A 510,870-nucleotide genomic window follows, 5' to 3' on the forward strand; every position below is an offset into this window, starting at 1 on the left:
TCCATACTGCTCAACTGCTCCTCCAAGTCCTTTGCTGTCTGTGACAGAATTACAATGTCATCTGCAAACCTCTCAATGTTTTTTATTTCTTCTTCCTGAAGTTTAATTCCTATTCTAAACTTTTCTTTTTTTTCCTTTTTAGCTTGCTCAATTACGTAATGAGTAACATAGGGGCTAGACTACAATCCTGTCTCACTTCTTTCTCAACTGCTGCTTTCCTTTCATGCCCCTTGACTCTTATAACTGCCGTCTGGTTTCTGCACAAGATACGAATAGCCTTTTGTTCCTTGTATTTAACCCTTGGTACCTCCAGAATTTCAAAGTGAGTATTCCAGTCAGCACTGTCAAAAGCTTTCTCTGAGTCTACAAATGCTTCACGCAGTGAATGTGGACATTAAACACAAAAATCTTTTTGAAAGTGAGGGTTGCTCAGCAAGCAATAGTGATGTGTGTGTTCGTAGGGAAAGAAAGACCTATAATTGGCTCATGGAAAAAAGCCAGAGTGGAAGACTTAATTATTCCTGAAATGGAAATGAAGTGAAGGTGGGTAGAATACATGGTCAACTGACCGAGTAAGTTCCTTGTTAAATTACCGCAGATTAGGAAAAAGGAGGAAAGGAAGGTAAGTTTAATGTCACCCCGTTGGCGTGGTCATTAGAAAAGGCAAACAGTGGTGAAAAATATTTGCCTTGTACTTTTCAAATAATCATCCTAGCATTTACCTTAAGTGATTCAGGTAAACTACAGAATACCGAAACCTGGAGAGCCAAGTGAGGATTTGTATAACTGTTCTCTTGAAAGCAAATCCTGTGTCTCAACCACTGCACCACCTCACAGAGAACAGACCAAAAAAATGACATTGATAAACATGCAGGAGCACCATGGATCTGTGTAGCCTCTGCCAGGCACTTGAATGTGATTTGCAGAGTACCCATGTAGACGTAGATGTAGAAGATATTAATATGTGGAGTTTGGAAAAGGCCTTCATCCAGCAGTGGATATCAATTTATTGATGATGATTTATAATGTCCCTGACCCTTTCCTACTGTCCCCTCAATTGGGAGGGGAGATGGGTCACTAGCAGCCCATTTATTTGTGATACGGCTTGGCAGCAGTGATCACCAGGGATTCCATTTTCTCTTTGACATGCCGGGACGGGGTGGGGGGTATTCATTGACAGGAGACTACATAATGAAGAATTCTTACGAGGAAGCATGGATGGACAAAAGGTCAAAGAGTGAATATAATACCAACTAACAGAATTTCAATAGTATAGTAGAGCTGGTGAAAGATGATTCCTGACAGCTGGCAGCACTGTTCCCAGCTGGCAACTGCTAAGTGCAAATTGCTGTAGATGAAAACAACAGCCATTTAGAGACATGCTACAGCACTGTGGCTTTACCATAGAGGAGTTTACAAAATAACTTTCATCAGTCGTTGATCATCTTGTGAATGTTGCAGTTCTTCTTATTTCCGTGCTTGCTAATAAAATTGGAGAGGAATTCTACCTTACACAAGACATCTTTGCAGTTTTGTTTTCACCCAGAGATGTTTCAGCACTTTCTGTGCTATCTTCAGTGTGTTTATTTGTTTATTTTCCTTGTCACTTTGAGCTACTGGATATTTATGTTAGTAGCTTTCCATCTACTGCCCAGTCTTAAGCTTGTCATAGTTTTTGACATTGGCATGTTTTTACTTTTTTTGTATTGAGATAAAATGCTTATTTCTTTCGCTTTTGTTGTTACATATTCATTTTACCTGGTTTCTTGGTAATGCTTGGTGTATACAATGAATGTGTAACAACAAAAGCAAAAGAAATACGCACATTATTTCAACACAAAAAAGTAAATACACAACAACATCAAAAACTATGACAAGTTGTTGATTGCATAGAAAACCTAAAGCTACTAGCATAAATATCCAATAACTCCACATGAGAAGCAAAATAAAAACACTGAAGATAGCACAAGTGCTGAAACATGTCTGGGTGAAAAGATGGAATTCCTCTCCAATCTATACTGTGGCAGCGGTAATTAGCACACTGCAATTGTCAGGCTCTTGTTTTGCCAACTCTACTTCAACACTTAAAACTGCTAGACATTATTACTTTTTATTGTGGAGATAGTGTCTGATGTTCTCAAAATGTCAATAAGGTTAATAATTATTGGAATCTTGTATTTGTAATTTTTAATTTCACATCGTGTGGATTGATGGCTTAGACAACAAGGTTTAATATTCAACCCCTGACCCAGGCAATATTTTTTTTTTCTCATCACTTATTGGTACTTTTACACTTCCGACTGTTTTGTGTACATGGAAAATGCAGACTTGAATAGTGATTCAGATTCCATGTTGAATACTGTCTCTATAACAGGGCAATTGAATTAAAAATGATGGAAGGCATGGGCATATCAACTCCAACAAGGGGGTGTGTTAGTGAAGCCAATGAATTTGAATGTGAAATAAAGGTTCTGAAAACGAGATGATCTGTAGCTTAGCCTGAAGTCAGTGTTAACACACTAAACTCAGAAAATTTGTATTAGATAGTAAACAGTCCTACAATATTTTTGTATCTATTAACATCTGTGTATCATACATAAACCACAGAAATGCATCTGGGCACAACTGTGTAACTTTCAGCTTGCTTTGCTTATCAGCTTTGTTTTATTTAATTATTGATAAGGGGACACCACTGTGTATGTGAGTAACTTTATCATCCTTTCTTGCGTAAGGACTGTTTGCTTCACACAGATCTCAGTAGGAAAAAGAAAAGATGGGCAAGTGAACTCTGAATGGCTGAATGTTTATTTGGCAGCAGGATTATTACATAACATGGATTTCAATTAGACATTTGTATAGCACATGAACAGACAGATAAATGTGGTGATGTATTTAATTTCGTGAACATTCATAGGTAATTTATTCTTTTTCACATAAACATGATTTGCTTAATCCTGTTTTTAGAAATACCAGGAACCTTTGTCAGCACCTTTGGATGATAAGCAGCAGCAGAGGACTTCTGTTTAGACAAGTATGTGGCACACAATTAACTGTTTTTCCTTGTGCATGTATTGCTTACTCACTGGTGCTGGGGCTGACACATGTAGTGGTGCTAGTAGTAGTAGTAGTAGTAATCTTACATTTCTGTAATGTTAATCATTTGTTAGCAACAAACTCCGAAATGTCTGAACTATTCTGAGTACACCTAGCCACAGAACAGTCGTCCAGGTCTGTCGATGTGAACATATTATTCTTACAAAATGTTTATGCTATGAATTGATTTGTGTGTTCTGGTACGTGCTGAACGTTGGGTCACGGACGATAGTTGTGTAAAAATAAAACGAATTAAAAAAACAGAATCGCCTATTGACGATTGCTTTTGTCTATATACTTACCTTTAACACAGACAGGATACTCAGATACGATATAAAGTCAAGTGATTTTTTACCAAATATTATGTAGTGTACAATGTTCGGCACACAGTCTTTAGTACATGAATTAGTGTCACGTAGTTCAAACCGGTCATTATTTGTCCAGTAAAACCATGAAACTGCAGACACCAGAAATAGTACAAGACTCACAGCCTGTAAAATAATTTTTGATCGAGGCAGCATTTGGCTTCACCAAATAAGCAAACCAGCGAAATGATCTATTTTTTATAATTACAGTTCTAGTGTTACGTTGATCTCATTGTACTAAAAGTATTTAAATTGGTGAGCAACAATCGCCAGACTTGAACTCAGCTACCTTCAACTACGGTATATAGTATAAACACATTTCCAGTCTAGTTTACTTTTTTTGCGACGTGACATAGCCATCTTTTTTTCAAATATACCCGCTGGAATCGAATATGTTTCTCACACGTAGTTGTTACTTCTTCAGGTCTAATATTATTTAGTTGCAGTTCGTAGAGAAATAAAAGTACATACACATCTCGCAACAACCAATATTAATATATCTCTCAATTAAAGGTACGCACACTCGTTCACAGATAGTGAATGAGCTTTTACAGACACATTAAATAACAGCAATGTATATCTCTATGTGTGTGTGTGTGCTACAATGAGCTCAATATAGTTAAAATTAGCTGACATTTGGCGTTTAAAAACCCTTTTAATACGATCGACTTATCTCAATTGGTTACTCGAAACGAAGGTGTCTAGTACAGCGCCCCTGGCGTTTTATTTCTGTACTAGAGCACTGCATAATGCCCAGCATAAGCGTAGCTGAAGATCGTGAGAAGCACTCAGTGCCCACAACTCGGTTCGCACGCATTTGGTTGTGTGAATAAAACGGAAAATGTAATTTATTTTCGGAAGTAAGGGGAATATTCTCAGGTTCGCATGAATAAAATGTGTTGGAGAATATACGTCACTTGAGAAAGTTCTCAGTTTGCGTAAAAGGGTGGCGGAAGTCGCTCAGCGCGAAGAACTTCCCCCGATTTCGCTTGAATCTTATCTTAATTTAAGAAATTATCGTGTCACAGTGTTAGTTGCCATACTCCTCCGAAACGGCTCTATCGATTCTGATGAAATTTTACATGGTATGTTCGGTAGGTATGAGAATCGGTCGTAATCTATTTTTCATACCCCTAAGTGATAAAGGTGGTCCACCCCAAAAACTATTTTTTTTTTTGGACAGACCTTTTTATTTTTATTTTTTTATAATGTGGTATTAAAAAATACACGCAACCTGTAGCGTTGCTCTTGGGGGGCAAAAAGAAAAAGAATTGTTATTTTATATTTTAAAAAAATGTCGAAAAAGTGAATATTTTGGTGGGCCACTTGGCAACAGAATCAGGGATTGATTACACTATTATAATAACATACGTTGAGCATTAAATACCTGAATAAGAGAAACATTATCATTTCCGTGCATTTTTATATTCGCGATGTAGTCATACCTGGAATAACACTAAGGGACCAGAAGATTTATAGACTTTAAAAGAAATGCAACACTACACAATTAAAAAAAAAGGTTCAGAAATAATAGAAAAACGATCATGTTCCTTCTGACTCATGCTGCGTTCGGCCCATCAGCGTGATCGTAATTTCTGGTGATGAGCTTTTCTTATTAAATTACAGTAGATGACCATTGTGGCTAAATACTTTATGCATAACAGTCAAAATGTCCTCTTGAAGCTGTCTGTTCGTAATCAGTTACAAGAAACTACATGTTTTCTGATTGGAAAAATAACAATTAGCATATTCACTCAATATTTTCACATGAAATATAAAATAACGTTGCAGAACGTAGCAAGTCCGCGTCCGTCTTTCATGGAATACAAACAGTAAATGGTGAGGCGCCAATTGCCTCATTTGTCTTGAAATAACAGAATTCTTTTTTATATCATTAATCGATACATATACATAGAGATTTACAAGCACCACGCAAGAACGGCAAAGATAAAGAATAATACATTCTGTCACTGCTATGCGATGGTTAATTTCTTTTACTTTACAATTGTTCGATAACTTTAGGCCATCTGGCGTGTACTAATGAACGTATATTAATGTTTGTTAGGCGAAAATTACTAATATTACACTGCCTCCCATGAGGAGGGAAGGAATACCGAAGGTACTTTCATCCTCATGCCCATTGGAATATTTGTAATTTTCCAGTGTAACATACAGGTTATTAAAAGTTTTCATTTCACACTCATTCCATAATAAAAGAATTAACGTTACAATTTGTAATTACTGACGATAGATCATTGTGAATTTGTTCTGTTTTTCTATCAGTCTTTGTATGGATTAAGTCTTTCTTGATGATTCTTAAAATTAAGGTTGTAAGTACACATATTTACAAAATTTATAAGGAAAAAGAGTCACACTTCATTTTTCATCATTGCAAAAGTAATTTGACTACCACAACCGGTACACAACTTTCTGTTTTGACTGTATTAATTATATTGTCATCATCTTGTCAGTTGATTGCTGTGTCTGTTATCGCACCTAATTATACATTTATTTTCGTCGCACATACACTATTTATGATAGACTTGGATTGTAGAGCAGCTACTGGTGATGGCTTTGACAAGGAAGTCCGTATCTTTCACTTTCAGGGCTCGAGAGTGGCTCTCCGAATTATTTCACAATGAAACAGATAAAATATCTTATATTAGAATAGCTTATAAAACTAATTTTATGTACATGTGGGATGGGATATATTAAGGATCGGATACTTTGACGTATTTTCGTGTGCTTATTTTCATTCGCATTGTGACCTCTCGTTAAAGTTTACATGTCAACAGTGTTCAGAGGTGACCCCGTGACTTATCTCTGTGTATAATCAGTTATTATACTAATTACGCTAACTTCTCTATCTTAGAGTCTCTCAGAAGGTTTATAATACGTACAAAAAAAGTTTTCAGTACTGGATGTCAATGTTTTTTTGCTACAGAATAGAGCGCACAGCAACTGCTGTTGGCAGTTGAACGTTTACATTATTACGTCACATGGGGGCTGTCCGCCACCACAGCGTTGCCAACCATACGATAAATTATCGCGATATACGATAATTACAACGTGAACACGATATACGATAGTACATTGCTGATGATTGCGGAATCTACGATAATTTTTGTGACGATTTAAAATGAAATTAAATTGATACTTGTGACAACAGTGATGTAGATTCTCCACGGACCCCACAGAAAAATTGAGGCTGCTTGGTGAGTTGAAATTAAAACGTTTGAAACAAAAGTTCAGAAAGGAATGCTTGACTGATTTATCTTTAAAGGATGGGCTACAACATGTTAGTGATGATGCATATAAAACTCCGTGTAAAGTTTGAAGATGTGAATTCAGTGCTGAGTAGACTGTAGAGAAAAATCACGCTAAGGGGAAAAAACACTTAAGTGCCGTAAAATGTGTCGGGCCTCTACAAAAGAAACTTGACTTTTCATCACAATCAAAATCGTCTGATGCATTTGATAAGCAGGGCAAGAGGGCTGAAATATTGCTATGAGGATTTTTGGCAGAGCATAACATCTCTATTAATACAGCCAATCACATAAAAGATGTAATTAAAAGTGCCTTTCTAAAGTAGTTGAGAACTTGCAGTAGGGTAGAACAAAACCCACAGGCGTGATAAAGAATGTCATAGGTAAATGTCATTTGGGTGAACTGAATGAAGTTTTACGGAAACAAAAGTTCAGTTTCATAATTGATGAATCTATCAACATTTCCGCTACGAAAAATTTGTGTATTTGTGTGCGGTATTTTGATGAAGATAGCTCCAAAATACATACTAAATTTTGCAGTTATTACAGCTGTTTGACGAGAAAAATGCAGAGGCCGCTCATGAAGGTGCCACTGCTAATCGTTTTTACGATCTCGTACGTAAAGCCTTGTCAGTACATAATATTCCTCCTGAAAATTTAGTAGGATTTACTTCGGTAGGGTGCAACACAATGATGGGGAAAGATATTTCTGTTGTTAGTCGAATAATAAGAGATTTCCCTGGTATTTCTATACAGAAATGTATATGTCATTAATTCCACCTATGTGCAAGTGAGGCTCGTAAACAATCACCAAGACTGTGTGAAGACACAGCAAGGGATACATATTCATTCTTTAAGCATAGTTCAAAAAGAATAGTCCAGTTTGTGGAATTCCAACAGTTTTTTAACGTCGAACCTCACAAGATACTGCATCCGTCTCAAACAAGATGGTTATCTTTGTTAACTGTTGTTTCACGTATTCTAGAACAATGGAATGCATTGCAATTATTTTTCACTTGCAAATGGGAAGAAGAAAGACTGTATGCAGCTGAACAGTTAGTAAAGGCATTCAGGGATAACTTTGTACGTGTATTTTTTATATTTATCGAGTGGATTCTACCGAAAATTGTGTCTCTGAATCAATATTTTCAAAGCAAGAAATTAGTAATTTGCTCTTTGCATGATAGAATGTGCAAAACGTACAAAGAAATCCTTCTCTGCTATATGTCTCCTGATTATATCAATAAAATTGATTTGACAGACATAGATCCAGCAAACCCAGCCCAACTTGTGCCTTATACGAAAATGTATTTAGGTGTAGGTGTGATGGATTTCTTGAGCCAATCTGAAAACATCTCACAAAAATCTAAAGTGACTGATTTCTACTACAGAGTGCAACAGTTTCTTATAGTATCTTGTTGTGAGATAAAAAAGCGGTATGATTTCAACAATTCTGTTCTAAAAATGTTGAGTTGGTTAACACCAGAAATAGCATTGTCAAAAAATGCTGCAAGGCCGTCAACGCTTGTTCCACTTATAAAGTCGGTTCAGAGGATTTCTCCAAAAGACAAAAGGCTTATGCAAATGATTGATGATCAGTGGAGAGTATTGCCACATGCATAATATCCCGAAAATCTACGGTCTAAAGAGGTGGACGAATTTTGGGTGTTCATAAAGAACCTAGGGACCCTCATCGTAACCAAGAGTTCCTCCAAATAGGAATCTTTGTGCTAGATATATTAGTTTTACCACATTCTAGTGCTGATTGTGAGTGGGTCTTTTCAAAAATGAATCTAGTGAAGACACAATTGAGAAATAGGTTACATTCGGGTACAGTCAGTGCAGTAATGCTCACTTCCCAGCATGCGAAGAACTGTGTACAGTTCGAACCAACCAGTGATTGCATCAATGAACACGTCGAACATTTATGCTAAGAAGAAGGAATCTCATCGGGATAGTGACGCCGATTTCGCTGATGTGGAGTTCGACAACGATGCTTATTAGGGTGAGTTTAATTATATTATTATTTTTAATTATATTACGTACAAAGTGCTACTTTTCGATCGGGGTTAGCGAATTTTCCTTGCATAAAATCTCTGATGCTTTGGACACTTCCGAGTTTATCTGGTTCTGAACGTATTTTTAGTACTTAGCATCGCGATTAGAGATGTTCTGGTTCGTAATTAGGAGGTTTTATGGATAAAAATTTTAAAAGATGAGAAGACTTTGCCATTCACGATTGAAAACAAACACATTATCAGCATTATTTTTTTGTTTTTTTAAGATTATCAATATACGATAATTTTAGATAATAAACGATAATTTTAAATACAAAATGCCATAATTTTATCTTTTGGGGTTGGCAACGCTGCTCCAGTGTTGCAAGCAGTCTTGAAATTCAGTCTGCGCGCGCACATGACCGGAGCTTACTTGCAGAGCATTGATTTCGCGTTCGTGGGGCCGTGCGTCGCTTTAGTTCGTCGGATCGTGGCTTTGTGCTTTTTAGATTGCTGGAGGGAGCTTCTGCCACCGAAACTGCCTCACATCACTTCCTGTCCACTATCCAGTTACGGATTCACAGGTAAGTGGTAGCTACCACTGCAACTGCATGTGTGGAATGACACCGATTATGACACACTGCACACATCAATGAATTTTTCACACATATGGTGCAGTAGAATACTGCCACTGAAAATCGTCTAACTTTACAACTTCACTTGCACTGTGGTGAGCATCTGCATGAACGTTGTATTCGATGAAATTCTCACTTCATAATATCGCACTGTGTTTACAAGTTGATTTACATACTAATATTTACAAGAGTTCATTTAAATCGAGAAACAATGTAATTGACCACTTTGAATCAGAACAATTGTTTCTTTATTAGTCTTTTCTTTTACCATTTATGCCTACGGTCACAGGTAAGCTATTAATAGTCCTTTTTCTTTGACCAAATTCATTCCAATCTCCTTTACAAATTAATTTCATTCACAGTAATCTTTATCACCCTTGCTTATTCATTTTGTAGGCCCAATACATTTTTTAATACTCATCTTATTTAGTGACTTGTGAGTGATGCCTCATTTATGTCAAAGTTTCTCTCGTATGTGCTTGTCTTTAAAGAAAATTCGAGGACAGATTTGAAAATAGCAAATCCGCCTCTGGATTTCGTGTAGAAATACAAACAGTCGAAAAAAAAGTGGTCAAAGCGGGCCTACTCGCGGATCGTCGACCGAATTTAAATTACTCCTCAATGAGGTCGAAAATTTAATCTACATTGCGCAATACAAAAGCAATTTGCACATCGCGAACCTACTCATTTTTATACATAGTGCCTCACTTCCCAAGCACACGTGCAGCTTCACAAGTTGATCCTGGGGAGTGGATAGGATCAAGGGTCTTATAGGATTTGCACTTAGGAAAGGGATTCAATAATCACAGAGAAAACAATAAATATTGCAGTGCACACTTAAAATAAAATCATTTCAAGCATGTATATCTAATATGTATCTTGCTGCAGCTTGCTTACTGCTCTTTGTTCATTTCTTAGACTAAGTCAAGTTTATGCTTTACCCATTTGGGTATTAATTGTAATTTGTATATATAAGCCTCTCACTAGAGAATTGTTGTTTGCTGCTGTGGCGATCTGTGAAGCTTGGGAGAGATTCTTATTCTATTTGCTGCTAGGTTGTGAATCTGCAGTATCGCTAATGCTCTATAGTAGCGTGAAGTTAAATAATAAACCATGTTACTCATATGTTCTTTTACTCAGCTTGTTTATGGTCTGGACTCATCTTACTTTGCGTTATATAATAAACTTCCTTTTTATTCCATTACGCTTTTACTTAAGGTTAACGTCAGGTCTTTTTAGAACAATTGCACTGCGTTATCAATCTGTTCATGCTTAATCCTAGGTATCTGTTTACCTTAAAGAGATGTTATTTTATCGCTGGTACAGCACTGTGCTGGAACTACCAAGTTAAATCTACTGACCGTTTTGCGCTAACAGGTGGTCCCTTATTTACTTCACATTTGAAATTAGGGAATAACTTCATGGAATAGAATGTTTTCACACTACTTTCCTCCTTTGTCTGGACGTTAAGTATTTTCTTTCAAAACAGGTCATTAATTTGTTCAAAAAAATGGTTAAAATGGCTCTGAGCACTATGGGACTTAACATCTGTGGTCATCAGTCCCCTAGAACTTGGAACTACTTAAACCTAACCAACCTAAGGACATCACACACATCCGTGCCCGAAGCAGGATTCGAACCTGCGACCATAGCGGTCACGCGGTTCCAGACTGAAGTGCCTAGAACCGCATGGCCACACCGGCCGGCCATTAATTTGCCCTCGATTAAATTTCACTTACTAATACTAAGAGCACATAATCATCATTTTTATATTTACTATTTAACGAGAGAAGTGCATTATTCACTCCTTCCTCTTTCCTCATTTTAGTACCTTGGGGATAATTAATACCTCTCGAGTTCATCATTTTTCTTACTTATAACTAAAATTGGAAATCGCCTCTAGGACATGTCCTCCTGTTTACATAAAGATTATTCATATAAATACTTGTCTACAACTTATTCATTTCATTTTCCAGACACGTTGTTTTAATAATAAGGCTTCCTTTTAGCACCGGTTAACATCTGTAGTCAGTTCAGTTCAGTTCTTGTCACTCATTGGTTAATCCTGATCTCCAATACCTTACAATTTTCTTACAGCTTAAATTAACTTAATTCCTGGCGTTATAAAAGTTTCTTAAATCATGATGGTGGAACAATCCTTTGATTTTATTCGTGGCAGGGTCAGATAAAAAATAGCTACCAATGTGTGGTTTCCTCATTATCACAAAGGGACCTTCATAAATGTGTTGCCACTTACGATTCTTCTTTAAGAACAGGAATGGTTTAAGGCGAGTCCTGACTAATACCTTTTCTCCTTCTTTGAAATCGATAACTCTGTTTACCTTCTTATCAAATGCCTTTTTTCGGAGGTTAGCATACGTTGTCAATGATATGAGAGCTTGCCTGATTTTTGCGTCTAGGTCCAATTCTTTGTCTTGTAACTGTGGAAGGGGGTCTATCCACTCAGTCCTTTCTTTTGATCTTGACATTAACTCATGTGGCGTGAATCCGGTCGACAGATGAGGAAGGTGGTTTACAATGTGATCGAAAGGTGTTACGAAGTCTACCCACTTAGATTGCTTATTTCGAATGTACGTCCTTATAAATCTGTTAAATTCTTTGAAGATTCTCTCTGTCGGATTCGATTGCGGTCGAAACCGGGATATCAAAATTTGTTTGATTCCATGGCGAGCAAGAAATGCACGCCACGGGCGTGATGTGAAATTTGAAGCATTATCGGACAAGATTGATTCAGGAACCCCGAATCGTGGGAAATAATCATTTTCAATGCGACGAATTATCGGATTTGCACAAGAAGATTTCACTGCGTACAGTCTTATGTGCTTAGAAAAATTGTCCAGGATTGCTACTAAGTATTTAGCGCCCCCCTGACCGGTGGGTAGTGGACCTGCCAAATCAATACTAAGAAGCTGGTTTGGCCTTTGAGCAATTATTGGATTTAGTGGGATTGAAGTGGAAATGTTTAAGGATTTTGCCTTTTGACAGATGACACAGTTGCTCAATAATTTATGGATTCTCTGAGGTAGATTCAGAACATAACAGTAAGTCGAGATTTTCCTTTTACATTTCTCTGGTCCGTAGTGACCCCATGAAATGTGAGTGTACCACAGAAGATGTTCGATTAAATTTCGAGGGATGCAAACACAACACCTCTCAGATGACTCTGACATCTTATGAAATAGCACTTGGTTATGAACTTTATGAAACTTCGACAACTTGTGCGCTTGATTTTCGTGAAGAATTTGTCTAATCTTTTTTCCATTTTGGATCCGTGTTTTGAAGAATCTGAATCTGCCTACATAACTGAAGAAAATACTTTCTGCGAATTGGATCTTTCACTAGCAAAATTTTATAATTAGACATTTGTTCCACCAGTTCACTGGTTTCTGGTAATCCCTCAGGTGAGCGAGAAAGTGCGTCTCCTATAACATTATCTTTACCTTTTACATATACAATGGCAAAGTCATATTCCTGCAGGAATAAGCACCATCGAGTAAGACGAGGATGTTGCAACTTGCATCTAAGGAGAAATGATAAGGCTTGATGGTCTGAATAGACTTTAATTTTTCTTCCATAGATATAATAGTTAAATCGCCTAAAATCCCATACAATGGCGAGTGCCTCCAACTCCGTAACCGAATAAGACTTTTCACACTCAGATAACACTCGACTCGCATAGCTAATCACTTGGATTTGCTCGTGTCCATCTACTAATTGAATCTGGAAAAGACAAGCGCCGATACCTACAAAGGAAGCGTCTGCAGTGATGCAAAATTCATTATCCATCTGAGGATGATGGAGAATGTTACTGTTAAGCAAACTGTCTTTAATTTTCTGAAATTAATCTTGGCATTCCGGCGTCCAATTCCAATGTGAATTCTTTTTTAAAATATTGTGAAGAGTGGGATTGTTCAATACGTGATTGGGAACAAAACGTCTGAAGAATGACGTAAGACCGATAAATCCTTTCCGTTGCCTTTTTGTAACTGGGGTTGGAAAGTTTTTTATAGCAGACAGTTTTTCGGGGTCAGGTTTAATTCCTTCAGGGGTGATGATGTGTCCTAAAAATTTAATTTCACTTTTTTCCATACTTGGATTTCTTAAGGTTTGCTGTAACACCATACTCTCTGAATCGTTGAAATTCCTTTTGCAGAAGGGCCACACGATCTTCCCAATTTATCGATGCTACAAGAACGTCGTCCACATAGACTGTTACCTCATCTAAAAGTTCAGTATCTAGTACGTAGTCAAGGGCTGAAATAAAAATTCCGGAACTCACATTTAGTCCAAACGGTACAACTTTGAAATGGTAAGATCTACCTGCAAATATAAATGCAGTGTATTTCCTAGACTCCTGCGCAAGTTTTACTTGCCAGTAATTGCTTTTCAAATCAAGGGTGCTCAAATACTTAACTCCATGAAACTTCTGCAGATGCTCTTTAAGAGCCTCAAGTCTCGTTCTTATGGGTACTATAATTTTATTGATTGCTCTTGCATCTAGGACTACCCTTACCCTACCATCTGATTTTAGTACAGAAAATAAAGGACTCGAATAAGGTGAATGAGATGCTACTATCACTTTCCAGCATAACATTTTCCTACCCTACCATCTGATTTTAGTACAGAAAATAAAGGACTCGAATAAGGTGAATGAGATGCTACTATCACTTTCCAGCATAACATTTTCCTGATCTCACGTCTCGCATACGGAATGGAATAGCTTGTTCTACAGTAGGTTGAATGGGGCAGGACATCCATTCGATATTCAAAGCCTTTTATTAGAAAATACTTGAACATAATCTGTTAACAAATTGTAAAGCTCATTTTTCTGTTTTTTGGATAATTCAGTGGACTCACTAGCTTTACCGTATAATTCATTCTGACCGGGAATTAGGTCTTCATACTCATCGTCATTAACACTTTCAAGATCTATCATGTCTTCTGTCTGACTGTACTGTTGTCTTTTAGTCCATGGCCATACTGCTATTTGAAACACACCGAAGTTTGTCTTCACCTTACTTCTTAACAAATGTACTGTTTCTTGTTGCTGACCCGCTACTAGAGTACAGATTCCACACTCGATGTCAATTTTAACTTTCGTCTGTCTCAAGAATTCCATACTCAGGATACATGCCACTGATAGATTTTTAACAATAAGAAAAATGCATGTTACTGAAATAGACTCTATCTGGATTTGAAGTTAAGTCTGAAGATTAACACGTTGTGTTAGAGGACCAATTGCTCCCGAAACAGTGCAACCTTGAATTGGAAGTAATAAAACTTTGCATACAGAGGATATTTGCTTACATAAACATAAAGATAAGACATTTATATTAGCTCCAATATCTACAATGGCTGTTACTGGTATGTTGGCAATTGATATCTTATGGAAGCTTGAACTTGTTCGTCCCATGCGCCATCATTGTCTTTCATCTCAGTGTCTGCTACTAGGTCATCCCGTAAGTTTGTCTCTTTGTCATACCTAATTGCTTTAATGTCGTGTGGACTAATGAACAGGGTGCCCCCATTCAAACTTGCAGCATCCTCTAGGAGGCTCAAAGGTGCTACTTTCAATTTTCCGCTTGGCGCTTGCTTTCCTGCTGATTTAAATTTCTTAAAGTTTCTTCGTCAGTAGTTCCAATGGAATGTTGTCTACTCCGGGTGCCTTGTTTCGACTCAGGTCTTTCAGTGCTCTGTCAAACTCTTCACGCAGTATCGTATCTCCTATTTCATCTTCATCTACATCCTCTTCCATTTCCATAATATTGTCCTCAAGTGCATCGCCCTTGTATAGACCCTCTATATATTCCTTCCACCTTTCTGCTTTCCATTCTTTGCTTAGAACTGGGTTTCCATCTGAGCTCTCGATGTTCATACAAGTGGTTCTCTTATCTCCAAAGGTCTCTTTAATTTTCCTGTAGGCAGTATCTATCTTACCCCTAGTGAGATAAGCCTCTACATCCTTACATTTGACCTCTAGCCATCCCTGCTTAGCCATTTTGCACTTCCTCTCGATCTCATTTTTGAGACGTTTGTATTCCTTTTTGCCTGCTTCGTGAGCAAGATGTATGAAACAGGTGAAATACCCTCAGACTTCAAGAAGAATATAATAATTCCAATCCCAAAGAAAGCAGGTGTTGACAGATGTGAGAATTACCGAACAATCAGTTTAATAAGCCACAGCTGCAAATTACTAACACGAATTCTTTACAGACGAATGGAAAAACTAGTAGAAGCCGACCTCGGGGAAGATCAGTTTGGATTCCGTAGAAATACTGGAACACGTGAGGCAATACTGATCTTACGACTTATCTTAGAAGAAAGATTAAGGAAAGGCAAACCTACGTTTCTAGCATTTGTAGACTTAGAGAAAGCTTTTGACAATGTTGAGTGGAACACTCTCTTTCAAATTCTAAAGGTGGCAGGGGTAAAATACAGGAAGCGGAAGGCTATTTACAATTTGTACAGAAACCAGATGGCAGTTATAAGAGTCGAGGGACATGAAAGGGAAGCAGTGGTTGGGAAAGGAGTAAGATAGGGTTGTAGCCTCTCCCCGATGTTATTCAATCTGTATATTGAGCAAGCAGTAAAGGAAACAAAAGAAAGGTTCAGAGTAGGTATTAAAATCCATGGAGAAGAAATAAAAACTTAGGTTCGCCGATGACGTTGTAATTCTGACAGAGACAGCAATGGACTTGAAAAAGCAGTTGAACGAAATTGACAGTGTCTTGAAAGGAGGATATAAGATGAACATCAACAAAAGCAAAACGAGGATAATGGAATGTAGTCGAATTAAGTCGGGTGATGCTCAGGGTATTAGATTAGGAAATGAGACACTTAAAGTAGTAAAGGAGTTTTGCTATTTGGGGAGCAAAATAACTGATGATGGTCGAAGTAGAGAGGATATAAAATGTAGACTGGCAATGGCAAGGAAAGCGTTTCTGAAGAAGAGAAATTTGTTAACATCGAGTATAGATTTAAGTGTCAGGAAGTCGTTTCTGAAAGTATTTGTATGGAGTGTAGCCATGTATGGAAGTGAAACATGGACGATAAATAGGTTGGACAAGAAGAGAATAGAAGCTTTCGAAATGTGGTGCTATAGACGAATGCTGAAGATTCTACATCTACATCTACATTTATACTCCGCAAGCCATCCAACGGTGTGTGGCGGAGGGCACCTTACGTGCCACTGTCATTACCTCCCTTTTCTGTTCCAGTCGCATATGGTTCGCGGGAAGAACGACTGTCTGAAACCCTCCGTGCGCGCTCGAATCTCTCTGTTTTACATTCGTGATCTCCTCGGGAGGTATAAGTAGGGGGAAGCAATATATTCGATACCTCATCCAGAAACGCACCCTCTCGAAACCTGGACAGCAAGCTACACCGCTATGCAGAGCGCCTCTCTTGCATAGTCTGCCACTTGAGTTTGCTAAACATCTCCGTAACGCTATCACAGTTACCAAATAACCCTGTGACGAAACGCGCCGCTCTTCTTTGGATCTTCTCTATCTCCTCCGTCAACCCAATCTGGTACGGATCCCACACTATTGAGCAATACTCAAGTATAGGTCGAACGAGTGTTTCGTAATCCACCTCCTTTGCTGATGGACTACATTTTCTAAGGACTCTCCCAATGAATCTCAACCTGGTACCCGCCTTACCAACAATTAATTTTATATGATCATTCCACTTCAAATCGTTCTGCATGCATACTCCCAGATATTTTACAGAAGTAACTGCTACCAGTGTTTGTTCCGCTATCATATAATCATACAATAAAGAATCCTTCTTTCTATGTATTCGCAATACATTACATTTTTCTATGTTAAGGGTCAGTTGCCACTCCCTGCACCAAGTGCCTATCTGCTGCAGATCTTCCTGCATTTCGCTACAATTTTCTAATGCTGCAACTTCTCTGTATACTACAGCATCACCCGTGAAAAGCCGCATGGAAATTCCGACACTATCTACTAGATCATTTATATATATTGTGAAAAGCAATGGTCCCATAACACTCCCCTGTGGCACACCAGAGGTTACTTTAACGTCTGTAGACGTCTCTCCATTGAGAACACCACGCTGTGTTCTGTTTGCTAAAAACTCTTCAATCCAGCCACACAGCTGGTCTGATATTCCATAGGCTCTTACTTTGTTTATCAGACGACAGTGCGGAACTGTATCGAACGCCTTCCGGAAGTCAAGGAAAATAGCATCTACCTGGGAGCCTGTATCTAATATTTTCTGGGTGTCATGAACAAATAAAGCGAGTTGGGTCTGACACGATCGCTGTTTCCGGAATCCATGTTGAATCCTACAGAGTAGATTCTGGGTTTCCAAAAACGACATGATACTCGAGCAAAAAATATGTTCTAAAATTCTACAACAGATCGACGTCAGAGATATAGGTCTATAGTTTTGCGCATCTGCTCGACGACCCTTCTTGAAGACTGGGACTACCTGTGCTCTTTTCCAATCATTTGGAACCTTCCGTTCCTCTAGAGACTTGCGGTACACGGCTGTCAGAAGGGGGGCAAGTTCTTTCGCGTACTCTGTGTAGAAACGAATTGGTATCCAGTCCAGTGGACTTTCCTCTGTTGAGTGATTCCAGTTGCTTTTCTGTTCCTTGGACCCTTATTTTGATGTCAGCCATTTTTTCGTTTGTGCGAGGATTTAGAGAAGGAACTGCAGTGCGGTCTTCCTCTGTGAAACAGCTTTGGAAAAAGGTGTTTAGTATTTCAGCTTTACGTGTGTCATCCTCTGTTTCAATGCCATCATCATCCCAAAGTGTCTGTATATACTGTTTCGAGCCACTTACTGATTTAACGTAACAACAGAACTTCCTAGGATTTTCTGTTAAGTCGGTACATAGAATTTTACTTTCGAATTCACCGAATGCTTCACGCATAGCCCTCCTTACGCTAACTTTGACATCGTTTATGTTCTGTTTGTCTGAGAGGTTTTGGCTGCGTTTAAACTTGGAGTGAAGCTCTCTTTGCTTTCGCAGTAGCTTCCTAACTTTGTTGTTGAACCACGGTGGGTTTTTCCCGTCCCTCACAGTTTTACTCGGCACGTACCTGTCTAAAACGCATTTTACAATTGCCTTAAACTTTTTCCATAAACACTCAACATTGTCAGTGTCGGAACAGAAATTTTCGTTTTGATCTGTTAAGTAGTCTGAAATCTGCCTTCTATTACTCTTGCTAAACAGATAAACCTTCCTCCCTTTTTTTATATTCCTATTAACTTCCATATTCAGGGATGCTGCAACGGCCTTATGATCACTGATTCCCTGTTCTGCACTTACAGAGTCGAAAAGTTCGGGTCTGTTTGTTATCAGCAGGTCCAAGATGTTATCTCCACGAGTCGGCTCTTAATTGCTCGAGGTAATTTTCGGATAGTGCACTCTGTATAATGTCACTCGATGCTCTGTCCCTACCACCCGTCCTAAACATCTGAGTGTCCCAGTCTATATCTGGTAAATTGAAATCTCCACCTAAGACTATAATATGCTGAGAAAATTTATGTGCAATGTATTCCAAATTTTCTCTCAGTTGTTGTGCAATTAATGCTGCTGAGTCGGGAGGTCGGTAAAAGGAGCCAATTATTAACCTAGCTCGGTTGTTGAGTGTAACCTCCACCCATAATATTTCACAGGAACTATCCACTTCTACTACACTACAGGATAAACTACTACTATCAGCGACAAACACGCCACCACCGGTTGCATGCAATCTATTCTTTCTAAACACCGTCTGTGCCTTTGTAAAAATTTCGGCTGAATTTATCTCTGGCTTCAGCCAGCTTTCTGAACCTATAACGATTTCAGCTTCGGTGCTTTCTATCAGCGCTTGAAGTTCCGGTACTTTACCAATGCAGCTTCGACAGTTTACAATTACAATACCGATTGCTGCTTGGTCCTCGCATGTCCTGACTTTGCCCCGCACCCTTTGAGGCTGTTACCCTTTCTGTACTTGCCCGAGGCTATCTAACCTAAAAAACCGCCCAGTCCACGCCACACAAGCCCTGCTACCCGTGTATCCGCTTGTTGCGTGTAGTGGACTCCTGACCTATCCAGCGGAACCCGAAACCCCACGATTAGATGGGTAGATCACATAACTAATGAGGAAGTATTGAATAGGATTGGGGAGAAGAGAAGTTTGTGGCACAACTTGACCAGAAGAAGGACATGTTCTGAGGCATCAAGGGATCACCAATTTAGTATTGGAGGGCAGCATGGAGGGTAAAAATCGTAGAGGGAGACCAAGAGATGAATACACTAAGCAGATTCAGAAGGATGTAGGTTGCAGTAGGTACTGGGAGATGAAGAAGCTTGCACAGGATAGAGCAGCATGGAGAGCTGCATCAAACCAGTCTCAGGACTGAAGACCACAACAACAACAAAGTTTCTTCCGTCTCGAACTGGTGTTGGTTTTGTGGTACGAACTCGGGTGGAAATGGATCTTGTTGTCCCGGCGTATTCGCTTGCGCATAATAAATTTGGGTATTATGCGGGCATTTAGGCTTCAGACTTCCCGAAGGTCCGTTCGCTTGTTGCGTGAAGCGTATATTTTGTGGCTGAAAAGTATTTTACTGTGGCTTGTGTTGATTGTAATCGTTACTGAAAGGTGTACGTTGGTCTCCACCTTGATTATGCCATTTATTTCCTTCCCACTGACGATTTGAATCGTAAGACAGATCGTTTTGACAATTACCGTTGATCGGTTGCGTGTTTTCATATTGCTGGGGATGTGTATTATAATGTGCATTGCTGTGTTGATGTGGTGACGGATTATATATTGGATTGTATGTCTGGCCGTTATTGTACTTATTTTTGTATTTACTGTTGGAGTACGTAGTGTGTTTGTTTTTGAAACCTTTGTGGGGTTGGTACTGGCCGTCGCTGTGACGCGCTTTCGCTCGACCACCATTGTTGCCTGCGTATTCTGTATAGTGCTGGCCGCCTGCACTGAAGTGGGCGTTGCCAACATCAACTCTAGCGTCCTCGTAAATCAGATCTAATGAGTCTAACACAGATAGGAAGGTGTCCGTATCGTCCTCAGACACGTTTACTAACTTTTCTCTGATCGCAATCAGTAGCTCAGTTTTTAGAATCATAATAACGTCTTTGGCAGTGATCGGCGAATCCCAGAACTTGATTTTCGCTAAATACTTTTCAAAATATCTCCTCAGACTACCGCGCTTACTGTTAAACACTTCGGCGTTGTAAACATCTTTTCTCGGGCGCTGCTGCACACCAAAACTCCAGAATTTAGCTAGAAACATCTGTTCAAACTCTTTGTAACTTTTACAAGAGTCGACCATTTCGGTTCCCCTTAGCGCAGCATCGCCTACGATAAATCCAGTAACGAATTGAATTCGCTGGCGGTCACTCCAGCTATTCGGAGAAATTCCTGAAAAATTTCGGAGGAATACTATAGGAAGAATTTCTCTTTTCTGTAGGTGAAAGGTCGGAAAAACACGATGTTTGATCACGCTTTCCCCCTGCATCAAACTGACAAAAGTGGGTGGGCTGGTACTCTGGTTAAATTGTGCTTCTATAGAACTATGAGTCTGAGCGTTATCAAGTGGTGAACGGTAATGTACCTGCTGTTGTTTATTACACCGTGGTGAATTATTCCATTCTCCTGAGGTGGGGAATTTTCAACTTGACATTTTAGAGCATGAACTTCATCAACTATCTGTTGACGCCATTCAGGTAAATCTTGAGCTAACGTTCGTCTTATCTGGCTTAATTCTGACATGACAGTGTCTTCTGTTTTTACAGGGGCTGCCAATATTTCAAAGGTTACATTTTTGACAGTTTCCCTGAGTTCGTTCTTGACCTTGTTTTCTATGAATCCGTCTTTGTTTTTAATCCACTCTTGGTAGTGGTCGGACAATGCTTCAGCATGTGCCTTAACAGAATTCTTTTTTGATCCTCTACATTGAGAGTCTCATTCTGTTTGGAAAGATCATCAACGACATTCTCGATCGTGTCTACTGCGATTTTAATTCCCTTGACCTCATCAGATATTGCATTATAATCTTCTTTTAAGGTCGCAGCTTGTTGTTGATATTCCATCACTTTTGAATTTATCTCTCCCTTGGAGATCGAAGCGATTTTTTCGTCTAACCGTTTTGAAATATCCTCTATTTTTGACTCTACTTGTGTGTCAATTTCTAATCTCATGGTCGTGATCTGACTACTGATTTGGTTTTGGACGTTACCCAACAGGGTATTTAAATCAGCTGTTATGTCTGCCTTTAGTTCGGCCTTTACCGAATTTAACCATGTATTTAGGTCATTTATCTCCGTTTGCAGATATGTTTTTACTGAATTTATGTCTGTTTTTACTGAATTTATTTCTGTTTTTACTGAATTTATATCTGCTTTTACTGAATTCATGTCTGCTTTTACTGAATTGCACATATTTGTAAGGACCTGATCTTTATAATATGCCGTCTTTCGGCGTCCTCCTTTTCTTCGCGGGCCTTTTCAGCTAATTTTTCCTGCTTTTCACGTTCTTTTCTTTGCGCTTCTCTCTGTCTTTGACTTTCGAACTTGCGTTCCATTATTGCTTCGATCATTACAGCCAAGTCATTTTTTTCAAAAGCGGGAATAGTTTGCACTTCGGTCGAGGCTGCTTCTGCCTCCGCCCGTGTACCTATCGCGCGTGATCGTAATGGATAGTGAGGTCCATTCGCATCACCGCTGTTGTCTGCTTTTGTTTGTGTCCGTTGTTTACCGTCAGCCATGTGCATGAATTATTTGTCAAACGTCAAAATGCTACAGATATTGTTTGTCACTGCCGTCAGTCGTTTCTCTGTGACTTAGTGCTATGGCTTACTGTGACCTAAGACGAAATTTTAAGTCTGGCTAACAACTGACGTTCACTTACGCCAAGAAGACAAGATGGTTCCTACTAATTACAAAGAAATAAAATACCACGTTTTACCAGTTTTGAGCGTAATTATTCGCCATATTGTAAAATTTTTTTGATGCACTGACAATAATGGTACACTTTCATTGAATTTAAATACATAAGAATTGACTATGGACAAATCGAAATAAACCTGTTTCAAGGCAAGGAAAGACAGGTTTACGTTCTGATCAACTCGAAAGATGCATCGTCACTACGAAAGCTTGGCTTCTGCATATGAAAATTTCACTTACTATGGCTGTCTTGTGGTGATACGGCTGGATACTCGCTTTTTTTTTTGGTAATTTCATCAATCGTTCTTCTGAATTAATTAAAAGATTTTCCCACTTCTCTTTCTCGGTTGAATTGCATCCACATGAAAAAATGAAACAATTATTAGAACAAACACTGAAAAATTTTTAAACACATACATGAAATGATTTCTATTCGAGTCCCTGTTCGGGCGCCAAGTGTAGCGTTGTTCTTGGGGGGCAAAAAGAAAAAGAATTGTTACTTTGTATTTTTTTTTAAATGTCGAAGAAGTGAGTATTTTGGTGGGCCACTTGGCAACAGAATCAGGAATTGCTTACACTATTACAATAACATACGTTGAGCATTAAATACCTGAATAAGAGAAACATTATCATTTCCGTGCATTTTTATATTCGCGATGTAGTCATACCCGGAACAACACTAAAGGACCAGAAGATTTATAGACTTTAAAAGAAATGCAACACTACACAATTAAAAAAAATTGGTTCAGAAATAATAGAAAAACGAAAATGTTCCTTCTGCCTCATGCTGCGTTCGGCCCATCAGCGTGATCGTAATTTCTGGTGATGAACTTTTCATATTAAATTACAATAGATGACCATTGTGGTTAAATACTTTATACATAACAGTCAAAATGTCCTCTTGATGCTGTCTGTTCGTAATCAGTTACAAGAAACTACATGTTTTCTGATTGGATAAATAACAATTAGCATAATCACTCAATATTTTCACATGAAATATAAAATACCGTTGCGGAACGCAGCAAGTCCGCGTCCGCCTTTCAGGGAATACAAACAGTAAAAGGTGAGGCGCCAATTGCCTCATTTGTCGTGAAACAACAGAATTCTTTTTTATATCATTAATCGATACATGTACATAGAGATTTACAGGCACCGCCCAAGAACGGCAAAGATAAAGAATAATAGATTCTGTCGCTGCTATGCCATAGTTCATTTCTTTTACTTTACACTTGTTCGATAACTTTAGGCCATCAGGCGTGTACTATTGAGCATATATTAATGTTTGTTAGGCGAAAATTACTAACATTACAAACCCTAAATTTTCATCCTTCTACCATCAACCCCTATTTTTTAATAGCGATTTTAGTAATTTAATAATTTTCAACCCCGGCCGATAACTGATCAATTATCACTTGATGAGTTATCCCCGCCAGGTGTCTACCGGTGATAGTCTTTCACTATTCGATAGATAGGTAATTAAAGAAAACGTATCAAAAGCAACGACTCGAATATCCCTCTTTGAATCGACGTAAATAGACCGAGAAATTTAACTATGTAGCACGCGTCATTCGCCAAATCGACATTTAGATCTAGCGCACACGCATCGATGCGATCAAATTCTTTTAGTGGAACAAAGAGGTTCCTATGCTGTCCTTTGTTCCTCTAAAAGAATTTAATCGTACAATATTTTTACGTACGAACCAAAAACATCCATGCCTGTGTGCTTGACCTTATTCATAATGCTGGCGATCACGTTTCGACACGAAATTGCCGCTATGTTTGTATGCTCATGGACGAGCCGTGTATCGGCTGCAATTGCTAAATCCGCGTGATCTACCGTAGAAGCGCTGTAACTAATAGTGGCCAATCGCGTTATCTACCGTAGAAACGCTAGAACTAATAGTGGCCGATATACAATTAAAGAATAAATACATTATTACTATACTGTTTTTCATCATTGAGTTATTCAGTTTGTTCTATTTATGTGTGTTTTGTGCAGTGAACAATGCCAAAAATACGCAAAGGGGCTTCTTTGGGCCGTCAAACACGTAAAGCTGCAAGCATGCGAAATACCAGAGCCCAAAGGAGAACAAATCCAGCAAGGTAATAGTAGTGCGCGTGTGAGCATGCCTCAATTGCGTCAAGCAGAATCAGAAGATGCACGAGTTGAATGGAATGAACAAAGAAGATAGAACAAAGACAAGCACGTCGTTTCATAGTTAACCGACGCAGAGCAAATGAACAACGCGAACAGGTACATCGATCATTTACATCTGATTCATTACTGCGTCTAGCATTCGAGTATGAGCCCGATATTCAATATTACGCTAATAAAAAAGTGGTAATTGGTGCTATGAACAAGGAATGCCAGCATTGTCATGATCTTAAATTTAAAAATGAGCCAGCTGGGATGTGTTGTGCGTCAGGAAATTTGCAACTACCTACAATTGATACACCACCTGAACCATTGCATGGTTCACTTATTGGCACTGATCCACGTTCTAACCTATTCCTGAAGTCAATTCGAACATTCCGTTCATGTTTCCAAATGACATCATTCGGAGCAACAGAAATAGTTAAGAATAATGCTGTAAATGGTCAACAATTCAATTCAACATTCAAAATCAAAGGCCAAATTTATCACAAAGTGGGCTCATTGCTGCCAATGCCAAACGAACCACATATATTTTTACAAATATACTTTATGTGCAGTGAGGATACACGCGTGGATAACTTCAATTCACTTTTGCCAGACGCATCATCGGCGAGGTGGACACTCTATTGAATGAGCACAATGAATTGTCGAAAATATTCAAATCACACATGCACAAATTGCAAAGCGATAATCACGCTATTGTCATCAATCCTGATAAAACACCTGTTGGAGAGCACATTCGTAGATTCATTGCACCTGTTGCTGACGACGTTGCTGGAATCATGGTTGGCGGTTGTACACGAGAAATCGTGATTCCTAAAAGAAGTAATAATCTCCAGTTCATTGCCGATACACACCGTCTATATGACGCTCTCCAATATCTGCTAATGTTCTGGAAGGGAGAAGATGGATATTGCACAAATATTAAACGAGATCCCACAACAGGTACTTCATTCATTATAAACTTGATCATTACTCAACTAACAAAAAACTTGATTTATTAATCTTAATTTATTATTGAACTTAACTAATGTTAATTAATATCCATTAATGTATATTACAGGAGCCGAAACAAATAAGAGCGTTAGTTCGAAAGATTATTGTGCGTATCGGTTGATGATTAGACACGGTCAGGACAACGTAATTCTACGATGTCGTGAGCTGTGTCAACAATTCATGGTCGACATGTACGTGCAGATAGAGAGCAAGCGACTACAATACTTGCGATTTAATCAACAAAAGCTACGTGCGGAAGAATACATTCACTTGCGAGACGCTATTGTCAACAACGCCGACGCCGCCAAAAACGGTAACTCAGTCAAATGGCTCTGATCACTATGGGACTTAACATCTGAGGTCATCAGTCCCCTAGAACTGCGAACTACTTAAACCTAACTAAGCTAAGGACATCACACACACCCATGCCCGAGGCAGGATTCGAACCTGCGACCGTAGCGATCGCGCGGTTCCAGACTGAAGCACCTAGAACCGCTCGGCCACTCCGGCCGGAGGTAACTGTCATTCTACCATCATTGTACATAGGCAATCCACGTCATATGCAAGAACATATACAGGAGGCTCGACTTCGTGCGCGAATATGGACAACTGTGTCTATTTACCACGTTCACATGTAATCCAAAATGGCCAGAGATTGTATCTTTGCTATTTCCTGGCCAAAATGCAATACTTCGTCATGACATTACAGCATGTGTGTTCAGACAAAAATTAAAGTCTTTAATAAGTTTTATTACAAAATTACAAGTATTCGGTCCCACACGTTGCTGGATGTATTTGATTGAATGGCATAAGATTGGATTACCTCATGCACGCATTTTGGTATGATTAATCGACAAAATCCGTTCTGAAGAAATCGATAGTATAATTTCTGCGGAAATTCCAGATTGTCCACTGATCCATTGCTGTTTCATATTGTTACAGCAAACATGATTCATGGCCCTTGCGATAATTTGAATCGCTCATAACCTTGCATGGCAGATGGAAAATGTACCAAAAGTTTTCCTAAAAATTTCACTAAAGATACGATCACAAATGTTGACGGATATCCAATACGTCGTCGAAGGAATCCCGATAATGGCGGACAATCATTTATTAAAAATATCAAAAACACAGACACTAACATTGACAATCGTTGGGTGGTGCCATATTCGCCTCTGCTGAGCAAAACATTTCGATGCTCATATTAATGTCGATTTCTGCAGTTCAGTGAAGAGCATCAAAACATTTGCAAGTATGTGAATAAAGGCAGTGATATGGCTGTATTTCGAGTTGGAAATACCAATGTGAATGTTCCTCCAATGAATAAGATGGATGAAATAACGCTCTATCAAGTTGGCCAGTACATAAGCTCCAATGAAGCTGTTTGGCGTATCTTTGGTTTCCCAATTCATGAACGGGATCCGGCAGTTATTCATTTCACCGTCCATCTTGAAAGCGGTCAGCGCGTATATTTCACGAACGAGACAGCGATTGATCGTGCTAAAATCCACCAAAAACTACACTCATCGAATTTTTTGAATTGTGTAATCGTGCGGATGCTTTTGGTGCCTTTGCACAGACATTACTCTATTGAGAAGTACCACGCTATTTCACATGGGCTCAAACAAAAAAATGGATGCCCCGCAAGCAAGGCACACCGATTGATGCTTGTCCCAGTTTGTTCAAATCAAACACCTTGGGGCGAGTATATACAGTCAATCCTAGGTAGACAGTGCTGTTATCTTCGACTGTTGTTGGTTAATGTCACCGGCCCATTGTCATTTTAAAATACACGTAAAGTGAATAGACAACAATATCCAATGTATAAAGATGCATGCCTTGCTCTCGGCTTGCTGGAAGACGACAACCAGTGGGAATGTATGCTTGATGAAGCAGCATTGAACTGTACAGCAAAACAAATTCGTCTACTATTCGCTATAGTGTTGACTACATGTTTCCTGGCTCCAGCAGAGAAGTTGTGGGATAATCACAAAGATTCAATGCTTGATGATATATTGTATCAACATCGTACACGGTGCAACGATCTAACGTTAGCATTCAGAAACGCTATGTACAATGAAGCATTGATTGCTACTGAGGATCCTTGCATTATCATTTATCATTGCCAACTTACCACTCAGTCATTTCGGTATGCATTCGCCAAATCGAAGTGCATCTGATTTAATAAACACTGAAAAGAATCGTGAACTGCAATACAATACTGTAGAAATGGCAGTGATTGTTACCCGCAATGTCCCACTGATGAATGAGGAACAAAGAACCATTTACGACTGCATTATGCTCGCAGTTTTGGCGGGACAAGGTGAGTCTTTTTTTTTTTTTGGATGCACCAGGTGGAACTGGCAAAACATTCCTTATTTCGCTAATTCTCGCCGAAATACGATCAAATAATGGCATCGCATCATCTGCCATTGCGGCAACTTTACTGGATGGAGGCAGAACAGCTCATTCAGTATTTAAGCCGCCACTAAATATTCAAAATAAGACAGACACAGTGTGCAACATAAAAAAACAATCGTCCATGGCCACAGTGCTGAATCAGTGTAAAATTATCATCTGGGATGAACGCACTATGGCACATAAACATTCCCTTGAGGTGGTGAACAGGCCACTGAAAGATATAAAAAACAACGACAAACTATTTGGCGGCACCCTGTTACTCCTTTCAGGTGATTTCAGACAAACGCTTCCCGTCATCCCACGTTCAACGTTCGCTGATGAGATCAACACTTGCTTAAAATTTTTGTCACTGTGCCGTAATGTTGAAAAAGTACAACTGAAAGTAAATATGCACGTTCAAATGCTTCAAGATCCATTCGCCGAAATATTCTCAAAACAATTGTTAGATATCGGTGATGGAAAAGTTACTATAGATGAAACTGGATGCATAAAATTACCGACAGATTTCTGCACAATCATTAATTCGCAAGATGCTCTCATTGACCAGATAGTGATGGAAAAGTTACTATAGATGAAACTGGATGCATAAAATTACCGACAGATTTCTGCACAATCATTAATTCGCAAGATGCTCTCATTGACCAGATATTTCCCGATATACACACAAAATATACTAATCATGAGTGGCTGTCAGTAAGCACAAATTTTAGCAGCAAAAAATGTGAACGTCAACGAACTGAATCTCAAGATACAACAGTTGTTGCCAGGGGACTTGGTGTCATACAAATCTATTGATACAGTTTGCGATGCCACCGAAGCTGTGAATTATCCAACAGAGTATTTGAACTCATTGGATTTACCAGGCATGCCACTGCATAATTTACAACTAAAGGTTGGATCTCCAGTTATTTTGCTTCTTAATTTGAACCCACCACAACTGTGTAATGGCACGCAATTAGTCATTAAAAACTCAATGAAAAACGTTGTTGAAGCCATCATTTTAAATGGGAAATTCCATTGTGAAAATATATTACTACCACGAATCCCTATTATACCCACAGATGTGCCAATTCAATTTAAACGTTTTCAATTTCCAATTAGATTGGCATTTGCAATGACTATCAATAAATCTCAAGGCCAAACGATGTCTGCTTGTGACTTAGATTTGAGCACACCATGTTTTCACATGGAAAATTATACGTGGCATGCTCTCGAGTGGGCAAACCATCCAGTTTGTTTGTGTTAGCTAAAAATGGGATAACAAAAAAATATTGTACACTCTATTGCATTAAGGGATTGATATTGTTTTTAAGTCGTATTGTCATAATTAGTGATATATATATATATATATATATATATATATATATATATATGTGTGTGTGTGTGTGTGTGTGTGTGTGTGTGTGTAATTTCAAAGAATAAATTACAATAAATAAAAAAATAAATGTTTGGTGTTTTGTTATTTTTATATTCTTTCATCGTTCACAGTGCTCCCTGCCTCTTCCACTCATATACCACATCATCATATATTTAGAATAAGTTAGTTATTTTTTGTACCAAATATCCCCTAGAGATAATTTATATAAAAAACAGTGTTTACCGGGTCAGCTATAACATATAAAGATTTTCAGAGGCGGAACAAAGTTCACTGGATTTAGCTAGTAAAACTGTAGAAGTTTCTCACAAATGGAGGACATTCTCAGGTTTTGGAATTGAGCTCTGTAGTATACTTTGAGCTGAGTAAGTTTTCTTAAGTTAAGATCAGCAGACATCCCAGTTTTCCAGGAGAGTCCCGTTTTTAGATTAAAGAAATAGGTGTCCTAAAAATTCTTTTGCAATGACAGTTTATTTCGGATTTCAGAGAAATATTTTCATGCTACTTATTTTTTCTCCAAATTCTTGCGTGGATGTATATTTGAAGTCCCGCTATTAAAATAAATAACGGAATTTTTTATTATCACACACTAAGTTTACATGCGACACATCTTCCGAAAACAGAAAACCAAATTTCGGAAATTGTTTTTCGCTGTCGTGTGTTCATGATACGGTCCGAAGTGGATTTGCTTGACCAGTTAAATATAGCGTCCGGAAAACAGTTGATCCAATTTCTGATTTAGTCAACATAGTCGTTATTTCTCTTCACTTAAATATTACAGTTAGACAGGTTCATGGTGTTTCTGCTCTATACATTTCAGTGATTTTGATTATCAAAGGAATTTGAAATGTGAATTGTTGAATATTGTCACGAAACGCAAGACGAAGAATAATGCTACTCCAACTCTAAATCTACCATGCCTCGGCGTTGATTTAGGGCACAATAATGAACCTAATAATGTGTGAAATATTTGGACGCAAAAAAATGAAGCTACCTTAAAGTAGTAGACGTTTTACATGTAAATATATTACCAACTAATGAAGAAATTACTACTACACAAAACATCAACGGTGAAAACAAACACTGCTGTGAATGCGACAGTGCATTCTTATGGCAACAATTAGAGATTATGGAAACAGAAATAAAAGACCTTAGTCAAAATAATGCAGATTTAGAGGATAATCTCAAGGACGATATACTAACTGGTCATCTGAAGATATGGCAAAGGCTTCAATTTCACATTGCCTATCCTATAAAACATTAGCTTTCGTCAGAGACGCATTGAAATACTTCTTCCTTGTGAAGTCACTATTAAAAAGAAGACCCAGGCAATTTAGTGTTCCTCCAGGTTTTATTTATTTTAGTCTTATTGTTTTGAAACTCAAAGTTATTAACAAAATTAGAAAAGGACGGAGTTCAGAGGCTTTACACTAACTTTCACTGACTACAGAAAAAATAGTCTAAGTAATATAAAGCTTCATAATAACAGCAGTAATAATAATACACTAAAACCTAGAAAATTTCGGTTACATTGACACCTGCGTTTGAGTTAGGTGGGTGTGTCATGTGCCCATTAGCTTCAATGAAGTGCTGCATGGCCGTAGAGTTCACAGTGATGTCAGGGTCTGCCTGCATGTGATCCCTACCCTGTATTCTAGTATCAGTGGTTTTAACAATAAAAACATCATTTGGCTGGCGAACTTCATTTCCGAAAATCATGAAAGGAAATGGGGCGACCTTCCAAACAAAGCAAAATTGAAAACTTTTGTGCTATTTAGCAGACCCAGGTTTTCAGACTGATGTAAGAACTACACCCGCAACTCAATTGTTAGGGTTCTCCCTGTTCTTTCCATTTCCTCTGTGCACAATTCATTACATACATCTAAGTCATAGGGAGGCGATCTGCGTATCAAACGTATTCACTGTTCCAGATCAAAGGCACTTTATATGTTTATCTCTATCCCAGTGGCATACTGCACCCTCTGCACTAACATCCCCAATGTCCATGGCCTTGCCATTACTGGACTCTAGCTTTCCCAATGCATGAGTGACTCCAACCTCTAACTTCTTTCCCAGTAATCATGGCCAACAAAGCAGTGGTACAGCAATGGGCATCTGCGTGGCACCATTCAATGCCAACCTATTCATGGGCAAACTAGAGTAGTCTTTTCTAACCACCCAAAAACCCAAACCCCTCATTTGGTTCAGGTTCATTGGTGGACATCTCTATGATCTGGACAAAGAATGGTGACACCCTATCCACATTCTTCCAGAATCTCAACACCTTCTCACCCATTTGCTTCACCTGGTCCTCGTCAACCTTACAAGCCACCTTCCCTGATGTTGAACTCCTCCTGAAGGGTGGCTACATCAGTACCTCCACCCATATTAAATATGCATGCCTCGCCTCTCGAGCCATGTCCCACCTCTGATACGCTCACCATCTGGCCACAAAGGAGCACTCCTTTCGAGACTCACTACCACCCTGGACTGAAGCAACTCTGTCAAATTCTCCATCAAGATTTCCACCACCTCTCGCCGTGCCCTGTAATGTGGAATATCCTACCCACTATCCTTCCTACCCCTCTCACAATGGTATTCCACATACCAACTGAAACTGTATAATGTCCTTGTCTATCCCTATTCCACTCCTGCTCCCAACCACTTGTCTCATGGTTCATACTCTTGCAATACACCTGAATGCAAGACCTGTCCCACATATCCTCCAACCACCACCTACTCTGTCTGCTCACAGACACCTCCTATCCCCTTGAAGGCAGGGTTGTATGTGAAAGCAGTCATGTTATCTAGAAATTAAGTTGCAACCACTGTGCTGCTCTCTGTTTGAGCACTGTTACAACGATCGAGAAGTGTGGTTTGGGAGAGAGGGATGACTCATGCCGAAGCGTGCAGTGAAACACAGGCAAGCGTGTCATTTACTTTATTACACTGAAGGTACACAGCAGGCCTTCTGCTGAACTCGGCAATGGCGCGGCACAGCATGCATGGGTCAGCACCAACATGAAATGATGGAATTTGCTACATCGGTGTCCAGTTGCTCAGCCTAGTGGTGTAGTGTTCCACTCAAGCCATGGCTAAGTAGCCGCCATCTGCGTTAGCTGCATCCGATAAGTCAGAACATGGGTGACTGCTCCCTCAAGTGCAGCTCGTGGACTCCATGTACAGCGCTGAAGGGAAGCAGCCGAGCGCCATCGTTGTAGTGAGCCTTAGTAGCTCCGGCCGTCCGCCCAGAGCAGCTCGTTCACTGCCCACAGACTGCACTGTACCTGGTAGGCAACGAGTTGACGTCTCGACCCCTGCCCCTGTGGACGACAGCTTGCAATCCGCCGGACGATGTCACCCAGAGAGCAGAGGCCAGCAGCCCTCTCGCTCCTTGAGCCAGTGTAGCTACAATGTGTGATGTGCCCCGTCACAGTAACGAGGCGTCCTTGCAGGGAAAGTTGGAGGTAATTTCAGTGGGCCAGTTGGCTGCCGGCATCCACCACTGAGGGTCGTCGTGATTGGCCTGCAACTTAAACAATCATCATTCTCTCCAGCTCTAGACGTAGACAGAATGGCGACACGACTGTCTGCTTTAAGCCTTTGTGCTAGATTATTTATACATCTTTTCCCTATACCTCTGACATAGTTCTTCTGGAGGAGACAAGTGCAATGTTCTTTGATAGTCAGTCTTCCACAGCCCGCGTAGGCACGTACACACAGGTCACCAGGCACCATAGTAACAGCAGTGCATGGATTCTTCACAGCACATCGCTGCCTGTGCTGCCCTGATTACATCACATTTGTTTACAGTGCCTGCCAGGCCATGCATTCTAGCCTACGAGTGGTGTCATAACTTGCCTTGCAGAATCGTTTGCACAGTATCAGCATCACCTGTGGCTGCCATCAAATGTGCCAATCGGTCCATTAACTACAGCTTTCGACTCATAGCTGCTCGAGGTTTACAAGAATTCCCCAAATCCATGCCTGTACTTATTAGTGGTGTGGCAGCATGACAATAAACAAGCTGTCCATCCATGTGAATGGCTACTGACAAACTGTGGCCAAGAGACAGTTGGATTTTCCAGTTGCTGAACGTGCTGCCCCTCCACAATACACTTCACTTCAGTGACTGCTTAACAGCCTGCGCCATCTGTGTCCTTTGTACTAACACCAGCTATTCTGAATAGCACAAGTCGAGACACTCCCTTACATTCCCTTAAAACCCGTGGCCACAAGCATCACTAGTCACTGCCCTTCACCTACCTATCTCCTTCTTCCCTGCTCCCACTCCAACACTATCCAGTCTTCTATCTTCTACTCTACCAACGGACCCTCTAGTCTTCTTTTTCCTCTTCTCTACTATTTTCTTTTTCCGCTCTGTTCCTCACCCCAAACCTCACGACTGCATGTGGCGGCACTACCGCGTTCCAGTCACATCCCTGCATGCTCCCACAAGCAACACTAGACCTTCCTGCACCCCTGTCCTGCTGCCCCTCTTCCACCCCCCCGCCCCCATTCCTCCTTCTTACTCCCACTATACAAGTCAGATTGCTGCTCCCATTAGGTGCACTTGCTGTCCACAGTCTGTTCACAGCAACCAAAGACAGTAGTCACATATGTCTGAGCTGTGCTTGTGAATATGTTTTCTACTTTGGAAGAAGGCCATTTGTCCAAAAAATTAAATGTTTAGCAGTCTCTTCATTTTGCCTGTCTGCGACTCATTGCCTCCTCTGTACGATGAGTAGCAGTCTATCATTTTCATAATATTTCATCCTGGACTTTCCACGGTTTGATTTTACTATAACAGATCCATGTATGACTTTGGAAACAGAACGTTAAAGTGTTAGGCTGGTATCGAGGAGGATGCTGATAGTTGGAGTGTGGAATATGATGTGCTGGTGTATATCTCAGAGTGGGGCCTGTTCTGTGGGTCATGTCCAACAGAACAGGCATGATTTGTGATGATGCAGTTGATGTACACATATATGAAATATAGGATAGGGAAGGAAAGGGAAAGTATGGGTGGGAGACACATGACTTCCAACAGCACAGGACATTGCAGTGATCCAATGCAGAAAGCTGAAAATTTGTGCTGGATTGGGTCTCAAACCCCAATGCTCCAATTCTCTAGAATGGTTGGCTTAACCTCCTCAGCCATCTGGCCACTTCTGTCTGTGTGACTCAAGTTCTCAACTTACCGCAAGCTGCAATGCAACATCCCTCGCTCAATAATCCCCTACGCAAATTATTGATTCCCACAGGAGTTTGGACGATATTAGTGCACCTGCACTGAAACGAACTTCAAAGAATTTTCACGCTCTTACAGAAACGTATACATCTGAGCTATGTCATCATAAGTGGTGTCTGTTCTGTCAGATATGTCCAATGGAACAAACAATACTCAGATATATACATTTCTATAAGAATGCGCCAGCTCCTTGATGTTTGAGTGCAGATGCACTAATTTGGTCCAGATGCTATAGGAATCAATAATTTGAGAGCAGGAGGTTAATCGAGAAGGAGCACTGCCCTGCAGTGTGCAATGAGTTGGGAATTTGAGGAAGATGGGGAACTTGTCTGGATAGATGAGGCAGTGAAGGCACCCATTCTAGAGAGGGACTCTGCATTCCAGCTGTAGGATTCGTACTCTCACACCTCCTTAATCTCTAACACACAGCCTACGTCCCAAACCTGAGATATGCTTCAGTATGCTTACCTTGCAGTCCATCTCATCCTCTTTTACTTTTATCCCTCTCATGCATTCCATCTCGACAACTGCACCTTCTGTGTAAATAGAAGTAACTTTCCATTAACCCTGCAAAAATCCTGCTTTAATAATACGAAAAACGACCCACTACAACCATCAAATCTAACTACCTAAGACCTAAAATATCTTGAAGTAACACTGAAACAAAAACTAACCTGAAATCCTCATCTACCAATTATCCAAAAGGAAACCCACAATAAACTATAATTATTAGCATGTCGAATATGAAGATTAAATTCCACGATCATACATACAAAACCAACACCTTTCTCCTTTTTACCAATGCCAGTGTTAGCATGGATATCCACCTCTTCCGAGGTTCATAACTTCCTCCCAACCTGAAGCGACATGTGCTCCATCTCACTATCCTTGCCCAATTATACACTCCCACTGATAGCTTTAACAGTTTGTACCAGCTCATAAAGTTTCCACATCTCATCAAACATCTGATACACTTTTGCCCTTCTACATCTCTCATAAACACGAACATCAGCACCCTATAGTCTCTCCCACCCTTGGAAACCCTGCCTTGCTGTCACACCTCTATGAATGTATCCCATATTCCCACCATCTTCAAACACTCTGAGTCCTTTCCTGGCATTATTTCAATCGCCTTTTCGCCCCAGATCATGAACTAACTCCTGAAATCTACTCATCCTTCAAACAATAACCTAGCCAGATGAATGCTCCAACCTACCCTTTCCTTTCCCAGATCGGATCTCACTCATCTCCAAACGCTCATATCCCACTCGTCATTTCCTTCCCAAACAGATATCCCAAATCCTTTTCCATATAAAAGCCTCTCCAATACTGTCTACATTCTAATCCCTACCAATAGTTACCATGAGCTATTATCATATCATCATCATAATGAATAGAATGTACATCACATCAGCATCACCTTGTTTTAATATCACCAGTTATTTTACCTCCTTAAATAATTTTATATTACTTATTACAATACCTGAAGGGTGTCAATTTTGCAAGGGCCAGCCTGTCCTCAATAGGAGGAATATAAAATGTTCAAATGTGTGTGAAATCTTATGGGATTTAACTGCTAAGGTCATCAATCCCTAACCTTACACACTACTTAACCCAAATTATCCTAAGGACAAGCACACACACCCAAGTCCGAGGGAGGACTCGAACCTCCGCCGGCACCAGCCGCACAGTCCAATGACTGCAGCGCCCTAGACCGCACAGCTAATCCCGCGCGGCAGGAGGAATATAAATAACTGCTAAATAAAATGAAAACATAGTCTCGCTTATATACAAAGTTGCCATTTCGTCTTGTGCTTCGTACTGAAAGGTTCCTTTTGTCTGTCCTCGAAGCTTCTGTTGCATTACACGAAGTCCCACTTTTACGGACACTACCAGAAGTCACATAGTCTTAAGCTGTCCTCTCACAGGATGTGAAAATATACATGGATGAGGAGTTGGTGACATCACAACGTGGAATTCCACTTTCCATTACGTTGTAAAGCGTGAAATGAAGAAGCTGGTTTGTCAGATTTTTGCCTCGTGGAAATGAACGTGGCCAATGAGCTGCAGCATCAGCTTTATGTCACAAGCAGAACCTAGGAGCCGCCGTATTCTACAAAGAAACTCCATATCTGGTGGAGATTTTTTAATTATAGAGTATGTGATATGAATATAAGCTGTTTGAAAGCATCAGAACATTGAAGATCTCTCTAGAACGCTTCTTTTTAGGTAATTGTTTGTTGTAATAAAATGACAGGAAACTTCATATCGGTAGTTAAAGGCTTCCCATATTTGATGCTAATGTGTTGTAAACCATTTTGCAGTGGAAGTGTACCGTTTCAGTGCTATTTCACAATGATAATCTATGAAAAGGGTGACGTTTTGGGTACAGTTTTTCATAGTGCATACTACACAACTAAGGTGTCACAGCTGTGTGGAAGCTGAAATGTAGTTGACAGCATCATGCACTTTAAAGTGAAAGCTAGCAGGTTCGCATCAAGCTGTTTCAACATTTCCCCCAACTTTTGCTTTCTAAACAATTCTACATTTTCCGTATTAATTTTATAGAAATATTACCTGCTGCCGACGTTATTTGTTATAAATAATATATCTGATGCAAGACTTGTTGCATAGGCCAACTGGTGTTAGACACTGTACTCTACCTATATCCAATTTAAAACCAAAATGAAATGTAGATTCAGCTGAATTTACTAATAGCTTCTACTTGTTGTACAACATTATGTAGTGTACATGTCAGGACGATATCAGGAGCTGAGATGGGCATCCAGGGCGTTTTCCCTACACGTAAAATGAGAAATGCAAGGATTCGGAGAAAAATGGGTTTTATTCCAAGAACTACCACTAAGGTATACAATGTTCACGAAAACTGTCTATGGTCGGGGAGTGAACTGCAGATAGTACCGAAAGAGCATTTCACCCTCATTAGGAAGGACTGGTGGACACGTCCAGAGGGACTGCTGTTGTGGCCACTATCACATCGACCCTCTTGCGTACCTCACGTGACGGCACCCGGTTCTCCCATTGGCGGGTTGGTGCCAGGAAGCTGGCGTCTCTCACTCAGCAATACAGTCGTGGCGTCTCATAGATCAGCATAATAGAATGGGAGCTGTCCCCAAGTACTGCAGAGTAGTCTGCGAGGGGTGTCCGTAAAATAAGGTTCTCATTTTTTTTACACAGTGTAAAACATGTTTATTTCATGAATACGTACACTTTTGGAAAGTTCAGACGTTAACCTATTTTTCTACATAGTCGACACTGAGGTCAATAAATTTTCTCATGCAGTGTACGAGCTTTTGAATGCCCAAGTCAAGAAAATCTGCCGCCAAGCCTCGCAGATACATGCGCTACTACAATGAAATCAGTTTGTATAGCGGTCGACAGTGTCGATTTGACACACGAGAACGAGTAAAGCTTCTCACTGCTTCGATGTCAGTAATTAAAACCCAACCACTTTCGGAAAGATTCCGAGATTCGACCACTGGACTGAAGTAAGTACACTTTCTACACTTCGTACACCATTCCTAACTGGCTCCTGGCAACATTCGCAGATAAGCTCCACGACAACATCAAATGAATACAATTTAAAGTCAGTAGGGAAATGATTGCACAAAAACACTGCACCTTAATTTCCATGGAAAAGATTAAATTTATTGACATCAACTAGTCCTAGCCAAACCCATCAGTTTTATCCAGCACCAACGCCGGCTACCTAATAGCTCGATGCTCTGCTCTGAGGCCACTTCTTCTTATGGGTTGTAGAATACACAGCAGGGATCATGAGGTGTATGTGCAGTAGCAAGCCACGCCTCTGATGTCAGAGTGAACCCAAGCAGTAGCCTGCAATTGCCATAACGTATTGTGGTGTAATTGCGTATACGAATGAAAACAAGGTTGTTTGCGGCAGTATGAATTTTTTAATGACTGGCGATTGAGTAGAATTACACCGTAATTATCACATCGTTGCGGAATTTTTTAGAGTGACTTTTTCAGTGAAGAATAACTGTTTGCTGCATGATCTCCAGTTTTGCTAACAACACTGTTAGTAAGTTAGGAATTAAATTTCATATATTCACTAAATGAACATCAACGAAAGCAAAACTAGGATAATGGAATGTAGTCGAATTAAGTCGGGTGATGCTGAGGGAGTTAGATTAGGAAATGAGACACTTAAAGTAGTAAAGGACTTTTGCTATTTGGGGAGCAAAATAACTGATGATGGTATGAAGGTCGAAGTAGAGAGGATATAAAATGTAGACTGGCGATGGCAAGGAAAGCGTTTCTGAAGAAGAGAAATTTGTTAACATCGAGTATAGATTTAAGTGTCAGGAAGTCGTTTCTGAAAGTATTTATATGGGGTGTAGCCATGTATGGAAGTGAAGCATGGACGATAAATAGTTTGGACAAGAAGACAATAGAAGCTTTCGAAATGTGGTGCTACAGAAGAATGCTGAAGATTAGATGGGTAGATCACATAACTAATGAGGAGGTATTGAACAGAATTGGGGAGAAGAGGAGTTTGTGGCACAACTTGATTAGAAGAAGGGATCTGTTGGGAGGGCATATTCTGAGGCATCAAGGGATCACCAATTTAGTATTGGAGGGCAGCGTGGAGGGTAAAAATCGTAGAGGGAGACCAAGAGATGAATACATTGAGCAGATTCAGAAGGATGTAGGTTGCAGTAGGTACAGGGAGATGAAGAAGCTTGCACAGGACAGAGTAGCATGGAGAGCTGCATCAAACCAGTCTCAGGACTGAAGACCACAACAACAACAACAACAACATATTCCCTAAAAAGAATAAGACGAAAACAAAATCGGATTTAAATACTTGTAAGCATGCAGATTTACATGAGCATCTCTCTCGGTGTAGCGCTGAGTGACTGAAATCTAAACATGTTCAAAAAGCGATTCAAGCCAATTTTCTTGTCAACAACAAATGGTTATAAAAGGATGGTGTACCAACTGGTCATCTCAAGACACTGAAAAGCACGTGACTTTACTTTGTCTGTCTTACAAAGCAAAATCTTTTGCCAGGGACATATTGAAACATCCTCTTTGTAGTGAAGGAACTATTAAAAGAAGACACAGGCAGTTAAGCGATTCACAGGTTTTATAGATTTAAGCCTTAGTCTTTTGGAAACTAAAAATAATTAACAATATTTGAAAAAAGATATAGTTCTTAGCTTTGATGGAGTGAAAGTAAATAGTAATTTATATTTTGACCAGGCAGAGAGAAAAAAGAACAAGAAAAAATTGATCAGCGAATCTGTCTTACACCAAAAGGAAATGAGAAAAAGGCAAGGAGTAGATCCAAAAAATAAATGAATCGAAACCTACCAATATAGAGTTTAATAATAATAACATTAATAAAACTACACTAAAACATGAAAAATCCCGATTATTCTCATGCCTGCATATGAATTAAACAAGTGTGTGTAGTGTGCCTATAAGATTCAGTGCAGTACGCCGAGGGGAGACGTTTCACGGTGAGGTCACACCTCAGAGCCCACCTGCGCCTGACCCCTACCACATATTCTAGAATCCTTGCTTCTACTGAACGGATTCATACCCACTAATCTGCAATACTCGCCTAGAAAAACAGGAAACTGCTTAACCTTCACACAGGAATGTAGTTTCGAATGTTTTATAAGCTTTCTGCACCAGAAAAATAACCACATTGATCAAGAGGAATCACTAACTCCCTGTTTTCTAGAATCGAAATTATGATCACTTTAAAATACAAACTCCACGCCAGACAGCCCACGACTTGTCACACCAGACCTAGTGAGTTGATGCCTGACTCCCTAATTTCGCGAGCTCCAAACAGCTTCACGAAAATATTTAACATTTCGGCCTTCCACCTAATCAGAATCATGAGCTGAAAATAGATGTATTCATTAGCCATTTGCTGCTCCCACTTATAGTGCTTGTGGAAGATGCTGCTTCCTGCCAAGACTTCTAGATGCAAGGGGTGTTGGAAAACACAGGTTGTCATTGGGAAGTCACTCGACTTTAAACTGGTCTCCTATTAGCAGACCACTAAGTAGTGGGGCAAGGCCAGCATCAGCAAGTTTGTTAGTGTGGGTTGCCTACATTCAGCGTCAAGTATACATTCAGGGAAAAACCTCTTGTACTCTTTTAATTAACAGGTGCTTAACCTATTGTCCCCACTCATCCCCCTCCTCCTCCCCCTTTCTTCCTCCTCCTTCCCCATCCATCTGCGAGCTCTCCTCATCGATACAAGCACGCTTTTGATATCAATTTGACTGACTAATTAATTAAAGCCACCTTCTGTGAATCCTCAATCTATTCCCCTCCCCTCCCCCATCTGGAAATTGGCGGGAAAAGGACCCTGTCTGTGCTGGAGAGGAAGGATCTCATAACAGGAAATTCAATTACGTAGCATAGGATATACTGTTTATTTACAAAATTCAGTTCACGAGGGCTGGATCTCACTTTTATTTGGTAGGAAAAGCTCACATGCAGCAACTACATGCCCTAATTATGTAATTACACTGGTGCACATCAGAGGTGTTCTCTTATTGAAATATTTCCATGCACATGCTCACTTCGACTTGATCAACTGAGCTAGAGCACATTACCACCACCAGAGGATGTCCCACCCTTCTACCCCTCGCCCCGTCCCCCACCCTCACTGCCCATAAAAAATAGGTAGGAAAAAGACTCACTCTACGCTGGAGATGGAGCATCTCACGACACGAAATTCAAATCAAAGTCAATAATATAGAGATATATGTTCTTTATTTAATCAGTTCATGGAAGACACGGTTCCACCACTTGATTAGACATCAAGACTGCATCCCCCCCTCCCTTGCTCCCCATAACATAATAACTGTAATCACCAGGGAATGGAATGAAATGTGGTACAGTAGCCACTATCTGGGGTCTCCCGTATTTGTGTCTATCGTCACGGTGCCGCCACGAAGGCCAAAACAGCCCAATGTCCTTATTACAGATCATGTTACTAAATACCACCAGCCACAGACTGGCTATCAGCCTCCTTTGATCTCGTGAGCCCCAAACAAAGCATCAAATGGCAGCATTCTGTTGATTGGCAAATTCCAGACTCGTAACATCTCCAAACACGAAGATGGAGGTTTTCATCTCTACTTAGAATACTGTATTCCTATTGCCTAATGCTGGAGACAAAGGAACACTGACACAAGTTCGATATAAAAAAATAGAGAGAAATAATTCATTTGTGTTACCCTATCAAATTAACTGTTTAACAATTCACAAGGGTCAAATAGATGGCTTAAAACACTCACCTCCACCTTTTGGTGATCCTTCTTCATAATAAAATTTATTTTCAACTTTTGATTATCACATGCAGACATATGCAAATCAAGTAATGAAATTTCTGTCACAAATAGACCATAGCACTAAATATATCCAAGGTCTTGCACGCACCAACGTTTGAGAACACAGACACCCTCCTCCACCACAATGTTTCCACTAAACAGATCTGGAGGAAAAAAACCTGCTGATCACACAAACTTGCGTTCATGAAGCGCACCGTCTGTTAACTGCAAGGTAGTCCCATCTGCGCTAGGAGAGAGAGATACCCATACCCATGCAGGCCATGCCCAGCCATACCAAACACGTGTGCGCACGCAATACAACTATTGGAATCAATAAACTGATCAATTGCGAATTTGACATCGCGACCGGGCTCTTAAAAATAGCACAGAATTTCTAAATTGGTTCTCTGCGCTACATTTGGAAGAAGGAGGAAGAGGAAGGCCTACTGCATGATAGGCACTGCGAGACAGAGTCCACTGCAATGTACTGAGAAGCACTAAACATGACACACTTAAACCACGGTTCAGTACATAGCAGTAGTTCTCATGGCTAGATGTCAGAGGTAGCTGAAAATACTCGCCCACCCCACATGCTCATGTCCCAAAGTCCACATACAGCGTGCCTGTCCTCTCGTACACTGCCAGCACCAACATTCAGACGTTAGTGAAAAGTACCACAGCGGCTGCAGCCACAGTCGTGGATGCACGTGTATGCCAGAGTGCACCACATCCAGCCATGGAGGGCGTGTGGGGATGATTGGAGTCGTAGGAATTCGGATGTTATCAGTACATCCAGGGCAAACACCCATCATTTTGAATCATATCTCACGCAATACACACACGTCTGCTTCTGTCGTGCTCACCCAGTACATTGGTCACTTCGCCAGGCCTCGTTGACATGGGCAAAGTCAGACAGGTTGGCGCATTCTTTGTACCTGGCCTAGTGTAAGTTCATCCGTTACTTCCATATACCGAATCCTCAGTATCGCCGCTGCAGTCAGCAGCAGTGTACTGTGAAATAAGCAGCTGCAGCTTGGATGTATACTGTAGTTCTAAACAATTTCACCCTGAGGCATAGACCCACCAGTTTAAAAAATCCACTTTACCCAATTAAAGGCACCGATGTTGTTGACCATACATCTCGAATTTCTCACGCGAAATGTATATTCATCCCATTTATACGAGTTGTTTCGAAGATAGAAGAATTCGGACAAAACCATCGCTTTCACATCGCTAAAGTGTCATTACTTGTGAAAATCCTGTACAGGACTATGGTATGGGCTGTATTTTCTCTAAATATTCATTCATAAGGTACAAAAATATCTTTTTTTATCTGTCACATCCTGCATCACAGGACTAGAACATTAAATCCATTTTTGGCTGATGATGGAGTGCTAAGATCTACCATTGTCACAGGAAGCCTCCTCACTTTCGGACTCTCTCTTAAGGTAACAGCACAGAGAAATTGTAAACATAAAGTTTATATTATGTATCACTTTATGAATTCGGTAATACATATGATTTTATTACGATAGTCGTCTCTCCATGCATAGGTGAGAGATTCAAATATTGTTAAAAGATATCACCACAACAAAAAACAAAATTGAAAGTCAAGAATCATATCCATGGTGTCCTAGCCATCGCCTCTATCCACCAGGCGGCATCTCACTGACATTAAATTGATATGCTAATTGATTAAATTGATCATTAGAGTCACTTTGCATGGCGAGTAATTTTTCGTTTTCAGTAGTCGGATTACATTCACCAGGAAATTCAAATGGGAATCCCTGGAGGGAAGATGATGTTCTTTTCGAGGAACGCTATTGAGAACCGACATTTGATGCTGATCACAGAAGGACTCTACCGCCAGCAACATACATTTTGCATAAGGACTGTGCTATTACAAACACGATCACAAAAACTATGTTAGCGTCACCCTGCATAAAAAGAAGTCTTGCTTTTACAGGCACACACAAGAGTCATTGATACCATTGCGCTTTCTGATAGAAATGCTGTCTTGGAATCAAGTCTATTCAGTCAATCACATACTTGCGCTGGATCCTATGGAGACGTTTTTTTAATGATTACAGTCACTGGTGAATCATATCCATGCCACTCTCATATCTCAAAATGAGTCACCTTTTCGTACCCATCTGCTACAGAAAAACTCCTACATGGCTTTAGACAGTCCCTCTGTATCTTGTAACTGTTCCTCAGTGTCTGCCCCTCCCTCCCTCCCTCCAGCTTCTTCCATGATCGGCGCAATTTAAATCGGAACTGAATAGAAGTTGGAGAGCGCTATATGTAAGACCTTCTGCATCCCGTGGAGAAGCATATTGAGCTGAGTTAATACGACTTAGACAGTCTTTTTTAACGACTTGGTGGAAATGAGGACATTTTGTCGTAACTCTGACAATGGTGTACTATGTGTAGGGTGAGCACCAAAATGAAGCTTTCTCCTGCAACACTAGATAGTAAAAAGACAGTACAGAAACTGAAAGAAGGACTGGAACAAGGATGAGGGTTTTGTTACTGCATTGCTGTATGTCTCCAAACTATACACTCTCAAGGAGATCTGCATACCTCAAGGTCCATTCATGTTTGTCGCCCAAACATTCTTTCTATAATGGTTATTTTGTACCATTCAACAGAGAAAAACTACAAACTATAAAAGCTCTGCTAACTTCATCTGGCAGAGAACTCCATAAGATTTTACTGCATCTCACTCTTCTGATATATTGAAAATAAATACCGTCTGTGCCCTGGCACTGAGCATGTGTAGCGATCCTGTTAAATATACATGTATTGATCCACTGGAGTATGTGGCCAGTGATCGAAGTCGCTTGCACAGACCAGTGTAAAGTTTCATCGCGTGACTGTAGAAGGCCATATCCCACTGACTATCAGTTGCAAGAGATGGTCCCTATATTGTTGACTGATACATTGTTTTTGCTCTGCGACACATCCAAGCAGTGTATTACTACAGCTTTGTACACCGCCATACATTTTGATTTTTCCACCATGACTTCGGAGGTCTGTCAGGTTCTAAACTGACATTAACATGTTTTGCCCCATTGGCTCTCACAGAAAACTGGACATCGCATAGATGAGCATGTCATTGGGAGCAAGGGAGAGGGGTGCAGTCATGATGCCTACCCAAGTGGGGTAACCCTGTATCCTGCAAACTGATTAAAAATGAGTTTGTATCACTACATTATTGACTTTGATTTGAATTTCGTGTCATGAGAGCCTTCCTCTCCAGCACAAACGGATTCTTTTTCCTTCCAGCTATTCTAGGAAGGGTGGGAAGGGCAAGGGGGCGAGGGGTAGGAGGGTGGGAGGTCCTCTGGTGGTGGCACTGTGTGCAAGCTCAGTCAATCCCTGCATGTCTAGTTGAGCGCACACAGAAAATTTTCCAATAAGACAACACCTACGATGAGCAGCAGTGTAATTACTTAATTAGGGCATTTAGTTGCTGTGTGTGAGCTTTTCCCACCAAATAAAAGCCAGATCCAGCCCCTGCGAATTGAATTTTATAAATAAACAGTATATCCTACACTATATAACTGAATTTCCTGTTGTGAGACCCTTCCTCTCCAGCACAGACTGAATCCTTTTCCCGCCAATTTTCAGATGGGGGAGGGGAGGGGAAGAGCTAGAGGATTCCCAGAAGGGGGCTTTAATTAATTATTCAATCAAATTGATATCAAAAGTGTGCTTGTATCGATGAGGGGAGTTCCCAGAGGAATGGAAGAGGAGGAGGGGGAGGCAGGAGGGGAGGGGATGGATGGGGATACAATAGGAGTCATAATCTACTTAGGACCTGTCAATCAAAAGATAATATATATTTGCCCCTAGAAGTAGGCAACCCACTCTAACAAAACATGCTGACGATGGCCTTGCCTCACTACTACCTCTGTCCACTTATGGGTATTAGGGGAAGATTGGGATATCAGCCGCAGGCTGAACAACGAAGATTAAAATCCCTTTAGGTCAGTTACCAGGAAGTGGCCCTATAGTATACGTAGTAGAGACAGGATGATCACACATGGACAGCCAGGAAATGATATGTTACAGCATGTGCCTGCAGAGAGTCATTCAAGTTGTACTTAGTCTAGTATTCTTCAAATGAATTTAATCCTTAACATTTTTTTTAAATTTGGCTTCAGATTTATTTTCTCTTCGTAATTAAGGAAAGTTGTTTCATAAAGATATTTAATAGCAGCCTACAAAAATCTCAAATCTGAGGTATTCAAGAGATGAAAAAAATTAACTCATGGATGAAGTCACTATCGTTACAAGCAGAAAATTATCATAAAAAATTTCCATACATTTAAACACATTATGTCTATTCCTCAAAATCTCATTGACACTATAATACAGTGAAAGTGTGCAGTTCAAAATTTCACCAGCTATAGAATAGTGTTTAGCTGCACACATTAAATACACATTCTCTGGTTTTTTTTATTTTGAGTAATATTTTAAATCCAAAGTCTTGACCACAATAATTAGTTCAATCCATTTTATTTCTAGTGAGGTCAATGAATGCTAACATCATTCGATGGGCTGCTTTCCAAAGCTTCGTCTTTGTCGTCATGGAAAGAGAGAATCTTAACTTCAGCACTTATTGGTGCAGTTTCTGTGATGATTTTCTCTGTACTGAGGAATACTGTTGTAGTTACCCGGAGAATGTTCTGGCCTAGATAACGATATTATCTCAAGGTCTCTGATGATGACTTAAGGACTTCTGGTATTATGCTGTTCCCCACTCCCTTCCTTCCCTCTCCAACTGGGGAATCACTGGCAATTGTTCAAGATCACTCAGGGGTACATCTCCCTCTCCCCTACCTCTCCTATCCATGCAACTCTCTTCTCCTGGACCAATATGACAGGTACCCCCTCTCCCTCCTGCTTTTATAAATAGTGCTCTTGAATGGGCGGCTTCATTGTTCAGCAGTGCACTATTGGGTTAGGATCAGAATATGACTATTTGTTAAAAACAAATTAATTTTATTGTAATTAAGTTATGTAACTCAAGGTCTACAGAGAGAATGAAAGTGTGGGTATTTGTTGACAACAAATTACATTTAATATTATTGTGCGAATTTCACCATTTGAAGCGTCAGCAGAGACCAACCCCTGCCCCTAGAGCAGATTTGTAAGTACTCTCATATTCTATTTTTCCATATTTTTCATATTTCATATTTTTCGTTATTTTAATACATTTTACACAATTATACATATTTCTCACATATTTTTACAATTTTATCTTGTTTTCTACAATTTAACCATTTGCAGATACTATTCATTTTCTGTCATGGTCTGTATGTAAATGTACGAGAAGATTTATGCTCTTATTGCGAATTAGCGCAATGAATTATGTTGCAACAAATACACTGTTGTGAAAAGTTTAAATGTTAAACAAATATCCCATTGTGATGGAGAAATAATATAAACTCTTGCTATTCGGTCCTGACATTACTAGTGTTTGTGTATGACATCTTGGAGTAAGTGTTAAACAAGTGTATTGTTAAAAATAATGACGTCACGGCAAAATCTCAGTAAATGTGTGGCTTCATCGTAAAATTCTGATGCTTATCGATTTGCAAGACTATCAACCAAAGCTACAATATATGTATAAGAATTAGCACAGCGCTACAAAATACGCAACTAGAGAGGCGACTGATATCTTCAACCACCTCAGTGAAAACTGAAACGCCTGGGAGGTGGGGATAGGTGAGGGTGGGGACGCTAGACTACACATTGAGTGAGTGAGCACTGACACATAGAATCTGGCCATAAACGCGCTGTACCAGACCATCTCTCCCAGGACTTTGCAATTGTTTAGGTGCAATCGTCTCAGACATGCCATCATTGTTGCTGGCAGAAAAACAGTGGTATGGAATCAACAAAAAAATGGTTCAAATGGCTCTGAGCACTATGGGACTCAACTGTTGAGGTCATTAGTCCCCTAGAACTTAGAACTAGTTAAACCTAACTAACCTAAGGACATCCCAAACATCCATGCCCGAGGCAGGATTCGAACCTGCGACCGTAGCGGTCTTGCGGTTCCAGACTGCAGCGCCTTTAACTGCATGGCCACTTCGGCTGGCACGGAATCAACAACTCATGGAGGACCATCCCAACCACATGAATATCGACGAACAGGTCCAGATACGGCAGCGATAATATGTGAGCAGTTATCTAGATAAGTGTCAAGTATGCCCCTCTGTTCTCTCTGAACGGATAAGAAACAAGTTCCAATGGTTATCCTGCTTTTAATATCACAGAATATTAGAGAAACTGCACTGGTGACAACACGGTTGATTAACTGGTGATCCCAGGTTGAAAAAAAAAAGGATTAAGAAGACAATCAGCCTACCATAATAGAATATTTTAAACAAATCAACCAGGCATTGTTAGAGTGTGACGCCACTATAAGACTCATAAATAACTATGGAAAAATCCAAAGTATGTACAGGTTCCTACCATCCAAATGGTCGTAGTGCAGCAAAAATAAACAATTTCAACATTCAGGGCGTCAGAAGAGATCACACCCTCCTGCTAGGCATGTTTGTAAGTACTCTCATTTTCCATTTTTCCATATTTTTCGCCCATTTTATGTATTTTTCATTATTTTAACACATTTTATACATTTATACATATTTCCCGCATATTTTTACAATTATTTCTTGTTTTCAATCATTTAACCATTTGCAGATAAGAGTCCACATTTTTCATGGTCTGTATGTAAATGTACAAGAAGATGTACGCTCTTATTGCAAATAAGCACAATGAATTATGTTGCAACAAGTACACTGTTGCAGAGAGTTTAAATGTTAAACAAATATCTCAGTGTGATAGAGAAATAATATAAACTCTTGCTATTCAATCCAGATGTTACTAGTGTTTATGTATGACATAATACAGTAAGTGTCAAAACAAGTGCATTGTTAAAAATAATGAGGTGATAAACAATTTCTTCTTACCTAATCATCGATTCCCCAGGGGCCAAGAGCACTTTTGACGTTATATGTTGAATGCAGCCATAGAGAGCTGCAGTATTCACGCGCTGTGTGTCGATAAGAAGAGACGAATAACAGTTTTGCCGATTCTCACTCAACAACAGCTCGAAGACACATGCGTAAAATGCAGAACCGATTAATTAAGGAGCTACAGCTGGCGCCGCTATTGCTGCATCTGCTTGCCTCGACACCCGCGCTGTCGCCTCTGATGCCGCTGCTGCCAGCCTCTGATGCTGCCTTCAGCCGTCTCCGTCGCCACTGCTAACCACCACCACCCCGCAGTCCTCGCAAATCTCAAAACAGCACAGCAGTGCACCGTGGATCCCTAGGGAGTAAGTGCGCGCTCGCGTTCAGAGCGCTTCCATATCTGTGTGGAACATAACACGTCAGTAGTTTGAGCACATACAGTGTGTCCCATTTAGAACGCAATTTTTAATTCAACAATAAAACACATTATTTGTTTGAAAATTGCTGGTATTATTATGTCAATACGAAACACAAGGACTGTGATTAATGTGAAGCAAAATATCAGGCAAATGTCCTTCACAGCCTTGTCTGCACACATCCTCTCTATGACCAAAATTTTCGATGATTCTCGAGCAATGTTCTGCTTGAATGAGATCTGTGACATGTCTAATTTCTGCCTTGAATTGAAGGATGGTTCGTGGATTCTTCACATAAACAGATGGTCTGACCTACTCCCTAAAAAAAAAAATCACATGATAGCAAATCGTACGATCCCAGTGACCAGGGTATACATGTGTGTCACATGTATATCCTGCGGATATTTGAGAAGATTCAATATGACGAGTGTTTGTAGTGGTAGTATTGACAGCGTTCAAACTCTTACTATTCAGATCCTCCTCGGGTAAGGGATCGTTCTGGGCCAGCTGGCCTCTCTCTGGCTGACATGCGCTTCCATGGCTGTGGTCATGGGCCACGTTTACAGTGGCAGTTTCCTTCGTCGGTGCTGTACTGTGGCACGGTGAGTATGTGGGATGTATTTGACGTTTCTGGCTAGTAGTAGGAGCTGTCTGAATGGAGAGACCTGTTGGGATGCAGGAATGTAACTCACTTAAATGTGTCATCCTCTAGGCGGCCGAATAGCGAATTATTACTTAGTATGTGTTGGACAGCTTTCGTGATTGTGTGGAAATTTGAGAGGATTCAATATGGATGTGTGTTTGTGCTGGGCCATTATTCTCTCCCATGTATATTGTCCAGTTGACTGCTTCCACACATTTCGTGCCTTTATTTAGTCAAGGGAACACCGATTGTGGTTTGTGCATCTAGCAGGTGAAAGACAGGTGCAATACACGTTTGCTGCTTCTCTAGGCGTGAGAAACAGCTTAGTTGACTTTCTAAATAATAGGGGACATCGGTATTCACGAGTGGAAATGTCAGTTTCTTCTATTGTTTTCGGGTTTTCACGTTAAGGTCTTCACAGATGGGTAAGTTTCTAGTTACTCACCGGTTTACAGCACGCTCCACCTCGCTAAGTTTTGCGTTGCTAGAGAAATAGTTTCCAGTCTATATCTTCGGAATTATGTTGCGCGAGCGATACTGCTAAGCAAGCGATATTGCTGTGTGCTTGATACAGAGATGCATCGCGTAAATGGTATAATATTCTGGCAAACCATGTGAAAATACATGTGTTCTTATACTCCCAGAGCCTGGAGATGTGTGTAGAAAGCAAGCAAGCAAGCAAACAGGTCGGGGCTAGAAACAGTGAGCGGAACCGATCCAGCCTTTGTACAACAGTCTTCATGGTATATGTGCAAGTGTCGGGTGGCTGCTACCGCATGTCTTATCGTGAGGGAGGTATAGGTTCAGCACATAGATAGGCGTAAGGGGAATGAAAAAAAAAATTACATGGAAAATTATGTGCGCTATAGATACTGAGATTCGTTCGTAAAGAGGAGACATATCCAGTACATTGCTTGGTGTCAGACTGCAACAGCAATCCTAATATTTAATTGTAATTACTCTGATGAATATGTGTCTGGTTCCCAATATTCGTGTGAGTCTGGAGATGGCCTTAGAAAGCGTAGCAGCAAGAAAGTATGCCATCCTTTGTACACCAGTTCAGAGAGTCCGAAAAAGCTTTCAACTTGTGGTGATTTGGCTCGTGACTCCCCCTGTACGGGTAAATAGTGAACTAAAACCCAGGTTGTGCTGAGTTGTCTTCGGTACCACGTGTGTCACGTGTATACTCTGCAGAAATTTGAGAAGATTCATTACGATGAGAGTTTGTGCTGGGAGTATTGACAGCGTTCCAACTCCTACTACTCAGATTCTTCTGGGGTAAGGGGTTATCCACGGACAGCTATCCTCTCTCTGGCTGACATGCGCTTCCGTGTCTGCAGTCATGAGCCGCATTTACGGTGGCAGTTTCCTTCGTCGGTGCTGCACTGTGGCACGGTGAGTACGTGGGAAGTATTTGACGACTTTTGCGGTGTTTAACTGTTAATGCAATATGGCGATCTATACAAAATAGTTTTGTCACTTAAAGTCTCGTCTGCAGAAAACAATAGCGGACGGTGCTCCCACACTGGCAGCAGCAGCAGTTTGACGGGTAAATTCAGTGATGGATGGGCTGTCCCGTTAGGATCATCAGGAAGAATGCATTCGGTGTTATTCGAGGCTACTTTCGTAAACAGGTCCTGTTAGGACAAGAATTTCCATGCAGACAAGCTGAGACATCATGAGAGCTCCTACAAAAGAGACCGTTAACTATTTCTGTGATTCTTTACCAATTCCGAGATGGGCATTAAGAGGGGGACTTGGCTGTTATTTACAAGGCCATGTGACATCAGTATAACATTGAGAACGTTTTGTGGTGATGCGTCAGCCACACTGGGTAGGTAAACGCATGCACGGCTAGATGCAGCTCGCATGTCCCATTAGGATCGCTAGGAACAATGCACTCTGTGCTATTCTGGGAAATATTGGAACAGTTTTCTATAGTGTGACCCGTGACCTCAGTATCCACAGGTAGAGAGATATCATGCCAGCAATGGTGTCTAGGTGAACACGTATTTCGACAGGTATTTCTCAGGTGTCATGTATGAAAGTGATGCCGCCGCCTCATCCTTGCGGGACCCAAACTGACACCTGCATGTGTCTCGGAAGCTGATGACCGCATCGCGACTTCGCCAGGGGTCACCGGTGCTTCCTGACTCCTGGGAGCATTTTGGTAGCAACCTCTGAGGTCCAGTGGACAGGGCACGGCGGGAGGTCCGTGCTTCGCGATCAAATGAGTTTTAACTGGGTCTGATGACATGTGATGTGTGTTTCATCACGGTATTCCTTGCACAATTGGAATGAAAAAAGAAATGTGATCTATGTAATTGCTTCTCACAAGACCTGCATCTTTCCAAACGACAGATAATGATGAGCAAGGAAATCCAAGCCCCAAGAAAATGAGTTTTTAAATAAAAAACAATATACCCTTGAATTTCCTCTTTGTGAGATACTTCCTCTTCACCTCAGAGCAGCCAATTTCCAGGTAAAGGAGGGGAGGGTGGAGAGTGAGAAGTGAGGGGGGCGAGGGGGCGGGACTGGGGGATGTGGGTAGCGATCGAGTATTTAAAAAATTCTTTAAATTAATAAATAAACTATATCTCATACACTGTATTGAATCCCATAAATTGTTTAAATAAACAATATTCCACACATTGTCTAAATTCTTTAAATAATATTCCATGCACAGCAAACGATTTCCAGACAAATTTTTTAACTAAATAAATAAACTGTATTCCATATACTACCATAAATAAAATATATTCTATACATTGTCTAAATTGTTTAACAATTTTCCATACACTGTAATCGAATTCCCTCCAAATGACCACTCAACTGAGTCTTTTCCCGCCAATTTCCAGGAGGGGCGGTGGTGGGGGAAAGGGGTTTACCAGAGGGGGAGATGTTAATTAATTGATCAATTTAATTAAGTAGTCAATCAAATTGACAAGCATGAGAGGGGATATTCCAGTAACTCAGACCTGAAAGTGTACCTGTAGCAGCGAGGGAGACCTGATGGGTTGGTGGTTTTCAGAGTGGGGGATGGGGATGGGGAGGGAGAGGAATGGGAAACTATGGGTTAAGAACCTGTCAGTCAAAAGTAAGGATCCTTTTAGCAGAACAATTTGTTAAGTACCTGTCAATCAAAAGGAAGTATCCTTCTCGCAGAACAATAGGTTAAGTACCTGTCAATCATAGAAGAACAATAGGTTTGCCTCTGAGTACATACCTGCCGCTGATGTAGGCAACCTGCACTAACAATATGCGCCAGAACAACGCTTGTTCCACTACTAACGGCGGCTCGAAATGTGCAGCGTGCCACAGACACATGCTGGTGGGAACAGTTTTATGCTATCGGAGATATTCTCGTGCATTTCCGTGGGACCTGTGATGGCAATCGAAGACATGCTAACAGCTGCAGACCACCTGCATCCCTCTTTGCTTGATGTCTTTCCTGAAGGCAATGTCATCTTTCAGCAGCATAATTATCTTTGTCTCAGAGTCAGAAAAGCGCTACAGTCTCTTTAGAGCATTATAGTGAACTCATTTTGATGTCTCGGCGACAAAATCGTCTGATGTAAACTGTTTGGCCCCATCATCGCGAACGCAAATCAGCGGCTCGTTATTTATGTGAATTACATTACTTGTGCGGCGCCATGTAATGCCACATACTTCCACAAATCCACCAACAACCTGTCAGATCCCTGATATGGAGAATCAGTGCATATCCAAAGACGGACAAACAAGCTATTAAGCAGGTGGTCATAATGTTTTGGCTCATCAGTGTATTTCCACCTTAATTTCTAATATTGTTCTTTTTGAGGAGAACAATTGAGAAAATTTAGAGAACTGGCACTTGAGGCTGACTGCAGAACAATTCTACTGCCTCCAAATTACATTTCACGTGGGGACCATGAAGCTAAGAATAGGGAGATTAGGCTTCATGTGGAGGAACACAGACAGTCGTTTCTCCCTCGCTCTGTTTGCCAGTGGAACAGAAAAGGAAATGACTAGTGATAGTACAAGTTAACATCCGTCAAGCATAATACAGTGGCTTGTGGAGTGTGTATGTAGATGTAGATGTAAATATAGATTCGGTACTGACACTTTTTATCTTGATACTCGTTTCAGTACTGACCATTTTGATCTCGTTATGTGTTTCGGTACTGACCCTTTTGGTGTCGACAGTGTTTCTTCTCCAATTCGATTTAGACGTTCAAGATACTCGCTAATGCTCGTCATGCCTGCACCTAAACTCTGTCCATTGGTTTGTTGTCCTCCAGCTAAGCTTGCAGAGGATCTCTTGCCTCTGCCATTTTGAAATCTGCATGTGCATAAAATTCAAGCCTGCATGCACCGGTTTGACTGATGTGTGCTGGTACACACGACGGTCGCCCACTGCAACTACAAACTGAAGTTTTCTGCTCGTGTGGATATGCAACTTCATGATTATGGATCCCATCTATGGCCTCAACGTGCCTCTGCTCACTATCTTATCTGGTCAATTGATCCCCAATATACTGATCAAACCTGTCATCTTCACTAAGTTCCAGTTGATGAGAATGTTGTTCCAAATTTTGCTAAGGTTATGCATCACATCGATTCTGCAGCAGCTAAGAAAGTCAAGAAACGACCCAGCCTCGCATTGGTACGTGGGAGAGTGCAATTCACCCGCCGGAGCCTTGAGTTTATCTCACAGGTTTAGATTAGATTAGATTAGATTAGATTAATACTAGTTCCATGGATCATGAATACGATATTTCGTAATGATGTGGAACGAGTCGAATTTTCCAATACATGACATAATTAGGTTAATTTAACAACATACTTAAGTTAATATAACAACTTTATTTTTTGTGTTTTTTTGTTTTTCTTTATTTTTTATTTCTTTTTTTTTATTTATTTTTTTTAATATTTTTGTTTTTTTTTCTTTTTTTTTCTTAATTTATATCTAAAAATTCCTCTATGGAGTAGAAGGAGTTGTCATTCAGAAATTCTTTTAATTTCTTCTTAAATACTTGTTGGTTATCTGTCAGACTTTTGATACTATTTGGTAAGTGACCAAAGACTTTAGTGCCAGTATAATTCACCCCTTTCTGTGCCAAAGTTAGATTTAATCTTGAATAGTGAAGGTCGTCCTTTCTCCTAGTATTGTAGTTATGCACACTGCTATTACTTTTGAATTGGGTTTGGTTGTTAATAACAAATTTCATAAGAGAGTATATATACTGAGAAGCTACTGTGAATATCCCTAGATCCTTAAATAAATGTCTGCAGGATGATCTTGGGTGGACTCCAGCTATTATTCTGATTACACGCTTTTGTGCAATAAATACTTTATTCCTCAGTGATGAATTACCCCAAAATATGATGCCATATGAAAGCAATGAGTGAAAATAGGCGTAGTAAGCTAATTTACTAAGATGTTTATCACCAAAATTTGCAATGAACCTTATTGCATAAGTAGCTGAACCCAAACGTTTCAGCAGATCATCAATGTGTTTCTTCCAATTTAATCTCTCATCAATGGACATACCTAAAAATTTGGAATATTCTACCTTAGCTATATGCTTCTGATTAAGGTCTATATTTATTAATGGCGTCATACCATTCACTGTACGGAACTGTATGTACTGTGTCTTATCAAAATTCAGTGAGAGTCCGTTTACAAGGAACCACTTAGTAATTTTCTGAAAGACAGTATTGACAATTTCATCAGTTAATTCTTGTTTCTCAGGTGTGATTACTATACTTGTATCATCAGCGAAGAGAACTAACTTTGCCTCTTCATGAATATAGAATGGCAAGTCATTAATATATAATAAGAACAACAAAGGACCCAAGACTGACCCTTGTGGAACCCCATTCTTGATAGTTCCCCAGTTTGAGGAATGTGCTGATCTTTGCATGTTACGAGAACTACTTATTTCAACTTTCTGCACTCTTCCAGTTAGGTACGAATTAAACGATTTGTGCACTGTCCCACTCATGCCACAATACTTGAGCTTGTCTAGCAGAATTTCATGATTTACACAATCAAAAGCCTTTGAGAGATCACAAAAAATCCCAATGGGTGGTGTTCGGTTATTCAGATCATTCAAAATTTGACTGGTGAAAGCATATATGGCATTTTCTGTTGAAAAACCCTTCTGGAAACCAAACTGACATTTTGTTAGTACTTCATTTTTACAGATATGTGAAGCTACTCTTGAATACATTACTTTCTCAAAAATTTTGGATAAAGCTGTTAGAAGGGAGATTGGACGGTAATTGTTGACATCAGATCTATCCCCCTTTTTATGCAAAGGTATAACAATAGCATATTTCAGTCTATCAGGGAAAATGCCCTGTTCCAGAGAGCTATTACGCAGGTGGCTGAGAATCTTACTTATCTGTTGAGAACAAGCTTTTAGTATTTTGCTGGAAATGCCATCAATTCCATGTGAGTTTTTGCTTTTAAGCAAGTTTATTATTTTCCTAATTTCAGAGGGAGAAGTGGGTGAGATTTCAATTGTATCAAATTGCATAGGTATGGCCTCTTCCATTAACAGCCTAGCATCTTCTAATGAACACCTGGATCCTACTATATCCACAACATTTAGAAAATGATTATTAAAAATATTTTCAACTTCTGACTTTTTGTTCGTAAAGTTTTCATTCAATTTGATGGTAATACTGTCTTCCTCTGCTCTTGGTTGACCTGTTTCTCTTTTAATAATATTCCAAATTGTTTTAATTTTATTATCAGAGTTGCTGATTTCAGACATGATACACATACTCCTGGATTTTTTAATAACTTTTCTTAATATAACACAGTAGTTTTTATAATTTTTGATAGTTTCTGGGTCACTACTCTTTCTTGCTGTCAGATACATTTCCCTTTTCCGGTTACAAGATATTTTTATACCCTTAGTAAGCCATGGTTTGTTACAAGGTTTCTTACGAGTATATTTAACTATTTTCTTGGGGAAGCAGTTTTCAAATGCATTTACAAAAATGTCATGAAATAAATTATATTTTAAATTGGCATCAGGTTCACGGTACACCTCATCCCAGTCTAACTGCTGTAGGCTTTCCCTGAAATTTGCAATTGTTAAATTGTTGACTGAACGTACTACTTTGAAGGACTGTTTAGTATTGCTGAATGGAGCTATGTCATATATTGTAACTAACTGTGCACCATGATCAGAAAGACCATTCTCAACAGGCTGAGCATTTATCAGGTTAAACTTATCTTGGTCTATAAAGAAGTTATCTATCAGTGAGCTGCTATCCTTTACCACCCGAGTAGGAAAATCAATAACGGGTGTCAAATTGAAAGAACAGAGTAATACTTCAAGGTCATTTTTCCTATTACCCTCTTTCAGAGAATCTACATTGAAGTCCCCACAAATAATAATTTGCTTCCCCCTGTCTGACAGATAGCACAACAAGGAGTCCAAATTTTTCAGAAATAGATGAAAATTTCCTGATGGGGACCTATATACAGTTACAATTATAAATGTGCCTTTATTTAATTTAAGCTCACAGGCACATGCTTCTATATGTTTCTCTACACAAAGCTTTTTTGTTTCTATACTTTTTGCACAATGATAACTTTTGACATATATGGCAACTCCTCCTTTCTCCATATTTTCTCTCATTACATGTGCAGAGAGCTTATAACCACTTACATTTACCTTATCCATATCAGTAACAATGTGATGCTCAGACAGGCATAGTATATCTATTTCATTCTCAGCTTCTAAATCTTCCAAACAAACCAGAAGCTCATCTACTTTATTCTTTAAACTCCCAATATTTTGATGAAATATACTTACATTATTTTTAATTACACTTTTATGAGAACCTTTCCTTATTCTAACATTTGCAGTACTCTCCTGTCTGAGTTTCTCATTGTGCTTAGGCCTAGTTCCTATACCAGTGGTCACATGGTGTTCAGAGAGGCAGATTATGTCAATTGGGTTGGGTGACTTTAGTTCATCAATGCAATTACCTAGGACTGAGATACAACTTGGTGGAGATAAAATTTCTGGTGATTGGTGAAAATTTATAATTGATAGCTGTGATTGGTGATCCAATGTGCTAGAATTGTGCTGTTGAATTTCTTTCCTAAACTGAAGATTTGTTTCAATCCTGACCTCTCGTAGAACTTGACATCTTTCTATCTTACCTATCCTAAAAAAGGTGCTGCTCCAACACCTGTAACCACTGGTATTTTACCATTCATGGCAGTGCCTCCCCCCCTTAAATTTCCTGCCATTACCCCAGCCAGTTTCCCCTTCCCTTTCCTGTTGAGATGTAGGCCGTGCCTGGTATAGTCCCACCTACTGAGATAATCAACAGGAACCACACCAATATAAGCCCCCGCACCCGACACAAGCAGCCGTTCCAACTCCAAATTAACTCTCCCAACAGAAGAGTTCAAATGAGGCCGGTCATGGCGTCTCAGGACAGATACAAATTCAACATTGGTGTGTCTCGATGCCGACGCAATCTTTACCAGGTCACACTCTATACTGTACCCAGGATCTCTGTCGATGCTGTTCCCTGGCCCTCCCACAATAACCACGGTGTCTTCCCTGGTAAATCCTTTACAGAGTGAACCTAAATCCTCTGTCACCTGATCCAGACTAGCACTTGGTTTGAAAAAATTTGTGACCTGGTATTCTGGTCCTAATTCCTCCTGCAGAAGTTGGCCTACACCTCTGGCATGAGAACTGCCTAACAACAAAACTTTCTTCCTTTTCGATGACTTTCCTACATTCTTTTTCAATTTCCTATTGAAAGTTTGTTGTGTCCTGTCTACACCTACCTCTGCTTGAGGCTCATCAGTTTCTAACTGAAGCAACAGGTCAAACTTATTTTTGACATTCACCACAAAACTGTCAGACTTAGTTCTAGGCCTGTTCCTTCTGCTACCTGTTGCCACTTCCCACCTCTCTTTGCCCTTCTCCCTCCTTAACCTGTCCAGATCTTCCCTAGCCTGATCTAGCTCAGCCTGAAGGGCAGCAATTTTTCCCTCCTGTTCCACTATCTTCCTATCTCTGCTGCAAATCCTACATAACCACTGATGAGCCTGATCCACTTTCCCAACACCCACGCCACTGCAGTCCCCCCAGTGAAAAAAACTACTGCATCCATCACACTAAACCCCGGAACTAACAATTCTACGGCAAGTCAGGCACTTCTCACTCATGGCAAAATAATACTTTAGCTAGAATAAATCAATTAAATTAGCGAAAATCAAAAAAGACGTTACAAGAATTAAGCCTATTCACAAATGTATATAAGCAAGTTTCTGATTTAAAATTCCGCTGGTTTTCTGAGATTTGTATTAAAACAATGAAGGTATACGCTATTTATTATATATTTCACTCGATGGAATGAAAAAAGGGCAATTAAACGAGATACTTTGACTTTGATTCTCCAAAAACGTTACGAGAATAGGCCTATAAACAAATGTATATAGGCAAGTTTCTGATATAAAGTTACGCTGTTTTTCTGAAATCTGTATTAAGACAATGAAGTTATACGCTATTTACGGTAGTTTACTTATTTGTTACCGAGAAACTAGTTAAATTACCTTGAAACAAGAAACAAACACGTTTACAAAATTTAAGCCTAAGCACGACTTCGCGAAGTTACGATCTTTTCGTGTTTTCTGAAAAAATACGCAAATAAAAGTCAAACCTTTAACGGCAAGACTAAACGATACACTAATGCACGTATTTAATTTGTTGTCAGCGTTAAACTAAATTATATTCCTGTCTAAATCACTTAACTTTCTGGAAATGGTTTCTGGCGTCACTTACTCGGCGGCCATCTTGGACAACGCTCCAACAGGAATTACTCAAACTACATTTGCAACTGGCTAGTAATTTCACTTTTTTTCCTGGGATTGTATTGATGTTGTCACCTGGGTTGCAGCTGATTCCGCCCATAAGAACGCAACGGGACGTCAAACAGCTAAGTTCTCACGTCTCCTTGACAAACCATCTCTGCAGGTTCCGTGCAAGACTGTCATCAATTTGAGTGGCATGGTGTTGAGTGATGACGCGGTCTCGGTTTTGCAGAAAGGACTCAACTTCGCTCCCACCCCCAATTTCACTCTGGTCGCAGAAATTGTTAGTGCTGTTGAACAGGTTGAAGCTAGACTTCCGCCAGAATCAGCTGAGGAAATACGTCGTGAAATTTGTCGTGCGTTGACGAAATCCAAAAATGAAGTCAAATATCAGCAGTAAAGAGAGGGCGGCCATTCGTGATCTGAGGGAGCGCTCTGAAATTGTTGTCTTACCGGCTGACAAAGGCAATGCTACAGTTGTTGTCTCCCATAAGGACTTCACTGATAAGATGCAGAGCCTGCTAAATGACGATTCCTACCGGAAGATCAGCGTTGACCCTACAAAGAAGGTGGAGAACAAGATGAGGTCGCTTCTCAAGGACGCAGATTTACCGGAGGGTGACGCTAAGAAATTGTTACTCCAAGGTCCGGTACCGCCTATACTATATGGACTCCCGAAGGTTCACAAAGAGGGGGTACCATTACGCCCCATTGTCAGCAACATCAGGGCACCTACATATTTGTTGGCGAAATACCTGACGGGAATATTAAGTCCTTATGTGGGTAAATGCCCTCATCACATCCGTAATTCCGTGGATTTTGTTAAACGCCTTGATAGCTTCAGGTTGGATGAGTCAGATATCATGGTGAGTTTTGACGTCGTTTCCTTGTTTACGAGGGTACCCCTGCGAGAGTCACTAGAATTGATTAGTCAGAAGTTTGACGAGAAGACCACACAACTTTTTAGGCATGTATTGACTTCCACGTATTTTCTGTTTAATGGAGAATACTACGAACAAACGGAGGGAGTCGCCATGGGTAGCCCACTCTCACCGGTGGTAGCGAATTTGTACATGGAGAACTTCGAGGAGGAAGCCCTGTCGTCATCCGAATGGAAACCTACTTGCTTTTTCCGTTACGTGGACGACACGTTCGTCATCTGGCCACATGGTATGGATAAACTCCTTGACTTCCTTACACATCTAAACTCCATACACCCCAACATCAAGCCGGCCGAAGTGGCCGTGCGGTTAAAGGCGCTGCAGTCTGGAACCGCAAGACCGCTACGATCGCAGGTTCGAATCCTGCCTCGGGCATGGATGTTTGTGATGTCCTTAGGTTAGTTAGGTTTAACTAGTTCTAAGTTCTAGGGGACTAATGACCTCAGCAGTTGAGTCCCATAGTGCTCAGAGCCATTTGAACCATTTTGAACCCAACATCAAATTCACTATGGAGACTGAAACGGAGGGTAAATTACCTTTCCTTGACGTCTTGGTCAAGAGAAGGGCTGATGGCACCCTAGGTCATGGGGTGTATCGGAAGACAACGCACACTGATCTGTATTTGCACGCAGACGGCTGCCACCTACTTAAAACTCTAGTACATAGAGCGCGCACTATCTCTGACGCAGAGAGTCTACCCCAGGAATTGGAACATCTGAGAACTGTATTTCGAAAAAATGGGTACTCAAAGTGGCAGATTCAACGTGCTCTCCTCCCAACCACTACAGCACAACCTGTGGAGATGGATGAAATCACGAGGGAGGATGTAGGCACTGCGTTTATTCCATATACAGGCACACTCTCGGGGAAAATCGTCCGCATTCTGAAGAAAGACCGGGTCGGAACTGTGTTTTGTCCTCCAAATAAAACTCGTGCACTGGTGGGGAGCGCCAAAGATGACCTCGGTCTGAGGAAGGCCGGCGTGTACCAGATTCCGTGTCAATGTGGCAAGTCGTATATTGGTCAGACAATGCGTACCGTCGAGGATCGATGCCGTGAACACCAGAGGCACACTCGACTGATGTATCCGAGCAAGTCGGTGGTCGCTGAACATTGTTTGTCCGAAAATCATGCTATGGAGTATGAACCCACGAGGATTCTGGTACAGACGTCGAGATACTGGGACAGCGTTGTTAGAGAGGCCATCGAAATTCGCACCAATGACGACCTCATAAACCGTGACTGTGGCTATAATCTTAGCAAGGCTTGGGAACCAGCGATTGGGTTAATCAAGAGTAAATCGAGCAAACGTATAGTTGTGACGACCACGGCGGACAGAGCCATCACTCCGACGTCATCTCAGACGCTGTCGCAATCTGTTCCACCGCGCGACCGCGTCGCGGGAGCGGGGCGCGGACGGCGGAGGGAGCCCGCCGCGGGCGGAGGGTATTTAAATCGGCCACCGCCGCGATCGAACCCAGTTCCCTCTGAGCAGCCATAGCGTACGGATCTTCGTGCCGGCACGTTCACAGGAGCTCTGTCCGTAAGTTCACCTGATGATGTCTCTATAGGCCCCCTGGCTCAGCAGGTGTTGTGACTGAGCACCTGAAGGATAATTTGGAAAATGTTTCGAGTAGATTTCCCCACCACGTTATAGTTCTGGGTGGAGATTTTAATTTGCCGGATATAGACTGGGAGACTCAAACGTTCATAACGGGTGGCAGCGACAAGGAATCCAGTGATATTTTTTTAAGCGCTTTATCTGAAAACTACCTTGAGCAGTTAAATAGAGAACCGACTCGTGGCGATAACATATTAGACCTTCTGGTGACAAACAGACCCGAACTATTTGAAACAGTTAACACAGAACAGGGAATCAGCGATCATAAAGCGGTTACGGCATCGATGATTTCAGCCGTAAATAGAAATATTAAAAAAGGTAGGAAGATTTTTCTGTTTAGCAAAAGTGACAAAAAGCAGATTACAGAGTACCTGACGGCTCAACACAAAAGTTTTGTCTCAAGTACAGATAGTGTTGAGGATGAGTGGACAAAGTTCAAAACCATCGTACAATATGCGTTAGATGAGTATGTGCCAAGCAAGATCGTAAGAGATGGAAAAGAGCCACCGTGGTACAACAACCGAGTTAGAAAACTGCTGCGGAAGCAAAGGGAACTTCACAGCAAACATAAACATAGCCAAAGCCTTGCAGACAAACAAAAATTACGCGAAGCGAAATGTAGTGTGAGGAGGGCCATGCGAGAGGCGTTCAATGAATTCGAAAGTAAAGTTCTATGTACTGACTTGGCAGAAAATCCTAAGACATTTTGGTCTGATGTCAAAGCGGTAGGTGGATCAAAACAAAATGTCCAGACACTCTGTGACCAAAATGGTACTGAAACAGAGGATGACAGACTAAAGGCCGAAATACTAAATGTCTTTTTCCAAAGCTGTTTCACAGAGGAAGACTGCACTGTAGTTCCTTCTCTAGATTGTCGTACAGATGACAAAATTTTAGATATCGAAATAGACGACAGAGGGATAGAGAAACAATTAAAAACGCTCAAAAGAGGAAAAGCCGCTGGACCTAATGGGATACCAGTTCGATTTTACACAGAGTACGCGAAGGAACTTGCCCCCCTTCTTGCAGCGGTGTACCGTAGGTCTCTAGAAGAGCGTAGCGTTCTAAAGGATTGGAAAAGGGCACATGTCATCCCAGTTTTCAAGAAGGGACGTCGAACAGATGTGAAGAACTATAGACCTATATCTCTAATGTCGATCAGTTGTAGAATTTTGGAACACGTACTAAGTTCAAGTATAATGACTTTTCTGGAGACTAGAAATCTACTCTGTAGGAATCAGCATGGGTTTCGAAAAAGACGGTCGTGTGAAACCCAGCTCGCGCTATTCGTCCACAAGACTCAGAGGGCTATAGACATGGGTTCACAGGTAGATGCCGTGTTTCTTGCTTTCTGCAAGGCGTTCGATACAGTTCCCCACAGTCGTTTAATGAATAAAGTAAGAGCATATGGACTATCAGACCATTTGTGTGATTGGATTGAAGGGTTCCTAGATAACAGAACGCAGCATGTTATTCTCAATGGAGAGAAGTCTTCCGAAGTAAGAGTGATTTCAGGTGTGCCGCAGGGGAGTGTCATAGGACCGTTGCTATTCACAATATACATAAATGACCTTGTGGATGACATCGGAAGTTCACTGAGGCTTTTTGCAGATGGTGCTGTGGTGTATCGATAGGTTGTAACAATGGAAAATTGTACTGAAATGCTGGAGGATCTGCAGCGAATTGACGCGTGGTGCAGTGAATGGCAATTGAATCTCAATGTAGACAAGTGTAATGTGCTGCGAATACATAGAAAGATAGATCCCTTATCATTTAGCTACAAAATAGCAGGTCTGCAACTGGAAGCAGTTAATTCCATAAATTATCTGGGAGTACGCATAAGAGTGATTTAAAATGGAATGATCATATAAAGTTGATCGTCGGTAAAGTAGATGCCAGACTGAGATTCATTGGAAGAATCCTAAGGAAATGCAATCCGAAAACAAAGGAAGTAGGTTACAGTACGCTTGTTCGCCCACTGCTTGAATAGTGCTCAGCAGTCTGGGATCCGCACCAGATAGGGTTGATAGAAGAGATAGAGAAGATCCAACGGAGAGCAGCGCGTTTCGTTACAGGATCATTTAGTAATCGCGAAAGCGTTACGGAGATGATAGATAAACTCCAGTGGAAGACTCTGCAGGAGAGACACTCAGTAGCTCGGTACGGGTTTTTGTTAAAGTTTCGAGAACATACCTTCACCGAAGAGTCAAGCAGTATATTGCTCCCTCCTACGTATATCTCGCGAAGAGACCATGAGGATAAAATCAGAGAGATTAGAGCCCACACAGAGGCATACCGACAATCCTTCTTTCCACGAACAATACGAGAGTGGAATAGAAGGGAGAACCGATAGAGGTACTCAGGGTACCCTCCGCCACACACCGTCAGGTGGCTTGCGGAGTATGGATGTAGATGTAGATGTAGATGATGGCGACATGTATGATCGCCGAAATATTGTGCCCGTTGGACACTATAGATCGGCAGTACACCCGTGGATATTTTGATTATAAAACATTAACTGTTCCACAACATGAGTACCTTGCAACATGAAATTATCCTGCGGATTGTTCCTATCAATGTGAGGATAATCAAATACTCAGTTTCGTGCCCTGCTGATACAATCACCTACTTCCTGTTAATGTTATTTAGTAAGCATAAAAAATACTAGCAAATCAGATGATGAAGGATAAACTGTACTTCTACTGAAAGGACATGTTCTAGTCTTGACTGCGCAATTTATTTGAAAATAAACCCATTCAATCAACATGAACTCTAAACAAGTTACGAGATGTCCAAAAGAAACACAAAAATATAAAAACTACAATAAACTGATATTGGCTGTCTTCTGCCTAATTCTGCACAGTTGTGAATAACGCATTCTGAGAATCTCTATGTGGAATGACTGATTTGGTTTCCATACTGAAAACTAGAAGAATCTACTCCAATTGATTGACTGGAAACCTCAGTCAAGAAATTTTTACAAGTGATCCCAGAAATGTACACTACCTGCCATGAATGCCAGAGCTGGTGGCTATTTCTCCATCTCAAACAGCTTGCAAGCAGAGTGAGTGACGACTCTCGAAGTATCATGCACTGCAAACAAGGCTGCTGCCCTGCAATGTTTTCAGTACACTGAAGCCTAAACCTTCAGGCAGGAGACTACTGTACAGAATCTTCTAAGTCCGAACTCTGTCTAAATTGCTTCACAGCCAACAACAAACGTAAGATGAGAGCTCCCAGCCAAAGGTGGAATCTAGGAACGACTTAAACGCTATTGCGTAACAGAACAGAGCTTCCCAGATAACTGTTTGCCGATGCAAGACGAGAACTCTCAGCCAAAGAGGCAAAGTTCAGAATCGTCTTAAGCGAACAGCAAACTTCAGTACACTATCAAACACCTGCAATAGATGTTCCGTCGAAACTAGGGAGCTCTGACAGAAGTCTTCCCAATTTGGTATTCAGAGAGAAGTCCTCACAGTTTGGGGGCTCAAAGAGAAGTCCTCATTCTAAAACTGCTGTCTCTCCAGCTCACATCTGGTTACCTCTCCCCTAAGTCAGTGCATGCGAATTATAATCTTAGTACCTCCTACTTGTTTTACTACCCTCCTCACTCTAAAAGGCTCTGGCCAACCACAAACTCAAGTTTGGTTTGTCCTGTGGAACGTTTTAGATGAAATTCCTTCTCCCATCTATTCATACAAATACGCCAATCGGAAACGTCCAGGTTCAAATCGCGGGAAACAAAAAATTGCTCTGAGGACTATGGGACTTAACATCTATGGTCATCAGTCCCCTAGAACTTAGAACTACTTAAACCTAACTAACCTAAGGACAGCACACAACACCCAGTCATCACGAGGCACAGAAAATCCCTGACCCCGCCGGGATCGCGGGAAACGGGCTGGCGGATTTGCTTGTGTGCTAACAGCTGGTGGCGCCATCATGCTACCCAACACATTCCAGGCTGCTTCCACATTGTTTAAAAAAATTGCAGTATCTCCAGCTCGGAAAGAACCGACCACTGGCAGTCATTGAATGGCTCCAGCCCTTGCATTTCACTACGACTGTATCCTCGTGGACCTTAGTACCTTCTGCGACACCCATGTTGGCGACCGTTCACTCAAAATAGCAATGCTCCTACCTGTCCCTAGAGATTCCCTGAGGTTGCATTCCGCCACAGAAATGGCTTTTGAGCTCCTGGCCGCCACCCAACTCTATGCTGTGCTTCCTGCTGCCTCAGTGCCTGGCCACGCCGTGTCTGAGAAGCCACTGAGTTTTACACAGCCATGTACTAAATCCAGTCAACCTACACACAAGTGTAATTCAATTATTAGTACAAAGGAGTACTTGATAATGTCAGCCATATTCTATTTTCATACTAAATGGCACCATTCCTATCAAAACACACTTTAAGTACATGTCACAGTGTGGGACGAAAGCACTGTAAGGTGTCTTTGCTTAGAATTTTGCACTAGTCTGTAATGTGATTGAACTCTTGTCATCATTGTAGATCCATGATGCTAAATGTAGCCTTGCCTTAGTTCTGCATTGTGTACTGCTTCCTTTTCTAATCAGGAGATTATGTGAATTTAATCTTTTTCCAGATGTTAATTTTGTATGAGAAAAATATTCAAAGCTGCCTATAGCTACATTGTCGAAAGCCTGTTTTTTCATTGACTCTCAGGTTGTTACATACAAGTTTCCAGTCTATATTTTGCAAATACTTCTAGAGCTCATCAACTCCATTTTCATTTCTTGCCCTAGCATTTTCTAAATTCTTGGGATTTATACGATGCTCCCTGATGTTAAAAGTCATCTGAGAGAATATTAGCTATGGGAATTACATTATGACTTTGTAATCTCAATGAATCTATAAGAAAGTTGTCAGTAGAGGCACTGCTATTTCCCATAACTAATTGTGCATTTTGTGTGTGGAAGTTAGAGAGGGCAGACATGAAATGATGGTGACTAACATATATCTCTAGAAGAAAAAATATTTTAAAAAATAGAAAAAATATGAATACCAAATTATGTGAATAATCTCCTGTTCCTGGTAGAAGGAGAAAATTGAAATAAAGGTAACAAAAGCACTGGACATTCCTATAAGATGGAGCATTGTTACTTTATCATTGGGCTCCTTAAATCTAATTATAGGTTAGACATAGATTAACCATGTAGAAGCTTTATGGAATAAGGTAGCCCATATTGTTTTCTTCATGGCCTCAATATTGTCTTGATTCCTTCTTATGTCAAAACCATAACAGAGCTGGAGTTTGTCCACCTCTTCCTTAGTAATACCACCCTGACCACCAATTGGTTTGCCATCACTGAGCTTCTTCCCCTTCATATCTTTTATTAGCTTACATAAATGTGTGCCCATCCTCTTTTGGACATGACCAACACGCTCTTAACTTTTCAATTTTTACAGTTCTTCCATAAGACAGATTTTCCAACACATTTGCAAACCTTTTGGAGTCTCCGTCTCCAAGGTACTTTACATATCGTACACCATAATTCTCTTCTGACCTTTGAAATATTCTGAGAACTCCCTCTGATTCCATTCCACCACTGTACCCAGAAAAATTCTGAACACAAACATGATCCTGGTTATTTCCTTTGCAACCATGGCAGTACTTTTTCATACATTCTATGTCAGGGATGTTGCGGTGACAACACCATTCAACGATAGGTGACCATGCTTTTGCCATATCCCATCAAAGGCTGCAGCTATATCAGTGTCACCTTCATTGCGTAATACAGTTTCTTCTACTGCTTTCTTCATTGAGAAAGCACTCACTTGACCAAGAATTTCAAGAAGTAACTGTGTGTACTTCTCAAATCTTGTAGGTGGGGTCAAATTCATGATAGCATAAAATGTTTGAGTTGCCTTTCTACCCTTCCCAATACACCTCAGTCCATATGCAAGTCTGATATTTGAGCTATAAACTCTTCCCTTGCACAATCCAGAACAATACCCAGTTTTAGTTACCCCACTGAAATCACAAAACACTTGTAACTTGCTAGCCACACCTTTCCTGCCTTCAAAATCTTCGATGATTTTAATACCACCTTTTCCACAAAGCGCATACACAGCATCAGTCTTTACAAGCGAACATAAAACACTTGTAGCGACTTTCTAGTATGACCGAACTATAGAATAATACGCAATTGTTCAGAATACCTTTTATTACTTTCACACTCGAAAACACAACGATAAACATAAACAACTCTAAGTCACTATGCCAACAGCGGCAAAGATTATGCTCTGATACGTCAGCCATACGATTACGCTAAACTCACGTGGCAAAGAATGTCAAAGTGTTGCCACATCAGCCCCCCGTTTTTTTTTTTTTTTTTTTTTTTTTTTTTTTTTAACCATGTGCTCCCGGTATGTCAGGGATTTTACACTTCCCTTGTCTACCTGCTCTTGTAACCACTGTTGGAACCAGATAGTGTTCTTTCTGTTCCTCTGTGTGTGTTTCTGGGTTTTCGTCCATGTTCTCTGGCATCACCTCGTTGGGTGAACTTGACACCATGGGTTGAGTGCTTGGAGTGTCCGCGTCGATGCAAGCGGATTTCAGGCGCTCAGTGGACACTGTTTCTTGATTGCCGTTCTTCTCGATTCTGAACCAGTGTTCACCTCTCTCTATTACTCGGTAGGGACCACAGTATGCAGAAACGAGTGGTGGAGCACTGTATCGTCTCTGGGCCACACATGAGATACTTGTTTTGTAATTAAAACTGCCTTTTCCTGCTGGCAACAGGAAAAGGCAGTTTTATTTACAAAACAAGTATTTATATGCCTGCTGCGGAGGATGGCCACAAGTATTTATGCACAAACACCTTTCATTCCCCATGCCTGACAGGGTTGGTAGGTTGGAGTTTTCGGATTCTGCTGCTAAGTTGTTGTACAAACTGCGTGTAAAGCTCTGAAGTGACCAATCGAGAGGATTGTGGCGGGATTAATTCCACTGGGACTCTCAACTCTTCGCCATAAACTAATTGCGGACGAGCACTGTAAATCTTCTTTCATGATTGTTTGTAATCCGAGGAGGACCAGAGGCAGTGCTTCAGGCCAGTCAGACGTACCACACCTTCGACCAGTTTTGAGAGTGCGGTGAAACCGTTCCACCATCCCGTTGCTAGCTGGATGATAACTAGTTGTACGAAAATGGTTGCAGCTGCATAACCACAACTGTCTACCCCAATCAGTGGTACTGTCGTGTCGTACACTGAACCGAGAGAACCAGGAGCATATCAATTCTTTTGCTACTGACTCAGCTGAGATGTCTCTAATAATGTAGGCCTCTGGCCATCTAGTAAAACGGTCGATGGCCGTAAGTAAATACTGGTGGCCTCCAGCATGTGTAAGTGGTTCCACAACGTCGACATGAATGTGCATAAACCTTTCTGACGGTATTGGAAACTGAGCTACTGGTGCAAAAACGTGACTGCCGATTTTATTGCGCTGACACGTTAAGCATGCGCGTGCCCAGTCGCGGCAGTTTTTCTGTATCCCTGGCACCCTACTTTGGCGGATACTAGTCTTGCTGTTCCTCGGATTCCAGGGTGAGAAAGATCGTGTAAGGTCTTGAAGATCTCTCGGCGGTGTTCTTCTGGTATGTAAGGTCTTTGTATTCCTTTCTTCACATCACACTAAATTCCTTCTGGCGCATTCGGAATCGAAATGCATTTATGCTGTAATGCTGTTGACTGGCCCTGTAGGAGACGGCACAGGAAAGGATCACGTTGTTGTGCTGTTGCTATATCTGACCATTGTACGGCGTTCAAACTAGCACAGTTGCGTGATAAGCAGTCTGCTACCAGGTTGTTCCTCCCCGCTATGTGACGTGCATCCGATGTGAACTGCGTGATGTATTCTATCTGTCTACATTGCCATAGTGAAGAAGGATCTGTGTCATGCTCGACGATGGCCACTAGCGGTTTATGGTCTGTGAAAAATTGTTAAATTTTGCCCCTCTATCGATGAACGGAAGTGCTTTACTGCAAGGTACGTGGCTAACAGTTCGCGGTCGATAGCGCTCACTTTTGCTGCCTTTGGTCCAAGGTTTTTGAAAACAAGGCGAGTGGCTGCCATTCACCACTAAGTTCCTGTTGCAGTACCGCTCCTACTGCTGTCTGCCTTGCATCGACCATAATCGCCAAGGACGAATGTACTCTTGGGTGAGCCAGCAAGGTCGCTTGTGACACATGTTCCTTTAATCTATGGAACGCTGATTCAGCCTCTGATGTCCATGGTATTACACGGTCTCCTGTAGTATTTTTTTCCTGTGAGTAGAGCCGTGAGTGGTTCTTGGGCTGTCGCTAGTTGAGGTAAATGGCGGCGGTAGTAGTTGAGCAAGCCAAGGAATCGGCGAAGTCCTTATTGGAGGGACATCCGTTGAACTGCCTCCACACGTGCAGGCAGCGATCACAGACCTGCTGCTGAGACCACATATCCGAGAAATTTGACTGCCTGTTTGCCCAATGCACACTTTGCCTCATTAACTAAGAAGCCAAAGCGTTCAAAACGCTGTAAAAGCAGTTGCAGATGCTCTTTGTGTTCTTCCGTCGACGAGGAGAAAACTAAAACATCGTCCATGTAGCAAAAAACGAATGGCAGCTCTCGTAGCACTTCATGCATAAACCGCTGCCAAGTTTGGACCGCGTTTCTAAGACCAAATGACATAAAGTTGCATTCAAACAGGCCAAACGGTGTGATCACTGCAGTTTTTTGAACATCTTCTGGTGCCATTCGAATTTGTAAGTACGCTTTCGCACAGTCTATCACACTGAAGATGGTAGCATTGCCGATATTATAATTGAAATCCATCACATTGGGAACAGGATACCGATCAGAAATTGTTCGAGAATTGTGTGCCCTATAATCACCACATATACTCGAAGAATTATCTTTTTTATGAACCACATGGATGGGTGAAGCCCACACACTGTCTGACCTAGTTACTATACCTATCGCCAAAAGTCAATCAAACTCCGCTTGCGCCGCAAGTAGTTTCTCTGGAGACAGACGTCTTGGACGGAATGCAACTGGTTGGCCGGGCTTCGTACAGATGTGATGCTGTGTCTTGTGAAAACACTTCCTGGTGGCGTTCGCCGGGCGAGAGATTGCTGAGAAGTGTTGAAGCATGCTGCGAAAAGATGCGTCCTCCTTTGATGTTATATTGCCTACAACAAACGAATCGTTGCATTTGAGAAACTTCTTCTTGCGTGGCTCACACATGTGCGTCCCGCATTGTTGTGAGCACGAATTCGTAACGACTCGTTCTGGCACGGAGGAAGTGTTAGAATGACCGGGCACTTCGCACTGCATTTGCCCCGATGCGGAAGTGAGGGGAGCCAATGTCTTCTCCTTGCATATCGGAACCAATCGTCGGTTGACAAGATCTGGCATAAGGTGAAATTTGCACAAGAAATCTGCACCAATAAAAGGGTCCGGTACATCTGCTATTATGAAAGTCCATACCAGTTTGAATTCAGGTTCGAGACGTAGCGCCAATCGTTTCTCACCATAGGTGGTGATTGCAGAGTTGTTGGCGGCAGTGAGCACGTGATGTGACGTAGTTCTTTGGATGTCACTGTTTCTTCTAGGATACCCATTAACCTCTGAACCTGTATCAGTCAGAAACTTCTCTCCAGATGTAAGGCATTGGATGAATAGCCTGTCCGATTTGCTAACTATAGATATCGTTTTCTTAGCACCGTTCCGTTTTCCTCCTGTCTCCGGGTGCCTAAAATACTGATGACGACCATTCGCTCCCATTAACGTCCGTCTCCGAAGTTTGGGAAGCTGCAGGGTTGGGTACATTGACGAGCATAATCGCGGAAGCGTTTGTGATACCAGCACCAATGTTCTATCTGGCTCTGAGGAATGTTATTCCTGCGTCTTTCTCCAGCGTCGGCTTTGTAAATGTTGTTGGTGCTTGGCGATTTGGACGTTAAGTTTTGCCACTTGTGCTACCAACTGTTCCATGGCGGATTCTTGCGATGTGTGCTGGTGATGAGAGCAAGTAATGCCTGAACCGGAATCCACAGTGTCTGACTCTGTGTTGCTTTATACTCCTGTGCTTCTATTGTGGTTTGTATTGACCATTGCAGAAGCAGAAGATTCTCTTAAATTATTTTCTATGGTGTCTACCTTCTTTGCTAATGTCGTTAATGGTACAATTGTTTGTGCGGCGATGATGGCGTGGATGTTGACTGGCAATTTATGTAGTCACAATACCTGTAAAGATTGTTTTGGCAGCAAAACTGGGCCCGCCAATGTGCATAATGACCTGAGGACTTTCGACGGAAGCTTGTCTTCCACATATTGTTCAGTGAAGATTTTGTGAAGACATAGTTCTGTCGGTAAAGTGTAGTGTTGTATTAGAGCCTCTTTTAATGCTGCGTAACTGCATTGTGACAAGGTATCTTCCACTTCTTCTATCACTTCCAAGTCTAGACGTGAAACCAGAATGTTGAACGTATCAGTATCACAGGCTACCTTGCGTTGTTGAAATATACATTCCGCCTCTGTGAACCACAGCTGTGGCCTCGTTGTCCAGAAAGCAGGGAGTTTGACATTCCCTTGACCTATTGGCATACTCTTATGTTCTCCTGTAGAAGAGCTTGCATCAGGCGACGTACTTTGTTCCTCCTCGAAATTGTTTTCCGCTACTGATGTCGGTGTAGTCATTATTCCGACTTGGTGTGTGTGCTGTTGCGTCTTCTTTGCGGGGTCACCACTGTAGCGACTTTCTAGTATGCCCGAACTATAGAATGGTACACAGTTGTTCAGAACAACTTTTATTACTTTCACACTCGAAAACAATAAGTTAAACATAAACAACTCTAAGTTACTATGCAACAGCGGCAGATTATGCTCTGATACGTCAGCGATACGATCGCGCTAAACTCACGTGGCAAAGAATGTCGAAGTGTTGCCACACATTCAATTCAGCAATTACGGAAACACATTCTGTTACAGTGTTTTGATCATATTTTATAGAAATGTCACTCTGGGTACTCAAATATTTTAGGTTCTGTCTTGAGGCACTTGGCGGAGTCGACATAACATTCAGTTGGTTTGTGCATGTAATTACATAATCTCTATTTCCGAACGAAATAAACCACTTACCATAAAACTTACGTTTTCCCGGTCCAAAATGCTTTTTTGGAGGCATAACTACTTCTGGGAATGACACAGCACCAACAGCTCAACAACGAACAGATCTTTGAACACAAACAACCCTCGAAAACCATAGATATATAAAGGAAAACAAAGGGGCATCGGAAAGTATGTGTGCTAACAGGGCTGCCAACTCAAAAAACGATTACGCAGTGTATCTTTTCAAAGTGGCAAAATATAATGACGCCATTTGACATCCGACCGCAGCGGAAAAACGGTAGTTGCCGTATACCAACATATATTTAAATTTGTTTTTAATTATGTTCCCGATGCCTGAATCGATTCAATTAACTACCATTTTGTTCACAAAATTCTAAAGATTGAATTAAGACGGAAAAAATTCGAATTTTTGAAGCAGATTCTCTAGCAAGTGACCTTAACGCTCTGTTGATTGAACCTTGGATGTTGGTTTGTGTGTTACGAAAGTTATTGATATCATACTAGGTCACAAGTCAATGATTTTGTATATAAATTTGTGTCGAAGGGGTCTGTGTCAGTGGTAATGAGCTCAATGGTGTCAACACACATAGTAAGGCCAATTCACACTAGATGTCAACAGACCGTCACCAGTCACACAACATCAAGTCACATCACCATGACGGTGTGTCACAACCACCTTTATTAACGCCTCCATTAACAGATGTCGCCATGAGTGTATTCAGGTCGATCTGCTGAAGACGAATACCAAGCGGTGAATAGAAGTTTATGAGACTCCATTCGTGATGCAAAATGTCGATAACAGCATCAGAATTGAGAAACTAATAATGATAAAGTTTATTAATGTCCACAAAAACTTCATATCATAAGTTCTTGATCAGTTTTGTGTAATGAAGTGCATAGAAACAAAACAAAATTTCAAAATGTCGACATTTATTTTCCAGCGAAACTGTACTTCCACAAAAACAGCAAACAGTATCTATAAAAGAATAAATTGACCCTATTTACCTCATACTTTATCATTTTTTTCTAGCGTAATGAATGAAGTCTTAAACAAGTTTCTTTTCTTTGGCATTACAGCTGACTTTTTCATTTTAAAATATTATTTAATGAAAATTGCTTCCTCAACTCTTGTCCTTATTTACACACAGTGTAGGTGTTAGCCTTGTCTGTTATTGTAAAACCTCACCTCACTTACGGAAGGATGCTCACTGGATAAAAAAATCCAGGTCGTCATGGAACATTTGCAATTTGCCGCTAAAACAAAGCAAAATAATAAAATAAATATTAAGAAAAAGCTGAAGCACAATATCCACTACTATATAATGAGTGATCATGACGAAAATAGATGTACTTCCGTTGTTAGCTTTCTTCCAGATAAACCTTGACGATGACATGATGTGATGTGAAATGGCTTGACGACCCGTTGGCGGCCCGTGAGAACACTACCATCTTCATGCATTGTGGAATATTTGTACATGAAGCGATGGCAAATGTGAATTGGACTTTATGGACCTTTTAAGCGAACCATTGATCCTCGCGTGCTTCAAAATAACCTTTAAGAGAAGACTTCCTCTTCTACCGATCTCATTCATCACTTAGTTACACTATCCTGACACTTAAAGATAAAAGACCAATCTCCACACTAACCAGACAATTTAGAGAGTAGCAGATTACAGACAAACACTCATACAAACATTCACAGAGACAAACACTGATAGGCAAAACTCAGTGGTGCTCTATTGAGATATAAACAGAAACAGCAACGGCAGTGTGTCAAACACGTAAGTCTAGAGTCAGGGGTGCAACTGCAGCTCCATACTTACAAAGCGAATCAAGCTTCTACAAAGCAAGCCAAGCTTTGATGGGACATATAAATGTCGGTGACATTTCTGTGACACACAACATGAAGGGAGCCTGGTCTTTACAACCTACCACTTCATTGTAATATCATTGGAAGTACATATAAATACACTGAAATTAGACGAAACTGTGAAAACGAAATCTTTTACTTACAGTATTATATATTCATTCTTTGCTGATGACACACATAAATATCAGTAACATTTACGCTGTGTGCAATATGAAGGCGGCCTGCTCTTTACAACCTACTACTGCACTGAAATATCATTTGAAGTTCATAAACACACTGAAATTAGATGAAACTGCGAAAAGGTAACTTTTTACTTGCTGTATTACATATCCATTCTTTGCTGATGACAGCATCTGTACCAAGAATCGCACCCGAAGCATGTAAGGCCACTTTTTACTGTTTTAATCATGAGTATAGCAGAAAATAAAACTTTTGAGGAAGAGGGTATGACATTGCATTAATTCAAGTTATTCAAATTTATTAAGGGATGATATTCATTTTTATGTTACTGACAGAAGATCAGTAGCAACGGCATAATTACGATGTGAATCGCAAAACACTAAGAAACAATGCATAAAAATTGCATAAGATAAAACGCGCTGTTTAAAAGCCAATACCTGTAATCTGTCTTGTAACAGAGAAACAGTAATGTCTTGTTTCTCAGCGATACCTGGTTTCTCGAAATACTTACGGTGCATTATTTTTCTCCTCTTCTTTGTAGAGAACAGCAGTCTCTGATGATGTATATTTTGTTTCCTTCATCAGGTAACACTGCAAGGACCAATTCTCTGGTGATTTGCACTGGTGTCCACAAGCAGCAAATGTAAAATTTGGGGTTGACATCTGACATTGTAAAATGTGAACTGCAAAACACTAAGAAATGGTACAAAAAAAATTATCTAAGATAAATTTTCACTGTGTAAAGGTCAATATCTTTTGCCCGTCCTGTAGTAGAGAAACATAATGCTTTGTTCCTTGGCTAGACGTGGTTTCTCGAAATGCTTATGGTGCGCTATTTTTCTTCTCTTTTTTGTAGAAAACAGTTGTCTCTGAGGCGGAATACTTTGTTCCCTTCATGATGTAGCATTGCAAGGATCAATTCTTTGATGATCTTTGTTAGAGTCGACTGCAGCTAATGAGCTTTCGTGCTTGACATCTGTCTTTCTGAAACCTACAGTAGCTTTGCAGAAGATATTGTATCAATCAGATCAGCAAATTTTTTCTTCATTTTCGTCTTCAGTTGATTTAAGTTTTAATGAATAGTCTTTTCCTTCTGGGTTTGACCAGTTGGTTTCTTTCTCAGTTATTGATCCGCCTTCATATTACACATAATGATTCATCTTAATGAATGCCACCATTACCTGTATGAAAGTTATTGACGTTTGCTGAGTTGGATTGCTGGCTTATTTTATGTAGGCAGACAGAGTGAATATGCTTACACAGGTTCTATCCAATACTGGAATCTATGCATGAGCAGGTGTTCTGATGACTGCAGGCTTCTTTACATGAAATACAAATCAGTTTGCAGCTGCAGTTGTGGGAATTGTCCTGAACAAAGAAGGCGATATTCATCTTGGAAGTAGATAGTACGAGCTAGCCATTTCCTTCTTCAGCTATATGTTCACAAACGACCTTTACAATTAAGTTGTACTTTCTGTCAGTATCCTGGTTTTGTCTATGAGTTTTTCCTTTCTCAGGATAATGAGCCAGTCAAATAGTTTCTCTCTGATGAAGCTAATTGATGTGTGAATAGACTTATAGTGAAGTTTTTTTTGAAACGTGTGTGTATGTGGGTGTGTATGTGTGTGTGTGTGTGTGTGTGTGTGTGTGTGTGTGTGTGTGCTGTTTTTCGAATAAAGAATCTGAAATCAGTCGCTCCAGTGCTAAAGGAAACATTGCTCAGTTATTATAACTTCTACTTCTTGCATCAAACTCCTCGCTAGCTTGTAAGTTTCAACTTGTTTTTCGTTTTATTTTTAATACATATATTTTCTCTCTGTGCGTTGTCAGTTTGCCATGAACAGTACTGTCTTTTCACTGGTTCTTATCCCTGTGAAAGTGTAGCATTTCAAAATGGCTCCACTAAAACTGACATAAACGACAGAGGACATATTTTCCTACTTTACTCTTTATTTCCACCAAAATAATGATAGCACCTCTTCATCAAAGAAGAAAAGCACTAGGAAAACCTTGTCTCAAGTCGTCAAGCACAAGAAGTGTAATTCACTCAAAATCATTACCATTAGTCCTGTGAGCTCCATCGGTGCAAATACGGTCACAAATTTGAAATAAGTAAAGCACGAGGAAAAGCTTGTCTCATGCCATCAAGTACAAGATGTTTAATTAACTAAAAATCATAACCATTAGTTTCATGTTTTCCATCGATGCACATGCAGTCAGCGCCATACTTCTTCAGAATTTCAAGTTGAGAATTGTTCATAATGATGAGGACAAAGTCTTTCCTTATCAGGAGTGGATAATGTCGCCTGCTTGAACCTTGTACTCTGTAGAACAACACACATGTGTTATCGCTGGCAATAATTTCGTTTATCTATGCTTCTACACTGGTGTCATCGTCTTTACGTCTCGTGACACAACGTAAATTATTACACTGCTCAATTCTGTATAAATCTTTTTTTGTCAATAGATGGATTCTGTAGATTGGAATCAAATAAAGTGTCTCTTATTTTGTCGAGTATCACATGGAATGGAATTCTGTTTGTGATATCAACAGCTAATGTATTTCCTTCTTCTGTCAAATATAACTGTCTGATAACATTTTTATGTTCCACATGAGTAAGCACATAATATACTTTGCAGTTATCATCTCCAGCTTTGGTTATCTCGATGCTGGAAGGACAGACATCTCTCATTTTGTTAGTTCCTTGGATTTTCATGTGGTGTATGGCCTTACTTTTAGATACGTATTGTCATGAATGGTGTTGTGCAAAGAAATGTCGAGTGACATTGTCCAAAATATGATATGAGCCATATTTTTTGACAGAGACTGACAACGGGTTTCTCTCGATTTGCTTCTTCCAGTCACTGAATTCCTGGAAAGATCCAAATTCAGTCTCCTCTAATGCAATCGACACAGTATGTTTCAATGAGATGTGATCATAATAGCATTTCTTCGAAAGAAGTGGAATATCAGACAGTGGACATTTCATTTCCATCAACTGTTTTCTGATGCATGTTAATTTCTTTCATGGCACAGTAATTAATTGTGCTCATGGTTGAACTGTTCTCCATGTAGATTACACAAATATTTATAAAACTTCTGTATTTTTACTTGTGGAGTGACATCACTTAATTTTCCTGGATATGTCTGTGATGTCTTTTTCCTGAGGTTCTTGTTATAATCATAGGGCTTCTTCCACGCTCTAAAAATGTGAATTATTTTCCTGAGTTATTATATTTCTGATCGTATTGCCCCAGTTCAAGAAGGTGAAAATCTTGACACTTTTATAATACCTCATAAATTTCACAAAATGACAACAAAAACTACACACCAGATAGATACACAATAGAACATGTGGACGATTTGGTGTCAGACTGCTGCCCAATGAACATAATGTATTTTCCAATGGCTGCCTTGTGCAGCTTCTTCTCTTCTTGTGTGAGATCAGCTCCGGAACTGCTGTTTCACCCCAGACTCTAGACACAGGCTCTGCCAAGGGAGTGTCTTGTACCGGTAAAACGCCTGTCTGCATTGACGTTTTGGGCTGGAAACTGACATCATATGAATGGTTGCTGTACATGCCTGGCTGCAAAGGCAGACGAAGAGATGATCCAGAACGCTGTGCTCGATTCTAATATGATTGTATTTTAATAGCGGTAAAAATCGAGCACTTTTCCTCGTTTTGATCCCTCAGTTATCTACATGTACTAAACAAATTAGTAAGTATACTAAAATGGCTGATGGCTAATGAAGGGAAAAATATGGTGCCAATCACATTTCAGTTGTGCTTTAGAACTTTAGCCTGACAGGAAGAAAGCATATGATATCTATTTTTGTGACACATGTGTATGACCCTATTGTAGAAATAGACTCACGATTAAACAGTATTCAACGTTTGTTGTAATGTACATGGTCAAGTTAATTTTCGTTGTACAGTAAATGTTGAGAAGTGTATGATGGCAAAAATTTCTTCTTGAAGAACTGCTCAGCAATACAGTTAATACTGGCGCCATGCACACTTCTATGCTGTCTTCAGCTCTATTACACTTATCTGTCGAAGTTAAGCCACATTAATGTGGAGTTTTTAGTTAGTTCCCATAATTATACAGAAGTCAGAAATTTAAAAAGCTTTATCTTTCTTCCCGTCAGTTACAGGTGCTGCACGATCCGAGTCAGTTTAATCGTGGACAACTGATTTTAGTGTGCTATCGATTTTATCTAGACAATGTGCAAGGAACTTGCCTGTAAGCTAACATTATGTTGTGCCACGATTTTTAAAAAGCTGTAGTACTCAGCTTTCATTAATATAGAGCAGTTTATTGTAATAGGTCTACACACCTCTTTTAAAAGCCATTGTATTCTGTAGTGTTTTAATTTTTTGTGCAGATCATCTGAAGATGCATTTCTTCTAATGCAAAACTGGTACTGACCATTCAATAAAAGTATTTTAACAGCCAGTACAGACTGTGGTTTCACGACCTCCAAAATAATAAACACAATTAATGTTGCAAATTACTGGGTAGGCTGCCCTATATGATTCTGTCACATGTGGTATTAAATATTTCTTTGATAGCTCTGGTTTTATTTTTTTGTCACAGGAATACTGTTAGTATAAAGTATAGTTTCCACAGAGAGTAATCTAAAGAAGAAAATGTTAATAGAAGAAAATGTAGCATATAAGCCACTGTTTTTCACTGACAGTGGTTTCTAATTTGTGAAGAATGAGACCACTTTGAACAGCTTGCTATATATCTAGTGAGTGTATGCTTACCATGTCGGTTTAAGACTACGTGTATGGCTAGCCATCTGACTGAGTACGCTTAGAAACTCCATCACTGAGTTTGTGATGGAAAATGTAAACAGCATCAGCTTCAATGTTTTTTTGAAATAAGCATATCACACGAAAACCAATTAATAGTGCCTAGCATGCCTACTTTCTTTCCCACCTTAAATATAGGGTCCCATACCAGGGTAATTTGACAGCAGATAAGCGAGTTTTCAGAATCCCAAAAAGGCCATTAAAATCATAAAGGATGTAAACCTAGAAACTCTGGTAAGCTCCTGTTTAAGAGTTTAGCTATACTACATTTACTGTGTATTTATGTATTTTAAAACTAACGTAATGGGCAAAGAATAGTAGACAAGTTGAACAGTGACAGACATCACCGTAACAATGTTGTTGTTGTTCTTATCCTCACTCTGAAGACTGGTTTGATGTATCTCTCCATGCTACTCTACCCCTTCAAGTCTGCGAATAACTAGTGCACCTACATCCTTTTGAATCTGCTTACTTTATTTGGCTATGTAATGGCATGAACTGTATAAGAAATAAATAAATTTGAGCAACAAATGTAAACAAGAGAAAATAAAATATAATATAGCAAAGAAAACCAGCAAAATGAGAATAAGCAAGCGATATGAGATACGCAAGCGTAGTAAACGTCTTGACATATAATCAGCTGCTTGTAGAATGTTAGAATGCGCGCAGCCAGGTGTTCTCTGAAGCTGAATGTGTATGCCCATGTAATGTCAATTTATGGCCCGAAGCATCAGCTCAGCCAGGGATTTTACTGGCGTAAGACGGTTATGTTCTGTCAAACGTTGAGGTTCTAACATCTTTGGTAGCGAAAGAAGAATTCGTGCTGTGTTGTTGCTTGTTTCAGGAGTATCATTGATTGTCATGGCGTCTGTTGTGTGTCCGGATATTTCCCGTCCCGGGTTTCAATTTGATAACTGCAGAAGGTTTGTAAATTTAGCAAATTACAAGATACAATCTTTTTTATTACCTTGTGCCTATAGTATAAATATATGTTAATCGTTGAGGTCTGCTGTATTGCCTACATACTAACAAAAGTGCATTGTCATTTGATTTTAAGCTATTCTCTCCTGTATTTAGGAATGCATTTCTTTTAAAAGAAGGCTTTGTTGCTCCAAAAGCCACGAAGACAGGCACGACGATTGTTGGTATAATATATAAAGATGGCGTTATACTGGGAGCAGATACTAGAGCTACCGAAGATACAATTGTGTCGGATAAAAATTGCTCCAAGATACACTTTCTTGCACCGAACATGTATTGCTGTGGCGCTGGAACAGCAGCAGATACGGAAATGACCACGCAGATGATATCTTCTCAACTAGAACTTCATCGTTTGAATACTGGACGAGTTGTTCCAGTTGTTACAGCGAATCGCATGCTTAAGCAGATGTTGTTTAGATACCAGGTGAGGAAAAAAAAGTTAATTAGTCACTATAAGCTATTTATTAGAAATACATCAGTATATAAATGTTGCTGTTTTTCACATTGACGTTGCTTCGGTACAGTAGCTTAATACTTATCATTATGCACGTCAGTGTATTGGATTCTTACATGTGTTGTCACTTGTAATTACGTCTTAAATAAAATGTTGAAAATTTTTTTGACGTACTCCACATTCATCTGTGGAAGAGAGGTATCTTTTTGTTTCATGTTTCACATATAATTTGTATGAGAAATTGTACCGATGTAGAACGAATAATTTCACATTCACGTTGCAAATTAATTTGTGAACATGACTGCACGCTGAACATCTATAAGAGTTTTTAGAATATACAGATGTCAGTTAGTAATTCCCACCCCACCAACTTTTACACATTTCAGCAACAGAAATACTTTTATCGAATAAGAGTTGTTGTTAAACTTTTTCAAATTTTACTTTGGCATCTGGAAGACATTTTGTGTCACTGGGTTGGTTATCAAAAATATTTGTCGCAGCATTGGGTAGAATTTTACTTACAGTAATGATGGCGAAGTGTGCTAACGTTGGCAACGTGCAATCGATCTGTGCGAGACACTGAGTAGGTGGAACAATGTTTTTTAATTAAATAATTGTAGGAGGTAGATGGGTCAATATTTTTAATGAAAAAAACGTGGTAGACTGTAGATGGATCAATGTTTTTTTATTGTATCGAACATGCGACTCTTATTATGAATAAAAATTAATCCATCCACCTTCTTCTATGATCTAATTAAAAAATGTTGATCTGCATACTCAGTGTCCTTGTGCAGATGGATTGCACATTGCTGATATTAGTACACTACGCTGCCGCAGCTGCAAGTAAAATTTAACCCAGCATTGCAATGCTACAGCTAGTATTTGCTAGCTCCATCTTGCTATCAGGATGGTTGATGAGTGTATGGTGCTGCAAATAAGCTTAGTATATGTAGAGAGAAGTCTGTATCAGTTTGATTGTTCACTTGCATTACAGATCAAGATCTCAGTTATGATAGGTTTGGTAAAATTTGTCAGTGTCATATGTAAATAACTGATTTTACACAAGCAGTCAACAACTGGTCATGAAGGGACTGCATAGCATATCTTTTCCAGGTCAATAATTTTTGTGTGGTCTCAGCTGGATTGTGTGTGTAGTGCCACACATAGCAAACACTACTATGGAAAATAGATTTCATGATATATGTGTTAACACAACAGTCAGTGTTAAACGTTATGTAAATAGTTAAAGTGCCTACAACAGACATATGATACAAGGGGTGTATTGATCACTGTCATGTGGATAACTCTCTATCTGTCCATCTGCTAGGGAAAGTATCTCACCACCATTTACTTTCTTATGTTGCTCACTGCTCTAGTTTTTGCACAGAGTCTGAGAAGCCACTGTTTCCATCTATACCCATGCAGATGTTCTTCACCAACTGTCCCTAGTTGCTCATGACTAGATTTTGTGCCAAGGCTGATTAATTGCAATTTCGATATGGTACCTGTCATTTTGATATGGTACCCATATGTATATAAAATGTAAATTACTGCAGATAAATAAGAACAACAGTTCTATAATGTTTGAATACAATATTAATGCTGGATGCAATCACATTGATTGACTGTTTAGACATGATATTGCAGAGTGATGTGAAATAAAGGGAAGTTGCTCATGAGGGAAAGGGAATGGTAGACTTCGGTTTATTGCGTTAATTCTAGGAAAGTGTAACTCACCTATAAAAGAGACTGCATAGGGAACACTCCTGTGAGTCATTCTTGAGTACCGCTTGTGGGAAATACAGAAGCGTCTGATTCCACCCATCTGCTTTGACCCATGACGTCACAAATATGGTGGAAACGACCATACACTACGACTCCAATATGGCACCTATGACGTCGTTACGTAAACATGACCACAAACACGAAAATACATTAAAAAACCAACACTCACACGTTCCACAAAAAAACCTAATGAAACTAACGGGACGAGCATGGGAAATTGGGGTTTTGGGTGGGGACAAAGTAAATATAAACAAATTTAGACATACCACCATACCAAACCACACTAAACGAGGAAAAAAACAGACAACACAAAACTCCCCAAATTCCACTAATACAGTATCCTCTGGAATTGGACACTTCCCTTGACTTATACAGCTCAACAGTAGCTCCCGATCCCACAAATTGGAATCGAACACTTCCCTTTACCTATATAGCTCTACAGCAGCTCCCAGTACCGGAACAGCCACAATCACACATTGGAGTCGAACACTTCCCTTGACCTATATAGATCAACAGAAACTACCGATACCAAGTCATAAAACCCAAAACTACAACCGCGTCCACGATCATCACTACCTCAAAAAACACACAACAAACCAACAAAATTGGAATCAAACACTTTCCTTGACCTGTTCTCCTTACGACATCTCCACATACAGCTGTCCCTGGTCCGAGACGCCAGAACTTTAGTAAGCCTCGTTTCTTCACGACATACTGAACACTTCACGACTTCATCGGAAAATCCGAATAGTTGAAGAAATTTTATCAGAGGCAACGCATTGTCCCCCATCATCGCCGACAACCGAAAACTGTTGACCTTGTCAGTCATATCCATACCTACCAAAGACATAAAAAAAGCAATTTACCAAAATTTACACACAACGAACAGAAAAACTACAATAACGTCGAAATAACAAAACTAAAATCGTTAACTCACTGAAAAATATGCTACTGGAAGCACAGTCCCGATACCACACACATGCAATGCTGTCACGCAATTAAACCCCATACGCCACGTAACACGCTACCCATAAACACACCACCAGAGAGAACCACTCATCACAACAATACGCCACCTATAAACACGCCGGGCGCTAAAGACTACGCTGTTGAGCGCCCATAACACCATATCCATATATATAAACACGCCACACACACACAAACTAAACCAAAAACATCACCTAACACACCACCAGAGAGCACCAACGATCACATCAAAACACCTACAAACATGCAACTCTCACAAACTAAATTCCGCGCCGTCGTGACGTCACACACCACAACAGCCTTACGTCATGGGTCAAAGCCAACGGGTGGGATCGGACACTTCAGTCGACCCTCTGCTTGTATGTTTGGGATCCCCAACACGTTGGATTAAAGGAAGACATGTAATTTAGAGGCATGCTGCTAGAGCTGGCACCAGTACATTCAATCGTCATGCTAGTAATGTGGAAATGCTCTGTGTCCTCAAATGGGAATAATGGGAGGTAAGATGATGATTCCATGAAACACTATTGAGAAAGTTTACAGAACCAGCATGAATGGTCCTACTGCCACCATCATGCATTGAGAAGGCAAGACGAGAAATCAGGGCTCCTATGTAAGCATATAGATTGTAGTTTTCCCTCCTTTCCATTTGAAAGTTGAACAGAAAAGGGACTGACTAGCAATGGTACAAGGTACCGTTCGCCATGCTATGTGTGGTGGTTGGGGGAGTATGTACGTAAATGTAGATGTTGTACAGCAGCTGCCCTGCTAAGTGAGAGGTTGTCTGCAGACCTTGAGGCACTTTAAGTGAACGAAATGTCAGTCCTTGACCGTCAGTGGCGCTGGTTTCCACATGATGAGACAAAAAACTGAAGCGATTGGAAGAAGAAAGTGCTAACCAATGAGAACATATTTTGAGTTTCTGCGTGTTATACATTTAGTAAATTTGAAAGGCAAGTAGACTGATCTTTCTAGAGGTACATATGAAAAAAGTGTCACTGGCATGTTGTGCATTCAAAAATATAACAGATACTGTGATCAGACTAATCTTTACCAAAGTGAGGATAAGTACTTTTTTTCAGTTGATTGCTTCAGTTATTTAGCATATACGAGGTTTGTCCGGAAAATATGTATAAAAGTTGAATAATGTCTTTATGTTACAAGTTGCAGTCACTGCCAGGTGGGACTACTGCTGTAATCAATCCCATCAACACTCTGTCCGAGTCAGAGCACTCTGCGTGAAGGTGGGAGTGTGTGGCAGCTTGTTGACAGTTAACCTTTTTCACCTGCCGTCGGCATGGAGCTCTCTCTGATTGAGGAACAGCGCGTCAACATCAAGTTTCTTGTAAAGCTAGGAGACAATTCTCTGAAGGAACCAACTGTGAACAAGTGGTTAAAAAGGTTCCGGGATGGCCGAGAAGAAGTGAACGATGACCCTCACCCAGGACGCCCATCGTCATCGAGTTCCGATGCAAATGTTGAATGAATTCGGGCTTGTGTTCTTAAAAGACCGTAGATTGACAGTCAGAATGATTGCTGACGAGCTGTCAATCCCCAAAACAATCGTTCACGAAATCCTGACACCGAAACTTGAAATGAAGAAATTGTGTGCGAAAATCGTGCCGAAGCTCTTGACGCCGGAACAGAAAGCAAAGAAGGTTTAGTGCTATGAGGATTGGTTTGAAGCAGAGGAACGATGGGACTTTCTCAACCGAGTCATCACTGGAGACGAGTCCTGGTTTTACGAATTCGATGTGGAGTTCAAATCTCAAAGCAAGGAATGGAAACTAGCGGGCGAACCGAGAACAAAAAAGTCGCGAAAATCAAGGTCCAATGTGAAGACAATGTTGAGTGCTTTCTTTGATTCTAGGGGCATTGTTCACAAGGAATTTGTCCCTCCCGGCCAGAGAGTGAACGGAAATTTTTACGTTGAAGTTCTGACACGTCTCAGAGCTCGTGTGGCCCGAGTTAGAGCGGAGTTGGCAAAAGGGGGCAGGTGGATCCTTCATCACGACAGTGCGTCCGCTCACACTTCGCTCGTTGTGCGTGAGTTTTTGGCCCGAAGCTCAATCGCCGTGACAAACCACCCTCCTTATTCACCCGATTTTGCCCCGTGTGACTTTTTCATGTTCCCGGGAGCGGCACTTGGGAGATGTGGAAGCCATCAAGGTGGAAATGACACGGCCACTGAACATCATCACAACTGAAGACTTTCAGCAATGTTATCAACAGTGGAAACGGCGTTGGCAGAAGTGTATCGCGTCTCAGGGCGAGTACTTTGAAGGAGACCTTATTGTAATACCTGAATAATTGTAAAATAAAGTTATTATTCAACTTTTATATGTATTTTCCAGACAAACCTCGTATAATGAAGTTTGTATGTTATTCCTGATTTAGTTTTTAAAATATGACCTTTCATCATAAGTTAGCTTCACCTACAAACTCTAGTTTACACGTGTGTGTCCAAGCAAAAGGCAACATTGGCTCTTCTGTGATCAGATTATTGCTGAATGAATTCATCACCTTTACATTGGTGTACATGCAATACTCCTATTGCATGAATTGCTAACATTATTTCCTCGAACTTGGAGTTGACATAGCAGAAAAACCATTCCAGAATAAACAAGAATTTCTCCTTTGTCTTTAGAGGCAGAGAGAGGAGATATAACTCTGCTGCTACATTTACATCACATATATACTATGCATGCCACCATAGAGTGTGGTGGAGGATACTGTGTACTGCTACTGGTCATCCTCTTTCCTATTCCACTCACAATTGGAGCAAGGGAAGAATGACAGTCTACACAATTCCATACAATCCCTAATTTCTCTTAGCTTGCCTTTGCAGTCCCAGCCAAAAATATACATTTGCAGCAGCAGAATCGTTCTGCAGTCAGCTGCAAATGCCTACTCTTTAAATTTCCTCAATAGTGCTTCATGAAAAGTACGTAATTTTTCCTCCGGGGGTTAACATTTCAATTCATGGAGCATTTCTGTAATACTGGTATGTTGGTCAAACCTACTGCTAACGAATTGAGCAGCATTTCTTTGAATTGCTTTGGTGTCTGCCTTTAAACTGACCTGGTGGGAATCCTAAACACTCCAGTAGTGTTCAGGAGTATGTGGCACTAGTGTTCTGTGCTTAGTCTCTACAGCTTCTGTCCTGTCTGCCTGCGACATTGGCAACACACACGACAGAACAGCGATGTGGAATGCATTCTTCACAGCGAGTGAAACCAAAGCAGATGTTTACGGTATGACCAAGGCCCTGTCAGAGGCAAAAACACGTCGTCATGTCTTAGCCAGTGGCTGCCGGGGCCTGCTACCTTAGCACCATGAATCGACAGTAGCACACAAAGTTGCGATCAACAAACAGACTATTTTCCTATGCCATTTATGTGGTCGAAAATAGTCCCAGAAGATCCATCCGCCAATCGACCATATAAACTGGTGCACGCTGGCAGTTTGACAGGCCACCTGGACTTGTAGCACACGCCTTGTCTGCTGGCAGTCCCGGATCGACAGGAGTGGTGGCAGCTTCGGACTGTGACTCGTGTTGTATAAAGGTGGCCTGGTCTCCCTGTACAGCTTTGTGGTAATGCTGTGCCGACCACACTCTGGTAGTTTTGTTTCCATCTTTGGTGGATTTTCTTGAGCGAGAGGAAAACATTTTATTTTGTTATTTTTTTATAAAATCTGAAGTATGATCTGTAATTTGTTTCTTGCCTGAACTGTGTTTGGTTTCAACCACTTCGTTGACCTCAGCAATGTTCTTGTTTATTGGTTTTTCCCAATAAAAACAGATTGAGGAATAACATTCACATTTGTCTCTGCTGCCGCAGATACAGCAGTCTCCTTTTTAGGTGAACTATACTGTCCTAGAATTTTCCCCCCCCCTGCGGGTCCGGGGATTAGAATAGGCCCGCGGTATTCCTGCCTGTCGTAAGAGGCGACTAAAAGGAGTCTCAAATGTTTTGGCCTTAATGTGATGGTCCCCTTTGGGGTTTGACCTCCATTTTTCAAAATTCTACAGAAGTACGAGCCTTTTGGGGAAGGACACCTTACATGGTGTACCACTGGTCCTAAGTGCACTAAGACCTTGGCACTCAGCATTGCACCGGCGTTGTCACCATACCCATTATTCCTCAAATTGGGCCTAAACGCCTGATGGGTTGTCTACGTTACGCCCATAGTGCCTCTCCATCTGCACCAGCGATCATGATGGACTTTCCATGGCACCAGAAATCCAGCACGGTAGCCAGCCCGTTGTGGTGGGGTCGTCATGTACCCTCTAGGTTGTAGCCCCCTGACAACACAGGGATCGTACTGCCGATACCTGAGCTGCACCCTCCCCACGTTGGCCAAGGAGTAGATGCCCGTCTCCTTGGGGCATCAGGACTCCCGGCAATGGTCATCCTGCCAGGTGGCCCTTGCTGCGGCTGGGTGGCGCCCGTGGGGAGAGCCCCTGGTCGGAGTGGGTGGTATCGGGGCGGACGTTTCGCACATGAAACGTCAGCATGTATCAGGTCGCTCTGCGGCCGAGTCTTCCAAAAGAAAAGGAACGGTTTCTAGTTCTGGTTCTCCTGCTCTTTCCCCCTTGGCCACTCCATGGGAGGAGGGACAGGCCCGCCGGCTTGGGGCGAAGTACTTCCCCCGCTATTTGGTCTGTTCTCGAACAGATGGGGGGACGTTCGCCACCTCCAAGCCCATGTTCTTTGTTCAACACATTGAGGACGTCTTCGGGGAAATCGAGGCTCTCAGCAAGATGAGATCGGGGTCCGTTCTTATCAAGACCACCTCTGCCACACAATCGGCGGCACTCCAGGCGTGCGACCGCCTAGGGGACATCCCAGTCTCCATTGTCCCACATCTGGCACTCAATAGGATGCAGGGGGTCATTTTTCATCGTGACCTCCTGCTACAATCTGATGAGGAGCTCAGGGCCAACCTGGAGCGCCGCGGCGTGCATTTCGTCCGGCGAGTCCAGCGCGGCCCCAAGGACCGTCGCATCGACACCGGGGCCTTTATCCTCGCCTTCGAGGGGGACGTTCTCCCGGAGAAGGTAAAGGTGATGTGCTACCGGTGCGACGTGCGACCTTACGTCCCGCCTCCTATGCGCTGTTTTAGGTGTTTGCGATTTGGGCACATGTCGTCCCGGTGTGAGGCTGAGCCCCTTTGTGGCGACTGTGGACGTCCTCTTCGTGAGGAACATACTTGCACCCCACCACCTCGGTGCCCTAATTGTCCTGGCGTCCACTCGCCTAGGTCCCCGGACTGCCCCGCCTATCAGAAGGAGAAAAAGATACAGGAACTCAAAACTTTGGATCGGCTCTCTTATTCTGAGGCCAGGAAGAAGTATGACCGCCTTCATCCCGTGTCACTGGCCACTTCGTTTGCCTCCGTTGTGTCCACTCCTTCCGCTGTATCCTCACCTCTATCCTGTCCCCCCTCCGCCTCCTCCGCCCGTCAGGGGGCTCTGCCTCCGCCTCCCAAATCCCTCCCTTCCAAATCCTCCTCCCCCGCGGCCCCCACCCCCCCTGCCCCAGGGGCCACCCTTCCTCCTCCTCCTCCTCCTCCCCCCACGCCACCTGAGAAGCGATCCTCTTCTCAGGCGTCCATCGGGGAAACGTTCCGGACCCCGGCTTCCGAGGTCCGGCATTCCAAAACGGACCCCGCGCGTGAGGACCTTCTTCGGGTCCAGCCCACCATCCCTGTACCTCCTCGGCCTTCCAAGAAGGCCTCGAAGAAGAAATCTCTATCCCCCTCTCCACCCCGGCGCGTTTCATCTGACGCTTCATCCGTGAGTCGCTGCTCCCGGCCGTCCTCAGTTTCGCCGGGACGCTCTGCTGCCAGGCGTTCCGCCGGCCTTTTGTCGGCAAATGATGCTGCCCCTCCTACACACTCAGGGACAGCGGCCGCAGCTGGCGACGAGTCGATGGAACCGGATCCGCCTGCCGTCAGTTGTAGCGTTGTTGCCTCGCAACCTGGCCCTCCGCGGCCATCGAGGTGACCAGCTCTTCCCCGTCTCGTTCCCCCAACTTTTTGACTAGCAATGGCGTTGTTTCATTGGAACATAAGGGGTATTCGATCTAATCGGGAGGAATTACAACTGCTCCTCCGCCTGCACTGTCCGCTCGTCCTTGGTCTCCAGGAAACAAAGTTGCGCCCGACTGACCGTATTGCCTTTTCCCACTATACCTCGGAGCGGTATGACCTCGCCCCTGTGGACGGTATCCCAGCTCATGGTGGGGTCATGTTGCTCGTTCGGGACGATGTATATTACCATCCCATCCCATTGACCACCCCACTCCAAGCAATAGCTATCCGCATTACTCTTTCTGCTTTTACTTTTTCCGTTTGTACCGTCTACACTCCACCGTCATCTGCTGTTAGTCGGGCTGACCTGATGCACCTGATCGATCAGCTTCCCCCGCCGTTCTTATTGTTTGGCGACTTCAATGCCCATCATCCCCTTTGGGGCTCTCCTGCATCCTGTCAAAGAGGCTCACTCTTGGCGGATGTCTTCAACCATCTCAATCTTGTCTGCCTCAATACCGGCGCCCCGACTTTCCTCTCGGACTCTACTCATACCTACTCCCACTTGGACCTCTCGATCTGTTCTACCACTCTTGCCCGTCGGTTCGAGTGGTATGTCCTTTCTGACACCTATTCGAGCGACCACTTCCCCTGTGTCGTTCGTCTCCTGCACCACACCCCATCCCCACGTCCTTCGCGCTGGAACATACTGAAAGCTGACTGGGGACTTTACTCCTCCCTGGCGACCTTTCCGGACCGCGATTTTTCCAGTTGTGACAGTCAGGTCGAATACCTCACGGCTGTTATCATCAATGCTGCCGAACGTTCCATACCTCGTACTACTTCTTCTTCCCGTCGCGTTTCCGTCCCCTGGTGGAACGAGGCTTGTAGGGCCGCTATACGTGCTCGACGACGTGCTTTACGCACCTTTCGCCGCCATCCTACGTTGGCGAATTGTATTGAATACAAACGACTCCGTGCGCAATGCCGTAGAGTCATCAAAGACAGCAAAAAAGCTTGCTGGGCCTCTTTCACGAGCTCCTTTACCAGTTTTACTCCCTCTTCCGTTGTTTGGGGTAGCCTGCGCCGGCTGTCGGGCATTAAGGCCCACTCCTCAGTACCTGGCCTGACCTCAGGTAATGAGGTCCTTGTTGATCCTGTGGCTGTCTCCAACGCCTTTGGCCGCTTTTTCGCGGAGGTTTCAAGCTCCGCCCATTACCATCCTGCCTTCCTTCCCAGGAAAGAGGCAGACGAGGCTCGGCGACCTTCCTTCCACTCGCTGAATCTGGAGACTTACAATGCCCCCTTTACCATGCGGGAACTCGAACGTGCGCTTGCACTGTCCCGGTCCTCTGCTCCGGGGCCAGATGCCATTCACGTTCAGATGCTGGCCCACCTTTCTCCGGCGGGCAAAAGCTTCCTTCTTCGTACCTACAATCGCGTCTGGACCGAAGGTCAGGTCCCCATGCGTTGGCGTGACGCCGTTGTTGTTCCTATACCCAAACCCGGTAAGGATAGACACCTTCCTTCTAGTTACCGCCCCATTTCTCTTACAAGCTGTGTCTGTAAGGTGATGGAGCGCATGGTTAATGCTCGGTTAGTTTGGATTCTTGAATCTCGACGACTACTTACTAATGTCCAATGCGGCTTTCGTCGCCGCCGCTCCGCTGTTGACCACCTTGTGACCTTGTCGACATTCATCATGAACAACTTTTTGCGAAGGCGCCATACGGTCGCCGTGTTCTTCGACTTGGAGAAGGCTTATGATACCTGTTGGAGAGGAGGTATCCTCCGCACTATGCACAGGTGGGGCCTACGCGGTCGCCTGCCCCTTTTTATTGATTCCTTTTTAACGGATCGAAAGTTTAGGGTACGTGTGGGTTCCGTATTGTCCGACGTCTTCCTCCAGGAGAACGGAGTGCCTCAGGGCTCCGTCTTGAGCGTAGCCCTTTTTGCCATCGCGATCAATCCAATTATGGATTGCATTCCACCTAATGTCTCAGGCTCTCTCTTTGTCGATGACTTCGCGATCTACTGCAGTGCCCAGAGAACATGCCTCCTGGAGCGCTGCCTCCAGCGTTGTCTAGACAGCCTCTACTCATGGAGCGTGGCAAATGGCTTCCGGTTCTCTGAAGAGAAGACGGTTTGTATCAACTTTTGGCGATATAAAGCGTTCCTTCCGCCATCCTTACATCTTGGTCCCGTTGTTCTCCCATTCGTGGACACAACTAAGTTTCTAGGGCTCACGTTGGACCGGAAACTGTGTTGGTCTCCACATGTCTCTTATTTGGCGGCCCGTTGTACACGTTCCCTAAATGTCCTCAGAGTTCTTAGCGGTTCATCTTGGGGAGCGGATCGCACTGTCCTGCTTCGCTTGTATCGATCCATAGTCCGATCGAAGCTGGATTATGGGAGCTTCGTCTACTCGTCCGCTCGGCCATCCCTCTTACGCCGGCTCAACTCCATCCACCATCGGGGGATACGTCTTGCGACCGGAGCCTTCTACACTAGTCCTGTCGAGAGTCTTTACGCTGAAGCTGCCGAGTTACCGTTGACCTACCGTCGCGACATACTGCTGTGTCGGTATGCCTGCCGGCTGTTGTCTATGCCCGACCACCCCTCTTACAAGTCCTTCTTCGCTGATTCTCTCGACCGTCAGTACGGGTTATATGTGTCTGCCCTGCTGCCCCCCGGAGTCCGCTTTCGTCGCCTGCTTCGACAATTGGATTTTGCCCTCCCTACCACCTTCAGAGAGGGTGAGAGCCCGACACCACCTTGGCTCCAGGCTCCGGTTCGTATTTATCTCGACCTCAGCTCACTCCCGAAGGAGGGTACTCCGGCTGCTGTGTATTGCTCACGGTTTGTCGAACTTCGTGCTCGACTTGCTGGTCACACCTTTATTTACACCGATGGCTCCAAAACTGACGATGGTGTCGGCTGTGCCTTTGTCGTCGGGACCGCCACCTTTAAATACCGGCTCCTTGACCAATGTTCCAGCTTTACGGCCGAGCTTTTTGCTCTCCATCAGGCCATTCAGTATGCCCGCCGCCACCGCCATTCATCGTATGTTCTCTGCACTGACTCACTCAGTGCTCTTCAGAGCCTTGGGGCTCCCTATCCGGTCCATCCCTTGATTCACCGAATACAGCAGTCCCTCCATTGTTTCGCTGATAATGGCGGTTCTGTCAGCCTTCTGTGGGTCCCCGGACATGTAGGAGTGCCTGGGAATGAGGCTGCGGATGCTGCAGCCAAGGCTGCAGTCCTCCAGCCTCGCCCAGCCTCCCATTGTGTCCCGTCATCTGACGTTTGTGGGGATGTATGTAGGAGGCTTGTGTCCTTGTGGTGGGATGCTTGGTCATCCCTCCAAGGAAACAAGCTCCGGGCAGTAAAACCGCTCCCAACTGCTTGGACAACTTCCTCCCGACCATCTCGGCGCGAGGAGGTCCTTCTGACCAGGTTGCGGATTGGGCATTGCCGGTTTAGCCACCGCTACCTGCTCTCTGGTGACCCAGCCCCACAGTGCCCTTGTGGTCAGGCATTAACGGTGCGCCATGTTTTATTGTCGTGTCCCCGTTTTAGTCAATTTCGTGTTGTCCTGTCCCTGCCATCTACCTTACCGGATGTTTTAGCTGATGACGCTCGAGCAGCTGCTCGTCTTCTGCGTTTTATAACTTTAACTGGCTTGACCAAAGACATTTAACCTTTTACTTATTTCATCTGCATCTTTGTCCGGTCCTTTTGATGTCCCCCCATCCCCTTGAGTTTTAGCAGGTTCCTCGTGCTCTAACACCAGTGACTGGGCGCTAATGACCGCAGCAGTTGAGCGCCCTTAAACCCTACCAAAAAAAAAAAAAAAAAACTAGAATTTTCCCAATAAACGTAAGTTGAGCTTACACCTTTTGCACTATTGATCTTATTTGTTCTTTCCATTTCATTCCACTTTGCAGTGTTATGCCTAGATATGTCAAACAGCACACCACTCATACTCTGTTTAAACATTATAGGATTGTTTTTCCTGCTCATCTATATTGACCTAACATATTTCTACATTTAGAGCAAGTTACAATTCAGCACGTCAGAAATTTCTGTCCAAGTCATCCTGCATCCTCCTATAGTTACTCAACACCACTTTCCCATGCAGTAGTGTCAACAGCAGCTGCTGATAGCTGCTCACCCTATCTGTCAGATCATTTACGTATATACAGAACAGGATTGGTCCTGTCACACTTCTTTGGTGCACTCTGATGATACCCATGACTGATGAACACCTGCCATCCAGGACAAAGTACGGGCATCTGTTACTTAAGCTACCATCGAGCGTGTCACGTTTGGGAAAATATTCCATATGCTCAAACCTTTGTTGACAGTTAGCAGTGGGCTGATGTGCCGAACTTTTTCCGGAAATGAGGGAATATGGAATCTGCCTCTTGCCATTCATCAACAGTTTGCAGGATGCCTTGAGAAGAGGGCAACTGAGTTTTGCACTAGTGATGCTTTCTATATCTATGCCAATTTGTGAACAGAAAATTTTCTGACTCGAGAAAATTTATTATATTCAAACTTAGAACATTCACAAATTCTGCAGCAAACTGATGTTACGGATATTAGCCTGTAATTTTGCGGGTCTTTTCTTTTGCTCTTCATATATACAGGAGTCATGTACGCTTTGGGCCTTGACATTGGATGAGAGATTTGCAAGAAATGCAGGCTAAATAGCAGGGGGCCAATGGCGAAGAATACTCTCTGTAAAATTGAATTGGTATTCTGTCTGGACCTAGCAACTTTTTTTTCCAACTGTGTTACTTCTCTATGCCAGGGATGCCTATATTTGTGTCCTTCAAATGGGAGTCTGTGTGATGGTCAAATGATTTTATGCCTGTATGATCCTCTTGGTGAGTGAGTCTAAACATAATTTAAAACTTCAGTGTTCCTTTTGCCGTTTTTTATTGCCACATGAGGCACGTCGACAAGCGAATGGATAGAAGTCTTCAGCCCGCTTATTTTTTGGGTTCTCAGTAAGTTCTTTCACTAATCCATGTGGGTGGAAGTTGTATGCTTCCTGCATCAATCTTCTTGTAGATACACAAATTTCGACTTTTGTCTATTGAAATTTCTGCATCAAAAAATAATATCTTCTTTATCAACATATTCCAAACTTTGTTATTAAACCACAATGTGTCTTTTCTGTCCTTAACCACTTTCTTGGTACATGCTTCTCCAGAGCGCAATTTAGAATCAGATCGAACTTTGCCCATAATTCTTTTGTGTGCATCATGTTGGTTCTAAAAGCTGTCCATTCATTGTCTCATCAGGATGCTAGCAACTGCTTAGCCACTCTGTCATAAAAAGTCACCTAGCCTTTGTGATGGATTTATCAACTTCAGTAACCATTGTCACCGTATAACCGATGTGAAGCCATCATACAATTGTCATTCAAGTAATATTGAGGATATTCAGTCCTGTTGTAACTCGCATGATTATTGCCACATGTTTTGGGCCAGTGTTATCCCATTTTCAAGTTGATTTTCTTTCCGCATTTGACCTTTCCATTTTTAACCTGGCTTCCCAACTCCATTGCAATCCAGTTTATTATTTTGGGAATGTATGTTTGAAGAATAAATAGCAAGTTGTATTGATCAATAAGCTCAGCACACCCACAAATTTCCTGCATTTATCTGATCCTCTATGTTCTCATTACAGAATTTTTGTTTTATAATAATGTTCAAAGTTCTGTATAAAATTTCATGTAGTGAAGGGGAGGGGGAATTGGAACAGAAAGTAATTAAGATTGAAATGTGTCTGAGTAGCCATAATACAGGTATTTATTTTACATCTTTGCAAAAGGTCTTCCAGTATGCCTATGCTCCCATTGGTAGACACACTATGAACAAACTAACAGTGTAAAAAAAATGATAGCGTAGTAGCTGTAAATCATTAAATCTGCCCAACAAGACTATGGAGATTCTAGTTCCAAACTTTGATTTGGATTTTTTTGGGATGATGTAATGTTTTTCTCCCACTAGCAACTAACAGGGAGGTGAGAATGATGAGACACCTGTACTCTTGGGATAGTCTTTTTTTATGTAACTCAAGCAAGTAATATAATCTAAGAGCCTTGCAGTTCATGTTCAAAGTTAGCTGATCGTTAGCTTCAGAAATAATGTTCTTCAATGATTTGACAAAATTTTTGAAGTAATAATTAGACTGTATTGAGATGACCCCACATGTTACCAAGGTTATTTTGAGTACGGTGTGGAAGTTTCGCAGGGAAGCCCTTGTATATCCTTCTTACAGTCCCGACCTCACCCCAAATGATTTCCACCTGTTTGGAGCCCTGAAGACAGACATTTGTTGCTGTATGATTTGATTCAGATGAAGAGGTGCACTCATAGGTACAGCCATGGTTCCATAAGCATGTGCAGACTTTTTCCATGTAGGCATTGGCTGTTCTGTCTCAGTGGGGTAAATGTATTAAACAGTTAAAGCAATTACTTTTGAAATAGTAAACAGTTTATTTTTTTCCATTTGTCTTGTTTTCATTTGACTGCCTCTTACAGTAAGATTTTTTATTCAGCCATTGAGTTCTTTGCTGCCAATTGGAATGCGATTCTTGTTGCAGTTGCTTCAGATAACTTTTATTTTGTCTGTCTGACCATTTATGGGATTGAACAATTTCATCATCAGAAGATACGAATTCTGTATGATGTTTCTGGCCTATCTTATTCTGAACTACAGTGCAGCTCAGCATTTTTCACATCAGCAAACGTTCCCTGAGGTGAAAGAAGTGTTAAGTTATAGATAAGTCCTAGAATTGACCAATAATCAAACCCAAAATCTTTGGATTAGTAGTTGGCACTTTGCCACTAAGCCACACCTGATAGTGTACAGATTCATTACATGCACTAGACAGCCAAATCAAGTAAACTCTACGTGTATTGCTTGCTCATAGGGAGTTACTGGAACACATTTCATTAGTGTAGGATGTGACGCAACACGCAACTGATAACTTGTTATTGGAACTTAATTCATGTATACACATTTAGTAGCCATAACTGTGTAAAGTTAGCTTTAAGAATGGTAGCATCAAGGTTGTATTATAATTAAAACTGCTGTAAATGGGTAGTTTAGTTGTGACAATATTGATTAAAGTTGTTTAAACATAATGTGGTCTACAGAAGTAGCAACCTAGAGCCTGTTCAGACAAATAAAGTGTGTAATTACATTTTGTACATCATACCCCCCCCCCCCCCCCCCCCATGAACCATGGACCTTGCCGTTGGTGGGGAGGCTTGCGTGCCTCAGCGATACAGATAGCCGTACCGTAGGTGCAACCACAACGGAGGGGTATCTGTTGAGAGGCCAGACAAACGTGTGGTTCCTGAAGAGGGGCAGCAGCCTTTTCAGTAGTTGCAAGGGCAACAGTCTGGATGATTGACTGATCTGGCCTTGTAACAATAACCAAAACAGCCTTGCTGTGCTGGTACTGCGAACGGCTGAAAGCAAGGGGAAACTACAGCCGTAATTTTTCCCGAGGGCATGCAGCTTTACTGTATGATTACATGATGATGGCGTCCTCTTGGGTAAAATATTCCGGAGGTAAAATAGTCCCCCATTCGGATCTCTGGGCGGGGACTACTCAAGAGGATGTCGTTATCAGGAGAAAGAAAACGGGCGTTCTACGGATCGGAGCGTGGAATGTCAGATCCCTTAATCGGGCAGGTAGGTTAGAAAATTTAAAAAGGGAAATGGATAGGTTGAAGTTATAGTGGGAATTAGTGAAGTTCGGTGGCAGGGGGAACAAGACTTCTGGTCAGGTGACTACAGGGTTATAAACACAAAATCAAATAGGGGGGATGCAGGAGTAGGTTTAATAATGAATAGGAAAATAGGAATGCGGGTAAGCTACTACAAACAGCATAGTGAACGCATTACTGTGGCCAAGATAGATACGAAGCCCACACCTACTACAGTAGTACAAGTTTATATGCCAACTAGCTCTGCAGATGACGAAGAAATTGAAGAAATGTATGATGAAATAAAAGAAATTATTCAGATTGTGAAGGGAGACGAAAATTTAATAGTCATGGGTGACTGGAATTCGAGTGTAGGAAAAGGGAGAGAAGGAAACATAGTAGGTGAATATGGATTGGGGGACAGAAATGAAAGAGGAAGCCGCCTGGTAGAATTTTGCACAGAGCACAACATAATCATAACTAACACTTGGTTTAAGAATCATAAAAGAAGGTTGTATACATGGAAGAACCCTGGAGATACTAAAAGGTATCAGATAGATTATATAATGGTAAGACAGAGATTTAGGAACCAGGTTTTAAATTGTAAGACATTTCCAGGGGCAGATGTGGACTCTGACCACAATCTATTGGTTATGACCTGTAGATTAAAACTGAAGAAACTGCAAAAAGGTGGGAATTTAAGGAGATGGGACCTGGATAAACTAAAAGAACCAGAGGTTGTACAGAGATTCAGGGAGAGCATAAGGGAGCAATTGACAGGAATGGGGGAAATAAATACAGTAGAAGAAGAATGGGTAGCTTTGAGGGATGAAGTAGTGAAGGCAGCAGAGGATCAAGTAGGTAAAAAGACGAGGGCTAGTAGAAATCCTTGGGTAACAGAAGAAATATTGAATTTAATTGATGAAAGGAGAAAATATAAAAATGCAGTAAGTGAAACAGGCAAAAAGGAATACAAACGTCTCAAAAATGAGATCGACAGGAAGTGCAAAATGGCTAAGCAGGGATGGCTAGAGGACAAATGTAAGGATGTAGAGGCCTATCTCACTAGGGGTAAGATAGATACCGCCTACAGGAAAATTAAAGAGACCTTTGGAGATAAGAGAACGACTTGTATGAATATCAAGAGCTCAGATGGAAACCCAGTTCTAAGCAAAGAAGGGAAAGCAGAAAGGTGGAAGAAGTATATAGAGGGTCTATACAAGGGCGATGTACTTGAGGACAATATTATGGAAATGGAAGAGGATGTAGATGAAGACGAAATGGGAGATACGATACTGCGTGAAGAGTTTGACAGAGTACTGAAAGACCTGAGTCGAAACAAGGCCACCGGAGTAGACAATATTCCATTGGAACTACTGACGGCCATGGGAGAGCCAGTCCTGACAAAACTCTACCATCTGGTGAGCAAGATGTATGAAACAGGCGAAATACCCTCAGACTTCAAGAAGAATATAATAATTCCAATCCCAAAGAAAGCAGGTGTTGACAGATGTGAAAATTACCGAACTATCAGCTTAATAAGTCACAGCTGCAAAATACTAACACGAATTCTTTACAGACGAATGGAAAAACTAGTAGAAGCCAACCTCGGGGAAGATCAGTTTGGATTCCGTAGAAACACTGGAACACGTGAGGCAATACTGACCTTACGACTTATCTTAGAAGAAAGATTAAGGAAAGGCAAACCTACGTTTCTAGCATTTGTAGACTTAGAGAAAGCTTTTGACAATGTTGACTGGAATACTCTCTTTCAAATTCTAAAGGTGGCAGGGGTAAAATACAGGGAGCGAAAGGCTATTTACAATTTGTACAGAAACCAGATGGCAGTTATAAGAGTCGAGGGACATGAAAGGGAAGCAGTGGTTGGGAAGGGAGTAAGACAGGGTTGTAGCCTCTCCCCGATGTTGTTCAATCTGTATATTGAGCAATCAGTAAAGGAAACAAAAGAAAAATTCGGAGTAGGTATTAAAATTCATGGAGAAGAAATAAAAACTTTGAGGTTCGCCGATGACATTGTAATTCTGTCAGAGACAGCAAAGGACTTGGAAGAGCAGTTGAATGGAATGGACAGTGTCTTGAAAGGAGGATATATGATGAACATCAACAAAAGCAAAACAAGGATAATGGAATGTAGTCTAATTAAGTCGGGTGATGCTGAGGGAATTAGATTAGGAAATGAGGCACTTAAAGTAGTAAAGGAGTTTTGCTATTTGGGGAGCAAAATAACTGATGATGGTCGAAGTAGAGAGGATATAAAATGTAGGCTGGCAATGGCAAGGAAAGCGTTTCTGAAGAAGAGAAATTTGTTAACATCCAGTATTGATTTAAGTGTCAGGAAGTCATTTCTGAAAGTATTTGTATGGAGTGTAGCCATGTATGGAAGTGAAACATGGACGATAAATAGTTTGGACAAGAAGAGAATAGAAGCTTTCGAAATGTGGTGCTACAGAAGAATGCTGAAGATTAGATGGGCAGATCACGTAACTAATGAGGAAGTATTGAATAGGATTGGGGAGAAGAGAAGTTTGTGGCACAACTTAACCAGAAGACGGGATCAGTTGGTAGGACATGTTCTGAGGCATCAAGGGATCACCAATTTAGTATTGGAGGGCAGCGTGGAGGGTAAAAATCGTAGAGGGAGACCAAGAGATGAATACACTAAGCAGATTCAGAAGGATGTAGGTTGCAGTAGGTACTGGGAGATGAAAAAGCTTGCACAGGATAGAGTAGCATGGAGAGCTGCATCAAACCAGTCTCAGGACTGAAGACCACAACAACAACAACATCATTTCCAATAGTTGTCTTCTCAGTGATTCAGAATCCAGAGGGATTTTATCATATATCTGTTCTGTTACAGGGCTACATTGGTGCAGCTCTTGTACTTGGAGGAGTAGACAATACAGGCCCACATTTGTATTGCATATATCCTCATGGGTCATCAGATAAGCTTCCATATGCTACAATGGGCTCCGGATCACTGGCAGCAATGTCAGTTTTTGAATCCAGATGGAAACCAGATATGACGGTAAGTTTCAGACATTAGCAAATGACTTTTAAATCTCACCTGAAATCATATTTAGATTTTGTTTCTAATTGTTATATTTAGGAGGTAAACAGTTGAGATTTTTCATTCACAGTGGATAAAATATATCTTTGGCTTCCCTCTGACAACCATGCCTCCATCCTTGTTACCCTCCCTGTTTTCCTTTCCCTGTTGCTTCATAACCTGGGTTGTGAGTAACTGAATCCACTTTCCCTTCTTCCCTTTCTTTCCCCTCTCTCCTCCCTGATGAAGGAACATTTGTTCCGAAAGCTAGGAACGTAAAAAAATTTTTTGGTTCTGTTTTTTGTGTATCTATCGGCTGTACTTAGCTGAGGTAAGTACTGGCCAGCCCCTCTATCTCTTTGTTAGTATTTGTTTCACATCTTTATATGAGATTTTCCATTAATCATTTAAAATATTAATTTCTTCATTTATTCTGTGTCTTGTGTTTATGACACAAGATGACTTCAGTGAAACTCCTATTTTATGTTTTCGTGTAGTCCAGACAAAAAACGCAAAATTGAGGAAAATGCAGAACCGAAGAAAACATAAAAACCCTCAAAAAAAAAAAAAAAAAAAAAAAAAAAAAAAAAAAAAAAAAAAAACAAGCAAAAACATGTAATTGGGAAATACGATTCAAAATTGTAATTCTCTCCAATACAGTGTATAAAATCTGTGTAAGTGGAGGAAATTAATTGTGTGGTTCAATGTTTTTACTGTAATTTGTGGTAATGAATTTAGTCAGTTCTTTAAAAATCAGAGATGTGTAACATCAAGTAAAAACATGTCAAAAAATTGAAATTGGTAACTGGCTATAAGGTAATCGAGCTATTTTCTGCCATACTATGACCACAAGTTATATGTCAAAACATTCATTTTTGAAAGATCTTTCCTTTTTCACCCGGGGGGGGGGGGGGGGGGGGGGCCATTGATGAGCATAAACCAAAACTGGGAAGTACGGTGAAGGGGTCAGAATCCAATTTGTGGAGGGTGTGTTTTTTCCTCCTGTAGCCAAGGGTAGTGCCCATACTCTGGTGATGCATGTTGAAAGACCTCCAGTAGGTTCGTTCGAGCTGAAGTTTCAACCGTTGGAATCACGAAAATGCGTTTGACACAGGGATTCTAGATTCTCCCAGTTCCTGTTAGTGAAAGCTGTTCAAGATTTGGCCCATGGACTGCTGCAACTAGTTTTGACTCATCAAAGCCTTAAAATAAGCATGGTCAAAAGGAATCACCACACATGTGTACATAGCTTTTTGTCTTCAGTCTTGTAGTATTCTCATTGAAGAAAATAAGTACTAGGGTCCTGTTATTTTAAAGAAAGTGTATCTCGACCTTGTGAAAATTGAATACATCCTAGTGTAATTTTATTCCCCAGATGAATTTTTCTGTAGAAATGTGTTGCATATATAAACCCTGGGGCATCAAAACCAGAAGCCTCTCACTATCCTCCTTTAACGTAACTTTCAAAATGAATAAATTATCTCTATTTCCATTCAAGGATCCAATTCCAAGAGCTGATAATTGAGTGTCACATACTCGTTGCTATAAATGACAAGCACACATTAAATTGGCTCGCCATAGAGGGGAATTGGTAGGGGTAGAAATAAGCATACAATATTTTTACATAGATATTAGTGAAATTAAGCTACATATCAGACTCATAGCCAGTGGACACATTGCTGCCACTTCCTACCAACTAAACCAATCATAATTTTTCTTCAAATTAGAAAAAGTTCCATCATTTTTCATGTCTAGGCATTTACTACATATAGTTTATTAACATTGGTACTAATTATCTGCAGTGTATTGTGAACCAGCAACAAAATTTGGGTCACCAAAATCCATGAGATAAGCTTTACACACACACACACACACACACACACACACACACACAGTGAGAGTGAGTTTTTCTGCACAGTTTAGGAGGCACAGTACAGTACCTTAACCTCAAAAAGATGACACAGTACAGAGCAAGAGTGTCGCAACACACATTACAAACAGCACACAAAATATTTGCACTTGACAATGTGAATAAATTCACGAAACTTGTAGTGCTAAGCATACAAAAATACGTACCGATTGCACTGTTCCATTATTTAAGTCAGAAGCATTTGAGAAGTGAGCAAAGGTGTCAACTACCTGATCAGTCAACGAAACCTAACGAGTAGTCGAAGTGGAGCGTTCTGGGCACTTCGAACTTGTCGCTTACCATGGTGCAAACACTGCAGGTTTCATGAAAACCCTTATATACATACAAGTTTTCCTTCAATATAGTGCTTACTTGCACCAACAAAGTTAAGCCTCTGTCTCTATCCCAACGATCCATTACATTTAAAACAATCTGTCTGCCATTACAACACATTAAACGCCATTGAGGGCTGTAACAAAAACGAACAAGCCAGTGCACAAATCTTTACTGAACACAGCCTGTTAATTGTGGTGTCACACACAGCATATGATGTAGCCTACTATGGCTGCAGTCAGTAGAGGCACAATACATTCCAAACGTGTTGGCAGACTCCGAGCAGAACTACTGCAAGTGAAATTAATGCGTGCTAGTGAAGGGCATATGAAGTAAAACTATCTAAATTAAACTTAAGTGGAAGCCGTGGTCATTCCACTTGCTATATACCAATCACATCAGATGTGCTTTGAAACAAGCTGCCCTGTAAGTTTGCTGTTTATCACTATATGCTAGAAGCCACTGCGTTAGTGTGATGTCACCAAGCTATGCAACTTTTGGCAGCAGGTGGGAAACAAACATCCAAGATGTAATCTAGCGGTTTTCACTGTATTTCATGGTTAGCCATGTAGGCTATAAATTCTTGATATTTTCGAGGTGAACATAAAATGAAAGAACCCTCAAAACTGCACGTTTTAAGGTATAATTTGTGACAGTAGTGTGCTGGGAAATGGCTCAATTACCTCCTATATCGTTAGCAGAAGTTTTCATTTACGTACTGTATAGCATTATTAGTGACAAAACTCACGTTTTCCCTAATAAGTCTATTTATGGCATAACATAATGAAATTTCTTTTTTGTTTGCGCATGGATTTTTGATTTGCTTACGTCAGTTGACATTGAACGTTGACAAAGTTGCTACATGGGAGGAGGAGAATGAAATTCTCGCAGCGACTTTGACTTATAGCTTCCTTGCCTGTTTGTACCTTATAATCCAGTACTTTAAGAATTCCAAATGTTTTGTTGGTTAAGGTTTGTAAATTTATTAATTGCGGTGTGGTGGCTGCACTGGCCGTTGGGTGGCCCAATATGTCATCAGCCAATAAGAGCTCACTAGCCGGAAATGGCTGATGATGTTTACTTGAGTCTGACCAAGAATATTCTTTGAGACTCAAAGTTTGAATTTTAAAGGTTTACAATCAATAGCGTTGCTGAGCAAAGTTCACCGAAAATATGTGCAAAAAGACCAGATTGAGTTAAAAGTGGCACAAGAAAATGTGGCTGCTGGGCCCCATCGTCACGTATTGGCTCAGTCTGAAACACTTCGTGTTGACTGTCGCGTTTTTCCATTGCTGCCGCAACTTGGCAGTAGTTGTACCATAATAATGTGCTGAAGCTAAATGTTCCAAGTTGTGTTGGCAATGCCAATCGTGGATTACGTTTCATTTCCTGTCCCGTGTCTCCCCTCTCCGCAGTGGGCTAAAATATTCCCCTAACTCAGCCACCACACGTGGTGCAAACCAGCTGTGTTTTGTGCCACTTATAATGCGTTCAGTCACATCAAATGTCAATAGGAAGAAAATGGGGTGAAGGCAAGTGAGACTTAGAGTAAAAATGTAGAATCAAGGTAAACGAGTAAAAATGTAGAATCATGGTAAACCTTACTAGGAAGAAGCATAAAATTGGAGATTTTTTAGCATTGATCTTCAGGATTTTTCACACGTGCTATGAATTTATTGTGTAGAATCGTGACAAATGTAAAATCGAAGTTTAAGTGTGATTATCATTAGGATTTGCATATATACATGCTAAAACTAATGTTTTTGAAACAGCAGATATGTGGGTTTGGACTTGGGCAATAGGTTTATTGAAGAAATACATATGAGGTGATTTTTTTCCCCCCACCTGCTTTAGCACTAAAACAGTTTGTTTCCCTACTTGACATTCCAGTAAAAACAAAACACATCTTTGAAAAGCTAGCAAACTCACTCACTCATTCTCTCTCTCTCTCTCTCTCTCTCTCTCTCTCTCTCACACACACACACACACACACACACACACACACACACACACACACACACACACACGCTGCACCCTACTTTCGTTATCACAGCCTTACTAAAGCCACCTTTCCTGCTTGTATGAGGCTACAAAAAGCTGAAGTGTCTAAAACATCAAACAGGATACTTCCCACAAAGTTTTTAATTTAAGGAATGGGCTTTGATTATTAGTATTATTATTTGATGCTTTTGTCTTTTCTTCCCAGTTAGTTGTAATGTTATGGTTTTATGTATATTACATCTTGCAGAAGATGCTAGTCTCAGGTACAGGTAGATCTCATTGCGCATGAGATTTACATTCCACGGAATTGTCGCATATACCAAATTCTTGTGAATTGAGAGCCGTTTTATATGCGCTATATGGGGCTTAGGTTCTTGTTTACTCACATATTTCAAGTTTAAAATAGCAGAGTTTCTTAGTATTTTTACCAGAAATAACCATTATCCTCTTCCTGAAACACATTTTAATGCAAAATTTACACACTTAAAAATGTAATTCTGATAACAATACTATGCAAAAATTATTTTCATCAAGTCTATTTACATCTAAATGGCCTCTTTGGATTATGTACATGGGAAGAAAGTGGTGGTGCTATGGTCAGTTCAGTTTCCTTGGTGGATTTATTTCATGCAAATTCTTTGTAGCTGGAATATTCTCGCTAAAACTAGACATTCATTTGAAGGGCCTCACTGTTTCACAGTGTAATCTTTATCACAATTTATTTAAATCTCATTTTAAATTCCTGGGCTCAAATATCATCTGCTGCTTCTGTCATTTTAATGCTGTGAAAGCCACAATGATGCTTGAAGCAATCAAACTGACCAGTATTGGCCAAGTAAGGTGCTGGGACGTCCTATTCTTTCATTAAATCTGTATACAAGCTCTTGACTTTTAACTTGAGTAGTGACTCCAGAGAGAGATGTGTGGTGTTGATTGTGGTGCATCTTTCTATCGCATCCGGATGAGATTTGGTCACTGTAGTCACATTTATGTCAGTTGAGGGTTGAGCGGTTTTTCAGATTGATTCTGTATTGTCATGAATAGTTCTCACAATGGGTTCACTAAGTCTCAAAGCATGCTGAATTTCAACAAAATGCTCACCTTTCACATAGTAATCCAAAACTTCTTTGTTTTTAATGAATATTACATTCATACATGCTTCTTTACCCTCGACAGGCACCCTTCCTTTTATTTTACCCAACATTTTAAATACAGGTACTGTGAAGTGCAACTTCTCACCTCTGATGGCCTAAACTGATGATTCATGTCATGACAAACATGACAGAAGATGCGCATTAGAGATTCGGTAATGCATTACTGCTTCCACACCTGGTTAACAGATGACAACACTGAATAGGAAACTTAAGATCATTTATATGTGAAAATGCAGATAATGAGTCCACGTCTGATGGGGTTTGCTTCTATATGTAAGTTAATTACTGATGTATTTGAAACTTCCTAGCAGATAGAATTCTGTCAACATAAAAATGAGTTCACTAAGAGACTCATGTGTATACAGGAGAAACGCTTCTGCTCAAAATTCTAAGAGTAAAGATAAAACTTGGACCATGTGTTACAGATCACTGAAAACATCTTACGATAAAAGTGGAACACACAACTTCTGAAAAACAATTTTTGCATTCACATAGCTACATACCTAACTCAACCTGTCTGTCTGAGAAATACGAAGCTTAGTTATGTTAACGTTAACTGAAACTGATAATAATAATGATGATGATGATGATGATGATGATGATGATGATGACTCATCTGCCTGAGAACCTGATCAGCAGTTAAGGGAACATTGCTTTGTTACAGGGAACTGCTTACCTCATTGGCTGAATACTGTCGTTTTCAAGCTATTACTTCTCCTTAAATTTGGTTGTTGATTTTTGTTGTTGTTCTGTGAATTTCTTTTTACAGGAAGAAGAAGGCAAACAGCTTGTGAGAGATGCAATTGCAGCAGGTATATTCAATGATCTAGGATCAGGAAGCAATGTTGACTTGTGCGTCATTCGAAAAGGCAGTGTTGACTACTTACGTCCGTATGATGAAGCCAACATTAAAGGAAAGAGGTAAATGTGCTTTGTCATAAGCTTCATAGCACTAAAATTTATTGGGGGTTGGAGTGGAAGGTGATAATCTTTGGTTGCAGTCAACTGGGGTGACATTGGCCCACTTTTTCATCTCCTTTGACATGTAAAATTATGATCAGTTGACAGGGTTGACAGTTCAGAAACTGTTCATGTCCGCAAAAAAAAGATATAATGTTGCCTTCATGTGGATGAATTTGTCCCACACCTTCAAATCTGATCACAATAAGGTAAAAAATGCACACAGCCTATGTCAAATCAAAGAAAAAGATCATATATTTAGTAAATTGTTGCTAAAGGTCAATGAATTGTTTATTTCTAAAAATTTCAGTGTATAACTAAAATTGAAAGAGGTAAAATGAGTAAGGAAAATATTAATTAGTTAATGTTATTAGGTGAATAATTTCAAAAGTGTAACACAATTTAAATATTATCAAAACTGATTACACAAACCTATTCAGTTCAAGAACAGAAAATAGGTTTTGCTTAGGAGCTTCTTGGGTTAGTTTTCTTCTGCGTCATCTTCCCAGTAAGACACATCTTTTAGCATCAATTGAGGTTGTTAAATAGTCATTCTTTTTTTGTTTAGCTGCTCTAAGACTGCCTCTCCTACCATGTAAATTCATTTTTTCATCAGCAAACATTCAAGATCCTTTGTTTAATGAGACAATTCCATATTTACCAAAGCTGGAGAAAAGGTTGTGGATCATGGTCCCTTTTAGGACCTTCATCAGTTCATTTAGTAGCACAGGAGCCAGCTGCAGTAGCAGAGCGCTTCTAGGTGCTTCAGTCCGGAACTGCACAACTGCTACGGTCGCAGGTTCGAATCCTGCCTCAGTCATGGGTGTGTGAGATGTACTTTTGTTAGTTGGGTTTAAGTAGTTCTAAGTTGTAGGGGACAGATGACCTCAGATGTTAAGTCCCATAGTGCTCAGAGCCATTTGAAGTAGCACAGGAAACTCTTTTCAACTTGACGGGGAATAATTTCATTTAAAACAGCAAGAAATTTTTAAAGTAAATCGTGATAGTTTTGAAAATAAACAAAATTTCAGCCTAAAATTGTTCAGGTCAATTGCTCAAAATATGGGACAATGTTACCCCCATTGTGAAATTTAGTCTTTGTGAAATGCAGTCTTTATTTCAATCCAAAATGAAGAACTAGGATTACTTTTTGTACATCTCAAACCACACATATGAAACAATAACAGGAACTTACGAACAGCAAAACGACTCCTGTAACACACATGCAGATAAAAGCTGGATCACCACTATTCTGCCCTGACCAACAGCCCTGTCATACGTAAAGCGCTGCTGCAGCAGCAGATTCATGGAACTACAGAAACAGTGCAAAAAGAATGTAGCTCATGTTACCATCCTTAAAACAAGAAACGTGAATATTTGTTGTTATATGTGTGTGAGATGTATGGCATAGAACCCATTTTTTTCCCTCTGGGCCAGTGTTACCAGCAAAGGACGATCGTTAACCCAGATGGCAGTACTATTTTCTGTGCAACATTATTTTACGTAGCATTCTTTTGAATGTCATAATCCAGTGAACTCTTGAGATGGTATTACCTCACTAAGCTCAAATGCATATTATAGCTATGCTGTGATTTATTTTTTGCAGGAATGCAGCTAATAACATAGATGGTCTTCATCCTCGCACAATATATTCACTCTCAAGTCTCAGGTTCCATGGGATTTATAAAATTCTTTGTGAGCGCAGGTGGTCAGTCCATACATACAGTTTCAGAGTATTGTGTAAATGTCATACACCATATTAATTATCTAGACATGAAAAACAAGCAGTATCTGAGCACTGCACCATGAAAAAGTACAGAAGTATGTTTGCTAAGGCAAAAATATTGTCCCCATGCAGCAGTCTACTGGGATTCTGTCATTAAGGCTTCCAGTTGAGACTGAATTATGCAGCCACAATTGTGACTAGGACAGTGACTATATCCTCAGGAATTTGGTCATTCTAAGCTGAAACTCTGCAGGGTTATATCAGGGTGGTGATTCTTCTGGAAATACTTGAATTCTCAGGGAATTATATTTTACCCGGAAAAATCAGGGAAATCTCAGGGAATTTCGTAAAATCTCAGGGAATTCCATCCTTTTAACCTAGCATTGAATGTTACTGAGTTTTTATAAATTACAAATTTTAAAATGCATTGTATCTCAGTGTTTTAATTATGTGAATATTATTTGGTATAAGTTGTCAGTGTTTAAAAACTGCAGTTAAATTAATGGTTATGGCTGGTATATAGCTCAACTGAGAGGAAAGATAAGTCGTCATTGTGGTATGCTGACCACTCCTCCCCCCACCGCTCACTATTAATTTATCAGGAGCTTCTTGAAACCATCTTCCTCCTCATATCTGGAGTTCTAAAGGTATTTTTTCTTTCCAACTTTGAGTGGCCAACCAGACTGTGCACAACTATTTACGTTCCAATAAGATGATGACTTACCAGTACTCCATTGGGGGCATCAGCATAATCTCTGGTAGCATATTTAAATTCCTTGGCATTTTCATAAATCACCATGATATAATTCAGCTCACTATGACATTTAAAATACTGGCATAGTATCAGGCTCAACAATTAGTTTCCGGTGACTATGAGGAGTTGTCAGGAACTAAATATATATCGCTTAAACCTAACATTGAAACAGGTCAGAGAATTTTACCCAAATATCTTGCTTACTTGAAAGAAAGAAAGAAAGGTAAAAAACATAGGTAAAATAAATTAAATGACGACTCAGAGAGTGGAGTTTTACTACTTTGCTTTGAGGTTATATGTTTTACAGCAGCCTATTGTTTATTTTCTAGGAGAGTTCATAAAGTGGTGAGATCATCCAAAAAGGAGTGTGTGTTATTTATTTCTATTTTTTAAAACAGTATGATGTGTAAAATGAATCTGTTTGGCTGAAAGTCTCCAGATCACACCACTGAAATATTGGTCATATTAATAGCTTTATGTATGTTTATGATGGCTTCCTGTGATAACATTCAGAACTGCAAAGATTGCAATGCTCATTTTAACCGTGAACGACAACAGTGTTTCCATGGAGTTGTAAAATTTGGGACCAATGAACTTATTTTAAACAGCACTGTGCAGTCTTCTGCGTTTGTTTAAGTTTAAATATGAACCACATATATAATACTTTTTAATTTTAATGTCATTTAAGTTTAAATATGGTGCTAATATTGTTTTTTTCCCCTCATTTAGGCAAGCAACATACGATTTCAAGAAAGGAACTACTGCTGTTCTGTCTGCTGCATCATTTCCCATTGAAATTGAAGAATTGTCTGTAAATGTTATTGATCATGGAGAATCCATGGATACGTCAAGTTGAATTCAATGCCTTAATTGTAACTGAAGATTAAAAAACAATAAATAAGAATTTTGTTAAACCTTCAATTTTAAGCATTTTTGGCCTCTGGATTTGTCGGTGTTCTTGGTATGGTTTCATTAAATAAAAAAAAAAAAATTTTACAAGATGGAGTAATTATACAAAAAAGATATTGCTAGAAAAATCAAAGCCTATAAATGAACAAATAGATTTGTTTTATTTTGCAATTCTGCTTTATCACTTGTTACATAGCAATTTTATCATCATCTCACAGATATGAGGAATTTCAGTGCCTCTTACAATTAATGTGCGTGACTAGTGTGGGAACTTAGAGAGCACAGTGATGTATAAATAATGGAAAAATTAAGAACAGTTTTTGTGCAAATCACGAAACTACAGTATTTATATTTTATTTATATTTTTTTCTGGTGGAATTGTCTGGTCCTTGGGTTTAAATTGTGAAAGTGTCATTGAAAGTAATCAGATGAAGACTTTTGTGATGTTGGGAAATATTATTCTTCATTACCCCTTGCACAGGTGGATACACAAGGGTACTACAAAGTTATCACAGTGTTCTTCAAAGAAAAAGAGGGTGGCGATATATTTTTCCTTACTCAAACACACCATGTACACAAGCTTAATATACCAAACTGTCTGCCCCATTAGCTGAGTGGGCAGTGCATCTGCAGCAGGCCTGGGTTCGATTCCCGGCCAGATCAGAGATTTTCTCAGTTCATCATTGACACAGAAGTTGCCCTGTGTGGCGTCAACTGAAAAGACGTGCAACTCAGCGGCCAAATGGCTTGTGTGTGTATTGATCTTGGCGCAAGTCAGTGATGACATAGGACACAAGATACATAGTTCTAGGTGGGTGTGGTTATAAATCAAAGCGGTGAGAAAACAGCCAATCTATTCATTGCAGTCAGTACAGCAGTTCAAACTTCATCTTGCTGCGATCAACACCCAGTTGTGCAGGCTGGCCCCTGATGGTGGTACTGTATGTGCGTAGCTCATGGAATTACCAACCTGTGAGAGCGCTATGCCATTACCTCAGCAAGCACAGGACTCCACCATCCACACTGTGACGGCAAGCTCTGTAGTAAGTTGTTCACGCCATTTGGTGCAGGTGCATCACCAGATAACAGCCCAGTGCGAGGTACCATACCTGGGCACGGTGGCAAACCGAAGACCCCAGCTTTGGGTACAGCATCAGTGGTTCGGCAGGTCAGGTGCAAGTCCAAAGCATGGATGCCCAAGTAGGCACACTCAAGTCTCTTAAGTCAGCCGGCAGATAACTCCCAGCTAGAAGGCCCAGTTCAGTCATGGCAGAATTAGGTGCAGCCCGTGAGCATGCAGCTAGTGGGTGGGATGACCAGTATCAGGTCGACAAATGTTAAGGAGTACTTTTCGCAGCTGGCTGTAGACAATCCTGCATGGCTGGGGCGGGCGATATTTTACACTGCTGAAGCCTTTTCTGTTGTGACAGGACATCGTTTCTGATATCGTAGGTCCCAGAGTTAGACATAGTGTAACCAGGGTCACTGCTGTAATAGTGTGGCCCCACCAGCAGCAGTGAGGGCTGAACCTGTGCAGGGTTTATATGCACTGCGAAATCCAGGAAAAACATGGTAATTTTTATTGCTTTAATTTTCAGTTAATTTTTGTAATTTTGACTAGTAAGAACTGATACACTAACAAAGAATTTTACTTTAGCCCACTACTGCTTAGTAATACTGCAGCAATAAAACGTAAATGAGAGAATAACACCAAAATAAAACTTCAGTTGCGAAGAAAATGTGCCATTTACAACACAAAACGCAGCACTGATTTCGATGTGCCTTTCTCATGGGCCTCGTGTAAATGAGTGTGACATCACGACTTTTCACGCTTCTAACAGGTCGTAGGAAAATACTTCAAATGGTGGTTTGACAAGTGTTACTTTCTAAGTAAATTTCCTTTAATGCAAGATAAATCATGTTATTTGTGATGAATTTGTTAAATCAGGGTGTTACTCTCATTCAAAACGTAACAGTGAGGTCCAGCAACTTAGCAAAATTTCCCACCCAGAAGACCAGCCACCAACCATTAAAATTTCACTGGCATGTTTGTGTTTGATACATCTTAAAGGGCAACACATGCTGAAAAAGGCCAAGTTTCAAGGTCAGTTTTTCATATTTATTTTAGTTCTGTTATAGATTACAAATTATGCAATAACAGTGGCAAAAAGTATAATTGTCCTTATTCACACAGTGCAAAGTGAGTTTTTTTAGCAATTTACCCTGTAATTGAAAAAGTTAAAGTTCTCGATGGAACATGTATTCAGCCAGTCCTGCCTAACCACACCATCGGAAAAAACAGCAAATTTCTGTCAACGAGTAGTATTAGTGAAAGCTTAGCTTTTCTTGTAGCTATTGTATATTTATATTAATTTAAAACATTAACTTTTCCTATTTGTGTGTTTACACTACTTAACAATGATGTTGCTATTGACTGATTGCATCACATTTACTATGCTCTGAATATCTGCCACCAGTGCCTGGCGAGATCACGTGACATGGGCTGTGATTGGCTGACAAAAGTGCATTGCGCTCTCAATTTTGGTGCTATACTTGGTGCAATTTCTGTTCATACTTTCATAATACAAAAATATACAGTGTAAATATTGCTGCACATCAAAGATCTTTCCAGAAGGCTTAGTTTCGTGCTGAATTTCGTTTCCTAAAATGCCAGGAAGCCGATGTATAAAACCTTCACTTTTCAAATGACTGATAAGTTTCACAGCACTGGAGGAAAGAATATTGTCATTTAACTGGGAAAAAATGTTCTTTCACCAGGGAATGGTGTATTTTCACACAAGAAAAATTTTATTTGTAACTGGGAAAAATCTGCAATTTTTTTCCCCTCCCATTTATACACCCTGATGTGATAAATGGTATTGCTCTGGGCCTGGGCAAAAATGTCTGTTGTGTCAGCGCTGCTGCTCTACAGATCCTTGATCAGACTGTGGTGACAGCTATCTGTTTGCTTGGCCTCACGTTAAAGCTGCCAAGTTGAAAGGCTGTGGTGCAACGTACCTCCCCTTTTTGGAAGATCTGTTCCACTGGATCGCAGTCTGATAGTACTCTGAAAATTACATAACAATACATCTTTTGTTTTTCCTTTTATGTACACTCCATTTGGGTGTTTCCTTACACTAACCCAGTCTAAATTACAGCGCCAAATAGGCTGATAGATTTAATCAATAATTATTTGCTAAAGGCTACCCACTCATTAGGTACTTGATTGTTCTGTATTCTTAGGTCATCCCTGCTTGTAACAATTCACAATGACCATTGCAGCATTGTATACGGAATAGGTCCAGTGTGGACCTGCTCTCTGAGAAAGGTCTTGTGTCAGGATGTCTTGCAGATGTCCTTTTGCTCCTGTCCCTTCTAGGAAAAATTATACCTGACATGATCAGTTGCTGTGACGCCCATAATTCATTCTCTCCTATGTACATAACCATTTGCATCTCTAGTCGTCACTCAGAAACGCTCATAGTGCTGAAAATCATGTTAAGTCCTTATCAAGGCTCCGTTTTGGGCCCACTGCTTTTCCTCATCTTTATTAATGATCTTCCTCTTTGTTCTGAGACAAACAGCAAATTTACCCTGTTTGCTGATGATACCACAATTCTAATTGACGATTTGATTGATCATGATCTTGAAAAAAGCTACAAATACTGTTTTTAATGACATCTTAAATTGGTTCTCCTCAAATGGTCTCTCGCTCAATGCAGATAAAACTCATTATATGAGGTTCCATACATCGCAAAGTAATGCCGATGAAATTAACATAAAATGTAGAGATCAACCAATACAGAAAGTTGAAGACACAAAATTCCTGGGTGCTTACATAGACAGTAAATGTAATTGGTCAGTTCACATTCTTCATCTATGTAAAAAACTTAGCTCGGCAACATTTGCATTACGGGTAATTTCTTCAGTGGCTGAAGTTGACACTATTAAGGTTGCCTACTTTGGCTACTTCCACTCATTGATGTCATATGCTATCATATTCTGAGGGAACCAACCACTTGCAAAAAAAGTTTTCACCATCCAAAAAAAAAAAGCAATCAGAATAATGTGTGGGGTCCATCAAAGACACTCTTGCAGGCACTTGTTTCGGAAGATAGGTATCCTAACAACTGCCTCACAGTATATTTTTTCCTTGCTCACCTTTGTGTGCAAAAATTATTCCATCTACCAAGACAACATTAAATTCCATGGTTATAACACCAGAAACAAAAACAATCTACATTTAGAAATGAAAAGTCTCACTCTGGTACAAAAAGGAGTTTACTACTCCAGCATTAAGCTGTTCAATGCTCTACCACTACATATCAAATGTGTTCATACAGAACTGCCAAAATTTAAACAAGTTCTCAAAGATTACCTGACAGAGAAATCTTATTATACTGTGGATGAATACCTGAAAGAAAATATATACCATCACTAAACATATTATGTCTAGAAGTAGTTCAATTGATTTTATTGTGCATTTGGGCATTAGCACACTTTTTGTAACAACAGATTGGCTGTACATGTATTTACTCTTGTAGGCCTAATATCTGATTTAACTTTGTGCTCTTATCTTTAACCTTTATTTGAAACTCCTTTTTCTGTCAAATGGTAGTTATGTTATCTAGCTGACATTGTATCTGTTACTGTATTTATAGTATGTCTTACTTAAACTATGTACAATTTGCCATTGAAATGCCCTTGTATTTATTGTAAGTTTAAATTGAAACCTGTACAATTTGACACGTTCCATATCCTTGAGATTGACTCACTAACTGGATCTACGGAACAAGAAATAAATAAATAAACAAACATCACAAAAGTTACTTAGGGGCATGAATAGTAAGAGGGAGGGGAAATAAAATGTAATATGTAATGGAAACTGATTAATAATTGCTGCTTAAGAAATTTTGGAAGAATAATTGAAAAAAATTGGAAGGTACACATATCCTGAGTGAACTTTAATGGGCATTAATATAAATAGACCCTCAATATTCAATACATATATACAGCATTTAAATTAACGTACTTCTTTTTCTTGCTACCGCCATTGTGCATAGAGCTTGGTATGACAATACTGGTTCCGGATCGCCCCTCTTCTGCTCACGCAAATTATTTTTGTCTGCTTCGATCCTCTTGATGCAGGCTTCTTGGCGCATCACGGAATGATGAACAGACAGGTATGGTCGTCGTGAATGTACAAATAAACTGTGCTATCTCGATAACTTTCTGTGACACCTTTTAATGTACTATTGGAATACACATTTTTTAACAATATTGACTCAGCGGAACTTGTCATACGTCCGCCCGCTACCACTTATAGAGACAAACAGATGAATATAAAGAAATCAAAAAACTGAAGAGCATATCTCCACTTGTTTTGTTTGTGACCCAATAGTGTCGCTGGTACAAAATAATTTATTATTTTGCATATACATAAAATAGAAAAGAATGAGGGAGAAAAGAAAAGAAAAGAAATATTATTATTATTATTATTATTATTATTAATATGATACATTACTATTGCCACCCACTGTGCACTGACGTCATATGAAGGTGCACAGTGTCTGAGCTTATTTTTCTTTTTATGGGTGGATAACTCTGACCAGTATGGGCATAGCCTTTATTTTTCGGCCATTTCAGTTATCCTATATGGTTACCAATTTATATAGGCATGTCAGCTCCTTAACACATACATACATACATACATACATACATAAGTTTTCCTTCGTAACAAAGTGCTTGCTGTAACCGCATATTCTCATTATTGGCAGTCATTATTTGCCCAGTGTTTAGCTTGTGAAGCATGTGCGTGCAGCTTGACTTCTGTTAACTGTCCCTGCTCACTGTCACGTGTTTAATAAAAAATCAGAGTGCCCGTGTTGTGTGTTCACTTGGTCTTCGCTGCACAAATTTGTGAAGCTCGTGTTCAGCGGTGTGATCCTTTGTGAAATCTTCAATGCAGTGACAAATGGTTTCCATATCAGCAGCCCGAGGAATGTATTTCACCTTGTCACTCACACTTATTCAGTGGGGACACCAGCTGTACATCAGACATCCGCCGACAAGGTAAGTTTCTTGCCGCTTCTACTATGTTGTTGAGCACAGAAAACCATGTTTTTATGACATTGTTGAGCACAGAAAATTCATGTTACATGAAGTATTGTCATTTTTAGTTCATTACACGCACATCCACATATCTCACATGCACATTTAATGTACATTTAACACTTTGTAGGTAGGTTTTTTATGTTTCTGCACTTTGTTTTTGAACGTCTTTCATACCGTAGCATTCCATTAAATTTCTGTAGTGTCCTTTCAACATACTATACACACGACAGAAAAAAATAAAATATCACTACATAAGTAAACGTATCCTATTCATTTGCTTATTGTTGCTTATATTCATTACAGTCTGATTGTCATTTTGAGTACATTTTGATAAATTATAATTTCATTAAATTTGAAACAAATACTAACAAAAAGATAGAGGTGCGGGCCAGTACTTAGCTCAGTACAGCCGATAGATACACAAAACAGAACAGAAAATTTACATTCCTAGCTTTCGGAACTTTGTTCCTTCTTCAGGGAGGAGATGAGGGGAAAATGGGAAGTAGGGGAAGTGGATTCAGTTACTCAAAACCCAGGTTATGAAGCAACAGGGAAAGGTAAACAGGGAGGGTAGCAAGGATGGAGGCATGGTTCTCAGAGGGAAGCCAAAGATATTCTGTGAAGTACTGCGCCAGCTTCAAACCAAAGAGGATGCACACAGAAGTAGAGAGATATGTAGTATAAAGATAAACACAACTATGTAGGATGAAGAGATGCGTGAATGGCTAAAGAGGAGAGGGAAAAAGGATAAGACTGAAGAGTAAATGGGAGTGAGGTTGGTTAACGTAGGTTCAGTCCAGGGGGATGGTGGGATGTGTTGGAGTGCAAGTTCCCATATCCGCAGTTCCGAGGGACTGGTGTTGGGTGGGTGAAGCCAAATGGCACGTACGTTGTAGCAGGTTCCTAGGTCCCTAGAATTATGCTGGATGGCATGCTCTGCTACTGGGTATTGAACATCTCCTAGGCAGACAGTCCGTCTGTGCCCGTTCATGTGCTCAGCCAATTTAGTTGTTGTCATACCTATGTAAAAGGTTGTGCAGTGCAGGCATGTCAGCTGATAAATGACATGTGTTGTTCACATGTGGCCCTGCCTTGAACTGTGTACGTTTTACCAGTAGCGGGGCTGGAGTAGGTGGTTGTGGGGGGATGCATGGGGCAGGTTTTGCAGCAGGGTCGGTTACAGGGGTAGGAACCGCTGGGTAGAGAAGGTGGTCTGGGAATATTGTAGGGTTTGACAAGGATGTTACGGAGGTTGGGGGTCGACGAAGGGCAACTCTGGGTGGTGTGGGGAGAATATTGTCAAGGGATGATCTCATTTCAGGGCTTGACTTGAGAAAGTCATATCCCTGGCGGAGTAATTTGTTCACGTATTCGAGGCCAGGATAATATTGGGTGACAAGGGGGATACTTCTGTGTGGCCTGGGGGTAGGAACATTGTTGTTGGATGGGGAGGAATGTATTGCTCGGGAGATCTGTTTGTGGACAAGGTCTGCAGGATAGTTGCGGGAGAGGAAAGCACTGGTCAGGTTATTGGTGTAATTGTTGAGGGATTCATCACTGGAGCAGATACGTTTGCCACGAATACGTAGGCTGTAGGGAAGGGAGCGTTTGTTGTGGAATGGATGGCAGCTATCAAGGTGAAGGTACTGTTGTTTGTTTGTGGGTTTGATGTGGACAGAAGTGTGGATGTGAGCTTCAACAAGATGGTCAACATCCAGGAAGGTGGCTTGGATTTTGGAGAAGGACCAAGAGAAATTCAGATTCGAAAAGGAGTTGAGGTTATGGAGGAAATTAAGGAGTGTTTCTTCACCATGAGTCCAGACCACAAAGATGTCATCTATAAACCTATACCAGGCCAGGGGAAGCAGCTGTTGGGTCTTCAGGAAAGCCTCCTCCATGCGGCCCATGAAGAGGTTGGCATAGGACGGAGCCATCCTGGTTCCCATGGCCGTTCCCCTGATTTGTTTGTAGGTCTGGCCTTCAAAAGTGAAGTAATTATGGGTGAGGATGAAGTTGGTAAGTGTGATAAGGAACCTGCTACAACGTACGTGCCATTTGGCTTTTCCCACCCAACACCAGTCCCTCGGAACTGCGGATATGGGAACTTGCACTCCAACACATCCCGCCATCCCCCTGGACTGAACCTACGTCAACCAACCTCACTCCCATTTACTCTTCAGTCTTATCCTTTTTCCCTCTCCTCTTTAGCCATTCACGCATCTTTTCATCCTACATAGTTGTGTTTATCTTTATACTACATATCTCTTTACTTTTGTGTGCATCCTTTTTGGTTTGAAGCTGGCACAGTACTTCACAGAATATCTTTGGCTTCCCTCTGAGAACCATGCCTCCATCCTTGCTACCCTCCCTGTTTACCTTTCCCTGTTGCTTCATAACCTGGGTTGTGAGTAACTGAATCCACTTTCCCTTCTTCCCTTTTTTCCCCTCTCTCCTCCCTGATGAAGGAACAAAGTTCTGAAAGCTAGGAATGTAAATTTTCTGTTCTGTTTTGTGTATCTATCGGCTGTACTGATCTGAGGTAAGTACTGGCCAGCCCCTCTATCTCTTTGTTAGTATTTGTTTCACATCTTTATATGAGATTTTCCATTAATCAATTTCATTACATTGTTAGATTACAATTCTATTAGTACAGTTTTTGTTTTACATTCTTACATAACATTCAACAATAGTTTTTGGCACAAATTGACATACATTTCATTTCAATTTACAGTGACTTCTTGCCGGAGCATATTTATCACTTTCAAAGAATTAAAGAAGTAAACAATAGTCACTACAACAGGTTCTACGCACTGCTTAAATAACTGTGCGTGGCCGTGCCTCTCTAGCATTCTCCAGAAAACAGATACACACTACAGGATTGAGGAAATTTCACAGAAAGGCATTTCTGTGCTCAGTTACGCCCCTTTATTAGACTTAATTGTGATCCCCAGAACAAAATAGTTTGTTATTTATAAACATAACGCAAACCTGACGATACCAATCATATCGTATACTTATTCAGTATTTAAAGTGCACCTCAGTATTTACTTTTTATGTTCATTGTGTAAAGGATAACCATTTCAAATGCTTAGGTATACAGAGTTGTATCACCAGTACTAGATGTTATGTACAATGAGCATAAAATAGTGTTTACATAAGTAGCAAACGCGTATAAAAATTTCAATGCAAATCAGGGGTTGGACACTTTAATGAGTAGTCGACGCTTACAGTAGTTAGGTTTCCGTACTGCAACTGTATTCTTCTACACACATTGCTACATTATCGCTTTCATACATATCATATACTTGCAGCTATATTTACTTGTGGTGCGGTCCTTTCTTATGTTTATATGGTATCTAACACTCAACAAGCATTTATCTTTCTTCAGTTTTGGATATGTTGATGCATTGTTCCCTGGAAGAAAAAATACTTCATACTAACTTACAACTTAAATCTTCATAGATAAGTGTACATTGGCTCGATGGTCACCAATACCTCTTTCATATATTCAACCATGTATTCATTTACTTCAGTTTGCAATCGTGCTATCACAAACTCATTTAATGTCGTGTGTGTCTCTTAAATCTGAAAGATAAAGTGTATTAAAAGTGCGGTGCGACATCTTATTCAGTTTGCCACTTACATTGCACTTGCTTGTTTACCTGCAGTAAGAGTTTTCTGGTCCCTCAATTATAATTAGTGCGTGTACTTTCAATACTTAAATTTGTAACTATATAGATATTATGTACGTAGTAGCATAACTGTAGTAAATGGTTCAAATGGCTCTGAGCACTATGGGACTTAACATCTGTGGTCGTCAGTCCCCTAGAAACTGTAGTAAATACTTCATAGTTTAGGATCCCTTTCCGTTTATTTAATCCCTTAGCTTATCTCCATTTGTGTGTACTGTGTAGATAGTCGTAGTTGTAGTATAGACACTCCATTAATTTTCTATTTCCCTTTTTATGCAACAGGCTTTAAAAATGCTGGTGCAGGCTGTGGCTCACAGGGTTTGTTTGTTTTGGGTGCCTCAACACTTTCAGCTGTGCCTGTCTGACGCACATGCAGTTACAGTTGGTTGCCTAGCTTTCTCCCCAATGCACATGCGCTGCGTTGCTCTGTTACCACTGACGTAGTAGCAAGTTGTGTAGTGCATTGTGCACTACTGTGCGTTTCAAAAGTTCGTTTATTCATTTACAACTGTGCTATGCGCAAAGCGAAATATTGTGTTTAAAGTATCATCGTATCTAGACACACACGAAAGTAAAATTCATCCTTGTTACATCGACTTACCTTATCAATTACACATTTGGCATATAAGAAAAACACAAACAAAACTTTTTTTTAACAACTAACAAAATAAATTCTGCAATGTGGGTTTCCAGCATCCTAACTCTAATATTATTATACATATATACAACTCAGAGGGTAGCCCTTCTTCAGTATATAAATGTTCCCACATCTTTGTGTGGGTAAAGGCCCTTGTCTTTGCCCGTGTTCATGTGTGCCAATCTGTATGCTCCCGGGTAGGGGATTTTAGTAATTATGTATGGTCCAGTATATAGTAATTGCCAGTTTTCCAATTTTTGTGGATTTGGGGTGTGACCTATGTAAAGCTGTGTTGTACGTTTCAGTTTTCTGTCGTAAATTCCTTTCCTATATTGAGCCCAAGTTTCAAGGTTGATTAATGGTTGTATTTCATACAGTGATAACTCCGGTTTTGGTATCTTGGGCAAAGGTTTTCCCATTCGTCTGCTTGTTTGCAACTAAACATCAGCTCATTTGGTATAAATCCAGTTGATGTATGCGGAAGGCTGTTAACAACTTGTAAGACAGGAGTGTCACATTCAATCCACTGGGTATGTTTACGAGGTATATAGGTCCTCACAAATCTGTTGAATTCCTTAAACACCCTTTCTATGGGGGACACTTTGGGATGAAATTTGGATACTGAAATGTGTTTGATTTGGTTGGAATTTACAAACGCTTTCCGTTTACATCCCACAAAATTTGAGGCATTATCTGTTAACATGATTTCTGGTTTTCCTACTCTTGCAAAATAATCCTCTTTAATTTGTCTTATAATTGAACTGGCAGTAACTTTCTGTACAGCATACAGTTTTACGTGTTTCGTGAAAATATCATACAAGCCTATGATATATAGTTTACTCCCCCTTTACCTTTGGGATAGGGTCCAGCTGCATCTAACAATACCTTTTCTAGAGGTTTCTTAGCCACAATGGGATGAAGTTCTATCTGTTAGGAGATGTTAGTATGTTTTACTTTCTGGCAAACTACACTTCCTTACCATCTGTAGTACTTCATCTAAGGGGAAATAACAATGTTTAGCTATTTTGCAGTGCCATAATGGTCCCAAGCATTGTGTGTGTAAGATAAAATCATCTACGTATTCATCTGGCAAACACACACGCTATTTCTCTAGTTTGGGAGGTTTCCTAGGGAACAGAAAACACCTTTATGAATAATGAAGAACCTTTTTAATTTTTCATTGCCGTCATGTGTGAGTTTTGCTCTACGTGCTGTAATTGCTCCATATGTTTGCATATGTGGACATAATATGGTCGGAGTGTTTTGTCCTCCATCAGCATAGCTCTTATTTCACCTTCCTGTTCTAAAAGATCGCTGAAAGTCCTGTGGTAGTCGAGAAAGAGCATCAGCTATTATGTTTTGATTTCCTTTTTTGTATACTATTTAAAAATCGAATTCTTGAAGATACATACACCACGTGGCTATAAGTCAGTGTAGCAATTTACAAGCTAACAAAAACAATAGGGTTTGATGGTCAAACAGCACACTTTCGTGTGTTTACCCCAAAGGAAATATTAAAACTTTTTAAAGGACCAAATACAGCCAAACCCTCCAATTCCATGACTGAATATTAACGTTCAGACTTTGGATAAGGTGCGACTGGCGAAGCTAATTACTTTAGGGATGAGATTTCCCTCTTCTTCCACCATTTGAAAAAAGCATGCACCTGGACTGTGAGAAGATGCATCGGTGCATAAACAAAAATCTTTCTTCATGTCTGGTTGAGATAAAATATTAGCATTTAATAGGGCTCACTTGATGTTTTCAAAATTGGTGTGACATTGCTTGTCACATACCTAAGGTCTGTTTTTCTGAAGAAGATTGGGTAGAGCATTACTGTTCATTAAGTTGGTTAGGGATGAATTTATTGAAAAATGACACTAGGCCTAAGTATGCCTGTAATTGTCTCTTGTTTTGAGGAACAGGGCAGTTCCTAATGGCATCAAGTTTTGAAGGATCTGGCAGTATGCCTTAAGAAAAGATTGTGTGTCCTAAAAGTTTTACCCTTTCTTGTCCAAAATTATATTTCTTGAGATTTTCTGTTACTCCATATTCAGAAAAAGGCTCAATACTTGTTCAATTAATCTTAAATGTTCTACCCAAGTGGGTGTAGCGACTAAAAGGTCATCCACGTATACTGTTACCATACTCTAAAGTTTGGACCCTAGCACTCTGTCAAGTGCAGAGATAAATACACCTGCATTTATGTTCAATCCAAACGGTAATATTTGAAATTTGAAGCTCCTGCCCCCACATACTAAGACGGTATACTTCAGACTTTCTTCATGTAGTTTTATTTGCCAATATGAAGACCGGAGGTCGATTATAATAAGAAATTTAGCATTATGGAATTTCATAAACTGTCCCTCCAAATTGTCTGGACGTGTTCAAACAGGTACAATAATCTTATTGATGTTACGTGTGTTGAGGACCAAACACACCTTGCTATCTGGTTTACTCACAGCCAAGATAGGACTGCAATAAGGGGAAAATGATGGTTGTATTGTGTCCCATTTAAGCACCTTGTTAATCTCTTTTTCCTACTGCGTCTCTTTGTCCATGGTATAGGGTATGAGGTAGAACAAAACGTTTCGTGAAGATACACTTCCATTTTGTACACGAAATCCTTAATAATACATGGTCTTTTTTCAAACACATGCACATAAGCAAGTATCAGTTCCCTAATTTCCTCTTGCTGTTCTTTAGACAAATGCTTTGATTCTCTTACCTTTGTGCTTATTGTGTCAACATTTATTTTTTCTGCTGACGACTGTTCATTATTTTACGTGTTGACAAACATAACTATGGGATTTATCAATTGAACTTCAGTTTTACATCTATTACTACTTCCCCTGATTAGGTCATTTTCAAATAATTGGTTATTTACAGTGAAATGACATTAGCCTTTTCCTATATCAATTTTTACGTGGTATGTCCTAAATGTATCCATACCAATTAAACAATCAACTATTAATTTCTCTACTATCAAAAATTTGCATCTTACACAAAACTGTCCTAATTGCACTGGAATTAAGGCTTGTACCTTGTAATTTTGCACTGGCAGTGTTCTTCAATTCTTGAAAGAATCTCTGTGACATCAAACTGGTCGTAGCACCTGTGTCAAGCACAATGGGTACATCAAGGTCAAATATTTTTGCTTTAATAGTAGCTTGTACCTTGCTCTCTGTCAAGTTTTTCTCCATACCCTCATTACCTTGATACAGATCATCTCTCACATCATTACCATGATCGTATCTGATAAAAAGCAAGTCTCGATCAAGCCCTTGCCCCCCCCCCCCCCCTGCAAGGTCACAGAACGGGGGCCTACCGTGACCAGTTCAAGTCTTCCGCCGTCAGGGAGGCATCGTTCTCTGGATTAGGCGTAACTCACTATGTGAACTGTTGGTGTTTGATTGTTGTGTTGTTGTTGTTGTTGTTGTTGTTGTTGTGGTCTTCAGTCCTGAGACTGGTTTGATGCAGCTCTCCATGCTACTCTATCCTGTGCAAGCTTCTTCATCTCCCAGTACCTACTGCAACCTACATCCTTCTGAATCTGCTTAGTGTATTCATCTCTTGGTCTCCCCCTATGATTTTTACCCTCCACGCTGCCCTCCAATACTAAATTGGTGATCCCTTTATGCCTCAGAACATGTCCTACCAACCGATCCCTTCTTCTGGTCAAGTTGTGCCACAAACTTCTCTTCTCCCCAATCCTATTCAATACTTCCTCATTAGTTATGTGATCTACCCATCTAATCTTCAGCATTCTTCTGTAGCACCACATTTCAAAAGCTTCTATTCTCTTCTTGTCCAAACTATTTACCGTCCATGTTTCACTTCCATACATGGCTACACTCCATACGAATACTTTCAGAAATAACTTCCTGACACTTAAATCTATACTCGATGTTAACAAATTTCTCTTCTTCAGAAACGCTTTCCATGCCATTGCCAGTCTACATTTTATATCCTCTCTACTTCGTCCATCATCAGTTATTTTGCTCCCCAAATAGCAAAACTCCTTTACTACTTTAAGTGTCTCATTTCCTAATCTAATACCCTCAGCATCACCCGACTTAACTCGACTACATTCCATTATCCTCGTTTTGCTTTTGTTGATGTTCATCTTATATCCTCCCTTCAAGACACCATCCATTCCGTTCAACTGCTCTTCCAAGTCCTTTGCTGTCTCTGACAGAATTACAATGTCATCGGCGAACCTCAAAGTTTTTATTTCTTCTCCATGGATTTTAATACCTACTCCAAAATTTCTTTTGTTTCCTTTACTGCTTGCTCAATATAGAGATTGAATAACATCGGGGAGAGGCTACAACCCTGTCTTACTCCCTTCCCAACCACTGCTTCCCTTTCATGTCCCTCAACTCGTATAACTGCCATCTGGTTTCTGTACAAATTGTAAATAGCCTTTCGCTCCCTGTATTTTACCCCTGCCACCTTTAGAATTTGAAAGAGAGTATTCCAGTCAACAATGTCAAAAGCTTTCTCTAAGTCTACAAATGCTAGAAACGTAGGTTTGCCTTTTCTTAATCTTTCTTCTAAGATAAGTCGTAAGGTCAGTATTGCCTCACGTGTTCCAGTATTTCTACGGAATCCAAACTGATCTTCCCCGAGGTCGGCTTCTTCTAGTTTTTCCATTCGTCTGTAAAGAATTCGTGTTAGTACTTTGCAGCTGTGGCTTATTAAACTGATTGTTCGGTAATTTTCACATCTGTCAACACCTGCTTTCTTTGAGATTGGAATTATTATATTCTTCTTGAAGTCTGAGGGTATTTCGCCTGTTTCATACATCTTGCTCACCAGATGGTAGAGTTTTGTCAGGACTGGCTCTCCCAAGGCCGTCAGTAGTTCCAATGGAATGTTGTCTACTCCGGGGGCCTTGTTTCGACTCAGGTCCTTCAGTGCTCTGTCAAACTCTTCACGCAGTATCATATCTCCCATTTCATCTTCATCTACATCCTGTTCCATTTCCATAATATTGTCCTCAAGTGCATCGCCCTTGTATAGACCCTCTATATACTCCTTCCACCTTTCTGCTTTCCCTTCTTAGCTTAGAACTGGGTTTGCATCTGAGCTCTTGATGTTCATACATGTGGTTCTCTTATCTCCAAAGGTCTCTTTAATTTTCCTGTAGGCAGTATCTATCTTACCCCTAGTGAGATAAGCCTCTACATCCTTACATTTGTCCTCTAGCCATCCCTGCTTAGCCATTTTGCACTTCCTGTCGATCTCATTTTTGAGACGTTTGTATTTCTTTTTGCCTGCTTCATTTACTGCATTTTTATATTTTCTCCTTTCATCAATTAAATTCAATATTTCTTCTGTTACCCAAGGATTTCTACTAACCCTCTTCTTTTTACCTACTTGATCGTCTGCTGCCTTCACTACTTCATCCCTCAGAGCTACCCATTCTTCTTCTACTGTTTTTCTTTCCCCCATTCCTTTCAATTGTTCCCTTATGCTCTCCCTGAAACTCTGTACAACCTCTGGTTCTTTCAGTTTATCCAGGTCCTATCCCCTTAAATTCCCACCTTTTTGCAGTTTCTTCAGTTTTAATCTACAGGTCATAACCAATAGATTGTGGTCAGAGTCCACATCTGCCCCTGGAAATGTCTTACAATTTAAAACCTGGTTCATAAATCTCTGTCTTACCATTATATAATCTATCTGATACCTTTTAGTATCTCCAGGGTTCTTCCATGTATACAACCTTCTATCATGATTCTTAAACCAAGTGTTAGCTATGATTAAGTTGTGCTCTGTGCAAAATTCTATCAGGCAGCTTCCTCTTTCATTTCTTAGCCCCAATCCATATTCACCTACTACGTTTCCTTCTCTCCCTTTTCCTACACTTGAATTCCAGTCACCCATGACTATTAAATTTTCGTCTCCCTTCACTCTGAATAATTCCTTTTATTTCATCATACATTTCTTCAATTTCTTCGTCATCTGCAGAGCTAGTTGGCATATAAGCTTGTACTACTGTAGTAGGTGTGGGCTTCGTATCTATCTTGGCCACAATAATGCGTTCACTATGCTGTTTGTAGTAGCTTACCCGCATTCCTATTTTCCTATTCATTATTAAACCTACTCCTGCATTACCCCTATTTGACTTTGTGTTTATAACCCTGTAGTCACCTGACCAGAAGTCTTGTTCCTCCTGCCACCGAACTTCACTAATTCCCACTATATCTAACTTTAACCTATCCATTTCCCTTTTTAAATTTTCTTACCTACCTGCCCAATTAAGGGATCTGACATTCCACGCTCCGATCCGTAGAATGCCAGTTTTCTTTCTCCTGATAACGACATCCTCTTGAGTAGTCCCCGCCCGGAGATCCGAATGGGGGACTATTTTACCTCCGGAATATTTTACCCAAGAGGACACCATCATCATTTAATCATACAGTAAAGCTGCATGCCCTCGGGAAAAATTACGGCTGTAGTTTCCCCTTGCTTTCAGCCGTTCGCAGTACCAGCACAGCAAGGCCGTTTCGGTTATTGTTACAAGGCCAGATCAGTCAATCATCCAGACTGTTGCCCTTGCAACTACTGAAAAGGCTGCTGCCCCTCTTCAGGAACCACACGTTTGTCTGGCCTCTCAACAGATACCCCTCCGTTATGGTTGTACCTACGGTACGGCTATCTGTATCGCTGAGGCACGCAAGCCTCCCCACCAACGGCAAGGTCCATGATTCATGGGTGTTTGATTACACCAACTAATGTCCTGAGAGGCTCTTGAGTGAAATTCTCTTTGCCTCTGCACGTTATTTGGCATATATTTGTTACTCTGCTGGCTGAATTCCACTGTCTGTTACCGTTTTGCTTTTGGCAAGCGATCAGCTGATTATTGATGGTAGCTTGTGTCTGTACATATTGTACAGGCTGGCCATTTTTGCTAAATCTTTGCCCATTTCCTTTATTTCCACCTTTATATTTATGGCTTTCTCCATTGCTGATGTGACTACCGTTACCATTGCCATAGGTGCCATAGGTTGCCATCCGTGTTGTACTACAAATACATTGTTTACTTGTTGGTCTATAAATCTCTGTCACTATCGGCGTATTAACAGGCTGTGGTTATACTGGTCTCTCTTCGTATATTAAATCTATTGAGTCCAGTGTAGACAGAAAGTATTTAGTGCTGTGTTCCAGGATGGTAACGAGTTTTCCCTAATGTGGGCAGGAAGATGCCTCTTTAAAATTTTCATCACGTCTACTTGAGATACTGGTTTTGTCCAGTATCTGTTTTATTCAAATATTTATCAAAATAGCCCCTTAAGCTTCCATATTTGCTGTTGAACAGAGCTGGGTTGAATACTTCACGTCTGAGCCGCTCTTGTATGGCCTCAGACCAATACTTATCCAGGAATGCTCTCAAACTGTTCATAATAGTGGCAACGTTCTGCCATGTCCGTAGCCCATAGCAGAACGTTACCCTGTGTGTATCCAACAACAAATCTAATTTTCTGAGCTTCAGACCATGTAAGAGATAAAAAACTTCAAAATGCTCTGACAGAGACCACAGGATATGTTCTTTTCCCTCCAGAAGTAAATATCTGGAATTGTCGGTGCCTAAGTAATCCCTCATCTGCAAGTATTGTTGACAAACACACCGTGCTGTCAGTGACAGGCGTGTTTATATTCACTGGTGGGGTAGCACACGGCAACTGCGCTTGCTCGACAGGTGCAACTGCCAGCAAGTGTTGTTGCATTGTGCAATCTTCGCTATTTTCCTTCGACAGGCTAACCCTGTATTGTGGATAACCAGTGAAGGTATCTAACGTCTCTAAAAGCATAGGTTTGCTTTCTGTCATATGTTGTTTTGGAATGTCAGTAGTTTTGACAACACTGCCTTGTAACCTTTCCTCTGCTTCCTTTAAACCTGAGTCTATTTTGGTTAGAAGTTGAATTTTCTTCCTCCTTTAGAGCTTCTTCTACAGTATCTACATAAATTTTGCATTCTGACACTACCTTTACAGCAAGGGTGCAGTACTTATCCAGCATCCCGGCTTCAGCTTTTTCAGTTATTTCCTTTACATCTGAACATAACTTATCTCTCTGTTTTTGGCAAATTATGACTCTATAAAGTTAACTGATCTACTCTTAGACTCAACTTGTGTATTTCTGTAGGTAGGTTTTTGCATACGTATTGCAGCTCGCTGACTGTGTTCGTCACATTTTTTACCGACGCATCCACTTGGGATTGTCTCTCCTGAATTTGAGAATGAGCTTCACTGAGGTTTTGCAACTCACCTGCAAGTTGTTCCTGTTTACAATCTATGGATGTTACCTTTTCTGTTATTGTATTTATATTGCAGGACATGTCGGTAATTATTTCTTGTTTTAGTTGTTTACCGAGCTCTGTCAACTTCCCAGATAGTTCATCAGATAACTCAGTGCGTATAGTTTTGCTCACTTCACTGAACTGTTGACTAATATTATTCTTGTAATCGCTGAATGCCTGATTTTGCTGTGTAAGCTGTTGCCCTATATTTTCCTGATGTCTTGTGAACTGCTGTGTAAACTGTTGTGTTACAGTTTCATGTGTTGTGTCAAATTGTATTTTCAAGGTTGATTAATGCTTGTCATATTTTATCGTCCAGTGATAATTCTGGTACTTGTATCTTCGGCAAAAGTTTTTCCCATTCATCACTTGTTTGCAACTGTACAACAGCTCATTTGGTGTAAATCCAGTTGATGTATGGGGAAGGTTGTTAACTACTTGTAAGAAAGGAGTGACATATTCCATCCACTTGGTATATTATACCAGCCTGTTCATGATTCCGTGATGTGCTGAGAATCTTGCATCAAGAGGATCGAAGCATACAAGAATAATTTGCATGAGCAGAAGAGGGGTGATCTGGAACCAGTATTTTTCTTGTAACATTCAATAGGAACCTATGTTTTGTACACATGTGTACTTTATTGTCTTTGCAAATGTCTGTAATTGAAGAACGATATCATGTAAAAGCAATCACAAATGAAAATTAGCAAGATACGAGGGTGGTTTGAAAATTTCTCGGAAAAGGATACAAAAAAAGTACTTACATCACTGAAACTTTTTTTATTTATCAATATAGTCTTCTTGTAGATTAATGCACTTGGTCCAGTGAAGTTCCAATACCTTGATCCCATCTCGCGAATGAGTTTCCTCCAGGTCTGCAAAATAGCTGTCAACTCTGGCTATCAATTCTTTGTTCAAAGTGAATCTTCACCCACCAAGAAAAATTTTCAGTTTTGAGAAGAGATGGAAGTCTGGTGGAGCAATATCAGGTGAATAAGATGGGTGTGGCAACAATTCATACCTTAGCTTGTGTAACTTTGCCAATTCGACGGCACATGTGTTCAGGCACGCATCAAGAGTCGCGGCACCCATTTTGCAGATAATATTTTCATTTCTGATTCTTCAGTTAAAATGTGATATACACTTTCAGATGACATCTGGCAAGCATGACCAATTTCAAGTACTTTCAATCAGCGATCCTTCATGACCATTTTGTACACTTTTGCAATGATTTCTGGAGTAGTGACACATCTTAGCCGACCACTGCGCGGAACATAATTTAAGCTCTCCCAACCAAATTTAAATTCATTTCTCCACTTGGCAACAGTTGAATATGAAGGAGCAGAGTTCCCCAGTGTTTTCTGGAAATTGGCATGAATGACCTTTGCTTTCATACCTTTCTTTACGAAGTACTTAATCACTGATCAAATCTTGATTTTTTCCATCTTTGCAAATCACTATGTGGGAACAATAACAGAGCCATGTCACCACCACAGCTCTCTTCCAAGAGCACTGAAATAGCATGTGTTTACAAACAAAAGTCCAATGAATATCAACTGAAACAACTTTTTGTGCTATAGTTGAACTCTCGTGGTGATTCGAAGAACTTTTCAAACCCCCCTCGTAAAATCAGTCTGTGGCTGAAACAAAACACCTATACAAAATTGTTTTTCACCTGCCTTTTTGTAAGAGCATACCAATATAAAATCAGCCTATGGCTGAAACAAAACACCTATACAAAACTGTTTTTCACTTTTCTTTTTGTAAGAGCATAGCTCTGCATATTTTTTCATACATCTTTGTCCTTGGCCTGCTCTAGTGAGCAGGCACATATTCTAAATTCATTTGATGTTTGCTATTTCAGCCTAAACAATCTGAAATAGCAAAGTCAGCCTCCCCCCATGAACCATGGACCTTGCCATTGGTGGGGAGGCTTGCGTGCCTCAGCGATACAGATAGCCATACCATAGGTACAACCAAAAGGGAGGGGTATCTGTTGAGAGGCCAGACAAACTTGTGGTTCCTGAAGAGGGGCAGCATCCTTTTCAGTAGTTGCAGGGGCAACAGTCTGGATGATTGACTAATCTGGCTTTGTAACACTAACCAAAACGCCTTGCTGTGCTGGTACTGCGAACGGCCGAAAGCAAGGGGAAACTAGGGCCGTAATTTTTTCTCGAGGGCATGCAGCTTTACTGTATGGATAAATGATGGTGGCATCCTCTTGCGTCAAATATTCCAGAGGTAAAACAGTCCCCCATTTGGATCTCCAGGCAGGGACTACTCAGGAGGACGTTGTTATCAGGAGAAACAAAACTGGCGTTCTACGGATCGGAGCGTGGAATGTCAGATCCCTTAATCGGGCAGGTAAGTTAGAAAATTTAAAAAGGGAAGTGGATAGGTTAAAATTAGATATAGTGGGAATTAGTGAAGTTTGGTGGCAGGAGGAACAAGACTTCTAGTCAGGTGAATACAGGGTTATAAATAAAAAATCAAATAGGACTAATGCAGGAGTAGATTTAATAATGAATAGGAAAATAGGAATGCGGGTAAGCTACTACAGACAGCACAGTGAACGCATTATTCTGGCCAAGATAGATACGAAGTCCACACCTACCACAACAGTACAAGTTTATATGTCAACTAGCTCTGCAGATGATGAAGAGATTGCTGAAATGTATGATGAGATAAAAGAAATTATTCAGATAGTGAAGGGAGACAAAAATTTAATAGTCATGGGTGACTGGAACTTAACAGTAGGAAAAGGAAGAGAAGGAAACGTAGTAGGTGAATATGGAATGGGAGTAAGAAATGAAAGAGGAAGCCACCTGGTAGAATTTTGCACAGAGCATAACTTAATCATAGCTAACACTTGGTTCAAGAATCATAAAAGAAGGTTGCATACATGGAAGAAGCCTGGAGGTACTGGGAGGTATCAGATAGATTACATAATGGTAAGACAGAGATTCAGGAACCAGGTTTTAAATTGTAAGACATTTCCAGGAGCAGATGTGGACTCTGACCACAATCTATTGGTTATGAACTGTAGATTAAAACTGAAGAAATTGCAAAAAGGTGGGAAATTGAGGAGATGGGATCTGGATAAACTGAAAGAACCAGAGGTTGTAGAGAGCTTCAGGGAGAGCATTAGGGAACGATTGACAAGAATGGGGGAAAGAAATACAGTAGAAGAAGAATGTGTAGCTTTGAGAGATGAAATACCGAAGGTAGCAGAGGATCAAGTAGGTAAAAAGACGAAGGGTAATAGAAATCCTTGGGTAACAGAAGAAATAATGAATTTAATTGATGAAAGGCAAAAATACAAAAATGCAGTATATGAAGCAGTCAAAAAGGAATACAATCGTCTCAAAAATGAAATCAACAGGAAGTGCAAAATGGCTAATCAGGGATGGCTAGATGACAAATGTAAGGATGTAGAGGCACATATCACTAAGGGTAAGATAGATACTGCCTACAGGAAAATTAAAGAGACCTTTGGAGAAAAGAGGACGACTTGCATGAATATCAAGAGCACAGATGGAAACCCAGTACTAAGCAAAGAAGGGAAAGCAGAAAGGTGGACGGAGTATATAGAGGGTCTATACAAGGGCGATATTCATGAGGGCAACATTATAGAAATGGAAGAGAATGTAGATGAAGATGAAATGGGAAATATGATACTGCATGAAGAGTTTGACACAGCATTGAAATATCTAAGTTGAAACAAGGCCCCAGGAGTAGACAACATCCCATTAGAACTAATGACAGCCTTGGGAGAGCCAGGCCTAACAAAACTCTACAATTTAGTGAGCAAGATGTATGAGATAGGCAAAATACCCTCAGACTTCAAGAAGAATATAATAATTCTAATCCCAAAGAAACCAGGTGTTGACAGATGTGAAAATTACCGAACTAACAGTTTAATAAGCCATGGCTGCAAAATACTAACATGAATTCTTTACAGACGAATGGAAAAACTGGTAGAAGCCCACCTCAGGGAAGATCAGTTTGGATTCCGCAGAAATGTTGGAACATGTGAGGCAATACTGACCCTACAATTTATCTTAGAAAATAGATTAAGGAAAGGCAAATCTACGTTTCTAGCATTTGTAGACTTAGAGAAAGCTTTTGACAATGTTGAGTGGAATACTCTCTTTCAAATTCTGAAGGTGGCAGGGGTAAAATACAGGGAGCGAAAGGCTATTTACAATTTGTACAGAAACCAGATGGCTGTTGTAAGAGTCGAGGGGCATGAATGGGAAGCAGTTGTTGGGAAAGGAGTGAGACAGGGTTGTAGCCTATCCCCGATGTTATTCAATCTGTATATTGAGCAAGTAGTAAAGGAAACAAAAGAAAAATATGAAGTACGTATTAAAATCCATGGAGAAGAAATAAAAACTTTGAGGTTCGCCGATGACATTGTAATTCTGTCAGAGACAGCAAAGGACCTGGAAGAGCAGTTGAACGGAATGGACAATGTCTTGAAAGGAGGATAAAAGATGAACATCGACAAAAGCAAAATGAGGATAAAGGAATGTAGTCGAATTAAATTGTGTGATGCTGCTGGAATTAGATTAGGAAATGAGACACTTAAAGTAGTAAAGGAGTTTTGCTATTTGGGGACAAAGTAACTGATGATGGTCGAAGTAGAGAGGATACAAAATGTAGACTGGCAATGGCATGGAAAGCGTTTCTGAAGAAGAGAAATTTGTTAGCATAGAGTTTAGATTTAAGTGTCAGGAAGTCGTTTCTGAAAGTATTTGTATGGAGTGTAGCCATGTATGGAAGTGAAATGTGGATGATAAATAGTTTAGACAAGAAGAGAATAAAAGCTTTCGAAATGTGGTGCTACAGAAGAATACTGAAGATTAGATGGATAGATCACATAACTAATGAGGAGGTATTGAATAGAATTGGAGAGAAGAGAAATTTGTGGCACAACTTGACTAGAAGAAGGGATCAGTTGCTAGGGCATACTCTGAGGCATCAAGGGATCACCAATTTAGTATTGGAGGGCAACGTGGAGGGTAACAATCATAGAGGGAGACCAAGGGATGAGTACACTAAACATATTCAGAAGGATATAGGTTGCAGTAGGTACTGGGAGATGAAGAAGCTTGCACAGGATAGAGTAGCATGGAGAGCTGCATCAAACCAGTCTCTGGACTAAAGACCACAACAACAACAACAACAGCAAAGTGAGCCAAACATTGTGAAGTGACATAATGGCAGACCATGCATTGCGTTCAGTCTTAATTTGTTACTGCTTGTAGCAGATTGCAGCCCTAAGATTACATTCTGATCATTTTAATGCATCTTGCACTTATTCCATGCAAGAAATTACCATAAATGATTCTGTCATTTGTCTCCGCTCAACGATTCTGTCAGGCTTTGATCACATCAGACACAGCCCCCCCCCCCCCCCTAACTAACATTGACAGATGGTGGTTGATGAAACAAGCTCATGAGTTTGTTAATAATGTTTCAATACCTTTTACTGAGCATTTTATGTGGCGATGCCATGCATGATACACGTGCACTATTAGGTCCACATTCCCACCATCTAAAAATATGGAAATACCAGGTAATTGCTAGAACTTGCACCTTCAAAAAACTGAAATACAAATATAAAGTACGAGATTTTGAACAAGCTGTGTGGTCATTTTGAAATGAGGTTTAAAACACTATAAAACCAAAAAATGCACAAGAAAGAAATATCTATGTTTACTGAGATAAGTGTAAAGTCTCCTGTAAAATAGTCACAGATATTTCTAGTTGTTTAGATTACTGAGTTGTCACGACATCCTTCATCTAAGTGGGGGGAGTAGGGGGGGAGGGAATGTGAGGGGTAACCCACCACTTTGGAAAAAGTGATATGATATTCCCTCTATCTTTCTAACCAATGCTTGAGCTAGCATCTTGTTATTTTAGTAAATGTATGTCTTGGACTGTACATTGTGTGCAAAATTTTGCACCTATCATGATATTGAAAGTGGATGCTGCATAACTGCAAAGCAAGGGCAATGGGCACTTGGATTCCTGCACCTGAAGACACCCGCTGGTCACGACAGTTATTCCATAAAACCCACCTTGAAGATTTGCTGCAAACGATGGAAGCTCACAGAGCACAACAGTGGTCATGATGTCACTTGTCAAGGGAAACCCAGAGATAGCATGTAGAGCATGAATAACAAAGGATAATAAGTATTGTGAACTTTGTTAAAGGCATATGCTGTGAAAAAATCTAACATGGAATATATAGAAATAGATGTGATTTACATGTGTGATTAAGAGGCTGCACATACATTTATTTTGTAGTAACAGGTGTTTGACGTTTCCAGCTGGTACAGGCTTGCTGTCTTTGGGAAAGGAGTCTGAGGGAGGAGTAGTAGGGTAGGGAGAGGGGCAGAAAGTGCTGCTTGTGGGAGCATACATGGATGATGTGGAGAGAGGGTGCAATCAGGAGGTTTGATGGAGGGTGGGGGGGGGGAGGGGGAGGAGGGGATAGCGGAAAAGGAGAAAAGTAAACTGATTTAGGGTGCATTGGTGAGATAGAGGGCTGTGTAGTGCTGGAATGTGAACAGGGAAGGGGATGGATGGGTAAGCGCAATGACTAATAAAGGTTGAGGCCGGAGGGTTATGGGAATGTAGGATATATTGCAGGGAGAGTCCCCACCTATGCAATTCAGAAAAACTGTTGTTGGTGGGAAGAATCCAGGTGGCACAGGTTGTAAAGCAGTCATTGAAATGAAGAACATCATGTTGGGTGATGTTCTCAGCAATGGGGTGGTCAACTGTTTCTTGGCCATAATTGTTGGTGGCCACGCATGCAGACAGACACCTTGTTGGTTGTCATGTTGATGTAAAATGCAGCTCAGTGGTTGTAGCTTAGCTTGTACATCACTTTTTTATGACTGGCCTGGAGTAGTGGTGGTGAGAGGATGTATGGGAAAGGTCTTGCATTTACATCTATAATAGAGATATGAACCATGAGGTAAGAGGTTGGGAGCAGGGGTTGTGAAGGGGTTAACAAGGATATCGTGCAGGTTTGGTGGGTGGCTGAACACCACTGTGGGAGGGGTAGGAAGGATAGTGGGTAGGACACTTCTCATTTCAGGGCACAATGAGAGGTAGTCGAAACTCTGGCAGAGGAAGTAATTCAGATGCTCCAGTCCTGGGTGGTACTGAGTCACAAGGGGAATGGTCCCCTGTGGCTGGACAGAGGGAGTTTGGGAGGTAGTGGATGACTGGAAAGATAAAGCACAGGAGATCTGTTTTTTTACAAGATTGGGAGCATAATTACAGTCTGTGAAGGCCTCAGTGAGATCCTCGGTATAGTTCGAGAGGGGCTGCTTGTCACTACAGATGCAATGGCCACGAGTGGCTGTGCTGTATGGAAGGGACTTCTTGGTATGGAATGGTTGGCAGCTGTTGAAGTCAATGTATTACTGATGGTTGATAGGTTTGATATGGACAGAGATACTATGTCACCATCTTTGAGGTGGAGGTCAACATTGAGGAAGATAGCTTGATGGGTTGAGTAGGACCAGGTGAAATAATAGGGGAGAAGGTGTTTAAGTTCTGGAGGAATGTTGATAGGGTGTTCTCAGTCTTGATCCAGATCATGATGTCACCAATGCATCTGAACCAGGTGAGGGGTTTGGGATTCTGGATGCTTAGGAAGGATTTCTCTAGATGACAGCATACCAACCAACAAGCTGTCTGTCTCCATGAATAGCCAACAACAAACTGTGGCAAAGAATCAGCTGTTGCTGAGCATGCCACCCAACACGACGATCTTCATTTCAGTGACCTCTTCACAGCCTGTCCCATGAGGATCCTCCCACCAACACCAGCTTTTCTGAATTGTGCAGGTGGGAGCTCTCCCTGCAATATATCCTATGTTCCCATAGCCCTCCTGGCCCGAATCTTTATTAGACATTGTCCTTACCCACCTAGCCATTTCCCTGTCCCCATTCCAGCACTACACAGCCCTCTGTCCTACCAACACAGCCTGTCAGTCAGTTTACTTCTCTCCTTTTCGACTACCTCCCCCCCTTCTCCTGCCCTCCCCCTCCATCTAACCTCCTGACTGCACCTAGCTGCCCTATCCTCTCTCCACCTCACCCCTGTATGTTCCCACAAGCAGCACTTTCCATCCCCCACCCCTACCCTACTATCTATTGCCCCCCCAGACCCAGCTTCCTCCTTACCCCCATGGTCAAGTCAAAAAGTTTATATAGATATGTAGCAGTGACCACAGAAACTTTTACACAATCCATCCTCATATGGTACCTAAACAATGGTAGGCTAGTTACATTCCACACTCCATGACTGAGGCTTTCAAGGTTCCCAACCAATTTTTATACATCAGTTTTTATCACATTTATCGTATCGAGTCAGAGTTGGTACATTCCTCAGTATCCGATTCATCCAAGAGAACAGCATCCTGCAGAGCTCCGTGCTGCATGTTACATTCCAATCAGATAGTGATCTCCGTTACTCCAGTGGTCACCCCTGAACTGTATGTTGATGACTTTTGCGTTTGGTGTAGCTGAACGACCACTACAAGGAACCATCCAAAGGGCCTCCACTTGGACACTTTCCTCATCACTTCCAATTCTCTCCCATGAAAACATGACTAACTGCATGCACAAGCACTTGGATTTGTGTTGGCAGCTCGTAGTCTAGTGCCTAGCATTGCTGCCTCTGGATTACAGGGTCCTGGGTTTGATTCCCAGCCGATCTGGGGATTTTCTCTGCCAGGGCACTGGGTGTTTGTGTTGTTCTCATAATTTCTTCATCATCATCATCATTATGTGTGACAAGTGACTAGATTGGATTGTGAAAAAAATGGACTGTGTAAAAATTGGGACTTTGTTCAGGCACTGATGACCACGCAGTTGAGCTCCCCACAAACCAATCATCATCATATTACCATCATCATCATCATCATCATTTTGTTTGCCACACCTCTTGGGGTGCAAATTGCACTACTCTACTCCACGGTTTCCGTGCCCTGGTCTCATCCTGACTGGACAATGTTTGCCAGGTTTGTGACTCAGTGACATTGTCAGCTTTCAAATCTGATCCCGTCCTGACTAGATAATGGTTGTCAGGTTTGACTGAGTGACACTTTCAGCTTTGAAATCATCAGACCTTAGCCCATCATCGTAGGGTCAGACTAGTCAATGGCAGCTGTCGATCTAGTCATGTAGATACTCTCACTACTGAAGAGAGATCTTACCTCAGTTCCAATGGCACCAACATATGCTCATTTCTGCAATTGCTGTCCGACAGTGTCCTATCACCTAACTTAATAAATTCTTTTTTCACACAGTGGGCACTGATCCCTTAATGCCCATCCTTGGATGGGATTACCACATGAAATATGCCCCAAGGACCTCTACCAACCAGAACCTCCACTTAAACCCCTTATAATGTGCTCCCTCTGTTTTTCTGACACCCACCCGCTCCCCTGATTTTTAAAGAGTACTGGAACAAAAAGATGTACTCAGAAAATTTTGAAGTGGAGGAAGTTTTTGCCAGGACATGAGTCAAAGAGTTCACAAGATGGTGAGGGTCATGTCTGTCTCATTTTGACAGATAAGATGGAAGCAGAAATTGTTATAATGGGATTATAAGGTAAACTGCCCAGAAATTTGCAAAAGAGAATTATTTCTGCATCTAGTGATAGTCTAGACAAATTTATTGACTATTTGGCATCAGTGGTCACCAGTGAGAAGCAACTGTGTAAATAACAGGCTTTATGATGGGACTGACAACAGAGCAGACCAGAGTGGAAACATAAATTTTAGAATGATGGAAGTATGAAATACGAACAGTAATTATCATTGTAAGGTAGCCAATGAAAAGGTCAACAGACACCTCAGTTTCAAAGATTTAATTAAGAAAGGGATAGAAATTCTGTACCTTTAAAACAAAGCAGTGAGCAAAACTACATCAATATGCTATCTACTGTAATTGAGAATAGTGTACCATGAAAGGGAAACTAATTTACATCCATGAGGAAACTGGCACTCACAACATGGAGATTCAGGTAGAGCAGCAATTAATCACCAAACAAAACTAATTAAACAAGATCATTAAATTGATCAATGTGATTGTATGCCATTAGCTTCAAATAGTATGGAGAATTTCTTTGACCCCACTCATACATTAGTTGGTGGTATATTAAGCACTTCAGAGACATGAGGTAAACTTGACAAAGAAAACATCAGAAACAATAGGATAGAAGCTCTGGTAAGCTTGTTTGAAACCTGTTATAATGAGGAGGATGAAGTAAATGCACATATATTTGGCAAATGTGGTGAACTGCAGGCTAAAGTATCCCTTGAAGAAGTAGCTTCAGTATAGAAAGATTTACAAAATGACAGATTAGTAGATGACAGAGGTATTGAGTCTAATGATGTTAAGGAATCAATAAGCTGTGATGACCTGTTGGAGGAAGCATAGGCAGATTGTGAGTTTGATAGCAACATGATGAAGAAATGCTGTAGCTACAAGGAAAATGGAAGTGTTGTCTGAAAATGTACAGCTGTTAATCAGCAGATGCATGAGGAAGAAATTGTCAAATGTTTTGATTTAAAGTTAGCAGACAGATTAGGAAAGGCAGCTGAAGACATAGATGTTGATAACAATGTTAAGATAAATATAATTGCTGCTGGGAGAGATCATTTCAGTTGGAGACAGATCAATTGCTTGAAGAAGGGTCTGTACCTAAAGACTGGAAAGTTACACAAGTCACACCAGTACTCAAGAAAGGAAATATGAATAATTTGCTTGACAAATGTAATGAAATAACTGTTCACAATAAGATAAGTCACCCTGTAATACATTTAATGAATTACGAGTTGTTGTACATTGTCTTTTGGACAGTGGCAGAGAGATGTCTTACCTCATGCATTTTTTGATTCCATCCCCCAAAAAGGAAAAGGTAACAAAAATGGTTCAAATGGCTCTGAGCACTATGGGACTTAACTTCTGAGGTCATCAGTCCCCTAGAACTTAGAATGGCTTAAACCTAACTAACCTAAGGACATCACACACAACCATGCCCAAGGCAGGATTCGAACCTGCGACCGTAGCGGTTGCGTGGTTCCAGATCGTAGTGCCTAGAACCGCTCAGCTGAAAAGTTAACAGTATTTCCAGTGACTGAATTATGAATTATAAGTGCTACAAGAATACTGTCAAGACTTGTATAATAAGAGGCCTGAATTTGACAAAAAACTCAGGGAGATTCTGGCACCAGCAGCAACACACAATCAATATCTTCACTGCTCAATATCAATGGTAATATTACTGATGGCAGTGCCACTAAAGCAGCTACTAAATACAGTTTTCTGAAATTCCTTCACCAAAGAAGACAGAGTAAATGTTCCAGAATTTGAATCAACATGTGTAACTTAGAAGCAGATACTGTCAGTGTAGTGAAACAGCTTAAATCACTTAAAACAGGCAATAGACCCTTAGGTTCCTTTCATGATATGCTGATACAATAGCTCCACACTTAGCAGTCATATACAACCAATTGCTTGAAGAAGGGTCTGTACCTAAAGGCTGGAAAGTTACACAAGTCACAGCAGTACTCAAGAAAGGAAATATGAATAATCCAATCAATTACAGACCCATGTCACTGACGTCAATTGGCAGTAGGTGTTTGGAACATATACTGTGTTTGAACATTAAGAATTACCTTTAAGAAAATAGTAATTTCACACAGAGTCAGCACGGATTCAGAGAATAGCTGTCTTCTGAAACACAACTAGCTCTTTATGTGCATGAAGTAATGAGTGCCATCAACAGGGAATCTCAAATTCATTCCATATTTATTGATTTCCAAAAGGCTTTTGTCACTATTCCTCTGTAAAGACTTCTAATCAAATTGTGCATTTATGGAGTACAGTCCCAGTTTTGCAACTGGATTAATGATTCCCTGTCCAAAAGTCACAGCGCACAGCAATTGGTGGAAAGTCATCGAGTAAAACAGAAATGATTTGTGGCATCCACCAAGGAAGTGTTATAGACTGGCTGCTGTTCCTAATCTAGATAAACAATTTAGAAGTCAATCTGAGCAGCCCTCTTAGCCCTTTGCAGATAATGCTGATATTTAATGTTAAGTCATTGGAAGATCAAAATCAGTTTTAAAATGCTTTAGACACAATATCTGTATGGTATGGAAAGTGTCAATTGACTCTAAATGAGGAAAAGTGTGAGGTCATCCACATGAGTCTAAACGAAATAAATTAAATTCCAGTTACATGATAAATCACACATATCTAAAGGCTGTCCATTCAATTAAATATCTAATAATTACAATTATGAAGAACTCAAATTGGAACAATCACACACATAATGTTGTTGGGAACGCAAACCAAAATCTGTGTTTTGTTGGCAGCACACTTAGAAGATGGAACAGGTCTAGTAAAGACACTGGTTACAATACAACTGTGTGGTATGGGATCCTTACCTGATAGGATTGAAGTAGAGCAGCTCATTTTTATTATTTCAAAATAGAGGAGAGAGTGTCACAGATATGATAGGCAAATTGGAATGGCATCATTAACACAAAGAATTTTTAATTGTGTTTACATTTTCTCATGAAATTACAATCACCAAATATCTCCCCAAAATGCGAAAATATTCCAACCTATATAGAGCAAAAAGGTCATTGTAATGAAATAGGACAAATTAGAGCTCATACAGGAAGATTTGTGTGTTCATTTTTCCCACACACTGTTAGAGACTGGAATGATAGAGAAATAATCTGAAGATGGTGTAATGAACCTTCTGCCAGGCACGTAAATGTGAATTGCAGAGTAGTCACATAATTGCAGAAGTAGATAAATACGAATGGCAACTGAAAATACCATAAATGATAATTTGTGTTTGATTATTCCTGGGTTGAGTGTTGATATGTTGTGTTTCTGTCAAAATATCAAGGCAGGATTAATTTTGACCAGAGCTATATAAGTTTGACATTAGAAAATCAACATGCGATCAAAGTGACTTTTAAAGGTAAACAAGTAGTTAATGACAAAGAAGCATGGGTAATCTCTATCAGAATGATAAGAGCATGAGCAGTTCTTGGAAGAAGAAAGTGAATTCTGTGAGAATGAGCAGAATGTGGAAAATGGAGAAAACAGCATACTGGGGGTGAAGAAATTTATTGATAACAGTGACTAAGAGTCTATAGGAAATCTACAGCACTATAGAAGATACAAAGTTTGGAAAATTAGCATTTTACCGTAGAAAAAAGGAGATGTAAGTTTTCATGGGACGAAAATAAACATGAATTAGATGGTATCGAGTAGCAGAGAGAGTAATGTGTGGACTCGGAGAACGTTTTTAATATGGAAATATATGTACATTGTGTGAAGGACAATTTATTATCTTGAAAATATTATTAGAGCAAATAAAATCTGTATAGCATTCAAGTGAATAGAAAGTAAGGTTTGTAACCATGAGATTTTTGGAGAATATTGCAAAAAGGTGCAATATAATGCATTAGCATATTATATTAATGTAGAAGGAGAGAGAAAGTAGCATGAGATACATACAAAAAAAATATAAAGATTAAGTGTAGTGGGAGGTTTAGTAGAGAGAAGCGGTATTTAATTCCTCATTTCTTGGAGGAAAGTAAGTAAAATGTGCACCACTGAAGTAGAAAACTAAGTACAGGCATAAATTCAGGTAGACATGAATGAAAAGAGATATGCAATCATTGAATGAGAAGTTTAAATGTAGTAGTAGTAATTACAGCTGTGTTTTCTGAAAAACACCAGCATGAAGAGAATAAACTCAAAAAATTTACTCAGACTTATAATGTTAAGAAACATACTTAAATACACGATAAATTGCAAATGAGCTAGTATACTGAGAAGTAGTATTTCATTAATGGGAGCACGGTATCATGTACTAACTGGAAAAAAATAAATAAACAGAATAGTGCTAAGCTGACAGTAAAGGTTAAAGTCTGTGATGGATGGCGGGTTGTCAGACTAAAAATAAAAAACACTAGCAGTATGAGTGGATGAAGAAGAAGGCCTTTTTTATTCTTTTAAGGAAAACAGCTATTATTTTGAATGGGATAAACTTAGTTTAACTGGAAAATTTTGAAATGAATAAGTTAGTGATTGACAAACTCAGTCCCTTAACTTCTTTCGTATTTTTTAAATATGATGCTAAGGAGGTACAGTGTTTACCCTTCCTAAATATAACATAAATAGATGTGGAGTTAGTATTATTTGTTGACAGGAACTTGGAGACCATATGTCTATACAGCTTACATGCTGTATACAGAAAGGATGCCTGATGATGTCTCTCCTCATTAGCCCTAACATACCAGCTGGTGGTTACGAGTACAGTGACTCCTCCCATTTCCCTAAGGTGTGCTGCAACCCGAAAAAGTTCAGTGAGTGAACTGTAAATTTGTAAAGTTTTATTCCAGCCACAGCCAATCAAGAAGGCTAGCCCTACCGATGTGCTAACCAAGTAAGCAATTGGGCAGTACTGTTGACATTATATCAAAATACTCTGGCTGGATGGAGTTTGCAGCATTGGTCATGGCTGAAGCACATAAAAAGGCTAATGCTAGAATACAGAGTGACCAAGAGTGAAGTAACATTTTGTAACTGGGAGCACTTAACATGCTAGAGAGATACTCATACATTGCAAATTTCACCAAGCCTAGCAACCTGTGCTCGGTATGAAGTGAGCTAGGAAAAACTGACAGGATGAGTAATATGAAGCATTTGCTTCACATTACTCAACTGTCCCTTCCCCTCCCCAATGGGAAGCAGCATAGCTGTAAGGGTATAAATAATTGAGCTTGAGGCTCAAGGTGTTCAGTCATGCCACCATTCTGTCTGCGTCCTGAGCCTGAGAGAATGACAGGCTTTTATGTTTCAGAGAAACCATGACTAACCCTTGATGAAAAAGATCTGCTGGTTGCCTGCCCACTGATCAACTTGTCAAGTTTTGACACAGGGCATGCCACACCTGTGGCATGGCGACTGCAGAACTTGGTAAACTTCACTTATTCAGGGAGGTGGTGTGTGGCCAGCCACCAGAAGATCTTCGGCCATTGGACTGCAAGCTGTCTACAATCCAGCATCCACAGCCTCCAAGCCACCCAGATGTTATCAGCCACCATCCTGACCTACCCTGGTGGGTGACTGGGGCATTGCTGCATGACATTGAATGGCAAGTTCTGGATATCATACCCAAGTCGCTGACCAACATGGCACTGTGATAGCCATTGGCCATAAGCCAGGGCAATGGACATCATAGGCACAATTGAGTGGTCAGTGCATTCTGCAGCTGGTTGCTTTTGCAGGCACGCTGGTGGCCCCGAGAATGGCCGACGCACTATCCAAGGCTACTGGAAATAAACACCTGTCAGTGCTAACACCGTTTCACTGTACACCCTGGTGTGAATCTGCCTCTTCCTAACCATTTCTCTCACCCATCCTGATACATAGCAGCTGGGAATAGGCCAGGTTGTTACAGAAAGTTTTAGATAGGCTAACAAAGATGTCAGCCACAGTGCCTATATTAGATCAGAAGAATGTGAGTAGCTGAGAGTAGTGAGTGAGTTTTTCTTCTTCTGATGCTGACTGATTTAAAAATGAGAGATAAATAAAAAGCTGTATCATCTATTGTAAAAGATGATTAATAGAAAAAAACTTTCCTTTGTTCGAAAGTATTACATATTTTTATGTGTAGATATCCAAATATTGAAATTTCATGTAATTTGGAGAAAGGTGGTTTAAATTGTACTTTTAATTGTAGTTGTAGTAGTAGTAGTAGTAGTAGTAGTAGTAGTAGTAGCAGCAGCAGCAGCAGCAGCAGCAGCAGTAGTAGTATACATCTGATTGGTTAGGGTAATAAGAAGATTCTTTTGGTTGGTTGGTTGATTTGCAGGAGGGGACCAAACAGCGAGGTCATCGGTCCCGTCGGATTACAGAAGGATGGGGAAGAAAGTTGGCTGCGCCCTTTCAGAGGAACCATCGTGGCATTTGCCTGAAGCAATTTAGGGAAATCATGGAAAACCAAAATCAGCCTGCCGAACGTGGGTTTGAACCGTCATCCTCCTGAATGCAAGTCCAATGTGCTAACCACCGTGCCACCTCGCTTGGTGAATCTTTTGGTGGGTTTTAATTAGAATAGTGGTAAATGTCTTACTAAATCATAATTTTCAATTAATCTCAATTTACTTGAGGCCCTTGCTTCCATAAATGAGTATTTATTTTGCATCCAAATTTTGTCACGAAAATAAATAGGTGGTGATGAGGGAAAACATGTGCTATGGAGAAAGAGAGAGAAAGTAGCATTAAATTTTGATATAGTTGTAATTATGTAGTTTGTTAGGAAACTGTGTAGAAGTAAGGAATGCAGAGTTTGAACATCATCAGATAAATAGTTTCCCCAAAAATTAATGTTTTATAAAATTGGACACCCAGACACAGTTACTTTTGATAATATATGTAATTTGATGTAAAAATAAGATAAAGAGTTAAAATTTTGATAATATGTGTAATCTAATGTAAAAATATGATGTATAAATGTTCTGCGAAGTTACCTTCAATAATTTTCGAGTTTTTATGGGAAATGTAAATTTTGGACTAGAAGTGTGTCTGTCTGATTGTGTTCAAGGTTGTGTTCTGATGTACCATATTTAAAAAATGACCAATGTAATTTAAAAAGGGCATGGCAATGACTGAATGGACAGTTCTGAGAGTAAAATCCAAGAAAAGTTCCATTTAAAAAATAGTACAAACTATATTTATTAAAATATAGAAATGAACTGCTCCTTAAATGTGGATCTATGCAGGAAAAGCTAGAATTTCAGTACAGTCCCAAATGGAAAAGTTATTAATAATTTAGTGCACTGAGAGTGCGCTTTTAAAGCACTGAGGCAACTGTGTTAGAAATTAAGAAGTGGTTGTTCCATTCACTGAGGCTACACAACCAACCCTGGAGCTGCCTTGAGCATTCATTCGCTGACTGGTTTTTGTCAACACGTGTGTTCCCATCATCAGCAAGTCAATGCCAAGTTTCACAATGGATTGTGTTGTGCTGTTAGCAGCAGCAGTGAATCCTCCCACTGCGATGAGGAGAGTGGTGGATTTGGGGGACAGTTTCTGGAATGGGATCATTATGGCAGTGCTTGTAGGTATAGGAGCCAGACAGTTGTCACATGCCTTCTGTCAGGTAATTACTGTGCTTCATCAAGACAGTGATGAAGCCTTTGTCTGCAAAGATGATGATTAAATCAGGGACTGTCTTGAGATTGTGGATGGCTGTTCTTTTCTTTGTCGAGTGGTTTTTGTTTCTGGTAAGGGACTTTGGAAAGCAAGGTGAAGCCAAGTTGGAGGTGAAAAATTCTTGGATGGCAGCCAGGTAGTAGTTAGTGGAGAGTGAGAGAGGGTATAGGTTGGATAGTGGTATGTACTGGGAGAGGCAATGTTCAATATTGGGATTTGGTTGGAGCAATTGGTAGCATAAAAGTGCTTCACTATAGAGATCAGAAGAAGAAGTGGGCATCTTTGATGAGTCCCTCATGACTGAACTTGCAGCCTAGAAGTGAAGGACATGGTAGAGTGATCTCACCTGTACTGGTGCCAATTGCCTATTCTGTGCACCTGCTGCCTCTCCCCAACAGCTGTCATCTGTCCTTCACCAACTCTTTCCTTGTTTCCCTCCTTCTCTCCTCTCCTGCCCGCTCCACCTGACACAAACCCTCACCACAGTCGAGCAGCAGTGCTGGCAGTGGATTGAGCCAGCACAGTGTGGCTACTCAGGTTTGTGTGCGTATGTATGTATGTATGTATTTATATGTACTCTAGAAGTTGTAAAATGGGTTTGTCCAAAAACTAGCGAAATTCCTAGTCTTTTTTATCAGCCATTCAATAACTCTGCACCACTATTATTTGGGGAATTGTTACCTTCAATCCTCAAATTGTGTATCTCAGAAATAAATTCTTTATTGTGTTGCAAGAATGTAGTAAATGACATTTTGAGTGCAATATCAGTATGAAACAGTAAAATGACTTTCAACTACACTTCAGATATGTAGCGTGTCATAAATGGAATTTGATCATAACCTGCGATGTTCCTTTCATCCATCCTCAGATCTTTCATAGCATCAGGCTTGGTAGCACTTGCTGCAACTGCAAGAATCTATTCTCAGTGCCAAGGAGTGCATAAGACCAATTACACAACATAGTGCTGTGCAGATTTACTCATTGACTAAACACCACCATCCAACTAGCTACTTGGCTTTTCAAATCTAATTTAAGGTCTCTGCCCACAGCGTGTGCACACACTGACTAAGTGGGAGCACTTGCATAGAAAACAAGAAATGATTCAATCAGAAATGCAAACATGCTCACACATTTTTTATTTCTCTCTGTTTTCTGTGCTGCAAGAAACAACTTGGTTGACCACAAAAGATCACCTACTGCAAACTTCAGAAACACAGCAAAAGCACCACAAAGACCCCACAGGGCTTTCATCTTCTACTTCCTATAAGAGCTGCTGTTCAACTCCCTTGTTTTCATGAGCTCTGAACTGCTCCACAAAATTATATAATGTCTAGCACTTTCAGCCGATCTGACTCAGCAACAACATTCACGCATTTTCACTGGTCATTTCCTGCCAGCACTTTCGGAAGTTTCTTTCCTGTTTAGGATTATGGAAGACCAGCCCATCATCTATAGAGTGGAGAAAAACTTTTTCCCTGGAGACCATAAATGTTCTCTAGTGTACACAAAAGCCACAGCATGTGCACCCAGGTGTGGCCAGGAAATTATCTGTGACAAACTATCTACTTAATGTCATATAAACTTATACCAACCTTATCTGCAGGTAGTTTTTGATTCATTGTCTGGAAGTGAGGAAGTTTCATAGCCATTAAATTCCGGTAAGGGCAAGGTGCTGTCAGGAAAATTATGTAAAAAGACCAGTCTCTGAACTTGGAAAATGTGGATTCAATACACACTCTTAATACAAGGAATTTTCTTGTTAACTGAAGTGAAAGACATTTGTTCTCCTATTGCAGATTTAATGGCATTGCTTCCTGAACAAAGTAGTTAACAATTTTTCAGCACAGTAGATGAGATGTCAGCAAGTAGCAGTTAATCAGTTGTGACTATTTATTAGTTACAAAAGTGGTTAACTGACGCTTTTTGAGTGGGCAGAAACAAGCATTCAGACCTAAAATTTGTTGTCGCTGCTGACCCACTTTTCTACTACCCCATTGCAAGTTTTGTTGTGATTTCATTCATCATGTCAAACCTGTTTTCTCTAATGAACTCATTACTTCTTTCTTGTAGCGTACTGTGAAGGCAGTTAGAGGATGAGAATTCTGTCACTCAGCTTGGATGCTCTTGTTCCTACCTCTGAAGTGTTTCCATCATCTTCTGACACTGCTGGAGCCCATGCACAGATCTCCTTATTCACACTGTAGTCACCAGAGAGGAATTTCAGATGCAGAATTTTTCTCTTTAACAAGGAATTTAATGACAGCACATGTTCAAAACAAGATAATGATGTTGGCCATTTTGTAAATATAACCTGTGGTCACATGATAGAACTAAATGACATCACACTGTGTTAACACATAGCATAAGGTTTATACAAGGTTTGTTAGAACCTGATGGATTTGAATCTAGCGCGCTTGCATGAGCCAACCTTGAACTTTCGTGTGCATGCACAATTTTTTTCCTGCCTGTCAGTAGTGTCAGTTGCTGGAAAGCAGCAGTTGAGTGGGACAGTGTGTAGTGCTTGTGTTGGTTTTTCATTGCAAGTGAAATGACGGAACGACTGGAGCAGCACTACTGCATCAAATTTTGTCAGAAACTGGGCAACATCCAAATGGAAACCTTTCAGAAGATTCAGCTGGCTTTCAGTGACAATGCTGTGGGCACCATACAGATTAAGGACACCATACAGGATGTCAAAGTGTCCAGGTCATTGTGAATGTGAACACTGTGGTAATGTGGGACTGTCGTTTGTCTATCAGAGAAACTGTGGAAAAGACGGGCATCAACACTTTTATGGCACATTTGATTGTGACCGAAGAGTTGGCCACAAAGAGAGTGTCGGCAAAATTCATGCCGAAGCTATTGATGGCAGAGTAAAAGCAACTTCCCGTGGAAGTCTTGCAGGACGTGCTGGACCCCACAAACAGTGACACTGACTTCATGAACACCATAATCACTAATGACAAGTCCAGAGTGTAAGAGTATAGCCCGGAAACCAAATATGTCCTCATAGTGGAAACATTCCTCAACACCAAGACTAAAGAACGCACGCCAAGTGTGCAGCAACATCTATGTAATGTTGATTGCTTCCTTTGACTCCTGTAGTGTGGTACACCACAAGTACACACCACAGGGTCAAACACTCATCAAAGAGTACTACAGGGATGTCCTCTGTTGCCTGCGTGATGCTGTGCGGCAAAGAGAACGGATTTGCAGTCAACAAGAAATTGGTGCCTCCATTATGACAATGCTCCAGCACATCTTCAAACTTGATTCAGACTTTTTTGGTGATGAACCAGATTCCTGTGCTTCAACAGGCTCCTTACTCTCCTGATATGGCTCACTGTGACATCTAGCTGTTCCCCAAACTCAGGAGGCCATTGAAAGGAACACAATTTCAGACAAAAGAGGATATTACGGCAGCAATGACAGCTGAGTAGTCTCCATTCCTGAAGAGGCTTTTTCAGCATGCTTCCAACAATGGCAGCACTGGTGAGAGAAGTGTGTGGAGTTCCAAGGGAACTACTTTGAGAATGATTAGGTGTCCAACACTCCAGCTATACCCGTTATTTCCCCCCCTCCCCCCCAGCCAAAGGTAGGGGGATACTTTTCTAACAGACCTTGTAGGTTACAGTAATGGTGTCATTTCTACTGCATTGCTGAAATTGCAGTTGTAACTCAAGATTGCTCATGACTCTCAGTATGACTTTCATAAAACTCATTGTATTTATATTATACAAGCAGTAGATTTGGTGTTAGCGGGACATGGGGAAAGTATGCCAGGCTGCAACCATGGCAACACTGAAGCATAAAGGTGTGGTATCAGCAGTGAGTCTGATGGTACTGGATGCAAACTGTTTGCAGGTATAGGAATTGACTAATATCATTAATAGCCTGATTTATCTACAGAGCAAAAAAATGTTCTAGTTCTGCAGAGTTAATTTTTACTTTTCTTTCCACAGGAACAGAGTTGCAGATTGGGTTGTATTCTTTTAAGTTACCTGCCAGCAAAAACCTCATCTTCCTTTTTTTCTCTGTTTTGTACTTTTAAGATTCTCTGGATTTTCTGTCTTTCATATTTTGACAACACTGGTATTTGGTCTGAAGGTGGTCAGTGCAAATGTTCATTGAATGAGTTTTTTTTGTAGTCTCCCACCTCATTTGGGCATATACCAGGAAAACACGACAAAAGGTTATAATATGACAACTTACAGAACAAAGTTTACATGATTCAAACAGATGGTGCACATCTCTTCTCCCTAAGGTTGGTTAACTATCGAATATACAAACCACTTGCCAATGCCAAAAAGAGGAGTAGTTAGTACGGAGCAGTAGACACTGAATCTGATTTCAATGTATATACAAAGAAGAATTTCTAACCCTGAAATTCTCATATGGACAGCAACGTTTCAGCTTTTAGTTGAAGTTTCTTTCCACAACTTCCAAATCAATCAGAAATAAGTAATGTAACTAGATAGATTAAAAAAAATCTACTCACCAAGCGTTGGCTCCTTCTTCAGGCAAAAAGATTAAAGGGGAAGGAAGAGGGACGAAAAGAAAAGGACTTGTGAGAGTTAGGAAAAGGGGCAGTCTGGAAAAGTTGTCCAGAAGCCTGGGTTGGGTTGCGTTGCTTGGGGTAGGAGACCAGACAGCGAGGTCATCGGTCTCATCGGATTAGGAAGGATGGAGAAGGAAGTCAGCTGTGCCCTTTCAAAGGAACCATCCTGGCATTTGCCTGGAGCGATTTAGGGAAATCACGGAAAACCTAAATCAGGATGGCCGGACGCGGGATTGAACCGTCGTCCTCCCGAATGCGAGTCCAGTGTCTAACCACTGCGCCACCTCGCTCGGTCCCAGAAGCTTGGGTTAGGGGAAACTTATCAGATGGCATGAGAAGGAAAGACTAACTTAATCACCAATACTACCTCAAAATCATCTCTTACAAGTCTTTCAAGAATTTCTCACATCTGGCTTTGCATCACAAGCCTTTCTCAGACACTTACAACATGATCCTAACCTGTCATCTGCAGAACGCCAGGCTCTTCGTTCCCTAAAAACTGATGCCTCAGTCACTATTCTTCCAGTGGGCAAGGAATCCACAACTGTTGTACTTGACCTATGGGAGTATGTAAGCGAAGGTCTATGCCAGCTGACTGACACTACAGCATCTTCCATCAAGATGCCATCATGATTCAAACTGATCCGCAGTCTCTCCGTAAAACCCCAGGTCTCTCACAAGGACTAACACTTCAATCCATAGAACTTCTTACCCTACCCAAACCAAGCGTCCTGCTTTTTACTTTCTTCCTAACATCTACCAAACCAATCACCTTGGCCATGAGGCATGCTGTGGTAAGCCTGAGGAATTGCAATAAACGCTGTGTGTGGATGGCGCACTGGTTAACACAGCTAACCTGTACGCAAGAGATTTTGGGCTCAAATCCTGGTTCAGTAAACATTTTCACTTGTCACTGCCGATTCTCCGTGAAGTACCTACATATTAACAACCCCCCCCCCCCCCCAATTTACATAATATGTATCACAGCTTCAGAGTAGGTACTGGGAGTATGTAAGCGAAGGTCTATGCCAGCTGACTGACACTACAGCATCTTCCATCAAGATGCCATCATGATTCAAACTGATCCGCAGTCTCTCCGTAAAACCCCAGGTCTCTCACAAGGACTAACACTTCAATCCATAGAACTTCTTACCCTACCCAAACCAAGCGTCCTGCTGGGAGATGAAAAAGCTTGCACAGGATAGAGTAGCATGGAGAGCTGCATCAAACCAGTCTCAGGACTGAAGACCACAACAACAACAACAACTTCAGATTCTATGTGGTGTCTGTTCTTTATTCTTTAGCACATGTCTCAACTTTATGGGGGATGAATCCAACACCTCCACTGCAACACACAGTTACATTCGACCTCCTGCGGGAACCTCAAAGAAGTGAGCATTGAGGACATGGATGGGGACAGCAGATAAGTGGTGCTACGTGTGAATATGGATCAGCCCGGACAGTCCACGAAATTGTGATAAACAGCGTGTCTGGATGGTGCAGTGGTTAACACAACTGCCTAGTAAGCACGAGATTCCAGGTTCGAATCCTGGTCCACCACACATTTTCACTCATCGTCACTGACTGCGCATGAAGTCCCTATGCAGCTGACATCAACAGATCCTTCCTTTCCGTTCCTTTCTGCCCCCTCCACCTTCAATTTACATACTATGTATCACATAATATATATATAGCAGGAAAAGGAAGAGAAGGAAAAGTAGTAGGTGAATATGGAATGGGGATAAGGAATGAAAGGGGAAGCCACCTGGTAGAATTTGCACAGAGCATAACTTAATCATAGCTAACACTTGGTTTAAGAATGTGGAAGAGGCCTTGAGACACTGGAAGGTTTCAGATAGATTATATAATGGTAAGACAGAGATTTAGCAACCAAGTTTTAAATTGTAAGACATTTTCAGGGGAAGATGTGGACTCTGACCACAATCTATTGGTTATGAACTGTAGATAAAAACTGAAGGAACTGCAAAAAGCTGGGAATTTAAGGAGATGGGACCTGGATAAACTGAAAGAACCAGAGGTTGTAGAGAGTTTCAGAGAGAGCATTAGGGAACAATTGACAAGAACAGGGGAAAGAAATACAGTACAAGAAGAATGGGTAGCTTCGAGAGACGAAATAGTGAAGGCAGCGGAGTATCAAGTAGGTAAAAAGACAAGGGCTAGTCAAAATACTTGGGTAACAGAAGAGATACTGAATTTAACTGATGAAAGGAGAAAATATAAAAATGCAGTAAATGAAGTAGGCAAAAAGAAATACAAACTTTTCAAAAATGAGATTGACAGGAAGTGGAAAAACGCTAATCAGGGATGGCTAGAGGACAAATGTAAAGATGTAGTGGCATATACCTCTAGGGGTAAGATAGATACTGCTTACAGAAAAGTTAAAGAGATGATTGGGGAAAAGAGAACCATTTGTATGAATATAAACAGCTCAGATGGAGAACCAGTTCTAAGCAAAGAAAGCAGAAAGGTGGAAGGAGTATATAGAGGGTCTATACATGGGCAATGTACTTGAGGGCAATATTATGGAAATTGAAGAGGATGTAGATGAAGATGAAATGGGAGATATGATACTGTGTGAAGAATTTGACAGAGCACTGAAAGACCTAAGTATAAACAAGGCCCCTGGAGTAGACAACATTCCATCAGAACTCCTGATAGCCTTGGCAGAGCCAGCCCTGATAAAACTCTACCATCTGGTAAGCAAGATGTATGAGACAGGTGAAATACCCTCAGACTTTAAGAACATAATTCCAATCCCACAGAAAGCAGGTGTTAAAATTACCGAACTATCAGTTTAATAACTCACGGCTGTAAAATACTAACACAGATTCTTTACAGACAAATAGAAAAACTGATAGAAGCCGACCTCGGAGAAGATCAGTTTGGATTCTGTAGAAATGTTGGAACATGTGAGGCAATATCGACCCTATTACTTATCTTAGAAGATAGATTAAGAAAAGGCAAACCTATAGTTCTAGCATTTGTAGACTAAGAGAAAGCTTTTAACAATGTTGACTGGAATACTATCTTTCAAATTCTGTAGATGGCGGGGGTCAAAGGCCGGGAACGAAATGCCATTTACAATTTGTACAGAAACCAGATGGCAGTTATAAGAGTGGAGGGGCATGAAAGGGAAGCAGTTGTTGTGAAGGGAGTGAGACAGGCTGTAGGCTATCCCTGATGTTATTCAATCTATATATTGAGCAAGCCATAAAGGAAACAAAGGAAAAAATTGAAGTAGGAATTAAAATCCATGGAGAAGAAATAAAAACTTTCAGGTTTACCAACACTGTAATTCTGTCAGAGACAGCAAAGGACCTAGACGAGCAGTTGAATGGAATGGACAGTGTCTTGTAAGGAGGATATAAGATGAACATCAACAAAAGCAAAATGAGGATAATGGAATGTAGTCGAATTAAATCAGGCAATGCTGAGGGAATTACATTAGAAAATGAGACACTTAAAGTAATAGATGATTTTTGCTATTTGGGGAGCAAAATAACTGATGATGGTCGATGTAGAGAGGATATAAAACATAGACTGGCAATGGCAAGGAAAGCGTTTCTGAAGAAGAGAAATTTGTTGACATCGAGTATAGATTTAAGTGTCAGGAAGTCTTTTTCTGAAAGTATTTGGATGGAGTGTAGCCATATATGGATGTGAAACATGGACGATAAATAGTTTAGACAAGAAGAAAATAGAAGCCTTCAAAACATGGTGTTACAGAAGAATGCTGAAGATTAGATGGGTAGATCACGCAACTGAATCGAATTGGGGAGAAGAATAATTTGTGGCACAACTTGTCTAGAAGAAGTGATTGGTTGGTAGGAAATGTTCGGAGGCATCAAGGCATCACTAATTTAGTATTGGAGGGCAGTGTGGAAGGTAAAAATCTTAGAGGGAGACCAAGAGATGAATACACTAAGCAGATTCAGAAGGATGTAGGTTGCAGTAGTTACATGGAGATGAAGAAGCTTATACAGGCTGGAGTAGTATGGAGAGCTGCATCAAACCAACCTCTGGACTGAAGACTACAACAACAACATATCACAGCTGCAGACTCTGTATAGTCTGTTCTTTCGGACATGACAGAACTTGTGGTTGGGTAGTAAAACCCACAAAAGAAAGTTGAAAAAAATTAGCAGTCATTCGTGGTCATGTTCAATAATACTTGTTACTTCTTATTAGTTCTTAAAAGTGAATGGTATCAAAAGCTAGTGATCCTAAAGCCTAAGACTAGCAGTGACTGGACTCAAAAAACTAGTCTTGAGATGTCTACCAATTCAGAACTAAGGAGAGCAGAGGTATCAATAAAATGTGTATCCGCTGCACATGTGCCACTTTTAAGCCTTTGACAATGTGCCTGCTTGACAATGAATGCCAAGAATTGTTATGAGTAAACGGTGTTTGCATTCTTAGAGGCCTCAACTGTATTACAAGAACAACATTTGAGACAAATATTGGATTTAGCATTTTTTGACAAATACTGGATTCAGCATTTTTTTAAATTTCTGGGGAGGTATAGGTTATTAGTTTCAACTTGAAACCAGTAGTTTTTTGTAGTGTGCTCTTTGTCGTATTTTTAATTTTATTAGTTGCCCTTCTAATGTGACATAATGCTGTTTTCTCAAATGATCCTTTTTTCTGTTTCAGAACTTACAAACAGGGCCTTATTTGTAGGGGGCTGGCCAACTGCCCAGGTCGGCAGGTTTTAGGGGGCAAAAATTTGTGGAAAACTGTACAAAAACATGGGCATTACACAAATAACTAAAACTTAAGTCTAATGATGGAAAATCCAGGATGGAATAATGATAATATTATAAAAAGGATAGACTGCTATTCACCACATAGAGGAGATGTTAAGTTGCAGACAGGTACAACAAAAAGACTGCTGTACATTTTAGCTTTCGGCCAAAGACATATCTTCTAATATAAAACACACACACACACAATCAAATAATGGAAAATCCAGGACGGAATGTAACAATATTATGAAAAGGATAGTTGCTACTCAGCACATAGTGGAGGTGCTGAGTTACAGATAGGCACAATAAAAAGAGCGTGGGAAAGTAAGCTTTCAGCCAACAAGGCTTTTGTCAAAAATAGGCAAAACACACGCACACACACACACACACATGAATATTGCCTTTGACCATTGAGGCCGGACTCTAGCACCTGCACCTAATGGGAGACATGATCTGTGGGTGATGGGGGTAAGGAGGAGGCTGGGGCTAGGAGGAGGAGGGATAGCAGGTTACAGAAGTGGGAGGGTGTAGTGCTGCTTGTGGGAGAATGTCCGGACATGGAGCAAACAAGAAAGGGCTGCTAGGTGCAGTCGAGAGGTTTGGATGAGGAGGAGTGCGAGGATGGGGAGCAGAAAAAGGCAGAAGCAGAGAAGGGGTAAAACATTAGTGGGTGTGTTGGTAGAATAGAAGGCTGTAGTGCTGGAGTGGGAACAGGAAAGGAGGTGGTGAGTGAAGGACAGCGACTAGTGAAGTTTCCCGAGGTCAGGGGTGAGTTATGGGATAATAGGATATATTGTAAGGAGGGCTCCCATCTGTGCAGCTCAGATAAACTGGAGTTGGTAGGAACAGATCCAGATGGCACAGACTGTGATGCAGTCACTGAAGTGAAGCACACTGTGTCACGCAACACGTTCAGCAACTGGGTGGTCCAGCTGTCTCTTGACCACAGTTTGTCAGTAGCCATTCATGCGGACAGACAGCTTGTTAGTCGTCATGTGCATGTAGAAAGCAGCACGACTGCTTTCACAAGTAGCCCTTTCTATGGCAGAAATGTGAGCCATGAGGCAAGGGATTGGGAGCAGGAATGGAGTAGGGATGGGCAGGGATACTGCTATGTGTCAATGGGCAGTGAAATACCACTGTGAGAGGGTAGGAATGATAGCTTCCACGCCACAAGCACATTCCTATAATTTAAATCTCCTGCTCACCAGGGAATATTAGTTGATGCACATGCAGATGTGTGTTAAGTAGTCATATTTTTTCTCAATACTATTAGGAAAGGTAAGAAATAGTTCGATACAGTGATGTTAATTTGACCTTATACGTTTTATTTTTGAATCATGATTATTCTGTAACGGGGTTAAAATGGTGTTAGGTATGCCCCCACCAGCATGATTCCATTACTTTATTAATACATTCTTCTCAAAAGATATTAATGCACTTTTTTTTCCTGTTCAGAAACAAAAACCATGCTTTTTTGAAACTTTCCGGGCATGTTTTATAAACTTAAACTTTTAAACTTCTGTGAGTCAAGTGATGAACTATCTTATCACTGCATTTCTGTTAACGTTTTCACACTGCATATGTGCATGTAACAGCAGAGAGTAACAGATGCACATTCTATTATTTTCACACAGATGACTGAATGCAGTTAGGTTTAGTCCATTGAATCAAATGCAAAGTGACCTCTAATGTGATTCCTACCCTGTGGTTAACAGATGCTGCTCTGCAATATTTTGATAATCAGCGAAGAAAATGATTTGGAAGAAAGTGATACATGGGGCTCAGTATCGATCTCTGGCAAAAGAAAAAGAGAAGAAAAAGCTTTGAAGACAGTTCCACACCTTGACGTTTTCATAAAATACTCAAAGACTTCAGGCAGAGAAGAAATATACATCCAGAGTGAAAATTTCAAAGATCAGGAAGAAACACTTACCCAAAATAAAACCAAAGATGAAGAAAAAACACTTCCACCAAACAAAAGTGCAAATGGAATGGCCGTTGTTGCTGAGGAACATTTCACCCAATGCTGATCCTTTTTGAGGAGGGGGGGGGGGGGGGGGGGGGGGGGAGAGAGAATTGATGAAACTTGGGACATCACAATGAACAGGACACAACAAAATAAAGAAAGTGATTTTTCAAAATTAAAACACCACTTTAAAGATGGTGCCATGAGAAGAAAGACTTGGTGGGACCTTGCAGTTCATCAAACTGTAAGCATCTAGAATTAATTGCAGCTCATCAAAATAGTTCAAGGCACTGAGACTGGATTTTCAGTTTTAAAAACAGAATCTCAGCTCTGGCCAGGACAGATGGAAAGTTGTTCACACGACTTGAAAATGAAGTGTAACGTGTTGCAAAAAGTTATTGCTGTTGGAAAGAAACTTTTTTTCTTGAGGAATATGTTATAACACGGTGGTGATGAAACACTTGAATAGTCACAAATTATTGCAGAAAAGGAAGAGAAGGAAAAAATAGGTAATATGGTCTGGGGGAAAGGAATGAAAGAGGAGGCCATCTACTAGGAATTTTGCGCAGAGCATAATCGTTAACACTTGGTCAAGAATCATAAAAGAAGGCTGTATATGTGGAAGAGATCTGGAGACACTGGAAGGTCTCAGACTGATTATATAATGTTTAGACAGAGATTTAGGAACCACATTTTAAATTGTAAGACATTTACAGGGGAAGATGTGGACACTGGCCACAATTTATTTGTTATGAAGGGTAGATTAAAACTGAAGAAATTGGAAAAAGGTAGGAAAGTAAGGAGATGGGACCTAGATGAGTTGAAAGAACCAGAGGGTGTTGAGAGTTTCAGATGGAGCATTAGGCAACAGTTGACTACAATAGGGGATAGGAATACAATAGAAGACGAATGTATAGCTTTAAGAGATTAAGCAGTGAAGGCCTAGTAGAAATCCTTGGATAACACAAGAGGTATTGAATTTAACTGATGAAAGGAGCAAATTTAAAGATGCAGTAAATGAATCAGGTGAAAGCGAACACAAACGTTTAAAAAATGAGATTGGCAGGAATTGCAAAATTGCTAAGCAGGAATGTCCAGAGGACAAATGTAACAATTTAGAAGCATATTTCACTAGCGGAATAGATATCACCTACAGGAAAATTAAAGGCGTCTTTGGGGAAAAGAGAAGTTACTGTATGAATATCAAGAGCTCGGATGGTAAACCAATCCTAAGCAAAGTAGGGAAAGCTGAAAGGTGGAAGTAGTTTATGGAGTGCCTATAAATGGGAGATGAACTTGAAAGCAATATTATAGAAAGGGAAGTGGACACAGATGAAGATGAGATGGGAGATATGATACTGCAAGAATAATTTGACAAAGCTCTGGAAGAACTAAATTGAAACAAGGCCTGGGGGGGGGTAGACGATATTCCATCAGAAATACGGATAACCTTGGGAGAGCCAGCCCTGTCAAAACTCTTCCAACTGGTGTGCAAGATGTATGAGACAGGCAAAATACCCTCGGACTTAAAGAAGAATGCAGTTATTTCAATCTGAAAGAAAGCAGTTGGTGACAGGTGTGAAAATCACCAAACTATAAGATTAATAAGTCATGGTTACAAAATACTGACACGAATTCTTTACAGAAAATGGAAAAACTAGTAGAAGCTGACAATTCTGGAGAAATGTAGTAACACGTGTGGCAATACTGACCCTAAGACGTATCTTAGAAGATAGGTAAAGCAAAGGCAAACCTACATTTAAAACATTTGTAGACTTAGAGAAATCTTTTGACAACATTGACTGGAATAGTCTCTTTGAAATTCTGAAGGTACCAGGGATAAATACAGGGAGCAAAAGGCTATTTACAACTTGTACAGAAACCACACGGCCGTTATATGAGTTGAGGGGAATGAAAGGGAGGTGGTGGTTGAAAAGGGAGTGAGGCAACATTGCAGCCTACCCCTGATGTTATCCAATATGTACATTCAATAAGTAGTAAAAGAAATAAAAAAAAAAAAAATTTGGAATAGAAATTAAAGTTCAGGGAGAAGAAATAAAAACTTTGAGATTTGCCAATGACATTGTAATTCTGTCAGAGACAGTAAAGGACTTGGAAGAGCAGTTGAACGGAGTGGACATTGTTTTGAAAGAAGTATATAAAATGAATATCAACAAAATCAAAACAAGGATAATAAAATGTGGTCAAATTAAATCAGATAATGCAAAGGGAATCCGATTAAGAAGCGAGATGCTTAAAGCAATAGATGAGTTTTGTTATTTTGGCAGCAAAATAACTGATGATGGCTGAAGTAGAGAGGATATAAGATTAGATGCGTCAAACATGTAACTAATGAGGAAGTAATGAATAAAATTGGGGAGACAAGAGATTTGTGGCACAACTTGACCAAAAGAAGGAATCGGATGGTAGGACGCATTCTGAGGTATCAAGGGATCACCAATTTAGTACTGGACGGAAGTGTGGGAGGTAAAAATTGTAGAGGGAGACAAAGAGATGAATACAGTAAGCAGATTCAGAAAGGTGTAGGGTGCAGCAGTTATTCAGAGATAAAAAGGCGTGCACATGAAAGATTGGCATGGAGGGCTGCATTGCACCAGTCTTTGAACTGAAGACCACAACAACAACAAATGTATTCTGTTATTGTTGACTTAAGTATTGACATTTCACACCATGCTGTGTCTTGCATTATGTCAATAAACTGGAATTAAGAGAAGAGTGATTTGTTTATATCCAACCCAGGGCATAGAGGCCAGGACCTGGCAGGTGCAATACTCCGTTTACTGAGAGACAGGGACTGTAGAAGACAAAGTTACAACAATGCTCCAACACCTGCAAACTACAATTAAACCTTTCTCTCCTTATGCTTAGTATATGCCTTGCTCAGCATGTACACTGAATTTGATGGGTTCAAGTGCAGCAAAATTTTGTAACCATGCAACTTCTTATCTTGACTTTTGCAAGAAATATTTAATTTTTTCAGCAGGGCTAGTCAACGAAGGAATCATTTAAGCATATTTTTTAATAAAGACAACATGACTGTTAAATCCCTCTCTATAACCCAATGATCTACTCAAGAAGCAGCATGAACAAAGTTGGGAAGGCAATTGTGAGAGCATTGTTGTAAAACAATGGGAATGAAAGTGAAAAGTCTTGGTTGAAATTTGAAAGTACACACACAATGAAGAAATTGTGTAATTTTGAGACATATTTAATGACTAATTCGTGATCCAATTCCTGAAAGATTCAATCTTGTAAGTAAGCAATTACAAACAGTAACATGGACACAGCTTTTTGTGTGAAGTGACAGTGTTCCTTAGTTAGTTTTTTGGAAGAAATGAAAATGATACAGTAGAGTCTCGATTATCAAACCTAAACTAAGTGGGAAGTCGGATAACACGGAAAATAATACAAAAAACACAAAAATTAAACTAACATATGCCAAATGAGTTAAACATTTAATACAATACAAATCAAATTAGACTGAATAGATATTTACTGTGTGAAGAAGTTAGTAATTGTCTTTTGTTTGCCTGCTGTTTGCCGCTAAATCACGTAGTCTCTTAAGAAGTAAAACCTCGGTAGATGATGTTTCCTCCAGTTGCTCTACATATTTTAAATCAGTTTCTAAGGCCTTGTGTCCTTCGTTGTGAGAAATCTTGGGCACACTTTCCTCCACTACATCACCTTCTTCATCGTCTTCTTTTTCGTTTACCATGTTGACTATTTCTTCATCTGTCACTTAAAATTCTTCATCTTGGACAATCCACTCATTTATGTCATCTTCTGTGGCATCAGCACATCCTGGAACTTTTCATAACAATGAAAGCAGGGTAGTATTTTCTGGTTCGGTCTGCTGCTGTAGATTTTCATCATCCGGAGAATTTTCTTGATTTTACTGTAGCAAAATTTTCCAGGATTTTGCAATTGTATTTGCTCCAACACTCTCCCAAGATTGGGCCACGTCATAAGCTACATGTTTCAAATTAATACGGCGCAACTGCTCTAGCATGTCGTCTCCCTTGTCCATAGCATTAATTAAAGAGGAAAGCAAGTTTCTGCGGTAGTTTCTCTTCAGTGTCTCTAAGGTCCCTTGGTCAATAGGCTGATATAAGGATGTGATATTTGGAGGCAAAAACATGGCCTTTATATCTTGATCTTGAAGTTCATCTTCATTAGGATGACAAATGGCACTGTCTAGTAGCAACAGTGCTTTGCGGGCAATTTGTTGGCTTTCAAGAACTTTTCAGTTTGTGGCACGAACTTGTTAAAAAACCATTCTTTAAAAATGTCTGAGCTCATCCAAGCATTTTTTTGGTTGTAATATTTCACCAGTAAAACATTTTTAGATACCTTTTTAAATTCTCTCGGTTTTTTTGGCTTACCTATCATAGACAGTTTCATTTTCAAATTTGCTGTGGCGTTAGGGCATGCACGAATTGTCACTCTTTCTTTGCTACGTTTGTAGCCTGGCACTAACTTTTTGGCCTTTGACGCTAATGTTTTTTACGGTAACATTTTGTAATTTTGTTTTTGGTTGTAATATTTCACCGGTAAAACATTTTTAGATACATTTTTAAATTCTCTCGGTTTTTTTGGCTTACCTATCAGACAGTTTCATTTTCAAATTTGCTGTGGCGTTACTGCATGCAAGAATTGTCACTCTTTCTTTACTACATTTGTAGCCTGGCGCTGCCTTTTCAGCCTTTGACACTAATGTTTTTTCCGGTAACCAGTCTCGTCGCAGTTAAAAATTTGATTGCCTGTTAAGTTTTCCTTGCCCAGTACCTTGTGAAGTTTATTCCTAAACAACTGAACAGCTTCCAAATTTGCTGAAAGCTTTTTACCACAGACATTAAGTTGCCGAATTCCGTATCTTTTCTTCCATCTATCAAGCCAGCCAACACCAGCTGTGAAATCAGGTTCACCTTCATTTAGTTCATTACGAAACTTTAAGGCTTTTTCCTGCAAAATAGGTCCCGACATGGGTACATCTTTATCTCTATGTTGAGTAAACCAAAGGAACAAAGCTTCACTTACTTTTTCATAATCACATTTTTTCATGGTTTTCTGATCTTCCAAAACAGCCGAGGTTGCTCACTGAGAACACCACTTCTCAATTTCATTGCGGTTCCTTTTCCAGTCTCCAACTGTTGTTTTCCCGACATTATAATCTTGCACCACTTTTAATAAAGTTTCACCACTGTCTATTCTTTTTAAAGCTTTTTATGCCATTGAAACTACCACCTTTTCCTGTTTTGAAGCCATCACCACAAATTTTTGCAATAAACAAAGTGCAACACAGCCACTCCACTACAGATCTAAGTTAGCACTGAGGAGTGAGGAGTAGCAGATGGCGACAATGAACTGAGTATCAACAAACAACACGTTAGTTGCTGACCTGTTGTCAGCTGGCGCACGGCCGGCGCGGTGAAAGGGTCAGATAACACAGTAGGTCGGATAACTGAAGATCGGATAATGGAGAGTCTACTGTATGAAGTTTTCCAGAATCTACGTTGGAAGAAAAAACTGAACCTCTTTGGAATATTAACAAAACTCAACAAAATGAAGTGCAGGATAAGAAACACAATAAGAAAAACAAGAAAAATTATTTGATGAATTCGATTTAAGACACAGATATTCTTCCTTTCCAATGACGAATTGAACAAGAGAGTTTCTTCATATAATGACTTCAGTGAACCATTTGACGTGAAGAAACTAAGTCTGTTTGAAACCCAGAAAGCCTCTCCAGTCTTCAGCAAGTCTTCAGTTCAGATTCTGAAGATACAACATTTGTACTTGCGCGTTTACACTTAAAAAGCTACATTTCTGATTTAAAGAATGAAAATGAGTCAAACTCTCTGCCAGAACTGTGCAATATGCTAGAAGGCAGCAATTTACACAATGTTTACCGAAATTTGAACACAGTTCTTCAAATATACTTGAGTACTCCTACTTACAATTGCTCAACAGAAAGGTCATTTTCCACTGTCAACCACATAAATAATTATTTAATCTCAACACAAAAACAGGATTGTCTTAAGCTATCTTGGTGTCCTTGCTACTGAATCAGACTTGACAGTGAATTGCATTATAAAGAAATCATAAACATGTTTCAAATGATAGGGCAAGGAAAAAAAACTTTGTTATTTAAGTAATCAGAGTTTTGGCCCCCATCCCCCTCCCCATACCTTTCTAAATGTAATGTAACTTGTTTAGATTTAATTTTAATAACAGCACAATTACAGTGTTTACATTTATGTTTATTGTTTTGTCACTTTATTAAGTTGTTCTATTTGTAACTTTTATAAGCACAGTTTTAGGTTTGTAACTCATATTATTCTGACAAGAAACATGCCCACATGTTAAGAAAACTTCAATAAATATCTGTATTTCAAGTCTGGGGGAGGGGGAAAAGTGGCAGTGGTGGCAGCAGTGATTTCTTTGCCCACGGGTGTCAGCAGGAGCCCTAAATATGAGCCTGACTACAAGCAGTCATTTGAAGGACATGTAACAAATAATTTTCTTGAGAGGGGTGCACTGTTCATCTTGTTTTTTAAATGCATGGTTATATTAACTACATTCATCAGTCTGCTGGGAGTGTGGATTGTAAAGACAAAATTTATTTTTAGTCCATAAGAAACTGGAAACACACATGTTTACAAGCAGATGTATTATACCTAATATGATGAGGGAGTGAGAGGTGCCTCACATGTTGCACTCATTCCTATTCTTAACGCAGTGGTCACTTTGAGACCGAGATTATAGGTTAATGCCAACATTGTGACCCAGAAAATAAATTCAAGGTTCCATTCTTAATTACACATAACATTCCACTGTAATAACTAAGAATGACTGCTGAAGCATGTCTAAACTTTATTGTGTTAAGAGGCTTCGCACTACCAAGAACCCCTGGTTTGCCAAAAATGGCTAACCTGACAGGGGATGCGTGTGTGTACGTTAATGAATACCAGGAGTGCAGCAGAAAATGGAGGTTTTGCTATCGCTATGTATCCTACTTTGACTGTATGCATGTTTACTAATCTGTCTCCCGCACCGGATACATACAAACAAAAACAAATACTTATTATCTGTACCCATTTAGATTAAAAGAATGATACACAGTCATGATTCAAAAGTAAATCTCTTTATTTACTGACAACATTGAATATAAAACTTTAAATATAAAAATAAAATATATAATATATATATAACTTAATAAATAAATTATTTTTCACTAATGACATTCGGTCCCTTTGTTACTGCATAAATAAAATTACACAGATTTACTCTGATTCTGTCACTGAGCTACAAACATTCTACATCAAATATAGTCAAGAAATACGCAGTCTTCGTGTACAGTTCTGTATAACATCTCAGAACTCAAAAATTTTAAAAATAAAGGTATAAAATGAAACATTACATTTAAGAAATATATTACAGTATCATTAACATAGTAGCAAAATCAATTAAGAGTTGCCATTTTCTCTAAGGAAAAAGATATAAAATTTCATATAAACATTTTACAAAGTCTCAAAATATTAAAATATATTGTCTTACACAAATTTCAGGAGCAATTGCTCCTGATGATACAGTTAAGTAGTTTTGGAAGCACTCAGTAAACTGAGTTGCTCTGAACATTCATTTAATACGTGATGCAGGTCAACTATCATTTTTATATGCAAACTTGCTTGCGAATGACAGATTTATGAATTAGGCCTTACTGGTTTCATGTTACTGAAATAATAAGTACAACTCGTGACTTTGTCAAGGCTGCCTTTCTTACTAGGAAGAGTATCTGAAGCCATAATAAATATATGTGTAGGTAAAAAGATACGGCCTTGTAAAATAAAAATGAGCAGAGTTCAGTTTCAGAATTGCATGAAAGCCAATACTTCATATTCTGTTAAAATGTTCCACACTTCAGGTATTTTCTTCGTGTCTGGAAAACATACAAGAAGAATTGTTACAAATGAAGGTTCTCATCAAAAAGATGCACATCTATGAGTGGAAAGCCCAATCTGGTGGCAAAATAGTGTAAATGATAAAGATAAAAATTACTGAACTTCAACATTAGCAATAAAGGATGTTAACAATGAAAAAATGCAGGTATTTCTAAATTTCAGTAACACACCGAGGGGGATAGTAGTGGGAAGCAAGTAGGTGTCATTTTCAAGAATAACTCATTTTTGGAAACTTTCTGTTTCCATGCCAGAGGAATAAACACACAAATTAATAATCCCCTTGCCTGTTGGATGTTGGAGCAGTGACAATGTACTGTGACTCCAAGAATTATTACATTTGAAACCAGCTTGCTAAGGTAATGTTCGGTCTTAACCAGTACTGTGGTAATTTAACATAATGTGGCTCAAACTGGAAGAATAGATGCTGACTGTACAATACAAGACACGAAAACTACACATTTTCACTTGTTCCTTAGCATTGCAAATTGTTATTACATTAACTGGTTACAAATGTAGTAATCGCCAGAATCACAGTTAATTACTACTGCTCTTTCTCTGAGCACATGTAAAAAATGGAATTAATTATTTGACACACTTGTTTCTCAAGTACTTTTTGAGACATGAGTTTCAATTCAAAATGCTACCTACTTGTTCCCTACTGTAAGCCCACACAAGTGTGTAATGGGAATTTATAAACACGCTATGTACACTAAAGTATTCTAACAGAAATAGTGTAATAAAAGAAGTATCAAAGTATTTCAAATATTCCAAATGCACAATTCTTCAAATCTGAAAGTTTGGGGAATGTGAGAGCTATTCAAACATTCTGCCTTGTAATTAAAAGAAGTCATTTTAACTTAAGTGATTTTGCTTTTTTTCTCCAGTGTTTTTTACATCCTCATCAGCAATTACATCTCAGACACACTTGGCAGACTATTCATAGTTTGGAAATAAAATTTACGATAAAAGCTCTTTCCATTAGTTAAAATAAAACCCAAACAAAAATGGATTATACTACAGTGGGACTACAAATAGTGTCTTGGCAATTATTCAAGGCATGCTTTTACAATTAATCATTCCCACTTTTAATACCTTCACTTATAGCAAAATTCTAACTGTGCTTCCTTCCAGTGACTCAGAAAGCGAACGCAAGAGCAAAATAGGCTACCTATAAAGCAATATCTGCCTGTAACCCATTTCAGACAAGTAGTGAACAAACTCACCTCATGGTTATTGCCTGTGAACTATGAAATCCCAGCTGTCTTTCCAACGTAGACTCAAAATGTCTGCTGTTGTAAGTGATGTCGTTCCATAACTTAGTACTGTAAACCGACGGAAAACAATAAAAACTGCTAACAACCAAAACGCCGTGGACATCTTGAAGAAAAAGGATACCAGCTGCCAATTTAAGACATCCCTGGAAGATAATTTTCAGAATGAATAATTTAATGAGAGGTGTTCCTGCAGCATCAAGCAGTGGAATACAGAAAGCATAATATAAATTCAAGGAACTGTCGTAAGTTCTAAACAAATCAGATATACAGATTAATTCAAAAAACAAATATTTATGATAAACACAAAAGTAAAAACATTAAACAAAGGTTAGTGAATTGTTAAATGATTCCACCACCTCAATTTTTTCCAGCTGTTGAAATACAGAGGTAATACCCTAAATTTCACTGTATATCAATGCAAACAAATGAGTGTTTTTGAGAATTTTCATAAGTTACCATTGCCCTCTGCATAATCTACGAGCAATTTATAACAAATCACACTTGTGATTTAGTTACTGTAGCAGATTTTTTAACATACTGTGTTACACCTAGTTTTCCCTTGAAGAGTAGCAGCCCTATATATTATCTGAATTTATCATAAATTAGCTCTGTTTTCGAGTTTGCTAACAACTATAACTAACACCAAAATGTTTTAGGAAACTAGGAATTTTTACCACCGGTTTTTGTGTTGCCTTAATAGAAATCTCATTTTGTTATCTGCTTCAATTCTTATAGGGAATTAGCAACTTTTTAGCTCAACAGATTAAAAGTTAATCAGCAGGTTTACTTCAAAGTTATTTGGCCACTGCACATTACACCAGCCAAAAAGCAGCACACAAGCAGACATGTACTGATGTCTGCTTGTGTCTGTATATGTGTGGATGGATATGTGTGTGTGTGTGTGCGAGTGTATACCCGTCCTTTTTTCCCCCTAAGGTAAGTCTTTCCACTCCCGGGATTGGAATGACTCCTTACCCACTCCCTTAAAACCCACTTTCTTTCGTCTTTCCCTCTCCTTCCCTCTTTCCTGATGAGGCAATAGTTTGTTGCGAAAGCTTGAATTTTGTGTGTATGTTTGTGTGTCTATCAACCTGCCAGCACTTTTGTTTGGTTAGTCACATCATCTTTGTTTTTAGATATATTTTTCCCACGTGGAATGTTTCCCTCTATTAAATATGTTCAGTAAACTAGATAAAACATCTGTAGTGCCATATCTCACTGAGGAACTTGAAACTTTCAGCACAGGTCAGGAGCATTTAGAGGAACTCTGGCTCAACTTTAAAAGAATAGTTGACCATGCACTGGACAGATATATATGCAGCAGAACAGTTCATAATGGGAAGTAACCTCCAGGGTATACAGTCACTGTAATGACACTTCAAAAGAAACAGAGATTACTGCATAATAACAAAACAATGTGTAGGGCTACAGATAGAGAGATGCTGAATGAAACGTGTTTGGCTGTCAAGACAGTAATGTGTGATGCCTTCAATGACTACAATAGCAGAATACTGTCAAATGGCACTTCACAAAGTCCAAAGAAATTCTGGTTGTATGTAAAGGCTGTTAGTGGCACCGAATTGAGTGTCCAGTCCCTAGTGAATGAGACAGGAACTGAAACTAGGGGTAGCAAAGCAAAAGCTGAAATGCTTAACTCACATTTTCAAATGTTCCTTCACACACACACACACACACACACACACACACGAAAAAACCACCACAAAGGAGAATTGTTCCATTTCAAACCTCATAACACTGAAAAAATGAAGTAAGTAAGTATTAGTGTCAGTGGTGTTAAGAAACAGCTCCAGGCCTCAATGGAATCCCTGTTAGGTTCAATACTGAATTTGAGGCTGAGTTAGCCCCTCCTCTTACTATAATCTATTGTAGATCCCTCGAACAAAAACGTTCTCAGTTCTTGGAAAAAGGCACAGATCACACACATATATAAGAATGGTAGTAGAAGTGATCCACAAAATTCCCATCCAGTATTCTCAACACTGATTTTTTGTTGAATCTTAGAACATACTCTGAACTCAAACATGAGGTAACTTGAATAGAATGACCTCCTCAAAGCCAACCAGCAAGAATTTCAAAAACATCGATTATGTGAAACCCAACTGTCACTTTTCTCACACAACATACTGAAAGCTTTGAATCAAGGCAACCACGTAGATGCACTGTTTCTTGATTCCCGAAAAGCGTTTGATTCAGTACCACACCTACGCTTATTGTCAAAAGTACAATCATATGGGAGTATCAAGTGAAATTTGTGAATGGATTGAGGATTTTTTGGTAGGGAGGACACAGCATGTTATCTTCGATGAAGAGTAATTGTCAGATGTAGAAGTAACTTGGGGTGTGCCCCAGGGAAGTGTGTTAGGACTCCTGCTGTCCATGTTGTATATTAATGACGTTGCAAACAATATTTATAGTAAAATAAGGCTTTTACAGATGATGCAGTTATCTATAATGAAGTACTATCTGAGAAGAGAAGCTGCATAAATATTCAGTCAGATCTTGCTAAGACTTCAACATGGTACAGAGATCGGCAAATTGCTCTAAATGTTCAGAAATGGAAAATTCTGCACTTCACAAAATGAAAAACTGTAGTATCCTATGACTGTAATATCAATGAGTCACAGCTGGAATTGGCCTACTCGTACATATACCTGGGTGTAACACTTCGTACGGATATGTAATGAAATGATCACCTTGTTTCAGTTGTGGGTAAAGTAGGTAGTAGATTTCAGTTTACTGGTAGAATATTGGGGAAATGCAGTCAGTCTACAAAAGAGATTGCTTACAAATCACTCATGCAACCGATCATAGAATATTGCTTGAATGTGTGGGACCCGTACCAGATAGGACTAACAGGGAATATTGAATGTATACAGAGAAGGGTAGCATAAATGGTAACATATTTATTTAATCCATGGGTGACAGAGAGATCCTGAAGGAACTGAACTGCAAGACTCTTGAAGACAGACGTAAACCATAATGAGAAAGTCTACTAAAGGTTCAAGAACTTGATTTAAATGATTATTCTAGGGATATACCACAACCATCTATGTATCGCTCACATAGGGATTGTGAGGATAAGATTAGAATAATTACTGCAAGCACAGAGGCATTCTAACAATCATTCTTCCCATGCTCCATGCATTAATGGAGCAGGAAGAAACCTTAATAACTGCTGCAATGAAATGTACCCTCTGCCATGAACCTTACAGCAGTTTGCAGAATATAGATGTAGATATTAATTATTAGTCACTGAACATATTATTGGCGTAAGAATAAACTTTTTGTTAATTCCTGACATTGTCAGCACAGAGACAAGCAATCTAAGAGCATTACATAAAGTTAATTTTTTTAAACTCTTAACAGTCAAAGTTAACAAGCAAATAACATTAAATGATGACTAGATTCAATAAATTATGTAGTCAGCTTCAGATCTGAAGTAACAACACAAAATTGCACTATGAAAGAGTACCAGAAGGAATTATACAAGCCTTAATAATCAAAGCAAGAGGTCAATTACCTACCAACTATAAAGACTTGTGGTGCGTGCTCATAGAATGTGACTAAGACAATGTTTGCATCACAGTGGATGCTCATGTAAGAAACAGATCTTAATAAAATAATGACATATATAATTGACATAAAATTAAGTTGTAGAAGTCCTTGTAGAATGTAAATACCTTAATACCTTATGATTAAAGGAGACAACTCACCAAAAAGCAGCCGTGTTGAGTTGTAGATACGCACACACATAAGAAAGAACGCTACAGTAAAATAAACACACACATCTATTCTCTCACATGGTGCTAGCTAGACTCACAGTGAGTCTAGCTGGCTCCATGTGGATGTGTGCATGCATGCGCAAGTGCACACTGGTTGCTTGTGTGTATTTTTAACTATGAAAGCTAGTACATTTTCTTTCTTTTGTGTGTGCCTATCGACATATCAACAACTCAAAGCTTCTGCTCCTCGGCAAGTGGTGTCCATTAATCCTAAAGTATTGGGATCAAATATTAAGTTTTCAAGACTTAAGAAATAAACAAAGACATCAATACAAACTAGAATAATAAATGCAATAAATCAAGAACAACTGCCCATTTCCAAGTCTGCACTGACATACAATATTATGCGTACAGTATTGTTACACCGTTTATTTGTCAACCAAACCATGTTATGTACATCAATGCTTACCCGTTTAGTAGCATGTGACCCATTCAGAGTTGTAAGCAGACTAAATGGCGATACATGATGGTGCAGGCCCACAAAGAAAGGCAACATTTCAACAGGCGACACGTAAATACACAGTTACAACAAATTGACCAATAAACAGTGAATAAATAATACATACCTAACATCATAACACAATACAAATGTTTAGAAAAATTCAAGTAAAAATAATGCATACAAGGTTAATACATAAAAAGTTTTTTGACCATTGATATTTGATACAAATACAGATCATGGAGGAAGAACAGGGTACGCAATAAATAACTAAACAGAAGACAATGTAGACTAGACTGTAACACATGTGCAACACCAGCACTCCACAGGTATGCGTGTCACACCTGACATTTATTCTGAAGGGCTGGGCGAAGTTGGTGTTCAACAAGCAGAAATAACAGCATATTCCAAAGTACAGTGACAAGATAATAATATATTTATAAAAGATCATAAAAATATTGTATTCTATTTCATAACAATTTTCAATCGGATTTTCCACTGTATTCTATTTTGTACTGATGTCTTTATTATTTCTTAGGTCTTGAATACCTGATGTTTTTATCTCTCAATGGTATATGCCATAATTTTATTGAGATCAGTCCATTACACAAACATCCATTGTGATGCAGACATTGTGTCTTAGTCTAATTTTATGAGCAGACACTTCATGTTTTTCTTATAACTGGTATGTAACTGACCTTCTGCATAAACAAGGTGTCCCAGGATTGTGAATCAAAAACCTTCTTCTGCAAGTTCCTTGCTTTCCATTTTGGGAAGAGGTATTACAGACCAAAACATGAAAAAATTGTCCAGTAAACTTGGGTTCTAAAGTGCATACCTTAAGAACTTTAAGCACTTGTTCAGTGGAAGAGATGTGTTTCACATTAGTGAAAATGAACAGGTGCTCCAAGCTCAAAGTATGCATTTTAGAGATCATGTTTATTTGGCATTTTTTTCTTGTTTTGGTCCATATTACCTCCTCCCAAAATATGGCAAGCAAAGAATTTGCCACAAAAGATATGTGCTTCACAGTAGTGTGAAGTGCTCATAGCTCTTATGGTATGCATTTTACTACACCTTTTTTGCTTGGAATGGTCATTCCTGTCGTATCCCTGAATATTAGCTATACTTCTCAGGGCACCCTGTATATTAAGATTTATGTAATTCCTTCTGGTGCTCTCTTGTAGTAAAATTTTCTGTTATTATTCCAAATCTGAAGATGACAATATAATCAGCTGAATAACGTTGCTCACTTGCAATCTTGACTTTTAAAATATTTTATTAAATTTTTTTTAAAGCTTATGTTACAATTTTTCCAAGCGTAACACTATATTGTTCTTAACTTGGGCATGGCCAGCATTTCCCACAAAAGAAACTATTCTTTTGGATGAATGACACACTATAACCCAAGAACATGATCATACAGCTCACCAGAGACAAGTTATTGCATCTTCTTGTTACTTGTGAGTTGTTTCACTGATTTATAATTTTTGTAACCACATCTACTAGTGTGTGAACAACATTGTGTCCTGCATGGATACATACCAGCATAGCGTTTTACCCACAAGAATATTAGTCTTTACACAATATCTCAGTCATGCAGGCCCTTAAAAATCACCTCCTACGAACATACTAACTATTACAAGGGATCAAAAACAAACATGTGTTTAGTCTTTTTTATGCACAGGTCCCCTGCTGCTGTATATTTCTTGAGGTAAGTAATTTTCCTGCATAGGCCATGCTTTTGTTTTCAGATAAACACTGATCTATATTAACGACATAGGAGATAATCTCAGAATCCATCTTGGATTGTTTGCAGATGATGCTGTCATTTACCATCTTGTAAAGTCATCAGATGACCAAAACAAATTGCAAAATGATTTAGATATCTGTATGGTGCGAAAAGTGGCAACTGACTTTGAATAAAGAAAAGTGTGAAGTTATTCTCATGAGTACTAAAAGAAATCCGCTAAATTTCAATTACACGATAAGTCGCACAAATCTGAAGGTTGTAGATTCAACTAAATACTTAGGGATTACAATTACAAATACCCTAAACTGGAACGATCACATAAATAATGTTGTGGGTAGAGCCAACGAAAGACTACAATTCATTGGCAGAACACTTAGAAGGTGCAACAGGTCTGCTAAACAGACTGCTTACCCCACGCTTGTCTGCCCTATTCTGGAGTATTGCTGTGTTGTGTGGGATCCACATCAGATGGGACTGACGGATGACAAATAAGGGCAGCTCGTTTTGTATTATTGCGAAGTAGGGGAGATAGTGTCACAGACATGATACGTGAACTGGAGTGGCAATCATTAAAACAAAGGAGTATTTTGTTGCGATGGGATCTTCTCATGAAATTTCAATCACCAGTTTTCCTCTCCGATTGTGAAAACATTCTGCTGGCACCCACCTACATAGGAAGAAATGATCATCACAATAAAATAAGAGGCTCGCACAGAAAAATTTAAGTGCACGTCTTTCCCACATGCCGTTCGGCAGTGGAACAGTAAAGACACACCTTGAAGGTGGTTCATTGAACCCTCTGCCAGGCACTTTATTGTGAATAGCAGAGTAGTCACGTAGATGTAGATGTATTTCAGTTTGTAAATTGGACCTGAAGTCCCAGTATAGGTGTGCGACCATAGTAACAGTAACTCTAAAACATTTTAAAATTCATTTTCATAATTACTTTATTATTGAGCAATTAGCTAATTTTGTCCCCTAGAACTACATCTTGGCAAAATTGTTACATTCATAATGTGATATATTCTACACATCAATGTTGTGAAGTCTACATGTAAAACGGAAGAAGTGCAACCCTTATGTGGGTTTTTACATGGTGGGAGAATACATAACACATTGAAATACGTTAGTTTACATTGTGCTGTCTGCACCTTAAGATCAATTAGGAATGGCATCAGATGCTGTTTACCCACAACAATGTGTGGAATATATTGTGCTATGCACATATAAGCTTCTATGGTGATATGTGATGTAGCTATATAATGCCCAATAACGTCAAATTAGCTAACTGCTAATGAAATGTAGTGTTTATTTTGAAATAAAAGAACAACCTATGCAGGAGAATGAATACCTTTAAAAATTGCAAATCATACAAACTTACTATTTTTATCATCACTGCTTACAGCTAAATACCTTCTGTATCATTGGCAAAAGTGGATATTGATCGATCGCAGTGCAGACGCACTGCATCTTGTGAGTGACAAACACCACCAGGGCTGTATGTGCCAAGTCACACAGGATGAACCACTCCCCGGGCCACACAGGCAGCTTCTAGTTCAATCTTGTATAGTATACTGCATGAATTACTACCATTCACATCTTACTGCTATTTGGAATATCACACTGCCTTGGACACTGACTTTCTAGTTCCCACTCTCTGTTTCTATTCAGTGCCAAGCTCACAACGATTTTGGCTCTGTTTATGGATTACGCATTTGTGTCAAGAGCGAACAGCAAAGTAGCAATGAGGTCTTACCCCACTCTCCTCTCCGCAACATGTTCACACCAAGTTCCAGTGTTATAGATTCCAAGTTTCTGGAACTTTGACAGCAACAGTTCTAACAACAGCAGCAACCATCTACGGCTGAACACTGATCAGTTTGTTCCCCCTCAGCATCAAGTGACCTTTTTTGAAACGTTAATTGGGCTGGTCAAGAATTGCTCTCCCTCCTTGGCATTGTGGCATTCTTCATATGAGTCACAGAAGCTCCAGTTCTGCTCTGACTGCAGCAACCAGTATTCCACAAACAACTTCCCACACACGACAGCGGACTGCTGGACCGCAAAAAGCCACCTTGCACCAGTGCATCAATAAGTGGCTCACTGGCCACACACTCAGCTGCAGCATGGGGACACCTCATCGGTCAACAGCATCACAGTGCAGAGCAGGCAGTTTCCCAGCTGCCTCTAAAGGTTACGTAGAACTTGATGCTTTCCAGTTGATCTGCAGACTTCCAGCTGGACACCAGTGTTGCCATGTCGTTAATCAATGAGGACATGTATTGGTAGCTGAGCTCTCCTTCGCTGCAAAGGGTTCAGTGTTAGATTGGGTCTTACTGCCACAAGGCCAGTATGCTCCTCAATGAACTGTTGCTGGCAGCTAAGTACAGGAACATTGAAAGTGTACTAACATTCTTAGTTGTGTACTCCCCTATTGATGCCAACATTTTCGGCTGAGATGTCTTTCCCCGATTTTGGTAAATGGGACCATATTTAATTTAGTTTCAGAAACAGTACCTCTTTCTGACCTTGATGCCCTGTGCAGATTTTTTGAACCAATGCTCAGGTGTGCAAGAATTTTAATGCTATAAAGCTTTCAGCAGTGCAACAATTCTGTAGAGCTTGTCTGCTATCATTTGGCGTTAGGAAGGCAAGCAGAACTCTCACAGCTTCAGAACCTTGGAGCCATTTTCATGGTTTCAACTACTTTGGTTGTCTTTAAAAAACCTAGTAGGTCTTTACTTGTTTGTGGTTAGTTTAAATCCAACACTGATCTCTATCCTATGCCTTGCCCACATGATCTGTTGACTAACCTGGCCAAGGGGCAACTATTTCTCAAACATGTATCAAAAGGAAGCATATCTACAACTGTCACTTGATGAGGCATTGTGTCAAGTTGTTAATCTTAAATATGCCGTTAGGTTTACACAGGTACAACAGCTTCCCATTTGGGTTGTATTGCACCTGCAATTTTCCAGAAGTATTTAGAACTATCCATTCAAGGTATTGCGAACTGTGGTAATTATTTGGATGATATTTTTATGGGGTCAATGCTTGTGGACCACAACAGGGATCTTTAATCCCTTTCCAAATGGCTTACATTTTCAGAACGCAAAGTGCAGTTCCTTCACCGCCAGCATCAAATACATGGGGCACATCATTAATTACATGGGTGTTATGCATCCGCATGACCAAGTCAACATGTAAATACTACATTGACTCTAATAACCTTAAACAGCTGTAGTTGTCCCTGGATAAAATTGGGTACCATACCAAATTGACTCCCCAAAGTACCACAATTCGCACACATCCTAAACAGCTGTGCAAGAAGAGCATCAAATGTCTGGCCGGCTGGATATCAAGAAAAGTTTTCAGCACCCTAAGTACAGTTTCAGGATGGTGCTGTGGAGGTGCATGTCGTTGCTACTTATGACAAAATCCTGCAGGGGATTAAAGTAGTTTTGTCCCACAGCTTGTACAATTGGTCTGAACCACCAATTGCCTTTGCCTCCAAACCACTGTCTGCAGCACAGTTCACCTATTCACAAACTGAAGAGCTGGCCTTAGAGATCATTCATTGAGTCCAGAAATTTCATGTGCATTTGTATGGCAGCAAATTCCAGCTAGCTAATGACTGGCCATAAATAATTTATTTTGTTGTTCAGACATCATTCTAAGCTCCCCTACTACTGCTAACATTTTCAGCTTGGATGCATTTACCAATTTTGGTGCAGTGTATAAAGCACTGCGCACTGTTTTTAAGCAGGTACTACTAAGAAATCCACTTTCAACACACTGCCCAACACAGATTTGCTGTCCTGTCTTTCTCTGGACCCTGATGCAGAATTCCGTCACCTGGAGATGTTTATTTTGTCCTGGACCAACAACTGCAACAAAGCCTAATTAAAGACTGTATAGAGAGCCTGTTATCACCATTAGTTAATATTATAAACCAATCATTCAAGCAGCTTTCCCGACTACTTAAAATATGCTAAAGTACTGCCTCTCTTCAAGAAAGGAGACACAGGAAATATAGAAAATTATAGGCGACTCAGGCCACTCTCACTGCTCTCGTGGTTTGCAAAAATAATAGAAACTATTGTGAAAGATAGACTTATGAGCTACTTAAATAAGCACAACCTCCTAGCCAAGGACCAGTTTGGATTCCGAACAGGGAAAGGCACAGAAGCAGCAACAGCATATCTCACTAAATATATCCTAGAAGCACTATACAACAGGTATATTTCTCGATCTAACCAAAGCTTTTGACACAGTGGATCACAAAACACTGTTGGTTAAGCTAGATGAACTGAGAATAAGGGGGACTGTAAAAAAATGGTTCCAGTCACATCTAGAAAATAGAGTACATTTATCATGTAACTCCAACTGTATTGAAAAACATTTTTCTGACCCCAAACATATAAATATAGGTGTACCACAGGGTAGTGTCCTAGGTCCAGTACTATTTCTAATTTATATTAATGATTTCCCACAAAGTATAAAGCATGGGCATACAATATTGTTTACAGATGACTCTAATGTGCTAATAAGTGATACATCACATGTAGATCTAAGAGAGAAAGCCGAAGAAACACTAAAAAAAGTATATGAGCGGGCAGCTAACAACAAAGTCACACTTAATATTAAGAAAACAAGTGCTATGAACTTTTACGTAAACAAAAAACCATTTCATAATAACATGAAGTTAGGTAATGAAGCCATACAATGGGTGGAAAGCACAAAATTTCTTGGCATGCAAGTTGATAGTCAGCTGAAGTGGGAAGACCATGTAAAAATACTTCGTAAGAGAATCTCTACAGCATACTATGTCCTCGAGAGTTCTTACTTCAGCACGCGATATTTCATGTATTAGATCAGTATACTTTGCATACATCCATTCTGTTAATAGTTATGGGATGATATTCTGGGGAGTGAACAGGAAAAATATCGAAGATATATTCAAATTGCAGAAAAGAGCAGTACGTATAATGACCAAGAGTGGCAGCATGGCTCACTGCCTTGAACTTTTTAAAATGCTGGAAATCTTAACTGTCCCATGTGAATATATTTTTCAGAATGTTATGTACATTTAAAAAATATTGGACACTATGTTAACAATGGTTCTGTACATGGTTATGAAACTACGAGCTGCAATAATTTGCATTTGGATAGAAAAAATAAAGTTAAAACGCAACAGAGTCTACTGTACAATGCCATTAAATTATATAATAAATTACCACAAAACATAAAAGACATAGAGACAATCTCCTCCTTCAAAGAAAAACTAAAAAAATTTTTACAAAATAAAAGTTACTATACGGTAATAGAGTACTTGAATTAAAAAAGGTTACTTAAAATCTGAAGGTTCTGTGTTAAACTATATGGAGAAATAATAATGATATAAGACTGAAAAATGTAAATTAGATTATAAGAAAATTTCATTGTGTAAGAAACAAATTTAAACTGTTAAATTGTCTATTATTCAATGACGAAATACATACAATGTAAATTGTTTCACGGATTAATAAAGAAATCAAATCAAATCACTGAGCACACATGAGGTAGCTACAGCATCACCCCACAACCTGGTCCAAGCGTACAGTTTTGTTTGTGGTGCAGAAGGGGCCAGAGCATATGTTCAGACAGGCTGACCCAGCCATTCATCTAAACATCGACCACAGAGGACTCTGGCGGCAGGATCGTAATTCTGCCCCAGGATCCTCTAGCTCCTTCATGCTTTGCATTGGGGGGACGACATGCAGGAAGGATGTCATCGGTGTTAGGATGTAGAAAGTAGTGCTCTTCACACATTGCTGGTTTCTGGAACTATTGAAGCTGCAAGCGAAGAAAGGACTTCTTCTTTCTGCTTTTTTGACTGCACTTCAATTGCCTTTTGAGTATTAATTTCTATCTCCGCTAATTTTTTGGTGTGCTTCTGCCACCTTTCCACACATGGCTGTGTGTTGCACTTCCTGCTCCCACTTCATATGGACAATTGTGAAGAACAATGGCAAGAGAGATGTGAAAATATACCAGTCAATAACATCACAGGAGACTTGCATTAGTTGTGGTTCAGGCCTGTACTGGAACAAATAACGTAGGGCCAATGGAAGAAAATGTAACACAGAGGATAAGCATAATACAAATGAACATACTGAAACAAGAACAACCAGAATTGATAGACGAAGAAGGAAAAACAATAAATGAGAGGTTGTGACTCTGATTATCAAAGCGGGAAGTACGTGGAAACAATTAAAGTGAATGTGTTCTCTGGGCCTCAGATTGCAATTTCAAAGAATTTATATGAGTAGCTGTTGAAGATGGATGTGAAAATACCTAGCCTTCCTGTCGGTGGTTCTAATGTAAAGTTAGCTATTGGAGAATATGCAAAGGCTGTAAAATGTCAAGTGTTGTAGGAGGTGAAGATCGATGAGGAGATATTTAGAATGGATGCCGTAATAGTATGTAATTCACATGCTGAAATGATAATGGGATCTGAATGGTTAATGCATCAAATAGATTACTAAAGCGATGAAATGAGGATGTGACACGAAGACAGAGAGAGAACGGCACAGTTCTCTGGGAAAGCAGTCAGTGGTAAAGAAAGGGGGTTCATATGTATCTATTATGCAGCAGTGCAGGAAAAAGAGGGAGATCACAACAAAATATCCACTAACAACAGAGCAGTAACATACCTAGTGCAGGAGGAAGAAGCAGAACTGTCAGAACAGGAAACAAAAACAAAAGTAGCAGCTGTAGAATAATTACCAGAAGACACAGCAGCTGAGTACACCGACTGTTAGATTGCAAACAACTTTTTGCTTTACAAAATAAAAAAAACCTACATATGGCACATTTCACATCTCCATATCCGATTCCATAAGCGAAAAGGACAGCAGTGGAAAAGGAATTGTAAAAGATGTTGCCAGCAGCAATTGCAGAATGTGGGCACATCCAATACAACAGGCTGTTGTTAAATACCAGAGAAGGAAAGTTGGTACTCACCATATAGCGGAGATGCTGAGTCGCGATAGGCACAACAAAAAGATTCACACAATTAATTGAGTGTGATTTCAGCTCTCTGAGACTGCAGACGTGTGTGCAAGTTGCATTCGAGTGAGTGAGTGAGTGAGTGAGTGAGTGAGTGAGTGTGTGTGTGTGTGTGTGTGTGTGTGTGTGTGTGTGTGTGTCTACTGCTGACAAAGGCCTTAATGGCCGAAAGCTTTAATTGTGTGAATCTTTTTGTGGTGCCTATCGCGACTCCGCATCTCCGCTATATGGTGAGTAGCAACTTTCCTTCTCTGATATTGTTACATTCCATCCTGGATTTTCCAGTGTTTGATTTTTGCCTGAAGGCTGTTGTTCAATGTAGATAAGAAGTGGAGAGATGTACAAGTAATACTAGATGCGAGAAAGGCAAATAGCATTTTTGAAGCTGAAAGAGACCGACTGGTAAACATCGAAGAGTTGTTATAGATGTGTGATGGCAATAAAGTGTTTACAAGTCCGGATCTGACTTCTGGTTATTAGCAAATGTCACTGGACCCAGATTGCAGACAATATACCACATTTCTTTACGATAGGCGGTGTTACCAGTGTCAAATAATTCCTTTTGAACTAAATGTGACCACATCAGCATTTATTCAAACAATGGACAGAGTTCTTGGCAAGGATCTACTGGAAACAAAACCTTGAATGCAGATGACATTCTGATTCCAAGCAGTGGATGGAAAGAGCATTTGGCAATCGTAGAGTTTATTTTTAGAAACAGCTAGACTGAACATGAGAAAATCAGAGTTCAGTAGGCAAGGAAACAAAAATCTTGGAACACATAAGATGACATTCTGATTCCAAGCAGTGGATGGGAAGAGCATTTGGCAATCGTAGAGTTTATTTTTAGAAACAGCTAGACTGAACATGAGAAAATCAGAATTCAGTAGGCAGGGAAACAAAAATCTTGGAACACATAATTACACCTGAACGTATAAAGGCAAAGAAAAACTGTAGCCAGTACATTGTTTCCCAATATCTATTTGCAAGAAGCAACTTACAAGTTTTTAAAGGCCTATACAGCTTCTGCTACTGTTTTATAGATAGACAAGTACCAAATAATGAATCCCTGCACAATCTGCTTAAGAAAATTAGTCTGTGGATGGAAAATTGCAAAGAAGCATTTCAATGGACTAAAACAGCGTTAATCAACACACCAATATTGTTACACCCAGATATTAACAAAACTTTTTATTTCACCTGTGAAGGTGTGGGTGTGCACCTTTATCAAATTAATGGACGGGAGGAGCAATGTAATACCCAGATGTTCACTTTCAGGAGCAGAATGATGACAACCTGTGAACAAAAGTATTCAATAGCAGACAGGGAAGCACTGGCTATATTACTGGATTCACTAAATTCTGTTACTACCCAGCTGGGAGAAAATGTGTAGTAGTAACTAATCACCATGCCTTGACATTCCAATTAACAAGTGCAATATCGGAGATTAACAAGATGGGCTATAGATCTTCAGGAATTTGACTTTGAACTGCAGTGCGTACCTGGAGAACAGAATTTAGTACCCAAACCACTTTCACACTTACTGGTGGGTCTGAAAAGATGAAGAGCAGAACTACCAATGCCAGAAGACAGCATTAAACTCAAGAAAGGTGTGGCTCTTGAAGGAACAGTCTGCAGATTACTAGAACATGTACACCACAAACGAAATTTCGAAGAATGTCTTTTGTCGGTGAAAAGAAAATACAGTGAAATTTTGATTTTATGTTTTTCATGATTCTTCGCTGTAAATTTGTAGCCCCTGTAAAAACCCATAAGATCAATGGTAAATATTCCCTGATTTTACATTTCTTCCTGATAAGGTTTACTTGATTGTACATTCTTACTCAACATCTTACTTGACTTGATTCAATTTTCTTCCTATTGATATTTGATGTGACTGAATGAGATGTAAGAGGCACAAAAGACAGACAGTTCACACTGTGGGTGGTGGCGCAGTTAAGGGAATATTTTAGCCCACTGTGGAAAGGGAGACGTACGAGAGAAAATGCTGATGTAATCCACAATCGTCATTGCCAATATAACTTGCAACGTTTAACTTCACCGCGCAATGATGATGGATTGAGTACTTTTCACACTACTTTTTGCGGGAACTGACATAACTGTGACATGGTAGCACTGTGAATGCGACCAGAAATAAGGCTATTGATCTGTTGATCGTTATAGCACCAAGTTGTTGATTACGGATGTGTTACTGACAGGAATATTTCAGTTGTAGCAAGAAGTCTTTATGGGAAAACGTTTGCGGCTGCGCGACGTGCGAAATATTTGTGACAAGCAAGAATGTGAATGTTATTAATTATCATTCACTTGCAGAAATTTAAGCTGTCCTCTTAGGCTCCTGCCTAACCACACACATGGAAACTGCTAGATATTCGGAAATAAACAGCAAAGTATTTATGACAAGGAACAACATGAATTCTATTGCTGCTCGTTTCACTCGAAGGAGTGTAAATTGTCTTCTTAGGTTTCTGCCAAACCACACACTCGGAAATCACCACACATTCAGGAACAAACAGGCGAATATTTATTTCATCCTTCGTTCTCTAATCAGAAAGGTTACATAACATCGAATTGCAGAATATATGTATTATTACAATTACAACAAAATTTCAGAACGTGAGGTGGAAGATGAATAATAACATGCTAGGAGTTGCGAACCTATAACATCTAACTCATCTAATCATGATGTCATCCATTACACCACAACTTACTCACTCAGTTTTGTATCGTGCATTAGTTATAATAAAACCTCTTGAAGCCTTACGTAGCTGATGTTTTATTAATTAACATTTAATGATAAGAGTGACGTATTTGTGATATACTTTCAATTCACTGTTGCTTTGAAATGACAGACTGCACACATACTCGTACTTCACACACTATGAAGGGAATGAATAATCATAATGCACACAAGCATTCGCAAAGGTTGATATTGAAAGCCCACTAGTGATATCACCGTTGCAAAAAGTAGTGTTAGGTCTAATGTACATACCGTATTTACTCGAATCTAAGCCGCATCTGAAAAATGAGATTCGGGGAAAAAAAAAAAAAAAAAAAAAAAAAAAAAAAAAAAAAAAAAAAAAAAAACCCGACTCTAAGCCGCACCTGAAATTTGAGACTCGAAATTCAAGGGGAGAGAAAAGTTTTAGGCTGCACCTCCAAATCGAAACAAAGGTAGTCCATTGGAATATGAGACACAATTTAGGTCGAATGAATGACGATACAGGTACAGTAGTTTGGTTCGAGTCGTAAACTTAGCAGTTAGGCTTTACCAGGTAGTCATTGCTATGTGTCAGGTGCTCCATCCATATTTATACGGGTACCCTTCTTTTTCACGTGCTTCGTCTGGTTTGAATCGATTGCTTATTTTGCTTTGATCTGATAAGTGCCGTTTTCTTTGTTATAGGTGTTTACGTCACTCTAAGCTGAAAATGCATTACTGTACTGTGTCATGCATTGTTTGTCGCATTCTGATAGAGCGTGTTTACGGCCTGTCGCCGCTCGCGGCATGGCTTGCTTTTGTGCGCGCTGCCGCCGCTTTTTTAAAAAAAAAAAAAAAAAAAAAAAAAAAAAAAAAAAAAAAAAAAGAGAGAGAGAGAGAGAGAGAGAGAGAGAGAGAGAGAGAGAGAGAGAGGAATCGTCTCATTAGCGAAACAATGGCAAGAGACTGCTATTTGTTGTTACTTACACTGCTGCTTTCTTTGATAATGATCAACAAGAACCAAATAATAGACTGCGTATGATAGAACATGTTCTGAACGAGAGTTAGGCGAAAATTTTTCTCCGTTTGAAAATCTTTGCGGCCGCTTCTTTAGTACATCAAATTCTGCACAGAAATTAGTCATCTTAGATTTAAAAATCTAGTCAGTTGCCGTGCTTCATTTCTAACTGTATCACTATTACGCATAAGAATAATACGAATATAAACATGACACGATACGTATATTCTTCCGCGTTTGCTGTTGTGTCACTCTAGTTTCGTAGTTTATTAGGCAGACAGGATTTAAATGAGATAGCAGCAAACACGAAAGAATACATGGCAAAATGTTTATATTCGTATTATTCTTATGGTGAAGAGAATACTGCATGTGATTCACATTTCATCAGGCAGAAAAAATTCAGAACGTAGAGTTGGCCATATTGATAAACATCCCAAACAGTCTTGCCAATCGGATTTTCGTATTCGTATTCTGCTACATTCGAAGATTAACAATACGGAATTTGTATTTACTTCATTGGATAATGTATGAAAATGCAATGGTCGAAACTCGGGGCGGAGAAAAAAAACCTCGTCTTCCACCTTTTTTTTTAAATTTATTTACTGACGCAGAGGTTTCAGTGCCAGTATTTATCTTTGTGCCTACGAAGAATGCCTGTGTAGCGCTACATATATTCGACGGCAGAAGTTAGTTGTGGCGGCACCTACCAACATTTTTCAGAACTTCCGCTTGCTTTGCACTCGATTCTAAGCCGCAGGCGGTTTTTTGGATTACAAAAACCGGAAAAAAAGTGCGGCTTAGATTTGAGTAAATACGGTAGTCGCGACACTCACTTCTGAGAAAATTGTTACTGTCTGACAGTTGGTGCGACACTAGCACCCCCAAACGTGAGAAATCAGCTGGAAGATTAATGTTTGCTTTTAATTTTATTCTAGTTAATTAGTGAAATAGTTATTACATTTTTTGTGTTCCAAGTATCAGCAAATCATCAAGACACATGAACGATCATTAAAAATGCATAAAAACAGCCAAATATCCTTGATTCAGTGACATAAGTTACAACTTACTGATGAAGAAATTCTTTTGAGTATGTGTGCAATTGCAGCTTAAACACTAAAAACAAGAGAATATAAACACATATTTCACACATGAGAAGAACATGTTTCTTTTGTTGTCTGTTCTTATTATGACAGGCACTTTCTTTGACACATAACAACATTTCATGGAGCCTAATGTTTTGCACAGTCTTACACTTTGTAACAGATAAATATTTTTGTAAATGTAATTACTTTTGCTTTGAAAGCGAATGTGTAAAAGTTTCTTGACATTTGTGGCTCACATGAAGCAACAATTGTGGAATTTGTCTTCTGTGTAGGGAAACAGTTTTATTGCTTTTGTTCTTTTATTATCACACCTGTGTGGTTGTTCTTCAGCTACAGTTGTGGTAGATTATCTGTTGCGTTAAATAATATAGATATTGCTCTCTTTGCATGTTTCCTACGTTTCTCACTCACTGATCTGACCGGAAGTGTAGCGAAGAAAACTTCATGTTTTTGTGTAGATACACAAAGCTTTTCTGCAAAAGTTCAGGTCTTCTGCTATTTACTAGCAAATTTTTTGTTCTTAAAGAACACGGAATTTCGCAGTAAATATCTGTAGGTTATAAGAAAATTGTAAATAAACTTTCTGTAATGAAGTGGAACATTCACACCTCCTAGGATCATTAGGAAACCCAAAAACAACAAGTGTGGTGTCTTGTTCTTCTTGTTGCTGCACTTTATTATGCTGCACATGCTCCTATTTGTAAAAAACATTCTACAGACCAATGTAAACAATTATGATTTGTTTTTGCTTTCACAAGACCTTGCCAAACTCAACAATATAACTTTATGTCCCCTTTGCGCGCTGCAATCGCAGTGGGTAACAAAAAAGAGCCAGTGGGTCACGACTGTTATGTTATACTACGGTAGTGTGAAGTCTACTCAATCCAATTAAACTGTCATTGGCTACAGAAGGAAAGTACACACCCCTAAATGTTAGATTCTGACACCTTTTGTCATATTTCACATTTTTTGGTTTAATTCACCATGTTCATCAGTTTTTGCTTTTTTTCTGGATGAACACAAAGGAAATATGTATGAAAACTGTGCGCTTTGATGTAAAATTTGTGGTTGTGGCAAGTTGATTACCTTGTACCCAGATACCAATTACAATTTTTGATGAGTTTTTACTTGCTGTTGCACATCTGTGATTTTTTAAGAATTGATCAAATTCATTACCATAAATGACTCTGTAAACATTGTATGGTACTTTTGAATTCCTTCACTTATACAGATTTTATACAAGTTATTGGTTAGGATAACGATTTTTAATCATATATGCCAATTACATACATTTTTGCCTGTATTTTCAGAGTTTTAACATTTTCCTCAATTCTGTGTTTTTTTAAGTCTGGTCCACACAAAACGTAAAATAGGGGTTTCACAGTACTGATGTGCTAGAGAAGAGAAAATCCAAATATACTGCCTAGGGCATGAAGGAGCAAAAGGAAACAAAAAAGTGCTTAGAAAACTTGGGATGGGATTGCTTATTTTTTGACAGAGAGAAAAGGATACAACACTTACTGATAACATGTGAAATTTGCCAAAAACTCGAGACTACCAGCTTTAAGTTTAATTGTAGTATGCAGACTGTGTTGCCAAAAGGGCTTACAGAGACAATAGCAGTTGATCTCCTCAGCCCCCTATACAGTCTGACAGAAGTTTCAATGCAAGTTCTTGCAACTATCGAACTTTTCTCAAAATAACGTGAAACTGAACCCACTAAAAAGGGTCACCGGCAGCGAAGTAGCTAAAAAAATGGAAAAAAAAACTACTTTGTAAATGGGTGTACTCCAAAACGAGTTATTAGTGATAATAAAAGTTAGTTTGCTTGTAAGAAATGTGGTGAGACTTTCAGAAAGCGTGATGTTGAACCAGTCTTTATATCCCACTATAGACCCGCCTCGAATCCCATGGAGCATGTTATGAAAGAGAGAAATCATTCTGCATTGTGTGCAATGACATAAACAATATGGAAAATAGCATCAGCTGATGGGTAATTTTGAAGATGCCATCAACAATCTGCCACACGGTTCTACAGAGTACGTGCTAATAGAAATTCTGTTTCACAGAGAACCTGACAGTCTAATTAGAGATCTTAATGAACTTACCTGACAAAAAAGAAACATGAGAGAAGATCAGGAAGTTGGAACAAACTCTACTGAAAAAGGCCACTGACAGGCTCATGGATCCAAATGTGTATAGGAAAGAAGATCTCATTTTAGTCGAAACACATGTTCAGTCTAAGAAAGCTGATCACAAAATTAAGAAATTTGATCATATCTACAAGGGTCCTTATAAGATTGTGTAAATCAGACATCTTAATATCTGAGAACTGGGGAATATATGAACTGGAAGAATTTATGGAAGACAACATGTTAAAAACGTCCATAAACATTATATGATGCAAGAAGCAGACGGTGAGGAATTCGACAACGACACAACTGAGTACGATATGGGCCAACAAGAAGACTGAGAGGTACCCACGAAATACAAGAACTGTCAAATGCTTATGAACAGCAATTTGTCTAGTGTTCTGTACTGTTTGTGTTAGTATATTGTATGCATAATGCTAGCAACAATGTAGACTGTTGTTTTTGTAAACATTGGTATTATCTTTTCTTTATTTTGGCATTTGCAACAGTTACCAAAAACAAATGAGTGTTAACTGCTGTGCATGTTTTGATTTTTTTGTCACTGATATGGATGTTAATCCATCTGTTACTCACGTCTGACAAGATGCTGAGAAAAAGGTGAAGTGTGGCTACGATTTGCCTCCGTCCACCTCCGTTTTGCCTTGTTCATTGCCAAGGAAATTGCAAAGTCACCCCACTCACTCCCCATTCTTTTAGGGAGCCTGGAAGTCACAGATTTCACCCACTCAGCCGGCTATTGACATGCCTGCTACCTGTTTGCGACGAATTGCCCTCCCCAAAGCATAAGCATGCATACTAGCCTACCAGCAGTAGCAAAATCATCTACAATAAACATCCGTCAGTGATTGTGTGTTGTGTGGTAAAGTAAAGACAGTAATTACACATGTGTTTGTGAGTATTAGTGTTTCAGCAACTAATCATAACTTGCACTACTTGGCTTTTTTTGAATGTCTTCAAACCCAAACATTTCTGTGCCTATAGATGTGGCAATATGCAGTACAAACAACTGAAAGTCCAGTAAGGAATAATAACAGTATTATAAAAAGAACAGATTGCTACTACAATACAAAGGAGACACTGAGTTGCAGACAGATACCAACAAAAGACTGTGTGTGTTTTCAACTTTGGTAGAAGACTTTTGGGTGAAAGCATTTCTTTGTGATCATCTGCGACTCATTGTCTTCTCTATGTGGTGAGTCATCATTTATCCCTTTCAAATACATATACAGTACAACTTTCCTCCTCTTTGATTAGAAGTATGGAAATAGATAATAAATGTTTTTGTGCTTTGTTTTTTATTTCACCCTACTGACAAATCAGAATAAATTGATTTGATTTTCACTTGAGAGAGGTTATTCTATTTTGTGCATAGTCTTATGATGCTTTGCCATATTTGGTAAACAGTTCGTAACTAATTAACTTCCATGTTGACAAATACAGTAAAACTTCATTTATACATCTTTTGCACTTTCTTTTTTTCGTGTCCCGGTGGAATATCCACAGTGCGCACAAGTTATGATGCAATGTTTCAGAGTGGGTTGCCGGGAAGTGGATTGGTAAGGCTGATATTAGACTATAATAAAATTTGATAGTGTAATAAGAAACTTTGTCAAAGTTAGGCATTAGTCAAATTTTCTTTGATCAAATCTAGTGCCTTTCCTTAGATTTGTTCAAAGGAAGCATTTGTCTAATGTTTACTGTATGAGAAATTAATCACTTAGAGTGCTAGCATTGCTGCAGCTGTCTGACACACAATGTTTATCAATATGACTCCCAAATTTACATGGTGCGTCGCATATATAACGAAACTGATAGAAATATTCCGAGGCAAATGAAGCACTGTGTAGCTTACGACATCCCGAATACAAAAACAGAATAAAAAGTGAGAGCTATAAAAAAATATTATCGATGTTATTAGCTGTGAAGTATGGCCAGGATATGCCCCCGAGAATATAAATGAGAAAATCTACAACTTCTGTGGAAATAAAAATTTTTCATGACTGCAGTATGTATTAAATTTATTTGCCTTCACGTATTCCTCCTTCAATGTTTCTGACACAATAATGAAAGAGTTATCCTGTTTTGAGGGTACAGTGTACGCTATTGCCGCGTCAAAGAAAAAATTTACAGACTTTTTTACGAAATGACGTTTTCTTCTGTGTATAGGTTTACATTTTTCTTTATTTTCTTGTTAAGTATCGTGCCTAGTAAGCCTATATAATGTTTTGTAGAGTGTAACTTTTTAATTACTGGATTTTTCATTTGTGTTTACCAATTAATTTGATAGTATGGTACTATATTTCATATACACATTTTTCACACTTACACATTTTTTTTATGTAGTCCGTTGAAAAACATATAAATGCAGCTTTACTGTATATATGTTTCCTTCATTTGCTTCAATTTGTATAAATTCCCTGAGAGTGTGGATTCCTTTTGTATAGTCTAACCAATATTTGCCCTTTGGGATATTTGAAGTAGCTTCTATATTTGCTGAGCCTTTGGAAACAGATCTGAAGGATGCAGAAGTCATACTACTGGAGTGTTAGAAAACATTTTTAGTGATGCTGAGCTGGATAATGGGAAGATATGCAATGTTCTGAGTTGTTTAAGATCTAATTATTTTGCAATGACAATGTTTTTCACACAACCTGCATACATAACATTTAACGATTTACATGAAGATGCCTTCACAGTAGTGAAGTATGCTGCTACTCATACATAGTGTCCCAGGAAGAATAGTCAATATTCAGCACTTGGTTCAGTAGAAGAGATGTGTTTCACATTAGCAAAGATGAACAAGCGCTCACTGTTCTTACGGTATGCATTTTAGAGCCCATGTTTACTAGATTTTCCTTTGAATCATTGATCCCGTCACATCCTGAACACTGACCATTCTTCCTGGGACCCCCTGTATAACCAATTATATTTTCCGTATACATCCTATGTCTACTTACCACATATTCAAATAAAATGCAAACAAATTGCAATTTTAGGTTTAGGGAGGAGACAATGTAAAATGTGCCTACTATTTCTATCGTATTACAGTGTGATGATTTAGGAGAAGGGAGCCATTGCTCGGTTGTTCATTAGCACGAGGCTACATGTTTCTCTGGGGATCTTGTTATTGGGTCATAACTTTCTTTGGGATTTAAAGTTTCTTTTTGAGTTTTCAAAAACTTTTTCTGGAATTTTTTGGAAGAATTCTATTTGGCTGGGGAGGGGGGTTACTGATATAATTGGTTTTACGGTGTAGTAAATCATAATCCTTACACACTGCTGGTTTCCGGAACTTTCAAAGCTGCACACACCCTCTTTCTGTTGGGGGGAACTGCCTTACTATTCAATGTCAACTATACACAAGCACTACTGGTCATAACCATGTATGCGGGTGTTGTTGTTAGACTTTCGTAAGGAATGGCTGCATGCAGCCGCATCACACATTAATTATTTGAAGAAATTTGTTAAGGAGTTGATTTTGAGTTTGAAAGTATTATGTCAATGGTAGGGTAAAAGTAATTTATGATTAGGTTTTTTTCATTCAATACAATAAAGTAATCTGGTCTGTACTGTTACTCTTTCAAAGTGACATTTTTCCAATTTATGACTGATTAACTTTGATATTCATAAATTATAAGAACTTTGGTTTATATTAGGCACTCGGTCAAGTTCAATTATTAGCGAAGTGTTTTCTTTGTGAAGCTTTCATACTAGAGTCTGACAGCTGCAAAATTAATAAATGAAAAACGTTAATGAGAATTACACCCAGCACAGATGCCGACATTGTATGCGCATGCCTCTCCTTTCGTGCCTGTTTCCTCAATCAAACAGCCCCCAGGCAATATTTCTTGCCATGGCTCTGTCCTGACCACCCATAGGATTCTGCCAGACTGCTTCAAGCAGTTATGTGGCTGCTGGTGGTGGTGGACACACTCTCAAATTTCCCTTATATAATGCAGATGCCTTCCACTAGCACCCGTGCTACCGAATGTCCCTTGCCAATGACATTAGCCACCGAAGGAGTGCATAAAGTCTGCTGTCAGACATCGGTTCCCAACTGATGTCACTGCAGTTCAGGCCTTGTCTCACCAAAACAGCATAAAATACCTGACTGCTGCCCCATTTCACCCCACTTCCAACGCAGAGGCCAGGCAGATGATCCATACTTTTAAAAAGCAGATGTGGAAGGCCTTGCTGATGTCATCTACAAATGAAATACTCCACAGCTTCCTCATCTCCTATTAGACCACCCTCCTATCAGATCACCCCCGTCAAAGAGGTCATTCCAGCTGAAACACTGCATGGATGCCAGGATTGCTCCGGTGTTGACTTCCTCCATCCACACCCAGCATGTATACAGGCCCATATAAATGCAGAGTAGCTGTGCCTGGGCAAGCAAATTTGGCCTGTATTTGCGGTGGCCCCGAGGAGTCATCCTAGGCCACAGGAGCCATCAGCTGTTTGACAGCACGGCCGGCCACAGCCTTCTGACCCATCATCGCAACCAGCTCTGACTGTGACGACAGTCGCAATCGGTATCCCTCTGACTTCTGGATTGAGCACCAGAGCCACCACCACCTGTAGATTAGCTGATCCTAAAGAACAGTCGCTCTTACTGATGTTCTGATCTGGCGCATAATGTAAACTAAGCAGGTAAAATATTGTTTTGATATATTACCAATACTATGATATTCTCCATATTTACTATTTATAAGGACACATATTACAGGACCATGAATCTGTAACTTAAGGGCCCTGTGACATTTAAATGGAAGCAAAAGAGAATGAAAACAATTAACAACTTCTGACGTTTGAGCAAATATCTATATACTTAATGGCCAACCTGGTTCATCATACATTTTCCCAGTTGTAAATTGCCTTTCTAATGGCTTCCAGGGACAACAAAAATTTGATTTTCAATATTTAATATAATTATTGTCCAAATTAAAAAAATTAAAATGCTGTCATAATCTACTCATTAAGACATATAATGTTATGATAAAGCTCTATTACAGTAAGACAAGTATTAAAGTTAGAAACTGTCTATATGTCTTGAGTCAAAAGAATGTGTGCAAGAATGCAGATATTATTCACACAGTATTTAAGAATGACAGCATTTAGTGACCTCCCAAAAACTTTACACGTAATTTCAAAACTTTTTCTCATTGTCCCCCCCACAAAATGATGAAAGGAAAAAACCTTTATCACTTATTAAATTTCACTGTTTAAGCAATAAAACCTCAGCATCTAATATCAAGTTTTAATTTATTACTGCTTTACTATTAACTCTATTTGCAACACACACTGCGGACAGTATCACATTTACCACAGAATATACCCGCAAAATTATACTGTTGCACGGCACATAGTGCAGAAGATATGACATAATAGATATTCAGAGAAAAAAAAAAAGACTTTGCTTAAAATGGAGCACGAACTGCACAGACTTGACTCATACAGTGTCTGATAGTAACAGAACTTAGCAACTTCCAATAAACTTTAAACATGATTTCAAACCTTTGTAAACTTTTTCTCGCTTACATGCTTAATGTAAAATGTTTAATGCATCACCTCATTTGTAAAGTAACTAGAAGTCTGAAGTTCTTTAAAAGAATTGAGGGTTCACAGGTTAAACTTCTATCACCATTCCTGTTTAAAAGTTAGTAACTCACCTCACAAAATATAGCATATGTTCTACCATAGCAGCTGTCAATAGCACTTTGAAGGTAAATGCAGGTAAGTAGTGATGCAGAAAAAGTGTCCTTTCCACAAAGAAGAATGGTATATAATGAAACAGATAACCTACAAGAAGTATTTCACCAATAGTGACAAATTTATGCCACGCATCTGAAACAAAATGTTGTGGAAAGACAATTAGCAAAATGTCCATCAAAACAACAACAACACCACCACACACACACACACACACACACACACACACACACACACACACACACACAGCAATACATAAAACAGGATTTTCAACATATTTTTTTCTGTGTTAAGGAGAGAGTAGACCTGTCACCATATGGATGGTACAGTTCAGTGTAGCACATTAATGGGACATTGTCAGACCTTACACTAACTGTTAGCAGGACAAAGGCAAACCACTATATCACCATATTTGATCACCATTAGATTGCTGGTGCTTGACAAATGGGGCATTCAATCTCCAAGGCTGTGCAGGCACTCAGCCTTTCACATGTCACCTCATCATGAGCATTCCTCAATTTGGGGTAAACCACTTGCACAACTCAACGGCTATGGGCAAAAAGATGTTGGTGACATGGATCATTGTCTACTATTACAGATTGTAACACTGTGTAGCAAATTGCTTGGCAATTACATCTTGGACAATCTGCGATAAGATGTACCGCCATCTCCCCACGAGGTACAGAAGTTGTCTCACATCTTCTCACCTAATTTTACAGGACACAACGATTAGAATGGCTGCAAGACCACTACCATTTGACATGCAAAGCACGGGAAAAGGTTGTCTGATTGATTAATCACAACACAAGATGGTGAATGGCAGTGTGCGAGTGTGTCAAAATACACATTAAATGATGCATTCTGCTTGCCAACAGCACTGTTAAATAGTGGAAGGCTTTATTCTCATGTGAGGTACATTTAAATGGGATGAAAACAGGCCACTGACAAGTCTACCATAATCTCAAAATGGGGAGGGGAGGGGGGGGACTTATTTCAAATTGTGTCAGAATGGTTTCTGTTATATTTTCTGACAATTCTTATCAGATTTTTCCTCCACTTTGTTGCTATTATTTATATTCATACCACTATATTCTTTGTCAAATTACCGCTGCCAGTGTCAACATTAAGCTTTACACATAATTATACACATATTTATCATATCATCAACAGGAACAGTATATTTGTTATTGTAAATTTGTGGACTGTCATCACAATTTTTTCTTTAAAATTATGTGACTGACATCCCTAACAATTATTTAGTATTTAACTATTTATTTCTCCTACTACATAACGGCCTGTTTTTTCTGTCAGACAAAGGTACAAAGACTTAGGTAATGTAGGATATTTCCTGTCCAATTTTTAACATATGGGTTACTGTAACAGAAAACTATACCCGTGGCATGTTAACAGTGTGGTTGCTTGTCACTGAAGCATTCTGCTGTCACATATTTGATGGAACAGCACACTACTGAAATATGTGACTGTCTGTTATATATCATAAGGGCTCCATCCCAGACCAGTTACTTTTATTTAGATAAGACTTCCCACCTATTAACTTGACTTTTCTGAATAGCTATTCATGGATTTTGAAAGTTGATGGCATAGCAAAAATCTGTATTAAAAATACGTTTCCCTGAATTATTTGTCATAATTACACTTTCTGTAACTGCAGCAACTTATGTTTCAATGAATTTCAACATATGACCCTCTTTGTTTGTTGTCATATTTACTGACTTGGACTCAAGTTACTGCTGTCATAATATTCATTCTCCACTGCATTTTTGGTAATCAATTAAGAAATGATTTTGGTTTTCATATGGTATCTGACCTGTGGCAGTAACCTGCCTAGTTTGTATCAGGCAACGACACAAAAACTTCCATGCTTCGTAGCAACCCTTTCAAAACGTAAGAATATTCCATAGCAATACACAGAGTGCAATGATATTTGCAGTATTTTACTAAAGAAATGTCTGAAATACACAAATATGATTCATTTTCATTTAGCAGCTCATGGCTCTGTACTTTTCTATTTTTAATTTGTGGGTGTACTAATAAAAAACACAATAATTACCTTTGTTCAGATCATAGCACTGACGTCTTCTTCGTAAAACATACACACAGAGGAAAATGGCATAAAGTAATAGACTAACAGTGCCTGAATACCACACAACAAGGTTTCCAAGTAGATGCACCTGAGCCTGAAACCAAAGGAGGCACACATTTAAACCACACCATTTACACATTAAGTATGTGGAACAAAACATTAACAAAATTTGGTGTTATTTTATCTTATACTGTTCATATTATTCTGTTTCTCAAACTATGCAAATGCGTAACTCTTATACATTCCATTGTAACTAAGCTATTTTAAAGATGCCCTTTAGCTACCTTACTTTTTCTCCCACTCATTCTCATTTACATTCACACTCATTCTAATAGAGGCAACATATTAAAAACCACCTTCCTTAAAGGCTCATGTTTATGCAATGCCTCTTCCATGTATCGACTTACGAACTTCAGAAGTTTTATTCTTCTAATCTTTAATGTAGTATCAAAAAAGTCTTACTCAGTAACTCTCGTTCCAGTCATTTCTGGTCTGCGGCACAATATTTTGAAGTTATATTCAAGTGCCCAATAAATCTATGTATCACTGCATACCATCTTTATCTTACAATGATAAATCTTTTTTTCTGTTCTTTATTATCCACACTGCAGCCCACAATGAAGCACAAAACTTATGTCAAAGGGAGTGTGTGCATGAAGTTCTTTCAACTTAAAAATAATGCTTGGTTCATTGGCAAACAAAGAAAGTGTAAATATTGTGCTTCATAATTGAGAGTGTACTTTTGTTAAAACTGTAACTTACCTTTTATAAACTTTGTAATCATCATATTTTGCTTAATCAAAATTAGCTGATATTAGCTGCATGATAAGCCTAAATCTTGAAGGGAGGTTCTCTTACTCTACATCTAAGTTTCAATGACAGTGCAACATCAAGTAATTATTAATTATACTAGATTCTAATAGAGTTCCATGGTATCTGGAGCAGCTATTCTTGGCAAAACTGACACAGTAAAATAAAAGGAAAACTTAGTAACAAAATCTATCTAGTGTCTTTTAGATAGCGTTTTTCCTACGCCAATGCATATTTCAAAGTCACGCTTCGCCACTACGACTAATTTCTATGTAAGGTCTCACAACGTCAACACATCAGGAACACATATCTTTACTGTGATGTCTGGTACAAAGGGAAACAACAAAATGCACAGGTGTACTGTAAGTTTTAACAAAACTCTGCATATATTCTTCAATAACTTTGTATGAATCCCACCACAGTTCCATAAGTTTCAATTAGGATGCATTATAACTCACATATGTAGGCTTCTGACATGTTGACATCACAATGAAGGTCTCTACATAAAAAATTGAAGCCCTAGTGATGAAGCTGTGACTTCAGAATGTACAATGCCTTAGTAAAAACATTAATCCTCAGCATTTGCAGCAAACAAGCAATTTTTAACAGAAAAATTAACTGAGATTTATGACACTGTTGTCACAAAGGAGATGAGAAGTATTTTTAAGTACGTTATGACCAATTCTCCACCATTCCCACCCCTTAGCCACCCTAGTAGTCACTGTTGATACCACTTCCTTACACACTAACATCCCTCATGCCTGTGATCTTGCTACTATTGAACACTATCTTCCCAATATCCTTCAGACTCCAAACACACTACCTCATTCCCCATACATCTTACTAGCCTTACCTAACACAAAACTATTACTACTTCGAAGGGAAGGTTTACAAAGAAATCCGCAGCACAGCCATGGGCACATACATGGTCCGCTCCTATTCCAACCTGACTAGCATCCCAAAACTCCAACCCACAGTCTGGTTCAGGTTCACTGATGATATCTTCATGATCTGGACTCAGGGTCAAGACACCCTGATCTCATTCCTTCACAACCTCAACAACGTCTTTTCCATCCACTTTATCTGGTCCTCCCTCAAGTGCCATCTTCCTTGATGTTGACCTCCTCCTCGATGATGGCTCCATCCACACCTCTGTTCACAAACACCAACAGTACTTGCATTTCGACAGCTGCCATTCCTTCTACACCAAAGGAATTCCCTCCCATACAGCCTGTCCAGCCAGGGACAGCATACCAGCAGTGACAGAACTCCCTTGCCCAGTATGCTGAAGGTCTCACCAAGGCCTTCACAGATAGGCACTATCCCTCAGACCTAGTCCGCAAACAGGTCTCCCGTTCCATTTTCCAATACACCCCCAATCCTCCCAACAACCAGCTACAAAGGAGTGCCTCCTTCATCACTCAGTACCGCCCTGGACTGGAACAACTGAACAACATCCTTTCTCAGGCCTTTGATTACCTAGTGTCATGCCTTGAAATGAGGGACATCCTACCAAAGATTTTTCCCACCCCTCCTAAAGTGGTATTCAGTCACACACCCAACCTCCACAACATCCTAGTCCATCTGTACCTCATACCAGCCCCAATCTCTTACTAAACGGATCATACCTGGGGGAGAGACAAGTGCAAGAGCTGCCCAATGCACCCACTCAGCACTTCCTATTGCAGTCCTGTCACAAGCTTGTCCTATCCCATCAGAGGCCGGCCACCTCTGAAAGCAACCATGTCATATACCACCTCTGCTGCAATCATTGCCCAGCCTTTTATATTGATATGACTACCAACCAATTGTCCCACATGACGAATGACCACCAGCAAAGAGAATGGCAGAGCACTCTGTGGAACAACATGCAGCTGAACATAACAGGCTTGATTTCAAAGGCTGCTTCACAACCCCGGGCCATCTGGCTCCTCTCCTCCACCACAAGCTTTTATCAACACCGTAGATGGGAGGTATCCTTTTCCTAATATTGTTGATATTACAACCTGGAGTTTCCAAATGTCTGCCAACAAGGGAACCTCCCCATGGCACCCCCCCCTCAGATTTAGTTATAAGTTGGCACAGTGGATAGGCCTTGAAAAAATGAACACAAATCAACCAAGAAAACAGGAAGAAGTTGTGTGGAACTATGAAAAAATAAGCAAAATATACAAACTGAGTAGTCCATGTGCAAGATAGGCAACAACAAGGCTAGGGTAAGCTCAGAAGCGCCGTGGTCCTGTGGTTAGCGTGAGCAGTTGCGGAACGAGTGGTTCTTGGTTCAAGTCTTCCCTCGGGTGAAAAGTTTAATTTTTCATTTTCAGTTTATGTGACAAACTCTTATGTTTTCATCATGTTTTTGGGAGCGATTATCACATCCACAAGAAAACCAAAATCGGGCAAGATAGAAGAATCTTTTTACCCATTGGCCAAGTGTACAAGTTAGGTGGGTCGACAACATATTCCTGCCATGTGACGCACATGCCGTCACCAGTGTCGTATAGAATATATCAGACGTGTTTTCCTGTGGAGGAATCGGTTGACCAATGACCTTGCGATCAAATGTTTTCGATTCCCATTGGAGAGGCACGTCCTTTTGTCTACTAATCGCACGGTTTTGCGGTGCGGTCGCAAAACACAAACACTAAACTTATTACAGTGAACAGAGATGTCAATGAATGAACAGACAGATCATAACTTTGCAAAAATAAAGACAGTAAACTTTTCACTTGAGGGAAGACTTGAACCAAGGACCTCTCATTCCGCAGCTGCTCACGCAAACCACGGGACCATGGCGCTCCTGAACTCACACTATCCTTGATGTTGCTTATCCTGCGCATGCACTACTCAGTTTGTATATTTTGCTTATTTTTTCATAGTTCCACACAACTTCTTCCTGTTTTCTTGATTGATCTGTGTTCAGTTTTTCAAGGCCTATCCACTGTGCCAACTTATAACTAAATCTGAGGGGGGTGCGATGGGGAGGTTCCCTTGTAAGAAGAAAAGGTTGATTCATAGACTAAAACATGGTTTTCAAAGAATTGAGAACGGTTTTTTTAGTATCAATGAATTTACGAGAAAGATAGCATCAAAAGTAAAAAACATGCAAAATTAATAGAATGAGGCAGTAAATAAGTAAACTGTGTGGATGGAGTGAACACTCCTATAATTGTTTGCTAGTAGCAATGTTTTAAGTATATCAATAAAAAATATTTAAAAAATGCAAGGTGATACATGACTTATCTGTTCCACATCTGGGCAACAGCTTAATAAGTGAAACAGTGCGTACCAATCACATTCACAGAGCTTAAATTCAACAGGTAGATACAATGACACCAAAAAAATACATTCTAGCTCTGTTTTAGTGTAATTTCAGAGCAAATGACTATCAGGTCAACAATGATGCAGACATGCACATAAAGTGGACTGATAGTTACTCTTTTTTTGTGTAATAATGAAGTTCCCTGATACATCAAGACCGGTGCGAATTGAAGAAAACACTAGTGAACGAGCATTAACAGACAGTTCACCAGTGGTCACTACCACCACTTGTATCTATGAAAAAGCATATACACTACAGGGAATGGAAGAGAGCACAGGATAACCAGAATAGCCGAATGCCATGTCCTTGTTTTTTGACTCTAGTAATCACCGTCAGGATACGACAATATGTAGTTACACTCATGATGCAAAACTTTGATATTCAGAAAGGATTATTTTTCAGGGCGAGTGCACTGTTTTTGACAAAGTATGCAAAATGGCATATGAAACTGAGGAGGATATTTAAAAGTAGAACACTAATTACTGAAGACCAACATAACTTGGGAAAAAAGGGACTAGCATTTACACTCTGATTATTAGCAACAGGTTATGCTTACATTATTAGTGACTGTTTTGCATTTCAATAGCTGCTATATCTCAGACAATTTCCAATTTCTGAAGTGGCATATAAGAAGCACTTCAAGGACTTTATTAATGTACAGATAAGGAAGATAATGTCAATAAAATCTGCTAGATAATAGTTTGTTACAGGGTAGATAGCATGATCCTGAGTAAACCATTTTTATTTTTCATCAAAAATCTTTTAATGGATACCATGAATGTAAGCAAAGAGAATGAGCAGGTCTTTGGTATATTTTTAACTTTAAACAGCGTAATATATACCTATTTGCACTTGGTTACTTTCAAGGCACCAGGTGTTCTGCCGGACATCAGTATTGTCCATGAATGACATTTTGACAACATGAGTTGCAGCCTTCATCAGGTGCTACCTGAGACTGGCAGGCGAGTGTAACTGGTCCAATATTTATATGTACTGCCTCCTCCCCCCAATGGTCCATTCTAGGTGCTATGTCTGCAGTCCAGTTCCACCAGAAACATTCTGAGATGCTCTGCCTTTGGTGCGGTGAACTTGCATGCAAGCTGATATTCTGTTCTCAGTATACTACACCTACTACTCTGTCTAGAGTTCATTACCCATGACCATGTTCTTAGTTCTTTTTGTTTTGAGTTCTGGTGCTGCAACTGCAGCATTTTTAGAAACTCCAGTGCAGGATACCAGTTTTGCTCAGTTGATATCCAGTGCCATGATCCATGAGTTTTTCACCACCTTTACCTTTATATTTGGGTGGTGTGAGGTAAGATGTTCTAAAAACTCACTGAACCTCTCCCTACCATGAGGCCAGATCAAAATAGTCTCCTCCACAAACCTGAAAATGCATGTGGGTTTGTGTCTAGCCATCTGTAATGCTTCCTCCTCAAATTTCGCCATGAACAGATTTGCAAACAATGAAGAAAGAGGGCTGCCCATGGCCACTCCTTCTGCCTGCCCATATTATTAGTCCCCATACAGAAAATATGTTGAAGACAGTAAATGGCTGAACAGGTCCATCAGAGCATCATCAAATTTCTCTAAAAGCAGTTCAAGCGAGTCTTTCAGTGGTACCTTCATTAATACCGGAAACCAAATCAAAACTGACCATGACATCAGATTCCGTAGCCTGAGATGTTGCAAGAAATGCTCAGAGATGAGTATGAAGTGAATGCACTTCCCCAATTTGGGCACAGCGGTCTCTTCAAGTACTTAGCTGCTGACTATGTTGATACACCGATGTTTACTGACAACTAGGCATAGTGGCACACCCTTCTTTTGTGTACTTTCGGCAGCCCATAAAGTCTAGGTTGAACTAGTGGTGCAGATTGTAGTTCTTTGGTGACCTGGTTAGGCATTCCTGTTGCCTTCTAGAGAGCCCTGGTCTTCTTGTCCACTCTGTCTGTAGAGTCACATTCCAAAATTCTGTATGCACACTCCTCCAGATGTTGACAAACTTTCTCATCATAACTGGTCTGCTGCAGAACGGCTGTAGGGGTCCCTATGTCTGCTGGCAAAATCACAATGCTGCTATCTTCCCACAGCTTCTCGAGTGCTAGCCTCTAGTCACTGAAAATGCCGAATTTTCGAGATTGTGTATCAGTGATCGCCCTGCATGTCTTGCAGAGGATATTTTCTGCCACATTTGGTGGAAGGTGTTGGCTACTTGCCCCACTACACTGATGAAACTTCCTAGGAGTAGGTGTGAAACTGAGGCCCTTGCCGAGTACCTTCAAAATGGTGGCATTAAATTGCTTGTCACTTAGATTAATCACTGCTGTGCTTTCTAACAAATATGGCCAAACTTTACAGAATGGCACACTGAGGCATTCTTCCTGGCGCACTCTGTCAGGGGCGAAGAGGCATTGCCTACCCAGTCCCAATTTTTACCTGCCAGGGAGGCAGTCATGTACAGGTGAAGGTACAAAAGGCTCCATGGCCACCACATCTAACCTGTGGCATATATCTCGAATCCTTTCTATAACAAGTGCCATGCTTGCCCGAGTTTTATCTCATTTGCCATTAGGGAATTTATGTGATGCTCGATTCTGACAAAAACTGGTACTATGTCTCCATCTCAACAGGAAGCTGAGAGAACTAAGCATTCTCCCTTTCCTTTGTTGAAGCTTGCCTAGCCTCTGCATTTCTACATAGATACTCCACAAGCCACTGTGTGGTGTGTGGTGGAGGGTATTCTGTACCACTACTTGTTGTTTCCCTTTCTCTTCCACTCACAAAAAGAACGATGGAAAAACGACTTGTCTATATGCCTCCGTATGAGCCCTAATTTCTTGCATCTCATCTTCATGGTCCTTATGCATAATGTATGTTGACGAGAGTAGAATCTTTTGGCACTCAGCTTCAAATGCTGCTTCTCTAAATTTTCTCAACAGTGCTTCTTGAAAAGAACACTGTCTTCCCTCTACGGATTCCCATTTGAGTTCCTGTAGCTTTTTGATATCCCAGTAATCTTCTCCCCATGAAGTCTTTTGATGTAATTCTTCAGGCTTCCCTGGTAATCTGTTGACAGCTTAAAGCGTAGGGTGTTCTGCAGCATACCACCATCATCCATGCACAATATTTTGACAATGTGACTCACTGTCTTTGGTCCAGTGTGCCTGCCAATAGACTTGCATTACCTTTTGGTCTGATGCACAGCCATGGTCGGTTCTATAGTCTGATTAAAATAACTTGGCAGTTGACACTTCACATGCTGAAGGTGTCTTCCTCCAATCAGAGTGTTCAATGTTATGCTTGAACTGTTCGCTGTTGCCAAATTGCAACAATAAATGGTCAGTTAATTTCCATTTCCATTCGAGTTCACATATTCAGTTATCATCACAGAGATCGCCTACAGTACGTAAATTTCATACAACATGGTATAAAACAGAACATTCTGAAGGCAGAAAACGATCATTGCAACTGGTTCTATACATAAATAAATTTTATGTATTTTGAAGGTATTCTGTAGTGCAGTGGTAATGTCATAGCCTGCAGTGCAACAGGATGCAGGTTTCAATATCACCAGATTATAATATTTCTTTTCTTTTTCAAATATTTACCAAATCAACTTAGATAATTATTATTTTCAAATAAATGATTTCAATCTATTTTTTCCATTTCTAATCTTTTGTTGCATCATTTTCATCACCGTTTTTAGTCTTATTATTTGCTATTATTTTTCTGGATAAGTCGTCTTTCTTTTGGAATCTGCTTGTGTCGCCTATGACCAGTGAATGAGTTGCAACCAGGACTACTCACTGGTCAGCATCATGTCAGCCCAGTTAGCAAAAGCAAGAAGTTACAGTTTGGTTTTAGCACTGAAATTGAGTTTTTTTTCTGTCTTGAGTTTGCTTGTACAGGTTAGCTTTAATTTGCCATGAGCTAAGTGAGTGTGATTAGTAATTATGCTGCAGGGCGCTAACCGCTATTTTCTCAGGTATATTGCACATCAAGAGGTTGTGGTTAGGTTAGGACACGAGTGTAAATTCACGCTACAAAATGCGTTGTTTGCACAGTTCAGTCATTCGCATTTAAAATCGGCTGTTGACAGAGCATCTTGCATTCCTATACCTGATGGCAGTAGCTTCCAACATTGCTCCATGTTACACGAACAGCATTTCAGCACTTGTAAAGTGGCGCAAAGGGTTTGCTTGTCACCTTTAACTGAACGGCAGCTGACGTGGCAACACTGTAGTGCCAAGTGACAAACATCAACAATCAAGTAGTTTTAAATGAGCTATAGAGGTGCTCCATCTGAGCCCGTTCCCACTAAAATCCTCCTGAGATGTCCCATCTTTGGTCCGGGGCACCTTACAGTGAACTGGCATTCTGTTCTTGGTACAGTGCTTCTGTCTGGTGTTTGTTCCCCATGTCCTAATTCTCAGTTTCTCTTTTTGTTGAGTTCTGCTGCTGCAGTTGTCGCCTTCCTTATCAATGCAGTTGTTGCCTTTCTTATCAACTCCAGTACAGGATCCCAGGCTTTACCAAGCTGGTACCGAGTGTCACGATTCACTAGGTTCCAAAGAACCTAGAGAATCGCCTTTATCTCTACTGCCTCTCTTATGTCCCTGTATTTGGGAGTCTGTGCCAGAACCCTTGTTTTTTTCATAGATCATGGTATGATTAAGTTCCAGACTGTTCAACAATGGCTAATCTAGTCCCATGTCTCAGCCAGGTGTGCCTCTGATGTTCTTGGCATCTGATGTCTTCTGTCCTTGTTGTTTGCTACACTGGTACAGTATTTTATAAATCCCTAGTTTTCATAAACCAAGGTAATCTTTCACATTTTCCAGTAGTCCTCTTATTTTGGTAGGTGAACGGAACATGCACGTAATGTTATGTTTCTTGAGAATCCTACTGATCTTCGAAGAAACTGATCCTTCATAGGGCAAATAAGACACAGTCTTTGCTTCATATTGCTCTTCCCTATCAAGTATCAGAGGGACTGGTTAAAAAGCTTTCTGCATGTATTTGATTGTGTATCCATTTTCACAAAAGACTGAACCTTGATGCTCTATTTCCGATATCAAACAATTTCTTTCTTTGAGAGCTTTAATGGTTTTCTACTAATCATATTTCTTTTCCCCTTGGCATTTTTGCGGTGGATCCTTTCGTTCCTGACAGTGCCTATGGTATTTATATTCTTCTGTCGGCTACATTACATTCTCTTCAGATCACCGCATCACTCAGGCAACTTGTGTCAACAAGAGAAGTAGACAAGACAGAAGACAAAAGCTTTCTGTACTGCTAGTGACAAAGTGTAGAGGATGTGAACTTCTTTCATTGGTTCGATAGAAGAATGACAACCAGCGGAACATGAACAAACATCAGTGGATACTAACTGAACATGTCCAAATACAGTTTGCTTGTCCTGCCTACCATTTACAATGGAGAGTATTGTTGTTTGCTGATGCTTCTTCACTTGTGTTTGTTTTGATATAAAGGTGTAAATAAGGCTTTACATGAATAGCAAATCTTGTGCCCTCTTAAAGCTCACAGAACCATGCCACTACTGCCACAAATTCTGCCTTACAGAAACCAATTAGGTCAAAAAAAAGAAAAGAAAGGATTTGCACTAAGACAAACACACATATCCCAAAAACATGCTATCACACACCCTGAAGAATTTTATTGGCAGTGACAACAGCTACAAAAACCAACACTTACGAATTTTAAGTGTTTTAAAGCAGAACTTTTTCAGCTAAGAAAAGTACAAATTCTCCATACCAGCAGTAAAATGTAGGAGATTTCAAGGAATGTCTGCAATTGTAAACAATCTAAGTATTAGAAAATGAGAAGGGGAGCACTGAAAAAAAATTGTGAGTAAATGCACAGTCTTAATAATGTCTCTTGTAAATGAGTTATAACTACAACATGTGGTAACTCTATTAAATATAAAAGAAAACAATTAGTAACAACAATGTTTATGACAGAAGGCCAATGTCCATCTTGTCAGCTCCTAAAACAGCAACAACTTGAGGATGACTTAGAAAATTTTAAAAATACAGTTGTAGCTGGAGATTCAGGGATTTTCCAAAATTCTTTCGTCAAGGTTAATAAAAAGGGAAAGCTGCTGCAGCAAACTTTTTTGAAGTTTGTTTCTTTCTAGATTCAGAGTTTGGAGTTGCTTCCTTCCTCTCCTCATTAAACTTTTCCTTGTTCTTTGTGTGTGTGTGTGTGTGTGTGTGTGTGTGTGTGTGTGTGTGTGTGCGGGTGTGTGTGTGCGCACCCGCATGCACTCACCCGGGTGGTGGTGGTGGTGGTGGTGGTGGTGGTGGTGGTGGTGGGGGGGGGGGGGGGGTAGAAGTATTTTCTAAGCTTTTGATGCAACTATCACAGTTTTGGTATGTTACTCTAGCCTGCAGGTCGAGTAGTTCATTCTTACATTACCACACATTTATCAGATGTCAGTTAAAAACTAACATCAGTAGTTCACCTGAAAGAGAGAGAGAGAGAGAGAGAGAAAGAGAGAGAGAAAGTATACAGTCAGCATGTTGCCATTCATCTTTACCATTGAGAAGATGTACCACAACTGTAGAATTTAAAGTTATGATAGTGAGAGGTCACAATTATGATCCACGGAACATGCAAATAACTAAACAATACAACAAGTTAATATTAATTTAACAAATGAAATGAGGAAATGTACCTGTAGAGGGACTTACATTGCTGTGCGGGCTCACCCAATATGCGATACCTCTAGTCATCGAAGGCCACTCAAGTGGTTCACTGCTGTACATATGGTTCTGAACATTTTCTTGATCTGAGAATAGCATCTTGTATTGAAGTTCGAGAAACTTCTCCCAGAAGGAAAGTGTTGTGGCTCGCAGAGGTATCATCTCTGCATTTACAAGTTCCCTTTCTCTATCTTTCTGATCCTCAGCTGAAAAAATTTTACAGTATCTCCTTGTTTCAAGCATTAGGAAAAGAGAAACAAGAAACACAAAAATAAAAAATACAAAAATAAATACTTTGTGTGTACCGATGTTCTTCGACATTCCATACAGTATCGTCTTGATGAATGGCTCGGTCTGTGACCACTTCGTGTTGGTTGAAGCCCCAGTCTGGTAACTGACGTCCACTAAATTTCAAGGCTTGGCTCGAATTCACATGGATAAGATGCACCTTTAATACAAATTAAAAACAAGCAATCTAAGAACAAGATGACAACAAACTAGGAACCACCTGTGTTGATGACGCAAAGCTGTTTTTCATTAAATATGGGTACTAGCAAAATTTGAAAATAGCAATGCCTACTGACCAGGCTGCCAATACAGAAAAAGCTGAATCTTCAGTTCTAATTCTTTAGTTACTAACTTACTTACTTACTTTCTTCTTCTTCGCAATGAACAGATCCTTTTCTTCCAGCATAATGAACGTTAACTTTCATTGCGTCTTGTATTTTTTTGATTTTTGTAACTACAAAATATTATGTTAAAGAGGGTAATAATAGCTCTACAAAGACAAAAAGAATAGAAGGTTTAATTGAAAGCTATCACCATACCTAACAGCAGGAAAAAGCAGAGAATAGCAAATTATGAATGAGCATGAATGAGCACACTCTACATTCTCTCTCTCTTTCTCTCCCTCCCCCCTCTCTTTCTCTTCCTCTTCCCCTTCTTCTTCTTCTTCTTCTTCTTCTACAGGACAACTAAATAATTCTTGTTCTCAAATCAACATATTCAATCTGTGTGTGTGTGTGTGTGTGTGTGTGTGTGTGTGTGTGTGTGTGTGTGAGAGAGAGAGAGAGAGAGAGAGAGAGAGAGAGAGAGAGGGGGGGGGGGGGGGGGGGGGGAATTGTAAATTAATGAAGCCCTCCATTTTTGGCAAAACATGGTTGAATCCAGGGCACAACAGATACTCTATTGTATTAATTTTGGTCTACGTTTCATCTGTATCTCACTTTACTGTTAAATATATTTATTTGACAATAAACTGTGGCTTAGAAATATTCAAATGATTGGAGAGTGGTACTATCAGGCTTACATGAGCAGGAGGAAAATGAAAACAACCACAATAAATAAATTACAGAGTTGCAGCATTTCACCCAGCACAATGATGTTACAGAAAACATTGATAGCGCATCTACTTGGGAATGAATGACAAGCAATGGTGATGTAAGTAAAGTATTATTTTCATTGAAACAATGTTGATAGTACTGCAAAAAATGATTTGCAGGCTGTTTTGTGTACCTACATTGCAACAGTATGCCTGATAATCTTGTCACTCCCAGTTTCCACATGACTATTATAAGCCATGAACAAAAGAGGCCAGCTGTTAAAACTAACTGTTCTAGTCTGTATCCAACAAAATTCTAATATGGCATCGGCCAAATGTGATGGTAATGAGGGCTCTCTGATCAGGATAGTTTTCACAATAGTTAGGGCTTCACCGTCATAATCAGGTATTTACACCCACTATTGGGTGGTGGTTAAGACAAGAAGTGTATCGTATCCAGATTTGCTCACCTTTCCATAGTTATTGTTCTTATTTTATCAGTGCACTAGACACTCTGTATTTTATTCATGATATGGAGTGAGGGTGACAGGGTTGGCTGTGAACTTTTTTTTCACATCTTTATCTGTGTTGTAATACCCAGATCCACATTGCACAGCACGAGGCAGTACTCAAAATATGGTCAATGTCATTAGAGCCTGATGTATAGAAGTTGCTTAATGTTTCCCTGCAGTGTTAAGTGCATCTTTTGCTTTTGTACGGTATTTGGCCCACCATACATTTCTGTGTAGTGTGCATATATTCTGTTGAAGGTCTTTTCTATGTGGTGAGTAGCAACCTACCCTGTTCATATTATCATTCTATTTCAAATAGAAAATATCTTACTAAGGTAGAAGACACAAAACAGTAGATTGTGCTGAAGGTGCTTTCATGTTTTCATGTGTTTTAGAAGAACAATATATAACTTCAGCACAGATTTGTATTCAGAAACACTGGAAAGTATTGTCAATGAAGTGCTCCTTTATGGTCAGACTCCATTGTGCTAAGAAAAGGAGTTTTATAGTTTAATGTCATAGTGACTTATAGATCATTGAAGATTAAGCAATTACCTTAGGAAAGCAGAAAATCTATATTTTAACGTCTTACTAACACTACAGTAGTTAGACACTGAATGCACGACTAATTTATGGGGATGGGGAAGGAATATGGTCGTGGCTTTTCCAAAAACCTAAATCAGAATCCCTATTGATCCATGATGGATACATGACAGTACCACAGTAGTTATAGACACTGAATGCACGACTATACGTAAGGGGATGGGGAAGGAATATGGTCATGGCTTTTCCGAAAACCTAAATCAGAATCCCTATTGATCCATCATGAATACGTGACAGTGGCCGGTCAGATATTTACCAAAGAAAAATCACCAAACAGCCGTAGGTTTTCGGAAGGTGTTATTTTACTTAGACAAGCAGTTTCGGCATCTCTTAATGCCACCTTCAGGCCTCTATGCACTCCATGTATAGAAAATCAGATACACTGATGCATGGATAACTGGAGCCAGCAATGCCTGCATTCCGTGAATTTTTGTGGAGTGAATACTTCGAAGACTTGGCGACAAGTCTTCGAAGTTTGCACTCCACTTGACAAGTCTTCAAAGTACACACTCCACAAAAATCACGGAATTGATGGCTCTAATTATGCATGAATCAATGTATCTGATTCCTGACACATGGAGTGCACAGGGGTCTGAACATGGCACTAAAGAGATGTCAAAACTGGTAGTCTAAATAAAATAACACCTTCTGAAAACATTCAGCTATTTGGAGAATTTTTTTTGGTAAATTATATCAGAATGGCTCCCTCCTACCAAATAAAGAGTTCAGAGTCTTAAGCAAAGTGGCACTTCACTCAGTTGTTTTGTGGTCTACACAACATGTCAAATCCTACAGAATCATGTCCAGTACAGTAGTGTGATGTTCAGACGAACACCCCTGTGTTCCATCATTTTCTATTAAGGGAAGAAAACTGAAATTTAACAGTCCATCAAACTTCCACTTAAGTAGTGTAAGAATCAAACACAAAACAATACTATTGCTTATAACTTTTACTAGAGAAATCATTAATTAACAGCACAAAGAATTTAATTTATTGTGAACATCATATTCTAAATTAACATCCTTATGTTTAGTTGCTCAGTGAAGTCAACGTGCAAACAAAAGATTAACAATGGAATGTAAACTTACTAGAGACTCAATCGTATGCCAGACATCCCCAACTTGATCTCTGTTGATAATATCTACTCGCCACAAGTTCTGAGCAGGCATAGACACATTGTAATCGATGTAACAGCTCACTTCCTATAGACAGTTTGGAAAACAATTTAATAACGGGGAAAAAATGAGCAGAGAAGATAATCAAAGTCTTTCCTTCTTTTAATAGACCAGACCTGATTTTGTGGTGACATTGGAGCAGCAACATCATGCGAATTTAAAGCGCGACTTGTCATTCCATGGACAAGTTGAATAACATCTCCATGTCGAATGGCATCTACAGGCTGTGACACCACAAGGTCATTCCTTAATGGACGCTTTACAATCCACCAATTGTTGACATCCTTGAATGAATAACATGTAACTTGTTGCTGGTGAGAGCTGCCACGCTTGTCTGGGTAACGTATTGGATACACGTGGGCATGAGAGTGCAGCCAGCAGGTTCTTCCGTGAGAGTGACGAAGTGTAACTTGAGAACCGTGTGCCACTTCCAGTGGCTGTCCTCTGGTTATCGATGCCAGGCCACCCTGTGGGAGAAAGCATATCTTTCTTATTCCAAGACTTTTTTTAATGATATTTTAAACTGAATCCTATATTATAACATCTGAATGGCCACAAATATTTTAACTTATGTCTTAGACTGGGTAATGGCATTTATGCAGGATGGTCTTATAATCTATTGAAATTCTTTCTGAGTTTCTTTTTGCCCACCCGAGTGGTTTGATGTAAGGAAATCATGGCTTTAACATTTTCCCATACATATGTAATAAAAATGGCAAAAAACAACAACATAAAGACACCTAATCTCAGTACTGTCAAACAAAAACAACAAAGGAAAGTGTATAGAAAGTTCTGGAAGAGCATAAATAATTTAAGAGTAAAGGTGGCCACTCACCGAACAGGCAGAAGTGTAGAGCTTTCTCTCTCTCTCTCTCTCTCTCTCTCTCTCTCTCTCTCTCTCTCTCTCTCTCTCTCTCACACACACACACACACACACACACACACACACACACTGTGCTGGCTGAACACACACAGCTGGATCTGCAGTTCAGTGGGGGAAATGGGGTGGGGGTTTCCTGGCGAGGAGTGGGTGGAAGAATAAAGAGGCGGGAAACAAGAGGAAGTATTTGGGACAGGGAGCTGTGGCTCGGAGAGATGCAGCAGATGTGCAGGATAGAAATGCGAGAGGGAGGGGCAGCAGGTATGCATGATAGAAACGCGAGAGGGGGGGGGGGGGGGGGGGGGGGGGCAGCAAGTGCATCGACTAGTCATGTGACACGTGACACACAGGCACCGGAGCAGGTGAGTCTGTGCAGCTCATGATAAAGATGACATGAAAGGGTTTACTGGGGAGGGATAACTGTTGGGTAGAGGGTGTGAGGGCAGTGGGTAAGCAGAGACTGAAGGCAGGAGGATTACATGAAAGAAGGGTGTGTTTCAAGGATAAATGCCTCTTACAAAGTTCAGATATGCTGGTGCTGAGGAAAGGATCCAGCTACAACAGGCTGTGAAGCAGCCTTTCCATTTGAGTATGTTGCACTCAGCAGCACTGTATGTCACTGGGTGGTCAACTCTTTCTTGACCACAATTTGGTAGTGAGCATTCATTCTGGTGGATAGTTGGTGGTCATGTGGAGATAATTGTCCAGAAATTGCTTTCACACGTGGCCCTGCCTCAGGTGGGTTTGGGTTGAGATGAGCCTGTGACATGAATAGATTAAGCTGTGCTGAGTAGGCAAATAAGGGTAGGCAAATAAGGCAGGTCCTGCACTTGGGTCTTCACAGGGATATGACGTCTGTAGCAAGGGATTAAGACCAGGACTGGCATAAGGGTGGACCAAGATGTCATATACATTGGGCGAGTGATGGTATAGCACTTTAAAAAGGGTGGGATGGACTGTGGACTGGATGTCCCTCATTTCCGGGCACGATGATAAGACAGTCAAAGCCCTGGCAAAGGACACGGTTCAGCTGTTTCAATCCAGGGTGATACTGGGTGAGTACAAGGAAGTTTCTTTGCAACTCTTCTTGGGAAGTGGTGGGAGGAATAGGGGTGTGAGAGGATATGGCACAAGAAATCTGTCTGCAGACAAGTTTACTGTAAAATAGGAAGTGTTACCACCAATGGGGCAAAACTTATAAAGCTGGACAAGAGAGTCAGGGAAAAACTGAGAAAGTTGAACAAAAGAGGAAATGAGAATTTGATTGCTTTAGGAATAGATTACGGAGAAGAAGAGACAAAATTTCAAGGCTTGAACATGCAAAGAATTCTAAGGTCAATGAATAATGGGTATAAAAGGTACTACAACTGATAAAGCTGAAACAAAAAGTCTATTATGATGTGGGTACCTCAGAAGAACATTCCAAAATATCTGACCAAAAAAATTTGGAAATGAAATACTAAAGAAAGGTGGAAACATGGGAGACCTCTAAGAAGGTGCAAAAATGATTTTTATGATGTAATGTGTACAAGACTACTTCTGAAACGTGACTGGATGGATAGAGAAAAGTGGAGATCAGGAAGTTAGAAATGACACTGGCCCTAAAAAATTGTCCTGAACATATACAATGCAACTGATCGGCTTGAGGCAGGTCAGAGTGTTGCCACCATTGCAAGCAGGGCTGGAATTGAATAAAATGAGACCTCATGAATGAAGACTACTGCTATTGCCAGAACAACAGCAGTGGGCATGCATTGGATGTCATAGCTCGTGCACAGTGGGCAGAATATATCAGGACACTGTGAAGCTCATGAAAAAGATTGTTCTTCAGAGATTTTACAATCATCATCTTAATGAAACCACGTATGTAACACACCCACCTTAGCTTCATTTTTTTGTGTGAAAACCACACATGGCATCACTATCCTGCACATCACACTCTTTAGACACAGTACTGAATCTCAATACATACATCTGTGTTGGACTATGTTTCTGGGATTGTAGTTATCTTACTGGTCATGAGAGAATATGTTGCCTCATATGCATCACCAAGCAGCTTAACTAACAATTCACTCTTCTTTTTAAACCGTTGCGAGGAAATCTAGAATGATGTCACAGCGGATAAGAGGTGGAACTCATATTCAGAGGAAACTGACTCCAATTCTCCACCTAGCCACCCGAACTCTGCATACGACTTCCTTTAATCACTTATGGGAAATGCCAGGATGGTTCATTTGAAAAGAATATAGCCAATTTGATTCCCTATCATAGTCCAAACCAAAGCTTTGTTGTGTCTTCCATACCTTGTCATAAGAAAAAATAATAATCTTGCTTTTCTTGTGGGAAATTCAAACTGAAGCGACACACAAGCTATTATTACCATATTCTCTGAACCACTCTCATGCTTATTCCATTAAACTATGAGAATGGTAATTAAAAAATGGAAAATCCACGATGGAATGTAACAATGTATAGCGGACATGCTGATTCTCAGATAGGCACAACAAAAATACTGGCAAAAAATGAGCTTTCAGCTAACAAGGCCTTAATATATATATATATACAAAAATAAAAAAAATAAAAAAAAAATAAATAAATAAATAAATAAATAAAAAAGGAGAACACACACACACACACACACACACACACACACACACACACACACTTGAAGGGAAGATGAACTAATCCAATAATACTCTTTAATTGCTTTAATCCAGTTGAGTCCAACTGTGAATCTCACAACACAGTAAGACCATATTTCAAATTCTACACTCACTACATTAATATTTGTTGCTCACTGCTAAGAGACTGTACAAATAACAGAGTGATGTATGACGTAACCTTTTATTCAGAAGGCAGTAACATATGATGGTCTTCTTGAATCCCAGGAGAAATCTTATAGCTTCAGCATCTACAACAATTGTTGCAATGATAGTGTTGCGAGTGCCTATGGATGTTTGGTGAAATACAAGTCCATGCACGACCCCAGAAAATTAGTCCACTGTGAATGGTGATCAACTGGTTTTTGGGACTACTGTATCATACTGTATCATTACCCAAACTGGACATGCAGGTAGATCTAAGCATCATGCGTTAAGTGTGTATGTATCATTTTTAAAAAAAAAAAAAAAAAAAAAAAAAAAAAAAAAAAAAAAAAAAAAAAAAAAAAAGTGACTAAGGGACAGTCTGTACACACCTCCATTCAGCTCCTAAGAAACTGTAACTATGTGATCATCAGGAAATGGGCATTGAAATTTCCTTACATCAACCTACTCCAGCAGAGGAGGAGGGGCGGAGGTGTAAAAGAACTTCAGTTGATTTTGTATCTATCCTGCATAAACAGCTATTACGCAGTCTGAGACATATTTAAAAATCTTCAACTTTGAGACTGACATAAAGATACATTTGGGCAATACAAGATTGTTTTCAGAGAAACTGCTATCACTGCTACAAATCAAAAAATGAAACACAGCAAATTATAAATAATATGAAATGGAAATCTTTACAAATTATTTTTGCTCTTGGTTGGAAAAACAGTATCTATTGCAAACATATGAAGATAAACAAATAGAGAACAGCTTTAAAAAATTCTAGCACTTATCGGTTCTACATAACAGCCTGTGTCATGTTCTTATGAATGACTCTTCTTACAGCTTATATTGCATGAGGCTTTTCATAATAATTAGATAGCTGTAAATTGTAACTAATAAAGTGCTTAACTTTTCCCCACACTTGACAGTTTTACTACCTTTCATTCTCTCTATTGTGGTCTGTAAAGACCAGTCCCCCCCCCCCAAGCATTAATCACACAGAAATTTAGCAGCAGCAGCACAACTGTCAAGAAGATGTGGTCAGTGATAGTGTGTGGAACACAGTGCACTGCAGCACAGCATCACACAGTATGCCAAGTGCTGTGACGAATGTTTCACAGTCAATTGTGGCCATTACTGTTATATGAATGATCAGCAGTATGTTAGTGAGGACAAGCCAGCGTCTACGAAATATTTTTCATTTGATTTTAAGAAAGCTATTAGTAAAAAAGTTAGTCTTTAGCATCTTACAGAAATCCAGTTCATTTTGAGAGGAGATTTAAGACTTTGTGCAGTGGTGCGCAGCGCATCTAATTTTTTTCTGAGAGCATTATGAATAATCTTGTTTTTTTTTTTTTTTTGTGAATAACCTAGTTGTGACACCATCATATTACATTATTGGATCAAGGTACCACAGACTAGGTTTTGGTAAATGTTAGCATGCAAAGAGGTGAGCATTTTTCTGTATGATTAATACTCGAAACTTGTTTAACTATCGAGATATGAGAGTAGCTATAATTTTTTCAATGACACAATTTTTAACAGCTCATTAAAAAAGAAGTACCATGACACAGCACATGTTAATGTTTACAGTATTCTATGTAGGTCTTCTGACCTTAAACTGAAACAAGACTGCTATTGTTCTACAGGATGTAATTGATAAGTAACAATAAGTTTTAATTGTCCCTCTCTGCACCAAAGCATTTTATATGCAACTTATAGACTGCTTTATAGCCCCCACATGCAACATCAACTTGCCAGCTAGTCTTCACAGCATCATTACTGAAATGATCTTTATGTCAGTGCACGTTGCCTATGAAAATGCAGCTCTTTTTTAAACACACACACACACACACACACACACAAGTGCAACGTATTATTTCCTGTGCATCATATTTGCACTCCACAATTCCTGAAGGACAGGGACAATATAATATGCTAGATGTGTGTTCCTGATGACTGCAGTTTTTCAAGACTTTTGTTGGGCCATAGTTCACAATTATAATTAGCTTTACCATCACTACTTTAACTATAATGATACAATGGTAGATTTAATATTTGGTGGCCAAAAATCTGAATATATTTTTGATTATCCTGCGTGCCTGAGACAATGACAATTAAAAACAGTTCGTATAAAAACATTGCCTACTTCCATCAGCATGGATATAGCAAAATGGAGTCAGATGAAAAGCCTCACCTGAAGCAAATGCATATAGCAGCGAGGTGTCATTACTAGGCAGCACAGTCACTCTATGTTAAGTCTAACGAACGCCACACCAGGTAGTTACTTGAAATCTGTGTACCCAAAAACTCCCCATCACTCACTATCTTCTTGCAGCACTAATGTCCACCCAAGTAAACTATTGAAACTATTGACTGACATCATAAGCCTCACAAGCCCCAAGTAGCACTATTCTGTGAGTCTGACACAGCAGTCACATGACACTGCATGACGACATGTTTTCCATCCATAGTTCATACACTGTTTAGTAATTGACCCTGCATTAAAGTCATCAGCAGTAAGTTGTTGGTTCAGGAAGAAACTGGTGATGGAGGGCCTCCCACAGTGTTCAAATATACCCCATCATGGTAGACTGTAGAGTAAGCAACGTGGTAACTCAAGATACCCGCAAATGAGTAATATACTTTTGCAAGTTGACAGGAGTAAATTCAAATAATGCTTCTAATCATTATAATACACCTTGGCAAGAGAAAAGTTAACAGTGATCTGAATCAAGTGCTGAAATAATTTATGCATCATGTCTTCAATGGAAAAGTTCATAACTGCACATAGTCATAAACAGCAGAATTAATTTATGCTGCTGACATCTGCTTAATACTGCATGGAACAGTACCTCAAGTAATACTACAACACAAACAATTTTTATTTGTAAGTTTTGTCACAGTGTACAACTGTTTGCCGTAACGGGAATGTATACAACACATACATGCCACAAGTAATGTGTACTAGGACCTATATTCCAAAAGCTATTTTGTCATTAGGTTGTAGTAAGATTAAAGAAAAATCACCTGACAAATGACACTTTAAAACAGAGTTAAGAATTGCTATGTTCTAACAATGATTACATCAATTGACACTGATAGAGTTTCGAGTTCTGCTTACAAACACCTGAATCACAACGGTCAGATTTTTGATACTGCAAACAAATGCCTAAGTATAAAATAATTTGTTGAAGCTGGTAGCACAAGAAAATATAATTAGTGAAATATGTCAAAGAATATGTAATTAAAAAATAGCTAAAGAGATTAACCTGATATGCCATCACCAAACTCAAGTCTTTCTTTCACACAATTTCAAAGTATGGTTAATCATTTACACTGTGTACTTGAAGCATTTACCAAGATACAATTTCTGGGCTGCATGGATCCACTTTAAACAGCTATGGCTGCACTTTCCAATTTGCTGTTTTCATCTATGCTGGTGCACCAACCTCAGACTGTGGTACAGTTGTTGAGTGTGATCCATTCATTCCCCACCCATACCTCTGTTGCAATTCTTCAATGGTTACCATACGACATCCTACTGATGTGTGTTTAAAATGTAAGCTTGGTTCAAAAAAATCTGGTTTGTAAAACTCCACACTTTTTTAGTAATGTATGTTATTGATTTCAAAGTTACATAATTACATCTTCGGACATCCATACAACAGTCAATAGTTGTGGAATTCAGTCGGCATTTTCACTACTTTACTTCATTGTTCAAACTTCAGATCCTAAGTAGGACAACAGTTGGGTCACAAGAGCAGCAGCAAACAGAGCTGCATTTGTATTACTTTTTCTATGCATAGAAGCTGTATCTGATAGCTCAGAATTAATTACATTAGCACTACAATGCCATTATTATAGTTTTAATAATAGAATTTATAAACAAAACGATGATGAGGCAATGGACATTGCTGATCTGGCTGTTTGATATTTGCATGAACTATCTTGTGTCAAAAAGGTTCTTAGTTAACCACAAAAGCATGAATTATAAAAGACATAATAATACAATTACTAAAAGACTATAAAATATTAATACTCAGAAGTTCTAGGTAAAATAAAATAAGAGAAAGAGTAAATGTAACCACTCTCCTCATAGTTCATGCATTGAGTAGATGACAGGTACATAAAGACTGTAAATGCTTCTTCAGAGGCCCCCCCCCCCCCACCACCCAACTCTCTCTTGCACACGGGCGCACACACACACACACACACACACACACACACAAACAACTTAAGTTGTGAAGCAGCATACTGTGCTCAGCAGGTTGCTCTGCACCTAGATGATCAACTCTGTTCTCAGTCAGTTTTGGGGGTGCCATTTATTCAGTTGGACAGTTGGTAGCGATCATGACCACATAAAAAGTTGTGCAGAAATTATAACAAAGCCAGTATATGACAATGATGCTTTCACAGGTGACAGAGGGATAATATTCCTGTGACAGGAGTGGAATATGATATGCTGGGTAGAAGCTTAGGACAGGTCTTGCGTCTAGGACTTCCACAGGGATCTTACCAATGTGGAAAGTGGTTTAGAGCAGATTTGGTATAGGGGTGAAGCACATATTTCATAGGCACGTTGGGCAGTACAATACTACTTCATGAGGAGTGGGAAGGATTGTGGGCAGAATGTTCCTGATTTACGAGCACTGTGACAGGGAGATAAAATCCTGGTTAAGGATGTGATCAAGTTTCTCCAGTCCATCTTGATACTGGGTAAGGAAGGGGGAACGCAGAGTGCTCCTTTGTATCCGGTTCAATGGAGGTCGTTGGAAAATTAGTGACATGTGTGGATAGAGTATGGGAGATCTATTTGCGCCCTTTGTTTGGAGGGCATAGCTTGTCTGTGAATACCTTAGTAAGACCTTCAGCATATGGGCAAGGCATTGCTTATAAATGTGAATGTGCCACCTGCTGCTGGCCGGACTATCTGGGAAAGACTTTTTAGTGTGGAAAGCATGGCAGCTACCATAAAGAAAGTGCTGTTGATGGTTGGTGGGCTTGATATGAACACAGGACTTCATCTAACCACAGAAGTGGAAGTCAACATCCAAGGAATTTGCTCAATGAGCTAAGGAGGACCAGGTGAAGCAGATAGGACAGGTGCTGAGGTTGTGGAGGAATGAGGATAGATTGTCTTGGCTGTTGGTCCACATCATAGGTGTCTTCAGTTAATGTGAACCAGACATCGGGGGTGGGGGTTAGGACCTTGGGTAACTAGGAGAGACACTACTACAAAGTGTCTGAAAAATCTCCATACCCCTCTTGACATTATAGTTTGGGGAAATCACTAATTGTTTTGTCTGTATATCCGATTTGAAGTTGATGAAAAGCATTGCTGTTCGTATTGTATGAATTTGTTTCTATATCACACTGTTTCAGTTGCAAAGCTACGACTCTGCGAGTCGATACTTCCACTATTTAGGAGCAGTTAGTGGTATGTGTGCGGGTGCATGAACACACAGGGCAAACAATGACAGAGATAATGAGTGTGCTTGGAAAACATTTTGGCAAGGCCCCACCACATAAAGCAACATCAATTGAATGTTTTCATTTCACACAGTATCAAAGACAGGCCACATAGTGGACATAAGGAAAAGCAAGAGGAAAGGTATGCTTCTGTCGCACAATGAAATGACAGTCTCCAATGAAACCCATTTACAAAAAGGGAGCTGGACTTCAAGCACGTTGACCAACAGAGTATGAACACATTAAAAATTTTTGAGAGGAAATGATTTAGATCATTTCTTGTGAATGAATAGAGACAATGACACAGAGCACTGAGTTCCAGGCTGCTGTGTTTTGTTGGCACAATTTTAATAATTATTTAAACAAAAACGTTTTTAATATAGTGCATTTTCAATTGGACTAAAAAGTGTAAAATAATTTATCTTAGCCTTATACAGATCCTAGCCCTAAGCAGATAGTCCTGAATATTTGTGCTTGTGGGAACTAAAAACACAGGATGCATGCAAGAGATAATAGTTAGGAGAACAATACAAAACTGATGCATAAATAGTTTGCCTCCTAACTATTATATATTACATGCACCCATTGTTTTTCTTATAAATTTTGGAAGTATTGTAATAGCTATTAAAAATTCACAAACACAAATTATCAAGGCTATTTCTGTGGGATTAGGAATTGGTTTGGGGCTAGGAAAAATTATTTTGTATTCCTCAGTCCAGTTTAGAAACATGTTATGTTAAAAATTTGTTTTTATTTAAATAATAATTTTCTGATTTTTGGTCCTGTGTGTGTGAAATTTTTCCTTGGACTTAAATCATTCTGACGACACACACACACACACACACACACACACACACACACACACACATATTAGCCTTTCTACCCAGGGCTTCACCCTCGTACTTGTATGTCACATATATTGCACATATCTCCTCCCTCCCCAGTCTCCTTTCATCTCCTCTTCCCCCTTCTGCTCAGCCATGCTCATCTGCTCTCACATCACCTGGAACACATTCAGATACTACCTGCACAACATGTTGGTCCTGCAAGACAACGAAGATGTGAGGTTTTACCAAACTTTTTCACCAGCACCTTCACCCCTACTGAACAGACCGACAAGAAGGCGAGTTAATTTTGAACTTTCATCCAGTTCTGAGCTATGTTCAAACTTTCAAGTCTCTAGCTCATTGGGAAGTTCGTTTCCAATCCACTGCAAAATTTGTACAGAACAGGCAGGCAGACAAAAAAGTGACCTCATAAAAATCTGTTATTTTCTGATGAATGTGTGGTATATCGTAGCTCACAAACAAGTAACACGATTCTCCTGTCTAATGAAATATACCCGTGTGTGCAAGAGATGGAAAGCAACACACCTTGTGTTGTGATGCAATCCGTGATGTCATCACAGTATCCACCTGGAGCATATACATTCTTTATTTCTTGTATGCAAATGAAAATATTTATTTTGACATGTGACAAATGTATTAGGTTGGTGCATAAGTTTAAAATGTTTTTGTTTTGCATGTTGGTATTCCAATTGCTATGGGTTTATTTATCGACTGTCATTTTTATTTGAGGTTCACTGTTGCTATCTGGGTTTACATATCATCATTTTGTCATTTGGAGATAGTAAGCAGAGCTGTGGATGCTAGAAAGTAAGATGTCAAATGGAGCAATCGTAACATTTCCGACACATTCTTCCGTTCAAATTCAATTGAGGTGATAGCAGCAGATGCAGCCAGAAACATCTGCGCCCTGTATGGGGATAAATCTGCGCCCTGTATGGGGATAATGTCATTGGACTGAGCACGGCAAGAAAATGGTTTTCTCATTTAACGAGAATCATTTCGACATTAGTGACTATCTATATTCAGGAAGACCTTCGGGGTTTGATGAAGAGCATTTAAACACAACCACAATGATCCACATCTTTGTACTCAAGTACATGTGATCATTGGCACCACAGTGCGACATTTGCATGTGATGGGGAAACTTCAAAAATCAGATGTATGGGTGCCACACACTCTAAGCCAAAACCACAAAAATTAGTGGGTGGTCCTATGTGCGTCTCTGCTTGCTCGTCATTAAATGGCTTGTGAACGACACCGACCATTCCTATTCTGCATGGTTACCGGTGATGAGAAACGGCGTCTTTATGCAAACAAAAGGAAAAGAAAGAGATGGCTGAGCCCAAACAAAGCAGCAACTCCCTCTACAAAGATCTGTGTACATCCTCAAAAGATAATGTTATGCATGTGGTGGAACAGTAACAGTGTGGTGTACTGCGAATAGCTTCCCTGAGGTGTAACCATCTCTGCTAGCATTTACTGTCAACAACAGAGATGTTTTGCAGATGCTATCCAAGAACAATGACCATGAAAACTGTGTCACGTGATGCTACTCCACGACATCTGCCCGCTTTCTGCATGACTGACAAAAAACACTATAAAGGAGTTGGGTTGGGAAATCGTTCTGAATCCATCTTATTCACCTGATCTTGCGTCCTCAGATTTTTCACCCTTTCTGCTCTCTGCTGAACAGCCTTCAAGGAAATTACTTTCCAGATAAAAATGCACTCCAAACATGGCTCAATGAGTTCTTTGCTTCAGTACTACATGATTTCTCACAGTGTTAGCAGACTGTTGTAAATAGTGAAGAAGAATATATTATTAATGACTAAAGTCTCCGTTATGTGTATCTGTTGTGTTTATTAAACTTATGGAAAAACACTACAGACTTATGCACCAACTCAATAGTTAATGCCTCAACTCAAAGACAAGGGAATCATGGATCATATGTGGGCACAGGAGGGCAGAGATCCAATGCACTTTGAAATTCAGTTACGCGAGTTCCTTCATGAATAATTTTGATACCCCTGGATTGGGCACAGTTCAGGCAACATCTCCAGCCCCATTGAGACAGCCACTTCAAAGCATGGATCTTACCATGTCAGACAACTCATTACGAGAAATAATAAAGAGCTTCAATGTTGAGGAAGCCTTTCAAAGTACAACTACTGATATGCTACACAATATGTTAAGAATGCATGAAGATGCATGGATCTCTGTGTAAGGCACAACAGTGCACATGAAAGATCCACTGTAGTTTTTACATATAGGTACTTCAATATATAATGTAGTGTTTTGACTTGGTGGAAGGAAACATCTTGCACAACATAGATGATCCACAAACAGGTTGGCATATGACAGTAATATGTGAATGCCCATGGCTGAGTCACAGATTTATTTGCAAATACAGTATTCCTCTCCCAGGAGAAGTAGTTACAGATATGGATATAGTTGGTTAGGTGTGTACAGAAAGAGAGACCCTCCACACACACACACACACACACACACACACACACACACACACACCTCTGTGCTGCTACAGCATACCAGCTGAACCCACAATGTGTACTCCAGCTTGTTAAAGCACTTGTCCAAAAGTTAGCAATGTTTACATTCTTTTTTGTGTGCCTGTAAATAATTCAATCCTTTTACTAATTGGTGTGCTGTTTCCTTTGCTCTTTAGTTATTTATGTTCTACAGTATTTTCCTGAATATGTTGTTATTCCATTCTCAAGAAGCACTTTGTTGATAAGGACAATGGTACAAAGCTGTTCAAACAGAAGAAAATAGAAGTCTGGCCTCTTCAGCCAGTGATAGTGATGACTGTGTGTGTGTGTGTGTGTGTGTGTGTGTGTGTGTGTGTGTGTGTGTGTGTGTGTTCTATTTTAGAAAAAGGCCTTAACTTATGTGTTTAGTAGTCTTTCCATTGTGCGTGTCTGTGGCTCAAAATTTCGGCTGTAATGTGAATAGCAATCTACCTGTTTCATAATATTGTCATTATTCCATCCTGGATTTTCCATTGATAGAGGAAAATAAAATGAATATAAAGATCTCAGCAACTCAACATTTACATGGAGCAATGCCAACTTGCTCTTAATCTAATAAATGACATATGTTGCAGTCCCACAGATGCTAAGAACAGAATGGCTAAACTGTCACAAAACACATACAAAAGCACAAGAAAATACCCTAGCTTAGGACAGAAGGATAGGTGTTATGAAGTTATAAAGGAAAGACAGTTCACTCGGACCCCAGAATGGAGAGACCCATTTGTTATAAGAACGAGGTGAGACTAGGAAAGGTGAGGGGGAGCAGGGGGGGGGGGGGGGGGGGGGGCAGTCAGAGTAGGAGCTCAAAGATCCGAAAGAGAGGAAGAAGATGAAACAGTATAAAGCTACAAATAAAATATTTAAATCAGGCATAATGAATAAAAATATAATACAAAATAATAATAATAGTAATAAAAGATAATAATAGACAATATGAGGCATCACCATAAATTAATGGAGATTAAGTCCAGAAGAGTGTCTGAATGCAAAGATACGTAGGATGGCCACCTTTCAAAGCTCAAGGGAACTACAATTGAGTGGGAAGATAGAAATAAGCTGTATGGTTGAACAGGCACTCTAGTCCCTTGCATCTTGCTGTACAGCACATTTAGCACCTGGGTACAGTGTGTCCCCTAGGTGGGCAGTTCTAGTATTTCCCTCTATGTGCTCAGCCACTTTAGTAATGGTCATTCCTATATAAAATGCCGTGCAATGGACACACAGTAGTTAGTAAACGACAGATGTGTATTCAAAACTTGCCCTACCTTTGATAATGTATGATTTACCACTGGTGGGGCTTGAGGAGGTAAGTGCTGAACATTATATGAGTATACATGCCAGAATGTAAGCACGGAAGCTCAGCAAAAGAATTTCTGTTCTTGTTTAGGCGACACATACAGGTATGTTGTCCCGGGCACAGTTGCAAAGCTGGGAGAATCAATCTTAGGAAGGGGACAAGACAAGGCTTGAAATTCAAAAGTTAGTGGAAGTTCTACCACTGAGACTGGCAACAAGAAAGTAAGAGCGGATGGGGAAAGTTCCGGGTACTGCAGTTTCAAAGACAATAGTGCCATCATACATGCAGCAGAACAAGCAATCAGATTTCTTCTTGTGTAGCTGACATAACATAATTGCAAAGTACACTAAACTGCCATTGCAGAATGTTTGTTCAATTCTATCACGTGTGTGGTTGTTTTTGTATGTAACCTCGCAAAGAGAACTGTGAAATATTATCATTTGAACTGATGAATTGTAAGCTCTTCGTAGTATCGACTACTGCCAGTACGATCCAATATGTGACGTTAAGTGCACATACGGGGCAGGTCAGTAAGACAGGTAATAGTTACACAGAAGATAGAATTGTCTTGGGCTACAACAGTTTGGCAGAGACACTGGACTGACCAGACTGACAACCTAACCAAAGATAGTAGAGTGTGAATTACAAACAAGCAATAGCTTATTTCTTTATTTTATTTTATATTACTTTCGAGGTGGAGGTCACTCAGACACTTCAGACCTCAACAATCCTAGCTTAAGCTGCTGCTGTTGTTGTCTTTAGTTCCATCACTAATTTTTGCAGTTCTCCACATTAGTCTATTCTGAGCAAGTTGTGTCACCTCAGATGATTAATGTATCTGAATAATACTTGAACCTATTTATTGCAGCCATGCCTTGGTTTCCCTCTACAATTTTTATCCCATACTCCTACTCTCTGCTATGAAATTACCTGCTCTTTAATGCCTCAGGATGTCCTGTCAACCAATACCTTCTTTTAGCCAAGTTGTGGCATAAAGTTATTTTCTTCCCTTTAATTTAAAATGTCTTCGTTAGATAATCAGTTAAATGGCCTATTCTTCTTATGTAGTGCTACATTTCAAGCTTTTGTTTTATTATTGTCTGTACTGCTTATTGTCCACATTTTACTTCCATATCAGCCTACACTCCAGGCAAATACTTTTATACTTTCATATTATGAAAAGGAGAGAGTGCTACTCACCATATAGAGGAAATGCTGACTCAGACAGATAAAACAAAAGGACTGCTACACATGTGAGCCTGCGTGAATGTGTGTGTGTGTGTTTACTTACTAACATTTTAATTTGTTCAAATGGCTCTGAGCACTATGTGGGACTTATCATATGAGGTCATCAGTCCCCTAGAACTTAGAACTACTTAAACCTAACTAACCTAAGGACATCACACACATCCATGCCTGAGGCAGGTTTCAAACCTGCGACCGTAGCGGTTGCGCAGTTCCAGACTCAAGCGCCTAGAACTGCTCGGCCCCCCGGGCCGGCTTTAAATTTGTATTTGATGTTAACACATTATTCAGTTTCTAGAAACACTTTTCTTTCTACTGCCAGTCCACTTCTTATGTCCTCTTTACTACATTATTTTGCTGCCCAAATAGCAAAACTTGTCTATTACTTTAGTGTCTCATTTCCTGATCTAATTCCCGCAGCACTGTCTGATTTAATTCAGCAAAACTCTATCATCCCTGCTTTACTTTTGGTGTTGTTCACCTTACAGTCTTGTTTTTTGTACACTTTAATTCTGTTCAACTGATCTTACAAGCCCTTTGCCATCTCTGTCACAATTACAATGTTACTGGCAATCCTCAAAGGATTTTTCAATTTTTTTTTTCTTCCTGAACTTTAATTCCTCTTTTTTAAGTTTCTCCTTGGTTTCTTTCAGCACATGCCCAATGTACAACTTGAATAATACTGGGGACAGGCAACAAACCCTGTCTCACACGCTTCTCTACTACTGCATCCTTTGCATGTATTTCAACTCTTATAACTGCACTAGAGTTTCTGTAAAAGCTGCAGATAAACTTTCACTCTCTGTATTTTATCTCTGATATTTTCAAAATATCATATCACAAGGGACATTTTACAGCTTGATGAAGTATAAGATATATTGTCTATTTAGACAGAGCACAACCTCAATTGGAAAAGGATAGGGAAGGAAATTGTTTGCTTTTTATTAGAACAATCTGACATTCACCTGAAATGATTTAGAAAAACCAACAATGAACTAACTGAAGAAGTGGACAAGGATATGGTCCTGCTCCTCCAAAATCCAAATTCAGTGCTTTACCCCCTGAATTCCCTCATTCAGCAAGGAGCAATAATTTAATGATTTCTCTGCTAATACAGTACACAAATTACCATATTTACTCGAATCTAAGCCGCACTCAAATCTAAGCCGCACCTGAAAAATGAGACTCGAAATCGAGGGGGGGGGGGGGGGGGGGGGAATTTCCCAAATCTAAGCCGCACCTGAAATTTGAGACTCGAAATTCAAGGGGAGAGAAAAGTTTTAGGCCGCACCTCCAAATCGAAACAAAGTTGGTCCATTTTAATATGAGACACAATTTAGGTCGAATGAATGACGATACAGCTACAGTAGTTTGGTTCGAGTTGTAAGCTTAGCAGTTAAGGTGTACCAGGTAGCCATTGCTATGCGTCAGGTGCTCCGTCCGTATTTATACGGGTACCCCTCCTTTTTCACGTGCTTCATCTGGTTTGAATTGATTGCTTATTTTTCTTTGATCTCATAAGTGCCGTTCTCTTTGTTATAGGTGTTTATGTCACTCTGAGCTGAAAATGAATTATTGTACTTTGTCATGCATTGTTGTACTGTGTCATGCATTGTTGTACTGTGTCATGCATTGTTTGTCGCATTCTGATAATGAGTGTTTCTGGGCTGTCGCCGCTCGCGGCATGGCTTGCTTTTGTGCGCACTACCGCCGCTTACAATGAAAAAAAAAAAGAGAGGAATTGTCTCATTAGCAAAACAATGGCAATAGACTGCTATTTGTTGTTCCTTACACTGCTGCTTTCTTTGATAATGACCAACAAGAACCAAATAATAGACTGCGTATGATAGAAGATGTTCTGAACGAGAGTTTAGCGAAAATTTTTATCCGTTTGAAAATCTTTGCGGGCGCCTCTTTAATACATTACATTGTGCACAGAAATTAAGAGTCATCTTAGATTTAAAAATCTAGTCAATTGCCGTGCTTCATTTCTGACTGTATCACTATTAGGCATAAGAATAATATGAATATAAACATGACATGATATGTATATCCTTCCGCGTTTGCTGTTGTCTCACACTAGTTTCGTAGTTTATTAGGCTGACAGGATTTGAATGAGATAGCAGCAAACACGACAGAATACATGGCAAAATGTTTATATTTGTATTATTCTTATGGTGAAGAGAATGCTGCATGTGATTCACAGTTCATGAAAGTTCCTATTAGCAACCATCTCTTCTCACAGGTAGGAAAAAATTCAGAACGTAGAGTTGGCCATATTGACAAACATCCCAAAGTCTTGCCAGTCGGATTTTCATAGTACACTGAAATGCTGCTACATTCGAAGATGAACAATACGGAATTTGTATTTACTTTGTTGGATAATGTACGAAAATGAAGTGGTCGAAACTCAGGGCGGGGAAAAAAGCTCGTCTTCCACCTTTTTTTTTTAATTTATTTACTGACTCAGAGGTTTTGGCACCAGTATTTATCTTTGTGCCTGCAAAGCATGCCTGTGTAGTGCTACATATATTCGACGGCAGAAGTTAGCTGTGACGGCACCTACCAACATTTTTCAGAAATTCCGCTTACTTTGCACTCGATTCTAAGCCGCAGGCGGTTTTGTGGATTACAAAAACCGGAAAAAAAGTGCGGCTTAGATTCGAGTAAATACGGTATAATCAAACATCTGTGGATTACATATGTTTTAATCTGAACCATATCCAGAGACTACCACAACTTTCATTAAAACATTTGTTTGTTTCACACTGCCCATCAAAAAGGGTCCCAATGACAATAACAAGTGCAGAGATTTGGTAATAATGGGAAGATTGGGCTTTGAATGGGACGTATAGGATTGAAATTTATCCCTTCAATAATAGATAACTGAATTTCCCTTTTTATGCAGTCACTATACCATCTGCAATTTCATAAAAACTGTGAAAATATGTGGGACAAACACTTTTGCAATGTTACAATAATCCTAAAATTAATACAAATACTGAACAGAATTACTTTTCTCATTTGGCACTGACTACTTATGTTACCTCAGTGGAACTAATGTACATATTCCATCTCAATAAGCGTGTAAGTACAAATAATCAAGTTACCTCAAGACTAGCCTGGAAGGCACTTGACATTACACTGTCATGTGGTCCAGCTAATGTAAGTACTGAGAGATGAGCATAGAATATCCCAAGATATATCGCCACAGGCACTCCAATAACGACTATTAATCGGGCCAGTAACTGGAACACAACTGCTGAATCTGACAGCTTCCTGTTCCCAAGCTGCTTCCAATAATCTTGTGCAAGTATTGCCATTGCAAGAGAACATGAAAAGAACCCCACATACTTCACACTGAAAACAAAGGACCAGCATTTCTTTTAAAATACACAACACCATAAATCAGACAAAACAGATAAATGTATAGGACAATGCAGCCTGGCACATGCTTCTACATGCTTTGCACAAGACATTACAAAAAAGCTTCATGCATAGACATATAAATGTAAAATACAAGTAGAAACAATTTAAACAGACAAAAGACCACATAGCCTGCACACAAACTGACAGTGCAAAATCTTCAGGTAATCTCTCTCTCTCTCTCCTCCATCCCTCCCCTCTCTCCCCCCCTCGTGCGCGCGCGCGCTTGTGTGTGTGTGTGTGTGTGTGTGTGTGTGTGTGTGTGTGTGTGTGTGTGAGAGAGAGAGAGAGAGAGAGAGAGAGAGAGAGAGAGAGTGAGTTTCAGTACAACCAGCAGCTAGATGAGCTGAAGTGACCCACTCTGGTTCCGTTATGCTCCACAAGTATTTGGAGCCATGGTGTCTACAGTGCTTCCCACATAGCAGGTGGTTCATTCGGTAAACACAAAGACTGAGGTAGTTTCAGTTACATTCAATTGGATTAACATCCAGGAAATTTTTGAGATACGAATGGTTGTTGTTGTTGTCTTCAATCTGATGACCGTCTGATGCAGCACTCCATGCTAGTCTACCCTGCATAAGCCTCTTCATCTCTGCATAACTTTCGCAACTTATATCTATTTAACCCTGCTTACTGTATTCAAGTCTTGATCTTCGTCTACAATTTTTATCTTCCCCTCCCTTCTGCCCCCCCCCCCCTCCCTGCACATACATACTTCATTCAATTACCAAACTGACAACTCCTTGATGCCTCAGAATGTGTCACACCAAGTGATCCTTTACTTAGTCATGATGTGTCATAAATTTCTTTTTTCCCAAATTTGATTAACTTTCTCCTCATCTGTTATTCGCTCTATTCATCTAACCTTCGGCATTCTTTTATAGTACCACATTTCAACAGCTCCTATTCTCTTCTTGTCTGAACTGCTCAATTGTCCATAATGAGCTTCCATAGAAGGCTACACTCAAGACAAATACCTTCCAGAAAAGACTTCCTATTATATTTGATGTTCACAAATTACACTTTTCACAAATTGCTTTTTACTTGAAATTACTAGTCTGCATTTTATATCCTCTCTACCTTTGTCACCAAGAATTTATTTTGCTGCCCAAATAGCAAAACTCATCATCTACTTTTAATGTCACACTTCCTAGTACAATTCCATTTGCAATGTCTCATTTAATGACTGCATTCTGTTATCTGTGCTTTACTTTTGTTGACATTCATCTTATACCTTCTTTTCAAGACACTATTGATTTCATTAGACTGTTCTCCAAAGTCCTTTGCTGTCTTTGACAATTATAATACCATCTGGAAACGTCAAAATTTATATTTCTTCTCCACGAACTTTAGTTCCCTTTTGATATTTCTCCTTGGTTTCCCCCATAGTCTGCTCAATCTACAGGCTGTATAATGTCATCAAAAGGCTACAAACCTGTCTCTACCCTTCCCTACTACTACTTTCTTTTCGTGTCCTTCGACTTTTAACTACAATGTAGTTTCTACACAAGCTGTAAAAAACTTTTCACTCCCTGTATTTTTATCTCTGCTACCATCAAAATTTCACAGATTATTCCAGACTAGAGTCTTGCATGACCGAGTAAGCGAGCACAAAATACGAAATGGGGCGAGCACACCCTAACTGGATAGGCTGCCCGCACTAGTTCTAGTGACCGAGCATAGATGCCATGACCGAATACGTAGCACGTAACTCCAAACACATTACACGTGTCATTATCCGTGTGGTGTGTGTCTCTCTCTCTGTAATCATGCAGCGCGAGGAAGCCAGTGCAGTAAGATGTAAGATTGAAACCAATGTTTACACATTGAAGAAACTGGAAGGTCTAAAAAGCCTAGTATGGAGTAAGTTTCTGTTGGTTGTAGACGAAAACAGTGCGTCTACTGGGTACGTATCGTGCATAAACTGCTCCACATTATCGTGTTTCCAGACGGGAACCACTCATTTAAAGAAACACAGTTGCAAGAAACCTCACAAAGATACAGCTCCTTCACGGATATCGGCAGTAATAAAAAATAGTATTACAGCAAAGTGTGTTGCCATGTGTGCTAAAGATATGAGACCTTTTAATGCTGTTTCCGGTGAAGGTTTCAGAGAACTAGGCCAAGAATGTTCACATCTAGGTGCGCATTATGGAGAAGTTAACGTGGCAGATGTCATGCCACATCCCTCTACTATACGCAGACATGTCAAAGAACGAGCTGATGCAAAACGAAACAGCATAATGCCTTCTGTTATTGCAGAAGTTATTAATATAATATGCGCTGCGACAGATGATATGTGGACTGGTTCGCAAAATCTGGTGCACTATTTAACGCTTACAACTCATTACATTAACACAGATTGGTCTGTTGTGAACAATGTTTTATTTACAACAAAACTGCCGGGAGTTAAGAAGACGGGAGTAAATATTATGATAGAAATTGAAGAGAGGATGGGTGATTGGGACATTTCGCCGGACATGTTGCACAGTTTTGTTTATGTCTCCGACCAGGGTGCCAATGTAATAAAGGCTTTGGAAAATCACGAAAGGATTCCTTGTGCTGCTCATTGTATAAACACACACTTAACCATAGTTTTGATGAAGATAACTTCTTGCTAAATAATGCCCCGAACATCGCATTAACAATAAATACTGCAAAATGCATTATAAGGTACATTAAGAGAAGTAGGCTCTGCTCGTCTTTGAAATCATCGTTGAAACTAGAGGCCTACACACGCTGGAACAGCTTGTACATTATGCTGGAATCCTTACACACTCTATTATCATAGACCCAGAAAGAGAGTTCGTTTCAAGGAATGGAGGAACAACAGATCATTCGCAGCAGATGAAGTAGATCTCTACATTTTAATGTACCCCGGAGATGATGATGACATTTTAAAGTGGGGGAGCAGACATGAAACAGATCTACCAGGCCTGGCTGCAGTTGCACAACGTATTTTATGTATCCCAGCAACAAACGCACCTAGTGAAAGATGCTTTAGTAAAGCCGGCATGTTACTAACAAATCGCCACGACCAATTAAATGCGGAACGCGTAAGTGATTTACTGCTGATAAACAATAACTATAATTTTGTTTCTGTTGCAAACATGTGAAAAGTACGACAAGTCACGTCTGTAAATGTTTAATGTTCTTTGTATGCTTTCTTTATGAAGATGGTTGTCTTCTAGATTACAGGGACAACACTTATTTAATGTTTCCTATTAATAAAAGGAAAAATATATCTTCTGTTGGGAAATGAGACTCGTCTTCTATCCACGATTGTATTGAAATATCATTTTACTTCCCAATTGCTTTATGAATTTAGGTGTGTCTCGTACCCGTTCTTGGAAACGTTACTTTTGTATTAAAAGAGAGAGAGATAAATACATTGTGTGTGTGTGTGTGTGTGTGTGTGTGTGTGTGTGAGAGAGAGAGAGAGAGAGAGAGAGAGAGAGAGGCGTTGGATTTGCACAGTACGGTGCAGCGAGCCGGGGTGAGGCGAGGTGAGACGTCAGCGGTGACCGGTCATGCTCGGTTATCCGCGTGTCCGGAATCCGGACAACAGACATGGGGCGAGTACGTGACCGAGTCGAGTCGTGTGGGGCCGGACACGAGCGGCTCGGTCCCCCTGTCAACAGGCGAGCAGTGACCGGTCAAACATTGAGCGTTGCAGCACTCTATTCCAGACCACACTGTCAAAAGCTTTCTATAAATCTCCAAATGCTGTAAACCTTCACCTTTCTTCAAACTATCTTCTAAAGCAAGTCGTAGGATTGGTATAGTCTCTCATACTCCTACATTTCTTCCCTGAGGTCGGTTTCTATATTTTTTTGTTTTTCTTTAAATGATTCATGTTAGTATTTTTGCAACCACATCTTATTAAATTGATGGTTTGGTGATATTCACACCTGTCAGCACTGTTCTTCTTTAGGATTGGAATTATTATGAGGATATTTTGCCTACCTCATATCTTGCACACCAGGGGGAACATTTTATCATGGCTAGCTCTCCCAAGGATGTCAATAATTCTGAGGGAATGTTGTCTACTCCAGATGCCTTGTTACATCTTAGGCCTTTCACTGCTCTGTCAAATTCTTCTCGCAGTATTGTATCTCCCATCTCATCTTCACCTACTTCCTTTTCTCTTTCTATAATATTGTACTGACATTTGTTTCTCTTATACAGACCCTCTATATATTCCTTCCACTGTTCAGCCTTCCCTTCTTGGTACAGGGTGGATTTCTAACCAATTAGGTAAACATATTTGTCTCTCCATTATGATGCCCCACCACATTCCATACTTCTGATAGTGGTTGAAGTATGTTTGTTCTTCAGTGTTTCTTACTTGATATGTTGATGTTTCTGAACTCCCCCTTCCCCATGCAGAAAGTTGAAGATCATCTCTTTTTCAACTAAAATAAACTGCTTTCTTTATACATGGTGAGGGACAAAATATGTTAAGATAGCCTATCATTCATTTTATGTACCAACTTTGATGGTGCACACTGCATTTCGCAAACCATGTTTGGGTAACAGGTATCTGTGGTGGTCACAATAACACAACCTTATACAACAGTGTTCAGTAATTATAAACTTGAAATCCATGCTGTATATGAGAAGCACCAAATGGAAACATTCTAAATAATATAAACAAACAAAATATTATTAAAGCATAAATTACATTAAAGCAGGACAAGCAAACAATATTCACAACAGCGAGTGTAGTCTGACTCATACATGTGCCTACTATGAGAAGATAGAAATGTACAATACTTACAATCCCAAGCAATTGGTTTTAAATGACGATTACTGGTTTAAAAAAATCTAAATTACATAATCAGTAGTAAATACAGACTGAAATGATAAGTGGAATCAATAAATAAAATTGCAGTAAAGTTCTGAGACCTTTGATAACACAGTATGTCAAATCAATAAAATCTAAAGCAAAATTTTAATGAAAGCCCACAAGTTAGCTGTAATACTAAAAAAACTATCCACACACACAAAACATGTAAACAATTTAACGTGCAATATAGTGCGGATACGTCAACATGGTCATCCTCTACGAGAATATACTAATGTGGACTTAGACTGCTGCAGGGAGAGTAGAGGTTTGGGTGCAACAAGCCCAATCTCCACCTAAGAGGGATGGAAGTCTACATCTGCACTTCTGCTTCTGCGAAATCAGAACTGACACACGGTCATAAAAATCACTGATCATTTCTGGTGTCGTGAGAGTCAAATCTGAATCCTGTCATGGATTAGTTGTTTCACTCATTTCAATATAATGAAGTATGAAATAAAGCAACACATAACACAAAGCAAAGCAGAGCGCACACAAAGTAATTGGTAATGGTTACCACACAACTTGTTACTGGGGCTAGTAGTGTCATAAAGAAGGTGGGACAGGTCCGATCTCTGCTAGTATCTTACATAACTGAAGTTTATGACATCTCCAAGGTAAAATTGGCACCTTAAAGTATGAATAATAGCTTTCATTGCATTTATTCACACTATGCAAACTCATATGCATCAATGGCATTATCACATTTCATTTTTGTACTTCTAATAGGCCACATCTAATACCTGCTTGTATCTGTATCAATACTGTTATCTACATATTTTTATATGGTATGTTACAGATGAGCACATCCTACCTAAATGTTCTAAATGAATAATGTATTTATACACTGTACTATGCTGAATATCATTATCATGAAGCTCATTCACACAACAAACAGTAAATTAAATTTCATTGATAGTTTATAACAAAATCATTTCCTGCCTTTACAGACTTTGTCAGATACATGTTACAGAAAGTGGTTCAATATGCCTCCTGAAAAGATAAAATATGAGATGGATTTTTAACAAGTATGTGTTTAACCTTTGTTTAAGATCAACTGCTTCAGAACAGGGCACATTTAAAAACTCACTCACCAAATATCCTCTATTGACTGCAGTGTCCAAGACCATCCCTCTCAGTGCAGTAAGTGCCGGGTGGCATTGCAAGTACGTATTTATATTGTGCTATTAAATATTTTCATGCTAGGTGTCAAGGGCACTGTGTTTTGCAATGATGCTGTGCTTATTCTTTGACTGAATGTTGTACTCTCTTTGTGATAAATACTTGCTTAGATACAGGTTTTGAGTTGAGTAAGTGCATTCAGGGACAATGCTACTGTAAGATGGAATTTATTGAAGTTGTATTCTCCACTGACATTATGACACGACGGAAACATCGACTCAGCTCTATACCTTCAGTCTCACGGTTCACATCATGCTTACACCCTTCTGGCCACATAATTCAGCACTGGGATTTGCTCAAGTGGAAGCCAGTTTTGTCTACGGGGGCCTTAGAATGGATTACACCAAATCACAATCATGGTATGCCATTTAGACCATAAATATGCCACGAAGACCGAAGACTTGATCACTGCTCTACCTAGATGGAGGCTTATGAGAAACTGAAGACAGGACTGACTCGTGGGATGTCTGCATCGCAAGAGGAGCAAATCAGGCCCATTTTAACACAAAAAGACATTGAAGACAGGAGACCATTACAATATACGAGACATTTATAGGCCAAGGCTGACACTGGTACCGTGCCTGAAAGACTTCCGTGTACATTGTGGAGTAGTCGTCTGCCACCTCAAGTGAAAGCTGTTATTGCATCTCAAACCAACATGGCCTTGGATGTAGTAGATGAATTGGTTGATAAAATATTTAATGCATTAACATCTGCACTGGTAAGTGCCACGCAACAGCCTGTCAATGTCCATTGTTATCACACTGATTATAATGTCCTGGCTACCAAGGATGATTTGTTGAGTAAACAGATTGCTGAACTGTTGACTCATCAGAATCACAGCAAGGACGCAAGCCATTACCACAACAGATCAAGAAGCTACTCACCAACTATGTCTGGGGCAAGTCAACCTTCCGTAAGTCTCGACAAATATAGTTAGTGGACGCTGAGTCAGACCTACACCCATTTTCATACACGCAGTTACATAGTAAGGGACCACCAAACACTTTCTGCCAGACTGCAGCTAATAATTCTACCACACCAACATAATTATGGTACACTGCGGATCAAACTGGATCTCTGACAGTGGTGCGACCTCACACGGGACTGCACAATTGCAGACGTGTTGGAACCCATAACAGGGGCAGATTTTTTAGCCTACATCAACTGCTGCCAGACATGGCGAATGCTCAGCTGGTTGACAGCAACACTAGCTGAACACAGCACAAAAGGCGAAGCTCAATCTCATACAAGCCACAAGCAGTGAGTACACAGATTTACTGCAGAAATTTCCAACACTGATGCAACCGACTGGAGCCCTGAGAGATATATGTCACTACACTATGTATTATATTAAAGCTACTGACGGACCACCAGTATCCTGTCAACCTGACTTTTGGCCCCAGAATATCTGACCACACCAAAAGCTGAGTTCTATAGCATATTTCAGGAAGGCATTATGCACCTGTCGAGTAGCCCACGGTCATCGCCACTTCATTTAGTGCATAAGAAGTGTGGAGCATGGTGTCTGAGAAAGGATTATTGAGCCCTCAATGCTAGAACTGTGCCAGATCAATACCCGGTACCCTTATGAGACTATAATTATCTTACCCGGTACCCTTATGAGACTATAATTATCTTTTAAGTGATGAGACCATATTCAGCTTCCTAGACTGTGAAAAGACATACACTTGGATTCCACTAACAGCAGCAGACATACCAAAGATGGCCATAATAACTCAGTTTGATTTATTCAAGAACTGTTTCCTGATTTTTTGCCTCCAAAATGTTGTACAAACTTGGAAAAGATTTACAGAATCGGTATTACAAGGTCTCACTCTTTGCTTTGCATATTAAGATGAGATCCTGGTTTTCTGAGCCTCAGCAGAATAAGAGCAGCAGCAATAGCAGCTAACTGAGGTGTTTAAACATTTAGAACAGAACAGAGGAGTTTTAAACATGGTGGAATGCATTTTTGGTCAGATTCAGATTAACTTCCTGGGCCATAAGATCTCATCATCATGTTTACTGCCATTACTGAGAAAGTTGAAACCATTTTGCAAATCCCACAACCAACAACCTTTAAAAAATTGCATCATTTCCTTGGCATGATTAATTTCTATTGCTGATTCCTGCCACATGCAGCAAAGTTACAACCATTAATGACAGTGTTCACTGCCCAAAAGAGCAAAGGTAACTTGGAAGTTTCATGAACAGATAATGTGATCTCTGCTTTTGAGACAGCAAAGCAGATCACAGTAGGTGCTGCATTATCTCATGCACCACGAGCCTAATGCATCCTTGTCATTAGTGGTTGATGCAAGTCAGACAGCAGCTGTGTGATAGCACAAGGCAGCCTCTATCTTTCTTCTCCCACAAGCTGTCGCGGTCACAACAGAAATGAAACATTTATGACAGACACTTGGCTATCTATGAAGCCATCAAATACTTCCCACCACAATTAGAAGCTGAGGAGTTTACAATTTATATCGACCATAAGCCACTTAACATAAACAATATCAATTGTTCACCTCAGTAGCACAATCGACTGGTATACATAGCGCAGTTCAGCACAGATGTAAGACACTTCTGGGATTGTCAACATAGTTACTGACTGCCTTTTTGAGGTCAGCAGTGTCTCATGTTCAACTGCCTTAGCTCAACCTGCCACAGCACAACAAACTGACCAACAGCTATGCAATTTCCTCAAAGATACATCATCAGTGTTGGACCTCCAATTAGTTAAAGTGCCTAGAGCCAAAGTAAGTTACATTGTGACATGTCAAATGATAAACCTCGATCTTTTCTGCCTACCGCATTCCGAAAAGGAGCATTCGAAAGCCTACATAATATGTGTCACTCCGGAGATTAACCAACAACTTTCCTAATCTTGCAACAATTTGTGCTGTCAGGCATTTGGAAATACTGCACAGAACAGATGCAAACAAGCATCAAATGTCAGAGCAGCAAGGTCAACTGCCACATACACACACCGGTTCTGGTGGAAGACTTTCCATATATGACAGCTCGCTTCGTGCACATGGTAGGCACTGTGTTTTGCCAACAATGTTGTGCATATTCTTTCACTGATTACAACACTCATGGTAACTGATCAAATAGCTTCTGATTCACAGTACTTATTGACAACGATCAATCAATTCATCCACTGGCCAGAAGCAACATTGATAGGTACCATTTTAGCAGCAACTTTAGCTTCTAACACTGTTCCCACCTCGACACCACATTTTATCTGTCCTCTACATGTCAAGATGGACTGTGGACACTAATTTGAGTCCAAAATGTTCGCATGGCTTACTAAATTCTGTGGCAGACAAGTTACCATCGAGCCAGTAACAGGATGATAGAACACTGACGCCAATGTCTAAGGGCAATCCCTTATGTGCCATGAAATATGTTGGACCACCGGCCTACTGACAGTGTTACTCGGACTGAGGAATACCTACAAACCAGATTTAGACTCTGAAGCTGCCAAGCTGGTATATGGTGACATTACACCTACTAGGAGTGTCTGTGGATGCACATTCACTACACCCATCCAGCCATGTCAGTTGTGACTTTGTTAATCAATTGAGGAAGTACATTACTCGCATTAATCCTCAGCAACCATCAAGACAAGGCATGGCTGCCAGCTATGTACATCAGACCTAAAGAAGTGCATACACATACACTTTGTACTGATGGTGTTAAGCTGCACTGCAACCACCATACACAGACCCACACAAAGCCATTGACAGCCAGCACGCAATATCAACATAATCACCTGCCACAAGCCCACCACCATCTTTCTCGGCCAATTGAAGCCCATGTGTGTTTCAAGAACCACCCACTGCTTTACCATGACACCAGCACCAACAACAGCTCCGACGCCTTCACTAGTCAGTGCAGACACACCTAAAGGGCGTATTACATAATTATGTTGAAATGTCAACCTTAAAGCATGTGTCTTGGGTTGTGCTCCACTTGTATGGAGCGGACTGGTGTAGACACCAAGAGCACCACTTTTCAGTGTTGTGTGGTGTCGGAAATGTGTATTAACATCACCCTGTCAAATATTTTTGCATCAGCCTCCAGAGGTGCTGTGTTTTGCAAAGATGGTGTGCTTACTGTATTCACCCAAATGTTAAGCCAAACTCAAATCCAAGCTGCACCCCAGAGTTGAAACTCGGGTGGTGAGAGTGACCCTCATTTCAAGCCGCACTTAAAAATCAAATCAAATATGACTCATCATATGATGGACAAAATATTAAGTGGCATAACGTCTCAGGGATTTTCAGGGAGTAACACTAATTTTTAGTAATTCATATGAAATTAAATTTCACCTGTTGGACACTTAAAATTACTGTTACGTCACAAACATTGAAAACAGTGATCATTCACAATATCTATCAAAATAGTTTGAGCGGAACTAAAGAAGCTGTACTGCAACACGTGTTCAAGTCATCAGTCAGTCTTTCTGTATCACATGAATGTCACCCAAAGTATTTTTTTTTTTTCTTCAAAGAAAGTGTTTTCATTCAAGAAAACTACATTTTCGTCTGACACAGTATCACACATGATTTAAAAGATATAAATTGAATGAAGAGCAATCCACATATTCAACACTGATCTGTATCATCTCTGGTAGAGGTTAGGGAGGGTACTTTATTAAATTACTTTTTCAACATTCTAAACAATATAATTTGTTTACACAGAATTATTTTCAACACAAGTGATCTGCACAAAGATTAGTTTTTAAACTTTCTAAACAATATAATTTGTTTATACAGAATCATTTTCAACACATGTGAACTGTACAAAGTGTGAACGGTAAGTATTGTTATCACTGTGTAAAATCTTTCTCCTACAGCGTCTCCTATATCTTCCAATTTGTTGTTCGACAAAGAAGTTAGAACACACCTGCCCAGAATATTGACAGCCTTGCCATAATTAGGAACAACATGCAGATGGTTCAAATTGGTTTAAATGGCTCTGAGCACTATGGGACTTAACATCCATGGTCATCAGTCCCCTAGAACTTAGAACTATTTAAACCTAACTAACCTAAGGACATCACACAACACCCAGTCATCAAGAGGCAGAGAAAAATCCCTGACCCCGCCGGGAATCGAACCCAGGAATCCGGGCGCGGGAAGCGAGAACGCTACCGCACGACCACGAGCTGCGAACCAGATGGTTGTGAGCGGTCATGTCAAAGGTGAGTCTTGCAACACTGCATACCCGAACACAGTCAATATAAATTGTTACATTGTTAATAATGGCAGCATTGAGAAGTGGCTTGACATGCATAAGAAGTGTGCCAACAGCTTCTGAATGAAGCTGGAATTGTCAAAATGTGAAACTGTCAACTTCTGCAATTTTCTTAAAAACATATATTTTGATGGCGTCTATGTAAAGACATTTATTTTTATTGGTACAAATATTTAAAAACTGCTAAATTCAAAGACAAGCAATATTAAATTTGAATTACTCCCGTAATAAAAAACACTTAAAATTCAATACTAAAACACTAATACTATGGCTTTTATGGAAAACTAACTACTTAGAGTGGCTTCTAGTGGCATTTTTTGGAACCTCCTTAGGCTTTGCCCCTGAATCTATGTGGCAGGCACGTTTTTGGACCATGAAAATCGGAGAAAAGGTTGGCTTGTATCTTTGGTTGAATGTTGTAGCTTCCTTGTGATAAATATTTGCTTAGTTATAGCTTTGAGCTGAGTTAATGTTTTTATGTGGAATTTCTCAAAGTTGTATTCTCCATCGACAAGCTCTTTTTTTTCTATACGCCAGAGGCCTTGATTTCAACAAGCATGGTAATTGATGGGACAGATTCTGATTTACGGCAAATCCGACATGACTTTTATACTGTTAGTACATCCCACGAATATGATTAGCATAAAATTCCATTCGACAAATGTCCTAAATGATAAATCTCAATCAGTACAGCTCCCTCTCATCAAAAATAAAACTTTGCTCAAAAGTAATGGAATCTTGCAGAGATGTAATAGAATTTTATGGGACTTATTTGATAAGCTTATCTTTTTTTTTTAACTACATTAAAAGTGGCACTGTTTTTTATATACTTCAGATATTCATTTGTGGATGCTAAATAGCTTGTAATGTGCTGTTGTCTTGCATTTTAACTTTTTGTGTACGGCATTTTTTCGAGCAGGAAAAAGGCATAGGCAGAGGTGTGGTGAGAGAAAACGGCCACACATGTTAAATAGATGCAAAGATCTACCTAAAAAATATCCCTGACCTTGTGCACTGGTCAACTAGGGGTTTCAGTTGGCGTTTTTCCAATACCTTCAGCATTCTGATGACTACCAATAAAAATGTACAGATAACAGCCCATCTCACTCCTACTGCGCTCTTGTGCTCAATCTGTATGTATACTGTCTTTGGAGAAGGCTAATGAATACCCACTGGACAGAAAAGATCTAATTAAAATATTCTGAATGGAATTATTAAAAAAAAAGGGTGTTTATGTAGACTTGATAAATTAAAAAAAATGTTGGGAAGATATATTTTGGAGAAATACACCAAGAAATGGATAAGAAATGACTATGTGAACCTCTACATGAGGCAACAAAATTATTAAAAAATGGAGCAGCCAGCATAAAATAGAGAAGAGTGCTTGTAACAACTAGAAGTTGGCTTGCAAGAAGACTAGAAATGATAGCATACAAATCTTCATCAGCACCCAGTGCACCTAGATCCTGAGTTAAATATGGAACCACCATGCAGAGTCTCATGGAGTGAGGGTATGTGACGCTTTGGTTTTGATTTATCTGTTGGATGAAGACGTTTTAGTTGTCAACCACTTAGTGCTACTTGAAAGAGAGCCAGCTCCTAGGTATCATGCTCTTTTGAAAAATTAACAAAAAGAAACAAAATGAACCTCTACATTACACTGTACTTCACTGGACAAGGACTCAGAGTCAGCTACTCCATAATTTCCCAACTGACTCTTCATCCAAAAGGTGATGGAAAGCACGGGTACACCATTTCACTTCAATTTTGGCAGGGAACACTATGGTATACCCCACACTGTCACCATGCTTAACAAAGAATAAATAGATTCAGTCAGTAGAAAGTGTAATACATCTGCAAAGAATTTGGAGCAATAAGCCGAGACGTGCATGCATGGAAACCGACAAGCCAGAAGTATGATTTCTAATTGTCAGGGTTACTGATATTGACAGTTGGTCATGGGTACTGAAGCAAGCTCATATTTTAAAATTGGTTTTCCAGTAATAATACGAGAGAAGGAAAGTTGCTACTCACCATATAGCAGAGATGCTGAGTCACGGTAGGCACAATAAAAAGATTCACACAATCATAGCTTTCGGCCATTAAGGCCTTTGTCAGCAGAAGACACACATACACACAAGCACACACACTCTCACGCAAGCGCAACTTGCACACACGTCTGCAGTCTCAGAGAGCTGAAATTACACTGCGAGCAGCAGCACCAGTGCATAATGGGAGTGGCAACTGGGAGGGGGTAAGGAGGAGGCTGGGGTGGGGAGGGGGAGAGATAGTATGGTGGGAGTGGCGGACAGTGAAGTGTTGCAGTTTAGACAGAGGGTAGGAGAGAAGGTGCGGAGAGGGGAGGGGGTAAATAGCGGAAAGTTGTTGTTGTTGTTGTTGTTGTGGTCTTCAGTCCTGAGACTGGTTTGATGCAGCTCTCCATGCTACTCTATCCTGTGCAAGCTTCTTCATCCCCCAGTACCTACTGCAACCTACATCCTTCTGAATCTGCTTAGTGTATTGATCTCTTGGTCTCCCTCTATGATTTTTACCCTCCACGCTGCCCTCCAATGCTAAATTTGTGATCCTTTGATGCCTCAAAACATGTCCTACCAACCGATCCCTTCTTCTAGTCAAGTTGTGCCACAAACTTCTCTTCTCCCCAATCCAATTCAATACCTCCTCATTAGTTACGTGATCTACCCACCTTATCTTCAGCATTCTTCTGTAGCACCACATTTCGAAAGCTTCTATTCTCTTCTTGTCCAAACTGGTTATCGTCCATGTTTCACTTCCATACATGGCTACACTCCATACAAATACTTTCAGAAACGACTTCCTGGCACTTAAATCTATACTCGATGTTAACAAATTTCTCTTCTTCAGAAACGATTTCCTTGCCATTGCCAGTCTACATTTTATATCCTCTCTACTTCGACCATCATCAGTTATTTTACTCCCAGAATAGCAAAACTCCTTTACTACTTTAAGTGTCTCATTTCCTAATCTAATCCCCTCAGCATCACCCGATTTAATTTGACTACATTCCATTATCCTCGTTTTGCTTTGGTTGATGTTCATCTTATATCCTCCTTTCAAGACACTGTCCATTCCGTTCAACTGCTCTTCCAAGTCCTTTGCTGTCTCTGACAGAATTACAATGTCATCGGCGAACCTCAAAGTTTTTACTTCTTCTCCATGAATTTTAATACCTACTCCGAATTTTTCTTTTGTTTCCTTTACTGCTTGCTCAATATACAGATTGAATAACATCGGGGAGAGGCTACACCCCTGTCTCACTCCTTTCCCAACCACTGCTTCCCTTTGATGCCCCTCGACTCTCATAACTGCCATCTGATTTCTGTACAAATTGTAAATAGCCTTTCGCTCCCTGTATTTTACCCCTGCTACCTTCAGAATTTGAAAGAGAGTATTCCAGTTAGCGTTGTCAAAAGCTTTCTCTAAGTCTACAAATGCTAGAAACGTAGGTTTGCCTTTTCTTAATCTTTCTTCTAAGATAAGTCGTAAGGTTAGTATTGCCTCACGTGTTCCAACATTTCTACGGAATCCAAACTGATCTTCCCCGAGGTCCGCTTCTACCAGTTTTTCCATTTGTCTGTAAAGAATTCGCGTTAGTATTTTGCAGCTGTGACTTATTAAACTGATAGTTCGGTAATTTTCACATCTGTCAACACCTGCTTTCTTTGGGATTGGAATTATTATATTCTTCTTGAAGTCTGTGGGTATTTCGCCTGTCTCATACATCTTGCTCACCAGATGGTAGAGTTTTGTTAGGCCTGGCTCTCCCAAGGCCATCAGTAGTTCTAATGGAATGTTGTCTACTCCCGGGGCCTTGTTTCGACTCAGGTCTTTCAGTGCTCTGTCAAACTCTTCACGCAGTATCTTATCTCCCATTTCATCTTCATCTACATCCTCTTCCATTTCCATAATATTGTCCTCAAGTACATTGCCCTTGTATAAACCCTCTATATACTCCTTCCACCTTTCTGCCTTCCCTTCTTTGCTTAGAACTGGGTTTCCATCTGAGCTCTTGATATTCATACAAGTGGTTCTCTTCTCTCCAAAGGTCTCTTTAATTTTCCTGTAGGCAGTATCTATCTTACCCCTAGTGAGACAAGCCTCTACATCCTTACATTTGTCCTCTAGCCATCCCTGCTTAGCCATTTTGCACTTCCTGTCGATCTCATTTTTGAGACGTTTGTATTCCTTTTTGCCTGCTTCATTTACTGCATTTTTATATTTTCTCCCTTCATCAATTAAATTCAATATTTCTTCTGTTACCCAAGGATTTCTATAAGCCCTCGTCTTTTTACCTACTTGATCCTCTGCTGCCTTCACTACTTCATCCCTCAGAGCTACCCATTCTTCTTCTACTGTATTTCTTTCCCCCATTCCTGTCAACTGTTCCCTTATGCTCTCCCTGAAACTCTGTACAACCTCTGGTTTAGTCAGTTTATCCAGGTCCCATCACCTTAAATTCCCGCCTTTTTGCAGTTTCTTCAGTTTCAATCTGCAGTTCATAACCAATAGATTGTGGTCAGAATCCACATCTGCCCCTGTAAATGTCTTACAATTTAAAACCTGGTTCCTAAATCTCTGTCTTACCATTATGTAATCTATCTGATACCTTTTAGTATCTCCAGGGTTCTTCCAGGTATACAACCTTCTTTCATGATTCTTGAACCAAGTGTTAGCTATGATTAAGTTATGCTCTATGCAAAATTCTACAAGGCAGCTTCCTCTTTCATTTCTTCTCCCCAATCCATATTCGCCTACTACGTTTCCTTCTCTCCCTTTTCCTACTGACGAATTCCAGTCACCCATGACTATTAAATTTTCGTCTCCCTTCACTACCTGAATAATTTCTTTTATCTCGTCATACATTTCATCAATTTCTTCATCATCTGCAGAGCTAGGTGGCATATAAACTTGTACTACTGTAGTAGGCATGGGCTTTGTGTCTATCTTGGCCACAATAATGCGTTCACTATGCTGTTTGTAGTAGCTAACCCGTACTCCTATTTTTTTTTATTCATTATTAAACCTACTCCTGCATTACCCCTATTTGATTTTGTATTTATAACCCTGTAATCACCTGACCAAAAGTCTTGTTCCTCCTGCCACCGAACTTCACTAATTCCCACTATATCTAACTTTAACCTATCCATTTCCCTTTTTAAATTTTCTAACCTACCTGCCTGATTAAGGGATCTGACATTCCACGCTCCGATCCGTAGAATGCCAGTTTTCTTTCTCCTGATAACGACGTCCTCTTGAGTAGTCCCCACCCAGAGATCCGAATGGAGGACTATTTTACCTCCGGAATATTTTACCAAAGAGGACGCCATCATCATTTAATCACACAGTAAAGCTGCATGTCCTCGGGAGAAATTACGGCTGTAGTTTCCCCTTGCTTTCAACCGTTCGCAGTACCAGCACAGCAAGGCCGTTTTGGTTAATGTTACAAGGCCAGATCAGTCAATCATCCAGACTATTGCCCCTGCAACTACTGAAAAGGCTGCTGCCCCTCTTCAGGAACCACATGTTTGTCTGGCCTCTCAACTGATACCCTTCCGTTGTGGTTGCACCTACGGTACGGCCATCTGTATCGCTGAGGCACGCAAGCCTCCCCACCAACGGCAAGGTCCATGGTTCATGGGGGGTAGCGGAAAGTAGAGAAATAAAAATAAAAGAAATTAAAAGACTGCGTGTGGCGGTGAAATGGCGGCTGTGTAGTGGTGGAATGGGAACAGGGTGGGAGGGGGCTGGGTGGGTGAGGATAGTGACTAACAAAGGTTGAGGCCAGGAGGGTTACAGGAACGTAGGATGTATTTCAGGGAACGTTCCCACATGCGCAATTCAGAAAAGCTGGTGTTGGTGGGAAGGATCCGTATGGCACAGGATGTGAAGCAGTCATTGAGATGAGGGGTATCAAGTTTGGCAGTGTGTTCAGCTATAGGATGGTCCACTTGTTTTTTGGCCATATTTTGTTGGTGGCCGTTCATGCGGACAGACACCTTGTTGATTGTCATGCCTACATAGAGTGCAGCACAATGGTTGCAGCTCAGCTTGTAGATCACATGACTGGTTTCACAGGTAGCCCTGCCTTTGATGTGATAGGTAATGTTAGTGACCGGACTGGAATAGGTGGTGGTAGGAGGATGTATGGGACAGGTCTTGCATTTAGGTCTATTACAGGGGTATGAGCCATGAGTTTAAGCACCAGTGCATGAGGGGAGTGGCAACTGAGAGGGGGTAAGGAGGATCCGCAGTACGGCTACGGGCACCCGCATGGCACCATCCTATGCTAACCTATTCATCAGCCATCTAAAGGAATCCTTCCTAAAAACCCAGAATCCTAAACCCCTCACCAGGTTCAGATTCACTGATGACATCTTTGCTATCTGGATTGAAGGTGAGGACACCTTATTCACATTCCTCCAGAACTTCAACAACTTCTCACCCATTTGCGTCACCTGGTCCTACTCAACCCAACATGCCACCATTCTAGATGTTGGCCTCCACCTCAGAGATGGCTACATCAGTACCTCCGTCAATATCAAACCTACTGACCACCAGCAATACCTCCATTTCGACAACTGCTACCCATTTCATACCAAGAAGTCCCTTCCGTACAGCTTAGCTACCTGTGGTCGTAGCATCTGTAGTGATGAGCAGTCCCTCTCTAAATATACCAAGGGTCTCACTGAAGCCTTCACTGACCGTAATTATCTTCCCATCCTTGTACAAAAACAAATCTCCCGTGTCTTATCTTTCCAGTATCCCACCACCTTTCAAAGTCCCACAGTCCGGCCACAGAGGAGCATTCCCCTCGTAACTCAGTACCATCTGGGACTGGAGCAACTGAATTATATTCTCGGCCAGGGTTTCGATTACCTCTCGTTGTGCCCTGAAATGAGAAATGTCCTACCCACTATCTTTCCCACCCCTCCTACCGTGGTATTCCGCCGTCCACTGAACCTACACAATATACTCATCCATCCTTTCACAACCCCTGCTCCCAATCCCTTACCTCATGGCTCATACCCCTGTAATAGACCTAGATGCAAGACCACACATCCTCCTACCACCACTTACTCCAGTCCGGTCACTAACATTACCTATCACATCAAAGGCAGAGCTATCTGTGAAACCAGTCATGTGATCTACAAGCTAAGCTGCAACCACTGTGCTGCATTCTATGTAGGCATGACAATCAATGAGCTGTCTGTCCGCATGAATGGCCACTGACAAACTGTGGCCAAAAAACAGGTGGACCATCCTGTGGCTGAACATGCTGCCATACATGATACCTCTCATCTCAATGACTTCTTCACATCCTGTGCCATATGGATCCTTCCCACCAACACCAGCTTTTCTGAATTGCATATGTGGGAACTTTTCCTGCAAATACATCCTACGTTCCCGTAACCCTCCTGGCCTCAACCTACTTTAGTCACTGTCCTCACCCATCCAGCCCCCTCCCTGTTCCCATTCCAGCACTACACAGCCGCCATTTCACCGCCACACGCAGTCTTTTAATTTATTTTATTTTTATTTCTCTCCTTTCCGCTACTTACCCCCTTCCCCTCCACACCTTCCCTCCTACCCTCCGTCTAAACAGCAACACTTCACTGTCCACCACTCCCATCATACTATCTCTCCCCCTCCCCACCCCAGCTTCCTCCTTACCCCCTCCCAGTTGCCACTCCCATCATGCACTGGTGCTGCTGCTCGCAGTGTAGTTTCAGCTGTCTGAGACTGCAGATGTGTGTGCAAGTTGCGCTTGTGTGAGTGTGTGTGTGTGCGTGTGTGTATGCGTGTCTACTGCTGACAAAGGCCTTAATGGCCGAAAGCTATGATTGTGTGAATATTTTTGTTGCACATAACGCGACTCAGCATCTCCGCTATATGGTGACTAACAACTTTCATTCTCTCGTATTGTTACATTCCATCCTGTATTTTCCAGTAATTTCTTTCATAATGCACAACATTTTCATGTAGGGCACTGAGAACTGTGTTTTGACCATCAGAGAGGTGCATTTGGGACCTTGTAATGGCTGTTCTTCAAGAATGAAATTCTTATATGCAAGTGGAAGGTTCAGTAACAGAAAGGATTTTTAATGCCGTTTCATAAGACAACAATGATAGCATTATGTACAAAGGAAGAAAATTATGTGTGAACAAGTGTCTCAGATATTCCAGTTTCTAGAAATTGAGATATTACATCTGCCATAAATCCCATCATCACAGAGAATCGCTATATGTGTGGAATGAGCCAATCAGATATGCAGAGCTGTACCTGTTCTTGCACATTTTATTCACAGCTAAGTGTAATTAAATATGTGTGGCTTATTTTATTTGTAAAGATTTAAAAGGAAATTCCAGGTTGGAATATGAACAATATAAGAAAAAAGATCAATTGCTACTCACCGTAAAGATGACACACAGAGTTGCAGATGGACACAATGAAAACTCTGTTGCACATTTACCTTTTAGCCAACACCTTCTTCAAAAAAACAACCATTCATTCACACAAGCAAGCACACGTCACACACATGGCCACCATCTCTGGCAGCTTCGACCACTGCATTCAAATGAACGTCAATTTCTTTCAAATGAGTACTGCGAAGCCAGTCAACTTCATCCAAATGAGCGCTGCAGAGCCAAATAGGTATGCAGTATCCTGCTGCAGAGTATACCGACGCAAGGCACACTCCATGGAGAAATGACATATTCGCTCTCCATGTACTATCTCCCTCCTTCCTCACGAGGCTCACTTGTGTTTGTACCTTCTTTGCTGTGTTGGAAAAATGTTTACGGTATGTCTTGTTCCACTCATCCACCAGCAGAAGTTCCAGTACAGCTAGGACTCCAAAATGAGATCAACCCAGTATGGCACAGGACTCCAACTGAATTAAAAACTAAACACCGGCAGGATATTGCCTAAGACGTCACTGCCTGGCCCAGCTTGTTCGTACCACTACTTCCTGGTGGTAACCATTGGTTTAAGAACTGGTCTCCCATCGACAGCCAGCGCGTGGCTGACGTCCCATTGGTCTGTATGCACACGATCCTGGACACTACCACAGAAACTGATCTGATATCATCTGGGAATCAACCGGACACCAAACAAGGAAACTGAGTTGGACTTCTATTGACAGACTTTATCCAGGGTTGCCACAAGTATCCCCAAGTGAAATTCCCTGGTATTTCCCTGATTCCTAGACAAGTTTTAGCATTTTTCCCTGACAAATTTTGAGATCTAAAGGATAAGTAAAGATGTAAGTTGACAATCCGTCTTTGCAGCTATGGTATAAGAAGCAAATGTGTTAGAGGAGGAAATAGCCACATAAAACTTTCAAGCAGATGGCGTTTCCTAATGTGAGCAAAAAACCTTAAGTACTAAGATCAAGATCTTTTGTAATGAACTGTTTTTAGGTGGAGAAAGCAAGCCAAATGGTATATGTGTTTCATTAAGACCACTGATGTTATTTTATTTCAATAAAACAAACCACATTTAGTCACAAAGATATGCATTTCCTTGGAGTCGCAAGATAGATTTAAAATACTTTCACTGATTTCAGAAATAACCCTAGAAAAAAAAATAGGTCTCTTGAAAGAAGTGTATAAGGCAGGGAAGAGTTATGTAAATCAACAATACAGGTGAACGTCAATAAAACGATGGTTCTATTATGTTCATTACTGTTGGTTATTACCCACTGTGTTACATCTTTTATTTTACTGGTATTATTTGATTTTTTTCCTTCGAGAAATATGAGTACATAGCGTACAAACCACCAGTGACTGCCACAATTTTCTTCTCCTTATTGTACAATACTTTCTAACATATGAACTACTTTTTAAGTGCCAAAATGTATTAGAATAAATAAAATATCTATAAAATGCCACACCTTGCAACATATTTGCGATGAGACAATTGCAATTTCCGAAACCCACCACTCGTGGCCTCTGGCCTGCCATGGAGCACTGCAGTTCTGGGCCCACGGATAAATCACGAAAATCTACTGCATCATGCTACACACCAACAGAGCCAGCCTGGGGGCAGGCCGGTGAGACTAGATCTGACGGGCAGGACCTGCACATTAGTGGGAAACAAAGGGTTTCAGATCGGCAGGCCCAATCTGTTAGAGATACCCACAGAAGTGGCCTGCAATTTTGGCCTGTTGCAGAAATCCACTAGTGTGGCCAGCCAATCAGGACAGCAAATGGGACCATGGTGATCAATCCATGCACTAGATAACTTGTACAAATAGTCTGAGAAACAATAATAAAGAGGATAGGTAGCAATTCCCTGTAAAGAGGATCGCTGAGCTGCAGACAGATACTTAAAACACAATCACACTCTCACAATTAAATTTTTGGCCAAAGCCATTGTCAGAAAACGAGAGCATACACACACATTGACACAATCACTTAAGGGGAGCCGGAATGATCCATCTCCTCCATGTTAAATTTAGCAAATAGAAGGAACATACTTTCTAAAACCGTTAAACATATTGCTCTGAAATTTGGACTACATGTTCAGTGAATATTACTCTACAAAGATATAATGCCATGTTAAGAAATATTTATTGGTTTTTGTTTTACAATTTGTTTATAAACAGATGCTTATTTTTTTCTCTAAAATTTTGCTCTTTTTCTTCTATAACTCTACAATTATACAATAGTTTTTTACAATTTGTTATAAAAATGAAGGAAAAGAAGTAAACAATATTGTGTATAAATTTCATTGATATACTGTTAGCAGTTTTTGATAAAATGTTCCTCAAAGATGAAAATTTTAAAGTTATGGGAAATGGCTTCCAAAGTTTTTTTAATATATTCCTGCCCCATATGATGGATTATCAGCATCCTCTTCTTTTTCCAGTGCTACTTTCCTTTTCACTGGTTTTTTCTTCCCTTTTGCTGCATGTTTTAGGCTTTTGTCTCTTCTCCCTGCACCTCTTAGTCTTTCTTCACCAATTATGTGCATTGTGGAAATGGTGGTGTGTCCTGCTTGGAAACCTGAATGTTTCAGCACATCACATTTGATAATGTTTCCTTCACTGTATGTTGCCACGGCTTCATACACTCCAAAATGCAATGTTTTTATCTGTACAAACACTCTTTTGGAATCCTAATCCAAATTAAATTATTTACACTTTCATTTGGATTTTGTGTTTTCCCATGTAAACACTTTTCCAATAAACTTGGCTGTGATAAATCTCCGAATATGGGCTTAATTACATCAATTACAGCATTTGGCAAACTGTTTTTATGGGCATATTCCTTTCCTGATTGGTACTTACACCATGAGTCATCACCTGTGGGGCACAGTGCATGTTGTGGGTGCTCATTTGTTGATGCACTATGAAAAAATAATGCCCATACTGCTCTCCTCATATGTTCAATGTTTCTTCTATTTTGCCTAATTGCATACCCACAATACCTCTGCAATCTATCAATTGCTTCATCTGTCACCCTTCCTCTTCCTTCAAGGGTCTTACCATCACCAAGCTTCTGGGATCCTAATGTCTACTTTAGTTTGCGCAAGCAAGCCCCCATGCGCTTCTGCACATGTCCAATGCACTCCTGTTTTTTTTAATGTGAAGTTCATTGTCATAAGGTTTGAGTTCTGCTGCAGCTTTATATCCCTTAGAATCACCATCTACTAGATAGTTAGTATATCGTACATTATACCACTCCTGTGATCTGGAAGAAATTGCTTTCACTCTCTCTACTTCCATCACTCCACTCGTGCCATGAAAATTTGCTTAATAATTTTCACTATATTCGTCCTTGGTATTGCCTTTACATCTACAATGTTTTGAGAGAATAGTAACATCAATTACTTTGCAACTGCCTCCACTGGTAGCTGTCACAACTCCGTTTAGAGATTTATGACCTCTATGGTGCCATGATCTGTCACAGCTTCTTCAACTGCTTTCTTCATTGTTGCTCGAGCAATATCTACAGCAGAAGATCCCACCAATTCATTATAAAATCCAAACTTGGTTGGTGGTTTTGGCAAGTTCATAATTCCACATAACATTGTCCCTGCAGCACTGCCCTTGCCAATGCAACACAAATCACACACTAGTCTAACATTTATATCATACACCTTCTTTCCACTATTACCACTATGAGGAATATTGTTAGAATTAGAAAACGAAACTTCTGCAGCACATTTGTTACACTTCAATAACATTTTACGTGCCAAACCAATGTGTGAAGTCCTCTTTCTTTGCAAACTTCACATAATACATTATGTTTCAAAATATTAGAGAGCAAGGAAACATTAATTATTTCATTCACATCATTACTGTCACTTTCATAGTTTTCAAATTTTTCTTTGCCGTCACAAAGATTCTTGCTAGAAGAGGTTCTATCACATTCATCTGGAGTAGTCGGTGAAGCAGTCTGAGCAGCATCTCCCTTCGAAACAACAAAAGATTTCTTCTTCCACTCATTGTGCCTTTTCAAACACTTGATTGCTGAAACAGGGCATACTGACATCCACAAACCAAGTACGTAAAACAGGTATGAGCAAAATTCGTCAAGTACGCAAAATTGAACAGCTAAACAACACAAAGCAAACTCCACAAGTCAACACACATGGTACAGCGTTTATGTTTACCGATATGAACAGTCACTTGTCACAGAGATAAAGCCATACAACATTGGAAAACAAAACACTGTCTAATTCTGCAAAGATACCCTGCTTGCAGCCAGCGAGCGGCGCCATCAGAGGTGACACACCAAGTCGCTACAACTGTTAACGTGGCGTGTCAACTTTGCAGCAATAAAAAACACACTTAGAAGGGTGAAACTTGATTTGTTTTATTCAGAAAACTCCAAAGAATTTTATAATGAAAAAAAAAAGTTAATTTTGTCATTTTCATTGTTCCGGCTCCCCTTAAGACACAACTCATGCTCGCATGACCGCCGACTCTGGCCGTTGCGTCTACAGCCTCTGAGAATCAGATCCAAACAAACCACTCCTTACACCTCCCTGCCTCTTGTCTGCAGCTGCTAGGCTAGCGGTAACAAGTGGTGGCAGCACTGACTGGAAGCCGAAGGGAGTGCTAGGAAGGGAGAAGCAATAGTAATTAGGGAGTAGGGAAGCTGTGTACGTGCTCAGCTGCACCCAACCAGAGACGCTGCATGAGGTCTCAGTAAACAAATCGTTTCATCTACTGAGACAAAAGCAAAATTTTTTCCAGCTTTTTCCCAAATTTCCCTGATTTCCTTGACACGTTTGAAATTCTCTGATGTTCCATGATTTCCAGAACTTGTGGCAACCCTGTTATCATTCTAACTGGAGTGGCTATCATTTTCTGTCTCGCATCAGAACTGTCCACTGATGTATTTATCAATAAATCTGTTTCTTTCACTGCACCTGGAAGCCAACTTTATTACATGCTGTCCTTGTCACCACTTGGTGACAAAAGGACACCAAAGTTGGTGACAAGATGACCCAGCCACACTGGAAAGCACGAGTTGGTAACATGGGTGTCGACTACGATCTCATGCAAACTCGCCTTGTCCAGTGCTGCTATCCTGCCCGGCAGCTGCCCTCCACCAGCTGGGGCTGCTGGTGCTTTCAGTTGGAAGGCTACAACTGTGGCCAGCCCTCCTTCATAGGATGACTCAATGCACTGGACGCCACAAATGCGGCAATGAGGCTTCCTTCAGGATTCTCATGGCACTTGGCTGCCACCATGTCCTCTCCAGACATTGCTGCCTGCCCAAGCTCGCTGGCTCCATTATACCCCCGGCAGCTGCATTGGGTTGAGCCCTTTCTCCCATCAGACAGAGTCCCACCTTGACAGCTTGTGTCCAACCACTCCAACAGGGCCATGATGCTCACCATGCAGCTGTTCCTCATGTCTTCACGCGTGATCCTGTTGCTGCCTCCAAACTACGCCTTGAGATCACATTTCTCCCCATTTATAACTGCTCTTCCGCTGCTGGCTCGGCTTTACCTTCTGCCGCTGGCGTGGCCCCTTATTCAGTCCAAAGCCAAATTACAGAAGGGTCTTTTTCTATTTTTGTGCCTTAATCACTCACATATGTTTTCTACTATCCATTTGGTGCCAATTTCTTTGCACGCTCCAATACGATACTTCTTTATGTACAAACAGCACCACTGTCTCTAATGGCCTGCTACTCTCTACTGTTGCCATATCATGAACCCACTGTCCTGCTCATTTCTCTTTTTCAGTGTCCATAGCGCACCCACTACCTACAGACTCATTTCCGCCCACTTTGGTGCCTCCTTCTTCCCTTTGTCTGAGCATGTCCATGCTATGGTGTTGCCAGTGCCTACCATCAGCTGAGCTTGCCTCCCAATGGCCGCCAATATCTCACTGATGTTGCACCGGGCCCTTCCCTTTGAATGAGTCTATCAGCCCCATCGTGTACTGGAAGCCACCGTCGGTCTGAGCCCTGGTCTCCTGTAGGCTGTTGACACCTAGTGGACATTTCGTTAGCCCAACAGCACCATGGGGCTGGTCCAGCAACTGCACCCACATCCACAGTTGGTAGGTTGCATACTCTTGGCATTGTCCACTGAAGCCAGCACTCTGAACACGTGCTTATGAAGACTGGTGGATCACAACAGCAATATGCCAATTTCTGTACAAGCCAGACACCAACAGCAAAATACTGCTCCATGTACATGGCAGACTTCAGCAAGCTCCAAAACAGCAACACCTGCCAGCAGTGTGCACACTCACAACCGTGGCACTGTGAGTCCAGCAATGTGAGCATGGCACTACGAGAATGGCACTATGTTGTATCTGCACTCCATGTGCTGCCTCACGCAAATCCTTCCATCAGATTATTTAGGATGCTGCGTGACCATAACCTGTGAGCATCAGCTCACACTCCAGATGCAATGTTGGCGGCACCCAGCAGCCTCTCTGTCAATAGCATTCACCAGCAGCAGCTCCAGTGTGGCCTAGGACTTGAACTGGACTCCAATCTAGATACATGCTGGGCAATGCCAAGGACACTGCCGTTTTGCCTTGCCTATCACTACACTTACATCATGGCAGCTGCCACTTGTTGAAGCATTGGTCTCCCATTCGCTGCTGGTGCTCAGCCAGTGTCCCATGGGCCAGCATGCACCTGAACATGCCAGACACCAGCCGTACATCATCTAAGACATTGGCCAGATCCCGACCAAGGACACAGAGTTGTACTCCCAGCACGGGGACTTTTCTACCCAGTGCCTATTATTTTCTATTTTACGTCAGAGTTGTGTACTTTTCATTTATGTGTTTATCAATAAATTTGTTTCTTGCACCGTACTAACGAGCCTATTTTATTAAACGCTGTACTTGCCATCATGTAAGAACAAAATAGCTCTCTTAAATTTATGTGTAATGTTTCTGTATGAAGAATTTGAATTTAAAATTAGTCATTTTCGCATTGCAGGAACACTGTGCACTCAATGATGATGATGATGATGTTGGGGTTGTGGGGCGCTCAACGGCGTGGTTATCAGCGCCCGTACAATTATCCAATCTTTGCTCAGTCCAATTTCGCCACTTTCCTGGAGGATGATGAAATGATGAGGACAACACAAACACCCAGTCATCTCGAGGCAGGTGAAAATCCCTGACCCCGCCGGGAATCGAACCCGGGACCCCGTCTGTGCACTCAAGGTAGAACCCATATGCACCTGCAACTTTTTTTGTGTGTGATTAAGAGCTGTTTGTAGTTCAGTAATCATAAATGAAGAGAAGAATTGTGGATTAGACTGTAGACATTTCTTGATTTCACTAAGTGCTTTCATTAATTGCTGAACATTTCCTTTATCTGCTGGATGCTTTGGAATTTCTCAGTAAGTGACTGGCGATGCTGTCACTTGAGGCATACATTCTAAGACGGAGGGGGGTGCACCAACGCACCTAGACATATTTATGTAAATTGGTCACAAACTGATATTCATACAGGAATTGATGGGAAATGCAAAACTCTAAACCCACACGGGAAGACAACAGCATTGTGGTACTGCCAGCAGACAAAGGGAACTCCACTGTCATCTTGCAGCGGGTGGATTATGATGAGAAAGTACGCCAACTTCTGGAGGACCCTGCATACAGAATTCTGGAGTGTGACCCCACGGACAAGGTGGCCAAGAAGACTAGTGCTCTCTTGAAGGAAACAGGGATGCCTCATAAGATCATCAGACAACTACGGGAAAAAGCGCCAGTGCCACCTAGACTGTATGGTCTGCCTAAAATACACAAGGAGGGCGTGCCCCTACGTCCTATTGTCAGTAATATTGGGGCACCTACGTACACATCAGCCAAGTACTTGAAAGTTCTCCTGGCTCCATATGTGGGGAAATGTATTCACCACATCCGCAACTCAGGAGATTTCCTGCAACGCCTCAAGCAACTGCACATCACAGATTCGGACATCATGGTTAGTTTTGATGTGGTATCGCTGTTCACCAGGGTTCCACTGAAGGACTCACTAGAACTGATTGCAGAGAAATTTGATGGTGCTCTGTTGGACCTGTTCAGTCATACACTGACATCCACGTACTTCCTGTACAGAAACCAATATTACGAGCAAACTGAAGGTGTAGCTATGGGCAGCCCACTGTCCCCTGTGGTTGCCAACATGTTTATGGAGAGTTTTGAGGAGAGGGCATTGGAGACAGCCACATTTAAACCCACATGCTTCTTTAGGTATGTGGATGACACCTTCGTGATCTGGCCACATGGGATGGACAGGCTCAATGAGTTTCTTGAACATCTTAACTCATGCCACCCTCATATCAAGTTCACCATGGAACTGGAGAAGAATGGCCAGCTGCCATTTCTGGATGTACTAGTCCAGAGGAAAGCAGATGGATCAATTGGCCACACTGTGTACCGAAAACCAACACACACTGATTTATATCTGCAGGCCAGCAGTTGTCACCACCCTGCACAGAAGAATGGGGTTCTGAAGACTTTGGTCCACAGAGCACGTGCCCTATCAGACCAAGAGAATCTACCCATAGAGATAGAACGTCTCAAAACAGTTTTCTCCAAGAATGGATACACGGACAGACAAATTGAGAGCGCACTCCGACCAGCCACTATACCACAGGTTCCTGAAGAAGACCAAGATGAAGCAAAGAAGGTGGCATATCTGCCCTATGCTGGCTCTATTTCTGCCAGAATCAGTAGGATCCTGCGTAAACACAATATCAAGTGTGTTTTCTGTCCATCCAACAAGATCGGGGGACTGCTGGGGAGTGTCAAAGACGACCTGGGGTTACGAAAACCAGGGATTTACACTATACCTTGTCAATGTGGCATGTCCTACATTGGCCAGACGACAAGAACTGTGGAGATCAGGTGCAAAGAACATCAGAGGCACACTAGATTAAGACAGGTGACTAAGTCAGCCATTGCTGAACACTGTCTAGAACCAGATCATACCATGAAGTATGAGGATACCAAGATTCTAGCACAAACACCCAGATTTTGGGACAGTGTTATAAGAGAATCGATTGAGATTAAAATGGCTGACGATCTCGTGAATCGTGACACAGGGTACCAGCTAAGCAGAGCCTGGGATCAGGCTCTGGAATTGTTAAAGGAGCAACGGGGCCAGCTGCAACACTACACAATCAGAAGAACCAGAGACATGGAGATGGTAAACGAGCCCCTGACGGACTGCCAGGAGCACCAGACCGAAGATGGAACACCCAGAACTGGGACTGGTGGGCGCGGACCGCAGAGGGAACATCCAGAGCCGCAGCGGACGAAAAACGGAGCGGCAACGCTCCAACAGGTCGTGGTGAGCGGGCGCGGACCGCAGGGGGAACGCCTGGTACCCCAGACCGTAGATGAAAACCCCCAGGAGTGGGTTTGGTGGGCGCGGACCGCAGAGGGAACACCTAGAACCGCAGAGGACGGAAAACGGAGCAGCAACGCTCCAGCAGGTCGCAGGGAATGGGCGCGGACCACAGAGGAAGCGCCTGCAGCCGTTGGTGGAGGGGGAAGGCCATAGGCATAAATACTGGACCAGGTCCACTCGAGGAGCAGTCTCAGGCCGCACCTGATGAAGGCGTCGAGCTACGTGACCGAAATATCGTGCAAGTACGACGCTGATATCCGGCAGAACACCCGACAACCCAAGATGTCAAGAAAGTACATGTTTCTTGAAAGTACATGTTTCTTCAATCCTTAGCTCCTAGCATTTTTTCCTCGCTAATCTTGCTACAGCTTTACATGGCATGCTTCCCTTTCTGCAAAAGAATCTATTACCTCATCAAAGCTTGTCAAACGATTCACTACATGAAAAATTGAAATGTCGTTATCTAATTCTGAAAAAGCTGTTAACACAAGTAATACCCAAGATTGGTGTGGTTTCTCGATCTGATTACGTCTATTTCGTCACTGTCTGCTAGATAAAACAAAAGAGGCCTTTCTAATATGGCAGCAATTTTGTAACACACCAAATAAACGAGACTGTTTTGGAACAAATGGCCATTTTTATAACACGACAGAGTATAATTCACGAAGTGACAATATCAAATGCCTATTAGGCCTACTACAAGCAAAAAGCTTTATGTTAGAAAATAGTTCCACATTTCATTCATATGCACCAGCTTCTCAAGCCTGAGATCGAAAAGTAGTATTACGAAATTTTTATATAAATTTGGAATCGTCTTATTCTTCCACAATTTTTGTGATGTCCCCGTTTCTTCTCCTTCCTTGTTCTAACAAACAACCTTGTCATCACCAATTCTGCACCTATTCCTACCATTGTCAAAATTTGTTCACCGATTAATTTCACTAACCCTGACAATCACAGGTTTAGTTATCTCGCAATTGTTTTCCGGTTAGGCGTTATTACGTGTTCGTACAACACGTTTTCCGTGTTACTTCCAAAACAGAACTTAAGTGGCTGCTAGCCGGGGACTGTACAACTGGTCCTTACTAGTGTAGCGACATGACCAAAAATTTTCTGTCAAAATTTCATTTTCTTGGGAACACCAAGAACAGTTAATAATCTTTCTCACCTGTTATTCCTGTCAGTCGTTTATTTCCATTCTGGTAGTCTGAATCTACGGATTTCGCTAGTAATTACAACAACACTGATAATTCGCAAACCCAATCAACCACATAATCAGACAGCGATTGGCATTCATTCGTTCGGCTTTACTCTGCTCAGCTCGTATAGCCCCGACCCCTTTCGTCTGCGGAAAGTTTATATCTAGATGTGATGAAGATTCACCTGACAGAGACATCACATATACTATGCACGCTTTCAAAAATCAACTTATGATTCATTCAGAAATCAACTTAAAATCTGTTCAAAAACCAACAGGGAAGCGTTTCAAAATAATCGATAGACAAACATGAGCTGGATGCTAGGCGCTTTGTGAAACAAGTTTTTTTTTTCCCCTCCAGAATATGAATTTGGCACCCCATTTTCCTGGCAGCATCTAGCTGTTTGCTGCGACTGCTTGCACAAGCAATAGCCACATTCCTGTAGTCAGAAGCAGGAGAATCTACTGCGCATGAGCCCACTCGTAACTGCTAAAATGTATCTAATGTAAAAAGTTGTGACTTCACTCTCATCAGAAGAAATTTGTTGTTATGAAGCATTGCATAGTCTTCCTAAAGCCTTTGACATATTTTGCTGTTGGCAGACGCTTGCATGAGCACTGTGTGTCATTCTTGTATTTGGTGCATTTCCTTTGCAATTTAAGTTATTTTTGTTTATTTTCTCTCGTTTACGTTTTATTGTTGAAGTATTATTCTGTAGTAGCAGGATATAGTAATATCCTTTGTTAGAGTATCGGTTCTTACCAGTCAAAATTACAAGAGTGTAACTAAAAACTAAAACAATGAAAAATTCCCGGAATCCTAAAAAATTCCCGGGTTTTTCCCAGTTTTCTCCCGGATGAAAAAATTCCTGGGTTTTTCCCAGATCTCCCGGTCGTCCCGGGTCGTATACACCCTGTATGATATATATATAAAAAAACGAAGATGAAGTGACTTACCAAACAAATTCGCTGGCAGGTCGATAGACACACAAACAAACACAAACATACACACAAAATTCAAGCTTACGCAGCCAACGGTTGCTTCATCAGGAAAGAGGGAAGGAGAGGGAAAGACAAAAGGATGTGGGTTTCAAGGGAGAGGGTAAGGAGTCATTCCAGTCCCGGGAGCGGAAAGACTTACCTTAGGGGGAAAAAAGGACAGGTATACACTCGCGCGCACACACACATATCCATCCGCACACACACAGACACAAGCAGACATTTGTAAAGGCAAAGAGTTTGGGCAGAGATGTCAGTCGAGGCGGAAGTACAGAGGCAAAGATGTTGTTGAATGACAGGTGAGGTATGAGCGGCAGCAACTTGAAATTAGCAGAGGTTGAGGCCTGGCGGGTAATGAGAAGAGAGGATATACTGAAGGGCAAGTTCCCATCTCCGGAGTTCTGACAGGTTGGTGTTAGTGGGAAGTATCCAGATAACCCAGACGGTGCAACACTGTGCCAAGATGTGCTGGCCGTGCACCAAGGCATGTTTAGCCACAGGGTGATCCTCATTACCAACAAACACTGTCTGCCTGTGTCCATTCATGTGAATGGACAGTTTGTTGCTGGTCATTCCCACATAGAATGCATCACAGTGTAGGCAGGTCAGTTGGTAAATCACGTGGGTGCTTTCACACGTGGCTCTGCCTTTGATCGTGTACACCTTCCGGGTTACAGGACTGGAATAGGTGGTGGTGGGAGGATGCATGGGACAGGTTTTACATCGTGGGCGGTTACAAGGGTAGGAGCCAGAGGGTAGGGAAGGTGGTTTGGGGATTTCATAGGGATGAACTAAGAGGTTACGAAGGTTAGGTGGACGGCGGAAAGACACTCTTGGTGGAGTGGGGAGGATTTCATGAAGGATGGATCTCATTTCAGGGCAGGATTTGAGGAAGTCGTATCCCTGCTGGAGAGCCACGTACAGAAGCAAATAACCAGAGCCACTTCCTCATCCCCTCAAACCCAGAACCTCCCACAGAAGAACCCCAAAAGTGCCCCACTTGTGACAGGATACTTTCCGGGACTGGATCAGACTCTGAATGTGGCTCTCCAGCAGGGATGCGACTTCCTCAAATCCTGCACTGAAATGAGATCCATTCTTCATGAAATCCTCCCCACTCCACCAAGAGTGTCTTTCCGCTGTCCACCTAACCTTCGTAACCTCTTAGTTCATCCCTATGAAATCCCCAAACCACCTTCCCTACCCTCTGGCTCCTACCCTTGTAACCACCCGCAGTGTACAACCTGTCCCATGCACCCTCCCACCACCACCTACTCCAGTCCTGTAACCCGGAAGGTGTACACGATCAAAGGCAGAGCCACATGTGAAAGCACCCACGTGACTTACCAACTGACCTGCCTACACTGTGAAGCTTTCTATGTGGGAATGAACAGCAACAAACCGTCCATTTGCACGAATGGACACAGGCAGACAGTGTTTGTTAGTAACGAGGATCACACTGTGGCTAAACATGCCTTGGTGCACGGCCAGCACATCTTGGCACAGTGTTACACTGTCCGGGTTATCTGGATACTTCCCACTAACACCAACCTGTCAGAACTCCGGAGATGGGAACTTGCCCTTCAGTATATCCTCTCTTCTCGTTACCCGCCAGGCCTCAACCTCCGCTAATTTCAAGTTGTCGTCGCTCATACCTCACCTGTCATTCAACAACATCTTTGCCTCTGTACTTCCGCCTCGACTGACATCTCTGCCCAAACTCTTTGCCTTTACAAATGTCTGCTTGTGTCTGTGTGTGTGCGGATGGATATATGTGTGTGTGTGTGTGTGTGTGTGTGTGTGTGTGTGTGTGTGCGAGTGTATACCTGTCCTTTTTTCCCCCGAAGGTAAGTCTTTCCGCTCCCTTAAAACCCACATCCTTTTGTCTTTCCCTCTCCTTCCCTCTTTCCTGATGAGGCAACAGTTTGTTGCGAAAGCTTGAATTTCGTATGTATGTTTGCGTTTGTTTGTGTGTCTATCGACCTGCCAGCGCTTTTGTTTGGTAAGTCTCACATCTTTGTTTTTATATATATATATATATAATGTGCGGATGGATGTGTGTGTGTGTGTGTGTGTGTGTGTGTGTGTGTGTGTGTGTGTGTGTGTGTGTGTGTGCGCGCGCGCGTGTGTATACCTGTCCTTTTTTCCCCCTAAGGTAAGTCTTTCCACTCCCGGGATTGGAATGACTTCTTACCCTCTCCCTTAAAACCCATATCCTTTCGTCTTTCCCTCTCCTTCCCTCTTTCCTGATGAGGCAACAGTTTGTTGCGAAAGCTTGAATTTTGTGTGTATGTTTGTGTTTCAGTTTGTGTGTCTGTCGACCTGCCAGCACTTTCATTTGGTAAGTCACATCATCTTTAATAGAGGGAAACATTCCACGTGGGAAAAATATATTTAAAAACAAAGATGATGTGACTTACCAAACAAAAGTGCTGGCAGGTTGATAGACACACAAACAAACACAAACATACACACAAAATTCAAGCTTTCGCAGCCAACGGTTGCTTCATCAGGAAAGAGGGAAGGAGAGGGAAAGACGAAAGGATGTGGGTTTTAAGGGAGAGGGTAAGAAGTCATTCCAATCCCGGGAGCGGAAAGACTTACCTTAGGGGGAAAAAAGGACAGGTATACACTCGCATACACACACATATCCATCCGCACATACACAGACACAAGCAGACATATATATATATATATATAGACTGAAGTGAAGAATGAAATTTTCATTTATTGCTTAAGTCTGCATGTATATAGCATGGATATTTGAGACTTGAAAACCTATCTGGAACAATATAGTTTCATCTGATCAAATATTATGGTATCAGTGATCTGACTTCCATCCTATTTAACTAAAACGATGCTGTGTGTCACATTAAGAAGACCAAAGAATGTAAATCATGACACTGCACCTTCAGAATAGAGAATAATCACTGAAGTTGTACCATGGGAAATGAAATTGGGTCCATTCTTCTTCTTGTTATATAGACATGATCCATCATCGTACATCCAAGAAGCAGAAAGAGTTATCTTTGCTGAGAAAATACTGCAATCAAGCTTAATGGTAAAACATCCAACACTTGAAAATGTACATGAAACTTTCCTGAAATTTGATAACTTATTTTTTGCATACGGACTGTCACAGGATTTAAATAAAGCACAATAAACTCAATTCTGTACTGCATGCCTGACCACACCAATAGAAAAAATGCATGATAATAAATCAATAAATGAGACAATGTTCTAAATTCTTTGGTGTTTATATTCATAAGGACCTGAACCAGAAATCACATGTTGCAGATTTTCTAAAACATTTCAGTTCCGCAACTTTTACATTATGGATAACATCAGATTTTGGAGATGAAAATATCAAAAAGTTAATTTACCTTTCCTATTTACATCCTCTAATATCCTGTGGCATCAATTTCTCAGATAAATCACAATTGAGTAAATAAGTATTTGCACAAAACCATGTAATAAGAATCATTTGTGCTGTTCATTACAGAGGCTCTTGGAGACAAGTCTTAACGTACATTCGTAAAGTGGAAACAACTTTGTTGTATACTAAGAACCATGCCTTTAATCAATCACATCACGAATAGCTGAAAGAGCACAGCATGTATAAACATAACATTAGAAAGAGAGATTATTTACAATCTCCATCTTCAGCCATAGTATGATGCAGTAAGGACAAGGATATTAAGTGCAAAAAAATATACATATATATAAAAAAAATAAAATAAAATAAAATAAGTCTAACCTCCTACCCGGTGAGGTATATAATTCAGCAAGTAATAAAATTAATTTCAATCAGAAACTGAAGTTCTACCTGCTTAACAACTACTCCTACTCCATTGAAGAGTTTCTGAATGTGTAATAATATGGATTATGGTGTGGTTTTTAGAAGAGGAAGGAAGGAAGGGGGGTACTGAGAAATAGGGAACAGAGAGAGAGATTGAAGCATGAAAAGTCACAATTACAATCCATCAAACATGCGAATAACTGGAGGAGGTATCATGAGGTACTTACCACAAGGCACATGTGAGAGAGACAGAACCCATAACAAGCCACAACCACCATTGCACACAGTAAGGGGCTGTGCTGTAGTGTCGAAACTTCAGAATACAGAGAAGCCCAAACAAAGCAAACAGCAACAGCATTGATTCCATCAGGATAAACCTTGACTGTGTCAGTAAGGCATTGTCTGTAAACAAAAATACACAGATGACATACATTAATCAAACTAAAAATTGTTCAAGATAGATGAAATAGTTGTATTTTGTTAAATGAATTGAAGAAGCATGACATGAAGCTTTACAGGCTATAAGGCATTGAGATAAAGGTTCCTTCTACTGGTGATAAGAAACAGGAAAGAAAGAATGGGAGGCTAGAAATGTCATGAAGGAAGAGACTGTCTGAAAACTGACTGCTGTTGAAACAATGGTGAAGCCGTGTTAGGCACAGTTTAGGCAACGGTGGATTTAAGTCAGCTTTCAAGACAAATACGAGCCTTGGAAGAAAAAATTGCAGACAAGAATTTCAATCAGGTGCAAAAGATGATTTACTGCCCAAACTACACCTACTTCTGGGACCACAGGAAGAGCCTTTCACATAATGGGACTTTACAAACTAATTGACCTGATGGAAAAAAGAAAAATCGTCACTATGGAAAATAATGAGGCAAAGTGAAAGCAAACTAGAATAAGAAACCTCTGCCTTGACTAAAGGTTTCACTGGTCTGGAAATGATTCTCTGCCAAAACATTTAGTGAAGCTTTTGCCCCACAAATAAAATGAAGCTTGTGGTGAGATACAAATGCACAGTGACAAAATAATTATACTTGTAAATAATAGATTTCGGCTATCAGCTATCTGCCTGAAGAATAATTAAACTCTCTGTAAGTTGGAATGAGAATAAATACTGTGTGATCCAAATTTAAATTCCATAAACACAATGACCCACATTACAAAGAGCTGACTTCCTGAATGAGAACAACATGTGGGCTCTGAAAAGTCTAACCATGGGTGAGAAATTCATTCACTGGAGTATGGCTGGATATCTTTTTGTAATGGGTGCAATATTTTTAGCAAACAACCATGATTCCATCGTGAAGTGTGCAGGAGAACTGAGTGCCAATGGGAGAGCATGCAGATTTTATCTATATACCACCTTCCACTTGGCTCCCAAGCTGGGTCTATAGTTGTCCAGTCCAGAGTTCATGACCTGGAGCATGTCCAGTGCTCAGGGTGAGATTACACATACATGGGTTAATCCAATGGGCTGCTAATTCATTGGTGTTCTGCCTGCATCAGAAAACTGTTCAATGCTGTAACTGTTTGTTTCTTTTTACCTTCTAATTAATCCAAATGTCTGTTCACAGACTTTGCAAAGGTTGTAGCTGCAGCCAAAGTTGATTATCCTATAACTAATTTCAATCTCAAGAACTTATTTTATATCACAGTTCCAATAGTGCAATGTCTATGCCAGAATTTTTGTATAGCCATTCCTGTGCAACTATGAGACACAATGCTTTATTGTTGCATGTTTGTTTTGGTGCAGTAGTCAGGTTCGCTGCTGGCGTTTGCGCCAGTGATATTCAATTGTGGTACTGTCTATCCCAGGGCTTCCCAACGTGTGGTCCGCGGACCCCTTAGGGGTCCGCTGTTTCTTTCTAGGGGGTCCGCGGCCACCTTTCAAGAAATCATGTAAAATAATGAGTAAAATTATTGAATAAAAATGTGAAAATCAAATTCATCGCTATTTTTTTCATGTGAAAAATGTGTACTTTTACTTCAGGTCGTATTCCCAAGCAGCCTCTGCGGTTCCTAAGCGAGAACGCGTACACAGTTTAGTGCCGAAGAATGCGACTACTCTGATCTACTGTTTCGCAAGAATACGGGAGTCGTTTGTGTACCGGCTCACGGCGCTAGATGCACTGAAACCTTTTACACATGCGCGGAGTGAGCTTTGTCGACCAATCACAGCGCTCGCTGGCACGTATGCGGCCCCAGGCATCATTAAATGTTAAACTTGCTTTGTCAGTTCAGTACCTATTTCGTTAAGTCGATTTTTGACCAGTTTATTACTTATAACATGGATCGGTGGCTGAAGTCAGGATCATTGAAGAAGGGTGCAGTTTCTCCATCGCCTTCACAACAAGGAGTTTCCAGTTGAAATGAATGAGGAGGGAGGATGACGAAAGGAAGAACAATCACAAGAAGCTCCACAGCCGGATTTATTATGTGAAAACGCTGCAAGTACTCCATTGGTTGGAATATCCTGTGGAAGTGGGATAACCCAGAAGCGAAAGTACAACGAAAGCTATTTAGAAATGGGCTTTATGGAGACAAAGGAGGGTAAAGCTCAGTGTGTAATTTGTGCGCCTGTCTTTCCGAACAGTTCAATGGTTCCAGTTAAATTGTGCCGTCATTTTGAAGGTACTCACCCGGGCTTCCAGGCTAAAGACATCGATTTATTTAAAAGGAAGAGTGCTGAACTAGCTGCTTCTCAGCATTGCATGAAAACTCTTGCAAAAACAATTAATGAAAATTCATTAAAAGCTTCTTTCTTGGTTAGTTATTGAGTGGCAAAAACAAGCAAAGCTCATACCATTGCAGAAAATCTCTTAATTGGATCGTTAATTTCAAGTTGTTTTCGTTCATCTCTAAACCAAAGACTATTGATACTTCAGGAGAGGGGGACGGGGGGGGTCATTCTGAACATGGCACTTGCATTAAGAAGCTTTCAGTTCCCATGGGTTTCACACTGAAATTTAAAGTTACTGTACTCTTGACTGACTAGGGGTCCGCCATGGATTTTCAACTGAAGAAGGGGTCCACCAGCTGGGAAGGTTGGGAAGCCCTGGTCTATTCTATACACCATACACCCAATTTTTCAAAACAATGAAACCATGTGCGGTGTCACCGCCAGACACCACACTTGCTAGGTGGTAGCCTTTAAATCAGCCGCGATCCGTTAGTATACGTCGGACCCGCGTGCTGCCACTATCAGTGATTGCAGACCGAGCGCCGCCACACGGCAGGTCTAGAGAGACTTCCTAGCACTCGCCCAGTTGTACAACTGACTTTGCTAGCAATGGGTCACTGACAAAATACACTCTCATTTGCCAAGACGATAGTTAGCATAGCCTTCAGCTACGCCAATTGCTACGACCTAGCAAGGCGCCATTACCAGTTACTATTGATACTGTAATAATGTATCATCAAGAGCGATGTTCACCATTTATGGATTAAAGTTAAGTATTCCACCAGCTACGTCCGTTTTTTCTAAATTCTAATTTCCTTGACCTCTTCCAGACATCACGCCAGCCTGTGTGAGCTAAAACGCATGCCTTTCAGCTTCCTCCTGTATCCCGGTGTTGGCTCTCCTGCCAACCCACAACATTTGGCGATGAGGCCAAACCGCGTTCTTATCGATATTGCCCTGATTTACTTGTGTAATGGCTTCACCACCATCTCCAGATGTACTGTCTGAATTTTATCGCTTACAGAACCAGCAGATGCAGGCCTTACTGGATGCCCTTGGACAGCTCGTCCAGGGTCAACGTGCAATGCAAAATGACACGGCAGCCACCACTCCACAGCTAACGCAGCCACAACACGCTGTTGCACCAACTTTTCGACCTTTTGATGCTGCACTGGAAAGCTGGACGGAGTGGTCATGCCAATTTGGATTCCATCTCGCCGCCTACAGAATTCAAGGTAAAGAGCGGCAGCCTATTTTGTTAGCATCAGTCGGCGTCCAAACGTACCGTGTGATAGTCAAATTATTTCCCCGACGCGACGTAGCAACTCTGTACTACGACGAAATTTTGTTTGCATTAGATGCATATTTCAAAGAATCAGTCAATGTAGTTGCGAAAAGGTATACCTTCTTTCGTACAAAACGTACGGCAGGTCAGACCAATAGGGAGTGGGTTGCAACCTTGCAAGGCCTTACTAGGGATTGTGCTTTTGAGTGTCAATGTGGACTCCGTTATTCAGATACTATGGTACGTGATGCCATTGCACAGAACGTTTCTGATGTTCGTATCAGGGAACAGATTTTGAAACTAGTCAATCCCTCCCTTCAACAAGTGATGGACGTATTGGATCGGCAGGACACACTTGACTTTGCTCAGGAATCATTTGAAACTTCACCAGCCGTGTGTCAGGTTAACCGGCCCGCCGGGTGAGCTGCACGGAGCAGTAAACAGCCCTCGCGCCCGGTCGCACCGCTGCCACCAGGCTCTCAGCCATGTGTGCCGTGCAGGCAAGCAAATGCAGTGCTAAAATCATGCCCGCGGTGTGCTACTAGACATTCGCGTGAGAATTGCCCATCACGCCAGGCTATTTGCTTTTTCTGTAATTAAACAGGACATGTTCAAAGTGTTTGCCAGAAAAAGCTCAGATCGAAAACTCAAAATCATTCCAGGCCCTTTGCTTCGCGCCGGAATCGGAATCGAACCAAGGATACTCAGGCTCGTGAAACTTCGCCCATGGAAATTCATGTAGTTCATCCCACTCCGCCCAGTGCCACTATCTCTAACAGTGACTGTGTTCGTTCCACACATAGTGTGCGTCGACATCGCCGGAAATCCCGTCAAGTCACAAGTGATTATGTACCAGTGTCAGTTCACGTTGCACGAGACAGTCGCTCTTGTCGTCAGCAGGACAATAAACTTTTTGTAGACTTGGACATTAACGGCAAAGTGATACCATTCCAGCTCGATACTGGGGCTGCAGTTTCACTGATCAATCAAGACACGTACAAACAGCTGGGCACACCTCCGTTGCGTGCTGCAAATGTTAAGTTAAATAGCAATTCTGGTCAAGATATCCCTGTGTTAGGACAGTGCAGCCTTCTTGCAACATACAAAGGACAAATGAAACTTATGTCATTTTACGTCCTTCGTTCTTCTTCTGCAGTGAACTTGTTTGGTTTCGATTTATTTCAATTGTTTAACTTGTCTATAGTAAATCAGGTCCTATCAGTGAACCAGACTGTGCCTTCAGACAGTGTTTCTCATCTATGTGAAGAATTTGCAGACATTTTTGCACCGGGCCTTGGTTGCGCTAAGAACTATAAAGCACATTTGGAACTGAAAGTAAACGCGCAACCGAAATTTTTCAGAGCGCGCAATGTTCCCCACACATTGCGTGATGAGGTCGCAAAAACATTACACGATTTGGAATCACAAGGTGTAATTGAAAGTGTGCAGGCTTCTCTCTGGGCATCACCCTTAGTAATTTTGCCAAAACCTTCGGGAAAATTGAGACTTTGTGTGGACTTCAAGGCAACAGTGAATCCACAACTAGTGATTGCAACTTTTCCTTTACCCCGCCCGGAAGATCTTTTCGACAAACTATGCCCGGGTAAATATTTTTCGAAGTTGGACCTAGCAGATGCATACTTGCAAATATCGGTGGACGAAGAATCCCAGCGCGTTTTGGTGGTTAACACGCATCTTGGTTTGTATCGATTCAAATGACTGCCACTCGGGTGTGCATCCGCCCCAGCATTCTTTCAGCAATATCTACAAACTGTTTGTGCGTTGGTCCCTACTGCAGCCAACTATCTGGACAATATTGTGATCTCCGGAAAGACGGAAGAAGAACATTTAGCCAATCTCAGGACATTATTTCAGGTCTTGCGACAAAATGGTCTTCGCTTGCGGAAGGACAAATGTGTGTTTTTTGCTCGGGACTTGCCCTACCTGGGACATTTACTCAATGCCCAAGGCATACACCCCAGTCCCGAGCACATCCGTGCCATACAAGACTTGCCTTCGCCGCAGAATTTGAAGCAGCTACAGAGTGTGCTGGGAAAAATCAACTATTATCATAAATATATCCCACATGCCTCTTCCATTTCAGCTCCGCTTCATCGCTTACGCCGTAAAGGTGTTCCGTTCGTCTGGACGACGGAATGCGAACGCGCCTTTCGCCAGTTGAAATCGGCGTTGCTTTCCAATACTTGCCTTATGCCATTCGATCCCCAGAAGCCCCTTTTGTTGATGGTGGATGCATCGGATTTAGGGATCGTTGCTGTGCTTGTGCACAAAGATGGATCGCACAATCACCCTATTGCCTTTGCGTCCAAATTGCTCTCGTCTGCGCAAAGAAATTATTCACAGATCGAGAAAGAAGCATTGGCTCTTGTATTTGGTATTACAAAGTTTCATGATTTTTGTATGGGTGTCACTTTACCATCATCACAGGCCACAAACCTTTGACATCGCTTTTTCATCCGAACAAGCCTGTACCTCCACGTACAGTGCAGAAATTCATTCGCTGGTCTATTTTCCTCTCGCAGTACCGCTACGAAATCTTGTATCGGCCCACTGCTAAGCACGGAAACGCCGATGCGTTGTCCCGTTTGCCTGTTGCTGAGGATAGAGCATTCGATTCCTCCGAACTTGCTTGCATGTTCATTGATGCGGAAACCGATGACGTGGTCGCCTCGTTTCCAATTGATTTTCGTCGTGTAGCTACTGCCACTGCTGCCGACCCTGTCCTTGCAACCGTTCTGCGTTTTGTTGCTACGCAATGGCCCTTGTCAAAGTCACGGATCGGGGATCCATTGGTTCGCCGATTTTTTGCTCACAAGGAGAGACTTTTTGTTTGACGTGGTGTTTTGCTGTTGCGTTCTGATAATGATCAGTCCAGGGTCGTGGTTCGATGTTCGTTACAGTCCTCTGTTTTACAGCTTCTCCATCAAGGACATGGGGGTATAGTGAGAACGAAACAACTTGCTCGTCAGCACTGTACTTGGTTCGGAATTGATGCCGCGATTACGAATATGTGCTCTTCTTGCATGGTGTGTGCCGAACAACAATCAGCCCCACCACGGAAATTCTTTGCATGGCCAAAAGCCACTTCCCCTTGGCAACGCTTGCACATCGATTTTGCTGGTCCATTCAGGAATGCTCGATGGTTGGTTGTGGTCAATTCATTCAGTAATTTTCCTTTTGTTGTCCGGATGTCTTCCACAACGTCATCTGCCACCATCCAAGCATTATCTGCTATCTTTTGCACTGAAGGTCTTCCACAGACTATTGTTTCCGACACTAGCCCACAATTCATGACCGCAGAATTTCAGTCATTCTGCAAGGCCAATGGTATTCAACATCTGACGTCCGCGCCGTTTTCGCCACAGTCAAACGGTGCCGCTGAACGATTGGTCAGGACTTTCAAGTCACAGATGTTGAAGTTAAAAGAGTCGCATTCTTGGGAATATGCGTTATTGCTCTTTTTGTCCTCGTATCGCTCTCAGCCCCGAGATGGTCGCTCGCTGGCTGAGTTGCTCCACGGTCGTCATCATCGAACATTGCTGTCTTTGCTACATCCTCCGCATCAGGTTCCTGTGCAGAGGCAGACACCTGCTTTTGCTCCAGGCGACGTTGTATACTATCGTCACTACCGAGGTTCACGGCGTTGGCTCGAAGGGCGCATTCTTTGCTGCCTCGGCCGCGCTATGTATCTGGTTTTGGGGGCCTCTGGTGAGGTGCGCCGGCATCTCAACCAGCTGCACCTCTGTCGTCGCATGGGATCTGCCGCTCGCCGTCTGCTTTCAGCGACGGTGCCGTCCGGTCAGCGCCCTGGGGACCCATCTACTGGCTCGCCTCAGCCCCAGATGTTACCGGCGCTGCCTTCCATTTTGCCCCATGGCGACGCGCCGCCGCCACCACCGCCGCCACCACCGCCGCCGCCACCACCGCCGCCGCCACCACCGCCGCCGCCTGTTCTCCCACCGGCGACGCCCGCAGTGGATGCGTCGCTGCAACCGCCGGGCGCCTCCCTGGGTCACGCTCCGCCGACCGCTTCTCGTGACCGGATGTCCTCCGACATGGAACTCTTGCCCGCTCCAGACCATATGTCGTCTTCGCCCGTCGGGTGCCCCGACCCGATGGAGGTCGACCCTTCAGTCCCTCCTGTCTCTCTGCGGGCGCATACAACGCATGTTGGCGTGCACCCTGGAGCAGGTTTTCAGGTGTTTCCTAGCTCCCCGCAGTGCGAATGGCAGGTTGCGGGTGGCACAGCCTCACCCGTTGTTAGGCTCCCCACCTCGTCGCATACGTCAACATGGGGTCCTCCCCATGGCGGGCGGAAGCCTTATAACACAACCGTACGCCGATTTGCAGGGGAGGAATGTGGTGTCACTGCCAGACACCACACTTGCTAGGTGGTAGCCTTTAAATCAGCCGCGGTCCGTTAGTATACGTCGGACCCACGTGTCGCCACTATCAGTGATTGCAGACCGAGCGCCGCCACATGGCAGGTCTAGAGAGACTTCCTAGCACTCGCCCAGTTGTACAACTGACTTTGCTAGCAATGGGTCACTGACAAAATACGCTCTCATTTGCCGAGACGATAGTTAGCATAGCCTTCAGCTACGTCAGTTGCTACGACCTAGCAAGGCGCCATTACCAGTTACTATTGATACTGTAATAATGTATCATCAAGAGCGACGTTCACCATTTATGGATTAAAGTTAAGTATTCCACCAGCTACGTCCGTTTTTTCTAAATTCTAATTTCCTTAACCTGTTCCAGACCTCACGCCAGCCTGCGTGAGCTAAAACGCGTGCCTTTCGGCATCCTCTTGTATCCCGGTGTTGGCTCTCCTGCCAACCCACAACACCATGTATGAAAGAAATGCAGTGAATTTGGCTTTCTCTGGTTTCTCTTCCATTTCTCAATTTTGTACAGTTTATATTGGGTGTAGTGTCATCAGCACATATGTTGCTCTGTGTAACAGTTCGTATCAAAAAACAGTCTTCGAGTGTTCCAGTTCTGTCGTGAGACTTTTCAGGTCAGAGAGGACAAATGCTCTGTAAATCGAGGTTTGAAGCATCCGGCTCCTCTGTGCCATGTGGTGGCAGCTGTTGGCACCAAAATAGCCAGTATGCATCTTTTCCCAGCATAGGCTGTGCCCCAGAGTGCCATTTCTTCTCCTTTCTAGTAAGACATCTTGTCACTTCGATTTCCATGGTAAAATTGACATTAAATGTATGGAACTGAGATACACAAGAAATATCTCTGCATTTTTTCTTACATGTGGACATAAAAATGTTCTCCATTCCCATAATCCTCCTTGCCTCCACCTTCGATAGCTCCCTGCACCACACTGATCTCCATCCTTCCACCACTACCCATTTTCACTCACCATACACCCTCTTCCCCACAATCTCTCCTTCCTGTGTTTTATCACCACCCTTCATGACCCACTCCTTGTCACTGTTATTCTCATCATGCAATACACAAAATCAATGGTGCTGCTGCCAATGACACATTTTCATCCCATACCCCTACTGCCTCTCCCTCCCATATTCCTATCACATAAACCTGCTACCTCCTAGCCACCACTATCAGTCATCCTTCTTCAACCCTCCCTACCACTTCCACTGCTTCTCCTCTCACAGAAAGTGTGTGAGTGTATGTACTCTAGTCTGAAAAAGAATTCATCCAAAAGCTAGCAAAATTTTCAGTTTTGTTTCTGCCTGTCGACAATGCAACGTGGCTATTATCCAGTGAATGTTACCTTTATTCCTAATTGATTTATATCTACTTTCCATTACCATATGAACTTTTAGTTCTGAAAGCTAGGATTACTGTTTGTGAGGGTATAGAATTCTGTGTAATAAGATTTGGGGATTTCCCCTTATAAGAAGTACAATGCTTTTTGTACCCACGTCCTCTTATAAAGACCGTTCCAGGAGGAATGGTCAATATTCAGAAAGATGGGTGGAATGATCATATGAAGAAAAAAAGTGAAGTAGACGTGGGCTCTAAAATACATACCTTAAGAGCTATGAGCACTTCTTCACCTTCCCTACTGTAAACAAATCTCTTCTATTGCAAAGCCCCAGATTTTGGGAGAAGGTAGTATGGACCACAATATGAAAAAAATTTCTACAAACATGGGCTCAAAAATGCCTACCTTGAAGCTGTGAGCACTTGTTCAGTGGAAGAGATGTGTGTCACAGAAGCAAACATGGACAAGTGCTCATGCCTCCTAATTTAGGGCTCATGTTTACTGGACATTTTTTTCTCGTTTTGGTCCATACTACCACCACTCAAAACACGGGAAGTAGAGAATTTGCAGTAAAAGGGATTTGTTTCACAGTACTGAAGATGGAGAAGTGCTCATAGCTCTTAAGTTATGGATTTTAGATCCCATATTTACTAGATCTTTTTGCTTCAAGTGATCCTTCATATAATATTCCTGAATACTGACAATTTCTCCTGGGACACACCATGTAAATGAGAAACCCTGCCTCCTGGGACACACCATGTAAATCAGAAACCCTGCAGTTTATCAACATTATGGCACACAGGTCACTGTTTTTCACACAGTGTTATGTTTAGCACATACAGTTAGTTTGTATTGGATTATCATCTGAGTCACTCCTTAGGCAGCATGCATAGTTTGAAGTTCATTAGCAGCTGCCTTCATGTTGGATCAAGTACATCAAGGAACTCCCAACACCACTTGGAATCTGAGTCTCAGAGAAGGCACTGTTGAAGGCCATCAACAAAATCAAGAAAACTTTCACAGAAAAACATGATGGTCATTGTCCGAGTATTACACGTTGCTCTGATACACCCATTGGAACAGTACTCGGTATCAATTAACGTAATTAATGTACACTGTTATCTAATCCTGTTGATAATTATTTAGAGTACACTGGAGAGGAGTAGATAATAATAATAATAATAATAATAATATCTTTTTAAATTAGAAGCTCAATCCCCAATTCTTTAGTTATTTTTATTAAAGTACAAATATTATATGTTTTCCAGTTCTTTCTTATAATTTTTTTCTACCTCCTTCAGCTCCATAATCTTTTTCCAAACTTAAAATTCCCAAACTTAACATTTCTACTGGATCTTTTCTATTACCGTTCATTTGTAAGACTACAATTTTGCTTGCCTCATGGTCTTATTTTTTAAAATTAAGGAAGGTTAAAATAAAACATTGATGAGGGTAGTTACACATATGCATAGCATTGTAAGTATTTACTGGCAAATGAAGAATGTAGGAAGACATTAACTGTATGTTAAAGTGTTAAAGGATTTGTGTAGGAGGGAAATGTAAAAACATACCAGCTGATGTAAAGCACTGGTATAAGTGACACAAAAGCACTGAAAGCAGAGTTGTGTACACAGAAGCATGAAATCCAAGTAATAACATGCACAGATAAAAGAAAGAACTATGAATGAATGACGTTCAAAGGAGGCAGATAGTATAAATGGATCACCTTGACAGAGTGGTTGAAGGAAGTACAATTATTAGCCTTACTGGCCAAAATGAATTAAAATATGGAGTTCCATTATACTCCCAGTATAACGTTATTTTCTCTCTTCTAACAAACATCCACGTGGATAAGTATAAGAATGAGTCACATCACACCTTAAAAAATGGCACATATGATCAATGAGCACTTGATTAATCTTAATAATGGTAATAAAAAACAAATAAAATCTTTTAATAATGTATGGAAAGATAGATTGCTATCTACTGTAAAGATGAGACGTTAAAATCACACACAGGCACAATTAAAAGACACTTACACAAAGCATTCGGCCACAGCTTCATCAGAAAAAGCGGAACACACACCAGACATTCGCACAAGCAAGCACATCTCAGAATTTGAAGTTATTTTGACTATTTTTCGACCGTGAATGTCTCAAGAAATATGTAAAGCTTTTTAAAAAAATTACCACTGCCAATCATGTTTGTGACTGGTAGCGGCAATTTTAAAAAACTTTACAAGCACATCTCAGACACACATGACTGTCAACTCCAGCCAGAACAGAAAACGTTGGATGGAAGCAGCAATCTAGAGGGATTGGGGAAGGGATGGGTGTGTAATGGTGGAGGGAGGGAAGAATGCTGTCTGGTGGAGTGTGCAGGGACTAGAATGCCAAAAGGTGCAGTCAGGAGGTTGTGGGGCAAGGAAGTGGGTAATCAGAGCGCTGGCCATGGACATGGTTCAGTTGTCCCAGTACGAGTGGTACTGGGTGACAAAGAGGACACTCCTTTGTGGCTGGTTCTTGGGAGAGGTGGGAGGATATGAGGTGTGAGGGAAAATGGCATTGGAGATCGGTTTGTGGACTAGGCCTGAGGCACAGTGCCTGTCTTTGAAGGCTTTGGTGAGGCTTTCAGCATATTGGGCAAGGGAGTTCTTGTCACTGCAGATATGCAGTCCCCAGGTGGCCAGGCAGGAGGGATGACAGCTGTCAAAATGTCAGTACTGTTGTTGTTTGGTAGATTTAATGTGTGCAGAGTTGTAGATGGTGTCATCAGAGAGGAAGTGCTCAACATCTAGGAAAGTCGCATGCTTGGTTGGAGAGGACCACGTTAAGGGGCGTGATAGAAAGTGTTCAGGTTGTGAAGGAATGAAGATAGGATGTCTTGGTTCTGAGTCTAGATCTCGAAGATATCATCAATGAACCTGAACAAGACTAGGGGTTTGTTATTTGGGGAGGCTAGGAAGGTCTCCTCTAGATGGATCACATACAGGTTGGCGAAGGAAAGTGCTATGCAGATGCCCATGACTATGCTGCGGATTTGTTCATATACTTTCCCATCAAAGGAGAAGTAGTTGTGGGTTAGGATAGAGTTAGTAAGGTGTATGAGGAACGAGGTAGTGGGTTTGAAGTCTAAAGGACATTGGGAAAGGTAGTTCAATAGAACATCAACAAAAGCAAAACGAGGATAATGGAATGTAGTCGAATTAAGTCAGGTGATGCTGAGGGAATTAGATTAAGTAGTAAAGGAGTTTTGCTATTTGGGGAGCAAAATAACTGATGATGGTCAAAGTAGAGAGAATATAAAATGTAGACTGGCAATGGCAAGAAGCATTTCTGAAGAATAGAAATTTGTTAACATCAAGTATAGATTTAAGTGTCAGGAAGTCGTTTCTGAAAGTATTCGTATGGAGTGTAGCCATGTATGGAAGCGAAACATGGACGATAAATATTTTGGACAAGAAGAGAATAGAAGCTTTCGAAATGTGGTGCTACAGAAGAATGCTGAAGATTCGATGGGTAGATCACATAACTAATGAAGAGGTATTGAATAGAATTGGGGAGAAGAGGAGTTTGTGGCACAACTTGACAAGAAGAAGGGACCGGTTGGTAGGACATGTTCTGAGGCATCAAGGGATCACAAATTTAGCATTGGAGGGCAGCGTGGAGGGTAAAAATCGTAGAGGGAGACCAAGAGATGAATACACTGAGCAGATTCAGAAGGATGTAGGTTGCAATAAGTACTGGGAGATGAAGAAGCTTGCACAGGATAGAGTAGCATGGAGAGCTGCATCAAACCAGTCTCAGGACTGAAGACCAGAACAACAACAACAGTTCAATAGCAGTCAACCATGGGAGTGATGGGTGTAGGTGTATAGGGAGTTGGCGACAATAATGACAAGTAGGGATCCAGGAGGTAAAGGGGTTTGGATGGTGCAGAGCAATTGAAGGAAGAGGTTGATATCTTTGACGTGGGAGGTTAGATATTGAGCAATTGGATGGAAGTGTTGGTCAATGAGGGTCGAAATTCTTTCAGTGAAAGCACAATAAGCTGTGAAAATGGGGCATCCAGGATTGTTAGGTTTATGGATTTTGGGAAGGATGCAGAAGATTTGTGTGCAGGATATCATAGGGTGCAGATGGAAATGGATTCAGGGGAGAGGTTCAGAGAAGGGCCTAAGGTTTTAGGCAGGGATTGGAGATAGTGTCGGACATCTGGAATGGGATCACTCTTTTCTGTTATCCAGCTCCTCTCATAACCATCACACCTATTTTGCCCATTTCCGTGTCATTCCCGTTACCTTTACACCATTCCTGACATTGGACCCCTGATCTATCTTTCTGAACCAGTTCATCACAGCATTCCTTTCCCTGACTAAAACACAGTCCCACATCCAATTTCTAAAATGCTGCGTAAACCATGGAATCCCCCTGAACAGCCTAACCATAAAAACTCCTTTCTCTGGATCTCACTCTTTCTTTAACAGTAAAGTTCACCTTTCCAGATTCCACCAGTCCCTGGCCCTCACAAACCTGGTACTGCCAAAACACATCTCCATGGTACAGGCATTCCAGAACCACATCTGATCACTCTGCAAGATACTGCTACTTTGCAATCCCTGCTTCATACATCACATCTCCATAATTGAACTCCTTGCTCTGCAGAACCTGGAGGAGCATTCCAGACACCACCTCCAGAAGTTATCCAATCTGCTGACATCCTACTGCCACCTCAGGGAACTACTATCTAACCCTGGGGTACATGGAAGGGGCCTCCTCAAAGATAGCAACAAAGGGATAAATACGACATGACATGTCATCATCAGCGATCGGGCGTACCCTGGGCAACACTGGAAGTAATTCCAGTGGCAGATCCTTCCACCACCAGAACATTACACCAGATTATAAATCAAAAAGGCTTTTTTCAAAGCCAGCTGTTACAATAATCTCCATAAATATAGAAGTAATAACAGTAGAGAAAGAATTATTACTGTCCAATATGTGCAAGACAAAGAACTGTGATCTCCTGCTCATCCAGGAAACTCATAGAGGTTCGAAAGACAGAAGGCCGAGGATACATGGAATGACATTAATCACTGAGAGACCCAGCGAACAGTATGGCAGTGCAATATTTGCTAAATCAGGGCTCAACATCCCATTCGCAGACTTAACAGTAGATAATGACACAGAAATACTGACTATAGCAACAGTAACACCAGTGTACAAACCACCAATCAATGTATTCCGTTTCAAAGAAACTGATAATTTCAATTTACAACCAGTGAAGTTGGTCATGGGAGTTTTTAACTGCCACAGTGTATCATGGGGCTACAGAGAAACAGACCAAAGTGGAGAAGACCTTGAAAACTGGGTAGGAAGTACAGGCCTGAAGTTAATACATGATCCAAAGCTACCATACTCCTTCAGGAGTGGAAGGTGGGGCCATGGATATAACCCAGATAATATCTTTACAAGTGAAAATGTTGCCCATCAAGTGAAGAAAGAAATGGGGGATCCAATTCCATGGACACAACACTGAGCAATTATTTGCATTATAGATGCAGTCATCAAACCCAGCTATACCCCCTTCAAGTGAAGATTTAACTTCAAATGAACACAATGGGATCAATTTATTGAAGAACTTGATTCCAAAATCTTTGAACTAGATCCTTCTCCAGAGAAATATGATAGCTTTATAAAGCTGGTGAAAGCTGTCTCTTGTAGGTATATACCCCGCAGATGTAGAACAACTTACATATCAGGAATAGACAAAGATACAAAAACACTTATGAATAAATATGAACACTTTTTTGAAGATGACCAATTTGCTGAAGAAATAATACAGATTGGTGAAGAACTTATACTAGACATATAAGCTAGAAGGAAAGAAAAATGGTGCAATCTTATGACGCAGCTCGATATGTAACAAAATAGTAGAAAGACATGGCAATTGCTGAAGAACCTTGGAAACGACCCAACAGCTATTCCCTCAACCATCTCCCATATAACACCTAATCAGATAGCACATCAGTTACTGCTGAATGGCAAAGTTAATAAAAAATCGGTAACTCCAAAGACCAAAGAATTACTCCGGAGAATAACTATATTGGCACACCATTCTCATTGGAAGAATTAGAAACCACAATACGCTCAATGAAGAACAATAAAGCTGGGGGTTAGATGACTTGAGGACAGAATAGATAAAAATGTTTGGACCAGCAACCAAGAAGTGGATTATAGATATGATGAATACCTGTGCTCAAAATTGCAAATCCCAAAGATCTGGAGAAAAACCAAAGTTGTCGCCCTACTGAAACCGGGGAAACAGCCAACAGATGCCAAAAAGTTCCTACCCATATCACTCTTATGTCATCTATACAAAGTTTTAGAGAGAATGATCCTCAATTGAATCTTGGACCAAATTGATCAAACACTGATCAGAGAACAATCTGGGTTCCACCCCGAGAGGTCGTGTTGTGGACAGATCTTGAACCTGGCACAACACATAGAAGATGGATATGAACGTAGGCAGATCAACGGCGTTGCCTTTGTGGATCTTACTGCTGCATATGAAACCATTAATCACAGAAAAATGTTAACAAAGATCTATGCCATCACGAAAGACTTCCACCTAACACAGTTTATAAGATGCCTGCTACAAAACATACATTTCTTTGTTACTATTACTCTAGAAAATAAAGAGGAGCCTGTGGAGGGCACAGAGAAATGGTATCCCCCACGGAAGTGTGCTAGACCCATTGCTGTTTAATATTTACACTAATGACCAGCCAGTTAATCCTGTCACAAGATCTTTCATTTATGCAGATGACACAGCACTTGCCGTGCAAGGTAGAACTTTCGAGGAGGTGGGAAAAAAACTCACAATAAGCCTTGAGGCATTATCTACCTACTACGATAGCAACTACCTGAAGCCAAACCCCTCCAAAACACAAGTGTGTGCATTCCACTTAGGGAACAGAGAGGCATGGAGGAAACTGAGAATAACCTGGAGAGGTCAACAGCTGACCCACTGTGACACCCCAAAGTACCTCGGAGTGAAGTTGGACTGGTCCCTCACCTTCAAGGACCACTGTACAGATACAAAAATTAAAGTCAGTGCGAGGAACAGCATTATTAGGAAACTGACTGGCAAGAACTGGGGAGCACACCCCACAGGTCCTCTGCATATCTGCCCTCGTTTTGTGCTTCTCCGCTGCTGAATATGCAGCACCTGTAAGGCAGAACTCCAGCCATGCCAAACAGGTAAATATTGCCCTAAATGAAAAAGGACAAATTGTAACCGGCCGCTAGCGGGCAACCTCTGCTGATAAAATCTACCACCACATTGGCGTAGTACCTCCAGACATCCAAAGGCGAACAGCAGCTGAATTGGAAAGAAAGAAGCAGGAGACGGATCAGAGACACCCCCTGTTTGGATGCGAACATCAAACACCAAGACTCAAGTCGAGAAAAAGTTTCTCCGGACAATGCAACCAATCCAGACATCACCCGCAGAGCATAGGATACAACTCTGGCGTAGCTCATCATCAGAGAAATATTGGCACAACCTCAATGAAGAACTTGCTACAGGTCATCATCTCCCATACATGACATGGAAGGTACTCAATAGACTGAGAACTGGAGTATCTCGGTGTAAGGAGAACATGAAGAAATGAGGATACATCTCCCATGGACAATCTGATTATCGCCAATTATTAAGCAGTCTGGGCAGCACATGAAATATAAATATGCACATATTCTCTGTAATACTTGCAATATATATGTATGACATGGTATGTATGATAAATTATATTTAATATGTTATGTTCTGGACACTTACAAAGAAATAAATCCAACCCTTATCCTACCCACAGTGATCCTCCTCATCCATCCCTCATAGCACCTAAGCCCTGCCAATGTGACCTTTTAAATTTACCACATCCCCCAAAACTCCCTACCAACACTACACCAAATCCAGACCCAAAACCTTCCCACCAAAACCCTCAGCTACATAGAAGTTTCAGTCCTATCCAAAGGCCTCATCTTTAGCCCTACACTCAAATTTCACCATGCTGGACTTATCATAGACCTACTCTCATTCTCCTGATCCCCGCAATGGAAACACTTCTTTGCCACAAATCTCTCCAACCGAAATGAACCACTAAACCCTTCCCCTCCCAGTTCACACCACCATCCAACCGTAATATTCCCCCCCCCCCCCCCCCCCCAGCACATCTAAACATCTGCTCATCACCTTCTAGCAATTCCTAGCTTCACCACCCTCAACATACTGGGCAGGTCTCTTCCTCAGAATGACAACCAATCCATGCAAGAAGAATAGCCATACATAACCTCACAACAAATCCTAAGTTAATCATCCTACCCGCAGACAAAGGTTCCACCACTATTGTTAGGAATTGCAGTGATTACCTGGCAAAGGGCCTCTGTCAATTATCCGACTCCTCCACCTATAAACTCTGCCAGTGTGATCCCATCCCAGAAGTCCAACACAATCTCCAATCCCTGTTTAAAGCCTTAGGCTCTTCTTAGAACCTCTCCCCTGAATCCATTTCCCTCCTCACCCCTTTGACACACCGCAAACCACCTTCCACATGCTTGCTAAAATCCACAAACCCAAAACTCCCGGACATCCCACTGAAAGAATTATGGCTCTCGTTCACCAACACCTCCAACCAATTGCCCATATTCTAGCCTCCCATGTCAAAGATACCAACCATTTCCTTCAAAGGCTCTCCACCCCCCCCCCCCCCCCTTTACCTCCTGGATCCCTACTCGCCACTGCTGCTGCTACCTCCCTATACACCAACATCCCTTGTGCCCATGGTCTTACTGCTGCCCATGTCCTTCAGACTCCAAACCCACTGCCTCATTCCTCATATACCTTACTAACTTCATCCTAAACCACAAATAGTTCTGCTTTGAAGGAGAAGTACATAAACAAATCTGTGGCATAGCCATGGGCACATGCATGGTTCCCTCCTATGTCAACCGGTTTATGGGCCATCTAGAGGAGACCTTCCTTGCCTCCCAAAACACCAAACCCCTAGTCGGATTCAGGTTCATCAATGATACCTACAAGATCTGGACTCAGAACCAAGACATTCTATCTGCATTCCTTCACAACCTCAACACCTACTCTCCCATCTGCTTCACATTGTCCTCTTCAATCCAGTGTGCCACCTTCCTAGATGTTGATCACGTCTGCTCTGATGGTTCCACCCGCACCTCCATCAACACTAAATCCATGTACCGCCAAAAGCACATGCATTTTGACAGCTGTCATCCCTTTCATACTAAAAAATCCCTCCCATACAGGCTGGCCACCTGGGGATTGTGTATCTGCAGTGATAAAAACTCCCTTGCCCAGTATGTTGAGGTTCTAACCAAAGCCTTTACAGACAGGCACTATCCCCCTGGCCTAGTCCACAAACAGATCTCCCATGCCATTTTCCCTGACACCATCTATCCTCCCCACCACTCCCAAGAACCAGTCACAAAGGAGTGCCCCCTTTGTCACCCAATATCACTCGTACTGGGACAACTGAACCATGTCCATGGCCAGGGCTCTGATTATCTATCATCACACCCTGAAATGAGGGACATCTTACCCGAGATCTTTCCCATCCCTCACAGTGGTGTCCCGTCAGCCACCCAACAACCACAACATCCTACTCCACCCCTATACCACTCCCAATAACAAGCCTTTGCCACAAAGATCATATACATGTGAAAGACCAGGAAAAACACCTGCCCAATCAACCCACCCAGCACTTCCTTTCCCAGTCCTGTCACAAGTTTATCCTACCCTGTCACTGGCCGGGTCACCTATGAAAGCAGCCACAAAATCTACCAGCTCTGCTACAGTCATTGCAGGGGTCTTTATATTAGTATGACTACCAAGCAGCTGTCCTACTGGATGAACGCACACAGCCAAACTGCAGCAAAGAGCAAAGTAGAAGACATTGTGGCACAACATACAGCTGAACAATACACTTGATTTCAATGGCTACTTCACTAGCCGAGCCGCCTGGATCCTCCCCTCCATCACCAGCTTTTCTGAAATGCACAGATAGATGGGAGTTATCCTTAACACACATTCTCTGCTTCTGTAATTATTTTGGCCTCAACCTAAAGTAACATACTGTTCCCGCACTCTCCACCCAACAGTTTCCATCCCCAGTGACCTATCACTTCCTCCTCTTTCTTGTCTCCCACCCTATTTGTTTGCCAACATCTGCCAATGGACCGCCCACATTTTCCCAGCTCCCTCCTTTTTCGCTACATTTTCCCCACCTTCCTGCCCAACAACCTCCTGATGCTGCACTTGTTGGGATTCTAGTCCCTGCACACTGCACCAGACAGCACTCTTCTCTCCCTCCACCCTTACACTGCCATCCCTTCCCCAATCCCACGGGATGGTTGAATTCTGGCCCAAGCTGCTGGAGCTGGCAGGCATGTGTGCATGAGGTGTGCTTGCTTATGTGAATGAATGGTGTGTGTTCCTCTTTTTCTGATGAAGGCTGTGGTCAAAAGCTTCATGTAAGTGTATTATAAATGTGCCTGTCTGCCACTTAACATATCATCTTTACAGCGAGTAGCAATCTATCTTTGCCTACGCTGTTCATATTCCTACCAGGAGTTTCCATCGTTTAAATAAAAAAAATTTAAGGCAACTCAGATAACAATGATAATTGTGATTGTGATGAAAATAAGGACATTTTCTCATGTTGACAATGAGCTATTCCGTTTCAGTTAAGCTGCCTTAATAATACACAATTAAATTCTGCACTACACATATTACTTTTTAGAAATGTGAAGCCAATAAGAATCATTTGAAAGCTACATAATACTTACTGAATAAATATATTACTACATTAAATGTTGTTTCACCAACTTACCACACAACAGCAAAAAGCCAGCTAATGCTGCAGTCCAATGAGACACACCCATTTCAATCATCAGGTGGTACACGACAGGCATGAGGAGACTGCCACACAATGCAGGTACAAATCTCAGTGCAAATAAAGGTACTGAATCTTCATATTCTCGCCCAATACGATCAAACTTAAAGTTTCCTAATGGAAGAGAAATAACATCCATCGATTTAAACCATTCATGTTTAAAAATTACAATATTAAATCAATATTTCTTAGTACATACAAGTCCTGCTTCTTCATACAAGGAAATTCTGTATGAGCTGCTATCACAGATTTCACACAGCTAGTCTGGAGCGAATGAATTGGCAGATCTGGTGGCTACATTTATTTCATCTTTGTATAAGTATGTTAACAAAATGTTATGGCAGAATGTAAATAATATAGGAGCTAAGGTAACAGCTAATTGAATAGTAGAGATGTTAGTCATCCACCCACCTACTCACACACGAAAATGTACAGCCACAGTGTGTATTCATCAGGCACAATGTAGTTGTACTGGTGTGTAGAGAAGAGAAAGATGAGGACAGACCCTGAGTATAGTATAGTATAGTAGGGTTAGAAAACAATAATGAAGGAAAACAGCACTAGGTTATGAGATGGAAGAAAAGCCTTTAGGCAAAATCAATCAATCAAAAATCCAAGATGGAATAATGACAATATTATGAAAGAACAGACTACTACTCACCATGCAGTGGATATGCTGAGTTACAGACAGAGACAACAAAAGACTACTAAACATGCAAGCTTTCAGCCAGAAGACCTTCTTATGAAATAGACAACATGCACACACGTTCATGAGACACAGCTCAAACATACATGATCACTGTTGCTGGCTGCTGAGGCCACTCTGGCCTCAGCAGCTGGAGACAGCAGTAATGTGTGTGTGTGTGTGAGCTGTTTTTGTGTGAATGTGTGTGCGTATGTTGTCAATGTCAGAAGAAGGCCTTCTGGCCAAAAGCTTACATGTTTAGTAGTCTTTTTGCTGTGCCTGTCTGCAACTCGATACCTCTGCTTTATGGTGAGTAGCAATCTATCCTTTTTGTAATACTGTCGTGGATAACAAGTTTGTCACAATAGACAAAATTTTGGTTTTGGAAAAATTCACTTCAAGTGTAAATAAAATTTAACTGCTATGACAAACTCCTGCCCACGACTATATAAAAAAAGCAATCGAAATATATCCCGGTAAGCATAGTGATAATTTTAACAGAAAAGAAGAAGCCACAAAACTCAATGATATATGGACAGTGTCTCTGCAGAATCGATAAATACATTTTTATCCTTGACAGGTGACAATCAACAGTTAAGCTTTGTCTCTGACAAAGATTATCGCTGCTTATATATGGACATTTAATCATGCCTACTTGCACAGTATTTATGTCACTCTTGGACGTCCAACTTGTCACTTGGCAAGACTTATCATCGCCAAGAGCACCTCCGAAGATGTTCAGTTCGGCTGCGGACAAATTGTCAGGAACTGAAAAGTCCCTTCAACCATGGCCACACAGCCCAGAAGACTCATCAGTGCATCATGAAAGCCTTCATTGTATGACTAAAAATTATATTTCAACATTATTTTTCATTGTGCCTGTCTGTGATTCAGTGCCTTCTCTATGTGGTGAGTGGCAATCTATCCTTCCCATATTGTAGGTATGCAATCTGATCTTTCTAAAACCGAGATTAACATAAAAAATCTCCTGGCTAAAATAAATTTGCCGTAAGACATTGATCACATGGTTCTTTGCAAGACTTTCCAGCGACAAACTTTTTAAAAGTATTATACAGTTGTAGTAGGTGTGAGATACAGCTCAATGCAAAGTTAAGTTAACAATAATAAATGTTTACGAAGTGTGACCAATAAGAAACAGGAATTTTTTAATTTCATAGGCTTTACACATCCGATTTTTGAAACATTTTTAACTTGCTGGTACACATGTTCCTGATGTACACTACTGGCCATTAAAATTGCTACACCAAGAAGAAAAGCAGATGATAAACGGGTATTCATTGGACAAATATATTATACTAGAACTGACATGTGATCACATTTACACGCAATTTGGGTGCATAGATCCTGAGAAATCAGTACCCAGAACAACCACCTCTGGTCGTAATAACGGCCTTGATACACCTGGGCATTGAGCCAAACAGAGCTTGGATGGCGTGTACAGGTACAGCTGCCCATGCAGCTTCAACACAATACCACAGTTGTGACGAGCCAGTTGCTCGGCCACCATTGACCAGACGTTTTCAATTGGTGAGAGATCAGGAGAATGTGCTGGCCAGGGCAGCAGTCGAACATTTTCTGTATCCAGAAAGGCCCGTACAGGACCTGCAACATGCGGTCGTGCATTATCCTGCTGAAATGTAGGGTTTCACAGGGATTTAATGAAGGGTAGAGCCATGGGTCGTAACACATCTGAAATGTAATGTCCACTGTTCAAAGTGCAGTCAATGCAAACAAGAGGTGACCGAGACGTGTAACCAATGGCACCCCATAACATCACGCCGAGTGATACGCCAGTATGGCGATGACGAATACACACTTCCAATGTGCATTCACCGCGAAGTCGCCAAACACGGATACGACCATCATGATGCTGTAAACAGAACCTGGATTCATCCGAAAAGATGACATTTTGCGATTCGTGCACCCAGGTTCGTCGTTGAGTACACCATCGCAGGCACTCCTGTCTGTGATGCAGCGTCAAGGGTAACCACAGCCATGGTCTCTGAGCTGATAGTCCGTGCTGCTGCAAGCATCGTCGAACTGTTCGTGCAGATGGTTGTTGTCTTGCAAACGTCCCCATCTGTTGACTCAGGGATCGAGACCTGGCTGCACGATCCGTTACAGCCATGCAGATAAGACTGCTAGTGATGCGAGGCCATTGGAATCCAGCACGGCGTTCCTTATTACCCTCCTGAATCCACCGATTCTCAGTCATTGGATCTCGACCAACGCGAGCAGCAATGTCCCGATACAATAAACCGCAATTGCGATAGGCTACAATCCGACCTTTATCAAAGTTGGAAACATGATGGTACGCATTTCTCCTCCTTACATGAGGCATCACAACAATGTTTCACCAGGCAACGCTGGTCAACTGCTGTTTGTGTATGAGAAATCAGTTGGAAACTTTACTCATGTCAGCATGTTGTAGGTGTCACCACCAACGCCAACCTTGTGTGAATGTTCTGAAAAGCTAATCATTTGTATATCACAGCATCATCTTCCTGTAGGTTAAATTTTGTGTCTGTAGCATGTCATCTTCGTGGTGTAGCAAATTTAATGGCCAGTAGTGTATATTTGCATTTTCAGCTCTTTCCAATAATTATTTTACTGCTGACAGTCAAAATGGTTATACATGTTTTGGAGTGCTTGGCAAATTTTTACTTACGAAAAAGATGGAGCCAAGAATATGCATTAGATTCTGCTTTAAAAAATGAAATAAAGTGCAGCGCCGCATTCAAAATGATAGCTTTTGAATTTCACAAATCTACTATGTGTAAGACAAGAGTTCATAGGTGGTATAAACATTTCAAATAGGACCAAGAAGACACTAAAGATGATGTCCGCCCTGGATAACGTAGCACATCAATTATTGACGACAATGTGGAAGAAGTATGAAAATGGTTCTGGAAAACTGCTGAATCGCCATCAAAGAGGTTGCTATGATGTCGACATATCTTTTGGCTCATGCCAATGTGATTGGATGTTTTGGGCATGAAACCTGTAGCAGCAAAGTTCATTCTGAAACTGTTCAATTTTGACCAAAAATGACACTGCGTAGACATTGCTCAGGAATTGCTGAATGAAGATGTCAATGATCTAGAACTTCTAAGTAAAGTTATAACAGTTGACAAAACAAGGGTATACAGGTATGACATCCAAAAAGTCCCATCCCTAGAAGGATCAAGACAAAAAAAAATTCGACAAGTTCAATCACATATGAAGGTTCTTCTCAATATTTTTTTTTATTACAATGCATGTTGAGTTCCGTCTTGTGATAGTATTGTCAACAAGGAATACTACCTTGAAGTAATGCGTCATTCGCGTAAAGCTATCCGAAGAAAAAGACCAGAATTGTGGCAAAAACACTCGTGGAAAATGCATCATGATAATGCATCCGCTCACTGCTCAAAGTTTGTTCATGATGTTTTGGCAAAAAAAAATAAAGAAACCATTATGTTGTCTGAGCCAGCATATTCACCGGACATGGCCGCTGAGGTCTTTCCATTCCTGAGGCTGAAAAGAACCATAAAACGATGACGTTTTGCCACCACTCAAGAGAAAAAAACAGAATCACTGTAGGAGCTTAGCACCACACCGAAAAATGAGTTTCAGAATTTCTTCCAAGATTGGGAAAAGTGGTGGCACATGTGTATTACATCTGAGGGGGATTACTTCAAAGAGGACGAAGTCGACATTGATGAATAGATGAAGTTACTTTTTGAGCCTTTCACATGTGACATTCCAAGTGACATGTAGAGACATAACTATGGTAACTATATGGATTCAGCATTTCTAGACTTCAAACGTTTTTTGATTCAGTGCTATAATGAAGTCTATCTAAAGAAAATAAATTCATGATATCTAAAAGAGATTTGCACTGTATCAAAAATACTTGACAGGAAGAACAGTGCACGCTATTTTGGGTGGAGAGTGATCTACAAAAAAATATGTAAAATCTGGTGTTATTCACAGAACGTCAACAGGACCATTTCTGGTCATGCTGTACATAAATTAATTGATGGATAATATTAGTTACATGCTCAGACCATCCACATATTATGTAGTTTTCTATGCCGATGTCACATATGATAAGAAATTTAGTAACATCCTGTTACAGCTTGACAAAATATAAGTTTGCTACAAAGAATGGCAATAATATCTTAATGCAGAGAAATGTTATGTGCACTTCAGGTAAAAAAAAATGTAGCAGCCTTTCAATACATGATTAATAAACACAATTGGAGTCAGTGACACACAGAAGTAAAATCTGTTGAGACATTAAAATCACATGCACACAGTTTTTTAACGGGGGACTTGAGTGCTTCAACGCAAACCAGCTTAAACATTACAAGGACAAGATTTCCGGTTGGAAATCGTGAATGTTCTTCTGCAAGTGAGATTTGAATCCCACAGAAATCATGAAGTAAAATTAGCATAACCCTCCCCTGACCTCAACCTTCGCTAGTCCCTGTCCTCCACACACCACCCTCTTCCCTTCTCCCATTACAGCACTATACATACCTTCTATCCCACCAACACTCTTACGAGCCTTTTCTCATTCTCTACTCCCCTCCACCTCCATCATTCTCTCCCCCTGCACAGCCTACTGACACTGCACCTAGTACCCTGTACCCACCATATTCCTGCATACTCCCAGAGCCCGCTCAGCCTCTTCCCCCACTCATATCCTGCTAGCCCTCCCCATCTCCACTGTATGCCACTTCCTTACCCCCACCTACCAGACTAGCAGATTGCTGTGCACATCAGACAGTCCCAGTCAGGTTAAAGCACACGGAGACGGTGGCTACACCTGTATGTAAGATGTGCTTATGTGAATATGTGTGTGTGTTTTTCTATTTTAGAAGAAGGGTTTTGTCGAAAAGCTTAACATTTTAGCCGTCTTTTTTGTTGTGCTTGTTTATTACTCAATGCCTCCTCTACGTAGTCAGGAGCAATTTATCCCTTCCACATCACTGAGGATAAAATTAGGCTGATCACAATGAGAGTCGTAGCATGTCAATCTTCCCCACACCATATATGTGTGTATAAATAAATATTACACAAAAAGTAGTCTTTGGTTTATCTATGGAGTGTAGTGTAGATTTCTTGAAAGAATGTCACAACAACTCACCACATACAAAAGACAGTGAGTCACAGACAGGCACAACAAAGACTGCTGCACATTTTAACTTTCGGCCACAAGACCTCCTTCTGAAGCAGAAAAAACATACATATGCACATGAGCACAGCTCACATAAACATGATCAATGTCACTAGGTGTTCAAGCCAGACTGAGTTGTAAGTGAACATGATGGGAGCAGTGGTGAGGGTAAGAAGGAGGCACAGGGCAGGAAGGGGTGGGGTGAGGGAATGTGTAGTGTAGCTTGTAGGAGCATGTAGGGACATGGTGGGGACAGGATAGAGCTACTGGATGCAGTCAGTAGGTTTGGGGTGTGGGGCAAGTGGGGGAGAAGTATTGAAGGGGAAACAGACTAGTGGGTGCATTGGTGGACTGGAAGGCTATGATGTGTTGGAGTAAGTGGAGGCCAGGGACTAGCAAAGATCGAGATCATGGGATTTACAGGAACGTAGGTTATATTGCAGGGACAGTTCCCACCTGCACAATTCGGAAAAGCTGCTGTTGATAGGAAGGGGCCAGACTGCACAGGTTGTGAAGCAATCAATGAAGTGAAGCACACTGTGTTGGACATAATGTTCAGCAACTGGGTGGTCCAGCTGTCTCTTGGCAACAGTTTGTAAGTGGCTCTTCATGTGGGCAGACAGATTGCTACTTGTCATGTGCAGGTAGAAAGCAGCACAGTGATTGCACATTAATTTGTAGATTACATGACTGCTTCACATGTAGCCTTGCCTTTGATGGGATACGAGATGCCTGTGACTGAACTGGAGAAGGTGGTGGTGGGAGGATGTATGGAATAGGTCTTGCATCTCGATATGAGCCAGGAGACATGGGGCTGGCGGCAGTGGTGGATAAAGGATGGACAAGGATATTGTGTTGATTTGGTGGGCGATAAAATACCATTGTGGGAGGGATGGGAAGGGAGTGAGTAGCATATTCATCATTTCAGGGCAGGATGGGAGGTAGTTATTGTTGTTATTCTATCCTGGACAGTTTGATCTCAAAAGACTTTAAATTAGACTGCTTACAGTGCAGCCAAAATAAAACTGGTGTGAAAATTGTAGACCACACACCAAACTTAAAATCGTGCAACAGCTTTACAACATACTAATGAAGATTTTCTGATGCATCATGCAATTTTTGTGAATTCACACACTACAACAGGCTGAACCAAGCCTCATCCATAAAATTCAGAAACAGAGACTTTAAATGTCCCAACAGCACTTCATTCATACACCAGCAGCAGAAATGAACATGGGGCTTATTGGTCTGTAGGCTTCATCTACACACCAAAGAAAATTTGCACACATAAAAATGCAGGTCCTGTTCTTATAATGCTCTGACAATACAATGTTTTATTACCTACTGCATGGCTAATGTGTTGGATTATGTTTAACTTGGAGCAAAGTGATAAGCTTTTAACTGGTAGAGACAGATGGTATTTGTAACTAAAAAATGCTCTTATTTGGCAATTCTGAAAGGTCTACAAAATATCCGCCTACTTCTACCACAACCTTTTCATTGTTCTTGCTTTGAAAGCTGCAGACTTTGCCCACTGACAATGTACAATTAATCCATGATGGTGTGCTGAAAAGCAATGTCTCTGAATTTTTTATGAGAAACCTCATAAAGCTTTTTACATAAAATAAACATTATTAACATTCCACATCTTTATTCTTCATGTTTACATATTTGCTGCCCTCTGTCGCTAGAGGGTTCTGAATTGTACTGTGAAAGATGGCAGTGTGTAATATAACTATGGTAGTGTGCGAGAAACAGAATGCTGTAATCTAGTTTCAAATTTAAAGACTTCGTCCACACCTAGAGCACACTCTCCTTCAGCATGACATTGCCAGACTCGACATAGGTGCTGCAATATCTGCAAAAATCTGACGCCTTGGGTTCACTATGATCATCCTCCATATAGTCCTGACTTGGCCCCACCAGATTTTCATCTGTTTCTAAACTATTTAGAACACCTTTGAGGGCTTCACTTTGACAGTGAAAAGCAATGCAAGCAGAGGTGAGGTTGAGGTCCATCAACAAAGTAAAACACTTTGGGGAAATGTGTACATTGCCATGGTGACTACGTTGAGAAATAAATACTTGTCTTATTTAAAAAGCTTTAAGAATTTTCACATAAAAAATTTGGAGGCATTGCTTTGCAGCACCCCATCATTATTCTCCAATTTAGCACGTTTTTTATGAGTCAGGGATTAGGGTTAGAATCTACTTTTGGGAGAATAAAACAGAAAGAAACATATACCTGAAGCAGGTAGGAAAGCGACAGATTTGATTATTTATTATTTTTTTCAATTCTTTTCCAATTTAGATCCAAATTAAGTATCTTCAATTGAACTGTGTAGGGATAATGACTCGTAGAACTACCTTCCTTGCATCAACAGTGAAATAAATGTCTGTAGAGACCTGAAAAGCTAATCACTACGATCTTTTCTTTTGTTAAGTCTATGTCCACGTATAAGTGTATACCAGTTCTGACATACATAGTAAAAAATTTAAGAGCACTACATAGCAGTAAAGAGCTGTTGCTCAAAGTGCTAATTTACAGTTAATGTAATTTGAAGTGCCTTCATTTTTCTAGTGCTCATCAAAAATAGAGCCATTACAGTATAATGTTGCACTGCAGCATATAATTTAATTTTTCTCTCTCTGTCTCGAAACTAATACAGTAATATTTACTATTATTTCATTCAGTACAGAGATATATCTTAGTTTCCCCCACTGTCTGATCAATATATCTTTTTACAACAGGTTGAAATGATTAACGGTCAGTCTACACCAAATATTCCAAACTGCTGTACATTTGCACACAGAAAAGTCTGTAATGTCACAGTATTATCTTTGAGTGCCAATCCAACATAGTTACAGACACACAAACTTTTAGAACTTTGTTACAAAAACAAATTCGACATAAATAATTTTCATAAGGATTCTCAATTACCCTGAATGTAATGTAAGGAATATATTTACAGGCATTTTAATATTGCTTTAACAAGACCACTTCTAACAGTTCCGAAATTATCATAAAAAATAATATCCATATGCTACATATCTATGTATACAAAAATGTTGTGAATGTTCTCTCAGATACATTGGCAAAAGATGGTGATGTTGGAGGTGCTACTGCACTCTCATTAACTTTCGGGGCAAGTATTTAATATACAGGGTGTCCCAAAAAGAATGACTTGATTTTAACTAGTAATAATATGAGACAAATGTCACTACGTAAATGAAACAGTGCTAGATGTAATCGGCATGGTCTAGAGTTTCAGAAAAAATTCGCTAGATGTTGTTACGCGTGCTGACCTGGAGCATGCATCCAGTTTCGCACAATATGGCATCCGCACAACAGAAGGCGTATTGTATTATTGAATTTAGTTGTACTCAATCAGTGATTGCAGTTCAGCGGGTGTTTCATATTCGATTTCGTGCTAAACCACCATCACCAAAGAACATTCGATGGTGGTATAAAAAGTTTGAAGAAACAGGGTGTCTATGTAAAGGCAAAAGTCCCGGCTGGCCACGGGTTCCTAAACAAACAGTGGAACAAATCTGACGAGTGTTTGAGCAGAGCTCCTGCAAGTCTACATGTTGTGCTAGCCAAGAACTTGGGTTACCGCACATGACAGTGTGGCGTGTGTTACGGCATCATATAGCCCTCAAGCCATACTGATTAAAACTGGTACAAACTCTTCGAGATACTGACAAAGTGAAGTGAATGGACTTTAGCAATGCTATTCTAGAGGATTCACTGTCATAATGTGCGTATATGGGGGCTCAAAAATCCTCATGAAACAATTGAACACGAACGTGATTCACCAAAAGTGAATTTTTTTGTGCTGTTTTGCAAAGCAAGGTTTGTAGACCCTACTTTTTTGAGGAAGAAACCATAACATGACAATCATATCTTGCAATGCTACGGAAGTGGTTATTCCCACAACTTGACTCTGACAATTTCATCTATTAGCAAGATTGAGCACCACTGCACTAGCACAACAACATGCGCAGTTTCCTCAATGTCAACGTGCCTCAATGTTGGATAGGGCGTACAGGACTGCGAGACCAGGCTTTACGCTCTTGGCCTCCTAGGTCCCATGACTTAATCCCCTGACTTAACACCATGTGATTTCTTCCTGTGGATGTATGTTAAACAATGTGTTTACATTCCTCCCTTACCTAGTGACATTGATGAACTAAAAACCAGAGTATCAGCTGCTGCAGCTTCAGTGACAGAAGACACCTTACGCTCAGTTTGGGATGAATTCGGCTATCGGCTAGATGTCGTCCATGCAGCTAATGGAAGACATAATACTGAACATTTATTGTTGTGGCGTAGCAAGACAGCCATGCGACGGAAGTAGCCGAAAGGCACGCGTTTAGCTCACGCAGGCAAGAGATAGGTCTGTAACAGGATACGTAATGAACGCTATAAAGAAAAGTACGTAGCTTCTGGAATACTTAACTTTAATCCATCCTTGGTACATCGCTATTGATGATATAAGTGAGACTCTTTAGATACAAGCTATGTAAGGCTAATGGCGCCTTGCTAGGTCGTAGCCATTGACTTAGCTGAAGGCTATTCTAACTATCTGCTCTGCAAATGAGCGAGGCTTCGTCAGTGTGCATCGCTAGCTACGTCGTCCGTACAACTCGGGCGAGTGCTAGTCCGTCTCACAAGACCTGCCGTGTGGTGGCGCTCGGTCTGCGATTACTGACAGTGGCGACACGCGGGTCCGACATGTACTAATGGACCGCGGCCGATTTAAAGCTACCACCTAGCAAGTGTGGTGTCTGGCGGTGACACCACATTTATGAAGGGTTTTTATAAACTTCTGTCTTTTCTGAGTAAATTAGCATGCAATTTGTTGGTGTTGAGCCCTTCTTCTTAATAACTATTCTCTTTAAAATTGGGTCATTCTTTTTGGGACACCCTGTATTACAAAGAAGATTTGCAACCTATCTGTAATCTCAAGCTACACCAAAAACTTGTATTACCACACTGTTGTGTATCACTACACCACACAGTAAACTGGGATGTCATAACACTTTGCACAGTGATCAAAAATAAAAAATTTCTTTACAACAGAATATTCAAGTTTATCTATTCAAATGAAACAAACAAAATGTAACACACTTTTTTCCCTGCCCCCACAATTTGGAGAATTCACAGATTATCTAGTTATGCACAGATGCACTGAAAATTAATTTGCCTCATATAAAATAAGAGTTATCTTGGAAGCATGTAAAACCTCGAAAAGAAAACAAGCTTCTGGGAACAGTCTGTTAAGATAATTTATACACGTTAAGAGTATACCCACAACCTGGCAATACATGACACTGTTCTTTTATGATAAACAACCTGTCAACTGCACTAATCATCTCATAATGAGGAATGTAGCTGAATGATATTTTGAAATCTGATTTGCTATGTTCCACAACAGTAATGGTTGACAATGAGATTATTGACTGAAATGTAAGCAAATGAGACAAGTCTATAGAGGTGTATGGTTACCATCATGGTGTCAGTGCTGTTAACAGCAGTTTTACTCCCATGTGACTGGATGAGCTATTCAAAAGACCCTCATGTTAAACTAGCATAGATGTCCCCCCCCCCCTCCAGCACCGTTGACTGCGGTCCATTTCAATAAAATTCTTCTGGGTGTGTGACCATATCATATGTGATAAAACTTTGGTGTTTCAGCTACTTTTGTAGCTAGCCTTCACCAGATTTTATACGTATGACGTAGTCACACAAAGAAGAATTTAACTGAAACTTCCCTCACATTACTTAAGCAACAAAATTATCATGCAAAACTGACCACAGACTTATAATAATACTCCAATTACCATCAAAACCAGCCAAATATGCTGCAACAGCAACTAGCTGTTTTCCGAGTGGTGGATGAGCATCAAAGAAAAAAATGCGTTTCATGTACAGGCTCACATACTTCCCATAATGAAGCTCATCAAAACTGAAACAGAATTAGAATATAGAAATATTGACTGTAAAATTAACTTTTACATATTCACATGAAAATAGCAACAGTAATATAAGAACAACTGAATTTTGTATTTGATGATATTTGAGACATATTAGTAAAAATTGCTGTATCTCTACACGAGTGGCAGGAAAGATAGCTATGACGTGAATTTAATCTTGTGGAGGAGAAGAAAAGATTACCACAGACGTTAAGTAACTGTAAAAGTATTTAAGACAAAGATGGCAATGATCATGAAATTTACTTAAGTAATACATAAGAAATGAGTGAACAAAGAAATAAACAATCAGCATTTCTACAAATAGAAATCACATAAATATTTAGTTAAAGAGAAAAAGACATTAGAACTTGAGTTTTTATTAGTAAAGTTCAACCAGTAAATGAATAAATTTTGCCTAACTGAGGAAGAAACTATTGGAAAACTGTAGAAAGTTTCTTGCCCCATACAGAAAACAATATCCCAGGGGTCACTGAATAATTATGTGTTCTAACAATTCTAAACTGTTTATAGTGAATACAAGCAAGTAACAAACACATATTTTGCTTAGTGGTGAATGGTCAAGAACTGTATCAAAGGTTTCCTTGAACTCAAGAAACTTGGCTTCAACCTGGGCTCTGATATTTCCTTTCTGGATCTCAAAACTAAAAAGAGCAAAACTAGATTTCCCACAATTGCTGCTTGTGAAATATGAGATGGTTCCAAACGAGAGGGTGTTTGGCCTCTAAAAAAAAGTCGTCATATGCAAGCGCAAAATATATTCCATAATTCCATAGTGAATTGATGCCAATCATATAGATCTGCAGTTTTATGCATCTATAGTGCAATCCTTATTAAAGACTGGACCAAACTTCTGCCTTTCTACAAATGCATGGGACACTTCACTGTCTCTGCAACCTATATTACATAGTTGCTAGAACGCGCATTACTGATACAGAAATTTTTTAGTGCTTCATCAAGTATAATGGTGTTCTTCTATCATGCGAGTACAGTTGTTTGTAAGTCCATGTTTATTGAGATACAACTGAATGTGAAAATCTCCTGCTGATCTCTTTAGTGAACATTTGATGTCTAAATTTATTATTTCTGGATTCATTTTACCATCTTCTGTTTTGCATTTAACATGATCTGTGAGCATATGGACACAAATTTTAATCACTGATTAAATTTTACACACATTCAGTATGTTTTAAATACCTCCACAGATAAAATCTTGCTTTGGAATCCACTGAAAGATTCTCATTTAGCTGTCCTTGAAAAAAGCTGTCTTGGATACTTCACAATAACAATCTTATGCAAAACTTACTGTTAATTTCTTAACCACTGGAACTCTCTTCACTATTGACAATATTAAAGCCAACAGCATGTATACTTTGTCTATTTTCATTCTCTTATACAGTACTGTACTGTAATGTAATTTGCCCTGGTATAATTTATTGTTGCAAATAATACTTAGACTCATAACTGGACTATCAGAATAATTTGCAGTGTAGTCTGCAAAACTACCTGTCGACTGCTATTCAAGCATCAAGGACTTTCCAGTATTTCTGTCTCAGTAGGTGTACTTCTCACAGAACTGGCAGTTCATTAAAACTACGGAAATCCTCAGTGAGGACCTGACAGGAAATTGATATCTAAGCTGGAAAGCTTTCTTGCGGTAATCTATTATCATTCTGTTCACACATTTTTCAACGGTACAGAGACTTCTGTTCTGATATGGAAGTCACATGCACACATTATAGCAAACTCTTGTCTCTCACTTTCTTTTAAGGAACATTTCCAACAACTGTATGTTTAGTTATTTATTCTGTAATCAAGTAAGTTCAATTTGGCTCATGTAGTCCCTCAAAACCACAGAAAAAAATCATAAATAAATAAATACAGGATACTTATGAATGTATAATATGCAGCTGTTAAGTTACTTTGTGCTGAATGAACAAACTGTCAGCAGACATGTAAAATCAGTGGACAACGGCTCTTGGTTGTCATTGGGATTATTGGCAATTGACACAAAAGGCTTGGACCAATTTAATGTAGCTATACACCCAAATGTTGTAAGCTCCAACAGAAAACATGTTAAATTTCACAATGAGTGAAAGACTTCTGTGATTGCAATGATTCTGAGACAGTGCATGGTAAACTTTGCCTCCAACTCTGTGTTTGCTGTGGAGGCTTTCAGGCTTTCACAGCAGGTGTTTATTTCCTTCGAATCACTTTTCTATAATTTTTTTTTTTTTTGGGGGGGGGTTTAAGACACAAAATTTTCAGCTTCTTGTCCCCCCCCCCCTCCCCAATGCTCAAGATATAGTCAGAGACTATGGAAATAGGCTTTGAACAATTAGCTACATAGCTTCTTATTACTTCTCCTGCAGTATAGGAAACATTAGGCACTTTATACCTACTATCAGAACACAGCCCAGAATATTAGAGAAGATTTGATAGAAAATGGAATGATGTTCTGGAAGCTACAACTGAAGCTGTTAGCTGGATTTGAATCTTGATAGAGATTTGTGAAACTGGAATGCTGTGTAAAGGTATATGAAGGAGAATTTGTATTTACTTTGTTGAAAGTAAAATGTATGATTTGTAATTTTTCTCTCTTTTATAATTTGGAACTTGTATATTTAGTTTGCCATATGACAAATAATATAAATATTTGTGCCAATTAAAGAAAGTTATAACTGACCAGAACATTTTTGTCCATTCTGACTCGATTCTCAATGAGCTTCGTTACGGACACATACTCTCTTCGTCACTGTAATTTAGTGATTTCAACGAAGCTGCTGGTATTTACATACATTACAAAATCAGACGCACACCCAAGTTTTTGCACACTGAAGACTTCTCATGTTTCAATCACATAAAGAAATGAATCAGCTTTCATCTCACATGAAGACTAACTGCTCTAGAAGTGACCGAGAAGGATGATGAACAGTACATTACTACTGACAGATGCCTATACATAATTTTGTTTATCCTAAACACTTATTCTTTGAGGGCAACCTCGCGATTTTTTTCAATAAATGAGTAACATAAAAGTTGTACTGCCTACAACTGTAAAACCAAATCCAGTCTACAGTTGTAAGACACTTCCCATTACCACGTAAAAATGTTCATTAAATAATTTTTTAGGCAACTGAATTTTTTTTCAATAAATACATAAGTAAATAAATAAATAAATAAAATACTTCATATTCACAGACACATGACTTTATTTTTGAGCAACTATGAATATTAAACAAGAATTTAAAAATTTACACTATACTCCTTGGTTCTTCCAGCCTGTACATTCGTGTAGCAACACCACAAACAAACAAAATTACAGCCATCACATCCAGTTCTATGCTGACATTAAAATTTTTTTGGCTTTTATCGTTTTCTGCTACAGGTGACACTTTATCTTCACTGGGGCTATCAGGCACAGATTCACCATCACCCTGAAAACATGAAAGACTACTGAAATCTCATACACCTAAACAATAGGGTTATTAATATTATTCAACAACACTAAAATTTTACATTATCTATGTATATTATGTACTATGCGTTACCATACCAATGTGAATCTTTTGTGAACAAAGCAGAATCAATAAGTTCGAAAATGACACCAAATTTATCACTTGAGCTCCAGTCAGTACAATTCATTTCACAAGCAAATTTGCTCAGTACCCTGCACCAAAACAAAATATTTTCTTGCTCATTTCTTAGATTTTGCTGCGAGTCATATTCACGGCATAATTTTATATAAGGAATATTAGTTCCTACGTAAGACATAACAGTTTTCACAGAAGATAGTGATTCTACTGTAATTGTAAGGTATCTGGTCACTTGGTAGGTAAGTATCTATCAGCTGGCTGTTCATCTCTTGGATGGAATGCACTTATCACCCTCATACACGAGCTTTGGTTCTTCGAGGCTACAATCCCACCTAGCTCCCTCTCCTTGGCTAAGACATCCACAGATGTCTCACGCCTTCATTCTCTCTCTACCTTTTTTAAATAAAGCTGTCCTCAACTTCAACTCAAATGTTGGTCTGAACATCACAGTGAGTTACTAGGCATGGCCCTTCTGAAGGTTCAACTGAAGCATAAGGTACCACCTGTGTTGTAGTTATGTTGTGTTACATGACTTCCAGTTTGAATGGCATATTTGAAATGCATTATGTTTGGAGAGGCCATTTTTTGGTTTGTGGTGGTGCTCTCTAGGGCTGAATGTTTATGTTTATGAGTTGTAAGGGACTGTAAGTGAGTGACGTTAGTGAGGCACTGACTTAGTGCTGTACTTTACTCTGTGTTCTGGAAGTTTGCTTTTTTTTTGGCTTGTTAGTTATTTCAACACAGTTACTTATTAGCTACTGATTTGTTCTCGGCTTTGGAATTGTTAGTTCATCGTGTCCTTCGCAGTTGCAAGTCCAACATCCCCCTCCGTTTGTTAATAGTTATAGATCTGACAACGAAATTTACGAATTACTAACTGAACTCAAACTGAAGAATAATAAAGCACCAGGAGAAGACAGGATAACAATAGAGATGTTGATGACTGGAGGTGGAACACTTCAGAAAGAGATATACAATCTCATGTGTGAGGTATGGAGAAAGGAGGAGAGTGCAAGAACAATAAAAGGAACTGTAGTAATTATAGAGGTATTTCTCTATTAGTGTACAATATAAAGCATTGTCACTAATAATTCTTGAAAAGCTGAAGCCTTTTAGCTGAAAAATATTGTTGGAGAGTACCAGGCAGGTTTTCGAGCAGGAATGTCAATCAAATTTTCACCATGAGACAGATCTGGAAGAAGTCCTGAGAATTCAACCACTGATTCCTAGTAACATTTATAGGTTTCTCAAAGCATAGGATAGTACACACAGATTAAGCACGTACAACATCCTGAGGGAGCTCGGCATATCAAGAAAGTCAAGTAACTTGGTGAAGGTGTGTACAACAGACATAAAAACCAAGGTGAAATAACAGGGGAGCTATTCAAGGAATTCAGCATCAGAACAGTCACTATCAGAACAGGTATGTGACAAAGTGATGCCATTTCACCACTGTTTTTTAACATGGTGCTGGAGAAAGTATTTGAAGAAATAGAAAGAGAAGGTAAAGGGGTGAAGCTAATTCAAATAACACAGCTACTGGGATATGAAGATGACATTGCAGCCATAGTGGAGTCAGAGGAAGAGATGGCAGAAACCTTAGAGCACTTAGCAACAAATGCCAGTAAGACTGAACTGAGGATTAAGATGAAGAGGACTAAAATGATAGAAGTATCCAGAAAAGCCCCTAATAATGCCCCACTGCAGGCTGGAACAGGGAATATAATCAGAGTGGAAAATTTTACATAACTTGGCACCCTGTTCAACAGGCATATACCGAGCAAGGTGGCGCAGTGGTTAGACACTGGACTCGCATTCGGGAGGACGACGGTTCAATCCCGCGTCCGGCCATCCTGATTTAGGTTTTCCATGATTTCCCGAAATCGCTCCACGCAAATGCCGGAATGGCTCCTTTCAAAGGGCACGGCCGACTTCCTTCCCCATCCTTCCCTAATTCGATGAGACCAATGACTTTGCTGTCTGGTCTCCTTCCCCGAAACAACCCAACACAACACAACACAACACAACACAACCCCTCAACAGGCATAATAACCTAAAACAAGAAATTAATCAACATATTGTCAATGGCTCTAAAACATACTTCAGTCTGAGGCAGATAATGTCATCCAAAGAAAAAATTAACTGTCAGTTAAGACTAAACTTCAAGCCTATGATGCTTTGATGGTACAGGTGTTGTTTTATGGGACAGAAACATTAAGCATCATGAGAGAGGGAGAGGGAGAGTGAGAGAGAGAGAGAGAGAGAGAGACGAAGAGAACATGCTGATCTTTGAATGTAAAATCATGAAAATGATCTCTGGACCAATCTGTGAAGAGAACACGTGGAGACATAGAAAGAACCAGGAACTCTAAGACCTAAAGAAACAACTGAACACAGTACAGAAAATGAAAGCACAGAGAATAAGCCTGGCAGGGCACATTGCTAGGAGGTCAGAAACATGCTGGGCCAAAGCTGTGCTTATGGGAAAATCTGATGGAACTCTTCCAGTTGGAAAACCGAGAGAACATTGAAAGAATGAACTGCAGAAGGACCTTCAGCAGTTGGATGTCCATGAGAAATGAATCCAAAGTGCACAAGATCGGCATCTATGAAGGAACACTATAAGGTGGGCACATGCATGATCTTCAGTGTCTGTGACAACCAATACGTATGTATGTATGCATGTAAGTTGCCGCTATGAGTGGGGAGGTGGGCACTACAATTAAATTTCTGCAGTTATACGACCTCTTGGCAGAATGTGTTAAATGTCAACTGTGCAGTGAATTAATTAAATTCACCAAAGTTGTTGGGTCTTGAAATCAGGACAAGTATATGTGGTGGTGATGGCAGCATGACAATATTTGGTGTTTGATTAGGAGGATTGCTGATTCAAGAAGTTTAAGCCAGCTACCAAATGCGCTATCGTTTTGTTGACTTTTTTGTTGGTGCTATCACTCGTCGATTAGGTTTTGTGCCCATAAAACAGGCCTCAGTGATAGGTCTGTGTTAGATTGTTGTTCTTTTTGTAGGGAGGTTTCTTTTGAGTTTATAAATTATAGAAGACCATTAGGGGTGGCCAGAGTTGGTTGTGAAAATTGTGGGAAGGTTAATTTTGAGAAAGGTAGTACTGCTGCGGGAACCTGGAAGTGGGAGTTCGATGTTTCAGGGGCTGGATATGCTAATGTAGTTTTTAAGGTGGTGGGTAGGCGGATTCTACTATTATTTCAGACTCATTTTTATCTTATACAGGTTCAGTGACAGAGTTGTCACCATTTAGTGGTGAATCACAGTGTCAAATTTGAAGATTATGTAACAGGGGCTTTAATACTGCAGAGGGGTGTTGGGGAGTTGTGAAATCCATTATACAGTGGCAAAAGAAGTGCTCTTCCCCTTTTCAGTCTCATCTTTATGAGTACTAATGGTGGAAGAGCTTGCATGAGAACTATTGTCCATTTTAGTGTGTGTGTGTGTGTGTGTGTGTGTGTGTGTGTGTGTGTGTGTGTTTTATTATTTTTTAAAAAAAAAGATTGGTGTGAAAATGGTTGTAAGTTACATTTATGTGGGTAGATGGGGAGCATTGTTTAATTGTTTAATTTAGATCTGAGTATTTTGTTTAGCGACGGCTTTTATTGGGGGGGGGGCAGAGTTAGGGTAGTGCTAATGTTCTGTTCGCATTGTTTTTATTCCTGCTTTTCCAAAGTTATGAATAATGTTACTTTTTCTAATTATACTTCTATTTTGGATATTGTATTGTGTTGGGGCTAGGTACTAGTTGGTGGGTCGGAGCGGTTTGGAAGGGAGGAAGGCAGTTAGGGAGGATTGTGTTTCATATATATTTAAGAAATATGGATATGTGATTATGTGCATAATTTTCTTTGGGATATTTGGATCAACAATCCTGCTGCAGTAGTTTTTTTATGATTTTGAGAGTTAGGTTGTTAGTTGACGTTCATAATTATTAGTTGATATTGGTCAGTATCGTAGAGTATATTGTAGTTTATTTGGTCAGGTTGAGTTTTTGGTAATAGTCAAGATTTGTGAGTTGTGGTTTGTTGTTATCATGGGCTTCGTTGAACTATCTATAGATCAAGTGAAGTTTCTGATAGTGGCTTTTTGAGCAATTTATACTTTTGTGGTGTTGTGGGCTCCTTTTGACCCATATAGGTCAAGTGAAATTTTCAGTATCAGATTTTTGTGAATTTCACTATTTATATTTTTTGCAAAAGTATTTGTTTTTCTACTTATTTACTATTAGGAATGTTGTTTATTTTGCCTGCCCCCACTAATTCCTGTGGCTGTCTCATTAGAATGACAAAATCTTTGAAATCAGTTGGATCACATGTTATTTGATAATACTATTTTTGCACATGTATTGTGCGCTGTCATGGTCACCGTACTGTGCAAGTGCAAAATGGCAGGGTCTGCCAGGATGACAATGTCATGAGTCAAAGCTGACTGGTGGTACTGGGCCCTTCGATATTTCCCTATTGGAAGCAGTATGGCTCCTGCCTTCCTCTGACTTTTGAATTGATGCACCCAGACAAAAAAGAAACATTTAAACTCAGACATGAACTCTGAAGTTCAGTGTCCTTTCTTGCATGCATGTGATACGCAAATGATCTCAAAACACCCACAAGGTTCCCTCCACCCTTCTCTGACAGACTTTTAATGTGTTTAACTGCTTTTAGATTTGTGACCACATTTTAACACTACAATTAATAATGGCAGAATACAACTGTCCATTACTCCTATATTGATACTGATTTTATAAAATGAAGCTAATGACCAGTATTAGATACATATGTTTGCTTCTCCTGTTCTGATTCATTTGTCCTGGCCATAAATACTCAACTCATATAGAGAAAAGTTCAACATCACTAATGAATTTTCCATTAATATATGCCATGCACCTACCAAAAACAAAACCTAATTGATAACAATAAGTCTAAAAATTAACAGTCCTTTCACTATCAAATAAACTTCTTCTTCTTCAGTAGCCCTACAGCCCTTGGTGAGCCTTGGCTTCTTCAACAATCTTCCTCCACACTTCTCGGTTATTTGCTGCTCTTTTCCACCCCCGGACTCCCATATTGCTGATATCCATTATTACCTCATCGATCCATCTTCTTCTAGGTCTCCCTTTTCGCCTAACTGAATGGATCATACCTTTCATCATTTTCTTTGGAATTCTATCCTCTGCCATTCTCTCCAAGTGTCCTAGCCATCGTATTCGCTGTGATTTCACAAATTTTACTATGTCCCTGCCTTGTATTAACTCTTGTAATTCGGCATTGTAGTGTATTCTCCAGCCTTCTTCCTCCCTTATTGGCCCATAGATTTTGCTTAGTATTTTCCGCTCAATGCTTCTTAGAGCATTTTTATCGTTTTCTGCCAATGTCCATACCTCTGAGCCATATGTGATAACTGGGCGGACTAGGGAATTATATATTAGCAGTTTAGTTTTTCTTGTAACAAGGCTATTTTTGAAAAGCTGCATATTTGCAAAGTAAGCTCTGTTTTCTGCTTGTATTCTTTCCCTTATAGCCTTTCCAATACTGTTATCATTTGTTATTAGGGCTTCCAAGTAGTTAAAAGAGGACACTCCATTGAAGCATTTCCCATTGATGTTTAGGTTTTTAGGGGTTCTTCTGGCCTCAGATTGTGACATTCCCATATATTTTATCAAATAAACTAAGCAGAAATAAAATCTCTGTTCAAGAAGGGATCAATAAGCGATCAACACAGATTTAAAATTATCACCCTATCACTAACATTCCAATACTTTCAGAAGCATTTGAAAACTGAAATACTACCCAGATTTTACAATGAAATATATTATTCTATGTGGGCAATTTAATTACCAATAAGAAAGAAGCAGTGCACATTTAATAACCAAATATGCTGAACAATTTGACATATCACTACTAAAAGCAGTAAATACGCATGTATCTTATGTGATCCCATAAAAAGTTTTTGACCCAATAAATACTGACCTACTGTGACCCACCCTCTGTTATGAGGCACTCATCCTTCTTGGATGTTGACATTTCATAGGACTGGTTTTATTGAGGATGTGGATACAGATGCAGACAATGATTGTGAGATGATTTGAAAAGCAATTTAACATTTACCATTTTTATTATCATAATTTTCATATGAAATTATAAATGAACACAATTCTATTTCAATGTTGTGTGCCAGTGAAAAAAATGATTCCAACTACTCTCATCATAAAGTAATGCTGTCTTCAACATGAAAGTTGTTTGAATAATGCACTTCTTTACTAGGTGCTACCCTATTGGGGGTGGAATGAACTGATTCATTCAGCCAGTTACAGGAGGATATGCAGTTTAATGTGGACTCCAAACCATGATACAACTCAGCATTTCTCACAATAATGAAAATTGCCAGAAGTGAAGGAAGAAGGAAGTGGTAATTGTGACAAGGTATCGAACCCAAGACCTGGCACGCACGCACGCACGCACGCACACACACACACACACACACACACACACACACACACACACACACACACGATAATGCTGCAGCAAAAGTTTAATTTAACAGTAACAATAACTGCATCCACTAAGTAAACATGAACTAATAATAATAATAATTAATAACAATGTACACTAAAATAAAATGAGAGCACAGAGAGAATGAGTAACTCTCAAGAACTTTTCTGGTACTTATGGTTCTACAAGTTGCTTTACTTATCAATGTCAACTCTTCATTAGTTCATTTAAAATATATTTGTTGATTATAACATTTCATACCCCCCTCCCCCCCCCCAATGAACCATGGACCTAGCCGTTGGTGGGGAGGCTTGCGTGCCTCAGCGATACAGATAGCTGTACCATAGGTGCAACCACAATGGAGGGGTATCTGTTGAGAGGCCAGACAAACGTGTGGTTCCTGAAGAGGGGCAGCAGCCTTTTCAGTAGTTGCAAGGGCAACAGTCTGGATGACTGACTGATCTGGCCTTGTAACACTAACCAAAATGGCCTTGCTGTGCTGGTACTGCGAACGGATGAAAGCAAGGGGAAACTACGGCCGTAATTTTTCCCGAGGGCATGCAGCTTTACTGTATGGTTAAATGATGATGGCGTCCTCTTGGGTAAAATATTCCAGAGGTAAAATAGTCCCCCATTCGGATCTCCAGGCGGGGACTACTCAAGAGGATGTCTTTATCAGGAGAAAGAAAACTGGTGTTCTACGGATCGGAGCGTGGAATGTCATATCCCTTAATCGGGCAGGTACATTAGAAAATTTAAAAAGGGAAATGGATAGGTTAAAGTTAGATATAGTGGGAATTAGTGAAGTTCGGTGGCAGGAGGAACAAGACTTCTGGTCAGGTGACTACAGGGTTATAAACACAAAATCAAATAGGGGTAATGCAAGAGTAGGTTTAATAATGAATAGGAAAATAGGAATGCGGGTAAGCTACTACAAACAGCAGAGTGAATGCATTATTGTGGCCAAGATAGATACGAAGCCCACGCCTAATACAGTAGTACAAGTTTATATGCCAACTAGCACTGCAGATGACAAAGAAATTGAAGAAATGTATGATGAAATAAAAGATTATTCAGATAGTGAAGGGTGACGAAAATTTAATAGTCATTGGCGACTGGAATTTGGTAGTAGGAAAAGGGAGAGAAGGAAACATAGTAGGTGAATATGGATTGGGGCTAAGAAATGAATAAGGAAGCCACCTGGTAGAATTTTGCACAGAGCATAACTTAATCATAGATAACACTTGGTTCAAGAATCATAAAAGAAGGCTGTATACAAGGAAGAAGCCTGGAGATACTGACAGGTTTCAGATAGATTATCTAATGGTAAGACAGAGATTTAGGAACCAGGTTTTAAATTGTAAGACATTTCCAGGGGCAGATGTGGACTCTGACCACAATCTATTGGTTATGACCTGTAGATTAAAACTGAAGAAACTGCAAAAAGGTGGGAATTTAAGGAGATGGGACCTGGATAAACTGACTAAACCAGAGGTTGTACAGAGTTTCAGGGAGAGCATAAGGGAACAATTGACAGGAATGGGGGAAAGAAATACAGTAGAAGAAGAATGGGTAGCTTTGAGGGATGAAATAGTGAAGGCAGCAGAGGACCTAGTAGGTAAAAAGACGAGGGCTAGTAGAAATCCTTGGGTAACAGAAGAAATATTGAATTTAATTGATGAAAGGAGAAAATATAAAAATGCAGTAAATGAAGCAGGCAAAAAGGAATACAAATGTCTCAAAAATGAGATCGATAGGAAGTGCAAAATGGCTAAGCAGGGGTGGCTAGAGGACATATGTAAGGATGTAGAGGCTTATCTCACAAGGGGTAAGTTAGATACTGCCTACAGGAAGATTAAAGAGACCTTTGGAGATAAGAGAACCACTTGCATGAACATCAAGAGCTCAGATGGAAACCCAGTTCTAAGCAAAGAAGGGAAAGCAGAAATGTGGAAGGGGTATATAGAAGGTCTATACAAGAGTGATGTACTTGAGGACAATATTATGGAAATGGAAGAGGATGTAGATGAAGATGAAATGAAAGATACGATACTACGTGAAGAGTTTGACAGATCACTAAAAGACCTGAGTCGAAACAAGGCCCCCGGAGTAGACAACATTCCATTGGAACTACTGACGGCCTTGGGAGAGCCAGTCATGACAAAACTCTACCATCTGGTGAGCAAGATGTATGAAACAGGCAAAATACTCTCAGACTTCAAAAAGAATATAATAATTCCAATCCCAAAGAAAGCAGGTGTTGACCGATGTGAAAATTACTGAACTATCAGTTTAATAAGTCACAGCTGCAAAATACTAATGCGAATTCTTTACAGAAGAATGGAAAAACTAGTAGAAGCCGACCTCGGGGAAGATCAGTTTGGATTCCATAGAAATGTTGGAACACGTGAGGCAATACTGACCTTACGACTTATCTTAGAAGAAAGATTAAGGAAAGGCAAACCTACGTTTCTAGCATTTGTAGACTTAGAGAAAGCTTTTGACAATGTTGACTGGAATACTCTCTTTCAAATTCTAAAGGTGGCAGGGGTAAAATACAGGTAGCGAAAGGCTATTTACTATTTGTACAGAAAGGAGATGGCTGTTATAAGAGTCGAGGGGCATGAAAGGGAAGCAGTGGTTGGGAAGGGAGTGAGACAGGGTTGTAGCCTCTCTCCGATGTTATTCAATCTGTATATTGAGCAAGTAGTAAAGGAAACAAAAGAAAAATTCGGAGTAGGTATTAAAATCCATGGAAAGAAATAAAAACTTTGAGGTTCAGTGATGACATTGTAATTCTGTCAGAGACAGCAAAGGACTTGGAAGAGCAGTTGAACGGAATGGATAGTGTCTTGAAAGGGGGATATAAGATGAACATCAACAAAAGCAAAACGAGGATAATTGAATGTAGTCGAATTAAGTCGGGTGATGCTGAGGGAATTAGATTAGGAAATGAGACACATAAAGTAGTAAAGGAGTTTTGCTATTTGGGGAGCAAAATAACTGATGATGGTCGAAGTAGAGAGGATATAAAATGTAAACTGGCAATGGCAAGGAAAGCGTTCCTGAAGAAGAGAAATTTGTTAACATCGAGTATAGATTTAAGTGTCAGGAAGTCATTTCTGAAAGTATTTGTATGGAGTGTAGCCATGTATGGAAGTGAAACATGGACTATAAATAGTTTGGACAAGAAGAGAATAGAAGCTTTTGAAATGTAGTGCTACAGAAGAATGCTGAAGATTAGATGGGTAGATCACATAACTAATGAGGAAGTATTGAATAGGATTGGGGAGAAGAGAAGTTTGTGGCACAACTTGACTAGAAGAAGGGATCGGTTGGTAGGACATGTTCTGAGGCATCAAGGGATCACCAATTTAGTATTGGAGGGCAGCGTGGATGGTAAAAATCAGAGAGGGAGACCAAGAGATGAATACACTAAGCAGATTCAGAAGGATGTAGGTTGCGATAGGTACTGGGAGATGAAGAGGCTTGCACAGGATAGAGTAGCATGGAGAGCTGCATCAAACCAGTCTCAGGACTGAAGACCACAACAACAACAACAACAACATTTCATAAAACCCTGTGATGCAAATCAATACCAAACAGTCAAATTGCATGACATTAAAACATGTAATGATGAAGATACAAAAAAGCTGCCTCTTGAATTAAATTTAGCAGTGAGCTTAAGCTGGAATAATGTGCAATAAATTAAGTAGTTTTGTATGAAGAATATGAATGCTAATGCAGTACTAGTAACATGAAAAACCACATATCAACCTCAATTTTAATCTATTTCTAGGCATGGCATTACTCTTAGTTTTTTAAATAAATATTAGGTCTAACAGTATCTACATGGAAAAAAATAGCAAAATGTATATGTGCCGAAAAATTGATAACACTGAAATACAGAGGTTTTATGCACCAAAATCTGCCCATTAGCCGAAAGAAGTCAGTGGCAGTATATTAATTACATTCTCTGCCCAAATCAACAGCATGATCTGTTCTGAAAGTGTGCATAGATAGCATAAAAGCTCCATTAACAAACATAATAAATGAGTCCTTTAGTTCAGGTATTTTTCCAGAGTATCTAAAGCATGTACAAATGGTGCCCCACTAAAGAAAAGCTAATTGCGGACAGCATTGAAAACTACTTTCAGTTTCACTACTGTCTTCATTCTCAAAAATAATTGAATCAGTCATGAAAGATAAAGCTATAGGTTGCATGAGTAAGTACATCCTTTTTAACAAACCAGAGTTCAATTTTTAAGTGGGGGTAGTACAGTATCAGCCATTACAGAGTTCACAAAAGTGACACTTGAAGCTTTTGACAGGGATGATCACGTTATGTTTATTTTGTTAAACTTGTCTGAGGCTTTTAAAACTTGATCATAACGAAGCAAGCTAGAAGTGCTGGATGTAATAAGAATGGTACCAGTTCTACTTGGAAAACAGGGCACAAAAAGTGGATATAGCTCTCACATCTCCTGTTGATACATGTTTAATAAAACAAATGTCAAACAGGAAACATATAGGTGTTCGTTGGGGTAGTGTAATGGGTCCAATTCTGTTCTTAATATACATCAATAACTTTCCAGACAGATAAGTAGGAAGAGTTCTCTTTACTGATGACAGATACATCGTAGTCACCAGAATTCCTATTAGAGCAAGAACATGAAAATTTGAAAGATGTCTACAATTGAGTGGTATGTAATAAATTATGCATAACAAAAGAAAAAGAAACAGTGTGCACTTCAACATAAAGAGAACAACAGTTTCACATTAAGCATAGAAGATAACTCTTCAGACTGTGTAACAAACACAACTTTTTAGGGATGAACATTGTCAACTAATATGGAACAGGCACACAAAGATACTGGAAAAAAAGACTGTCATCGGCATGACTCTTAAGTTTTTGGCATCAGCCAATGTCTTATGGTGACATGCTAGGCCTACATACACTCATTTCTTAGCTATGGGATTCTTTTCTGAAGATTGAAGGCACGAAACATTGACACAGTTTTTAAACCGGAGAAAAGGACCATAGGAATAATTCATTCCCTCACTTTTCTAATTCAGCACCACCTAATTTCTCACTTTGTCTACCCATTTCATCCCTTCCATTCTCCTCCAAATCCACATCTCAAATGCTTCTAGTTGTCTTTCTTCCTCTTTCTCAGTGTCCATGTCAAAGCTCCATATAATACCATGCTCCATATAAAGTATCCAGCCAGACCCTTCCTTAGATCCCTGTCCATACACCTACATAGAAGCCTCCTCTTCTTATTAAATGCCTTCTTGGCAATTTTTATACATGTTTTCACCTCCTTATTACATCTCATATCATCTATAAGTAGGCTTCCCAGATATCTGAAAGCACTAACTTGTTCTATACCTTCATGTCCTGCCTTTGTAGTTGTTCTTACTTTCCTTGCACTTATCACCATACACTTTGTCTTTTTCTTATTAATTCTCTTTCAGAGTTCCTCACAGGTCTCATTTAATTCTTTTAGCATTCCAATAATAGTTTTTTCACATTCTGCCAATAACACCATATCATCTGCAAATGGAGTACACTGTACCCTCCTATCACCAACCTGCACTCCTCTTTTTCATTTGACACATTTCTCAATAATTTGCTCCAAATTAAACAGTATTGGGGAAAGATACAACTCTTGTCTCATTCCCCTTCCAAAAGTGCTTTCCTCTGTCATCTCATTCCCAATCTGTACTCATATTTTCTGTTGTAGGTGTAGCTTCTTAATTAGCCTTCTATCCTTCCAGTTGACACTATTCTTGCTTAGAATGTCCATTAATTTATTTCACTGTACTCTATCAAAGGCTTCCTACAAGTCAGGAAAACAACATAAATTTCTCTTCCTCTTCCAATGTATCTCTCACCTATAATTCTTAGTAGTCCAAATGCATCTCTTGTACCTTTCCCTCTTTATCATCTGTAGTAGAACTCTTGCTGCATGAGAAATCAAAGTTATTGTTCTAAAATCCTAACATTTCTTGACATTGCTTTTCTTCTCTAAAAGCCACCACAGATTCTCCTACAAGAGTTACACCAACAATTGATCAGATATTAATAAACACAAATGTAAATCAAATTTCTGTGCCAGAAATCTCAATACTGGCTTCAGTGATCAACTATGCACAGTTTATTGCTTTACACACCCCAAGTGAAACAATTGAGAAAGAGGAACTTGTAAAAGAAACAAGAAAATTCACCAACAAACAAATAAACTTCTTTATACAGAGACTAAGTGCAGAAACCTGGTATGAAGTACATACTTGTGAAAATACTAACAAAAAGTTTGAAAAATTCATGGAAATCTTCATGTCATACTTTGATGCTGCATTTTCATTAAAAAAACAAAAATATCAACCTAACTTCCAAAAGACCAAATGGATTACAACAGGTATTAGAATCTCTTGCACACAGAAAAGAAGATTACACAATATAGCAAAGACACAGAACATGCCTCATGAATTTCATATGTACCTGAAGAATTACAAGAGGATCCTCAAAAATGTTGTAAGGAAAGCTAAAACAATGGCAAATGACAAATACATTGAAAATTAAAAAAACAAATCTAAAGCTATATGGGAAGTTACAAAAAATCAAACAAGTGAAACTAAACAATATAAAAATATACACTTATGTTATGAAGGACAAATGATTTCTTGCCCAACAAAAATTGCAGGGACCTTCAACAAATATTTTGCAAACGTAAGTGAACAGTTGGTGTGTGGACTGGAAGAACACAACAAAATGTCACCTCCATCATCGAATAAAGTGAGAAATGTGTCTATATCATTGTTCCTTTCACCCACAAAGACTGAAGAAATTTTATCAGTTATAAAAACCTTGAAAACAGGGTACTCATGTGGAATTGATGGAATACCAGATGCAATTAGGCCTATTAAAAAATGCTGTCTTGCCTTAGCTGAACCCTTGACACACTTGTGCAACAGCTCGCTGGCATCAGGAACCTTCCCTTCATGCTTAAAAACAGCAAAACTGAAACCACTGCTCAAAAACGGAAATCCAGAATGTGTTTCAAATTATAGACCAATGGCCCTATTCCCCGTATTTTCAAAAATTTAAAAAATTTTTTTAATAAGAGATTGTCTGATTTCCTAAATAAAAATAAAATCCTCTCCTGCACAGCATGGCTTCAGGAAAGGCTATTCAACTGAATGTGCAATATTTGAATTTCTTAATGAAATCTATGCAAAACTGGATGCAAGTGAGTTTGTGACGGGCATATGTCTTGATTTATCTACAGCTTTTGACGTCACTGAACATAATGCCCTACTGCAGAAGCTTGAGCAATTAGGAATTAGAGGTATATCCAATGAGTGGCTCAGGACATACCTATGTGCAATACATCGACCATAACAAAATCAGCTACTAATATTCAGGATATATGGCGTCCCTCAAGGATCAGTACTAGGACCCATTCTGTTTCTCCTCTATGTCAATGATCTTATGTACAATAAGTTTTGCCAAACTACCCTCCAATTTGCAGGTGATACAAGCTTCCTTATTAGTGGCAAAACAGAAGAAAAACTAAAAGACTCCACTATCCAAACAATGAACAGTGTAGAACAGTGGTTCAGCTATAACAACCTAATTATAAACAAAGAAGAGACAGTAACACTGAACTTCTATAATCTAAAAGGAAGACACGACCAAACATATAAATCGAACTTGGGACAGAGTTCTTGAAAGTGTTGACAGCACAAAATTTCTGGGACCCTGGCTCCAGAACAACACAAAATGGGAGGTACACATTGAATACTTGCAAAGAAAACTAAGCAAAACCTCCTACATGATAAGGATCTTAAAAACTTGTTGCAGCAAAGCCTGTTAAATGTATACTGCTCCTATGTGCACTCTGTAATTAAATATGGCATAATCTTCTGGGGCAATGCAACAACAAATATTAAACTTTTCAGGATGCAATAGAGAATATTAAGAATTATTAAAGGGGTAAACAATACAAAATCATGCAGACCCATATTCAAAAAAACTGTGAGTTCTTCCCCCTCCTTGCATTTTTATCTACGAAACATCAGTTTTCATCATCAAACAATATATTGATAGACGCCCATATGTCTTATTAAAAAATGAAGATATACATGCACATAATACAAGGCAAAAATCTGACCTTCATATGAAACAGGTGAGAACATCAATTGTGCCAAAAAGGCACACTACATACTGGGATAAAGATTTACAATAATCTGTCTAACCATGTTAAATCAGTAGGTAAACTCGGCAGTTTTAAAGCTGAACTAAAGGCATATTTAATTGATCATTGCTTTTACACAGAGTACCTAGAAGCCAAACAACAAAAATAAAGAAGCATTATGAATATTCTACTTTGTATATTGCCTCTAATGTGTTGTTGTATGTATGATTCTTTGTTAAATTATTTCAATATCTAGTCCTTAGAAATGCAATACAAACTGTATTTTATCTTGTAAATGCCTAACCATGTCCAATACCCTTGTATATATTCTATACAGGTAGGATTTGAAGGACTAAATAAATAAATAAAAATGACTCAATTAGCACCATCACTTCTCTCTATTCCCATACTTGTCCTGCTTTTATTTGCTTCAAAGATGAGGTCAGAAGCTACTCTATACATCATTTTGTATTTTCCTTCCTTTTCTATTTTCTCTATTTCTTCACATCTCACTTTCACCCAGATCTTCCTTGCCCCAATTCATTATTCAGTGTTCTGCACATTCTTCTCCCTTCCTCAGTTCCTATTGTCTTCTGTTTCCTTCTTTCTTCCATCCTACCTGGCACTGTCTTTGTTACCCATTCTTCCCTTATTCTCTAAAACTATCTCACACCTACAACTTACTCTGCAGAATCCTTAAGATTTTGTCTCCTTCTCTTCCATTCCTCATTTGCACTTTCTCCATTGGGATCTCTATCCCATTTTGACATAAATGTGTTTTCCACTTCAGTATACTTATCTTCTTCCTTTAGTCATTCTAGGTCAAATTTTTCTCTTGGTTTTCTTCCTCTCACTCTCTTCAACCTTATTTGCAAGTCCACCACCACCAGGCTGTGAGGGGAATCTATTTCTGCTTCATGGTGTGCTCTGGCACTCTTTAGGCAGTTTTTGTACATATTCTGAATTATGATATAATCAATTTGGTACCTGTTGTCATTCAATCTAGTATCCATATACATCTTTGTCTTCTGTCACGTTAAAACAATGTGCTTTCAAACACAAGAGAATTTTCTCTGCAGAAATTAAACAGCCTTCACCACTGTAATGTTATTTCCCAATGAAAATCTTCTAATCACTCTCCCTTCTTTTCCCTCTCCTACCACAGCATTCAAATCCCCCATTGTGATGATGCAAGTGTTTCTTTTTTCTTTATCCATAACTTCTTCAAACTTTTCATAATATTCTTCTACTTCCTCATCAGTGTGCTCACTTGTTGGCATGTATATTTGTATTATAATGAAATCCTTCTTGTCATTTCTTGAACTCATCATCAGTCTTTCATCTGGGTATTCCAGTTTCAATGCATTTTTCATCAGCAGTTTCCCTATCACAACTGCCACACCACAGTTGCCACTCTTCTCCCTGCCTGAATAAGACAATTTGTACTCTCCACTATTCAACTCTCTCTTACCACCCCCCCCCCCCCCCAAAAAAAAAAAGAAAAATCTCACTTCATACATAACTAATAAATCCTGTCTATTCTTCATCATTTCTTGTTTGGCATTTTCAAGTTTGCCAGCCTGTAATAATGTGAACACATTCAATGTTTCGACCCTGAACTTCTCTTCCCTCTAAATAGTCCTGCTTGCCCTTTCCTTCTTCATCCTCCTCCAGCACATCTATATTTGATATCAATATAATCCCCCCCCTGGATATACTGCTGAGGGGAAGTTTCACCTCTGTATTCTTTTACAAAGAGAGCCATACTCGTGTCACCTAGGAAAAACTTATGTGGTAGTAACCCATTCCCTTCCACATACACAGATGGTTGTCCAGATGAATTCAGCCACTGAATATGAATCAGTCACTGTTTGTAGCAGCCTCTGAGAATACATGCAACAATTTCCCTCTTCTGTCCTCATCACCATACCAAAGTCTATCTTCTCCTCTGCCTCTGACAACATAGAAAAACAAAATGAAAAACAGGCCTCAAAAACAACAACCTGGGCGGTGGCGCAGGGGGGAGGAGGGGGGGGGGGTGAGGCCAAGGAAGGCCAACAGAAAGAAAAAGAAAACATACAAAGCCTGACAAGCATGTGGAAGTAATGTCACACTTAGGTCCATGCAGTTGCCTCCCACATACTCCCAAGAAAGGGGGGGGCCCTAGTTGGACTACTAATTGTCTGGTTTCTCTTCTTCTGACCAATCTGACACACCTGCCACCAGCATTGCTCTGAGGCACACAAATCTCACCATCAACATTAAAGTGGTAGTTCAAACTACCAAAGGAAATGAAAAAGATTACTTAAGTACATCTGTCTAAAAAAACAGCTAAACTTATCCTCAAAAGTAATGCACACTACACTATTAATAATCACTTAGAATATTGGGTAGTAATGAAAGGGGATAACAAAAACACCTTGTCACATTTGAGTACATTATCATGGTTTATTTCTTTCAAAAAGACATCATGTTGTAAACTACATGATGATAATGACTACAGACTCAAGTTTTTAGGTGGCCTGAGAGGTGCATTATTAAATGTGGCGAAAATGAAGTCTGGAGTTGGTGCAAGGGGCACAGCAGTATCTTCACAGTCCAAGAGTCATCAGCAAGTGTCCTTAATGTGTACCAATGAAGAGAGGAACAATGTTTTATATTATAAGTTAAAGGAAACAGTCCAGGAGTTACCAGCAGGTGTCATTAGTGTGTGACTCAAGGAACATTAAACAATAGAGACATACCAAATGAGGCACTGCAGCTGTTAGGAGATTGATCTCGTATTCAAGAGGATGTAGTTGTTCTCTCAAGCCATCCTGATTTAGGTATTCCTTGGTTTTCCTAGATACTAAGGCCAATGCTAGGATGGTTCCTTAATCAAGGCAACAGCAAACAACCCGTCCTATCCGCATAGACTATCCGTCCTATCCTCATCTAGCATGTTATGTATGCTGTGTCTTTTTATATTTTGACCCACTGATTTCATTGTATTACCCTGACATATCCTATATCATTTTGAGATGATCCTTGGCTGAATAAAGAGTTATAAATAAATACATACATACATAAATAAATAAAATAAAATGTACGGTGCATCATAAAAGGCAGCATATGGTTGTTGAGAACTCTCTCTCTGACAGGCATCATGCAGCTACTTCCTTGTTCACAGCACTATGAGGGACACATGATTGCATGTGAATATGATGACTTACTTTAATTTATATATGACAATAAGGGCGATTCAGATCAACAGATTATGAATCAAGTGATAAAATTTATATTGATCTGAATATGGCTTGGCAATGAACTGAAAAAAGCTATAATAAAGGAGTTTTAGTGCTCTTGATTTTGGATTTATTTTAACAACATATCTTGTTGTTTTCATTTAATCTTAGGGTTAAGTGGTTGATACTGGTACATCTATATTGATATATGAGTTTGAGTACAGTGTTGGCAGAAAATTGGTGCAAGTTCATGATACAGAACAACAAAGTGTCAGCACTGTGGGTACAAATGGTGGTACTGGAGCAGGAGAAGCACTAAAAGTAAGAACTTAACACAAAAAAATACTTTGTGATGCAGAGATGAGTGAATCATTGCAAACACTGAAAAATATTCTAATCGATGAATTTATTTCTGTGATACCTACGAAGAATCAACAAATTCAATTCAGCAGGTGTATGAATAAGAATAAGAATCTTTATTAGCTGTTCAGTATTTTCTTATACAATGGGCTTCGTCAATAAGTTCAATTACAGTATAAAGATCGTTATATTCTCGTAACAATGTATAAATAAATCATATGAAATTTAGTGTAGTACAATAGCACACATTTGGAATTTTATATATTATTAATTTTACAATAAAAAGGAAAACATTATACAGATTTATATTAAGCAGGGAGTATTCATGTTGATAACACTATGTCATTATCCTAAGCTATTGATACAAATTTAGGTCCTACTACAGGCAGAGGTACCTTTCTCTATGTCAAAACAGCAAATCTGCCATATTACAATCTTTAAATTCATCAACTCACTAAAATGCTTTACCTTTGAGCTATTGACCCAATGTTGTCTTAAATTTATTTTTAGATACTGTTGGTACAATTTTAGGGAGCATATTAAACAGTTCGAGGTCTACATATTTATAACTATTATGTATTAATAGAGGGAAACATTCCACATGGGAAAAATATACCTAAAAACAAAGATGATGTGACTTACCAAACGAAAGCGCTGGCACGTCGATAGACACACAAACACAAACATACACACAAAATTCAAGCTTTCGCAACAAACTGCTGCTTGTGTCTGTGTATGTGCGGATGGATATGAGGGTGTGTGCGAGTGTATACCTGTCCTTTTTTCCCCCTAAGGTAAGTCTTTCCGCTCCCGGGATTGGAATGACTCCTTACCCTCTCCCTTAAAACCCACATCCTTTCGTCTTTCCCTCTCCTTCCCTCTTTCCTGATGAGGCAACAGTTTGTTGCGAAAGCTTGAATTTTGTGTGTATGTTTGTGTTTGTGTGTCTATCGACGTGCCAGCGCTTTCGTTTGGTAAGTCACATCATCTTTGTTTTTAGGTATAACTATTATGTATCTTAGACAGTCTAGAGTATGGCAGATCAATTGTGTGGTTTCGTCTTGTATTGTGGGTGTGGACAGATGACCTAAGGGGATATTGAGCTATGTTTTCTTTTACATGTAGTAAACAATAATGGATGTACAAACAAGGAACTGTCATGATGTTAAGTTTTTTGAAATGTTCCCTGCATGTATCCCTAGGAGATAAACTCACTATACATCGAAGAGCTTTTTTTTGCCATCTGAAAATTAATATTGAATTGGGAGAATTTCCCCAGAGCAGAATACATATGAAAGATGGGGGTGGATATAAGCAAAATATGAATGCGGCAGTAAGTTTTGGCTGACATTACTCCTAAGCTTATAAAGTAGGAACATAGCACGTGCAAGTTTAGAACAGACGTATGTGATATGTTTATCCCAGCTAAGTTTCTGGTCAATCATCATTCCTAGCAGTTTAACGAACTTATTTTCTTTGTTTGATACCTTCAAATTAAAGAATATTTCTTAAGTTTTTGTTTCATTTATGAATAGGGAGTTTGCACTAAACCAATGAACTGATTTTTCAAATATTATATTATTTTTTTCTCGTACTGATTCAAGAGTCTGTCCTGAATTGATAAAAGTTGTATTGTCTGCATAGAGGACTGTTTTACAGGGTAAATACTGCGGCATATCATTAACATACACTACAAACAGGAAGGGCCCAAGTATGGAGCCCTGTAGCACACCTCTTTTTATTGTTTGTGGGTTTGACAGCTGCCCATTTACTCTAACAAATTGTACTCTGTTGCTTAAGTAGGATTCTAACAATTTCAGGGTGTCCTCTTCCATGCCGTAGTGTCTTAATTTCATGATCAAAGTACTATGAGATACAGTGTCAAATGCTTTACTCAGGTCTAGGAGAGCAGCACAGGAGATTAATTTATTTTCAAAGCCATCATATATATCACTAACAATATTTTCAACTGCTTTAACTGTGGATAATTTAGACCTGAATCCATACTGTGAGTTACTTAACAAATTATTCCTCTCAAAATAGTGATTCATTTGTTGGTGAACACAGTCTTCGATGATTTTAGATATTATTGGGATTAATGAGATAGGGCGATAGTTACTTGGATTTGATTTATCTCCTTTCTTAAATATGGGAATAGTTACTGCTATTTTCAAACAGTCGGGGAAAAATCCCTTGCTGTAATATACGGTTAATGAGAGTGGTTAGAGGGGGCAGATCACTTGATATCTTCTTTATGACAAAGTTTGACAGACCATAGAAGTCCTCTTCTGGAACTACTTAGTTTTCCTATTGCTTTGCTAACATCATTTTCGGTTACTGTTGCCCAGCAGAATTAATGGACTACATACTTATTTGAACCTAGAAGAGTTTTAGCATCAAGCATGGCGTTGAGGGGAGACAAATCTTGTTGTAAACTGGAGTTAACAAAGTGTGAGTTTAAGATATCTGGGGCTATGGGTATAGCTAGTTGAGTTGTTGGTCTATTTATTTCACTTTTAATTACTTGCCAGGCAGGTTTACAGCTGTTTCTGGATTTAAGAATATAGTTATCATTCGCCCTACGTTTTGCCAAACTTATTTCAGATCTATAAATTTTCCTTATTCTAATGTACATCTCTTTGTACTCGTTGCTGTTATGAGATCTGTCCTTAAACATAAGAAGCATAATCCTGATGCTGTTGAGGTATGGTGTAAACTAATTATTTAGTCTCTGTGGTTTACGAGATTGGTTATTATTCTGTCTTTTTACTAATCTGGGACAACATTCATCAAATATTCTTGCAATTTCCTCTATAAATAATTTGCTTGTGTTATTCACACACATATGTCATTCCAGTTAACTGACCTTAATCTAATTCTAAACTCTCTTATGTTGCATTCATTCATAGGTCTAACAGTTTTGTGTTGTTCATCCGGAATGCTGACTGGAACTGTAATCCATAGGCCATCATGGTCAGCTAGGCCTAACTTGACTACTCGAATTTCAACATTATTTTCATGTATATTACTTATTATATTGTCTAAGCAGGCATTATATCCTGTAGGCTTATCATTTAGACAATAGCAATCAAAAGCTCTTAGGCTATCCAAGAATTCCAATATGATATGACTCTGTACCCTGATATCCATATTAATATCACCAAAAATTAAGATTCTTTGGTATTTATATTTAGGCTTAGTTAGTAAGACTAACAGTTTTTTAAAATTTACCATAAATTCATATTCACTAGAAGATGGTGTGCGATATACGGATGCAACAATAATATTATGTTTAGGTATATGTACAACTGCAGCCTCAAAGATGATGTCTATACACAGGTCTGTTACATCAATAGTAAAGTATTGTAGATTTACAACAAGAACAGTTATTGTGTACTGAATAACCACGAATCTTTGCTCTGTGGATATTTGAACAGGTACCTAGAATTTTGTCTGTCAACCAGTATAGTGCAATGCAATTTGAAATACAATAACAATTTTCAAACAGTACTGCCTTGTAATTATAATAATAAATGCACAAAATTCCACAGATTGTGTATTTCAGTTTTCTTGCGGTAACACATATAAAAATTTACTGTAACAGCTACTACACAAATACAATGTCTAACAAGCTGATAGGAAAACCACAGGATAAGTGAATGTCTGTATGCTCTGAAGAATAAAAAGTTCATAAGCTGAATTACGTTAAGTTGTGGGGAACTGAAGACATGGTGACCGCAGCTACCCGTTGTTGAGGTCTAAGTGACTGTGGGGTAAAAGTACCTGTTGGAGGGACAATACTCTTACAGTAGGAAATTCAGAAATGAAGTATGGTGTGGGAGAGAGGAGAATATAGATTCAATATGGCTTGAGTTTTGGTAAAACTATTTATTCTTTTTCAAATTTTTTACAAGATCTTTAAAACGAATCAGAAGAAATTTAAAAAAGGAATAATATTTAAGATCTGATATTGCTTTTTTCAGTTTCATCTCTCTGAACCTACGTAAATTTTTTATCTTTCCAATGTTGGCATCGTTAAATATAGTTGGCATGGAATGTTTCCTTATTTAGACTAAAATTTTAAACATAATCAACAGTCGATTTTTGCAAACATGATGTTTCAATAATACAAAATGAAATATTCAATTATTTATAGTTATTCTTAACGTCACCTTGTGCAACAATCACCTGCCCTATACAGACAACAATTACTATAAGATCACATTGCTCCCCGGGAATCTACATAGGCATTTCTACTAACATGAAAAGAAAGCATAATTCGTTTGCAAAGAAATAATTACCAGAAGTAGATTCTTTGCCCCTCTTACCTCATCTCTGTCGGACATACAGGGTTTCAAAGTATCGTAGTTTTCTATTCTCCCTTTAAGATGTGCTCCTTCCTTACGTTGTTCCTCCTGGTGTTGTGTTTTACTTTTTCCCATTTTCTTAGCGACTTTTGCTGAATTCTGATGCTTCCTGCATCGTTTTCCATCATCCATTATATTCAGTTACAAATAAAACATTAATTCTAAAAGTTACTCACTAAAACAAATGCATCCGTATTGTTAATACACATATCAATCAACGTAGACACGCAGCTACCCTACGAGTAGGTCACTCACTCTTCCGTAGGAATAACGGGACTTAAGTTATACAGCTCTGAAAATTTTTACTGGGAAAGTAGTGTTCTGTGTCAATTACATAACCGAATAATGAAAAATCTGATTAGTTCGCTAGTGATTTGTCACAACTACCACACTAAAACTTAAAAAAGCCGCTAACTATACTTTCGTTGCATACAAAATCTTTGGGATCGTAGTACATCTTTGATAAAACGAGGGAAAGATGAGTGAACAGAGTGAAAACGAAGTGAATTGTCCCGTCTGTGGAAAGAAGTATCCTGTTGTAGAAATAGAGTGTCATGTAAATAAATGTTTATTTCTCAGTTCGCAACAATCGGAGCAATCGGGCAGTAAAAGATCATCAAGTCTGCAGCAAGCAACGCCGAAACGTCACAAGAGTAGTGATGCATCTAGTGTATCCAAAAGTCATATCAGCGAAACCGATTTCGAAAACAGTAAGGTACAGTATATTTTCATTTATAACAAAGCTGTCTTATATGAATAGAGTGCAGTATTCAGATTCTGCGATCCATCCCAACGGACATAGCGAATTTTATTGTAAGAGGGTAATTGTAAACATCAAAATTAATGACATGGTGTAGCTGTAGAAATGAAACATATACTACTATACAATATGAGCCTGTATAATAGTGGCAGAAAATGTAACCCTCGAGCGGGTGCGCACTTTGTACACATGTATAGAATAGGTGTCTTTACGTTACATATATGATCAAAATCAGTTTAATCTTATTTTATTTAACCAACAAGAAGATAAACTTACACAATACTAGATTAACCAGTTTTATTAAACAATAATGAAATAAATTTTCATTACAATTAGGGTTTATTGTTAAATTGTGAAAGAACCTTCAAATCCCCATTCATTGTGTCAATTGGAGGGGAATTACTGATTTCTGACATTGTATGCATATTCCTTGACCTTTTTTCGTAACCTTTCTTAGTAATTTTGAGAAGTTTTTGTAGTGTGCAAGTACTGCAAGATCCTTGTTTGTTCTTGGCATTTTTCATTTATGTACATCAGCAACAAAAACAAAATTCTCAGTTTTTTACATTCACACATGTAGAAATAAAATAACAAAACACTTGCTTTGTTAAGATAAAGAAATTATTACTAACTAAAAAGGAAGCTATTAATTTTATTACTGTAAGGACACTACTACTATTAGGCCAATGTATCACACAGACGATTTCTTTTCTTTTAATCTTGTTGTAGTACACTGTAACTGTTACACCAACTTAGATTGCAGATGTGATGGATCTGAAAAACTGTACAACAAACAGAAACACAAAACACACAAAAGAATTTAGCATAGTGCCCTTGACAACCTCGACTATGAGCACAGCGGCATACTGCAAGTATGTAGCTTGTACTTTTCCCCACATTGTAGGGAGAGATGGTTTTCCTTCCAACCTAAAATGCAATTTTGGTGATGACCACATTTCAAGTTCAGTAACACGCAACCTAAAGTTCACTGAACATAAATTATCAGTCAATATTTTTTCACTGCAAGCTCTCCAAATTAACTGCTGTGTATGTTTCTTAATTTCAGAACATCAAAACTAGGACCGCCAAATGCAACCTGTGAAACAGGGCTACAAGATTTGAAAGAATCGAAATTTTAGCCAATTATTTTATTTATGATCGCGTGATAAATATTCTGAATCTGACATTGTACTTTTCACAGTTTTTGTTCTGAAACTAAAAAAAAAGTACTAAACTCAGCAGTAGATACAATTTTGCACTTTTTGCATGAAAATATTTTTATAGTGGTGCAAAAGAAGTGCGTGTTTGGCATTCCTTGCCCTCTCCTCCCACCCTTGCGGCAACATGGTGATCCAGTGGAACCCCAGAAACAGCTGCTGCAATTGGCCAGTGCCCAGCCCCTACCTCTTGACCCACTGAAATGTCAATCACAAAGTAATTTTAATCGAAATATACAACAGAACCTTGTCTCAAGTCTAAGAATAACCCCGAGGTTTTTATTTGATTGTCCACTGAATTTAAGTCATGGTGTGTCATGTTGAAAGCAGCTATTTCAGTTGAATGCTACAGCCTGAAGTCATGTTGACACACACAAATATTATTTTAGTTGAAGAATGTAGTCAGTTTAGGAAGGAACACTTCTTCAATAACTTTCGAAAAACCCAACAGTAGTGACACAGGCCTATAGTTACTCATACAATTCCATCACCTTTTTTGTATAGGGGTATTGCTTCTGCTCTTTTTAGCTGCTTTGGAAAACCAGGATGAGGATGAATTGCAGATACCTAACGCAGGAAGGAGTATGTGTCTTGCTGATATTTTTATAATATGATCTGGGATACCATTGGCACCAGGTGAATATTTACTCTTCAGTGAATTAATGATATTTAGGAGTTCAGTTGGGCTTGATGTACTGAGAAACGTGGATAGATTGTTTATTTCAATGCATCACAATTACTGCAGTTTTATATTTGGTGGATTTCCAAAATTTTCCTTCACTAATTTATCAGCAATAGTTGTGTAAGAGGAATTGAAATTCTTGCAATTGCCATATGATCAGTTAAACTTTTTTCATTCTGTGATAACACACTATTTTTTGGGGGTGTGTTCTTCCTCGTAAGACACTGTGCAGCTTTCCACGTGGAGGGTGAAGTCGGGTAAGGGTAACCATGGGGTTAGTGTAACTATGGCTTATGGTGCATTAAAGAAGCTGTATTTTTACCTCTGACCTATCACACATGTTAATTCACTCCTTTCTTTGTTCTATTTAACCATAAGTTGTCAAATCTGACATAAATTGGTAATTAATCTTTGGACTTGAATTGATGTCTACATTTTCACTTTGTGAGTGAGTGACATGCTCAGAATTTGGTGGTCTGTCATTTTTGCAGTTTTAAAGATAACTACACAATTTTTTGGCTACAAATTAACTTTTGCATGATAATTTCAAATATGAGATTCATTTTACTCTACTGATAAAGAAAGCTCTTGAAATGCCAGGCATGATTACACCTACCCCAACTTTTTCACTGGAACAGATTTATTTATTTAAGCCATAACCTTGTTTTTGCTATCACACTAGATGAATTAAACTTGCCTTCCTATACATATGGATATCAGAATACCTGATGTGCTGGATTTTTAGGCCTACTGAGTTTGTGTGAGATATATTTTATTTTTTATTTAAGTTTACTATATTTTTAAACGACGTTTTCTTTTATAAAATATGACACAGCACTGTGAAGAATGCCACAGTTCCAATTACAGTACAGTATGTGAAGCATTGTTTGACTGACAACAATGTTGAGCAAGATACTTCATTTTTGTGTTGTCTTTTCGTGTGTGCGGGTGTATTGAGAGGTTGGACTACTCAAGGCTCATCAGCAAGGTTAGAATGTATTTCTCTTAGAAAAATTAGTTACACATAGGTAAACCTAAACTTTCATAACTTATCTATCCCATTGTTAAATTGTTTTATTTCAGATTTGTGACTTAGTGTGGTAGGCCAAGTTTTATCTGTGAAACATAGTGCCAAAATGGTTAGGAACTACTAGAGGAAGACTAACCGTGCTACTTCGTACACAAAAGAACAGTTTTCCAGTGCAATTGATGATATACAAAGAGTAATTTGTACTATACATCAGGCTAGTGGGTCATTCCATGTCAATTCAACCAATTTGAGAAAATGTTCCAGCTGATAGTCTCAGTTTTGGTTGAAATTAAGCACACCAATGCTACCAAGTGTGGAACACTCATGTACAACATTTTAATTTCCTCTGCCAAATAGTTCCAGAATTATGGCTTGTGAAAGTAAGTGGTGTGATCCGGAAATTGCAACCCGCATCTGGCAATCTATCTTCAGACCCAACTTCAAGTCTTAATAACTTTGGAACTATTCCGCACAGTCCAGTAACATTTTTACAACCCAGTAACATCCACTTAGAAAACACACTCTATGAATCAAAACACCAACAACATATTTCTGTGTGAAAATAAAAAATTCCAAAATGTGATTAAAAAAAATGTAATACAGTAAAAGGTACATATTGTAGGTGCCCTCTATGCCAAATATAATTCACTCAAAAAGGGTATAATTTTTTTGTGGTAATCTTAATGTGGTCTAAACAAACACAAACTCATCTTGCCCATATCAGTCACACAAACAGAGTTACATGCACATGAAAATACAAAAATTTGAAAAATTACCTGAAAAACATGGATTTTCTAAGTGTGGTAGCACAAAAGGGACAGGTGATATCCAAGCCAAATTTCAAACACTGGATAAGTAGACCATAATATAATACGTGGCAAAATTTCAACTTGTTATTGCAAGGCATTTGTGTACAATAAAAGTTGACAGAGATGTATTTGGTTACATTTCTTTTAACATGATTTAGCAAATAATAGTGATGATGCAGACAGCTTGTTTCAGATAAAGCTGCAGCAATTGTTGGGAACCATTAGGCAACAGAAAGTTAAACAATGGTAGTTTTCAGGGACAGAATGAGTCATTGTTAGGCAGGAACAACAAAGGAAACAAGCAACAATTACAGGTTACTCATGTTTTTAAGATTCTACTTCAGACTGGTCGGTACTGTTGTGGAAAGTCAGTATGGAGGAAGAAGAATGTACTAGTGGTGCTTTTGTTCAAACAAGTTGCAGTATTGGTAGAGCACAAGCATCTGAATGTCATAAAACAACATATGGAACAAAATGTGGCATTCGCTTTGTACTGTATGATCTGGATGAATCGGACCAAGATTTGTTGCTATGGAGATCCGGGATACACCCTGTGGGCACAAGAAGTACAGTTTCAGGAAACTTTAGTGTTTGTTATCATCATATGAAAGTGTTTCTGGATAAGTATTCTTTCCTACAAAGAAGTTGTTTTGATCCATTTCGGATTCATAAGAAGACAGTGAAGTGTAGCATCAGAGAAATTGATACAAAATCAGTATTGAAAATGAATTAGTGCATGGGACTTAATAAATACGAAACCAGGACAAAAATTATGTTACAGGTGTGTTACACTGCTAAAAAATGAAGAATATTCTGATAATTTATATGACAGTGACAGAGAGATCAGCCACCTACAACCACAGCGGATGAGCAATAAAATACTTCAGTGACTGCTCTTGCTTTGTCTCCCATGAAGACACACAAAGATGGGAAAAGACAGGCCCAGGTATGGTAGAAGAAAACTACAAGAAGCTCAAATGGAATTGAAACACAAAATAGCTGACACACCAATGGTGGAAGAGGAAGAACTATCTGCTCCAAAGAAACAGAAATCATGCCAGAAATGCTCTGGTTTGGACAAAATTGTGCACAATTTGAAAGAAAAATGTGCCATATCCACACGCCAGAAAAAAGTAGCTATTCTTACCCATGCACCTTCCAGCTGGTCTATTGACTACACTGCAAAGGAATTCATTGTTTCTACATATATGGTAAAGCATCATCATCATCATCATTTAAGACTGATTATGCCTTTCAGCGTTCAGTCTGGAGCATAGCCCCCCTTATACAGTTCCTCCATGATCCCCTATTCAGTGCTAACATTGGTGCCTCTTCTGATGTTAAACCTATTACTTCAAAATCATTCTTAACCGAATCCAGGTACCTTCTCCTCAGTCTGCCCCAACTCCTCTTACCCTCTACTGCTGAATCCATGAGTCTCTTGGGTAACCTTGCTTCTCCCATGCATGTAACATGACCCCACCATCTAAGCCTGTTCGCCCTGACTGCTACATCCATAGAGTTCATTCCCAGTTTTTCTTTGATTTCCTCATTGTGGACACCCTCCTGCCATTGTTCCCATCTACTAGTACCTGCAATCATCCTAGCTACTTTCATATCCGTAACCTCAACCTTGTTGATAAGGTAACCTGAATCCACCCAGCTTTCGCTCCCATACAACAAAGTTGGTCGAAAGATTGAACGGTGCACAGATAACTTAGTCTTGGTACTGACTTCCTTCTTACAGAAGAGAGTAGATCTTAGCTGAGCTCTCACTGCATTAGCTTTGCTACACCTCGCTTCCAGTTCCTTCACTATGTTGCCATCCTGTGAGAATATGCACCCTAAGTACTTGAAACCGTCCACCTGTTCTAACTTTGTTCCTCCTATTTGGCACTCAATCCGTTTATATTTCTTTCCCACTAACATTACTTTCGTTTTGGAGATGCTAATCTTCATACCATAGTCCTTACATTTCTGATCTAGCTCTGAAATATTACTTTGCAAACTTTCAATCGAATCTGCCATCACAACTAAGTCATCCGCTTATGCAAGACTGCTTATTTTGTGTTCACATATCTTAATCTCACCCAGCCAGTCTATTGTTTTCAACATATGATCCATAAATAATATGAACAACAGTTGAGACAGGTTGCAGCCTTGTCTTACCCTGAAACTACTCTGAACCATGAACTCAATTTACCGTCAACTCTAACTGCTGCCTGACTATCCATGTAAAGACCTTTAATTGCTTGAAAAAGTTTGCCTCCTATTCCATAATCTTGTAGAACAGACAATAACTTCCTCCTAGGAACCCGGTCATATGCCTTTTCTAGATCTATAAAGCATAGATACAATTCCCTGTTCCACTCATAACACTTCTCCATTATTTGCCGTAAGCTAAAGACATGGTCCTGACGGCCTCTAAGAGGCCTAAACCCACACTGATTTTCATCCAATTGGTCCTCAACTAATACTCGCACTTTCCTTTCAACAATACCTGAGAAGATTTTACCCACAACGCTGATTAGATACCTCTGTAGTTGTTACAATCTTTTCTGTTTCCATGATTAAAGATTGGTGTGATTACTGCTTTTGTCCAGTCTGATGGAACCTGTCCCGACTCCCAGGCCATTTCAATTATCCTGTGTAGCCATTTTAGACCTGACATTCCACTGTATTTGATGAGTTCCGACTTAATTTCATCCACCCCAGCCGCTTTATTCCACTGCAATCTATTGACCATTTTTTCCACTTCCTCAAATGTGATCCTATTTCCATCATCATTCCTATCCCATTCTACCTCAAAATCTGAAACATTACTGATCGCATTTTCACCTACATTGAGCAACTCTTCAAAATATTCCCTCCATCTGCCCAAGGCATCCACAGGATTCACCAGCAGTTTTCCTGACCTGTCCAAAATACTTGTCATTTCCTTCTTACCTCACTTTCGAAGATTGCTAATTACACTCCAGAATGGTTTTCCAGCAGCTTGACCCATAGTCTCCAACCTGTTTCCAAAGTCTTCCCACGATTTCTTCTTGGATGCTGCAATTATCTGTTTGGCTTTGTTTCTTTCTTCAACATAACTTTCTCTGCCTACCTGGGTTCTGGTATATAGCCATTTTTGATACACCTTCTTTTTCCTTTTACAGGCTGCCTTGACTGTATCATTCCACCAAGCTGTTTGCTTCATCCTACTTTTACACACTACTGTTCCAAGACATTCTTTTGCCACTTCTAGTACTGTGTCCCTGTACCTTGTCCATTCCTTTTCCAATGACTGTAATTGACTACACTCAACTAACTGGTACCTTTCTGAGATCGCTGTTATGTACTTGTGCCTGATTTCCTTATCGTGAAGTTTCTCCACTCTTATCCTCCTACATATGGACCTGACCTCCTGCACTTTCGGCCTCACAATCCCAATTTCACTGCAGATTAAATAATGATCAGTGTCATCAAAGAATCCCCTGAATACACATGTGTCCCTCACAGCCTTCCTGAATTCCTGATCTGTTATTATATAGTCAATGACAGATCTGGTTCCCCTGCCTTCCCAAGTATACCGGTGAATGTTCTTATGTTTAAAAAAGGAGTTTGTGATTACTAAGCCCATACTGGCACAGAAATCCAAGAGTTGTTTCCCGTTCCTGTTGGCCTCCATATCCTCTCCAAATTTACCCATAACCTTTTCATACCCTTCTGTTCGATTTCCAATCTTGGCGTTAAAATCACCCATGACCAGAACACTGTCCTTGTCCTTTACTCTAACAACTACATCACTGAGTGCCTCATATAAACTATCCATCTTATCTTGATCTGTCCCTTCACAATGCGAATATACTGACACAATCCTAATTTTCTTGCTAGACACTGTCAAATCTATCCACATCAGTTGTTCGTTTACATACCTTATTGCAACTTCGCTGGGTTCCATTTCTTTCCTGATGTAAAGCCCTACACCCCATTGTGCTATTCCTGCTTTGACTCCTGACAGGTAGACCTTGTATTCTCCCACTACCTCTTCTTTCTCACCCCTTACCCGAATGTCACTAACAGCTAAAACGTCCAGCCCCATCTTGCAGCCTCTGCCAGGTCTACCTTCTTCCCAGAGTAGCCCCCATTGATATTAATAGCTCCCCATCTCATTACCATTTGTTTGCCAAGTTGTATCTTAGGAGTCCCTGGTTTGTCAGTTAGAGGTGGGACTCCGCCACCTCCAAAGGTCCGAGGCATTTTGCTCTGATTGTTGCCAGCATCATATTTAAAGTACCAGGGAAGCAGGTTGCTAGCCTTACTTGCCCCGAGTCCCATTGGGTTTTACCCCTAACGGCTGAGGGACTAACCGGTGGATTTGGCAGTCTTTGCCGTATGAGCACAAAGGTGACCACGACTCAAAATATGTCCGAGATGCCCAGCATTGTTCCAAAGTAACTGGTATCCCGACTGTCGGGACCACTTACTTGGCCACTCATACGTTGCCCGTGGTTCATGAACTAGGACATGACTACAGGAACCCACACCATGAACCACATATGGTAAAGCAAGCTACAAAAATAAAAACAACCCAAGGAGTGCTTCCACAACTTCAGCAGGCTCAGGGTAAGCAATTGAGTTTAGAAATAAAGGTGCTAGTGTCGGAGTTTTATGAAAATAATGACTACATCCAAATAATGCTTGGGAAAAAATACTATGTAACGGTGAAAATGGGAAATATACGTGTACAGATGCAAAAAAGAACTATATGTAGAATTCAAGGAAAAGTATCCCAATACCAAAGTAGGTTTATAATCTTTTTTCAATCTTCGGCCAAAATGGGTTGTGTCTGTAAGTGCAAGGGGCACACACAACAATGTAATATGGCTGTTGTCTTGTCTTGCATTAACAAAACCTTGATTTCTGAATTACGTTCCATAAATTACAGGAATTCATTAAGTCTCTGAGGTAGCCTTTACAAGGCATCTGCAATTATAAAATGGTTGCCTTTAATATATAAGATCTCAAAGTAGAATTCTTGCAAATACAAGCATCACCTGCTATTCTCTGGTGTAACAGCTTGTAAGTTAAAAGAAAGGACTAGGACTGATCGCAGAAAACTACCCCACAGGTAGTATTCAAACTTTTGAAATGCCCATATTACTGCAAGAGCCTTGAGTTCTGTTATCAGGGTGTATACGAACTGGGACAATCGGGAGAAAACCGGAAAAAACCCGAGAATTCTTTAGAATTCCAGGAATTTTTCATTGTTTTGGTTTTCAGTTAAATTTTTGTGTTTTTTGACTGGTAAGAACCAATAATCCAACAATTACTCTATCCCGCTACTGCAGAATAATACTGTAGCAACAAAACATGAACGAGAGAAAAAAAACGAAAATAAAACTTAAGTTGCAAAGTAAATGCGCCGTATTCAACAACAAAACACAGTGTTCATACAAGCGTCTGCACAGTGTGTCGAAGGCTTAGGAAGACTATGCATTGCTCCATAACAACAAATTGCCTTCGATTTGCGTGACGGGACAACTGTTTAGAGTCGTTTGAGCAGTTGCGGGCAGGCTATTGCGCATGCACAGTTTAGTTGCGTATGAGTAGTACCTTCTCCCGCTTCTGGTTACAGAAGTGTGCCGGGCGCCAATACCTAACATTGCCCCGGTTCGGAAATATAGTAAATTTGGGGCTGATGCACTGAGCAGTCAGAGTTGTGGTGGGCAGGTGGGTTATTTCGTCTTCGTTCATTGCTCTCACGTTAAATGATGATGAAACGGATTTTGTTGGCTGGGAGCTATCAAATGACTTAAAATGCATTCGCTTAGTAACAGAAGGCAAAAACATGTTACTAGTTTCAGATTTTATTTCCACTTTTCTGACAGTCAAGCATTAATCGTCTTGCAGAACAATGAAGTTATTTTTGTCGGTTTGCTAAAGAGATTTAGCTTTTATTAATCTTTTCTGCTGGGGCAGTCAATTTATTTGAAACGAAGTGTTTAATTTCACACTCTTGACTGGTTTCAACTGTTCGCTTTATTTCAAGTGCATGTATGGCATTCTACCATAATAAAGAACCAATCATGAGATATTACAGCACTGGTACTCCAAGAAAATTTACATCTGAATATGGACATACGAATGTGCACTTTAAGCCGAATTATGCATTTTAGTGTGTTTCACGAAATTCCGATGTTCGTGAAGTATCCTCCGATTTCTTGTTTCTTTTGTGACATAATGTAAGGTCTTTTAATGTTTTACACGTACGAACATATGGGCTTCCTGCGTCATCGTAGCTGCGCAAGCGAGGTGACGCCTGTTACCTTGCGCTCTCTTGCAACTGCTGAAACGAATCTATCCCTGACAGGTTGCGGGAAAATATTAGCGTTACATTCAAAGCTGAAAAGTGTTACATTCAAATTTGTGTGATGTATCTTAACTTAAACCATGAACTTTTCTTATTTGTGTGTTCGCGCTACTTAAGAGTGATCTTGCTATTGGCTGACTACATCACGTATCCTATGCTGTCATCAGCGGGCGAAATCAAGTGACATGAGCTATGACTGGCTTACAAAAGTGCATCGCAATCTCGATTTCAATCCATCAGAAAGTGACATGCGGTGTTTGGTGGAATTCAAATTTATACCTTCGTAATATGAAAATATTCAGCGCACATTCCCCCCCCCCCCCTCCCCCCCTCCTTCCGCCACTCTCTCGGGAGTTTCGTTTTCTGAAGTGCCGTGAAATTCTACGTCGGTATATAAAACCATAAACATTCAAAGGATTGATGAGTGTTACAGTGCCGAGGAAGAGTATACTGTCACTTAACACGGAAAAATTGTATTTTCATCCTGGAGAACATGTATTTTTAACTGGGAAATCCGGAATTTTTTTTTCTTTGTCCATGTGTTCAGTCTCGGATAATGTTCGACAAGCGAAACTAATCACCTTGAGGTTAAGTTTCCCAGCCTTGTTAGTGATCTGGAACACAAGTAGCTTAGTGTAAAATATTGACATTCAATAGGTCTTCCTTTATGCTGTCAGAATCAGCCTGACGCTGGTCGTCAATATCTATGGGTGGCTCTTTCTTAGAAGAAAAGTTGTTTGGCTATGAATTTTTTAAAAAATGATACTAGGCCTAGATATGCCTTTAGCTGATTCTTATTCTGGGCTGCACTACAGTGTCTGATTGCGTCAAGTTTCTGTGGGTTTGGAAGTATACCTTATTGAGATATTATGTGGTCAAGGAATTTTACCTTATCTTTACCAAAACGGCATTTCATTAGATTGGCAGCTACTCCAAACTCCGAAAATCTGTATAGGACTTGCGCTAAGAGTCTTAGATGTTCTGCCCAGATGAGGGTAGCTATTAAAGGATTGAAACTTCCTGGCAGATTAAAACTGTGTGCCCGACCGAGACTCGAACTCTGGACCTTTGCCTTTCGCGGGCAAGTGCTCTACCATCTGAGCTATCGAAGCCCAACTCACGCCTGGTACTCACAGTATTAAAGGATTGATTTATTGTAAATTTATGACACTAACCCACTATATTACAATGGAATATTGTGGTAGAGTCCCAGTCCAACAGTGAGAAAAGAAAAATTATAAACAAATTAAGCCAGAGGTGCATACTTGAAGGAAATTTTGAGTAAGCTCATAAAGGTAATGCACATCTGTTTTGATGTTATACACTTCACACTTTACTTCACAGACCTCGGAGACGATCTGGAGACCCCTATTTGCATCTTCAAAATCGTGTATTGCCATCTCTTGCACCAAAGATGGCATTTAACCTTTCAGGAATGCTCCTGATTAATGCGGTAATGCTCTATTGATGAAACATATCCTATTCTTACAGAAGGGCATTCCATAATTCCTGTAGGGTCTCTGGATAGTGCTGATGGACTCCTCTCCACAGCTGGTCCCAAACGTGCTCAGTATGATTCAAGTCAGGGCTCTGAGCAGGCCAACCCATAACGTGAGTCCCTGTTTCATCCAGGAACTCTTGGACATTTCTCGCAACTTGTGGACGTGCATCAGTGTAAAATCGTCACCAATAAATGGAGTGAAAGGCACAACATGGTTCAGAAGGATTTCTTCCATGTACTGATGTGCGGTAAGGCTCCAATACTCCATGAAGATCGAATCCGCCCTTTCAGCTGTATTGGATTCCTGTTGACACCATTACAGAAGCAACCTGAAAGGGCATCCTGGGTGAGACTGTGCAAGGGGAATACCTTTCCACTGGCCATTTCCAGACCCTCTCTCTTTCATCAGGTGATTGGAGGCCAAATCACAACTCACTGATGAATAACACTTCATCCCACTGTTTTACTGTCCAGGCAAGATGTTCCCTTGTGAAATGTAGTCAAGCTGAGCAATGCTCTCTTGTGAATTCCGGACCTGTAGGAGATTTCTGGACTGAAGAGTGACTTCCTCCAGTCTTCAAATGGTTCTCCCAATAACTATGAGCCTTTGAACGTGGTGGAGTCGATTTCGTGCTTAAGTTGTGGTGGTTTGACGATTGCGGAGAGCTTGAAGTTGTAAAAAGTGGTCATCTCTCTTCAATGGTGCTCACCTCGGACCTGTTCCTGGTCTCCTTGCAAAGCCTCCAGTTTCCCTGTACCTTTGTACAGTTCTGGAAATCGTGGAAGGTGTTCTGCAACGTAATGCATTCTCCAGCCACCTGCCACCAAAGCAACAGCTTTCGCAGCTTGTTCAGTGCTTAACGGCATCTTTACTCCAGGAAACTGAGTACGACGATCACAGAAAGATCCTACAAACACATGTGATTTTAAAGGGAAACAATTCACGATACAACTATAAGTGCTACAAGAGCGGGAAAAAATTTTTCACTCACATTACGTGATGCATTTTCCAGATTGTGCAGGAAACAATAATTCAGGCTAGTGCAATAACCAATCAACACTTCATTGTTCGCTCGCAAAGCAACGCCAATAACATACCATGTCCCAAAAACTTGGTCGAAGTGCTTCACTTTGATTAAATAGATAATTACACATCATTTATCGGGTGTTGCGTTTTTCGTGCTGGTAAGTGTATTATTATGAGATGTTTGACATTAAAAAAATTTAATAATTGTTACTCTAGGTTGTCAGGGCACGCCCTAACTGGCAAAATTATTTTATTTATCACTTGTGCATCAAGCATGAGGTGGACACTACTATCCAGCTTACCAACAGCCAAGATAGGACTACAGTATGGGGAGAAAGAAGGCTGCATAACTTCCCAATCTCTCATTCTATGAATTTTCCTTCTCACTGCCTCCTCCTTCACGCAGTGAATGGGTTATGAAGAGAAAAAAGGTTAATGGGGGTACACCTCCATTAATGTTTATATCTTTTTATTACGCCAGGGTGTCTCCCAAAAACATCTGCATATCTGTCAGTTCCTGAAGCTCCTCTTTTTGGTCTTCGGTGAAACACACAGATTCGCGTACCTTGTTGTGTATGATGTTAGGCTCTATGTACTCTTATGGTAGATGAACCTTTGTTATTAAAAAAAACAGCTGGGTAAAATAATTATATTTGGATATTTGAGGTGTGCTCTTGTTTATTTCCATTGTCTGTTTTAACCAAATCTGCTGAGAATTGTGGTCATGGATTTATTTTCTAAAAGTGTCCATACAATTAAGGCATTTTCTTATCAGTTTCTCAGCCACTAAGAGAATACATTGTTAAAAAAATTATTAATTTTAACACGGGTTAATTTTTGCAGTTTGACTCCCTTGCTTCCTACTGCTGTCTATATTTTGCAGTTCTGAACTTGAACTGTTGGTATGCAGCCTCACATTTGCAATCCATCAAATAGTCCATGAGGTATCACGTTCTTGTTGTGGCACTGATACCTAGTAACATAGGTACATTTATTTGGGCATTAACTATTGCTTGCACTGTTTCCTCAAATTCCCTTTCATGGTTAGTGGTATCTTCCTGGTACAATTCATCTTTGATATCTCCACTGTGATCATATGTAGTAAAACAGTTTTTAAGTAGTAAATAGTCTTCACAGGTGTGCTGCCGGATGATGTTGTGCAAATCCCACAATATTTCCTTGGAGCAACTGTCAGACATCATCAGGTAGTTGAACCTCGCTGGTGGCTAGGTATGACTGACAAGATCCGCATGTCAACACCGCTGTATATAGAGCACGCACGTGAAGATTGCACAGGCGCGGGAACCACGCATGCGCAAAAATTTTGCAGATAGATGGCGCCAGACTCAAACATCCTCTGCTGGGAAACGCAGAGCGGCCGTTCTGCGCGTGCGCTGATGCTGTGTTTACTAACATGCTGCCAAAGTTATGACGGGTCTATTATCGAAAGCTCTTTGCTTTCTCATCGTGATTTAACAGCAGCCAATGCAGGGTTCTGGGCTGTACTCGATTGAAATCCTGCATCCCTGTTGATAAGGTTATCAGCTGTACGGATATGTATTGCTTCCTTAATGATGCAATCCCAGAAAGAGGATGCTGGGAATAAAACTTCCATCTTTTCATAAATCATGTGATGTCTTGTGTTCAGACAGTGTTCTGCAATTGACAACTTCTCCGGTTGGCATAGGCATGTATGACGCTGATGTTCATCGCAACGTTCTTGTACTGTGCGACATGTCTGACCTATATATGCCGCCCCACACTGACAAGGAATCTTGTACACACCACGTTTCCTCAGACCGAGATCATCCTTAACCGAACCTAACAGGTTCCTCAGTTTTGCAGATGGTCGAAAAACACACTTGATGTCATATCTTGCGAGGACTCTTCCGATTCTTTACGACATGGCACCAAAGTACGGCAAGAAGGCCAAGGTGGTGGGTGTCTTCGTATCGTCATTCTGTTCCATAGATTGAACTCACTTGGGCGTGAATGCATTACGTATCTGTCTCTCAGAATAACCGTTTGAACGGAAGACTGTCATCAAATGTTGCATCTCACTCAGCAGGCTTTCAGAGTCAGATACCACACGCGCTCTATGAACTAGCGTACGTAATGCACTACCGCATTGTGCTGGATGATGGCAGCTTGTGGCCTGCAAATATAGATCTGTATGCGTTGGCTTGCGGTATACGCTGCGTCCCAAGGCTCCATCTGCTTTCCTTCGTACCAAAACATCAAGAAAAGGTAAAGTGCCATCTTTTTCCACTTCCATAGTGAAGTTAATATTCGGATGGAGTGAATTTAAATGTTGAAGAAACGTAGGTAGAGTATCCAGTCTGTGTGGCCACACCACAAACATATCGTCAACATACCGCTGAAAACAAGAGGGTTTGAGAGTGGCTGACTGTAGTGCTTTATCTTCAGAGTCCTCCATACAATAATTGGCCACCACAGGAGAAAGAGGGCTCCCCATGGCGACACCATCCATTTGTTCAAAATGTTGGTCTTGAAATAAGAAGTATGTCGAAGTAAGCACATGTTTAAATAGTGCCACTATGTCCTCCTCAAACTTGTTACTAATAAGCTCTAAAGAGTCCTGCAAGGGCACCTTTGTAAATAAAGACACAACATTGAAGCTTACTAAGAGATCTGATGATTGCAGTCTAAGAGTTTTCAAGCCTCTCCACCATTATGATGGCAACAATATTCCAATCATGAAACGAAAACAGTTACGACAGTTAATACTACTAAAGATTACAAAATATGCAATTATATAACATTTAAAAAATAACTTCATACTTTCTCTCTATGGCACCCTCCAAGAAGCGGTTGCCATTGTATAAAAATAGAATTAATTTGGCGAGAAAGAAAGGTATAGTGACAGTATTTTACCCAACAGTGCCTGTCGATTGGTACATTTATCCCCTCACAAACACCATGCTTTCAAACTTCTGCAACGTGAATTCGAAATGATTAGCCTTGAAAGTTCTCTTCCTATTAATGTAAATACCTCTTCTCTCTAGTAGTACGACAGTGCCGATGACGTGGGGGTCGTCTTCTGCAGGATTATTCCCATGCATCCGAAGATTTGCTGCAGTGTTTCATGATGCGCGTAGAGGGGAACATGTGTACTTGAAGTTCGTAGAAATAAAATTCTTCCCTTTCACAAGCTATCCAACTTTTAGTTGTTGGACACAGAACAAATATACGTCCATACACCATGGCAGACAAGAACAGAAGAGCTATCTTACTAACATTAAAACAAGAGAGATGGTGTAAAAAAATCTGAAGGTATATCATTTTTAATTTTTTCCTCGCCCTCACAGATTACGTTAATGCGGCGTAATATGAATCGATATATCTTTGGCGCTTTCAACTGGTTTCCAGTTAAACCTATCCTACAACTGAGCTATGGTAGCCAGTAGGCAGGAAATTAGCAGACTAGGTTTACCACAACAACTGAGCTATTTTTCATATGTATCGCTTCACTGAAGTTAAGCTAAAATAAGCATAATGGGTAACATAGACAGTTCATTTACAACCAAGGATTAGACAGATCTATCAAACATAAGGAGGAGACATGGTGGAGAGACGTCCCCCCGGGTAAGTTTAAAAGTTTTGAGCCCATGATTATACCCCAGCTTGCTAACGAACTGAATCATTTTCTGTTTTATTTATTACTTGGATCTATTTTTGTACTAACTTCGTGTGTTTCATAGGTACATAACAAGTCTGGAGTGGTGTAGGGAGTACCTTACTCATGTGACTAAGTGTTCTTTTAAGTTATCAACCTAATAGTGTGAGTGCATAATCTGATTGTACTGTGCTTTATTACAGGATGAGGCATGCTCTGTATTTGAGGACATCATGTCAAGTTCTGTTCCATTGGCAGAACAGATGAGACCAGTGGACATATCCGAATTTGTTGGTCAAGAGCATGTTTTGGGTTCAAACATGATCCTGCGAACATTGCTTGAGAAGAAGGATATTCCCAGTATGATACTCTGGGGGCCTCCTGGCTGTGGCAAAGTAAGTTGTAGCTCAATCTGTCCTTTACAATTAATGTGTTTGTATGTTGAGACGTAGTGAATTTTCTGTCTTCAACAGTTTGATTTGTCATCATAAAAATTGCCAATGCAGTAATAATTTTTAGTTGGTACTTCCTGTGATCCATGGTTGCAATAGTTACCAAGCATGTCAGAGGTAATGGTATGGCTGGTAGATTCATATGTAAATGAAAGCCTAATGGTTTCAGAATTGAAATATTTCTGTAGGTCATACATGACATATCACACAAACCCCCTCCACTCTTTCGCACCCCAGTCATGGACTGGTATTGAAATTGATTTGAACAGTATCACCTTATGTGATTGCCTCTCAGTGTGTTGTTATTGATATGATGTCACTCCTGACATTACTGGATAAGATAATTTATTAATGGTTAATAAAATAAGACATATTTTAGTAAAAGTCCATGAACTGAAAAAAATGTGTAGTTCATACTTGTAGGACTTTTAGAGGGAAGTGAGTACATAATATTTTGAACAGAAACCGATGTCTGGAAATGTACCTGGTGGTCTGAACTCAGTTGTGTAAAACGTCCACCTTTGCTGAGGGAAAGAGAGAAGTCTCAACAGTATGCAATAGGGTAGACATGATGATGTATACTACTTTTTGTAGTGTTGTTTAATTTACGACCTCTTGCAGAGGCAGAGGAAGATCTGTTGGCTTGTGTTCTGGATGCTGCACTAAAAATTGGAGATATACTAGGTGGGATGGAGAGTGTGTACCAGAATATGCTTCGTATGTACAGTTCTGTAACAACATTGCGCCAATGTTGTAATGCATCAGTACTGTTCTGTATGTACAGTGTACTGGGAGTTTTTTTATTTGGAATTATGTAAACATGTCATGTTTAAGTGTTAATACAATCAACTGTGCTTAATTGATAGATGGATGTTTCGGTATGTTTTCTTACAAATTGTTCCTGACAATTGTATTGCATCATGCCTAATTCAGTTCCTCAAGCAGAAGTGGATGAGTTAAACATCTGAATTAAAACTGTCACAGAACGAAAGTAGTAGGTTTCCAGACATGAGTTCATATTCAAAGTATTATGTACTCACTCCCACCTACCCTTCTACAAATCTTAGAAGTTTGTAATGGGGATTTCCGAACACCCTATGGGATTGAACCCAGCACCTCCAGGGTCAGAATCTGGTGGTGTGCTCACAAGATTACTCAGCTGTCTGTATTTCAGTTTATTACTAGCCCATGTTCCAAACTGAGGTTCAGGTATTCAGTTAAGGCACATTGCCATGCGTTAGTGGGCCAGTTGGTAACATTAACCACAAAGGCTATCTGCTTCCAAAGGGTGTCTATAGCTCTGTTCTAGAGATTGCATTAAAGAATTTTTCAGACAAATACAGTTGATGGTGTGCATTATAAAATATTCCAATAAATTATTTTAAAAAAGAAAAGTTAATAAGAAACAAGAAAGATAAACATGAAACAGAAGATTGGCATTCTTTAAGACAAACATTCTTCAAGATACATAACAATTGTTGTGTAATCACTATCATTGAAAATACTGGCTGTTTTGTCTGAGCAATTGTCGACAAAATTCCAGGCAATGCCCATGTTATCATTATTAACAATTATATACCATAATCATCATCAGCCATTTAACATTAACTGCTGGACAAAACCACCTCTAGACTTTTCCATGCATAATCAACTTCTGTGCATTACTATATTGCTCATGTTTGTTTTCCAACATCGTTTACCATCCTTTCATTAGGTCATCTTGGTCTCTTGCAATGCAGCAGAGATCTTCCATGGTTCATCTTTGTCACTTGGCTACATGTACTGCTGACTTCCATTTCATTTGTACTTTGGCCAGAGTGAAGTCTGCTCTCTCAGATGCTTATTTTTCAAAACCCTATTTAGCTTACCAAAGGCACTCATAGTTTCTCCCCTTCTGTTATTCCTTCTTTTACCTATTAAGTCATTACCTTCAACAGAACTTAATACAAAACATTTGTGTGTGTGTTGTGTTATGATTTTTTTGGAGGAACTTGTGGCACTGTCTAGTGGAGAAACGAGACACAATTTCAAAACTTGGTTTTGGATTTCTTCTGACAAAAGATTAAACTTATATCTAACAGTAAACATAAAAAAGTAAAATAGAGTACCTCCGGTGGTCACAGGTTCATTTTGCTGTCGTAACGCATCACATGTATACTGTCATATTTGTAAACAAATATGGCATCTGGAATCTGGTGGGTGCAAGGTTCGTATAGCAGAAGAGAAGACATAATCGCAAAGTACAAAGAATATACATCGTAACAACATTATTACAGAATAATTATTTAAAGGATTTGGAGGTGTTTGTTTTGAGGTGTCGAATACATGTGTGTGTACTTCAGGTGGCATACAAATCCGATTTTGACAAGTCAAAACAGCTTAAACTTCATAACGTTTATACAATCAGGTGAAATGTTAAAATGGCTTAAACTTCATACTTGTTAATAACAATCAGGTGAAATGTTACAGACTTTAAGTACAATAATCATTTGGCTACAGCAGTAAAATTATTCATACATGACAATATTTGATTGGGATTAATAGACAGATGTGAGAGGCTGGAGGCAGAAAGGGGGGGAGGGGTCTTAAGATTACATGTTAGATATATTAGCTGCCTAAAGGTTGGGGTAATACATTGGGTAATGCTTTAAAATATGCAGATAGATATACAATTTATGCCTGTAGTTAATGTACATAGAGTTTCAAACTGACAAGGGGTACAAGCTGTTGGTGTGATGAATTATCTGTAAACGAGGTCAATCTCTTGTACTCTTGGCGGCTGTCAGTATTTATGGTAAATATTAAGGTGTGTGTGTGTGTGTGTGTGTGTGTGTGTGTGTGTGTGAGTGTGTGTGTGCACGTGTTCGCGCTTGATCGTGCATTTTTAATGATGTTGGCAGTTGCTGAAAATAGAGATGATATTATTGTAAATATTGTCATTTTTGTCATTTAAGATGGATTCAAGTTGTTTTGTTTGGTGTTTGTATATTTGAAATGTTTCTAGGGTGTCTAGTTTTCTGCCTATTGGTTGGATGTGTAGGATGCTAATACTTGTTTTGTTAACATGGTGTTTTGTTTCATGCAGGTGGGTGGCTATTGCTGATGTGTAGTATTTTTTGTTTGTTAGTGCTGCCATGTGTTCCTTGAATCTAATCTCAAATGATCTGCCTGTCTGCCCTATGTAGAAGCAGTCACAGTCCAGATATTCAATTTTGTACACACCTGTGTGATGAAGTGGGTTTTGTGTGCTGATGTTGTGGGGTAACTTCTTTCCATCCTTTTTGTCTGCTGTAAAGAATATGCTTATGCCTTTTTGTTTGAAGACATTGGCAATCTGGTGTGAAATGTTACCTAGAAAGGGGATTGTATGGAAGATGTTATTTTCTTTTTGTTTTTAGTGTTGTGATTGCTTTGCCATTATTGAGTGTTTTCGAGTGTCTACTATTGAGTTGTTATAACCATTTTCGATAGCTGTTTGTTTTATTATTTCAATTTCTTGATCACATTTGTCTTCAGTGAGTGGTAGTTGGATAGCTCTAATGATCATGTACTGGAATGCTGCCATTTTGTGTGCTGCGGGGTGACAAGAGAGTTGTGGATTGTGGTATGTGTTGTGGTAGGCTCCTGATAAATTTCAAACTGATGTCTGTTATTCTTTATTCTAATGGTAAGGTCTAGGAAATTTATACTGTCATCTGTTTGGTGTTCAACTGTGAATTTTATGTTTTCATGGGAGTTGTTCTATTAATGCCAATCAAATATTGTCATTTATGTATAATTTTACTGCTGTAGCCAATATAATTATTGTACTTAAAGTCTGTAACATGTCACCTGATTGTTATTAACAAGTATGAAGCTTAAGCCATTTTAACATTTCACCTGATTGTATAAACGGGTATGAAGTTTAAGCTGTTTTGACTTATCAGAATCGGATTTATATGCCACCTGAAGTACCCACACATGTATGCGACACCTCAAAACAAACACCTCCAAATCCTTTAAATAATTATTCTGTAATAATGTTGTTATGGTGTATACTCTTTGTACTTTGTGGTTATGTCTTCTCTTCTGCTATACGAACCTTGCACCCAGCAGATTCCAGATGCCATATTTGTTTACAAATATGACAGTACACATGTGATGTTGTGACAGCAACATGAACCTGTGACCACTGGAGGTACTCTATTTTACTTATTTTGTGTTTACCGTTAAACATGCCATGGAAATAAATAAAATGGTGACTGGCAGCAGTAAACTTGTTGTTTTGTTTAATGTCAGTAATAGTCACGGTAAATCCTAACCTAAAATGTTCACATTTAAAGATGGAGGAACTGTTTGTTCCAAAAGCTAGATAGTGTGTCCATTTACTTTTTTATTTGTATATCGGCAGGACTACAATTTTGCCTTTTGGACGTGAGTACTGACCAGAAATTCTGTCTTATAATTAGCAAATTGTTGATGTTAGTATCCTGAAATATTGATAAAAAGTTGGCACTAGGTTTTAGGAAATTTTCTGTAAAAATGCTCATGTTATTAGTTGTATATTTAATGACTAAACATATTCCACTGTAAGTGGGCACATAGACACAGGCAACAGAGCATGCACAATGTCGGCACTAGTACAGTGTATATCCACCTTTCGCAGCAATGCAGGCTGCTATTCTCCCATGGAGACGATCGTAGAGATGCTGGATGTAGTCCTGTGGAACGGCTTGCCATGCCATTTCCACCTGGCGCCTCAGTTGGACCAGCGTTCGTGCTGGACGTGCAGACTGCGTGAGACGACGCTTCATCCAGTCCCAAACATGCTCAATGGGGGACAGATCCGGAGATTTTGCTGGCCAGGGTAGTTGACTTACACCTTCTAGAGCACGTTGGGTGGCACGGGATACATGCGGGCGTGCATTGTCCTGTTGGAACAGCAAGTTCCCTTGCCGGTCTAGGAATGGTAGAACGATGGGTTCGATGACGGTTTGGATGTACCGTGCACTATTCAGTGTCCCCTCGACGATCACCAGTGGTGTACGGCCAGTGTAGGAGATTGCTCCCCACACCATGATGCCGGGTGTTGGCCCTGTGTGCCTCGGTCGTATGCAGTCCTGATTGTGGCGCTCACCTGCACGGCGCCAAACACGCATACGACCATCATTGGCACCAAGGCAGAAGCGACTCTCATCGCTGAAGACGACACGTCTCCATTCGTCCCTCCATTCACGCCTGTCGCGACACCACTGGAGGCGGGCTGCACGATGTTGGGGCGTGAGCGGAAGACGGCCTAACGGTGTGCGGTACCGTAGCCCAGCTTCATGGAGACGGTTGCGAATGGTCCTCGCCGATACCCCAGGAGCAACAGTGTCCCTAATTTGCTGGGAAGTGGCGGTGCGGTCCCCTACGGCACTACGTAGGATCCTACGGTCTTGGCGTGCATCTGTGCGTCGCTGCGGTCCGGTCCCAGGTCGATGGGCACGTGCACCTTCCGCCGACCACTGGCGACAACATCGATGTACTGTGGAGACCTCACGCCCCACGTGTTGAGCAATTCGGCGGTACGTCCACCCGGCCTCCCGCATGCCCACTATACGCCCTCGCTCAAAGTCCGTCAACTGCACACACGGTTCACGTCCACGCTGTCGCGGCACGCTACCAGTGTTAAAGACTGCGATGGAGCTCTGTATGCCACGGCAAACTGGCTGACACTGACGGCGGCGGTGCACAAATGCTGCACAGCTAGCGCCATTCGACGGCCAACACCGCGGTTCCTGGTGTGTCCGCTGTGCCGTGCGTGTGATCATTGCTTGTACAGCCCTCTCGCAGTGTCCGGAGCAAGTATGGTGGGTCTGACACACCGGTGTCAATGTGTTCTTTTTTCCATTTCCAGGAGTGTATTTTCCTGGGTGTTTTGTCAACATCTATGAAGCCTAGACAAAGTGGGAATTTATGGTTATCCCTCCAGTTTATAATTTCATTCATGCAAGTGGTCTCTTTTTCAGGAATGTCCAGGCAGAATGTAAATAACGTAGAAGTAGACCACTAACCGAATAATAAAAGTTATTGACATGTATGCACACGCGAGCACATGAACATATGTGAGAGAGCGCGCAGACACACACACACACACACACACACACACACACACACACACACTGAACACACAGTGCTGAGATTGCAGTTTGACAGGTGGACTGGGGTGAGGCACGGTGTCGAAAGAGAGAGGTGTGATGTGGGAAGAGGGCTTGAGAAGGGGTAGCTGATGCTCGTTGGAAGGCAGCAGGTGTGTGGGTAGGAATACAAGACTTAATCATCATCCATGCAGACTAAGGCTCAACCACTGTCATGATAAATCACAGTGACTACCTGACAGAAGGTTCTGCGAACTGTCTGACCCCTCCATCTACAAGCTCTGCCATTGTGAACCCCCTCCCAGAAGTCCAACAAAACCTCCAATCTCCTCTCAAATCCTTAAGGCAATCCCAGAGTTCCCCTGAATCCATCTTCTTCCTCAGCCAATGACCCTCCTGCAGACCCATTTTCTGCTCGCTTTCCAAAATCTTTAAGCCCAAAAATTGTGGACACCCCATTGTAGCTCTGCTCTCACAGGAAGAATCTTCACCCTTGTCACCCAAGACTTCCAACCAATAGCCCATAGCCTAGCCTCTAACATCAAGGATACAGACCACATCTTTCACCACCCCTCGACAATCCCCTGCCACCTGGATCCCTACTCATCACTGTTGATGCCACCTTCCTACACACCTTCATGGTACATTGTTTTTAATCTTTTTGTTTACAATCTTTTTGTTTCTTTTGTATTAAAACAAATAGCACTATTTTAATTGTGTTGATCTCACTTCTGATAATCCCAATACATTCCATTTCAGCAAACTCATCTTCCAACTCCATGAACCAGTCCCAGATCCTGGTGCTCTGCAGTTTATTTTTCCCAAGTAAAGATCAGTGGAAGCAGTTGTGTTTCTAATGTCTCTCTTATTAACCATGACTCAAAATACATGTTACTACCTGTGGACACTGAAGTAGTTAGGTTTGTCCCACAGTCCACTACTACCAATCTTCTTTCACCCATGGTGGAATACTAGTTTCACAGAAACAAACTAGTAATAATAGGGCCTCTGACAATCATACTCAGTGCACTAGCTTACCAGGTCCCAAATGTTTTGGGAGACACGTGAACAATGGCAAACCTCGGCAGACCCAAGTGCTTCTGAAACTCAAAGCCTGAGATGAACATTGTCAGTGTTGATGTAGATCATGCTAATAGAGTTCTGAAGTCAACAGTCAAGTATCATGGCTTAGTGGTCAGACTGTCTTTGTGTAACCAGTAATACTTGCAGTCAAAAGGGTTGCAGACATTTGACTTACCATGCTGTCTGCAGTGCATGTGGATGAGAGCCCATCCACATTAATTTGCCATAAAGCAGTCAGTCAAGATTGTTAATTTATGAGTACTAACAGTTGCGCATTGTGATTGTCTGGATTGGACGCTGTGATTTACTGTGGTTGGTTGGTTCCTGTAACCTTTAGTAAGGTGTGATTAAGCGATTTTTCACTCACAAAGTTGTTGCTTCATAAAAACACAGCAAACAAAACAGAAAAGCATTAACTATACATATGATAACTCTGTAACTTCACTTAAAAATGTGTGTCCCTATATATGAAAAAAAAATAATAATTGTAATTTTATCTTAGTGGAATGTTTCTGCAAGTTCATTTTCTTTTTCACTTACAGACCACACTCGCCCATATCATAGCCCAGCAATGTAAGAAGAATCAATCAACAAGATTTGTGAAATTATCTGCTACAATGTCTGGTGTCAATGAAGTAAAAGAAGTTGTCAAAGTTGCAAAAAATGAGTTAACATCTTTTAAAAGACGTACAGTGTTGTTTATGGATGAAATACACCGTTTTAATAAATTGCAACAGGTGCAAAAGTTGTGATTTTGTGTCCTAAATTGTAATTTTTAATAATTTATGATTAACATATTTAAGAATCATAATACTGTGCAGTTTTATTATATGATACAAATGCTATGCATTTTGTCATATGTTTTAGGATATCTTCTTGCCTCATGTGGAAAGTGGGGCGATAACTTTAATTGGTGCCACTACAGAGAATCCTTCATTCAGCCTCAATTCAGCATTGTTAAGTCGGTGTAGGGTAATTGTTCTTGAAAAACATGAAACAAAACACATAATTGCGATTCTCCAAAGGGCATTAAAAAGCTTACAGGGAGTGATTGTGAAAACTAATCATGTTTTTAGTGTAGCAAACAATAAACATCAACCAAGGTGTGTAGGAATATAATTTGGTACTAATATAGGAAATTAATGACATGGAATGGCAACTGGTAAAAGATGCTTGATGCAGTAGTTCAGTGTCCTAATTTACTTTCCATTTTCTTTTTAGGTTTTTCATCGATGAAGCTACTGTTACCTGGCTAGCGGAAATTTGTGATGGAGATGCCCGTATTGCTCTAAATAGCTTACAGTTAGCAGTACAATCCAAAGGAACTGATGGTTCCAGTGCTTTTGTAGTGTCTCTGGATGATATTAAGGATGGAATCAAGGTTTTGTGTTGTTTTGATGTTATATCCATGTGTACCTTTAATATTTTCATTCATTCTTATTTGAAATTACGCAGTGATGTTTAGTATGAGGTGCTACCCAAAAGTTCCCCAAAGTTGTATTATCATGCTTACAAATGGTGGTACATTCAAATGCCACTTAGAGCAGTGTATACATGTTTTGCACATCAGTGTGTCTAGTGGCTTAGATGTAAGTGGACATGTTCATTGTTGGTGGGCAGTTTTCCATTGTGACATTTGCTTGTGTTTGCAATTTTGCAATGACCAACCTGAGAAATTGCTGCATCAAGTTCTGTTTTAAACTTGATAAAACAGCCACAGAAATGCGCAAAATGTTAGTCCAAGCATTCAGTAATGATGCTTTGGGCCAGACACAAACCTATGACTGGTTTAAACATTTTATAAATTTCCGGACCTCTGTGGATGAGGATGACGATGATGATGAACATGAACAGTCAGGATGATCATCTACTGGCATTTCACCAGAAAATGTCAGTGATGTTTGGATTGCAATTGTGAAAGATTGTAGGCATACCATCCACGATATGTGTAACATTGTGGGGTTATCATATGGCATATATCAGTGGATTTTGTCAGAAAAATCGAACATGACAAAGATTGCTGCAAAGTTCGTGCCACATCTGATGAGTGATGATCAGAAAGACCATTGTATGAATGTGTGCAGGGGACTGAAAGAACTGCTTCAAACTGAGTCAGATTTTCTTTCTAAGGCAATTACAGGTGATGGAAGTTGAATTTATGGAAATGACACTGAAACTAAATAGCCCCGTGGAAGAACCCATCTTTATCTCAGCCAAAGAAAGCCTGGCAAGTTCAGAACAACATCAAATCCTTATTGACCTGGTTCTTCGATACTGGTGGGATTACCCACAATGAGTACCTACCTCGTGGTCAGACAATTAGTGAAGAATTCTATTGTGATGTGCCAGGTGGCTAAGGGAAGTTGAGACAGAAACATCCAGAGAAGTGGTGGAAGAATTACTGAGTCTTTCACCACGACAATGTGAAACCGCATATAGCTTTCATCATGCAGCAGTTTTTAGCAGATAACAGCATGACAATGCTTCCTCATCCGCAAAGGAACTACTTTGAAGAGTGAGTCTTATTGTGCACTGTCAGAGTCACATGGGACATCATTATGACGTGTACACACTCTATTGAAGATGACAGAGATCATGTATCGATTTTTGTGATCATTGGAGACACTAAACTGTGGTAGTCATTTTTGCAGACAAATTAAAGTAGCAGCTCATTATATCCTCTATTGGTATATCCACTGCAATTTTGGAAGCTATTGATATGTTTACTTTCTTTGAAAATGTGAACCTGCAAACTTGGAGAAAAAGGAGCTCACAATTTATTTTGTAAATAGTAAATTGCGAGCGAAAGCTATCATCAGAACCTTGGCTCTATCAGTTAAACAAAATTATGCAATTGCAGAGGTCCTATGTTCGAAACTACGGGGGACAAAATTTTTTTAATGCAGAAATTGTTGCGGAGTTGCAGCGTGATACTGAGTTCGCGTTAAACTCTATTCTAGTAGGGAATTACCTTCAGAAATGTTTCAGTTGTCAAAATTAAAGACTGATATGTGTTACGCCAAAGCTATCCTCCATATTGTCAACCAGTTACAAGTGTTGAAGAACTGTGTCTGTGTGTCTCAAGTTGTCCCTGTACTGTTAGTTTCTTAGTAAGAATTATTGAATCTTACACACTTTCTCACTAGGGAAAGAGAGTGGTGCTGGTCGGACTTACTTGCTGTGAGACCTCTGGAAAGTCATTAGTCACATCTAATATTAAATTTAACTTCTTACTTAGTTTTTGTGTACATGATGTGTTTCAGTTTTGCTGAAAATAGGTGATCAAAGAGCCTTTTCTCAACCACCAGTTTGAAGTACTGTATGGAGCTGACAATATTTGCAAATGGTTCTCTATATAATTAAAGTGCAAAGCTTTATTAGCGTTACTCATTTGATACTTGATATATTTTAAAATTTGCATAAAGACTTAGTACTTCCATTGCAATTACCAAATAATGATGAATACTGGATTGAACAGTTCTATTCCCAGTTATTCTTGCCCTAAGCTTTTAGGATCGTGATGAGTAATGTAAACAAAACTTTGCATTTTATGGACATGATATATGTAACTGGTTGACAACATGGAGAATGTACTTTGGCGTTAATTTTAACATCTGGATCATTTCTGGAGGCAATTTCCTACATGTGTTGAGTGTAACATGGACTCTTCTTTCACCCTGCTATTTGGTGGCAATTTTTGCATTTACCATTTACAAAGCCTATTGTGAGCTTTTTTCCCAGAAGTTTGCAGGTTCACACTTTCAGAGGAAATAAACACATCAATAGCTTCCAAAATTGCAGAGATTATACCAATTGAGGACGTAATGATCTGCTCCTTTAATTCATCTGCAAAAATGGCTACTGTAGCTTAGCATCTCAAACGATCACAAAAGTCAATACGCGGTCTCTGTTGTCCTCGATACATGTCATAATGATGTCGCGTGAGATGCTACCAAAGTGCAATAAGACTCGTCGTGCTTTGAAAGTGATGGTGGTGAATAAAAATCTTGTATGACATGATTGCATTTAGTGTAAGATTTCAGGAAATTTTGGGTAGCATCTCGTGTATAAATTTGTGGCTGAATGATCAGTGAAGCAATACATGATTTCCAGTATCAATATCAGCATGGTACTTTGTACAAATGATGGGTTTACTTATAACTTGCTTCATGATGGAAATGACTGTTTACTAGTATTTCATCTATGTTCATCAATGCTTTGGTCTTAAGTTCTTTTCTTGTTTGTTTATTTATGAGACCTAGACACTCATGTTAGAATTTTGTAACAGAGCATGGGGTTTCCATAAGAGCTGGTGTAGCTCGATTTATCTGTAGCAGAGACAGTTTGTAACATGGGGTTGTTATGGTGACAGCTTTTGCAGGATGGTTTATTAGTAGTGCCACTTATGCACCCATCATACTTTGTAACTTCAAAACCTGCAGTTTAATTTCATGCTGACATTTATTTAGATTTTATTATGTGCCTAGTTGGTTGTATTTGAGAGCAGATGATAAGGTGCTCTGTTAGTTATGTGTAGATGCATAAGTTATTTGCTCTCCACAAACAGCTAGAATCTTTAGAAAAGTAAGTGTCCTTTAAGAAACAGAAATGTTGAACAGTCACTTGATGATCTATCTAGTGATGGTTTCTTCTATTTTGTTACATGTAGGAAAATAGGTAGGATACTGGGAAGAAGAGCCATAAGACTATGAACACAGTCTCGCAAATAAATTCAGAATAATGTTTGATGAAACTAAAATCTCATCCCACACTTTTATATATGGAGCTTCTGTTATTAAAGATACACTAGAAATTAGAATCTGCAAGAACAGCTCCAACTGGAACAGCGGCTGTAATCTTAGTAGTACAAGGAAGCGTGCTGTTGATACAAACAGAAATGTGCTTCATTGTTTACATTCTTAAAAGAATGGTTTCAGTGCAGATACAGATCCAGTCTCTGGCAGCATGGCATAATGACAACATACACAGAACAGTCACAAGCCACATGTGGACTGTAAATTGTCACCACAACAGCAACTATGACAGTTGTTCCTTGTGAGGGTTATGGATGGTTTCATAAAAAGATTTGAACGTGACAAGTCAGCCTAGAGTGTTGTATATAAGGATGTTGTTGTGAAAACTTTGATCACATCTAAACCGTGTGTTGCCGATGCTCAACAGTCTTCAGCTGTCTGTCTTTCTGTTCTGGGCTGCAGCCATTATTATGACTGTAAAATGATTGTGGTACCTCCGGTGTGTTCGGCCTTTGTAGATCAGATGTATCTGGCTTTACCTGAGATCCCTGAGCTACACTTCCGGATGTACTTGATCTTGCTGGTTTGGCTTCATGGAAGGTGAGTGACAGACAGTGGTAGTGACAAAGATTAATGCATAGTATGCAAATAAGAGCACTCACTGCAAGTTTGACCCCCATGTCTTAACAACAGGTGTGATGCGTTGACTTCCTGATAAAATACCTGAGTCGGTGGGAGTTGCTATCTCCATGACGTGTTTAGAAGGTTTAAACCTACATCATCAGGTGGATTTACATTTGTTAGTGTGATGTGCATGTGCATGTGTTTGTGTTGTGTAACAAGTTTTTGGAGGAACTTATGGCACTGTCTCCAGTGGTCACAGGTTTCTTTCACTGTCGTAACACATCACATGTATACTGTCATATTTTGTAAGCATTTTGTTTACAAAATATGTATGCTGTCATATTTTAATAAACAAAAATGAACTTGTGACCACTGGAGACAGTGCCAAAGTTCCTCCAAAAAATTGTAACACACACACACACACACACACACACACACACACACGTCATATTAACAAATGTAAATCCACCTGACGATGGAAGTTTAAACCATTGAAATGCATCTTGGAGATAAACAAACAGTGATTGGTAACAGTAAACTGTGTGTTTCATTTAATGTCAGTAACAGTTGTGGTAAAGTCTAACTTAAAATTTTTGCATTTGAAGTTAATCCAAATATGAGTGAGTGATGAAGCTCCCCACGGAAGTAGCAATCAAGTCAGGAAAGAAGATGAATGTGGACTCATCATGTTTGTTGGGAAACTTGTTTCAGACATGGAGGAGTCTCTACTGGCAGCTGTTTACCACTTTGCTTGTAGTCAGTTGTAAGTTATGCCTGTTTGGATTCTGAGGCCATTCTCAGACTGTTCGGCAGCTTGAATACTGATAGAAGGTTGAAACCAAAGTCCCTGGCAATTCTGTGATGAGCCCAGATGCAGATTTCTGGATCTATGTTATCAGGTGGAGACTTTTAGGATCCTCTGGAATGGGCCAAGAAGCAGTGACTCTCATATCAGACTGTGTGATTTCCACATTAGTTGGTTCCCACCACCCCCATATGATGGGGTCAGGAAAAGACACATACTGCTTAAGCATTCAGGGTAAGGCCCCAATATTAATCTCACTTAAGTTAGAAACATATAATACAGGGAACAGAAAATTCCTGAAACTGGAGGTAAAATAGTAGTGAAATCTTTTTTCCCACTTATTTGAGGTTCACATTTTCTGTGGTTTTGTAATGAGTGTGTCGCACAGGTGAGGAAAACTAATTAGAGATATATAAGAACTATGGCGACATTATATTCCTGATTTAGATCCCAACAGGGAAAGATATCTAGGATAATGTAAACTCTGTAACACTAAATTATAACCAAAGATATCTAGGACAACGTGAACTCTGTAACACTAAATTATAACCACATAACTTCTTGTTTATCGCTGCTGAACACGGAGAGAACTTTCAGATTTTATTTACTGCTGCTGAAGAATTCATCTAAAGACTAAAGGGGCAATGAAATGGCAGATGAAATGTCAGCGGATGTAATCAGAACAATTGAACAGGTACATTTTCATGGATACAAGCTATTATCATGCTGCTGTGGAGCCAGTAAGAGTAAAAGGAGAGTGAGTTTATACAGTGTGAACCAAAATCCACATCCTTGTGTAGGTTTGGTTAGAATATTGGAGTCCTTGAGTTCTCCAGAGCAGTAAGTTACACCACAATTAACATTTTCTGTGTTTTACTTGTGTGTGTTTTTCTGTTTCTGAGGTTTAATCTTGTATTTTGTAAGTGTAAATTCATTCAATCTGTAGCGCAATAGTTGTTCTTTTGTTTTGTTCTGAAGACAAGCATTCGCTTGTGTAGTAAGCCAGTCAGTCAGGCACTCTGCTGTCACCTGTTCACATCTCCAGAGCAGCAAGTTATATATTTAGCTTTTCCTGTGTTTACTAGTAGCATGTTTCTTAAATTTCATGAGTGTTTTGTATTTTAGAGGTTTAGTCTCAGGTTGTTAACTATAAGAGTACATTCAGGAAGTCTGTAACACAGTTTTTTCATTTCTTCTGAGCAACCAACTGCACAGGTCATTAAGGCATCAGCATGTATTGGTGACACATCAGGAGGGTAGGAAGTAGCTTATTATCTAGATTTCTGTTTGCTTTTATAGTTTACTTCTTCTGTTAGTTTTGCTACAGTGGGTAGGATGTGTGCATGCTCTGTGTGGATGCAGGAGGAGCTGGCCACAGTTCACAAACAACTGAATGTGTTTTTAACTACAGTCAGCTGCTTTAAGACTCCTGGCGAGGGGTACAGCAGCAACGAGAATCTGGTATGTTGCACGGGGCACCCCACGGGTCACTTTTTTCGCCCATGGGCTCTGGTGCCGATGCACCTCCTAATTTATCCAAGATGATGGACCCACCCTCACAGCAGGGTGAGTGGCAGGTGGTAACATGTTAGCATCACTCAAGGCAGAGGGGCATTGTGAAGGCTGACCATCTCCATCTGCAAGTTGTGGCTCACATCAGCACCAGCATACCAGCATCTCAACCAAAGGCTCCATTGACTCAATGACAGTCTTGCCTGCATCATCAGGTGGAGATTTATAGGTCTCCCCTTGATGGGTCGGGGTGCGCTACACAGAGGAAGCACCTACTCAGATAGCAGAGTAATTGTGGGGTGCACATGTGAGGTGTATGTAGAGGGGGGGGGGGGGGCTAGGCAGAAGTTTCAGGTACTGTAAAGAACTGTCACCAGTTGAAATGTAGAAGGGGAAGTCAGACCACCTTCAGAGTAAAGGCATTTTTACTGTCAAAATTTTACCAGTAAGTTGTTGAAATATTTGTAAAGAATTTTCCAAATTCATTTTTCCCAGGAAAGCTCTCGTGGTGATTGGGACTGAGAGCTGGCTGAAAACTGAAATAGAAAGCCCTGAAATATTTAGTGAGTTATGGAACTTATATTGGAAAGATCAGTTAGACACCATAGGAGAGGGAGCGTTCATTGCAGTTGACAAAGTTATTGTCTCTATTGAGGTCCAAAATTGAGTATGACGGTGAAATTACCTGGTCGCATATGACAGTCTAGGTGGAACCAGGTTCATTGTTGGATGTTTTGACCTGTCACCTGATTCTGCTGTGACAGTTCTAGAGACAGTCAGAAAAAATCTATGGTCAGTAGTGTGTAAATACCCAGATCATGCAATACTAGTTGTCGGTGACTTTAACATACCGACTTTAGACTGGGATGTCTATGGGTTCGGTCCAGGGGGCTACAGAAGACAGTCAGTCTTGTGAAGTACTTTTGAATGGTTTCTGAAAATTGTATTGAGCAGCTAGATCAGCAGCCCATAGACATTGAAAATATGTTAGTCCTTGTAGCTACAAACACACCGGACCTTATCGACAGGATCAGTATAGAGACAAAAAGTCATAGAAAGTGAACTGACATTACTTAGGTTCAGTAAGATGGATGTGGAGGAATTATGGGCAAAGTTTAAACAGATTGTAAATCGTGGAGTGGAAAACTGTGTCTGGTAAATGGATTAAGGACAGAAAAGACCTGCGATGTTTTAAGAATGAAACTCAGAAATGCTGAGGAAGCAGTTCAAAAGAGAATGCACAAATGATTACAGGTGAAGGTTACAGAGATTTGTGGATCCCTGAAAAGATCAATGCACTAAGCATACAACTACTACCACCGTCCTGCCTTAGCAAAAGATCTGACTGAGACCCTGAGACAATTCTGATCCTATGTACGAGGGTCAGTCAAAAAGTAATGCCTCCTATTTTTTTTTCTACGTTTAATTGTCAGGAAATTTAAATGCAATTACATAGGTTGAAAACCACAACATTGAGGATCATTTTGTCATTTTTCAATGTAATCTCCGCCCATCTCTACAGTTTTGGTCCATCTTTGAACAAGGGCATGTATCCCAGCACGGTAAAAATCACAGCTCTGCTTCCTAAGCCATTGACGCACGGATGTTTTGACGGCCTCCTCATCTTCAAAATGAATCCCACGATGAGCTTCTTTTAGTGGCCCGAACAGATGGAAGTCTGATGGTGCCAGGTCAGGGCTGTATGGGGGATGAGGCAAAACTTCCCATCCAATTTTGACAATCTCGTCAGAGGTGTGACGACTGGTGTGTGGTCTTGCATTGTCATGCAAAAGAACAACATCTGCCATTGATTTTGTTGGGCGAACTCGCTGAAGACGTGCTTTAAGTTTGTTGAGGGTTGTGACGTATTGAACAGAATTTACTGTGCATCCCTGCTCCAAAAAATCAACCAGAATCACACCCTCTGTATCCCAGAAAACTGTTGCCATAACTTTCCCTGCCGATCGCACAGTTTTGAATTTTTTCTTCCTCGGCGAGCTTGTGTGACGCCACTCCATTGACTGCCTCTTTGATTCGGGTTCAAAAAATTGCACCCATGTTTCGTCCCCGGTCACAATTCTTTTCAGAAACTCATCTCCCTCCAAACGGAAGCGCTGCAAGTGTTGGGAGGCTATTGTTTTCCTTGCCTCTTTATTCTGATCGGTTAACATTCTTGGAACCCACCGTGCACAAACTTTTGAGTACCCCAATTGTTTAATAATCGTGATCACACTGCCTTTACTAAGAGAAATAATGCGACACACTTCATCTGCAGTCACCCGACGGTCACCACGAATGATGTCATCAACTTGCTGAATGTTGTGTGGAGTCACTGCACTCACCGGCCTGCCGCTCCACTTTTCGTCAGTCAACGGTGTTTGCCCTTCAGCTTCCTTACAACGACGAACCCATCGTCTAACAGTGCTGACATCCACTGTCACAACACCATACACCTTCTTCAGTCTTTCATGAATGCGTATGGGCGTTTCACCTTCTGCATTCAAGAATTCAATCACACAACGCTGTCTCAAACGAACATCGATGTCGGCCATCTTACAAACTTCTGCTGTGCTGCCACCTGTTGACACAGAAAGTTACTACTGCAGTGGATTGCAGAAGAAGGTTTGAGGAATGGCGCCAAATTCAAATTTTTCACTTAACTTAATTTCTTTAAGTAGAAAAAAAATGGGAGGCATTACTTTTTGACCGACCCTCGTAAAATCACTTAGCAGGTCGTAGGCTTCCATCCAGTCACTTCAAGATAGCAAAATGAAAGCTGAAGTTTTAAATTTTGCATTTAAGGGAGAATCATACAAACATACCGTACGAACAGACTTTCACATGGACTACATAGTAGTAAGCATCCCTACTGTAGAGATACAACTGAAGGAGTTGAAAAAGTCACCAGGTCGAGATGTAATCTCAGTTCAGTTTTTCAAATAGTGCTGTACAGCATTGGCCCCCTGCTTAGATTGCATTTATCATGAATCTCTCGCTCAGTGCAAAGTTCCAAGTGACTGAAAAAAAAAAGTGCAGGTGTCTCCCGTATATAAGGAGGACAAAAGAACGTACCCTCAAAATTGCAGACCAATATTCTTAACATCAGTTTGCTGCGAAATTCTTGAACATATTCTCAGTTCCAGCATAACAAATTTTCTTGAGACTGAGAAGCAAAAGTCAACAAATCAGCCCAGATTTAGAAAGCATCAGTCGAGCGAAACTCAGCTTGCCCTTTCTTCACATGATATACTGCAAACTATGGATGAAGGGCAACAGGCTGTTTTCCATATTCCTAGAGTGCCTCAGTTGACCTTCACCTGCACACTTAGTGTCCTAGTTGCTGTCTCTTTAGTGTGTAGCATGGAACTATAGTCATCATCCACCATAGGAGCACGAAAAGTGCTCCAGTATGAAGCATGTGTGATTATATACACTGCTATTAAATTTTTGTTGGAAGAGGCCAACAAGGAAGCGAAAATCTCATTAAAAACTGTGCTTGAGATGGTTGCAGGAACTGCTAGCTATTCCAATCACTTTATAAAGAGAATAAAAAGGAGGGGGAAAACATAGATATAAGTACTTCCCAAGGCTTGTCTACTTCACAAAGATGCAAAAGAAGGAAAAAAAAAAATTACTCATATGTAATATTGCTGAACAGTTCTCAAGAGACTGTTATATAGTTTCCACATGCACATGTTCTGCTCCCATGAAATGTGGAGCTCGCCAAGTTTAGGGAGGCATGGATGCCCCAACAATGTAGATAGACCTGCCTGAGTTGTAACCACAGTGGCAGGATATCTATGGAGAAACCAGACTATCCCATGGTTCCTGAAGAGGCGTAGGAGCCTTTTCAGTAGTTGCAGGGGTACCAGTCTGGATGATTGACTGACGTGGCCTTGTAATATTAGCCAACATGACCTTGCTGTGCTGGTACTACAAAAGTTTGAAAGCATGGGGAAAGGAGAGCACTTATTATTCTCTTTAAGGGCATGGTATAATGATGATGGCATCATCTTGGGTAAAATATTCCAGAGGTAAAATAGTCAGCCATTCGCATCTCCAAGCAGTTTCGGATCTTTCGGCGGGCACTACTCAATTAGATGTCATCAGCATGGTCAGATTGTGGAATGTTCAATCCCTTCATTTGGTTGGCAGATTAGAGAATTTAAAAAGGGAAATGGATAGGTTGAAATTAGATACAAGAGGTTTAATGAATTGCAGTAACAGGAAGAACAGGACTTAGGATTAAATGTGTACCGTGTTATCAATATATATCAAATGGAGGTAATTCAGGAGTAGGCTGAATAGTGAATGAGAAAATAGGAATGCGGATAAGCTATTATGAACAGCATAGCTGATGTAGGCATGAAGCCAATACCCCCACCACACTAGTACAAGTTTATATGCCAACTAGATCTGCGGACGATGAAGAGGTTTAAAGAATATAAGATGAGATAAAGGAAATTATTCAGATAGTTAAAGGAGATAAAAATTTTATTGTGATGGGATACTGAAATTCAGTAGTAGCAAAAGGAGGAGAAGGAAAAATAGTAGGTGAACGTGGACCAGAATCATTGATAATGGTTAGTTTAAGAATTATAAAAGAAGATTATAGATATGGAAGAGACGTGGAACACTGGAAGGTTTGAGCTTGATTATATACTGATTAGACAGTAAGCATATTCATATGGACGTGGGTTGCAGAAGTTATGCATAGATGAAGAGACTTCCACAGTATACACTAGCATGAAGCCAGTCTTCGGATTGAAGACAATGACAGTAGAAGCACGTATGTGCTCTTTTTGTTTTACATTGTCAGTGTTTTAGTAAGTGGTGTTGTCTCCAGTGCTAAATTTTCTTCCTTATATTTGTTTTTTTGAGATTTCCTACTGGCAGTCGGGCTTGTTTTGCTTTGGTTTATCCTTTGTTTATGTGGCTATTTATTTATTTTTACTGCAGTGAGAAACTATTCACTTTGAACATCTATATATGGCAAATTGTTGGTCATATTGATGCATCTTGTCAATATGACCATTTGCAGACTCGCTAACTGGAGTTTAGAAGCTGTGCGAGATAAGCATTTGCACAAATGCTTCTACTGATCAAGGAGAACTAGTATAGTTGATGTCCAGATTTTTTATATTTTCACAGTTGATGAGTGAAGGGTGTAGTGAAATAGTCATTGACAGTTTGTTTTTAGACCCAGCTACCTGAGTGATTCAGATGTAAAAGCAATAGTTAGTCTGACTACGGTGATTGAATAAAAACAATAAAATATGCTGACCAGTTATGTTCAGATCTTGGAAGAACAATTATTGTATCACGAAATTGTAAATAATTGATCATAGTGATTAGAGAGACCTTATGGGAAGAACATTGGGAAGAGATTTATATTTTAAAAAAGCCAGTGATGATGCAAAATTTAACTTTTTTTAACACATCCGTGCAGCACTTTGAGTCTTGTTTCTCAGTAAAATAAACAAGAGTGGTATAAATAACAGCAGGGACTGTGGATTGATAACTCATGAGAACATCTGTTGTTCTAAGAAAAGAAAGTCCTGTGCAACTCAGGGGAGCTGTAGACGAGGGTTAAAACTCCATTACCACAGGTGTCGTAAGATCTTTCAGTCCATTACTAAAAAACCAGTACATATGTGCTAAGCTCAAAAAATTAAACACATTGAGAATAAAGCAAAAACAGTTTGAAATATTAAACTAGAAACAAACCACAATAGTGATACAAAAGAAATAGTTTTGCCAGAAAATTACTGTGGCAAAAATGACAACACATTAAAATCATTGCCCACCAAATTTAATGAATACATTCTCACTGTGGCAACAAACCTAGCACTTACTACTAAACTGCCCATTACAGGTGCAATAGATTTGCTGTGGGAAACACAGCATGAACTATCAATAGAGATTAGTTTCAGAAATACAGGGTAATGCATATTTTATCTACCAGTTGCAGTTCACAACCCTTACCAAATGTGATTTGAATGTTGTGATGCATTCGTCTCTGAATTGGAATAATCAAGCAGTTGGTATGCCGTGAAGCAGTGGTTGCCTTAATCCAAACGGGTCTGTCACAGGTGAAATAAAATGATCATGTGGTATTGTTGGCTGCGAGGCTTCATCCGGGGAAGTTCGACTGCCAAGTGCAAGTCTTATTTCAGTCGACGCCACATTGGGCAACATGCATGCCAGTGATGAGGATGAAATGATGGTGACGACAACAAACGCTCAGCAGACATTGCAACAGCACAGTGATAATCTTCATTTGGCGGTGTTCAAGAGGTACATTAGTCAGAGTTGGATGTAGCAGTGGAAGTTCACTGGTAGTGTGTTTAACTGGCTGTCGGGAAAAGTGTTCAAATATGTTAGAACTTGAAATGAGTGCACATATCACTTTAATGCAGTTGCAGACATTCAGTATGGTGATGTGCACAAATATTACAACTGGTGAGATGTTCTTTGAGCCTCATACTGGAAGATTTGAAGTTTCATCTGTATAAAATGCAGGAGATTGATAGGTGTAAAACAGACTCACCAACTGCATTGACATTCGTGCAATGAGAAACACTATTGCTCCAACAAATACTGATGTTTGATGAAGCAAATTTTTTTATGGCTGGATAATGTGCAGCAACAGCAAATGCCGACCAGTACTGTAATATGTTACAGAATTTCTTCATTCTGAAATTTGGAGAAAGTTGAATATTTGTTTTCAGCAGGATGGTGCAAAGTTCAGTGGCTCACACAACACTCAAAAATGTGGGCTATCCCCCAACAAACATTACCAGCTGTATGATATCCTGCTTTGGTGATGTGGCTTGGCTGTACCATTCCCAATTTTAACAGCTGTGGATTACTTCCTCTGGGGTTTATGTGAAAGAAAGTTCTTTGCCAGTTGCTGTACATATGCTAAGAAAATTAGAAATGCAGTGCGTCACTAAGAAGTCACAACTGATGCTAGAGTAATTGTAAACAGAGGGAAAGAGTAGTTACAGTGTATTTGTTTGGATGGCCATCCTCCGTAGCAGCTGTAAATTGAGTTTTTCATCAGGCACATTTTGATTGTTGGCAAAGTGTTGTCAGTGGTGATTGTTTTCACTTGTTTTAATGAAAACTGCTTTTTTTTTCTTGTCATTGTGGACAGATGCTGCAGCTGGAAGAAGCTGGATAAGATTTCACTGCTTTCTCTTTTTTCTTTTTTTCATTGCCTATTTTTTTCTGTAACTGCATTTAGTTTTCATGTGCTCTTATAAAGTAAATGATATATTGAGTTTATTTTTGCTGGAACATCTGCCAACAAGTAGAAAAACCAGTTGTCATTAAAACATGTGAAAAGGGACAATAAACACCAGTCACCACTGACAGTGCTTGACTAATAAAACAAAATGTGCATGGTGGATGCTTGACCAATAAAATGAAACATCTCTAGTGAAAACTTCCTTAACTTGCGGTACACTTGTAACAGAAAATGCTAAATATACTTGTCACTTAAATTATTTCAATTATGTGTGGTAAATGTAGATTTCATTATAGTTTAAGAAGTAAGTCTAACAACACCCTGGATAGTAGAGCCACTAAGTCATTGAATGGCACATGAACAAGACTGAGAACTCTGCTAGCTTTTGGAGAAATGCTTTTTCAGGGCTATAGCACACATTCGAGGAGTGATCAAAGAGTAAAGGGGATTGTTGTTTTTCTTAAAGTATCTTTATGTATTCATCGAAATCAACTTTGTCCCCTTCCAAGTAATCCCCTTCGTATATGATACTTGTGCTAGTGCTTTTTCCAATCTCAGAAGCATTTCTGGAACTTGCTTTTCGCTATGGTGTTCAGCTTGTACCCCAGTTTTTATTTTATTTTATTTCTTCCCACGGTTCTCTACAGCCTTAGAAACAGAAAGTGGCCACCAGGGGATGTGTCCAATGAATATGGTGGCTGAGGCAATATAGTGGTTTTGTTTTTGCCTAAAAATCATGAACAAGCTTTGAGGTGTGAGTGCACGAGTTGTTTTGCCACAGTTCTGGTCATTTTCTTCAGATTGCTTCACGCAGTCGGCACATAACGTCCAGGTAGTATTCCTTATCGACCGTACAACCATAAGGCTGGAACTCAAGATGCACTATCCCATTGTAATAAAAAAAAATAATGAGAAAAACCTTGGCATGTGATCATACTTGTTGAATCTTTTTTGGTCTTGGCACTTCAGGTAGTTTCTATTGGAAGGAGCCTTGATTTCAACATCATATCCATATCCTCATGGTTTTCCACATTGTCATCAGTAATTGATGTGCTAGGGTATCCCGAGTGTTGGTTGTTTTCAGCGTCTTCTTGATCCTCTTTCAATGTACCACTGTATGAGTGTATACCACTCATAAACTCATGTCTTACGCATAGTAGATTCACATAAGGATTAGATTCCATTTTTTAAGCAAAATTTAATACAGATTCTTTGATCCATCTTTTTTTGTAAGTAAAATTTGCCGAGGACTTGAAATTAAAAAATTCCTGTTACTTTTTGATCACACCTCTTATATGCATCTGTGCTCGCATGGAGGGTGTGTGGGTATAATCTGTGCCTCTACTGTTGGGTGATCGTGTTAACTTTGCTCTTTAAATTGTTTACTTTCCTCCAGGAGTTTCCTAATGTATTTTATTATAGTTTATACTTCCATTTTTAAAAGTTATGTGATTTTTCACAAAATAATTTGATTAAAGCTGTTTCTCCTTTCATTTAGCGCTCTCATATACTGTACGACAAGAAAGGTGAAGAACATTACAACATAATTTCAGCACTGCATAAATCCATTAGAGCGTCTGACGATAATGCTGCCCTCTATTGGTTGGCTCGTATGATTCAAGGTGGTGAAGATCCTATATTTATTGCGAGACGTCTTGTTAGAGCTGCTAGTGAAGACATTGGTAAGAACAATTTTTATGCGGGATTTGGCCTTGGCAATTGATAACTTTATTATTGTTACTGTAGCTCTTTGATGTTGAACTGGAAAGTGTTACCGAAAGTTCTAATTAATTTGATGGAACACCATGCTCATCACCTTCAAGCAGTGAGATTGGTGGTTGGTAGAGAGCAGTAGATAGCAAGTAATTGTCATGACAAAACACTGTAGGTGTAAAGGAAAAACACAATGCTTTGAGCATTGGAAAGTGGCAAATAGTGTGCTCTGATGAAATACAGCATCCTGTTTAGGCCATCAGGTTGGTGCCAAATCTGACGGCACAAACTAGCATGTTTGTTACTCCTCTTGTTGCATTATCCTGTATCCTCAACATGCATTGCAAGTGCCGTATCCAATACTTCCTGAATATATAAGAAGGATTTGGATCTGTGTGTTTTAAAATTATGTTGATGTCAGAGAACACTAAAAAGAGAAGTAGCAAGTCCACTGCTTTGTGCTTTTGAATATGGCAGCCAACTTCACAGCCTGTTTCAGTCTTCATTCAGCAGAGTACTCTGTTTCCAGTTGCAGGTACTAAGGACAGTTGTTCAACACCTTTACATTCCATTATTATTTCTAACATTGTAGGGTCGTGTACCAAGAGTTAAAATCATCCAACCTAACACCCAAGAGCCTCATAGTCTTTACTAGACTGTAATAACCTGAGAAAGACACAGGTTTGTTATTGCTTCTGAATAACATTTTACTTTTACTTCTTGCCACACTTGTCTGTTACAGTTCCACCTCTTATTCTCCAGAAACAGTCATTTTTCCATTGAAGTACTTTCTATTGTAATTCTGACTTACAACGTATTCACTCTTATTATTTAGGCAATAACTGGATTTTGTTTGAAAAGGAAGTTGTTGCACGATTGCAACATAAAATGATTAATATTTAGATGCAGTGCTGCTGCACGTAGTTTGCCGGGACAAAGAGAGAGTGTGTGTGTGTGTGTGTGTGTGTGTGTGTGTGTGTGTTCAGTACTGACTACTGACACACACACACACACACACACACACACACACACACTTACATAATTTGTTGTGTAATGTTGAGTCACATTTTTATATTTGCTAAAGAGATCATTAAGAGGTAATATGACTAATGTTGATAGTGGTTCTTTTTTGTAACTTTTCCTTAAATTACAGGTTTAGTGACCATTTTTATAAAAGGCAGATAGCTCGAAAAAAATTAATGGCTATATATCTTTATCACTTTGACATAAAATGCTATCCAGTTATTTTTGTTAATATATGGATACAGTTCCAGTTCAGGGTGGCTAGTCTACTGGCTTATTAAATTTCCCTGATTTTTCCAAGACTTTTCCAGAGTTTTATTATATTTTTCCCAAATAGTCTTTTTAGAGGTGGAAAAACTGAATATTGAGCATGCATTAAATAGTCAGTATTTTTATTGCCTAAAAATTCCTGGTTGAAGTTAATACATAATTGAAAATGTCTAACATACTTCGGCAAGGAACTTCCCGGCAGATTGAAAATGTGGGAGGCTCTGAGACTGAAACTCGGGACCTTTGGATCGTCCACTGATATTTGCATAACTTTCTTAAAAGGTCTTGGATTATTGTGTGTCCTAAAATAACAGATGTTAAATATCTCAGAGACACCTCATTTCTCTTAGCATTCCGTTGTCCGTTGTTGCTTCTGAGTTTTTTTTTTTTTTTTAATTTTTTTTTTTTTTTTACTGAATTTGCGGCTGTGTTAGCCCCTCTTCTAAGTACAATCCATCAGAGATCCCTCAAACAAAAAAACCTTGCCCAGTTCTTGCAAAAGAAGCGTAGGTCACACACATCTGCAAGAAGAGTAGAAGAAGAGATCCACAAAACTACCCTCCAATATTCTTGACATTCTCCATCGCTAATGCTGGAATTCAATATGGTGTTGGCCCACCTTGATGACAGCATCTACTCTCGCAGGTGTATTTTCAATCAGGTGCTAGAAAGTTTCCAGGGGAATGGCAAACCATTCTTCACGGAGTGCTGCACTGAGGAGAGGTATCAATGTCAGTCGGTGAGGCCTGGCACGAAGTCGGCGTTCCAAAACATCCCAAAGCTGTTGTGTGGGATTAAGGTCAGGACTCTGTGCAGGCCAGTCCATTACAGCGATATTGTCGTGTAACAACTCCACCAAAGGCTTTGCATCATGAACAGGTGCCCAATCATGCAGTCGCCATCCCTGAATTGCTCTTCAATAATGGGAAGCAAGAAGGTGCTTAAAACATCAATGTAGGCCTGTGCTGTGATGGTACCATGCAAAACAACAAGGGGTGCATCCCCTTCCATGAAAAACACAACCACACCATAACACCGCCACCTCCGAATTTTACTGTTGGCACTACACACACTGGCATATTACATTCACAAGGCATTCGCCATACCCACACCCTGCCATCAGATTGCCACGTTGTGTGCCTTAATTCGTCACTCCACACAATGTTTTTCCACTGTTCAATCATCCAATGTTTACACTCCCGTCATCAAGCGATGCGTCGTTTGGCATTTACCAGTATGAAGTGTGGCTTATGAGGAGCCGCTCGACCTTGAAATCCAAGTTTTCTCACCTCCCACCTAACTGTCATAGTACTTGCAGTGGATTCTGTGGAGTTTGAAATTCCTGTGTGATTGTCTGGATAGATGTCTGCCTATTACACATTACAACCCTCTTCAACTGTTGGTGGTCTCTGTCAGTCAACAGACGAGGTTGACCTGTACGCTTTTGTGCTGTACATGCCCTTTCACATTTCCACTTCACTATCACATCTGAAACAGTGGACCTAGAGATGTTTAGGAGTGTGGAAATCTCACTTACAGACATGTAACACAAGTAACACCCGATCATCTGACCACGTTCAAAGTCCGTGAGTTCCGCAGAGCCTGCTCTCACACGATGTCTAATGACTATTGAGGTCACGGATATGGAGTACCTGGCAGTAGGTAGCAGCACAGTGCACCTAATTTGAAAAACGTATATTTTTGGGGGTGCCAGATACTTTTGATCACATAGTGTACATTCAACATCAAATCGTCAAACAACTTAATAATGTTTTTTAAAAAAAATATTATATCCAACAACTATGGACAGCAATAGTAGTTTCCTCAAAGTTGATGTACGTCCGTTTACGATGTCAGGACATGAGTACAATATCCAGTATAAAAAACCTTTATAAATTATATTTTATGTAAAATAGCAATAAATGTGGTCATTTGCTGATGAAGGCAATAAAGCGAAATAAGCTTATGTAAAAAAAAAAAAATCAAGCAGCATACTGTCCACTAATGTGCTGCTTAATGCCACTTTTTAATCCCCTTTATGTACTACATGTACATTTTATGGTTATAGTTTCTCCAAGGTGTTTTTGACATGCTTTTACTTGTGAGTATGGCATGCAAATATTACACTTTTCTCTTTTATTCATTGCTTCCAAAATAATAAATGTCCTAAACTTTTTTTCAGAACTATGATTGTACTTAGTTTTAGTTGTTCAGTGATTTAATTTTCTCTCCATCTATAATTTTGTTTAACAATATAAGGAAACAATAAATTGCTACTCACCATAAAGATGACACATTGAGCTGCAGACAGCCACAATGAAAAGACACTTACAGACTAGCTTTCAGCCAGACATGGACACATTTATTCACGCAAGCAAGCATGCCTCATGCACATGTGACCACCATCTCTAGCAGCTCGGACCTGAATGCAAATGGCACATAGACTGGAAGCAGCAGTCTGGAGGGGTGGGGAAAGGGAAGGGGAAGGGAGAGCAGTGTCCGGCTGGAGAAAAGAGCTCTGTCTGATAGAGCATGCAGGGACCAGACAACCAACAACACATTCTCCACTTCTGAAATTATCCTAGCCTCAACCTAAGGTAACTGACTGCCCCCACACCCTCCACCCAAGTTTCCACTGCCTCTGTTCTAACACCACCTCCCTATTCTCTCTTTCTATGCTGCCCTCAGCCAGTGCACCTGCCCGGCTTCCCTTAGCCCATTCCTCTCCTTTTGCGCTCCCAGTTTCCCTCACCCCACCCACCCCGACCTTCTTGCCCCACAGCCTCCCAATGCTGCCCCTGTTAGCACTCTAGTCTCTGCACACTGCACCGCACAGTGCTCTTCTCTTCCCCCACCCGTACCCTGCTATTCCTTTTCCTTCCATTATACGTAATATTTGAATTCTAGTCAGAGCTGCTGGAGATGGTGGTCATGTGTGTGAGAGGTGTGCTTGCTAATGTGAATGAATGTTTGTTTGCTTCCTTTTCTGTAAAAGGCTTTTGCTAATGTGCAAGTGTCTTTTTGTAGTGCCTGTCTGCAACTCATTTTGTCTTCTTTATGGTGAGAAGCAATCTCCTGTATGTTGTAGATATTTCAACATGGAGTTTACATTGTCCAATTTTGTAATTTTATAATTTTATTTAGTTGGAATGAATATGTCGTCACAGTTTACTGTTATACCTTTGCCGTGATAAATAAGTGAATTGCTTGAATCATCTTATCTTCCCACCCTCTTTCTACATTCCTTTCAAAAGTAATTTTATTGTGTATGAATGGAACTTGACAGTGAAGTGCTCTTCAGTTCAGACTGACAGCTCTTTTTATTGCCACAGGGTTAGCAGATCCCATGGCTCTAACAATGGCAGTTTCAGCAATGCATGGTTGTCAGCTATTAGGCATGCCAGAATGTGATGTGTTATTAGCGCAGTGTGCAGTATACTTGGCAAGGTAAGTTTAAAATCTGAAAAATATGTACCTCTGTTTTAGAAGGCTATCACTAAAGCCCATATTTTATGTAATTAGATATTCTGACCTTTTATGTGTAGCTATAAGAAAAACTAAAATGTCGATGAACTGCATTGAGAGGACCCTTATTTTAAAGTTTTAAATTAAATATTTTAAATGTATTGAGATACAGTAGCATATTTCATATTATACTACACAATATTACATAATTTAATATTATCGTAGAATTATTGTACGTTTTCGTAAGTCCCATATGTTTTCATTACGTAGCAAGAAGTGGGAAAAAAAGTTTATTATTGTGTACTGTCGTCATGTTGGAATCTGAGACTGTATGTAAACCCTACTTAATTTATTGTAAACGTTTGAAGACAACAAATAGTTCAACTATTACTAGATTCATTAATGATTTGCTTGAGGTACTACGGCCAGATGATATAAAAGGAGAGAGGCTCCAGTTGATGTACACAAATGCAATTCCTTACATGCTGGAAGTGGGGAAATCGTGTAATGTACTTTATCCAAACTTAGTGTATGTTAGATATACAGCTCATGAATTGCAACGGATGGCAGTGACAGTTAGTCATCAGTTCCCAGAAGTAAATACACTGATATCAGCAGTGAAGAAGGTTTTCTTGAAATATCCTTATTGTGTGCAACACTACAAGCAGCACCTACTGAGGCGTTTTTCGTGTTGTGAGTTGATTTTAAGTGATAATATACTGTGTGATGCCAAGTCTTTACTTATTTCCTATAATAACAGGTATCTTCTTTTACAAATTTCCAATTTGCCATCATGTTTTCTCTTGAAGTCGTGTTCCTGCTCTGCAGTACCAGCTTGTGTCTGACAATGTTGAAGACAGCTCTGCACTGTTAAAGAAAAGAAAAGAAAAAACACACAAAATCTCCAAAGAACAATTCTTCAGCCATGCAAAAACAAATACATCATGGATTCAAATTAAAAATATTCGGAGACAGCCATACAGGCAATGTTTCAAACTTCGTATCAAACTCTGCTAAGGAGAACGTGAGTGTCAGCTGTTGTTAAGCCTGGAGAGAAATTCGGAAATGCAACCAGCAATGTACAAAAAGAATGTGCCAGTTCTGCTAAAAGTGACTGTGTTGTTCTCATAGTGGGATCAAACGATGTTTACTGCAACGAGGCCAGTGCATTTATAAGAAATCTGACCATTATCTTGCAGTTGCTATCGACTACAAATGTGATAGCAACGACTTTACCTCTGAGATTTGATCTGGCAGACTGGTCTTGTGTAAGTAGTGAAATTCGACGAACAAATAAAAAAAAAAAAATTACAACATTTCTGCTCCAAGTTTAAAAATGTATGACTTCTTGATGTCAACAGCTACAAAAACTTTAGTTTCACAACACATGGTCAACATTTAAACCTATCTGGTAAAAAGAGACTTGCATCAGACATAAACAAAGCCGTTGACGTAATAATTCATGAAAACAGACGGGCTATCGCCCTAAATTCCAACACACGGGGAAACTAGTGGAAAGGGCCAACTCCAACCGGATTTGGCCCAATATAAACAATCCAGAACAGGAGGAAATCCAAAGTGACAAACTAAAAGTACCATTAAGGCTCATGCACTAAAATGTAGAATATCTTAAAAATAAGCTCAATGTTTTGCAGACTTTTGTTTATGATCATTCACCTCATGTAGTTGTGTTAACCAAGCATGGACTGAAATGTCAGAAAATTATTTACTTTAAGCTAGATGGCAATTTCCTAGGAAATAGCTACTGTAGACAGCATCATAAAGGTAGAGGTGTAGCAGTATTTGTTAGAGAGCAGCTCAAAGTAAATAAATTAAATCATCTAGATCTGTATAATAACGAAGGCTTGACTGAAGTGACAGGTGTTGAATTCCATATCAAAGATTGAGGAAAGGGTGAAACAGAAAATTATTCAGATTTGTCATCCACCAAAATCAGAGGTAGGGCGTTTCATATATATTTTTAGTAGAATAGTGGGACACTGTGACCCAAATGAGGTGACAATACTTAGTGACTTGAATATAGGGGCAACATCTTGCAATAACCATAACAGCAGGCTAATAGTTACACTTAACTCCTATAATCTTATGAATGCAGTAAATTCAAATACAAGAGTAACTCAGTCTACTTCCAGTAGAATAGACTACATAATACTAAGTAAAGATGTAAAAGATAGTATTAGATGCTGGAATGTGGACTTCCACTACTCAGACCACAAATATCAATTTGTAGCCTGTGAACACACAAGCATCAAAGAAAGGACTCAGGTCTTAGAACATAAAAGAATGCTTAAAGAGAAAAACATTAATGCTTTTAAAAGTAAACTAGCCTCTGAGGAATGACAACTAGTTCTTCAGCAAGAAGGGTCTGAATACAAATGGACCAAATTTTATGATATTATTTTGCAATATATTAATTTTTGCTGCCCAGTGAAAGACATTAAGAATGTAGTAAATCACAACCAAAATGTAAAAAACGCCAGACTGACTGTTCCAGCTTACATGATTAAACTCAGACAAAATATGGAGAATCTAAGTGTGCTACATAAGTCGACTAAATTGCAAATATTTAAGGACAAGTACAATGAAGCTAAAAAACAATTTCAGGAACAGTTCTCAAATTTACAAAAACAGATCCTAGATAAGGAAATAGCTCAGTCAACAAATATAGGGAAGACTTCATGGAATATAATAAATATATAACTCAAAGCCACCCCTAAGTTAGATGCTCAGATTGACAGAATCCAACATGAAGGAAACCGTATTAATGATCCAGATAAAATCAGCAATATATTTAATGAATATTTTATATCTTCAGCTGCGAATCCCGTAAATAACACAGGTCTGACTCGGATGGTAAAGCCTTGCCCTAGGCTGGAAACTGCGTTTGAATTTAAGGAAGTGAGTGTGGAGGAAATAGCAAAAATAATAAATAACTTACAGAATAAGACTTCATCTGGCTGGGACGGACTGAGTAGTATTATAATTAAAAATGCTATAATTACTTGGAATAATTACCCATATGATCAACAGTAGTATCAGGGAGCACACATTTCCAAATATATTGAAGAAAAGTACAGTTAAACCTATGCATAAAAAAGGATAGAAAAAAGAGCTATCAAACTTCAGGCCCGTATCACTAATACCAATTTTTGGTAAGATATTTGTAATCGTTTTGTTGATACACCTTTTTGATTATTTCACAAAGAATAGTTTACTAGCAGAAACACATGGCTTCAGAAAACATCACAGTACCATCATGGCAATTACCGAATGTCTCCACAAGGTGTATGATGTCCTGGATGAGGGAATGCAGACAGCAGGGATATTTCTAGACCCTACTAAAGCATTGGACTCAGTGAACCATGAGCTACTACTAAGCTAACTTTAAACTTACAATATAAATGCCTCATCCCTACAACTACTGATCACTTATCTAACCAATGTAAGCAGTGTACAAGGCTGAGTTATGAAATTAATGATCAGATCAAACATTTCCAATCCAGCTATGAAACAGTAAAGCAAGGTGTACCTCAGGGCTTCATATTGGGCCCTTTCCTTTTCCTGGTCTTCATTAATGATTTAGAGGAAACTCCGCACTTCCAATTAGTAAGTTATGCCGATAATACCTCACTTTTGTTCTTTTGCAAACAAACTAATGACTTGACATTGGCGGCAACTGATGGCTTAAGTCAAATAACTATTTACTTCCATGATCAGGGTCTAAAAGTCAATATTAGCAATTTCTAACTATTACCATTTAAACTTGGTAATTCATACCAAGCCTGTATTGATAATATAAGTGGCATAAAAAAGTAGACACTGACAAATGTAAATTTTTGGGGATATACCTAGACGAAAATCTTAGATGGGTAGACCTTTCCAATTTTGTATGAAATAAAATCAGCAGTTCACTGCACTTAATTAGCAAACTATCAAAATTAGTCTCTGAACAAACATGAATAACTGCATATTATGGGTCAATATATGCATTTATTAATTATGGAATAGAGGTATGGGGATGTGTTGCTGATACACACATGAACAGAATCCTAACACTGCAGAAAAGAGCAATCAGGACCATGCATTAACTAGGATACAGAGATTCATATAGGGAAACCTTTGTACAACATAAATATCTAACAGTATATTCCTTATATCTGTACAAATTAATAACATCCCTTGTGGACCATAAAAATAATGAAACTAAGTGCTCTGATGTGCATACCCATAACCCACGACAAAAAGATTGCTTCTTCAGAAACAGAACTAAACTAAAGACAACAGATCATAATCCTTGGATTAATGGCCAGATATGGTTTAACAAATGCCAAGTGCTGTAAGATGCCACAGAGGTATTCAAAATGTTTCTTAACTCTCAAATGTTTGTACTCACTGAATGAATACTGATATTAAAATGTAGCTATTCTTAAAAGTAGGCCTAACTCTTCTATCTATATGATGTACTATTTGGAGGTGATTGTAATATATATTATTTTTGTAACAACATGCTGTAAATTCAAATATATATACTATGTAACAATTGTACATTGCATTATGAAGTACTGTACCATATATTGCCAAGTGCATCACCCGTAAGTGGCTTCTTGTACATGTGAAGTGCAAATTCCTACTATTTGTACAAAAATTGTATAAAAGTGATATGATGTTTGCTAAAGTCACCAGTTGGTGACTATATGCAAAAACGATAGTAAATAAAGTATTTGAATACTGACTTCTTTTCTGATTGCAGAGGGGCAATGGTTCTAAGAGAGTGTCTACATTTAAATAGCTACTATTAAAACCCACAAAACTGTTTCCGTAATTCTTCTATCTTCAAATAAGTTGTCAAGTCACAACAGCTGGTAATTAACAAACTTTTTCACACATGATGCTTCAAAGCTTGACCAAAACTATAAGTTCAACTGTAATCTTACCCTCCCATACACCACTATTAAAATTCTCTGTCTATAAAAGTTTCGAAAGCTTAGAGAGGCGTAAGATATGCAAAAGAAGAACATTTTACTTACCTTCACTTTCTCTTTTCATTGTTGTTGTTGGCTCCAAGTCTTGTGTCTAGGGGTACATTCTTGCGGCTGAAATTTTGACTTAGTGGGTTCCTGGTAACTGAATAACTGATAAAGATTTGCCTATTGATATGAATATCTTTTATTGTATCCCATTCTTCTATATTACACTGATTTCACAACCTCCACTTTCATAAAACCTTCAAATACATTGTTGTTCATAAGATTAGCAAAATACATGCGTTTCTACCAGAGTTGTGCCCACTACTACTACTACTACTACTACTACTACTACTACTCGCATTCTATGATATTCACAATATTCTAAAGTGTTTGTAAAGCAAAAGAGTTTACAAACTTTCTTGACAACAGTAGAATCTTTACCACATTATATCATAATCTTATAAATGAATCCAGAAATAAATTTAATAATTCGCATCAGATTGTGCAGTTAATAATATGAATTTTAAGTATGCCAAAAATTTCATAATTTCAAGTATTTCTAAAAGAATAATTTTAACTGTACGTACAGAGTACTAACGAATTGATTTCTTTTTACCTATTTTAGCCTGAAATCAAATACGTTGTATACAAAATCATATGAATTCTTTGAGGGAAACAGCCGAGAATGTTCACCTATACAAGAATCAATATTATAAATGGTATCTTTTTTTTTTTTTTTTTTTTTTTTTTTTTTTTTTTTTTTTTTTTTTTTTTTTTTTTTTTTTTAAGTAATGTTAGAGGAGGGTGTCGCATTACAATATCCTACAATGTCCCCCTCACAAAATTTGGAAACAGGGTGCTTACAATATTTTGTGACAGACTGTAAGGTTTGCCAAATGGTGTACAGAATGATGCCCATGATAGCAGATAAATGTATAGGAATATTTTATACATATTACAGAAAACAGAAGTAAAAATCTACTATACTAGCCACAATCTATACATATATCAGGATATGGTATTCAAATTTTCAGATCTGTGAAACATTCCAATACAAAACAAATAATAAAAGGTCAAAACTACAACATTACACCACTAAACTATAGGAATAATTACAGAGACAAAGTGAATTACTAGAATTCAAGTTTTAAATTAACATCCATACAATCAAACCTTCAAAATCTTCAAAAGAGAAGACAGAAATTTCAGAGCCTAAGTGTATGACGACTGAGCCAACTCGAAAAACTCACAACTGGTACAGACTAGAAGAATATACTCAACCATGAGTAGGAATCAATCAGCCACACAAACCGGAGCATTCAAGGATATATTGACTCATGAAAGAACAAAATAATGGAAAAATATTAGGGCCTAAGTTTACGATGTGGGGTGCGGCCCATGAATCCAAACCACACTGGGCACAAACCAGCAAAAAATGTTTCGATGCAACAAAGTGAATAGAGTTCATAATCATATCAATAAGTTCAATAACATGCAAAGAGTAAGTGTAAGAAGCATCTAGCCTCAATCAGTGGTTGACGCCCTCCTTGAGCGCGCGCACACACACACACACACACACACACACACACACACACACACACAGTCACGATGACCAGGAGTATCCAAAACAGAGCTAAGCATGAGTCTGTCCACAACTCAAGATCCAATCAGACACAGTATTGCAATACTCAAGATAGATTCAAGTAAACATAGTCATAGATAGCTTTGAATGATGGCACAGCTTGAGAACCAAAATCTGAGTATGAAAACAGACATGTATACATCTAGTTATATTGTCCATACTAGTAAATGTCTTCCACACTATTTGCTAACTGTCCATACACTTTAACCTACGTACATAATGATCTAGAAGATTCACTTACAAATGATAAAAAAAGATGCATACTGATTTAAAGTTACATAATTTATTGTAAAAAAAAAAAAAAAAAAAAAAAAAAAAAAAAAAAAAAGACCATGCATTTTTGCTGAATAACACTGTCTTTAGCAGTCTTGGCTAACAATTCACAAATATCAGCCACAACACAGATCCAATCGAAAGATGCTCGAGTATGTTACACAGCTCCCACGATCTTTTACAAGTCGACTGGTCCAGCAGGGTACAGCCGTACAGCAGCGTGGGGAGTGGATCTGCCCACATCTCTCGACGTCCTCCTCAGAGTTCTCATCACACGCTCCAACAGATGGGTAACTTGCTGTCTAGCTATCACATCAAATCCTGAAATATTGTTTTGTGTTCTGAATATGCTGTTCAATATCTTTTCACATCACGCGAGATATGTTCTCCTTAGTAGCTTTTCAAAATCAATTATCTGAGATTTATGTCGTATGAAACATTAATAAACAGAGTTATATGCAATTTTAAAAAATGGACTATCAAGTTTTTACGCGCAGATATACTAAGATAAGATACTGTTCCAAATTTTTGCAGTACAAATTATGAGTATTGTCTCATTTCAAAATTGCAGAAAGATCTTCTCATGTAGTCCCATGGCATATCTGTACTAAATTCTAAAGCACGAATCCATTACAGAACACAACTATATAGTGTGTCAATAGATAAGACACAACTTTAAAAATCACAACATCTTGCATATTAAATTCATGACAATAAAAAAAGGGCAAACAAACAAAAATTAGATACTTATGGATCATGTCTATATGCTTTCAGTTCGGTAATAATTGTGTAATCCAAACAACTTCTTAGATTTAGGATACACAAGCCTGTATGCATTAGGATATTTATTTTCATGAATCTCGAATGGTCCAATTAAAATATCGAAAAATTTCTTTATCTCAGATGTCAACACTTTAGATTTCTCTTTGGCTTCACCAACACAAGATCTCCTGTGTCAAACTTAGAAAGTCTACCTTTACCATCATGTCTCTGCTTTCTCCTATCCCCCTGTTTTTTCATCATCTCCCTAACACAGTCTTCTCTCTGTTGTAATGACAGAATTTTACATGATGGAAACTAAGCATTTTCAGAAATAACGTTAGCTAGTCTGCGATTAAACTTGATTTCAAATGGTGAAAAACCTATCGAAGAATGTTGTAAGCTGTTCATAATATCCTCAAAATCATTGACGCAATCTATTCAATTGGTATGATTCTTACTACAATATGTTCCAGTCAGTCTTCCAATCTCTTTCATATATCTTTCTGCAGGATGGCTCGAAGGATGGTACACCATTGTTAGAATATGCCTTATTTTTGTATGATCAACAAAATCTTCCTGAGCTTTTGATGAAAACTGAGAACTGTTATCAGGTAAAATTGTATTAGGAATACCTACCTGATGAAAATGTGTGTTTTAAAACTTGAAGATGATTTGCTTACTGCTAGATTTCTTGAGAGGAAACAGCTTTATGAACTTTGAAAATACATCAACCACCACAAAAACATAACAAAATCCATTCCTAGACTTAGGTAAAGGTCCCTAAACATCCACAGACACGAGGTCAAGGTTACCACTAGGCAGTATGTTTTGAATTTGGCCTTTACTTGTTTTGTTACTTATCTTCAGTCTTTGACATCTGTCACAGCTGGCAGTCTTCTTCTTGTCCCTCCTTCCTATGTTATAAAAATGATGTTCTCCTGAATCTTTTGTGTGCATTTGGTTGATCCACAATGATCAAAACTTCCATGTGTGTAAGTAATTAAAGTATCAGTACATTGTTCTAGCCAACATAGTTTCCAATCCTCTGAGTCAGTCTTATGTCACGTGAATAAAATACTTTTGTTTACCTTATTATACTGTTCTGTCTTTTCTCCTCCTTTCTTACCCAGTGTGCTCTTACATACTACATTCACAGCAAACAAAACACAATTACATAGTCTTATAAATCTACAAACATAGTGAATATTTTCTTCTAGATTAGGTACCAATATGCATCCATGTTCATATATCTTGCCCTCTATACTAAACATTAAAAGTACCTGAGATTTTACCAATTTGATTTTGTTAAGTCTACATCTACATGGTTACTCTGCAATTCACACTTAAGTTTTTGTACTTTCAACGTTGCAGCACAGTCAGCAATCGTGATAATCTAATATATAAGAAATTATCAGCCTCGATTGCGGTAATGAAAACAACCTTTACCCAGGTTTCAGCCCAAATAATTGAGCCTTCTTCAGCAGATGTACCTGAATCTATAATTTGTCTAAGAAAGCATGGCCTGGAAATACAACTAAAACAGCCTGAATAGGCGTAGTCACATTTTAGAAATGTGGTACATAAGTACTAAGTCAACACCAAGACTTGACTTAAGCTCTGGCGTGCGCCTCGTCTCAAGGACGCCATGCAGTGGGCCTCGGGAGCTCACGTGAAACTAAGTAGGACTAGATAATACACTGCAAATCAACATGACGGGGAACATTGCGCATGTCTGAGACCATGACTGTCAAAAGATAAAAGACCAACACAGTTATATCTCAAAACAAATAACTTACAGAAAGGTTGAAAATCTTAAACATAAAGCCTCTGCACCAGGTTATGACTAAAATGTAACAAACTATGCGAGGATTTATATAAGGTCGAACATGCTACCCCGACTTACACTATTAGAGAATATATCAGCCCTTTTCACAACGAACGCACCCTTCCTTTTTAGAGCATCAGTCAATGTCATTTTGTCAAATGGCCTGTCAAGGTGTGCAAATTTCTTAAGCTGATTCTTACGAAACTCTTTCAGTGTTCCGTCCCTATTCCTATAATTAGGACCATTCAAAAACACACTTTTAATTCTCCCCTGTTCAGCTTCTGAGCAACAATATTTAAAAAACTTTTTCCAGAACTTTGGTATGTTTTCCACTGACTTAAATTTAGATTTATCCGCAACAGAGCTTTGCAATACCATTATTTGAATACAGATTGTTGTGAATGCAATTTTCCTAAACTATTGAAATTATTTTATCTAAAACATTTACATAAGTTAGCATACTGTTTTCAACATTTAAAATTTTTTAATTTAAATTACTAAATTTCTGTTCCATTGTTTCCTTTACAGCCTCCTGTTGAACTCTAATGTCATTAACATTCTTCTCCTGTTGTGAAGATTGTGCATCTAACTCGTTTTCCAAAACAATAAATTTATTTTCTAAGACATCAAGGTTTTCATCCACACTTTTTAATCCATCTGACAACACATTTTTTAGCTCCAAAACTTGATTACCAAGTTGGTCTATTTGGTATTGTATCCTGTCCATTTTATCATTGTTTTCAGTCCGTATTTCCATTAACTGATCTTTGACCGCATTAAATTTGCTATTGTTATCTGTTTTTGTTTCTGTTAACTGATCATTAACTGCACTCGGTTTTGCCAAAATCAACTGCATAATATTGGTTTTCACTGTTTCTTTGCAGTCTATACTTTCACTTGGTTCAAACCTGACTAGACTGGGTCCTACAGCTTTCACGTCTATATCACTACCCTCATCTTTATTCTTTTTTCTAGCAACCAGACGTGTCCACTTAATTCATCCGGTCTGTCATTGTTGATATTATCTCATCACTGTTGATCCAACTTCGTAGTGCTACATAAAAATTGCAAATACAAATAATTGTCCTTTCTTCCTCTGCAACAGATAAAACTTCATTATCCGTCAACAGATCACAGCTGGCCCCCAGGGGGTCCACAACTCTTTTGTGGATAGGCGCGTAGCGAGCACGGGACCCCGAGCTAATGTGATCTTCCTTCCTTTCCAGGCTGCATACCTTCCCTTTCCGCATCCTTCCCCATCCCCCATCTTGCCCCCCCCCCCCCCTCTCACCTCTGGCTCTTTCCTTCCCTTTCTCCCTCTCTGGGAGTATGATTTGTGCCTACGTCCGGAGACGGACACTCGAAACAGTAACAAATTCTTTGCTTTCTCCGCTTGCAAGTCTTCGTCCTTCTTCTGTCCTTTTCTTTTCCTTACCTCTTCTCTTTGCCCTTTTCTCCGCTGCGGCATTTGAGACCCCTCTTCTTTCCTTTCCCTTTCTCTTTTTTCCTCCCTGTGCGTGTCTGAAGGCCGACCCACGCATTTCTATGCGTAGCCTGTGACAGGGTAACGCGTAATTCCCCACCCCAGGTAGACAGGTAGGACACGTACGTACCCCCTGGTAACGGCCAGGCCCAGGGAGGGGTGATTACCCGAGCTGATACCTTCCGAAAGTGCCGATTGGTCCCTCCGTCCGTTTGTCGGGAGGTGTGACCTGAGGTGTGAACAATCACCTAAGGCGGGAGTGCCCTCAGAGAGGGCCCCTACAAGGGAGGAGCGCACCATCGGAGACGCCGGTAGTCATGGGGGATTCTTCCGCAATGGTTTCCTCACCTTCCACTATGTCCGCTCAAAAGCGTAAGTTCACTGAGTCTCAGCCACAGACAGTTCTTCCATCGTTGCCACAGTTCCTTGTTGTTTCTCGGTCTGACGAAGGTCATGACTTCTCCACGGTCAACCCTTTCATTATTCAGAAAGGTGTCGACGCAATTGCAGGTCCTGTAAAGTCTTGTTCCAGATTACGGAATGGCATCTTGTTGTTAGAAACAGTCAGTGCCCTCCAGGCACAAAAATTGCTGCGTACTTCACTGCTCCACACCTTCCCTGTCCAGGTTGAAGGGCACCACACTTTAAATTCCTCGCATGGAGTTGTTTATACACACTCCCTCGATGGATTGTCTGACGAAGAAATTCAGCACTACCTGTCTGACCTGGGCGTAACGGCTGTACATAGAGTTATGAAAAGGGTTGACACGAACATCATTCCAACCCGCACTGTCTTCTTGACATTTGACAAAGTTCAAATCCCATCGAAAATCAAAGCAGGCTATGAGATAATTTCCGTTCGCCCTTATGTCCCAAACCCTACGCGTTGCTATCGGTGTCAGCGGTTCAATCACACCAGCCAGTCCTGTTCCAATCCGGCCAAATGTGTTATGAGTGGCAAGGATGCCCATGAGGGTGCTTGTCCACCTCCATCCCCTCGCTGGATCAACTGTATGGGTGACCACGCTGCTTCCTCTCAAGATTGCCCCATTTGTAAAGACGAGAAGCTCATCCAGGAAATCAGAGTGAAGGAAAAGGTGTCGACCTTTGCTGCTCGAAAATTATTCGCCAGTCGACAGCCCGCCGTGCCTCAGACAGGAAAATACAGCACTGTCCTTGCTTCTCCTCGGCCAACAAAGGAGGCGGCCACGCAGACTTGCGACCTCACCTTTAGTGCCACGGTCGTCAGATCGGCCAGCCCAAAGATCGCCCGTTCAACCTCACCACTTTCGCCTGCCCACTCCATGGCTCAGCCTTCATCGGGTTCTGCTAAAACTCGAGCCCAAAAGTCCGACACTAAGACTTCGAAAAAAGAGCATACTCGTGAAGATTTTTTACGTACCCCAACTTCCCAACCATCGGTTCCTCCTCCATCTAAACATCATATTTCCAAGAAGGCTAATAAGAAGCCCAGTTCATCTCCTTCTCCACCAAGGCGTGTCCCATCTACAGCACCACCTGGCAGAAATCACCCTCGGCCGTCTTCTGTGTTGCTGAGGCGCACTGCTGGCGGCCGATCAACCGGCCGATCGCTGGTGGCAGGAGCCGCTCCTGAACAACCTATGGATCAGGATCTTCTGCCTTCGGCTGAATGCCATTCCATGCTGTCAGTCGCAAGCTCTGAGCAGTCGTTGAGTTGACGGCAACCTTGGTCACATTCCTCCATTTTCTGTTTACCCTATGTCCATTATCCACTGGAATATCTGCGGCATTCGAGCCAATCGGGATGAATTGTCGATCCTCTTACGATCCTACTCGCCGGTCATCTTCTGTCTTCAGGAAACAAAGCTGCATCCCCATGATAGCTTTGTTCTCCCCCATTTTCAGTCCGTCCGATTTGATCTCCCCTCTGTTGAAGGCACTCCAGCCCATGGTGGACTCATGATTCTTCTCCATGATACTCTCCATTATCACCCAATCCCCTTAACCACCTCCTTCCAAGCTGTAGCTGTCCATCTTTCCCTTTCTGGATATACCTTTTCTCTTTGTACTGTATACATTCCATCGTCCACACCAATGGCACAAGCTGATCTCCTTCATCTTCTTGGTCAGCTTCCAACCCCCTATTTGCTGGTTGGGGACTTCAATGCCCACCACCCGCTTTGGGGATCTCCACATCCTTGTCCATGTGGCTCACTATTGCTAGACGTCTTCCACCAAGCGGATCTAGTTTGCCTCAACACTGGGGTCCCTACATTTTTGTCTGCCTCCATGACAAATTTCTCTCATTTGGACCTTTCGGTCGGTACTGTTCCGCTAGCTCGGCACTTCGAATGGTTCGCCCTTAATGATACACACTCGAGTGACCACTTTCCATGTGTCCTTAGACTGCAGCCTCAACTGCCATATATGCGCCCGCGACGCTGGAAGTTTGCCCAAGCCGATTGGACACTTTTTTCGTCTCTAGCGACATTCGATGACCGTCACTTTCCTAGTGTCGACGATGAGGTCACACATCTTACCGACATTATTCTTACAGCTGCGGAACGTTCAATACCACGCACCTCCGAATTGCCCCGGCGCCCCCCCCAGTTCCTTGGTGGAATGAGGCATGCCGTGACGCAATACGTGAGCGGCGACGTGCTCTTCGCGTTTTCCGCCACCATCCTACTTTGGCCAACTGTATCCGCTATAAGCAGTTCGTGTGCGATGCCGTCTCGTCATCCGCAATAGCAAGAAGGCGAGCTGGAAATTCTTTACTAGCTCATTTAACAACTTCACTCCCTCCTCGGAAGTTTGGAGTCGAATTCGACGGTTATCTGGCGCGCCTAGTTTCTCCCCGGTCTCTGGGCTCACTGTTGCGCGTGATACGTTAGTGGACCCCGTCGCAATTTCCAACTCGTTGGGTAAACACTTTGCTGAGATTTCGAGCTCTTCAAATTACCCGCCAGCGTTTCTCCCGAAGAAATGTGCAGCGAAAGTGCAACCTCTTGCTTTCTTCTCTCAAAATCGCGAAAGCTATAATACTGTTTTCTCCATGCGGAAACTCCAACATGCACTCTCTTCTTCTCACTCCTCCGCCCCAGGACCGGATGGTATCCACATCCAAATGTTGCTGCATTTATCAACCCATAGTCTGCGTTACCTCCTTCACATTTATAATCGAATTTGGACCGACAGTACTTTTCCCAGGCGATGGCGGGAAGCTATCGTCGTTCCTGTTCCGAAACCTGGAAAGGACAAACATCTCCCCCCATTTCTCTCACGAGTAGTGTGTGTAAGGTTTTGGAGCGTATGGTGAATTGCCGTTTAGCTTGGTGGCTGGAGTCCCGCAGTCTTTTTAACACCTGCCCAATACAGTTTCTGAAAGCATCGTTCTGCAGTTGACCATCTTGTTTCTCTCTCCACTTATATCATGAACAATTTTCTCCGGAAACGCCAAACAGTAGCAATATTTTTTGATCTGAAGAGAGCATACGATACCTGTTGGAGGACAGGCATCCTCCGCACACTGTTCTCTTGGGGCTTTCGAGGTCGGCTGCCACTATTTCTTCGCGAATTTATGGCAGAGCGCACATTTAAAGTGCGGGTGAACACTATTCTCTCCCGTACTTTCTCCCAAGAAAACAGGGTACCCCAGGGCTCCGTGCTAAGTGTTGTACTGTATGCCATTGCCATAAATCCAATTATGGACTGTCTCCTTCCCGATGTCTCAGGCTCCCTCTTTGTGGACGATTTTGCGATCTACTACAGCTCTCAACGGACCAGCCTTCTTGAAGGACGTCTTCAAGGCTGTCTCGATCGCCTCCACTCTTGGAGCATCGAAACAGGCTTCCGCTTTTCTCCCAGTAAGACTGTTTGTGTTAATTTTTGGCGTCGTACGGAGTTTCTTCCACCCTCCTTACATCTAGGACCTGTCAACCTTCCGTTTTCGGACATCGCTTAATTCTTGGATCTTATGTTTGACAGAAAACTGTGCTGGTCCTCCCACGTTTCCTATCTTTCGGCTCGCTGTCTGCGATCCCTCAACACCCTCCGTGTCCTGAATGGTACCTCCTGGGGAGCGGACCGAGTGGTCCTTTTCCACCTCTACGCGCCTTAGTGCGCTCGAAATTGGACTATGGAAGCATAGTTTACTCCTCTGCTCGGCCGTCTATTCTTCGTCGTCTCGACTCTATCCACCACCGTGGATTACGTTTAGTATCTGGAGCTTTTTACACCAGCCCTGTGGAAAGCCTTTATGCTGAGACTGCTGAACCTCCGCTGTCCAATCGGCGAGCAGTCCTTCTGAGTCGTTATGCTAGCCATCTGTCTTCCATGCCTGCTAATCCAGCTCCATTCTCTTTCCTTTCGCTTTCCTAAAACCTTCTTGACAACTTGGGGTACAGCACTGCCTTGGCTCCGTCCCCGGATCTGCCTGCTCCGTGACCTTTGTCAATTTCCCAAGGATGGTACCCCTTCACTTGTTTATCGTCGAGCATTTGCTGCTCTATGTGCACAAATGAAGGAAGCCACATTTATTTACACTGATGGCTCGAAAACATCGTTAGGTGTAGAGAGTGCCTATATTGTTGGCGACACCCCAAATCAATTTCGGCTTCCCGACCAGTGTTCGGTTTATACTGCAGAGCTTTACGCTGTTCTCCAGGCTGTCCACTACATCCGCCGCCATTAGCGGATACAGTATGTTATCTGCTCAGATTCTCTCAGTTCTCTCCTCAGTCTCCAAGCTCTTTACCCTGTCCACCCTCTGGTCCACCAGATTCAGGACTGTCTGCGCTTGCTCCACCTGGGGGCATCGTGGTGGCGTTCCTCTGGCTCCCGGGACACGTTGGTATCTGTGGAAATGAGGCAGCCGATATAGCGGCCAAGGCTGCAGTCTCTCTTCTTCAGCCAGCTATTCAATCGATTCCCTTCACCGATCTACGGAGCGTTTTATGTCGTCGAGTTGTTCTTTTATGGCACGCACATTGGTCGACACTTCCCCATAATAAATTGCGGGACGTGAAAGCTCTTCCTTGTGCTTGGACCTCTTCCTCCCGAACGCATCGTCGGGAGGAGGTAATTTTAACTAGACTCCGGATAGGGCACTGTCTTTTTAGCCATCGACATCTTTTAAGCGGCGATCTTCCCGCACTCTGTCCCCACTGCTCTCAGCTGTGGACGGTAAGAGACCTTTTAATTGAGTGCCCCTATTTTACTCCGTTACGCGCCCGTCTACAGCTGTCGCCTGATATATCATCAATTTTAGCAGATGACACGCGCTCTCGGCCGATCGCGTTCTCGAGTTTATTAGTGCCAGTGAAATGACGTCAGTCATTTGATGCTTTTTTTGGGGACCACCAACCCCTTTCTGTAGTGGATTTTTAAGCCTTCCTTCTGCTTTTAGTTTCTCCACTTTTTGAGTTCGTTCCCATTTTTGCTGGTTTCCATTTTCGGTTTTTATTATTTCCTAAGTCACGGACCGGGCACTAATGACCATAGCAGTTTTGCGCCCCAAAAAAAAAATAAAAAATCACAGCTGACACCCACACTTGTAATCTTACCCTCCCACATATCTCACTTAAAATTCTCTGTCTATAAAAGTTTCGAAAGCTTAAAGAGGCGTAAGAGATACAAAAGAAGAATTTGTTTGTTGTCTTCATTTTCTCTTGTTGTTGTTGTTGTTGTTGACTCCAAGTCTTGTGTCTAGGGGGTACATTCTTGCGGCTGAAATTTTTGCTTAGTGGGTTCCTGATACCTGAATAACTGATGAAGATTTGCCTGTTGATATGAATATCTTTTATTGTATCCCATTCTTCTATATCACACTGACTTCACAAGCTCCACTTTCATAAAACCTTCAATTACATTGTTGTTCACAAGATTAGCAAAACACTTGTGTTTCCATCAGAGGTGTGCCCACTACTTACAAACTTTCTTGACAACAGTAGAATCTTTACCACGTTATATCATTCATTATCTTACAAATGAACCCAGAAATAAATTTAATAATTCGCATGAGATTGTGCAATTAATAATATGAATTTTAAGTATCCAGAAATTTCAAAATTTCAAGTATTTCTAAAAGAATAATTTTAACTGTACATACAGAATACTAATGAATTGATTTCTTTTTACATATTTTAGCATGAAATCAAATACATTGTATACAAAATCATATGAATTCTTTGAGGGAAACAGCCAAGAATGTTCACCTATACAAGAATCAATAGTAAAAATTCTATCGGTTATTTCTATAAAAAAAGGTAATGTTAGAGGATGGTGTCCCATTACAGTACCTAACTTAGGAAAGCATGGCATAGAGTGTTTTTCCTTAGTCCTCAACCATTGTCACATTTCTCCTTGTGGAGTCCACAGCACCTGCAGAGCTCAATCATCACTTTCTGCATTGTGGCTGCATTTTTCTTTCTCATATCTGCACATAAATTCCAACAAACCCAGTCATGTAGATGCTCATGAACTATTACTAATTCAAGTGACTTTTTTCACGTGCACATCTTTCATCGATCTAGTAAATGGAAAGTGAGATGTGTTGCTATGCTTTGTAGCATCTGTGAGTGAATCATTGTCAGCATTCAACAGTTCTAAAGTGCTCATATCAGTTTCGTACATGGCAGCTCACTTCAACTGGATTCCTAGCATTATCGAGAAAGCGGAGACTTCAAAGTATGCTTCTCCAAGAGGCTTTGGGAATAATGGAAGATGCAGTTCAGAATGTGACTGTTGTACCAGATCAAGTGGGTGATGGTGTTTCCAGTAAACTGCAACCTGTGCTAAATAAGAACCCGGGATACTCAAGTTGTGTTATTTTGTCTCTCTTATTTTATGGTGAAATCGTAGAACTCTCTTAGAATATTATTCCTAGCACAGGCCCTTTGTGTAAATACGCACCATGCACCTCTGACTTCTTGTGAAAATAAGTGATTTCTCCCTGTTTAGTGTTCACTAATTCCAGCGTGACTTAAATTATTGATCAGGAGACATTTGTACTTCCAGCACTTTGTGGCAGAAGTGAAGTGATTAAGTATTAAGATAGATCTTTGGCTAACCTACCTGCGAACTTTTATTTTCTAGCAAAAAAAAAAAAAAAAATTTACATTTTACATATAATTGCTCCATTACATATCTGACCAATTTTGATGTTACATAAAATTTGGGGACTAGTGATCAGTCTAATCAAAGTGAATCAGAATACTACCTAAAGATCAAGTAAGAACCTAATTGAAGTTGTATGTTATCAGCTAACCATATGTTTTCATTGCAGAAACTATAATTTGAAACCCATAAAATTCAAATATTTATATTAATGTTGCACCACATTGTGCTACATGTTAATTATAGGAGCCCATTAATAATGCTGATCTATTCCAGTGACTTTATAATATTGTCTGAATCTGGAAAGCTTGGAGTGCCCAGTAAAATCGGAAGGTTTGAATGAATGGAATGGGAAGCCAGCTCACTGAAAAAGTTATTTGTAGTTTGACAGGTCACACATTGTGCAGTTGTTTCAGTTACATTTGCAGATGCATAAAGATCATCAGAAGACTAAATAAAGAGAAAAATCAGTTTCATATAAATTATTTAATAACTACCTCTTACAGTTCTAGGCAGTAGTGTTACATACCACTACCTCACCCTGAGCCTGGGCACATCATATTATTGAGTTAAAAATCTGTGTGGGAACTCTCTTTTAGTGTTCCGTAGTCTTATTAAGTATAATATATGGTCACTGAAAAAAGTGAAGCAGCTAGAAGAGGAGAAGTAAACAAAATGAAACTTCATGGATTGAGAGGGTATGTTATGTTTTTTCAGTGATTACAAAATTGATTAAAATTTACAAAGAACTTGGCAGTATCAGCCCATTGATCAGTATGATGTTGCACACCTTCTGACTGGGATATATGCACTTATAGTTTGGGAAGGGTGTTGTAAAGCCATTGTATCCTCTCTTGAGGTAAGCTGGCCTGCAGCTTTTGTAACTGGACCTTGATATCCTTGATAATGGCATCAGGACAGATTTGACATCTGAGCTGGTCCCACAGGTTCTATCGGACACAAATCTAGGTTTCTTTCTGGCCCCACAGGTTCTATCGGACACAAATCTAGGTTTCTTTCTGGCCATGGGAGTATGTCAGCATAACACAGATAGTTCATAAAGACATGTGCCATGTGCAGATATAAGCATTGTTTTGTTGAAAAAGGCACCACAGTACTGTTGCATGAGAGGCTACATATGAGGACAGAAAATGTCAGTGGTGTACAATTGTGCTGTCAGAGTTCCCTCAGTCACTACCATCTGTGACCTGAAGTCATACCCAATGGCTGCCCACACTATGATCCCAGGAGTAACACTGCTGTGCCTCAAAATATTGGAAGAATGGAACCTCCCCAAGGTCACCACCACCATACTCGTTGACAATGGTTGTCCATGGTAGTGGAGAGCCATGATTCATCTCTGAACACAGTCATTTATCGGCAGTCAATGGTTCTTAGTCACCGCACCATTCCAGATCCAATTGTTTGTTTTGTAGCATTAATTGCAGCGTAAGCAAGGGATGGTTGGTTATCTAGTTAGTTACTTAGTTACTTTGTTCCACTGATCATTTTGCACGGTAAATCGTCATGATGTGGAATGAGTCATTTTGCATTCATATTGCAAATTAATTTGTACATCTATTTGTACTCTAAACATTACCATGTAATATTCCTCTCCCCCAAAAGGAAAACATGATGTTCAGATTAAGTTCGCAATTCCTACCCACTACCTTCTACGTATTACAAACATAGCAATTCTTCTACCGAATAGAGGGAGTTGTCAAGAAGAAACTTTTTCAGTTATTTTCAAATTTTTCCTTGCTGCCTGTTAGATATTTTACATCACTATGTAAGTGGTAAAAAAGTTTTGTTGCAACTTTGTGCACCCCTTTCCGTGCTAAAGACAACCTTAATGTTGAGTAATGAATGTCATTTTTTCTTCTAGTATTGTAATTATGTACCTCATTGTTCCTTTTGAACTGTAGTGGATTATTTACAACAAACTTAATGAGGGAATAAATATACTGTGAAGCAGTAGTCAGAATGCCCAACTCCTTGAAAAGATGTCTACAAGATGATCGCAGGAGAGCTCCACATATTATTCTTATAGCACATTTTTGGGAGTGAAGACCTTCTTTCTTAAAGATGAGTTACCGCAGAACATTATTCCACATGACATTACTGAATGAAAATAAACAAAGTATGTCAACTTACTGATTTCTCTCTCTCCAAAATTTGCTATGATTCTAAGTGCAAATGTGGCTGAACTAAGTTGTTTTAGGAGTTTCAAATGTGTTTTTTCCAATTAAAATTCTCGTCAGTATGGACACCTAAGAACTCCAAGAGGTGCAGAACTAATATAATGTGTCTTTGTGAATTTCAGGGTGAGACCATTTGCAGAAAACCTTTCGATGATGCTTCTGAGAACTTTTGTTCACCATTTCTGACATTTTTGTCTGTATACGAAACAAAAGAAAAATTCGGAGTAGGTATTAAAGTCCATAGAGAAGAAATAAAAATGTTGAAGTTCGCCAATGACATTGTAATTCCGTCAGAGACAGCAAAGGACTTGTAAGAGCAGTTGAACGGAATGGACAGTGTCTTGAAAGAAGGGTATAAGATGAACATCAACAAAAGCAAAACGAGGATAATGGAATGTAGTCGAATTAAGTCGGGTGATGCTGAGGGAATTAGATTAGGAAATGAGACACTTAAAGCAGTAAAGGTGTTTTGCTATTTGGGGAGCAAAATAACTGATGATGATCGAAGTAGAGAGGATATAAAATGTAAACTGGCAATGGCAAGGAAAGCGTTCCTGAAGAAGAGAAATTTGTTAGCATAGAGTTAAGATTTAAATGTCAGGAAGTCATTTCTGAAAGTATTTGTATGGAGTGTAGCCATGTATGGACGTGAAACATGGACGATAAATAGTTTAGACAAAAAGAGAATAGAAGCCTTCGAATTGGGGTGCTACAGAAGAATGCTGAAGATCACATAACTAATGAGAAAGTATTGAATAGGATTGGGGAGAAGAGAAGTTTGTGGCACAACTTGACTAGAAGAAGGGATCGGTTGGTAGGACATGTTCTGAGGCATCAAGGGATCACCAATTTAGTATTGGAGGGCAGCGTGGAAGGTAAAAATCGTAGAAGGAGACCAAGAGATGAATACACTAAGCAGATTCAGAAGGATGTAGGTTGCAGTAAGTACTGGGAGGTGAAGAAGCTTGCACAGGATAGAGTAGCATGGAGAGCTGCATCAAACCAGTCTCAGGACTGAAGACGACAACAACAACTTCAATACTGGGAGTGATTACAGTGCTGGTGTCATCTGCAAAAAGAACTAATTCTGCTTGTTGTACATTAGACGGTAGATCATTTACATATATGAGAATCAGTAGTGGACCTAAGATTGAGCCTTGGGAACCCCATATGTGATGTTTTTCCCAAGTCAGAATTATGTCCCTGGATTCCGTTGGTTGAATTACTACTAAGTACAACTTTCTGCATTCTTTTGGTTAGATATGACATGATCCATTGGTTGGCCATACCATCATTCCTATAAAACTTCAATTTATCTAGGAGTATACTAGGCTTCACACAATCAAATGCCTTCGATAGGTCACAGAAAATACCTGCTGATGCTATTTTGTTATTTAATGCTTGTAATATCTGGTGTGTGAACATGTAAATGGCATTATCAGTAGAGCAACCCTTCTGAAACCCAAACTGTGATTTGCTGGGGATATTATTGTTGCCAAGGTGAGATACTATTGTAGAATACATCACCTTCTCAAAAATTTTGAAAAATGATGTCAGCAATGAAGTAGGTCGGTAGTTACTGACGTCTCTCTTATCACCTTTCTTACAGAGGGGTTTAACAGTGGCATATTTTAGTCTCTCTCGAAAAATGCCTTGAGTTAGTGATGCATTACGACAATACCGGACTTATTATATGGGAATAAATCTTTAGTACTCTATTGGAAACAACACCAAAACTAGAAGAGCTTTTATTCTTGAGAGAATGTATGACCCTACTAATTTCAGAAGTTGAAGTTGGTGGTACATTCATATGATATGATTTTATGAGAGTTACTTCTTTGACATATTGCTGTGATCTTTCTCTGGAATTGTTGGTCCCTTTGCTTTCTCCTATGTTTAGGAAAGGATTATTAAATACATTTGCTACCTATGACTTCTCATTTATAACCCTTCTATTCAATTCAATAGTAATGTTATCCTCTTCTGTGGTTGGTTGTCCTGTCTCTTGCTTCACTTTATTCCATATTGTCCTAACTCTGTTGTCAGGCATACTGATTTCTGACATTATATGCGTGTTTCTTGATTTTTTTAGTAACCTTTGTTAGTAATTTTGAGTAATTCCGTAGTCTGGCTGCTGCCAGTCCGCAACCAACCTCGTGGGATGACACACAATGTTGCGGAGGCCATCGCTTGGTATCTGATGGCCGTCACAGGTGTGAAGGGGTTACATTGTGTCTAGTGCACAATACAGTGATCCTCCCTTGGGGCAGTCAGACGTAGTTGATAGGAACAGTGATGACGCATTATCCAGCTCTCCTGTTCCCATGCAGTCTGACATTAGCTGCTGTCATCCGAATGCCACACATACCTGAATTTGGATATTGCACTATTTGACCAACCAGCCACATGCAGATCTACAATAAGGTTCTTTTCATTGCACATCATCTCTTCTTCAAACTAACCTCGAGCACATCAACTCTTTCTCAAAATATTATTCTCAACGCTATTGTAATAAATTGAAAGGTTTCTTGCTCATATTCTTTTCCTTCTTCCAACTCTAATTTCAGATACATACGGCATATGTACTGAATATTGCATGAAACTTGCTTACCACTTTCAGAACTGAATTTTCTAGTGGAAGGAAAATTTTTATTTATATGGTAATGTTCTTAAGTGATTTTTTAAACAGTTTTAGATGCAAGATTTATACAAAAATATGTTCTCATTTTCAAAATATACGTTATACCCTTGGTTTCATTTTATGGACTAAAATAATTAATTGCAAAATATTCTGTATCATAATAAGTAACAAAATAATCATTCAATAACTGATGTAGAAAATAACAATAACAATATTCAGTTATACTGTGGAATATAGCAAATCAACTATATTCGTGTATTCTGGTGGTCACTAGCTGCTGCGCACTGCCATGAGGTGCTACATTGACTTGCTGATATTTTCATAGTGATGCCAAGCAGTTGGCAAGACTTGTACATGATGAAAAGGTAGAACATTCACAAATGTGTATCCCAGGTTTCCACTGGAAAAAAGATACTTCTGTTGCAATTACGACACAAAGTCAGTGTACACAATTGTAGCCAAAGGATCTGAAAGGATTAACTTAGATGAAAGGATATGCTGACAGCTCACCAAGCTTGTCCATATAAACCAAAAAGGACAGCAGAATTAAGATTATTACTGTGTAAAATTGCAGATTGAGTACAAAGAATTTCAGGTACCACACTCACACACAATGATTAAACAAGAAAGGCATAAAGAGAAGTCCAACATTTGAAAAGTTTTCATTGAGTGGATAAATGTGCCTCATTACAGAGAAATTTTTTTAAAATAATGGAACTGAAGAATAGTAGAAAACAGGTAGTGTAGTATAATGTAAAATGTTTTATGGGTTGACAAGATTTTAATGGAAGTCGTTCCGTGGGGAAGCTGAAGGGAGGAGGATAGAGAATTGTGACAAAACTGGGAGTAAGAATTGGGTGGGAGCAATGGAGAGTCATAAATCAGTTGATTAATTTTTCAATGAAATGGATAGAAGAGACAAAGAATTATTGATTCACTGAAGCCCAAAAATCTTATATAGCTTTTTCCACACAAAGATATGGGGCTGACGACAAAACGTTAAATACAGAGCAAAAAGTTTTTCATAAAGATACTGCATTTGTAACAACAAACTATGTTTAGTGTATGCAACAGTAAAGTACTATTTACCTTAACCAGCTAATATATGAAGAAGACGTAAAAATTGTGTGTGCAGGTTGTGCCAAAACAGCAGGAACTATGAGATATAGGAATGCCAGAACACACAGTAGGTGACAGGAGAATACACATATAAAAACTATTACAGTTTCTAACTTTCAGAGCCAGTGGCTGCTCCTTCGGGTAGAAGGGTTGAAGGGGAAGAAAGGGGCCTGGAGGAAAAGGAATGATGAAGTTTAGGAAAATGGGTGGAGTGTGGGAAAGTCACCCAGAACCACAGGTCAGGGGAAACCTAACAGATAGGATAAGAAGGAAAGACTAAACTGCAGTCTTTCTTTCTCAACCCGTCGAGCGAGTCTCCCCTGACCTGGGGCTCTGGGTGACTTTTCCAAACTATACCCCTTTTCATAAACCTCACCAGTCCTTTTCCATCATTCCTCTTCCTTCTGCTTCATCCCTTCTGCCAGGAGGAGGAGCCACTGGCTCAGAAAGCTTGAAAATTGTAGTACCTTTCATAATGTGTTCTCCTGCTGTCACTTGGTTAGTAGGCTTTTATCTAGCCAATCATATTTTCAAAAATTGATTATTTTCATTATAAAACACCGTAGGTATGTTAATATACAAAAATATAAACAGTACATGGTAATACATTCATACATTGATACATATAGATACATGCATATTATTGCTTTGTTTGGTCTGTGCATCTTATAATGAAACTGCTGAACAAGATATAGGTCAGATAGAATACTGGGCTCAGAGCAAGATTAAAAAAATGAAAGGAAATTAAGTGCACTTTCATCCACTGTATGCATAATGTATTTAGGACATGGTTTTCTTAAGGTTTAAATTATGTGAGGGAGAGAAGGAGGTCATGTAGTTAATGCAACTTCATCTCCAGGTACTTGGCAGCAGAATAAAAAAAAATGTTCGATTGACAGTTCCTTTAGTGTTGTTCTAAAGTTATTGCTTTCATACCTGATTGAAAGGATAAGGGATAGTTTGTTGGAAAGTAGGCTAGAAGTCTGACTTTCTTGATTTGTGTGTCATGGTTGTGTTGGCTGTGGCTTCCCCCACCCCCAGAGGGAGGGGGGGAGGGGTGAAAGAGAGAGAGAGAGAGAGAGAGAGAGAGAGAGAGAGAGAGAGAGAGAGAGAGAGAGACGGTTTTTAGAATATAAACACAGGGGACTGGCAACGTGTTAAGGTCTTTGAAAATAGGTTTGGTGTCTTATCATGAGGAGGAAAAGTAAGAACATGCATTTTTAATATAGACTGTCTGACAAAAATAGTGAACCATCCAGATGAAATGGTTTGATGTCAGTGTAACTGTACATCTACAAACCAATAGCAGGTAGGTAAATGACAGTTGTAATTCTCAGTAGGGTGGTCACCAAAGTGCAGTGGTACTGTTGTTCATGTTCAGCGTTATTACTAGGCCTGTTAGAGTATACACAGTTCATCCCACAGAAAAGTGACTGATGTGAAATAAAATACAAGTCATTGGTTGTTTGTAGTGTACATGCCTTTTTTATTCAAAATACTCTCCTTGTGAGTCAGTACACAACTGGAAGCATTGTAAAAATGTTAAAAACAATTCCATGTTTCATCACCCATTACGATGCATGACAAGAAGTCTGGGTCCCCACCGGCAGATTGTTTCATGTATTTGCAGTATTACACTCTGCAATGTTTTTGATTGTCCATGAATGAGTGGTGCACAAAGCAACAACAGTTTTGCTTTCTGCCCAAATTTTCACTCGCAATGCAATGCACAGTTATTTTAGGAATTCCAGTGTGCTCCTCCGTTAAACTGGTATGTGCACAATGATCATTTCGAGGAATTTCAGCCACTTTTTGAACATTTTCTTCATCTCAAACTGTTGCTGATGCTCTTGGACATCAGTTGTCTTCAATGCTCTCTCTGCCATTGCAAAATCTTGCCTACCACTTAAAAACATTTTCACTACTGTAACACATTGTATCATTTCAAAAGTTTCTGTGGCACTATTACCCACTTAAAATAACTTAATGTTCGCATGTTGCTCCGTTGCCTTTTTCATGACCGAGGTTCAAAACATATTGTTACAGTTTTGTTTATTTTGAGCAGTCTCTGATGCCAGCGCTCTTACTTTTAAAACGGCAGGTAGTCGAAACATCACGCTACTTAATTCCTGCATCAGATCACAGATGGCAGTAGTAGTTCCACAAATATAGAATCAGCTACATTTTCTGGGAGATGGACTGTGTATAACGGAATGTGAACACTGTCAAATGTTGAGTGGTCACTATAAAGGACACGGAGATGGAGATGGCATGTACTCACGTGAAACAGCATTGTTAGCACCTGACATTGTTTGAAAGGAGCCTCATTGTGGGTCTCTGTTTCACTGGCTGGTCAAGATTTGTGATATATAGATTTGTGGGGCATTCAGGTGTGACAGTGAACCAATGATGTACTGCATGTGAATGTGAGAACAGGCATACTCATTGTCAGTGTTCCAGTTGACCGCATCTGATCAACACAAGAAAGAATGACTGTATTGCGCACTAAGCTCATTGCAGCCCCTTCACATCTGCACCCACCATCCAAGAATAAATAATGGACTCACTGCAACATTCTATGTCGTCCTGCATCATTAGTCAGATAGCAGCAGCAGCTAGACTAAAGTATTACTGTCCTGTGTGTAAGTTACTTTTAACACTACAGCACAAATGGCTGTACACGGAATGATGCCCTGACCGAGAAGTATGAACTGCTAATGAATGGTATCATACAGTGTTCAGTGGCAAGATCCAGTTCTGCATTACCTCGGTTTACGATCTTCAGCGAGTATGGCAGTGACCTTGGAAGAGGCCCCTTTTTCTAATGTCATGGAGAGGCATAGTGATGCTACTTCTGGTGTCATGATTTAGGGTACCATCGGGTATGACTTTAGGTCACATTCGATAGTGATTAAAGGAACTCTGACTGCACAACAGTATGTCACCAACATCCTGTGTCCTCGTATGTTCCCTCTCATGTGACAGTATTGTGCTGCCATTTTTCGAGACAAGCTCGTCCATCATGGCATGTGTGTCTGTGACCTCTGTGTGTGATGCTGAGGTGCTCCCAAGGCCAAAGAGATCCCCAATAGAACATGTTTACGAACAGCTCAGACATTAACTCTGTCCCAGTGCCAGTATCTAGGATGTCAAATACCAGGTACAACAGTTGTTAGTCAGCTTGCCACAGGAGAGGATGCAACAGCTTTATGACACTCTTGCCAGCCAAATCAGTGCATGCATGCAGGCCAAATGTTTTCTTAATGCATTACATTTGTAGTTTAGCTATTGTTTGTAATTACAGTCTTTACATGAGAATTCTTATTTTCTGTAGGGCTCCAAAATCAGTGGAAGTATATCGCGCATTGGTTCGTGCAAAACAAGCAATTACAGATTACAGGGGTCCACAACCCAGTGTGCCTTTACACTTGCGAAATGCTCCTACTCGCCTAATGAAAGATCTGGGTAAGTACTGTCTTCCCAAACTAACTTTCAAAATGGAGAATTAACCCAAAAGTGCAGTAGACAGTGATGTATGTATTTTGCATGAAAGTGGAAATTGGTTGACAGTGAGGTGCATGAAATGTCTATAATTAATAATTACTTTAAGCTGTCATTAAACAAAAAGGTAAAACATATCCATCAATTGTGCCATGGAATTGTTCACTATCCTTAGTATAAAAGACAACCATTGTGTCACTGCAGCATTCGTGCTAGCACTTGTTATGACTTGGCACTCATGACCTTGCCCATAGGATTGTTATACAGTCTTGCACTCCACTGGGCATTCACCTCCCACCATAGTCAAGACAATTGTAATTTCTCTCGGATTAAAGCAGTACCAGGCGTGACAGCATCTACCTTATATACCGTCATTAAATTTTGTTTATCACCTCAAAAAATAAAGTTATGGAAACAGTTTCTTGTTTGTTATTAGGTACATGTATACATTTTTGGTACACATTGAAATCCTTACTCTACAGTATCGCTGCATGCCTCTAGAAGAACCAAAATAAAATAGTGCATCCCATTTTCTTTTTGAAGTGATATTAAAACTCTTATGACTGCCCACCATACAGCAGTTACTGTATGGCATCTTATGTCTGCATTTGCATGTGGACCATTTCATATATCACATAACAATACTTAAAAACAAAATTTTTGCCAAGGCTCAGGACCCAGAAAAATAAACAAACAGTGATTTTTTTTTTGTGTGTGTGTGTGTGTGTGTGTGTGTGTGTGTGTGTGTGTGTGTGTGTGTGTGTGTGTGTGTCCGAGGAGGAAAGGACTACAGATAGCTCCATTAGTACCTCTGTCCACATCAAACCTACTGACCACCAGCACTAAATCCATTTTGACAGCAGTCACCCTTTCCACACCAAGAAATCCCTTTCATACAGCCTTGGCACTCAAGTTTGAAACATCTACAGTGATAGCAGTTTCTCTCCAATTATGATGAGGGTCTCACTGAGGCCTTCACAGACCAAAATAACCTTCCCTTCCTTGACCAGAAACAGATCTCGACAAAGAAGTGACCCGTTCTCGTGACTCAGTACTACACAGGACTGGAGGAACTGAATCAGTTTTTCTCCACCAATTACGAATATTTCTCATCATGCCCAGAAATGACAAATATTTTCCCATCCCTCCCACACCAGAATTCCATCACTTACCCAAACTGTACAATATCCTTGTCCGTCTCTATTCCACATCTGCTTCTCAACCTCTTGCCCCATGACTCATATCCCTGAAGAAGACACAGGTGCAAGACCTGCCCCATATTTTCTTCCACTTCTGCTTACTCTACTCCCGCCACAGGCGTTTGCCACCCCATCAATGGCGGGACCAACTTTGAAACAGCCATGTGGTCTACCAATTTAGCTGCAACCACTATGCTGGATTCTGTGTGGGCATGACTACTAACAAGCTGTCTGTCTGCATTAACTGGACTATCCAGTTACCAGTCTTGCTATGCAGCATGATGTGACTTCCATGACTGTTTCACACCTATGACATCTGGATTCATCCCACCAACACCAGCTTTTCTGAATTGCATAGATCTGATCCCACCACCTGCCTCTAACCCCTTCCGTCCTCCTACTTCCAGCCTTACACACCTTCCGTCCCCCCCTGCTTTCAGATCATCTGCATAACTCTTTTACTTTTCTTGTTTCTCTCCCACCACACCACCACCAGTACCATCCTTCCCATGCTGCACCTAGCATCCCACCATCCTGTCAGTGTTGTACCTGCTACTGGCAGCACTACAGTACCATCTCCTCCCCCTTCTCAACCAACAACTCCTTTTTACCACCACTATTCACTCCATGCATGATCGCCACTCTCAGCAGTGGTACCCCAGGACATGGAGACTACAGTGACTATATGTGTGAGAGTTTTGCATAACATATGTCGTTCTTCTTAGCAATAAACCGCTGTGTGGAAACAAAAGCAAAACAATTACTGGGGATTAGTTTGGCATTTTTAATTCGTACTTAGCCTTAAGGATACAAATTCCATCTCAGTTACAGTATTTCATGATTAGGCAAAGAGGATATCTTTGTATAAGAAACATAGCACCGTTTTACTAAACATGGTCCTATCGGATATGGTATGGCATTGCTTTCCTCCAACTTCTGAACTGATGACTTAACCAGTTATGGGAAGACCTATATTTCAGAGGTGAAAGAAATGATAAATGATGGATAAAAATTGTATGACTGACTGAGGATTGAAGCTGAGAGCTTTGAATCCTTAGTCTGGCACTTTACCACGGAGCCTCCAAGTCACTCTCATATTGTGATAAAATACGCACAGGGTCCAGTCGAACTTGCAAATGTTCCTCAAAAAAGACAGGTGCAAAAATGTCATCTTACAACACTGTTTTCATTAGGTCAGGAGAAAATTTCTCTGCTTGGCACGAAAATGGCATTGATAACAATGAACTTTCTTTCTGCTGTGTTGGTACATTTTTTGCAATAACAGGGTGTATATGACCCGGGAGATCCGGGAAAAACCCGGGAATTTTTTCATCCGGGAGAAAACCAGGAAAAACCCGGGAATTTTTTAGAATTCCGAGAATTTTTCGTTGTTTTAGTTTTCAGTTAAATTTTTGTAATTTTGACTGGTAAGAACCAATACTCTAACAAAGGATATTACTGTATCCCACTACTGCAGAATAATACTACAGCATTAAAACACGAACGAGAGAAAAAAACGAAAATAAAACTTAAATTGCAAAGGAAATGCGCCATATAAAAAAAACACAGTGCACGTACAAGCATCTGCCAACAGCAAAATGTGTCAAAGGCTTTAGGAAGACTATTCAGTGCTTCGTAACAACAAATTGCCTCCGATGAGCGTGAAGTCACAACTGTTTACATTAGATTCATTTAAGCAGTTACGAGCGCGCTCATACACACGCGCAGTTGAGTCGCGTATGAGTAATACCTTCTCCCACTGCTGGCTACAGAAATGTGGCTGTTGACTGTGTAAGGAGCAGTAGCAGCAACCAGCCACATGGGGAACCAGGAAAAATTTTACTGGCGCGCCCACGCTGCTAGATTCACGCGTGCGCTGCACGCCCGGATCTGGGAGAGGCAAACTGGGGTAACTGAACCGGGCGAAAATTTTGGTGGGAGGTGGCAAAGTCATATTCTTGAGGAAAAAAACCTTGTTTCACAAAGCACCTAGCATCCAGTGCACATCGGTCTGTCGATTATTCATCTAATTTTGAAATGCTCCCCCGTTGGTTTTTGAACATTTTTGAACACCTTCTAAGTTGATTTGTGAATGAATTACAAGTTGATTTTGTAATGCGTGCATAGTGTACGTGATGTTTCTGCCAGGGGAATGCTCGTCGCATCTAGAGATGAACTTTCCTGCAGACAAAACGGAACGGGGCTATACGAGATAAGCAGAATAAAGCCGAACCGGTGAATGCCAACTGCTGCTTGTTGATGTGGTTGATTGGGTTGCAAATGTTTAGCGTTGTTATAATTACTAGCGAAATCCATACATTCAGACTACCAGAGTGGAAATAAACGACTAACAGGAATAACAGGCAAGGAAGATTATGTATTATCTTCTTGGTGTATCCAAGAAAGTGAAATTCTGACAGAAAATTTTTGGCCAGATCGCTACATTAGACAGGACCTGTTGTAGTCTCCAGCTAGCAGCTGCTAAAGTTCCGTTCTGGGAGTTGCACGGAAAACGCATTGTATGACCACGCCTAACTGGAGAATAATCGTTGGATAATTAAACCGATGATTGTGGCAGGGTTAGTAAAGTTAACCGGAGAATGAATTTTGACAGTGGTAGGAATAGTTACAGAATTACTGATAAGATTGTTTATTAGTATGAGGGAGGAGAAGAAAAGGCGACATCACACAAATTATGGAAGAATATTATGATTCCAAATTTATACAAAAATTTCGGTCTAGTGCATAAGAAACTATTTCCTAACATGAAGCTTTTTGACTGTAGTAGACCAAACAGGTATTTCATATTAGTACTTTGTGAATTATATTATCGTACTTTAAAATTATCATTATTGCCAAAACAGTCTAGCTTATTTGGCATGTGTTACAATTGCTGCAATATTAGAAAGGCCTATTTTGTTTTATCCAGGACACAGTGACAAAATAGACGTAAACAGATCGAGAAACCACACCAGTATTGGGTATTATTTGTATTAACAGCTTTTTCAGTATTAGACAGCGACATTTCGATTTTTCGTGTAGCAAAACGTTTGACGATCTTTGATAAAGTAATAGTTCTTTCACAGAAAGGAAAGCTGTAGCAAGTTTGGGGAGAAAAATCGCTAGGACCTAAAGATTGAAGAAATATGTACTGTCTTGCTGTATCTTGTCTTTACTGGTTTTAGGTATCCTATATTTAATTTTATGTCACACAGAAAAGCAAGTTATTAGCTAATAGGCAATAGTGTGTCCAGATTTTCTGAAGCGTTCTTGTTCCCATCCAGTATTAATTGCGATTTTTTTTTTTTTTTTTTTTTTTTTTTTGGGGAGCAGGAGAGGTACTACAGGACATTTTAATTTCCACTGTCCTGAAATAGTTTTATGGCATCCATTACAAAAGATACACATGAGTTCCACAGAGCGAAATACAGTGACGTGCGGTGTAAGAATGTTGTTTGAAGAGGCGCAGCACTGCACTTCGGCACACTTAAGACCAAATAACGTGTCTTACATTTCCTCGATAATTATTGTTTTATGTATCAGACTATTCAGAAAGATTTGCACTACAAAATGAACTTATTTTTGAAAAGTCTTTTCTTTTTTAATTTTTGACATTCTGATGCGCAGAGCAGTCTGACTTATAGTGGAAAAGGGAAGAGAGGGGGGGGGGGGGGGGGGGGGGGGGTTAGTCTCCACGTGACCCATGTTTACATTTAGTGTTTTTCTGTTTCCTCTTCATTTATCGCTCTCACGTCCAATGAAAACAAGGCGGATTTCTGTGGCTGGGCGCTGTCAAGTAAATTAAAATACATTCACATAATTACGGAAGGCTAAAATATGTTACTAGTTTCAGATTTTATTTTATTTCCACCTTTCTGACAGTCAAGCTTTAATCGCCTTGCAGAACAATAAAGTTAATTTTGTCGGTTTGCTAAAGAAATTTGGCTTTTATTAGGGTTTCCTGCTGAGGCAGTAAATTTATTTGAAACGAAGTGTTTAATTCCACACTATTGGCTAGTTTCAGCTGTTCGCTGCATTTAAAGTGCACTTTTCATCTTCTAGCATGTATGGTATTATTCCATAATACAGAACCAAACATGAGAGAATACAGTACTGGCAATCCAAGAAAACTTATGTCCCGAAAACTACACCGAAAAGCTTAATATCAGATCGAGGCCTACATCATTGGAAATCTGGAGATAAGAATGTGCGCTTTAAGGCGAACTATTCATTTTAGTATGGTTCACAAAATTCCGATGCTCTTGGAGTCTCCTCTGATGTCTTGTTTCTTTTATGACATAATGTAAGAAAGATCTTTTTAATGTTTTATACGCACAAACATAGGGCTTCCTACGTCACCGTAGCTGCGCAAGTGCGGTGACGCCTCTTATCTGGCGCTCTCAGGCAACTGCTGAAATGAATCTATTCCTAACAGGTCGCGGGAAATATTGCGAATTGTGGTTCAAAAAGTGTTATTTTCAAAGTAAATTTCCTTTTACGCAAGATGAACCATGTGCGAGAATGTACAATGAATTTCTTAAATCACAGAGCGTTTGCTCTTTTTTAAAAATCAACTCTTTGATGACGAGCCATTTAGAAGAATTTCGAGCCCAGAAGATAAGAGATATATGTCAGTATTAAAAATTTTACTGGCGTATTTGTGTGATGTATCTTAAAGTGTAACATGCATTAAACAGATCAACATTATATGTGAAAACTTAGTTTCTCTTGTAGCTTTTAATCTTAGAGGCAAATATTATGTGCAAAAGCTTTTCTTTTCTTGTAGCAACACTACGTATATTAACTTAAACAATTATCTTTCCCTGTTGGTGGAATTCGAATATATACTTCCGTAACACGAAAGTATGCAGCGTACGTGTTGCTGCGCGTCAAAAGATCTTTCCACAACCTGTTTTTTCCCCTGAGTTTCTTTTCCTAAAGTGCCGAGAAATTCTCCGCTGCTGTATAAAACCATATCCATTCAAAGGGTTGATAAGTATAACAGTTCAGACAGAAAGTATACTGTTACTTAACACGGAAAAAGTGTATTTTCACCCGGGAGAAAATGTATTTTTAACTGGGAGATCCGGGAAAAATCCGGGAATTTTTTTTTCCTTGTCCACATATACACCCTGAATAATGTAAGTAAACTGCCTGCTTGATATTTTAAACCATTTCATTTATATTTCTTTTAAAGTAGTCATCTTGTGTGTGTTTCAGTCAAATGAGTGAAATGCAGTACTGTTTTGTGTTTGTTCTTTGCATGAAAAAGGACATGTTTTATTTCCAGCGAATATTCTTCCAACTTTGGTGGACTGTATGAGTCTTCTGCTTGATTTTCATCATTATGAAATGGGAGATTATTTAGATGAAAGATGTCTCAAAACTACAGAGACAGGTGGAAAAAATCGAGGAGGAACAGGATATGGTACTACGTAATTGGGCCTTATGGGTATATAAAATAGATGATATAATTTGAGGGTAATTGTGAGGAGCAGAATTCTTAGACTATGTACTTTGAATCATCACATGTTTGAGTAACATAGTTATGGAGTGTTTACACGAAATGCTCTTATTCTTCATTATGATCACAAGAAGAATTCAACAGAAGAATCTTTCAATCTTCCAAGGCACTTCAGTGTACATATATTGTGTTCTTCCTTTTTCTTTTTTTCAGGTTATGCGAAGGGCTACAATATGGCTCACAAGAGCATATCAGGGCTTCATTATATGCCTAAAGAAATGGAACATATAAATTTCTTCAATGATAAATGAAAGAAGTAATGCTTCAGAGACTGCAGACAATAGTGCTCCCAGCTGTTGTGGAAGTTTAAGAGAATAGATTAAAGTGAAGTTAACTGTGTACAGAGATATTCTTTATATTAGGAGAAGTTATTTTTGTAGCAGATGAGTAATTATGTACTGTATTACCAAAAATGTTATAATTAATATGCACGCTTTCTAATTCTCCTCCACCGTGTGTGTGTGTGTGTGTGTGTGTGTGTGTGTGTGTGTGTGTGTGTGTGTGTGTGTGTGAGAGAGAGAGAGAGAGAGAGAGAGAGAGAGAGAGCGAGAGAGAGAGAGAGACCATAAATATAAATGTTATTGATCCAATGTCCCTCAAGAAGAATAAAGATTATTAAGACTTAATATAATATTTAAAATCTGTTGTTTCAGTTGTTCCTAATGCACATAGAAAATTTGTGCAGTTCACTTATCCTTTCTTTGTTACTTTCAGTAATAGTAAGTAGTGTTCAACTACTTTGTCACTCAGAAGTCACAGTGATTCTACCATAAATTATTAACGTATTTGGAAATAAGTGCTTCTTAAACTTCATTTTGAATACCTTCAGGTATATGGTTACAAGGAAACTAAAGATTACTTGCAGATTCTAAATACAAAGATGTATTTCTGTAAAATAATATTTATTGAGACATATGCCAAAATTATCATCAGTGCTTAGATCAGACTAACGATCTAGCAAATGCACAACAGTAGCAAGCTTTTGTTATTCCTTGGGTTTGGTTACATAGATATTTTCATTGGCAATCATTAACCACAGCCATGGATATGAGAGAGCAAAATTCACAAAGAATGTACTGTGGCATGAGGCAAATAATGGATTATAGGAATATTCACAACAAATTATTTTCTAATGAAGCCTTGTTAAGAGTAGTTTGCCAGTGCAGTTTGGAAACTCCCTAATAGACATCACTTAAGACACAGATGTTACACATACAAGGTGATTATTATTAGAGTTAAACTTCCAAACAAGTGTAGAAACAACACCACTGGCCAGACAGACATCAAAATTGCAACAGAATATTATTGGAGAAGGGGAAAATGTATGGCAGAAGAAAAATAGAGAGTTACAAAATGTAGCAATAGATGGCGCTGTAAGCATCATAATTTAATAGTGGTCGACTACAAATGACAAATGAATCATACAATAATGCCTAAAGTGTACGTTTGACGTTAAACAAACTGTACTACTCAGTGTGCATGGGTGTACAGGTGTGGTACTGTTAGTTACTGCCCATCCATTGCAGCAAGGTCAAAACACATCAGATGGGAAAAATCTGTTTTTAATTGTGCTGAGGCCAAAAGGTGCATAAAAAGCATCACTCTAATTGGTTTTTAATTGTCTTGAGGCCAAAAATTTCATAAAAAGCATCACTCATATTGGTTTTTAATTGTCCTGAGGCCAAAAACCACATAAAAAGCATCAGTCAAAATCAAATCAGATTATTAATTCCCGAGTGACTGGCGCAAAACATTTTCAATATGCTGTCCACCATTATCTGCAACAAGTTGAAACTGAGAAACAGCATGTTCCACAACTGATCGAAAGTGTTTTCGGGGTCATGTTCAGAATGTGTTACGCAATGCATATCTTCAAAGCAGCTAACTTTGCAATCTGAACACTGAACACATCATCTTTCGGATAGCCCCACAGCTAGAAGTCACACAGATTAAGATCAGGTGATCTGGACAGCCAGGCTGTAGGGAAATGGTGGCTGATAGTTGTAGCATTTCCGAAATGGTGCTCCAGCAGCTGCTTAAATGGATTAGCAATGTGTGGAGGTGTGCCATCTTGCATAGAAATGATCCCATCCACACTGTGGGAGAGCTGGAATGACGTGGTTGCACAAAAGACACTCATAGTGCTTACCAGTGACGATACAGGTAACAGGACCAGAAACACCTGTCTCTTCGAAAAAATATGGCCCCATGATAACGATGTCGTAAACCCGCACCCCACAGTGACCTTTTCGGGATGAAATGGTACTGCTTGATTTGCGTGTGAATTGTCCATTGCACATATTCGACTCTTCTTTGTATTTGACATACTCTGTCAGATGGAAATGGGCTTTGTCTGTCCACAAAATTTTTCACAGCCAATCTTTGTCCACTGCTATGCGAGCAAGAAATTCTAAAGCAAAGGTCTCTCTTGCTGGCAGGTCAACAGGAAGCAACTTTTGCAACATGAGTAATTTTGAATGGATAGCAAAGAGGAGTGTTTCATAGGACTTTACGCACCGTGCTCGTGGGTATGCCCAATGTTTGAGCAATTATCCGTGCACTACATGTTTGCACACCACCACTCATCTCTTCCTGCTTCGCTGCGGCCTCTGCTTCTACTGGTGTTGAATCAATTAGTTTCCTCCCTCTACCAGGTTGCACACCAAAAGAAACCGTGTTTTCAAATTTCCAAATCATTTTCTCCTGACCCAGGGCAGTCATCGGACCAACGCCTTTTTTCAAACCCTTCAGTGTCCGGAACTTTGCAGAGTGACGTGTGCACAGTTATCATTCTTGTGATACAGCTTTACAAGCAGAATGTGAATCCTGCATTGAGAGAGTCATGGGTCCTGCACAAGACAGATGTTTTCATTTATGTATTCTGACACATACAGCACCATCTGTTGATCAATTTTCACACTATTTTTTTTTTTCCTCTGCCATACATTTTTCCGCTTCTCTGACAATATTCCGTTGCAATTTGAAGTCATTCTGACCAGTGGTGTTATTTCCACAACATTTTGAAAGTTTAGCTTTAATTTTAATCACCCTGTATATTTAATATTTATTTAAAAGAAAAGCTCTGAACCACACAATCCTCCTCCTCAATTCAGGAATGTCTCATAACATACCAAAACTTACAAGCTTATAAAGGTACCCTCTCACCGGAAACCAACTCCACCAAACTTGGTTGACACAACTGTTTTCAGCTCAAAGTTTGAGTTACTTTTCAATTGTTGTCAACTGTTATTTGATATTGCAAGTCTGAAAAATTAGTTGAGGGAAGTTCAGTAACAGTTCAGGTTTTATTAGAAACTGAAGTTAGGAAACCCCTGTGGGATTCGCTTACGAAGATCAATACAAATGGAGAGATTTGTTTAAAGAAGTTTCAGAAGAACACTGGTGTACCACTTGTTTAATGCGAAAGAAAATGGACCAGTCATGAAAAATCTAAAATGCTCAAAATGAAAAGTGGATCTGGCACAGCTGTTATCTATGTCCAGACTGGATGATTTTTCTAACGTATGAAGTTTTTGCAAGGCGTGAACAAGCCAGGGAGAAAAATATTTACAATCATAAGTAAAATGTCATCCACTTACAATAACTAAAATTGTAAGGTTTTGGTCGGAAATTTGTAATAGCTTCTGTCTTTTCACTGGGTATTAATTTATTTCTCTTGCCATTTCACTTTACCGACATCTGATACAAAGTAGTTTGCAAATTCATGTCTTCTATTCTTGATAACTGAAGTTGTAAGGTTTTTGGTCAGAAGTTGTAATTACAACTGTCTTTTTCCCTCGATATTTATTTATTGCTCTTGCTGTTTTAAATCACCAACATCTAATATAAATTAGCTTGCAAATTCATGACTTATGTTCATTGGCGTTCCTCCTGCAATGCCTCCCTTCCTCTGAAGACATTTATTTTGTGGAGGTGTCCTCTAACAACCAACTACAACCTGGCTTGTTTCTCAATCTTCCAAGTCAAAACTGCCAGGTAGTGAGTAAACGGTGGCACTTTCTTTATTTCTTCAAAGAAAATTGCACAGACACACAGCTGCAAAAGCCACTAATGCACCTTTTTCAGGACTTAAATTCAAAGTTGTTCCAAAACACTGAAAAACTGCTGACAAAATTTTTTAAAAATAATCTCCACAATTTGTTTTGTGGGAGATATCTAAAAAATTAAACATTATTTCCTGGCTGCTTTTCTCATGCCACTCTTTATATGGTTTCATCATATACTCTGAAGGAGCCCAATCATCATCTCCCATGACAAAAGGTATATCCTCATTTCTTCCAGGAAGGGGTCCTGTGGCTAGAGCAATCTTCCGTTAACAAATTGCTCACGTATCTCGGAGCAGTGAAAGACACCACCATCTGAAATACTTCCTTGCATACCTACTCTGTAACTTGTATTGTAATATGTGTTTACCACACCCCTATGACATCCTGCACACCCACCTTCTACACATTCCCCAAAATCCACAAACCCAACAAACCTGGACCCCGGTGTAGCCCCTACTGAAAGAATTTTGGCCCTCATTGGCCAACACCTCCAACCAATTGCCTGTAATCTAGCTTCCCACGTCAAAGATACCAACCACTTCCTTTAGTGGGGATGCCCTTTTACCTCCTGGATCCGTGTTCTTCATTGTTGTCATCATCTTCCTATAAACCAACTTTCCTCATTCCCATGCTCTTGCCACTATTGAGCTCTACCTTTCCCAACGTCCTTCAGACTCCAAACTCACTGCCTTATTTCCCATATATCTTATTCGCCAGCCAGTTACAGTACCTACTCACTGAAAACCAACTCCAAAAAACAAAAACACAAAACTGTTGTAAGTTTGGCAAGTTTGCAACTGTTGTGGGTTCAGTAAATTTACAACTGTTGCAAGACAATGACAACAGTTTCAAACTCGTGGAAACACACAGATTCGGCGCCCTTTTTTTACAGAAAAGAAAATGGATTCAGCCAGTGAAGATGTATTATCACTTCGTTTTCTGTCATAAAAATCAACCTAAAAAAGTGCGTTTGGTCCACAAAGTATTGGTTACAAAGAGACATCCATGGAACTCGTAATTCTGTACTGAAGAAAGGCAAGGATTCAATAATTTTGTCAGAATGATGTGGACGGCTCAAAGAACTCATGAGACTAACAGCACCAAATATTCGATGGAAAGACACAATTTTTAGAACTTCAGTATCAGCAGCAGAACAACTTCTTGAAACTTTTAGATTTTTGGCAACTGTGACAGACAAAAGTTTAAACAATGGAAACTCCAGAATGGAATATCAGCAATGTAAGGAAAAGGAAAAGGATCGACTGCTACTCACCGTTATGATGATACATTGAGTTGCAGACAGGTACAACAAAAAGACCGTTACACATTTACCTTTTGGCCAAAGCCTTCTTCAGAAAAAGAAACACACACACACACACACACACACACACACACACATATTTATTCACATAAGCACATGTACCGCCAGCTCAGACAGGAGTGCAGATGTCGCATTTGACGAAAGCAGCAGTCCGCATGGGGGGAGGGGGGGGGGTATAATAGCATACAGGTGGGGGGGGGGGGGAGAAGAGACCTGTCTGGTGGAATGTACAGGGACTAGGAGGAGGCATGAAAGAACTTCACCAGGGACAGTGTCGGGAGGCCGTAGGATGAGGATGAGGAGGGGGTGGCTGGGAATGTGAAGCAGATGTGGAGAGAACTGGGAAGGGAAAAGACAGGCAGATGCAATGACAGAGGGGGCAAACAATGATGGTGAGAGGACATGTTAGGATGGAGGTAATAAGATGGGGAGGAAACTATTGCGTGGAGGTTGTGGGGACAGCAGGTTATCATAGATTGAGACCATCCCCAATGTGTGCAAATGTTGCACAATGGTGGAATGATCACAGTTCATCACATTTGCCAGTTCTAGAGTATACATGGATCATTGTGGATTGATGTGTGTAAATGATCTTCAATCCCCAAATGTCCTCCTGAAAACATAGAGAGACAACAGCAACCCTTCTTAAAACGAAATACCATTTTGTTGCCATGCTCTGTGCAGTGGCATTTTCCCCATTATGGCACAGATGTTTTTGGTTGCATCTGCTGCTATCACCCCTCTATTGATCTCAAATGGAAGAATATGTCAAAAATGTTCAGATTTCTCCACTTGGTACTCCATTCTTTAGCATCCACAGCTCCACTCATTATCTTCAAATGAAGAATGACGACCGATAAACACATCACAACCAGAACATCAACAAGCAAAACAAAAACACTAAAAACTAATATATGCACTACACATTTGAGAACGAACACACATTTACATAAGCACAACTCACAAAAGCATGATCACTGTCTCTGGCCACTTAGGCCGGACTGCGTACAGGAACTGCGCCTGTTGAGTAAGCAGTCTGCGAGTGGTGGAGTTAAGGAGGAGACTGGGGCATGAAGGGGGAGGGAAGTGTGGAAGTGGGAAGACGCAGGGATGTGGTAAGGCCAGGCTAGGGCTGCTATGTGCAGTTGGGAGCTCTAAGAGGGGGGGAGGGGAGGGGAAAAGGAGATAAGTAGGAGCAGAAAAAAATTAATGGGTGTGTTTGTGAAATAAAAAGCTGTGTAGTGCTGGTTAGGAGCAGGGAGGGAGATAGGTAGGTGAAGGACAGGGACTAGCGAAAATTCAAGCCAGGGGGTTTTCAGGAATGGAGGATTTATTGCAGGGAGAGTTCCCACCTGCCCAATTTAGGAAAGACAGTGCTGGTAGAAAGGATTCAGATGGCGCAGGATGTAAAGCAGTGATTGAAGTGAAGCACAATTATGATGGACAGCATGTTCCACAACTGAGTGATCCAGCTGTCTTTTGGCCACAGTTTGTTGGTGGCCGTTCATATGGACAGGCAGCTTATCGGTTGCCATGCCCTCGTAGAAAGCAACGCAGTGGTTGCAGCTTAGTTTGTAGATCGCATGACTGCTTTCACAGGAAGCCCTGCCTTTGGTGGAATAGGAGATTCCTGTGAACAGACTGAAGTAGATACTGGTGGAAGACTTTATGGGACAGGTCTTGCATCTAGGTCTATATCTGGTTAACCTTATGAAAAGAAAAGATCTGAAGTAGACTAAATGGAATGATACTGAATAGAATGTTTGAGAAAAATATATTGCTATGAAGTTGGAACAATAAAGTAGTGTTTCTCAGATTGTTGCTTGATAAATTCATTGGGTGTATAATTTCTGTTGAGGACATGCCTCTGAAGCAGAGGTAACTAATGCAGGTTAGTGTGGTGACACTCAGTGCAAGGTTTAAAGCTTGGTGGCAGAAGAAATTTGTTTCATACATATCTGAATATGAATGGGAGATGATGTGCTGCCTGATCCTAAGACTATGCATCAGTATCCTGGTTTAAATTCCAAACCTATCCATGGAGTGAAGCCACATGACACTGTTGATGCTGTTCCTGAACATTGCATGGTGGCAGTAAGCTCAGGAGCCCGTTTGTCACTATTTCTGAGTAGCTGACTGTGTGGCTCACTGGGATTCATCTCTATTCTTCAACCGCCAACAGCACAAAATGGACATTACAGGGCTACAATTCACTGTTTCAAGTCTTTTCAAAAGTTTTTGACAAAAATGATCTAAGATTGAATACTGACTTACTTGTTGGAGCAGAATTATTATGTTGGTTCATTTTGTGATTGTCCCTAAGATTTTGACTGTATGAATCACAGATAACAATGTATTACATTAAATGGTTGTGTTATAGTCATGAATGTGGGAACATGACATAGACTCCCATAAGTACCAATACTTGGGCACCTTCTTGCGCTTAACTTACATAAGTGATCTTCCAGTGACTTTAAAGAGCAATTCTTAAACTATTTTGTTTGCTGATATGCACCCACACTAATTAAGGATCCAAACTTAACCTTACCAGACACAGCTCAGGCCTGCAGCTGGTTCACGGCAACCAGGTTGTGTCTTAATCTCACAAAGACTAATATTATGTGTCTTCAAACAAACAGTTATGGATGAGTAGCCTCAGAAGTAGGCATTAATGACTGTACATTAAATGAAACATAGGGAGTGTTTTAATAGAGGGTTCTTGTAGTAGAACTGCTCCAAACAACACTTCACATTGTGTGTAAAATTCATTAGCTTTGAGCTGGATTACAGCTTACAATAGAGTCAGCACGTAAATAAACTAATCAAGAAATTCGGTTCAGCATGTTGTGCACTTAGAAGTGTATATCACTGTATTGCTCAATTTTGCATATTTATACTCCTTATTGTTTTATGGAATTAACTTCTGGAGCAACGAGTGCATCTAAAATCACTGCCATTATCTAACAACACCAGTTTCCTGGTTGCTGTGTACGAGCCTGTCCCATGTCTCCCTATCAAGGTAACTCCTGTTTTTCATGGCATTCTCCAGCATTCCCCTTTAAAATTTTCAGCCGGCAAGTTCTTGGTCTTTGTACTCACAGAATCCATTCAGCGTATCTCTCCAGAATGGCTGGAACTGTCCTCATTGGTTCCATCCATAACGTGTCCAAACCACTTGAGCTTAGACATTCTTACTAGTAGTGCTTGTCTTCATCCCAACCATCTCTATCATTGGGATTGGCATTCCAATCTTTGTCCAGCTCTCAACATGTAGAGATTCTGTGGTTTCCCTAAACTGATTGAAGTAAATGCTGAGATAATTCCTGTGAGGAGGACACACCCAATTTTCTGAACTGTCCTTTCCCATGCCAAGTTTGTGCTGTTTCCAAACTTCATGTTACGTTATTCAAATGTCCATTGATGAGAACATGGGCAGACACAAAATATACCTGTGAGATAGGATGAACTGCACATTTACAAAAAGTGTGTTTCAAATTTCATATCAGTATTTCCTGAATTCCTGGTCCAGATTTGTCTCATGTATAATACTGTTAGCAAGAAGAAGAAGATAATCAATTACAGTATGTGTGAAGCAAATTCAGTCTGTCCTTTTCTAAATACTTTGCACCTAATTAAAATTATATATTATAGTAATTTTTCTGTCCAAGGGTCATTATAAAATTATATAAGATGGTATCGGTTTAAAATCTGATGTGCAATACACAGCTTATGTCACAACAAGTAGTGGAGATGGGTATGTAGATATACCCAGTATGTAAATATTACAGAGATGCAAAAGAATCCCAAGAAATGAAACATTCAGAAAAGGCAAAGTTGTGTACGGCAGCAAATGACAGAAATGTGTTTTGAACTTAGGTGGCCTGACCTTCTCTACAGCAGCTGATTACCTGTGTAAATTGTAAGAAGCGTCCAGGTTTCGGACTACAGGAAAGCTCAGTTTTATTTATTAAATATAATGACATAGTAAACATTTAGTATTATTTGAATTTCTGAATGTTTCATTTAATGCATTAATGGTGTGTACAGTAGAAAGATATAAATGCTAAAAAATTAGTATTACATGGGTGGTGGATACTATAGTACCTGTGCAGTTCTATGGAGTTTACCATTAAAAGATTCACTGGCAGTGGCCTGTTGCAATTATAAAAGTAAAAATGGATGACAAAGTAGAAAAGAATGTAATTGGACAGATAAAAAATCTACTCACCATGCTGCAGCACAACATGCCAGTAACTCCTCCTTGTGGCAGAAGGACTGAATGGGAAGGAGCAGGAGTGAAGGAAAAGGACTGGAGAGGTCTAGGAAAAGGGATAGATTTCTGAAAATTCATCCAGAATCATGGGTCAGGGGAGACTTACCGGATAGCACGAGAAAGAGTCCGTCGTCCTCATCCCGTCCAGTAAGTCTCCCCAAAGTCTGAATTAGAGAATTGTGTTCTAAAATAATTATCTGAAACTATAATTAGGAATATAACCACAAAGTATGTAATGGTGAAATAACAAAATTGATGAATTGTAATATTATGTTCAGTATATTTAATTTAAAATCCAATAATGTAATATCACAATAATGAACAACAGACTTAAATAAAGTTACTTTACATTTTCAAAGATTATGTTAAACAAGCTTTGATATAAACACTACTGCACATATACATTAATGTCTGTATCAAAAATTGAGACCTGCACTGTAGTAGAAATTTATATGCTACTTAACAATAGAATGGCATTTACTTCATCAGTTATTTGTTGCTGTCATCTGGATGTACAACATTATGGTACTCAGCAGCCAATGAGGCATCAGTAAGTGATTATGAGCAAGGGCAATGATTTCTTACCCAACATCTTTTAATAACTGTGTAAAGATGGTGTACACAGCAATATGAATGATGGTCAGTTTTTGTCCAGTCACTCAGTTTCATTTTCCAGCTGGTTTGTCTTGTTTTAACATAGAGTAACAGTTTTATTGTGATTTTTCCAAATGTCACAGAAAGTTGACTTTGCAGTGCCATACTATGTCGGAACACTCTGAGCTGAAGCACCAACTTGAGTTTTATCAAGCATTCTCATTTTATTGTTTAAACTTAACAGTTTATATTTACTCATGTACTCATCATGGTTACTGTGTTGTAAAACTTTAATACACTTTCAAGTGATAACAGAGATTTAATTTAACACATCTCATCACGTGGGCTTCAGCAATCGAAAGGGGCATGCTTTGACTTTGTTGTGTGATGTGTGTGATTAGGACCAACAAATGATATGTACATCACTCATTATAGGGCACAAGTGAAGCAAATGGGAAAAGGAGGGTGTGTGTTCATCATTTTACAGTACATGAGCACCAGATGTGTGCTATTTTACAACTATACTGCTGTCTCTCTCAGATCCGTTAATGAAGAGACAGATAATCCAATGATGAGTAATTTAGGGAAGCAGATGATATTGGGTCTGATTAAGAACAGTTATTGTTAGCAGACCATGAACAGTACAATTTATTATGGAAAGCACGACTCTCAGCAAACACTTTTAAATATGCACTATTAATTAATTCTCTCCACACCACTATATGACATCAAAATTTTCACACTGAAACTCTCAAGTGAACTAATGTGGCATGAATAATCATGCTCAAAATGAATCAACAACTTCATCCAAATAGTAATGGCTGATGAATAGTCTCTACCAGTCCACTCAGCTCAGACGCCCACAACAAACTCTCTTGACCAACTGCCATGCTTAGTGCTTGTGCCCAGCAGTGACAATCAGACTATACTCAAATCATTGTCAGTGGGCAGCAATTGCTTTGAAATTCTGTCTGCAGTTTAGCAGTTCAATAAATTTATTCCTAGATGTTACAGCTAATGATGTTCACTAAAGGTAAGGCAGTATTTCACTTCACAAAAACAAAAACCCAGTCTGAATTATTGTGACTTTAGAATTATTGAGGCAGGCACATAAACAATATGCCCAACATTTTACCTCGGGGTCTTCATCTCATTGATACAGACTCAATTGAAGAAAAATTAATAAAAACCATTGTTTGTAATTCCCACAGGATTTTCCATTACTGTACTATTTCATATTGTTGTTGTTGTGGTCTTCAGTCCTGAGACTGGTTTGATGCAGCTCTCCACGCTACTCTATCCTGTGCAAGCTTCTTCATCTCCTAGTACCTACTGCAACCTACATCCTTCTGAATCTGCTTAGTGTATTCATCTCTTGGTCTCCCCCTATGATTTTTACCCTCCACGCTGCCCTCAAATACTAAATTGGTGATCCCTTGATGCCTCAGAACATGTCCTACCAACCGATCCCTTCTTCTGGTCAAGTTGTGCCACAAACTTCTCTTCTCCCCAATCCTATTCAATACTTCCTCATTAGTTATGTGATCTACCCATCTAATCTTCAGCATTCTTCTGTAGCACCACATTTCAAAAGCTTCTATTCTCTTCTTGTCCAAACTATTTACCGTCCATGTTTCACTTCCATACATGGCTACACTCCATACAAATACTTTCAGAAATAACTTCCTGACACTTAAATCTATACTCGATGTTAACAAATTTCTCTTCTTCAGAAACGCTTTCCTTGCCATTGCCAGTCTACATTTTATATCCTCTCTACTTCGTCCATCATCAGTTATTTTGCTCCCCAAATAGCAAAACTCCTTTACTACTTTAAGTGTCTCATTTCCTAATCTAATACCCTCAGCATCACCCGACTTAACTCGACTACATTCCATTATCCTCATTTTGCTTTTGTTGATGTTCATCTTATATCCTCCCTTCAAGACACCATCCATTCCGTTCAACTGCTCTTCCAAGTCCTTTGCTGTCTCTGACAGAATTACAATGTCATCAGCGAACCTCAAAGTTTTTATTTCTTCTCCATGGATTTTAATACCTACTCCAAATTTTTCTTTTGTTTCCTTTACTGCTTGCTCAATATAGAGATTGAATAACATCAGGGAGAGGCTACAACCCTGTCTTACTCCCTTCCCAACCACTGCTTCCCTTTCATGTCCCTCAACTCTTATAACTGCCATCTGGTTTCTGTACAAGTTGTAAATAGCCTTTCGCTCCCTGTATTTTACCCCTGCCACCATTAGAATTTGAAAGAGAGTATTCCAGTCAACCTTGTCAAAAGCTTTCTCTAAGTCTACAAATGCTAGAAACGTAGGTTTGCCTTTCCTTAATCTTTCTTCTAAGATAAGTTGTAAGGTCAGTATTGCCTCACGTGTTCCAGTATTTCTACGGAATCCAAACTGATCTTCCCCGAGGTCAGCTTCTACTAGTTTTTCCATTCGTCTGTAAATAATTCGTGTTAGTACTTTGCAGCTGTGGCTTATTAAACTGATTGTTCGGTAATTTTCACATCTGTCAACACCTGCTTTCTTTGGGATTGGAATTATTATATTCTTCTTGAAGTCTGAGGGTATTTCGCCTGTTTCATACATCTTGCTCACCAGATGGTAGAGTTTTGTCAGGACTGGCTCTCCCAAGGCCGTCAGTAGTTCCAATGGAATGTTGTCTACTCCGGGGGCCTTGTTTCGACTCAGGTCCTTGAGTGCTTTGTCAAACTCTTCACGCAGTATCGTATCTCCCATTTCATCTTCATCTACATCCTCTTCCATTTCCATAATATTGTCCTCAAGTGCATCGCCCTTGTATAGACCCTCTATATACTCCTTCCACCTTTCTGCTTTCCCTTCTTTGCTTAGAACTGGGTTTCCATCTGATCTCTTGATGTTCATACATGTGGTTCTCTTATCTCCAAAGGTCTCTTTAATTTTCCTGTAGGCAGTATCTATCTTACCCCTAGCGAGAGAAGCCTCTACATCCTTACATTTGTCCTCTAGCCATCCCTGCTTAGCCATTTTGCACTTCCTGTCGATCTCATTTTTGAGACGTTTGTATTCCTTTTTGCCTGCTTCATTTACTGCATTTTTATATTTTCTCCTTTCATCAATTAAATTCAATATTTCTTCTGTTACCCAAGGATTTCTACTAACCCTCTTCTTTTTACCTACTTGATCGTCTGCTGCCTTCCCTACTTCATCCCTCAGAGCTACCCATTCTTCTTCTACTGTATTTCTTTCCCCCATTCCTTTCAATTGTTCCCTTATGCTCTCCCTGAAACTCTGTACAACCTCTGGTTCTTTCAGTTTATCCAGGTCCCATCTCCTTAAATTCCCACCTTTTTGCAGTTTCTTCAGTTTTAATCTACAGGTCATAACCAGTAGATTGTGGTCAGAGTCCACATCTGCCCCTGGAAATGTCTTACAATTTAAAACCTGGTTCCTAAATCTCTGTCTTACCATTATATAATCTATCTGATACCTTTTAGTATCTCCAGGGTTCTTCCATGTATACAACCTTCTATCATGATTCTTGAACCAAGTGTTAGTTATGATTATGTTGTGCTCTGTGCAAAATTCTATCAGGCGGCTTCCTCTTTCATTTCTTAGCCCCAATCCATATTCACCTACTACGTTTCCTTCTCTCCCTTTTCCTACACTCGAATTCCAGTCACCCATGACTATTAAATTTTTGTCTCCCTTCACTATCTGAATAATTTCTTTTATTTCATCATACATTTCTTCAATTTCTTCGTCGTCTGCAGAGCTAGTTGGCATATAAACTTGTACTACTGTAGTAGGTGTGGGCTTCGTATCTATCTTGGCCACAATAATGCGTTCACTGTGCTGTTTGTAGTAGCTTACCCGAATTCCTATTTTCCTATTCATTATTAAACCTACTCCTGCATTACCCCTATTTGACTTTGTGTTTATAACCCTGTAGTCACCTGACCAGAAGTCTTGTTCCTCCTGCCACCGAACTTCACTAATTCCCACAATATCTAACTTTAACCTATCCATTTCCCTTTTTAAATTTTCTAACCTACCTGCCCGATTAAGGGATCTGACATTCCACGCTCCGATCCGTAGAACGCCAGTTTTCTTTCTCCTGATAACGACATCCTCTTGAGTAGTCCCCGCCCGGAGATCCGAATGGGGGACTATTTTACCTCCGGAATATTTTACCCAAGAGGACGCCATCATCATTTAATCATACAGTAAAGCTGCATGCCCTCGGGAAAAATTACGACCGTAGTTTCCCCTTGCTTTCAGCCGTTCGCAGTACCAGCACAGCAAGGCCGTTTTGGTTATTGTTACAAGGCCAGATCAGTCAATCATCCAGACTGTTGCCCTTGCAACTACTGAAAAGGCTGCTGCCCCTCTTCAGGAACCACACGTTTGTCTGGCCTCTCAACAGATACCCCTCCGTTGTGGTTGTACCTACGGTACGGCTATCTGTATCGCTGAGGCACGCAAGCCTCCCCACCAACGGCAAGGTCCATGGTTCATGGGGGGGTATTTCATATTATTATTCTTATTTTTTTAATGTAAAGTGTGCTCGTTGAGGTGTCATAAACATTCATTTTATCTGGGAAGGAGTTCTTTCAACCACTGCTAGTAGCAAAGAAAAGGAGTTAAGGTCTTTTTATTTTGCGTTCCACATTTTGATTTACAACTAAATCATGCTGGTAAAGAAATTTTGAGATCTAGTCAGAAAGAAACAAATGGAATTCTTGCTTTAAACTAAATGCACATTTAGCATGTAATTGTGAAATTACTTTATACTGAATACTACTTGATTCTTTAGTCACACACACACACACATACATACATTTGCGCAGATGCACATGTTACAAACAACATGAAAGAAAGAACCTACATCTGTCCACTTGATTCAACTGAATCAGCCAACTTTACCAACAGCAGAGTTTCTTCAAGTCACTGGCATAAAAGTATTTTTCAGACGTATGGCTGGAATCACAACTGTGGACAGTTCTTTCCCCTGCTCAGATATGTCAATAAACACAAGCTCTAAATTTTCATTACTGCCAGTAATGTATTTAAAGTATTATGTGTGAGCTATACAATGAGAAGGAAGTGAACAATGAGCAGGTGCTCTTTCCAAACCCTGTCTCACTTATATGAGATAACTTGTGACTTCATTGTCAACACATGAGAACACGGTTGCTCCTGGTGTAGATTGGGGTTAGAAGATGCCAAGTGAAGCATGAAGGCCTTTATGCTCTCCAGTATGGGAGGAAGCCTAAAGCAGCCACTACAGATCAAGATTAAGCCATTTTAGATATCAGGATCGAGATTCCATTCATGTCGGTTACAGAAAAGGGCAGAAACCATGAGATGCCAGTGATTCCAATTACTGTCTGCCAACAACTTTATAAATCTGGTTTCCACCAATGCAAGCTTTCATAAAATAAGCAGTTGCATATCATCAATGAGAAGTACTTCCAAGCTGGCAAAGATTTCTGGAACTTGGCAGTGAAAAAAGTTTTTTATTTGAATAAGGATGGCATGCTGCCAATGACACTTGTTACTCTCCAAATTGTATTGTTACCACAGCACAATGTGAAAACATAAACTTGACAGCTTGGGAGTGGATGATTACAGCAAGAGTGGGAGAATTCGCCCATATTTTAGAAGAATGTCTGCCGTCTTATTGTTCAACCTCTTTATCAAGCAGAAGAGGTACCAATTGTCCAATTTGTGTAAGTCATATCCTGTGGATAATTATTACAGAATCTTTGCCATGAAAGGAAAATACAGTGGCTTGGTGTTTCGAAAGATATGAGGGATCGGAAAGTGGAGGAATAGATAAAAGGGTTTCCACCAAATCTGTGAATGCTGTGGTAGATGTCCCAAATGTTTGCCCATAAATTGTTTCAACTCTCCAGCATGGTATTTGTTTGAAAACATAGTTTTAGTAGTGGCATTCTTTCATAAAATTTCTTGTTGGGCCTGCTTTCGATAACATCCTCTGTCGCCATCATCAGGAGGTATCTATAGGCCATATGATACTTTATTTAATTAGTCGAATTAAGTTGTGAAGTCACAAAATCACAAATCAGTATGCCACCACATATTAAGTTGGTGTTCATGTCTGAGGAACATTGGTAGCAATGCCAATTTTGTTACATTTCTCTATAGACTTTCAGCATGAAGTGCCTGTTTCCACGCGCTACTAATGGTACAGCTATTGTCCTAGTTAAAGTTGTTGCACATTCTGATCTCAACAATGTCTTTGATGAGAGTGTCCCCATGATTGTATGGTTTCCACAAAACAGGTGTTCCATTGTGACCTATCGCTAATGTGATAGATTCTCCAACCTGCAGGCTAGCAAAATACCTAACCAAGTTACTTAAATAAGCCAATTGTTGGTCACTGTGAATGTAGTATGAAAAACTCAAAATGTTTGTGGACACACTTAAACAAACCAGAATCAATCCAGACAAAATTATGATCAGTTTGGATGTGATTTCTTTGGTTACTAAAATCACCATGGAAAATATAGTAAAAGTTATTAGCAGACCACTTCCTTCTCTAGACTATAAAATTGTTTTGCCATACTTTGGTGACTATCTACTTTTTGTATAGCTGTAGTTTTATGAAATGACTGATGGAACACCCGTGGGTTCTGCATTGTCTTTGGCAGTGTTATTTTCTTTACAAACTGAACTTAAGAACATACTTTTAATTCAACTCCTCTTTGTCCATTCTGGTTCTTTTGTTATGCTGACACTTTTACATTCTGGTCTCATCAGATAAAACTCATCATCTGTTCATTGATCATGGTAATAGTATGTACATTAATATCAAATTCACTGCTGAGATAGAGAAAGAACAAAAGTTTCCATTTTTAGATGTTTTGCTTGAATGAGAATCAGGTGGGTCGCTCAAGCACTGTTTACTGGAGACCACCACTTTCTGATTTATATCTCAGTATACAAATCTTTCATAATCTAGCCAAATGACAACAGTTTTAACACATTTACTACTGCATGCATACTGATGGATGTTTTACTATCAGGCCACGGTGTGAGGCTCTTCTGTGGCCATCGGCAGGTACATGGCATCAGGCATAAGTCTGTTGTGGCCACTGCCAGCATTGTGGCAGACAATGTGTTAAGTATGTTGATACATAGAGCTGTAACTGTTTCTGGCAAGAACCACCTGAATTCTACAACAGATATCTCAAAAAGGTAATCTGTAAGAATGTCTACAGTGAACAAGATATTAAGTAATTCATTTCCAGCATCTCCAAGAAACAAAGAGGATAACCAGGGAAACTTCATCATCAGAAGGTGATCAGCCTATGGCATCAGGTCCTTTCTTTGGAGCTATAACACATTAAATAGACAGAGTTCTGGGTAGACATTATACACAGTCTGTTTTCTGACCAGGCAAGAAAGTTAAAGTGATGCTGCACACAGTAAAAGATAGGCTTGGTATTGGCATTCCTGGATATTATAAAAGACCTTGTTAATGTGGCACTATTTACATTGCTCAGTGAATACTATCAATTTCAGAATCTTGCACATTAAGTATTGTGAAGCTGACAAATCTGTTGTTGTCGAACGTGCCATCGTGAATAAACATACGAGGGGTAATCAAAATGTTTGTGCTCGAAGGCCTTACAATCCAGAATTGGTATGCCAATCACGCAAAATTACTGTGAGCACCAAAGCAATCATCCCACACCAACACACCATGCTGAGGATACCCATCTGATAAAACATCATGTTCTGCTGCATACTCATTTGGTGAATTTGTGTGAAGAAGTCTGTAACTGCCTGCTGCACATCCTCGTCTGACAGGAATCGTCGAACCTTCAAGGCCTTTTTAAGGGATATAAAGTGTGATGGGAAGAGATCAAGAGAGGACAGGTGCTTGAATGTCTCCCACTTCAATTGGTGTACCTCATGTGTTATGACATTTGCCATATGGGGACAGACATTATCACGGAGCACTTGGTTTTCGACAGACATGTTGTCCAATACACGCTCATAATTCTCCATCGGATGTCTACCACCCAGTGCCTGTCCTTCGGCAGCCAAGAAAAGAACAGCAGCTTGTTAGTACTGTTTGGATACATTTGGTAATATGTCATACAGATTAAGATCGGGTGATATGGACAACCAAGCTGTAGGGAAATGACAGTTGATAATTCTAGCATGTACAAAATGACTTTGCAGCAGCTACTTTGCTGGATGTGCAAAGTGTGGAGGAGTGCTGTCTTGCATAAAGGTGATCCTACCCGTACATCCACATTTTTGAAAGGCTGGAATAATGTTGGTGTACAAAATACCCTCATAGCATTTACTATTGATGTTACACGTAATGGAACCCATCTGCTCGAAAAAATGTGTCCCTACAATAAACAATGTCATCAACTGACATCATGTTTACCTTCGCAGAGTGAAATGGTACTGGTTAGTGTGCGAGTGGGGTTTCTGTTGCCCATATTTCACAATTCTGTGTATATACATGTTCTTGGAGATGGAATGGGCTTCATCTGTCCACAGAATGTTCCATAGTCATTCACTGCCCACTCCTGTGCAAGCAATAAATTGTAGAGCAAATGTTTGTCTTACTGCCAGGTAAGCTAGAAGAAACTGCCCTACATGAAATTCATGGAATTTTATGCCCCTTGCTCACAGGCATCTCCAAAATTTGGGCAGTTCCTTGTCACTGCATGTTTCCATGCCACGGCTCGACCCCTCTTGCAGTGCTGTCACCACATCTTCAATTGACATCATATCAACTGTTTTCCTCCCTCTGCAAGACTACACTTCAAAAGAATTTGTTTTTTCAAATTTCATAATCATTTTCTCCAGACCCTTGGCAGACACTGGACCAACATCTTGTTTCATACCCTGGAGTGTCAGAAACTTCTGCAGAGCTTGTGGCACACAGTCACCATTCTCGTAAAAGAGCTTTACCAGCAGCAGGCAGTACTGCATTGAAACAATCTTGCTGAGTCTCCAACACAAACCGAGGAACAGCCATGTACCCTGCATCCTGCCATATACAGCATTCTCCATTTACAGCACAACTAGTGGTAAAAAGTTTCATTAATTTATTTATTTTTATTGTTTGTTTAACATTTGTTAACATAATATTCTGTTCAAATTTGACGTCATTCTGAGCAGTAGTTCTTCTTTTACAGCATTTTGAAACTGGAATTTTAATTATAATCATCCTGTGTGTGTGTGTGTGTGTGTGTGTGTGTGTGTGTGTGTGTGTGTCCTATGTTGTTGTTGTTGTTGTTGTTGTGGTCTTCAGTCCTGAGACTGGTTTGATGCAGCTCTCCATGCTACTCTATCCTGTGCAAGCTTCTTCATCTCCCCGTACGTACTGCAACCCACATCCTTCTGAATCTGCTTAGCGTATTCATCTCTTGGTCTCCCTCTACGATTTTTACCCTCCACGCTGCCCTCCAATGCTAAATTTGTGATCCCTTGATGCCTCAGAACAAGTCCTACCAACCGATCCCTTCTTCTAGTCAAGTTGTGCCACAAACTCCTCTTCTCCCCAATTCTATTCAGTACCTCCTCATTAGTTATGTGATATATCCATCGAATCTTCAGCATTCTTCTGTAGCACCACATTTCAAAAGCTTCTTGTCCAAACTATTTATCGTCCATGTTTTACTTCCATACATGGCTACACTCCATACAAATACTTTTGGAAACGACTTCCTGACACTTATATCTATACTTGATGTTAACAAATTTCTCTTCTTCAGAAGCGCTTTCCTTGCCAATTCCAGTCTACATTTTATATCCTCTCTACTTCGACCATCATCAGGTATTTTGCTCCCCAAATAGTAAAACTCCTTTACTACTTTAAGTGTCTCATTTCCCAATCTAATTCCCTCAGCATCACCCGACTTAATTCGACTACATTCCATTATCCTCGTTTTGCTTTTGTTGATGTTCATCTTATATCCCCCTTTCAAGACACTGTCCATTCCGTTCAACTGCTCTTCCAAGCCGTCTCTGACAGAATTACAATGTCATCGGCAAACCTCAAAGTTTTTATTTCTTCTCCATGGATTTTAATTCCTACTCCAAATTTTTCTTTCATTTCCTTTACTACTTGCTCAATATACAGATTGAACAACATCGGGGAGAGGCTACAACCCTGTCTCACTCCCTTCCCAACCACTGTTTCCCTTTCATGTCCCTCGACTTTTATAACTGCCATCTGGTTTCTGTACAAATTGTAAATAGCCTTTCGCTCCCTATATTTTACCCCTGCCACCTTCAGAATTTGAAAGAGAGTATTCCAATCAACATTGTCAAAAGCTTTCTCTAAGTCTACAAACGCTAGAAACGTAGGTTTGCCTTTTCTTAATCTTTCTTCTAAAATAAGTCGTAGGGTTGGTATTGCCTCACGTGTTCCGATATTTTTATGGAATCCAAACTGATCTTCCCCGAGGTCGGCTTGTACCAGTTTTTCCATTCGTCTGTAAAGAATTTGCGTAAGTATTTTACAGCTGTGACTTATTAAACTGATAGTTCAGTAATTTTCACATCTGTCAACGCCTGCTTTCTTTGGGATTGGAATTATTATAATCTTCTTAAAGTCTGAGGGTATCTCGCCTGTCTCTTACATTTTGCTCACCAGATGGTAGAGTTTTGTCAGGACTGGCTCTCCTAAGGCTGTCAGTAGTTCTAATGGAATGTTGTCTACTCCCGAGGCCTTGTTTCGACTCAGGTCTTTCAGTGCTCTGTCAAACTCTTCACGCAGTATGATATCTCCCATTTCATCTTCATCTACATCCACTTCCATTTCTATAACGCTGCCCTCAAGTACGTCGCCCTTGTATAGACCCTCTATATACTCCTTCCACATTTCTGCTTTCCCTTCTTTGCTTAGAACTGGGTTTCCATCTGAGCTCTTGATATTCATACAAGTGGTTCTCTTTTCTCCAAAGGTCTCTTTAATTTTACTGTAGGCAGTATCTATCTTACACCTTGTGAGATAAGCCTCTACATCCTCACAGTTGTCCTCCAGCCATGCCTGCTTAGCCATTTTGCACTTCCTGTCAATCTCATTTTTGAGACGTTTGTATTTTTGCCTGCTTCATTTACTGCATTTTTATATTTTCTCCTTCCGTCAATTAAATTCAATATTGCTTCTGTCACCCAAGGATTTCTACTAGCCCTCGTCTTTTTACCTACTTGATCCTCTGCTGCCTTCACTGCTTCATCCCTCAAAGCTACCCATTCTTCTTCTACTGTATTTCTTTCCCCCATTCTTGTCAATCGTTCCCTAATGCTCTCCCTGAAACAATGTACAACCTCTGGTTTAGTCAGTTTATCCAGATCCCATCTCCTTAGTTTCCCACCTTTTTGCAGTTCTTCAGTTTTAATCTGCAGTTCATAACCAATAGATTGTGGTCAGAGTCCACATCTGCCTCTGGAAATGTCTTACGATTTAAAACCTGGTTCCTAAATCTCTGTCTTAGCATTATATAATCTACCTGAAACCTGTCAGTATCTCCAGGCTTCTTCCATGTATACAACCTTCTTTTATGATTCTTGAACCAAGTGTTAGCTATGATTAAGTTATGCTCTGTGCAAAATTCCACCAGGCGGCTTCCTCTTTCATTTCTTAACCCCAATACATATTCACCTACTACGTTTCCTTCTCTTCCTTTTCCTACTATCGAATTCCAGTCACCCATGACTACTAAATTTTCATCTCCCTTCACTATCTCAATAATTTCTTTTATCTCATCATACATTTCTTCAATTTCTTCGTCATCTGCAGAGCTAGTAGGCATATAGACTTGTACTACTGTCGTAGGCATGGGCTTCGTGTCTATCTTGGCCACAATAATGCGTTCGCTGTGCTGTTTGTAGTAGCTTACCTGCATTCCTATTGCTTTATTCATTATTAAACCTACTCCTGCATTACCCCTATTTGATGTTGTATTTATAACCCTGTATTCACCTGACCAAAAGGCTTGTTCCTCCTGCCACCGAACTTCCTTAATTCCCACTATATTCAACTTTAACCTATCCATTTCCCTTTTTAAATTTTCTAACCTACCTGCCCGATTAAGGGATCTGACATTCCACGCTCCGATCCACAGAACGTGTTTTCTTTCTCCTGATAACAACGTCCTTCTGAGTATTCCCCGCCCGGAGATCCGAATGGGGGACTATTTTACCTCCGGAATATTTTACCTAAGAGTACACCATCATCATTTATCCATACAGTAAAGCTGCATGCCCTCAGGAAAAAATTACGGCTGTAGTTTCCCCTTGCTTTCAGCCGTTCGCAGTACCAGCACAGCAAGGCCGTTTTGGTTAGTGTTACAAGGCCAGGTCAGTCAATCATCCAGACTGTTGCCCCTGCAACTACTGAAAAGGCTGCTGCCCCTCTTCAGGAACCATACGTTTGTCTGGCCTCTCAACAGATATCCATCCGTTGTGGTTGCACTTACGGTACGGCTATCTGTATCGCTGAGTGTGTCCTATATTTACCTGAATATTTGTAAGAGTAACTGCGTAAAAAATTGCAATAAAGTGAGAGATTTTTGATAACATTAAACATCCTGTCTTTATATAGCAGTACAGAATGACTGACCATTCATTAGACTGGTCATATGATCATGAGATAAATCAATGCTTCTATAAGGGCACAATGCAACAGCACACAACCAAAATCCTGCACTAGTAAACAGGCCAGAAACAGATTTAAGGTTTCACACTCATCCTCTGGTGATTAGGTAGCAACAAATTGATTTCAATCGATGATCGAACTCACAATGTTTACCTGTTACCTTAAAACCCCATAACATTGCACAAGGAACCTCACCTACCTGAATAATACCCTAGCTCCCACCATACTCTTTTTTTGCCCGCAAGCTTCTAGCTGCACACAACTGCACTGCGCGGAACAGATGTTCAACAAAGAGTCAAGGTAATAGAGTCAAGGGAACCATTTTAATCCTGGTCCTTGCTTGTGTAGCCTATGTCTATCAACAGTGGAAAGCCGCCCATCATCCGAACTTCCAGTCCATTACATATTGATCAAGTGGATCAGTCCCAGGATTTGACACCACATGTCGGAGTGAACAAAGAAGAAAGACAGTGTATAAATCGCAAATAAGAGTGTAAGAGAATGTGAACAAAATAATACAAGCATGTTTTAAGTGATTTGCACATTTAGCAGCAGCCTGGGATTTGGGGGAACAAATCTTGCTAAGGGGGATGGAGGGTCCAGACTTCACAACCTGTTGAGGGGTGAGCAGGCAAGCTGCCTGTGAAATACTATTGCTCAGGCTCAGCTGACTATGTGAACAGCAAGCCACATAATCTATAATTTTCTCAAATAATTTTAAAGACATTACTCTGTAATAAATTCACAAATCTTATAGATTAATTTGTCAGCTTCATGATGAATTGCTTATTATTTCGTTAATAGTCATAGTTATTGTGATATCTTGATATTAGGTAAACTACTGAAAGAATTTCTTAAAGCTGCAGTGAAAAATAGAGGACACTATGAATTTTCATTCGTGCATGTTGGATCATATGTTGCTGTGTACGAAATTTAGTTAACATATTGAATTATTCTTTTAAGTTGGAAGGACATCGCTGTATGTCTCCATTGTCAACAAAATGGAATTTATGTAAAGCACTCCATCATGAATGTACACACCAGTGAAAAAGCCACAATGAAATATTCATAAATCCCTCATATCTCATAAATGATCTGAGATAACGAAACAAGGGTTTCGCAAATGATAGCACACAAAGAGGAGACTATTTTACCATTATCATTAATATGTGTAAAATCCACATCTACCATGATATTCAAGCAACTGCAATTTTTTTTTCTCAATGAAATAATGTAATTTTAATGACTCAATGTGGTGGGTTTTACAGCAATATAAGTGAAGACATAACAAATTTATTTTTATACTGAGAGTGGGTTTTTTTCATAACGATTGGCCTGTCTCACCCTTAGTTGCTGTTTTAGTAATACACTGTTTCACGCTTCTCTTAACAATTTCAACTGCATTAGAATGTTAGTGAGCTGAATATTTGTAAACTCTGCTGTGTTTTGACAAATGAAGCAGATTTTAACACAGCAACTGGACAAGTTATGTATTATTCAAAACTCGTCACAGTTCTCTGTGACTCCATGTCTCCACTACCTTCTGACAGCTACAGACCAGTCCTCAGGCGCAACATTTGCAATGGCTCCTTTTGTCAGCATTTCAACCTCACTAAGTGTAAAGCTGTTGTTTTTTTCCAATTTCTTTTCACCTAGGCTTGTATTTTCTCAGTTAAGATTTAAATGACAATGATGTGGAGGAAACCTGATTAAACTATGCCCTTTGACGTTAGCCAGTTCATTGACCTGGCACTGTGAAGCTTTTGGCTGTTAACTCTCCCTTATACATGCCAGATTCAACTTTATGCAATGGAACATTTCTTTGATCCAGAGCAAAATATCCACATTTCTCCACTGCATTGTTGGAGCTTTGTCCATCACAATGGAGTGGTATATTGCACTGCATTGTCTATTACTAATGTCGAATTTGGAGAAATATTTTACAGCAGAGCATTATCTTCAGAGCCGGTGACCATGTTCTTACACAACCACTTTTATTACGAATCTCGCGTTTACACATACTACACTGTTGTCATTAATGCAGTGCCAACAGAAAATACCTGCTCATAATATCTGACAATTGCAAAACACTTTGAAGCCAGGAAATACCACTTTACAGCGAGAGCTAATGAGTGCAGATGCATCTAATGTGTGACATCACGTGGTACTGCTTATCCATGGTGTAGCAACAGGTGTACTTTACCAGCCGAACTGTTGGCAGTGTGGTAGAGAAAAACAGCATGTCACTGGCATTACCTGGGCAACAACGTCATGTCTCCTCTGGCGAGCCAAATGTCAAGAGTCTCAACTAATTTTAAACGCACTATACTGATATGCATCACTCCAGTGGAGTGTGGTGCATCACTATGTAGTCCTTAATAACAAATGATGCTCGAAGCAAAAACAGGATACAAGTAAATCTCAGATATTGTCGACCCTTTTGTTTTTATGTAAATGTGGAGAAATTTATTTGGGGATTATGTGGATCTTTGTGCGTGATGGTGGTCACAAAGGTTTAAAAGGGTGTGCCAAGAAAAAATACCTGCTAGGATGCAGCAATAGTCTCTCTTTGGAGTGAAACATTCCAGGGGTCTATATACAAGAATATCAAAACGATGGGTATCGGAAAAAGAGGAGTTGTTTGGTCAGCTGATCTGGAAACAGTTGTGCTATAAACGTGTCATGGGTTGCATTTGTTCACTGAGAAATTAATAAATGAATGGTTAGACACAAACATCAATGGCAGTTGCTTATTTAAAGAGACACATGTGAAAGCTTATTAAATGTAGTGCATATGTTGATCAGTGTAACTGTTTTTTTGAAGCAGCAATCTGAATATAAGAGAAGTAGTTCGAGCATTGATTGTGGGAAGTTATGTGATCAACTAAGTTTAAATGGTCTAATTCAAAAGAAAATACTTTGTGGTGTATGTGCCTTTCAACTTAACAATGAGGGTTTCCTAACTGAGAAAAATTAATCATCTTCTGGGATCAACCTATTGCTACCTAACAACCAGAAGGATAAGTACGCAATCTTAAACAAGTCTGTGGTTCATTTGTAACTTAGAGATGTGGTCATGTACTGTTACTTTAAGCTTTTACAGAAGCATCAATAATTCACAAGTGACAATTTTATAAGTAACATAAGTGAATGAATAGATTAATAAATGAAGGAATGATCCTCCAGGATAATGATGTAGCCTAAGAAAAGATTAAAGTTCATTATCAGTTTATTCAGATCAATCACAAGTCACTTTGAGTGGTTGCCTTAAACGAGGTGATGTTTAGACACAGTAAAGCAATAAGAGATCAACTGACTGACATAGACGAGCATTCTCAGGCAACAATGAGTGTCAAAGATACTGTACAGTGCACTTAAATCACTCAAACTGAATTAAATTTCTAAAATTCAATAAGTTTATTAAAGACTAAATGTAACAACCATTTGATCATGGCAAAAGTTCAGTTTCTGATAGCTACACTAGCTCTCATTGTTCCTATTTTCTAAGATCCAAAGTATCACACTGAAAAGCCATAAATCCTGATTAAGTGGACATCAAAATATTTCTATATTACAAACTAACACTTAAACTCATGCGGATCATCACCATGCAAACCTTATCCGACAAAACATAATCATCAGAAGACCCCAACGTGCTCTGCTCACCTATTTAAAATGTGTCACATGACCAAGCACTACAGTCAAGTGAGCATCTTGGAGCTAGCATGTAGTGATTCGAGAATTTCTGTGTAAATTCTGCAACCACTCAGCCTTCTACCGTCTCGACGCATGATATTCTAGATATGAGTGTGGGATGGTAAAATCCTACCTACTACGCATCACATGTTTGTGTGTGCAGGTTTAAAATCAGTTGTGGGAAGAAAGTAGATGCAGCGGTCGAACAGCACCGACAAGTACCTGTCGGGCAATACATAGAGGTTATAGAGAGAGAGAGAGAGAGAGAGAGAGAGAGAGAGAGAGAGAGAGAGTGTGTGTGTGTGTGTGTGTGTGTGTGTGTGTGTGTGTGTGCGCGTGTGTGTGTGCGGAAAAGAATCATGGAGTTATTATGCCGCTCTGTGATTATTGTGTCATTGAATATTGTTATGTGAAACAAGAACAGTTGAAAAAGAACTCTTGCAGACTCGTGACTCTGCCTTGTTAGAGGCAAGACATTTTTTCAGTCTCTTTTTCTCAAAGTCATGGTGTCTAAGCAGACTTACTTTCAAATGTAAATAAATTTGTTTCTAACGTATGACTGTACGAGAGACTTGGTGGAAGTTACATGTTTTGTTGAAAGTGAGAGTTTTTTTATTGTGCTTGAAAGTCAAATACATCGTTGATTGACGAAAAGTAAAGTTTGTATGTCTGCTTTCACACTTTAATAAGTTAGCAAAACGTTAGAACATGGGGACCTGTGTGAAAGGACTGAAAAAGCAGGAATTTTCAGTCAAAAACGAGAAAAGATGATGATGTGTGTTGCCATTGCAACCAAACATAATACAACAAGGGATTTACTCTGAGACATTGGAATATGTTCAAGTATCTAATGGAGAAAAATTTTAATGAAAAATGGTGAAGCCATGAAAAATTCACAACGATAAAATGGCAAAGAAGATTTCGACATATTTATCTAAGAAGAAATATGCATAGAACACTTCAACCAAGAAGATCCAGTCTGGGGAGTATACAGCTCTCACATACGTCATAGGGACACAGGTGCAGAAACCAACGTACATCCAACGCCGCTGGCACCAGCTGCTGTTGACCTGCCTCCACATCCGCTTACCTACACTACGAGAATTCTAGGCCGGGTAAGTGTGAAATAAAACTTCATTACTTTAGTACGAAGTGGTACAAGATACTGTTGAGTGAACTTTATTTGTGTAATTACCATATTTAAAGTTAGTTTTAAATGCTTACAAGAGCTAAAGCACACAAGAGTATGGAAAACATACAACGGGTTGGGGAAACTCAAGACCCAGCTATGGCCATGAAAGTTAGCAAAGAAATACCTGACTGGGCTGAGTAGGTAAATTTAATCAAAGCTCAGAGTGCAACTCTAAATTTAGTAAATTCTCAAATGCCCAGAGTGAAGCGTTAAATGCTCAGAGGGAAACTCTAAATATTCACGATAAATTTAGGTTTATTAAATGCCAAGGTCAACTCTCAAAGCGAAGAATTTAGTAATTGCATGGGCAATTTGAAGACAGTTCGGTGCTATAAGTACTAAAGTATAGAATTTAAAAGTAGATCTAAAGAATGAGTTGATAAACTCTTTGACTACTCATATAAATCATATGTTTACTGACCTTAGTCAGAAACAGAATGATACCTTTCAGGATTTGTCAAAAAGGTTAGAACTTAACATTGAGAACAAATGTAACAGTGTAGAATCAGAACTTACTGAAAAGTTAGGATCTTTTGAAAACATGTGCAATATTACGTATAATGATGTAAGACATGGGTTGTATACTTCGCAAGAGAGTGTAGATAAGCAGAATGAGTTAATGCCAATCATTCAATCACAAATTACAGGTGTCGGTACATGGGTAGACAATGTAGAAAGGAATTTCAAAGAGAAAATAGCTAACTCTGATGTTATAAATGTAATTAGTCTGGAGAAACAATTTGGGGAAATTATAGATCGGAAAGTTACCGAGAGAATAACATATCCGAGAATGTACTGCCTATTCCTTCTTATGAACTTAGTGATACAAGGAAGGGTATAGATGACCTGTGGAAAGAGATTAAGCTTACCCATCCGAAATAAAGTAGAAAAAAGGACAACTTCACCTAATGTCGTATTAACTAGTGAAGCGGTGACTGATTTGCAATGGGGAGCTAATTCAGGGTTATCTAGACAATTCCCTAAACTTAAGCCTGATGGAGATGTACATCTGACCCATTTCTTAAAAAGATTTAACCAATCTTTGCTAAAAAATTGGGAAGATTCCAAGAAGATGGAAATTGCGGTGGGGTACCTTCTAGGGGAAGCCTCAGAATGGGGTACAGTAAACATTGAGAATTTTTCTTCTTTGGAAGACTTTTGAAAGAAATTTAAAGAAAATTACTGGTCTGGCAGTGCACAAGAAAAGTTAATATCTGATCCACGGGACCCAGGTGGAGTCATCTATCCCACAGGGACATTAACATTCTGAGTAAACAGGCGGAGTGACGACTGTCGGATCCCGAGTTGTTTTTGGTGTTTTTTCCAAATAGTTTCCTGCACTGAATTCCTTTAAGATCTAGAACTATCCTAAAATCTTATTGCTTAGAAAACTGAATATGACCATAAAATAGAGACCAACTTAAGAGAATCACAGGAAAAAAAAGCGATACCTGGACGAAATAAACTGAATAAAGTAGTGTATTTGTAGAAAATGTAATATAATGTGACTAACTGAACAATTGTTATAGCAAAGTAGCATTTCTATTTTGTATAGAGTATTTTATATCTTTTATGAGATGTGATATAGCTAGGAGGGTTTGTATAAATTTTGAAAGGGGATGGGTATTGTAGCTAAAAGCTTCATTTACAAGAACAGATAAATCATGACTAAAACAAAACACATATCACACCTTTCAAACAACCCTCACAAAGAAGTGTGCCTGATTTGTCTTCACTTGTCATTTCCATAGGGTTGCTAGGATTTCCTTCGGGGACCTCAAAGGGTGACGGTGGGACAAGTCCGTTCTTCAGGAGACGATTTAACACCAAACCTCCTCCAGCAGCTCACTCAAGTACCCAAGGGGTGGGGATCCTGGGGAAGGGCTGTGGGAAGGGTTTCCTGTCTTTGGGGCTATCTTCTTTCTCTTCTACGATCCTAGCAACCACATCTATTTTTTCCTTTCTTACTTCTCATCTTGAGGACCTGTCTATCTTTTTCCTCTTTCCATATTCATAAACTTCTATCACTGAAGTCCTTCCTTATTTCTATGGTTACTAATAACCTGCATCTTACGACGGTCACTCCAAAAGAAATGCACACTATTTTTGTAAAAATACAGTTTTCATTCTGCATGGGTGAAAGTTTTACAGTGTGTAGATACATCCTTCTCGCTTGTTTTCAAACCTAGTTCAACCTGTTCCCATGAATGGCACTGTCACAGCATATCTACAAGATGGCTGCTACATTTGACGTTCGCCAGAAGCAACATGCTGTCATAGAATTCCTGTGCTGTGAAAACGAGACAGTGGGAAACATCCACAAGAGGTTGAAAAAGGTGTGTGGAGATGCTGCTGTCGATCGCAGTACAGTTAGTCAGTGGGCAAGCAGGTTACGTGATGAAAGCGGGCACGGCAATATTGAGGACTGTCCTCGCAGCGGCAGGCCTCGTACTGCACACACTCCAGACAATGTGCAGAGAGTTAATGAATTGGTGGCTGCTGACAGAAGCATCACAGTGAACAAATTGTCACACTCCATTGGGATAGGAGAAGGAAGTGTTTGCAGAATACTGAAAGTGTTGGTGTTAAAAAAGGTTTGTGCCAGGTGGGTTCCCAGGATGTTGACAGGGGCTCACAAAGAAACAAGAATAACGGTATGCAGCGAACTTTTGGAACAGTACAAGAATTGTGGAGATGAATTTCTTGGAAGAACTGTGACAGGTGATGAAACATGGCTCCATCATTTTTCACCAGAGACGAAGAGGCAATCAATGGAGTGGCATCATGCAAATTCACCCACGAAAAAAAAAAAAAAAAAAAAAAAATCAAAACCACATCTTCTGCTGGAAAAGTTATGGCTACGTGTTTTTCGATTCCGAAGGACTCTTGCTTGAGGACACCATGCCAAGTGGATCCACCATAAATTCTGATGCATTTGTGACGACACTGAAGAAACTTCAAGCTCGACTGAGTCGTGTTCGACCAGTCAAAAAACCATGGAAGCAATCACAAAACTCGGATGGACAACACTGAAACACCAGCCTTACAGTCCTGACCTGGCTCCATGTGACTATCATCTCTTTGGGAAACTAAAAGACTCTCTTCGTGGAACAAGGTTTGATGATAACTCCCTTGTGCACACTGCCAAACAGTGGCTCCAACAGCTTGGTCCAGAATTTTAGCGTGCGGTTATACAGGCGCTGGTTCCAAGATGGCGTAAGGCAGTTGAGAGGGATGGAAATTATGTGGAGAAATGAAAATATTGTTCCTAAAGGATGTATCTACGCACTGTAAAGCTTTCAAAGATATAGAATAAAAGATGGACTATAAAAACATATGTGCATTTCTTTTGAAGTGACCCTCGTATCTTTACACAAGAAGGCCTAAGAATCAGACTACACGAACACACAGCCACATATACACAAATATACACTTCTACGCAAACATTAAATTAGATAAGACAAAGCCTGATACAATGTGAGAACCGCGAGGTGTTGTAGGGGAAAAGGTGTGTACATAGGGAATTATGCGCACATATATGGGGCGTTGTGAAGGTTCTACATCGAATATACATAAGGAGAGGTGCCCATACATAACAAACAACTATAAAATACTAAGGAGTAATGGATAAATAAGAAAAAGGTGTGAGCGACGTCAGTGCAACAAGAACACTGATGAATTGAAGGATTGGGGGTTGTAGGTAGTATATATAGACATAATATCTATTGAAAGTATAGAAGTTGATAAGTAAAGGATATATTAAAGAATGAATGTGAAGTTTAAGTGAGATTTATAGCTTTACCAGAAGATAATTATGGTATACATAGAAATGTTCATTAGAGTAATGAACCATAAGGCCTACTCAGAAAGGATAAGGGGGGCATACCCGGCATTCACTAAGTGTAAAGGACAGAGGTACCTAAGTGGAGATAGGACTATCTGGGGCCTAAAAAATGGAGATGTTTTGTAAGGGGCGTACATACCAGAATGGAAAAAGGAAGTGCTCTCACAAGGTCAACCCACAAGCAAGGAATAGGTGCTGATCCTAGGAGAAGCGGACAGTATCGTGACATAAGTCACAAATTTCATAGGAATTATTCTGGAAAGCGTAAATTCTATGAGCGACTAGCATTATTATATTTCTTGGAAGTAAATGAGTGTCAAAAGAGCACTTTCATTACGCCCAGAGTTCCTCCAAGCTATAACTAATGAAAATAGTACATACTAGGAAAAAGGTAGTACAAAAAGATAGAATAAAAAATAGATTACCCATGTGTCATAAACACCTGAAGTTTTCAATTGAAAAAAGGAAATAAAAGAAAAAACCACAAGTTAATGGCTCATGACCAAGAGATGAATACACTAAGCAGATTCAGAAGGATGTGGGTTGCAGTAGGTACTGGGAGATGAAAAAGCTTGCACAGGATAGAGTAGCATGGAGAGCTGCATCAAACCAGTCTCAGGACTGAAGACCACAACAACAACAACAACAAAATGGCTCATGGCTTAATAACATAGTAAGAAAAGAATAGAGAAACAATAAGCAAAAGATTGTTCCAGAGAGGGCAGAGAATTATTATGGAAAGGAGAGATATGTATATAAACATACGTAAAAAAAAACTGTTAAGATATGAAATGTTGTTATGAGTGATATCACTTGCATAATGATTATGTATAAAATATTGCATGTTCGATCTGAGGGGGAGGGATATGTAGTGATTCGAGAATTTCTGTGTAAATTCTAGAACCACTCAGCATTCTACCATCCCGAACACATGAAATTCTAGATACGAGTGTGGAATGGTAAAATCCTACCTACTGCGCATCACGTTTGTGAGTGCAGGTTTAAAATCAGTCGCAGGAAGAAAGTAGATGAGGCAGTCGAACAACACCGACAAGTACCGGTCAGGCAATCCATACAGGTTTTAGTGTGTGTGAAAGGAAGAACCATGGAGTTTTTATGCTGCTCTGTGCTTATTTTGTCATTGAATATTGTTATGTGAAACGAGAACAGTTGAAAAAGTACTCTTGTAGATTCTTGACTCGGCCTTGTTAGAGGCAAGACGTTTTTTCAGTCTCTTTTTCTGAAAGTTTTGGTGTCTAAGCAGACTTTCTTTCGAATGTAAATCAATTTGTTTCTAACATACAACTGTGTGAGAGACTTGCTGGAAGTTACATGTTTTTTGAAAGTGAGAATTTTTTATTGTGCTTGAAAGTCAAATACATAGTTGACTGACGAAAAGTAAAGTTTGTATGGCTACTTATTTCACAAGTAGAAAAGGCTTGAAAGTGTTTGACGGAGAAGAAGTCAAGAGAGATTCCAGCAGCCAGCTATCCAGTAGAAAAGAGTGGCTACAAACCCCAAGTAAGTCATCTCATAAAGAAGTGGAATGTGGTTTGGGAAAATAAATCGGTATAACTCAGACCCACACTCACACTAAGTCGTCAAAACGTTAGAAGTGTACCATTTAAACTAGTACATGATTTCATTATCTTTATATGTTCCAAACATGCATAATATACACCTTTAGATAATTTGCTAACAGATATTACAGAATTACATTTACACACTGAAGAATAATGAACATTGATTTATATTCTGTACATCATGAACAGAAACAATGGGACAAATCGTTCGTGCTGATTCTTATCTGCAGTGTATATGAGGACACTTTTCATAAATACTAAATAAATTAGTTATAACAATTAGTGTACCCATTCAATGATACAATAAATATGGCCATTTTACAGTTGACAGCAAAACCCATCCAACAGTGTCTTATATGCCTATGTAGCATGTCTGTAGCTTTTCTTACTGTGGTGAAGAGTTTTCCACACAAATTTTATTAACTTTGTTAATATTTACTGTATTATTATGGTAATAATTTTAGTGAATTCGTCTTTTCAATGTTATCTTTTGATTTTCCTGTTTCGTGTTTTTGGTGAACATTCAGAGTTTTTAGCTTTAATGCAGTCAGACCTTAGCCATATTGCTCAGTGTTCAGAGGCATGTGGCGATACAATTTACCTAACCATCCTGTGAATTCCAGGTTGCACCCACATAATGACCTGCTGGGCACCAACTGTCACATCCTCTTGCAGCTTCTTTTCTAATCTACCCAAACCTCTCTTACCTCCATGAAAAAGTAAGTAACAGCTCCGAAAGCTAGAATAGTGTGTGCACTTTCATGTTTATCTTATCAGCAGTTCTATTTAATTTGCTTATTGAAAGTAATACTCGAAGGTGGGTAGATGAAATTAGAGAACACGCAGGAGCAGCATGAATGTATGCCACTGAAGCCCGTAACGTAGGCTCTTCCTTCTGTCCCATGATGTACAGGTGCCCTCAAGACGCCACAGCTCATCCAACAGGCACGTGTAGTTGGTAGGCTGCACACCACACAACTGTATTTCTGTGTGTTCATGACATGTTCTGCTGTGTGCACACAGATGTTCTCCTTCAAGGGAAGGATCTTACGATTATTCACATATGGGACAAAATTAATGCTTTAATCTCCACCTATTTGTTAGGCAAGTAGGCACTGGAAACCTAACATTTTCTGGATGTCTTCCACCAGACATGCTTTGTGGTTTACCAACAAGAAACAGTGTACAAGTTCATCAGAGTTTTGAGCAGAGTTCAGGACCTGCTATGCTTCAAATATGAATTTAAAATGTATAAGATAAACACAGCACACCATTTTCAATTGCACCAGGCACTTGAAAGTGGTTGCATTATGAAATTGCACTCTGCTCAATAGCAGGTATTACATCAGAATGAACATGGTAGTATCAACATACACATATACAAGGTGCTTTCAATAAGCAGGGCAGCACATTTTTTCTGAAAGCAAGTGTTTTCTTCAGGATTCTAATATACCATATTATTCCTCACTATTAGCTACAAAGCCTTATTTTTCAACATAACCTCCATTAAATGTGATGGCCTTACTCCACCCTACCAGGAGGGTCCCAAACTCCCCATCATCCATGTACTGTTTCTCACAGAGAGTACCCTTCATTGGGCCAAACAAGTGGAAGTTGCTCTTTATGATCTTCTGTTAGTAGGTGGCACTGATGACTCTACGAATACACTACAATCCCCTTCGTATCATTCCCGTATGGTCTGTGAAGAGAAGATTAAATTTAATTAGTGTGCACAGACACATTCTTCCCATGCTCAGTACATGAATGAAATGGGAAAAAGTGCTAATAACTGGTACAATGGGAACTGCCCTCCGTCATACATTTCACAGTAACTTGCAAAGTACAGATGTAGACTACCACCTTGGCACAAATTTGTAAGATCCTTATTTCCTTGCAGATAACATCTCTTTTTCAGGAACTTGGTAGGACTGAACTCTTTGAGTTACTTCTTGTTGCCAAAATACTGACAATACAGAACACACAGTGTGACTTGTGGATCTTGCCAACATAACCAACAGATTATGTGCCAGTCAGTAGATGAAAGTGAGAAACCCAAGGGCAATTATTGTGTGTCTCACATCTCATGAGACAGGACAAAATACAATCCTTTCTTCATGCCAAAGTGAATTTTTGAGATGTATAGGTTGTATAATTTGAATCTGGATAAAATTGCCCTTACATGCTGGCGTATCAGAAGTGTGAACCACGACTACATTTCTTGTGAGCAGGATTACTAGCTTTCTTCAGTCAAGTGCATTTTCAATGTAACCTGTAAAAAAAAAAATGTGAATAAACCTGAGTTGATTTCCGCTCATGTGTCGCAAATCACAACTGTGTATATTAATGTAGTCTCTGGCAGAAAGTTTAGGTTTTGAAATCAGAATACCCAAGTAATCTGGTGAAATAATGTAATTTCACAGTATCTGCTACATACAGATATAATACTATTCCAAAAACAAAAAATAATAAATAAAATGTGAAAAGTCACTGGAACCTTGTAATATACAAGAATATTCTCAGTAAATTTACAGGTGCTGTATAAATCTTTGTCATAAAATGGTCACATCACATACTTTCTCTAATTGCATAACAATTTCACTGTCTTTATATAACACCTTTGTAAATGACTCACACTCCAACAGAAAACTAATGAAATATCTGCAATAGAATCATCTTTCTTTCTTTGCCATTATCACACAAATGTTCACGTTAAACAAAACTTTCTCTTGGACTTAATCGTAAATAATTTCACTGCCTACCATCAAAGGAAGTGTTTACTGATGAGCAAACTTTAAGTGTTATATATAGTTTGTATTTACATATTGCATCTTGTTTTTCCATGTCACACAGCAAATTAAAACTTATCACAAAGCTTTTAAAACAGTTGTACCAAAATAACATGCTTGAAACTCAACATGCACAGCTATTACTACTCCACACGTATGCATTTCATGCTGTGGAGGAATGTTCACTTGCATGTCAACAATAAGAAAATTTACTCAAAATTAAAAAATATAGATTTCATAACACAATTTAATACAATAGACAACATCAATATATTCAATTTAAAATATGTACTCTAGTTACTGATGCTTTTAGTACCCACACACTATACAAAACTTTTGTGTTTTGCATACAGTCTTGTTTCATCAGAATCACCATTGTAATTTACCTAACACAATAAAACCAGCAGCAAACACTGCTTGAAGTGTTTATTGTCTATTTCATGAACATATTAAAACTTAAATAAGATTCTTCTGGTACCTTTTTGCACACAAGGTCTTAACTAATTTTGATGGCCCCATCTCAAGTTCACACACAATACGATCTTCACACTTGCCAATAAAACTAATAGGATTGTCATTAAAACACGTAGTCAGGTCCAGCCATATCAATAGCCCAACGAAACTTGTCACGCTGTGTTCTGTTGTATATCTTCTCAATAGGAACACCAAACTTTTTGCACCTGTGGAAAGAAAACTCACATTGTAAGTTAACATAATTTCTGAAATAAAAATTTTGACTTTAATCGAAGTCTGGATACATACCATGCCACACTTATACGCGGATCAAGATAATTAAGCTTGGATGTTCCCAAAGCAATTTCCTTATTTTCTTCCTTGTCTGTTGCCTGAACTTCTAACTTGGACAACTGTTCTTTAATTCTGTCTAGAGCTTTTTTCCTCTTATCCATGTCTCTGGAAAAAAATCAAATTCAGTAGTATTCCAGAGAAAATTCAAAATGTTCAAATTTTAATATCATAATTAATAATAATGTTGTTCCAGAAGTGATTAGCTCAATGTTACAAACAAAAACTACTAACATCTTGTTTTTGGCAGATTCAAAATTTTTGTACTCTCTTTTTGCCTGCTTATATTGCCTTTCTGCTTCCTCCAATTGTTCCTTTTTGGCTTCAATTTTGTTCTTCAGATTCTCCATACTTTTAGCATGTGTTTTTGGAACAGATCTTTGATGGTTACAAAGTATTGCCACTGCACGGTTTGCGCGGTTGTATGCCAAAATCTGTTGAAAATATTATCCTGGTTAAAACAACTACTACTTCAGTAAAACATAACAAGAGCAAAACTTTTGCAACTCTGAAATTCATAAAGTGAAAGGAACTGCTCAATGGGCACTCACTATGCACTTTCTTCATTTTACATAACATTTTTACTGAAACAATGCAGAACAATAAATTAAATAATGTTCTCAGGATCATATAGGATATAATTTACAAGTGTGACTGTCTAACAAAACATTAATTCGTATGTTAATACATCTGAAGAACAAAGTTAACTGTACGTAGTTTTACAAGGAGAGTATTTTTTACAAAAATTTTTATGAAGGCATACCTTTTCAGCAACTGTGAAGTCAGGATTAGTCAACTGTTTAAGCTGTTCTTGCAATGTGATAGAAGCATTGTATGTTCGGAAAACTTTGGCAGTCAATCCTTCCATCAGCTCATTCAGATGTTTGTTCAATATTGAAGTCTGAAACAAAAACATCAATATATAGCTTTTCTACAAATAAATATCTGTTGATAAAATACTGTTTAAAACTGTTCTCTTTGCTGATACTTTACAATGCAAGATGGCAGAAAGAAAGCTTACAAATTGACACTAACATTTCCCCATGATAAAAACAGCAACGTGATAAATGCTGCTGCTCCCCCCCCCCCCCCTTTCGCCCGCCTCCATTAGTACTTTCCTTGGAAGCCCCTAAAGAAAGTGTGAGCACGGAATCAATCTAACTTACTGGGGCTAATTGTAGCACTTACTTTACACCATGGGCTTTCACCACATCACTTGTTTTTATCTCTGCATATTCCCAGTAGGTAGCAGCATCTGCTTAAAGAAACTGTTTATCACAGCATCAGTCCATATTTGAAAAATAAAGGGAGTTTCTGTTTGTTTCCAGTAATTTTGGACTACAATGTATTTCGATAAAGCTGTAATATGCTAATATAGCCTACACTATTGAATAAGTGATTGTTTATTTCATCACAGCAATATGGCAATATATTGTTTTTGATGTAGCAGTGGGACTACATTTGCCAATCTCTAATATATAAAAGGCAATGTTCTGACTGACTGACTGACTGACTGACTGACAGACTCATTATTGCCCAGCCCAAACTGTGCTTTCTGAAAGGGACTTTTGATGCCAGAACTACAAAAATTGGTACTTGGTTTCACTGTCAGAAAATAAAAAAATAAGTGTTTCATCATTTTTGGAAATGCAACCACTAAGAAGGTCAAATATCGGGTGACTTTTAAAAAAAAAAAAAGACAATTGGTATTTAACCTATCTGTTAGAAATAAAATAAATACATGTTCTATTGTTTCTGGAAGTTCAACCCCCATGGGACTGCAACAGGGGATGAAACTTTTTAAGAAAATATTTTGTTACATTAAAAAATTTCAAAGTTAAATTTATGAAAACTGGTATTTCACTTCTTGGTTAGAGATAAAGAAATTATATTAGGGGGTGAAAATTGCTACGAAAATATCTCCAAGAGAATGCAAAAAGCATGATTAACAAAAACTTTAGACTCCAGCCACCAGAATCACATTTTGGTCAGCCACCAGAATCGCGTTTTGGTCAGAAGTACATTCAGAAGACACCATGCTTATAAGGTCTTAATTAGCGTGAAAAGCTTCGGTGATGCAATTTGTCAACACACAAAAATTTGATTAAATAAAGACAAAAACAAAAAAATCTCTGCAGGCCATACAGTGTAAATGAACAAAGCAGCAGGCGCTAAGCTTCTGAATTATATTTTCTGATTCCAGAGATGCTGTTTTCATTATTTTTAGGTTTCTGCTACATCTTAGTGCAACTTATGATCTTACATTTTTCTAAACTTGTGTTCACAGTGTTTTTTCATGAGCACATTTTAATAACCTTCACAGAAATTTCCACGAAGATAAATCTACAAGAAGATGACCATAAGAAAAAGAAAATGACCTTAGAAATGAAATGTAAAATCACTGAAAAAAGTTAATGTGGTGTGCGAGTTGCTAATTTAGCATGCGCACACAGTCGGTCTAAATCAACTATTTGTCCTGTCCTCAAGAACAAGGACAAGATTAAAGAGATAGATGCTTCAAAAGGAGTGACAAGAGAAAACAAAGGTTTTGTATTCTGGATGATGTCGAAAGGTTGCTCCTTATATGGATAAATGAAAAGCAATTACAAGGCAAAACTATTAATGAGAACATCATTTGTGAGAAGGTAGAATGATTTTTGCCAACCCTGTTAAGAAGACGCCAGGATCGTCAGCAGCCGAAGAAGTGTTTAAGAGATGCCATGGGTGGTTTGAGAAGATTAAGAGAAGAATCGGCATTCACTGCATTGTGAGGTACGGCGAAGCAGCCAGCTCCAACACAAAGGCAGCCAAGAACTTAATCAGCAACATCAAGATGTTCATAGATTTTGAGGGTTATCTTCCACAACACGTTTTTGATTGTGACAAGACGAGTCTGTGCTGGAAAAGAATGCCGAAGCGTACCCGCAGAGGAGAAGCTATTGCCTGGCCATAAGCCAAGTCACAAGCCAATAAAGACAATCTCGCACCGTTATTCTATGCCAATGCAAGCAGTGATTTGAAAACTAAACCGTTGCTTGTTTACCATTCAGAAACTCCACGAGGCTTCAAGAAGTGTAATGTCCAGAAGAGCAGGTTATATGTGATGTGGAGGTCCTACAACAAGGCTTGGGGGACATGTGATCTTTTTTGTGATTGAATCAATGAAGTGTTTGGTCCTTCAGTGAAAAAATATTTGTTAGAGATGAATATGTCTTGCTTGTTATCAACAATGCTCCTGTATGTTCTCCAGGCCTACAAGACCACCACCTTGCCAAATTTAAATTCATCAAGATCCAATTTCTGCCTTCCAAAACCACTCCATTACTCCAGTCTATGGACCAGCAGACTGTTTCTTACTTCAAGTAGCTCTACACTAAAGCACTCTTTGAGCATTGCTTTGAGTTGACTGAAGCTACCAATCTCACTCTCATAGAGTTTTGGAAATAACACTTCAACATCACTGCCTGCATCAATGTGATCGAAAAGGCTTGGGAAGAGGTTACCAAGAGAACTCACTCCCACTTGGAGAAGCTTTGGCCGGAGTGCATTGTCTAATGTGACTCGTTGAGGCATTTGAGTCAGTACCTGTGGAGCCTGTAGTCAACGAGATTGTCTTTGGCCAAGAGCATGGGACTAGATGTGAATAACATTTATGTTGATGAGCTTATGGAAGATCACAGCCAAGAAATGGCCATCAAAGAGCTTATGCAGTTGCAGTGTGTTTCACAACAGGAAGTTGTGGAGAGGAGTTCTTCAGAGGAAGAGGAGGAGGAGGAGGAGGAGGAGGAGAGGGCAGTAACAGCAAAACAGTGATCTTCTGCTGACACGAGAGAAATCCTGAAAGCAAGGGAGTCTGTTATCGTTCACTGAAAATAATCACCCCAATGAAGCAGTGACTATGTGCACTACAAATTTATGTAACGACAATGCTGTGTCGCATTTTCACTAAGTGTTGAAGCACCGGCAGAAACAAATGACTATGGATAGCTTTTTAGAAAAAATAATTTGTCATGTATTGTGAACAATAAAGTACATATGTGTAATTGGCATAAATAAGATAAAACTTTTAGTACTTTTTCTGCATGGAACGCATTATCATATTTTAAATTAATTTAAATTGGATAAATTTTTTCGCCTAACCTGTGTTTCACACTACAGGTAAGATTCTGGAACAAATTATGCTTGCTATGTGTGATTCCACTGTATTTTGAACATGTTTTAAAATTTTTGTGAACACACTATCTTTTTTTTTTTAATTTGGTATTTCATTCTTATTTTGCCCAAGAACAATGCACTGAGCATTAATATACACTTTTCCTTCGTAAGACAAGAAGGTAAATAAAAATCAAATCTTTAAATTTCAATAAGAGGCCAACTTCAATCATCATTATGTGGAACACACTATACTTACGTTAAGTCTATCAAACAAATCATCCCCAGTGGATTTGTTTTCCATGAAGAGTTGCAAATTCTTAAATACTCGTTTCTCAACAGACACTTCATTGTAATATCTTATGGAATCCTTACCGAGGAAATCAAATACTACCACACATTCCTTCCCTGAAATAAAGAAAGCAAATCAAATAACAAGATCCAGAAATGTAAGTTATTTTTATATAAAATTTTAGTCAGGATAGCGGACTTTATTTCTGAGACATTGGATAACACAAATACATATTTGCAATCGTCATCATCTCCCAAAACATAATAAAATAATTCTAAGATATATTATGCATTACACCATATATGACTTCAGTTTGTGTTAGAAGTTACTTTTATTATTCATTACATTATTTAGATAAATGGGTAAATGATCAACAATTTTTATGACAGTAGTTCACTCCTTTCTGTGCTACATTAAGGCCAAGTGCAGTATAGTGTTTATGTCCACTTCTAGTATAATATTTATAAATCTTGCTATTGTTTTCAACTGTGATTGACTGTTGAAAGCAAACTTCAAAAGGGAAAATACCAAACTGTTTAAAGAGCTGTGTACAAGAGGTTCTTGAGTGGGACTCACCCATTATCCTTATTAAATGTTTCTGCACAGCAAACTCTCTAAATGACATTTTACATCAGAGGATGATGCCATAAGTCATAGTGAATCAAAATAGAAAAGTAATCTTCACACTTTTATCTCCAAATGTGATACCATTCATAACGCTGAAGTTGCAGAACTTAGACCTTGAAGGCATGTAATGTGTCAGTTCTAGTACAGGCTCTTATCAATAACATAAACAATTAATAATGTGACATTACTTGGTGTTGTGTGTCACAGAGGACAGAATCAACCACTTACGAGCTGAACAATATTGGAAATTAGTCTGTCACCAGAACACCCACCACTCAACTAATAACATTATGCACCATGCTCTTGTAAATCACTGTTGAATGTTTTCCTTGATTACAGGTTAACATTTAGATCTGCAGGACTAAAATGTGTTTGGTGCTCTGTTACAGCTGCATGTTAAATGCTCTCTACACACAAAAAGAGCACAAAATACTGTCCAATTGCATCTATAATCTAACAAATTGTGACTAACTTAGAATTATGAGCAGTGCTGGGACGATCATAGTAAACATCACTGCCTGTTACATTATTGGTGCCATACAGCATGACCAAGTGCTCGCAGCTGGTGACAAAGACAGCACTGTGATGTGTTGCGTATTGCAGAGGTGGAGCCATTTCTCTTCTTAGGGCAACTTCAAATTGGAACACCCAGTAGCAACAGCTCAGGGCTTTTATTTATGCCTTCTCCACATAATGTTTGCAAACGAACAGCAAACCAAAGGACACTGAATGTTCCATTTAGTTCTAAAACACAGCTTTACTTCCAGGAACACACTTTACATGGTTGGGCTTTAAGTAGCTGAACCTGACTTCTTACTTAAAACTAGGTAAACACACAGTACTCAGTATCTGTGGTTACTGGAATTCAATTTTGTGATTTCCTCGAAGCATTAGTCAAATGAAGACAACACTCACCATCCTTCTCTTCATGTAAAGATATGTGTTCAACACGTAGTGAACAGCAACCGACTGTGTCTGCTTGATCTTCATCCTTCTCGTTACCAGCCCTAAGTGCCAGCTGAAATAGTATGCACACATTTTACTAAAAATGGTCACTCCTCAGGAGATAATTTTTGATAAAGTGTGTTACTATACCTTATCAATGAAATATAAAGCAACAGCTCTTTGTCTGATACGCATTTCCTTTGATTTCCAGTCTTCGCGATATTCTGCCCGAATCTTCTCAATACTTTTTGCAAGCTTTCGGGCTGTCTCATATTTCTGCCAATCTTTTTCACCTTTCAATTTTGAAGATGGGTTCAGCATGATGTATTTCACTTGTCCTTGTACATTTTCAGTCCAACTTGCGAGCCATGTAACCTAAGACACAATATTGTTATTTAAAATAACAAAATGACCATATCATGCTACACAGATTATGAACCGAAACCAAGAAAAATAAATATATCAACAGAAACAATCAACTTTAAAAATTTGCTGTGATTAGATAGATAAAAACTATACTCACCACATGGCAGCAGGACAACACACATATAAATTACTTAAATTTGCAAGCTTTTGGAGCCAGTAGCTCTTTCTTCTGACAGAAGCTTTGAAGGGGAAGTATGACAGATGAAAGAAAAGGACAGGTGATTTAAGACAGGGGAAAGTTGGGAAAAAGACGTCCAGAACCCTTGGTCAGCAGAGACTTACTGGACTAGATGAGAAGACTGATTGTTGGGGACTGCACCAGACATGACTTGAAAACCTGGGAGCTTAAAAGTGGAAGACAGAGTAATACACAAGACAGAGATTACTGCCAAAACATCATGCATCAATTAATAACAGCAGAAAGCTACATGAACTGTATGTGACAGAGGTGTGGAGAGGGGAGGAGAGGGGTGGGTGGGAAACAGGCAGGTCAGAAAATGAAAGATATAGAAAATTGGAAGTGAGTGAAGAAAGGAATAGTTGCTGTGAAGAAATGCTGGGACAAAAGAAAAGAATTAAGATAAATTAAGGCCAGGAGGGTGGTGAGAACCCATAACATGTAATGCCAATTCCACCTGCGAAGTTCTGAGAAACTGGCATCTGAGGGAAGAATCCAGATGACACATGTGGTGAAACAGGCACCATGATAATGACTGTCATATTGTAGAGCATGCTCAGCTACAAGATATTGTGGGTTGCCAGTATACACTCTCTGCCTATACCCATCCAGCCTAACTCATAATTTGGTGGTGGCCGTGCTGATGTAAAAGGCCAAACAATGTTTACATTACCACTAGTGTATGACGTGTCATTTCAGAGGTGGCTCTCCCTTTGATGATATATGTTTTCCCAGTTACAGGACTGGTATACATGGTTGGAGGAGGGTGCCTAGGGCAAGTCCTACAGCAGTAATGGTCACAGTGGCACGAGATATAGGCTAGGGAAATGGGTGTAGAAGCAGCACAGCATCTGGCAAGAATATTACAGATAGGGAGGGTGACTAAAAGCTATTCTCGGTGTAGTGGGCAAAATGTCGGACAGAACAGACCTCATTTTAGGGCACGATTTTAGGAAATTATAGCCTCGGAGCTGTTGATTAACACATTCAAGGCCAGGATAAAACAGAGCAACAAGAAGTGTACCCCTAAGTTGTTTTTTGGAGAGTTCAGTAATACCCTGATTGAATGTGATTCCCTGGGAAATCTGCTTTTGAACATGTTTGCCTCGAATACCCCAAGGCTGTATGGGTGGGAAAGTATAACAAGGAAAGGATGGCAACTGTCAAAATATAAGTACTACTGTTTGTTCAGAGATTTAATGTGAAAAGTAATGTGTAGCTGACTTTTGGTAAGGACGAGATCACCATCAAGGAAAGTGGTATGGGACTCAGAATATAACTATGCGAAATTTAACTGAAGGTATTTATAGATACCAGGAATTTTAACAGGTCAGCCTCACCATGAGCCCATATGGCAAAGATGTCCTCAATGTATCTAAACCAAACAACCAAGTCATATACCAGCTATTATGTAAATACTGTTTGGTCTTTTACATTGGCATGACTGCCACTAAGTTATCAATTAGGATGAATGGGCATAGGCAGAGTGTGTATATTGGCAACACACAACATCCTCTTGCAAAGCATGCTCTACAACACAAGTCTTGACCTTGGTGCCTGTTTACTCATTTGCCACCTGGCCTCCTCCCCAGACACCAGTTTCGCAGAACCATGCAGGTGAGAATTGGTGTTCAGTATTCAGTTTATTCACCACTGACCACTTACAGTGGAATAGGTCTCAACATTAAATATACAATTAATAATAACTTTACAGTAAAGTTTTTACAATTTAATTCCACTTTCTTTAGGAATATTCTTATATACTAATGTCAATGATTATTTCAAAATATTCTGCTATCTTATAAAATGGGTGTTTCAGTAACCAGTCATAAATCTTGCTTTTGAAAATATTACTGGGCAGTGACTGAGCAGATGCTGGAAGTTTATTGAAGACTTTTAAACTCATTATTTTGTGTAAGGTTGCAGTCTTTGTTGGTCTGTGTCTTGATATGTCGAAGTCCAGTTTGCCTCTAGTGTTGTGGGGATGTATGTTCTCTCTGGTCTTGAACTCATTTAAGTTGCTTTTGACATAAAGCAGTGCTGTGTAGATTCACAACAGTTAATATCATGTGTTTGATAAAGAGGGGGGGGGGGGGGGGGGCAGTGTTCCTTAGGCTTAACTTTGCTCATTATTCTGATTACTCTTTTTTGAATTTTCAGAATTTCACTGACAGAGGAAGAATGTCCCCATAACAATATGCCACAGGAAATGTGAGATTGAAACAGGCCAAAATATACCACCTTTAGATACTCATCAGTGACTACATCTGTCAGCCTCCAGATGAGATAACACACTCTTGCTATTCTCTTGCAGATATGGCTAATATGTTCCTCACAGTTTGATTCTGCACCAATGTGGAATCCTAACAATTTTACTGATTTACTTTCAACAGCTGTAGTTAAACCCAGAATTAGTTCTTGTGTTTTATCAGGATTACATAGGAGTTCATTAGAAGAAAACCAATTCATTACTAGTTCTAGTTTTTCCTGTGTTGCCTGATGCAGTTCTGTTGTGTCATGGTGTGTATTGAGCAGTGTTGTGCCATCTGCATAACACACAATTTAATTTGCTCCTAGATGGTAAGGTAAGTCATTAATTGCAATGATGAACAGAAAAGGACCAAGGACCGAGCCGAGGCACTCCAGTCTGAACTTCCTTCAGCGAGGAGATTTATTTTTAATTGATACAAACTGTTTCCTGATTCGATTACATCTAAATATGGTTAGTGAATGCCATAAAATTCCAGTTTTGCAAGTAGGATGTTAAATGGTACGCAGTCGAAGGCTTTGCGAAGATCACGAAGTACAACTGATATTAGATCCTAATTTTCGAATACAGTTAACATCTGGTTAACAGCTTCAGTGACAGCAGTAGTGGTATTTTTACCATGTTGATATGCAAACTGTCTGTTCGAGAGGAGATCGCGCTTTTCAAAATAGTTATTTAGTTGGCTGTACATTAGATATTCAAAAACTTTAGAGAAAATTGTTACAATAGAAACTGGTCGATAGTTATGGAGCAGATGCTTATCTCCCTTTTTAAAGACTGGTATCACTTTAGCAGTTTTGATTGCATCTGGGGGAAACTCCAGATTCTAAACACATATTAAAAATGAAAGAAAGAGGTTGACAGATTTCATTACATAGTTAGAGAACCAATAACAGTCCATACTTTTGAAGATGGTGAACTTTGCCACAGCTTTTACAATATCCTCAGCGGTGACAACATTCCAGTGGAAAGCATACCTCCTATGAGGCACAGCACCAAGATGGTCTAGTGCCCAAGTGCCATTTTGCTTGATTTTGTTTTTCAGCTCACTCACTGAGGTTAGGAAGTAATTATTTACTTCTTATGGGACCAGCATTGCATCTTGTGTGCAGGTTTGTGAATTATATTGTTTGATGGTGAATTACATTGGTTGATGATGTCCCATGCTGCTTTACTTTTGTTGGGAGCACTTTCAGTGTTACAATACACCCTAAGTTCTCGTCACCCAGCTGGCCTTAATTTATGTAAATGCTGTTGGTCTCAACATTCCTCTGCAGTACTATCCCTTTCCAGTTTTCTAGATCTTTTGTTTTCTGACCTTTCTATCCCCCCCCCCCCCCTCCTCCTCCTCCTCCTCCTCCAGGGTCACATAATATATGCATGAGGTTTTGGCAGTAATTTCTGTTTTTGTGTTATACTATCTTTTACCTTTTAAACTCTTAGGTTTTCAAATCTCGTCCAGTGCAATACCCAAAAATCAGTCTTTCCTTATTGTCCTGTCCGGCAAGTCACCTCTGAACTAGGGTTGTAAATTTAAATTAATTTATATTTGTGTACTCCTGCCACCACTTGGTGAATAGATTTTTTATCTATCCAATTACAATAAAAATAAACGCTACCTAACAATTCCAACTACACAATTACAGAGCAAATGGGGAAAAAAATTCAGTTTATAAATACTTTAGGATTAAAGGAGAACATTCATTCACCAAAAAGCAAAAGTGGCGCGCACGCACGCACACACACGCGCGCGCCCACACACACACACACACACACACACACACACACACACACACACACACACACACCTAAATCCCTACATGGCTTGACTAACAGTGTAAATGTTATTTTGCAGCAAGTGCCCTGGTTGTGGTAGGGGTAGTGTTGGGTGGTATGGGGAGGAGGAAAGCAGGAGGTAGGAACAGGGACTGGGAATAGGTGGCACAATGAAGATGTGGGGATTGAATTGGAAGAGGGTTACGGAGAAAGGGGAAAGTGTTGGGTGGACGGTGCAGGGACAGTGGGTTATCTGAGACTGAGGCCAGGATGATTACAGGGGTTGAGGATAGATGCAAGGATAACTCCCATCTACGTAGCTCAGACAAGCTGGTGCTGGAGGGAAGAATCTGAAATCTCACAAGTTTTCTTTCCTCTGTGTGTGCCTACCAAAAAATTCAGTGCTACTGCTTTTCAATGCATAGTCTCCTTTAATCCTATAGTATTTACATTCTACACGAACTTTCCTACAACATATTCGGTCCACCTCTGTTGGACACAATACTTATATTGTTTATACAGGTTGACTCTTACATAGAAGATTACAGCAATCAGCACTGGAACATAATGGCATGGATTCCTCATCGTTAAGTAACCGAAACACCTCCATTTTAAAATTTATTTACATCACTTAAAATCGTTGTGAGGCACAAATACAGTTAAAAAGACATTGTCTCAGATCTTGTTTTGGTTGTAGGGCACCACCACCCCAAGGAAATTCCGTCAGTTGGTGAAACAAAAGGCGAAATCTAATGTAAAACGTGAACTACCTGTCTGAAAATTACCATGTTGGTTCGAAACCAGTAACGGCGCTGTTTAAATAAATAAATAGCATTGTAAAAAGGGACTGGTTGCTGTAATCTTCTATGTAAGAGTCAACCTGTGGTTCGTACACAGCCACCAGCTCAAAATGTCAGTTTTTGACAAAATTGCACTTACATTGTTGTCGTGTCTTACTTCCTTCCATTTGTGACCCTCTGGAGGCTTTGGCACAACAGCATCCTTACTGCAGTTAATAATTACATCTTCAGGCATTACTCTCCTTTTAAGCATACCCATTTTTGGATGCTCACCCCGTCCTCTGAAAAGCCCTGGAGGCTCAATTTTAAAATTTCCTATCTTTTCCTTATGTCCATCACATACACAGAAACCATAAATCTTTGTAATCTCTTCATTCTGTTCTTTAATTTTCTGCAGAAGGAGGACATGGTTTGATTAAAACAGAAAAAAATATGTAATAATTTGAACTGTAAATCTTCTTAAGATCACTTCAAATATTATGTGAAACAACTTACCTTTTTCTCTTCCTTGCTCATATTTTTTCTTTCCTCAGATTTTGCAACAAAATAAGCATGCATGTGCTTAAAATTGCATTTTGATAAATCTGTTATCTTTGCCCTTTCCTTTTCTGTCATTACCTTACGCCAGTCTTTGAAAAAGTTCTTGTTGAATACTTCTTTGGTAGTATAGTCATGGTCTAACATACGAGCATAGAATGTAGCAACCTCTTCTGCTTCCTCAGAGAGCGCCATTTCTTCACCTGTACCAGAAAGAAAAAACTACTAAGTACCAAATAAGGACAAGAATAATCAAGATTTAAAGACCAGGCAAATGAAACCAAAAAGCTGTGATATCACATACCATCATAGTAAAATTTAACATCAGGTGGCAACCTTTCATATGGTGGCGCAAATACAGGTCCTTTGTGTTCCAGAAATGTCCACTTCCTGCCATCCGTATGCTTTTCCTCTTCCCACCTAACAAACAATAGCTGGCTTTATGGATACTGTTGACGTGACATCTTAAGTTTACTTTAAAATATATGTTTGCAGAAGATAATGCATGTTGTAAAAAATCTTCACAACAAAAATCACTCCAAAGATGAAAAACACAGGAACTCATTGTTGATATGGATCTCATGTGACTTGCTGCATCTCCATCAATAACAAATTAAATAAGAACTAGTTTGAATATTAAATTCAGTATAGTAGTGCCATTCAGACTTTTAAACAACAGCATGTGCACTTTTAAATTATGTTAACACTGTGACAGCAGAAATAACATTAAAAGACAAGTACGCAATCATCAAAAGCTTGCTCTACACAGTTCAAATATTTCCACACTAATTCATCTATAAACTTTATATTGGCCTTTTCCTTGAATTAAAAATGTAATATACCATTATTTCCCCTTGAGATGTGAAATTTAGATTTTAAAAAACATTGCCCTACAAATGATTTCCACTAATTTAATGAATCAGCCAACTACCCATTAAACAGCAAAAAAGCTGAGCTTGTAATAACACAAATCAGCATCATAATATAAGTGTCACAACTGGGAGGAAGAGGGTGGAGAGTTACTGCTTGCTGTTTCATTAATCAACAATAACACAATCTAAGCCCCAACATGTTAATTCTTACTCACTTCATTGAATGCTTTGAAAACTAGTCACCACCAGTAACAGAAACATACCACTAACTTCTTAAAGTTAGAATAAACAGGAAGGCTACAGTTTCCTTCACACTCTGATATAGAAGAAATAACAACAAAATATAGAACACATGACAGTACTGGATTCAGTTTAACATACACAGGTGGTACAGAAATTGCTGCTGTCACATGTGTGTATGTCCTCACAACAAGACAAGATATCTTGTGTCTTTTAGAATGTAAACCAATCAAATTTCTTAAAACTTTTGCAGAAAAATTGCAAAATACCATTTTGCAAACAAGAAAAACAGTTCTTCTCATTGTATACAATCAACACACAGTTGAAAACTAGAAGTGATGTGGAATCCATGCTTCTTGGCAGCCATATTAGTAACACTTGACTGCACTGCCATCTGGTGGCAAAATTTTCTGAAGATACAACAGTACTGCCAACTACTGAGCAACATGTCACATACCATTTCCAGACCTCTTGTTGCTCTTCCTCCTTTTTCTTTTTTCTTGGAGACTCAGGAAGCTTGTCTTCTGTTTTAACTTTCGGTTCTTTCACCTTTTTCTTTTTCTTCTGTTCAAGGAATAAAAAATGATGTAGAATTTTAATTCTCACACACATAATAAACCATATAACACAAATACACAATCACATAGGACAACACATAAAGGTACCAAATGTTACAGGATGCAGCCATTTCCTTAAGGTAAGTTGCAGGGTAGAGGTTAAAAAGCAATTGACAGGAAGACCACCCACTTAATAACTAGTGTTAAGTGGCATACAGGGCAGAAACTACTGAAGACTAATTAACTAATTCATCTTTGGGCACAATAAGTAAGTGAATGAATTTGCTAAGTACATTTACATGGGGTCCCAAATCCAGTTTTCTGTGAAGCAATTTCCCAAAACTGCTTCTTGTTGGTCATGCAAATATTCCACTACGGATTCAGGAATTGCAGGTCTGGCTAATGGGTTTAAGTGCCCATAATTTATATTTGCCTTATGTAAACTATCTAATGTAAAAACATCTTTCAGGTAAATCCCAGAGTGCAGGTCATGGAAAATGTTAACCACTCAAAGTATTATCTTTGTTTGTACCCATTACCTTATATAAAATTTAATTTGTCTTAAGGTCTACAAAGTTATATCTTTAAAAAAAACTTTGAAGAGCTTGAAGAGCTCATCCATTGTAGTGACCGGAGCTGATGCTGTGTCACTACATTCATCTTGATACTCTGTTCAGAATTGCATCACTGCAAATTGTGTCATCGTAACTAACACTCTTTTAAGTGTTACTTTTGTGAATTGATGCTTAACAGTGATGCCCACACCAATTGCAGATAGAAAACAATTCATTGTTTTAGACCTTTTCACAAAAAACTAAAATTACTTTGTAACAAAAAGCAGTCCAATGGTGAACTTACACAATAAATTGCAACACATTACCCACATATTGTCACCTTTAAAATGAGAGAGAGAGAGAGAGAGAGAGAGAGAGAGAGAGAGAGAGAGAGAGAGAGAGAGATATTCTTCCTTCTTTCTGTATTTCACGGCTGCTTCCACAAATCCACAAAAAACGAAATTGTTTCAAATTCAAAATGTACACAAAGCATGAACTGCAGAAGTTTTTTTTTTTTTTTTAAATAAACTTACTGGTTTGAAGTCTTCCTCCTCTTCACTTTCAGCTTCTCGTTTCTTTTTTTCTTTTTTAACCTTTTTGCGAGCTGAAAGTGGCATATCATCTTCAGAGTCCTCGACCTTACGCTTTATAGCTGGAGAAGCGCGTGAAGCCTGAATAATGACAAACAACTTACTTGTAAAACCAATATATCAGAATGATTCATGTAATCCCTCCTCAAAAAGCTATTTGCACATTTAACATCACCTCATGCAACATATGCAAACACAAACTAGTTAAGTGTTCCTTCATAATGACACACAAAGCAACAAATTAGTTTTGATGACAAAATACTTTCATTCTTCAAAAGCACAAACAAAAACAGTAAAGTTAAAAAACCAAAATGAACACTGAGAATACCGTATTTACTCGAATCTAAGCCGCACCCGAAAAATGAGACTCGAAATCAAGGAAAACAATTTTTCCCGAATCTAAGCCGCTCCCGAAATTTGAGACTCGAAATTCAAGGTGAGAGAAAAGTTTTAGACCGCCCCCTCCAAATCGAAAAACAGTTGGTCCATTGTAACGTGAAACACAATTGAGGTCGAATGGATGAAGATACAGCTACAGTAGTTTGGTTCGAGTCGTAAGCTTAACAGTTAAGCTTTACCAGGTAGCCATTGCTATGTCAGGCGCTCCATCCGTATTTATACGAGTACCCTTCCTTTTTCGTGTGCTTCGTCTGGTTTGAATCGATCGCTTATTTTGCTTTGATCTGATAAGTGCCGTTCTCTTTGTTATAGGTGTTTATGTCACTCTAAGCTGAAAATGCATTATTGTACTGTGTCATGCATTGTTTGTTACATTTTGATAATGCGTGTTTACGACCTGTTGCCGCTCGCAGCAAGGCTTGCTTTTGTGCGCGCTACCGCGGCTTACAATTAAAAAAAAAAAAAAGGAAAAAAAAAGAGAGGAATTGTCTCATAAGCGAAACAATGGCGAGAGTTTGCTATTTGTTGTTTAAACTGCTGCTTTCTTTGAAAATGATCAACAAGAACCAAATAACAGACTGCGTATGATAGAAGATGTTCTGAACGAGAGTTTAGCGAAAATTTTTCTCTGTTTGAAAATCTTTGCAGACGACTTCTTTAGTACATTACATTCTGCACAGAAATTAGGGTCATCTTAGATTTAAAAATCTAGTCAGTTGTCGTGCTTAGTTTCTGACTGTATCACTATTCAGCATAAGAATAATACAAATATAAACATGAGATGATATGTATATTCTTCCGCATTTGCTGTTCTAGTTTCGTAGTTTATTAGGCAGACAGGATTTAAATGAAATAGCAGCAAACACGAAAGAATACATTGCATAATGTTTACATTCTTCTACCTTTTAATTTAGTTACTGACGCAGAGGTTTTGGTGCCAGTATTTATCTTTGTGCCTGCAAAGCATACCTGTTTAGCGCGACATATATTTGACGGCAGAAGTTAGTTGTGGCGACACCTACTGACATTTTTCAGAACTTCCGCTTACTTTGCACTCGATTCTAAGCGGGCGGTTTTTTGGATTACAAAAACCGGAAAAAAAGTGCGGCTTAGATTCAAGTAAATACGGTACACTAACTTTCTATTGTATTTAAACAGGACCCTCCAGATGTTTAGAAAGATTGAATGTTTAAAGGTTTTAAGTTTACAAAATACACAAAATGTTGATGAAAGGAAAGCTATAAAATTAAAAAAAGAAGCTGGAATGAATGGTTGTTTTGATGTTTGTAAGACGACTTCAGTAAATAATGATACAAATGGAAATGAATTTCAATTTCATCTGTTATGGCACAAATCTTATGTACTGTTCCTTCTGGTCCCATTTGTATACCACCATCTTTGTCTATAAAGCTCACGAACTGAACCATTCACATCTTCAAATTTTGTTGCATTCAAGGCTGTTATTTAACACAGTTCACAGGTTGTTTCTGCGCCATTAAACAGACAATATACTTTCATACATCATTTCAGATTTGTTTTCATTAGTAAGTTCAAGCTAAGTACACATGTTTATTTTTAGTGCCTAAGTGCTTTTATATAAATGTTAATAATTTTATAATTGCAATGAATTGTCAATGCTTTACAGCTGTCAGTCAAACTGTGAAACAGCCTTCAAACAACCAGGAAAAAACCATTCACTATATATACTCACAATTAATGTCACTACTATGACGTCACTCATCCTACTTGCTCACTGGAGTTGCAAGTTATAGTTTCAAACCTTGTTCAGGCAAGCCAAATCAATGTGTATGATACCTGTTTTTTATTTTAATGCCTTAGATAGACCCCAATTTTATTTTTTTTAAGACTGCATATCCTTTTTCTTGTAAACAATCTGCCCAAAATTTAATTAATTCACTTCTGACTTTATTCCTGAAACTGAGCTGAGCTATTAATTGTTTATGAAGCACTTTTTCTTGATTTTTCTCTCTATGAACTTCAAACAGTTTCTTTTGGAATTGCAAAAAAATGAAACATAAATCTGTTGCCTGGAAATGACTTTTTAGCATGTTCCATTGTTGGTATTTTGCACTTCAAAACTGCATTCAGAGAGAGATTTCGAATTTGTGTCACTACTCCATGTTACGCATAAGTGACATAGGATCTACACACAGGTTTCCATAAGCAATTACAATGAGTGTCAGACATATTTCTTCATTGTCTGGTGGGTCGCAGGCCAGATGAGAATGAGATAGCTCACACTGACACGAAAAGAATATATCAACTGTAGCTAGCACGCCACATTACGATATTAACTGGCTGGTGGAAGCAACATGGTAGATTGCCTGTGCCACTTTGGAAACTCAACTACCAGGTAAAGGAGCCCAAATGGAAGTCACCCATGGAAAAAAACAAATGTATGTTCATTGTACAATCACCATGGAGTAAAATTGAAAACTCTTTCTCATAAGTATACTCGATATGAAGACAAAAAAACTGAACTAAAATAATCCAAGAAATTGAGGAAAAAGCATAATAGTTTAAAAATGAGTTTTGATTCATTAAAACAGGAGGGTCATCAGAGAAACTCTCTTTCTGAAAGTGTTGGTAAAATAAAGGAAAGCTGTATGAAATTAAATTAGCATTTGTGAACACAGCGAAATTGAGTTTCCAACAAAACAGTACACAGATGTTCAAATACAGGCTGGGATACTGAATGGTAGAATACAATAACAAAGGCAGAAAGTTGTGCACATAAATTAGAGCAATGTTTATCACAGTGGCTGAGCATGCAAGGCTTTGTCATGAAAAATGTAATTTGAAACATCTGCACAAGCAAGACATTTTGCCACAATTGGCCTAGTCTTTGGTAGTAATTCATTAACAAACCATAAGGTTTAATTTTCCATCATTCAAATACGAATAGTTTAGAGTCATATTTATTAACAATAAACAAAATCTGTGTACACATGTTAACAGTTCTTCACTTTTATTTTCCCTGATAATCATTCAACATTCACAGTCTCATGTTAAATGATTAATGTGTAAGTGTTGCAGAACTCCTTGAACGAACAGGTACTTAAGGCCATGTAACTACATACCTGCATACTACTCCACCCAGTGTAATGTCTCTAGTGCTAAAAAATTCTGAAGAGACCCTGTTTATCACTCCTTTAACTCTTACTACAGAATTAAATCCACCCCCAACCTCCCATTCCTCTCCAGAATGAAAGCTCAAAAGTTTATCTCCTGCTCCTTAGTTTACTACATGTTACTCAATGAGTCACAAACTTTTTCCACGAACATTTTACATATTTTTATTCCTGCCAATTATTTTTGCAAGGTGTGCCAACAGTATGTGGCTGACATGCAATTAGAAAGACACAGAAAGGAAAAGAGAGAGAGAGAGAGAGAGAGAGAGAGGGGCGGGGGGGGGGGAGTACATAAATATGCTTCAACTATCTCTACAAAACAGAACGCGTACCATGACATGCCATTACACTGACTGTAGCCAAACTGTTGTACTGTTTGATATCGCTATTTCAGCAATATGATTTTATATTAGCATGTTTGAGTACAGAGATCTCACAATGGTGATCATTGACAGAAACCAGTCACCTTTCACTGTAATTTTGAAATACTTGGTTGCTATCATCCTCAACAGTGACAGTGGTCATCCTGCAGTCAGAATGTCACATTTTACCAAAGGTTTTAGCATGTTCATGCGTACCGACAAGGCAAATATGCACAAGTGCATGTAAGCATGCACATATGCAGATGGTATACAGGCTGCATCTTTAATAAAATACAGTTTTATGGTACAGTATTACACTAAAAAAGATCATTTTGCACAAAGTAATACTCCAATCGTTCTGCTCCACAATGCAATAGTCATACCAAGCATACACAACACAGGTTAATTACAATTTATTCCACCCCACAGTGAATAAAATGAAGTAAATGGGAAAAAATATACCTGTACATTACACAAATGAAAGGAATCACAAAACTCTCTGCAAACAATACATGCAAACTAAACAATCACTTTCTTAAATGGAAATAAAAAGATGGATGCTGAACAAAACTATGGGGAAGTATCTAGTATTACAAACACACACAACACACGCACAAAACAACTACAAATGACATACCATCCCTGAAAGAGGAGTCTTTCCAGCACGAGCCCACTGAAACGGGTAAATGGTTGCTCATAAGTTTTTACATGAAAACTGCTCTAAAACTTATCAACATATTTTCATCTGTAGTTTCTAGAAGGTCATAGCAGATCACTGTCCACAAATGTACAAATTATGTGAAGTTAAATAAATTCTATCCTTTAATATATAGAGAGGAGGACAAAAAAATGTATGACACAAACACCAACTCTAAAGACAACTTCCATATGTTTTTAATTAGACAATGCAAAATACCATAAAACAGTATCTCAAAAAAAGATAATTTTCAAAGTCCATAACTATATCAACAAACCTATGTGTCACCCTGAATTCAGTGCCAAGCTGGAAGGCAAATTGTTACTAAATCTGTGTTATGACTCTTGTAAATGACTTGGCTTAAGTACGAAAGAACTTTTACACAAGATGTTTATCACACTAACCATATACAGAACATAAGCAGTTCACATAACTTCTTGGTAATTCATACTGTTGTGCCTATGGCTACTCCATTTCTCGTAGAACTAGAATGACGTGTGGGGCTTGCGTTATTTAACAGTTGTCAGATCACTGGTTAACATTAAGATTATTTTTGGGTGGTATTTGTATTTTAGCGGTCTAACCTTGAGTATCATTGCAGGCATGTTCAACTAGTTTATTTACAAATGCTGCTGAGCTCCTCAGCACACCAAATACCTTGGTAGAAAGGAAGAGAGAGATTACAAAATTCCTTGTCAAGGATATTAAACCGAATTTAAACAAACAATAATTAAAAATCTACATACAAATTGGCAAACAACAACAACAACAACAACCACCACCACCACCACAACTGCCAGCAAATACTAATGGCTGCCTCAGCTCTCTGCTTTTTTGATGATGCTGTTTACATTAGATGTAACAAAGTGAAAAAATGTTACCCTACAAATGACATTCTATTTGACCACCACAGTAACTGGATTGTGGCATATTTTCAATTGTGATTAAAAAGAAAAATCAGCTGTTCAGTCACCTTTGAATAATCTAGTTTGCGATTACTTCAGCGGATCTACAAATCAACACTACTTCACTGTTCACATGTTGACAAACACAGTCATATTCATTTAAAATGAATTTGTATTTTCTTTCGACAACATAAATGACGAAATCCACAAACAGGATACAAGAACTATTTGCCTAGTATTGCAGAAATGGATTTTTCAGGAAATCAAACAATGGAAAAATCTTTGATAAAATAACAACAATATAAAAAGTATAGATGTCTATTAACAACATACAGGTGTTGAGTGACAGACAGTGACATTGAAAAAAGACCACTAGATATCATCCAGCAATCTTAAGTCCTTCATCACATGTAGACAGACAGGCAGGCAGGCAGGCAGGCAGGCAGGCAGGCAGACACACAAATTCACAACTAGCATACATGAGGCTACTGCCATCTTCGGACCCTAATGTGGTAGCCCTTCACATGACAATGGTCATTTTTGTATGAGCTGTGAATGTATATTTGTGTTTTATTCTGCGTACGTCTGATGAAGGACTTAAGTCTGATAGCTTAGTAATATCAGACATTTCCTTTTTCAACATGCCTACCTGTTACTCAACACTTCCTCTGAAGTGGTGAGGAGATATAGATATCTTTTTCATATTTTTGAGAAACCAGGAAATATTACTTGACAACTGAGGATGCATCACAAAGTTAAACTGAAAAGAGCTTTACAGACATTGATGATTAAAGAATTTGGCTGTACATTTTTACGAAGAGAATGGCTTTTATAGCACCTCAGACAAACAAAACTGACAGTACTGTACAAGCCAAATGATATAGAGAAGGCTGCATGATATCAACAGGAAACTGTATACAAAAACAATGGAAATGTGTGCAAAAAAGTTGATATTGTAATGAACCAAGGACTTTGACTGGGTAGGACAAACTGGATAAAGCTTGCTGCAGTGACTAATTGGTAGATATTATTATGATGAATAGAGAGTAGTACACTTCTGCAGCAACATTTGGCAATTTCTCAATGTTGCTTTTTTATCATATAATAAAACCATGTCGTGTAATGAGAACAAATTTTCATATGCATCACTGCATATTAGCATAAGAAAGAATTATCGAATCTAATTAAAAAACTAGTTTTTCTGATGAAAAAGCAATGAGCACAAGAGAAAAAAGGATAGTGGGTTAAAACATTAATGCAAATGGGAAAGCATAAAGTTAGGTTTCAGCATATTTATATTTGTGTTGTACGTTTACCTCATTGTAGACAGAGAAGTTAGAAATCAGATGTTTAGCAGTGCCGAGAACTTCAAAATTATAATGCTCATAGGGAGCAATAATTCAAGTGAAATGTATATACATGATATGAAACAACTAATCCATTCCAATACACTACACTCATGACTTGACTTGGTACTTTTCATGAATGTTGCTGGGAGCAGAGGTATCAACAGAAGTCATAATGTACTGACTCATTTTCACTCTGTGCTGACTTATGTTAGCAGACAGTACCCTTTGCAGTAACATTTTATAGTAGTGTCTCCAGTGGCGACTGCTGTGTAAGAGCACATGAACACCTTAACTTTTGATACTTGTAGATTTATTGGTTATTTTTCTTTGGATGGTGTTAAACATAATGCAGGTGCGGTAATCTGAAATGCATAGCACTAAATCTATCACAATGTGCTACATACTGCTCCTCTAGACCTGGTGAAACTTGGCATCAGAGTCTCCAGCACACCTTCATTTGTGCATGTTTTTAATGAAGTTCTGCACATGTCCAAATACATACAGATTTGATAAACAATGTGCATGGTTCACTGCTAACTCTTACCACTCGACTAAAAGTTTATGTCAATACCACCTGGTCGGAGCACATCGCAGCAGACTTTTGTCTACATTCGCTTGGCAGATACCGTTAGGCAGTAGCACACTCCACAGGTACGCAAATTCACTCACTATATAGTAAAATTACATCAGACATCAGTATACGTTATAATTATACTGACAGAAAAACCTATTTTGTCGGATTCTAAATGAGAGATAGCACAGTAAGTTCTGGCCTTTATCACAGAGTAATTCATTTGAGGCACTGAGCATTTATTCATGCTTCTGACATGTGCTGATCTTATGGTAGGTCAGGTTTATCTGTACTGCAGTTATTGTAGGTCCACATTGTACATATATCTGAACATCCACATGAAAAGCTGCCTCACCAGTTTCTCTGATATTCACTTAAATGTGGAGGGTCAAAGATGATGTGCTTTTGGCACTTATGGCTCTCAGTGCCTCATTTGTATCCTAGTCACGTGACCTTGTTGGCAGATAGCACTACTAGAATTTAATCATTTCCACAAAAAAAGTTTGTGTTTGGAGTTGGTTGTCTACTTTGCAGAGCAATGAAAGCTTAAACATTATTTCCGTTATTTTGTTCTTGGCATAAGAGCACTCAATTATGTACAAAACAACAAAATTCCACAAAACAATTCTTCCTTTTTTTCAGGCATGTTATGCATATTGTTATTATTATTATTATTATTATTATTATTATTGACAGTGGCCAAAATTGTGTAAGTATGTCGATAAGCATAACTGTTAAACATCAGCTACTATTAATTTTGCACTCTCTTATTTATCTGATTTAAAAAATTTGTGAACAACCAGAACATATATCTACAAGGTGCCACGGAGTATCTCTTTTTTATGCAGCAAACATGTTCAATTTTGACTACATAAAACACTTTAAATGACTGTTACCTCTGCTTCCATAGAAGCACTGATGAATTTTTGTTTTAAATGCTGCCTTCCTTGAAAGAGTAAGTGTTTCTGGGAGGCAGGGATTACTTTCAGCAACAGTGACGTGCCCAGTTATGTTGTGCTTACAGTAAAATCCAATAAACAGAGAAGATTGCTTCATACCTTTGGGCTTGAACCACTAGCATGCTATTTATAGCTATAGATAAGGTAAGGTATTAGCATACAAGAATGTGTTCATAAATAATGTGTAACTGATACGAGGAACAAAACTAAAAACACAATGCAATACATAATTTGGAAGTTTTTGATACCAATGAAGACGAACCAAAACTAAGTTGTCAGTATGAATTTTCTACCAAAATGAGCATACCATCTCGCAATTATTTCAGAATAAAATACAAAAGCGCAATGTTTTGGTAGAATGGTAGTATCATAAGAAAGAGATGGGGTATTAAGAAAATAAATACAAAAATATTGACACACATGGTTAAGAATGGGGGCCCAAATGAAGGAGTCCAGCAATAATAGTGAAAAACAGATTCGTCAAATATTAGCTGCCAAATAGTATAAAGAAGTCTGTTCTCATCGTCGTCCCTGGAACAACAGATTTCCCTTAAATGAATTAAATTTTTAAAACTAACTGCATCCATATCAACAAAATGGCAGAATTTTTTCGTGGCAAATCTACCCTCAGCCCAATTGGTTTGAACACAATGGTGGTTTACTAGGAACAGACCTACTGGACTAATTCTTACTTAACACCCTATATTTTCTAGAATAAAAGTTATCAATACAGAAGAACAAGCCACTGGTATGTACAAAAATAACAGAAAAATAGCAAGAAAAACTAATATTTTTCACACCTTCAAGCAACTACTGCAAAAAAGTTATTCATTTCAGTGGCAGAGATTGGTTTGATAAAAAATGTTTCACAACAGTTTTAAGCCAAATGTTTATGCTTTTGGGCACACATTCTTGGGGAGTATGGAAATGGTAAAAATAACAGATAAATTCAAAGAATGTTGCCTGTAACAAAGCGCCTTACCAGTGGCACATCATCCTCTGTATCTTCTTCACTTTTTACGGAATAATAGCTATTATCCTCAATTTTAATATTATCTAATTCTGTCTTGATATAAGTGTTGCTATGGTCCATATTACTCATTGAAGTCTCTTCAAGCAGGCTGTTTTCATTAGTAATACCATCACCATCACCACCACTAGCTTCACCATCTTCAAATTCGGGTTCCTCTTTAAAATCTTCAACAGGCTGATATTCTGGGACCGATTGATAGCCATCAGTCATTTCAGCTGACTCTTCAGGAACCTCATCCTTAATTTTTACCTCAATTTGTTGTTCTATCCTTTCAACTTTTTCTTTCTTTTCTTTGTGGTGCTCACCTTCCTTACTTTTAACTGCAAGAAACAATAATAAGAGTACTTAAAAACATCATTTTGTCTTGTTCACATGGTTAAATTTGGAGATAAAAATTCAAAATGAAAGATCAAAAATCTAGTTAGCTGGAGAACTGAATCTCATGAAATTTTTAACAGTAAAAAGCATTTCATCAATTACAAAAACCTCAAAATAAAGGAGCCTCCTATATAAAGATAAAGAAAGAATATATTTAATGTAAGAGTAAATGGAATGGGTTTCCACTGCTCAAATACATGGGATTCAAATAATGACGAACTTCAACATAATTAATTATATTTTGGCACTGATCACTAAAACCTACTGAACAGAGTCTGTCTATTCTTCCTTGAGTGCAGTAAACTGTGAGAAAAAAGAGCGTATGACCTTTCATGACAAAAAATTTTAACCACTGCCCATTTTTATTGCTTTTTTCACATCTCTCTCTTCATCACAATATGTCCAGTGCTCCATTATGAATTACACCACTTATTCTGTAATTCACTTGCAACACCTTTATGATCAACCAATGGAAAATTGAGAGTGCAATAATGAAAATGTTCACTTTTCACTGTTAAAGGCATAGCTGAACATGTGAGCTTTTGGCCACAAGGCCTTCTTCTAAAGTACACACACACACACACACACACACACACACACACACACACAAACCACTGTCTCTGGCCACAGACAAATTGCGCTATCTCAACTGAAGAAAGAGAGGTGCTGTGGCAGGAGGGGATGGGGAGATCTGTCAAGACATATTCAACGAGCCATCTACAATGAGATGACAAAAGTCATGGGATGGCAATATACTCATACACAGATGGTACTAGCATCGTGCACACAAGGGGTAAAAGGGCAGTGCATTGGCGGAGCTGCCATTTGTGATTCATGTGAAAAGGTTTCCGATTATGGGCACACGACAGGAATTAACAGACTCTGAATGCAGAGTAGTAGTTGGAGTTAGACACATGGGACATTCAGTTTTAGAAAGCAGGGAATTCAATATTCCAAGAGAGTGCTGAGAATACTAAATTCCAGGCATCACCTCTCACCATGTAAAACACAATGGTCAACAACTGAGAGCAGCAGTGTTTGAGTAGAGTGAGCAGTGCTAACAGAGAAGCAACACAGTGTGAAATACCCACAGAGATAAGTGTGGGATGATGAACATATCCATTAGGACAAGGTGGTGAAATCTAGCATTAATGGGCTATGGCAGCAGTCAACTGATGTGCATGCTTTTGCCAACAGCACGACATTGTTTGCAGCGCCCCTCCTGGGCTCATGACCATATCATCTGGACCCTAGACGACTGGAAAACCATGACCTGGTCAGATGAGTCCAGATTTCTGTTGTTAAGAGCTGACTGAAGTGTTCGAGTGTGGCACAGACCCCACAAACCCACGAATCCATGCTGTCAACTAGGCAATGGGCAAACCGGTAGTGGCTCCATTATGGTGTGGGCTGTGTTTACATGGAATGGACTGGGTCCACTGATCCAACTGAACTGATCACTGACTGGAAAAGGTTATGTTCAGCTACAAGGAGACCATTTGCAGCCATTCATGGACTTCATGTTACCAAACAACAAAGGAATTTTTATGGATGACAATGCTCCATGTCACTGGGCCACAATCGTTCACGAATGGTTTGAAGAACTGGACAATTCGACCAAATGAATTGGTCACCCTGATACCCGCCATGAAACTCGTTGAAAATTTAAGGGACATAATCGAGATGTCAGTTTGTGCACAAAATTCTGCACCGGGAACACTTTCACAATTATAGATGGCTATACAGGCAGCATGGCTCAATATTTCTGCAGAAGACTTCGAACAACTTGTTGAATCCATGCCAAACCGAGCTGCTGCACTATACTGGGCAAAAGGATGTCTGACATGATATTAGGATCCATCCCACGACTTTCGTCACCTCAGTGTAAATATTTTCTATGGATGTACATAAATCAAGGAAAACCTGATTACAATGGCCATCTGTATTGGAACAAGCATACTCCTATAAATAGTAGTGACCGGATAGTGATCATTTCGCACTGCATTTGACAGTCAATCTATTAACAGGGGCTAGAAAATTTCCCTTTTTGCGATAAATACAACATAGATGTGAATTCTGCCTCAAAATATGGAAATGCAAAATTATCTAATATACATTATTTTAGAATGAATTGTACCCAAATGAACTATTTTACCAGACATAGTTTGATATAGCTTTATTTTCTGCGCATAAAATATAAAAAATGCAACCAATTTTCAGTTACTGGTATCGTACAACATCTGGCAAAACCCAATTTGGAAATATAATGTGCATAAGAACCAGCTTGCAAAATAAAAAAATGCACAAAAACAATGATTATCAATGTGCTTGGTGATCTGGTGCCACGGCAGCTGTGGATGATTGAAAGGTTTATTTAAGATATACGCGGTAATGCTATTAGACAACAAACAAAACAAAAGATGCACACAAATACTCTTTATTGTTTTTCAAAATAGTCGCCACCCGCTGCAACCTGCTTCTGACAATGTTCGTGCAGCTTCTGGAAACTATCAGCAAAGGCCTTCTGTGGAATCGATCACAGAATGGTTGTCACACGATCTTTGATGGCATTCATGTTCGCACAACATTCGTCTTTCATGGCAGCCTTCATGTGGGGAAACAGAAAGAAGTCCGCAGAAGGCAGATCAGGGGAGTACGGAGGGTGTTCGAGAACAGTCACCATCTTCTGCATCAGGAATTGGCACACACGGATCGCACAGTGTACAGGGGCATTGTCATGAAGCAACATTCATTTTCTAGTTCTGTGCAACTCCAGCCGAACCTGCCGGAAACGATGTAGTGATAAAGTTCAAAACACACACAAAATGCAGCGTTAATGGTTTGACCTTCAGGAACAAATTCCTTGTGGATGATGCCGTTGCTGTTAAAGAAGGCGATCAACAGTGTTTTACCACAACAAGGTGGTATTTTTGTTTACTCCATCTCCACCAAGAGAAAACACATGTGCTCCATCAAACGAAAACAGGGCACAGAGTAACATCACTACTATGTGTCTTAAGTCCAAGAAGCATGCCATTTGTGTTTTCTTTTGGTCATGCTGACGTGAATTTATGAGGTAATAGTGAGTTATGTAGTGCAACTTAATATACCAACACAAAGAGCCCAAAACTTACACCACAAAAACAACTTTAATGCCATCAACAACCGAACTCACCAGACACCAAATTCCTTATGAATGACATATCAGTATCATATAACACAGAAAACACAAAAACACTGGAGACCCAATGCCCAGGGACAGTGGCCATGTGTGTGTGTGTGTGTGTGTGTGTGTGTGTGTGTGTGTTTTCAATTTTGGAAGAATGACTTTTTTTGCCCCAAAGCTTAAATGATTAGTAGTGTTTTTCATTGTACCTGTCTAGGGCCCAATGCCTTCTCTACATGGTTAGTAGCAATCTACCCTTTTCATATTATTGTTATTTCATGCTGGACTTTCCATTGTCAAGTCATATGAATGTGATACTTTCATGACAGTAAATTAAAAAAAAACAACATACTATTCAATAGATAGTTACAATTATTTGTGATGTTAAACTTAGTCATAATGTAAGATATATACTTTGCCCCACTTTCTCTGTGCAGTGCACTGATAAGACAATCTGAATACTTAAGATAAAAGTCCTTCTGCACTGGAAGAGGACGGAAAAACTAATTCTTCAACATTCAAAAACTTTGAGCCATCCTCCCAAAATGATTCCATGAAATGAGGAGTAGGAAACATCCTTCTGCCAAAAATTTATTGTTTGAGAAGGCACCTGAAAAGACGCTGTAGGTTGAGGTTGACGACCTGGCACGTAATACTTGTGACCAGATCAGTTCAAAAAAGTCACATTTAACTGAAGGGAATGTGTCTGTGAAATGCCACATGAAGAATACTTTGGTATTACTGACACAGGCATATGAATCCAGTAACATTTCCAATTTTGATGACATTAGGGCATTTCATAACTTCAGTCCCCCATAAATGTACTCTTTTCAAGGACAGAAACTATGTAATGGAACAGAGAGCAAGAAAAACATTACATATGATTGTTGTGCGACAATACTGATGAAAATGAAAAGCCGTTTCCATTAAAGACTGTAACCACAAAACACTGTAACCACAGAGTTAAACAGCAATGCCTGGATTATCATAGACATTTTTGGAATATTACGATAATTCCATGTCAACTAACCTACGCTTCCCTCCTCAACCATCATGAATTTTGTTGAACATTTACACATGTCCTCATGAATATTAGTGAAGTTTAATGTTCGTCAAACCTATTCTGGCAGAGTAACAGCCACTTTTTTGACTCCACGTGTGAATTCACACATAGCGAGCGTGAATTTCTGCCAAATTTGAGTTGTCATCTCTCAAGCAATATTTTGTCGAAAGAAACTAAACATCTTGAAAAACTTTATGCATTTTGTTACAAATAATAATGAAATGAATTTTACAAGCCATATTCAGCCAGAAAATCGTAGGCAAAATTGTCCAAAAATTCAAAGTTTGGCTGTTAATAACTCAGCGACTGAAGGTATGATGAATGTGAAACTTGGTATCTCGTAACCTAACAATGTAAGGTTCTCAAATATACAGTTTCATTTACATATCATTTTTCCAATGCTGAATAAATTAAGTGAAAAGTTGAAGATTTTGTAAGGTGGTCAGAATGTAATGTTTTGGACCTGATTTTGCAAAAAACTGTGTTCTATAAAACTTATTTCATTATCCAATGTGGGCTATCAATGCTAGATAATTTGAATCAAAGTTGGGTGCAGGAAATGCGATGCGAAAAAAATGTAAACTTCGGATTCTTATATCTCAGAGTACACACATGTTGAACATGAAAATTAATACATAATAAATCACTAGCACAAATATGTGGAATACAACATTTCATTCATCTACTACTTTCCAATGGTCTACAAATTCGCCAAAAAGATGACGACTTCTGTGAAATGGTGAAAATAGGACTCATTTGACACTTCTTTTACGAACACAGTTTTTATTAAAGCTACAAAACAAGTCTCATTCTAGACAACACGTTTTAAGGAACCCCCTCCCCTAATTCATGGGTTTAATTTCAAATATGTGATAACAATGCTACAAAAATTTGGGGCAAAGTAACTGGAAAAATCGCACTATGAATAAAGTCTTAACTTCGGTTTTTGATATTTTGTTGATTAACGGCTTGATAAACATGAAGCTGTGGACAACAACTTGTGAACATAAAGTTCTCCAATATAAAATTTCATTCATGTACTACTATCCACATTTCTACAAAACCAATTCAAACTTAATTTTTGTAAAAATTACAAAAATAGATAACATTCAATTTGCTTCCAGAAAATTTGTTTTCCATACCTGTTTTCAAACTAATCACAGTCAGAAAGAGCATGTTTTCAAGCAGCCGGAAAATCATGCTCGATTTTTCAATGTATGGAAACAATACCTGAAAATGACCGACAAATTCGAGAGTTGTATATCGTTTTTATTTTTAAGTTGATAAGTAACAGTTCACTATATAGCGCTGGTCCATGGTGAGGTTTTCACTACCATTTCAGGAATATGAATCAGCAAACTCATCACCATAGGGGTCATGACCAATAGCTGTGCAGTACCAGCCACGGGTGTGTTTCTTCATCCACATTCCCAAGCCTGTAATCTGCTTTCTTAATTTAGGTTCCAAAGCCTTATGGTACCTGCCTATTTACAAAGCCATTTGCTGAGTACCTGAAATCCTCTGTTCATTGCTTGAAGACTACTGATTATTTACTTCAGCCGTTTCCATGGTAGACAGCATGTGAGATATGATCACGGCATTATCTCTAAACAATGTCATCATGGTCCAATGCAATACAGTGAGATATCACTCGTCAATAATACACAGCAGAACATGGTCAACAGGTTGTTGAAATGTAGCCTGTTATTTTGGTTCATTCCCTCAAATTTGTCCATCATTTTCTAAAAGCAAGTTGAATGGGACTTATTTTAATTTTTAGAAAAATTAAGTTTGAACTGATCTTTTAGACATTTGGAAAGAAGTATGTGAATGATATTTTATACTGGGTAGCCTTACATTGCAAAGTTGTTGAGTCTAAAGTTTCATGTTAATGATTACATTTCAGTAAGCTATAAGAAGCCAAAGATAAAACTTTATTCACAGCATGGTTTTTCTGGCTACTTTGCCCCAATTTACGGAGCATTATTAGGCCTGGATGAAAAATAATCCCACTGTTTGGGGGCGGGGAAGGGGGGGGGGGGCTTAAAAGACATTCGTTAGGAGGACATAAGTTTTGACACTTTAATAGAAAACTGTATTTATAAATGAAGTGTGGAATGTATCCCATTTTAACCATTTCCTAAAGATCATCATCTTGTTGATGAATTTGTAGATCATTAGACAAAAGTAACTAAATGAAATTTTGTATCCCAAATCCTCCTGCTTTTGACCTATTGGATGTTAAGTTTCATGATCAGCACGTGTTTACTCTATGAGATGTAAAAATTCAAAGTTTATATTTCTTCCGTGCCACAATTTGCGTGTCCATGGTTCAAATTATCTAGCATTGATAGCTCACATTGGGTAAGCAAAAAATTTTTTGGTCTTTTTTTTGTTAAAACAATTGTCTTTTAATGAGTCCAGTTTGGAAAGAGTAATAGAACATAGTTCCTTTGCAAAATCAGGTCTAAAAGACCACATTTTTCACCTACTTACCAAATCTACTTTCCATTTAATTTATTCCGAACTGGAAAGTGGTACAAAAACAAAACTTTATATCTGACAACCTTGTGTTGTTGGATTACATACCAAGTTTCATGTTCATCATACCTTTAGTCCCTGAGATATATATGAAGCCAAACTTTGAAATTTTTTGGGCAATTTTGCCTACAATTTTCTGGCTGAATATGACTTGTAAAATTCTTTTCATTATTGTTCTCATGAAAATGCAAAAGTGGTACAAGATGGCCTAATTTCATTTCATCAACAAAATTTTGCCCGAGATAACAGCTCAAATTCACCAGAAATTTACATTCACTCTGCACATGGAGTAAAACAAGCAGCTGTATCTCAGCCAGTATTGCTGCGACAAATGTTAAACTTTATCAGTGTTCATGGGAGACGTGTGAATGTTCAATAAAATTTCGGTGAAATCTGTGATAGACAAGCAGGAAAAGGTTCTGAAATTAATGGACTGACCTACTACATAGTAGTTTATTGTAAAGTTGAAGCAGAGACAGACACATTGTTCTTATTACTGACAGTTAATCTGCACATCCAAATGCAACATCATTTGTGCTCTTTCCCTTGCAAACTGCCCAAGTCACCTATACTTCTGGACCTCAGCATAATTCACCCCATGAAAGCAAGAGTATGGCTGCTGTGCAGAGATCAATTTCATTCCTCAAAAGAAAGACATACCTGAAAAATTAACATTTTACAGACCACACACGGTACTGCATGGAAGGCTTTGACTCAACAGATGGCATTGAACTGTTTCTCTTGAAGACTAAATGTCCAATAAGTTCTGCTGTAACCGTGCATGGACTTGATACTGTTACCAGCTATTTTTACTTATTTCGGTCAGTTTTTGCAGCATTAAGTGAGTACATATACTCTGTAGCTCTGAAAAATGATTTGTCCAAAAGCCAGAAAAGTTCTCTTGTTAATATGCTTTCCATGTCTCAGCATGTGTATTACTATTTGAGTTACCTTGACTCCTTAAATTATTTTCATTCTGTCATCAGTTGAGGTTTTCGTAACCACATAAGAAGTGTTGCCTGTTAGCACTCGTATCAGGGTCTTGGTCTGATAGTCATTTAATAATTTTTCTGGTGGTTTACCACACGGGCATAGTCAAAGATTCACCCTCTATTGGCGGTGGACTAATGTTGAGCCACTTGTGCTGGCAAAACATCAAACAATCCACTAAACAACCAACAGCCGAATACCCTGAGATGGCATCAACAGGCAACAAGTCAATATCTGCTTACCATTATCTTCAGCCTTGTGTTATCTTCAAATCAAGATACTGGTAGTGACTTTACATGCAACAAAATAGTTATGTCCCCAGATACGTGTTAGAAGGGATTTCACTGTAAATGAACCCGCCCTCAATGAATCCTCTCATATATATATATTGTAGATTTTTTAAATACTAATCAAAATTATGTGTCAGTAATAAAAAGTTTTTTGCAATAAATACCTTTGTCCTTTTGGTCCTTTTCTTTACTTCTGTGTTTCTCCTTGTCACTGTGCTTTTTATCAGAGCTAGAGCTAACTTTTTCCTTACTTGAACTACTGTGCCTTTCTTTATCCTTGCTAGAGGAGGAACTGTGCTTATCTCTGTCCTTCTCCTTGTCGCGATGAGAAGAACTACTATGCCGATCCTTGTCCTTATCTTTGCTCGAGCTGTTGCTGCTGTGTTTGTCTTTGTCTTTGCTGTGTTATCAAACATATGAAATCAGTATTAAAATAATGCACTATTTGCAAATAATCTCTAAGAGATCAGCATACAATATATGTTTTAAGTTGAAAATGAAACTTAAGTTAGTACGTAAACACACTGAAAATCCTGCTTTTCAAAAGGTGGCTTTTCTTGGTATAACTCGAAGAAAAAGCAGTCTGCAAGACCACTGTGGTCGGTTTCTACATTTAGTATCCTGAGGGTATGGAATTTGACTTTTAATTTAAAATATCTCATAACAGCATTTCAAAACAGTTTTGTCACAGTCTCAGAGAAACCAACATTGAGAAAATAGAGGCCTTCAGGGTTTCCAATTAAAATCTGTTAAATACAAGGAGAACAGTCTAGAACATAAATCAAACATACAAATACATACAAGCCTCATTAAAAATAACAACATTTATAATTAGTAATATTTATCTTCTACCTTGTCATCATGTAATAACCCCACAGCTGAAAATGAAATACCATTATATGTTCATAAAAGTATTCATATTGATTATAAAATATGACAGTTGCCCCAAAATAGTACTTGACACATCAAACATTACCTGGAGTCACAAATAATAAAAAAGAAACCAAAGACTTTGACTTATGGTCATTATATGTAATTAGAAATTTATATTTCTTAGGAAATATGTCCCCCCCCCCATGAACAATGGACCTTGCCATTGGTGGGGAGGCTTGCATGCCTCAGCGATACGGGTAGCAGTACCACAGGTGCAAACACAACAGAAGGGTACCTGTTGAGAGGCCAGACGAACATATGGTTCCTGAAGAAGGGCAGCAGCCTTTTCAGTAGTTGCAAAGGCAATAGTCCGGATGATTGACTGATCTGGCCTTGTAACAATAACCAAAACAGCCTTGCTGTGCTGGTACTGTGAGCAGCTGAAAGCAATGGGAAACTACAGCCGTAATTTTTCCCGAGGGCGTGCAGCTTTGTTGTATGGTTAAATGATGATAGCATCCTCTTGGGTAAAATATTCTAGAGATAAAATAGTCCCCCATTCGTATCTCCGAATGGGTACTACTCAGGATGATGATATCAGAAGAAATAAAACTGGAGTTCCATGGATCGAAGAATGAAATGTCAGATCCCTTAATCGGCAGTTAGGTTAGAAAATTTAAAAAGGGAAATGCGTATGTTACAGTTAGATATAGTGAGAATTTGTGAAGTTCAGTGACAAGAGGAACAAGACTTTAGGTCAGGTGAACACATGGTTATAAATACAAAATCAAATAGGGGTAATGCAGAAGTACGTTTAATAAAAAATTAAAAAAAATAGGAGCACGGCTAAGCTACTATGAACAGCATAGTCAATGCAATATCGTAGCCAAGATAGACACGAAGCCCACGCCAAGCACAGTAGTACAAGTTTATATGCCAACTAGCTCTGCAGATGACGAAGAGATTGAAGACATGGATAATGAGATAAAAGAAATCATTCAGATAGTGAGCGGAGACGAAAATGTAATAGTCATGGGGGGACTGGAATTCAATAGCAGGAAAAGAAAGAGAAGGAAAAATAGTAGATGAATATGGAATGGGGTTATGGAATTAAAGAGGAAGCCGCCTGGTAGAATTTTGCTCAGAGTATAACTTAATCATAGCTAACACTTGGTTTAAGAATCATGAAAGGAGGTTGTATATGAGGAAGAGACCTGCAGACATTGGAAGGTTTTAGATAGATTATATAATGGTAAGACAGAGTTAGAAACCAGGTTTGTAAGATATTTCCAGGGGCACTCCGACCACAATTTATTGGTTATGAACTGTAGACTAAAACTGAAGAAACTGCAAAAAGGTAGGAATTTAAGGAGATGGGAACTGCGTAAACTGAAAGAACCAAAGGTTGTAGGGAGTTTCAGAGAGAGCATTTGGGATCGATTGACAAGAACGGGGGAAGGAAACACAGTAGAAGAAGAATGGGTAGTTTTCAGAGATGAAATAGTGAAGGCAGTAGGGGATCAAGTAGATAAAAAGGCGTTGGATAGTTGAAATCCTTGGGTAACAGAAGAGATACTCAATTTAATTGATGAAAGGAGAAAATATAAAAATGCAGTAAATGAAGCAGGCAAAAAGGAATATAAACGTCTCAAAAATTAGATAGACAGGAAGTCAAAATCACTAATCAGGGATGACTAGAGGACAAATGTAAAGATGTAGAGGCATATTTCACTATGGGTAAAATAGATACCGCCTACAGGAAAATTAAAGAGACCTTTGGAGAAACAAGAACCACTTGTATGAATACCAAGAGCTCAGATGGAAAACCAGTTCTAAGCCAAGAAGGGAAAGCAGAAAGGTGAAAGGAGTACATAGATGGCCTATACAAGGGTGATGGCTTCAACTTTTGTAGCCTGTCTTCCTCAGTTGTGTGTAATATTACGGTATATTGATAATTTTTACTTATGGATCGTCTGACAGCAACTGAAGAAAACACAATTTTAGTGCCATACATGTTTCGCCTTTATTTTCTGCAAGGCATCATCAGTGGCAGGTTGTGTCGACAATTTCTTACATATTACGCTCCTGTTGCATTTTTGGTGTTGTTCTTCTTCTTACGAGTGCCAATTTGAGGTTTTTCCCACATTCCACAGCACTATGAACTGAATGCTTGTTTCAATGCAAATTTGTTAACATCGATTATAGATTAAAGTGTGAGGAAGTCTTTTCTGAAAATATTTGTATGGAAGTGAAACGTGAACGATAAATAGTTTAGACAAGAAGAAAACAGACGTTTTCAAAATGTGGTGCTGCAGAAGAATGCTGAAGATTAGATGGATAAATCACATAACTAATGAGGAGGGTACTGAATAGAATTGGGGAGAAGAGGAATTTGTGGCACAAATTGACTAGACGAATGGATCAGTTGGTAGGACATGTTCTGAGGCATCAAGTGATCACCAGTTTAGTATTGGTGGGAAGCATGGAGGGTAAAAATTGTAGAGGGGGACCAACAGATGAATACACTAAGCAGATTCTGAAGGATGTATGTTGCAGAAGTACTTGGAGGTGATGAAGCTTGCACAAGATACGGTAGCATGGAGAGCTGCATCAAACCAGTCTCTGAACTGAAGACCAAGACCACCACCACCACCACCACCACCACCACCACCACCAACACAACAAGATATATTTTTGACAGTACATCAGAGAAATTCATTTGGCAAACAGAAGGAGAGAATATATCTTTAGGTGATTTTTCTTTCTAAATCTGGCAACCCGCAAGCAATTTTCCAATTCACAGATAATTTTATTTGTTAAGATTGTTTAAGCGAATGTAACAAGAAAAACAAAAATTGAACTTACAAGTAATTTTTAATTGATATTTAACACACGTAATGTGGTAAATGCAAAAATCCTATTCAATATTACAAATGCAGGAGAAACTTATCAACAATTTTTCTGAGTGTGGTATATCCTAAAAGCAAGGTTGCATACACAAGCTAATGTAAATGGTTACAAAATTGCTGGAGCAAGAAGATATATTTGTAGGCTGTCATTGAGACTTGCAAATGAGTAAAATGTGATTCCCGATGTTCCAGAGCAACAAAAAAAGATTCAATGGGGAAATCTGACTTCTGATGTACAAGTAGTCCAGAAACTAAATCCGGCGCAATAACAACGTGCTCTGTGGATTGGTATGGAAAGAGATGAATGCACATGTTTGTATAACCACAGCTAATCGGGTAAAGCTTACTTTGTGTGCCTGTGACTGTTTTAACAATAAATTAATTCTTATACATTCTGCCTTGAGAAAAAACAAATATTCGTTTTTGCATCACCAATCGAGATTTCAGTGATGTTTCGTCATCTTCAGTGAGTTCCCTTAATTTTTCTACCTACCAGTTAGCGAAAGTAACATGAGAAAACCTGTAGTTTGGGAATGTCTGAAAAGCATTAGACTCAGTATCACACCCACACTTAATGTCAAAATTATGATCATATGAGGTACCAAGTGAAATTTGTGACTACAATGAGGACTTTTTGGCAGGGAGGACACAGCGTGTTATTTTGGATGGAGTGTCATTGTCAAATGCAGGTAGAAGTAACTTCGACGTATCAACGGAAGTGTGTTGGGGCCCTTGCTGTTCAAGTTACACATTAATGACCTTGCAGACAATATTAATTGTAGCAACAGACAATATTAATTGTAACCTCAGACATTTGAAGATGATGCGTTATCTGTAATGTAGTACTGTCTAAAAGAAGCTGCATAAACATTCAGTGAAATGTTAATAATAAGATTTCAAAGTGGTGCAACGATTGGCAACTTGCTTTAATTGTGCAAAAAACATAGTATCCTATGTCTATAATGTAAATGAGTCACAGCTGGAATTGGCCAACTCATACAAATACCTGGGTGTAACCTTTGTAGGGATATAAAATGGAATGATCACGTGGGATCAGTTGTGGGTAAAGCAAGTGGTAAACTTCATTTTATTGGTAGAATACCAGGGAAGTGCAATCAGTCTACAAACAAGACTGCCTACAAATCACTCGTATGACCCATTCTAGACTATTGCTCAATTGAGGATGCAACCTGTACCAATTGCAGACGGCCAGTGAAAAACAGAAGATTAGAGTTAAAAGCTCCAAAACTCATTGAATACCTAAATTTGGATAGTTAGATGGGGATTTAAACAATTATCCTCATAATTGCGAGTCCGGTGTGCTAACAATGGCATCATGTCACTTGGCAACAGTCACTGAAGTTGCAGGTTAAAAGCATTTTGCTGGGATATTATGTGGAGAAGAAGTCACATATTATGCTTTTTTGAGGGCCAAAAATATATCAATTCGACCTGTGAACTGTTTGTTCTATTAATTTCATAATTTCTACTGATAAAACAAATTAACTGAGTAAAGGAAAACAACTGCACAAAACCACATACGAAACAAACCTTGTTCCAGGCAGTTGCGTAGTAGACTGCTGAGCTAAAAATGCATTACACTACAGTTGCCACCATTTAGGTACACCTTACTGGTCTTGACTCCACATCATAAAATCACGTGCCTAGTGTAGGTCTACAATAACTGCTGCAAAAGTCGCAGCAGGGTCGGTCGGTCTCTCTCTGTCCTTAGGCTAAGTGTCAAAAAGGTGTCAATCCTTCTACTAAACTCAGTTACAAGAGTTCTTTATTTTTATGAGCAGGTCTGAACATCAGTTAATGGGACTGCCTCCTGCATAACATGCTGGTTAGTTCAAACTTCAGAAACAGCCATTTTTTGGGCTGTAATGTGTACAATGTAGTGGGAGGAAGCAAGAGCACCTGTAAAGTAAAATAGTTCGGGGGGGGGGGGGGGGGGGGAGGCTAGAACTGGGGATATGGAGTATTTTGCCAGATGAATGGTGACCTGCAAGTACCCACAAAAAAATTCCACTTCTGACCCTGTTAAAAATCTGCATAATGCTGACTTTTAAATCATTTTCTTGACAGAAAAACACCTGATGACTCTATATTTTTTTCCTTTTCCTATGACCTGGGGCCCAGGTATGGGCAGACTTGGGAAGGAGCATAAAACAATTCTAAGTGAAGAAGCATAATGTCAAGTTAAAACATCATGAACATGGCGCAGTATCTGCATCTCTTTGTCAAAATATTATCACCGTGTTTGGTAAGGGAAATGAAATTGGCCTTGATCATTTCAAGAAATTACGCAAAAATAGGTGCCTAAACAGTCACTTTTCTTGATCTGAGCTTTTAAAACAACACTGCTTAAATCTACTTTGAATTAAAAGACATACAATACAGTATTGGAATATCTGATACATTTTAACCAGTTGCTACTCACTGTATAGCGGAGATGCTGAGTTACAGAGAGGGGGGAAAAAAATGAAAAACCCTGTCACACAATAAGCTTTCGGCCAACAAGGCCTTTGTCAAAGAGAGAGAGAGAGAGAGAGAGAGAGAGAGAGAGAGAGAGAGAGAGAGAGAGAGAGAGAGAGAGAGAGAGAGAGAGAGAGAGAGAGAGAGGAGTTGCAAAATAAAACATGGCAGGAAGACTAAAGGGCACTTTGTACTAAAATTAAAATTTACCTCCCCAGGCATCATATGGCAGTAAGATAAGAGAGACAGAGTAATCAGGTGTTACGAAAAATACACACGTGTCTTGTTCGAGGGAGTAGGATGTCAGCAGCATAAGACCATGGGAGAATATTTTTACTCTGTCCTACAACTCTTAATTTGACCCATGGTACTCGGAGAAATTCCTAATTAATTTCTGTTTTCGCAGTTGCTTCAACACTTTTCCTCTCTCCACCCTTTTACCACTTTGATAATCTACTGCAAACCTTTTCTTGTTCTGGGTGCATATTTACACAATAAGAAGACCTTTATTCATATTTTTACAGTATCTGAGAGTGGTTAAAATGTAAAATCAAGCAACTGAGATCCAGGATGGAATGTAACAATGAAAAGAATACTTGCTGCTCATCATACAGCAGAGATATTGTGTCACAGACAAGCAACAAAAAGACTGTCACACAATAAGCTTTTGTGGAACAAGGCCTTTGTCAAACACAAGCGACCCCCCCCCCCCCCACCACACACACAAAACCAATATCTCTATCAGCTGAAGCAGTGTATGATGGGAGAGGTAATTGGGTGGATGTAAGGAAGGGGTTGGGGGCAGGGAGGGAGAGGGATAGCAGGGTAAGGGTAGGGACATTCAAGTGCTGTTGCGGAGCTTGCAGGGATAAGATGGAGAGAGGGTAGGCCAGCTAAGTGCAGTCGGGAGGTTAGACGGAGGGCAGGAAAAATAAAGGGTATCATAAAAGGAGATAAGTTCCCCTAACCCTATTAGTGTCAAACTTTGTTAGGTCATTTTCCTTACTTTCCTGTTCCCGTTGCAGCCCAGCACTACATAAGCCCTCTATCCCACCAATGCACCCCGTCTTTATACTTCTCTTCTTTTCCACTAACCCCTCCTGCCCCTGCCCCCCCCCCCACTCCCCGTCTAACCTCCCGACTACACCTAGCTGGCCTACTCTCTCCCCACCTCGTCCCTGCACTTTACCGTCCCCCATCCTAACCCTGTTATCCCTCCCCCTCCCACCCCAGCCTCTTTTGTACTCCCACACAATTGCAATCTCCCACTTCCAGACTGCTGTTCATAGTCTGGTTTCTGCTGCTATGGACTGTGGTCATTTGTGTGTGTTTGTGTGTGTGTGTGTGTGTGTGTGTGTAAGGGGGAAGAGCCTGCACGTGTGCAGGGACTTCAGTTGGTGGTGGTGGACAAAATGTGGGTTCTATAGTTAGTCCAGTGCAAATGTGGTATTTAGTAATGTGTCATTTAAATATCAATATCTGGGTGTAATGTTGCAAAGCGATATACCTGGAACAAGCATCTGAGAAAAGTGTGATAGGGAAGGCGAATGGTCAACTTTGGTTTATTGGAAGGATTACAGGAAAGTGTGGATCACCTGTAAAGCAGACGGCATATAGGACAATGGTGTAACCCACCATTGAGTACTGCTCAGGGGTTTGGGATCTGTGCCACAGCAGACTGAAGAAAGATATTGAAACAATTCAGTGGTGGGCTGCCAGATTTGTTACCAGTAGGTTCGAACAACACGTTAGTGTCAAGGAGATGCTACAGGAACTCACATGAGAATCTCTGGAGGGTAGGTGACCTTCTTTTTCAGAGACATTATTGAGAACATTTAGAGAATAACTTCTAAAGCAGACTGATGAAAGATTCTACCGCCACCAACATACATTGCGCATTAAGGACCACAAAGACAAGAGTCAAGAAAATAGGCCTCATACAGAGGAATATAGATAGTCTTTTTTCCCTCGCTCTATTTGCAAATGAAACAGGAAAGGAAATGACTAGTACTGGTACAGGGTACCCTCCGCTATGCACTGTACAGTGGCTTCTGGAGTATCTCTGCACATGTAGAGAAGGAAGTGCGGGGAAGGGAGAAGTGGAAGAGGAGGGAGTGGAGAGAGAGAGAGAGAGAGAGAGAGAGAGAGAGAGAGATGATTTTCTCCTTATGGCATATTACTTTACCTTCATTAAATATACGTATGCTGTTATTTATACATAATCACTCTTTAACCATCGACAATGAATTTGAGAAAAACTGCTATAATTTAGCTTCCTGCAATATTAGAACACATTCGGCAAAACAATCAACTGTCAAGTACTTCTGTAATCATTACACAAGAAGATAAATTACCTGGAACTGGAACTTTTATGTTCTTTTTCTGAACTTGAGCTCTTGTGTTCCTTGTCTTTACTTGAACTACTTTTATGTTCTCTGTCCTTATCCTTTCTTTCATCTTTGTGTTTCTTCTCTTTATCCTTGTCTCGCTCTTTTTCCTTCTCTCTCACTTTATCCTTGTCCCTTTCTCTGTCTTTATCCTTATCCTTTTCCCTTTCTTTGTCCTTCTCTCTATCCCTGTCTCTGTCCTTATCTTTGCTACTGCTACTGCTATGTTTTTCTTTATCCTGCACAGAAAGAAGACAGTAAAGTAAGAAATAACACAATGAAAATGTGAAACAAATAATTTCTTCCTTCAACACACATCTAATAACATCAGAGTTTAAATGAAACATTTGGATTTAGACTGGGTTTTCATTTATCTTCATGTAAAAAAATGCAGACTTATTATTTAATGAATTACTATTTTATGTGGTAATGTGAAAGCCTTACAGCTCTTATACATAATTTTTATCATTAATACAACTAAACAACAAAATCTTTGTATTACTTTAAACATAATAATTTATTGATCATATTTCTTACCACATATTTCATGAAAACAATGGATAAAAGTTAATTTTTCGTTGTCGCTGAGACCGACAGTTTCATTATAGGCACAGTTTTTGACACCTGATACTCTCATAGCTGGTGCTACAAGCATGCTCATTGATGGATTACAAACATGTTGATATAAAGAAACCTGTGCTCTAAGATTCACATCGACTGCATTCTTGATTTAATGGATCATTAATTATGGATTAAAACTGGCCTACATCATGGAAGTCTCTGAATATTTAAATGACAATGACTTTTTTCCTTTTTTACTCCCTTTTTCCTCTTTACACATACATATAGAAAAACCACTTGACAGCAATATTTGCAGTATGGCAGAAACTAAATTTCCACTTAAGTGGTTAAATCTATTCTAGGTTTTAATGAGTTCAATATGTTAAGTACTGGCCAATGCTCAATCCTTTCACGACCTATGTATTCTCAATCAAAACACCATATTTTCAACTTTTACAACATTTCTTCGGCCTGATACTGAACTCAATAACATTTCGATTTTGAGATGACAATTCAAATTCGAAAATTTTAACTATAAATGACATTTCACATTTAAAATTCATTCTAAGCTAACCAGCTGTTGCCATACTGTTAGTTTTTAACACATTTGCAACGAATTTGGCAGGGATAACAAAGAAAACTGAAGTATTAACAATAGTATGAAATATGACAAGAGTACTTGCAACCTGTAAAATCTTAGTAATTGAACATTATCACAAACCTTTCCACTTGAACTTTTGTCTCTATGCTTCTCCTTGTCTCTGTCTTTGTCTCGATGCTCCTTGTGCTTGTCTTTGTGCCTTTCTTTGTCTCTGTGTTTGTCCTTATGTTCAGACTTGTGTTCCTTTTTGGAATGCTTCTCTTGGTAGCCATTAGAAATGCCATTAACGACAAGCTGTCCCACTAAAAAATTTACATAAAATGTCGTAAACATATGGTACAGGCTTATTCTACATGAAAAGACTGACTCCCAAGAATTTAAAGATCCATGAACTAGCATACTTACCTTCAGGCACATTTCCTGGTGGACTCCGGTTTTCCTTTGCATTTCTTTCCTTTTTGAAAAAAAAGGGAGGTTTATTAAAATGATAGACCACAGCTGTTTTATGCAACAAATTTCTTAATTACACAGCAAAAACAGTTATGAAAAGTGACACTATATATCACTACGTGGGACTTAGTCTCCGTACGCCATTTTGCGGACTTAGAAAATTTCTACTCAATTGCTGGCCCTCGGTATAAATATACATACTCATGCACAGAAGTCTCTAATTTATGAAAGTAGAAACTTAAGAGTTGTAGATTTATTAAAGGAAACAGTACTTACAGACTCTAAAGAAAGTTCATCGCCAGGTACTTCAAGGTTCATTTTACAAATATGCTAGCCTACTTCTCCGCTGTGCTGTCCGCAGTTGGGAGACCTGTGAACGACCAGACGCCGAACACCGTTCGGAATCAAAGTCCCGAAATTCCGGTGTGCGCATGCGCTAGCTTGTAGCGGCAATGCCCTTCTTCGTGACGAAATGTTCGACGAGAGAAGGAGATTCGTGAGGATTAGTGCGACAGATGGGTGTAATATTTTTGTGTCTATGAGCGACTAAAAGTTGACGAAAGACTCCTTGAGAAATCATGTCACATTTGCTATTGAACTGTTGTAATTACTCTGCCTTTAGAAGCAATGAGCGTGTTTCCTAGAAATGGTTGCCTAACAAGAAAAATTACGTTTGTGATGTCTCATCTTCACCAGTAATAACAACTACGAGAAATATATATACAAAGTCCAGTTCGTGTCAGTAATGTAAAATAACGAACGAAAATTGGTCCCGTGTATACTTCTCATGGAAATATGAATTATACATTTCGATTTCGTTTTAACCATGCTTTGCATTGCTCGTATTTCTAGAGTTTCACTTCATGTAACTTCGATCGAAAAAAACTAGGCCTACTTGTTATTCGCGAGGTCACACAAGCAATACTTTTTATCAGCGAACATATGAATGCCGGTTTAATAATAAATCGTAATTCTAAAGTGTGATAGCGTTTATTCAGGAAGTGTTTTTCGTACACCTTTGTGACATTTACGGTGCGGTGTGCAAGCCCATATTAAAACACTTCTTGAAATGCATTTTTTGTTGTTGATGATTGGAGAAGGTCAATAGTAGTTGTGCAGCAGAATGTTTGTTTAATGTACGAGAGGTTTTTATGACAAGCTATTACCGTATATGTTTCATTTTTCCTCATTTTTTTAAAAAAATTAAATATTTGCAATATACTATAGTTTAGAAATAGCACGCGTAGTATTGATATTACCAAAATATTCACAGCCATAGCTCACTTGTTAAACTAGTAGTTGGCAATTTGGCAGAAACATTTTGGAAAAATAAAATTATGTAGTCTTAGTCGCAAAATATGCCATGGTCTCTTCAGGGACCTTTGAAATTTTATATTTCCATCCCAGTTTATGTTCTCTCTAATATTATTCATGCAAAATTATAGAAGTCAAATTCAAGATACGCATTACACACGTGATCCCAGGAATATTGCCATGGATTTTGCATTGCTACTTAGCTTATTCTAATGCATTTTTAACAACTGTCCACATTTCATGTTCCAGAACTTCTAGGATATTGGACACTTGTTTAAATTAACTGACTCCCAATTGGTTCTCTGGGAATCAATGTACATGGAAGTAGACCTCGGCCCATATTATCTATTATTAGTTGTCAACAGCAATACGTGTACTATGAAAACTACTCAGTGTCTGGTAGGTGTAATAAAAGAACAGTAGCTGAATAGCATGAATGGAAGAGCAGTGTCTTTTCTGTTGATTATGTAAAATGCTAATGTGCAACATGTTTAATAAAAAAAATCAACCTGGTAGACATACTGACAGTCACCATTATCTGCATGCCATTTATGATACAAAGTAATTGATATAAGCTACAAAAGCAGCATAGTTGACTTTTTATATAGCCCTTGTGGTTTTACAGTCATGATCTGACCTACTGAACATGATTTGTAAAGGAATAAATTTTTCATCCAGTTACGTTAAAATCTTATATGATTGGAGTCATCTGCTGGTTAACATAGTCCATTGTATTAATGTTTTCAAATACATTACATATGCACATGGGAGGAGTAGACCATTGTATTAATGTTTTCAAATACATTACATATGCACATGGGAGGAGTGCAATTCAGATCCCCATCTGGAATTAGGTTTTTTATCTTTTCTTTAAATCAGTCAGGTAAATGCTGAAGTGGTTCATTTCTTCCTTCACTCGTATAAAACATGCCAACATGCTGTTCAGCTAAAATGAAATTAAAAAAAAATTCTATCCAGTAAAGTCTTCTGACAAATGACACTTTTGCACTGATAAGCATTCCCATGCTCAGTATGCCAAAGGCCTAGCTAAGGTGTTCATTGACATTTGATATCAGTCCCTCTCCCACTTAAAAAAACATTTCACAAACAGCTCATGCTCCATACCCTTCCATACATTCTAACATTCAGCCACATCCATTTACCAGTTGCAAAGCAGCAACAAATACCACCCTAAAATGGGACAGATTAATCAAATCCTCTGCCACACTTTTGACCACTGTCAAATTGTAGCCAAATACAAACGTGATCACCCCTGCATCTGCAACTGAGCACAACGTGTTCAGCTTCAATTGCTCCTTCCGATCTCATGTCATCTAGATTCCCTCAACAACAGTATGTCAAAATACCACATGTTCAACACATCTTTTATCTTTCCCTCTCCTCCCACCCATCAGAGGTAGTCAATTTGAGTTCTCTCTGGTGTGGTATGCCTCACTCTCCAAATCCTTTCATCTCCTTTCTCTTCACTAATCTCTTACTCTTCATTTCTCCTTCATTCATTTCACCAGCTCAACTCTACACAACTGCTCATTGTTTTTCCTTACATAGGAGTGCATAACCCTGATAGGTTTATGAAATACAACTATTTTTCTTTGCAAAGCTGCTCTTATTCAACACAAAAGAAGAATGGCTCAAATACATATATAGGTGGACTCTGATCTTTCAGAGATGTTCAAAAGGACAGAAACCTTTTGTTATCTAGCAGTCTTACAAATATTATTCAAAAGGTTCAAGCCCCAGTCCAGCACAAATTTCACATGTTACCGTCGATTCAATTCGATCTGCAATTGTCTCTAATCTCACTGAAATTCTTTAAATAAGGAATCAAATATCCATCCAGCAATACAGCTTGTTTTCCAAGGTATCCCTAAATTGATAAATATAAATGCTTTGATGATTTCTCAGGAAAGGGCAGTCACCAATTTCCTTTCCTCATCCTTGTCCTATCCAAGCTTGTGCTCCATTTCTAATGGCATCGTTAACATGAGATTAGATCCTAATCTTCCTTCTATTAAATCAGACTCAAATCACAAATGAGAATCACACTTATCAATAAAAATGCAGCTGATGGTATTTTTCAGGTTTTTTCTCAAGGTAATGATTCTATATCTACATTTACACCTATACTCTGCAAACCAATGTGAGGTGCATGGCAGTGTGTACATCCCATTATACCAGTTATTAGGGTTTCTTCCTGTTCCATTCACATGTAGAGTGTGGGAAGAATGATTGTTTGAATGTCTCTGTGCAAGCAGTACTGTTCCTGTGTGAGTGATACATAGGGGGTTGTTGAACAATGGAAAATCCAGGATGGAATGTAACAATATTATGAAAAGAAAAGTTGCTACTCACTTTATAGCAGAGATGCTGAGTTGCAGATAGGTACAACATACAACAAAAAGACTGTCACAAATAAAGCTTAGACACACACACACACACACAAATGGAACTCACACACATAACTGCAGTCTTAGGCAATTGGAACCACACTACGAGCAGCAGCACCAGTGCATGATGGGAGTGGTAACTGGGTGGGTGGAAGGAGGAGGCTGGGGCGGGGAGAGGGAGGGATAGTATGGTAGGGGCGGTGGACAGTGTAGTGCTGCAGGTTAGGTGGAGGGCAGGGGAGAGGTAGAGAGGGGGCGGGAGAACAGAAAAGGAGAGAAGTAAAAAGACTGGGTGTGATGGTGGAATGACGGCTGTGTAGTGCTGGAATGGGAACAGGGAATGGGCCGGATGGGTGAGGACAGTGACTAACGACAATTGAGGCCAGGAGGGTTACGGGAAGGTAGCATGTATTGCAGGGAAACTTTTGCACCTGGGCAATTCAGAAAAGCTGGTGTTGGTGGGAAGAATCCGTATGGCACAGACTGTGAAGCAGTCATTGAAATGAAGGATGCCATGTTTGGCAGCATGCTCAGCAACAGGGTGGCCCACTTGTTTCTTGGCCACAGTTTGTCAGTGGTCACTCATGTTGACAGACAGCTTGTTGGTTGTCATGCCCGCATAGAATGCAGCACAGTGGCTGCAGCTTAGCTTGTAGATCACATGACTTGTTTCACAGGTAGCCCTGCATTTGATGGAGTTGGTGGTGGTGGGAGGATGTATGGGACAGGTCTTGCATCTAGGTCTATTACAGGGGTATGAGCCCACCACCACCTACTCACAAACATCATCTATTGCATCAAAGGCGGGGCTACCTGTGAAACCAGTCATGTGATCTACAAGCTAAGCTGCAACCACTGTGCTGCATTCTATGTGGGCATAACAACTCCCTCCCCCCCCCCCCCCCCCCTCTGTGGGTTCGGGAATTAGAATAGCCCTGAAATATTCCTGCCTGTCGTCAGAGGTAACTAAAAGGAGTCTCACATGTTTCGGGCTTTATGTGATGATCCCCTGTAGGGTTTGACCTCCATTCTTCAAAATTTTTCCGAAGAGTGAGCCAGTTGGGGAAGGGCGCCTAACATGGTGCATCGTGACCATCGTGCCTTGAGATCTGTAGCTCGCTTTCTTGTCTTCACATTGCAGTCCCGCTCATTCTCCATCTCTTAGGTGAGGACACCTCCCTGAGTGTGTTTTCCACCATGCACTATGCAGTGTTGCTTTCTGCGCTGATGATGACCATGGACTTGTTTGCACCTGATATCCAGCATGGTAGCCAGTCAGTTGTGTTGGGGCCGCCATGTACCCTGTTGGTTGTAGCCCCCTGAGAAAACAGGGATTGCTCTGCTGATGCCCGCGCCGCTGACTCCCCACGTATGACAGGGAGTAGGTGCCTGCCACCCTGGGGCATCAGGACTCCCGGTAATGTCCATCTTGCCAGGTGGCCTTTGCTGCGGCTGGGTGGTGCCCATGGGGAGGGCTCTGGTCAGAGTGGAAGGCATCAGGCTGGATGATGTGTGGTGAAGTGTACCATGTCATCACTTGCTGGTGATCAAACACCAGCAGTCTCTGAGTGCTCTAAGTTTCTGTACAATGCAAGGAAGTGCGGCCCTAAATCATTCTCCTCCATGGCCACTCCATGAGAGGAACACCAGGCTAAGGATTGCAGCGAACCTTATTCACTCTGGTTCCTCGTATGTACGAGAACTGATGGGCACTCCTTTGTTTTGATGAAGCCACAGTTTTTTGTAGACCATTTAGAAGACAAGTTTGGGGAGGTGGAGGGCTTGTCCAAAATGTGGTCAGTGTCAGTCTTGATAAAAACAGCACCCTCTGCCCAGTCGCGGGCATTACTCACTTGTGACCAGCTGGGGGATGTTTCTGTTACCATCATGCCCCATAAGAGCTTAGAAATGGTCAAGGGTATTATGTTCCAGAGGGACCTTCTTTTGCAGTCTGACGATGAGTTGCGCGCCAGCTTAGAGCAATGAGGCATTCGTTTTGTCCGGCATGTCCATCGGGGTCTGAGGGATAATCAGGTTGCTACCGGTGCCTTCATCTTGGCCTTCGAGGGTGATACATTGCCCGAGAAGGTCAAGGTGATGGTCCACTGCTGTCACGTCAAGCCCTATATCCCTCCCCCGATGCAGTGCTTTAAGTGCTGGAAGTTCGACCATATGTCTTCCCACCGTACTTCCAGCCTCACATGTCTAGATTGTGAACACCCATCACATCCCAATACTCCCTGTGCCCAGCTTCCCATCTGCGACTTCGAGTCGCTTAACTGAGATCCAGTCTCTGAGCCGTAAGACTACACCTGCCCCCTTGACCGTGGGGGGGGGGGGGGGGGGGGGCACTACCCTCCCTGTTGCTCCTGCACCACTTACTTTGGAAGCAAACTCCCCCACCAACCATAGGGAACTTCCATCCCAGGTTCTTACCAGTGGTACAGCTGACACCTGCCAGTGGCTGAAGCAACCACAGGTAGCTGGTCATAGGGCTTCACAGTCCTCCTCAGTCCCTGAGACTGAATTGGTGAAGCCCTCCCAGCGGGACAAACCTAAGGGGCAGTGAGAGAAATCAAAAAAGCAAAAGACCCCCAAGAGCCAAGGCACAGCAGTGGCACCCACACCACTGCTACCTATAAGCTCTGTTTGTGAGGATGAGGTGGAGATTCTGGCGTGTGCTGAGGACCTAGATCTCACTGGACCCTCAGACGTGATTGATATAGACTGTTCAGGCAATAGGTCGATGGCAGCAGGTGACCCTGAGGTGTAAACCACGTCATTGAATTTTCAATGCTTTCCCAGCTTCACGATCCCATTATCCTCCAGTGGAATTGCAGAGGGTTCTTCCACCATCTTGCTGAGCTTCGACAACTTTTCAGCCTCACCCTTTCTCCTGCATTGCTCTCCAGGAAACTTGGTTTCCGGCGATGCGGACCCCTGCCCTCTGTGGCTATCGGGGTTATTGTAAGAATTGGGCTGCTTATGAATGTCTGTGTCTACGTCCTTAACTCTCTTTACAGCGAGTGTGTCCCTCTTCAAACACTTTTAGAGGCTGTCGCTGTTAGGGTGTGAATGCCTCAGGCTGTTAGTGTCTGCAGCCTTTATCTTCCACCAGATGATAATATCCCGCAGCATGTATTGGCTGTGCTGGTGGCCCAACTGCCACCACCTTTTCTATTACTGGGCGTCTTTAACGCCCATAACCCTTTGTGGTGTGGATTGGTGGCAACGGGCCAAGGCACTGTCGTTGAACAGGTGTTGGCACAACTCGACCTCTCTCTCTTAAATGATGGTGCCTCCATACATTTCAGTGTGGTGCATGGCATGTACTGAGCCATCGACCTTTCGGTCTGCAGCCCTGGCCTTCTACTACCTGTCCATTGGAGTGTGCACGACGACTTGTGCTGTAGTGACCACTTTCCTATTTTTCTTTCACTGCTGCAGTGTCACTCTTCTGGGTGCCTCCACAGGTGGGCGTTGAATAAGGCTGACTGGGACTCGTTTGCCTCCATTCCCGCTATTGCCCCTCTTTCTCATGACAGCATTGATGTGGTGGTTCACACGATAACCACTGGCATTGTTTCTGCACTTGTGCCATGCATTTCTGCCAGCTTCGTGCTGTTCACCCTGAGCCATGACTTTATCTTGACAGCGAACCTCTCGCTGTGGAGGAGACGCATCGGTTTTTGGGATTGCTTTTTGATGCCCGGTCGATTTGGCTCCCTCATATTCGGCAGCTCAAACATACATACTGGCAGCACCTTAACGCTCTATGTTGCTTGAGTCACTCCAGTTGGGTTGCTGATCGGTCTGCCCTTCTGCGACTTTATCAGGTGTTGATTCAGTCCCGTCATGATTATGGGAGCCTGGCTTACGGTTCGGCATAGCCTTCCGCATTGCAGTTGCTTGACCCCATCTGGCTCGCAACTGGTGCTATTTGCACAAGCCCTGTAAACAGCATCCTTGTGGACCCTGGTGTCCCTCCATTGCAGATCCGGCGCCAGGTGTGTGTGTGTGTGTGTGTGTGTGTGTGTGTGTGTGTGTGTGTGTGTGTGTGATCTATTATTGATGAAGCCCTATTGGCCAAAATCTTTATTTGTGACAGTCTTTTTGTTGTGCCTATCTGCAACTCAGCATCTCCACTATGCGGTGAGTAGCAACTTTTCTTAATATTGTTACATTCCATAGGGGATGGTTGTTTATTCCTAGAGTCATCATTTAAATCTTCTTCTTGAAACTTTGTTAGTAGATTCCTTTGGGCTGGTTTACATCCATCTTGAAGTCTTTCAGTTCAATTCCTTCAGTATCTCTTTGATACTCTCCCACAGATCAAACAAACCTGGGACCATTTGTGCTGCCCACCTCTGTGTGCATTCAGTGTTCGCTGTTCAGTACTATTTGGTATGGGTCCCACGCATTGGAGCAGTATTCTAGAACTGCTTGCATGAGTGATTTGTAAGCAATCTCCTTTGTAGACTTCCCCATTTTCCACCAATGAAGCTGCCTACCATCAGCTTTACCCACAACTGAGCCTATGTGATCATTCCACTTCATATCCTTACAAAGTTTTGCATCAGGTATTTGTATGAGTTGGCCCATTCCAACAGCAACTCATTGAAATATAGGATACTACGTTTTTTCGCTGTGTGAAGTACGCAATTTTACACTTCTGAACATTTAAAGTAAGATACCAGTCTCTGCACCAGTCTGAAATCTTATCAAGATATGACTGAATAATTATGCAACTTCTTTCAGACAGCACTTTGTCATAGATAACTGCATCATCTGCAAAAAGTCTGAGGTTACTATTAATATTGTCTGCAAGGTTACTGATATACAATGTGAACAGCAAGAGTATCAACACACTTCTATGGGGCACACCTGAAGTTACTTCTACATCTGACTAAAACTATCCTTCCAAGATAACAAGCTGCGTTCTCCCTACCAAATGTCCTCATTCCATTCACAAATTTCACTTGGTACCCCATATGATCACACTTTTGGCAGTAAGCGTAGGTGTGGCACTGAGTCAAATGCTTTTCAAATCAAGAAATACTGCATCTACCTGACTACCTTGATTCAAAGCTTTCAGTACGTCGTGTGGGAAAAATGCCAGTTGGGTTTCTCATGATCAATGTTTTCGGAATCTATGCTGATTGGCATTGAGGTGGTCATTCTGTTCCAGATGTCTCATTATATTTGAACTCAGAATATGTTCTAAGATTCTACAACAAATGAATGTCAAGGATATTGCACTTAGTTTTGTCAATCACTTCTCGTACCCTTCTTGTAGATGGATGTGATCTGTTCTTCTTTCCAAGAACTGGGCACAGTTTTTTGCTCATGGAATTAATGATAGATTATAGTTAGAAGAGTAGCTGACTCAGCCACAAATTCAGTATAGAATGTGACAGGGATTTCATCGGGCCCTGAAGCTTTGTTCAATTTTTAACGATTTCAGTTGTTTCTCAGCACCACTGACACTAATACTTATTTTGCTCATCTTTTCAGTGGAATGAGGACTAAATTAGGGCAGTTCTCCTGGGTTTTCCTTTGTAAAGGAACATTTGGAAATGAAGTTCACCTCTTGCTTTGCTGTGTTCAATTTCAGTTCCTGTCTCATTCACAACAGACTGGACACTAACTGTGGCGTTTATGTATGACCAGCATTTCTTTGGATTTTGTGAAATGTCATTTGACAATAATCTGCTGCAGTAGTCACTGAAGGCATCACATTTTGCTCTCTTGAGAGCCAAAAGTGTTTCATTCAGCATCTCTCTATCTACAGCCATATCAATTGTTTCACACCTATTATCCAGTAATCTCTGTTCCTTTAGAAGTAGCGACTGTATACCATGGACTTCCCTCCCTTTATGAACTGTCCTATATATCCATCCAGAGATTAGTGTAAAATTGCGTACTTCACACAGCGAAAAAACGTAGTATCCTATATTTCAATGAGTTGGCTGTTGCGATCGGCCAACTCATACAAATACCTGATCCAAAACTTTATAAGGATATGAAATGGAACACTAAATGTACACAGAGGAGGGCAGCAAAAATGGTCCCAGGTTTGTTTGATCTGTGGGAGAGTATCACAGAGATACTGAAGGAATTGAACTGAAAGACTTCAAGACGCATGTAAACCAGCCCAAGACAATCTGCTAACAAAGTTTCAAGAAGAGGATTTAAATGATGACTCTAGGAATAAACAACCACCCCCTATGGAATGTAACAATATTAAGAAAAGTTGCTACTCACCGCATAGTGGAGATGCTGAGTTGCAGATAGGCACAACAAAAAGACTGTCACAAATAAAGCTTTTGGCCAATAGGGCTTCATCAATAATAGATCACACACACACACACACACACACACACACACACACACACACACACACACACACAGATACATACGCGCGACTGCAGTCTCTGGCAACTGCAACCACACTGCGAGTGGGAGCACCTGTGCATGAGGGGTGTGGCAGGGGAGAGGTGGGGGTGGGGAGGGGTGGAATAGCTGTAAAGGAGAGAAGTATAAAGACTGAGTGTGGTGGTAGAATGACGGCTGTGTAGTGCTGGAATGGGAACAGAGAAGGGGCTGGATGGGTGAGGACAATGACTAATGAAGGTTGCGGCCAGGAGGGTTATGGGAATGTTGGATGTATTGCAGGGAAAGTTCCCACCTATGCAATTCAGAAAAGCTGATTTCGCAGTACTTTCGCCAAAACTGATTGTGACCCTTTGAGTCACGTGCAAGGGCTGAACCAGAGTCTTTGTAGTTTCTGCAACAAGCCAGTTGCGACTTCATGGGCTTGCGCCATAGTGTTGAGAACTGTAGGGTCCCCCTAAATGGGTCAAGTGTGCTCAACATGTCAGAGGCAGCTACTTAGGTAGCAGACTGTTTGTGGGGTGAACAAGTGTTTTTTAGATTAGGTGACTCTCCATCCAATCGAGATAATATCTGTAGGAAACCCAGAGGTATCAGTGTAAGGTCGAAACAAATGCCTCCCACAGGTGAGAGTATTCAAATCCTAATGGTAAACTGTCAAAGCAGTCGCAACTAAGTGCCGGTGTCTGAAGTGCCCACGAAAAGCAGTGAAGCTCAAAGGGTAACAATCTGCTTTAAATGTTCAGAAGAGTAGTCAACTATTCATTTCAGTTTGAGCCATAGTTCCTCTGCATGCTCCTGCCCTGTACTGAAAGTTACAAGTTCCTCATTGAGACATGGGACTACTGATTTTTTATCTAGTTTACTGAACCTTTGTATGTCTTTCTGCTTGTTTTTAGTTGTCATTTGTACTTTTGCAATTATTGTTACTACAACCATGTCATAATCACTGATACCAGTTTGGATGTGGACATCCTCAAAGAGGTTCCCTGTTCAGTACTATTTGGTATGGGTGCCACACATTGGAGCGGTATTCTAGAACTGCTTGCATGAGTGATTTGTAAGCAATCTCCTTTGTAGACTTCCCCATTTTCTACCAATGAACCTGCCTACCACCAGCTTTACCCACAACTGAGCCTATGTGATCATTCTATTCATAGCCATTAGATCCAATATATTTTCATCATGAATGGTGTTCCAAACTATGTGTTCTAGATAGTTTTCAGAGAAGCCATTCAGTAATATTTTACAAGCTGTCTTATCATGCCTACCACTAACAAACATGTAATTTTCCTAATTAATTATTGGATGATTGAAGTCACCGCCAATGATTACAGTATGGCTGGGGAATTTACATACATGTGAAATGAGGTTTTCTCTAAAGTTTTTGGTTACATCAGGAGATGAGTCTGGTGGGCAATAGAAGGATACTATCATCATTTTATGCCACCCCTGGTAGTATCTAAACAATCTCATATGTAGCTTCAATTTCTACTTTGATGGTTAAGTGTCTTGTCTACTGTGACAAATACTGGCTCAGTTTCAGATTCAGTGAAACACAGCAGCTAAAACTTGTTGGTTAGGGGGATCGGTACAACACCCTGAGTCCTCCCTGGACCTCATCCACCTTGTAAAGGGCACCTAGATCTACCATTGAAACGCCACTTGCAGTCAAAAAGATGATTAATGACAAAACCAATACTTTCTGCAGAGGAGACAGGATCCAAAGGAGAAGATAGCACTTGATGTACCTCTGGTACCTGTATCACAAGGGTACACAACTCTAGGGAGCTCTTCCAACAAACCGATTCAGAGCAGCTGCCAATCATTGGACAGTAGTGAGGGCAATTTCCACGTGCTTACAAGTATCAGCCAACTCTTCCTGTGTTCAAGAACAGCATTCACAGATTCCATTTTTGTGCACAATATTTTGTTGACTAATTAATTGTCGTGCTCAGCTGCTCCAGATGGCGGTATTATGTGTGGTCACTGTGTGAACTTCTCATCTTCTTCGAGGAATGCTCTTATATGTATTTTCTACCTGGACTACAAATATGTCTGGTTGATATTCAGGCAGTCTGGACATAAAATAGCACAGATTGATTCACCTATATTAGATTACCACTACTAGTCAAACATCTCTTGATGGCTAGGTTCCCGAGTTCTGTATCTGTGAATGGAAAAAGACTTTCAGATGGCTAGTTTTTTGTGCCCCTCCACTGCCAATGTTACAAATCTAATAACAATATTATTATGTACTGTTCCGCAAGTGACTGTCATGTTCTATCAGTTTATATAAGAGTTATTGATGGAACAATTCCCAACCCATTGCAGAGGCTTCCTGTGGCTGCTTTGAAGGGCATTCATTACTTCTCATGCGCCACTCCCACTTTTCTACTGAAGCTCAGTATGAAATAAAATGCACATGATAGTGCCACCATTGTCTGAGAGAAAGGCACAATCCATGTGCTGAAAAAAAAGGGGGCAGGAGAGCTTTCTTCCTCTACACTCTGCCACTCATATTGTTTTCATTCTAAAAATGTTTGATAATTAGTAAGTTAATTGTCAGTCGCAGATGAGTATCACTCTTGTCAATAAAAATGAAGCAGAAGGTATTTTTCAGGTTTCATCTCAAGTTGAAATTACTAGAAACCTAGTGACACTATCAATCAGTGAAGATGAGAAAACCTCATAAATAAAAACCACTGTTGTTAAGAAACTATTAATTTTGTGGTACTAAGTCAAAGAAGAGGCTAAAATTGCTTATTGCTTCGCACTTTTGGGGAAAGATTTGCTGTTGTTCTGATGTAACTTACCCATTTTAAAAGATTCAAAATGGGATTCTCTATTCTGTTATGACAATCTTCAACAAGCTGTCAACAGGCGTAGATGGAGAAATTTGGAAAACTTGCAAATTAAAAAAAATTGAAAATAAATACAGGCTTTTCTTTCTGCACTCAGTATTTTCCAATTACTTATAAGGATATAAGATTCTTGTTAGCTGCATTACAAGTATCCATGGTCATTGTAAACTTATTCTTACAGCATGTACAGATCACACACTATCTTGACCTCCCCTCTTATCGGCACAAATCGACTGACTTCACACCACCCTGAATGTTTATGCTGTTGCCAACCTTACCTGTGTAACAGTATTGTGTGCCATAGGAGTAAATAGCCATTGTAAATATAGTGTTGATTCGTGTGCGGTATAGTGCATAATGATTGTCAATATTATTTACAACAATGGGTGAAGAGGCTACACCTGGTCCTTCTAGCAACTTGCCATTTACTTCTGTGCCACTTCTTAATTCATTTACATGTTTGTTTCTTTAATAAGCTGTAAGCTGTCTGCCCTGGGAGAAGGAGGCAGGGCTTGTTTCAGCAGCCAGTAAGCTATGAGCAGATCCTAAGCTTCTACTTCCAGCATCCTACACTCAGGGGCCAAGTTAAAGTGTGTGATCTGTAGGTAACTGCTATTCTCTTAACAGTTATCAGTGTAATTGTGCTAATATTAAGTAAACAGTGGTATCTACATAGCAGCTGAGTTTTGTGTTAATTTCATTATGTCAATTTTTAAACTGTATGAGCACTATTAGGATATATAGTTAAGTAACACTTAATATAATGGGTTGTGTATTTAAATTTTAGACTCCCAAAATTTTGTCAGGTACTGAGGTCACAGAATACTACATAATGTTCACAGAACTTACTGAAAGGAAATAAGACACGACAATAAAATAAGTAATTTTCAGTTGACAGAATAGAAAGATGTTGAAAATGACAATAATAGTGTGGCATAAGATTTTACTTCTTTTTACAAGCCTTAAGAAGGTAAGGTGCTGTCAGCTATGACCTATTACTGGTAACCATCTTGCATTTGGCTGGAATAGATTGGCAGGCCCAGAATCTGGATGACTTACCAGACAAACAACCATGTATCTGCTTTTTATAAACAGCTCGTACTTCCCACTGTATTTTAATAAATTCCATAGTTAAGTAAGCATAATGTACCATTACATGAACAGCACTATCTTCTATTCCATCTGTTTCAATGATTGCATCACCGAAATATAATTAAGTAGATGTAAATTATTCCTGTAGGAAGTACAAGTTCAGAAAAGCCATTTACCAGAGTTTAAAAATGTGCAGTTTGATATGAACAGCCTGCAACTCATGTGGAAGCCTATAGCTGTTGTATGTTTACATATAGTTAAAGGTTTTTGGACTAATAGTTAAGTGTGTACTCATTACATGAACACTATTTCTCTGTACCGTGTTTATTGAATGAATACTGTTGTTTCTTTCAAACAACATCATATCGTCAAACAATAATGTCAAAACTTCTGTTTGTATTCATTTCACATTCACTGAAATTGTGTCTCTGTGAGGGGATCTTGTGTGAGAGAAGGATCCAGTTATCATTTTATGTGCATCCCTGATATTGCCCAAAGAGTCTCACATGCAGCTTCAATTTCTATATCAGTGGATTTGAGTTTGTCTACTGCGACAAACACACCATCTATTTCCCATTAGTCTATCCTTTCAATACACACTTAAATTTTCCCCCAAAATCTCACTGCTATCAATTTCAGGTTTCAAACAGCCTTCTATACCTAGTATTACATACAATTCACTGCTTTTTCAGGAGCACTTCAGACTCTAGAATTAGAAAACAACAAACAACAAGTACAACAAATACTGGAACAAAATAATGTGCAATCAGAAGAAGAAGAAAATACAGTCATGGACTCAAACATCCCAGAGAAAACAAACAAAGAGCAACACGCACCAATTAAACAATCAGAGGAAAACGAAATCTTAAGACAGCCACCAGAACAAGCACAAATAGAACACGAAGTGACACACATGTTAGATATAGAAGAAAAATTTCAACTGACATATATAGAATACAAAGACACAAATACAGACATTAGACCATTCTTGCATAGACCACCAAATAACCCACAAGTTGAAACAATAATAACAACTATCAACACAATCATACACAACAAAATAAATGACAATACAATTATGGAAGAGATACAACTACTGGTTTATATAGGAGCACTCACTACACTAAATATACACACTAGGCAGAGATAAGAACCAACCAACACACAGAAGAAACCCACAAAACCAGCATGGCAACACAGGCTGCAGATCAGAATAGAAAATCTGAGAAAAGACATCGGACAGCTAACACAATTTATAAGAAATGAAATATCAGACAAAAAACGAAAAAGGTTAGGTGAAATCTCACAACAAGAAGCGATAGAGCAATTAGATGAAAAGAAGCAGAAATTACAAGCAATGTCCAAATGACTTAGAAGATACAAAAAAAAGTGAAAATAGAAGGAAACAAAACCAAACATTCAACACAAACAAAAAGAAATTTTATCAGACAATAGATAACACACACATTAAAATAGACAATCCACCAAACATAACAGACATGGAACACTTCTGGAGCAACATATGGTCAAACCCAGTACAACATAACAGACATGCACGGTGGATACAAGCAGAAACAGACACAAACAAGATGATACCACAAATGCTTGAAGTGATAATTTTGCAACATGAAGTCACTCAAGCAATTAATTCTATGCACAATTGGAAAGCCCCTGGAAAAGATAAAATAGCAAATTTCTGGCTAAAGAAGTTCATCTCAACACACTCACATCTAACTAAATTATTTAACATATCTAAAAACAAAGATGATGTGACTTACCAAACGAAAGTGCTGGCAGGTTGATAGGCATACAAACAAACACAAACATACACACAAAATTCAAGCTTTCGCAACCAATGAATGTGCTTCATCAGGAAAGAGGGTAGGAGAGGGAAAGACGAAAGGATGTGGGTTTTAAGGGAGAGGGTAAGGAGTCATTCCAATCCCGGGAGCGGGAAGACTTACCTTAGGGGGAAAAAAGGACAGGATACACTTGCACACACACACACACATATCCATCCGCACATACACAGACACAAGCAAACAATGTCTGCTTGTCTCTGTGCGGATGGATATGTGTGTGCGTGCGAGTGTATCCTGTCCTTTTTTCCCCCTAAGGTAAGTCTTTCCGCTCCCGGGATTGGAATGACTCCTTACCCTCTCCCTTAAAACCCACATCCTTTCGTCTTTCCCTCTCCTTCCCTCTTTCCTGGTGAAGCAACCGTTGGTTGCGAAAGCTTGAATTTTGTGTGTATGTTTGTGTTTGTTTGTGTGTCTAGCAACCTGCCAGTGCTTTCGTTTGGTAAGTCACATCATCTTTGTTTTTAGATATATTTTTCCCACGTGGAATGTTTCCCTCTATTATATTTATAAATTATTTAACAGTTACATTGCAGACCCATACACAGTCCCTGATACTCTTACACAAGGAATAACTTATCTGAAACCTAAAGATCAAGCAGACACAGCAAACCCAGCAAAATATCGCCCCATAACATGCCTACCAACAATATACAAAATATTAACTTCAGTCATTACACATAAATTAATGACACATACAACACAGAACAAAATTATAAATGAAGAACAAAAAGGCTGTTGCAAAGGAGCACAAGGATGTAAAGAGCAACTGATAATAGATGCAGAGGTGAATATCAAGCTAAAACTAAACAAAGATCACTACACTGCGCATACACTGATTACCAAAAAGCTTTTGATAGTGTACCCCACTCATGGTTACTACAAATATTGGAAATATACGAAGTAGATCCTAAATTGATACAGTTCCTAAACATAGTAATGAAAAATTGGAAAACCACACTTAATATCCAAACAAATTCAAATAATATCACATCACAGCCAATACAGATTCAGCGTGGAATATACCAAGGAGACTCATTAAGTCCTTTCTGGTTCTGCCTTGCTCTGAACCCAGTGTCCAACATGCTAAATAATACAAATTATGGATATAATATTACTGGAACATACCAACACAAAATCACACATTTGCTGTACATGGATGATCTAAAACGACTGGCAGCAACAACTCAACCTCAACTAAAGATAACAGAAGTATTCAGCAATGATATAAATATGGCTTTCGGAACAGACATATGTAAGAAAAATAGCATAGTCAAGGGAAAACACACTAAACAAGAAGATTACTTATTGGATAACCACAGCGACTGCATAGAAGCGATGGAAAAAAAGATGCCTATAAATATCTAGGATACAGACAAAAAATAGGAATAGATAATACAAATATTAAAGAAGAACTAAAAGAAATATATAGACAAACACTAGCAAAAATACTGAAAACAGAATTGACAGCAAGAAACAAGACAAAAGCTACAAATACTTACGCTATACCAATATTGACCTATTCATTTGGAGTAGTGAAATGGAGTAACCCAGAACTAGAAGCACTCAATACACTTACATGATCACAATGCCACAAATATAGAATACATCACATACATTCAGCAACAGAAAGATTCACATTAAGCAGAAAGGAAGGAGGAAGGGGATTTATCGACATAAAAAACTTACATTATGGACATGTAGACAACTTAAGAAAATTCTTTATCGAACGAGTAGAAACTAGAAAATAAGCAAAGCAGTCACTCATATAAATACATTGGCTACACCATTGCAATTTCATAACCACTTCTACAACCCTTTAGATCACATAACATCAACAGATACAAAGAAAGTAAATTGGAAAAAGAAAACACTACACGGCAAGCACCCATATCATCTAACACAGCCACACATCGATAAAGACGCATCCAACACATGGCTAAGAAAAGGCAATATATACAATGAGACGGAAGGATTCATGATTGGAATACAGGATCAAACAATAAACACCAGATATTACAGCAAACATATTATTAAAGATCCCAATACCACAACAGATAAATGCAGACTTTGCAAACAACAAATAGAAACAGTAGATCACATCACAAGCGGATGTACAATACTAGCAAATACAGAATACACCAGAAGACATGACAATGTAGCAAAAATAATACAACTTAAACTAATAAAACAACATGTTCCCACATACAAGTATGCACCACAAAATGTATGGAGAATGATGAATACAAATTATACTGGAACAGAACCATTATAACTGGTAAAAAACCACCACATAACAAACCTGACATCATATTCACCAATAAAAAGAAGAAATTAACACAAATAATCGAAATAGCTACACCCAATACAACAAAAATACAGAAGAAAACAGGTGAAAAAATTGAAAAATACATCCAATTGGCTGAGGAAGTAAAGGACATGTGACATCAGGATAAAGTTGACATTATACCAATTATACTATCAACTACAGGAGTCATACCACACAATATCCACCAGTACATCAACACAATATAGCTACATCCAAACATATATATATATATATAACTACAGATATGAATATAATAGAGGGAAACATTCCACGTGGGAAAAATATGTCTAAAAAGAAAGATGATGAAACTTACCAAACAAAAGCGCTGGCAGGTCGATAGACACACAAACAAACACAAACATACACACAAAATTCAAGCTTTCGCAACAAACTGTTGCCTCATCAGGAAAGAGGGAAGGAGAGGGAAAGACGAAAGGAAGTGGGTTTTAAGGGAGAGGGTAAGGAGTCATTCCAATCCCGGGAGCGGAAAGACTTACCTTAGGGGGAAAAAAGGACAGGTATACACTCGCACACACACACATATCCATCCACACATACACAGACACAAGCAGACATTTGTAAAGGCAAAGAGTTTGGGCAGAGATGTCAGTCGGGGCAGATGTACAGAGGCAAAGATGAAGTTGAAAGACAGGTGAGGTATGAGCGGCGGCAAATTGAAATTAGAAATTAGCGGAGATTGAGGCCTGGCGGATAGCGAGAAGAAAGGATATGCTGAAGGGCAAGTTCCCATCTCCGGAGTTCTGACAGGTTGGTGTTAGTGGGAAGTATCCAGATAACCCGGACGGTGTAACACTGTGCCAAGATGTGCTGGCCGTGCACCAAGGCATGTTTAGCCACAGGGTGATCCTCATTACCAACAAACACTGTCTGCCTGTGTCCATTCATGCGAATGGACAGTTTGTTGCTGGTCATTCCCACATAGAACGCTTCACAGTGTAGGCAGGTCAGTTGGTAAATCACGTGGGTGCTTTCACACGTGGCTCTGCCTTTGATCGTGTACACCTTCCGGGTTACAGGACTGGAATAGGTGGTGGTGGGAGGGTGCATGGGACAGGTTTTACACCGGGGGCGGTTACAGGGGTAGGAGCCAGAGGGTAGGGAAGGTGGTTTGGGGATTTCATAGGGATGAACTAAGAGGTTGCGAAGGTTAGGTGGACGGCGGAAAGACACTCTTGGTGGAGTGGGGAGGATTTCATGAAGGATGGATCTCATTTCAGGGCAGGATTTGAGGAAGTCGTATCCCTGCTGGAGAGCCACATTCAGAATCTGATCCAGTCCCGGAAAGTATCCCGTCACAAGTGGGGCACTTTTGGGGTGCCCCACTTGTGACGGGATACTTTCCGGGACTGGATCAGATTCTGAATGTGGCTCTCCAGCAGGGATACGACTTCCTCAAATCCTGCCCTGAAATGAGATCCATCCTTCATGAAATCCTCCCCACTCCACCAAGAGTGTCTTTCCGCCGTCCACCTAACCTTCGCAACCTCTTAGTTCATCCCTATGAAATCCCCAAACCACCTTCCCTACCCTCTGGCTCCTACCCCTGTAACCGCCCCCGGTGTAAAACCTGTCCCATGCACCCTCCCACCACCACCTATTCCAGTCCTGTAACCCGGAAGGTGTACACGATCAAAGGCAGAGCCACGTGTGAAAGCACCCACGTGATTTACCAACTGACCTGCCTACACTGTGAAGCGTTCTATGTGGGAATGACCAGCAACAAACTGTCCATTCGCATGAATGGACACAGGCAGACAGTGTTTGTTGGTAATGAGGATCACCCTGTGGCTAAACATGCCTTGGTGCACGGCCAGCACATCTTGGCACAGTGTTACACCGTCCGGGTTATCTGGATACTTCCCACTAACACCAACCTGTCAGAACTCCGGAGATGGGAACTTGCCCTTCAGCATATCCTTTCTTCTCGCTATCCGCCAGGCCTCAATCTCCGCTAATTTCTAATTTCAATTTGCCGCCGCTCATACCTCACCTGTCTTTCAACTTCATCTTTGCCTCTGTACATCTGCCCCGACTGACATCTCTGCCCAAACTCTTTGCCTTTACAAATGTCTGCTTGTGTCTGTGTATGTGTGGATGGATATGTGTGTGTGTGCGAGTGTATACCTGTCCTTTTTTCCCCCTAAGGTAAGTCTTTCCGCTCCCGGGATTGGAATGACTCCTTACCCTCTCCCTTAAAACCCACTTCCTTTCGTCTTTCCCTCTCCTTCCCTCTTTCCTGATGAGGCAACAGTTTGTTGCGAAAGCTTGAATTTTGTGTGTATGTTTGTGTTTGTTTGTGTGTCTATCGACCTGCCAGCGCTTTTGTTTGGTAAGTTTCATCATCTTTCTTTTTAGACATATATATAACTACAGAAATCTGTAATTATTGATACATGTTCAATTACTCGAAAGTTCCTAAATGCAATGTAACATATACTGTACAGTTAAAAGGAAGTCACGCTTGATCAAGTTCTGCATCACTTTCCATTTTTAACCAGCCATGATGTCTGAGAAAGGAAAGAAATAATAATAATAATAACTCCATGTGGGTAAATGGCCCAGAGCAAGTCTTTCAACTGTATGCCACTTCTGTGACTTGAATGACTCAAAACTACCTCAGTATTCCTACTCGTGAAAGGGGGCCTGCAGTTTAGCCTAGAATCTTAACCACATGTTGCTCCTGATGAATCTTCACATAATTGAGAGCTGAAGGGTAGGTTGCAGATAGACAAATTTTTTTTGATTGTAGAATGTGGTTGGCTGCTGATGAATCTGCAATCACATCCAGTCCTGCACTTCCTTGTCTGACTGAAACTGAAGTCCTTGCGTAGCTTTCTTCAGGCTGCCATGATATGAAAATCTCATGGCAAAAGATCTGGGCTGTACAAATGGCAAAGACAACAGTGGAAACAACCCACAGTCCCCCACCAAAGAAAGCCAGAGCTTTTGATGCAGTGGCCATGTAGAAATAAGAAATACCAACAGCTGTACTTTTTATAAAATGTATTAATTACACAACCTGATTTGAATTTACGTTAGTGCTATCTTCAGGTCCCTAAGCAAACTGAATGGCGATGTCCAACCTCTGGTGCATTAGGACAGGATGTTTATTCACTGGTCTCATGGCTTTGTATTTACATAATGTATGCACTTTAGCCATGTAACAACCATACAGTTCCAGTAAGGTCATGACAACCGCCTTATTTGCCTGCAGGAGCCCTCTGCTCATCGCGTTCCTCGACTGCAAGAAACACAGTCAGTGTGCTGCACTGTGAAGACACTTTGCAGAAACTGTGATGCGCCATAAAGTCACAATACCCAGGAATGCTGTCAAACAGAAGCAACCTGTTGCACGATAATACCTGTCCTAACACTACCATTCGGATGACACCTATGCTGCAGTGATTTTATTGGGAAACATTGTAACATCCTATGTACAGTCCAGATCTTTCACTCTTTGGCAACCTGAAGAACGACACGAGTGGACATCGGTTGAAGTCAGACGGGGAAGTGCAGTTGTGGATCCATCAGCAGGCAACTGTATTCTATGGAACAGGAATTGATTGTCTCATCTTGTAGTAGAATAAATTTTTTAATGTGCATGGTGACTACTTTTGAATGGAACCATTTCATAGTCTTGTTGCGGCAGGTGTTCGATTTTCATGTGACTGCCCCTTATAGTGTGTGGAGGTCTTAGGCTTACCAACACTGTAAAGCACGATAGGCAGCAATCTGTGCTGGACATGAAGACAGAGTTCAGTGATGGTGCAGGCATAAGTGTTTTGGAGCACACCATTGATGGCACATTGTAGAATATGGGACTCTGCAGCAGACGACCTGTACATGTTCCCATGTTGACCCAACAAAATTTTCAGTTACTGTTGAATGTGTGCTGTGTATTTTTTCAGACATGTCTGGAAGAAAAGACACCACATTATCATGTTCTGCATGAAGACATATACATGATGAAAGAGAAACACCATCATCAGCCCTAGGGTGGCACTGAAATAATTCAATAGCAACAAAAACTCGAGGTGGAATTTCCTGCTTAGCTCGGATAGGTGAAGTGGTTAAGGTGACCACTCGAATAAAGCAGAAAATTGGGTTCTAGTCCCCGCCCAGAACAGATTTTCACTTGTCATCATTAAATTATTTCAGTGCCCTCATATGGCTCATCTTGGTATTTCTCTTCCATCGTGTACATAAACAGCTGCAGAATCATGATAGTATGGTGCATGTCCTTTCGTACATGCCAAAACCACAGACACGGCACATGTAATGGCAACATCTATGACATGATGGCATTTCATTATATCTTCAGTGTTGATGCACCGTAGATCTAATCTCTTCTGGGAATCATCAAGCAATCATGAAAATTAAAAGGGTCCCCCTGTGGAAATCGTGTGCTACAAGTTGGGAATTTGTGTCAGACATGAAATGTGCTCTAATAGCTGAAGTAGTTAAGGTGACCACTCACGTGAAGTGGGAAATCTGGGTTCAAGTCTGGTCCGACACAAATTTTAACTTGTCATGATTGAATTATTTCAGTGCTCTCTTCTTGTTCATATCTTTGATTACAATTCCAGTGGGTACAGGATCATCAACATTGGATCATTGGAGATGTATTACATGATTAGATGAATCACCAGGTCAGTGGTCACAGCCGAATAAACATTCAGGCTAACGACCACTTGAAACGAGTACTGCACCAACACCGGCTGATGGGGCTCTATTTCACTATGAGTGACAGCCACATGTGCTTCCATGTCACTTGGTTATAATTGAAGGTGCTGTGACAGCTGTGGACATTTTTGCGGACTACTTGCGTTCCTTCATGCTACACGGTGGTGGCAGCTTTCAGCAGGACCACTGTGTCTGTCACAAGGCCAGAATCGTACCTTGAGGAGCATGATAGTGGACTCGTGTTGATGTCTTGCCCACCAAATTCACCTGATCTGTACCTGATGGAACACACCTAGGACACTAATAATTATCATCTGCATCTGCAAACCACCAGCCTGTAATTGGAGGGAATTACTTTGTAACACTACAGCTCAGTGTGTCATATACTTTTCAGCTACCTGATTTCTCGAATTTATAACCATTTCTTGTAAATAATGAGTTTTATCAATAACTGGTGTTTATGAAAATGTAATGTATGTTGATAGGTTAAATAGGAATTTTTATGGCAAATTGTTGTAGTGACACGCTGGCCATGTCAGGTAAGTTTTTATTATATAAAGCACAGAAAATGTCAGAGAAGCAGTTGTAGAGAGTCTTGTGTTGTGGAACAGACATATGTCTTGCATCAAAAATATTGTTGTAATATGTGGCCAGACAAATTATAACTGGGCGAGAAAGTACGTTGGCATAGTATATGGCCGCAAGAAGATTTTAGAAGTAACGAAGATAACTTTGTGGCCCAAATTTATTCAAGCTGCTTGCTAATCAGGAAGAGCCCATTGCCAATAATGGATCTCACAATAAGCACTACTTTGCACCACAACCAACACATCGCAAAGAAAGATCCTGCCAGTGTGTTCTGTAGCTGTGTATTAGGCACGCTGCCATCTTAGTAACTTTTTGGAACATTTTAGTGTGTTTAGTCAAAGGACAAATTTGTTGAGAGAAACTTTATTGTCCTGATTTGTTAATCATCAGTAGATTCCTATCATTTCACCATAAATTGTGAAAAAGTCACAAGTCAAAAAAAAAAAAAAAAAAATAGTCAAAAGAAGAGACATCTGACTAATAAGCTGTGCAGAGTGCACCATCATGTGGTGTAACATATACAATGCAACACGTTTCTACTCAGTTCTGAAGATGGCCATTACTGACTGAAATTGATCACTCGATTACAAATAAACGTTATGATCCAAGACTGGAATTATAATAAAGGAAATGTAATTAAATGTACAGCTCATTTTCAATTGAGTGGTTATTGTAATAAAAGGCAGTAGTAACTATAGATGTCATTTTAGTATTGCACTGCTACTGCAATAGCAAGCTTAAATTAAAAGTGATTTAATTGAAATTCAATTTCTATGACAAAAGTATGCCGGCTCTCAAGTATTCAAAGTAGTTTTAGAAATCCATGTTGTATTTTATAACTGATGATATGTGTGTATGTCTATGTAACATTAGTAATGAAAAACAGTTGCTGCAATGAATGAAAGTTTGTACTGCATCTGTCTGAAAAGTAATCAGTTACAAAGTAATAAATAAAGAATGATAAACAGTTTTTGTCACAAAGCACATTTTCAGACAGCATTATCATGGGTTATGTAACACAGTACAGTTTTCATAAAATGTAGCAAGTCGTTGATTATGATTGGTGATCATTATGGTAACCAATGTTCAATTCAAATTAATGTCCTTTATGTTTGTGTCAGACATGTCTCTTACATGTACATATACATTTGGTCGAATTGCTACTTTGTCTTTTTCATGATATTTTCATGATCTCAAAGTCATTACACTCATTTACTAAATTTAAATTTTTGCTCATTTTGGAGCTCATGACCGTCTTTTTTCTGCAGTCTACATTCTGGCATTCAAAATTACAGCCAACTACAGTGAGACCTTAATTTATTATCATTTTTTACATTTTTGTCATTGTTGTACGCAATAATACGAGGGCTATCCACAAAGTACATTATGTTTTCATTTGTGTCTGTTAGGGGCGGGGCTAGTGCGGCCATCTTGGTGTCATGGCGTTCTGCCACTCAGTCGGCATCCTGCCGTGCTAGTGAGAGGTTTGTGCTGTACTCCGTTGAGTTACTGTGACAGTTTGAAATGTCAGCGTTAATTGAAAATGCCGCGAAGTGTGAAGTGCGTGCTGTAATAAGGTTTCTGACTGCAAAAAACTGTACACCGACAGAAATCTATCGGCAGCTTTGTGAAGTGTATGGGGACAACATAATCACTGAAGGTGGAGTGCGTCAATGGGTCATAAAATTTAAAAATGGCCGAACTAATGTTCACGACGAAGAGCGAAGTGGAAGACCCAGCATAGTGACTGCCGAACTTGTCGAAAAAGTCGATGCTGCAGTCCGTGAAAACCGTAATTTCACAATAATGGAACACACTATGAGTTTTCCACAAATTTCACGAAGTTTGTTGCATGAAATCATTACCAAAAAGCTTGGTTACCACAAGTTTTGTGCAAGATGGATACCAAAAATCTTGATAGAGATTCACAAAAATCAGCGAATGGCTGAAGCGTTAACGTTTTTGGACACTTATGAGAAAGATGGCGACTCATTACTCGATCACATCATTACTGGTGATGAAACATGGGTTAAGCATGTGAACTGCGAGACAAAATTGCAGTCAATGCAGTGGGAGCACACAAATTCCCCCCAAAAACCCAAGAAATGCGTGCAGACAATGTCGGCAAGGAAGGTGATGGCGACTGTCTTTTGGGACAGAAAAGATGTGATTTTTATGGATTTCCTGAAAAGAGGCACTACAATAAACTCTCAAAGGTATTGCCAAACTCTGCACAACCTCAGAAGAGCAATAGAAACAAGCGCGGGGGAAAGTTGGGCTCAAAGATCTTGCTGATTCACTACAACGCCCGGGCCCACACGGCAAATGCCACTCATGAAGTTCTCGAATCTTTTAAGTGGGAGTTGTTTCCTCATCCGCCGTACAGTCCTGACCTGGCACCGAGCGACTTCCACTTATTCCCAGCAATGAAGAAGTGGTTGGCTATGCAGCGTTTTGATGACGACGCACAGCTTCAAGAAGAGGTAACCACGTGGTTGAAGGTGCAGGCGGCCTAATTTTACGACGAAGGAATTTCCAAGCTCGTCCATCGTACCGTTAAGTGCCTTAATTTAAATGGCAACTATGTAGAAGAGTAGTATTTAAGTGTGGCTCTCATCTGTATATAATAAAAAAAATTTCCAATACTTTATTTATTTTTAATTCCAAAACGTAATGTACTTTGTGGATAGCCCTTGTAAATACCAGTGTGATGGCGATTGGATTGTAACAATCTAAAGGATGAATCACCTAATGCTTAAAAGGGCAGATATTGCAGAAATGGAGGGTGTCATTAATGTGCAATTTTCACAGAACGGATTGTTAGCCAATAAACAGATTGTAATAATACTTAAAAAGTGTACTTTTTGTGCAAACATATACTCTTTTTTTCAAAATGGAAACATGCCTATTGACTTTAAGAAACTAAAAATAGGGAAAATTAGAACATCAGTGATGTTTGTTGCAGGATTCTAGTGCGAATCGTTTATGAGATATCATATTTTGAAAATTTTCCACACCAACACTTGTACAGTACCTGTAGTAGCACACAATAAAGAACAATGCAAGTGCATACACTGGTTATGTGGATTTCGATCAGTAACTAGACAACTGACCATCAAAGGTTGTGTTTAAAATGACCATTGGCAATGGAAATACACACTTCCAGTCTGCTATGGAATGACTGCTGCATACTTGCTAGCATTTCAGTGAAACGTCCGAGCAGACTGCAGTAACATGTCCGTCCCCCCAGGGGGCTCACAACTCTTTTGTGAGTACGTGCTTGGCTACATGGGGATCCAGCCTTTGCAGCATTACTTCATATCCTTGCTGAAAGCTTATACTTCCACTATCCCCTTCCTCCTCTGCCTCTCCATCAGATGGTTTTCTTGGTGCAGACCCTACGTGGACCTGGTTTATGACTGGGATTCGAGTTTCCACTTCCGGTGTATTCTACAGCTTTATTTAAATAAAAACATGGTCAGCATTGTTGGGTTTGCCCTGGCACTGCTTTTCAAAACTCACCAGAAGTGTGCATCATGCAGGGAAAGTTACCCAATGTGGTGTGTGCTTCATCTTTGTGTCTTTAATAAGGTAATACACCCAAAACCGAGTATCGTAACCCGCTGGGGGGGCGTGGGTTCATCAAGTACCTGCACGGTGTTAGCCCCTGTGGCTACGCGGGGATCGCACTGTTGGTACCTGAGCTAAAAACTCCCATGTATGCCAAGGAGTACATGTGCATCGTAACTGGGGCACAGGGACTCCAAGCAATAGATAACTGGCCAGGTGGCCATTGATGAGGCGGAGTGGTGCACATGAGGAGAACTTCTGTTCGGAGTGGGTGGCACTATGATGGATGAGCTGTACTTGAAGCAGATGAAGTGGTCAATTCGATCACAGCAGTCTCTATGAAAGGACAGTCCTCTTTTAATGCAGAGCAATATGACCCTAAAATATTCCCTTCTGTGGCTGTGCAATGGGAGGAGTGTAGGGCTAAGCAGCAAGCAGAGCAATACTCCCCGCAATACTTGGTTTGTGCAAGCACTGATGGTGATTCCTTCTTGGCCACAAAGCTTTTTGTTGTTTGTGGAGAACTTGGAAGACAAGTTTGGGGAAGTGTGTGCCATCTCCAAAATGAAAAGTCTGTCAGTTTTGATTGAAACAGCACCCCTTGCCCAGTCATAGGCACTGCTCACTTGTAACAAGCTGTGTGTCATACCAGTGACTGTCACTCCCTGTAACAGACTAAATTTGGTTTAGGCCATCATTTTTCACAGAGACCTGCTCTTACAATCTGATAATGGGCTATGCGCCAGCTTGGAGAGATGGAGTTTACACTTTGACCGTTGTGTACGTAGGGGGCCAAAGGACAATACGTTTGCTTCCAGTGCTTTCATCTTGGTCTTTGAGGGCAATTCATTGCCTAGAAAGGTCAAGGTGATGGCATACTGATGCAATGTGAAACTGTATGTTCCCTCCTCCCCATGCGCTGCTTCAAGTGTCAGGAATTCATGCAAGTCTTTGAATTGCAATGCTAGTCCCATCTGCCAAGACTAGATGAGAGCTCCATGTGAATGCTCCTTGTATCTCCCCCCCCCCCCCCCCCCACTTGTGTCAGCTGTGTAAAGTACAATTCTTCTTGCTTACCAGATTGC

At 39.8% G+C, this 510,870-nt stretch overlaps 5 protein-coding genes across 7 annotated transcripts in view; 2 read left to right on the forward strand and 3 right to left on the reverse strand.

The window, feature by feature from the left end:
- The window catches only part of LOC126484387 (uncharacterized), an 11,825-nt gene extending 7,949 nt beyond the window's left edge, over positions 1–3,876 (reverse strand). Inside the window, exon 1 of the mRNA XM_050107881.1 lies at positions 3,396–3,876. Coding sequence (XP_049963838.1) covers positions 3,396–3,614 — 219 coding nt within the window. The 5' untranslated portion in view covers positions 3,615–3,876. The remainder of the gene's footprint in view (positions 1–3,395) is intronic.
- A 77,234-nt stretch (positions 3,877–81,110) lies between these two features.
- On the forward strand, positions 81,111–111,108 carry LOC126483985 (proteasome subunit beta type-7-like). Its single transcript, XM_050107286.1, has 5 exons — positions 81,111–81,230; positions 81,385–81,712; positions 101,162–101,329; positions 107,517–107,668; positions 110,917–111,108. Exons 1-5 carry the CDS (start codon positions 81,169–81,171, stop codon positions 111,041–111,043), a joined length of 837 nt encoding a protein of 278 aa, XP_049963243.1. The 5' UTR covers positions 81,111–81,168; the 3' UTR covers positions 111,044–111,108.
- A 54,553-nt stretch (positions 111,109–165,661) lies between these two features.
- Positions 165,662–322,852, reverse strand: LOC126484630 (protein O-mannosyltransferase 1). 2 transcript variants are annotated; one of them, XM_050108218.1, is made up of 14 exons: positions 322,525–322,852; positions 299,559–299,737; positions 296,151–296,275; positions 284,371–284,547; positions 263,947–264,121; positions 228,220–228,469; positions 210,125–210,475; positions 209,922–210,035; positions 206,691–206,844; positions 206,385–206,602; positions 195,504–195,630; positions 193,393–193,567; positions 167,629–167,822; positions 165,662–166,383 (listed from the first exon to the last, which is right to left on the reverse strand). In XM_050108218.1, the coding sequence occupies exons 1-13, from the start codon at positions 322,693–322,695 to the stop codon at positions 167,636–167,638; spliced, it is 2,403 nt and encodes an 800-aa protein (XP_049964175.1). In that variant the 5' UTR covers positions 322,696–322,852; the 3' UTR covers positions 165,662–166,383; positions 167,629–167,635. The 2 variants fall into 2 exon arrangements, with proteins under 2 accessions (XP_049964175.1, XP_049964176.1); XM_050108219.1 differs by lacking the exon at positions 322,525–322,852 and adding an exon at positions 321,901–322,000.
- Positions 322,853–322,896: 44 nt separating this feature from the next.
- On the forward strand, positions 322,897–403,472 carry LOC126484631 (ATPase WRNIP1-like). The gene is made up of 9 exons (XM_050108220.1): positions 322,897–323,278; positions 339,785–339,976; positions 347,778–347,972; positions 348,103–348,338; positions 348,457–348,616; positions 363,681–363,864; positions 368,521–368,635; positions 396,020–396,150; positions 403,063–403,472. Exons 1-9 carry the CDS (start codon positions 323,042–323,044, stop codon positions 403,158–403,160), a joined length of 1,548 nt encoding a protein of 515 aa, XP_049964177.1. The 5' UTR covers positions 322,897–323,041; the 3' UTR covers positions 403,161–403,472.
- Positions 403,473–438,620: 35,148 nt separating this feature from the next.
- On the reverse strand, positions 438,621–483,090 carry LOC126483628 (DNA topoisomerase I, mitochondrial). 2 transcript variants are annotated; one of them, XM_050106676.1, is made up of 19 exons: positions 482,941–483,090; positions 482,620–482,668; positions 482,335–482,516; positions 481,020–481,291; positions 472,570–472,805; positions 463,927–464,297; positions 459,101–459,136; positions 454,494–454,631; positions 453,307–453,413; positions 452,042–452,157; positions 451,696–451,940; positions 451,340–451,591; positions 445,902–446,126; positions 445,722–445,824; positions 444,147–444,295; positions 440,499–440,636; positions 439,970–440,169; positions 439,694–439,843; positions 438,621–439,611 (listed from the first exon to the last, which is right to left on the reverse strand). In XM_050106676.1, the coding sequence occupies exons 1-19, from the start codon at positions 482,980–482,982 to the stop codon at positions 439,509–439,511; spliced, it is 3,114 nt and encodes a 1,037-aa protein (XP_049962633.1). In that variant the 5' UTR covers positions 482,983–483,090; the 3' UTR covers positions 438,621–439,508. The 2 variants fall into 2 exon arrangements, with proteins under 2 accessions (XP_049962633.1, XP_049962634.1); XM_050106677.1 differs by lacking the exon at positions 459,101–459,136.
- Positions 483,091–510,870: the final 27,780 nt, after the last annotated feature.

Source organism: Schistocerca serialis, chromosome 6 (assembly GCF_023864345.2).
Source record: "Schistocerca serialis cubense isolate TAMUIC-IGC-003099 chromosome 6, iqSchSeri2.2, whole genome shotgun sequence".
Lineage (NCBI taxonomy): Eukaryota > Metazoa > Arthropoda > Insecta > Orthoptera > Acrididae > Schistocerca > Schistocerca serialis.

What these genes read in the sequence shown, in the direction of transcription:
- LOC126484630 (XM_050108218.1), bottom strand. Translation starts at nt 322,695, where the DNA reads ATGGATGATGGAAAACGATGCAGGAAGCATCAGAATTCAGCAAAAGTC. An exon ending in CAATGTCACCACAAAATCAG is followed by an intron (nt 210,036 to 210,124) that starts GTCTGGTCTATT and finishes AACTGTCTATAG; the next exon opens with GAAGTGAGCTGTTACATCGA. An exon ending in CATATGCTATATTTTGTGAG is followed by an intron (nt 167,823 to 193,392) that starts GTGAGTTACTAA and finishes ATTATCTTCCAG; the next exon opens with GGATGTCTTAAATTGGCAGC.
- LOC126484631 (XM_050108220.1), top strand. Translation starts at nt 323,042, where the DNA reads ATGAGTGAACAGAGTGAAAACGAAGTGAATTGTCCCGTCTGTGGAAAG. An exon ending in GTTTTAATAAATTGCAACAG is followed by an intron (nt 347,973 to 348,102) that starts GTGCAAAAGTTG and finishes CATATGTTTTAG; the next exon opens with GATATCTTCTTGCCTCATGT. An exon ending in TCGCCTAATGAAAGATCTGG is followed by an intron (nt 396,151 to 403,062) that starts GTAAGTACTGTC and finishes TCTTTTTTTCAG; the next exon opens with GTTATGCGAAGGGCTACAAT.
- LOC126483985 (XM_050107286.1), top strand. Translation starts at nt 81,169, where the DNA reads ATGGCGTCTGTTGTGTGTCCGGATATTTCCCGTCCCGGGTTTCAATTT. An exon ending in CAATTTGATAACTGCAGAAG is followed by an intron (nt 81,231 to 81,384) that starts GTTTGTAAATTT and finishes TCCTGTATTTAG; the next exon opens with GAATGCATTTCTTTTAAAAG. An exon ending in GCCAACATTAAAGGAAAGAG is followed by an intron (nt 107,669 to 110,916) that starts GTAAATGTGCTT and finishes CCCCTCATTTAG; the next exon opens with GCAAGCAACATACGATTTCA.
- LOC126483628 (XM_050106676.1), bottom strand. Translation starts at nt 482,982, where the DNA reads ATGAACCTTGAAGTACCTGGCGATGAACTTTCTTTAGAGTCT. An exon ending in TGAGCAAGGAAGAGAAAAAG is followed by an intron (nt 451,592 to 451,695) that starts GTAAGTTGTTTC and finishes CTCCTTCTGCAG; the next exon opens with AAAATTAAAGAACAGAATGA. An exon ending in AAGTAAGACACGACAACAAT is followed by an intron (nt 446,127 to 451,339) that starts GTAAGTGCAATT and finishes ATTGTGTCTTAG; the next exon opens with GTTACATGGCTCGCAAGTTG.